Source organism: Pan troglodytes, chromosome X (genome assembly GCF_028858775.2).
Source record: "Pan troglodytes isolate AG18354 chromosome X, NHGRI_mPanTro3-v2.0_pri, whole genome shotgun sequence".
NCBI lineage: Eukaryota > Metazoa > Chordata > Mammalia > Primates > Hominidae > Pan > Pan troglodytes.
In genome coordinates, this window is record NC_072421.2 from 113,023,215 (window position 1) to 113,595,431 (window position 572,217).

General features: G+C 50.1%; 2 protein-coding genes, 2 long non-coding RNA genes, 1 other non-coding gene and 3 pseudogenes across 9 annotated transcripts; 5 read left to right on the forward strand and 3 right to left on the reverse strand.

The window, feature by feature from the left end:
- The first annotated feature begins 17,413 nt into the window (after positions 1-17,413).
- PLS3 (plastin 3) lies at positions 17,414-106,949 on the forward strand. 4 transcript variants are annotated; one of them, XM_016943364.4, is made up of 17 exons: positions 17,448-17,606; positions 66,607-66,687; positions 78,626-78,789; positions 85,583-85,712; positions 86,220-86,352; positions 90,273-90,354; positions 91,154-91,319; positions 93,112-93,254; positions 96,390-96,416; positions 96,688-96,783; positions 99,593-99,788; positions 101,302-101,380; positions 102,352-102,466; positions 102,682-102,815; positions 103,830-103,953; positions 104,173-104,297; positions 105,706-106,949. In XM_016943364.4, the coding sequence occupies exons 2-17, from the start codon at positions 66,615-66,617 to the stop codon at positions 105,836-105,838; spliced, it is 1,920 nt and encodes a 639-aa protein (XP_016798853.1). In that variant the 5' UTR covers positions 17,448-17,606; positions 66,607-66,614; the 3' UTR covers positions 105,839-106,949. The 4 variants fall into 4 exon arrangements, with proteins under 4 accessions (XP_016798855.1, XP_016798853.1, XP_016798856.1 ...); XM_016943365.3 differs by lacking the exon at positions 17,448-17,606 and adding an exon at positions 49,916-50,004; XM_016943366.4 differs by lacking the exon at positions 96,390-96,416 and having other exon boundaries at positions 17,414-17,606.
- Positions 106,950-115,850: 8,901 nt separating this feature from the next.
- Positions 115,851-116,366, forward strand: LOC134809298 (PHD finger-like domain-containing protein 5A; annotated as a pseudogene).
- Positions 116,367-121,026: 4,660 nt separating this feature from the next.
- On the forward strand, positions 121,027-122,463 carry LOC473748 (argininosuccinate synthase-like; annotated as a pseudogene).
- Positions 122,464-158,550: 36,087 nt separating this feature from the next.
- Positions 158,551-160,036, forward strand: LOC465818 (elongation factor 1-gamma-like; annotated as a pseudogene).
- A 3,692-nt stretch (positions 160,037-163,728) lies between these two features.
- LOC112207148 (U6 spliceosomal RNA) lies at positions 163,729-163,833 on the reverse strand. Its single transcript, XR_002941616.1, has one exon. It is a non-coding gene; the product is annotated as a U6 spliceosomal RNA (small nuclear RNA).
- Positions 163,834-170,390: 6,557 nt separating this feature from the next.
- Positions 170,391-179,843, reverse strand: LOC104003974 (uncharacterized). Of its 2 annotated transcripts, XR_001714189.2 has the most exons (5): positions 179,677-179,843; positions 176,910-176,958; positions 175,347-175,527; positions 173,968-174,072; positions 170,399-170,672 (listed from the first exon to the last, which is right to left on the reverse strand). It is a non-coding gene; the product is annotated as an uncharacterized LOC104003974 (long non-coding RNA). The 2 variants fall into 2 exon arrangements; XR_676778.3 differs by lacking the exon at positions 175,347-175,527 and having other exon boundaries at positions 170,391-170,672.
- A 5,514-nt stretch (positions 179,844-185,357) lies between these two features.
- LOC465819 (small ubiquitin-related modifier 2-like) lies at positions 185,358-186,032 on the reverse strand. The gene has a single exon (XM_054676501.2). It carries the CDS (start codon positions 186,015-186,017, stop codon positions 185,535-185,537), a length of 483 nt encoding a protein of 160 aa, XP_054532476.1. The 5' UTR covers positions 186,018-186,032; the 3' UTR covers positions 185,358-185,534.
- A 3,337-nt stretch (positions 186,033-189,369) lies between these two features.
- Positions 189,370-441,318, forward strand: LOC129138841 (uncharacterized). The gene is made up of 3 exons (XR_008542055.2): positions 189,370-189,687; positions 191,697-191,946; positions 441,232-441,318. It is a non-coding gene; the product is annotated as an uncharacterized LOC129138841 (long non-coding RNA).
- The last annotated feature ends 130,899 nt before the right edge of the window (positions 441,319-572,217 follow it).

The following is a 572,217-nucleotide window of genomic DNA, read 5'->3' on the forward strand; positions in this document are numbered from 1 at the left end:
CCAGACTCCAAGTGCCTGTTCCTTCCTGGTGTTCAGCCACTGCATTGATCCTCCATGGGGGCCTGCCACACACTGCTCTGGTGAGGCATCCCACCGGGGCAAATGCCTACCCGGGAGCGCTCTCAGGATCCGGGTCGCTCGGGCTGGTCGGAGTCTCCAGCAGGGATGTTCCACAGGGCAGGCTTAAACCGCCTAAGGAGCTGCCTCGACCATCCACCAATAACCTCGCTTCCCGGTCAGGGAACCAAGACATATAGCAGGACGAGCCGCAGACAAAACTCCTCAGACACCCAGTTAAAAAAGGAAGGGGTTTATTCGGCTGGGGGCATCAGCAAGACTCCTGTCTCAAGAGCAGAGCACCCCAAGTGAGCAATTCCTGTCCCTTTTAAGGGCTCACAACTCTAAGGGGCTGCGCGAGAAGTTCATGATTGATTGAGCAAGCAGGGGGTACGTGACTGGGGGCTGCATGCACCGATAATTAGATCGGAACAAAACAGGATAGGGATTTTCACAGTGCTTTTCTATACAATGTCTGTAATCTATAGATAACACAAGCGATTAGGTCAGGGTCGATCTTTAACTACCAGGCCCAGGGTATGGCACCGGGCTGTCTACTTGTGGATTTCATTTCTGCCTTTTAGTTTTTACTTTTTCTTTTTTTGGAGGCAGAAATTGGGCATAAGACAATATGAGGGGTGGTCTCCTCCCTTACCCTTTGGGAACTCAGATTGGCCTTATGGTGGCCTCTCTTTCCTTGAGGGACACAACAGGTCCTGGATGGGGGGAAAAAAGATGTTATGAGAATGCAGACCTAGAAGCATTAGCTTTGCCTGGAAGGGTTAGAGAAATCATTTCCAAGGATATGCCATTTGATGTGGGACTTGAAGGATAGTTAGGTATCTGCTAGATTAAAAAGGAATGTGAGAGCAGGCCTCAGAGAGGAACAGAGGGTAAATGATGAGTTACTGTTTACCAGTAGTATGTGCCAGGCACTGTATTAGGTGGTTTATATGTTATATTTTATCCTTCACTCAATAACAATTTATTAAGCATGTGCTATATACCTAGCACTATGTTGAGGTGCCAATTGTCTGAATTTTCCCATGAAGATACCAAGGCACACAGAGATGAAGTGACTTTTCCAAAGCTACAGAGATAGTAAGAGATAAACACAGATTTAAACCAAATTCTGACTCTCTCCTAAACACATGTTTTCAATTCCACTCTCCCAAGCTGGATTATATAGGTATACAGGCAAATTTGGGAAATAATGAAATATCTGGTGTGGCTAGAATATATAAGGGAATGTGGGAGTTGAGGGAGGGGGTGAGGAGCAGCTGCAGAAAATCTGTGGAATGTTTCACTAATTTGCATGTTAATGTTTCAATATCTGATCATTTGCATTTGATTTTAGAAAAAGAAATAATTCCTTTTTTCCTGCCTTTCTGAGAAGATCCTGGAATAGGTACAATAATAACTTAAGTTTTTAAAAACTTATGACCCCATAATGTGGAGGGGGAAAAACAAAACAAAACAAAAAGGAATTAAAATCGATTATCAATGCAATCATTTTTTACTTGCAATTACTTTAAAACATCATAAGTCATGAATATTTATCACCTTGCTTTCCAGACAATATACCAGGACCCAACCAATGATAAGAGAACAGCTGTCTGAAGCAAATATGCAGAAGAGTACGAAATAAAAACGACAGCTTTCATGTTGAATCATAACTATATTGTGTTTGGAGAGTTCCATGTTTTCTTATTCCAGAAAACATTGCCAAAATCTGCATATACCTTGAAAACTCATTACCTATAAAATTAAATCTTGTTAAATGATCTATAAATGTGTTGAGTAGTGTTACAAAATAAAAGGAAGTGTTTTGCAATTAAGATTGAATTTTTAAGCAGTACAAACCAACAGTGATTTCACGATATTTCTTTTCTTTTTTTTAAGTAGGAGTCTCAGGCTGGGCATGGTAGCTCACGCCTGTAATCCTAACACTTTGGAAAGCTGAGGTGGGTGGATCACTGAAGGCCAGGAGTTCAAGACCAGCCTGGCCAACATGGTGAAACCCTGTCTCTACTAAAAATACAAAAAATTAGCCAGGTATGGTGGTACAAGCCTGTAATCCTGGCTACTGGGGAAGCTGAGGCACGAGAATCACTTGAAGCCAGGAGGCAGAGGTGGCAGTGAGTCAAGATCACACCACTGCACTCCAGCCTGAGACGCAGAGCGAGACTCTGTCTTAAAAAAAAAAAAAAAAAAGTAAGTAAGGAAGGACGAACGGAAGGAAGGAAGGGAGGGAGGGAGGGAAAGAGGGATGAAGGAAGAGAGAGAAGAAAGAAAGAAAGAGAAAGAAAGCAAGAAAAGAAGAAAAAAGAAAGAAAGAAAGGAGGGTGGGAGGGAGGGAAGGAAGGAGAAGAAGAAAGAAAGAAAGAAAGAAAGAAAGAAAGAAAGAAAGAAAGAAAGAAAGAGAAAGAAAGAAAAGAGTCTTGCTCTGTCACCCAGGCTGGAGTGCAGTGGCTCTATGACAGCTCACTGTAGCCTCCAACTTCTAGGCTTGAGGGATCCTCCTGACTCAGCCTCCTGAGTAACTAGGACTACAGGTGTGCACCACCATGCCCTGCTAATTTTTTTTTTTTTTTTTTTTTTGGCAATTACACTCTTTATTTTCTTTTTTTTTTTTTTATTAATTTATTTATTTTTATTGATCATTCTTGGGTGTTTCTCACAGAGGGGGATTTGGCAGGGTCATAGGACAATAGTGGAGGGAGGGTCAGCAGATAAACAAGTGAACAAAGGTCTCTGGTTTTCCTATGCAGAGGACCCTGCGGCCTTCCGTAGTGTTTGTGTCCCTGGGTATTTGAGATTAGGGAGTGGTGATGACTTTTAACGAGCATGCTGCCTTCAAGCATCTGTATAACAAAGCACATCTTGCACCACCCTTAATCCATTTAACCCTGAGTGGACACAGCACATGTTTCAGAGAGCACAGAGTTGGGGGTAAGGTCACCGATCAACAGGATCACAAGGCAGAAGAATTTTTCCTAGTACAGAACAAAATGAAAAGTCTCCCGTGTCTACCTCCCTCTACACAGACATGGCAACCATCCGATCTCTCAATCCCTTCCCCGCCTTTCCCCCGCTTCTATTCCACAAAACCGCCATTGTCATCATGGCCCATTCCCAATGAGCTGCCGGGTACACCTCCCAGACGGGGCGGTGGCCGGGCAGAGGGGCTCCTCACTTCCCAGTAGGGGCGGCCGGGCAGAGGCGCCCCTCATCTCCCGGACCGGGCGGCTGGCCGGGCGGGGGGCTGACCCCCCACCTCCCTCCCAGACGGGGCGGCTGGCCAGGCAGAGGGGCTCCTCACTTCCCAGTAGGGGCGGCCGGGCAGAGGCGCCCCTCACCTCCCGGACGGGGCGGCTGGCCGGGCGGGGGGCTGACCCCCCCACCTCCCTCCCGGATGGGGCGGCTGGCCTGGCGGGGGGCTGACCCCCCCACCTCCTTCCCGGACCGGGCGGCTGGCCGGGCAGAGGGGCTCCTCACTTCCCAGTAGGGACGGCCGGGCAGAGGCGCCCCTCACCTCCCGGACGGGGTGGCTGGCCGGGCGGGGGGCTGACCCCCCACCTCCCTCCCGGATGGGGTGGCTGGCCTGGCGGGGGGCTGACCCCCCACCTCCTTCCCGGACCGGGCGGCTGGCCGGGCAGAGGGGCTCCTCACTTCCCAGTAGGGACGGCCGGGCAGAGGCGCCCCTCACCTCCCGGACGGGGCGGCCGGCCGGGCGGGGGGCTGACCCCCCCACCTCCCTCCTGGATGGGGCGGCTGGCCGGGCAGGGGGCTGACCCCCCCACCTCCTTCCCGGACGGGGTGGCTGGCCGCATGCCCTGCTAATTTTTAAAATTTTTTGTAGAGACAGGAGTCTCGTTTTCCTGCACAGGCTGGTTTTAAACGCCAGGCTTCAAGCAATCTTCCCCCTTCACCTCCCAAAGTGTTGGGATTACAGGCGTGAGCCACCTACTGGCCTCCTGGTATTTCTATAAAGCCTTCAGGGCAATCATTGAAATTACCTATTTTAGGGATCCTGGAAAAGAACTGTACCTTGCAATGAGATTTAAGATATTGGTTTTAAGTTCGTAGATGTTACTGTTTAAGCAAATACTTTCCATGGAGTACCAAAGCATTACAATTAATTTGATGGTTTATAATAGGAATAAGTGAAAATATAAAAATTAGCTATGAGCATAGCACTTTCATTTTATATAATTTTTAAATAATTAAAAATCTGTGTATTTCTTGAATTTATATAATACTTTACGCTTTCATACACATTATAAATTATGTATCAGTTTCCCTTTTAGAAATGAAACTCTTATTTCTAATTATTTATAAAATGCTATAAGGCATCTGGAAAAAATTACAGTACTACTGATAAGCATTCAATTAGCCCAATTTTCTGACCTGCACTTTGGAAGCTGAGCTGTTCCAAATCTTCAGAGCCTTTTCCTTCCTCCACAAAAAAAAAAAAAAAAATGGGTTGATATAAATGTTAATGAAGGTATTGATTCATTTTTAAAAAATAATATATTTAATTCAAAATGGAAAACAAGGCACAGGAAAGACCTTAATGTTCTGAATCATTTCTGGTAAAAAAAAAAAAAAGATACATATTACTATTTTAAATATTGCAAGAGAAATTCAAAAGAAGAAAGAATCCTTGACAACTGGTTCTCATCTTGCACATCCATTCTGTGCATCTGGGGAGCTCCAATACATAAGTATACGTTGCTGGGAGCTAGGAGAGGCTGGTATTTACATTCAGATTTAAGGGAAGTATTGCCAACCCTTTGCAATCTGTTACCTATGCTTCTCTCCTTTGTGGGATTTCTCTTCTGTAAAAGCTGAAATTCACACTAATCCAGAGCGATTATGCCATTTTAATGAGCAGTACCTGCTTTGATGAAGGTAAAAAAGAAATTGGAAAGGTTATTAAAAAGCTGCAATTTATTTATCAGCTTTGATGAAGAGAAAAGAAAGGATCTGTTCCTTTAACAGAACAAAAAGATCGTATATACTCAAAGATCAGGTAAGGGAGAAAGGAGACTTAAGGAAGCAAAGCAAATGAAGCCTTTCCATTGTGTGGCAGAATTACCTGACAAGGGACTTCTTTGCAGACATCGAATTGTTCCTAATGATGTGAATAATTTACTCCAGCCTCCCAAGGAATAATAGAGTGACTTTCATGTCTCTTACAATCAGAGTTATTAATTAGACAGCAGGTTCAAGGAGCAGCTCAAATAAAGAATCTTTGCATTCTGTGATCTGTCTGGGGTACTGTCTCAAAACTAACAAATCATCTCTCCACTGAGGTGCTATTCAGATTTTCTATGCCTTACCTTGCTTCCTCATCAACCCCTTATCTTGGATTAGATCCTTAAGGCTTGGATTTTTCATTTCCTTTGGTTGACAAGGTTCCTGACCTTGGTCAGTCCAGTACTGGCCCTATACTTCTGCGTAGGTGCAAGACTTTGAAACACACTTATACCCTACTGAGCCAGTACCCTACTGTTGACGTCACTTCTATAGAACACTGACAGCTGAAAGGGACTCCACCCTACTACATGACATCCGTTAGGGAAATGTCTCTGAAGTGCATCATTATGTAGTATATTTGCAAAGCCACATTTAAAAAGGAAATATATAAAAAGAAAATTATAATCCTCAAAAGGCCACCTGTTAAAGTAACTTTATAAAAGGACTTGAAAAAGCAAAGTTAGGGCAAGTCATTTTGCTGTTGCAGGGCTCAGTTTTACTCATCTGTACTGTGAGGGAAGTGGTCTATAATATTCCTTCTAATACAAATATCCCATGGTTTTAATTATCAAATTATTTTACTTTTAAAATTTGATGCTTCAAAAGACCCTAAATTAAGTAAAATTGAATGAAATGCCAGCCATATGCTTTGGGTGTTTTGCTTTTTATAACACATTAAATTTAGAATAAATTTAATTGGTTTAAAACTACCCCTCTAAAATGGTTTATGTGACCCATAATTCAGAGTTTATCAGGTAGAATAAGTTGGGCTATAATCATGTATTTTCTAAAAAAAAAAACTGGATAAATTGGCCGATCATGGTGGCTCACATCTGTAATCCCAGCACTTTGGGAGGCTGAGGCAGGCAGATCACTTGAGGCCAGGAGTTCGAGATCAGCCTGGGAGACATGGTGAAACCCTGTCTCTGCTAAAAGTACAAAAATCATTAGTCCAGGCACGGTGGCTCATGCCTGTAATTCCAACATTTTGAGAGGCCAACGTGGGTGGATCACCTGAGGTCAGGATTTCAAGACCAGCCTGCACAACATGGTGAAACCCCATCTCTACCAAAAATACAAAAATTAGCCAGACGTGGTAGTGCGTGCCTATAATCCCAGCTACTCAGGAGGCTGAGGCAAGAGAATCGCTTGAACCTGGGAGGCGGAGGTTACAGTGAGCTGAGATTGTGCCATTGCACTCCAGCCTGGACAACACAGCAAAACTCCATCTCAAAAAAAAAAAAGCGAAAATTGGATATATTAAGCCTGCCTTTTAATACCATCTTCTGCTATTTTCTCATACCATATATTCTAATACAATATCTTCTAATATTGTCATCTAGGTAATTAGGTTTCAGCATATGAATTTTGGGGGAACATAAACATTCAGACCATAGCATGTAATAAAACATACATGCTTATCTAAGAGATTTATCACCAGCGAGCCAACCATTTTTTCAAGGAAGTGAGAAGAAAGGTGCAATCATTAATAGTGTTCCTTTGCCTTATTTTTTTAGATAAAAGTACAGTGAATGCTTCCTGTAAAATCCTTTGGTTCTAATCACAAACTGTAGAGTCAGACAAGAGATGGAATCATCCCACACACTCAGACATCTCAGCTCCTGCATTACCAGCAAAATGATCTTGGGCAAAAGTTACTTATTCCTTAAATCTTAGTTTTCTCATCTGAAAATGGGAAAAATAATGCTTTCGTTAATGAGATAGTTATTAGCATTAAATGAGATCATGTATATAAAGTTTCTAGTACAAGGCCTAGAAGAAGCTCAATAAGCAGTAGTTATAGTAGTTGCCATTTTATTCCTCTTCACTCCCTCCTACCCGCAAATTCGGCCATTGTGATTACATTCAAATTTGAAAGGCAAAAAAGAAGACAGAGTAGACAGCCATCCCATCAGTTGCTTGGTATGAAAGATTGTGAAGACCTAAGATTGTAATAATGAAAGAGTGCTAATTTCAATCTGTTTCATATCATCAGTCATAAACCAACTCCTAAATACCTCCTTGAGAACACAGCTCCATCCGGATGACAAGATCATATTGGAGCAAGAACAGTAATCCAGACAGGAGTCGACAGACTACAGCCTGACAACCCAAACTGTTGTTGTCCGTTCTTGTAAGTTTTATTGGCACACCATCATGCCCGTTTGTTTATTTATTTATTTATTTATTTTTGAGACAGACTCTTGCTCTGTCACCAGGCTGGAGTGCAGTAGCGTGATCTCGGCTCACTGCAACCTCCACCTCCAGAGTTCAAGCGATTCTCCTGCCTCAGCCTCCTGAGTAGCTGGGATTACAGGCACGCGCCACCATGCCCAGCTAATTTTTTGTATTTTTAGTAGGGATGATCTTCATCTCCTGACCTCGTGATCCGCCCACCTTGGCCTCCCAAAGTGCTGGGATTACAGGCATGAGCCACCATGCCCGGCTTTATTTATTTTTTAATTTATTTATTTTTGAGATGGAGTCTGGCTCTGTTGCCCAGGCTGGTGTGCAGTGATGCGAACTCAGCTCGCGGCAACCTCCGCCTCCCGGGTTCAAGCGATTCTCGTGCCTCAGCCTTCCGAGTAGCTGGGACTACAGGAACGTGCTACCGTGGCTGGCTAATTTTTTTTATTTTTATTTTTATTTTATATGTATTTGTTTTTGAGACAGAGTCTTGCCCTGTCGCCCAGGCTGGAGTTCAGTGCTGCAATCTCGGCTCACTGCAACCTCCGCCTCCTGGGTTTAAATGATTCTTGTGCCACAGCCTCCAGAATAGCTGGGACTATAGGTGCAAGCCACCAGGCCCAGCTAATTTTTTGTATGTGTAGTAGAGACGGGGTTTCACCATGTTAGCCAGGCCAGCCTCGAACTCCCAGCCTCAAGTGATCCGCCTCCCTCAGCCTCCCAAAGTGCTGGGAATACAGGCATGAACCACCATACCCGGCTGTTTGTTTATTTATTTATTTTTGAGATGGAGTCTTGCTCTGTTGCCCAGGGTGGAGTGCAATGGCACGATTTCAGCTCACTGCAACCTCTGCCTACGGGGTTCAAGCGATTCTCCTGTCTCAGCCTCCTGAGTAGCTGGGATTACAGGCATGCACCACCATGCCCTGCTAATTTTTGTATTTTTAGTAGAGGAGGGGTATCGTCATGTTGGCCAGGCTGGTCCCAAAATCCTGACCTCAGGTGATCCATCCGCCTCGGCCTCCCATAGTGCTGGGATTACAGGCGTGAGCCACCCGCCCAGCCTGTTTATTTAATTTTTATGGTTGCTTCCATAATGCAACATCAGAGTTGAGTAGTTGCAACAGACACTGTATGGCTTGTATGCAAAAATATTTACTATCTGGCCCTTTACAGGCAAAGTTTGCTAACTTCTGACTTAGGATAATCTTAGGCATATGATCGCATTTCACGTGGCGTCCTTTCCAGAGGACTCCCAAATATTTAAAACTTTTTATAAAGCCTTAATTAAACATAGTTTTAGGCCTACCCTATTCCAACCACCAAATGGGATTTAAGCTATGATAATGTTGCTCAGTGTATGAAAGGGAATGCCTCCCTGAATGAACAACTTTACATTCTATTTTCACCCTTGTTCAGGTGAATCTATGGCATTGATAAAGAAACAAACCAGTGAAAACATTATTGGTTCTGAATTATCAAAGAGATGTGTGTTGATTCAGAATGAAACTTCTTATCCTGAAACCTTCTGTGACACTTCCTAAGGAATTTCTTGGTTACTTAAACCAAATGTCCAATTATCTTTATAACCGCAAGTATTTATGAAAACTGTGGCATGATTTAAATACCTCGACCAATTTAGTCATATGGTAATTCAAACCTTTTTAAAAGTATCAGAGAAGCACTAGGTCACCTTTTACTGCCTAGGTTCTGTTTCTGGCTGATTTGATTTGTTTCAATTTTTTTTTTGTAATGTTTAATTTACATCTCTTTTGTAGTAAGTTAAAGCACTATGTTATTCTTTCAGTGACAGTGACAAAAATGGGAACATGCTAACCAAGAAGTGGATGAATTTATCTCCCAAGGCCCTTTTGATTGCATGAGTTTAGTTTCTTCCTTGCAATTACAGATCTTTTCATATCATATCCTCATTAGTATGGTTTTCCTTGTGCTTAATAGCCTAATTCTGTCAATCTCCTTCTCTTTTTGAATAGCAGCTATATAGAGATATGTTAAACTAAAATTTGGCCTGAGAAAGTCTTTGTACTTGTACACTCGAATTCTTAAGTATAAACTGCAACCTAACTTAGTAGGTAAACAAACTGAAAACCTAATTTAGGAGTAGGCTTCTATAACAATAGCTGAGTCTCAGCCAATCACAGCCGCCATACTTAAACAACCACTCACAGGCAGCCAGCTGTTCAAACCCTGCTCAAATAAGGCAAAGGCCCAGCTGTTTCTGCACTCGCTTCTGTTTTCTGTATGTCATTTTCCTGATTCTGTCCATAAATCTCCTCTGACCATGGGGCAGCCCCAGAATCTCTGAATCTGTTCTGATTCTGGGAGCTGGCTAATTCTCGAATCGTTTTTGTTTTTCTTGCTCAGTTAAATTCTGTTAATTTTAACTTGCCTAAAGTAACAGATCTAATTCGCATACCATATAGATCACCAATTAAAATTGTACAATTCGATAGTTTTAAATTTATTCATATAGTTATGCAACCGCCACTACAATCTATTTTAGAATATTTTCGTTACCCCAAAAAGGAACCCCACTAGCAGTCACTCCTCATTTCCCCCCAATTGCCCATACCCCCAGTCCTAGGCAACCACTAATCTACTTTCTGTCTCTATGGATTTTTCCCTTTTTGTACATTTTATATAAATGGAATTATACAATATGTAGTCTTTTGTTACTGGCCTCTTTTCACTTAGCATAATGTTTTCAAGGTTCATCCATGGTGTCACACTGTCAATCTCTTTTTAAAGTCATTATTTTGCATACTTAGTAAACACAGACCCAAATATTTAACTATAAGCATTCTTGGTAGAATAAACAGTTATAGCATTTAAATATCTGATCATATTCTCTCTCTCTCTCTCTCACACACACACACACACACATAATGCAGGTAGACACTCATAAATTCACCAAAATTTGGCCTCACATATTCAGAAATCAGTTAAACGCAATAGACTGGACATGACTGTTTCTTTAGAAGTCTGGCTAGTGCTGTGGAGAATTATGGATAACCCTTATAAATTTTAAAATGTGCACTACAATTTATTCTGCAGGGTTGTTTGTATATGTTTAAAAGACTTTTTTCATAGGAAGCCTCCAATATTTCAAATTACATTCTAACAAAGGTTGAGGTTGAATATTTCACCAAAAAGAATGCTTTATAGCCCAGACACACAAAATGATAACATCAAGTTGTATGTGCTAGTGCACTCACCTACCTTAAATTCTGTGTAAGTTACAGGCATGTTATTAATAATACTTCCTTAAAAGCAAAATGTGATATGTGCCAATTAATTACGTAAATCTCATTGAGGGAAGGATTATTATGGCTCTAACTAAAGCAACTGTCAAAATTACTGTAACCTGGCCAGGCACGGTGGCTCATGCCTGTAATCCCAGCACTTTGGGAGATGGGTGGATCACTTGATATCAGGAGTTTGAGACCAGCCTGGCCAACATGGTGAAACCCAGTCTCTACTAAAATACAAAAATTAGCCGGGTGTGGTGGCGCACCTGTAATCCCATCTACTCAGGAGGCCCGAGAGTCGCTTGCACCCAGGAGTCGGAAGGTTGCAGTGAGCCGAGACTGCATCATTGCACTCCAGTCTGGGTAACAGAGCGAGACTCCGTCTCAAAAAAAATTAAATTAAATTAAATTAAAAAAAAAAAAAACCGGACAAACAAAATTACTGTAACTAAAAGCAAGACCTTCTGTAACTTGGCAGTTTAATTAATGTAAGACAAGAAAGATTCACAAGTCTTTTCTTTTATTTTCCTTCCCTCCTTCCTTCTCTCCCTCCCTCTCTCCTTCTCTTTCTCTCTCTCTCTTTCTCTCTCTTTTTTTTTTATTATTATACTTTAAGTTCTAGTGTACATGCACACAACGTGCAGGTTTGTTACATATCTATACATGTGCCATGTTGGTGTGCTGCTCCCATTAACTCTACATTTACGTTAGGTATATCTCCTAATGCTATCCCTCCCCCCTCCCCCAACCCCAGGACAGGCCCCGGTGTGTGATGTTCCCCTCTCTCTTTTCTTTTCTTTCTTTCCTTTCTTCCTTTTGCTTCCCTCTTTCCCTCCCTCCCTCCCTCCCTTCCTTACTTCCTTCCTTCCTCCTTTCCTTCCTTCCGTCTTTTCTTTCCTTCTTTCAACAGGGTCTTACTGTGCTTTCCAGGCTGGAGTTCAGTGGTGATATCATAGCTCACTGCAGCCTCAACCTCCCAGCCTCAAGTGATCCTCCAACTTCAGCCTCCCAAGTAGCTGGAACTACAGGCATGTACCACGACCATGTCCAGCTAATTTTTGTATTTTTTGTAGAGACTGGGTTTTGCGATGTTGCCCGGGCTGGTCTCAAATTCCTGGGCTCAAGTGATCTACCCACTTCGGCTTCCGAAAGTGCTGGGATTACAGGCATGAGCCCAGCCCACAAGTCTTTTTAATCACTAAAGTAAGTGTTAAAAAAATATATTTTCTCTTTTAAAATTAAAATCTTTAAAATCTCACGTTAGTGAGATCCCAAGCAATCTTCCTTCCCATTGATGTTATCACTGCACCTTTGTGGTAGGCAAATCCTCAGTTTTTCTTTTGCAGATAAGGAAGTAGAAGCCTGGAAAGAAAGCCCAAACTCAGAAACTTACCTAAAGCGCTCCCATTTTGCTTTCTTATGTTAAATTAAGTTTAGCCTGGTTGGGTGTGGTGGCTCAGGCCTCTAATCCCAGTAGTTTGGGAGGCCCAGGCAGGTGGATCACTTGAGCCCAGGCGTTCAAGTCCAGCCTGGACAACATGGCAAAACCGCGTCTCTACCACAAAAAAAAATTAGTTGGGTGTGGTGGCACGAGCCTGTAGTCCCAGCTGCTTGGGAGACTTGAGGTGTGAGAATCACCTGAGCCTGGGAAATTGAGGCTTCAGTGAGCCATGATCGTGCCACTGCACTCCAACCTGGGTGACAGAGGGAGACCCTGCCAAAAAAAAAAAAAAAAGTATTTCCATACATAGTGAACTGTAACCTAAACAGATGTGTAAACACACTGTAACCCTCACTTGTAAAAATTACTGAGTTTTGGCGAATAAAAGCAGCCAATTGTTCAAATTGAGTTCAAATAAAGCAAATGCCAAGGTGTAACCAATCCAGCTATTGCTGTACCCCACTTCCATTTTCTGTATGTCACTTTTCTTTTTCTGTCCATAAATTCTCTATGAACATGTGGCAGCACCAGAGTCTCTCTGCACCTAGTCTGGTTTGGGGTGGCTGCCCCATCGTTCATTGCTCAATTAAACTATGTTAAATTTAATTTGTCTGAAGTTTTTCTTTTATCACTTCCTAGGAATGAAAATGGTTTTCATTTCTACTTGCCTATATCAAGTCTTACCCATCTTTGTCAAGCCTAGCTCAAGTTCCATTGCACAAAGGATGCCTTCTACAACTGCTTTAGCCCTATTATTCTCATTCTTTTCAGCCTACCTACGGTGCTTCTTATATATTCTATCCTGAATTGTTTTTTCATTATTACAGTTATGTGGACTTTGATCTTGAATTAATATTAGACTATTAATTCGTTGTGTTTTGAGACCATACTTTTTCTATGTTGCTTATAATAGTTATCTGATTGATTAATTAGATATTTAACACCCAGAAAGTCGGGAGGGGGGAGGGTGACACTTTAATTTTGAGCATTTCCAGTGATGATAGTGATCTTTGTTAAATCTATATATTATAAAGTCCATACTGATTAAATATGTCCTAATCCTATTAAAGAGACTTCAATTAATTTTTTGTTTTTTATTTTTTAATTTTCTTATTCTCAGATACTGATAATTATTTTTTTTTAACAAGTGAAAATCTGAAATAAGCTTGGACATGTCAGAGTAATTTCTTTATGTGAATGTGCGTGTAAGATAGTTGGCCTGCATTAGCAGGCATTCAGATTCATAATAATCTTTAGGTTTGAAAAATATTTGACAATTGCCTATTCACTATTAATATTCATGTCCTATACATGTGTACATTTTGAGTTGGAAACATAAAAACACTTCACTAATAAACAGTGGTAATAACTGTTCAAATCTGTATCCTATGAATCAAAAAAAAATTAATAATTGTCCAGGTCTTCCAAGATTTCCTCTATGCCAAATATTTTAAGTATGAGAGAAACCTTTAAAATCATACTTAATTTTAATAAAAATGTCATCTCACAGCACACTGAATAAAAAGAGGGATTAGGATCAATCCAAGAACCTAAAATATCACAACATGGAATAGAATTATCCATGAATTAACAAGATGATTTAAAAAAGGATAATTCCTTGAAAATAATCTGATAAAATAAAATACAATTAATTAAAACAGATTAGTACACAATTGTACATTTAGAGACTGAGAAAACAATTAGGTGTGTTAGAAAAATGATTTAGTATTGAACTGATCAAGATTCTTTAAGTTATTCCTGGCTTATATAAAGTTTATGCAGCAAAATCATTTTTTAATAGACTACAGAAAGGAGGTTTTAAAAAAATTGATAAAAATTATCCCAGACGGGGTGAGGAAAAAGAAGAAAAAAATAAAATAAAATAAAATAAAATAAAATAAAATAAAATAAAATAAAAAATGGATAAAAAGTTCAAGCCAGTGGTCAGGCATGGTGGCTCACCTCTGTAATCCCAGCACTTCGGGAGGCCAAGGCAGGTGGATCACCCGAGGTCAGGAGTTCGAGAGGAGCCTGGCCAACATGGTGAAACCCCATCTCTACTGAAAAAACAAAAATCGGCCGGGTGTGGTGGCAGGTGCCTATAATACCAGCTACTTGGGAGGCTGAGGCGGGAGAATCGCTTGAACCCGGGAGGCAGAGGTTGCAATGAGCTGAGACTGCGCCGTTGCACTACAGCTGGGGTGACAACAGTGAAACTCTGTCTCAAGGAAAAAAAAAAAGTTCAAACCAGCAATGACATGTTAAGAATAAAGAATTAAAAATGGATAGAAGAGGAAACTGACAACTTACTCTAGGAAAATTTCAGGGAAAATTTTAGACTATGTACACATAATACATTGTGAGCTAGACTGGGGAGAGTGTTGGGCAGAACAATAGGATAAAGAGCAAGAAAAAGGGGGATGTGCGTATCAAAAGGAGGAAAGAAAAGTAGTTTGGACAGACAAAAAATCTAAGAGAGATATTGGCGCCTTCTTATGATATCAGCGGAGGACAGGAAGAATAAATGGTTTTCAAAATTTTGTGATATTGACTTTAAGTGATTTATTACAAAGGCATTAGGATCGAAAATTGGAAATGGAAGGAAAGGTAAAAACTCTTAGGTTGCTGATTCACAAGGTCTGTGAGAATCCTATATATATTAATAGCTTTTTGTTGCTGTTGTTTAACAAGAATAGACATAAAATAACCATTAGTTCAGCAAACATTTACTGAACTCCTATGTGTCAGGCACTATGCAAGTCACTGTCAAAATAAATTAAAGCCTATAAGCAGGTGGAGGGAACCCTGACAAACATCTGTGCAGGCTTTTTGATACAGATAAGAAAACAATCAACTTTGGGTTACTTCGTGAATGATCCTCTATGAGGTAAATTGATGGCATGAAAAATTATAAAGAAATGCTGTTTAAGAGCTTTGAGCCTGAGGATCCTTTCTTCCAGCAAAATGCTAAATTTGAAAAGATCCTTTAGATTCTGGGCAACACAAAGGTAGCTTAGTTACATCAAACTGGCTGGGTATCTTAATAGTATTCATTAAAATGGAGTTCTACCTGGATTATATAGTGGAGCTTGTTAAACAGGAATCTCAGCTAGCATCCAAATAGGTGCTTCTGTGTTTAGGGTGTGTTTTATCTGTTGGAAAGTTACTGAGGCAATGAGAACTAATGCCATCAGCTAGGTACACTGCAGCTTTGAAACTATGGACTATTGCATTTCAATTAAAATGACATTTCTTGACTGAATTCTGACATCCTCAGTGATAGTGGTGAATGAAGACTTTTATCAAAGTATAGATTCTATTAAGTTTTTTAAAAATTTTATTAATTTTTTTTGTAGAGATGAGGTCTTGCTATGTCGTCCAGGCTGGTCTTGAACTCCTGGCCTCATGCAATCCTCCCACCGCACAGCCTCCCAAAGTGCTGGATTACAGGCGTGAGCTTCCCCATTTGGACCAATGTAAGCTTTTTTGAATTAAAAACAGGAACTGTAAATAGCATATACGTAGGATTCTTAATATTTTTACTTTAAATTCTAGAATTTGAAAAACAAACTAAAATTGAATACAACGTAATTGAGACAAATATATCTGCACTGGAAAATTTAGCTTACAGAGTCCCTTCATGCTATTGCTCAGTCTGTAATTTTAAGTTTAAGAGCAGGTGGAAGCTCTTCAGCGGTGACCGACAGACACCATAAAAGGTAGAAAACTGAAAAAGCCTATTTCCTGTATCTAAAAATTTTTTGTAAAGAATTCCAGAAGTCACACCAAACCTTTGGCCAATTACTGAATGCTAGAAATCTCATTTGGGAGCTTACTGTAAATGTGTGTGGCAATGCACTGACTCCATGTTCAATCCAACGCCAACATGTTGAAATCAGTATTTTTGTGCTGGCCCAAACCTGAACCAGTAGAAAATCTCCCATAACAGAAATTCAATGTTTGTGAAAGCATGATTGCCCTCCCATTTCTTTTTCACCTTCCTGTGCCTTTCATAAGTTCTTCCAGTTGGTTAATCATTAATTAATATTTAACAAGGCTTTTTCCTCGTGCCAAGTCCTCTGCTAGTCTAGCCTTTAGGCAATATATGAACTCCCCAAGTTCTTCCCTTTTAAGAAGCCTTGGCACTCACTACGGATTAATTTCTCTAAGGAAATTCATAATGGCAGATGAAATAGGGGTTCCTTTTCAAGAACATTCCATTTTAAAGCCTCTCAGCGTTTTTTCCTGGTATATGTAAAATGCGACTTAATTGAACTAATTTTAAATGTTGACAGAACTTTCCAAGCACACATTTCCTGAACAAAATGGTTACGACTGGAACAGGAAAGGGCTTAGACTTTTTCTTCTACAGCTATCCCACAAGTCAGTCTCTTGACCTGACCCTGCAAAATCCCTCAAACTCTGGCTCTCTGAGTTGATTTTGGATATACGATGAACCATAGGTTTGGAATGCAGATAACCTCCACGTGTATTAATGAAAGAGGTCAGCTATGACGTGGAAGCCATCTCCTGGGCAGAGAAGGAGAAGAAATGGCAGTCTGGGGAGTAGTAACATGTCTCCAAATTTTCTCTGGTGAAAGGAGACTGATGAGAATTGATACCCATTTCCGGTCAAAAGAGTGGAACCAATGTACTTCCAACCACCTCCTCTCAACCCCTCTCCGCATGGACAAACATACCAGCCAGGTGATGTGGGCTAACAATTTACTTGGCATGAGGCCAAAGGCTTGAGGGCCCTGCCCTGCCCATATTCTTCTCCCTTGACTTCTTAAGGAAAGGAATGATTGCTGATGTTTCCCTCTGCACCCTTTGGCACCTGGACTGATTGTTGCAGATGTAATTAGGAATGTTCCCCAACATGCCGTTATTCTTCTCACGATTCTGGGAGAAACTGTACCCCTCCCCCATAGACTTATATAGGTGGCATTCAAATTCTTGTTCCCAACTTTTTCATCTTTTTATTAATCCCACAAGATTGTGTGAATGTGTACTCCGAGCCAGGCACGTTGGACTTCTAACTTCTTCTTAGCCCAAGTAGGAAGGGGAGACTCAGGCGCTGGGGACCATTCTCCTCTCCCTGCAGCAGAGTTGCAGTCCCTATCCCTCCTGGGTGCCCATCCCCGTGCCTATTTTCCTGGATCCCCACCCAGTTGATGTGACAGGCTCGTGGCCCAATCCCCTTCCTGGTTCCCAGGCCGACTGCTAGCACCACCCGAGCCAATGGCGGCGGCCGAGGGGCGGAGGGGGCTGGCAGGAGGGGAGGGAGCGCTGGCTTTAGAGCCACAGCTGCAAAGATTCCGAGGTGCAGAAGTTGTCTGAGTGCGTTGGTCGGCGGCAGTCGGGCCAGACCCAGGACTCTGCGACTTTACGTAAGTGCTTTGTAGGCGCCGGCGGGCACTAGGGGAGCGGGTTTCCTGGGCGTGGGCAGGAGTGGGTCCCGGGGAGAGCATCTCGGTTAAGCTCAGCAGGAACGTGCGGCGCACCGTGGGGCGGGGGTTGGGGGAGAGGGAGGTCGGATAAATTTCAGTTGGAGCCCTCGGGCGCCCGGGCGATCGGTCGCAACCGAAATGGGTGTGAGTGACGGGGAGTTTCCCTACTAGCATCTGCCGCAGACACGTTTTCTGCACTTCACTGTATTAAGTGGTGTTTTCTTACTAGTTGCTCTTAACTTGTTGCCAGTCTTGGGCTGGAGTCCTAGACGCCAGCCCTTGCCCTGATTCCCCTCCGCGGCTGCGGCCCCGAAGTGGAAAGGGAGCGCACAACTTCCCTCTGTCGTCCTTCTCCAGCTACTGCCATCCCCCCTTCCCTCCCGCCCGGACTCAGGAAATCCCGGAGCCAGCAGCCTGCTACTCCTCCAGCCCCCACACGCCCGCCTCGGGTGACCTGGCTGGCTTAAGCCGACCCTGGGGCTCTGGAGAGGGGGCGCTGTGGCCGAGGGAAGGCACGAGGTTTGGGTTGCCTGCCTTCTGCCTGCTTCCCTCCCTTGTCCTTAGCGAGGGCGTCGCGAACGCACCTAGTCTCCCTATGAGTAAGCACTTTTTTTCCTTTCAGTAGGAGAACATCTCTGGGCTAGTAGGACAGTGCCTTTCCGTTCTCCCCTGGCCCCACACCCCCTGTCCTTTTTTCAGCTCCTTTGACTTTGCGGCCCCGGGCGCGCGGTCGGGGCGGCGGCAGTCCCGGACCTCTCCCGACTCTTGGAGAGGGAGAGGCAAAGGGGCGACGGGAGGGAGGTAATATTCTACCCCCCCGCCCTTTCCCCGCACAGCTGCACTTGCCTGTGTTTACTTTTCTCCACCCGCAGTACTTAAGCGCTGTAATGAGAGGCCCGGGGACGCCGACCACCCCCGCCCTGGCTTCTCGCCAGTCCCAAAGTTGCTGCCGCCGTCGCTGCTCCAGTGTGCTGGCGGTTCCGACCGCCGGGCTCCGGGACGTAAGATGATCCCAGCCCGGGAGGTGGAGTGGGGGTTAATGGCATCTGACTCTAGTCTTATGCGATGCTCCTTGCCTCTCACCTGAGCTGCACGATATCCCCAGTGGTGCAGAAGGTTGAACTTTTGCAGAAGGTTGAGCTTGGAGCTAAGTGGGTTGGAGAGCCTCGCCATTTAGCGTCAGACAGACGGGATGCTGGGGGCGCCCGGCCTGTTAAGAGGGATTGGGAGGAGGGAAGGGAGCCTGGCTAACAGTAGGTAGAAAATGTAGGGAAAAGTAAAAACCATTGAGGGGCAAGCACTTACTCCACTTTGCTGGATGTCACAATGGACTGGGGAGCCTAAACTTGATCCTCGAGATGCAGTTCATGGTGAATTCCAACTAAGTGGCTGGAGCCCCACACATACCAGTTGGAATCACGTGCCCCAAGTCTCTGATGGTCACATGACGTCTTTTTACTTTAAAGCTGGAATGTAATGGTTGAGGCCCATATTCCAAAAACCACCTCTACGTTTGAAAAAAAAAAGGTGGGGAGGAGTGTGAACTAGCTTCTAATCAAGGAAGTCTACTAGGATTTTGGATGAGGGGACCAGAAAGGGAATTTGGTGCTCAGCTTTTATCCAAAACAAAAACAGGAGCTGTTTTTAAAATAAGGGATTGAAATATATGTGAGTTGGGACATGTATCTCCTCTGTTCTTCAATCTCATGGTTTTTCTAAATTTAAAAAACATCTTACTAATTATTTTCTAGGGAAGTCATCCTTTTACTCATGCCTCATTTTGTCCCTGAATACTAGATTTGAAGCTAAATCCCACAAGATAGTGTTAAAAAGTAAGGCTCTGTTCATCTTCCTTGGTCTGGCCTATATTCTAATTGAACTGTTCCCTATTTTAGGCAACTACTTAAAGGTAGTAGATAACCCCTTGACTAAAATTAACCACCAGTTATTTGTGGTTTTGAATTAACTGGATTAGAAATCATGCACAAAAACAGTGGATAGTAAATTTGATACATCGAGTTGGTTGGGTTTTTGCCTGTCAGTGGTTTGGTAGAATAATGAGAGGACACTGAAACAACTTTCCCATATTGACCTATACCCGCCCAAGTGGCCCAAGTTAAGGTTGCTTCTGGGAAAACGTGGCAATTTGGCTATTCAGATTATATATTACAGAGTATAGAAGAGAGGCAGAGGAGCCTCTGAGGTCAGGAGTTTAAAAGCTTTGCTTATCTGAAAAAAAAAAAAAGAAAAAACGGACCTGGTTGATGCATATTCAGTCTTGAAAACAACTAGGGCAGAAGATATTTAAGAGATTCTGACTTTGTATTCTTTTGCCAAAAACCCTTTGTCTCCTGCAGCAGCCTCTGAATGACTGGAGCACTCCAGTTTCTTGCTGTTCATCCGTTTCTGAGCCTGAAAACTAGAACAACCTTAAAGCACATTGTTCTGACCCCAAGGCTAGCCTTGTGGCACAGATGAGCTGGAAATGGATTTAAGGTGCACCTGAGTTACTAGAGTTAACTACACTGGTAGATAGACCCCTCTAGTGGAAGTGAGGTGATAATATAATTTTAGATCGAAATAATAAATGTTTAACCTCAAAAAAAGGAAGTTATTACCACTCAACTAGGTTACAGTGGTAGGGGGATAAGTTCTTTTTTAAGTATTGTGAAATCATGTCTAAACAGAATCATCGCTAGGCTCTAGTCCACAGCTTTTCATTGTCTTGGGATGCCTACTCATTGAACACCACCCCCAATATTGCTGACTTTTTTTGGTGGTATGATCTAATGAGCCCAAATTTTTATTAAAATTAGGGGGCTGGGAGTCAAATTCTTGATTTTTACTGTTAGATCTAGCAGATAGCAACCCCTTACTTTACCTGAGGTGGGGAGCTATTAATAAATAAATAACACTTTGCCTTGACTTAATACAGACGATCAACATTGAAGTCCAAAGTCTCTAGTCTGATGTAACCATTTAGATTCAATTGATAAAAATGACTAGGCTTATGGCATTTTGGGTAGAAGGATTAATTATAACTAGTGAGTAATAATTTGGGTGAGATTAAGCCTCTTCCACAAGTGGTTACACGCACATTAGACTTTGACTGTGACTGTTTATACTGGCAGAATGTCAGTATCTAGGGCACTATCAGAAACCCAATGAGATTTTTCTCCCAGGAGAACAGAATTCTGTTACTGAAAATAAAAGGGCAGCTTGGCCATGGTGCTTGAGCACCAAAGTGGTTCTTTTTGGTGACACTGAGAGGGTACAAGAAGAAAGTCCATTTGCCATTATCCCATATTCTGTTTTAGGCATTATTTCTACTTGGATTTTCATGAAATGTACTGACAGTGTTCTTAGCACATATGATAAATTCATGAGTTTGCTGTTGTGTTTGATCTAGCATAATCTATGTGGAATGTATAAGCTGAACTGTTTCTTTTTTGATGTTTGGTACAGATTATGAAAGTAGCTGGTATAAAATAAAATTTGAAAATGAATATCTCTCAATACATGACAACATGGGGTATCTGTTTTTAGAATCATGTTGTCTTTGGTCATATGGCAATTTTTCTTTTGGTGAAGAGTGATCCAGAAGGCAAAATTTTTGATCTGTGAAAATAATACAACTCATTTAGAAGAAGTCAGCTGGGTCATGTTTTAAGTCTGTATTATTTTAGACAGTGATATACCATATAATGTATATTCAGTGTGTTGGAGGTTTCAAAGCTTTTTGGATACATTACAATGTTGGAAGATTTTTATATACCAGTGATCATGACTAGCTGATTTTAGTTATGAGAGCGCTTTGGTTAAAGTTATGGAAACAGTCTAATCGTGAAATGTCAGTCTTAGAAGATCTGATCATACTTGGGCCAATTTATTTTAGTTATGGAGGTGAGACAATTTGAAAAGATTCACGATAAATTTAATAATACCAAATTTTGCCTTAGTCTTGACACTTGGAAGATAAATATTAGTGAGTATAAACTGTTTTAGGGATGAAGAAGTATTGTTAGTATACGAAAACGAAAATACTAATTATTTTAGCATGGGTCTTTTAGTCCTTTGCAGTCTGGACAGATAGATTATCTTAAGTAAATCATTGAACTTGCCCTCAGAGGAATTAGATTCTAGATAGTGCTCTGCCATTGACTCATAATTTGACCTTCGGAAAGTCATTTAAAATTATTATATTAATAACTAATTGAGTACATACATGTGCCAGACACCATTCATGCTTTTGTTTATAAAAAGAGAGGATTGCTCAAGCTTTTTGGTTTGCTGGGTTTTATTTTTTCAAATATTCATAATCTGGCTTATTTCACTTATCAGTTGACTTTTCAAACTTTGATGCAATTGCATTGATCCAAGCTAAATACTTTGTTGGCAAATTGATGACTATTCAGGAAAGTGATCGCCAGTGGGTTATTCCATGACTAATGTTAGTTCTTTAAAATAAAGAGGTGCCATTTATATAATTCCTTGACAGGGATTTTTGGTGCATTAAGCCTACTGATTTTATAATATGAGAAACCTTACATTTTCTTAAAAGTTTAGAAACGTATTTGATAATAAGGAGGTAGTGTTGTTTATTGGAAAAGCATTGAGCATAGAATTTAGGGTCTTTTAGTCCTTTGCAGTCTGGACAGATAGATGATCTTAAGTAACTCATTGAAATTTTCTGTGGTCATATCTGGGTTTCACTTTATTTTTAAGCCATGTGATTCCAATCTACATATTTCACAGGCATGGTAAAAGGATAAGTGAGAAACGTGAAGCCTTGGCTTTTAAGCAGACAGGTGCTATATAAATTCAAAGTACTGCAGCAGTGTATCATAGAAACACTAAAGCTTTAACAAGAGTTTACAGAAATGGCAGGGTTCTCATCACGTAAGTCTTGCCACATTTTTCTTTGTCTGTAAAAGTTCTGCACCCATCCAATTTTTACAAGCAAAGGAAAAATAAAGCCAGACATATTATAATGAAAAATAAGAGACTAGGTTGATAACAATAGAATAAAAACCTACATGTGATACTTTCTAATTCTTCTTTTGTTTTGTTCTGTTTTGTTTTGTTTTAAAGACGGAGTCTTGCTTTGTCGCCCAGGCTGGAGTGGTGCAGCGGCGTGATCTCGGCTCACTGCACGCTCCTCCTCCCGGGTTCAGGCCATTCTCCTGCCTCAGCCTCCCGAGTAGCTGGGACTACAGGTGCCCGCCACTGTGCCCAGCTAGTTTTTTTGTATTTTTAGTAGAGACGGGGTTTCACCGTGGTCTCGATCTCCTGACCTCGTGATCCGCCCGCCTCGGCCTCCCAAAGTGCTGGGATTACAGGCGTGAGCCACCGCGCCCAGCCCGTTTTGTTTTGTTTTGTTTTGAGATGGAGTCTCGCTCTGTCGCCCAGGCTGGAATGCAATGGCGTGATCTCGGCCCACTGCAACCTCTGCCTCCGGGTTCAAGTGATTCTCGTGCCTCAGCCTCCTGAGTAGCTGGGATTACAGGCGCGTACCACCACGCCTGGCTAATTTTTGTATTTTTAGTAGAAATGGGGTTTCACCATGTTGGTCAGGCTGGTCTAGAATTCCTGACCTTGTGATCCGCCCGCCTTGGCCTCCCAGAGTGCTGGGATTACAGGCATGAGCCACCGCGCCCAGCCCATGTGATACTTTCTTCTATTTCTTACCTCAAATACTGTGCAAGGTAGCCCGTTAAAGCCATTAATTGGGTGGTGTTTTTCCCCTTTTTAACTAACTACTGAGTAGAATTTTGGTCTTCAGTGGTAATTGTTACAGAGTCCATTGGCTTACCATACCTCATTTTTAGTTTTGTGATTGCCCATAATGGGAGGTTTCGTGTAAAAAACCTCATAAAAAATCAAGTTTTTCCTCCCCATAATTGCAGTCTAAAGGAGGACAACACGCAGGTCTGGGAAACTGCATAGTGGAAGAGATAATCTATACATTTAAGTAGCATGCCATGAATAACACAAAAAATGGCCTGGCACGGTGGCTCACATCTGTCATCCCAACACTTTGGGAGGCCGAGGTGGGTGGATCACTTCAGGCCAGGAGACCAGCCTAGCCAACATGGTGAAACCCCGTCTCTACTAAAATACAAAAACTTAGCCAAGCACGGTGGCACGGGCTTGTAGTCCCAGCTACCCAAGAGGCTGAGGTGGGAGGATTGCTTGAGCCTGGGAGGCGGAGGTTACAGTGAGCCGAGATTGCGCCATTGCACTCCAAGCCTGGGCTACCGAGTGAGACCCCATCTCAAAAGAAAAAGAGAAAAACAAACAAACAAAAATAAATAAACCAGAAAATGTGGGAAGTTAAGTTGAAAAATAAACACCTTCAAAGCTATTAACTTGGATTTTCTTTTCTTCTTTTTTTTTTTTCTTTTGAGTCAGGTTCTCACTCTGTCGCCCATTCATACTCTGTCCAGTTCATTGAAAATACAAGTCTGATTCCCTTAAGTTGTGATATTCATACACACACGAGTATATATACACTTATGTGTGCATATGTATATTATATAAAGTTTTATGTGATATATAATATAAGTTTTTACTTTCTGTAAAATAAAATTTGTTAGGGCCGTATAATAGTTTTGAATATTCATATTATTGTGTTCCACATTATAAGCTCTAATTACATCGTGTTGCACTCAGATTGACATTCTGCTGTTGACACTGAAAATAACGCTTTCATTCATAGATGAATGTAATTTTCAAGCTTTTTTTCTATATTTCTTAACTTGCTTGAATGTTCCCATTTTTGCCATTTCTTGTTGTTCATTTTAACATTTTGGGGCTTGTGTTTCAGATCAGGAAGAATCACCATTATAGGGTGCAAAGAGTTTGCTCAGAGGTGAAAATGATACGAAATTGTCCCTAGAGCACATCCTATTGCTATACTATTCAATATGTATGAATTAATCTACTGGGAAAGTGTCTTATGTAGTGTGTACTTTAAAGATGTTTTCAATCACTTTGCTTTGGATTAGAAAAATTCAAGGTAACTATAATTTTAAATGCTCATATTTTTATGTTTATTTTATATGTAGGAAGAGAAATTTTTAAAAATTGGAATAACACTATATCCCATTCTTTTCATTTGTTACATTATAAACATGTTTCCAAGTTATCAAATATTTTTAAAAATGTTTAAAATCACTGCAGTATATTTTATATAATGGCTGTTTCATAATTTATTTCACTAATTCCAAGTTGTTGAACATTTGTTTCCATATCTTATAGATAATGCTTCAGTAAGCATTCTTGATCGAACATCATTTTGCACTCTATCATTTCTTAGAAGTCACCAAGAATGTTTTAAAGATGAATTCCTTTGATAGTCCCTGAAATTTAAACATTGGCTTAAACAAAAAGATAGCCTTGATTTCAGTGGCATTTAAAAAAAGAAGGCTGGGCATGGTGGCTCAGGCCTGTAATCCCAACACTTTGGAAGGCCAAGGCAGGCAGATCACTTGAGGTCAGGAGTTCAAGACCAGCCTGGCCAACATGGCAAAACTCCGTCTCTACTAAAAATACAAAAAAAACTAGCTGAGCATGGTGGCGCACGCCTGTAATCCCAGCTACTTGGGAGGCTAAGGCAGGAGAATCGCTTGAACCCAGGAGGTGAAGGTTGCAGTGAGCCAAGATTGCACCACTGCACTCCAGCCCGGGCAACAGAGCAAGACTCCGTTTCAAAAAAAAAAAAGAAGAAGAAGAAAAAAGAAAAGGCCATTCTTTATATAGTGTATTGTATCATATGTGACTCTAAACTGGAACTTGTTTAGGTAAAGTATATGTCTTGGAAGTATTTTGGTTTTCTCTGATCTAGTTAGCAGGTGCAGAGCAGGATGAGGTAGGATTCTGTGCTGTGTACAATCATAGGAAGTTCTGTTTTTTGAAACGGAACTGTTAATGGGGGAAGGGAGACACGTTTGTTTTTAAGAAGCCTTTATGTTTAATATTATTATAAAACTCAGTTCAAGTATACAAAGCTTATTTGTGCCTATGAACATTCAGTATCCTAAAGAAACATTTAATCCTGGTGTTGGCTAAATGACTATTTGCTGATATGCCCTTTTATCTCAGGCTATTAGTTTCTTAAAGTACTTTGATATCACTCGATAAACTACAGTTAAACTCAGAGTTTTACATTTCATTCAGGTTGCTTAAATAATATAACTAAACATAGGTCCAATAATAGTAAAAATTCTGATGCTGTCACTTAATTTGTGCCTGGTTTCAGTATATGGCGATTGCTTAAATTACAAGCACTTGAATTTACAAATATTTTGTGTATTTAAATGGCTCATTGTACATTACATATCCCTCCTGAAACTTAACCCATGCCATTTCACAGACCCTTCCATGGTGTTTTTCTCTTTCCTCCAGTTCACTAGCCTCACTCACCAAAGACTTTATTGGTCTGGGAATTCCATTATGACCCAGAAGTGACTTGGAAGGTTCCTTTCACCCAACAACACATTCTCACTACCTTTCTTTTCTTTTCAGGGGCATCATTTACATGCTGTGTTGCACAGTCAGAATGGATTTTAGCATAAAGTATGGGTTCCAATAGTTCTCGCATTTTATTATTTATTTATTTATTTAGAGACAGAGCCTCACTTTGTCGCCCAGGCTGGAGTACAGTGGCACAATCTCGGCTCACTGCAACCTCCATCCCCCAGGTTCAAGCGATTCTCCTGCCTCAGCCTTGTGAGTAGCTGGGATTATAGGCTGCTGCCACTGTGCCCGGCTAATTTTTGTATTTTTAGTAGAGATGGGGTTTCACCGTCTTGGCCAGGCTGGTCTTGAACTCTTGACCTCGTGATCCACCTGCGTCGGCCTCCCAAAGTGCTGGGATTACAGGCGTGAGCCACCGCGCTTGGGCCAGCTCTCCCATTTTATATCTCTGTGGCATTGAGGAGGTTTCTTAACTCTCTGAACCTCAGTTACCCCATGAATAAAATGAAGATAATCCACTCACTTTTCACTTTGTTCTCATAATTATTATATGAGAACACTTATAAAGCAACTAGCATATGGTAGGTGCTCAATAAGTATTTTCATTTACAGGTTGATTAATGTTGCCTTAGATGATTTTTGTCAGGCATCTATATCTACCTCTTTTTCTCTAATTTGAGTACCTTCCTACCTTCTTTTTTTTTTTTTTTTTTTTTGGACAGAGTCTTGCTTTGTCGCCCAGGCTGGAGTGCAACTGTGCGATCTCAGCTCACTGCAACCTTGACTTCCTGGGGCTCAAGCGATCTTCGTGCCTCAGCCTCCCGAATAGCTGGGATTACAGGCGTGTACTACCATGCCTGGCTAACTTTTTTTTGTAGTTTGTTTTTTAGTAGAGATGGGATTTCCCCATGTTGCCCAGGCTGGCAAGATTTTAGAAATTAGTGGGGTTTTTTGTGTTTTATTTAATGGTATTGGAAAAACACTCCTTTTATTGTTTTTCATTGTGAATGTGAAGGATTCTAGCCATGTTTCAGGTTGAAGAAGCTTCTTCGCTTAGCTCAGAAACCTGTTTATCGTTTAATTTATTTATTTTTTTTTAATTTTGAAACGGAGTCTCACTGTGTCGTCCAGGCTGGAGTGCAGTGGCGCGATCTCAGCTCACTGCAACCTCCGCCTCCGGGTTCATGCGATTCTCCTGCCTCAGCCTCCCGAGTAGCAGGGACTACAGGTGCCCACCACCATGCCCTGCTAATTTTTTGTATTTTTAGTAGAGACGGGGTTTCACTGTGTTAGCCAGGATGGTCTTGATCTCCTAACCTCATGACCACCCACCTCGGCCTCCCAAAGTGTTGGGATTACAGGCGTGAGCCACTGAACCCTGCCATTTAATTTATTCTTTTGTGAGGATATGTGAAGAACTAGCCAAGACCGGTCACAGTGGTTTACGCGTGCAATCCCAACACTTTGGGAGGCCAAGGCGGGCAAATCACTTCAGCTCAGGAGTTCGAAACCAGCCTGGCCAACATAGCAAAACTCTGTCTCTACTAAATATACAAAAATTAGCCAGGCGTGTTGGCCCATGCCTATGTTCCCAGCTACTTGGGAGGCTGAGGCACAGGAATCCCTCGAGTCTGGGAGGCGGAGGCTGCAGTGAGCCAAGATCGTGCCACTTCACTCCAGCCTGGGTGACAGAGCAAGACTCTGGAAAAAAAAAAGAAAAAGAAAGAGAGAAAGAGAAAAGGAAAGAGGAAAAGGAAAAGGAAAGGAACAAGAACTCACCTTCAAAGGAAAATTGGAAACATGGCTCAGTAAATTACAGACACCGTTATAAACTCAAGGCCACTAACAAATACAGCTTAAATCAGAATGAAAGGTAATAGGTAGTGTTGATACCTGACTTGTGGAGGAGGAAAAAGAAGTAGGGGCAAAGAGAAAATATATTATTGAAAACTTAAAATGCTGAGGATGGCAGAGGGTTATAAAGTAAACCAATATGTTTTCATGATGACATGTAGCCTTTAAAAATGGCTGAATCTAAAACATATTTATGATGCCCATTATTTTATCTAGTGGAAATTTTCAAAAGCAAAAACCAGGAAATGATGAAGCCTATTGACACATTCAGAAAATATTCTGAGCAGTTTGTGGGTCTCCATTGTAAAGCTACAGTTGAATCATTTTTACAAGTGGGTATGAACAATTACAATTTTATATTTTGTCCTGTGGTAGTTAAAAAGCAAATAGAGCCAAATTATCATTAAGTGTAACTAACAGAAAAGTAATATTGATAGATTTACATGTTTAAAAATATAAGCCAACCCATGCATTCAGTATTTTATCCTCAAACAAGGTGTTCCAGCTTTAGTTGACACTCAGATAAAAAGCAAACTAGTGGCTGGGCATGGTGGCTCACATCTGTAATCTAAGCACTTTGGGAGGCTGAGGCAGGAGGATTGCTTGAGCCCAGGAATTCAGAACCAACCTGGGTAAGATATCAAGACCCTGTCTCTATTTAAAAAAAAAAAAATAGAAAATAAATTAAAAAAAAGCAAACTAGAATATATCTAGTAGGTGCTAGCAGAAGGGGAAAAATTCTCTAAGCAGAGATTTGTGTAAAAATGAAGGGAAGGTTAATAAGTATCTAGAAACTGTAAGTGTTGTATAAAAGAAGGCTTATAGACCATTGGTAAATAGATGTAAAACTCAAGGAAACTTTTAAACGTGCCCAAAGTTCTTAAGTATATATTAAGATGGTACAAACTACAGATGAAGTAATAGTTAACCAAATATACTAACATGCACAATTGCTTAATTAGTCTATTTGTGGAATGGTTTCATTATTCATTCAACTACCATAAGTTTAATGCAGACTGTTAGGTGCTAGGGCTACAAAGACGGATAAGATACTCCTCCAGTCTAGTAGAACAGAAGGACACAAAAATAATCTTGGTTCTCATGAAACCTAAAAATATTCATAAATGTAGAAAATGAATTTAGACCGTGCCCGGTGGTTCATGCCAGCAATCCCAGCAATTAGGGAGGCCGAGGCAAGTGGATACCTGTGGTCAGGAGTTCGAGACCAGCCTGGCCAACATGGTGAAACCCCGTCTCTACTAAAAATACAAAAATTAGCCGGGTGTGGTGGCAAGCGCAAGTAATCCCAGCTACTTGGGAGGCTGAGGTGAGAGAATTGCTTGGACCTGGGAGGCAGAGGTTGCAGTGAGCCGGGATTGCGCCATTGCACTCCAGCCTGGGTGACAAGAGTGAGACTCCGTCCCAAAAAAAAAAAAAAAAAGAAAAAAGAAAGAAAGGAAAAAAAAAAGAAAATGAATTTAAATACAGCCTTTTTTCTCAGCATAAAATAATTTCTAAATATAAACCTTGTGTGAACAAAGAAATTGACTTATAACCCAATATAATCAAATCTAAACTAAGAACAAATCTCATTTAAACATTGTTATTTCTTTGCAATAATTATTGCATACCAAAAAAGAGCCCACTATGAGTTAATGTTACTTAAATAGAACATTGCTCAGCCTACAAATGAAGGTCAGCAGACACCAGTGTCTTGGAATAAAATAGCCATTTGGCAAGAAAATGAGCCACACCCCATTTAGTTTTTACAAAAATAAAATTCTTTCCAGCTTTACTAAATTGTAGATGTTGCGCCCAGCATGTACTTCTGCAGTAGTTGATTCTGCAGCTGTGGAAATATTCATGTATGCAGAAGTCCCCAAAAACATCTATTCACCATTACTTGCACATGCAGCTCTTATACTTTCTGTAGTAAAGTATTCCGTTAAGTTTTATTTTGACTCGTGGATAATAGCAAGCAACTACAGGTATAGCCGACACCTTAATTTCCTGCCTTGAACTTCTGGCCACAGACTTTATTTTTTTATTTTTTGAGATGGAGTATCGTTCTGTTGCCCAGACTGGAGTGCAGTGGCATGATTTCGGCTCACTGCAACCTCCGCGTCCCAGGTTCAAGCAATTCTCCCGCCTCAGCCTCTTAAGTGCCTGGGATTATGGTGCACACCACCATGCCTGGCTAATTTTTGTATTTTTTAGTAGAGATGGATTTTCACTGTGTTGACCAGGCTGGTCTCGAACTCCTGGCCTCAAGCGATCTGCCCACCTCGACCTCGCAAAGTGCTGGGATTACAGGCATGAGCCACCTTGCCTGGCCCATTGTCACAGAATTTAAATTGAGCAGGAATACGTAGGATTTCAAATCTAACAGTTGTTTCATTTGGTGGGATAGCATCAAAGCCATGTACTATGACCACTGTATATGGTTTTCTTCAAGAGCAGCAATAAATTTCTGCCATGTACCATGGGAAAGAGCTGTACTTTTAGGGAGAAAGGAAATAAGCCCTGAGAAAAAGCCCCATTTTCCTAGTTCCTTTCACAGTTCACCTGGCACACAACGGGTCTTGATATTTATATTTGAAAGAGTGAAACATGGATGGCCATAAATGCTCCTTGCTGATAACGATTGAATTGGGAAAATCTAATCAGGAAATCAGTGATTTATGAATTACATTGCATAAAATACATAATGATGGGAGCCTGTAAGAAGACTAAACAAATGGCTTCCTTAGTTTATTTTTCCTTTAGGTTTTAGTTGTTTTCAGTGAATATTATGAGTGAATGTTATCGATAGTGTTTTCATTGTGAGAACTGCTAAACTGTAGAGTCAAAGAAGAAATTGGGACATATTAATATTTTGACTTTTATGCCAGCTTTATTGAGACATAATATCATACTTTTTTTTTTTGAGACGGAGTTTCGCTCTTGTTGTCCAGGCTGGAGTGCAATGGCACGATCTCGGCTCACCGTAACCTCCACCTCCCAGATTCAAGCGATTCTCCTGCCTCAGCCTCCCTAGTAGCTGGGATTACAGGCATGTGCCACCACACCGGCTAATTTTGTATTTTTAGTAGAGACAGGGTTTCTCTATGTTGGTCAGGCTGGTCTCAAACTCCCGACCTCAGGTAATCCGCCCACCTCGGCTTCCCAAAGTACTGGGATTATAGGCGTGAGCCACCGCGCCCGGCCCCATACCATCTATTTTCATAGATTTTAGTATATTCACAGATACATGCAACCTTCACCAGTCAATTTTCAAACATTTTCATCACCTCAGAAAGAAACCCCATACACTTTAGCTATCACCTTCCACAGCACTCTACCCCTGCAACCCTAAGCAACCACTGAACTATTTCCTGTCTCCATTGAGTTCCCTGTTCTGGACATTACATATAAATGGAGTCATATAATAGGTGGTATTTTGTGACTAGTTTCTTTCACTTAGCCTAACATTTTCAAGGTTCACACACCTTGTAGCAAGTATCAGTACTCTATTCCTTTTTATGGCTGGATAATATTTCATTGTATACCATATTTTGTTTATCCATTTGTCCATCGATGGATATTTGGGGTTGTTTCTACACTATGGCTATCATAAATAATGGGACATGCAAACATTAAGTGTCTATCCATGAGTCCCCTAATGAGTTAGAGGTGGTGCTGACAAGATAACATTTCATTTATTACTACTCTGCTCTTAATATAAATCCTTGCTTTGATTAAGCACTACCGATTTTTCCATCTAAGTTTTTTTGTTTTTTGTTTTTTCCTTGAGACGGAGTCTGGCTCTGCTGCCCAGGCTGGAGTGCAGTGGCACCGTCTCGGCTCACTGCAAGCTCCGCCTCCCGGGTTCACGCCATTCTCCTGCCTCAGCCTCCCAAGTAGCTGGGACTACAGGTGCCCGCCACCACACCTGGCTAATTTTTTGTATTTTTAGTAGAGACAGGGTTTCACCGTGTTAGCCAGGATGGTCTCAATCTCCTGACCTCGTGATCCACCCGCCTCGGCCTCCCAAAGTACTGGGATTACAGGCGTGAGCCGCCGCGCCTGGCCTCTATCTAAGTTTAGCTATTTTTTTTCTTGTTTCCTGATGCTTATTGGCTTATCATCGACTTGTTCTCAATAACGTTTTCCTTAGTCGTATTTATACTGGAATAATAGAAAGCCTGTAAATGCTGTATAATCATCTTTTCTAAAACTTATTGTATAATAAACATTTAGCACAGTTTTGTTTAATCACATTTTTTGAACACTAAGGAGCAAAGGCAAGCAGTATTAAGGAGTACAAAAGTACATGATAAATGCTTTGAAATGCAATGGGTTCAATCAACCAAAAGCATTATTGAGCACAGCTAATATATTTACTTTTAAATGTACTATTCAAGTGTGAAATATATCCATATAGAACAAAATTCAAAACTCACAAAGGGCCATAATGATAAGTAAATTAGCCTCTAACACTTAATATTTTTAAGAAGACATTAGTGTTTTACGTTTAGGTATTTTGACTGTAAGTTTGAGGAAGTCTTTATCTTTTGACCTTTTGGGGTGAATATGAGAATGAAGGAATATAAAAAGATGATTAAAAGAATCACCAGGCCGGAAATGACGGCTCATGCCTGTAATCCCAGCACTTTAGGAGGCCGAGGCAGGAGAATCACTTGAGCTCAGGAGTTTGACACCAGCCTGGGCAACATAGCGAGACCTCATCTCTACTAAAAATAAAACAAAATTAGCCAGGCATGGTGGCGTGCGCCTATAGTCCCAGCTACTCGGGAGGCTGAGGTGGGAGGGTTGCTTGATCCCGTGATCACGCCTCTGTATTTCAGCTTGGGTGAGAGAGATCCTGTCTCAAAAAAATAAAATAAAATAATTTCCTGCAATTTCAGATTATTCTTTTAAGCACCCTTGACCCCAGATTCACCAGATCAAAACAGCTAATGACTCATAGAACTTTACTCTGTCATTATTTTCCAGATTCAACCCACAGCGAAATTTTTGGATCCAGTCTCCTTACTCTTATGGGCAGGCGGAACCTTACAGATCCTTTAGGAAAGGATAGGCTTCCCTGAGAAAGGTGGGCTGGAGTCAAAAAAAAGGTGCAACTTTCTGGAGTCCCATTTAGAACTTCCTGCGTATTTAATAGGCCTTTGCTAATTATTAACAATGTGCCTGGCACACTAACATAAATAAAACAGTGTGCCATCGTTTGAAGAGCTGAGTCTAATCCACCTACTGATTTTTACAAAGGAGGCAACTGAAGTCTGATTTTGGCTTGCCTCAGCATAGAGTGCTCCAGGACAATGGTGGAGGATCAGGTCGCCATCACTGGAGACCCAGATTGTAGTAATGGAACTGATCCATCATTCTTCTCACTATATATTTAAACTCCTTGTCCAGGGTCAACTTTGTTTAGTAGCAGTGCCTCTTCCCTGAATCAGTTTGTATCTACACTTAATTTCTTTCAGAGATTAATAAAATGACAAATGCTATCTCAATAAAGTTACCATGAACTCTCTGAAACTCATATCACCCATGACTAAAGCAACTTGCTTTGAGTCTGACAAGCTCTTCCCTAGCTAATGGAAATGCATTAGCAATAGCTTTACAGTGGTAAGCTATTTTTCTAGGTCATATTCATCCCAGAGTAGTCACATGCTGACAAAACTTTAATCCTAAACACTGATCATAAAGAGTTTCCTATATTGTATGTAATATATCCAAAAGTTTTTGAAAACTCTAATTCCAGTATATTGAATATACATTATAGGGTTTATCACTCCTGATTTTTTTTTTAATTGAGGCGGAATCTTGCTCTGTTGCCCAGGCTGGAGAGTAGTCCCGTGATCTCGGCTCACTGCAGCCTCTGCCTCCCAGGTTCAAGCAGTTCTCGTGCCTCAGCCCCCCAAGTAGCTGGGATTACAGGCGTGCACCACCACGTCTGGATAATTTTTGTGTTTTTTGTAGAGATGGGGTTTCGCCATGTTGGCCAGGCTGATCTGGAACTCCTGACCTAAACTGATCCTCCCGCTTCGGCCTCTAAAAGTGCTGGGATTACAGGAGTAAACCACCATGCCCGGCCCACTCCTGATTTCTTCTAAACTGGATTTTATCATTCTCAGAGTCAGTGTTTCCTCTCTGTATTACTCCTTGCCTAGAAAAAAAAATGTCCATTTCATTCATCTATTCATTGACTTATTCAAGTACTTACCGAGCACCTTATATATGTCAGATACTATTCTAGGCACTGGGGATTACAGCCGTCAATGAAACAGACAAAAATCACCGTCCTTATGAAGCTTACATCCTACTAGGGGAGAGATAGAAAATAAACAATGATTTTATGTATTAGATGCTAATGTGTTATGGAGAAAAAGTAAGATTAATGGTATAGGAAGTGGGAAGAAGGGTATTGCCATTTCAAAATATGTGGTCACAGAAGGCATTACTGAGAGGGAGATATTTCAGGCAAGATATGAAGGAAATCAAGGAGTATCCATGTGAATATTTGGGGAGAAGTGTCACTTGAACAAGTAAAAAATATTTCTAATAACAGATACCTAAATCATCATACATTGATGTGTTTCAGCCCTGAAATTTTCCTTTATGACAGCTCCTTTTTATTTTGGTATTGAACAGAAAAAAATAACTTTCACCCAGATCAAACACTCTAGTGGAGTCATGAACTGACTATATATGCTAAGAATGTTGTGTCAGAAGTTATGTCAAAAAGGTTTTGAAAAGATAAAGCTAGGCGTGGTGGCTCACGCCTGTAATCCCAGCACTTTGGGAGGCTGAGGCAGGCGGATCACGAGGTTAGGAGATCGAGACCATCCTGGCTAACACGGTGAAACCCCGTCTCTACTAAAAATACAAAAAATTAGACTGGCGTGGTGGCGGGCGCCTGTAGTCCCAGCTACTCGGGAGGCTGAGGCAGAAGAATGGCGTGAACCCGGGAGACGGAGCTTGCAGTGAGCCGCGATTACGCCACTGCACAAAAAAAAAAAAAAAAAAAAAAGATAAAGTGGGAATAATGCTTAAAGCAGGATATAGAATTAATACAAGTAAATGTTCTTCATTTTCCCTATTAATTTAATTATACTATATTCTGTGTTTAATTCTGAATTAGATTTTTTAATTAAACTTTTTATTTTGAGATAATTGTAGATTCACACCTACTTGTAAGAAATGGCACAAAGAGATCCTGTGTACCTTTACCCAGTTTCTTCCAATGGTAAACTCTTAAAAAACCATAGTACAATAGCAAAACCACAATGTTGACACTGATACAGACAAGAGGCAAATGAGTTTCATTACCAGTAGAATCCCTTTTATTGTCCTTTGATAACAACACACACCTCCTTCCTCCCCTGACCTCCATTTTTGACCCCAGGAAACCACTAATCTGTTCTCCATGTCTATAATTTTGTCATTTAAAAATATTATATAAATGGAATGATATATAGTATGTAGCCTTTGGGAATTAGCTTTTTTTCTCTGAGCATAATTCTGTTAGAGATTCAACCTAAGTTGTTGTGTATGTCAATACCTCGTTCCTTTTCATTGTTGAATAGTATTCCATGGTGTGTATGTAACAAAGTTTATTTAACCATTCACCCATTGAAGGATATCTGGGCCATTTCCAGTTTTTTAGTTATCACAGGTATTTGTATACAGGTGTTAGTGTGAACTTCAGTTTTCGTTTCTCTGGGATTAATGCCGGAAGAGTGCAAATGCAGAGTTGTATGAGAGTTGCATGTTTAATTTTATAAGAAATTGCCAAAGTGTTTGCCCAGAGTGACTGTACCATTGTGTGCTTCCACCAGCAATGTATGAGTGATCCAGTTTTTCCACATCCTTGCCAGCCTTTGGTGGTGTCACTGTTTTTCATTTTAGCCATTCTGATAGGTGTGTAGTGATAGCTCATTGTAGTTGCATTTTCAGTTTCATAATAACTAATGAAGTTTAACATTTTTTATGCACTTATTTCCCATCTGTTTGCCCTCTTCAGTGAAATGTCTGTTCATGTCTTTTACCTATTTTCTTTCATTTTTGAGACAGGGTCTTGCTCTGTTGCCCGGGCTGGAGTGCAGTGGCGCAATCACGGCTCACTGCAGCGTTAACATCCTGGGCTCAAGTGATTCTCCTGCCTAAGCCTCCCAAGTAGCTGGGACTACAGGTGCACACCACCATTTTATTTTTTGTAGAGTTGGGGTCTTGTTATATTGCCCAGGCTGATCTGAAACGTCTGGCCTCAAGCAGTACTCCGCCCTTGGCCTCCTACTGTGCTGGGATTACAGACATGAGCCACCATGCCCGGCCCTTTTGTCTGTTTTCTAATTGGATTATTTGTGTTTTTACTGTTGTGGAATTTTAAGAGGTCTTTATGTATTCTAGAGTCTAATTCTTTATCAGATATGTGGCATACAAATATTTTCTCCTCGCCTGTAGCTTATCTTTTCATCTTCTGAACAGAATCTTTCATAGAACAAAAGGATTTATTTGGTGAGGCCCACTTTATCAGTATTTCCTTTTATGGATTGATTTTTGGTGTCATGTCCGAGAACTCTTCATCAAATCAGGTTCCTGAAGAATTTCTCTTTCCCCCCTAAAGTTTTATAGTTTTATGTTTTACATTTAGGTCTGTGATCTGTTTTGAGCTAACTTTTGTGTAAGGTGTGAAGTTTGGGTTGAAGTTTCTTATTTTTTGTTTTGGACTGTGTTTGTCCTCGTCTACTGACATGGTTTTTTGCACCCTTGTGAAAAATCAGTTGAATATATTTGTGTAAATCTGTTTCTGGGTTCTCTTCTGTTCCGTTGTTTTGAGTATCTGTTGCTCTGTCAGTATCACACTGTCTTGATTACTGTAGCTACATAGTCTGACTTAATGCCAGGTAGAGTCTATTCACCTTATTTTTCAACAGTTTTAGATGTTCTAAGGCTTGTTCCTTTCCATGTTAATTTTTAAAAGAAGCTTGTCTATAACTACAAAAACTGTTCTAGGATTTTGAGAGGAATTGATTTAATGAATTAGACTTTTGAAATTGCATATGTAATGTTAATAAAGTTAAAAATGGTAATTCTGTTAAGGAAAACAATTTAGTTCCTTCCAAAGTCTAATGCTAGTTCTTATTTTCTGAAGAAATGTGTATTTTTATGATTTTGAAATTATTGAATGAATATTAATTAGCAGTTTCTTTTTTATTTTTTAAATTTTTTGTGTGGAGATGGGGTCCCACTATGTTGCCCAGGCTGGTCTCAAACTCCTGGTCTCAAGCAATCCTCCCGCCTCAGCCTCCCAAAGTCCTGGTATTACACGTGTGAACCACCGTGCCTGGCCAGCAGTTTCCTTTCAGCCATAACATGAATGACCTTTTTTAATGGCCAAAATTGAAGTTTGTCAGGTTCTAAATCACTAATATGTTTTTGAATTTAAAAATTTTTGAAGATTTACTTCTGGAATTTTTAAGACCAACCATTAGATTTATAAGGCTGTTAATAAGATTCCTAAACCTATTGTTTTGCCTTAAGGAAAGTATGGTTTACCTTTTGTGTTATCCCAAACAAATTCATCTCCCCATATAGCAAAATGGAATATGCTACTAAATAGTTGAAATTTAGGGTAATGGAGTTTGGGATATGTTTATTATTCATGAATAGTAAGTCAAAAGTTTTTAAATGAAAACATTTGTGTATTCTCATGCTTTGATTGTTGATTCTGCAAAATAAAATCTTAAAAATTACAGAAAGCATCTGATAAACTTCTTAATTTAAAAGAACACTCAGAAATTTACTTTCAGGTATTTAAAAAAAGAGGGAGGCTATCAAACTGATTAGGACTGAAGAAGAACTGAAGGGATAATGTCACCTTGTTGGTTTTGGGTGAGGGAAAGTTGAATGAGATCATGCTTTCTTTCTGTCTTGCTTTCTCAAGATAAAGCTTTTCCACTCTTCTGTCTGCTTACTGATTCAGGGTGGCAGGCACAAAACAAAACGTTCCGGTTATATTTTCCATCCTGTTTATATTTAAATTGGCTGTTTATTCTTTAATAAAGTGTATAACTGTTGGTCTATAACATTATGAATGTGGGATTAAGTGGTTAGACTTAGCAGGAATTTGAAAATCAGGGTCCAAATGTACTACCCTAAGTACAGTAGCAGAATTACTTCTATAAAGAAAACTTCCCTAAGTTACAGCATCTGGCTCATAGCATTATCATTACAGTGAAGTTTACCATCACTCATATTAGTGATGTGTTACTTCCCACTTACTCCTAACCCTGCTTAGGTAATGCAAAACTATAATTTAGAAAGTGTGATTTAAAGAAGATGCAATATAATGGTACTCATTGTAAACATATATCCAGATTTCTTTCTTCACATATAATTTATCTGTATTTTAAAATTTATTTTGTCTAATGAAAGACTTTTAAAAGCTCATTCTCTCGAGCAGTGAATTCTCAGCTAGTGAGCCAGGACAGTCTGCCTCATCAAAATAATTCTGCTAATTGCTTTAGCCAATTTCTGAGGTAATAAGCTGGGAGAGGGAAGAGGTTGGTTACTCATGCATAGGTGACTTTTTGCTAACAGTGTGATTTTTAGGAAGTGAAGACCACAAAAGCTTTTTGACTTGTGGCAGAATTCATTATGATGAGACTTTAGCTGTACCAGCTAACAGATTGCCAAATAAAACACCAAACAAGCAAGATTGGTCAGTTACAGTCCAGTCTGTAGTAGTCTGATCCAGCATAGTGTTATGTTTATGGATTCAATTCCCTCCTCGAAGTCATACAATTGAGGCATCTCAGTAGAAATAAAATAAAATAAACAAATTTTGTAGGGAAGCTCCCATACATTTGAATGGTAAGGGCATATAACTATTAATACTTTATGAGACCATGGTATTCTGCAGCCAATCTTAAGGATAAATCTACATTGTGTTCAGGATTCTGTGTTGGGCCAGACTTAACAATGACCATTATGTGTAGAAAATAGCAACCATTGTTGCTGAATTAAACTCTCTCTGGAGATTTAAACATTTTTTTAAAAAATTAAACTAATAGGCCAAGCGTGGTAGCTCACGCCTGAATCCCAACACTTTAGGAGGCCGACGCGGGCGGATCACTTGAGGACAGGAGTTTGAGATCAGCCTGGGCAACGTGGCGAAAGCCCGTCTCTACTAAAAACACAAAAAGATTAGCCAGGCATGGTGGTATGCATCTGGTCCCAGGTACTCGGGAGGCCGAGGTGATAGGATCACCTGAGCCTGGGGGAGGTTCAGGCTGCTGTAAGCTGTGATTGCACCACGGCACTCAGCCTGAGTGACAGAGGGAGACTCTGTCTTTAAAAAAAGAAAAGAAAAGAAAAGAAAAAGCTAATAAAACCTTGATGACAACATAGCCAAAGAAATTAATCAGAGAAGAGTGGTGGTTAGAAACAGAAAGCATAGTGGAATAGATGAATTACACCTGGCAAAGGAACTCTAAACTATATTATGTAAAGCTCAGGACAGTCTACTTGTCTGAAAAAGAAATACCAAAATATACACATGCAAAAATTTGGATTTTTCAGCTGGACTTTTTGTGAAAGGTTCCCTCCCACCCCAAATTCAAAAGAAGTATAAAGCAGGCCATTCATGGCAAACTCCCAATGAAATGGAATTAATTTGTATTGTGTTTTGAAAGTGTATATATGTGCTTGCAGGAATTACATGGAAGAATTATACTGACATAGAGTGGCTCTCAAAGTGAATAATGGAATCTTAAGGATGTTTTATTAAACAGCGAGTCAACTATTTTTCTCCGTGAATGTGTCAACTATTTTTCTCCGTGAATGTGACTCCACAATGATAGTGGAAGCCAGAAAATATTTCACATGCAAATATATCTGAAATTCTTCATGGATGTATTTAACGCTTTGAAGTGATGGCAACATCTGGTAGCAAGTAGAAGCCAGCGTCTTAAAAGCTATGGCTTCATGTTACTACTTCATCTGAATTAGTCATTTAAAGGGGATTTTATATGTCTTCCTAAAAACTGACGAGGTTAATCTTAGACTAGGGCAGGCTGGCAGGAAATGCTAAAGCGGCTCTTTCTTTTGAAGGTTTTGTTATTCCTTGTGAGGTCAAAAAGTAGTTGTTTTAAAGTTTGGAAAGCTAAAGCAGTGATGTTTTGACTCTTGACAGTGAGATGTTTTTCTTTCTTTTTGGGGGAGGGTGTGTGTGGCAAGTTTGAGGAAAAACTTGATACACTGAGAGTTCTTTATACTTTCCACTCCACTTATTTTCTCTCAAATGAATTTATTTTCTAAAGGTGCAGAATTTAGAAATTCGTTTCAATTACCAAATCTGAGCATGGATTTGGTGCTATTAGAAGATGTAACCACCATGTGTTTGGCCAGATTAGCTTTCAGGAATGATCGTATCTTACAGAGTTAGCCAATGGAACAAGAGTAGATGCCTTGTATCCTTATTTATTTGCTTTGCATTAAAAAGACAAATACTGAAAGTTTATTCTTGACTATGAAATAAACCACTATAATATATGACACTGAGTTAATTCCTTTAGGATGCTATGTCTTCCACATACATCCATTTAATAAATATTTGTTGAGTGCCTACTGTATGCCAGGCACTGTTCTATAAGCTGAAAATAGATTGCTGGACAAAACAGACAAAAAATCACTGCCCTCTTAGAGCTTATTAAATATTAAAACAGTAGAGCAATTTAAAATTATTTAATGCTATCACTCAGCTTTTAAAGATCTTCACTGAATGAGTTTTGAGAACTTTTGCACATATTATCTACAGCTTGAATAGGGAAAAAATGACATTTTGTTTGAAATCTAGTTCAAGAAGCTAGAAGCTGATAAGTAAAGTAAATATTTTATTCTGTGATGATCATTTTCAGTTTTCATTTATCAGTGTTATACTTAGGCCTCTTGAGGAATGTTACTAGTTTAACTTGTGGATTTCCTCCTGAGGATGGGCTTAATTTGTATTGGGGGAGGTGGTGAAAGGACCTAGTAGCCCTGGAATTTAATGTAAAGTCGTGGCATTTGTAAAACTATCTTCTGTCATTTGAAAAATTATAGAATACTTAAATGTATTTAATGCTCCCTGTGGAAAATGAATGTATTGCTCAGTTATTTTTGCCTATGTGAGTAGTACAAGAGCTGACTCAAAGGAGATGACATGATGGTTCCTGTCCTGAAGTGAAATAAGATGATGGGTTGTGGTGGAAAAATGATGTGGTCATGCCCATATTTGCTCACATCTCTTGTTCGTTTCCTTTTATAGAGGGAAACCAGGGAAAGTCTCATTTCTTATTTTTTGTTTCCTTTTTGTATTTTCTTTCATACACCATTTCCCTTTCTTTTTTTTTTTTTTAAATTGCATTATAGTGACTTCCAATTCAATTGGCTCAAGTTGTACTTGGTAATGACATAAAGAAATACCCCTTAGAAAGGTCATAGTGGAAGCATTATACCCATTTTAGGGAATTGATTATATATATAGACACAGCCACTCCGAGCCCCTTGAGGATATGAAAAGCATATTGCAGAAATCCTCATATTTCCTGATGCCAACTAGTATAGTGCCTTTTACAGAATAGATGCTTAATCGGTATTTATCTATTGAACAAATATGAGCCATGAAATTTAATTTTGCTCTCCAAAATCCCAAGTCCTTTATATAAGTAGGCAGAAATTTTAAAAAGTTTTTTTGTTTGTTTGTTTGTTTTTTGAGACAGAGTCTTGCACTGTGGCCTGGGCTGGAGTGCAGTGGTGCAATCTCAGCTCACTGCAAGCTCCGCCTCCTGGGTTCAAGATTTTCTCCTGCCTCAGGCTCCTAAGTAGCTGGGATTACAGGCACCCGCCACCACGCCCAGCTAATTTTTTGTATTTTTAGTAGAGACGGGATTTCACCATGTTGGCCAGGCTGATCTCAAACTCCTGACCTCGTGATTTGCCCTCCTCAGCCTCCCAAAGCGCTGGGATTACAGGTGTGAGCCACTGCGCCCGGTCTAAAAACTTATTTTTATGGAATTATTCAAACACATAATGTAAAATAGCATTAAAAACCCCCAGCTTTAACAATTACCAGTATTTCATGTTCTTATTTCATCTTTGCTCTCCCCTTCTTTTTTGAGATTTGCTTTAAAATAATCCGCATATTGTTTTACCCATAAATACTATAGTACACTTAGTTTTTAATATTTTAAGATAGTAGTGTTTGCATTTCATATGGAGTTTTACTTTTAAACCCTTTCTGTGCTACTTTATGCAAGAGAAAGAAATTCTTAACCGCTTATCAGAAGAAAAATCTAATTTTTTTTTTTTTTTTTTTGACGGAGTTTTGCTCTTGTTGCCCAGGCTGGAGTGCAATGGTGCGATCTTGGCTCACAGCAACCTCCGCCTCCCGGGTTCAAGCCATTCTCCTGCCTCAGCCTCCGAATAGCTGGGATTACAGGCCTGTGCCACCACACCCGGCTAATTTTGTATTTTTAGCGGAGACGGGGTTTCTCCCTGTTGGTCAGGCTAGTCTCGAACTTCAGACCTCAGGTGATCCACCTGCCTCGGCCTCCCAAAGTGCTGAGATTACAGGCGTGAGCCACTGCGCCCGGCCAAGAAAAATCTAATTTGCTGTGTATGATTAGGATGTTAACTCATTTTGTAACATATATTTCCTTTCTTAATCTTTTAAAAAATTTTATTAAAAGTTTCTAAACAGGCCGGGCGCTGTGGCTCACACCTATAATGCCAGCACTTTGGGAGGCTGAGGCGGACAGGTCATGAGGCCAGGAGTTCGAGACTAGCCTGGCCAACATAGTGAAACCCGGTCTCTACTAAAAATACAAAAAAAAAAAAAAAAATAGCCATGTGTGGTGGCAGGTGCTTGTAGTCCCAGATACTTGGGAGGCTGAGGCAGGAGAATCGCTTGAACTCGGGAGGGGGAGGTTGCAGTGAGCCAAGATTGTGCCACGCACTCCAGCCTGGAGGATGGAGTGAGACTCCGTCTCAAAAAAAAAAAAAAAAAAAAAAAAAAAGTTTCTAAACAACACTGTACATGTTATGTCATGACTGTCATGATAAAGTCTTGCCTTTTAGACATGAACCTGATTCAGCAAAATGTGCTTTGAAGTAGATAAGCTGTAGATTTTTGTCTTGCCTGAATTGATATTAAAGAGATGTTTTTTCTTTTCACAGTTCAAAAGTACAGAACTCAGGTTAAAACCTAGATATGTAATTTTGTTAATTTTATTTTCAGTTTGAAAATTCTTGTTAAAACCTGCATACTTTATAGGTTTGCTGTCTCTAAAATTAGATGTCTCCTTCATAAATATTACTGAATAAAGCACCAGTTTTCAAAAAGTGTGGCACATGGGCTCATGGGGGTTAAAATTACTTTCATGATAAAACTAAATTGTTATTTGCTTTTTCACTGTGTTAACATTTGCACTGATGATGCAAAAGCAGTAGTGGGTAAAGCTGCTGAATCAAGATAGTGGCCCCACAGTGTAGTGATAGCCATTGTATTCCTCAGCACCATACCATCACCTTTAGAAAAAAATCTTACAACATGCATTTCATTTACAAATGTACTTGATGAAGCAGGAAAAAATAATTGTATTAAATCTCAATTCTTAGGTATGCATCTTTTTAAATATTGTGTGTGATGAGATAAGACATACCCATAAAGTATTTCTGCTGCATATGGATATATGACGATTGTCTTGAGGGAAAGCACTTGCGCAGCTGTTTGAGTTGTGAGCTAAACTAGCTGCCTTTTTAAAAATAGAAAACCAGGCCGGGCGCGGTGGCTCACGCCTGTAATCCCAGCACTTTGGGAGGCCGAGGCGGGCAGATCACGAGGTCAGGAGATCGAGACCATCCTGGCTAACACGGTGAAACCCCGTCTCCACTAAAAATACAAAAAATTAGCTGGGCGTGGTGGCAGGCGCCTGTAGTCCCAGCTACTCGGGAGGCTGAGGCAGGAGAATGGCGTGAACTAGGGAGGCGGAGCTTGCAGTGAGCCGAGATCGCGCCACTGCACTCCAGCCTGGGCGACAGAGCGAGACTCCGTCTCAAAAAAAAAAAAAAAAGACAACCAGTTTTACTTTGAAAGATTGAATTAACTGATTATTCAGACCCGAGTATCTAACAGATACTTTATTTTTAAAAAATGAACCAAGTGTGCCTCTCACTGCAAGGGAAACAACTAAGAGTATTTGTTGCCAATGCTAAAATTAGAGCTTTCAAGCAAAATTCAAATTTTTGAGAACTTGCATTGGTCACCATTTTATCCGATCAATACTTAGGCTTTTCTAGTGAAATCGACAGTATAATTAATGAAAATAATGTGTTAGATTTTGTATAATGAAATGTATCAGCATTTGGAAGACCCACATAACTTACTGAAACAATATTTTTCCAAATAACTAATGTATGATGTTACAAAATCAAGCATGGGTAAAAGGCCCATTCTAAGTGCAAGACAGGCCAATAGATTTTGAAAAAATCGTTGATATTGTATCAGACTCCACATTGCAACCAACCTTTGAAAAACTACCACTTCTCGAGTTTTGGTGTAGTATTGAAGAATATCTGTAAGTATCTGGAAAGCCTCTTAAAGTATTTCTTTCTTTTTACAACAGTTTATCTGTAGGAGGCCAGATGTTCTTCATGCACTGGAACCAAAACCGGTATTGCAAAAGATTGAATGCAGAAGCAGATATGAAAACCCAGCTTTCTTGTTCTAGGTTAAACATTAAAGCGATTTGCAACAATGTAAACAATGCCACCCTTGTCACTACACTTTTTTTGAAAATATAGTTATTTTTCATTAAAAAGCTTATGTTAACATGTAATGGGCTTATTCTTATTTTTAAACAAATAAATATCTTAAAAATTTCGTAGTCGCAATTTTTGATGTGACAAATACACTGATAGATCTAACCCATGTGTCACCAAACTCTTTGGGATCCTCAGATCCTGAGGCCAAAAAGTTTAGGAACTGCTGAGTTGGGTTTTTTGTTGTTGTTTCCCTCCTTATCCCTTTGCCCCACCCCTCCACTTTTCTCCTATTCCCCTCTCCTTTCTTTTCTTTTTTTGAGTGAGAGAGAGACCCTCAGGATAGAAAATTGTAGAGCATGTGAGTTATTCCTTTGTATGTTTTTATTAGCTACGAACTGAACATGTATGTCTTTTAAATTCATTCATTGCCCCATGTGTAGTTCGATGTATTTTGACCTTTTCTTTATTTATTTTAAAATTTTGATTACTTAGTTACACAAACAAAGAGCTAATAAATACTATCAGGGAGACAGCCCTTGGAATATTGAATTTTATATTTTCTTCTGCGACAGTCTTGCTCTGTCCGTGCAGTGGCAAGATCACAGCTCACCTCCTGGGCTCAAGCTATCCTCCTACCTCAGCCTCCCAAGTAGCTGGGACTACAGGCGACAGCCACCATGCCCAGCTAATTTTTTTGTATTTTTTTTGTAAAGACAGGGTTTTGCCATGTTGCCCACGCTGCTCTCGAACTCCCGGGCTAAAGTGATCCACCCACCTCTGCCTCCCAAGGTGCTGGGATTACAAGCACCAGCCACCACGCCTGGCCAGAATATTGAAATTAAGATATATTCTGACTTATTTTTCCCCAAATATGAAAAAAATGATTACATATATGACTTGATTATTAAAATTGACACATCCATGCAACAAGTTTATATACCTAATGCTGTGCCTGGTATGAATTTCCTAAACTTTCCAATATAGTCCCAAAATTACAGTAGTAGTTTCTTGAATGTAAACTTGTTGCCTGTTTTATATGTTAGATCCCTTTGCCTTCTATGCTTCACTCACTATGTTTGTTTGTTCGCTTTGTTTTTATAAGTCATGAAGATGGAAAAAAAACTGTTTCATGAAAGGAAAATAGATGAGTGTTGTTGAGGTGTGTCATTAAGCACAGTGGGAGAAGCCTCCAATGTACGTGTCACACATGGAAAGTATACCTAGTACTGGGTGTGGTGGAGAGCATGACGTCTGGATGAAAGTTGTGAGACTTTAAAAATACTATGCCTAGCTTTTGTGTTACAACTACATATTCCACTGATACTTATGTGAAACTCCCATAACTTTTTGGGGTGTGCCTCTTTTTTCCACCCTGGGGTGGGAGTGTGTCCACAAGTGCATGTGTGTGAACTCTTAACTTTGTGTTTGTATTTTGAGATGGAGTCTCTGTGGCCCAGGCTGGAGTGCAGTGGTGCAATCTCTGCTCACTGCAACCTCCACTTCTGGGGTTCAAGCTGTTCTCCTGCCTCAGCCTCCCAAGTAGCTGGGACTACAAGCGCACACCACCAGTCTGGCTTTTTTGAATTTTTGGTAGAGACGGGGTTTCACCACGTTGGCCAGGCTTGTCTGGAACTCCTGACCTCAGGTGATCCGCCCACCTCAGCCTCGCAAAGTGCTGGGATTACAGGCCTGAGCCACCGTGCCCAGCCGGGCCTGAACCCTTAACTGTGTGGTTTCTGTTTGTAATATCTAGAGAGAGTGACAGTGAGAATTTGGTTTCCGTCGGCTTTCCTTAGCATTCATTTTGATGAATTTGGGATGCAATTTAAAAGCTGTTTTCATTCTGTGGCCTGCTGATGAAAATGTAGAATTTATTGCAGAACCCTTGCCACCGTCTTGCATTCCCAAACCAGTGTTCATTACCCATAGTAAAAACCGAGATCCTGTTCACATACATGCACATACACAGACACGCTCCCCACCGCCCCCGTCACGCACACACCCACACACACCTCGGATGGTGAGTGAGATAGAAGTTTACAAAATGGGCCACATGCTAAAACTGGTTAAATTACTGATGTGGTAGAACTGTCTTTTAGCCCGGGCACAGTTGCTCACACCTGTAATCCCAGCACTTTGGGAGGCCAAGGTGGGTGGATCACCTGAGGTCAGGAGTTCTAGACCAGCCTGGCCAACATGGTGAAAACCCGTCTCTACTAAAAATACAAAAATTAGCCGGGCATGGTGGCAGGTGCCTGTAATCCCAGCTATTCGGGAGGCTGAGGCCAGAGAATAGCTGGAACCCGGGAGGCGGAGGTTGCAGTGAGCTGAGATCGAACCACTGCACTCCAACCTGGGCGACAGAGCGAGACTCCGTCTCAAAAAAAATAATAATAAATAAAAGAAACAAAAAACTGGCCGGGCGCGGTGGCTCACGCCTTGTAATCCCAGCACTTTGGGAGGCTGAGGCGGGCAGATCCCAAGGTCAGGAGATCGAGACCATCCTGGTTAACACGGTGAAATCCCGTCTCTACTAAAAATACAAAAAAATTAGCCGGGCGTGGTGGCGGGTGCTTGTAGTCCCAGCTACTCAGGAGGCTGAGGCAGGAGAATGGCATGAACCCAGGAGGTGGAGCTTGCAGTGAGCCGCGATCCCGCCACTACACTCCAGCTTGGGTGACAGAGCGAGACTCCGTCTCAAAAAAAAAAAAAACCAAAACTGTCTTTATGTCCTACCTAGCATTTACTAAGTAGAAGATGTGCCCTTTTGAAGGGCATGTCTATTCCTGGAACTTTAACTACAATGCTTTGCAGTAGAAATATATGCTATTATATTAAGGTGAAGTGACTTTAGAATTAGTAACTCGGTGTTGACAGATCATGCTGATCGAAGATTAGCCTTGGAGTTTGGAAAGCTGGAGAGCATATATATTCCAGATGACCAGGAAAGGAAAAGTCAGAAAAACAGTTTTTAAGTAGTACTGTTATAACGACCTGTAAAACTTGAAACGAGAGAAAGCTGTCTTCTAAAATGAAGAATTACATATTTAAAACATTAATTTCCTCAATGATACTGCTACATATCTGAAAAGGGTGGTTACGTAGCATTTGGGACAGACCCGTCTCAGTGGTTTGAGGCAACAGGTGTGGCTGAAGAAAAGGTAAGGCTGGGGAAAAACCAACATTTCTGGTCTAAACTGATACTGTCTTCTTACCTGAGGCAGTTTCCTATGCCCTGGTTTTCTCTATCTGAAAAATGCATGATAACACATACTCTTCAAATTAGCTCAAAATGCTTGGTAGTTACCTACTATTCCCTGACAGGCCACAGGCAGATAGTTCTATGCTTGTTTTAGAAATGGAGAATTTGGTACTCAGAAAAGTTGAAGAAGCTTCATTTCACATAGTGAGTCAGCAACAAGGACAGACGGAAAAACATGTCCTATGACTCCTGCCATTGTATTCCTTCTCTTCTGCATTGTGTTGCCTTTTGATATTTCACGAAGGTTTTGTGATTGGTGAAATAAATTAAAGCACTTCCATGAAGGAGACAAAATGTAACCCAGTGTCTGCTGATGGTGGTTAGTGATGAGGACAGGAGAACACTGTCTGCCTCATAATGGGGACTATCCGGTGAGGGCTCCTTTTCACAGGTGCCCACACTGTGAGTCACCTCCTTATGCTGAGAGTTCGGTATGCTATCATAAAATACTTTGTCGTGTATTATTTATGAAGGACTAGAGTATCTATTGTCTCACTTTCTTTCATTCTCATGAGGTAGATTACAGCAGCAGATGGCATTATGCATGCTTTATCCCAGACACAAGATAATAATATCTGCCACTTACTGAGTACCTTGCTGGACCCAGACACTCTTACATATTTATATCTTCCCATTGGGTCATCCTGTGGACCTTGTGAAATATGTGGAATAGCTCCATTGTTATAGATATGAACCCGGGGCTCAGAGAAGCTAAGTAATTTGTTCAGGGTCACACAGACTTACAGGTCTGTCAGACTCCTAAGACCCTGATGCTTTCATTGTGCTGCATTTCCTTTCAAATTATGAACTTGCCCTATGTCAGCACAGAAACGGCCTCTTCAGCCTAGCCCAGTGCTCCAACTGATTGTTCTCTCTCATAAAAGGCACTCACAACTAACCACTTGCTTGATTTAGGAATTCACTGATTAGATTGCTAGACCAGTTAAAGGCAAATTTCAATAATGAGAGCAGTTATCACGTATCTAGTACTTACCATGCGCCAGACTATGATCTAATTTATGACACATATTAAATCATTTAAGCCTTACAACCATGTATAAAATAGTGAACTGCGATATGATGGAGTTGCTCTTATCTTCATCCCGGGATGAGAAAATAGAGGCAGAAGAGTTTTAAGCAATTTGCACAGTTAATAAAGTGTGGAGCCAGAATTTGAACCCAATCTGGCTCCAGACCTCTTTACTACAGCTCTCAGTTAGAAAATTATTTCTAACTGAGATATTTCCGTTCAGCAAGTGTTGGCTTAGTTCCTGTGTGCTATGCCAGCAGAAAATATAGTTCCTACACAGAAGAGCTTACATTTTTGACATAAATCAAAATGTATATACTTGAAATAAATGCTACAACACCTTAGCATATGGGGTGTAAATGTTGTGTATGGATCAGCATGAATAATAGAGACTGTAAGTGAGTGGCTTGAGAGTTAATTTGCCTTCGCAAGTAATGTTCTTGACTATGGACGAGTGACTTGGGCACTGGGGAGAAGCTGTTCCATGTGTTCTAAAATAAGCAGGTTACTTGGCTACTGTTCAAACTCTAAATAGGTATATGGGTTGTAGCTATTTGACCTGAACTAACTTTAAATTCCCCTGAGTCCTTATATGATTTTGGGGAAAAAAAAAAAAAGGAAGAAGAAAAAAGAAAACTTTTCTCTGTAAATGCTGCATTTAAATTAGAATTTATTAAATTCTCGGCAAAATACCGCCAGGCTGACAGGAAGGGGATTCGTAAGTATTGTATCATTCTTTTGTCAGGGTGTTCTCTTTTTCTAGCAGGAAGTGTTGTGACTTGCTCTCTAAAGTTGCAATTGTAAGAAGAATGTTGGGTTTCCAGATTGCTCTTCTGGGCGTGGGAGAAGGTTCTGTCTATCAGTGCTGCGAGAAAGGAAAGAAACAAGTTTGCTCTCAGCGGGTAACTATTTTAATATTATTTTGACAGGCTCTAACTTTGAGATTACTAAATCTAAATTTAAATACTAAATGATTAAGCAGGAATTTACGTCAAAAAGCTTGAAATTCCTGTTATTTATTTGGGTAAACATTTGGAGTCACTTTAAAAATATTATTTATTCAAGTAGAATAAAATTTTTGTTAAGAGAAAAATTTGAAGTTTAGATTCTAACCTGTTCTGTGTGTATTCTGTATTTTTCTTTATTTAGAGAATGTTTAGGGAGTTTATACTTTTTAAAAATGGGTTTTGAAATCCTAATTATACAGCCGTATTTATCAAGTTAAGTATCTAAAACACTAAATAATAGAAATTATTGTCTATATTTGTGGTGGGGGTGGGATTTCAAATGCTTTTGATCCCAGTTACATGGTTTTTCAAAATTCTGTAAAATGGAGATTGAGGTGGCTGTCATGACAGAACATGTCACGATTAGATTGATATTCTACTCTTCCTACGTGGGTTAAATCAAACAGTTGTCTTAGTGTTTATAATTTACAAAATAATAAACATCACTGGTGATTAAATTTTGATGGCGTTATTGGTACTTGGCAGCAATAGTGATTTCTGGTGCTCACATACATTAGGATTTTCCATCACATGGTTGTCATATAAGTTTAATTTCCCCATATTTCTGGCAAAGGGAAGTATAGCTAGTTATACAGTCAATCCTCACTCTGAGTTGAGTCACCTCTCGGACTGGTTGTACTTAGTTTGCGCATATGAAGTAAAAAGTGAAGCATGAAACAAAACAAACCAGTTTTTTCAATTAACAAGTGCTGTATTTGCTAACATATAAGCAAGGTATATAACACTGCAAGAGGCATTTTCAGTGACTTGCCGATAGCTTTCTGCTTCGTGTATATAGTGATTTGAGTTATAGGTCACAATATTTTATGGCATTTTTATTTTGAATTGAAGTGAAGCATGGTAACTAGTCTGATCTTGCCTAGCCTCTCTCTCTCTCTCTCCCTCCCTCTCTCTCTCTCTCTCTCACACACACACACACACACACACACACAAACACCCCACACACACATATCCCTGAAAATTGCCCTTGGCTTCACTCAAACATATGTTAATTTTCATAAGAAAGGAAACTGGTGGAAATACTTCTTGGGTATGAAAATTAATTAATTTCATTAGCAGCAGATTTATTTTCTCATAAATTATTCAGATTTTGAGGGTAGATGTAAAAGTTTACTTAGGCATGGAAGACATTAGACCTTTTAAAAGCAAAGTGGGCTATTTCAATCTAAGAAGTTAGTTAATGTACCTTAGCTTTCTGAAGCTAGGGGAAGGAGAGGTGTCTTTTTGTTGTGTCTTTGGGTTTGAAATAGTATTCTTCATCCTAGGAAAAAGGGCTTTTAGACTATAATTGAGACTTGCATTAAATAGCTGCAAAATTCTTGCCTGAGAAACGTTTAAATGATGTCTTTAATCTGACCAAATTGAATCGAATATTTCTATTATTGGAAAAAGCTATGTATTAATTTATTTTTAAATAGCCATTGCTTTCAGATATTATCTTTGTTTATTAAGTATAAAAAGAGGAAAGGAAACTTTTACCTAAAATGGAGGTATTTGATATTCCTCCAGGAAATGACACAGGATTGGGCACCCTTTGGGGTTTAAGTGACTCATAGATATTGGTACTGAAAACAAAACAAAACAAAAGATCAGTTAGAATCTAGCTAATGATCAATTATAGCACAGAATAGAGGTATTTCCAGAAAAATGAACTCATTTCTTAATAGCTATGTAGGGGTGAAATCACAGGATTTCTGAGATTTGCTTTAAAATAATTCATGGAAGAGAGACAGGGAAGGAGGGAGAGAGAAGAAAGGACAGGAAGAGAGAATAGATGAACCAAGCAAATGTGGGGAAATCTGGTTAAATGTAGAATCTGTGATGGGTTTATGGGTGTTTTTTTTGTGCTATTTTCTCTTGTATATATTGAAAATATTGACAATAAAAAATGTTAGTAGACCTTTAGTTTGGGGCAATTTATATTTATTTTCTTTTTTTTTTTTTTTTTTTTTTTTTTTTGAGATGGAGTCTCACTCTGTTGCCCAGGCTGGAGTGCAGTGGCACGATCTTGGCTCATGCAACCTCCACCTCCCGGGTTCAAGCAGCTCTCCTGCCTCAGCCTCCCGAGTAGCTGGGATTACAGGCACCCACCACCATGCCCGGCTAATTTTTGTGTTTTTAGTAGAGATGGGGTTTCACCATACTGGCCAGGCTGGTCTTGAACTCCTTATATTTACTTCTAAATGTCAACTTTTATCTATAAATTGCAGGCCTGTCAAAACATGATGTATGCATGATGTGTATGACTGTAAAGGTGAAATGTGCTGCTTGAATGCCAAAATGGTTGAAAGTAAAAACTGCTTCTGAAAAGGTTTGTTTCTGTTTGATTTTCAGCTAAATTCAAAGGACAGGTCACAAACATCTTGAAGAGTTTTTTAGTATCTTGAAGTATTAAACAAGGGTAGTTAAAGCATGATAACAGGCCAATTGTATGTGAAGAATGTGAAGACGTTATTGAACTTGACTATTTTGTTCACAGCTTTCTCCAATAGAGTATGTGTTTTTAAAACCACGTGAGAGGACTATATAGCCTGCATGATGTGTAGGTCTGCGCACTTTCCCTACTCACCTCCATCGAAGTTTATTTATTGAACAAACATTCGGTAGGTGCTTGTGGTGAGCCAAGATACAAAGTCAAATGAGATACCAACCGTGCTTTCAAGGAGCTCACAGGCTCGTGGAGGAGATAGAGAAAGAAATAGATGTCATCACGCTGAAAGCTGAAAATGGCTATAGGAATATGGGGAAGGGGAGGAACGGGTTAGCAACTATGACCCTATGACGCATCTCCTTTAAAATAATACAAGGCTGGGCACAGTGGCTCATGCCTGTAATCCCAACATTTTGGGAGGCCTAGGTGGGCAGATCACTTGAGGTCAGTAGTTCGAGACAAGTCTGGCCCACATGGTGAAACCCCGTCTCTCCTAAAAGAATAAAAACTAGCCAGATGTGGTGGCGCATGCTTGTAATGCTAGCAACTGTGAAAGCTGAGGCGGGAGAATCGCTTGAACCCAGGAGTCAGAGGTTGCAGTGAGCTGAGATAGAGCCACTGCACTCAAGCCTGGGTGACAGAGCAAGACTCTGTCTCAAGAAAATAATAATAATATAAAATAAGGCTGGGTGCGGTGGCTCACTCCTGTAATCCCAGCACTTTGGGAGGCCGAGGCGGGTGGATCACCTGAGATCAGGAGTTCGAGACCAGCCTGATCAACATGGTGAAACCCCATCTCTAGTAAAAATACAAAAACTAGCCAGGCGTGGTGGTGGGCGCCTGTAATCCCAGCTACCCAGGAGGCTGAGGCAGGAGAATCACTTGAACCCAGGAGGTGGAGGTTGCAGTGAGCCAAGATCATGCCATTGCACTCCAGCCTGGGCGACAGAGCGAGACTCTGCCTCAAAACTAATAATAATAATATAATGTAATATAATACAAACAGAAAATTGGAGATGGTTTAATTGGTTGTGGGTATTACAGTGGTAGAAGAGGGCTAAAATGGCTTAGTCTAACCCCATGCATAACTTTGCAAATAACTCTTCTGCTCTCATCTCTCTTCCCCGCCCTTCTTAATAAACCTTTATATCTTTCTTATGCATCCACAGGGGTTATTGGAACAGTGTACGTGCAGAACAGAGCAATCTCTTCTTCACATTAAAGAGTAGACTGATGTTTAAGTCTCCTTAAAGGTTTTAGATATATCCAAGGCCGAATTATAGTTATTAGGTAGGCAGCTACTTGGAGTTGGATAAAGGGTAGAGTTAGCCTTCAGTCACAGATAGAGCCTTCTAAAGTTCATTTCTCAATTGATTTGGAATTTGAAACATATTTTGTCATGGAAATAGTAGTAAGGTTTTTCAGGTTACTTTACAAGTATTCCTGAAATTTTATATTATGTTATCTGGCATGATATGGTTTTGTTCTATGATATCTTATTTTATTTTCTTTGTATTCTATGTGAATTGTAGAAGCACAGTTGCTAAATATATCCAGATTTATGTTCCATCAGCCAGTTACTTTATTCTCTAGTTCCTGATACTATACAATCTAATCAGTGTATATAATAATGCCTCATGAGAAAATACTGTCAATTTTATTTGGGGTACCTAATGATGTCCTCTGTTTAGTTGTACAATTTGCAGCTGAAATATTAAGTAGAATGAACAGAAGAGCTAGACCTGAAAAATAACTTTCCGAAGTAAAGTCTGCTATACGTGGTGATTATTTCTTTCATAGATGTTTGCTCACCACATTGACTATAAGAAGAAATTTTTGGCTGGGCATGATGGCTCATACCTGTAACCTCAGCACTTTTGGAGGCCAAAGCAGACAAATCACTTGAGCCCAGGAGTTCAAGACCAACCTGGACAACATGGCAAAACCCCATCTCTCCAAAAAATACAAAAATTAGCTGGGGTGGTAACTGGTAATCCCAGTTACTCAGGGGGCTAAGGTGGGAAGATTTCTTGAGCCCAGGAGTTGGAGGCTTCAGTTATCATGACACTGCACTCCAGCCTGGGCGACACAGCGAGATTCTATTTCAAAAAAAAAAAGAAGAAGAAGGAGAAGAAGCAATTTTTGATAATGCTGATGTGCTAGAATTAATGCATAGTAAAACACTTCACCACTTTTTCTTCTGCTTCAACCTTTCCTAGACTTTTAGGACTAGGAACCTATGACACACGTGAGGGCATTTAGGTTTTGACTCCCTTATTTTGACTTTCAGAGCAACAAATCATTAAATAAAAATTATGCATATAGCCTCTTAAGCCTTTACAATTACTCCTTTACCAAGATTCTGTGAAAGTTTTCTAAAATGAGTCAAGCAAAATTCCAAGCTCCTTGTTCTTGAGAAAAATCTTGAAAGAAAAAATTTTTAAATGAAAAGTAAATCACATAGATACTTGAGTGTTTGTTTTATATTAAGACTAAGTTATTAGCACTGATACAATGGGAGTGGTTGTTCACAATACTTAGCATTCATGAGGCTGAAATTAAGCAGTGTTAACACAGAGAAGCAGAAGCCTGTCATATGTAGGAATGAATGTGTCATAGGAGAAAGTAAGCGTTTGTGTGCCTTTTTTTTAGAATATTGCCTGTTTTATGATCAGTGCCAATTTAACACCAATGTTTTAAATAAATGACTTTTAGAACTCTGTATGAGTCTTTACTGAACTCATTGTCTATATTCTGTATGTTTTATACAATTAAAGTTTTGGTTATTTTAGTTCAAGGCTTAAGTGAATCCCTTATCCTTTTAAATAATGATAACAAGTTAGTATTAGCTGGAGGGGGTTACTATCTGCATTTTCTGGCAACTGTTCTTATTTCTCGATATCATGGTCATATTTGTTAGGAGCTTTTTAAGTTATTTTCCAAAGGCTATATATACTAGGCATGGACCTTCTCTCTGCAAAGCAATGTGTAGTCTCTTTGTTTTTGTTTTTCTGGGAAGAGTAGTTAATTGGCTGGGCACTGCAGCTCAAGCCTGTAATCCCAGCACTTTGGGAGGCTGAGGCAGGAGGATCACTTGAGCCCTGGAGTTTTAGACCAGCTTGGCAACATAGTAAGATCCTGTCTCTACAAAAAAAAAAAAAAAAGAAATAAAATTTAAAAATTAGCCGAGTATGGTGGTGCATGCTTGTAGTCCTAGCTACTGGGGGTGGGAGGTGCTGAAGCAGGAGGATCACTTGAGGCCAGGAGTTGGAGGCTGCAGTGATCATGCCATTGCACTGCAGCCTGGACATCTCAGCAAGACTCTATCTCAAAAAAAAAAAAAAAGGAAAGAGGGAAAAACAGTTAATTACCTTTCCTCCAACACATGCTTTTGCTTTTTTTTTTTTTTCCAGCTATGCTTGGAGAAACACATTATTATTATTATTATTTTGAGGTGGAGTCTTGCTGTGTCGCCCAGGCTGGAGTGCAGTGGTCCAATCTCGGCTCACTGCAGCCTCCGCCTCCTGGGTTCAAGCAATTCTCCTGCCTCAGCCCCTTGAGTAGCTGGGACTACAGGCACGTGCAGCCAGGCCCTGTTAATTTTTGTATTTTTAGTAGAGACGGGGCTTCACCATGTTGGCCAGGATGGTCTTGATCTCTGACCTCGTGATCTGCCCGCCTCGGCCTCGCAAAGTGCTGAGATTACAGGCATGAGCCACTGCGCCTGGCTGAGAAATACATCTTTTTAATTGTGCTTCACAGCTTTGTGTCCTGGGCAAAGTCAATGACTATCCCAGGCAGTTGTTTATTCCCTAATACAATTTAGGGAATGAAGTTATGGAACTCTACAGACTTCTTAGCTTTCAAATTCTCATTGCTGTGATCACTGGATATTGGGAATACTGGGAATTTTCACTCCCTCTAAACATTGCAGTTGGTTGGAGTATTTTATTCATTTTTTATCTTTATTTTTTTAGAGGCAGGCAACCATAGCTCACTGCAGCCTCAAACTCCTGGGCTTCAGTGATCCTTCTGCCCCAGCCTTCCTAGTAGCTAGGACTACAGGCTCAGGCCACCATGCTGGCTGATTTAATTTTTTTTTTTTTTTAAGAGAAGGAGTCTCGCTATGTTGTACAGGTTGGTCCCAAACTCCTGGCCTCAAGCAGTTCTCCCACTTCTGCCTCCCAAAGCACTGGGATTATAGGCATGAGCCACCACCCTCAGCCTCAGTTGGTATATTTTGTAAACCATGCCTATGTAACCAACATCCAGCAATGAGAGTAAAAGGTGAAGTTTAGACTGTTCTCCAGAAACAAACAATCATGAAATGAGACTTGCAAAGCAAAGAATTACACAAGTTTTTGTGTGCTGTTCGTGAAAGAAGGATTTTCTTTTATTGAAGAAGATTGTTCTCTTTGACCAAGTTTAAGAATCTATGTAAAGAAGGTAGATAAACTGAACCAAGTAGGACAATGGAAGTCCCAGCTAGACTGACTGTCCTCATATCCACTTATGTAACTATAGGGAGAAGTCTATAATTAAATTTCAAAATTTTGTGGCAAGATTCTAAATTCTCTGGGAGTTGAAGAGAAAGATCAGTGGGAGGTGGAGTCATTGGGAAACATGCTTTGGGAGAAGATGAGGCTTCTGAACCTTGCTTGAAGGGTGAGTAGAATTTGGATAGAGAGAGAGGAAAAATAGAGGAGAGTATTCTAAGCATGAGACGCAGATAGAGAGAGAGGAAGTTCTTAATGGAAGACAGGAAAAGCAGAAGAGACCAGAATAAAACAAAAGGTACTGATAGAGGAGAATCCAGAACCAGCTGTAATAGAAACACAGTTCTGTGAGAGTACTGGGAAGATAAATTTTATCTTGGGTGCGGACAATCTGAAGATACTTCCTGAAATAGGCTTTTGAAGTGTCTAGATAGATGGGTGAAGAGCATTCCACTGGAGAGACCCAGTGGTCTCAGTGGTCTCTCCAGGGAGTGGAAGAAGCGGGAAAATACATGGCCTGTTTGGGGAATAAGGTCTCTTGAGAATGTTGGGTTCAAGGGTGTAGTACATATAATGGGAAGTAGCATTGGAAAGATGGGCAGACATAAATCTAGAAGTCAAGTCAGAAAAGTGTAGGGCCTTGAATGCTGTCCTAAAAAGGTGGGACTTTCTTTTGCATGGAATGTTTATAAGATCCGCTCTTCAGGAGATTATCAGGAGATCAGCAGTGTAAAGATTGCACTGGAGGAAGACGGAACAGCAGGCAGATCTGATAAAAAAAAAAAAAAAACTTTTGTGGGGTTGGGGGAGGGGGAAGGGATAGCATTAGGAGATATACCTAATGTAGATGACGAGTTAATGGGTGCAGCACACCAACACGACACATGTATACATATGTAACAACCCTGCACGTTGTGCACATGTACCCTAGAACTTAAAGTATAATAAAAAAAATATAAAAAGATAAAAAAAAAACTTGTGGAGTAGGCCAGACATGAGGTGATAAACAGATATGACGGAAGAATCTCAGATATTGCAAGGCAAGAATCCAGAGGGATGGGTGGTTGACTGATCCTCCCTTTGTTTTTTATGGTCAAACTGCAGTCTGGAGACAGAGGAAAGTGGGAAAGTTGAAAACGAGACCTAATTTGGCAGAAGAAAGAGTTAGAAAAAAAACAGGGAAAATAATGTGGCAGTAAGTTAGATTGGAGACACTTAGACTTTCCTAACTTGAATCGTCCTCACTGACTTTCCTTCTCCCTTGGCCACTTCTAAATTGGACCCTGATCTGCTGCTGCGAGTGTGTCTGTCACTAACACTAGGCACAATACCCTTACCAGTGATGTCTCTCTGAGAATGCCCTTACCGGGGATGTCTATCTGAGAAAATCCTACTTGCACTCAAAGACAGAGTTCAAGCCTCACCTCGGAAAAAACTTTTCTGACGCCTACCATTTAGTATATATGACTGTGATGGCATGATTGCACTAATGTTGTATCTTTGTTTTTCCATCTGTTTCCCCCACTAGACAGTAAGCTCTTCCAGAAAGAAGGGGATTTGGATCCTAATTGTCTCTTATCTGGAGCACCCAACACAGTGCCTGGTACATACTAAGCCTTAAGTTAATGCTTGATTAATATAAATAAATAAGTGGGTGAGTGTGGTAGACATTCAAGCTGGGAATCTTCTAAAGTCATTAGGAAACATGAGACTGGAGCTTTAGTAATCATAGTATGAATAGGTGAGTTTTAGCCCACAGTGTTGCACACCCATCTAAGCTAGAGACTAGTGTTGAGCTGTTCACTTACCTAACTAGGGAGGTGGCAGGGTGGCAGTTTCTATTGGTAAAGGTAGGTATGCAAAGTGTGGGTGTTCAAAAGCACTGCCTGTTTTGGATGGAGGAAGGTGACAACACCCCTTTTCTGATCATTCTTGAACTGTTCACACATAATGGTGGCTAACTTGTTTATTTTCATTTATAGTGAAATAATGTATTTCTTCCATGTTTTGTCCCCTCTTTGTTGCTTTCTTGTTCATTTTAGGACCTCAAGTATGTGTTGCCCAATCTCTGATTTAAGTAATGAGCTTCTCTTTTCCAGTTCTATTTACCATACTAGTGGCTGGGATGAAGCCTCTGGTGAATATCCTGTTTTTATCTTTTGGCTGCCTTTCAATTTAAAAAAAAAAAAATCAAGTTTATGATCAAAGTTGGTTACCCCCAGATGAGTTTCCCACGTGCATTCTCTTTCTCCTGGACCTCATGGTACTGAATGACACAGATGAATAAGTAGATTATTCAGTCAGCTGCATTCCTAAAGTGAGTGAGTGCTTTAGGAGATAAAATAGGCACCCCCATCCCCCTTCAAATACCTTTCAGAATTTGAGTAATAGTTTCAGGTAGTTGTAGGTATATACCTTTCTCAGCAAAGATCTGTGTTTAGGGTTTATGTATAGTTAAATGAGCCGGTGGAGTGGTTTCATAATTGCAGTATTGTTAGTCAAACTCTGTAATTAGAGATGACTTCATAGGCATAAGATTCTTCTATGGGTGACGCCCTGAATTCATACCCAATTGTACACTATATCCTTTTATGAGAAAACAAACAAACAAGGTTTTGTTTGCTTTTGTTTTACTCCCTTATTTGAAAATCTGTTTTCCTGTGTCTTATATGTTTAGTGAAGAAGGGCTGGCTTTTTTCTATAGCTTTCCCTTTTCCTTTACAGAAATGGCAGGCATAGGAGCTAAGGAGGAAACAGAATTTGGGACAGATCAAAGTGCTTTGCAGATGAGCGAATTCAGAAAAACGTAGAGACTCCAGGAGGTTTTATTTTTGATAAGTATTAAAATTGCTGAGTTTAAATGGAGGAAAAATATATCTCTATTTCTTTGAATGTCAGTTCTCTTTCTCTCTCCCTCTCTCTCATCATGTAAATAAAGTCCGCTTTTGCGTGGTGGCACACATCTGTAGTCTCAGCTACTCAGGAGGCTGAGGCAGGAGGATTGTTTGAGCCCAGAAGATTGAGGCTGCACTGAGCTGAGATTGCACCACTGCCTGGGTGACAGAGTGTAACCCTGTCTCAAAAAGAAATAAACACATAAAGTCCACTTTTGTGGGAAGACAGACTGGGAAAGAGGACATATTTGAAAATCAGGGTTTTTTTCCTTTTGCCTGTCAATCACATATTGTGAAATCGGGGTTAAACTTTTATTCAGCAAGTAATACTTTCTCTTCACCTTTTTCTAGTACTCATGAAAAAATTTGCAGATTAGGAGGAATGTGACAATATTGACAAGCTGTTAGCTATTTTGAAAAGTGATCCTAAAATATTTAAAGAAAAATTGTTGTTTGTTTGTATATCTCCTGTCTGCTCTTTAAATTGTGTTTAGAAACTGGCCTTACGGAGGAACCACATTGAGTCATGGATAAAAAGTGACTGACAGGTTTTCCTTTAGGCCCATCCTTCTTAAATTACTTTGACTAAAGACTTGTAATTTTTATATATGAGGGAGACCTATTATACTCTGTAGTCAGTAATTATAGGGAGATGAGATAACTTTTCATTTATCCCATGTAAAAGGCTATTAGTAGAACTAATGCCTTATATTTATTTATACAGCTCTTCACAATTAACCCAAGCATTCATTTATTCCCTGTTTTCTTTCATGAAGGATTTGAAGTTGCTATGTAATACTTCATAGTTCACAATATGCTGTCATGCATACCATCTGTAATCTTCATTAGGACCTGGGGGAAGTAGGTATTATTATCACTATTTTCAAATGAGGAAACTTAGGCTGAGACAGATTAATTAAACTTGCTCATGGACACATTACTAGGGAATAGCAGAACCAGAGCAATAATCGATGCCTTCTAATTTCACGTCCAACATCTTTCTGTTAAAACATACTACAACCTTGGGTGCGGTACAACAGCTTGGTGTACTGGTACTTGAGATTAAATGAAGTGTCTACAGGGCAGTATTGATGTCAAATCTTGTGTTTTGCTTTGTGAACCCATCCAGGATGTTTTAGTAACTTTAAGAGAAAAAAGTCCTATAGTACAATGAATGCCCCATGAAGAGGAATAGAGCTTCTGTTATTTTAATTTGTAAGATCTTTATTTTTTAATATCTTCACTCATTTCCAAGTTACTTAATGTGATGTTTTCTCTCAAGATAGTACTTTACTGCTTGACTTCCTTAAAGACACCATCAAGTACCTATGAGTAGTCTTAAGGACAGACCATTTTTTAATTCATAGTGGCATAAAGAAATCTACATTAAACAACTTTATTTTAAGCTTCAAATGGCAAAATGTACAATTGTATCAGCTAGAGCATATATTGTGAGCTTTTTAAATTTGGCTTTATATTTTTTAGTCTTGGCCCAGGTACTTCAGAGTAGCATTTCTTTATTTCCTTTCAAATAACTGTCAATAAATGAATATGGGTTTATTTAAATTGGAAAGTCCTGCATTAAACTATTCTGTTATCCTGAAACAACCTTGTCTGGAAATACGGTTTTAAGGATATGTGCATGTTCCAATTCCTTCTTTTTGTTCTCATTGAAGTGTATCTCTTTAATGTCTCTGATAGATGGAAAATCTGAGTTACATATGCAAAGTCACTTTAGGCTTTTTAAAAGGCAATTAGAAATAAGAAACTTGAAAATTTTAAAATATATGTTTAATGCACTGGATTAATTTTTGGACTAAACTGGTGCCCTAAAATTATTTCTATGAGATCTAAGCATTTCTTAATTCATTTTTATTTTTTACTTTTTTTATTGAGACAGGGTCTTGCTCTGTCACCCATCCTGGAGTGCAGTGACGTGCTCATGGCTCACTGCATCCTCTACCTCTCGGGCTCAATCGGTCCTCCCACCTCAGTTTCCCAAGTATCTGAGACTACAGGCATGCGCCACCACCCACGATGCCCAGTTAATTTTTTGTATTTTTGGTAGAGACGAGGTTTCACCATGTTGCCCAGGCTGGTCTCGAACTCCTGAGCTCAAGCGATCTGCCCACCTCCACCTCCCAAATTGCTGGGATTACAGGCATGAGCCAGCACTTGCTAATTTTATAGGAAGAAAAAAAGAACTGCGTTTCTGGCCACTCTGAGAAGAAATTAATAATCCTTAAAGTCTCTAGAGACTTTTTTCTTCTAAAAAAATGGATATTTGTACCTTTTATTGCAGTCACTAATTCACTTTATGTCATATTGTAATTATTCATGTTTGCTTCGCAGATTGTAAATTCCTTGAGGGCAAGAACTAGGTGTATAGCAGATGTCTAAAATATTGGTAAAATTGTTTGAGAAGTAGCGGGGAGGGGCAGGTTGGGGAGAAAGAGATTTCTACAGGATTTAATCAGAACCCAACTGGTCAGCAGGGATAAGGGGGGCGGGGGGCAGGAATGGTTTATGTCCAGAACCATCTTATCTAATTTCTTTTTTTTTTCTTTCTTTTTTCTTTTCTTTTCTTTTTTTTTTTTGCAGTGATGCACTGATGGCTCACTGCAGCCTCGACCTCTCAGGCTCAAGTGATTCTCCCACCTCAACCTCCAGAGTAGCTGGGATTACAGGCACGCACCACCACTCCTGGATAAGTTTTGCATTTTTGGTAGAGACAGGGTTTCACCACGTTGGCCAGGCTGGTCTCGAACTCCTGGGCTCAAGTGATCTGCCCGCTTTGGCCTCCCAAAGTGCTGGGATTGCAGGCATGAGCCACTGCACCCAGACCTAATTTTCTTTTGCATAGAAGTGATATGGTAGTGTGAGAGTAAGCTCAGTTGTATAGGTTTGTTTTAGTTGTTTTTTACCCACATACTTTAAATTATTACTGACTCACTATCTGCCCAAACTGGAAAGGACCTTTAGAGATAAAGGAGAGAGGCCACATGTTTTAGATTTCTGAGATGGTCTTACTTTTAAATTTTCTGTGCCATTGTTCTCCTTGGTGTGTGATTCATGGAGATGTGTAATAATTCTTTATTAAAAACATGATTGCTTAAAAGGTGTGAAGAAAATTGGAATAAATCCTATGTCGTATTTTTGTAATGGGGAGTGTTGAACATATTAGTGAAACAGAATATTTTTAGAATTACTACTATTCGTTTGCATTTAACTTACGAATTTTAAAAAAAAATTTTTTTGGAGGCGAGGTCTCACTATGTTTCCCAGGCTTGTCTTGAACTCTTGGCCTCAAGCAATCCTCCCGCAGTGCTGGGATTGCAGTTCTTTTTATTCTTAATCTTTAAAATGCCTAACTTCAGGCCTGGGCGTGGTGGCTCATACCTGTAATACCAGCACTTTGGGAGGCTGAGGTGAGTGGATTGCTTGAAGCCAGGAATTCAAGATCAGCCTGGGCAAAATGGTGAAACCCTGTCTCTACAAAAAATACAAAAATTAGCCAGGCATGGTGTCCCACGGCTATAGTCTGAGCTACTTGGGAAGCTGAGGAGGGAGAATCACCTGGGAGGGAGGAGCCTGGGAAGTCAAGGTCGCAGTAAGCCGTGATCTCACCACTGCACTCCAGTCTGGGCTACAGTGTAAGACCCTGTCTCAATAAACAAACAAACAACAACAACAACAACAAAAAACCCACAAAGCCTAACTTCATTACTAACTGAAGAACTTTCTTTCCCTCATAGATCCTGAGATTACTCTGAAAGGTATTTTCATCCAACCTGTCTACTGAGAAGTTATCCATCTTTAGTGGCATCTTGATATCATACATAAGAAAAGTTTATGAATAGGCCAGCTTTGTTTTATATCTTTTTTAAAGAGTCTAGTGTTATTTAATTTTTTTTTTTTTTTTTGAGACAGAGTCTCACTCTATCACCCAGGCTGGAGTGCAGTGGTACGATCTCCGCTCACTGCAACCTCTACCTCCCAGGTTCAAGCGATTCTCCTGCCTCACTCAACCTCCCGAGTAGCCGGGATTACAGGCACCCGCCATCACACTTGGTTACTTTTTGTATTTTTAGTAGAGACAGGGTTTCACCATGTTGTTCAGACTGGCCTCGAACTCCTGACCTCAAGCAATCCACCCGCCTCCACCTCCCAAAGTGCTGGGATTACAGGCATGAGCCACTGCGCCCGGCTGATGGTTTTATTTAATTTTTAAAACACCAGTCACTGTATGTGTCTGTTACATTATGGTAAAAACTTAGCTAATAGCATCATATGGTCATTTTAAAACTTCTCCAGGATTTGAGAAACCTGAGTGTGAATTCCAGTCCTGAGAGCCCAGGTCTTCTAATAGGAAAAAAAGGAGATTAGAATATTTAGCTCATAGGACTATTGTGAGGGTTTAGGAAATTAATATGCAAATGAATTTGTATAATGTATTAATAATACTTGGTGCATAGTTGTTGAAGGGATTAATTTTATTAAAGTTCTGTTTTATTGAGTGCCTTACTATGTGCCAGGGGCTGTGATAAATTCTAGAAATAGCAACAGTTCTGTGAAAAAGATAGATGTAGCCCAGCTCTCTTATGAATCCCTCCCTACCACTTCCAGCCCCTACCTCTCTATACTGAGTGTTACACTTCTTGGCCAAAACATAAGTTGGTGAGTAATTTGTTGCCTTTTAATAAAATGTCTAAAAGGGATAAATGTAAGACCTCAAAATGTATTTTGTATAGTTTGTGAAATTTAACCCGTAGTATATTTTTTTGGAAAGGCAACATCTTTAGGGCAGTGGAACTACTCTATGTAATATGTTAATGGTGGATACATGTCATTATACATTTGTCCAAACCCACAGATTATACAACACTAAGAGTGAACCCTAATGTTCACCAGAGTCTTAGGGTGGTAATGATGTAAGTTCATCAGTTGTAACAAACGTACCACTCAGGTACAGGATATTTTGGTCAGTGACTGATCGAATGTATGATAGTAGTCGCATAAGATTATAATACTATATTCTTACTGTACCTTTTCTATGTTTAGATATACGGATACCATTGCGTTACAATTGCCTACAGTGTTTACTACAGTAACCTGCTGTGCCATTTGTAGCCTAAGAGGAATAGGCCATACCGTATAGTCTAGGTGTGTAGTAAGCTATACCATCTAGGTTTGTGTACGTGCACTCTTTGATGCTTGCACAATGGCAAAATCACTTGACAATGCATTTCTCAGAACACATCTCTGTCTTTAAGCAACACATAGCTGTATATGGGAACTCCCTGTAACTTCTGCTTGATTTTGCTGTGAACCTAAAACTACTCTAATAATAATGTCTATTGGCCGGGTACGGTGGCTCACACCTGTAATCCCAGCATTTTGGGAGACCGAGGCGGGAGGATCCCTTGATCCCAGGAGTTAGACACCAGCTTGGGCAAGGTGGCAAGACTCTGTCTTTACAAAAAAAGAGAAAGAAATAAAGAAAAATAAAGTCTACCAAAAAAATAAATCAGAAGAAAGAAAAAACCCAAAGCAAAAAAGGAGAAAGGAACATGTAATCATTTTCATTTTTCTTTGTCCAAAATTATTGTTATAATAGGTTTGCATTTGGAAATTATCTACTGTGATACAGACCTCCTCTCTTTATTGCCAGGATCAGCAAAGTTTTTCCATATAGGTTCAGATCATAAATATTGTGTGACAAGAGTTAAAATCAAGAATATTATGATATTAATATCAAGGATATAATATATTATTTCTATCAGTTTTTATTGACAAAATTCAAAATATAATAATTGAGTACAATTTTTTGGTAATACAATTCTGATGAAAAGAATAGAATTCTTTTTTTCTGAGATAACATTTCACTTAATTGGGTTCAAAGTTAATGTGCCCCATCATCAAAATGGACTGCAAAAATTTTCCTTTAATAACCATATCCAGCTTGAGGTCATACAAAAACAACTGGTGATCCAGTTTTGGCCCACAGGCCATATGTAGTTTGCCAACCTTTGTTCTGTTAGTTAAATAGATCAATAAGGCCAAATTGGAAAGGGTGTATACTCAGATAATATAATAATTTACATGCATAAGAATGTGTATATTAGCACACATGTGCATTTTTATACCAAAACCAGCTATAATTTGTTTTGTTTCCTCTTTATTCTTCCTTTAATGAGAGTGATTGATAGATGTCAGTATGCTATTTGAAAATCAATGTCTTCACAGTGAATGATTCTAAAGTGGCTTAATGGGAAAATGATACTTTCCGTGAATCATTGGTCACATAATATTGACCTTTAGCTTTGGCTCATATAACCAAGAATTTCTATTATGTAGCTTTTTCCTGTCACTGCTGGGTACTTTGGCCCTTCCTTAAACTTTTTGAATGTAATTTAAGATTTTGTCCTTAGAAGGAAAATTCAGAAATATTTTTTCTCAATAAATTTTGGTAAGTGATGACTTCTCATTTGTTTGTTTTCTTTATTAAAGCTGTATGTAGAGACATGGTAACCTATTCAGATTGTTTTGATAGTTTGAAATTCTGTTTAAATTATCCCTAAGATGAGAACTTAGCAAGAGTGCTTATATTTATCACAATTTTTTAAAGTCTGAAACGTTTTTGGTTTTTCTTTAGATCTTTAAATGGATGAGATGGCTACCACTCAGATTTCCAAAGATGAGCTTGATGAACTCAAAGAGGCCTTTGCAAAAGTTGGTGAGTATTTTTTGTAGTAAAACTATAGGGAAGCAATATTTATTTGGTCTCAAAGTTATTTCTCTATAAATATCACATGAATGGTTAATCAAAAACATTAGGGCAAGAAAGTTAAAATAGATGGGATAAAGTTTTGGAAGCTATACTTAAAATTGTTTTATTTCTTTTTTTTTTGGTTGAGTGGTAGCTGATATTATTTCCAATTTTATGTAGTATTTAATATGGTCAAATTTTTTAGACCACAGTTCCAATCCTTAACTGGTGACTGTTATGTATGGTTCCTGAAATTTTCATGCCAAATTTTAGTTATTATTATATTTTGTATCTCATATCTTTCTGAAGAGGTTTGAAACTTTCACCATATTCTCAAAGGGATATGTGACCCTCGAAAACATTAGATGATGTTTTACGCTTCCTTAATTAGTTTGGCGTTATTGACTTTTTTATGGGTTTTCTGTGCCTTTGGATAATGCAGATCGTTCTACCTCGCCACGTTAAATTATAGCTTCAGTATAAGATGAGAAGGCATAGCATGCTATTTGATTTATCCTTTATCATCATATAACATGCCTTACAATTGAGCAGCTATGGAAGGTAAATATGGAGTATTTACATTCCAAATTTTAGTGCTTGGGTCAAGTCTATAGACAATAATGAGAAAACAGGGTGAGAACAGCCTACTTATGTAAATACATGAATCAACATGTGCTTAGAGAGGTAGATTATTATTATTTGGTATCTCCTTGACTGAAGGGTACAGAATTAGCTCATATGATGATTTGTTATGTAAATCAGAATTTGCCGTTAGACCTGTGTCGAAAATCCCATTAGTGGAAAATAAGGAAATATACATTTCTGTTCCCATATATTTATGATCAACATTTTCTATGAAGGCATTCAGTAGTAGCAGTGTACCTTGGGAAGAATAATGACCCCAGCCAGAGTGACCATTCATAATCCCATCAAAATTTTAACTAGAAAAAACTGAATATTCCTGAATCTAACATGATCGCGCGCACGCGCGTGTGTGTGTGTGTATAAAAATAGCAGTTAATTACCTTGCCATGGATACCACTTACTGTAAGAAAAATGCTACATAGTTTAATATATAACAGCAAGTGAATTCTTGGCTGCAAGAGTTTTTTTTTTTTCAAAATGACTCTCATTCAGTCAAAATAGTCTTATAATTGTTTTAGGAGTGCATTTTTGAACCTTTTTTAAAATTTATATTCATCTTTCAGCATTAGCAGCAGCTTAATTTGTTATTTATGAATAGAATTTCAGAGTAGGCACCATGCCTTATTAAGTACTCATCTCCTCAAGTAAATGCTGAATACAGGTCTTGTCCTCATGTGCAGCATCTTGGAAATAATTACGTGCAATATTCCTTAAAAATTAAAGTTAATTCAGATATTGTTTACCTGATGAGACTTGGAATACATTTTACGAGTAAAAGAACTTCATTGTCCCTTAAAAGCTTAATGACATAAAGAGGATTGACCAATTATCTTCATAGACGAAGCAGTTAAATTGTATTAAGTAAGGGATCAATGAGAAGTTTGACTGCAAGAAAAGGTCATTGTGGAGCTATTGTTTAAGTAGAGTTTAAGATAGGCGTACAGTTTGCCAAAGCCCCTGCCAGGCATATGTTGCTAACATACTCAGGCTCTTATTACTATATATGCTGTAAAGAATTCTGGAATCCAGAATTTCTGCCTATTGTGAATATTATTCTTTTGTAGTCTCCACTCAGTATCTAGCATAGTGTTGCACACATGTTAGGTTCTCAGTAAATATTTCATTGATTGAAACCCAAGGAACTATATACATAGCCTTTTGATGTACTGGGATTTTTGTCATTATCAACCATACATTCAGAGGGCCTTTGTTGTGAAGATTTTCATTACAGTGGAATTTATTATTAAAGGTTTTTGCCATTAAATTGTAGCATATAAAATTTATATATATTTTTCAGCATAATAAAAGCTTGTGTGTACACTCCATCTTTTAGAAACTCATTTAAGGACCCAGCCGAGTCTTTCGATTTTCTTTAAAAAATCTTTGTAGTTTTAAGTTGTTGTTACTTACAGAGCCCTCAGGCAACCGTCAAAGGTGTTATAGAATTTTTTTTCTAATTCAGGGACACTTTATTTTAAAAACAAGCTCTATAACTTATTATCCTGTGAAGGACAGTTTTTCCTTTTTGTGGGGGTGGGTTGGCAGAGAATAGGAAAGACTACTTTGTCTCAGTTCAATTGCGACAAAATATGGAAATCATTAGATGATTTTCCCCATCTATTAACAATAATAGCCTTGATTATCTCCTTAGAAATTCAGCAAAATCATAGCGTGTGGAGAAAATCTCTGTAATTACTGCTAATCATAGGTTTTGTTCAATCAATTAATAGTGCTTTGAAACTCTCTTTACTAGCAATAAATTGAGTATTAGAATTTAAAGTTCTCTTTTCACTCACTTTCTGCACCTGCTTAGTTTTAAGCTCCAAGCTCATGTAATTATTTTAATTTTCTCAACAATTGTTTCCAGTGCTTCCCAGTAGCAGAAACGTTAGTTATCAGTTTTTGTACTTCATGATGTTTCAAATTTAATTTAAATGCTGTAATACATAACTATTTCTAAAGAAGAATAAATAAAACCTTTCAAAACACTTAGGTATTAATATTTTACCATCTAGAAACTGTCTTTTACATTCTAAGCCTTTAATCTTGCTATGGAAACTAGTGGTCATTTGGATGATTACTTGTCATAAAGAAAAATTCATGTAATGTAAACCTTTGCAGAGTTGCTTTAGTACTGCAAACACTTACCTTGCCTTGCCTTTTTTCCCTCCTGAGCACTCACTACTGAGGTTTTTTAAACATGAATTCAGCACTTTTGAAATAAAAGAATAATGGGTTTCTTAAATGACTAGGAATAGTATGGGTGTATTCCTTTGAGGTTTCCCACCAAACTAAGCAAAAAAAAATTGGTTGTGGTGATTGTAGCTATACCAGACTTCTCTCATCCTAGGAAGTTGAGTTGTTTCAAATTACTTGATATTCGCTAGTATATAAAAACCACATCAGGATGATGCCACAAAAAAAAAAACAGTGCTTTAGTTTAATTTACTTTCAGTATTCAATAAAAGAACACCAGTGCATATTTGTTTAATTATGCCTTAAAACAAAAACAAAACTATAGCCCGTCTAAAAAAAATGAAACTAATCAGTGCTCTTTCATTGTGCCATCTGGTTAATTATATATGGATTATTAGAAGTGGAGGTCTCGGGATAGTCGGAAAACCATGTTTCAAAGGTATGGAAGCTAGTTAGGAGTACACATGTGTGGGTGCATGGGTAAAAGCAATTTTTATTTTTATTTTTATTTTTATTTTGAGACTCCTGGGCTCAAGTGATCCTCCCACCTCGGCCTCCTAAAATGCTGGGATTACAGGCTTGAGCCATGGTACCTGGCCAGCCAGGTATATTTTGCTTCATGCACTAGATGCGTTCCTGAAAATCAGCAAGCCAACTGTAAATGGATTTTATGTAGTGGGATATATTTTAAATGTAAAGAGAAAATCTTATTTTTTTAAGTGAAGCCTGCTTTGAATTTTTTTATTTTTTTATTTTTATTTTTAATTATTTTTTGTTTATTTATTTTTTTTGAGACGGAGTCTCGCTCTGTCACCCAGGCTGGAGTGCAGTGGCGCGATCTCGGCCACTGCAAGCTCCGCCTCCCGGGTTCACGCCATTCTCCTGCCTCAGCCAGGTGGCAGACTACAGGCGCCTGCCACCACGCCCGGCTAATTTTTTTTTTTGTATTTTTAGTGGAGACGGAGTTTCACCGTGTTAGCCAGGATGGTCTCGATCTCCTGACCTCGTGATCCGCCCGTCTCGGCCTCCCAAAGTGCTGGGATTACAGACGTGAGCCACCGCGCCTGGCCTACACACATGTATTTTTAAAACGAGAGTTGCAGCAGGGGAAAAATGATGGCCAAACTGCTGGAAATTTTGAGTCAGAAAAGGACTGATAAACATTTTTGATTGCCTGGTCTCACCCTCTAAACTTGTCCAGCCTTCTGCTGTACTTGACCTCCATCTTTGGAAATCCACTAGTACAGTGAATTCTAAAGCAGCAACCTCCAGTCTACCCTTAGCTGGAACTCATTAAACTGCCTCTTATATTTGCTGCAGTGAGCTACCTCAAAAGGTATAAGCTGTGAGAAGCAAACCCCATGTTTAGCTAAGCATCTGGAGATGTTTAGCAGCTGCCTTTTCTAAGGATTTAATGCCTAATGAAAGCTTGATTTCACTGCTTAGATCTTGGGATGGAATATAGTTTAAATTCTTCTGCCCAAGTCTTTTGACCGAGTCTTTTAAGTCAGTATTTTGTGAGCTTTCATGGGCACTCAGGATTGTGTATGTGTGTAAACCCATTATTGTTAGATAAATAGATTCCTTTTGTCATTTCTTTAGTGCAGAAAATTTGTAGAATATGTTGGTCAAACCAAATTGAACTTTTAAATCCAGCTTTTCCAAAAGGATATGCATCTGCACTTGCTAGGCTTTCTTCTTTAAGTCCTAATGAGCACTGTCCTGAGTGGGCTAATAGAGAGGTCGCATGTGTATTCCAGATGAGGGCACACAATATGTGACCTCTTCATAAAGAAAGACACCAGATTTAGACAGATTCAAGGATGTTTAAAGCAACACACACACACACACACGCATACACACACAACCGGAGCGTCAAAGAAAATCCTAGTCTTTCTTACTGTCAAATTTATGAGACAAAGTAGCACCCCAAAAGACGCTTTTGAAGTGATAGATTGCAGCACGTACCACCTGGACATGGGCAGTGTAAAACAGCAGCTAAAATCAAAACCACTTGGATTCTGGCTTAGCTTTCTCCAGACAAGTACTTAAAATAGCTTAAATAACAGGATGCAAGGGGAGGGAAAACATTTCCTTTTAAGGATATGCATTCTTGGTGTGATTCAAACTTCTGCAGGAACATGGCTGTGTAATAAGTTTATTTACTTTAAGGTTTACTTAGGGGAGGGTGGTGGGGGAGTTAAATAGTATTTAAAATAATACTTGGTAAAAGAGAATAATGAGGTTTCCTTTAAAACAAAATGCAGATGTGAACCTACACGTGTCATCAGAGAGAGAGAGAGAGAAAAAAAGGAAACAGTCCTTATAACAGTTGATTCTTTTCTTATGAATTCAGTCAGTGGCCAATATGAAAAATGGGCCTGTCTGGTGCAGCACTGGGAGCTGCGTAGTGATTTTTTTTTAAGTATCATAATTTTCTTCTTTTAAAAAAAAACGCTTTGTCAATTTACTCAAATTTAGCCCTTTACTTTCTGCCAGAATTGTGTTCAGTGATAAGGTAGAGTTTCCTTTATCCAGCTTCTCCTTAATGTCCAGCCATACTGACCATATTTTCTAAACCAAAAGGTTGAGAAGTGCTGGCATTGAAACTGCACTGCACAATATAGGCAGTATGGTAATTTATGTCTGCTTTATCAGCTGGTCGGAAACTATGATGCTGAAACAGAAGAGTCTTCAAAACACAGAGCTTTTCCCACTCCATACCAATGTATAGTTAATGAGAAAATGGCAAGTGAGCCAAAAAGGTGTTGCAGAGTGTTGGCAGCATGAATGAGAAAATAAAGGACTGCCATCATGCCTGGTGGTTGTGATTTTAGTTTCCAGTTGTTAAAACGACTTCCAATCTAGGTATGTTATTTTGGGTCAGTTTATTATTAAATTCTCATGTTTATGTCAAAACTCAGAATAGGAGAAATTCACCATCAAACATACTGAACAGCAACATTCTAATTCCAGTGCTCTGTTTTTAAAGTGGACACTGTAACCACAAATAAGGACATAGTCTTATGATTTCAAAAAATTAAATTGTCTTTTTGAAAAACCTTGCCACATTATTCTTATTCTCATTTTGCTTTTGAATAACAAAAAATTATCCAAAATTCATTTTGGGTTATTTGGAAATCATTCAAGTACCTCAGCTATTTTATTTTACACATAAGGAAAACATGACTCAAAGACTATCATTTAGCCAGTTTGTAAAACGAAACTACTTTTCTCCGATGTAGAAAATTAGATTGAATAGTCATCAGCATTTATGTTTATTTTTTAAAATTACAAGTTAGTCTTAGAAGTAGACTAAAAGTTGTGAGCACCTGATGAGATGGAAGCTTTCTAAAATCCCATTATGCTACCTTTTTACTGGCCTTCCAAACCACGTTAGATCTTTGATATTGTTTAAGGATGTGTTTTTGGTTTTTTGACTGAGGGTTCGAAATAAAATTAGCATAAAACTCTTTAAGAATAATTGCATGCTATTTTGTCTCTCAAGTACTTTACCAGCTGGGAGGTTTTGTAAAATTAATTGCTAGCTGCCTTTTTAGGCTCCCTCTGCCTTCTTGTTTAAATTGAAATTATTTTCTTCAAAATATATGATTTAAGAGCTCTAAGAAAGGCTTGATAAAATTGACTCTAACTAACACTAAAATGCCTTTGATCATGGGAGGTAGTGTAATTTGGACTAACACTGGGGGCTAAACTATGGGAAAATGGCAGAATAGGTAAAACTTTTAGAAGACGACGCACATTCTTGTCATCCAGGAAAGCCTAAGGATATGTATTCGAAGTGACTCAAAATTTTTACAAGGATTTTGTAGCCACAGTTTCAAGTAAGACCCAGGGGTTCCGTTTGATTCATTTCTGTATCTTTGGTATGTAGCCCAGTGGGTGTCTTCCCACAGGGTAGGTACTCAGTTTGCTCTGGATGGTGACTCATACCTAAACAAGTGCACATCTCCTTTCTCAATAAAGCCAAAGCAGGTTTCTACATTTGGAACAAAAGAGATCCTGACCAGAGAGCTATCACTGGTTGTCCACTTGGGCCCTCCTTGATGGGTGTGTTCACTTAGAAAACCAAATTACAGATCTGAAGGCTGCTGGGTAGGGACAGGATTAGAACAAAGGGAATGAGATTGAATGTTATTTAAGGGATATTTCTGTCAAGTTTTGGTTTCTCGATGAATTGCCATTCAGTCTTTGAGTGCTATTTCTGTATTTCTGTCATTGTTGTTTAGTTTTGTTTCTAAAATGCTCATCTAGGATTAGAGCATTCTTTCTTTGGTCAATTCCTGAGAATCAGTGATTCTACAAAAATAATTTTTTTCCATTGCTTATTATATACAAAAGATTGTGCTACATATTGGGGTGGGAGATACAAAGATTTAAAAGAATCTTTATCAGGAGATTTGCAGCCTAATAAGGAAGTTTGTCATGTAATGACAAATTCTTATTCCTCCAATTTCCTTTAAAATTTTCCTGTCCCTTTCTAAAAGCATTTCTTACTACTGCCCTTACTTCAAAATGAAATTTCCAAATGTGGTTATTTTATGTTAATTATGTTTTAGGGTGGCTACTTCCTGGCATCTTTTAATCACATCAGTGAACTGTCTTCTAATTAATGTTCAAGAGAGGTTATTTCAGGGAGGATACAGGCAAATAGTAATTTCTCCCCGCGACCCAAACTTCTGGAGTTTTTTGTTTTTGCTTTTGAGACACTGTCTCACTCTGGTGCCCAGGCTAGAGTGCCATGATGCCGTCATAGCTCACTGCAGCCTCGAAATCCTGGGCTCAACTGATCCTCCTGCCTCGGCCTCCCAAAGCGCTGGGATTACAGGCATGAGCCACCAGTCCCAGCCACCAGACCTGTAGTCTAACCTAATACAAATAGGCAGCCAGATAAACTTTCTGGGCCTTAGTCAGTTTCATATAGCTTTGAATCCACTGTAGTTCTCCCACATCTAATTTAAAACATCTCTACCTTCCACTTCCATTATAACACTGAGAATACAAAAAGAACAAATCCTGTTACATACCTGTTATATACTCCAGTCTAAACTAGAGTCAAAGCACAGTGGCTCATACCTGTAATCCCAACACTTTGGGAGGCCAAGGTGGAAGGATCATTTGAGGCCAGGAGTTTGAGATTAGCCTGGTCAATATAGTGAGACCCTGTCTCTACAAAAAATACAAGAAACAAAAATTTAGCTGGGCATAGTGGTGAGAGCCTGTAGTCTCAGCTACTCAGGAGGCTAAGGTGGGAGGATTGCTTAAGCCCAGGATTTCAAGGCTGCAGTGAGCTATGATTGTGCCTCTGTACTCCAGCCTGGGCAACAGAATGAGACCCTGTCTCTAAAGATACTTTTTTAAATTAAAAAATTGGCTGAGCTTGGTGACTTATGCCTATAATCCTACCACTTTGGGAGGCCAAGGTGGGAGGATCACTTGAGGCCAGGAGTTCAAGACCAGCCTGGCCAACATGACGAAACCCCATCTCTACTAAAAATACAGAAGTTGGCCAGGCATGGTGGCACTGTAATCCCAGCTACTCAGGAGGCTGAGGCAGGAGAATCGCTTGAACCCAGGAGGCGGAGGTTGTAGTGAGCCAAGATCATGCCACTGCACTCCAGCCTGGGTGACAGAGTGAGACTTAGTCTCAAAATAAAGAAAATAGCTTAAAAGAAAAAAAGAACCCACTGAAGTGGACAACGTTTTGATAGTTAAAAGAATAAGCTATCTCTTCCTCCAAAGATATCATAAAAATGAAAGAATATTATACTTAGGTAATAAGGTGTAGTAGTGATCAGAATGTTATCACTCTCTATCTGTATTTAATATGTGTTACTATTCTATCTCCAGGTTTTAAAAGTGTTTGTGTGAGGGGAGGGTTGTGAAGTCTTGTGTATTCTGATTTAGAATCAGTGTGATAGAACCAAAAAGGAACTTTAGAGATTATGTGGTCCAAAGCACTCCTTTTACAGATGAGAAAACTAGGACCTGAAGAGGTAACTTGTGCAAATTAATAGCCAAGTTGAGATAAGACATTGTTTCACATTATTCCCACTGTGTGTCTCTTCAAGCATGTATGCTGTGTTTCTTTCACTATGCCACACTTACTCTCTAGTACTGAACTCCACTGTAATTTTAGAAAGGACGTAGGCAAAACAAGTTGGTATATGCATGGGAGCAGGTGTATTTAAGCCCAAGACATTCATAAAACAAGAGCCACTAAAATTTTGCCTCAGTGCCATGGGGATTACTTTGTTCTTTTTAGCAACTGCAGACATTATTGATGGATTGATTTCTACATAGAAATACTTTACATGTAGAAATGAAGAGTTTGATGTATGACCTTTTATAAATCCAAAGCAAAGAAAGTGAATATACATCCTAGGGAAATTAAGTGCTTTACCTCAAAGGAAATCTAAGTGATTTTCACACTAAGTATTGAATGGTTTGTTATTGATGTTTTAAAAGTACAGATATTTTAATTAGCCAGGCATGATGGTGCCCACCTTTGGCCCCAGCCATGCCGGGGAGCTGAGGCAGGAGGATTGCTTGAGCCCAGGAGGTTGATGCTGCAGTGAGCCATGCTCGTGCCACTCCAGCTTGGGCAAGAGAGACCCTGTCTCAAAGAAATACAAAAGTAAAAATAAAGGTACAGATGTTTTAATTCATAGATTTAAAATGTAGTAATCAATGTTTAAGAAAATTTAATACTTAAAATAGACTGCATTAAAACTAAACAGAATTTCATCAGCATTCAAAATATTTGCAAGATGGTTCCATGCAGTATACTTAATATTTTAATTTAATTTAATTTTTAATCCCCCAGGCATTCTTGCAAATTGCAATTTTAGTAATTGACCAAAAATTGGACAATGTGAACTACACGTAGATCACACTTAGAAAGAAATGTCAGTGTATTCCATGGAATACATTGGCCTAGCAGAGCTTATATGATCAGCTAGCTCCCTGACCTTATCTCTCATTTTCCCCCTTGTTCACTCTACCCAAGTCATATTGGATCTTTACTTTTGGATCTTTACTTTTCTCGAAACACACCAGACACACTGCAGCATCACTGACTTTGCATTTGCTATTTTCTCTACCCGAAATCTCTTGCCCCAGATAGCCACATGATTTGCTTCCCTTACCTCATGGAAGTCTTCATTCAAATATAACCTCATCAAAGTGGCCTTCCTTACCCATTCTGTCTAAGTAGTAGCACCACCACCATCCCTGCCCCCCAATATCTCTATAACCTGGGGTTACTCAACTTCAGCACAATTGACATTTTAAGCTGCATAACTCTTGTGTTGTACATACAAGGAAGGGGTCATATCCATTGTAAGATATTTAGAAGCATCCCCAGCCTCTACGCACTGTATGCCAGGTGCTTCCTCTCCAAGCCCAACTCCCTTCTCCAGTTATGGCAATCAAAAATGTCCCCTGGGGGCAAGATAGCCCCAGTCTAACTCCTTACGCTTTTTTCTCTTTTTTTTCTTTTCTTTTCTTTTCTTTTTTTTTTTTTTTTGAGATGGAGTCTTGCTCTGGCACCCAGGCTGCAGTGCATTGGCGCAATCTTGGCCCAGGTTCAAGTGATTCTCCTGCCTCAGCCTCCCGAGTAGGTGGGACTATAGGCGCCCACCACCATACCCAGCTAATTTCTGTATTTTTAGTGAAGACGGGGTTTTGCCATATGGGCCAGGCTGGTCTCGAACTCCTGACCTCAAGTGATCCGCCTGCCTCGGACTCCCAAAGTGCTGGGATTACAGGCGTGAGTCACTGTGCCCAGCCTGCTTTATTTTTTTATTTTTTATTTTATATATTTTTTTGAGACGGAGTCTCACTCTGTTGCCCAGGCTGGAGTGCACTGGTACTATCTTGGCTCACTGCAACCTCCGCCTCCCAGGTTCAAGTGATTCTGCTGCCTCAGCCTCCCAAGTAGCTGAGATTACAGGTGCCCGCCACCACGCCCAGCTAATTTTTTGTATTTTTAGTAGAAACGGGGTTTCACCATGTTGGCCAGGCTGGTCTCAAACTCCTGGCCTCAGGTGATCCACCCGCCTCAGCCTCCCAAAGTGCTGGGATTACAGGCGTGAGCCACCGTGCCCGGTCACAATATATTTTCTTAAATGCGCTAAGGTCATCTTGAGTCATTTCTCTGTTCAGGTTGTTTCCTTCTATTATAATTAAGTTTACATATGAAAATCAGTGGGACCTAAGGAACAGAAGATATTTGAAATTACTTGTGAACATCAAACTTTATTCACAGGAAAATATATACTCAAGTGGTTACAACCCTCAGGACATTAGCCTTTTTCTCAATAAATTAACTTTTGGTCATTGATCAGGTTTTTTTTTTCTATTTTTAAAAGCTTCAGAATAAACATCATTCATTTAATCAGCACTTCAAGACATACTCTGAGAAACTTCAGTAGTACAAAAATTAAAAGGTTATTTATAGAGTCATATTAAATATCTGCTTTCCTCAGTAGTGCATTTATTTTTATAAACTCTATATTTGTCTTGAATTTATGTTTGTTTACATTAACTCTTAAAATAATTGGCACTGAACATGACTGCTTAATTTCAGGTGTACTTTGAAACAGAATCAGCATTAAGTTCATAAAAGTTCTTTTTGGAGCAATGGAAGAATAAGAAACACAAAATTCCTATACTTACAGTAGAAATTGTTCTATACCATGGAAGTGTTTTGTAGGTTTACGATCTGTTAGTTCTTTTTTTAAAATCCTATTAGCGCCAAGTTAATAATAATTGTATTAGCCAACTATGCTTTCTTGAACTTAGGGATGCTCTTTTTAAGTAAATCTACTTATACATTGCTTAAATCACAGGATACATGATGTAAAACCTTGCTTTTTCCATTTAAATGTCCATTTCCCTTTCAAACAACTTTATGTTCCCCACAATAAGAAAATATTTTATTTAAGTGAGCTTATGAACTGAGCCTCAAATGAAGGGAAATACTCTAACTTATGTCTTTCAATTTTTTTTCCTTTTTTGCTTGCTCTCCTTTTTTACAAAGATCTCAACAGCAACGGATTCATTTGTGACTATGAACTTCATGAGCTCTTCAAGGAAGCTAATATGCCATTACCAGGATATAAAGTGAGAGAAATTATTCAGAAACTCATGCTGGATGGTGACAGGAATAAAGATGGGAAAATAAGTTTTGACGAATTTGTTTATGTAAGTATGTGAAAATTCACAATTATTAGAAGTAATAGATGTTCCCTCGTCTAGTGGGATGTTATAGTATTAAGTACTATTATGTTAAGTTCTTAAATATATCATATTAGTACTGTTATAACTAATAACATTTCTGTCATCCTGCCCACTAAATGTACTTCTTTTAGCTGCTGGAATATCTTAACAAATGAATTGAGAAAAAGAGCACTGCAGAAACAAAGATATAACATGATAAGATGTTAAGGTGATAAGTTATATAAGGCGAACAGTCTCCTTTCATGTCATCATTAAAGGGCAGTTATCAAGGTGCTAAGTGACATCTTTGAAGTGTTCTCTCTCCCGTGGTGAACAGTGTGCTCCAAAATTTTAATAATACACCCTGACTCACAGTCTCGGAAGCTTCCTGAGCTGAACTTTCTCATTAAAAAGTTGTTTTCCACTCTTGTGGTAGGGGTATTTAACTGAACCATTCTCTCTAGGATGATAATTTTGATAATTAAAAGTTTGAAGCATATCTTTTCAGTCCATTGGAAGAGGCATTTAACATTTTTGTTTTCTTCTCTAGTTTCATCAAATATTCTTCAAGGTTAGGGGCTGAGTTTTTAATTCTTTCACCCCCCCACCCCACTCCCAGAACTTAGTTTGGTGTTCTCTACTCAGTGCCTGGAAAATGTATACATGGCACATGGTTCTTCAATGCCTACCACTATTGGCTGCTAGCAAGTGAGGTCTAGATTTTTTAGACTTATGCCATTTTCAGTCTGTATTTATTGACAGTGTATTTGAGATACGTGTTAAAAATAGCTGGCTGGGTGTGATGGCTCACACCTGTAACTCCGGCACTTTGGTAGGCTGAGGCAGGAGGGTCTCTTGAGGCCAGGCATTCAAGACCAACTTGGGCAAGTTAGGGAGAACTTGTCAGCTTGGGCAGCTTAGGGAGACCCCATCTGTACAAAAGAAAATTTTTAATTAGCCCAGCCTGGTAGCTCGAGCCTATAGTCCTAGCTACTCAGGAGGCTGAGGCAGGAGGATTGCTCAAGCCCAGTAGTTTGAGGCTGCAGTGAGCTGTGATAACACCACTGCCCTCCAGTCTGGGTGACAGAGCAAGACCCTGTCTCTAAATTAATAAATTAATTAATTTTAAAAATAAAAGAATAGTTGTTGCTTCTTCCCTCAATTAAGGATACCTTTAAGATTTTATTGGTGTATTTATTATTAATTTAAGGCTGAGTTTGACTAGATCTTACTAGGGATTCCTTTCAGTATATCACAAACTAGTTATCAGTGCCTAATATTTATCACAAATGTCCCAGCGCTCCTATCCTCCTTTGTCATGGTTTATTTTTCCCCAAGACAACTGAAACGATAGCATGTACTTCCATCAGTAACTGTGGCTCACCATAGCAAGTGAAATTTTGAAATGTTCTTTCCAATTAGAATTAACACCTTTAGAACACTGTAGTAGTTCAAGAAGCAAATTGACTAAGTAATGATGCCTACTGAGCTGACAGCATTTTGTGATTGTTTTTAAAATGCACACTTGTCGGCCGGGCACGGTGGCTCACGCCTGTAATCCCAGCACTTTGGGAGGCCAAGGCGGGCGGATCACGAGCTCATAAGATCGAGGGCCATACTGGCCAACATGGTGAAACCCGGTCTCTACTAAAAATACAAAAACTACCTGGGCGTGGTGGTGCGTGCCTGTAATCCCAGCTACTCGGGAGGCTGGGGCAAGAGAATCGCCTGAACCAGGGAGTCGGAGGTTGCAGTGAGCCAAGATTGTGCCACTGCATTCCAGCCTGGTGACAGAGTGAGACTCCGTCTCAAAAAAAAAAAAAAAAAAAAAAAAGCAGACTTGTGTCATAATTGTAATGATATCGTTCCTGCCGTTTTCTTTTGAAATACTGATTTCCTCCCACCATTTTTTTGTCTCCAGTTATGGCCAAAGCCTTTTGTTTTGAATTCTATGTTCAATAGTAAGTTGCAGTTTATTTGCAATTTGAGCACTTGCATGTTTTCTGATGTATCACTTGCTCCCCTTTTAACTGCATGGTTAATTGTGAATTTAAAGTAGCGCAGAGCAGCAGTTAACTATGATTGGCTGTTTTTGATAAAATGTATTGCTCAGAATTTTTTAATCTATTAGAAAGAACAGACCAAAATCAATAGGATTTGCAGTGTGTCATTATATTAAGGACAAAATTGTAAAAGTGTCTTTGAAAATGATCTTGGGGAAATTGTTAATTTTGTAGATTTTGAAATGTAGTTTTTACACAGCTATTTGTGGCTTTTAAGGGAGGAGGTGTGATTACCTTAGTATATTCTTTAAAAGTAAAGAACATGCACAATAATTTTGGCAACACCAGGGCTTTAAGAAAACAACATTCGTGAGGACATTTTAGGTTAGAATATACATTTTAGAATTGGAAGGAATCATTATGTTTACACTCCTACACTTTTCAAATGAAAAGAAACAAACGAACTTGGATTTCTGAAAAAGGAAGTGACTTTTCCTTTTTGCCTAACATTACACAGAGGACTAGTGGCTTTTTCCAGTACCTCCCTGCTATTCAAGAAATTTGAAATATCAAGGACAGTAAAGTAACCTACCTGAAGTTTTCAGATGCTACTACTACTATGACTGTATTAACCAAATGTCTGTCCGCACCCATCTGCCTTGTCATCAATGAAACATCTTACAAATTGTCAAACAAAATATGGGTAGAGCTTAGTTATCCAAGAAATAGAAATCATGTTATTCCTGTTAGATATTGGCATAAGGAAATAGATATAAACATGTTCTTGCTTGTTAGGTTTCTGCTTTTTCTTTGAATTGTTGCTTAAGGGGTGTTAATTGCAAACCAGACTACAAACAAAAACAGTTTATGTTAATTTCAGAGAAATGTCTGTGTGTGTGTGCGCGTGTGTGTGTGTGTATGGCAAAAAACAGTCCCAAAATTATATGTATGTAAACTTTAAAGGTGAAAATTAAATTTAATACCCTGCTTTTTAAAATTCTAAGCACTTCAAAACTAAAAATACTGGATTTTTATGCTTACAAGATAATGGGACTTTTTTTCTTTGATTGTTAAACTAGTATGGCACTTTCAGCAGAGAAGTAAGCTGCCCAGAACAGTCTCGGACATATAGTAAATACTATATAGGTGTTAGTTGCTGGGGTAGTTCTTTCTTTAAAAAAAAAAAAGAAGTTATGTTTTTCAAATATTACTAAGTTTAGGCCTACAAGACATTCCAAAATAATGGAAAAATTCAATCCTGCCTCTTTGGAAACATTTTGGAAATAAGCCCCAAACACTGGAAGCCAGTCAATTCTTTTTTTGCAATTCTTTCTGAAATCTTTCTTTCTTAAGTCATATGCCTCTGGATTGTTTTGGTTTGGCCACTCGTCCTGTGTTGAGCTAACTCTGGGGTCAAAAGAAGTTAGCCGGTTGCTGAGAGTCTTTGAGAGAAAGAAGGCGAAACTTAATAAAAGGAATAAAAAACATATATATTCCATAACGGAGACTGAAAAAGATGTATAGATCAAGAGTAGTTATGGCTTCCTGAAAAAAGTACAGCAGCAGTTAGCTCACAGATGATAAAGCAAGTCTTTCCTTGTGGAGAGAAAACAGCACAAAACAGTGAGCTCATTAGTATCACAACGGGCAGCTTTGAAAAGATTCATTGAGAAGACTCCAGCACAGTAGTCAGCCTTGTGCTATCTCTGATTTCAGACATTTCTTGTCAAGCCAAAGCTTGTACTCAAATAGTTTTATCATCCACTTAAGCGATTTCTTTACTAAAGTAGAAAGTAAAATGCAAATTCTTGTGTAGTGAATCAATATCATAGACACAAATCTTCAGTTCTTTCTTATCATTTTTACTTTTTTTTTTTTTTGAGACGGAGTTTCACTCTTGTTGCCTAGGCTAGAGTGCAGTGGCGTGATCTCGGCTCACTGCAACCTCTGCCTCCTGGGTTCAAGGGATTCTCCTGCCTCAGTCTCCAGAGTAGCTGGGATTACAGGCATGTGCCACCACGACCAGCTAATTTTGTGTTTTTAGTAGAGACAGAGTTTCTCCATGTTGGTCAGGCTGGTCTCGAACTCCCGACCTCAAACCATCCGCCCACCTTGGCCTCCCAAAGTGCTGGGATTACAGGCAGGAGCCACCATACCTGGCCCATTTTTACTTTTTTAAAACCAAGGGAATAGAGGAAAATACTATGAAACTAAAAGTTTAAGCTTAGCTGGAATAGTTTATTTGAAACAATTTAGAAAATGAAGGTCATGTAACTTTTGCAAGACCTTTGAAAATTAACAAACTTAATTACAACTTTGCATTTCATTGCCAAGCATAAGAAGGAGTTTTACTAAAGCTATGTAAGTAATTGCATTAGGATATATAGCAGAGACATTCTATATATATGTATATATATGTTTAATTTATTTTCCTTTTTTTTTTTTTTCTGAGACAGGATCTTGCTCTGTTGCCCAGGCTGAAGTGCAGTGGCACCATCTTGGCTCACTGCAACCTCCACCTCCCGGGTTCAAGTGATTCTCATGCCTCAGCCTCCCGAGTAGCTGGGGTTACAGGCATGCACCACCACGCCCACCTAATTTTTGTATTTTTAGTAGAGACTGGGTTTCATCAAGTTGGCCAGGCTGGTCTTGAACTCCTCCTGACCTCAAGTGATCCACCCACTTTGGCCTCCCAAAGTGCTGGGATTACAGATGTGAGCCACCGTGCCCAGCCTACTTTTCTAGTTCTAGTTATTAGTTCGAATTCCCAGACGTTCTCTTTTTTAAATATGAATTAATCCTTTTTTCTGTGACATAAACAAATTTGGATTTATTTTTTAGCTGAAATCATGATCATTGAAACAACCTAAGTTTTAGAAGTAAATGATTCTTGAAGCAGAAGCACTTGTAATAAGAAAAATAACTTTACATATCTCATTCTGAAGCTGTAACACTTTTGTCATTGCAGGGACTTGTGGTATGTTAGGCATGAAGAAATGCACACCTTTCAGATTTTAACTTATTAGACAATGAAGTAGAGTTCAGAAAGAAGTAGACTAGTGACTATTGTCTTTTCACAGAGCAGGTGTGTTGTTATCAAAAGGAGAGCTATAGGATCAAAATGCATCACAGTTAAGGCACAGTTGGACTAAAAAATCAGATTGTAAATAAAAATATTTTAATCATTTGAAAACTGCCTGAAGTGTGTGCGTGAGCTCCACACTGTTGATACTTAGTGAAAGTCAGTATAATGGCCATAGAGCAGGAAGGGTGATTTCATTGGTTGTGTTTAGTATTTAGAGTAGTGTGTATGTGTGTGTCTGCATACATATACAAACATAGACACACACAGACATTTATTCTAAAATTCCACTTCCAAAATTACTGGTAAAGCTAGCACAGAATCGCAGCGATGGAAATACTAAGTAAGCTTGATTTTGTAAAATTTAAGTGCTTACTAACTATTCTCTCAAACAAAATTTTATTTGTAAGTCCAAAGAAAGTTAGGATTTAAGAAAGGTAACAGGAAAAGATGACTAAGTAATAGGGCCACTGACAACACATACAGCAACTTTTCTACCAGTTACTAAAAGTCACTTTCTCTAGATGGATTAATTACAAAAAGGTACCCTCCTGGAAAGACGAAATACAACAAGGCACTCCTTTCGGTCTGACACAGTCCTGTGCAAGACACAAGGCTTGGTTAGTATAGCTTGGGCTGGATTTCTGCTTCTGCTCGTGCCTGCTCTGACACATACAACCTGAACTGTTATGTATATTGTAACCCTGTTCTATGAACCGTAGACATAGGCTGCATCTTCCTGAGATGTGTGTGTGAATACATATCTATCACGAATGTTAAAGGTCTTTGAACTGCATTTGTTCAGCAACTTTCCCATTAAGTCTTAAGTTTTCTTTCAATGAATCCACTTAAATGGAATTCTAAACGCCATTTAAAGAAAGTTGTATACAGTTTCTACATCTTGCTCCTGTTTTACTGGCTTTGACTAATTTAGCCATGCACTTTGGTGGATCAGGAACACATTTGGAATTAGGTACATTCCAATACCTCAGAAAAATATAGACAGATAGAATGTCCAATCAGGTAGTTACACAGTACTAGGATGTGAAACTTACTGTGTTATAACTTGCTTTTGTACAATTAGAATGTTCCTTACTGTGAAGAGAAGCTGGACTTCATAAATGCCCCAATAAGACAATCACTGAAAAGCCTCTTTTTGGTGTTTATTCTTGATAGTCATCTATTACTATCAGCTTAACACATTTTTTAACTGCATTATTCTGTAACTTTTGATTTAATGAATTCTTAATGAGCTACCCCATTATACTGTAAAATAGTTTTTTGGTTAAATCATAAAATTTTATCTTTCTTTGCATTAAGAATTTTTATTAAAGTAGGGGGATTCTTCAATGTTTTCTCTCCAGGAAAAGAATAAAGCCTTCCTTGTTTGTAGAAAATTAACAGATTTACCTGTGCCTTTGAACCACATTAGTTTTTGGCTTAAAGTGAGTTCAATGCATGTAGCGCTTAATGTTTTTGACAAGTGTGTGCAATTGACATTCTGGTGCTTCATTTTCAGAAGGGGTATTGTAGTACTTGTTTAGCATTTCAAAAACTCAAGCCCAATTTTTTGTATCTTTTAACATCAGCTGTGGAAAAAATGTAAGTGATCAAGATATAAAAGAATATAAATATGCTTATTGTGCATAGTTTGAAATTAATTGTGAATCAACAAAATTACTTTAATTAATAGATTTTTCAAGAGGTAAAAAGTAGTGATATTGCCAAGACCTTCCGCAAAGCAATCAACAGGAAAGAAGGTATTTGTGCTCTGGGTGGAACTTCAGAGTTGTCCAGCGAAGGAACACAGCATTCTTACTCAGGTAATCATTTCATATGCAATAGGTTAACACAATGTGCTAAGTGGGATGGTTGCTGTAATGTCAAGGACGGGCTCTAGAGAAACATTACCTTCTAATTAAGAATACAGTAGAAGTCCTTTGTGACATGTATTTAGGCTTGAGACTAATACTTGTCATAAAGGCATTATAAGTGTTTATTGTATGGCTTTGTTAGCTTGCAAGAGACAGGATACAATCCATGTAATGACAGGCTTTATTACAGTGCATTATACAGTAATATAAATATAATTTTTAAGGAATTTTGTAACTTTTCTGAGGACTGGTTAACGTGTTCTATTCTTTTTCTTAATTTTGTAATTCCTAATAACCACTGTGTTGCATCCAAGTGTCTGGGTTTCCACACAGAATAACCACATGTTTCTGACACATTAACTTTCAGCACTACTGCACAACTATTTTAGGCTTTGGAGTCAAATATTTAACAACTTAGAGTATGAACTAATGTCTTGTTATTTAACATAATTTTAGAGGAAGAAAAATATGCTTTTGTTAACTGGATAAACAAAGCTTTGGAAAATGATCCTGATTGTAGACATGTTATACCAATGAACCCTAACACCGATGACCTGTTCAAAGCTGTTGGTGATGGAATTGTGCTTTGGTAAGATGTTAGCTTGTTTTATATCCAGATATCCAAAAATAGCCTTCCATATAATTGATATATTTGTTTCTGCATGCTTGACAGATTCACCTCAAGAAATAATTAGAATGGAAAATTATCCAGGTTCTGCCTTTTTCATTTAATCTCTAGGTCTGTCCATGCATCTAAAATTCAGCCATAAATCGACAACCTCTTTATAGGGAAGCTCTCAGCCTCCATTTTCTTCTCAACACCAGGCCAGCAGAACATTACAACTTTGTTGAACTTAAGTATGTCAGTGTCTCTTTATTCTAAAGTACCACAGCTTCCAAAAGAAAAAAAGAGGCTACTCTTCAGTTCTCACTCTCCAATGACCTATTTCTAAAAAATGCTTTTGTCACTGCTGCTGCCCCACAGCCAACAGCATCTTGGCAGACATAACACAAGATTATCAACACTGCCAGTCGATGTTCCAATTTATAGAGGCAGTGTCACACAGTGGTTAATAGCATGCTCCATAATCAGTCTGCCTGACTTCTTTCTATTCAGTCCTGCCACTCTGAAGCGGTACAACTGTGATCATAATACTCAACCCCTTTGCATTTCAGTTTCCATCTGTTATGATCTCCACATTATTATACTTATCTCACAGGGCTTTTGTGAGCATTAAGTAAATTACTACATACAAAGTGCTTAGGGTAATGCAACTGACATATTTCAGATGACTATATATATATAAAATATATACGTATATATGTACATATACACATATATAAAATATATGTGTGTATATATATTTACACATATATATTTTATACACATATATACAAAATATATGTATATATACAAAATATATATGTATAATATACATATATTATACATGTGTATATGTATATATATGTATATTATACATGTATATATGTATATATACAAAATATATATGTATAATATATAAAATATATATTATACATATATGTTATATATAATATAACATTATATATATATATATGTTGTGTGTGTGAGATGGAGTTTCGCTCTTGTTGCCCAGGCTGGAGTGCAATGGTGCAATTTTAGCTCACCACAACCTCCGCCTCTGGGTTCAAGCCATTCTCCTGCCTCAGCCTCCTGAGTAGCTGGGACTACAGGCATGCACCACCACACCCGGCTAAATTTTTTTATTATTATTTCTTTACTTTTAGTAGAGATGGGGTTTCTCCATGTTGGTCAGGCTGGTCTCGAACTCCAGACCTCAGGTGATCTGCCCGCCTCGGCCTCCCAAAGTGCTGGGGTTACAGATGTGAGCCACTGCGCCCGGCTGACAGTATATATTATAGTATACACAATTCTTCTTTTTGCAGTAGGGTCATTTTGGTTGTTTGAAAAGCTGATTTTAAAAATGTAAGATAGGCTGGTCATGGTGGCTCATGCCCAGCCCTTTGGGAGGCTGAGGCAGCAAGATCGCTGAAGACCAGGAGTTAGGTCCAGTCTGGGCAACAAAACGAGACCCTGTCTCTACAAAAAAATTAAAAATTAACCCAACATGGGGTTGCACCCCTTTAGTCCCAGCTACTTGAGAGGCTGAGGCAGGAGGATCACTTGAGCCCAGGAGTACAAGGCGGCAGTGAGCCAGGATTTGCACCACTGAACTCCAGCCTGGGTGACCCTGTCTGTCTAAGAAATAAGAATATATATATATACATTTCCTTTGTGTTCTGTTTACAGGCAGTGAAGAAATAATTTCCCATGTGTGTGTTTTGTTTTTGTTTTTGAGATGGAGCCTTGCTCTGTCGCCCAGGCTGGAGTGCAGTGGCGTGACCTCTGCTCACTGCATCCTCCACCTCCCAGTTTCAAGCAATTCTTATGCCTCAGCCTCCCGAGTAGCTGGGACTACAGGTGCTCACCACCGTACCCAGCTAATTTTTGTATTTTTAGTAGAGACAGGGTTTCACCATGTTGGCTAGGCTGGTCTCGAACTCCTGACCTCAAGTGATCCTCCTGCCTCAGCCTACCAAAGCGCTGGGATTACAGGCATGAGCCACCGTGCCCGGCCTCCCTTGCATTTTAATATAGAGAGAAGACTGCAAGTTTCCCTCTCTGGGGACTCACCCTGCAGAACTCAAAAAATATATAAATTGTAAAAATAATAAGAGATAATCATATTGAACTAAGATTTAAATTTTGCATGGAAAGAAGCATGGCTTTCTTTCTGTAGAATAAAATTTATTAGGGCAGTATTATGAACATCTAATATGTTAGAGCCAGGCATAGTGGCTCGCACCTGTAATCCCAGGTACTTGGAGGCTGAGGTTGGAGGATCCCTTGAGCCCAGGAGTTCGAGGCTGCAGTGATTCGAGCTACGATTTGGGCCTCTGTACTGCAGCCCAGGCGAGAGTTAGACCCTGTCTCTAAAAAATAACAAAATAAAAAATAAAATGTTAAAGTCTAAATCTAGATTTTACCAAATGAGATTTTTCCTAATGAGTCACAGACTATAGCCTACCTAATCTTTCTCTCGCCACTATACTGCCAGCACCAAATATAGTGTCTGGCTCATTGTTGAGGCACTCGGTAAACATTTGGTGAATGAAAGAATCTCATGCTCAACTAATTTTACTGTTTTGTGGAAAAGACTCATTTCCAATGCAGGATTTTATCTGTCTTTAAAATATATTCAATAAAGTTCCACCCCCACTTTTTTTTTCTTTGAGACAGGGTCTTGCTGTGCAGTGATTCAATCATGGCTCACTACCGCCATGACCTCTTGGGCTCAATCAGTCCTCCCACTTCAGTCTCCAAAGTAGCTAGGACTACAAGCATGCGCCACTATGCCTAGCTAATTTTTTTTTTAACTTTTTGCAGAGATGGGGTTTCACCATCTTGCTTAGGCTAGACTTGAACTCTTGAGCTCAAGCAATCTGCCTGCCTTGGCCTCCCAAATTGCTAGGGTTACAGGCGTGAGCCACACTGTACCTGGCCCAAGTTTTGTTTTCAATATCCAAGTTATTTTCTTTCATAAAAGAATGAGAAAAAATTAAAAAAAAAAATTGAAAGAGAAAGCATGTTACAATCCTCTGCTCAGAGATACCCAACTACTATGCACATATTTTGGTCTTTTTGGTTTTTTTTTTTTTTTTTAACGGCATCTTGCTGTGTTGTCCAGGATGAAGTGCAGTGGCATGATCTCCGCTCACTTCAACCTCCGCCTCCCAGGTTCAGGCAATTCTCCTGCCTCAGTCTCCCGACTAGCTGGAACTACAGGTGTGTGCCACCACGCTGTGCTAATTTTTGTATTTTTAGTAGAGACGGGGTTTTCCCATGTTGGCCAGGCTGTTTTCCAACTCCTGACCTCAGATGATCCACCTGCCTTGGCCTCCCAAAGTGTGGGATTACAGGCGTGAGCCACCATGCCTGGCCAGGGTTTTATTTATTTATTTATTTATTTTTTCTTTTGAGACGGGGTCTTGCTCTGTTGCCCAGGCTGGAGTGGAATGGTGTGATCGTAGCTCACTGTAACTTTGAACTCCTGGGCTCAAGCTATCCTCTTTCCTCAGCCTCCTGGGTAACCTGTACTACAGGCACATGCCACCATGCCCGGCTAATTTTTTTATCGTTTTTGTAGAGACAGGGTCTCACTATATTGCCCAGGCTGGTCTGGAACTCCTGGCCTCAAGCAGTCCTCCTGCCTCAGCCTCCCAAAGTGCTGGGATTATAGACATCAGCCACCACATCAGGCCTTGGCCTTTTTTATTTTTAGTTTTTATTTTCCATATGTGTAGTTTATTATGATCAACATGATAAAAGTCATCTAGCTGCATTTTTTAGAGTACATGAAAGAGATGTTATAGTAAGCTTTAAAATATTTGTAAATATTTACAGCCACTTTATAAAAGGAAATCGGCTCTTTTTTTTTACATCAGCCTTTTTTTTTATTTTTGTTTCAGTAAAATGATTAACCTTTCAGTTCCTGATACCATTGATGAAAGAGCAATCAACAAGAAGAAACTTACACCCTTCATCATTCAGGTGTGCATTGTTCTCCCCTCCCTTTAACATGAAATTACTGTTTGAGGACCTGTTCTGCAGACTTCAGCCTCTGCACTCTGTAGGCTCCCAATCAATCCTTGTAAAAACTGTTGAGTGTGGGATTGTTATCCAGATTATACAGACAGAACTGGGACTCAGAAAGGTTTCTGAGCTTGCCTGAGATTAATGTTGGAACTGAGGTTCAAATCCCATTCTGATTTCAAAGCCCCATGTTCTTTTCATTTCATAATGTGTTCAAGCACTGCAGAGATAAGCAGAAGTATATAAGCTCTTAATTAACTGGTGTGCTTAAGAAATGGAGCATTTTTTTTTCTATCAAGTGAATATTAGATTATTAGCAAAATTCCCTCAGAGAAGAGCACCTCTTGGGATGTGAACATTGATAACTTCTAAAACTCTTTTGGGCATATGCAGTACTGTTGGTCTCTCACCCATTTAGGCATTTTTGGAATTATAACACTTTACTCACATGGATATATTTACTGTGGTACTCAGCCTTTTCATTTAGTGCCAGCATACTTCAAAAGGTACCAAATAAAAATACAAAGTTAACTTCTCATGAGATTCTGCAAAAGGCAATAGCAATAAGGCTGAAATTTGTCTTAGCTAAGCTTTCTAACACAAAACTCTGGAATTTGTTTTTTGTGACACATATATGGATAAAATTAATACAGGGTATTAATTTCCTCATTGAATGTTATTTTCAGTGAAGGGAGAAAGTAGACTGCTAAAAAATGGAAAGGTCAAGAAGCAAGTGTGTAATTTGGCTGTCTTGCAGGAAAACTTGAACTTGGCACTGAACTCTGCTTCTGCCATTGGGTGTCATGTTGTGAACATTGGTGCAGAAGATTTGAGGGCTGGGAAACCTCATCTGGTTTTGGGACTGCTTTGGCAGATCATTAAGATCGGTTTGTTCGCTGACATTGAATTAAGCAGGAATGAAGGTAATGGAACACAGTCATTCTGGCAGTTGTTTATTGGTTATTTTTTTCTAGTCATGCAGACTTTCGTGCTCTCACTTAATGGAGGTGATTAAATGGTGGTAACTAGAATGAACATAAGGTAATGCTATAGAGTTATTCAGGAAAATAGCCTAATTACATGACTCTCTTCTTTACTAGTAATTCACATTTGTCTGGCACTTTACAATTCATTTTGCAATAATGACACAAAAGCACAGAGAGCTTAAGGAGCTTTCCTGAAGTCCTCAAACTTGATTATCTATTTTTTTCTGTTCTGCCTACACAACTTCTACCCCGTTACCACCCTCAGCTCCACCATTTTGCACCATCTTCTTTTTTGGAGACAGGGTCTCACTCTGTCACCCAGGCTGGAGTGCAGTGGCACAATCAGCCTGGCTAACATGGTGAAACCCCGTTTCTACTAAAAATACAAAAAATTAGCCGGGCGTGGTGGCACGTGCCTGTAGTCCCAGCTTCTCCGGAGGCTGAGGCAGGAGAATTGCTTGAACCCGGAAGGCGGAGGTTGCAGTGAGCTGAGATTGTGCCATTGCACTCCAGCCTGGGCGAAAGAGTGAGACTCTGTCTCAAAAAAAAAAAAAAAAGAAAGAAAGAAAAAAAAAGAGAGAAAATGTAAGATTGCAACCGGGTGTGCTGGACCATGCCTGTAATCCCAGCACTTTGGGAGGCCGAGACAGGTGGATCACTTGAGGCCAGGAGTTGGAGACCACCCTGGCTAACATGGCGGAACCCCGTCTCTACAAAAAATAGAAAAGTTACCTGGGCGTGGTGGCATGTGCCTGTAGTCCCAGCTAGTCAGGAGGCTGAGGCAGGAGAATCGCTTGAACCTGGGAGGCAGAGGTTGCAGCGAGCCGTGATCATGGAGGCAGAGGTTGCAGTGAGCCGAGATCACGCCACTGCACTCCAGCCTGGTCAATAGTGCGAGACTCTCTCAAAAGAAAGAAAAGAAAAAGAAAATATAAGGATGAATTATATTCCTGTTAAAATAGGATTGAGCCTTCAAGAGTTAATTGATTAATTTTACTTAAATAAAAATACCACCGTGTTTCTAGACTACTTTAATCAAAAGGTTAAGTAAAAGATTCCCAAATTGTAAACATCTTTCCCCCAAATCCCTGACTTTTTTTTTTTTTTTTTTTTTTTTGAGACGGAGTCTCGCTCTGTTGCCCAGGCTGGAGTGCAGTGGTGCGATCTCAGCTCACTGCAAGCTCCACCTCCCGGGTTCACGCCATTCTCCTGCCTCAGCCTCCCAAGTAGCTGGGACTACAGGCGCCCACCACCACGCCCGGCTAATTTTTTGTATTTTTAGTAGAGATGGGGTTTCAGCGTGTTAGCCAGGATGGTCTTGATCTCCTGACCTCGTGATCCGCCCACCTCGGCCTCCCAAAGTGCTGGGATTACAGGCGTGAGCCACTGCACCCAGACCCAAATCCTTGACTTTAGAAGTGTTAAATAAGAACAACTTATACAAACATATGACATAATGTGAAGCTTGCATTAAGCTTAAAGGCCATAACCTCATTTGGTATTTGAAATGTGAAGAATAACAGAGAAAAGAATAAATTGTAGTATTATGTTATTATATCTGTTATATATTTATCTTTTTTAGTAGATTATGAGTATCTTGAAACTAGGAACTACGTCATAGTAGTTTTTGCACCTCTATTACTTAACAGTGTCAAAAGACTGAATGAACTTGGCATGACCATTATTGTGTCATATAATAACTGTGGGATTTTTTTTTTTTTTCTTCTAGCCTTGGCTGCTTTACTCCGAGATGGTGAGACTTTGGAGGAACTTATGAAATTGTCTCCAGAAGAGCTTCTGCTTAGATGGGCAAACTTTCATTTGGAAAACTCGGGCTGGCAAAAAATTAACAACTTTAGTGCTGACATCAAGGTAACTGTTGAAAGAATCACAACATTTTGGGGGGATATAATAGCTGGAAGATTTCATCCCAGCTTAACAGAGAGAAAATCCTAACACTGTATCACCAAGCCTTGTTGTCTCTTGGCCTTGAAGGTAGATTTTAGAAGAGTAATAGAGCCAGATAAGGTGCATTAGCACCTATGTTTTATTTTGTGGAAAAAGGTAAAAATATTATGCTAATTTATCATATTATAATGCTAATTTGTTATATCCTGCCTATTGGTAAACATGGAATATTAAAGAATAGGACATGACTATTCTATTCTTAACTGCCTTTCCCAGGCCTCAGTATACCTGTTAGTAAACACACCTAGAAGAGAGAGGAAGGGCCTCACGATTTCCTCTTCACCTTTTTTATTTGGCTTCTCTCCTGTCATTTTATCCTACCTTTAGTTGTGAGTTCCTCGAGGATAGCAATGAGCTCTTATTTATGTATGTGTATCCTACCTCAGCCCCTGCTCCAGGGCCCTCCTACTAAAGCCAACTTAAAACATAGTATGTGGCATATACAAGACCCTCATATTTCTTGCATTGAATTGAATTTTTTTTTCACTCACTGTTTATCATGAGCAGTGGGGGAAAACTAACAATGGAGGAAGACATTTATTACATGTTGCCTTTGGCTTCTCATGCAGAGGGCCAACATTACCATAGCAAACATTGTGTGGAGTTCTCCTTAACTGCCTCAATTCTGTGTGACATCCAGATGTTGGTACACAGGGAATAAACTTAAGGATCTTCATCAGATGTCACTGACCAGCAAGGCTGTGAAAACAATACTATGTGAAGATATGATTTTGTTCAGTGATGAGAGGAAGCAGTGAGTTGCCTGTACTACTGATTTCATCCATGAAAATTAAGAGTAGCCCCAAAATTATAAGACCAACTGACCCTGCCCTCTCTTTTATTTACACAATATGTTTGGCCAGGTTTGTTGTTGTTGCTGTTGTTGTTGTGACAGGGTCTCACTTCGTCACCCAGGCTGGAGTGCAGTGGTGCTAACATGGCTCACTGCAGCCTTTACCTCCCAAGCTCAAGCAATCTTCCCACTTCAGCCTCCCAAGTAGCTGGGACTACAGGTACACACCACCAAGCCCGATTGATTTTTTTTTTCTTTTTCTGAGATGGAGTCTCCCTCTGTCACTCAGGCTGGAGTGCAGTGGCACTATCTCGGCTCACTGCAACCTCCGCCTCCCAGGTTCAAGAGATTCTTCTGCCTCAGCCTCCTGAGTAGCTGGAATTACAGGCATCCACCACCACGCCTGGTTAATTTTTGTATTTTTAGGAGAGACAGGGTTTCACCATCTTGGTCAGACTGGTCTCAAACTCCTGACCTCGTGATCTGCCCACCTCGGCCTCCCAAAGTGCTGGGATTACAGGCATGAGCCACTGTGCCCGGCCTGATTTTTTTATTATTTGTAGAGATGGGGTCTCACTGTGTTGCCCAGGCTGCACTCAAACTCCTGGGCTCAAGTGATCCTCCCACCTCGGCCTCCTAAAATGCTAGGATTACAGGCGTGAGCCATGGTACCTGGCCATCCAGGTATATTTTGCTTCATGCACTAGATGCGTTCCTGAAAATCAGCAAGCCAACTGTAAATGGATTTTATGTAGTGGGATATATTTTAAATGTAAAGAGAAAATCTTATTTTTGTAAATGAAGCCTGCTTTGAATTTTTTTATTTTTTATTTTTTAAATTATTTTTTGTTTATTTATTTTTTTTGAGATGGAGTCTCGCTCTGTCGCCCAGGCTGGAGTGCAGTGGCGCCATCTCGGCTCACTGCAAGCTCCACCTCCCAGGTTCACGCCATTCTCCTGCCTCAGCCTCCTGAGTAGCTAGGACTACAGGCACCCGCCACCATGCCTGGCTAATTTTTTTTGTCTTTTTAGTAGAGATGGGGTTTCACCGTGTTAGCCAGGATGGTCTCGATCTCCTGACCTCGTGATCTGCCTACCTCGGCCTCCCAAAGTGCTGGGATTACAGGCGTGAGTCACCGCCCCCGGCCATCAATATTTTTAAAAAGGAAATAATTGTTTGGTAATGTGAAAACTAACTTCCAGTTTATCTGTATTCAAGTTCAAATTTTCACCTGTAAAGCCCTTTTCAGGGTAGTAAATACAGATTTTGCTGGGTCTGCTCTTTACTTGTTCTTCTCAAGAGCATAGGTTTAGATTATAAATTGTTTATGTAGCTTTAGCAAGTAATTGGAAGTGAAAGCACTTTCACAGTTGTAGTACACTATTCCTTAAGAGGTAAATGCTATGCCCCCAAATGATAGAATCGGAGTTGGCATTTTATGAATTGCTCTGAAATAGCTTTCAATTACCTGATTTTCCCCATTCTTAGAATCATTTATGGCACCAAGTTTCAAACTCACTTGGGTAGCTGGTTTAAAAGGCACCTCTCTGGGCAGCTCCCAGACATTTATATTTGGTAGCTCAGGAATTGGATTCAGTAATTCACATATTGAGTAACTTCCTCAGGGGTTAGTATGCGCATAGACTATGAGAAACACTCCTTCATAGCCTGTCTGGACCTTCAAAGCCCAGTAACAGGAAACTATTAATATCGTAGCTGGAAGGTGGTCTTCACATATGGCAGGATTAAGGAATCTTGACTCAAATTCCGGTCCTCTAGCATTCCAAAGATGCAGGAATTTACTTGACACGTGTGTAAAGGTTCTTAATAAGCGTTTGTGCAAGTACAATAGTTTTCAAGCTGTGTTTTGTGGAGTTGTCCACACAACCTGAATTCATGTTGACTGTGAGCCAACCCCATTGTTTTATGTATTGGGATTCTAAGAAAACAACATTCAAGTGATTTAGTCCAGGGGTTTAAAACGAAAAGAGACCTTTGTTTTGTTAAGTACATTCAGATCATAGAGGGTTCAGTGTTATTTTAGCAACTAAAATGTTTACCATTTAATGTTTTTGTCATTTAAATTTACAATTAAATACATCTTTAACATAGCTAATCTCTTCTTCGTAGGTTGTGGTATATGCATTGTGCTTTGTAATGATATAACCTGTTTATTTTCTCTTTCTTCTATGCTTCCTGGATTTCTGCTCTCCTACTTTTTTAAATGCTTGTTTTGTCTGTCAAGCTTATTGACTTCAGTAATTCAGTGAAGGTACAGAACTGGTTATATGTTTATTAGCATTATTGTATTGATGACTTTAATAATTGTGAAGTCATGTCAAAATCCAGTTCATCCATATGCAAGACAGATATAAGGCAGATAGATGGACTTTTCTGGGGAAAACACCTGTTAAATTAAAAGGCAGAGATTTGTGCCATTTATTCTCAAAAAATCCAATGCAAATAGCCTTCCAAACATGGGACAATAGGATACATTCATTCCTTGTAACTGTGATCTGACTGACATTTTCAATTCTTTGTAGGATTCCAAAGCCTATTTCCATCTTCTCAATCAAATCGCACCAAAAGGACAAAAGGAAGGTGAACCACGGATAGATATTAACATGTCAGGTTTCAATGTAAGTATAAGTGCTCTTTTGAATTCTACAATCTTGCAAAATTATTCTTATAAGTACAATAATTTTTATAATCTTATGAAGTAGAGTTGGCAATTTTAAGCATTATTTTAAAATGTATTACTGTACATGTAATTCAGAGGCCAGAAAACTAGCTTTGATTTATTTTGATTGTTAGTGAATTCCATCGTTGTTGTGGTATTGATTTATATGGATGGCATAAAATATTCAAAACAAGTATGGGGAAATAAGTAACTAGAAGCTAACCTTTTCCAAGTATTTGGATTACAACCACAGTAATAGATTTAGTGACTATATGAAAACCTTTTCCAAGTATTTGGATTATAACCACAGTAATAGATTTAGTGACTATATATTCATATTCCTGTGTTGAGAGTAATGTGATTATGTTTTACAAACTCCCAATCTATGAAATCTAATTTAGGGAATTACTCTCAGAGACCATGTTCCCTGGTTATGTCACTAATTTGTTTAGTGACATTGGACAAGTTCCTTCTCAAAATTGGATTTCACTTTGTTCATCCATAAAGTAAGGAGTTAGAGTGAACTATTTAGTCCCAAGTTTCTAGGAATCTGTGGTTTTTGTACCCATTAGATATGGAATGCATGCTACTAATTAACAAAATCCACATATCTAGCCTATTATGCCATAGGATGGAGTGGATTACATTGGCTAAACCATTTTTCTTTTCTTTCTTTTTTTTTTTTTTTTGAGACAGAGTCTCACTCTGTTGCTGAGGCTGGAGTGCAGTGGCACCGTGTCGGCTCACTGCAACCTCCATCTCCTGGGTTCAAGCAATTCTCCTGCCTCAGCCTCCCGAGTAGCTGCGATTACAGGCGCCCACCACCACGCCCAGCTAGTTTTTATATTTTTAGTAGAGACGGGGTTTCACCATGTTGGCCAGGCTGGTCTTGAACTCCTGACCTCAGGTGATCCACTCGCCTCGGCCTCCCAAAGTGCTGGGATTACAGGTGTGAGCCACCGTGCCCTGCGTGGCTAAACCATTTTTATGCTGCCCTTATCAGAACTGAATTTGTAACTGACTTGTGTGCTTACATTTCTGTCTGTATGTTAAATGCAAAACTCTTCAGCTCAGGTCACTCTTGGTAGGGATGAGGGGCCATCTTGTCCAAGAAGGGAGCTGTCTGGGTTGGCTAGCCATGTGATCTGATACCAGGGTAAATGGCATCAGTATGCTAACCGATTCTGATACACCCCTTCTCTAGTCAATCCTTTCCAATTGATCTTAAAACACTCTTTTGTCTCTTCCCTCTTCAGAATCCGACAAGGATTCTTCTGTTGACTCTAGAATTCAGTCTGAAATGTTCTGCTTGGCACTCACCCTACAAATCTTGCTCTAAAATCTAGCCAGTGTTACTTCCCCAAAAGTCTGTGTTCCCCACCCCAACCTTCCTTCCCACCACCACCCAGGTGCCTTTGCTCATGCAGTTCTCGTGGTTTTCAGTGTCCTTCATCTTTTTCAGCTTTACACCTGCTTTAGGGTCTTTTTTTTTTTTTTTTTAAGAGACGAGGTTTCGCCATGTTGGCCAGGCTGGTTTCGAACTCCTGGGCTCAAGCAATCCTTCTGCCTCGGCCTCCCAAAGTGCTGGGATTACAGGCGTGAGCCACCACGTCCAACCAAGGCCTAATTTTAACTCTGAACAGTTTTACCTGTTTTTCATTTCAATTTAACTTTTTTCTCTTCGTCTTTGTAATGGAAAAAATCCCTTCCTTTCGTCCTTTTTTAATCCTTCAGTTCCCTGAGATTAATCCTTGGTCTTGCCTTCCACCATTCTCCCTACGCTCAAAAGAAATCAGTGGAAATAGATTCTCTGCTTCTCTTCAATTCAAGCAACAGTTCACAAGCATTTCCCTTGGGATTTGAGCATGAAATGAATGAAGGTGTCTGTCTTCTCCCTCAGCCAGGGAAGCCGACTTCCACAGCTCAGCACAACTTCCTCTCTCTCTAGCTCGCTCTGCAGCAGTGCCCTCCTTTCTAGTTCCTTCTGCTGCATAACACAGCCCCAGAAGTTCCAGGGTTCCAAGGAGTCCGCTCTGTCATGAAGCTCATTGACTTAATGCACAGTACGCAGAAGCTTCAGTGAAGTTCAGCTGAGAGCCGATAGAAAAGAGGAGAAACTCCAAAGCAGAAAGTAGTAAATCAGCAAAATAAAATAAAATAAGCCAGGTTGAAGAGAATGAACCCACAATTTACAGAAAATGAACACCATTTTCTAAAGGAGACTTAAGTAGGACTACAGTTAATACCCTTTCACATTTAATAATTAATTGAGATTCATTGTAGATAAAGTACATTTGAAAAAAAATTTTAACATAATTCTACTGAAAATATCTGAATATTTAACTTGAGGTGGCTTAAAAGGAGAATTGAAGCTGTTTTCCTATTGAGAAGGAAAAAAGGAAAAGTGGAACCAGAGAAAGTGAAGATGGTGAATGTATATTTTTCTCTACAGATTTTCAAACAAAATCTGGGAGTTTCCCCCAACCTTTTACGTAACTTCTTTCTTAATGCAATTTAGTTAAATGTACTCAGTAGTTTGCTATGTGATCTGGCGCCATCTAGTGTATATTACAGGTACTGCATCTCCAAGAGGGCCAACCTTTTTTTTTTTTTTTTTTTTTTTTTTTTTGCATTCAAAACAATTTTATAATAAGTACCATATGTTAGCTAAAAGAAAGTAGAACTGTATACCCAGACTATGACTGTGGGGAAATTTTCTATATTTTTAGTGTGGCCTTTGACAAAGTCTTCCGATTTTGTTTCAACAGGAAACAGATGATTTGAAGAGAGCTGAGAGTATGCTTCAACAAGCAGATAAATTAGGTTGCAGACAGTTTGTTACCCCTGCTGATGTTGTCAGTGGAAACCCCAAACTCAACTTAGCTTTCGTGGCTAACCTGTTTAATAAATACCCGGCACTAACTAAGCCAGAGAACCAGGATATTGACTGGACTCTATTAGAAGGTAACTAAAAACCTCAATTTCGAATGTGTGGGACTATAGAGTAGAAATACATAGGCCACAATGATTTTACAATCTAGACTTAATAAGTTTTTTTATATCTACAAGAAGTAGATGGCAGATGCTGAGTAAAAACTGGCAGGAAAGTACGATACAAGTGAACTTTTAAAGTAAAGTAGTCGAGGCCGGGCACGGTGGCTCACAGCTGTAATCCCAGCACTTTGGGAGGCCGACATGGGCGGATCACCTGAGGTCAGTAGTTTGAGACCAGCCTGACGAACATGGTGAAACCCCGTCTCTACCAAAAATTAAAAAATTAGCTGGGGCGTGGTGGCACATGCCTGTAATCCCAGCTACTCGGGAGGCTGAGGCAGGAGAATCACTTGAACCTGGGAGACGGAGGTTACAGTGAGCTGAGATCGCGCTATTGCACTCCAGCCTGGGCAACAGAGTAAGACTCCAACTCAAAAAATAAATAAAAAAAATAAAAAGTAGTCGAGTCGCTTAATGTAAAGCCACTTAGTAAATCAGTATTTAGTTTTAATATTTAGGGTTAGACCACTTTTTAATCCTCTCATCAGGAAAAAGTGCACATATGCATTCAGTTTGACCTGTAAATTTAGTATATATTTATGTTTCATTCATCCACAGTCAATGTAACTGGAACTAACCCCAACTGCTTTCACCTTTACCTCCTCAAAAAACAAATGATAATATATACTAATTTTTTTTTAAGTTTTGGAAAGGCAGAGTTTACCTTTTCCAGATTATATATGTGTGAAGCGTAGTCTATAAAAATTAATAAATGCAGCCAGGCGCGGTGGCTCACGACTGTAATCCCAGCACTTTGGGAGGCCAAGGTGGCCAGATCACCTAAGGTCAGGAGTTCGAGACCAGCCTGGCTAACATGGTGAAACCCCGTTTCCACTAAAAATACAAAAAATTAGGCAGGCATTGTGGTGCGCACCTGTAATCCCAGATACTCGGGAGGCTGAAGCAGGAGAATCCCTTGAACCTGGGAGGCAGAGATTGTAGTGAGCTGAGATCGTGCCATTGCACTCCAGCTTAGGCAACAAGAGCAAACCTCCATCTCAAAAATAAATAAATAAATAAATAAATAAATAAATAATGCAAATAGTAATTCATTGAGTGTCCACTGATATTTCTATAAAACCAGTAACTTAACTGATAACATCAGTTACTTTGAGGGATGCAGATTCGAGGAAATATTGGAGAAAGATTTGAGAAGGAGACTATAAAAAGTTCATAAACCTCTAAATTGCTTAACTGGTTAGAATAAGGTTGTATTCTTTAATTTTAAAATAAATTCAAATTTTAAAAATAAGCCTGTACCTAGAGAGAATGTATGTACTTAGAAGAATGCTTGGAAACTCGTATTATCGAAAACTTCTAGATCTGAATAGAGAGATAAAATAATCAAATATGTGTATTGGCACTATATGCACATACATAAAGTGTTTAATGAATCAGTAAATTTTGTGAATATTCTTAACAGGAGAAACTCGTGAAGAAAGAACCTTCCGTAACTGGATGAACTCTCTTGGTGTCAATCCCCACGTAAACCATCTCTATGCGTAAGCCTTCCTACTGCTATTGTAAACAGTTACAAATGTCATGAATGGATGTTAAATAATGACAGCTCTAAAGATTTTCTAGATATTAATTTGTAGCTATTATTTATATTGGAAAATGTCAAGTGGTGATTTCCATCATCATTTTCCAAATACACAAAAGCTTTAAGTATTCCTTTACATGATCGTTAACTGTAAGTGATAGAATATATAAATGTCTTTATAGTACCCTAGGGAGCAAATACTTTATATTTTGAAACAGCTGTTTGGGAGGTTGAGGGGGGGGGATTGCTTGAGCCCAGGAGTTTGAGGCTTCAGTGAGCTATGGTTGTGCCACTGTACTCCAGCTTGGGCAACAAAGTGAGATCCTATCTCTAAGAGGGAAAAAAAAAGAAAGGTAAAAAAGAAAGAAACAGAGACCAGGGAATCCTTTAAGTAGACCATCCACAACAACTCAGGGACTTTGGTTCATTGTTCTCTCAGCCTGGAACGTTCTTTGCTCGCATATAGTGGCTCGTATCCTTACTGTATTCCAGTCACTGATTCAAAGATTTCCTGACTACCACCTGCTACTCTCTAACCCCTAACCCTAGTTCCTTTTTTTCTTAATAGCACTTACATACACCCCTAAAATTGTTTATTGTCAACAAAACAAACAATACCCCCGTATTGTTTGTTTATCCATGTACTTGTTTATTGTCTATCTCTCTGACTCTAATGCAAGGACAGGGATTTTTGTCCTGTGGGCCCAGCCTCTAGAACAGTGCCTTGCTTACAGTAAGCTCTCAATAAATACTTATAAATGAATGGGATGGTCTTAGCTCTGTTTTCAGCACAGATTGATAGAAAATATGAGTCTTGGGTATTATTTATGGTTTTATATATCTTGTTTGACAATGTAGTGTTACTGTTTTTAAGGAAAGTCAAGTCCCAGCTTCCTGAAAACACTGATTACATTATTTTTAAATCATTAGTGACCTGCAAGATGCCCTGGTAATCTTACAGTTATATGAACGAATTAAAGTTCCTGTTGACTGGAGTAAGGTTAATAAACCTCCATACCCGAAACTGGGAGCCAACATGAAAAAGGTAGATAATTAAGTTGCTGTATATCTTTGTTAGAGTATTTTTATTCTCGATTCATTTCTTTTGTTTCTAAAACTCTTGACGCTGAGCTTCTTGAGGACAAAACTGTGTCTTATTTGTTTTTGTGTGCTGATACCTAGCATTATACAAGACACACACACACGTATGCAGATTAAACAAATGGAAGTCTTTAACCATTTACTCTTGTGCCTTTGCAGCTAGAAAACTGCAACTATGCTGTTGAATTAGGGAAGCATCCTGCTAAATTCTCCCTGGTTGGCATTGGAGGGCAAGACCTGAATGATGGGAACCAAACCCTGACTTTAGCTTTAGTCTGGCAGCTGATGAGAAGGTATAGTACACAATTTTAGCTGTTTAGTCTTTACTATCATACAGGTCTGTGATTTAGTCCTTACTGTGTTTAATAAGTGGACATGTCGATAACTACACTTTTGAAATATGTTATATTTACACTCCGAAATGAGTTTAATTAATGAATATATGTTGGATGTTAAGTGGGAGATGCTTCCTTGCAAGTTAGGCAGCAGAACTACGGTTAGTCCCTTTTTTAAAAAATAGGAAGCCTGACACACAGATTTCGGCCTCGTTTAGTGTCAGTGAATTAAAAAATTGTCAGAACAAAATTATGAACATCTTCATGCTCATTTGAAAATAAAGATCTCTCTCTGTAATGCTGATGAAGATCACTATAATGCTGAAAAGCATTCATTATGACTGGGCACCAGCCAAAGCACAGCTTATTTTATGCCATTACCGCTATTGGAATAGTACAAAATGTGCCTACAGTGGGCTGTTGGACCTGCTCATTAAAGCACTGTCAATCTGCTCCTCTCTCACCACTACAAAGAGTAGATCAGTAGCAAGCCACTACTGCTTGAAATATTTTTTTCACATAGCGTGAATCTCTTTCCATGACATCTTTAGTCCTTGAAATTTAAGGAATATAGGGGCCAGGAGTGGTGGCTCACGCCTGTAATACCAGCACTATGGGAGGCCAAGGAGGGTGGATCACGAGGTCAGGAGATCAAGACCATCCTGGCTACACGGTGAAACCCTGTCCCTACTAAAAATATAAAAAATTAGCTGGGCGTGGTGGTGGGCACCTGTAGTCCCAGCTACTCAGGAAGCTGAGGCAGGAGAATGGTGTGAACCCGGGAGGCGGAGCTTGCAGTGAGCAGGAGATTGCGCCACTGCACTCCAGCCTGGGCGACAGAGCGAGACTCCGTCTCAAAAAAAAGAAGAAAAGTTTAAGAAATATAAAAAGTGGAAGATAAAGCATCTTTCTGATGTTTGCATTTTTCCTCATAAAGTAGATGGTGACGTTTTCTTCTGCTGCTTCTCTTAGATATACCCTCAATGTCCTGGAAGATCTTGGAGATGGTCAGAAAGCCAATGACGACATCATTGTGAACTGGGTGAACAGAACGTTGAGTGAAGCTGGAAAATCAACTTCCATTCAGAGTTTTAAGGTCAGAATCCATATTTGACTATTAAATATTATGTTTGCTGGATAACATCTATCATTTGGGAAGGCAACTTTTGGCTTCTTTGTGAGTGAGAATTAGTGTTGGGCTAATGGCACAATTCTTTACGAATTCACTGGGCTTTGTTTTTGGCACTTGATATAAGTAAGCACATGTTAATTTGTATGTATCAAAATTCTCAGATTTGTTCTCCTTTCACACTAGGACAAAACGATCAGCTCCAGTTTGGCAGTTGTGGATTTAATTGATGCCATCCAGCCAGGCTGTATAAACTATGACCTTGTGAAGAGTGGCAATCTAACAGAAGATGACAAACACAATAATGCCAAGTAAGGGAGACTGCTAATAGTATGAAAAGAACGCAGCTTTGTAGCTGGACAGATCTGAATTCTACTTCAGGTTCTGCCATTTAAGAGTGGTGTCACCTTGGGAGAAACCTCTTGGAGCCTCAGATTCCTCATCAATAAACTGGGGGCAATAATACTTACCTTAGATTTTATAAAGATTAAATTTTTAAAAATTATAAGAGCCTAGCCTTGTGCTTGGCCTACTAGGTGCTTAGTCGGTTGTTGCTTCAGTGGATTACAGAAATAATGTAGCATGTATTTTAATGCAAATCAGGTAAAACTTCACAATAAGGAAAATAAGAGCTTAGGGTGTTCATCTGTCTGTCTTATTCTTTTTTTAAAAAACGCATTATCCACTTATGTCTCTTTTACTATGCATAGATCATTCTTACTACATTTATTGAATTTATCTTCGTCAGTTCCCATATTAACAGAATGCTTGCTAGCCCTCCACAGAAGACTATGCCTTGAAAGTTTCTTGCATTTCAACAATATTCAGAAGGTCTTTTCCACCAGCCTATTTTCTTCTTCACCAAAGACCTAGAGTGTGACCTGGCTTCATGGGTGACCCATGAAAACCTTACTAGTTAGACATTGAAAATCCATCCACAGTCCTGCATTACCGAACAGCTAAGAAGCATTCTTGCAAAACTTTGGAGTTAGGCACATTATTTCTTTTTTCCTTGAAAAATATTTCTAGCAGATATGACAAAGGTCTAATATCCACAATATATCAAGAACTCTTGAAATCTCTTTTTCTAGAAACTCGATGATTTAATTATCTTTAAAGATTCTGGTTCCAACACACCTAGAAATACTTCACGGATTAGTTGAGATGTGTTCCTGAAAATTTCCCTACCTGGACATCTCAGTTCTTCTGTCCCTTCGTCTACCTTTTCTAGTTTTTGGTCCAGCCACTCTGTCCACGTACCATGTAGACTGTCTCCCCTCTCATGAATACTTGGAAGTATTCATTGCATCTGCCTAACAACTTGGGTTTTGCATCTAGCATGATTTTCCACCTCATATCTCTAAGATGACTTGAGTGTGTGTTATTATGTGTGCAATGAGAATATTAACATGGATTGTATAGACAGCCTAGGTAATTATAAAGTTGGTGCTTCAAGCTTAATTCTCACCTCACATTGGAGAAAAAGAGTGAATAAATATTATTAGCCCCAAATAATAGAGCTTAAAAACCTACTGTAACTTCAAAGTGAAATCAAAACCCAAATCAAAAGAAAACAAAAAGCAAAACTGTTCTAATTGGAACTATCAATATGGAATTTTTGCATCCCAGCATAATAATTATATATGAGGAAATAGATGTCTTACGTGGTGTCCTTAACTGACAAGAATTTCATCCTGATTTTGTTTCCCCCTAAAATAGGTATGCAGTGTCAATGGCTAGAAGAATCGGAGCCAGAGTGTATGCTCTCCCTGAAGACCTTGTGGAAGTAAAGCCCAAGATGGTCATGACTGTGTTTGCATGTTTGATGGGCAGGGGAATGAAGAGAGTGTAAAATAACCAATCTGAATAAAACAGCCATGCTCCCAGGTGCATGATTCGCAGGTCAGCTATTTCCAGGTGAAGTGCTTATGGCTTAAGGAACTCTTGGCCATTCAAAGGACTTTTCATTTTGATTAACAGGACTAGCTCATCATGAGAGCCCTCAGGGGAAAGGGTTTAAGAAAAACAACTCCTCTTTCCCATAGTCAGAGTTGAATTTGTCAGGCACGCCTGAAATGTGCTCATAGCCAAAACATTTTACTCTCTCCTCCTAGAATGCTGCCCTTGACATTTCCCATTGCTGTATGTTATTTCTTGCTCTGTTATCTTTTGCCCTCTTAGAATGTCCCTCTCTTGGGACTCGCTTAGATGATGGGATATGAATATTATTAGACAGTAATTTTGCTTTCCATCCAGTATGCTAGTTCTTATTCGAGAACTATGGTCAGAGCGTATTTGGATATGAGTATCCTTTGCTTATCTTTGTAGTACTGAAAATTTGCCGAAGTAACTGGCTGTGCAGAATGTAATAGAAGCTTTTCTTATTCTTTTATTCTTAAGATCAGTATCTTTTTACAGTATTCTTTCTACATGATCCTTTTTTGTACATTTAAGAATATTTTGATTACATTAAACAAGACTGCTGATTTTGCTACTTTTTTTAAGGGGTCTTCAAGTAAGTAAAACATACATCGTAGCTAGAAGAAAAATGTACCTTAAATTTGCATCTTCCCTCTCATACCCAAGCTGTAAACAATTGAAATATTTTGTCTTAAATCACTTGGTTCAATACATGCTTATTTGTTTTAAAACCTGTATCATCAAACTCTCTCTCTAAATTTAAAATGCTGTTGAATATGATACTTTTGAGGAGAGAGTGTGCTCAGAACTTAGACGGGATTTGGTAGGCCAAGTATGCTAAGTGTACAATATATTTTTTAATTTTACACCTAAAACAAAGAAATGTGGTCACTAAAAATAAAAGTATATATGTAGGAATTAATGTACTCTTGCTTTGTCAAGCTGTTTGCTATAGTTTCCAAGGTATTATGTTACTCTAACTCTGAAAAGTGATGTAATCTGGTAGCAATGTAGTAGTTCAAATAAAGGCATTTACATAATAATTAGTCTGTTCTTCATGCTTTTGTCTCTTAGGAAGTATGCCAATGTTTGTCAGGATTTTTTTCTTTTCGTTTTTCTGATGTATTCTGTAAAATGGTGTTTGTTAAATTTGAGTTTTGGGAGCTGAATTAGAGGTACTGAATTAAGGACAGTACAAATGAAGTAAAAGGGTTTTCTCCAATTTACCAAAATTTCTTTATCCAGTTCCTGCTTTTTTCTTTCTTTTCCACCTCCCTCAGTCTTTTCAATGTTCTATGACATACATATCCTGAAACAGTGGGGATCTGAACAGTCACAGAGGAGAAATGGTTCATAGTAGATCTTCTCAATCTCATCTATATATGACATTTTTGGCTGGATAACTGTTGGGGTGGGGAGAAGGGTGCATTGTAGGAGGTTTAGCAGTATTACCGGCCTCTACCCACTAGATGTCAGCACATGCCCGGTGGTGTTGACCAAAATTGTCTCCAGACATAACCAAATGTCTCCTGGGTGGCAAAATCATCCCTTGTGGACAATCAGTGCCCTTTTAAGCCTTTGTGTGAATGAGTAATATAAGGTGTAGTCTACTGAGGATTTGGTTACATAGAGATACTATATAATACTTTGCATTTATAATCTGAGAGATGGAAAGGCCTTTTTAAATATCACCTGAATTCCCAAGACATAAAATTAAAAAAGGATATATTTGACAACTCTACTTTTGCAAATATATATGTATAATAAAAAAGATCAAAATATAGATAACTAAAAAAGTGAGTTCAGTCTCAGATTATAAATTCTTTTAATATAAAAATAGGATTTATGAGTGAAAAAAAGACAAATCTGCAAACATACTAGGGTAACTGATGAAGTAAGGACAATTACATCTTAAGACCTGTCTTATGCCTTGAATCTGCCATACTCATTCACGTTCATCTTCGTCGAAGTACAAAGGTTCTTCTCTGTAAGCCCTAACGCCTTGAAGTGCCTCTTTAACAAGATAGGAAAGATATATTACATGTGGCCCTTTCTTCAAAAAAGGAGCTGATTTCTTGGGTGGTTCACTATACAGGGCCCACAGCCTGTAGGAGTGTACCATGGGATAGTTAAGTGTTCATATAAAGCAGTGGACCTGACACACAATTTTTTTCCTCCAAAAACTAATTGCAACAAATAAGAATGTGGACCAAAATTAGCAACACATTCAGAATTCTGCTGGGCGTAGTAGCTCATAACTGTAATCCCAGCAATTTGGAAGGCTGAGGCAGGTGGACTGCCTGAGCTCAGGAGCTCAAGATCAGCCTGGGCAACACGGTGAATCCCCATCTCTACCAACATGGTGAATCCCCCATCTTTTCCCCACACACCTGTAACCTCAGCACTTTGGGAGGCTGAAGTAGGAGGATTTCTTGAGGCCAGGAGTTTGAGACCAGCCTGGACAACACAGGGAGACTCCGTCTGTATAATAAAGTTAGCTAAGCATGAGGCTGGGTGCGGTGGCTCAAGCTTGTAATCCCAACACTTTGGGAGACCAAGGTGGGTGGATCACCTGAGATGAGGAGTTTGAGACCAGCCTGGGCAACATAGTGAAACCCCATCTCTACAAAAATACAAAAATTAGCCAGGCATGGTGGTGGACACCATAATGTGTCCCACCAGCTACTCGGGAGGCTTAGGCAGGAGAATCACTTGAACACTGCGGGCAGAAGTTGATGTGAGCCGAGATTGCGCCACTGCATTCCAGCCTGGGTGAAAGAGCTAAACTCCATCTCGAAAAAAAAAAAAATTAGCTGAGCATGGTGGTGCATGCCTGTGGTCTCAGCTACTTGGGAAGCTTAGGCAGGAGGATCACTTAGCTCAGTTGATCAAGGCTGCAGTGAGTTGTGGTAGAACCACTGCATCCTAAACTGGGCTGCAAGACTCCATCTCTTAAAGAAAATAAAGATGATATTCCCCCTCTATCCTAATATGCTGAGAGATTGATTTTTTAAATTTTTGTCATGAATGGGTGGGTAGATTTTATCAAATGCTTTTTCTGCATCAATTTATATCATCATAAAATTTTCTTCTTTACCCTATTGATACGGTGGATTACATTGATTAGTTTCCAAAGATTAAACAAACCTTGCATGCCTGAATAAATCCCACTTGGTCAGTGTATAATTCTTATTCATTGTTGAATTTTATTTGCTAATATTTTATTGAGGATTTTTGCATCTAAGCTCAGAATGACGTTAATTTTTATTTAAATGTTTGGTGCAAGTCTCCAGTAAAAGTGTCCAAACCTGGAGATATTTCTTTAATGGTTATGGGGCTATTCAGATTATCTATTTAATCTTGATTGCGTTTTGGGTGGCTTTTGAATTTTGAGGAATTTGTTCACTTCTTCCATGTTGCTGAATTTGTGACCATCAAGTTTTCGTAGTATTTCCTTAATTATCTTTTTAATAGCTGCAGGATATGTAATGATATCTTCAGTTTGATTCCTCACAGTGGTGATTTATGTCTTCTCTCTTTTTAATCTTTGTCAGTCTTGCTAGAAGTTTATCAATTTCATTACTTTTTTTAAGAACTAGCTTTTTGTTTCTTTGTTTTTGTTTTTCTATTTTATTGATGTATGGTTTTATCTTTATGATTTCCATCTTTCTGCTTTCTTTGAATGTGTTCTGCTCTTTTTTTGTTGTTGTTGTAGCATCTGTCCAAGACAACCGTAAAAAGCCACTAACCTCAATAAACTACCCATACAGAATTATCTATTTCTCCTTTCAGCCATATCAGTTTTATTTTGTTTTTTGTTGTTGTTGTTGAGACAGAGTCTCACTGTGTTGCCCAGGCTGGAGTGCAATGGCGTTGGCTTGCGGCAACCGCCTTTTCCGGGTTCAAGCAATTCTCCTGCCTCAGCCTTCTCAGTAGCTGTGATTACAGGTGCCCACCACCACTCCCTGCTATTTTTTTTTTTTCTATTTTTAGTAGATACAGAATTTCACCATGTTGGCCAGGCTGGTCTCGAACTCCTGACCTCAGGTGATCCACCAGCCTTGGACTCCCAAAGTGCTGGGATTATAGGCGTGAGCCACCATGTCCGGCCACACCCTGCTCAGTTTTTATGTATTTTGAGACTGTGTTGTTTGGTGCTTACACATTTAGGGTCACCATTTCTTTTTAGCTAATTGATCGTTTTCTGATTACATAATGTCACTCCTAGTCCCCAGTAATTTTCTTTGCTCTGTATTCTACTTTATGTGATATTAATATAGCCTAGCCATTCCTGCTTTTTAATGTTTACATAATTGTCATTTTCTATTCTTTTATTTTCGAGCTGCATTCATTATGCTTGAAGTGAGTTTCATGTAGATTGCATATCGTTGGGTCATGTGTTTTTATCTGTGTTTTAATTTTTTGCTTGTTTGTTTGTTTTGAGATGGAGTTTTACTCTTGTCGCCCAGACTGGAGTGCAGTGGCGCGAGCTCAGCTCACTGCAACCTCCGCCTCCTGGGTTCAAGTGATTCTCCCACCTCAGCCTCCTGAGTAGCTGAGATTACAGGCATGCGCCACCATGCCCGGCTAATTTTGTATTTTTAGTGGAGATGGGGTTTTACCATGTTGGCCAGGCTGGTCTCGAACTCCTGACCTCAGGTGGCCCACCCGCCTCAGCCTCCCAAAGTGCTGGGATTTTACAGGCGTGAGCCACTGCACCCGGCCATTCCTTTTTTTTTTTTTTTTTTTTTTTTTTTGAGATGGAGTCTCCTCTGTTGCCCAGTCTGGAGTGAAGTGGTGTAATCTCGGCTGACTGCAACCTCCGCCTCCCAGCTTCAAGCGATTTTCCTGCCTCAGCCCACCACGCCCAGGTAATTTTTGTATTTTTAGTAGAGATGGGGTTTCACCATGTTGGGCAGGTTGGTCTCGAACTCCTGACCCTGGCCTCCCAAAGTGCTGAGATTACAGGTGTGAGCCACCATGCCCGGCTGTTAGCCACTGCACCCGGCCTTAATTATTAATAGGTAGACATTATTTACTTTGAAAGTAATTATTGATATGTTAAGGCATAAGTGTGCCATTTTATTATTTAGTTTATGTTTGCTTGTTCCACTTGTTGTCCTTCTGTTCCCTGCCTCTTATCTTTTGATGAGTCACTTGAATGTTTTTTAAAATTCCATTTTGATATGTCAATAGTGTTCTTGAATATAGTTCTCTTTTTATTTTTATTTTTTGAGACAGTCTTGCTCTGTCATCCAGGCTGGAGAGCAGTGGCACTATCACGGCACCACTGCAGTCTCAACCTCCTCCAGAGCTCAAGTGATCCTCCCCGCTCAGCCTCCCGAGTAGCTAGGACTACAGGCGCATGCCACCACATTCAGCTAATTAGTTTTGTTGCTGTTGTTGTTTGTTTGTTTTGGTAGAAACGAGGTTTTGACATGTTGCCCACGCTGGTCTCTAACTCCTGGGCTCAAGCAATCCTCCTGCCTTAGCCTTGCAAAGTGCTGGGATTACAGGCATGAGCTACCTCGTCCGGCCAAATATGTCTTATTTTTTAAGGACTTGCTCTAGGTGTTAGTATATACATATGTACCATATCACAGTCTATTACTAAGCAAGATTTTAGCACCTCAAGTGAAGTACCTCACTTTCATTTAGATCACTTGACTCTCTCTACCTGTTAAATAAATATAAATGCTTTAAGCAGTTTCTCTACATACATTGAGCACCGTGTTAGATGATATAAATTTGGCTTCAACTCTCAAATAGTACCTTTAAAAAGCATGAAGAGAAGCTTAGTTTATTATATTTACCTCTGTCATAACCATTCTATTTTTCTTTCTTTCTTCCTGGGGTCTCAGCATCCTTAGGTTATAGTTTCCTTTCTCTTTGGAAAACTCCCTTTAGCCTGTTAGCCATTGTTTAATAACAGGTCTTCTGGTAAAAAATTCTCTGAGGTTTACTTCATCTGAGAAAGCCTTTATTTCCCTTTCTGGGACTCTTTTTACAAGGTCCCATGAGTTGAGCCTTACTTGCTACTAGACCTTGGTGAGCTTATCAAGAGTCTAGACTAGAATTTTACCTCTCACACTAAGAAATGTCACATACTTGATAAAATTTAACCTTCTTAGTAAGTGACTTTGTGATCTGATTCCTGTCTAGCCCTGTCTCTTACTACTCAATGCCATTCTCAAATTGTGTACCCACAAATATACAAGCACACATTGTTTACACATGCACACACACACACACACACACATATATTTTGACTAAATGAGATGCCAGTAAGTTTGAGCTACTTTTTTTAGCAAGAGATATGCAAAACACACATGCTCACACTAACTCTGAATTTACACTGTTGTTGCCTATACCTTGAGCTGGAGTTGGAGGATGAAATGCAATCACGATATGGTGTGAGGAACCAAATGGCCAACAATTTAAATATGCACAAAGGTCTCTCATTTATTCTAAGCAGAATGTCTGCTAATTCTGTAAGAATATATGTGTGACTTGAATGGTTTGCATCTCATTAATATTTAATGTATTTGGCTGATCATTCTCCCTGGATCACACATTATTCTCCAGCTACTGCCACTTTTCTCTACTCTCCCTTCCATAAAAACTTCAAAAATTAGTCTTTACTTTCTTTCTTTCTTTTTTTTTTTGAGACAGAGTCTTGCTCTGTCACCCAGGCTGGAGAGCAGTGGCATGATCTCAGCTCACTGCAACCTCTGCCTCCCAGGTTCAAGAGATTCTCCTGCCTCAGCCTCCTGAGTAGCTGGGATTACAGGTGCATACCAGCACACCAGGCTAATTTTTGTATTTGCTTTAGTAGAGATGGGGTTTCACCATGTTGGCCAGGCTGGTCTCGAACTCCTGACCTCTAGTGATTCACTTGCCTCGGCCTCCTAAAGTGCTGGGATTACAGGTGTGAGCCACCTCACCCAGCCTGAAATTAGTCTTTACTTTCTATTTCCATTTCCTCTACTCTCAATCTCTCTTGGATCCACTATAATTAGGTATTTTTCCCTACGTTAACAATCATATAGCATGTATCAGAAATTGTGGGTGCTCAGTGACCATTAAGTTCATACGAGAGAAGAAAGGCTGAATACTAATGAGCTAAGCATCCATTTTTTTAGGTTAAAAAATCATAACTGCAAAGGAGGGAAATAATAAAGCAGAAAATAATAAAATAGGAAACGCATGATAAAGCAGATGAATAAACCAAAATTTGGCTCATTGAAAACCTTAATGAAATGTATAAACCTTAGCAAGATTGATCAAGAAAGAAGAGGAAAAGCGTGAAAAACATTAAAAATAAAAAAGGCTGGGCATGGTGGCTCACGCCTGTAATTCCACTACTTTGGGGACGCCAAGGTGGGAGGATTGCTTGAGCCCAGGAGTTCGAGACCAGCCTGGGCAATATACCTCATCTCTACAAAAGATTTGGAGAAATTAGCCTAGTGTGGTGGCATAGTCCTGTAGTTCAGCTATTCAGGAGGTGGAGGTGGGAGGATCATTTGAGAATAGAAGGCAGAGGCTACTATAAGCCAAGATCACTGTACTGCACCTCAGCCTGGACAACAGAGGAAGACTTTGTCTCAAAAATAAAATTAATTGAAGTTAAAAATTTTTTTAAAGTAGATATGCAGATACAGTCGCTGTTTGAACTGGTAATAAGATATTATGAAAAATTCATGATAGGCTGGGCGCGGTGGCTCACACCGGTAATCCGAGCACTTTGGGAGGCGGAGGCAGGCAGATGGCTTGAGGTCGGGAGTTTGAGTCCAGCCTGATCAACATGGCAAAACCCCGTCTCTACAAAAAATACAAAAATTAGCCAGGCATGGTGGCACACATCTGTAATCCCAGCTACTCGGGAGGCTGAGGCAGGAGAATCGCTTGAACCTGGGAATCGGAGGTTGCAGTGAGCCGAGATCACGCCACTGCATTCCAGCCTGGATGACAGAGTGACACTCTGCCTCAAAAAAAACACAAAAAATTCATGATAAAATTGCAAATTTGAATGAAGTGGACAAATAACTAGAAATGCAACATACTGTAAAAGACTCAACAAGTAATAAAAAATGTGAACAGTTCCATAACTCAAAATTTTAATCTGTATTAAAAATCTTCCAACAAAGAAAAACATGGCGACCATATGATTCTACTATTGAATTTTACCATTCAAAAAAAATAATAATTCTCAGGCCAGGCATGGTGGTTCACGCCTCTAATCCCAGCACTTTGGGAGGCCAAGGCAGGTGGATCACCTGAGGTCAGGAGTTCGAGACCAGCCTAACCAACATAGTGAAACCCCGTCTCTACTAAAAATACAAAATTAGCTGGGCGTGGTGGCGCATGTCTGTATTCCCAGCTACTCAAGAGGCTGAGGCAGGAGAGTCACTTGAACCTGGGAGGCAGAGGTTGCAGTGAACTGAGATTGCACCATTGCAATCCAGCCTGGGCAATGAGCAAAATTCCGTCTCTTAAGAAATAAATAAATCTCATCTTTAACAAAATCTTTCAAAGTTTCAAAGTCTGGAAAGACAGGTGAAAGTCCCCACCTCATTTCATCAGGCTACCACGTAACCTTGTTAACAAAGCCAGAAAAGGAAAGTATGAGAAAAGAATTACAGGGTAATCAGACTTATACTTGTAAAAATTCTAAACAATATTGGCAAACCTACTGCAGAAACACTTTTTATTATAAAAAGTGATGTGAAGTATATCATGACCAGAGTGGTCAGAATAAGTATTTGCTAAAGTTCAAAATCCAGCAATTAATGGTTTAGAGGAATAGCTCTGCTATGGAATCCAGAGATCTTGCATATCTCCTCATAGACCTTATATGCAACGTGCAACCACATTCTGACCCAAAACTTGCCTAGAACATGGAAAGATAGTCTTCTAAAGAGCTGTCACAAGGATATTTCTGTTCTCTCTCCTTATCTTGTGAGAGACTCCCTATCTTGTGGGAGGCTGCTATGAGCAGTTTTTCATTCAATTTTCTGGTTCCAATGAAGCATGGGATTTTCCACGTTAATCTCTTTTAAGGTACAGTGGAAGTCTATAAGACCACTTAGTTGCATTCTAGAGTCGGCTCTTCAGCAACATAGTGACCTACCACTCCTGCTGTCTGTTGCTTGGCCCTCTGGTTCAATATTTTCCTGTGGAACTGGGGTTGCACAGAGCTAAGACCATGCCAATTGCTTTTGCAGTCTGTGTAAGTAACACATTGTCTGAATCTTTTAGGGCTCATTGTCTCTTTATTAGCCAAATCTGTAGAAGTGTGATAAGCCTACCTAGCAGCTGTTATCAGCTGGTGCTTAGGAAATGCTTGATTTCTTGACACATGATGATGGGAAAGCCTGGGAGTGGTGGCTCAAGCCTGCAGTCCCAACAATTTGGGAGGTTGAAGTGGGAGGATCGCTTGAGCCTAGGAGTTTGAGAACAGCCTGGGCAACATGGCGAGACCCCATCTCTACTAAAAATACAAAAATTAGCTGGGCATGGTGGCACCAGTCTAGAGTTCTACCTACTCTGGAGGCTGAGGCAGGAGGATCACCTGAGCCCAGGAGGTGGAGGTTGCAGTGAGCTGAGATCATGCCACTACCCTCTAACCTGGGTGACAGAATGAGACCCTGTCTCAAAAAAAAAAAAAAAAAAAAAAAGGCCAGGTACGGTGGCTCACGCCTGTAATCCCTGCACTTTGGGAGGCCAAGGTGGGCGGATCACAAGGTCAGGAGTTCGAGACCAGCCTGGCCAACACGGTGAAACCCTGTCTCTACTAAAAATACAAAAATTAGCTGGGCGTGGTGGTGCATGCCTGTAATCCCAGCTACTCGGGAGGCTGAGGCAGGAGAATTACTTGACTCCGGGAGGCGGAGGTTGCAGTGAGCCGAGATTGCGCCATTGCACTCCAGCGGGGGTGACAGAGCAAGACTCCATCTCAAAAAAAAAAAAAAAAGAAAGAAAAGAAAAAAGAAAAAAGTGAATATCTAAAAGGCAAAATTATAAATGTACTTAAATATATGGGAGACGTAGGAGCTATGGCTAAACATCATCTGGATTTGATCATTTGCCACAAGCAGGCTGCTATGTGAAAAATGTGATGGCAAGTGTGTGATTTGTGACTCCTATAGGTGCATCCTTGCACCCTGGTGTGCATAGGTGATGAATGTAAGTATAGATCTTAACAGGGGCATTGTGTGATCTGTGGAGGTCCTGGGGTTTCTGATGCCTATTGTTGTAAGGAGCTCAGCATCCAGGAGAAGGACAGAGATGTCTGCCCAGAGATTGCCAATTTGGGGATCTCTAAGACCTCTTCTATGAACGTAAAAAATATGACTTCAAGAAGAGGTGATTGGTGGGTGGCAAGAGGTGATTGTTGGTTGGCCCCTTCCTCCTCCACATCAAGCTGCTGCAGCCGGCAAAAAAGACGGCTACTATTACCAGCAGAAAGGGAGTGGGGCCCAGGGCATCAGGAGAAGTGCCTGCTAGTGTACCAGCACCTTGCCACTCCTTTTTCTCTCTTCAGCCAGATGTGTGGTAGGGATGGAAAAGAATTCTCCACAGAGCACTCTGGTACACTGTTATCAGAGAAAAATTGATAGATTCGTTCATGGGTTTTTTTGAACTTGAGAAGCAAAGCTCTGTTCTGCATATTGATATGTTCACCCTAAAACAATATCTTCTAAAAAGAGATAATATTTCAGTCTTCTGCTTGAGGAGTTGACTGTGAAGCTATGCCCAGTGAAAAACGTGTTCTTGCAGCAGCTCTTGTGGAAGTTGTCCTTGAAAAACCTTTGGTGTGTGGTCGGAAGCTATCAGATCAGGAAATGTGGACATTTAATCTTGTAACACTTACCAGGCGGTGTTGGTTTCATGTTATTTTCCTTCTGAGAAATTGGAAGCCCTTCTGTTGCTATTATATTAATAAAATTGATGTTTATTTGCTGGTAAAAAAATAAATATGCAGGAGAATATCTTGCTAACATTGGAGGTAGAGAAAGATTTCTTAATACACAAAATTCACAAGCTGTAAATACTAAAATTTATATTTTTGTCTGTATCTACATCTTCTCTTCTACATTTCTTTTTTTTTTGAGATGGAGTCTCGCTCTGTTGCCCACGCTGGAGTGCAGTGGCACCATCTCTGCTCACTGCAGGCTCTGCCTCCCAGGTTCACGCCATTCTCCTGCCTCAGCCTCCCGAGTAGCTGGGATTACAGGTGCCCGCCACCACCCCCAGCTAATTTTTTTGTATTTTTAGTAGAGACGAGGTTTCACCGTGTTGGCCAGGATGGTCTTGATCTCCTGACCTCGTGATCCGCCCACCTCGGCCTCCCAAAGTGCTGGGATTACAGGCGTGAGCCACCACGCCTGGCTACATCTTCTCTTCTTCAAAAGACATTATGGAAATAGTGACAGGACAAGGCAAAAACTGAAAGGATATATTTTCAAATAAACTCCAAAGGATTAGTATTCAAAATATAAAATGAGCCAGGCGTGGTGTCTCACGCCTGTAATCCCAGCACTTTGGGAGTCCGAGGCGGGCAGATTACCTGAGGTCAGGAGTTTGAGACCAGCCTGGCAAACATGGTGAAACATCTGTCTCTACTAAAAATATAAAAAAAGTTTAGCCAGGCATGATGGCTCACGCCTGTAGTCCCAGCTACTCAGGAGGGGCACGAGAATTGCTTGAACCCGGGAGGCAGAAGTTGCAGTGAGCCAAGATCACACCACTGCACTCTAGCCTGGACAACACAGTGAGACTCAGTCTCAAAAAAAAAAAGACCAACTGATAGGAAAAATGGGAAAAACCCAACGTGGGCAACATGGCAAGACCCCATTTTTTATAGGTATATATATATATATATATTTAGCTGGGCTTAGTGGCACGCATCTGTACCCCAGCTACTTGGGAGGCTGAGGTGGGAGGATTGCTTGAACCAGGGAGGTTGAGGCTGCAGTGAGCTGTGATTGCCCCATTGCACTCCAGCCTGAGCAACGGAGTGAGAATCCATCTCAAAAAGTAACAAGAAAAGACAGAAAAAAATGAGGAAAAAATTTGAATAAGGTCGTTATAAAAGAAAGAGAAGGACGGGCATGGTGGCTTATGCCTGTAATCCCAACACTATGGGAGGCTGAGGCAGGCGGATCACCTGAGGTCAAGAGTTCAAGACCAGCCTGGCCTACATGGTGAAACCCTGTCTCTACTAAACGTACAAAAAAAATCAGCCGGGCGTGGTGGCATGTGCCTGTAATCCCAGCTACTTGGGAGGCTGAGGCAGGAGAATAGCTTGAACCCAGAAGGTGGAGGTTGCAGTGAGCCAAGATCGCACCACTGCACTCCAGCCTGGGCAACAGAGTGAGACTCCGTCTCAAAAAACAAAAAAAAAAAAAAAGGAAAGGAAAGAAAGTTTCATCTGCTTGTCTTTGTCCATTTTGTGCTCATGAGAAAATGTTTAACTTAGGAATCAGAGAAATATAAATCAAAGCTCAATAACGTATTAGAAGAAAATGAAAACTCTGAGGCCGGGCGCAGTGGCTCACGCCTGTAATCCCAGCACTTTGGGAGGCTGAGGTGGGCAGATCACCTGAGGTAGGGAGTTCGAGACCAGCCTGACCAACATGGAGAAACCCTGTCTCTACTAAAAATACAAAATTAGCCGGGTGTGGTGGCACATGCTTGTAATCCCAGCTACTCGGGAGGCTGAGGTAGGAGAATCACTTGAACCTGGGAGGCAGAGGTTGTGGTGAGCCGAGATCACGCCAATGCACTCCAGCCTGGGCAACAAGAGCGAAATTCCATCTCAAAAAAAAAAAAAAGAGAGAGAGAAAGAAAAGAAAATGAAAACTCTGATAATATAAAGTATTGGCTAAGATGTGGTGCAATAGGAACACTTATATTCTCTGATGGCAGTGCAAATTTGTACAACTACTATGGAAATAAATGGACATTATCAAGTAAAGTTGAAAATGAGCATACCGGCTGGGCACAGTGGCTCATGTCTGTAATCCCAGCACTTTGGGAGGCCAAGGCGGATGGATCCCGAGGTCAGGAGATCGAGACCATCCTGGCCAGCATGGTGAAACCCCGTTTCTACTAAAAATACACACAAAAAAAATTAGCTGGGCGTGGTGGCAGGCACCTGTAATCCCAGCTACTCGAGAGGCTGAGGCAGGAGAATCGCTTGAACCCGGGAGGCGGAGGTTGCAGCGAGATAAGATCACGCCACTGCATTCCAGCCTGGATGAGAGAGCGAGACTCCATTTAAAAAAAGAAAAGAAAAAGAAAAAAAAGAAAAGAAAATGAACCTACCCTATGACCCACAGTTTCACTTCTAGGCATATACCCTAGAGAAATCTTATACATGTATACCAAGAAACATGCTATGCTATGCTAGCATTCATAATAGCAAAATAACTGGCAACAATCCAAGTTTCTATCATCAGCAAGAGGATGGATAAATTGTGATTTACTGAAATACTCAAATACCATACAGCAATGAAAAATAACTAAACTGCAGTCACATGCATTACTATAGATCAATCTCAATAATGTTAAAAAGTCACAGAAGGCTGGTTGCAGTGGCTCACACCTGTAATCCCAGCATTTTGGGAGGCCGAGGCCAGTGAATCATTTGAGGTCAGGAGTTTGAGACCAGCCTGGCCAACATGGTGAAACCCCGTCTCTACTAAAACTACAAAAAAATTAGCTAGGCATGGTGGCACACGCCTGTAATCCCAGCTACTCAGGAGGCTGAGGCACGAGAATCGCATGAGCCTGGGAGGCAGAGGTTGCAGTGAGCCCAGATCACGCCACTGCTTTCCAGCCTGAGCGACAGAGTGAGACACCATCTCAAAAAAAAAAAAAAAAAGTCACAGAAGAATCCACATACTATATGATTCCCTTTGTATAAAGCTCAAAATCATGCAAAACTAAGAATCGCATATCAGTACACATATAGCCATAGTCAAACTATAATGAAAAACTAGGGAATAAAAAAATTAAGAATAATAATTATCTGGTTGGGGAGGGGCCTTCAAATAAATGTATGGGTAGTGTTCTATTTCCTAAGCAGGGGTCATGGGTGTTTGTTGTTTTGTTGGTTTTTTTTTAAAAAAATCTTTTTTAGAGAGTAGGTATCACCATGTTGCTTATTCTGGCCTGAAACTCCTGGGCTCATGCGATCCTCCCATCTCAGCTTCCCAAGTAGCTGAGAGTACAGGCATGTACCATCACACCCAGTTTATACTTTTTTATTATTACTCATTAAAATATACACTTTGGGCTGGGCACAGTGGCTCATGCCTGTAATCCCAGCACTTTTTTTTTTTTTTTTTAAAGACAGAGTCTCATTCTGTCACCCAGGCTGGAGTGCAACGCCACAATCTTGGCTCACTGCAACCTCCGCCTCCCAGGTTCCAGCAATTCTCCTGCCTCAGCCTTCCTAGTAGCTGGGATTACAGGTGCCCACCACCATGCCCAGTTAATTTTCTTTTTTTGTATTTTTGGTAGAGATGGGTTTTGCCATGTTGGCCAGGTTGCCCTCGAACTCCTGACCTCACATGATCCACCTGCCTCAGCCTCCCAAAGTGCTGGGATTATAGGCGTAAGCTACCACACACCAGGCCAATCCCAGCACTTTGGGAGGCTGAGGCAAGTGGATCACTTGAGCTCAGGAGTTTGAGATCAGCCTGTACAACGTGGTGAGAACCCATCTCTACAAAAAATACAAAAATTAGCCGGGTGTGGTGGTGCACACTGGTAGCTCCAGCTACTTAGGAGGCTGAGGCAGGAGGATCACCTGAGCCCAGGGAGGTTGAGGCTGCAGTGAAGTGTGATCGTGCCACTGCACTCCAGCCTGCGTGACAGAGTGAGATCCTATCTCAATAAATAAATAAATAAATAAATAAATAACATGTACATTTTGGTTGAAAAAGTCTTGTATATGTGATATTTAATAAAAATTAAAATAAATTACAGTTGATTCTTCCATAAACTAGAATAGTATGAAGCCTCTTAAAAGTTATATTTTTATCAATATTAGTGACATTTATATGTGCCCCCATAGATTGTAAAATCTCATTTTTAAAAGATAAACAGCCCTGCTCCATCTCCTGCCACTGCTGCCCAGGCCCAAGTGGTTCACTGCACTGTTAAGACAGATTCCAGATGCCGGGAACTCGTGCCTCCAATTCCAGATGCTATGTCCAGCAAAGGCTCTGTGGTTCTGGCCTACAGTGGCGGCCTGGACACCTCCTGCATCCTCGTGTTACTGAAGGAACAAGGCTATGACATCATTGCCTACGTGAACAACACTGGCCAGAAGGAAGACTTTGAGGAAGCCAGGAAGAAGGCACTGAAGCTTGGGGGCAAAAAGGTGTTCATTGAGGAAGTCAGCAAGGAGTTTGTGAAGGAGTTCATCTGGCTGGCCATCCAGTCCAGCGCGCTGTATGAGGACCGCTACCTCCTGGGCACCTCTCTCACCAGGCCCTGCATCGCCCGAAAACAAGTGGAAATCGCCCAGCAGGAGAGGGCCAAGTAAGTGTCCCACGGCGCCACAGGAAAGGGAAATGATCAGGTCCAGTTTGAGCTAAACTGCTACTCTCTGGCCCCCCAGATAAAGGTCATTGCTCCCTGGAGGATGCCCAAGTTCTACAACAGGTTCAAGGTCCGAAATGACCTTATGGAACACACAAAGCAACACGGGATTCCCATCCCAGTCACTCCCAAGAACCCGTGGAGCATGGACGAGAACCTCATGCAGATCAGCAATGAGGCTGGAATCTTGGAGAACCCTAAGAACCAAGCATTTCCAGGTCTCTCCACGAAGACCCAGGACCCGGCCAAAGCCCCCAGAACCCCTGACATTCTCGAGATCGAGTTCAAATAAGGAGTCCCCGTGAAAGTGACCAATGTCAAGGATGGCACCACCCACCAGACCTCCTTGGAGCTCTTCCTGTACATAAGCGAAGACGCGGGCAAGTACAGCTTGGGCCGTATTGACATCAAGGAGAACCACTTCACTGGAATGAAGTCCCCAGGTATCTATGAGACCCCAGCAGACACCATCGTTTACCATGCTCATTTAGACATCAGGGCCTTCACCATGGACCGGGAAGTATGCAAAATCAAATAAGGCCTGGGCTTGAAATTTGCTGAGCTGGTGTATTCTGGTTTCTGGCACAGCCTTGAGTGTAAATTTGTCCACCACTGCATTACCAAGTCCCAGGAGTGAGTGGAAGGGAAAGTGCAGGTGTCCGTCTTCAAGGGCCTGGTGTACATCCTAGGCCAGGAGTCCCTCTGTTTATCTACAACGAGGAGCTGGTGAGCATGAACGTGCAGGTTGATTATGAGCCAATCGATGCCACCAGTTTCATCAACATCAATTCCCTCAGGCTGAAGGAATATCATCATCTCCAGAGCAAGGTCACTGCCAAATAGACCCCTGTACAATGAGGAGCTGGGGCTTCCTCAATTTGCAGATCCCCCAGGTACAGGTGCTAATTGTTGTGATAATTTGTAATTGTGACTTGTTCTCCCCAGCTTTGTTCCCTGGTCCCCCTGAAGCCTGCCAACGTGGTCATCAAAGGGAAGGGTGGAGGGGCAGCTGCAGTGGGGAGCTATAAAATGACAAAAGATGCATTCGTTAAAAAAAAAAAAAAAAGATAAACAAGCTAGGCGTGGGGGCTCATGCCTGTAATCCCAGAACTTTGGAAGGCCAAGGCAGGAGGATTGCTTGAGCCTATGAGTTTGAGACCAGCCTGGGCAACACAGTAAGACCCTGTCACAATAAAATATAAAAAATTAGCCAGGCATGGTGGCACCCATATTAGTAGTCTCAGCTACATGGGAGGCTGGGGTGAAAGGATTGATGGAACCCAAGAGGTCGAGGCTGCAGTAAAGTATTATCTTGATGCCTGGGTGACAGAGCAAAACCCTGTATCGAAGAAAAAAAGAAAAAAAAAGAAAGAAAAAAATAAATATGTATATTGAAAAATATACAAAAACCTTTTGTTAGTGATTATAGCTGGTGGGGAGATAACAGGGACCTTTCATTTCAAACTCACATATTTCTGTAATATGGGGAAGATTTTAAAAGAATGTTTATTACTTTTATAACATCATAAGTAGCAAATATGTGTAAAAGTCTATCAAGATAAAGGTAAAGGTAATGGTCCCTAAATTTTTTTTTTTTTTTTTTTTTTTTTGAGACGGAGTCTTGCTCCATTGCCCAGGCTGGAGTGCAATGGCACAGTCTCAGCTCACTGCAAGCTCCGCCTCCTGGGTTCACGCCATTCTCCTGCCTCAGCCTCCTGAGTAGCTTGGACTGCAGGCACCCGCCACCGTGCCTGGCTAATTTTTTGTATTTTTAGTAGAGACGGGGTTTCACAGTGTTAGCCAGATGGTCTCAATCTCCTGACCTCGTGATCCGCCCATCTCGGCCTCCCAAAGTGTTGGGATTACAGGCGTGAGCCACCGCGCCTGGCAGTCCTAGGTATAAATTAATAGGCCTAGGTATAAATAAGTCCATGGTATGAATTTATGCTGTTCTGTAGGCGTATAGACTTCTTTTACAATGTTCACGTGGAAAATTACTAAGTTTCTAGGAGTGTCTTGCCTTTCAACCATGACATAACTTCTTACTGGAACTGCCCAAGCATGTGCTTTTGTGATCTGACGTCTGCCTTATGATCTAACTTGACCACTTGCTGTTTCCTTGTCTTATTATGGATTCCCACTTCCACAGACCATATAGACTTTTTTTTTTCCAAGATGGAACATAGCTCTGTCGTCCAGGCTGGAGTGCAGTGGCACAATCTCGGCTCACTGCAACCTCCGCCTCCCAGGTTCAAGTGATTCTCCTGCCTCAGCCTCCCGAGTAGCTGGGATTACAGGTGCCTGCCACCACCTCCAGCTAATTTTTTTGTATTTTTAGTAGAGACAGGGTTTCACTGTGTTGGCCACGCTGGTCTCGAACTCCAGACCTTGTGATCTGCCCACTAGGCCTCCCAAAGTGCTGGGATTACAAGTGTGAGCCACTGCGGTGGGCAATTTAAAAAAAAAAAAAATCATATTTTTATTACCAGGTGATATGTCAAATAAGTCGGGTGCTGAGGATGAAATAGGGTTAGGCATGGTGTTGGGCATCACCTGGCAGACAGACTACATTTACACAAAAAGGGCCCACAGTCATCTAAGCAAAGTATCTAATCATTCTATGAGAAGCCACTTATAATTTTACTTTTCTTTCTTTTTTTTTTTTTTTTTTTGGAGATGAAGTCTCGCTCTGTCACCCAGGCTGGAGTGCAGTGGCGCGATCTCGGCTCACTGCAACCTCTGCCTCCTAGGTTCAAGCAGTTTTCCTGCCTCGGCCTCCAGAGTAGCTAGGATTACAGGCGTTCACCACCATGCCCGGCTAAATTTTATTTTATTTTTTATTTTTTTATTTTTTTTGTATTTTTAGTATGACAGGAGTTCACCATGTTGGCCAGGCTGGTCTCAAACTCCTGACCTCAAGTGATCCACCCACCTTGGCCTCCCAAAGTACTGGGATTACAGGCATGAGCTACCACACCCAGCCTATAATTTTACTTTAATAGAAAGTTTTATCTGCTTGTCTTTGTCCATTTGCTGCTGCTGAGATGGGGCAATTTATGAAAAACAAAAAACAAAACAAAACAAAAAAACAGAGATTTATTTCTCATAGTTCTGGAGGATGGGAAGTCCAAGATCAAGGTGCTGACATCCTGTGAGGGCTTTGTGTTGCTTCATTTCATGGAGGAAGGCTGAAAAGGAAGAGAGCATGAGAGAGCAAAAGGGAAGGATGCCAAACTCATTGTTTCATGAGGAACCCAATCCTATGATAATGGCATTGATCCATTCATGAGGGCTCTGCCCTCTTAAATGTCCCACCTCTCAGCACTGTTGCATTGGAGATTAAGTTTCTAACACGTGAACTTTGGGGAACACATTCAAACCATGGCACTGCTTATAAAATGTTTTAGTTTTCTTTTTTATTTTATTTTATTTTATTATTATTATACTTTAAGTTTTAGGGTACATGTGCACAATGTGCAGGTTAGTTACATATGTATACATGTGCCATGCTGGTGTGCTGCACCCATTAACTCATCATTTAGCATTAGGTATATCTCCTAATGCTATCCCTCCCCCCCCACCCCACAACTGTCCCCAGAGTGTGATGTTCCCCTTCCTATGTCCATGTGTTCTCATTGTTCAATTCCCACCTATGAGTGAGAATATGCGGTGTTTGGTTTTTTGTTCTTGCGATAGTTTACTGAGAATGATGATTTCCAATTTCATCCATGTCCCTACAAAGGACATGAACTCATCATTTTTTATGGCTGCATAGTATTCCATGGTGTATATGTGCCACATTTTCTTAATCCAGTCTATCATTGTTGGACATTTGGGTTGGTTCCAAGTCTTTGCTATTGTGAATAGTGCCGCAATAAACATACGTGTGCATGTGTCTTTATAGCAGCATGATTTATAGTCCTTTGGGTATATACCCAGTAATGGGATGGCTGGGTCAAATGGTATTTCTAGTTCTAGATCCCTGAGGAATCGCCACACTGACTTCCACAAGGGTTGAACTAGTTTACAGTCTCACCAACAGTGTAAAAGTGTTCCTATTTCTCCACATCCTCTCCAGCACCTGTTGTTTCCTGACTTTTTAATGATTGCCATTCTAACTGGTGTGAGATGGTAACTCATTGTGGTTTTGATTTGCATTTCTCTGATGGCCAGTGATGGTGAGCATTTTTTTCATGTGTTTTTTGGCTGCATAAATGTCTTCTTTTGAGAAGTGTCTGTTCATGTCCTTTGCCCACTTTTTGATGGGGTTGTTTGTTTTTTTCTTGTAAATTTGTTTGAGTTCATTGTAGATTCTGGATATTAGCCCTTTGTCAGATGAGTAGGTTGGGAAAATTTTCTCCCATTTTGTAGGTTGCCTGTTCACTCTGATGGTAGTTTCTTTTGCTGTGCAGAAGCTCTTTAGTTTAATTAGATCCCATTTGTCAATTTTGGCTTTTGTTGCCATTGCTTTTGGTGTTTTAGACATGAAGTCCTTGCCCATGCCTATGTCCTGAATGGTAATGCCTAGGTTTTCTTCTAGGGTTTTTATGGTTTTAGGTCTAACCTTTAAGTCTTTTATCCATCTTGAATTAATTTTTGTATAAGGTGTAAGGAAGGGATCCAGTTTCAGCTTTCTACATATGGCTAGCCAGTTTTCCCAGCACCATTTATTAAATAGGGAATCCTTTCCCCATTGCTTGCTTTTCTCAGGTTTGTCAAAGATCAGATAGTTGTAGATATGCGGCGTTATTTCTGAGGGCTCTGTTCTGTTCCATTGATCTATATCTCTGTTTTGGTACCAGTACCATGCTGTTTTGGTTACTGTAGCCTTGTAGTGTAGTTTGAAGTCAGGTAGCATGATGCCTCCAGCTTTGTTCTTTTGGCTTAGGATTGACTTGGTGATGAGGGCTCTTTTTTGGTTCCATATGAACTTTAAAGTAGTTTTTTCCAATTCTGTGAAGAAAGTCATTGGTAGCTTGATGGGGATGGCATTGAATCTATAAATTACCTTGGGCAGTATGGCCACTTTCATGATATTGATTCTTCTTACCCATGAGCATGGAATGTTCTTCCATTTGTTTGTATCCTCTTTTATTTCCTTGAGCAGTGGTTTGTAGTTCTCCTTGAAGAGGTCCTTCACATCCCTTGTAAGTTGGATTCCTAGGTATTTTATTCTCTTTGAAGCAATTGTGAATGGGAGTTCACTCATGATTTGGCTCTCTGTTTGTTATTGGTGTATAAGAATGCTTGTGATTTTTGTACATTGATTTTGTATCCTGAGACTTTGCTGAAGTTGCTTATCAGCTTAAGGAGATTTTGGGCTGAGACGATGGGGTTTTCTAGATATACAATCATGTCGTCTGCAAACAGGGACAATTTGACTTCCTCTTTTCCTAATTGAATACCATTTATTTCCTTCTCCTGCCTAATTGCCCTGGCCAGAACTTCCAACACTATGTTGAATAAGAGTGGTGACAGAGGGCATCCCTGTCTTGTGCCAGTTTTCAAAAGGAATGCTTCCAGTTTTTGCCCATTCAGTATGATATTGGCTGTGGGTTTGTCATAGATAGCTCTTAATATTTTGAGATACGTCCCATCAATACCTAATTTATTGAGAGTTTTTAGCATGAAGGGTTGTTGAATTTTGTCAAAGGCCTTTTCTGCATCCATTGAGATAATCATGTGGTTTTTGTCTTTGGTTCTGTTTATATGCTGGATTACATTTATTGACTTGAGTATATTGAACCAGCCTTGCATCCCAGGGATGAAGCCCACTTGATCATGGTGGATAAGCTTTTTGATGTGCTGCTGGATTCGGTTTGCCAGTATTTTATTGAGGATTTTTGCATCAATGTTCACCAAGGATATTGGTCTAAAATTCTCTTTTTTGGTAAAATGTTTTAGTTTTCAAATGAAAATCTAGAGACTACGGCCAGGGGTGGTGGCTCATGCCTGTAATACTAGCATTTTGGGAGGCCGAGGTGGGTGGATCATGAGGTCAGGAGTTCGAGATCAGCCTGATCAACATGGTGAAACCCCGTCTCTAGTAAAAACACAAAAATTAGCCAGGCGTGGTGGTGTGCACCTGTAATCCCAGCTACTCAGGAGGCTGAGGCAGGAGAATCGCTTGAACCTGGGAGGCAGAGGTTCCAGTGAGCCAAGAGCACACCACTAGGCTGGGCGTGTTGGCTCACGCCTGTAATCCCAGCACTTTGGGAGGCCGAGGTGGGTGGATCACCTGAGGTCAGGAGTTTGAGACCAGCCTCAACATGGAGAAACCCTGTCTCCACTAAAAATACAAAATTAGCTGGGTGTGGTAGTGCATGCCTGTAATCCCAGCTACTCAGGAGGCTGAGGCAGGAGGATTGCTTGCACCTGGGAGGCGGAGGTTGCGGTGAGCCGAGATCGCGCCATTGCACTCCAGCCTGGGCAACAAGAGAGAAACTCCGTCTCAAAAAAAAAAAAAAAAAAAAATCACACCACTGCACTCCAGCCTGGGTGACAGAGTGAGACTCTCTCTCTCAAAAAAAAAAAAAAAAAAAAAAAAAAAAAAAAAAAAAAAAAAAAAGAAAAGAAAAGAAAAAATCTAGAGACTAAACTTCTCTGATGATGAGTTCTTTGATGTTGCTAACTTTACCGAGTCACAATGTATTCAACACAATTGTGAGGCAGAGGAGAAAATTTAGGATACCAGGTGGTCCCTCATGCTCAAGTTCAGCCTGCTATGGAAGCCTTCAATTAAATTTCTAACAGTCTTTCCAGACTTGAAAATACTCATTCATGCATGACATTTAACACTTTTTAAATAATGATTTGAGGTTGTATAGATGTTACAACTTTGGAAGATAACACAGTTCAGTAAGAGTGGAAAAAAGTCTTTGCTTTTGACATTATAAAAGTAGAAAAAAAGAGAGCAGCAGATCTCCCAGCATGGTGCTCGAGCTCTGCTAATGGACAGACAGCCTCCTCAAGTGGCTCCTTGACGCCCATGCCTCCTGACTAGGAGACACCTCCCAGCAGGGGTTGACAGACATCTCATACAGGAGAGCTCCGGCTGGCATCTGGCAGGTGCCCCTCTGGGGTGAAACTTCCAGAGGAAGGAACAGGCAGCAATTGTCTGCATGGAGGAGCACGTTCTGCAACCTCTGCTGGTGATACCCAGCAAAACAGGGTCTGGAGTGGACCTCCAGCAAACTCCAGGAGACCTGCAGCAGAGGGGCCTGACTGTTAGAAGGAAAACTAACAAACAGAAAGGAATACCATCAACATCAACAAAAAGGACATCCACACAAAAACCCCATCCGAAGGTCACCAACATCAAAGGCCAAAGGTAGAAAAATCCATGAAGATGAGAAAAAACCAGTGCAAAAAGGCTGAAAATGCCAAAACCCAGAATGCCTCTACTCCTCCAAAGGATCACAACTCTATGCCAGCAAGGGGGCAAAACTGGACGGAGAATGAGTTTGATGAATTGACAGAGGTAGGCTTCAGAAGGTGGGTAATAATAAACTCCTCCAAGCTAAAGGAGCACGTCCTAACCCAATGCAAGGATACTAAGAACCTTGAAAAAAGGTTAGATGAATTGATAACTAGAATAATCAGTTTAGAGAAGAACATAAGTTACCTGACGGAACTGAAAAACACAGCACGAGAACTTTGTGAAGCATACAGAAGTATCGATAGCTGAATCATCAAGTAGAAGAAAGGATATCAGAGATTGAAGATCAACTTAATGAAATAAAGCATGAAGACAAGATTAGAGAAAAAAAAATGAAAAGGAATGAACAAAGCCTCCAAGAAGTATGGGACCATGGAAAAGATCAAACCTACGTTTGACTGGTGTACCTGAAAGTGACTGGGAGAATGGAAGCAAGTTCGAAAACACTCTTTAGGATATTATCCAGGAGAACTTCCCCAACCTAGCAACACAGGCCAAAATTCAAATTCAGGAAATACAGAGAACACCACAAAGATACTCCTTGAGAAGAGCAACCCCAAGACACATAATTGTCAGATTCACCAAGGTTGAAATGAAGGAAAAAATGTTAACGGCAGCCAGAGAGAAAGGTCGGGTTACCCACAAAGGGAAGCCCATCAGACTAACAGCAGATCTCTTGGCAGAAAACCTACAAGCCAGAAGAGAGTGGGGGCCAATATTCAACATTCTTTTTTTTGTGTGTGTGAGACAGAGTTTCGCTCTTGATGCCCAGGCTGGAAAGAAATGGCGCAATCTCGGCTCACCACAACCTCCACCTCCTGGGTTCAAGTGATTCTCCAGCCTCAGCCTCCTGAGTAGCTGGGATTACAGGCATGCGCCACCACGCCCAGCCAATTTTGTATTTTTACTGGAGACAGGGTTTCTCCATGTTGGCCAGGCTGGTCTCAAACTCCCAACCTCAGATGATACACCTGCCTCAGCCTCCCAAAGTGCTGGGATTACAGGCGTGAGCCACCGTGCCAGGCTAATATTCAACATTCTTAAAGAAAACAATTTTCAACCCAGAATTTCATATCCAGCCAAACTAAGCTTCATAAGTGAAGGAGAAATAAAATCCTTTACAGACAAGCAAACGCTGAGAGATTTTGTCACCACCAGGCCTGCCTTACAAGAGCTTCTGAAGGAAGCACTAAACATGAAAAGGAACAACCGGTACCAGCCACTGCAAAAACATACCAAATTGTAAAGACCATTGACACTATGAAGAAACTGCATCAACTAACAGTCAAAATAACCAGCTAGCATCATAATGACAGGATGAAATTCACACATAACAATATTAACCTTAAATGTAAATGGGCTAAATGCCCCAATTAAAAGACACAGACTGACAAATTGGATAAAGAGTCAAGACCCATCAGTGTGCTGTATTCAGGAGACCCATCTCACATGCAAAGACACACATAGGCTCAAAATAAAGGGATGGAGGAATATTTACCAAGGAAATGGAAAGCAAAAAAAAGCAAAGGTTGCAATCCTAGTCTCTGATAAAACAGACTTTAAGCCAACAAAGATCAAAAAAGACAAAGAAGGGCATTACATAATGGTAAAGGGATCAATGCAACAAGAAGAGCTAACTATCCTAAATATGTATGCACCCAATACAGGAGCACCCAGATTCATAAAGCAAGTTCTTAGAGACCTACAAAGAGACTTAGACTGCAACACAATAATAGAGGGAGACTTTAACACCCCACTGTCAATATTAGACAGATCAATGAGACAGAAAATTATAGTCCTGAGCCACTGCACCTGGCCTCTCATGGGTTTCAAGAGCAGAGGAGACTGCACTCTTACTGATGGATCCAGTGAACAAAAGGTTGGAAACACTCTTCATTTTGATTATTTAGACTGTGGATCCAGCCATCAGTCCCATAAATTTCTTTGGCACAGAGAGGGGAGATGGCTGTGACCATATCCATTGCCTCCCAGGTATGAGACACAGGTACTGGAAACTATTGATTCTAGTTAAAATGCCCCAATATACCTTAGGAAAGGTTAGAAAGGTGAGCCTGGTCTTAGTAAAAGAGGTTATTGGACTAGGAGCCGACAATGGTAATTTTTACATCAGGTGATAGAGACTATGAAATGCAAGATGGCATCTAATGATGAACAGAAACAATAATGTCCTGGAAAAGGGGAAATTCAGTGAATTACCACATCCAAAGTGCAAGAAACCAATAACAATGTAAAATGAAACAGTACTAGAGCAAAATGATACAAGCCATTCGTAAATTGATTGGGTAAAAATGATATATTATGATTGCCTGGAACTGTGGATTCTGTTGGCTAAATTATAACCATAGAACGAATTTTTTTTTTTTTTGAGATGTAGTCTCACTCTGTCACCAGGCTGGAGTGCAGTGGCGTGATCTTGGCTCACCACAACCTCCGACTCCCGGGTTCAAGTGGGAGGAGGCTCCCTGCCTCAGCCTCCTGAGTAGCTGGGACTACAGGTGCATGCCACCACACCTGGCTAATTTTTTTTTTTTTTGTATATTAGTAGAGATGGGGTTTCACCATGTTGACCAGGATGGTCTTGATCTACTGACCTTGTGATCTACCCGCCTCGGCCTCCCAAAGTGCTGGGATTACAGGCGTGAGCCACCACGCCAAGCCATGGAACCAATTTTTCAAGTGAAATTTTACTTAGAGGTCTGTTACGGACTAAATATTTGTATCCCCTCAAAATTTATAAGTTAAAAGCCGAAACACCTCCCTGCCATATGATGGTATTAGGAGGTAGGACCTTGGCAGGTAATTTGGTTTAGATGAGAACATGAGGGTGGAGCCCCCATCCTGAGATTAATGCCCTTAAAAGGATAAGACATGAGGTCTCTCTCTCTCTCTCTGTGTCTCTCTTTCTCCCTCTCTGCTCTTTCTACATCGACTATGTGAGAATTCAGCAAGAAGATGACCTTCTGCAAACCAAGAGGGGGCTCTCACTAGGACCCAAATTGGTTAGTACTTTTTGTTGTTGTAGATATGGGGTCTCTCGATGTTGTCCTGGCTAGTCTCAAATTCCTGGCCTCAAGTGATCTTCCTGACTCACCTCCCAAAGTTTTGGGATTACAGGCATGAGACACCATGCCCAGCCTGGCTAGCACTTTGTTCTTGAATTTTTCCAGCCTCCAGAACTGTGAGAAATAAAATTCTGTTATTTAAGCCACCCAGTCTACGGTACGTTATTATAGCAGCCTGAGCTAAGACATGGTCTCATATAGAAAAGCCAAATTCAGGTCAGGCATGGTGGCTCACGCCTGTAATCCCAGCACTTTGGGAGGCTGAGGCAGGTGGATCACCTGAGGTCAGGAGTTCGAGACCAGCCTGACCAACATGGCGAAACTCCGTCTCCACTAAAAATACAAAAAAAATTAGCCGGGCATGGTGGCACGACTATAATCCCAGCTGCTCAGGAGGCTCAGGCCTTCTGAATCGCATGAACCCAGGGGGCAGAGGTTGCAGTGAGCTGAGTTTGTGCCACTGCACTCCAGCCTGGGTGATAGAGCAAGAGTCTGTCTCAAAAAAAAAAAAAAAAAAAAAAAAAAGAAAGAAAGAAAAAGAAAAAAAAGAAAGAAAAGAAAAGCCAAATTCTAATCTTTGGATAGGTTTGAGAAAAGTGCCTAGGAGGTGCAGAAGAGAAGACCCTAAAGGCATATTTTCAGCTATGTGACAGAAGTGGTTTGAAGGCTTACAATACCCTGGATGGACAATACCCAACTCTCTGGCCTTCAATGTATATTTGGACTTCCCAGAACCACCATGGCATGAGTGGCTGTTAGTAGTGCCTGGAACTACATGCCACAGTAACAGGGAATCAAATAGTGTCTGGTGTATACCTCAGGAGTCTCTTGGGCATTTAGTCCAGAAAGCCTTATAACCTCTAGGAATTCTTACATAAACTAAATAGTTTCCAAACAAAAATAAAGAAGAAGCTTGGGTACGGTGGCTTACACCTGTAATTCCAGCACTTTGGGAGACTGAGGCGGTGGATCACTTGAGGTCAGGAGTTCAAGACCAGCCTGGCCAACATGATGAAACCTTGTCTCTAATAAAAATATGAAAGTTAGCCAGGTGTGGTGGTGCATGCCGGTGGTCCCAGCTACTCAGGAGGCTGAGGAGGGATAATCGCTTGAACCTGGGAGGCGGAGGTTGCAGTGAGCCTAGATCATGCCACTGCACTCCAGCCTGGGTGACAGAGCAAGATTCTGTCTGAAAAAAATAAAAAATAAAAAAATAAAGGAGAAGACCCTGAAAAAGGTTCATAATTGCATGTTGTAATGATTTTGTTGTTTTAGTTTTTAAAGGGAAAGAAAATGGCTTCTCACTACTAGTTTTCTTGTATTTTATGTGTAGTGGTGGCCTTGATTTGATGTTGTCCTAGTAAGCAGCTGGCCAGAATTTCCATCTTCTCTCCATTGCTTTCAGTATTCCTGTGCTCCTGAGGTGGATTTGGTCTCTATATTCCTCTTCATTATGGCTGCAGTGGATGGAATCAGAGAAGAAACTGCTGAGGGAATACTTCCCTGGCATTCGATGTGAAGGATGAGAGTTCTGTATAGAAGAGTGTCATTATGGCCGTGGCCAACTGAATAAGGAAGGAGGTTTTGGTTTAAATGTGTGTGTATGTCTGTGGATACACACACATAGTACAAAAAGGCCAAGAAGAAGATAAACCAACATATTGCTAGTGGTTACCTCCAGGTGATAGGTTTAGAGATCATTTTTCATAATATATTTTATTATATTATTAATATATGGGCCAGGCACAGTGGTTCATACATGTAATCCCAGCAATTTAGGAGGCTGATGTGGGGGGATCGCTTGAGCCCAAGAGTTCAAGACCAGCCTGGGCAACAAAGCAAGACCTCATCTCTACAAAAAATGTAAAAATTAGCTGAGTGTGGTGGTACACACCTATGGTCCCAGCTACTCAAGAGACTGAAGCAGGAGGATTGCTTGATCCTAGGAGTTTGAAGCTGCAGTGAGCCGTGATTGTGCCACTGCACTCCAGCCTGGGAAACAAAGTTAGACTCTGTCTCAAAAACAAGAACAGGCCGGGCGCGGTGGCTCATGCCTGTAATCCCAGCACTTTGGGAGGCCGAGACGGGCAGATCACGAGGTCGGGAGATCGAGACCATCCTGGCTAACACGGTGAAAGCCCGTCTCTACTAAAAATACAAAAAAATTAGCAGGGTGTGGTAGCAGGCACCTGTGGTCCCAGCTACTCGGGAGGCTGAGGCAGGAGAATGGCGCGAACCAGGGAGGCGGAGCTTGCAGTGAGCTGAGATTGCGCCGCTGCACTCCAGCCTGGGCGACAGAGCAAGACTCTGTCTCAAAAAAAAAAAAAAAAAAAAAAAGAACAAATACATATATATTTGCATATATATGCATCATGTTCATAATAAGATAAAAGCAATCATTGCTTATTTAATGGAAATAGGTCCTCTGCTCTTTATATACCTATATATATCTTCCTGGGAACACTGCATGGAAAGGTACACAAAAAGGACCAATGAGGTGGAAATGACAACCCCTTACTGGGAAACAAATAGCATTTGTACAAAATTTTTATAATAAACCATTAAACACCAGGTATAGAGGCTTGCAGTGACTCATGAGGAATTTATCAGATTTCGTTCGTTTTGCAAAATGTCCCTAAGTGAAGAACTTTAAACTTCAGTCTTCTTCCTCTCTTGTCACTTTTTATTCAACATTCTTCATGTAGACTGGGCATGGTGGCTCACACATGTGATCCCAGGGCTTTGGCAGGCTGAGGTGGGAGGATTACTTGAGTGCGGGAATTCAAGACCAACCTGGGCAACACAATGAGACCCGATCTCTAAAAAAAAAATTCTTTTAATTAGTCAGACATGGTGGTGCACAACTGTAGTCCCAGCTACTTGGGAGGCTGAGGAGAGAGGATCACTTGAGCCTAGGAGTTCAAGGCTTCACTGACCTGTGATCATGCCACTGCAGTCCAGCCTGAGTGACAGAGCAAGACCCTGTCTAAAAAAAACAAAAGAAGGTACTTCATGTGGATGAAGTTTTCAAAGTCATATTTTCTGTCATGTCTTCTGTTAAAACATGTTTTATTAACAGTTAATTAATTAAATAATATTGAGTACTTTCCTGTCCCAGGCTTTTTGTCTAAGGCCTGAATAAGATGAATGAGATATGTTCTTTTCTTTGAGTTCTAGAGTAGTGTAGGACTCTAGAGGGACACAAACACCATGAAATAAAGTGTTTTGATGGAAGTTTATAGCAGGTAGGAGCACAAAGTCAGAAAGGGTACACTTTGACAGTGGTGGAATGAGCGTGGGATGGGTAGGTGATGGTGAGCAAGGTCCTGGATGTGAAAGTGATGCTTTAGCTTTAGTTTTATTACAAGTTTGACTGGAAGTTAATAGGGCCCAGAGAGGTTAAAACAAAATTCTGCAGATTTGTTCTTGTCCAGATTTCACCCGGGTTTGCTCTCTGGCTTAAAATCCTATTTCAACAGTATGATATGTTTGTGCTCACTTTGACAGCACATATTCACCCCACCCCGCCTCCCAAAAAATACAAACGAACCATGATATGTTCATTAGATTTCACAAAAGGGGCTCCTTGTAAGTCTTGACAGCTTATACTTAAAATGTATGTAACACATATCACCAATAAAACAGCATCACCAATTTTTTCTATCACAGTGATGAGAAAGAAAAAAATAATCCCGGACATGTAGGAGTTGGCGCGGCACTCACAGCTAGACTTTGTTGTTCTCCTGTGAGCATAAACAATTTCAAAGAGTACCAACATCCGGCAAGGTCCCTCTGTGATGGTAATGAAGTGAGACAAAAAGGAGGACCACTGCATAATCATGTCTGAACACAGACAAAACACGTTCAAGCCACAGAAATTAACAAATATCCCCCTCTCCTGGCTAATGTGAGTGATTGCTACTGCTTTTTGCTTTTATTACGAGGTGGGGGGCGAATTACAGCTTTAGCCTTAGTATAATCTAGCATGGTTTTATATCATTGACTGTAAATATTTCTTGTTTTTAGATATTTATGACTTACACCTTTTCTCCTCTAACAGTTATTCTTGATTTTGCCTTTCCTGAATTCACGATCTAAATTCAACATTATAAAACTATTAAGATGTCTTTTATACCTAAACCATATTTTGGGTTCCTAAAATGTTCATCAGGTAATAATAATAGACTGAATATTTATGTCTCCCCAAAATCCATATGTCGAACTCTGAACCGCCAACATGATGGTATTAGGAGGTGGAGCCATTGGGAGGCAGTTAAGCCATGACAGTGGAGACCTCACGAATGGGATGAGTACGCTTATCAAAGGGACTCCCAGAGAGCTCTCTCTCCCTCTTTCTGCCATGTGACACAAGAAGTCAGCGATATGCAGGCGGGCCGGGCGCGGTGGCTCACGCGTGTAATCCCAGCACTTTGGGAGGCCGAGGCGGGCGGATCACAAGGTCAGGAGATTGAGACCATGGTGAAATCCCGTCTCTACTAAAAATACAAAAAAATTAGCTGGGCGCAGTGGCGGGTGCCTGTAGTCCCAGCTACTGGGGAGGCTGAGGCAGGAGAATGGCGTGAACCCGGAAGGCGGAGCTTGCAGTGAGCCGAGATTGTGCCACTGCACTCCAGCCTGGGCGACAGAGTGAGACTCCGTCTCAAAAAACAAAAATAAGTCAGCAATATGCAACCTGGAAGAGAGCCCTAACAATAACCAACCATACCTGCTCGTTGCAGTGGCTCATGCATGTACTCCCAGCACTTTGGGAAGTCGAGGCAGGAGGATCCCTTGAGCTCAGGAGTTGGATACCAGTCCTGGCAACATAGGCAGACCCTGTCTCTACAAAAAAAAAAAAAAAAAAAATTTAGCCGGACGTGGCGGCACACACTTGTAGTCCCAGCTACTTGAGAGGCTGAGGTGGGAGGCTTGGTTGGGCCTGGGAGGTGGAGGCTGCAGTGAGCCATGATCTTGACACTGCACTCCAGCCTGAGCAACAAAGCAAGACCCTGTCTTCCAACCAAGCTGGTACCCTGATCTCGGACTTTCAGCCTCTAGCACTGTGAGAAATAAATTTCTGTTGTTTATAAGCCACCACTCTATGATACTTTGTTATAGCAGCTCTAAGTAACACAAAGATTTGTTCCTCAATCCTATAAAAGATAATAAGAGTAAATTTATCCAACTATTAAGTAAAAGCTGTTATGAGAGCTTTTCTCTGCTAAACTTAGTAATAATGGTGGTGGTAATAATGATAATAATAAACTTTACAAATCTAAAGAGTTTAACTTAAGTTAATCATACATAAAGAAAATATGGCCAGGCGCAGTGGCTCAGGCCTGTAATCCCAGCACTTCGGGAGGCTGAGGCGGGCGGATCACTTGACTCAGGAGTTTGAGATCAGCCTGGGCAACATGGCAAAACCCCATCTCTACCAAAAATGCAAAAAAATTAGCCGGGCAAGGTGGCATGCACCTGTTCCCAGCTACTTGGGAGGCTGAGACATGAGAATCACTTAAGCCTGGAAGGCAGAGGTTGAAGTGAGCTGAGATCGCGCCACTGCACTCCAGCCTGGGCAACAGAGCCAGACCCCATCTCAAGAAAAAAAAAAAGAAAGAAAAGAAAAGAAAATATGATAATTAAATATTCCTTCCTTTACTGGAAAAAGTAAAACTCCATGGTAGCTTACCTCTTTTAGGAGATTATCTGAGTATCTGAGCCCTGGACAGATCTTCTAGATCAGGGGTGTCCAATCTTTTGGATTCCCTGGGCCACATTGGAAGAAGAATTGTCATGGGCCACACATAAAATACACTAACACTAATGATAGCTGATGAGCTTAAAAAAAAAAAGCAAAAAAAAAACCAAAATCTCATAATGTTTTAAGAAAGCTTACGAATTTGTGTTGGGCCTCATTCAAAGCCATTCCAGGCCTCACGCAGCCCACAGGCCACGGGTTGGAGCAGCTTGATCCAGAGACTTTCTTAAATAACCCTGATTTAATTGTATTCATTAATGGTTCAAACATAAAAAGTAAAACTAAAAATTGCTAAACAAGATAACCCATCACAGACTTAAGTTTGTCCTTAAAATATAAGCTTCTCATAGAAACTAAATCAGTTCACATTTTGTATTATAAACATTTTACATTTTCTGCGTATTATGATGTTTTGATATTTTTAAAAACCTTTCTGACTAGGGGGAGACTGCCCCTCCTGGGGCTAGCCAAGATTTAAAAATAACAAAGGCCCAGCCAGGAGCATCTTTAATATGCAAACTAACCAATCCAGAGCCGTACCTCCTCTGTTTGGCCCAGATACCCCAGGAGGCCACATTCCTCTTCTTTTTTTTTTTTTTTTTTTTTTTTTTTGAGATAGAGTTTTTGCTCTTGTTGCCCAGTCTGGAGTGCAATGGCGTGATCTCGGCTCATCGCAACCTCCACCTCCCAGGTTCAAGCAATTCTCCTGCCTCAGCCTCCCGAGTAGCTGGGATTACAGGCATGCGCCACCACGCCTGGCTAATTTTGTATTTTTAGTAGAGACGGAGTTTCTCGACCTTAGTCAGGCTGGTCTCGAACTCCCGACCTCAGGTGATCTGCCCGCCTCGGCCTCCCAAAGTGCTGGGATTACAGGAGTGAGCCACCGTGCCCAGCCCACATTCCTCTTCCTAATCATCTACTGTTACCGGAAAAAGGGTCTTGTTCCAGATCCCAAGGAGCGGGTTCTTGGATCTCATGCAAGAAAAAATTCAGGGCAAGTCGCAGAGTATAGTGAAGTTAAGATAGTTCACTATACTCTGATTAGAGACTACTTTATTGCAGAGTAGGGTGTCCTCAGAAAGCAAGGAGGAACAAAATCACCTCAAATACAATGCTTGCTTAGATAGGATAATAGAGCTAAGAATAACGGTCTTACGTGCTTTATTACAAAGGCTTGTGATCAGCTTGTGACAGGATAGTAGCATTGTTATTCTCTTTTATAACTATTGATTTCAGCAAGAATTTATGGGTATACTGTTATCTTTAACGTGACATTGGCCGGGCATGGTAGCTCACTCCAGTAATCCCAGCACTTTGGGAGGCCAAGGCAGGTGGATCACTTGAGGTCAGGAGTTCGAGACCAGCCTGGCTGACATGGTAAAACCCCGTCTCTACTAAAAATGCAAAAATTAGCTGAGCATGGTGGTAGGTGCCAGCAATCCCAGCTAATTGGAAAGCTGAGGCAGGAGAACTGCTTGAACCTGGGAGGCATAAGTTGCAGTGAGCCGAGATCACGCCATTGCACTTCAGCTTGGGCAACATAGCAAGACGCCGTCAAAAACATAGATGAATAAATAAAAATTTTTAAAAAGTGAAATGTATTCTTAAACTAAGAGTGCATTTTGTTCTTAAGATATTGGGACATCAGGACATTTCCTTAAGTTGTGGATCTTATGTAATTAGCCTCCTTAACTTGTCCCCTCAACCATAAACATCTTGTGACCAAGAGTTCCCAACCCCCTGGGAATGTAACCCAGCAGGTTTGGCTTTATTTGGCCTTTATTCAAGATGCAGTCACTCGGGTTAGGACACTTCTGACACTAGGGCCAGGTACCAAGCAACTAGAAACCATCCTTATGTAGCCCAAAGCCCAAGGCAGTTATTCAAACTAGCCAGTCATAAACTGTTCACCCTGCCCTGCATTGCCTATTGTATGGAAGTCCCAGTAAAGGTTATGGCCTAAATCCTCCCCTTGCTCGTGTCTTCTGCCTTCAGACCACCCTGATGTCTTTCCCATGTGGCCCTGCATGATGTACCTGGCCTCCTGTCTGTACAACCTGTGAGTAAATAAACTGTTTTATTTCTGAGCCTCTCTGACATCTCCTCCAGTGGCCATACCTGAGGGATCATCTCATAAAAGAATTACAAGCCAGATGTGGTGGCAAGCATCTGTGGTCCCAGCTACTTGGGAGGCTAAGGCGAGAGGATCACATGAGCCTAGGAGTTTGAGGCTGCAGTGAGCCATGATTTTGCCACTTCACTCCAGTCTGGGTGACAAAGCTAGACCTTGTCTCTGAAAAACAACAACTAATAATTTGCAAAACAGATGGCTAAATTGATTGCCTTGGCCCAGACTTATCAACTGACAAAATGTAAAAGAAGATTTTTATATTTATAGTAAACTTGCGATTTTAAGATAGTTCATAACATCACAACGGTTTAGAAACAAAGAGATTTTCTGACCTCTCCAAGAACCCTCATGACTGAAATGGTGAATTTGAAAACTTGGAGATGTTTTGCCATTATCCAAGAAGGTAATCATAATAAAAACATTTCAGCCAAAATGCTTCATAATTTCTCTCTCAGTAGCAGAGATAGATTGGCCACAATACTGAACCAACAATGGTGGGGCAATTTTGAGAGATATTGTCCAAGATATTTTCAAGGAAGTGTCCTACCTGCAGTTGTGCAATCTTGCAAGACTATTAGGGTAGGAAATGGGCAGGAACTACAGCCTTGAGGCCCATTTTAAACCTCTCCAAATGGGTTATGAGTGTGTTCTGGTTATCATGGTCTATTCTTATGGTTGGTTGAGTCCTCATCTTGCTATAGAACTGAATATAGTGATTTTTTTAATTGCTTGCTTTTATGCTCCTGATGTGGGAAATCTTGAGGTATCTCCCTAGTAACAGGGACACACATCTTGTTGGTATCATTATTTTTAAATCCCTTAACATATTACATTTTACTCCCTTAACATATTACATTTTACTCAAAAACTCCTCTATCCTTGCCATGCTCAAATTCATAAAAAAATAAAGACAATTAATAGAATTCTCAAATTATAATTATCAAAGCTTTCAAAAATCCTTGGACTTCCCAGGCCCAGAGAACTGTCATTAGCCCTGATGACAATGAGATCAAAGCTCTCAAAGATCCACAGGTTATCAACTTCTAAGTTAATAAAAGCCTGCTTCATGCATTTGGGAATTTCACTTCCAATCCCAGATACTACTGATTTACAGTCTAATGTGGCTGAATATTCCAAGAGACTCATATAATACCTCCAGCATTATGACCGACAAAGTGCATTTTCAAAGTACGTACCTAAACATCCTCTGCATGATCCGCAACCTGGAGATCTGGTCTTCTGAAATAGGCAACAGAAATACAACTTCCCTGAACCTTGGTTAAAAAAAAAATGTCTTCTTGTGCTGGGCACGGTGGCTCACGCCTGTAATCCTAGCACTTTCAGAGGCCAAGGCAGGTGGATCACCTGAGATCAGAAGTTCGAGACCAGCCTGGCCAATGTGGTGAAACCGTGTCTCTACTAAAAATATAAAAATTAGCTAGGCGTGCCTGTAATCCCAGCGACTTGGGTGGCTGAGGCAGGAGAATCACTTGAACCTGGGGGACGGAGGTTGCAGTGAGCCGAGATTGTGCCACTGCACTCCAGCCTGGGTGAAAGGGCGAAACTCCGTCAAAAAAAAAAAAAAAAAAAAAGTCTTTTCAGTACTGTTAACAAGTTGATATATCAGTAAAACTCCAAGGTGTTGATACTTAGTGTTTTGTGTGTGTGTGTGTGTTTTGTTTTTTTTTTTTTTGACAGAGTTTCACTCTTGTTGCCCAGGCTGGAGTGCCATGGCGCGATCTCCACTCACCGCAACCTCTGCCTCCTGGGTTCAAGCGATTCTCCTGCCTCAGCCTCCCCAGTAGCTGGGATTACAGGCATGAGCCACCACACCCGGCCATCGATACTTAGATTTTTAAGAGTATACAAAATATTTAACTTAAAAGATACACATCACCTCTTCCTACACTAATGGACATCCATTTTATCTGAAGACCTTAAACTGAGGATTCTTAGGAATCCTGACACTGACTACAGAAGTGGACAGCTTTTGCGCCAGACAAAACTAGCTGCTGACTTCAGAAGTTCCACCTAAGACAGCGGAACAGGATTAATTTTCTGATTCTTCAACGTTCTTTTCTGTCCTTTGTTCTTCTACTATGATTACCTATTACTACACTAGGACACCCTCTAGAACACTAATATAACCCACACTTATCTTCATCCTATTATTTTGAATCCCTATGGTTGTCTTCTATCACCTCATGTTTTTCACAGGCCCTAGATACTGCTTTGAATTAAACCGATTGCTGGATCTAACATCTTCCACCAGATCCTGCTGATAATAATCTACTAGCAATTCCTTTAAACACTTAAGAAGGCACTGCTGGGCATGGTGGCTCATGGCTGTAATTCCAACACTTTGGTAGGCCGAGGCGGGTGGATCATGAGGTCAGGAGATCGAGACCAGCCTGGCTAACACGGTGAAATGCTGTCTTTACTAAAAATACACAAAATTAGCCAGGCGTGGTGCCACATGCTTATAATCCCAACTGCTTGGGAGGCTGAGGCAGGAGAATCGCTTGAACCCGGGAAGCGGACGTTGTGGTGAGCCTAGATTGTGCCATTGCACTCCAGCCTGGGCAACAAGAGCAAAACTCTGTCTCAAAAAAAAAAAAAAGAAAAAGAAAAAGGCAGATTCCATTTTATAGGCCCCTTCTGTCATTTAACCTTCCCTCATATCATTAATCCTGCAGCCTTGTATAAAATGGACTCTGACCTCAGATTATTAGAATGCCTCTGCTAAGGTTATTATAATACTATCAGCGAGACCTAGCCAATCAGAAGTAGACAATATTAGTTAGGCCCTCCTGACCACCATAGTCAGTTTATTCTCCAGAAACATGTCATTCTGCTTTGCTGAGCTGTTTAACCCAACTCAAAAATCTGTCTGCCTCAAAGGACACGAAACTGGCTTACTCCTATTGTCATACATAATATTTATACAACAGTCTAGCTCCTAATTAGGGTACTACACTTTATACGGATATTGGGCTTACAGTGGTCTGCTACATCCTAATTTATCTTGTGTATTTAGTATAATTGTGAGACACTTTCAGATCTTTAAAAGTATCATCCCCCTAGTGGATCATGTTTCCCTGGAAAAATTCTACCCAGAAACCTCCAAGACACAGAACACAAAAGCTTATTTACAATTAAACAAACAAACTCCCAAAAGACATAACTGACTCCCTTTTCGTGGATACTATGTAAGTTGCAATTCCCTCATTAAAGAATACCACTGGCAAACATGGTCCAAAACTTGCCTCATACCCTAACAAAAGTCATAACAAATGCTTCACTCTGAAAGACAAACTAGTTTAAACTCATTAGCCCAGATTGTTATGGGAAATCACATAGTCGTTGATTACCTCCTAAGCAGCCAAGGGGGAATTTATGCTATACTAAACACTACTGGCTGCATCTATATACTACAAAACAAATAGACTCATGAGCAAGCAAAAAACAAAAATGCAGATTTAACTCCATGCCTTCTCCATTGATAAGAGTCTCCAGTAATTTAGAGTCACCATTCTTATTCTGGTGCACAGTGGGAGAAACCCTTACAAATGGAGATTTTTTATATGTATGTAAATTTCTCCTACAAAAGGGTAACTTCTGTCTTCTAAGGTTTTGGGCTAAAAAAGGTGTCAGGGGCGGGGGTAACTTCTACTCTTGCTTTCAGAGTTTCTCCTTTGTCTCTTGTTTCTCAAAATAATTATTATGCCCAACAGGCATAATATGGGGTGGCATAATCTGGTAGTCTACACTCTTATTTTGGGGAGAGGTGTTATGTCTTGAACTCCATCAGTTGTTTTGTTTGTTTTGGTTTGGCTTTTTTTGAGATGGAGTGTTGCTCTGTCCCCAGGCTGGAGTGCAGCGGCCCGATCTCGGCTCACTGCAACCTCCATCTCTCAGGTTCAAGTGATTCTCATGCCTCAGCCTCCAGAGTAGCTGGGATTACAGGCATGCGCCACCACACCCTACTAATTTTTGTATTTTTAGTAGAGACAGGGTTTCACCATGTTAACCAGACTGGTCTCGAACTCCTGACCTCAAGTGATCCACCCGCCTGGGCCTCCCAAAGTACTGGGATTACAGGTGTGAGCCACTGCGCCCGGCCCTATTTTTATTTTTGAGACTGGGTCTCACTCTGTTGCCCAGGCCAGAATACAATAGTGCGATCATAGCTCATTGCAGCCTCAGCCACCCAGGATCAAGCGATCCTTCCACCTCAGCTTCCTGAGAAGCTGGGACTATCGGTGCATACCACCATGCCTGGGTAATTTTTTTTATTTTTTAGAGACAGGAGGGGTCTCACTGTGCTGCCCAGGGTGGTCTCAAACTCCTGTACTCAAGCAATCCTCCTGCCTTGGCCTCCCAAAGTGCTAGGACTACAGGCCTGAGCTGTCACCCCTAATCCCCTATCGGTTTTAAATGATATTCTGTGACCATTAACAAATCAGAGGATTCAACAATTTACCCCGCAACAAAAGGAGCAGGAGAAACTATCAATACTCCAAATTTAGATTACATTCTCTGCAAATAGTTTCTAAAGCAAAGTCTTGGCTATGGTGAAAATCTGGATATCAAGGATGAAGTTTCTGCAGGCTAACTGCATCTGCCCTTGGCCAAAAGGAAAACAGAGCAAGGCATCACCTTAGTGTTGCTGTCCCTGCATTCACACCTGGGCCATGGTGATCTGCTGTTGAACACGAGAAATCTCACAGAACAGCAACATCAGACAAGGCCACTCTGTGACAATGATCAATCAAGGCAAAAACAAGACCAAAATGTAATGTTTTAACAAAAACTAAATTAAACATAAACATTGTCTCAGCTACAGGAATGACCAATATTCCCCTAGACTGGCCAATATGAGTGACTACTGCTTTTTTTTTTCTTTCAGAGACAGTCTCACTCTGCTCCCCAGGCTGGAGTACAATGGCATGATAATAGCTCACTGCAGCCTCAATTCTTAATTTCCCAGGCTCAAGAAATCCTTCTGCCTCAGCCTCTGGAGTAGCTGGGACTGAAGGTGTGCGCCAGCACATCTGACTATTTTATTTTTATTTTTATTTATGTATTTTTTTGAGATGGAGTCTTGCTCTGTTGCCCAGGCTGGAGTGCAATGGTTTGATCTCAGCTCACTGCAACCTCCGCCTCCCAGATTCAAGCGAGTCTCCTGCCTCAGCCTCCCGAGTAGCTGGGATTACAGGTGTGTGCCACCATGCCCAGCTAGTTTTTGTATTTTTAATAGAGACGGGGTTTCACCATGTTGGCCAGACTGGTGTCGAACTCCTGACCTCAGGTGATCTGCCTGCCTCGGCCTCCCAAAGTGTTGGGATTACAGGTGTGAGCCACCATGCCCAGCTTTATTTTTAGTTTTTGTAGAGACAGGATCTTGCTATGTTGCTCAGGCTGGTCTCAAACTCCTGGCCTCAAGCAATCCTCCAGCCTTGGCCTCCCAAAGTGCTGGGATTACAGGAGTGAGCCACCATGCCCAGCTGCTTTTGTTTTTTTAAACAAATTACAGCGTTAGCCTCACTCTGTATTCTTGCCTCATCCTAGATAAACTTACTAGGATTCCCAATAATAGAATTACCCTCACTCCCTCATAGCATCCAATTCAGAGCATAGCACTAATTCCTTTTATTCTCTCTAAAACCACCTAATACAAACTCAAATCTTAAAATAAATCCTTTCTAACACCCTTTTCTGGAGGTGCTCCATGGTTCCTTCAGTGAACAACAAATCCCGCTTGTTTCACTGCCGAGATGTTCCTGGTATTCTTTGACTCTGGAAACAACTGACTTCATCTCCAGATTGTTCCCGTGGAGAGCAATGAGAAAATACACTGGAATTTTCACCCCTACTTAAATGCCCAAAACGAGTCTCCTCCTCTCTACTTTGTCTTTTCTGACTTTGTCTTCTCAAAAGAGGAAAATAATTTTGCAGTATACCCACTTCACTCCTGGAAGGAGTTCAAAGTACTTAGCATGAAATTAATTATTGTAAAGGTTTAACTGTGAGTAATTGCCCTAAATGAAGTTTGGATTACTTCTTCTGTTTGAAATGACCTGTGTTCGGGAAGCTTGCTGAGGATTCCTAGAGACTTCCTTTGAAAAACATTTTCCTGTAAAAATGGAGTCTCTGTATTTTCCCTGTATTTCCATAAAAAGTCTCAGATTTCTTTCCTGATTAGAGTGGTTTTCCTTAGAAGACTTAAGTGTGGAGAGAAGGTATAATAAGGACAGATATCACTATGGAAACAAGTTAGATAATCATAATTGTATTTGCTAACATCATTATCAAAATAAGAATAAATTTGAAAAGATTCATACATGAAGAGGATCTTTCACCAAACTTGGTACATTCCTTTTGCTTTGTCTGGCTGGCTGTTGTTTTTGCTTTGTTTGGCTGGCTGGTGTTAACTACTTGGGGGTTTTCTGAGTCAGCGTCATGTTATACTCATGGTGAAGAGGTCCTGCCATCTAGTGGCCAAATTGCAAAGTGCTACTAGCTTATTTAAAATTGAACCCAGTGTTCAAGGAGCCCAGCAGGTACACCGCACTCCTTGGGCTTCCACGAAATACGAACAAAGCCTCAGCTATTTCAAGATGCAAGGAATCCTTTAAACTTTTGGGAAACAGTCTGTCTTTTGTGGGAAAACAAAGTCTTCATTTGGGAAGGACTGACTTGACCTTGAAGCTGAGGTCACTTTGACCCTATCTATATATGTTTGTGAGTCTCTGTTCTGAAACCAGGAGGGGATATATTTAGGCAGCAGGATTCTGGGAGCACAACAGGTGAGAATGTGGATTTTAGGAACAGTCCTTGCCAGCCTGGGTTTCCACTACACCCTGCAAAGGTGCAGCTGAATTTGGAGCGGTTAGGGTTTGTGTTCCAGAGGGCCAGAGATAATTGTGGAGTTCCAGGGGATGCAGGGCCCAGAGAGGTGAGCTTGATGACTGAGCTTAGGGCTAGGAACATCAAAATGTGTCAGCAGGCCAGGAGCTGGGGCCATGAGGGAAACTAATCCTCAGGGCTCTGAACAGGAGCTAAATTGGAGAGAACAGGAGCAAATTATAAACCAGGTCAGGATGGTCCTGGCCTCTAGCTGAGAAAAGAATTGGAGTATACTGAGCTTGCCTTTACTGACCTTGAAACTGGACAGGTGGCCGGGTGTGGTGGCTCACACCTGTAATCCTAGCACTTTGGGAGGCTGAGGTGGGTGGATCACTTGAGGTCAGGAGTTCGAGACCAGCCTGGCCAACGTGGTGAAACCTTGTCCCTACTAAAAATACAAAAATTAGCCAGGTGTGGTGGTGGCGCCTGTAATCCCAGCTACTCGGGAGGCTGAGGCATAAGAATTGCTTGAACCTGGGAGGCAGAGGTTGCAGTGAGCCGAGATCACGCCACTGCACTCCAGACTGGGTGACAGAGCAAGACTCCATCTCAAAAAAAAAAAAAAAAAAAAAGAAAGAAACGAAGAGAAAAGAAAAGAAAAAAAGAAACTGGACGGGCACAGAGAAGGGGAGTTGGAGGTTGAGCTAGGGCAGGGAATCTAGAAGCATTAAATACTGAGGTTTGCAGGAAGTTGGCTTCTATGTCCTATGGCTTCAGTGTCCCTTCCGAAGCTCATGTTGAATTTTTTTTTTTTTTTGAGGCAGAGTCTTGTTCTTGTTGCTTAGGTTGGAGTACAATGGCAAGTCCTTGGCTCACTTTAACCTCCGCCTCCCAAGTTCAAGCGATTCTCCTGCCTCAACCTTCCGAGTAGCTGGGATTACAGGTGCCCATCACCACACCCAGCTAATATTTTGTATTTTTAGTAGAGATGCGGGTTTCACAATGTTGGCCAGGCTGGTCTCGAACTCCTGACCTCAGGTGATTCACCTGCCTCGGCCTCCCAAAGTGCTGGGATTACAGGCGTGAGCCACCGTGGCCGGCCAATTTTTTTCTTTTTTTCTTTTTTTTTTTGAGACAGAGTCTTGCTCTGTCACCCAGGCTGAGTGGAGTGGCCTGATCTTGGCTCACTGCAACCTCCACCTCTTGGGTTCAAATGACTCTCCTGCCTCAGCCTCCCTAGTAGCTGAGATTACAGGCATGCACCACCACGCCCAGCTAAGTTTTGTATTTTTAGTACAGATGGGTTTTTGCCATGTTGCCCAGGCTGGACTCAAACTCCTGGCCTTTAGTGATCCACCTGCCTTGGCCTCCCAAAGTGCTGGGATTACAGGCGTGAGCCACTGCACTTGGCCCATGTTGAAATTTAATTGCCATTGTGATGGTGTTAAGAGGTGAGACCTGCTGGGCGTGGTGGCTCATGCCTGTAATCCCAGTACTTTGGGAGGCCAAGGCAGGTGGATCATTTGAGGTCAGGAGTTCGAGACCAGCCTGGCCAACATGGTGAAACCCTGTCTCTACTAAAAATACAAAAATTAGCCAGGCGTGGTAGTATATGCCTGTAATCCCAGCTACTTGGGTGGCTGAGGCAGGAGAATCGCTTGAGCCCAGAAGGCAGAGGTTTCAGTGAGCCCAGATTGCGCCACTGCACTCCAGCCTGGGTGAGAGTGAGACTCCATCTTAAAAAAAAAAAAAAAAAAGAGGTGAGACCTTTAAGAGGTAATTAGGCTCTGCTTTCAAGAATGGATGCTGTGCCAAACCCCTATAAACCTCAGTAGGGAAGCCACCAGGTTCAAGAGGCCAAAGAAGTGACCCAGAGCCAGCAAATGAGACTTGGGATTTTATTAGGGGCTTACATAAAAGGGAGAGAGTCCAATGGCAGTGAGCTGGACAGGAGAATTGCAACTGCTTGCAAAGACCATGCAGTTTGTAAAACGAAGTATCTGAGACAGGTCTGAATCAATTCAGAAGTTTATTTTGCCAAGGCTAAGGACAATGTCCTGGGAGAAAGAACAATGGAATCACAGAAACAATCTGTGGTCTGTGCCTTTCTCCAAAGAGAATTTTAATGGCTTCATTATTTAAAGGGGGAAAAGCAGGCCTGGCATGGTGGTCACACCTGTAATCCCAGCCCTTTGGGAGGCTGAGGCGGGTGGATCATTTGAGGTCAGGAGTTCAAGACCAGCCTGGCCAACATGGTGAAACCCCATCTCTACTAAAAATATAAAACTTAGCTGGGCGTGGTTGCACACACCTGTAGTCCCAGCTACTCAGGAGGCTAAGGCAGGAGAATTGCTTTAACCTGGGACTGCACTCCAGCATGGGTGACAGGGCGAGACTCTATCTTAAAAAAAGTGGGGGGAGATGCGTGGGGGAAGCAGGATGGAGGGGAAAGGGGGCGGGCATGGTCACATTACTGAAGGCACATGTTGCAAGAGAAAAGGAGCTGGTAAGGGAATAGTCAATCATGTATTCGTCTCAGGCTCAGTAAATCGGCACTTTACATAAGAAAAGGTGAACACTGATTAGCTACCTGTGGAGATATTTAACCTTTTATCTGTAGCTATCTGCTTAGGAACAAAAGAAAAGGCAGCTGCTTGCAACACTCAGATTTCAGCTTAATTTTTTCCTTTTAGCAGAGTGAATTGGGGTCACACATTTTTCTCTTTGTTTCAGAAGTTTCTATAGCATTTTCACGTAACACTCTCCCCTTAACGTCCTCCACCTGGTAGCCTTCATCTAGACCAAAACTCAGGGCTTCAAACCCCTATATGGCTCGTGTTCCACGGGACAGGATGGTGGCTCAGATGTTCCTCATAGACAAAGAACGAAACTCCGGGTTGGTCACTCCTGTTTTAGCAGCAGAAAACGGATTAAGACAACCCCCTAAGGTGAAATTTAAAAATCCATTTATATAACACAGAGAGAGCAAAGGATTTGCAGCATGAGAGCCTCACCTGTGTGAAACTATCCTGCACCACGCTGGTTGTTCCCCTTGGCAAAGCCACGCGGCCTCTATGGACTTTGGTTTCCTGGCACAAGTAGTTACTGAATCTGCCCGCCCAGCAAATAGGACAAAAAAAAGGTGATGACTTGGTTCTTTACGTGGGGAAATGGCCATTCCTCCCTAAAGTGAAGGAGAAAAAACAAGGAGGAATCCAGACAGGGGTAGTTAAAATTCATAGCCCAGGTCTTTGTCATATGCTTATGTTGTGCTGAACCCCTGTACACTCCAATGGGGATGAATACTGGGTTCAGTAGGCTGAAGAAGAGACCCAGAGCCAGTGAATGAAACATGAGGTTTTATTGAGGGCTTACAATTGGGGAACAGGACCCAACGACAGTGGGCTGAACAACAGAACCACAACCACTTGCAAAATAAAGTCACACAATTTATAGAGGGTTTTATTTTGAGATGGAGTCTCGATCAGTCGCCAGGCTGGAGTGCAGTGGCGCGGTCTCGGCTCACTGCAACCTCCACCCCCTGGGTTCAAGCGATTCTCCTGCCTCAGCCTCCCGAGTAGCTGGGACTACACGCGCGCTAACATGCCCAGCTAACTTTTTTGTATTTTTAGTAGAGACGGGGTTTCACCATGTTGGCCAGGATGGTCTCGATCTCTTGACCCCATGATCCGCCCACCTCGGCCTCCCAAAGTGCTGGGATTACAGGTGTGAGTCACCCCGCCCGGCCTTATATAGTATTTTCACTTCACACCCTCCCCCTAACAACCTCCACCTGGCAGTCTTCATTTAACCCAAAATACAGGGCGTTGAACCCCTGTATAGCCCACATTCCATGGGACGGGACGGCTGGGGGTTCACAGCTTCTTCATAAATAAGAAATGAATCTCTGTGTTGGCCACCCCCAGATTTCTTAGCTCAGAACTTCAAACACACATTCAGGATTCAGGTGCGTCTGCCATACAGGATCATTCTCAGGATATGCTTAAGTTATTACTATCAGGTGAATTTACCATACAGCTCCCATTATAAAGTGAGAAAGTTGTGGCAGAGCATTAACCCATCCTGCCAATCCACACCCCACCAATTGAAAGTAGCTGGGAATTGGGACCTATCCTGTGGAGACCTGTAATGCAGGAGGGCAGCCGCCTGGCCAGGACAAAGAACTTAAGGGGCCTCATTGTCCTCCTCCCGCTTCCCTCGTAATACCCACCTACCTCTGCCCAAACACCTAGGGGCTCTGTTAGAATAAAGGGCTGTGAGTCAGGGCCTGAGCTTAAGGTTGGAAGTAGTTTTTCAGCAGGTGCTCTTGGGGGGCCTAAGCATGGGAGAAAGTCAGCTGTGGGAGTGTGAAATGGAGGCAGGACATTCTGAGGAATTGGGGGCGATCAAAGACACCTGTGTGCCCTGAGGTTAATGCAGAGATTTCTTCTAAACATGTTATTAATAAATATATGAATGATTTTATAAACACAGAAAAATTAGTACACAAATACACAGCAATCTTTAAGGGCGGTTACACTGGGCAGTGGATGTGGGCAGGAGTGACTTCAATTTTTCCTTGAAACACTTTTGTATTTGTGAAGACATTTTTCCTGAAAAAATAAGAAGGGATTACATCTGTCAATAGAAATCAAAAAGGTAGGTCCACAAAAATCTTTTCATTGTTATTCTTTACTAACTAAATGGCCAGCAAGTTACCCACGGACCTATAGAGCTCACTAGACTATTGTTTTAAAACTATATTTGTATCTCTCTGTCCTTAGGGAACAAGGTGCTGGGAGGATACACAGCCCCATTTAATACTCCTCATCTCTCATCACTGGCTATTTTCATTTTCTTCTTTACCCTGTACATGTCTCCTTAGGTGAATATTATTTTGCAAGAGGAGTTTGTTTTCTCAAAACAAAGAACATACAAATCAGGGCACTAGTCAGGTAGGGGAAGCCTGCCAGCTGCTGTCACTCCTTTGGCCCCGACACATTGCCGCCCACCTAGGCAGCATCGGCACCACCAAGCAGCAGCCCTTAAGGTGCTGGCCCTCTAGCAGTTCCATGACAAAGAGTGAGAGGTGATAGGGCGCAGGCAGTGTCTGGTCTTGGGAACCTGCCTCTCACCTGGGGAGGGAGCAATTAAGGCATATGAATGATACAACAGGCAACATTATCATTTGAACATGTACTTATTTAAATTCTTTTTTACCTCTCAATAGGGTTGTGAATGACTCTTCTGTTTTGTTGTTAGGTCTCGATTTTTTTTTCTTCTTCTTCTTTTTTTTTTTTTTGAGACAGAGTTTTGCTCTTATTGCCCAGGCTGGAGTGCAATGGCACGATCTTGGCTCACTGCACACTCCGCTCCCAGGTTCAAGTGATTCTCCTGCCTCAGCCTCCCGAGTAGCTGGGATTACAGGTGTGCACCACCACGCCAGCTATTTTTTGTATTTTTAGTAGAGATGAGGTTTCACCATGTTGGCCAGGCTGGTCTCGAACTCCTGACCTCAGGTGATCCACCCACCTCGGTCTCCCAAAGTGCTGGGGTTACAGGCATGCGCCACCGTGCCCAGCCTGTTGTTAGTCTCAATCATCCTTTGTGCACTTGCCAGCAGTTAGCTCCCTTAAAGAGAAAAATAGGTTCTCCCTGGGCAAGTGGCAAAGGATGAGAAGTTTCTTCTCTAGCTTTCTGAAGCCCGTGCCTCCCTGCCTCTTCAGACAACAGAGATAGCCCATCAGGGACACAACACATACAATAGATTGTCATCCCAAAACCCTACTACAAATACTTCTGGGCTTACTCCTAGCCTGGAGGCCAGGAGAAAGAGAAGAGGGAGCATGAGAGGTGGTGACAACCCAGAATAATGGGACACTATCAACAACCATCCTAGTTCTGTGGCAGAATGGGCAAACCATGAAGAGTAGGGGTTACTATAGCCTTCCAGTGTCCTGTTCTAAGAATAGAACAGGATGTCATTTTGTAAAGAGTGGCTCTGTGTCCCTAGTCAAGAAGAGTGACATAGTGGATTTTCTAGGGGGAAGATAGGCTGTAATTTCTAAGAGCTCTGCTGTTTGGCCTGAAGGGACTAACTTTGTTTGTTTGTTTGTTTGTTTATTTAGAGACAGGGTCTCCCTCTGTCATCCAGGCTGGAGTGCAGTGGCATGATCACGGCTCACAGCTTACTGCTCAAGCGATCTTCCTGCCTCAGTCCCTGAAGTGCTAGGGTTACAGGCATGAGCCTGTATAACTAACTAACTTTATTTAGAATAGAGAGTGGTGAAATCTGTGACCAGTGGAGGTCTTGGAGAATACTTAGAGAAAACCAAGAAAAGAGACAGCCAAAAAGAACCCTCTGGATCACAGTCCAGAGGTTTGGGGAACTCTTTGTACAACAGGGATGGCTGTAGCCAATCAAGAGTGAACCTTAGCCGGGTGCGGTGGCTCACGCCTGTAATCCCAGCACTTTGGGAGGCTGAGGTGGGCGGATCACAAGGTCAGGAGTTCGAGACCAGCCTGGCCAACATGGTGAAACCCCGTTTCTACTAAAAATACAAAAATTAGCTGGGCATGGTGGCACATGCCTGTAATCCCAGCTACTCGGGAGGCTGAGGCAGGAGAACTGCTTGAACCAGGACCCGGGAGGTGGAGGTTGCAGTGAGCCGAGATCATGCCATTATACTCCAGCCTGAGCAACAAAAGTGAAACTCTGTCTCAAAAAAAAAAAAAAAAAAAAAAGAGTGAGCCTTAGAGCAAGACATAGGCAAGACATAAAAGCATTTTCCAAGCCATACACAGAGTCAACACAGAACAGAAGCTTCATTGGCATGAGGGGTTTAAACACAAAACTCTGACCAAACACTGAACAATAAGCTGCTCTGACTCAGGGGTGACTCCTAGGAAATCAAACGTAAAAACAATATCACAAATACCAAAAGCACAATCAATAAAAGATAAAATATATATACTGAAACACATCAGCCAACAGGAGAATAGACAAGTACATTGTGGCATTGTTATACAGTAGAGTATGCTCAACATACATAATTCTCAAAAACATAATTAATCAAGAAAAGTTGGAGAACAATGTACATAGCATAATACCGATTTTATAATGTTTAAAAATATGCATAGCAATGCAACATGTGACTTACAAATTCATACTAGGTAGCAATCACATGAACAATACACTTGAGAAAAGTACCCGTTCAGGTGATCGTAGTTGCCTCCAGGAAGGAAAAAATAAAGAAAATGGGAAATCTAAAATATATATATATATATGTGTGTGTGTGTGTACTATATATATATGTGTGTGTGTGTACTATATATATGTACTATATATGTACTATATATGTGTGTACTATATATGTACTATATATGTACTATATATGTACTATATATACTGAATATATATGTACCATATATACTGAATATATATGTACTATATATACTGAATATATATACTATATATATACTGAATATATATACTATATATACTGAATATATATATACTATATATATACTGAATATATATATACTATATATATACTGAATATATATATGCTATATATATACTGAATATATATATGCTATATATATACTGAATATATATATGCTATATATATACTGAATATATATAGTATATATATACTGAATATATATAGTATATATATACTGAATATATATAGTATATATACTGAATATATATAGTATATATATACTGAATATATATAGTATATATATACTGAATATACATATGCTATATATATACTGAATATATATATACTATATATATACTGAATATATATACTATATATACTGAATATATATAGTATATATATACTGAATATATATAGTATATATATACTGAATATATATAGTATATATATACTGAATATATATATACTATATATACTGAATATATAGTATATATATATTCTGAATATATATAGTATATATATACTGAATATATATATACTATATATACTGAATATATATATACTATATATATACTGAATATATATACTATATATATACTGAATATATATATACTATGTATATACTGAATATATATATACTATGTATATACTGAATATATATATACTATGTATATACTGAATATATATATAGTATATATATACTGAATATATATATACTATATATATAGTATATATATACTGAATATATATATACTATATATATACTGAATATATATAGTATATATATACTGAATATATATAGTATATATATATACTGAATATATATAGTATATATATATGCTGAATATATATAGTATATATATATACTGAATATATAGTATATATATATACTGAATATATATAGTATATATATATACTGAATATATATATACTATATATACTGAATATATATATACTATATATATACTGAATATATATACTATATATATACTGAATATATATATACTATGTATATACTGAATATATATATACTATGTATATACTGAATATATATATACTATATATATACCGAATATATATATACTATATATATACCAAATATATATACTATATATATACCGAATATATATATACTATATATATACCGAATATATATATACTATATATATACCGAATATATATATACTATATATATACCGAATATATATACTATATATATAGTGAATATATATATACTATATATACTGAATATATATATACTGTATATATACTGAATATATATACTATATATACTGAATATATATATACTATATATATACTGAATATATATATACTATATATATACTGAATATATATATACTATATATATACTGAATATATATATACTATATATATACTGAATATATATATACTATATATATACTGAATATATATACTATATATATACTGAATATATATTCATATATATACCATATATATGAATATATATATGAATATATATACTGAATATATATATATACCAAATAACATCAAAATTTAAAACTTCTATGCTTCAAAGGACACCATCAAGAAAGTGAAAACAAAATTCACACAATGGGAGAAAATTTTTGTAAATCCTATATCTAATAAGAGACTTGTACCGAGAACATACGATGAACAATTGCAACTCAATAAACAACTAGATTTAAAAATGTGTAAGATCTTTGAATGGACATTCTCCAAAGAAGATATACAAATGGCCAATAAGCACTTGGAAATATACTCACCATCATTAGCCATCAGGGAAATGTAAATCAAAATCACAAAGAGATACCACTTCAAATCCACTGGGATGATTATAATTAAAATCAGGCTGGGAGCAGTGGCTCACGCCTGTAATCCTAGCACTTTGGAAGGCTGAGGCAGGTGGATCACTTGAGGTCAGAAGTTCAAGACCAGCCTGGCCAACATTGTGAAACCCTGTCTCTACTAAAAATACAAAAATTAGCTGGGCATGGTGGTGGGCACCTGTAGTCCCAGCTACTTGGGAGGCTGAGGCAGGAGAATTGCTTGAATCTGGGAGGCGGAGCTTGCAGTGAGCCGAGATGGTGCCACTGCACTCCAGCGTGGGCAACAAGAGTGAGACTCCATCTCAAAAAAATAAAAAATAAAAAAATAAAAATTTTTGGTGAGCATTAGAGAAATGGGAACTCTCATACACTGCTGGTAAGAATGTAGACTTTTTCTCTCTCTCTCCTCTTCTCCCTTCTCCTGAATGTAAAATGTTACAGCCACCTTGCACATAAGTCTGGCAGATCTTCACACAGTTAAACATAAAAATTCCATAACCTACCAATTTCATTCCTAGGTAGGTACCTAAGGAGAAATGAAAACATATGTCTGTACAAAAAATATACATAATCATAGCAGCTTTATAGGTAAGCACTGAGTGCATCCCTAGTGTCTAGCAAAAGGTGAAGGGATAAAGAAATTGTGGTACATATTGTATTATTCCATCTACGAAAAAAATGTCCAAGCCGGGCATGGTGGCTCACGCCTATAATTTCAGCACTTTGGTAAGCTGAGGCGGGAGGATCACTTGAGCCCAGGTGTTCGAGTCCAGCCTTGGCAACATAGGGAGACTCTGTCTGTACAAAAAATAAAGAAAATTAGCCAGGGCATGCATCTGTATTTTCAGATACTCCAGAAGTCTAGGTGAGGATTGCTAGAGCAGCAGCGGTGGTGGAGGTTGCAGTGAGCTGAGATGATGTCACTGCACTCCAGCCTGGGTGACAGAGTGAGACCCTGTCTGTAAAAAAAAAAAAAATCCTGGCTGGGCGCAATGGCTCATGCCTGTAATCCCAGCACTTTGGGAGGCCAAGGTGGGTGGATCACTTTGAGCCCTGGAGTTCGAGACCAGACTGGGCAACACGGTGAAGCCTTGTCTCTACTAAAAATACAAAAATTAGCCAGGCATGGTGGCCAGCTACTTGGGAGGCTGAGGCTGGAGAATCCCTTGAACCTGGGAGGCAGAACTTGCAGTGAGCCGAGATCGTGCAATGGCACTCCAGCTTGGGTCACAGAGCAAGACTCCCTCTCAAAAAAAAAAAAAAAATCCAGAATAGGCAAATCTGTAGAGACACAAGGAAATTAATGGTTGTCTAGGGCTGTTGAGGGTGGCAGTAGGGGGCAATAGCAAAAGGGTATTATATTGTGAAATATAAATATTTAGTCTTCGCTGGGCACGGTGGCTCACGCCTGTAATCCCAGCACTTTGGGAGGCCGAGACGGACGGATCACGAGGTCAGGAGATCAAGACCATCCTGGCTAACACGGTGAAACCCCGTCTCTATTAAAAATACACAAAATTAGCCGGGCATGGTGGCATGCACCTGTAGTCCCAGCTACTCAGGAGGCTGAGCCAGGAGAATCACTTGAACACAGGAGGCGGAGGTTGCAGTGAGCCAAGATCGTGCCGCTGCACTCCAGCCTGGGCAGCAGAGCAAGACTCCATCTAAAAAATATATAATTAAATAAAAAATAAAAAAAGTAATAAAAAAACTTAGTCTTCAAGTCCTGGTTTCCTAAAACAGCACCTAAAACCCTTCAAATCTCCAGAGTGATAAGAATGTCTTTTGTATGCTAATGAGATGACTGGTGGCAGCCCCTAGGTAGCTGCAGAGTGGGAGCTGGTCACTGGAAAGACCAAGCATGATTAGAGGGTTGGGACTTTCAGCCCCACTTCCCAAACTTCAGGGAGGTAACAGGGGTTAAAGGTTGACTTCATAACCAATGGCTGTTGATTTCATCAATCATGCCTATGAAATGAAGCTTCTATAAAAGCCTAAAAGGACAAGGTTTGGGACCGTTTCCAGATAGCCTAACACATCTAGGTTCCTGGAGGGTGCCAGGAGAAGGCACAGAAGTTCCACACCCCTTTTCACATACCTTGCCCTGTGCATCTTTTCCATCTGGCTGTTCATCAGTATCCTTTGTAAAACGCTTTCTAATACATGAGTTAATGTAAGTAAAGTGTTTTCCTGAGTTTTGTGAGCCATTCTATCAGGCCAGTATAACCCTCATATCAAAACCAGGTAAAGCATCACAAATAAGGGAACTACAGGCCCAACATGGTGACTCACACCTGTAATCCCAGCACTTCGGAAGGCTGAGGTGGGCAGATTGCTTGAGCTCAGGAGTTCAAGACCAGCCTGGGCAACATGGTGAAACCCTGTCTCTACTAAAAACACCAAAAAAAAAAAAAAAAAAAAAATGCTGGGCGTTGTAGTGCACGCCTGTAATCCCAGCTACTCGGGAGGCTGAGACAGGAGAATTGCTTGAACCTGAAAGGCGGAGGTTGTAGTGAGCTGAGATCACACCACTGCACTCCAGCCTGGGTGACAGAGTGAGATCCTATCTTAAAAAACAAACAAACAAAAAAGCCTTTCTTTGCGGAATCACCATGGCGGCTGGGACCCTGTACACATATCCTGAAAACTGAAGGAACTTCAAGGCCCTCATTGCTGCTCAGCACAGAGGGGCTCAGGTCCGTGTGCTCTCCGCACCACCCCATTTCCACTTTGGCCAAACCAACCGCACCCCTGAATTTCTCTGCAAATTTCCTGCTGGCAAGGTTCCAGCATTTGAAGGTGACGATAGATTCTGTGTGTTTGAGAGCAATGCCATTGCCTACTATGTGAGCAATGAGGAGCTGCAGGGAAGTACTCCAGAGGCAGCAGCCCAAGTGATGCAGTGGGTGAGCTTTGCTGATAGCAGTATAGTGTCCCCAGCCAGTACCTGGGTGTTCCCCACCTTGGGCATCATGCATCACAACAAACAGGCCACTGAGAATACAAAGGAGGAAGTGAGGCAAATTCTGGGGCTGTTGGATGCTCACTTGAAGACAAGGACTTTTCTGGAGGGTGAACGAGTGACATTGACTGACATCACAGTTGTCTGCACCCTATTGTGGCTCTATAAGCAGGTACTAGAACCTTCTTTCTGCCAGGCCTTTCCCAATACCAACCGCTGGTTCCTCACCTGCATTAACCAGCCTCAGTTCTGCACTGTCTTGGGGAAAGCAAAACTATGTGAGAAGATGGCCCAGTCTGATGCTAAAAAGTTTGTGGAAAGCCAGCCTAAAAAGGACACACCACGGAAAGAGAAGCGTTCACGGGAAGAGAAGCAGAAGCCCCAGGCTGAGCAGGAGGAGAAAAAGGCGGCTGCCCCTACTCCTGAGGAGGAGATGGATGAATGTGAGCAGGCGCTGGCCGCTGAGCCCAAGGCCAAGGACCCCTTTGCTCACCTGCCCAAGAGTACCTTTGTGTTGGATGAATTGAAGCTCAAGTACTCCAATGAGACACACTCTCTGTGGCACTGCCATATTTCTGGGAGCACTTTGATAAGGACGGCTGGTCCCTGTTGTACTCAGAGTATCGCTTCCCTGAAGAATTCACTCAGACCTTCATGAGCTGCAATCTCATCACTGGAATGTTCCAGTGACTGGACAAGCTGAGGAAGAATGCCTTCGCCAGTGTCATCCTCTTTGGAACCAACAATATCAGCTCCATTTCTGGAGTCTGGGTCTTCCGAGGCCAGGAGCTTGCCTTTCCACTGAGTCCAGATTGGCAGGTGGGCTATGAGTCATACACATGGCAGAAACTGGATCCTGGCAGCGAGGAGACCCAGATGCTGTTTCGAGAGTACTTTTCCTGGGAGGGGGCCTTCTAGCATGTGGGCAAACCCTTCAATCAGGGCAAGATCTTCAAGTGAACATCTGTTGCCATCACCTAGCTGCCTGAACCTGCTCTTCAGGGAGAAGGGGTCATTAAAGAAAACTGAACATTGGAAAAAAAAACATTTTTGGGGTTGTTATTTTTTTATTTTTATATTTATTTATTTATTTATTTATTTATTTATTTTTGAGATGGAATCTCACTCTTGTCGCCCAGGCTGGAGTGCAGTGGCACAATCTTGGCTCACTGCAACCTCTGCCTCCCAGGTATAAGCAATTCTCCTGCCTCAGCCTCCCAAGTAGCTGGGATTACAGGTGCCCAACACCACGCCTGGCGAATTTTTGTATTTTTAGTAGAGATGGGGTTTCACCGTGTTGGACAGTCTGGTCTTGAACTCCTGACCTCAGGTAATCTGCCCGCCTCGGCCTCCCAAAGTGCTGGGATTACAGGTGTGAGCCACCACACCCGGCCAAAAAAACCTTTTTAACCTTTGCCAATGTGATACAGGAACAAACACATTTCAGTGCTGTTTTTAAAAGACAGCCCCAGCCTGGGCAACAAAGCCAGACTTCGTCTCTACAAAAAATAAACAAAAACTAGCCAAGCGTGGTGGCACACACCTGTAGTCCTGCCTACTTGGGAGGCTGATACAGAAGGATCACTTGAGCCCAGGAGGTTGAGGCTGGAGCGAGCTGTGATCACGTCACTGCACTTCAGCCTGGGCAACAGAGCAAGACACTGTCAAAAAAAAAAAAAAAGAAGAAAAGAAAAAATAAAAAGAAAACTACAAACCAATATTCCCTATGTATGTGGATGCACAAACTATCAACAAAATACTAGAAAGGTGACTACAGTAACATGTAAAAATAACTATACAATATAACCAAGTGTGATTTATCCCAGGAATACAATGTTCTTTTAACATCCAAAAATGAAATTATAAAATACACTATATCAAGAAAAAACACAAAAATCACATGATTATCCCAATAGTTGCAGAGAAAAAACTGACAAAATCTAACACCCCTTCATATAAAAATATTCAATAAACTAGGAATAGAGATAACTTCCTCATCCTCATAAAGGGCATCTGGGAAAAACCCAAAGCTAAGGCTGGGCATGGTGGCTCACGCCTATAATCCCAGCACTTTGGGAGGCCAAGGTGTGTGGTTCACTTGAGCTCAGGAGTTTGAGAGCAGCCTGGCCAACGAGGCGAAACCGTGTCTCTATGAAAAATACAAAAATTAGTTGGGTGTGGTGGAGGGTGCCTGTAGTTTCAGCTACTCAGGGGGCTGAGGCAGGAGAATCACTTGAATGCAAGAGGAAGAGGTTGCAGTGAGCTGAGATCACACCACTGCACTCCAGCCTGGGCAACACAGCAAGACTCCGTCTCAAAAAAAAAAAAAAAAGTAGGCCAGTTGCAGTGGCTCACGCCTGTAATCCCAGCACTTTGGGAGGCCGAGGTGGGTGGATCACCTGAGGTCAGGAGCTCGAGACCAGCCTGACCAACATGGAGAAACCCCATCTCTACTAAAAATAGAAAATTAGCCAGGTGTGGTGGCTCATGCCTGTAATTCCAGCTACTTGGGAGGCTGAGGCAGGAGAATCGCTTGAACCCAGGAGGCGGAGGTTGCGGTGAGCCGAGATCATGCCATTGCACTCCAGCCTGAGCAACAAGAGCGAAACTCCATCTCAAAAGAAAAAAACGTTATGGGTACATTGTAGGTGTATATATTTATGGGTTACATGAGATGATTTGATACAGGAATGCAATGTGAAATAAGCACATCATGGATAACAGAGTATCCATTCCTTCAAGAATTTATCCTTTGAGTTACATACAATCCAATTATACTCCTTAAGTTATTTAAAAATTTACAATTAAGTTATTTTTATTTATTTATTTATTTATTTTTGAGATGGAGTCTCACTCTGTCTCCAAAGCTGGAGTGCGGTGGCATGATCTCTGGTCACTGCAACATCCACCTCCCAGTTTCAAGTGATTACCCCGCCTCAGCCTCCCAAGTAGCTGGGATTACAGGCACGCACCACCATGCCTGGCTAATTTTTGTATTTTTAGTAGAGACAGGGTTTCACCATGTTGGCCAGGCTGGTCTCAAACTCTGGACCTCAGGTGATCTGCCTGCCTCGGCCTCCTAAAGTGCTGGGATTACAGGCGTGAGCCACTGCGCCCGGCTACAATTAAGTTATTATTGGCGATAGTCACTCCACTGTGCTATCAAATAGTAGGTCTTATTCATTCTTTATATTTTTTTTGTACCCATTAACCATCTTCACCTCTGCCACAAACCCCCACTATCCTTCCCAGCCTCTGGTAACCGTCCGTCTACTCTCCATGTCCATTAATTCAATTGATTTTATTTTTAGATCCCACAAATAAGTGAGAACATGTGACGTTAGTCTTTCAGGGCCTCAATTATTTCACTTAACATGATCTCCGGTTCTATCCACGTTGTTGCAAATGAATGGATCTCATTCTTTTTTATGGCTGCACAGTACTCTGTTCTGTGTATGTACCACATTTTCTTTATCCATTCATCTGCTGATGAACACTTAGCTTCCCTCCAAATCTTAGCTATTGTGAACAGTGCTGCCACAAACATAGGAGTGCAGATATCTACTGAATTTCCTCCTTTTGGCTATTTACTCAGCAGTGAGGTTGCTGGATCTTATGGTAGCTCAATTTTTATATTTTGAGGAACCTCCAAGCTGTTCTCCATAGTGGTTGTACTAATTTACATTCCCACCAAGAGTGTACTAATTTACATTCCCACCTTTTCTCCATATCCACAACAGCATTCATTATTGCCTGTCTTTGGGATATAAACCATTTTAACTGGATAGGATGATATCTCATTGTAGTTTTAATTTGCATTTCTCTGATGATCAGTGATGTTGAGCATCTTTTAAAATGCTGTTGTCATTTGTATGTCTTCTTTTGAGAAATGTCTATTAGAATCTTTTGCCCATTTCTTGATCATATTATGAGATTTTTTCCAATAGACTTGTCTGAGCTCCTTACATATCCTGGTGATTAATTGCTTGTCAGAGGGGTAGTTTGCAAATATTTCTCCCATCCTATGGATTGTCTCTTCACTGTTGATTGTATCCTTTGCTGTGCAGAAGCTTTTTAACTTGATGTGATTCCATTTGTCCATAGTTTGATTGACTGTGCTTGTGGGGTATTGCTTAAGAAATCTTTGCCCAGACCAATGTCCTGGAGAGTTTTCCATTTGTTTTCTTGTAGTAGTTTCATAGTTGGAGGTGTTAGATTTAAGTCTTTAATTCATTTTGATTTGATTTTTGTATATGGTGAGAGATAGGGGTCTAATTTCATTCTTCTGCATATGGATATCCAGTTTTCCCAGCACCATTTATTGAAGAGACTGTGTTTTCCCCAGTGTATGTTCTTGGCACCTTTGTCAAAAATAAGTTCACTATAGGTGTGTGAATTTGTTTCCGGGTTCTCTGTTCTGTTCCATTGGTCTATGTGTCTGTTTTTGTGCTGGTACTATGCTGTTTTGATTATTGTAGCTCTGTTGTATAATTCGAAGTCAGCTAATGTGATCCCTCCAATTTTGTTCTTCTTGCTTAGGGTAACTTTGGCTATTCTAGGTCTTCTGTATTTCCATATAAATTTTAGAATTGTTTTTTCTATTTCTGTGATGAATGTCATTAGTATTTTAATAGGGATTGCATTTAATCTGTAGATTGCTTTGGGTAGTATGAAAATGTTAACAATATTAATTCTTCCAATCCATGAACATGAAAAATATAGAACGCTTCACAAATTTGCGTGTTATCCTTGCACAGCTGCCGTGTATCTTCTCTGTATCTTTCCAATTTTAGTATATGTGCTGCTGAAGTAAGCACATAAAGCATGTTTGAGTGCTTAATTTGTGAGTCAGATTTGCGAGTTCTGACCTCTCCTCTGTGACCTAAGTGTTATGCCCATTTTACAAAGGAAACAACCTATGCATGGAATGAGTAAGAAACCGGCCTAAAATCATGCCCAAATCAAGAGGCGGAGCTGGGTTCCTCCTTGGGTCTGTTTGATTCTAAGTTTGTATTTATAACGCCTCTGTCAACTGGCTATTTTTTACTCAATAGCCATCATGATGATGCAAAGGACAAGAGTGAAGTACTATTACTTCTGGCCTGTCAACTTGGCCAAGTGTAAAATCTTAATTTTACTCAGTTCTGGCCAGGGAGCAGCAAAGTACTTAGTCTCATCCACAGCAAGTGAATCCCTTGGTACAAGTTTTCTTGAAGGCAGTTGACTGATTTGATAATCCTGCTTCACCAGGTAATTCCATACATGACACTTCATCCACGCGAAATGTTCAGACATGTACACATTGTTTTATTATCTATGGAGATATTCTTTAAACACTTATACATCCACTGATTGACAAATAACCATAGTAGGATTGTATGGACAGAAAGCTCAGACAGACACCATCTAAGTAAATCAACTAAGGTTTACTTCTGCAAACGACATAGAAGAAAGTCATTGTAGTCAGGATACACAACTCAAAGATAAGCTGTGCTCTTGAGTGTGGAGATATAAGCATCTGAACTTCTGATCTTTATCAGGCAGCAAGGGTAGTGATGGTGCGATGATGGAAGGTGGAGACACAATTTTGCAGATGTAATACTTCAGTGAGTGAGAGCCATACCAGACCTTCTGGAAGGCAATTAGTCACATTACAAACAGAGTAGGATAGGCTGGATATGTACCAGCAACATCTGCATCAAAGTGGAGTGCCTCTTCTCAATCATAGGGTTGCACTCTATGTGTGTACTGTATGCATTATGACTACAAACTGCAGTGTAGCACATTATACTCAGGTTGAACAAAATCTTCATTTATCACTTTCAGCCTTCCCTAGGCCAACTCAGCCTGGTCCAAGTAAGTTTCTGAACTGTAAGCCATTACCCAGAAACCTCTGTGAATCAAGCAGATAGTCTCTTAGAATAGATATGGTGCTCATCCTGCCCAACTTAAGTACCAACCAATATATGATTCCGTAGTTGAATTATAATGTGATAAAATAATAAGGAAAAAAGTAGAATGTAGGCTGGGCATGGTGGCTCACACCTGTAATCCCAGCACTTTGGGAGGCTGAGGTAGTAGGATTGCTTAAGCTTAGGGGTTCAGGACCAGTCTGAGCAACATAGCAAGACCTCATCTCTACTTAAAAAAAAGTAGGATATAAATATTTATTTATGATATGGTAGATGTTAACGATATTTATAAAAATGAACAAAATAGCTTACATAACTGCATGAATAAGACACTCCCATTAAAATATTCCTAACTGGGGCCAGGCGCGGTGGCTCACGCCTGTAATCCCAGCACTTTGGGAGGCTGAGGCAGGCGGATCACGAGGTCAGGAGTTTGAGACCAGCCTGGCCAACATGGTGAAATCCCATCTCTACTAAAAATACAAAAATTAGCCGGGCGTGGTAGCGTGCGCCTGTAGTCCCAGCTACTCGGGAGGCTGAGGCAGAAGAATCGCTTGAACCCGGGAGGCAGAGGTTGCAGTGAGCCGAGATCATGCCACTGCACTCCAGCCTGGATGACAGAGTGAGACTACGTATCAAAAAAAAAAAATTTTTTTTTAACTGAATGTATCTCATGCATAGGAAATTTCTGTCAGAGTCAAATGCAAATCTTTAAAGTGAATATCATGAGTCATAGGATTCACCCTTTTTTTCCTTCAACACCATTTTCTGCATTTCTATAATGAGCATGTAATACTTTTAAATCAGAAATATAAAAAACAATGTTTAAAAATTCTCAGCCAGGCACGGTGGCTCACGCCTGTAATCCCAGCACTTTGGGAGGTTGAGGCGGGCGGATCACCTGAGGTCAGGAGTTCGAAACCAGCCTCAACATGGAGAAACCCTGTCTCTACTAAAAATACAAAATTAGCTGGGCGTGGTGGTGCATGCCTGTCATCCCAGCTACTCGGGAGGCTGAGGCAGGAGAATTGCTTGAATCTGGGAGGCGGAGGTTGCCATGAGCCGAGATCACGCCATTGCACTCTAGCCTGAGCAACAAGAGCGAAACTCTGTCTCAAAAAAAATAATTAATTAAAATAAAATAAAAATTTCACAATAAAATGTAAGAAATTATTTTCTAAACCTGATAGAAAATCCATATTTATATAACAAAAGTTTGGCAGAGCTGATTAAATGGAAAAAAAAAAAAACTCTGTGTGATGAAAAACACCATAAACGAAATACTAAACTCTGAAAAAATTTTGCATTATAAAACCAGACAAAGTCTGGATTTACATAATATAATAGTGGCTCCTAAAAAACAAAATATTTAAAGACAAACCACCATTGACGGTTGGTTTAATAGGCCATTGATCCAAATGGGTCATTGATATGATCAGGAAACACATAGAAAAGAAAATAAGCTATAAATATTTAAACAGACACTTTATCTGGCTAATGCTTATGGATATGTTTTCTTTTTGAGACTGGGTCTGTTGTCCAGACTGGAGTGCAATGGCATGATCTTGGCTCACTGCAATCTCTGACTCCCAGGTTCAAGCGATTCTCGTGCCTCAGCCTTCCAAGTAGTTGGGACTGCTGGTGTGTGCCACCATGCCTGGCTAATTTTTTTATTTTTAGTAGAGATGGCGGGGTTTTGCCATGTTAGCCAGGCTGGTCTCTAATTCCTGGCCTCAAGTGATCCACCCACCTTGGCCTCTCAAAGTGCTGGGATTACAGGTGTGAGCCAGTGTGCCTGGCCACGGGGCTGTGTCTTTTAAAAATACTGCTGAAATATGGTTGTTTGTGTTCCACATTGGCAAAGGTTAAAAACAGATTTATAAGGCTGGGCACAGTGGCTCATGCCTGTAATTCCAGCATTTGGGAGGCTGAGGTGGGTGGGTCACCTTAGTTGAGGAGTTCGAGACCAGCCTGGCTAGGCTGGCCAAGATGAAATCCCATCTCTACTAAAAATACAAAAAATTAGCCAGCTGCCTGTAATCCCAGCTACTCAGGAGGCTGAAGCAGGAGAATCGCTTGAACTCGGGAGGCAGAGGTTGCAGTGAGCCGAGATCACGTCACTGCACTCCAACCTGGGCAACAAGAGCAAAACTCTCTCTCCAAAAAACAAACAAACAAACAAACAAAACCAGATTTATAATTCTTATTATTTTGAGGTTGTATACAAAGGGCGACTTTCATATGGTTTTGGGGAGAATGCATATTGCTACTGAATATTTGTACTACTTTTTGGCAATTCTGTATGACATTTATGATTGGTTGAAAGACTAGTTATAGGTCCCAGTGGATGATGATGATCATAATCATAATCATAAACAAACACTTATCTAGTGTTTCCTGTGTGCAAGCTAATATCCTTGGCACTTTATATATATCAATTTAGTTACCACAATAACTCTATGAAGTATGAGAAGGTGCATAAACTGTGATCCCTATTTCACAAATAAGGAAATTTAGGTACAGGGAGCTTAGTGATTTCCTGACATTCCCACAGGTAGTTAAGTGGCAGAGCTGGACTTTGACTCCCAAAGTATGAGCTCCTATCCATTCTGTGCAGTGCCTCTTAATCCCTGATCTGTATTTCTGAGCACCCCTGTGATATTTTATTAGGTTGTTATTGTGGCCTAGAGAAAATCATTAAATCTCAGTGGTGTGTGACAGTAAACATCTTTTTTGCTCACACATCTGCAGATTGCTTGGTAGTTGGTTGGCTGATTTGAGCTAGGTTCAGCTAGATGGCTGCAAGACTGGGTCTGGGTGTGCTCTACACATCTCTCATCTTTTTAGAATCAGTAGGCTAGCCAAGGAATGGTGATGACAGAGGGAAAAAGAGAGCAAGTAGTAAAACTACAATGCCTCCTATGTCCTAAGTTCAGAAATGACATGCTGTCGTTTTTGCTTATATCCCTTTGGCCAGTGACAATGATATGTCTGAGCCTAATATTAAAGAGACAGGGGCCAAGTGGAGTGGCTCACATCTCTAATGCCATTACTTTGGGAGACTGAGGTGGGAGGATCACTTAAGCCTGGAAGATCGAGGCTGCAGTGAGCTGTGATTGCGCCACTGCCCTCCAGCCTGGGTGACAGAGACCTTGTCTCAAAAACAAATAAATAGATAGGGAAATACACTCCAATTCTACTGAGAGACATGCAAAGACACATGACAAAGGGTGTGGATACAATGAGGTGGTGAAGAAGTGGGACCAATGATTCTATCTACCAAAGACACCATCATGATAGTTTTCATTTCTGACTTAACTGAGCCTACCTCTCTATAGCCATGACATCATATTAGATGTTGTGATCACCTGTAATTTATTTGCCCTATACTTCCTTTCCTTTCCCTGTTCATGTGTTCCACTGCTGCCTCTTTTATGTATGGTAAACATGCCTGACAGCAATAACTTAAGCATACTGTGAGAATGACCCTGTATGGCAGATGCACCTGAATGCATGTTTAGAGTTCTGAGCTTAGAAATCCGGTAGGGGCCAACACAGAGATTCATTACTTATCTATAAGGAATATCTGAGCCTCCCACTACCCTGTCCTGTGGAATGCAGGCTGTATGGGGGCCTTTTGTTTTGGAGGTTGGTAAGGGGACAGTGCTAGGTGAAAATGCTATATGAACTACGTGCTGTTTGCAGCCTTTCTGGTTCTCCTGCCCAGTCCACCACCACTGGGCTGTGTGATTCTCCTGTCTAGCCTGCTGCCACTGGATCATCCCTGCGTGTAACACTACTTAAAGATGGTAAAATAATCAAAATTACTTTTGAGGATGTATTTCCTATGTTATTGTAGTGGAATGGATGGTGGTCTCCTATAGGAAATGCCCATGTTCTAATTCCTAGAACCTGTGAGTATTACTTTATATGGCAAAATATATGATTATGTTAAGGATATTAAGAGAAGGAGCTTACCCTGGATTATTTGGGTGGACCCTAAATGCATTCACATGTGAACCCTAAAAGAGCCAATCCTCTAAGATGGACGCTGAGTGGCTAACTGGGCCTAAATTAAAAACAGAGCCAACAGGCCATTTGCTTACTAAAGGTCACGCATATAATTTGCAGTCCTGGAAAACTCCATGCTCGCTTAACTTTGGGACTTTCATAACTGTCTGTTCCTGTTTATGTTGCCAGAATCAGCCAATAGACTGTGACCTGTGTGGACCAATCAGAACTCAGCAAGTCAAGGAATTAGAACTGAGCAAGTTTGCTTTCTTCATTTGCATAAGTGGACCAGAATGGGAAACTTGGGTGGGAAGTTTGAACTTTGTCTATAAAAGATAACCACTCTTCTACTCAGGGCACTCACAGTTAAAGGAAGGCAAAAACAACAACAATAACAACAACAACGATAACCCCTCCCTTCTCTCTGAATGCACCTTTGTTTTATACAGAATACTGTGTCTCCCTGGTTTGCAAACTGTTTACTGGAATAAACTCTCTTTTGGTTTTCTTAAAAGAAAATCTTTTCCAGTGGACTTGTTGACACTTATGAGAGGTAGGAGGAGTTTACAGACATACAGAGGGGAAGGCTATGAGAACATGGAGTAGAGAGAGAGGTGGCCACAAACCAATTAATGCCAACAACTACCAGAAGCTGGAAGAGACAAGGAACAGTTACTCTGCTAGAACCTCCAAAGAAAGTGTCGCCCTGCCAACACTTTGACTTTGAACTTCTAGACTCCACAACTGTGAGAGATAAATTTTTGTTGTTTGGAGCCACCTAGTTTGTAGGAATTTTGTATGACAGCCCTGAAAAACTAACGCAATTATCATTACACCACTTTATTGATTTATCTTTGCCTTCTACATGAATTTAATATTCTCTATAGACTTTCCAATTATTGAGATATTGTATTGATAACATGGTGAGCTCACAAAGGAAATAAAAAATGAGCAGTCATGTTCTCTAACATTATACAATACTTATACATGGCTAATCAGTTTTCTTTTACTTTTTTTTTTTTTTTTTTAGATAGAATCTTGCTCTGTTGCCTAGGCTGGAGTGCAGTGGCATGATTGGCATGATCTTGGCTCACTGCAACCTCTGCCTCCTGGGTTCAAGTGATTCTCCTGCCTCAGCCTCCCGAGTAGGTGGGATTACAGGCACCTTCCACCATGCCTGGCTAATTTGTGTATTTTTAGTAGAGATGGTGTTTTACCATGTTGCCCAGGCTGGTCTCAAAATCCTGGCCTCAAGTGAACCACCCACCGTGGCCTCCCAAAGTGCTGAGATTACAGGTGTGAGCCACCGTTCTCAGCCAGCTAATCACTTTTCACTCATTAATGATCACCAGTGGACCAAAGTCACCAAAAACTATTCAAAGTTTTGCCTTGATGAGTTGATTCTCTTCAAAGAGAATTCTCGTGTAGTTCAATAATCAACACATGGAGTTGAGTCTTACACATTTATTTCTGTTTCACTCCATAAGACAGAGCAGGTGGGGATCCTGGAGAGTAGGTCTCTCAACAAAGGTAGTGGTAGAGGAGGTCTCTAAAGGTGATGGTGATGATGACGGTTTACCACTTAGTTCAGGTAAAGGAGTTGGAGGAGGAGTAAAAACTCCTCTGGGAAGAGACGGTGGTGGTAGAGATGGTGGTGGGGATGGCCCTCTATCTGCCTGTGGAAGTAGTGGAAAAGATCCTGAAATCTATGAGCAGCCCGAGGGTCCATGCTCCTGTAATACAAATAGTCAAATGTTTAAATGCTTGCAATACAATATGCAGGCCAGAATATATAACAGTAGATATTTGTGGGCTTTTAAAGAGATTATACACTAAACTTATTACTTTATTAACTCTCAAGGACCTAACAGTATCAGTATATGGAAAAGACTTGTGTAGACATATAATAAGCATTTTAAACTCAACACAATGACTACTTCTGCTAACACTCGAATGCTAGGAAAGTTGGTATCCTCATCAAAGGCCTTGTGAAATATTACTACAAAATAATGACAAATTAGATTTCATGATAAACATATGCAAAAAAATACTCTACATGGCTTGGACCTGTTAGAATAGTTGGTTCAAATATGGATAATTAATACAAGGTCATTAGTTTGATTTCCTTGGGAGCCAAATAAGTTTATACAAAGATTCTGTCTCATAGTGTCAGTGACCTAGCTCTCTAATAATAGTAACAACGAATAGAAACTAACATCCATTTGCATGTATACTTGTCAGAGTTTTTAGATCTATCATCTGTTTTGATCCTCGTTATAACCCTGTAATGTAGGTTGGGCAAGTAGTTTCATTTCACTGCTTGTAGATGAGGAAACGAACTCCAAAAGTTTGAGTAAATGGACAAAGGTCACACAGTGTGAAACATGATCAAGATTTGAATGCAATTCTTCACACACCTAATTCAGTTCCCTTTCTACTATAAAAGACTACCCCCTCATAAATGCATGTAATTTGTCATAAGCTGAGGACAGAACTTTCAGGAATGCCCTATTGAGGGGTAAAATGAGGGATAGTAACTGAATTCTCAGAAATAAAAAAGGGGCCAGGTGCCGTGGCTCACGTCTGTAATCCCAGCACTTTGGGAGGCTGAGGTGGGCAGATCACTTGAGGTCAGGAGTTCGAGACTAGCCTGACTAACATGATGAAATCCCATTTCTACTAAAAATACAAAAATTAGCCGGGCATGGTGGGGGGCATCTGTAATCCCAGCTACTCGGGAGGCTGAGGCCGGAGGATTGCTTGAACCTGTGTGGCAGAGGTTGCAGTGAGCTGAGATCTCACCACTGTTCTCCAGCCTGGGTGACAGAGTGAGACTCTGTCTCAAAAAAAAAAAAAAAAAAAAAAGTAAAAATGGAAGTAGGAGGATAAGAAAAAAAACTTTATTGAAAAGAAATGATCAAGATACTGTGAAGTGAACTAGAGTGAGGCTAGGAAAAGGCCACTAGATTGTGTCATTTGGAGTTCACTGCTGACTTTTGCTTAACCTACTTTTCAATAAAATGGTAGAAACAAACCAATTCAATCAACAAACACCTAGTGAGCATCCACTATGTTAAAATGAAATCTTCACTTTCTGCATATTCCCTGCAAAGGAGAGTGTCTTGAGGAGAATGTTTAAGCATCTCCAAAAGTGAAGACTATCTAGTGAAGATTTTTAGCATGCATGGTACTTTTCCTCAAAGAGAAAGTAACTGGATGTATAAACTTCAAAGGTTTTTAAAATATAGTATTTGAGGCCGGGCCCGGTGGCTCATGCTTGTAATCCCAGCACGTTGGGAGGCTGAGGCGGGCAGATCACGAGGTCAGGAGATCGAGACCACGGTGAAACCGCGTCTCTACTAAAAATACAAAAAAATTAGCCGGCTGTGGTGGCGGGCGCCTGTAGTCCCAGCTACTCGGAGAGGCTGAGGCAGGAGAATGGCGTGAACCCGGGAGGCGGAGGTTGCAGTGAGCTGAGATCGCGCCCCTGCACTCCAGCCTGGGCGACAGAGGGAGACTCCGTCTCAAAAAAATAAATAAATAAAATATATATTTGAGATTTACACAGGTGTACAGAGGGCTTTGGGATTATTAAAATGTAAGGATTTTCTTTTCTTTTTGGGATGAGGTCTCACATATGGCCCAATTTTTCTTTCTTTCTTTCTTTCTTTCTTTTTTTTCTTTCTTTCCCTTCCTTCCTTCCTTCCTTCCTTCCTCTCTCTCCCTCTCTCTTCCTTCCTTCCTTCTTTCTTTTTTTTCCTAAGATGGAGTTTCGCTCTGTTGCCCAGGCTGGAGTGCAATGGTTTGATCTCAGCTCACTGCAACTTCCGCCTCCCAGGTTCAAGCGATTCTCCCACCTGAGCCTCCCGAGTAGCTGGGATTACAGGCACCCGCCATCATGCCTGGCTAATTTTTTTTGTATTTTTGTAGAGACGGGGTTTCACCATGTTGGCCAGGCTGCTCTCAAACTCCCGACCTCAGGTAATCCGCCCCATCTCGGCCTCCCAAAGTGCTGGGATTACAGGCATGAGCCACCGCGCCTAGCTCCAATTTTCTTTCCTTTTTTCTTTTTCTTTTCTTTTCTTTTTTTTTTGAGATGGAGTTTCCCTCTTGTTGCCCAGGCTGGAGTGCAATGGCGCGATCTCAGCTCACCGCAACATCGGCCTCCCGGGTTCAAGCAATTCTCTTGCCTCAGCCTCCCAAGTAGCTGGGATTACAGGCATGTGCCACCATGCCCGGCTAATTTTTTGTATTTTGAGTAGAGACGGGGTTTCTCCATGTTGGTCAGGCTGGTCTCGAACTCCCGACTTCAGGTGATCTGCCCACCTCGACCTTCCAAAGTGCTAGGATTACAGGCGTGAGCCACCGCGCCTGGCCAATTTTCTTTCTAAAAGGAAATATTGTGGACCCAATTATTCTCATCATCATAACGATTTTTTCTCTAAACAAGTTTTGTGGCTAGATGTGGTGGCTCATGCCTATAATCCCAGCACTTTGGGAGGCTGAGGCAGGAGGATCACTTAAGGCCAGGAGTTTGAGACCAGCCTGAACAACATAGTGGGACCCTGTCTCTACAAAACATTTTAAAATTAGCCAGGTGTGGGGTGGTATGTTCTTGCAGGAGAATATACTGGAAGCTGAGGAGAATATACTTGAGCCTAGGAGGTTGAGTCTGCAGTGAGCCTTGATCACGCCACTACCCTCTAGCCTGGGCAACACAGTGAAGCTCTGTCTAAGAACAAACAAACAAACAAACAAACAAACAAACAATTTTGCTTGTTTAATATGTTGTCACAAAACATTCAGGACAGTCAAGTAATGCCTGGGTCTTTTCCACACATGAAAATGGTTGATTGTCTTAGAAAATAAAATCCATAGAGCTGTTTTTTTCCCTATAGAGTTATTTAAAATAAAATGAGAATTTGCCAAAAAGTCTGCTACTAGTCATATTTTACTTCCGTCTAACAAGAAACTTTCCTACCATAGATCTCAATGTGACATGACACAACACATATCTAGTTTCATTACCTGGGTTCAATATTGCTGGAGTTCTGTTCTGAGCGTCTTGATTTTTTCTTCCTTTTTTTACTTCTTGGCTTGAAGTTAGGATTGGGCTCTGAATTCTTAATTTGTCTGCAATGATCACCACCATAAATATACACTTAATAAGGTATTTTCAGGACATCTCTAAGCAATATTACATATGAAATATATAGAGCATTTTTTGCTCCTTGAGTTTTCACACCCTCACTTATGGACTATTTTCATGATAATTAAGTACTCATGTGGGGGTGGGGCTGGTGCCGGTGGTAGAAGTGGCAGTAATGAGGAAATAGATCCCCAACTAAAGGCAAACCATCATGTTTTCATTCCTAGAAAAAAAAAATCAGCCTTGATAACGTGGTGAAAACCTGTCTCTACAAATAAAAAAAAGAAGAAGAAGAGAAAAGAAAAGAAAAAAAATTAGCCAGGTGGGGTGGTGTGCACCTGTGGTCCCAGCTATTAGGGAGGCTAAGGTAGGAGGATCCCTTGAGCCTGGGTGGGGCTTGAGGCTGCAGTGAGTCAAGATCATGCCACTGAACTCCAGCCTGGAAGATAGAATGAGACCCTGTCACAAAAAAAAGAAAAAGAAAAAGAAAAAGAAAAAGAAAAACATGGGTGGACCAAACATTTTTCTTCATTTATCATGGACATTTTAACTGTTTTGTGCTGAAATTCAGATCTTAAAAATAAACATGGTTTTTACATGTTTTATGCCATACATACACAAAGTCCTGGAAACAACCCAAATGTCCAGGAACTGATGAATGAATTAGCAAACTGTCACATATCCATACAATATAATACTCATCAACAACAAAAATGAACCACTGATACATACAACAATATGGATGAGTCTCAGAAGCATGGTGCTGAGTGAAAGAAGTCAGAAACAAATGGATCATTATTCTACGATCCCAAGTATATGATACTATAAAAAACCAACACTATATGCATAGAAATTAGATCAATGGTTGCCAGGGGCTGGAAGTAGGTTGAAGGCATTGAAATACAAAGAAACCCAATGCAACTTTCTGGAGTCATAGTATGGTATGAGACCACCACTTCTCGTGTTGTCTTTCCCAGTTTCTCCCCAACCTCCCCTTTTCCCTAGTTTATAAGACAGGAGAAAAGGGAGAAAGCAAAAAGTTGGAAAGAAACAGAAGTAAGATAAATAGCTAGATGACCTTGGCGCCACCACCTGGCCCTGGTGGTTAAAATAATAATAATAATAATAATAATATTAACCCCTGACCAAAACTACTGGTGTTATCTGTAAATTCCAGACATTGTATGAGAAAGCACTGTAAAACTTTTTGTTCTGTTAGCTGATATATGTAGCCCCCAGTCACATTCCTCACGCTTACTTGATCTATTATGACTCTTTCACGTAGACTCCTTAGAGTTGTAAGGCCTTAAAAGGGCTAGGAATTTCTTTTTCGGGGAGCTCGGCTCTTAAGACGCGAGTCTGCCGACGCTCCCGGACAAATAAAAAACCTCTTCCTTCTTTAATCCGGTGTCTGAGGAGTTTTTCTGCAACTCGTCCTGCTACAATAGAAAGATTCCATATCTTGATTGTGATGGTAGATAAATGACTATATGTATTTGTCAAAATTCATACAACTCTGTACACCTTCAAAGTGAATTTGACAATAGGTGAATTATACCTCAACAGAAATAAAAGCATATGTTCACACAACATGTGTTCCCACACACAAAGGTACCTAACAGCTTTATTTGTAATGATCAAAAACTGGAAATACCTCAAATGTCCATCAACAGGAAAACAGACAAACTGTGGCATATCTATATAATGGAACACCACTCAGCAACAAAAGAAATGAATCATTGATGCACTCATGGATGAATAACAGAATAGCTATTCCAAGTGAAACAAGCCAGACAAAAAAAAGATCACACTCTATATCATTCCATTTATTTGAAACTCCAAAAACCTATTAAATTTTTTGTAGTGATATACAGCAAATCAATGACTGCCAGGGGATGGCAGGGCAGGGAATGGTATGAGGGGAGGATTACAAAGGGGAAGGAGTAGTTTCTGAGGTGTTGGATATTTTCAGTATCTTGACATGGTGACAGTATCACAGATGTATACATACATAAAAATGTATCAGATTAGAGCCGGGCACGGTGGCTCATGCCTGTAATCCCAGCACTTTGGGAGGCCAAGGCGGACAGATCACCTGAGGTTGGGAGTTCAAGACCAGCCTGACCAACATGGAGAAATCCCATCTCTACTAAAAAAATACAAAATTAGCCAGGTGTGGTGGTGCATGACTGTAATCCCAGCTACTCAGGAGGCTGAGGCAGGAGAATCGCTTGAACCCAGGAGGCGGAGGTTGCAGTGAGCAGAGATTGTGCCATTGCACTGCAGCCTGGGCAACAAGATCAAAACTCCGTCTCAAAAAAAAAAAAAAAAAGTATCAAATTATACACGTCATTCTATTATTTATAAATTTATTTTTATAGAGTTACTTATAAATAACTTCATTGTATTTTACAGTATGTATGATTATATCATAAAAAATATATATACACACACACACATTTATATTACTTTATTTAGAGACAGGGTTTCGCCATGTTGTTCAGGCTGGTCTGTAATTCCTGGGCTCAAGCGATCCACCCCCCTCAGCCTCCCAAAGTGCTGGGATTACAGGCGTGATCCACCATGCCCGGTCCAACATATTTCTTGAACTACTTCTCAACTGATAGATATTTCACTTGTTTACAGTGCTTCACTATAATGCTACAAAAAATATCCTGTAGTTATGTTTTGGGTCCAGAAATATAAAGTACTGTATAACTGAAACAATATTAAAAACTCTTACCAAAGAGAAAGAGTAAAATATGTGGTAAGAGTAGATTATTAAGTAAAACAATAATATCTAATATATAGGATGCTTTACCTTTTATGAACTTTCCTCTGCTGTTTTTGTTCACTTTCTTCAACTTTTGCTGAGTCCACGCAAGAATTATTAAGATTAAACAAAAGCAATTAGAAATTATGTCACCTCCTTTAGGCAAAGGTGGCTGCCAGCCGATAACTCTACTATGCAGGCTATTATTTTTATGTAATTGCCAATAAAGAGAAATTGACCTATACCACATATAAAACATAAGCTACCATATATTCTTTCTTAGATAACTTACTGAATAGAGATTGTCAAGACCAAGCATCCGTGAATGTATTTGACCACATTATCACTATTTTAAAATGGTTTAACGTATGTTAAACTTTTATGATTATAGAATTCTTTAAAATTTCTTTTATAATTTATTATGGGTGACTCCATGTTTAAAATGGTTTAAAGATTCCATGTTTAAAATGGTTAAGACTCAAATGACCCTGAAACTAAAAGCAATGAGAAGAGGATACACAATAACACTCATTAACTCAGGATTCCTAGTGAAAGATTTTGCTTACATAACATTGGATCGAGGTAGAAAGTATACGCATATAATGAAAGGAACTCAGGAACATTCAAATCGTCCAGATGGATGCTTTTTCTTTCAATATATCTATAATTGCCTTAATAATAATTTAGTCCTGGTTAAACATAAACATGACATAGTATGACATAAATAATCTCTTTGGAGCAATAATGTAGGTTTCATCACTGTGCATACATAGGGATCCAGAACATTGGAATGTGATGGATATGTCTGCTATGTTCATTGCACTGATTCTTTCACAGATGTCACCTATGGCAATATTTATCAAATAGTACACTTTAAATAAGGGCAGATTCTTGTCTGTCAATTATACCTGCACTACTACACCTTACAAAAAAAAAGAAAATCTGCGTGGCTGGGGCAAACAACTAAGTAGAAGAGCAGTAAATGATGAGGGCAGAGTAACCACATCTTGTTGACAACGAGTTGTGGCTGGTTCTTATTTTAATTCTAATTTTAAGGGAAAGCCCTGGAGAGTTTTAGGCAGGGGCCTGATATGACCCGAATGTTGGAAGACACAAGAATCACATATATGTATGAAATTGGAAAACACTGAGCTCTTTGGAGAGGTCCATAGGTGTCCTTGAGGTTCCTGAATTTGTGTGTACGTGCACATCTGCTTTTTATAAAAATTCCCATACCATTCACCAGCTTCTCAAAAAGGTCCTTGAAAATAAAATATTGGCCAGGAGCGGTGACTCACGCCTGTAATCCTAGCACTTTGGAAGGCCAAGACGGACGAATCGCCTGAGGTCAGGAGTTCAAGACCAGCCTGGCCAACATGGTAAAACCCTGTCTCTACTAAAAATACAAAAATTAGCCGGGTGTGGTGGCAGGCACCTGTAATCCCAGCTACTCAGGAGGCTGAGGAAGAGAATCGCTTGAACCCAGGAGGTGGAGGTTGCAGTGAGCCGAGATTGTGCCACTGCACTTCAGCCTGGACAACACAGTGAGACTATGTCTCAAAAAAAAAAAAAGAGAGAAAAAGAAAATATTAAGAACCACTCATTTATTGGACCATCATTTTAGTTGAGGAAATTGAAACCTAGAGAAGTAAAATGATTGGTTCAAAACCAGGGTGACAAGTTGATGAAGTCATAATAGGTTTATGATGCCGATCACCCTCTCTCACCTGGTCCCCTTATCTCTCCCTGCCCCCAATACTTTTGATAAATAAAACATAATCATAAGGACCTGGTACACAGCACAACAAGCCAATGTCTGCTGAACCTTGGCTTCAGGATTTGCCCAAGTTACCAAGAGAGTGTGTGTGCTGATCCATTCAAGATTGGAAGCCAATAGAAAGGTTTGAAAGTACTCTAATGACTTTCTCATGAAATGCATATAACTTTCTAAATTGCCCACAGTAAGCATGTATTATTAAAACCACAAAGAAGAATACATCATAAATAATAAACTATTTACCTTTGATTGTTACTGTGAGCCTACTCTGTGCTATGGAGAAAAGAATAATATATAATTGGCATGCTACAGATGTAGTTTTCTTTCTTGAAATGCACCACAAATAAGTTTATGCTGGATCATTTCCAACAGCAATTTCAGTAAGGTGTAAATAAAACTGCTCAACCAGAAGGCCACACAGCAGAGTGCACCTCACATGGGAAGGTTCACACAGCCTTCAGAGATCCCAGTGTAGAATGCCAGGAGGGTCCTTTTTTCAGTAATCCAAGGGGACAGACAGGATCACCTCAAATTGTTTCCCAGCTCTACAGTTTATAGAAATATCAGGCTATTTTGATAGCCTTGCAAGGTCCCAGGTTACTAAAATAACCCTGCCTTTCATTGCTCAATGTTGACCATTGAGAACATGGCTATGATGCAAGCCAAAGCCTAATGAACATACGGTTTCTACCAAACCTCCATGGTACCAGTACAAACTGGATGAAAACATTTCAGAAAGTTATACTTCCAAATATCAAGGCATTTAAATCTAGTTAAATAATGACCTTTTCTGGGGCTTTCAGTTTAATCTGAGTTCAGCAGTGTTAGAACTTATCAAATAGGTTATTTTCAACCCCACAGGGAGAACTCTCATGATCATCATAATTAACAACTCTAACCATAGAGTATACATGGACACAGTGCCTAACCAGATATTAAGAGAGGAAGTTCAGTGAGAGATGTACCTTTAAAAATGAGTCTATTGTACAGAAGGGAGTAAAACACAATCAAAGGACAATTGAGAATTGTGTTACATACATATCAGATGCGGGACATCAGTTTTCGATCTTCATCTGTGTTTGAAGTCTGGGTCCACACCACCACAGGGCCATACCAGCTGTAAATGATAGTCTTCTATTTTCTTAAAATAGTCTGACCTGAAAATGAAAGTATTGTTGAATTCCTTTGCCACAGACACAAACCAATTTTCCCAAGTATTCAGCAAGGAAAAACAAAAAAACAAAAACAGTATTTTTAACTATTTAAAAGATAGCAAGGGCCAAGCATTGTGGCTCACATCTGCAATCCCTGCACTTTGGGAGGCCAAGACAGGCGAGTTGCTTGAGCCCAGGAGTTTGAGACCAGCCTGGACAACATAGCAAGACCTCATCTCTATTTAAAAATAAAGTAAAATAAAATAAAAACATAACAACAACAATTTAAAAAGACCTTCAAGCCACTACACACCCTGGGGAGAAATTAGCCTAAGGCTGAAGCTGGTCTGGCCTTTATAGAGCCACACCTATTGTGATGTAATCAACTATGACCAATTAGTAACCTCATATGGTAATGTCTGGGATTCAGACTTGTGGTCAAAGATACTGAACAGGCTTTTCTGCTTACTTAAGCCATTGTTCCTTTTCTGAAGTTAATGAAATAAATAATCTCTTAGGTCCACATCCAAACACACGGAAATCTGTTCTCACCTGTAGCTTATTGATTCCAATCATGGTTGAGTATCCTGACATTGGGTGTGAAGCAACAGTTTGGAATTCATACAGCATTGTTACTCAAGTAGCTATAAACACCTTACAAAACTGGACTGAACCACTTAAGTGAGAGGTTATTGCAAGGATCTGTTTATACATATTCCCAAAACATCCATTTTATAGAAGCATACACAGTTATTATGCGTGGCTATAGCCTCAATTTGTTCAAAGCATCAAAGGTCTGAAACCATGTCCTAATTGTGTGAACCATGAAGGTAACTGTGGCCTTAATCCTGACCAATTCACACTACCAAACAACAACGCAGCACCTCTTGCATCAAAATTGGGGAACATTACTATTTGTCAGTGATGAATACATTGACAGGGAAAAATCCATGGGAAGCTTAGGATACTCTCCCTCATTGCAACCCCCATCCCCAGATAGCCACAGAGCTCCTACATCTCCTCCCTCAGATCTTTCCTCTGGTGTCTCCTTCTCAGCAAGCCCTTAGCAGCACAATCTACCCAGAAGTGCAAATCCCACACTCACCCCACAGTGTTCCCCTTCCCTGCTCAGTTTGCTGTGTAGCACATATGACTATAATGATACATACATATCTTATTGATCCTATTTTATCAGTCTCCTCTACTAGAATGTGACCTCCACGTGAATCGGGATTTTTTTTGGTCTATTTACTGGCTTTACTTTCTACATTAAGAACATGATGAACATACACTAGGTGTTCAACAAATGTTTGCTGAAGAAATTAATGAAGGTCACCTTTGTTCACCAGTCCTAATCTTTATGCCATTCCCAGAGGTGACCTTGTCAACAGTATAGTGCACTTCTTTCAGAACTTCCTTCCACTTATTACATTCTGATTCAAAGGCCCATTAAAAATTGATACCTTGTACCTCAATAAAGCTGCTGAATATTTTTACAGTACTTTAAACAAAAATCACCTTTCTTCAATCCTCTCTTGAAACCCAAGAAATTATAGCTCTGTGAATGTGACCATAATCAACTCTTTATTTGTATTATTATTATTTTTTTTTTGAGACAGAGTCTCACTCTGTCACCCAGGCTGGAGTGCAGTGGCATGGTCTCACCTCACTGCAACCTCCGCCTCCCAGGTTCAAGCAATTACTCAGCCTCCCGAGTAGCTGGGATTACAGGTGCCCACCACCACACTCAGCTAATTTTTGTATTTTTAGTAGGGACGGGGTTTTACCATGTTGGACAGGCTGGTCTTGAACTCCTGATCTCGTGATCCACCCACCTTGGTCTCCTAAAGTGCTGGGATTACAGACGTGAGCCACCGTGCCCGGAGGTATTTTTATTTTTTTAAGACAGGGTCTCATTTCGTTGCCCAGGCTGGAGTGCAGTGGTGCAATCTTGGCTCACTGCAGCCTTGACCTCCCGGGCTCAAATGATCCTCCCACCTCAGCCTGCTGAGTAGCAGGGAACACCATACCCACCTAATTTTTGTATTTTTTTTGTAGAGATGAGGTTTCGCCATGTTGTCCAGGCTGGTCTCCAACTTCTGAGCTCAAGCAATCGGCCCACCTCGGCCTCCCAAAGTGCTGGGATTACAGGCCTCTGCCACCACACCCAGCCCAATTCTTTTATTTGTGATATTTTCACTCATAGTTCTCAATAATATAGTCAAACTCAAATTTGGTTGTTCTTGTTTACTCTTTATTATGGACAATTTGAAAGCTGATAGAAGAATGTATCAAAAATTTCATGTACCCACCAACCAGCTTCAATAATAATCACCATTTTCTTTTTTCTTTTTTTTTTTTTTTTGAGAGAGTCTCGCTCTGTCGCCCAGGCTGGAGTGCAGTGGTGGGATCTTGGCTCACTGCAACCTCCGCCCCCTGGGTTCAAACAATTTTCCTGCCTCAGCCTCCCAAGTACCTGGGATTATAGGTGCCCGCCCCCAAGCCCAGGTAATTTTTGTATTTTTAGTAGAGACGGGGTTTCACCATATTGGCCAGGATGGTCTTGAACTCCTGACCTCAGATGATCCACCCACTTCGGCCTCCCAAAGTGCTAGGATTACAGGCGTGAGACACTGCACCCGGCCTAATAATCACCATTTTCTTGAGCAGAGATTGCACCACTGTACTCCGGCCTGGGCATCAGAGCAAGACCCTGTCTGAAAACAAAAGCAAAAACAAAAACAAACCCTAAAAAACAAACAAACAAAAAAAACACCATTTACGTTCTATTTGCTAATTTTTTGAGCTTAAATATGTAAAAATATATTCCAACTATCATATGAATTCACATATGAATTATAACAAGCTATATAATCCATGCAGTCTACAATAATATGCAATGTAAACAATAAGGACATTAGGGAAAAGTAATCAAGATGCCATCATTGATTCTAACAAATTATAATTATTCTTTAATGGCACATGAAAACATCCATGTCCAATTTCCCTGTTTGACCTAAATATGCCTCTTAAATTTTACTTGTTCTTATTAGGATCTAAAGAAGCATCAGGATAAATAGCTAATGTATGTGGGGCTTAATATCTAGGTGATGGGTTGATAGGTGCAGCAAACTACCATGGCACATGTTTACCTATGTAACAAACCTGCAATTTCTGCACATGTACCGTGAAACTTAAAATAACTATTACAGGGCCGGTCACTGTGGCTCATGCCTGTAATCCCAGCACGTTGGGAGGCCGAGGCGAGAGGATCACCTGAGGTCAGGAGTTTGAGACCAGCCTGGCCAACATGGTGAAACCCCATCTCTACCAAAAATATAAAACAATTAGCTGGGCATGGTGGCGGACGCCTGTAATCCTAGCTACTCAGAGGCTGAGGCAGGAGAATTGCTTGAACCTAGAAGATGGAGGTTGCAGTGAGCCGACACGGTGCCACTGCACTCCAGCCTGGGTGACAGAGTGAGACTCTGTCTCAAAAAAAAAAAAAAAGAAAGAAAGAAGAAGTATTACAGATAACATTGATTCAAATATTTCCTCTTCATCTTCTAATCTGTAATCTGTAACAACTCTCCCTGTTTTTTTCTTTGCTATTCCTTTGGTGAGAGACTAGTTTATTATTTGTCCTGTAGAATTATTCACCTTCTACATTTCACTGTATCCATTCCAGTGCAAAACATATTCCTTTTTAAGCAGAATATCTTGTCGTTAGATCTATGGATTTGGTTAGATTTGGGTACAATTTTTTTTGGCAGGAACATTCATAGTTGATACTTTGTACTTTGATTGCATGATATCAGCACTCACATATTATTATTATTTTTTGAGACGGAGTTTCGCTCTGTTGTCCAAGCTGGAGTATGGTGGCGCAATTGCTCACTGCCACCTTCTGCCTCTTGAGTTCAAGCAATTCTCCTGCCTCAGCCTTCTGAGTAGAGTAGCTGGAACTACAGGCATGCACCACCACACCCGGCTAATTTTTGTATTTTTAGTAGAGACGGGGTTTCGCCATGTTGGCCAGGTTAGTCTTGAACTCCTGACCTCAGGTGATCCGCCTGTCTCAGCCTCCCAAAGTGCTGGGATTACAGGTGTGAGCCATCATACCTGGCCACACTCACATATGTTTTGCATATATATGATGTAAAAGATCAGTGAGTTGCAGTATTCTCACCTTGATTCACCCATATTTTAAAATTTCCCACCAATCTTGTACCTAAATTTTATTGAATCTATCTGCTGGTTTATTTTTTATTGTTGATAAGCAGTTCACGTATCATATAAATTCACCATATAAAAATGTACAAGTCACTGCTTTTCAGCACATTCAGAAAATTGTGCATCCATTAGCACAACCAATTTTAGAACATTTTTCTAAAATGAAAGCTCCCCTCCCCTCCCCTTCTTTCCAGAGTTTTACTCTTGTTTCCTAGGCTAGAGTGCAATGGTGCAATCTTGGATCACCGCAACCTCCGCCTCCCAGGTTGAAGCAATTTTCCTGCCTCAGCCTCCAAAGTAGCTAGGATTACAGGTGTGCACCACCATGCCCAGCTAATTTTGTATTTTTAGTAGAGATGGGTTTTCTTCCTGTTGGTCAGGCTGGTCTCGAAGTCCTGACCTCAGGTGATCCTCTTGCCTCGGCCTCCCAAAGTGCTGGGATTACAGGCATGAGCCATGGCACCCAGCCAAAAGCTCCATCTCTATTAGTAGTCATTCCTTATTCCCCCTTCCCCAGCCCCTGGCATCCACTAATCTACTTTGTGTCTGTTTAGATTTGCCTATTCTGGCCATTTCATATAAATGAGATCATGCAATCTGCATTCTTTTGTGTCTGGTTCTTTAATGTATTATAATATTTTTAGGGTTAAATCCGCATTGTATTATGTATCTGTGCTTCATTCCATGTTATGGCTAAAATAATCCATGGTATGCATATAGCACATTTGTTTAAACATTCACCAGTTCATGGGCATTTGGGTTGTTTCTCCTTTTGGGTTTATGAATAATGCTGCCACAAACATTCATGCATAACTTTTGTTTGAATATCTGTTTTTAGCTCTCGGGTATATACTTAGGAGTGGAATTGCTGGATCACATGGTAAACCTATATTTAACTTTTTTTTTTTCATTTTAAACAAGCAGTTTATTTAAACAAGACGCTTGACTTGAAGGGAAAAGTATCTAGGATTCTTTTTTGTTTTAGAGTAATTTATCCCTACTTAAAGACAGATTGCCCTACATGTAGCAGCTATGTACGAAAAAGTTATAAAATTGTCCTTGGTTTTACAATGATAAATGAAAATCATTAAAATTCTCCAATTGAAAAAGGTATGCAAGGATTTTTATGTTGTTGTTGTTGTTGTTTTTGTTAAAACAGTGAGAGCAAAATAACTTACTGGAATATAAAGATAAGAGCGGAATGAGCATGCCACTAATGGAGAAAGGGGGTATTTTCACAGAATCAGTATTTTTCCCCATCCCGTCTCCACTTGATGTCAATCAAAACATATCATTGGCTGTTTAGTTTAAAAAAATGCAATATGCTTGTGTACATATAGCAGTTACTTTATGTACAATAAAGGAATAGGGAAGGGGGAAATGAAAGAATAGAGAAAACTATACGGTAGTAGTCAGGATGTGGTGGAAGCAAATTGCAGTTTTCTAATTGAGAATGTAATCTTGGTCTTTAAAGAACAGAGTTCTGGAGTAAAGAAGCAGGTTCCCTTTTCAGTAGACACCTCCCGTCTGCTGTTGGAACATATCAATTGTATCTTCATCCTCCATTTCCAACTGTGCAGGTGTGTCTGTTTCATTGATTGGTTGCCCGTCGAATCGGAATCTGATCTGCCTCACTGACAATCCCTGTCGTTCACAATAGGCTTTCATTAGTTTACTAAGTGGTGTATGCCTCTTAATCTTAAACTGCACCACAGAACCATCCTGCCCCGCCACCTTCAAATTAATATGATCGTTGTTCTCAGTCTTGACTCCTTCCTTGGGTTTTTCGTCGGTCATGGCAAGCGCCGGAATCTCCTCAGCTGCCGTTTCACAAAAGAGGTACCAGGTCCGCACCAAACGAGCACACAAGCAGCACCAGGAGCTGCAGAAGAAGGAGGCGGCAGCGATGGACCAGGGCAGAGGGTGCGCGCACGTCGTGCGCTCCCTCCTTCCACCCTGCGTGCGCGAGCACGAGCCGCCGGAGCCTCCCATTCTGTTTAACTTTTTTTATTATTTCAATAGGTTTTGGGGAAACAAGTGGTGTTTGATTACATGGATAAGTCCTTTAGTGGTGATTTCTGAGATTTTGGTGCACCCATTACCGGAGCAGTGTACACCGTACCCAATGTGTAGTCTTTTAACCCTTGCCTCCTTCCCACCCTCCCCCAACCCACATCCCCAAAGTCCATTGGGTATCTATTTTTTAGACGGAGTCTCTCTCTGTAACCCAGGCTGGAGTGCAGTGGAGCGATCTTGGCTCACTGCAACCTCTGCATCCTGGTCTCAAGCGATTCTCCTGCCTCACCCTCCTGAGTAGCTGGGATTACAGGTGCGTGCCTTTACACCCAGCTAATTTTTATATTTTTAGTCGGGGGGGGGGTTTCACTATGTTGGCCAGGCTGGTCTCGAACTCCTGACCTTAAGTAATCCATCTGCCTCGGCCTCCGAAAGTGCTGGGATTACAATTACAGGTGTGAGCCATCCCGCCTGACCCATTGTATCATTCTTATGCCTTTGTGTCCTCACAGCTTAGCTCCCGCTTGTTACTGAGAACAAACGATGTTTGGTTTTCCATTCCTGAGTTACTTCACTTAGAATAATGGTCTCCAATTCCACCCAGGTTGCTGTGAATGCCATTATTTAATTCCTTTTATGACTAGTAGTCCATGGTATGTATATATATGTGTGTGTGTATATATATATATATACACACACACACATACATACATACACATATATTCGTCACTCATTGATGGGCATTTGGGCTGGTTCCATATTTTTGCAATTGCGAATGGTGCTGCTACAAACATGCGTGTGCAAGTGTCTTTTCTGTATAATGACTTCTTTTCCTCTGGATAGATACCCAGGAGTGGGATTGCTGGATCAAATGGCACTATGGTTAACTTTCTGTGGAAGTGCCAAATTGCTTTCGATAATATTAAATATCTATCTACATCATTTTACTTTCCCACTAGCAGTGTATGACAGTTTCAATTTCTCTACATCTTCACATACTTTTTTGTTTGTTTTGATTTTGTTTGTTTTTTTTGAGACCAAGTCTTGCTGTGTCGCCCAGGCTGGAGTGCAGTGGTGTGATCTCGGCTCACTGCAAGCTCCGCCTCCTGGGTTCACGCCATTCTCCTGCCTCAGCCTCCTGAGTAGCTGGGACTACAGGCGCCCGCCACCACGCCCGGTTAATTTTTTGTATTTTTAGTAGAGACGGGGTTTCACTGTGTTAGCCAGGATGGTCTTGATCTCCTGACCTCGTGATCCGCCCGTCTCGGCCTCCCAAAGTGCTGGGATTACAGGCGTGAGCCACCGCGCCTGGCCTCACACACTTGTTATTTTCAATTTGGTTTTTTTTTCTAGCCATCCTAATAAGTGTGAGGTGTATCTCCTTGTGAGTTTCCTTTGTATTTGCCTATTTGCCTAAATGAATGATATTGAGCAGCAGGTGTTTTTTGTTTTTTGTTTTTTTTTTTTTTTTTTTTTTTTTTAGATGGAGTTTCGCTCTTGTTGCCCAGGCAGGCATCCTATACTGAGCTGCTTGGCCGTTTGCATGGAGAAAGCAAAGGATTTGCAGCATGAGAGCCTGGCATGTTTGGATCCATCCTGCCACCTTAATTCACCTTGGCAAAACCATTTAGCCTCTGTAGACCTTGGTTTCCTGGCACAATGAGTGCTTATTGAATCTGTCCGTTCAGGGAATGTAGACAGAAAAAAGGCTATGACTTAGTTCTCTGTGTCAGGCGATGGACATTCCTCCCTTAAATAAAGGAGGAGAAAGACAGGGAAGTATCCAGAGAGGGGCAGCTGAGATTCATAGCTCAGTTACTTTTTGGGTAATTCCACCTGGGGTGAGGGGAAAGCTCTTTTCAGTTTCCATTTTCTACAACGTGGAGTTGTGGCAGAGCCTTAACCCCTCCCCCAACTCTCCCTTTAGCAGGTGAAGGCAGCTGCCTGACAAGAATAAAGCATCACCTGTGCCCATTTATGCTCCTCCTCCCCCCACCTCCTGGTAATTCCCACCCACCTCTGCCCAAACCGCAAGGGAATGAGTAAGAGAAAAGGTCTGGGAGTATCTGGCAGCAGGTGGTCTTGGGGTGGGGGTGGCGGACTGAGAGTGTGAACGTCAGTTGGTGAGGAGTGAAATGGAGCCAGGAAATTCTGAGAAGTTGGAGCTGGTCAAAGACCAGTTGTAGTGCCCTCAGAGGCCTTAGATTTCTTTTTAAGTGTCTCTTTTAAGGTGAGTTCACTGGAGAGTGTACCTGGGCAGGAATGACTTTGGTTCCCACTGAAAACACGTTTCTATTTGTGAAAAAAAAAATTCTCCCAAAAACCAATCAAGGACTACATTGTGAAGAGAAAAAAAAAAAATTCCACAACATCTTCACAGTCAAGTTTTTAAGCAACCCGAATAGCTTGCATGATTCCCATGAGCCTTGGGAACTTACCAGGCTATTATTTTTAAAGGACCTTTATTTGCATCTCCCCTCCCCTTAGGGAACAAGGTGCTGGGAGGATGCATGCCCCAAGTTAACACTCCTCAGAGTACTGTCATCAACAGATTATCTTCATTTTCCTTAATACGCTACAGGTGTCTCCATTCTGCAAGAGCAGCAAGTCCCTTTTTTTTTTTTTTTTGAGACGGAGTTTTGTTCTTGTTGCCCAAGCTGGAGTGCAATGGCGCGATCTCGACTCACCACAACCTCCGCCTCCCAGGTTCAAGCGATTCTCCTGCCTAGGCCTCCTGAGTAGCTGGGATTACAGGCATTCGCCACCAAGCCCGGCTAATTTTGTATTTTCAATAGAGACAGGGTTTCTCCATGTTGGTCAGGCTGGTCTCGAACTCCCGACCTCAAGTGATCCACCCGCCTCGGCCTCCCAAAGTGGTGGATTACAGGCGTGAGCCACCGCGCCCGGCCGCAAGTCCCTTTTTTCAAAAGAAAATATCAATCAGAGGACTGGTCAGGCAGGGGAACCCTGCGAGTCGCTGTCACTCTTTCGGCCTCAGCACATCCCCACCCACCTAGGCGGCATACGCGCCACCAGCAGCATCCCCTGGAAGGCTGCAGAAGCAGCGCTGGGCCCCTAGCAGTTCCAGAAAAAAAGTGGGAGGTGATAGGGCACCGGCAGTGTCTGGTCTTGGGAAGACGCCTCTCACCTGGGGAGGGAAAAATTGAAGCTTTCAATAACGTCAGGCATACAGATGATACAAACTTATAACATCGCCTGAAAGTGTACTTGCTTAAGCTTCTTTTTCCTCTAAACCGTTTTGTGAATGTTAAACAGTAAACTTTTCATTTTCTCGATACATCAGTCTCCTTTGCCCTCTTGCCAGCGAAGACCTTACTCAAAGGAAACAAATGGGACAAATAGGTACTCCTCAGCAATTAGCTAAGACAAGAGGTTTCCCACCCAACTTTCCCAAAGCTGCCTCTCTCCGCCCCTTCTTGCACCAGGAGCAGGCTGAGGACACCCCACTCCTACCCTGGGCGGAGCCGGCTCTAGGAAGACCGGATTCCTCTCCCTTCCCCTCCCCGGATTCTTTCAGCCCTCACCTCCCAGGAATGGGGAGGGGGCATCCTACCCCATATCTGAGGTGCGACTGCGGGACGTAGAGCGGACTGGGCCTTTCCCGCTGGCCCGTGGCCTCAATCAGGTAGGTCTCCTTCGCCTTTTCTTTCCTTTATTTGCCTTTCCTTTCCTTGACACAGGACACGAGATCAGGGTTTGTGCCATGGGCAGCCTTTCTGGTGCAGAGGACCTTCCCTGCCCTCCGGCTTCTGGGCAGCCAGTGCCGGGCGCGCGACCTTGTGCAATGGCGGCTGCAGCCGAGCTGGCTCCAGCGTCCTGCAGGCATCGGAGGGCTTTCGGGAGCGTTTTGGACGCCGAGTTTTTGCCGCTGCCTAAGTTTTAGTTCTGGCAAGTGCAGGGAGGTCCTTCTAGTAGAGCCTTTCTGGCCTTCCCCGTCGGGAGCCTGGAAGCGTCTCCTGTGGCAGGGCGGGCAGAGGGAGAAGGGTGCGCCTGCAGATTCCTTCGCCCCACTCGTGTTCTCCCCACCTACATGGCTGAGTAGGTGTGCGCTCTCATTCGGTTTAGATTGAGTGGTTGTTAAACCACGTGGCTGCCCTGCCCACAGGGGCTGGGCTCCCCGTAATGTAAAACTGTAGAAGAAACATTTCCTCTAACGAATAATTGAACAAAAAGAAATACAGCTTCAGGCCGGGCGCAGTGGCTCACGCCTGTAATCCCAGCACCTTGGAAGACTAAGGCGGGAGAATCACTTGAGACCAGGAGTTCGAGTCCAGCCTGGCCAACATGGTGAAACGCCGTCTCTAAACAAAAATTAGCCACGCATGATGCCGCGGGCCTGTAGTTCCAGCTACTCTGGAGGCTGGGGCGGGAGGATTGCTTGTGCCCAGGACTTTGCGGCTGCAGTGAACTGGGATTGCTCCATTGCACTCCATCTTGGGCATCAGAGCCAGAGCCCTTCTTTTAAAAAAAGAAAAACGGCAATATACTTCATTTCCATATATGCACTTAACAACGTGGAAGGACAAGCCCTCAAAATTTTCAGGGACTTGCCTGGGCGAGGTGGCTCACACATTTAATCCCTGGACTTTGGGAGGCCAAGGCGGGCGAATCACAGGGTCAGGAGTTCGAGACTAGCCTGGCCAACATTATGAAACCCCGTCTCTACTAAAAATACAAAAAAATAGCTGGGTGTAGTGGCGGGTGCCTCTAATCCCAGATACTCGGGAAACTGAGGCAGAAAAATCGCTTGAACCCGGGAGGGGGAGGTTGCAGCGAGCTGATAACCTGCCAATGCACTCCAGCCATGGTGACAGAGTGAGATTCCGTCTCAAACAACAAAAATTTCAGGGCTTTCACATTTTCATCTTTCTACAGTTCTGTAAAATAGGATTTGAAATGGCCGTGATTATTAATGAAATAAAAAGAAGATTATAAAGAAATAATTTAAGGTATCAAAGATGATAGAAGATAGTCATAATAATACAAAATATTGATACAAGTTGGACAAATTATGTAGACAAAGAGTCAAAAAGGAAAGAAAACACAATTACATTGGTTATTTCTAGAGGGCAGTGCTCAGTGTGTGTGTGTATTTGTATGTGCACATGTTTCTTGTTACTGATACTGAGGCAAAAGTTTGGCTTTCTTTTCTCTTCCCTTCTCTGATTCTTTCCTCCTTTCTTGATAGGGAGTCTTCCTCTGTCACCCAGGCTGGAATGCTGTGGCACCTTGAAGACTCACTACAGCCTCAACTTTCTGGCCTCCAGCAATCCTCCAAACACATCCTCCAAAGTAGCTGTTATTACAAGTGCGCACTACCACACCGGGATAGTTTTTGGTTATTGTTTGGATGGCTCTTTTATTAATATTACTATTTTTTGCAGAGATGGGGTTCCACCATATTGCTCACGCTGGCCTAGAACTGCCGAGCTCAAAGAATCCACCTACCGTGACGTCCCAAAGTTGTGGAATTGCAGTGCTTCACTGGCCCCGGCCTTATTTCCAAAATGAAATAAATCACATAAGTTCTCTGGTGACATGTAAAAACCCAATTCCCGTAACAGCTTTCCCAACGTTGATTTTTTAGACATGATGAATGTTATGTGTTCTTATTAATCCATCTCCTCTTTAAAGGCACAAGTGGGCAAGAAGAACCAGACAGTCCAAGAAACCCAATCATGTTGAGACATGGAGAGCAGAAAAGGAAGCGAGCCCAGAAGAAGTGGGTGAGAGGGCGTTGGACCTGAATGTGGAGAGAGAGAGACTGACAAAAAGAGAGAGAGAAAGAAAGAGAGAAAGAGAGACAGAGAAAGAAGAAACTGTGCTGTAGAAAACAACAATGGAAAGTCCATGGAGGACAAAGAGTCCGGCAAGGGACAGAGAGGTAGCAGCTTGCTTTAGCGTCTTCCCACTGTTTTGTCTGTCTTGAGAATAGCATTCAACGCGACCGTGTTCCCGCAGCAGACGTTAGGCCGCTGCCCACGCCTTGAGTGCCGGACGAGGTCAACATAGGCTTTCCGTCACAGAATATGTTTGGGCAGAAAGATCGGAACACTTGGGGCTGGGCCATCTACCGCTCCCCCACGGCACACACGAGTCCTCAGGGGAATGCCCGCCTCTGTGTGTGTTGTACGTGCGGCCTTCTGGGCAGAGCCGTGGAGAGTTGGACGTAGGCCAGGTGTGAGGAGGAGAGGTGTGTTTGGGGTGGCCACTGGCTCCCCTCCTGTCTGACGTAGGCTGGCGTGGGCTCTTCCCCCAGCCCCTTGCCGGTGCTGCCACGTGAGAAGGGTCCGGGTGCCGGTCCCGCTATTCCGGAATTGTGGGTTCACCTGAAGTTTGAGGCCAAACCCCCAGCGTTCAGTGGGACGCCAGTCGCCTTTGACCTCTTGGTCAAGCTGGCCTTGCCGTGACCCGTGAGAATGCCCAAGGGCCAATGTGTCCCGGGGGGCAGGGCCGGGGCTGGGATCCTAGTGTGTGCCCAGTCTCCTTCTCTTCCCTGCGGGTTCCACCATCCTCCCATCCTAACGCATCGTTAGGGATGCGGTTAGGTCGGGTCCATCCCCAGGGCGGTCCAAGGGGACCGCTTTCTGGCTTGTCAGGAAGGCAGGCTAGTAAGAAGGATCCCGCCGAGTCCCATCTGCCAAGGACAGGGTCCCGCAGGTGGGCCAGGGCTGGCCCAAAGCGGCCGAGATGCCGATCCGCCATGTGCGGAGCGCTGTTGGCGTTTTTTCCTCAGCAAAGGGCGGAGGGAGTGGACGTGGGGGAAGGGCACGTGGGCAGTTCTGGAGCAACACTGCCATCAAGAGGAACTGGCTTGGCAATCCCGCGCACCCTTCGCTGTGCTCGCCTGGGGAGGAGTGGCTTGGGACTGTCCTGGGGGACCAGGCAGGACTAGGGCAGGTGCTCGGACGGATCCGAGGTCTCTGGAGGTCCGAGAGAAGCAGGCTCCGCCGCGGGGTCGGGCCGTGGAAGCCCCAGAGAGAGGCGCCAGGACTAGCTGGGCAGCCAGGACGCCTGGCCGTTCCCGGACAGGAAGCCATGGCTCGGGAGCCTGGTGGCGGCCATGATCTGGGCGGGACCAGCGGAGGCCTCCGCCAGGGAGCCTGGGCTCGGGGCCTTGGGCAGTTTGCCTGGTGCCCCTTCCCGTGGGAGCAACCGGGGTGACCGCCTAGCTGGGTCCTCGGCCCGGGAGGCTCCGTCGGCCCCACTGCACGCCTGCGGTGTGAGGAGGGCCGACTGGCAGTGCTGAGTTCCGTGGCCATTGGCGCCGGTGCCCGCCGCTGCTGGCCGGCGCCGGGGCGTTCCTCCTTGCGTCCTAGGGAGGAAGGTGGGCCGCGGGGCATCCCGCGGGACCCGTACCCAGACGGTTCTTGAGGAGGTGGACGCAAGGCCAGGCCAGGCCCGGCCCGGCCCGGCCCGGCCCGGCCACCCTCAGACGCCACGCACCCGCCTTGTTGAGACTTGCCACCCTGTCTTGTTGTGTCCATGTCCCCGAGGTTGTCTTGGAGGCGGGCCATTCCCCGTGGTGGTGCTCATTTCTGCCTGGGGGCCTTCCGGGGACCCCGCTTGCCTTTGGGGGTGCGCAGGCCCTTGCCCTGCGATCAGAGGCGCACCGACCGATGAGTTCGGTGGCAAAGCTTGAGAAATGGAGACCCTCTGGGCATCAGCTAAGGGGGCCCGGGGTCTTCCCAGGCCTGCTGGAGTCCGGGAAGCCGGGGGCACCCAGAAGGAAGGACCCGTCGGACTCTGCCTGGGGACAGCCTGCTGCGCGCCAGAAGGGTCCGCTGCTCAGGCAGCATCCCCGTGCCTCTCCTCCAGTGGGTCCCTCAGGTAGAATCGGGGCAGCCCCCACTGGACGTGCAGGGAGGAGGCTCGGAGGATGCGTCCTTTGCAGGACCCGGTCTGGTCCAGCAGCAGACGGAGCCATCTCCCGGGGCTTTCTGGCTTCTCTCGAGAGTGTTCAGGAGTCTCCCAAATGCACAGGGGCTCGTGCCCAAAGGGTGGAGGTCGGCACCGCTTCGCTCAATTCAGGAGTGGAGAAGGAAGCTAGAGGACCCTCTGGAGGTGGCAGGTGGAATGTCCTGCTTATTTATTTATTTGTTTATTTTGTAATCAACTGAAAGAAGGCAGAAGGAGTCGATGGGCCTCTTAGGCCGGAAACCTTACAAGCATAGGACCAAGGCAGAAAAGGTCCAGAGGGTTCATGGTCCTCCGTTCCACCTGAATCTAGCTAGAGAGCGAGCCAGGTGGATAGGTGTGCCCCTCGTCGCCCGTGCGCTGAGGCACTGTCACGCAAAGAGACATTCACCTTCCACGTCAACGCACCTTTAAGGGTGAGAGCGGTCCGCCGTGCCCAAGAGGAACGGGATGACATTCAACTGGGACTTGCCTGACCTTGGCTTGGGGGACCTCGAGAGCAGTCCCGTGGGGGCGGTGTTATTCGTGGTGGTAGAAGTGGAGGGCGTGTCCGGGTACTTGAGTTCATGGGCATTTCTCCCGCCGCCTCTCAGCCTATCTGCACCATGTCTCACACGTTCAGTTGCAGGTCTTACCGTTTTGAAGGCGCACGTGGGCAAGAAGTCCTGGGCAGCACAAGAAAGTCAATCACGTTGAGACAGAGAGAGCGGGAGAGGAAGTGGGCCCCAGTAGAAGTGGGCGAGAGAGCGTTGGGTGGGAACGTGGCACGAGAGAGAGAAATTATGAGATTGAGAGAGAGAGAGGGAGGGAGGGAGGGAGAGAGAGAGAGAGATAGGGAAAGAGAAAGAGAGAGAGAAAGAGAAAGTGAGAGAGAAAAGAAACTATGTTGTGGAACATGCCAGCGGAAAGTCCACAGGGGTGAAAGAGTCCGGCAATGGCCAGGGAGTTAGCAGCTTGGCGTAGCGTCGTCCCACTGTTTTGTCTGTCTTGAGAATAGCATTCAACGCGACCGTGTTCCCGCAGCAGACGTTAGGCCGCTGCCCACGCCTTGAGTGCCGGACGAGGTCAACATAGGCTTTCCGTCACAGAATATGTTTGGGCAGGAAGATCGGAACACTTGGGGCTGGGCCATCTACCGCTCCCCCACGGCACACACGAGTCCTCAGGGGAATGCCCGCCTCTGTGTGTGTTGTACGTGCGGCCTTCTGGGCAGAGCCGTGGAGAGTTGGACGTAGGCCAGGTGTGAGGAGGAGAGGTGTGTTTGGGGTGGCCACTGGCTCCCCTCCTGTCTGACGTAGGCTGGCGTGGGCTCTTCCCCCAGCCCCTTGCCGGTGCTGCCACGTGAGAAGGGCCCGGGTGCCGGTCCCGCTATTCCGGAATTGTGGGTTCACCTGAAGTTTGAGGCCAAACCCCCAGCGTTCAGTGGGACGCCAGTCGCCTTTGACCTCTTGGTCAAGCTGGCCTTGCCGTGACCCGTGAGAATGCCCAAGTGCCAATGTGTCCCGGGGGGCAGGGCCGGGGCTGGGATCCTAGTGTGTGCCCAGTCTCCTTCTCTTCCCTGCGGGTTCCACCATCCTCCCATCCTAACGCATCGTTAGGGATGCGGTTAGGTCGGGTCCATCCCCAGGGCGGTCCAAGGGGACCGCTTTCTGGTTTGTCAGGAAGGCAGGCTAGTAAGAAGGATCCCGCCGAGTCCCATCTGCCAAGGACAGGGTCCCGCAGGTGGGCCAGGGCTGGCCCAAAGCGGCCGAGATGCCGATCCGCCATGTGCGGAGCGCTGTTGGCGTTTTTTCCTCAGCAAAGAGCGGAGGGAGTGGACGTGGGGGAAGGGCAGGTGGGCATTTCTGGAGCAACACTGCCATCAAGAGGAACTGGCTTGGCAATCCCGCGCACCCTTCGCTGTGCTCGCCTGGGGAGGAGTGGCTTGGGACTGTCCTGGGGGACCAGGCAGGACTAGGGCAGGTGCTCGGACGGATCCGAGGTCTCTGGAGGTCCCAGAGAAGCAGGCTCCGCCGCGGGGTCGGGCCGTGGAAGCCCCAGAGAGAGGCGCCAGGACTAGCTGGGCAGTCAGGACGCCTGGCCGTTCCCGGACAGGAAGCCATGGCTCGGGAGCCTGGTGGCGGCCATGATCTGGGCGGGACCAGAGGAGGCCTCCGCCAGGGAGCCTGGGCTCGGGGCCTTGGGCAGTTTGCCTGGTGCCCCTTCCCGTGGGAGCAACCGGGGTGACGGCCTAGCTGGGTCCTCGGCCCGGGAGGCTCCGTCGGCCCCACTGCACGCCTGCGGTGTGAGGAGGGCCGACTGGCAGTGCTGAGTTCCGTGGCCATTGGCGCCGGTGCCCGCCGCTGCTGGCCGGCGCCTGGGCGTTCCTCCTTTCGTCCTAGGGAGGAAGGTGGGCCGCGGGGCATCCCGCGGGGCCCGTACCCAGACGGTTCTTGAGGAGGTGGACGCAAGGCCAGGCCAGGCCCGGCCCGGCCCGGCCACCCTCAGACGCCACGCACCCGCCTTGTTGAGACTTGCCACCCTGTCTTGTTGTGTCCATGTCCCCGAGGTTGTCTTGGAGGCGGGCCATTCCCCGTGGTGGTGCTCATTTCTGCCTGGGGGCCTTCCGGGGACCCCGCTTGCCTTTGGGGGTGCGCAGGCCCTTGCCCTGCGATCAGAGGCGCACCGACCGATGAGTTCGGTGGCAAAGCTTGAGAAATGGAGACTCTCTGGGCATCAGCTAAGGGGGCCCGGGGCCTTCCCAGGCCTGCTGGAGTCCGGGAAGCCGGGGGCACCCAGAAGGAAGGACCCGTCGGACTCTGCCTGGGGACAGCCTGCTGCGCGCCAGAAGGGTCCGCTGCTCAGGCAGCATCCCCGTGCCTCTCCTCCAGTGGGTCCCTCAGGTAGAATCGGGGCAGGCCCCACTGGACGTGCAGGGAGGAGGCTCGGAGGATGCGTCCTTTGCAGGACCCGGTCTGGTCCAGCAGCAGACGGAGCCATCTCCCGGGGCTTTCTGGCTTCTCCGAGGGTGTTCAGGAGTCTCCCAAGTGCACAGGGGCTCGTGCCCAAAGGGTGCAGGTCGGCACCGCTTCGCTCAATTCAGGAGTGGAGAAGGAAGCTAGAGGACCCTCTGGAGGTGGCAGGTGGAATGTCCTGCTTTTGTATTTATTTATTTATTTATTTATTTATTTATTTATTTATTTATTTTGTAATCAACTGAAAGAAGGCAGCAGGAGTCGATGGGCCTCTTAGGCCGGAAACCTTACAAGCATAGGACCAAGGCAGAAAAGGTCCAGAGGGTTCATGGTCCTCCGTTCCACCTGAATCTAGCTAGAGAGCGAGCCAGGTGGATAGGTGTGCCCCTCGTCGCCCGTGCGGTGAGGCACTGTCACGCAAAGAGACATTCACCTTCCACGTCAACGCACCTTTAAGGGTGAGAGCGGTCCGCCGTGCCCAAGAGGAACGGGATGACATTCAACTGGGACTTGCCTCACCTTGGCTTGGGGAACCTCGAGAGCAGTCCCGTGGGGGCGGTGTTACTCGTGGTGGTAGAAGTGGAGGGCGTGTCCGGGTACTTGAGTTCATGGGCATTTCTCCCGCCGCCTCTCAGCCTATCTGCACCATGTCTCACACGTTCAGTTGCAGGTCTTACCGTTTTGAAGGCGCACGTGGGCAAGAAGTCCTGGGCAGCACAAGAAAGTCAATCACGTTGAGACAGAGAGAGCAGGAGAGGAAGTGGGCCCCAGTAGAAGTGGGCGAGAGAGCGTTGGGTGGGAACGTGGCACGAGAGAGAGAAATTATGAGATTGAGAGAGAGAGAGAGAGAGAGGGAGGGAGGGAGAGAGAGAGAGAGATAGGGAAAGAGAAAGAGAGAGAGAAAGAGAAAGTGAGAGAGAAAAGAAACTATGTTGTGGAACATGCCAGCGGAAAGTCCACAGGGGTGAAAGAGTCCGGCAATGGCCAGGGAGTTAGCAGCTTGGCGTAGCGTCTTCCCACTGTTTTGTCTGTCTTGAGAATAGCATTCAACGCGACCGTGTTCCCGCAGCAGACGTTAGGCCGCTGCCCACGCCTTGAGTGCCGGACGAGGTCAACATAGGCTTTCCGTCACAGAATATGTTTGGGCAGGAAGATCGGAACACTTGGGGCTGGGCCATCTACCGCTCCCCCACGGCACACACGAGTCCTCAGGGGAATGCCCGCCTCTGTGTGTGTTGTACGTGCGGCCTTCTGGGCAGAGCCGTGGAGAGTTGGACGTAGGCCAGGTGTGAGGAGGAGAGGTGTGTTTGGGGTGGCCACTGGCTCCCCTCCTGTCTGACGCAGGCTGGCGTGGGCTCTTCCCCCAGCCCCTTGCCGGTGCTGCCACGTGAGAAGGGCCCGGGTGCCGGTCCCGCTATTCCGGAATTGTGGGTTCACCTGAAGTTTGAGGCCAAACCCCCAGCGTTCAGTGGGACGCCAGTCGCCTTTGACCTCTTGGTCAAGCTGGCCTTGCCGTGACCCGTGAGAATGCCCAAGTGCCAATGTGTCCCGGGGGGCAGGGCCGGGGCTGGGATCCTAGTGTGTGCCCAGTCTCCTTCTCTTCCCTGCGGGTTCCACCATCCTCCCATCCTAACGCATCGTTAGGGATGCGGTTAGGTCGGGTCCATCCCCAGGGCGGTCCAAGGGGACCGCTTTCTGGTTTGTCAGGAAGGCAGGCTAGTAAGAAGGATCCCGCCGAGTCCCATCTGCCAAGGACAGGGTCCCGCAGGTGGGCCAGGGCTGGCCCAAAGCGGCCGAGATGCCGATCCGCCATGTGCGGAGCGCTGTTGGCGTTTTTTCCTCAGCAAAGGGCGGAGGGAGTGGACGTGGGGGAAGGGCACGTGGGCATTTCTGGAGCAACACTGCCATCAAGAGGAACTGGCTTGGCAATCCCGCGCACCCTTCGCTGTGCTCGCCTGGGGAGGAGTGGCTTGGGACTGTCCTGGGGGACCAGGCAGGACTAGGGCAGGTGCTCGGACGGATCCGAGGTCTCTGGAGGTCAGAGAGAAGCAGGCTCCGCCGCGGGGTCGGGCCGTGGAAGCCCCAGAGAGAGGCGCCAGGACTAGCTGGGCAGCCAGGACGCCTGGCCGTTCCCGGACAGGAAGCCATGGCTCGGGAGCCTGGTGGCGGCCATGATCTGGGCGGGACCAGCGGAGGCCTCCGCCAGGGAGCCTGGGCTCGGGGCCTTGGGCAGTTTGCCTGGTGCCCCTTCCCGTGGGAGCAACCGGGGTGACGGCCTAGCTGGGTCCTCGGCCCGGGAGGCTCCGTCGGCCCCACTGCACGCCTGCGGTGTGAGGAGGGCCGACTGGCAGTGCTGAGTTCCGTGGCCATTGGCGTCGGTGCCCGCCGCTGCTGGCCGGCGCCGGGGCGTTCCTCCTTGCGTCCTAGGGAGGAAGGTGGGCCGCGGGGCATCCCGCGGGGCCCGTACCCAGACGGTTCTTGAGGAGGTGGACGCAAGGCCAGGCCGGGCCCGGCCCGGCCCGGCCCGGCCACCCTCAGACGCCACGCACCCGCCTTGTTGAGACTTGCCACCCTGTCTTGTTGTGTCCATGTCCCCGAGGTTGTCTTGGAGGCGGGCCATTCCCCGTGGTGGTGCTCATTTCTGCCTGGGGGCCTTCCGGGGACCCCGCTTGCCTTTGGGGGTGCGCAGGCCCTTGCCCTGCGATCAGAGGCGCACCGACCGATGAGTTCGGTGGCAAAGCTTGAGAAATGGAGACTCTCTGGGCATCAGCTAAGGGGGCCCGGGGCCTTCCCAGGCCTGCTGGAGTCCGGGAAGCCGGGGGCACCCAGAAGGAAGGACCCGTCGGACTCTGCCTGGGGACAGCCTGCTGCGCGCCAGAAGGGTCCGCTGCTCAGGCAGCATCCCCGTGCCTCTCCTCCAGTGGGTCCCTCAGGTAGAATCGGGGCAGGCCCCACTGGACGTGCAGGGAGGAGGCTCGGAGGATGCGTCCTTTTCAGGACCCGGTCTGGTCCAGCAGCAGACGGAGCCATCTCCCGGGGCTTTCTGGCTTCTCCGAGGGTGTTCAGGAGTCTCCCAAGTGCACAGGGGCTCGTGCCCAAAGGGTGGAGGTCGGCACCGCTTCGCTCAATTCAGGAGTGGAGAAGGAAGCTAGAGGACCCTCTGGAGGTGGCAGGTGGAATGTCCTGCTTTTGTATTTATTTATTTATTTATTTATTTATTTATTTATTTTGTAATCAACTGAAAGAAGGCAGCAGGAGTCGATGGGCCTCTTAGGCCGGAAACCTTACAAGCATAGGACCAAGGCAGAAAAGGTCCAGAGGGTTCATGGTCCTCCGTTCCACCTGAATCTAGCTAGAGAGCGAGCCAGGTGGATAGGTGTGCCCCTCGTCGCCCGTGCGCTGAGGCACTGTCACGCAAAGAGACATTCACCTTCCACGTCAACGCACCTTTAAGGGTGAGAGCGGTCCGCCGTGCCCAAGAGGAACGGGATGACATTCAACTGGGACTTGCCTCACCTTGGCTTGGGGAACCTCGAGAGCAGTCCCGTGGGGGCGGTGTTACTCTTGGTGGTAGAAGTGGAGGGCGTGTCCGGGTACTTGAGTTCATGGGCATTTCTCCCGCCGCCTCTCAGCCTATCTGCACCATGTCTCACACGTTCAGTTGCAGGTCTTACCGTTTTGAAGGCGCACGTGGGCAAGAAGTCCTGGGCAGCACAAGAAAGTCAATCACGTTGAGACAGAGAGAGCAGGAGAGGAAGTGGGCCCCAGTAGAAGTGGGCGAGAGAGCGTTGGGTGGGAACGTGGCACGAGAGAGAGAAATTATGAGATTGAGAGAGAGAGAGAGAGGGAGGGAGGGAGGGAGAGAGAGAGAGAGATAGGGAAAGAGAAAGAGAGAGAGAAAGAGAAAGTGAGAGAGAAAAGAAACTATGTTGTGGAAAATGCCAGCGGAAAGTCCACAGGGGTGAAAGAGTCCGGCAATGGCCAGGGAGTTAGCAGCTTGGCGTAGCGTCTTCCCACTGTTTTGTCTGTCTTGAGAATAGCATTCAACGCGACCGTGTTCCCGCAGCAGACGTTAGGCCGCTGCCCACGCCTTGAGTGCCGGACGAGGTCAACATAGGCTTTCCGTCACAGAATATGTTTGGGCAGGAAGATCGGAACACTTGGGGCTGGGCCATCTACCGCTCCCCCACGGCACACACGAGTCCTCAGGGGAATGCCCGCCTCTGTGTGTGTTGTACGTGCGGCCTTCTGGGCAGAGCCGTGGAGAGTTGGACGTAGGCCAGGTGTGAGGAGGAGAGGTGTGTTTGGGGTGGCCACTGGCTCCCCTCCTGTCTGACGCAGGCTGGCGTGGGCTCTTCCCCCAGCCCCTTGCCGGTGCTGCCACGTGAGAAGGGCCCGGGTGCCGGTCCCGCTATTCCGGAATTGTGGGTTCACCTGAAGTTTGAGGCCAAACCCCCAGCGTTCAGTGGGACGCCAGTCGCCTTTGACCTCTTGGTCAAGCTGGCCTTGCCGTGACCCGTGAGAATGCCCAAGTGCCAATGTGTCCCGGGGGGCAGGGCCGGGGCTGGGATCCTAGTGTGTGCCCAGTCTCCTTCTCTTCCCTGCGGGTTCCACCATCCTCCCATCCTAACGCATCGTTAGGGATGCGGTTAGGTCGGGTCCATCCCCAGGGCGGTGCAAGGGGACCGCTTTCTGGTTTGTCAGGAAGGCAGGCTAGTAAGAAGGATCCCGCCGAGTCCCATCTGCCAAGGACAGGGTCCCGCAGGTGGGCCAGGGCTGGCCCAAAGCGGCCGAGATGCCGATCCGCCATGTGCGGAGCGCTGTTGGCGTTTTTTCCTCAGCAAAGGGCGGAGGGAGTGGACGTGGGGGAAGGGCACGTGGGCATTTCTGGAGCAACACTGCCATCAAGAGGAACTGGCTTGGCAATCCCGCGCACCCTTCGCTGTGCTCGCCTGGGGAGGAGTGGCTTGGGACTGTCCTGGGGGACCAGGCAGGACTAGGGCAGGTGCTCGGACGGATCCGAGGTCTCTGGAGGTCCGAGAGAAGCAGGCTCCGCCGCGGGGTCGGGCCGTGGAAGCCCCAGAGAGAGGCGCCAGGACTAGCTGGGCAGCCAGGACGCCTGGCCGTTCCCGGACAGGAAGCCATGGCTCGGGAGCCTGGTGGCGGCTATGATCTGGGCGGGACCAGCGGAGGCCTCCACCAGGGAGCCTGGGCTCGGGGCCTTGGGCAGTTTGCCTGGTGCCCCTTCCCGTGGGAGCAACCGGGGTGACGGCCTAGCTGGGTCCTCGGCCCGGGAGGCTCCGTCGGCCCCACTGCACGCCTGCGGTGTGAGGAGGGCCGACTGGCAGTGCTGAGTTCCGTGGCCATTGGCGCCGGTGCCCGCCGCTGCTGGCCGGCGCCTGGGCGTTCCTCCTTTCATCCTAGGGAGGAAGGTGGGCCGCGGGGCATCCCGCGGGGCCCGTACCCAGACGGTTCTTGAGGAGGTGGACGCAAGGCCAGGCCAGGCCCGGCCCGGCCCGGCCACCCTCAGACGCCACGCACCCGCCTTGTTGAGACTTGCCACCCTGTCTTGTTGTGTCCATGTCCCCGAGGTTGTCTTGGAGGCGGGCCATTCCCCGTGGTGGTGCTCATTTCTGCCTGGGGGCCTTCCGGGGACCCCGCTTGCCTTTGGGGGTGCGCAGGCCCTTGCCCTGCGATCAGAGGCGCACCGACCGATGAGTTCGGTGGCAAAGCTTGAGAAATGGAGACTCTCTGGGCATCAGCTAAGGGGGCCCGGGGCCTTCCCAGGCCTGCTGGAGTCCGGGAAGCCGGGGGCACCCAGAAGGAAGGACCCGTCGGACTCTGCCTGGGGACAGCCTGCTGCGCGCCAGAAGGGTCCGCTGCTCAGGCAGCATCCCCGTGCCTCTCCTCCAGTGGGTCCCTCAGGTAGAATCGGGGCAGGCCCCACTGGACGTGCAGGGAGGAGGCTCGGAGGATGCGTCCTTTGCAGGACCCGGTCTGGTCCAGCAGCAGACGGAGCCATCTCCCGGGGCTTTCTGGCTTCTCCGAGGGTGTTCAGGAGTCTCCCAAGTGCACAGGGGCTCGTGCCCAAAGGGTGGAGGTCGGCACCGCTTCGCTCAATTCAGGAGTGGAGAAGGAAGCTAGAGGACCCTCTGGAGGTGGCAGGTGGAATGTCCTGCTTTTGTATTTATTTATTTATTTATTTATTTATTTATTTATTTATTTATTTTGTAATCAACTGAAAGAAGGCAGCAGGAGTCGATGGGCCTCTTAGGCCGGAAACCTTACAAGCATAGGACCAAGGCAGAAAAGGTCCAGAGGGTTCATGGTCCTCCGTTCCACCTGAATCTAGCTAGAGAGCGAGCCAGGTGGATAGGTGTGCCCCTCGTCGCCCGTGCGCTGAGGCACTGTCACGCAAAGAGACATTCACCTTCCACGTCAACGCACCTTTAAGGGTGAGAGCAGTCCGCCGTGCCCAAGAGGAACGGGATGACATTCAACTGGGACTTGCCTCACCTTGGCTTGGGGAACCTCGAGAGCAGTCCCGTGGGGGCGGTGTTACTCGTGGTGGTAGAAGTGGAGGGCGTGTCCGGGTACTTGAGTTCATGGGCATTTCTCCCGCCGCCTCTCAGCCTATCTGCACCATGTCTCACACGTTCAGTTGCAGGTCTTACCGTTTTGAAGGCGCACGTGGGCAAGAAGTCCTGGGCAGCACAAGAAAGTCAATCACGTTGAGACAGAGAGAGCAGGAGAGGAAGTGGGCCCCAGTAGAAGTGGGCGAGAGAGCGTTGGGTGGGAACGTGGCACGAGAGAGAGAAATTATGAGATTGAGAGAGAGAGAGAGAGAGAGGGAGGGAGGGAGAGAGAGAGAGAGATAGGGAAAGAGAAAGAGAGAGAGAAAGAGAAAGTGAGAGAGAAAAGAAACTATGTTGTGGAACATGCCAGCGGAAAGTCCACAGGGGTGAAAGAGTCCGGCAATGGCCAGGGAGTTAGCAGCTTGGCGTAGCGTCGTCCCACTGTTTTGTCTGTCTTGAGAATAGCATTCAACGCGACCGTGTTCCCGCAGCAGACGTTAGGCCGCTGCCCACGCCTTGAGTGCCGGACGAGGTCAACATAGGCTTTCCGTCACAGAATATGTTTGGGCAGGAAGATCGGAACACTTGGGGCTGGGCCATCTACCGCTTCCCCACGGCACACACGAGTCCTCAGGGGAATGCCCGCCTCTGTGTGTGTTGTACGTGCGGCCTTCTGGGCAGAGCCGTGGAGAGTTGGACGTAGGCCAGGTGTGAGGAGGAGAGGTGTGTTTGGGGTGGCCACTGGCTCCCCTCCTGTCTGACGTAGGCTGGCGTGGGCTCTTCCCCCAGCCCCTTGCCGGTGTTGCCACGTGAGAAGGGCCCGGGTGCCGGTCCCGCTATTCCGGAATTGTGGGTTCACCTGAAGTTTGAGGCCAAACCCCCAGCGTTCAGTGGGACGCCAGTCGCCTTTGACCTCTTGGTCAAGCTGGCCTTGCCGTGACCCGTGAGAATGCCCAAGTGCCAATGTGTCCCGGGGGGCAGGGCCGGGGCTGGGATCCTAGTGTGTGCCCAGTCTCCTTCTCTTCCCTGCGGGTTCCACCATCCTCCCATCCTAACGCATCGTTAGGGATGCGGTTAGGTCGGGTCCATCCCCAGGGCGGTGCAAGGGGACCGCTTTCTGGTTTGTCAGGAAGGCAGGCTAGTAAGAAGGATCCCGCCGAGTCCCATCTGCCAAGGACAGGGTCCCGCAGGTGGGCCAGGGCTGGCCCAAAGCGGCCGAGATGCCGATCCGCCATGTGCGGAGCGCTGTTGGCGTTTTTTCCTCAGCAAAGGGCGGAGGGAGTGGACGTGGGGGAAGGGCACGTGGGCGTTTCTGGAGCAACACTGCCATCAAGAGGAACTGGCTTGGCAATCCCGCGCACCCTTCGCTGTGCTCGCCTGGGGAGGAGTGGCTTGGGACTGTCCTGGGGGACCAGGCAGGACTAGGGCAGGTGCTCGGACGGATCCGAGGTCTCTGGAGGTCCGAGAGAAGCAGGCTCCGCCGCGGGGTCGGGCCATGGAAGCCCCAGAGAGAGGCGCCAGGACTAGCTGGGCAGCCAGGACGCCTGGCCGTTCCCGGACAGGAAGCCATGGCTCGGGAGCCTGGTGGCGGCCATGATCTGGGCGGGACCAGCGGAGGCCTCCGCCAGGGAGCCTGGGCTCGGGGCCTTGGGCAGTTTGCCTGGTGCCCCTTCCCGTGGGAGCAACCGGGGTGACGGCCTAGCTGGGTCCTCGGCCCGGGAGGCTCCGTCGGCCCCACTGCACGCCTGCGGTGTGAGGAGGGCCGACTGGCAGTGCTGAGTTCCGTGGCCATTGGCGTCGGTGCCCGCCGCTGCTGGCCGGCGCCGGGGCGTTCCTCCTTGCGTCCTAGGGAGGAAGGTGGGCCGCGGGGCATCCCGCGGGGCCCGTACCCAGACGGTTCTTGAGGAGGTGGACGCAAGGCCACCCTCAGACGCCACGCACCCGCCTTGTTGAGACTTGCCACCCTGTCTTGTTGTGTCCATGTCCCCGAGGTTGTCTTGGAGGCGGGCCATTCCCCGTGGTGGTGCTCATTTCTGCCTGGGGGCCTTCCGGGGACCCCGCTTGCCTTTGGGGGTGCGCAGGCCCTTGCCCTGCGATCAGAGGCGCACCGACCGATGAGTTCGGTGGCAAAGCTTGAGAAATGGAGACTCTCTGGGCATCAGCTAAGGGGGCCCGGGGCCTTCCCAGGCCTGCTGGAGTCCGGGAAGCCGGGGGCACCCAGAAGGAAGGACCCGTCGGACTCTGCCTGGGGACAGCCTGCTGCGCGCCAGAAGGGTCCGCTGCTCAGGCAGCATCCCCGTGCCTCTCCTCCAGTGGGTCCCTCAGGTAGAATCGGGGCAGGCCCCACTGGACGTGCAGGGAGGAGGCTCGGAGGATGCGTCCTTTTCAGGACCCGGTCTGGTCCAGCAGCAGACGGAGCCATCTCCCGGGGCTTTCTGGCTTCTCCGAGGGTGTTCAGGAGTCTCCCAAGTGCACAGGGGCTCGTGCCCAAAGGGTGGAGGTCGGCACCGCTTCGCTCAATTCAGGAGTGGAGAAGGAAGCTAGAGGACCCTCTGGAGGTGGCAGGTGGAATGTCCTGCTTTTGTATTTATTTATTTATTTATTTATTTATTTATTTTGTAATCAACTGAAAGAAGGCAGCAGGAGTCGATGGGCCTCTTAGGCCGGAAACCTTACAAGCATAGGACCAAGGCAGAAAAGGTCCAGAGGGTTCATGGTCCTCCGTTCCACCTGAATCTAGCTAGAGAGCGAGCCAGGTGGATAGGTGTGCCCCTCGTCGCCCGTGCGCTGAGGCACTGTCACGCAAAGAGACATTCACCTTCCACGTCAACGCACCTTTAAGGGTGAGAGCGGTCCGCCGTGCCCAAGAGGAACGGGATGACATTCAACTGGGACTTGCCTCACCTTGGCTTGGGGAACCTCGAGAGCAGTCCCGTGGGGGCGGTGTTACTCTTGGTGGTAGAAGTGGAGGGCGTGTCCGGGTACTTGAGTTCATGGGCATTTCTCCCGCCGCCTCTCAGCCTATCTGCACCATGTCTCACACGTTCAGTTGCAGGTCTTACCGTTTTGAAGGCGCACGTGAGCAAGAAGTCCTGGGCAGCACAAGAAAGTCAATCACGTTGAGACAGAGAGAGCAGGAGAGGAAGTGGGCCCCAGTAGAAGTGGGCGAGAGAGCGTTGGGTGGGAACGTGGCAGGAGAGAGAGAAATTATGAGATTGAGAGAGAGAGAGAGAGGGAGGGAGGGAGGGAGAGAGAGAGAGAGATAGGGAAAGAGAAAGAGAGAGAGAAAGAGAAAGTGAGAGAGAAAAGAAACTATGTTGTGGAAAATGCCAGCGGAAAGTCCACAGGGGTGAAAGAGTCCGGCAATGGCCAGGGAATTAGCAGCTTGGCGTAGCGTCTTCCCACTGTTTTGTCTGTCTTGAGAATAGCATTCAACGCGACCGTGTTCCCGCAGCAGACGTTAGGCCGCTGCCCACGCCTTGAGTGCCGGACGAGGTCAACATAGGCTTTCCGTCACAGAATATGTTTGGGCAGGAAGATCGGAACACTTGGGGCTGGGCCATCTACCGCTCCCCCACGGCACACACGAGTCCTCAGGGGAATGCCCGCCTCTGTGTGTGTTGTACGTGCGGCCTTCTGGGCAGAGCCGTGGAGAGTTGGACGTAGGCCAGGTGTGAGGAGGAGAGGTGTGTTTGGGGTGGCCACTGGCTCCCCTCCTGTCTGACGCAGGCTGGCGTGGGCTCTTCCCCCAGCCCCTTGCCGGTGCTGCCACGTGAGAAGGGCCCGGGTGCCGGTCCCGCTATTCCGGAATTGTGGGTTCACCTGAAGTTTGAGGCCAAACCCCCAGCGTTCAGTGGGACGCCAGTCGCCTTTGACCTCTTGGTCAAGCTGGCCTTGCCGTGACCCGTGAGAATGCCCAAGTGCCAATGTGTCCCGGGGGGCAGGGCCGGGGCTGGGATCCTAGTGTGTGCCCAGTCTCCTTCTCTTCCCTGCGGGTTCCACCATCCTCCCATCCTAACGCATCGTTAGGGATGCGGTTAGGTCGGGTCCATCCCCAGGGCGGTGCAAGGGGACCGCTTTCTGGTTTGTCAGGAAGGCAGGCTAGTAAGAAGGATCCCGCCGAGTCCCATCTGCCAAGGACAGGGTCCCGCAGGTGGGCCAGGGCTGGCCCAAAGCGGCCGAGATGCCGATCCGCCATGTGCGGAGCGCTGTTGGCGTTTTTTCCTCAGCAAAGGGCGGAGGGAGTGGACGTGGGGGAAGGGCACGTGGGCATTTCTGGAGCAACACTGCCATCAAGAGGAACTGGCTTGGCAATCCCGCGCACCCTTCGCTGTGCTCGCCTGGGGAGGAGTGGCTTGGGACTGTCCTGGGGGACCAGGCAGGACTAGGGCAGGTGCTCGGACGGATCCGAGGTCTCTGGAGGTCCGAGAGAAGCAGGCTCCGCCGCGGGGTCGGGCCGTGGAAGCCCCAGAGAGAGGCGCCAGGACTAGCTGGGCAGCCAGGACGCCTGGCCGTTCCCGGACAGGAAGCCATGGCTCGGGAGCCTGGTGGCGGCCATGATCTGGGCGGGACCAGCGGAGGCCTCCACCAGGGAGCCTGGGCTCGGGGCCTTGGGCAGTTTGCCTGGTGCCCCTTCCCGTGGGAGCAACCGGGGTGACGGCCTAGCTGGGTCCTCGGCCCGGGAGGCTCCGTCGGCCCCACTGCACGCCTGCGGTGTGAGGAGGGCCGACTGGCAGTGCTGAGTTCCGTGGCCATTGGCGCCGGTGCCCGCCGCTGCTGGCCGGCGCCTGGGCGTTCCTCCTTTCGTCCTAGGGAGGAAGGTGGGCCGCGGGGCATCCCGCGGGGCCCGTACCCAGACGGTTCTTGAGGAGGTGGACGCAAGGCCAGGCCAGGCCCGGCCCGGCCCGGCCACCCTCAGACGCCACGCACCCGCCTTGTTGAGACTTGCCACCCTGTCTTGTTGTGTCCATGTCCCCGAGGTTGTCTTGGAGGCGGGCCATTCCCCGTGGTGGTGCTCATTTCTGCCTGGGGGCCTTCCGGGGACCCCGCTTGCCTTTGGGGGTGCGCAGGCCCTTGCCCTGCGATCAGAGGCGCACCGACCGATGAGTTCGGTGGCAAAGCTTGAGAAATGGAGACTCTCTGGGCATCAGCTAAGGGGGCCCGGGGCCTTCCCAGGCCTGCTGGAGTCCGGGAAGCCGGGGGCACCCAGAAGGAAGGACCCGTCGGACTCTGCCTGGGGACAGCCTGCTGCGCGCCAGAAGGGTCCGCTGCTCAGGCAGCATCCCCGTGCCTCTCCTCCAGTGGGTCCCTCAGGTAGAATCGGGGCAGGCCCCACTGGACGTGCAGGGAGGAGGCTCGGAGGATGCGTCCTTTGCAGGACCCGGTCTGGTCCAGCAGCAGACGGAGCCATCTCCCGGGGCTTTCTGGCTTCTCCGAGGGTGTTCAGGAGTCTCCCAAGTGCACAGGGGCTCGTGCCCAAAGGGTGGAGGTCGGCACCGCTTCGCTCAATTCAGGAGTGGAGAAGGAAGCTAGAGGACCCTCTGGAGGTGGCAGGTGGAATGTCCTGCTTTTGTATTTATTTATTTATTTATTTATTTATTTATTTATTTATTTATTTTGTAATCAACTGAAAGAAGGCAGCAGGAGTCGATGGGCCTCTTAGGCCGGAAACCTTACAAGCATAGGACCAAGGCAGAAAAGGTCCAGAGGGTTCATGGTCCTCCGTTCCACCTGAATCTAGCTAGAGAGCGAGCCAGGTGGATAGGTGTGCCCCTCGTCGCCCGTGCGCTGAGGCACTGTCACGCAAAGAGACATTCACCTTCCACGTCAACGCACCTTTAAGGGTGAGAGCAGTCCGCCGTGCCCAAGAGGAACGGGATGACATTCAACTGGGACTTGCCTCACCTTGGCTTGGGGAACCTCGAGAGCAGTCCCGTGGGGGCGGTGTTACTCGTGGTGGTAGAAGTGGAGGGCGTGTCCGGGTACTTGAGTTCATGGGCATTTCTCCCGCCGCCTCTCAGCCTATCTGCACCATGTCTCACACGTTCAGTTGCAGGTCTTACCGTTTTGAAGGCGCACGTGGGCAAGAAGTCCTGGGCAGCACAAGAAAGTCAATCACGTTGAGACAGAGAGAGCAGGAGAGGAAGTGGGCCCCAGTAGAAGTGGGCGAGAGAGCGTTGGGTGGGAACGTGGCACGAGAGAGAGAAATTATGAGATTGAGAGAGAGAGAGAGAGAGAGGGAGGGAGGGAGATAGAGAGAGAGATAGGGAAAGAGAAAGAGAGAGAGAAAGAGAAAGTGAGAGAGAAAAGAAACTATGTTGTGGAACATGCCAGCGGAAAGTCCACAGGGGTGAAAGAGTCCGGCAATGGCCAGGGAGTTAGCAGCTTGGCGTAGCGTCGTCCCACTGTTTTGTCTGTCTTGAGAATAGCATTCAACGCGACCGTGTTCCCGCAGCAGACGTTAGGCCGCTGCCCACGCCTTGAGTGCCGGACGAGGTCAACATAGGCTTTCCGTCACAGAATATGTTTGGGCAGGAAGATCGGAACACTTGGGGCTGGGCCATCTACCGCTTCCCCACGGCACACACGAGTCCTCAGGGGAATGCCCGCCTCTGTGTGTGTTGTACGTGCGGCCTTCTGGGCAGAGCCGTGGAGAGTTGGACGTAGGCCAGGTGTGAGGAGGAGAGGTGTGTTTGGGGTGGCCACTGGCTCCCCTCCTGTCTGACGTAGGCTGGCGTGGGCTCTTCCCCCAGCCCCTTGCCGGTGCTGCCACGTGAGAAGGGCCCGGGTGCCGGTCCCGCTATTCCGGAATTGTGGGTTCACCTGAAGTTTGAGGCCAAACCCCCAGCGTTCAGTGGGACGCCAGTCGCCTTTGACCTCTTGGTCAAGCTGGCCTTGCCGTGACCCGTGAGAATGCCCAAGTGCCAATGTGTCCCGGGGGGCAGGGCCGGGGCTGGGATCCTAGTGTGTGCCCAGTCTCCTTCTCTTCCCTGCGGGTTCCACCATCCTCCCATCCTAACGCATCGTTAGGGATGCGGTTAGGTCGGGTCCATCCCCAGGGCGGTCCAAGGGGACCGCTTTCTGGTTTGTCAGGAAGGCAGGCTAGTAAGAAGGATCCCGCCGAGTCCCATCTGCCAAGGACAGGGTCCCGCAGGTGGGCCAGGGCTGGCCCAAAGCGGCCGAGATGCCGATCCACCATGTGCGGAGCGCTGTTGGCGTTTTTTCCTCAGCAAAGGGCGGAGGGAGTGGACGTGGGGGAAGGGCACGTGGGCATTTCTGGAGCAACACTGCCATCAAGAGGAACTGGCTTGGCAATCCCGCGCACCCTTCGCTGTGCTCGCCTGGGGAGGAGTGGCTTGGGACTGTCCTGGGGGACCAGGCAGGACTAGGGCAGGTGCTCGGACGGATCCGAGGTCTCTGGAGGTCCGAGAGAAGCAGGCTCCGCCGCGGGGTCGGGCCGTGGAAGCCCCAGAGAGAGGCGCCAGGACTAGCTGGGCAGCCAGGACGCCTGGCCGTTCCCGGACAGGAAGCCATGGCTCGGGAGCCTGGTGGCGGCCATGATCTGGGCGGGACCAGCGGAGGCCTCCGCCAGGGAGCCTGGGCTCGGGGCCTTGGGCAGTTTGCCTGGTGCCCCTTCCCGTGGGAGCAACCGGGGTGACGGCCTAGCTGGGTCCTCGGCCCGGGAGGCTCCGTCGGCCCCACTGCACGCCTGCGGTGTGAGGAGGGCCGACTGGCAGTGCTGAGTTCCGTGGCCATTGGCGCCGGTGCCCGCCGCTGCTGGCCGGCGCCGGGGCGTTCCTCCTTGCGTCCTAGGGAGGAAGGTGGGCCGCGGGGCATCCCGCGGGGCCCGTACCCAGACGGTTCTTGAGGAGGTGGACGCAAGGCCAGGCCAGGCCCGGCCCGGCCCGGCCACCCTCAGACGCCACGCACCCGCCTTGTTGAGACTTGCCACCCTGTCTTGTTGTGTCCATGTCCCCGAGGTTGTCTTGGAGGCGGGCCATTCCCCGTGGTGGTGCTCATTTCTGCCTGGGGGCCTTCCGGGGACCCCGCTTGCCTTTGGGGGTGCGCAGGCCCTTGCCCTGCGATCAGAGGCGCACCGACCGATGAGTTCGGTGGCAAAGCTTGAGAAATGGAGACTCTCTGGGCATCAGCTAAGGGGGCCCGGGGCCTTCCCAGGCCTGCTGGAGTCCGGGAAGCCGGGGGCACCCAGAAGGAAGGACCCGTCGGACTCTGCCTGGGGACAGCCTGCTGCGCGCCAGAAGGGTCCGCTGCTCAGGCAGCATCCCCGTGCCTCTCCTCCAGTGGGTCCCTCAGGTAGAATCGGGGCAGGCCCCACTGGACGTGCAGGGAGGAGGCTCGGAGGATGCGTCCTTTGCAGGACCCGGTCTGGTCCAGCAGCAGACGGAGCCATCTCCCGGGGCTTTCTGGCTTCTCCGAGGGTGTTCAGGAGTCTCCCAAGTGCACAGGGGCTCGTGCCCAAAGGGTGGAGGTCGGCACCGCTTCGCTCAATTCAGGAGTGGAGAAGGAAGCTAGAGGACCCTCTGGAGGTGGCAGGTGGAATGTCCTGCTTTTTTATTTATTTATTTATTTATTTATTTATTTATTTATTTATTTTGTAATCAACTGAAAGAAGGCAGCAGGAGTCGATGGGCCTCTTAGGCCGGAAACCTTACAAGCATAGGACCAAGGCAGAAAAGGTCCAGAGGGTTCATGGTCCTCCGTTCCACCTGAATCTAGCTAGAGAGCGAGCCAGGTGGATAGGTGTGCCCCTCGTCGCCCGTGCGCTGAGGCACTGTCACGCAAAGAGACATTCACCTTCCACGTCAACGCACCTTTAAGGGTGAGAGCAGTCCGCCGTGCCCAAGAGGAACGGGATGACATTCAACTGGGACTTGCCTCACCTTGGCTTGGGGAACCTCGAGAGCAGTCCCGTGGGGGCGGTGTTACTCGTGGTGGTAGAAGTGGAGGGCGTGTCCGGGTACTTGAGTTCATGGGCATTTCTCCCGCCGCCTCTCAGCCTATCTGCACCATGTCTCACACGTTCAGTTGCAGGTCTTACCGTTTTGAAGGCGCACGTGGGCAAGAAGTCCTGGGCAGCACAAGAAAGTCAATCACGTTGAGACAGAGAGAGCAGGAGAGGAAGTGGGCCCCAGTAGAAGTGGGCGAGAGAGCGTTGGGTGGGAACGTGGCACGAGAGAGAGAAATTATGAGATTGAGAGAGAGAGAGAGAGAGAGGGAGGGAGGGAGATAGAGAGAGAGATAGGGAAAGAGAAAGAGAGAGAGAAAGAGAAAGTGAGAGAGAAAAGAAACTATGTTGTGGAACATGCCAGCGGAAAGTCCACAGGGGTGAAAGAGTCCGGCAATGGCCAGGGAGTTAGCAGCTTGGCGTAGCGTCGTCCCACTGTTTTGTCTGTCTTGAGAATAGCATTCAACGCGACCGTGTTCCCGCAGCAGACGTTAGGCCGCTGCCCACGCCTTGAGTGCCGGACGAGGTCAACATAGGCTTTCCGTCACAGAATATGTTTGGGCAGGAAGATCGGAACACTTGGGGCTGGGCCATCTACCGCTTCCCCACGGCACACACGAGTCCTCAGGGGAATGCCCGCCTCTGTGTGTGTTGTACGTGCGGCCTTCTGGGCAGAGCCGTGGAGAGTTGGACGTAGGCCAGGTGTGAGGAGGAGAGGTGTGTTTGGGGTGGCCACTGGCTCCCCTCCTGTCTGACGTAGGCTGGCGTGGGCTCTTCCCCCAGCCCCTTGCCGGTGCTGCCACGTGAGAAGGGCCCGGGTGCCGGTCCCGCTATTCCGGAATTGTGGGTTCACCTGAAGTTTGAGGCCAAACCCCCAGCGTTCAGTGGGACGCCAGTCGCCTTTGACCTCTTGGTCAAGCTGGCCTTGCCGTGACCCGTGAGAATGCCCAAGTGCCAATGTGTCCCGGGGGGCAGGGCCGGGGCTGGGATCCTAGTGTGTGCCCAGTCTCCTTCTCTTCCCTGCGGGTTCCACCATCCTCCCATCCTAACGCATCGTTAGGGATGCGGTTAGGTCGGGTCCATCCCCAGGGCGGTCCAAGGGGACCGCTTTCTGGTTTGTCAGGAAGGCAGGCTAGTAAGAAGGATCCCGCCGAGTCCCATCTGCCAAGGACAGGGTCCCGCAGGTGGGCCAGGGCTGGCCCAAAGCGGCCGAGATGCCGATCCACCATGTGCGGAGCGCTGTTGGCGTTTTTTCCTCAGCAAAGGGCGGAGGGAGTGGACGTGGGGGAAGGGCACGTGGGCATTTCTGGAGCAACACTGCCATCAAGAGGAACTGGCTTGGCAATCCCGCGCACCCTTCGCTGTGCTCGCCTGGGGAGGAGTGGCTTGGGACTGTCCTGGGGGACCAGGCAGGACTAGGGCAGGTGCTCGGACGGATCCGAGGTCTCTGGAGGTCCGAGAGAAGCAGGCTCCGCCGCGGGGTCGGGCCGTGGAAGCCCCAGAGAGAGGCGCCAGGACTAGCTGGGCAGCCAGGACGCCTGGCCGTTCCCGGACAGGAAGCCATGGCTCGGGAGCCTGGTGGCGGCCATGATCTGGGCGGGACCAGCGGAGGCCTCCGCCAGGGAGCCTGGGCTCGGGGCCTTGGGCAGTTTGCCTGGTGCCCCTTCCCGTGGGAGCAACCGGGGTGACGGCCTAGCTGGGTCCTCGGCCCGGGAGGCTCCGTCGGCCCCACTGCACGCCTGCGGTGTGAGGAGGGCCGACTGGCAGTGCTGAGTTCCGTGGCCATTGGCGCCGGTGCCCGCCGCTGCTGGCCGGCGCCGGGGCGTTCCTCCTTGCGTCCTAGGGAGGAAGGTGGGCCGCGGGGCATCCCGCGGGGCCCGTACCCAGACGGTTCTTGAGGAGGTGGACGCAAGGCCACCCTCAGACGCCACGCACCCGCCTTGTTGAGACTTGCCACCCTGTCTTGTTGTGTCCATGTCCCCGAGGTTGTCTTGGAGGCGGGCCATTCCCCGTGGTGGTGCTCATTTCTGCCTGGGGGCCTTCCGGGGACCCCGCTTGCCTTTGGGGGTGCGCAGGCCCTTGCCCTGCGATCAGAGGCGCACCGACCGATGAGTTCGGTGGCAAAGCTTGAGAAATGGAGACTCTCTGGGCATCAGCTAAGGGGGCCCGGGGCCTTCCCAGGCCTGCTGGAGTCCGGGAAGCCGGGGGCACCCAGAAGGAAGGACCCGTCGGACTCTGCCTGGGGACAGCCTGCTGCGCGCCAGAAGGGTCCGCTGCTCAGGCAGCATCCCCGTGCCTCTCCTCCAGTGGGTCCCTCAGGTAGAATCGGGGCAGGCCCCACTGGACGTGCAGGGAGGAGGCTCGGAGGATGCGTCCTTTGCAGGACCCGGTCTGGTCCAGCAGCAGACGGAGCCATCTCCCGGGGCTTTCTGGCTTCTCCGAGGGTGTTCAGGAGTCTCCCAAGTGCACAGGGGCTCGTGCCCAAAGGGTGGAGGTCGGCACCGCTTCGCTCAATTCAGGAGTGGAGAAGGAAGCTAGAGGACCCTCTGGAGGTGGCAGGTGGAATGTCCTGCTTTTTTATTTATTTATTTATTTATTTATTTATTTATTTTGTAATCAACTGAAAGAAGGCAGCAGGAGTCGATGGGCCTCTTAGGCCGGAAACCTTACAAGCATAGGACCAAGGCAGAAAAGGTCCAGAGGGTTCATGGTCCTCCGTTCCACCTGAATCTAGCTAGAGAGCGAGCCAGGTGGATAGGTGTGCCCCTCGTCGCCCGTGCGCTGAGGCACTGTCACGCAAAGAGACATTCACCTTCCACGTCAACGCACCTTTAAGGGTGAGAGCGGTCCGCCGTGCCCAAGAGGAACGGGATGACATTCAACTGGGACTTGCCTCACCTTGGCTTGGGGAACCTCGAGAGCAGTCCCGTGGGGGCGGTGTTACTCGTGGTGGTAGAAGTGGAGGGCGTGTCCGGGTACTTGAGTTCATGGGCATTTCTCCCGCCGCCTCTCAGCCTATCTGCACCATGTCTCACACGTTCAGTTGCAGGTCTTACCGTTTTGAAGGCGCACGTGGGCAAGAAGTCCTGGGCAGCACAAGAAAGTCAATCACGTTGAGACAGAGAGAGCAGGAGAGGAAGTGGGCCCCAGTAGAAGTGGGCGAGAGAGCGTTGGGTGGGAACGTGGCACGAGAGAGAGAAATTATGAGATTGAGAGAGAGAGAGAGAGGGAGGGAGGGAGGGAGAGAGAGAGAGAGATAGGGAAAGAGAAAGAGAGAGAGAAAGAGAAAGTGAGAGAGAAAAGAAACTATGTTGTGGAAAATGCCAGCGGAAAGTCCACAGGGGTGAAAGAGTCCGGCAATGGCCAGGGAGTTTGCAGCTTGGCGTAGCGTCTTCCCACTGTTTTGTCTGTCTTGAGAATAGCATTCAACGCGACCGTGTTCCCGCAGCAGACGTTAGGCCGCTGCCCACGCCTTGAGTGCCGGACGAGGTCAACATAGGCTTTCCGTCACAGAATATGTTTGGGCAGGAAGATCGGAACACTTGGGGCTGGGCCATCTACCGCTCCCCCACGGCACACACGAGTCCTCAGGGGAATGCCCGCCTCTGTGTGTGTTGTACGTGCGGCCTTCTGGGCAGAGCCGTGGAGAGTTGGACGTAGGCCAGGTGTGAGGAGGAGAGGTGTGTTTGGGGTGGCCACTGGCTCCCCTCCTGTCTGACGCAGGCTGGCGTGGGCTCTTCCCCCAGCCCCTTGCCGGTGCTGCCACGTGAGAAGGGCCCGGGTGCCGGTCCCGCTATTCCGGAATTGTGGGTTCACCTGAAGTTTGAGGCCAAACCCCCAGCGTTCAGTGGGACGCCAGTCGCCTTTGACCTCTTGGTCAAGCTGGCCTTGCCGTGACCCGTGAGAATGCCCAAGTGCCAATGTGTCCCGGGGGGCAGGGCCGGGGCTGGGATCCTAGTGTGTGCCCAGTCTCCTTCTCTTCCCTGCGGGTTCCACCATCCTCCCATCCTAACGCATCGTTAGGGATGCGGTTAGGTCGGGTCCATCCCCAGGGCGGTCCAAGGGGACCGCTTTCTGGTTTGTCAGGAAGGCAGGCTAGTAAGAAGGATCCCGCCGAGTCCCATCTGCCAAGGACAGGGTCCCGCAGGTGGGCCAGGGCTGGCCCAAAGCGGCCGAGATGCCGATCCGCCATGTGCGGAGCGCTGTTGGCGTTTTTTCCTCAGCAAAGGGCGGAGGGAGTGGACGTGGGGGAAGGGCACGTGGGCATTTCTGGAGCAACACTGCCATCAAGAGGAACTGGCTTGGCAATCCCGCGCACCCTTCGCTGTGCTCGCCTGGGGAGGAGTGGCTTGGGACTGTCCTGGGGGACCAGGCAGGACTAGGGCAGGTGCTCGGACGGATCCGAGGTCTCTGGAGGTCCGAGAGAAGCAGGCTCCGCCGCGGGGTCGGGCCGTGGAAGCCCCAGAGAGAGGCGCCAGGACTAGCTGGGCAGCCAGGACGCCTGGCCGTTCCCGGACAGGAAGCCATGGCTCGGGAGCCTGGTGGCGGCTATGATCTGGGCGGGACCAGCGGAGGCCTCCACCAGGGAGCCTGGGCTCGGGGCCTTGGGCAGTTTGCCTGGTGCCCCTTCCCGTGGGAGCAACCGGGGTGACGGCCTAGCTGGGTCCTCGGCCCGGGAGGCTCCGTCGGCCCCACTGCACGCCTGCGGTGTGAGGAGGGCCGACTGGCAGTGCTGAGTTCCGTGGCCATTGGCGCCGGTGCCCGCCGCTGCTGGCCGGCGCCTGGGCGTTCCTCCTTTCATCCTAGGGAGGAAGGTGGGCCGCGGGGCATCCCGCGGGGCCCGTACCCAGACGGTTCTTGAGGAGGTGGACGCAAGGCCAGGCCAGGCCCGGCCCGGCCCGGCCACCCTCAGACGCCACGCACCCGCCTTGTTGAGACTTGCCACCCTGTCTTGTTGTGTCCATGTCCCCGAGGTTGTCTTGGAGGCGGGCCATTCCCCGTGGTGGTGCTCATTTCTGCCTGGGGGCCTTCCGGGGACCCCGCTTGCCTTTGGGGGTGCGCAGGCCCTTGCCCTGCGATCAGAGGCGCACCGACCGATGAGTTCGGTGGCAAAGCTTGAGAAATGGAGACTCTCTGGGCATCAGCTAAGGGGGCCCGGGGCCTTCCCAGGCCTGCTGGAGTCCGGGAAGCCGGGGGCACCCAGAAGGAAGGACCCGTCGGACTCTGCCTGGGGACAGCCTGCTGCGCGCCAGAAGGGTCCGCTGCTCAGGCAGCATCCCCGTGCCTCTCCTCCAGTGGGTCCCTCAGGTAGAATCGGGGCAGGCCCCACTGGACGTGCAGGGAGGAGGCTCGGAGGATGCGTCCTTTGCAGGACCCGGTCTGGTCCAGCAGCAGACGGAGCCATCTCCCGGGGCTTTCTGGCTTCTCCGAGGGTGTTCAGGAGTCTCCCAAGTGCACAGGGGCTCGTGCCCAAAGGGTGGAGGTCGGCACCGCTTCGCTCAATTCAGGAGTGGAGAAGGAAGCTAGAGGACCCTCTGGAGGTGGCAGGTGGAATGTCCTGCTTTTGTATTTATTTATTTATTTATTTATTTATTTATTTATTTATTTATTTTGTAATCAACTGAAAGAAGGCAGCAGGAGTCGATGGGCCTCTTAGGCCGGAAACCTTACAAGCATAGGACCAAGGCAGAAAAGGTCCAGAGGGTTCATGGTCCTCCGTTCCACCTGAATCTAGCTAGAGAGCGAGCCAGGTGGATAGGTGTGCCCCTCGTCGCCCGTGCGCTGAGGCACTGTCACGCAAAGAGACATTCACCTTCCACGTCAACGCACCTTTAAGGGTGAGAGCAGTCCGCCGTGCCCAAGAGGAACGGGATGACATTCAACTGGGACTTGCCTCACCTTGGCTTGGGGAACCTCGAGAGCAGTCCCGTGGGGGCGGTGTTACTCGTGGTGGTAGAAGTGGAGGGCGTGTCCGGGTACTTGAGTTCATGGGCATTTCTCCCGCCGCCTCTCAGCCTATCTGCACCATGTCTCACACGTTCAGTTGCAGGTCTTACCGTTTTGAAGGCGCACGTGGGCAAGAAGTCCTGGGCAGCACAAGAAAGTCAATCACGTTGAGACAGAGAGAGCAGGAGAGGAAGTGGGCCCCAGTAGAAGTGGGCGAGAGAGCGTTGGGTGGGAACGTGGCACGAGAGAGAGAAATTATGAGATTGAGAGAGAGAGAGAGAGAGAGGGAGGGAGGGAGAGAGAGAGAGAGATAGGGAAAGAGAAAGAGAGAGAGAAAGAGAAAGTGAGAGAGAAAAGAAACTATGTTGTGGAACATGCCAGCGGAAAGTCCACAGGGGTGAAAGAGTCCGGCAATGGCCAGGGAGTTAGCAGCTTGGCGTAGCGTCGTCCCACTGTTTTGTCTGTCTTGAGAATAGCATTCAACGCGACCGTGTTCCCGCAGCAGACGTTAGGCCGCTGCCCACGCCTTGAGTGCCGGACGAGGTCAACATAGGCTTTCCGTCACAGAATATGTTTGGGCAGGAAGATCGGAACACTTGGGGCTGGGCCATCTACCGCTTCCCCACGGCACACACGAGTCCTCAGGGGAATGCCCGCCTCTGTGTGTGTTGTACGTGCGGCCTTCTGGGCAGAGCCGTGGAGAGTTGGACGTAGGCCAGGTGTGAGGAGGAGAGGTGTGTTTGGGGTGGCCACTGGCTCCCCTCCTGTCTGACGTAGGCTGGCGTGGGCTCTTCCCCCAGCCCCTTGCCGGTGTTGCCACGTGAGAAGGGCCCGGGTGCCGGTCCCGCTATTCCGGAATTGTGGGTTCACCTGAAGTTTGAGGCCAAACCCCCAGCGTTCAGTGGGACGCCAGTCGCCTTTGACCTCTTGGTCAAGCTGGCCTTGCCGTGACCCGTGAGAATGCCCAAGTGCCAATGTGTCCCGGGGGGCAGGGCCGGGGCTGGGATCCTAGTGTGTGCCCAGTCTCCTTCTCTTCCCTGCGGGTTCCACCATCCTCCCATCCTAACGCATCGTTAGGGATGCGGTTAGGTCGGGTCCATCCCCAGGGCGGTGCAAGGGGACCGCTTTCTGGTTTGTCAGGAAGGCAGGCTAGTAAGAAGGATCCCGCCGAGTCCCATCTGCCAAGGACAGGGTCCCGCAGGTGGGCCAGGGCTGGCCCAAAGCGGCCGAGATGCCGATCCGCCATGTGCGGAGCGCTGTTGGCGTTTTTTCCTCAGCAAAGGGCGGAGGGAGTGGACGTGGGGGAAGGGCACGTGGGCGTTTCTGGAGCAACACTGCCATCAAGAGGAACTGGCTTGGCAATCCCGCGCACCCTTCGCTGTGCTCGCCTGGGGAGGAGTGGCTTGGGACTGTCCTGGGGGACCAGGCAGGACTAGGGCAGGTGCTCGGACGGATCCGAGGTCTCTGGAGGTCCGAGAGAAGCAGGCTCCGCCGCGGGGTCGGGCCATGGAAGCCCCAGAGAGAGGCGCCAGGACTAGCTGGGCAGCCAGGACGCCTGGCCGTTCCCGGACAGGAAGCCATGGCTCGGGAGCCTGGTGGCGGCCATGATCTGGGCGGGACCAGCGGAGGCCTCCGCCAGGGAGCCTGGGCTCGGGGCCTTGGGCAGTTTGCCTGGTGCCCCTTCCCGTGGGAGCAACCGGGGTGACGGCCTAGCTGGGTCCTCGGCCCGGGAGGCTCCGTCGGCCCCACTGCACGCCTGCGGTGTGAGGAGGGCCGACTGGCAGTGCTGAGTTCCGTGGCCATTGGCGTCGGTGCCCGCCGCTGCTGGCCGGCGCCGGGGCGTTCCTCCTTGCGTCCTAGGGAGGAAGGTGGGCCGCGGGGCATCCCGCGGGGCCCGTACCCAGACGGTTCTTGAGGAGGTGGACGCAAGGCCACCCTCAGACGCCACGCACCCGCCTTGTTGAGACTTGCCACCCTGTCTTGTTGTGTCCATGTCCCCGAGGTTGTCTTGGAGGCGGGCCATTCCCCGTGGTGGTGCTCATTTCTGCCTGGGGGCCTTCCGGGGACCCCGCTTGCCTTTGGGGGTGCGCAGGCCCTTGCCCTGCGATCAGAGGCGCACCGACCGATGAGTTCGGTGGCAAAGCTTGAGAAATGGAGACTCTCTGGGCATCAGCTAAGGGGGCCCGGGGCCTTCCCAGGCCTGCTGGAGTCCGGGAAGCCGGGGGCACCCAGAAGGAAGGACCCGTCGGACTCTGCCTGGGGACAGCCTGCTGCGCGCCAGAAGGGTCCGCTGCTCAGGCAGCATCCCCGTGCCTCTCCTCCAGTGGGTCCCTCAGGTAGAATCGGGGCAGGCCCCACTGGACGTGCAGGGAGGAGGCTCGGAGGATGCGTCCTTTTCAGGACCCGGTCTGGTCCAGCAGCAGACGGAGCCATCTCCCGGGGCTTTCTGGCTTCTCCGAGGGTGTTCAGGAGTCTCCCAAGTGCACAGGGGCTCGTGCCCAAAGGGTGGAGGTCGGCACCGCTTCGCTCAATTCAGGAGTGGAGAAGGAAGCTAGAGGACCCTCTGGAGGTGGCAGGTGGAATGTCCTGCTTTTGTATTTATTTATTTATTTATTTATTTATTTATTTTGTAATCAACTGAAAGAAGGCAGCAGGAGTCGATGGGCCTCTTAGGCCGGAAACCTTACAAGCATAGGACCAAGGCAGAAAAGGTCCAGAGGGTTCATGGTCCTCCGTTCCACCTGAATCTAGCTAGAGAGCGAGCCAGGTGGATAGGTGTGCCCCTCGTCGCCCGTGCGCTGAGGCACTGTCACGCAAAGAGACATTCACCTTCCACGTCAACGCACCTTTAAGGGTGAGAGCGGTCCGCCGTGCCCAAGAGGAACGGGATGACATTCAACTGGGACTTGCCTCACCTTGGCTTGGGGAACCTCGAGAGCAGTCCCGTGGGGGCGGTGTTACTCTTGGTGGTAGAAGTGGAGGGCGTGTCCGGGTACTTGAGTTCATGGGCATTTCTCCCGCCGCCTCTCAGCCTATCTGCACCATGTCTCACACGTTCAGTTGCAGGTCTTACCGTTTTGAAGGCGCACGTGAGCAAGAAGTCCTGGGCAGCACAAGAAAGTCAATCACGTTGAGACAGAGAGAGCAGGAGAGGAAGTGGGCCCCAGTAGAAGTGGGCGAGAGAGCGTTGGGTGGGAACGTGGCAGGAGAGAGAGAAATTATGAGATTGAGAGAGAGAGAGAGAGGGAGGGAGGGAGGGAGAGAGAGAGAGAGATAGGGAAAGAGAAAGAGAGAGAGAAAGAGAAAGTGAGAGAGAAAAGAAACTATGTTGTGGAAAATGCCAGCGGAAAGTCCACAGGGGTGAAAGAGTCCGGCAATGGCCAGGGAATTAGCAGCTTGGCGTAGCGTCTTCCCACTGTTTTGTCTGTCTTGAGAATAGCATTCAACGCGACCGTGTTCCCGCAGCAGACGTTAGGCCGCTGCCCACGCCTTGAGTGCCGGACGAGGTCAACATAGGCTTTCCGTCACAGAATATGTTTGGGCAGGAAGATCGGAACACTTGGGGCTGGGCCATCTACCGCTCCCCCACGGCACACACGAGTCCTCAGGGGAATGCCCGCCTCTGTGTGTGTTGTACGTGCGGCCTTCTGGGCAGAGCCGTGGAGAGTTGGACGTAGGCCAGGTGTGAGGAGGAGAGGTGTGTTTGGGGTGGCCACTGGCTCCCCTCCTGTCTGACGCAGGCTGGCGTGGGCTCTTCCCCCAGCCCCTTGCCGGTGCTGCCACGTGAGAAGGGCCCGGGTGCCGGTCCCGCTATTCCGGAATTGTGGGTTCACCTGAAGTTTGAGGCCAAACCCCCAGCGTTCAGTGGGACGCCAGTCGCCTTTGACCTCTTGGTCAAGCTGGCCTTGCCGTGACCCGTGAGAATGCCCAAGTGCCAATGTGTCCCGGGGGGCAGGGCCGGGGCTGGGATCCTAGTGTGTGCCCAGTCTCCTTCTCTTCCCTGCGGGTTCCACCATCCTCCCATCCTAACGCATCGTTAGGGATGCGGTTAGGTCGGGTCCATCCCCAGGGCGGTGCAAGGGGACCGCTTTCTGGTTTGTCAGGAAGGCAGGCTAGTAAGAAGGATCCCGCCGAGTCCCATCTGCCAAGGACAGGGTCCCGCAGGTGGGCCAGGGCTGGCCCAAAGCGGCCGAGATGCCGATCCGCCATGTGCGGAGCGCTGTTGGCGTTTTTTCCTCAGCAAAGGGCGGAGGGAGTGGACGTGGGGGAAGGGCACGTGGGCATTTCTGGAGCAACACTGCCATCAAGAGGAACTGGCTTGGCAATCCCGCGCACCCTTCGCTGTGCTCGCCTGGGGAGGAGTGGCTTGGGACTGTCCTGGGGGACCAGGCAGGACTAGGGCAGGTGCTCGGACGGATCCGAGGTCTCTGGAGGTCCGAGAGAAGCAGGCTCCGCCGCGGGGTCGGGCCGTGGAAGCCCCAGAGAGAGGCGCCAGGACTAGCTGGGCAGCCAGGACGCCTGGCCGTTCCCGGACAGGAAGCCATGGCTCGGGAGCCTGGTGGCGGCCATGATCTGGGCGGGACCAGCGGAGGCCTCCACCAGGGAGCCTGGGCTCGGGGCCTTGGGCAGTTTGCCTGGTGCCCCTTCCCGTGGGAGCAACCGGGGTGACGGCCTAGCTGGGTCCTCGGCCCGGGAGGCTCCGTCGGCCCCACTGCACGCCTGCGGTGTGAGGAGGGCCGACTGGCAGTGCTGAGTTCCGTGGCCATTGGCGCCGGTGCCCGCCGCTGCTGGCCGGCGCCTGGGCGTTCCTCCTTTCGTCCTAGGGAGGAAGGTGGGCCGCGGGGCATCCCGCGGGGCCCGTACCCAGACGGTTCTTGAGGAGGTGGACGCAAGGCCAGGCCAGGCCCGGCCCGGCCCGGCCACCCTCAGACGCCACGCACCCGCCTTGTTGAGACTTGCCACCCTGTCTTGTTGTGTCCATGTCCCCGAGGTTGTCTTGGAGGCGGGCCATTCCCCGTGGTGGTGCTCATTTCTGCCTGGGGGCCTTCCGGGGACCCCGCTTGCCTTTGGGGGTGCGCAGGCCCTTGCCCTGCGATCAGAGGCGCACCGACCGATGAGTTCGGTGGCAAAGCTTGAGAAATGGAGACTCTCTGGGCATCAGCTAAGGGGGCCCGGGGCCTTCCCAGGCCTGCTGGAGTCCGGGAAGCCGGGGGCACCCAGAAGGAAGGACCCGTCGGACTCTGCCTGGGGACAGCCTGCTGCGCGCCAGAAGGGTCCGCTGCTCAGGCAGCATCCCCGTGCCTCTCCTCCAGTGGGTCCCTCAGGTAGAATCGGGGCAGGCCCCACTGGACGTGCAGGGAGGAGGCTCGGAGGATGCGTCCTTTGCAGGACCCGGTCTGGTCCAGCAGCAGACGGAGCCATCTCCCGGGGCTTTCTGGCTTCTCCGAGGGTGTTCAGGAGTCTCCCAAGTGCACAGGGGCTCGTGCCCAAAGGGTGGAGGTCGGCACCGCTTCGCTCAATTCAGGAGTGGAGAAGGAAGCTAGAGGACCCTCTGGAGGTGGCAGGTGGAATGTCCTGCTTTTTTATTTATTTATTTATTTATTTATTTATTTATTTATTTATTTATTTATTTTGTAATCAACTGAAAGAAGGCAGCAGGAGTCGATGGGCCTCTTAGGCCGGAAACCTTACAAGCATAGGACCAAGGCAGAAAAGGTCCAGAGGGTTCATGGTCCTCCGTTCCACCTGAATCTAGCTAGAGAGCGAGCCAGGTGGATAGGTGTGCCCCTCGTCGCCCGTGCGCTGAGGCACTGTCACGCAAAGAGACATTCACCTTCCACGTCAACGCACCTTTAAGGGTGAGAGCAGTCCGCCGTGCCCAAGAGGAACGGGATGACATTCAACTGGGACTTGCCTCACCTTGGCTTGGGGAACCTCGAGAGCAGTCCCGTGGGGGCGGTGTTACTCGTGGTGGTAGAAGTGGAGGGCGTGTCCGGGTACTTGAGTTCATGGGCATTTCTCCCGCCGCCTCTCAGCCTATCTGCACCATGTCTCACACGTTCAGTTGCAGGTCTTACCGTTTTGAAGGCGCACGTGGGCAAGAAGTCCTGGGCAGCACAAGAAAGTCAATCACGTTGAGACAGAGAGAGCAGGAGAGGAAGTGGGCCCCAGTAGAAGTGGGCGAGAGAGCGTTGGGTGGGAACGTGGCACGAGAGAGAGAAATTATGAGATTGAGAGAGAGAGAGAGAGAGAGGGAGGGAGGGAGATAGAGAGAGAGATAGGGAAAGAGAAAGAGAGAGAGAAAGAGAAAGTGAGAGAGAAAAGAAACTATGTTGTGGAACATGCCAGCGGAAAGTCCACAGGGGTGAAAGAGTCCGGCAATGGCCAGGGAGTTAGCAGCTTGGCGTAGCGTCGTCCCACTGTTTTGTCTGTCTTGAGAATAGCATTCAACGCGACCGTGTTCCCGCAGCAGACGTTAGGCCGCTGCCCACGCCTTGAGTGCCGGACGAGGTCAACATAGGCTTTCCGTCACAGAATATGTTTGGGCAGGAAGATCGGAACACTTGGGGCTGGGCCATCTACCGCTTCCCCACGGCACACACGAGTCCTCAGGGGAATGCCCGCCTCTGTGTGTGTTGTACGTGCGGCCTTCTGGGCAGAGCCGTGGAGAGTTGGACGTAGGCCAGGTGTGAGGAGGAGAGGTGTGTTTGGGGTGGCCACTGGCTCCCCTCCTGTCTGACGTAGGCTGGCGTGGGCTCTTCCCCCAGCCCCTTGCCGGTGCTGCCACGTGAGAAGGGCCCGGGTGCCGGTCCCGCTATTCCGGAATTGTGGGTTCACCTGAAGTTTGAGGCCAAACCCCCAGCGTTCAGTGGGACGCCAGTCGCCTTTGACCTCTTGGTCAAGCTGGCCTTGCCGTGACCCGTGAGAATGCCCAAGTGCCAATGTGTCCCGGGGGGCAGGGCCGGGGCTGGGATCCTAGTGTGTGCCCAGTCTCCTTCTCTTCCCTGCGGGTTCCACCATCCTCCCATCCTAACGCATCGTTAGGGATGCGGTTAGGTCGGGTCCATCCCCAGGGCGGTCCAAGGGGACCGCTTTCTGGTTTGTCAGGAAGGCAGGCTAGTAAGAAGGATCCCGCCGAGTCCCATCTGCCAAGGACAGGGTCCCGCAGGTGGGCCAGGGCTGGCCCAAAGCGGCCGAGATGCCGATCCACCATGTGCGGAGCGCTGTTGGCGTTTTTTCCTCAGCAAAGGGCGGAGGGAGTGGACGTGGGGGAAGGGCACGTGGGCATTTCTGGAGCAACACTGCCATCAAGAGGAACTGGCTTGGCAATCCCGCGCACCCTTCGCTGTGCTCGCCTGGGGAGGAGTGGCTTGGGACTGTCCTGGGGGACCAGGCAGGACTAGGGCAGGTGCTCGGACGGATCCGAGGTCTCTGGAGGTCCGAGAGAAGCAGGCTCCGCCGCGGGGTCGGGCCGTGGAAGCCCCAGAGAGAGGCGCCAGGACTAGCTGGGCAGCCAGGACGCCTGGCCGTTCCCGGACAGGAAGCCATGGCTCGGGAGCCTGGTGGCGGCCATGATCTGGGCGGGACCAGCGGAGGCCTCCGCCAGGGAGCCTGGGCTCGGGGCCTTGGGCAGTTTGCCTGGTGCCCCTTCCCGTGGGAGCAACCGGGGTGACGGCCTAGCTGGGTCCTCGGCCCGGGAGGCTCCGTCGGCCCCACTGCACGCCTGCGGTGTGAGGAGGGCCGACTGGCAGTGCTGAGTTCCGTGGCCATTGGCGCCGGTGCCCGCCGCTGCTGGCCGGCGCCGGGGCGTTCCTCCTTGCGTCCTAGGGAGGAAGGTGGGCCGCGGGGCATCCCGCGGGGCCCGTACCCAGACGGTTCTTGAGGAGGTGGACGCAAGGCCAGGCCAGGCCCGGCCCGGCCCGGCCACCCTCAGACGCCACGCACCCGCCTTGTTGAGACTTGCCACCCTGTCTTGTTGTGTCCATGTCCCCGAGGTTGTCTTGGAGGCGGGCCATTCCCCGTGGTGGTGCTCATTTCTGCCTGGGGGCCTTCCGGGGACCCCGCTTGCCTTTGGGGGTGCGCAGGCCCTTGCCCTGCGATCAGAGGCGCACCGACCGATGAGTTCGGTGGCAAAGCTTGAGAAATGGAGACTCTCTGGGCATCAGCTAAGGGGGCCCGGGGCCTTCCCAGGCCTGCTGGAGTCCGGGAAGCCGGGGGCACCCAGAAGGAAGGACCCGTCGGACTCTGCCTGGGGACAGCCTGCTGCGCGCCAGAAGGGTCCGCTGCTCAGGCAGCATCCCCGTGCCTCTCCTCCAGTGGGTCCCTCAGGTAGAATCGGGGCAGGCCCCACTGGACGTGCAGGGAGGAGGCTCGGAGGATGCGTCCTTTGCAGGACCCGGTCTGGTCCAGCAGCAGACGGAGCCATCTCCCGGGGCTTTCTGGCTTCTCCGAGGGTGTTCAGGAGTCTCCCAAGTGCACAGGGGCTCGTGCCCAAAGGGTGGAGGTCGGCACCGCTTCGCTCAATTCAGGAGTGGAGAAGGAAGCTAGAGGACCCTCTGGAGGTGGCAGGTGGAATGTCCTGCTTTTTTATTTATTTATTTATTTATTTATTTATTTATTTATTTATTTATTTATTTTGTAATCAACTGAAAGAAGGCAGCAGGAGTCGATGGGCCTCTTAGGCCGGAAACCTTACAAGCATAGGACCAAGGCAGAAAAGGTCCAGAGGGTTCATGGTCCTCCGTTCCACCTGAATCTAGCTAGAGAGCGAGCCAGGTGGATAGGTGTGCCCCTCGTCGCCCGTGCGCTGAGGCACTGTCACGCAAAGAGACATTCACCTTCCACGTCAACGCACCTTTAAGGGTGAGAGCAGTCCGCCGTGCCCAAGAGGAACGGGATGACATTCAACTGGGACTTGCCTCACCTTGGCTTGGGGAACCTCGAGAGCAGTCCCGTGGGGGCGGTGTTACTCGTGGTGGTAGAAGTGGAGGGCGTGTCCGGGTACTTGAGTTCATGGGCATTTCTCCCGCCGCCTCTCAGCCTATCTGCACCATGTCTCACACGTTCAGTTGCAGGTCTTACCGTTTTGAAGGCGCACGTGGGCAAGAAGTCCTGGGCAGCACAAGAAAGTCAATCACGTTGAGACAGAGAGAGCAGGAGAGGAAGTGGGCCCCAGTAGAAGTGGGCGAGAGAGCGTTGGGTGGGAACGTGGCACGAGAGAGAGAAATTATGAGATTGAGAGAGAGAGAGAGAGAGAGGGAGGGAGGGAGATAGAGAGAGAGATAGGGAAAGAGAAAGAGAGAGAGAAAGAGAAAGTGAGAGAGAAAAGAAACTATGTTGTGGAACATGCCAGCGGAAAGTCCACAGGGGTGAAAGAGTCCGGCAATGGCCAGGGAGTTAGCAGCTTGGCGTAGCGTCGTCCCACTGTTTTGTCTGTCTTGAGAATAGCATTCAACGCGACCGTGTTCCCGCAGCAGACGTTAGGCCGCTGCCCACGCCTTGAGTGCCGGACGAGGTCAACATAGGCTTTCCGTCACAGAATATGTTTGGGCAGGAAGATCGGAACACTTGGGGCTGGGCCATCTACCGCTTCCCCACGGCACACACGAGTCCTCAGGGGAATGCCCGCCTCTGTGTGTGTTGTACGTGCGGCCTTCTGGGCAGAGCCGTGGAGAGTTGGACGTAGGCCAGGTGTGAGGAGGAGAGGTGTGTTTGGGGTGGCCACTGGCTCCCCTCCTGTCTGACGTAGGCTGGCGTGGGCTCTTCCCCCAGCCCCTTGCCGGTGCTGCCACGTGAGAAGGGCCCGGGTGCCGGTCCCGCTATTCCGGAATTGTGGGTTCACCTGAAGTTTGAGGCCAAACCCCCAGCGTTCAGTGGGACGCCAGTCGCCTTTGACCTCTTGGTCAAGCTGGCCTTGCCGTGACCCGTGAGAATGCCCAAGTGCCAATGTGTCCCGGGGGGCAGGGCCGGGGCTGGGATCCTAGTGTGTGCCCAGTCTCCTTCTCTTCCCTGCGGGTTCCACCATCCTCCCATCCTAACGCATCGTTAGGGATGCGGTTAGGTCGGGTCCATCCCCAGGGCGGTCCAAGGGGACCGCTTTCTGGTTTGTCAGGAAGGCAGGCTAGTAAGAAGGATCCCGCCGAGTCCCATCTGCCAAGGACAGGGTCCCGCAGGTGGGCCAGGGCTGGCCCAAAGCGGCCGAGATGCCGATCCACCATGTGCGGAGCGCTGTTGGCGTTTTTTCCTCAGCAAAGGGCGGAGGGAGTGGACGTGGGGGAAGGGCACGTGGGCATTTCTGGAGCAACACTGCCATCAAGAGGAACTGGCTTGGCAATCCCGCGCACCCTTCGCTGTGCTCGCCTGGGGAGGAGTGGCTTGGGACTGTCCTGGGGGACCAGGCAGGACTAGGGCAGGTGCTCGGACGGATCCGAGGTCTCTGGAGGTCCGAGAGAAGCAGGCTCCGCCGCGGGGTCGGGCCGTGGAAGCCCCAGAGAGAGGCGCCAGGACTAGCTGGGCAGCCAGGACGCCTGGCCGTTCCCGGACAGGAAGCCATGGCTCGGGAGCCTGGTGGCGGCCATGATCTGGGCGGGACCAGCGGAGGCCTCCGCCAGGGAGCCTGGGCTCGGGGCCTTGGGCAGTTTGCCTGGTGCCCCTTCCCGTGGGAGCAACCGGGGTGACGGCCTAGCTGGGTCCTCGGCCCGGGAGGCTCCGTCGGCCCCACTGCACGCCTGCGGTGTGAGGAGGGCCGACTGGCAGTGCTGAGTTCCGTGGCCATTGGCGCCGGTGCCCGCCGCTGCTGGCCGGCGCCGGGGCGTTCCTCCTTGCGTCCTAGGGAGGAAGGTGGGCCGCGGGGCATCCCGCGGGGCCCGTACCCAGACGGTTCTTGAGGAGGTGGACGCAAGGCCACCCTCAGACGCCACGCACCCGCCTTGTTGAGACTTGCCACCCTGTCTTGTTGTGTCCATGTCCCCGAGGTTGTCTTGGAGGCGGGCCATTCCCCGTGGTGGTGCTCATTTCTGCCTGGGGGCCTTCCGGGGACCCCGCTTGCCTTTGGGGGTGCGCAGGCCCTTGCCCTGCGATCAGAGGCGCACCGACCGATGAGTTCGGTGGCAAAGCTTGAGAAATGGAGACTCTCTGGGCATCAGCTAAGGGGGCCCGGGGCCTTCCCAGGCCTGCTGGAGTCCGGGAAGCCGGGGGCACCCAGAAGGAAGGACCCGTCGGACTCTGCCTGGGGACAGCCTGCTGCGCGCCAGAAGGGTCCGCTGCTCAGGCAGCATCCCCGTGCCTCTCCTCCAGTGGGTCCCTCAGGTAGAATCGGGGCAGGCCCCACTGGACGTGCAGGGAGGAGGCTCGGAGGATGCGTCCTTTGCAGGACCCGGTCTGGTCCAGCAGCAGACGGAGCCATCTCCCGGGGCTTTCTGGCTTCTCCGAGGGTGTTCAGGAGTCTCCCAAGTGCACAGGGGCTCGTGCCCAAAGGGTGGAGGTCGGCACCGCTTCGCTCAATTCAGGAGTGGAGAAGGAAGCTAGAGGACCCTCTGGAGGTGGCAGGTGGAATGTCCTGCTTTTTTATTTATTTATTTATTTATTTATTTATTTATTTATTTTGTAATCAACTGAAAGAAGGCAGCAGGAGTCGATGGGCCTCTTAGGCCGGAAACCTTACAAGCATAGGACCAAGGCAGAAAAGGTCCAGAGGGTTCATGGTCCTCCGTTCCACCTGAATCTAGCTAGAGAGCGAGCCAGGTGGATAGGTGTGCCCCTCGTCGCCCGTGCGCTGAGGCACTGTCACGCAAAGAGACATTCACCTTCCACGTCAACGCACCTTTAAGGGTGAGAGCGGTCCGCCGTGCCCAAGAGGAACGGGATGACATTCAACTGGGACTTGCCTCACCTTGGCTTGGGGAACCTCGAGAGCAGTCCCGTGGGGGCGGTGTTACTCGTGGTGGTAGAAGTGGAGGGCGTGTCCGGGTACTTGAGTTCATGGGCATTTCTCCCGCCGCCTCTCAGCCTATCTGCACCATGTCTCACACGTTCAGTTGCAGGTCTTACCGTTTTGAAGGCGCACGTGGGCAAGAAGTCCTGGGCAGCACAAGAAAGTCAATCACGTTGAGACAGAGAGAGCAGGAGAGGAAGTGGGCCCCAGTAGAAGTGGGCGAGAGAGCGTTGGGTGGGAACGTGGCACGAGAGAGAGAAATTATGAGATTGAGAGAGAGAGAGAGAGGGAGGGAGGGAGGGAGAGAGAGAGAGAGATAGGGAAAGAGAAAGAGAGAGAGAAAGAGAAAGTGAGAGAGAAAAGAAACTATGTTGTGGAAAATGCCAGCGGAAAGTCCACAGGGGTGAAAGAGTCCGGCAATGGCCAGGGAGTTTGCAGCTTGGCGTAGCGTCTTCCCACTGTTTTGTCTGTCTTGAGAATAGCATTCAACGCGACCGTGTTCCCGCAGCAGACGTTAGGCCGCTGCCCACGCCTTGAGTGCCGGACGAGGTCAACATAGGCTTTCCGTCACAGAATATGTTTGGGCAGGAAGATCGGAACACTTGGGGCTGGGCCATCTACCGCTCCCCCACGGCACACACGAGTCCTCAGGGGAATGCCCGCCTCTGTGTGTGTTGTACGTGCGGCCTTCTGGGCAGAGCCGTGGAGAGTTGGACGTAGGCCAGGTGTGAGGAGGAGAGGTGTGTTTGGGGTGGCCACTGGCTCCCCTCCTGTCTGACGCAGGCTGGCGTGGGCTCTTCCCCCAGCCCCTTGCCGGTGCTGCCACGTGAGAAGGGCCCGGGTGCCGGTCCCGCTATTCCGGAATTGTGGGTTCACCTGAAGTTTGAGGCCAAACCCCCAGCGTTCAGTGGGACGCCAGTCGCCTTTGACCTCTTGGTCAAGCTGGCCTTGCCGTGACCCGTGAGAATGCCCAAGTGCCAATGTGTCCCGGGGGGCAGGGCCGGGGCTGGGATCCTAGTGTGTGCCCAGTCTCCTTCTCTTCCCTGCGGGTTCCACCATCCTCCCATCCTAACGCATCGTTAGGGATGCGGTTAGGTCGGGTCCATCCCCAGGGCGGTCCAAGGGGACCGCTTTCTGGTTTGTCAGGAAGGCAGGCTAGTAAGAAGGATCCCGCCGAGTCCCATCTGCCAAGGACAGGGTCCCGCAGGTGGGCCAGGGCTGGCCCAAAGCGGCCGAGATGCCGATCCGCCATGTGCGGAGCGCTGTTGGCGTTTTTTCCTCAGCAAAGGGCGGAGGGAGTGGACGTGGGGGAAGGGCACGTGGGCATTTCTGGAGCAACACTGCCATCAAGAGGAACTGGCTTGGCAATCCCGCGCACCCTTCGCTGTGCTCGCCTGGGGAGGAGTGGCTTGGGACTGTCCTGGGGGACCAGGCAGGACTAGGGCAGGTGCTCGGACGGATCCGAGGTCTCTGGAGGTCCGAGAGAAGCAGGCTCCGCCGCGGGGTCGGGCCGTGGAAGCCCCAGAGAGAGGCGCCAGGACTAGCTGGGCAGCCAGGACGCCTGGCCGTTCCCGGACAGGAAGCCATGGCTCGGGAGCCTGGTGGCGGCCATGATCTGGGCGGGACCAGCGGAGGCCTCCGCCAGGGAGCCTGGGCTCGGGGCCTTGGGCAGTTTGCCTGGTGCCCCTTCCCGTGGGAGCAACCGGGGTGACGGCCTAGCTGGGTCCTCGGCCCGGGAGGCTCCGTCGGCCCCACTGCACGCCTGCGGTGTGAGGAGGGCCGACTGGCAGTGCTGAGTTCCGTGGCCATTGGCGCCGGTGCCCGCCGCTGCTGGCCGGCGCCGGGGCGTTCCTCCTTGCGTCCTAGGGAGGAAGGTGGGCCGCGGGGCATCCCGCGGGGCCCCTACCCAGACGGTTCTTGAGGAGGTGGACGCAAGGCCAGGCCAGGCCAGGCCCGGCCACGCCACCCTCAGACGCCACGCACCCGCCTTGTTGAGACTTGCCACCCTGTCTTGTTGTGTCCATGTCCCCGAGGTTGTCTTGGAGGCGGGCCATTCCCCGTGGTGGTGCTCATTTCTGCCTGGGGGCCTTCCGGGGACCCCGCTTGCCTTTGGGGGTGCGCAGGCCCTTGCCCTGCGATCAGAGGCGCACCGACCGATGAGTTCGGTGGCAAAGCTTGAGAAATGGAGACTCTCTGGGCATCAGCTAAGGGGGCCCGGGGCCTTCCCAGGCCTGCTGGAGTCCGGGAAGCCGGGGGCACCCAGAAGGAAGGACCCGTCGGACTCTGCCTGGGGACAGCCTGCTGCGCGCCAGAAGGGTCCGCTGCTCAGGCAGCATCCCCGTGCCTCTCCTCCAGTGGGTCCCTCAGGTAGAATCGGGGCAGGCCCCACTGGACGTGCAGGGAGGAGGCTCGGAGGATGCGTCCTTTGCAGGACCCGGTCTGGTCCAGCAGCAGACGGAGCCATCTCCCGGGGCTTTCTGGCTTCTCCGAGGGTGTTCAGGAGTCTCCCAAGTGCACAGGGGCTCGTGCCCAAAGGGTGGAGGTCGGCACCGCTTCGCTCAATTCAGGAGTGGAGAAGGAAGCTAGAGGACCCTCTGGAGGTGGCAGGTGGAATGTCCTGCTTTTGTATTTATTTATTTATTTATTTATTTATTTATTTATTTATTTTGTAATCAACTGAAAGAAGGCAGCAGGAGTCGATGGGCCTCTTAGGCCGGAAACCTTACAAGCATAGGACCAAGGCAGAAAAGGTCCAGAGGGTTCATGGTCCTCCGTTCCACCTGAATCTAGCTAGAGAGCGAGCCAGGTGGATAGGTGTGCCCCTCGTCGCCCGTGCGGTGAGGCACTGTCACGCAAAGAGACATTCACCTTCCACGTCAACGCACCTTTAAGGGTGAGAGCAGTCCGCCGTGCCCAAGAGGAACGGGATGACATTCAACTGGGACTTGCCTCACCTTGGCTTGGGGAACCTCGAGAGCAGTCCCGTGGGGGCGGTGTTACTCGTGGTGGTAGAAGTGGAGGGCGTGTCCGGGTACTTGAGTTCATGGGCATTTCTCCCGCCGCCTCTCAGCCTATCTGCACCATGTCTCACACGTTCAGTTGCAGGTCTTACCGTTTTGAAGGCGCACGTGGGCAAGAAGTCCTGGGCAGCACAAGAAAGTCAATCACGTTGAGACAGAGAGAGCAGGAGAGGAAGTGGGCCCCAGTAGAAGTGGGCGAGAGAGCGTTGGGTGGGAACGTGGCACGAGAGAGAGAAATTATGAGATTGAGAGAGAGAGAGAGAGGGAGGGAGGGAGGGAGAGAGAGAGAGATAGGGAAAGAGAAAGAGAGAGAGAAAGAGAAAGTGAGAGAGAAAAGAAACTATGTTGTGGAAAATGCCAGCGGAAAGTCCACAGGGGTGAAAGAGTCCGGCAATGGCCAGGGAGTTAGCAGCTTGGCGTAGCGTCTTCCGACTGTTTTGTCTGTCTTGAGAATAGCATTCAACGCGACCGTGTTCCCGCAGCAGACGTTAGGCCGCTGCCCACGCCTTGAGTGCCGGACGAGGTCAACATAGGCTTTCCGTCACAGAATATGTTTGGGCAGGAAGATCGGAACACTTGGGGCTGGGCCATCTACCGCTTCCCCACGGCACACACGAGTCCTCAGGGGAATGCCCGCCTCTGTGTGTGTTGTACGTGCGGCCTTCTGGGCAGAGCCGTGGAGAGTTGGACGTAGGCCAGGTGTGAGGAGGAGAGGTGTGTTTGGGGTGGCCACTGGCTCCCCTCCTGTCTGACGCAGGCTGGCGTGGGCTCTTCCCCCAGCCCCTTGCCGGTGCTGCCACGTGAGAAGGGCCCGGGTGCCGGTCCCGCTATTCCGGAATTGTGGGTTCACCTGAAGTTTGAGGCCAAACCCCCAGCGTTCAGTGGGACGCCAGTCGCCTTTGACCTCTTGGTCAAGCTGGCCTTGCCGTGACCCGTGAGAATGCCCAAGTGCCAATGTGTCCCGGGGGGCAGGGCCGGGGCTGGGATCCTAGTGTGTGCCCAGTCTCCTTCTCTTCCCTGCGGGTTCCACCATCCTCCCATCCTAACGCATCGTTAGGGATGCGGTTAGGTCGGGTCCATCCCCTGGGCGGTCCAAGGGGACCGCTTTCTGGTTTGTCAGGAAGGCAGGCTAGTAAGAAGGATCCCGCCGAGTCCCATGTGCCAAGGACAGGGTCCCGCAGGTGGGCCAGGGCTGGCCCAAAGCGGCCGAGATGCCGATCCGCCATGTGCGGAGCGCTGTTGGCGTTTTTTCCTCAGCAAAGGGCGGAGGGAGTGGACGTGGGGGAAGGGCACGTGGGCATTTCTGGAGCAACACTGCCATCAAGAGGAACTGGCTTGGCAATCCCGCGCACCCTTCGCTGTGCTCGCCTGGGGAGGAGTGGCTTGGGACTGTCCTGGGGGACCAGGCAGGACTAGGGCAGGTGCTCGGACGGATCCGAGGTCTCTGGAGGTCCGAGAGAAGCAGGCTCCGCCGCGGGGTCGGGCCGTGGAAGCCCCAGAGAGAGGCGCCAGGACTAGCTGGGCAGCCAGGACGCCTGGCCGTTCCCGGACAGGAAGCCATGGCTCGGGAGCCTGGTGGCGGCCATGATCTGGGCGGGACCAGCGGAGGCCTCCGCCAGGGAGCCTGGGCTCGGGGCCTTGGGCAGTTTGCCTGGTGCCCCTTCCCGTGGGAGCAACCGGGGTGACGGCCTAGCTGGGTCCTCGGCCCGGGAGGCTCCGTCGGCCCCACTGCACGCCTGCGGTGTGAGGAGGGCCGACTGGCAGTGCTGAGTTCCGTGGCCATTGGCGCCGGTGCCCGCCGCTGCTGGCCGGCGCCTGGGCGTTCCTCCTTGCGTCCTAGGGAGGAAGGTGGGCCGCGGGGCATCCCGCGGGGCCCGTACCCAGACGGTTCTTGAGGAGGTGGACGCAAGGCCAGGCCAGGCCCGGCCCGGCCCGGCCACCCTCAGACGCCACGCACCCGCCTTGTTGAGACTTGCCACCCTGTCTTGTTGTGTCCATGTCCCCGAGGTTGTCTTGGAGGCGGGCCATTCCCCGTGGTGGTGCTCATTTCTGCCTGGGGGCCTTCCGGGGACCCCGCTTGCCTTTGGGGGTGCGCAGGCCCTTGCCCTGCGATCAGAGGCGCACCGACCGATGAGTTCGGTGGCAAAGCTTGAGAAATGGAGACTCTCTGGGCATCAGCTAAGGGGGCCCGGGGCCTTCCCAGGCCTGCTGGAGTCCGGGAAGCCGGGGGCACCCAGAAGGAAGGACCCGTCGGACTCTGCCTGGGGACAGCCTGCTGCGCGCCAGAAGGGTCCGCTGCTCAGGCAGCATCCCCGTGCCTCTCCTCCAGTGGGTCCCTCAGGTAGAATCGGGGCAGGCCCCACTGGACGTGCAGGGAGGAGGCTCGGAGGATGCGTCCTTTTCAGGACCCGGTCTGGTCCAGCAGCAGACGGAGCCATCTCCCGGGGCTTTCTGGCTTCTCCGAGGGTGTTCAGGAGTCTCCCAAGTGCACAGGGGCTCGTGCCCAAAGGGTGGAGGTCGGCACCGCTTCGCTCAATTCAGGAGTGGAGAAGGAAGCTAGAGGACCCTCTGGAGGTGGCAGGTGGAATGTCCTGCTTTTGTATTTATTTATTTATTTATTTATTTATTTTGTAATCAACTGAAAGAAGGCAGCAGGAGTCGATGGGCCTCTTAGGCCGGAAACCTTACAAGCATAGGACCAAGGCAGAAAAGGTCCAGAGGGTTCATGGTCCTCCGTTCCACCTGAATCTAGCTAGAGAGCGAGCCAGGTGGATAGGTGTGCCCCTCGTCGCCCGTGCGCTGAGGCACTGTCACGCAAAGAGACATTCACCTTCCACGTCAACGCACCTTTAAGGGTGAGAGCGGTCCGCCGTGCCCAAGAGGAACGGGATGACATTCAACTGGGACTTGCCTCACCTTGGCTTGGGGAACCTCGAGAGCAGTCCCGTGGGGGCGGTGTTACTCGTGGTGGTAGAAGTGGAGGGCGTGTCCGGGTACTTGAGTTCATGGGCATTTCTCCCGCCGCCTCTCAGCCTATCTGCACCATGTCTCACACGTTCAGTTGCAGGTCTTACCGTTTTGAAGGCGCACGTGGGCAAGAAGTCCTGGGCAGCACAAGAAAGTCAATCACGTTGAGACAGAGAGAGCAGGAGAGGAAGTGGGCCCCAGTAGAAGTGGGCGAGAGAGCGTTGGGTGGGAACGTGGCACGAGAGAGAGAAATTATGAGATTGAGAGAGAGAGAGAGAGGGAGGGAGGGAGGGAGAGAGAGAGAGAGATAGGGAAAGAGAAAGAGAGAGAGAAAGAGAAAGTGAGAGAGAAAAGAAACTATGTTGTGGAAAATGCCAGCGGAAAGTCCACAGGGGTGAAAGAGTCCGGCAATGGCCAGGGAGTTAGCAGCTTGGCGTAGCGTCTTCCCACTGTTTTGTCTGTCTTGAGAATAGCATTCAACGCGACCGTGTTCCCGCAGCAGACGTTAGGCCGCTGCCCACGCCTTGAGTGCCGGACGAGGTCAACATAGGCTTTCCGTCACAGAATATGTTTGGGCAGGAAGATCGGAACACTTGGGGCTGGGCCATCTACCGCTCCCCCACGGCACACACGAGTCCTCAGGGGAATGCCCGCCTCTGTGTGTGTTGTACGTGCGGCCTTCTGGGCAGAGCCGTGGAGAGTTGGACGTAGGCCAGGTGTGAGGAGGAGAGGTGTGTTTGGGGTGGCCACTGGCTCCCCTCCTGTCTGACGCAGGCTGGCGTGGGCTCTTCCCCCAGCCCCTTGCCGGTGCTGCCACGTGAGAAGGGCCCGGGTGCCAGTCCCGCTATTCCGGAATTGTGGGTTCACCTGAAGTTTGAGGCCAAACCCCCAGCGTTCAGTGGGACGCCAGTCGCCTTTGACCTCTTGGTCAAGCTGGCCTTGCCGTGACCCGTGAGAATGCCCAAGTGCCAATGTGTCCCGGGGGGCAGGGCCGGGGCTGGGATCCTAGTGTGTGCCCAGTCTCCTTCTCTTCCCTGCGGGTTCCACCATCCTCCCATCCTAACGCATCGTTAGGGATGCGGTTAGGTCGGGTCCATCCCCAGGGCGGTGCAAGGGGACCGCTTTCTGGTTTGTCAGGAAGGCAGGCTAGTAAGAAGGATCCCGCCGAGTCCCATCTGCCAAGGACAGGGTCCCGCAGGTGGGCCAGGGCTGGCCCAAAGCGGCCGAGATGCCGATCCGCCATGTGCGGAGCGCTGTTGGCGTTTTTTCCTCAGCAAAGGGCGGAGGGAGTGGACGTGGGGGAAGGGCACGTGGGCATTTCTGGAGCAACACTGCCATCAAGAGGAACTGGCTTGGCAATCCCGCGCACCCTTCGCTGTGCTCGCCTGGGGAGGAGTGGCTTGGGACTGTCCTGGGGGACCAGGCAGGACTAGGGCAGGTGCTCGGACGGATCCGAGGTCTCTGGAGGTCCGAGAGAAGCAGGCTCCGCCGCGGGGTCGGGCCGTGGAAGCCCCAGAGAGAGGCGCCAGGACTAGCTGGGCAGCCAGGACGCCTGGCCGTTCCCGGACAGGAAGCCATGGCTCGGGAGCCTGGTGGCGGCTATGATCTGGGCGGGACCAGCGGAGGCCTCCACCAGGGAGCCTGGGCTCGGGGCCTTGGGCAGTTTGCCTGGTGCCCCTTCCCGTGGGAGCAACCGGGGTGACGGCCTAGCTGGGTCCTCGGCCCGGGAGGCTCCGTCGGCCCCACTGCACGCCTGCGGTGTGAGGAGGGCCGACTGGCAGTGCTGAGTTCCGTGGCCATTGGCGCCGGTGCCCGCCGCTGCTGGCCGGCGCCTGGGCGTTCCTCCTTGCGTCCTAGGGAGGAAGGTGGGCCGCGGGGCATCCCGCGGGGCCCGTACCCAGACGGTTCTTGAGGAGGTGGACGCAAGGCCAGGCCAGGCCCGGCCCGGCCCGGCCACCCTCAGACGCCACGCACCCGCCTTGTTGAGACTTGCCACCCTGTCTTGTTGTGTCCATGTCCCCGAGGTTGTCTTGGAGGCGGGCCATTCCCCGTGGTGGTGCTCATTTCTGCCTGGGGGCCTTCCGGGGACCCCGCTTGCCTTTGGGGGTGCGCAGGCCCTTGCCCTGCGATCAGAGGCGCACCGACCGATGAGTTCGGTGGCAAAGCTTGAGAAATGGAGACTCTCTGGGCATCAGCTAAGGGGGCCCGGGGCCTTCCCAGGCCTGCTGGAGTCCGGGAAGCCGGGGGCACCCAGAAGGAAGGACCCGTCGGACTCTGCCTGGGGACAGCCTGCTGCGCGCCAGAAGGGTCCGCTGCTCAGGCAGCATCCCCGTGCCTCTCCTCCAGTGGGTCCCTCAGGTAGAATCGGGGCAGGCCCCACTGGACGTGCAGGGAGGAGGCTCGGAGGATGCGTCCTTTGCAGGACCCGGTCTGGTCCAGCAGCAGACGGAGCCATCTCCCGGGGCTTTCTGGCTTCTCCGAGGGTGTTCAGGAGTCTCCCAAGTGCACAGGGGCTCGTGCCCAAAGGGTGGAGGTCGGCACCGCTTCGCTCAATTCAGGAGTGGAGAAGGAAGCTAGAGGACCCTCTGGAGGTGGCAGGTGGAATGTCCTGCTTTTGTATTTATTTATTTATTTATTTATTTATTTATTTATTTATTTATTTTGTAATCAACTGAAAGAAGGCAGCAGGAGTCGATGGGCCTCTTAGGCCGGAAACCTTACAAGCATAGGACCAAGGCAGAAAAGGTCCAGAAGGTTCATGGTCCTCCGTTCCACCTGAATCTAGCTAGAGAGCGAGCCAGGTGGATAGGTGTGCCCCTCGTCGCCCGTGCGCTGAGGCACTGTCACGCAAAGAGACATTCACCTTCCACGTCAACGCACCTTTAAGGGTGAGAGCGGTCCGCCGTGCCCAAGAGGAACGGGATGACATTCAACTGGGACTTGCCTCACCTTGGCTTGGGGAACCTCGAGAGCAGTCCCGTGGGGGCGGTGTTACTCGTGGTGGTAGAAGTGGAGGGCGTGTCCGGGTACTTGAGTTCATGGGCATTTCTCCCGCCGCCTCTCAGCCTATCTGCACCATGTCTCACACGTTCAGTTGCAGGTCTTACCGTTTTGAAGGCGCACGTGGGCAAGAAGTCCTGGGCAGCACAAGAAAGTCAATCACGTTGAGACAGAGAGAGCAGGAGAGGAAGTGGGCCCCAGTAGAAGTGGGCGAGAGAGCGTTGGGTGGGAACGTGGCACGAGAGAGAGAAATTATGAGATTGAGAGAGAGAGAGAGAGGGAGGGAGGGAGGGAGAGAGAGAGAGAGATAGGGAAAGAGAAAGAGAGAGAGAAAGAGAAAGTGAGAGAGAAAAGAAACTATGTTGTGGAAAATGCCAGCGGAAAGTCCACAGGGGTGAAAGAGTCCGGCAATGGCCAGGGAGTTCGCAGCTTGGCGTAGCGTCTTCCCACTGTTTTGTCTGTCTTGAGAATAGCATTCAACGCGACCGTGTTCCCGCAGCAGACGTTAGGCCGCTGCCCACGCCTTGAGTGCCGGACGAGGTCAACATAGGCTTTCCGTCACAGAATATGTTTGGGCAGGAAGATTGGAACACTTGGGGCTGAGCCATCTACCGCTCCCCCACGGCACACACGAGTCCTCAGGGGAATGCCCGCCTCTGTGTGTGTTGTACGTGCGGCCTTCTGGGCAGAGCCGTGGAGAGTTGGACGTAGGCCAGGTGTGAGGAGGAGAGGTGTGTTTGGGGTGGCCACTGGCTCCCCTCCTGTCTGACGCAGGCTGGCGTGGGCTCTTCCCCCAGCCCCTTGCCGGTGCTGCCACGTGAGAAGGGCCCGGGTGCCGGTCCCGCTATTCCGGAATTGTGGGTTCACCTGAAGTTTGAGGCCAAACCCCCAGCGTTCAGTGGGACGCCAGTCGCCTTTGACCTCTTGGTCAAGCTGGCCTTGCCGTGACCCGTGAGAATGCCCAAGTGCCAATGTGTCCCGGGGGGCAGGGCCGGGGCTGGGATCCTAGTGTGTGCCCAGTCTCCTTCTCTTCCCTGCGGGTTCCACCATCCTCCCATCCTAACGCATCGTTAGGGATGCGGTTAGGTCGGGTCCATCCCCAGGGCGGTCCAAGGGGACCGCTTTCTGGTTTGTCAGGAAGGCAGGCTAGTAAGAAGGATCCCGCCGAGTCCCATCTGCCAAGGACAGGGTCCCGCAGGTGGGCCAGGGCTGGCCCAAAGCGGCCGAGATGCCGATCCGCCATGTGCGGAGCGCTGTTGGCGTTTTTTCCTCAGCAAAGGGCGGAGGGAGTGGACGTGGGGGAAGGGCACGTGGGCATTTCTGGAGCAACACTGCCATCAAGAGGAACTGGCTTGGCAATCCCGCGCACCCTTCGCTGTGCTCGCCTGGGGAGGAGTGGCTTGGGACTGTCCTGGGGGACCAGGCAGGACTAGGGCAGGTGCTCGGACGGATCCGAGGTCTCTGGAGGTCCGAGAGAAGCAGGCTCCGCCGCGGGGTCGGGCCGTGGAAGCCCCAGAGAGAGGCGCCAGGACTAGCTGGGCAGCCAGGACGCCTGGCCGTTCCCGGACAGGAAGCCATGGCTCGGGAGCCTGGTGGCGGCCATGATCTGGGCGGGACCAGCGGAGGCCTCCACCAGGGAGCCTGGGCTCGGGGCCTTGGGCAGTTTGCCTGGTGCCCCTTCCCGTGGGAGCAACCGGGGTGACGGCCTAGCTGGGTCCTCGGCCCGGGAGGCTCCGTCGGCCCCACTGCACGCCTGCGGTGTGAGGAGGGCCGACTGGCAGTGCTGAGTTCCGTGGCCATTGGCGCCGGTGCCCGCCGCTGCTGGCCGGCGCCTGGGCGTTCCTCCTTGCGTCCTAGGGAGGAAGGTGGGCCGCTGGGCATCCCGCGGGGCCCGTACCCAGACGGTTCTTGAGGAGGTGGACGCAAGGCCAGGCCAGGCCCGGCCCGGCCCGGCCACCCTCAGACGCCACGCACCCGCCTTGTTGTGACTTGCCACCCTGTCTTGTTGTGTCCATGTCCCCGAGGTTGTCTTGGAGGCGGGCCATTCCCCGTGGTGGTGCTCATTTCTGCCTGGGGGCCTTCCGGGGACCCCGCTTGCCTTTGGGGGTGCGCAGGCCCTTGCCCTGCGATCAGAGGCGCACCGACCGATGAGTTCGGTGGCAAAGCTTGAGAAATGGAGACTCTCTGGGCATCAGCTAAGGGGGCCCGGGGCCTTCCCAGGCCTGCTGGAGTCCGGGAAGCCGGGGGCACCCAGAAGGAAGGACCCGTCGGACTCTGCCTGGGGACAGCCTGCTGCGCGCCAGAAGGGTCCGCTGCTCAGGCAGCATCCCCGTGCCTCTCCTCCAGTGGGTCCCTCAGGTAGAATCGGGGCAGGCCCCACTGGACGTGCAGGGAGGAGGCTCGGAGGATGCGTCCTTTGCAGGACCCGGTCTGGTCCAGCAGCAGACGGAGCCATCTCCCGGGGCTTTCTGGCTTCTCCGAGGGTGTTCAGGAGTCTCCCAAGTGCACAGGGGCTCGTGCCCAAAGGGTGGAGGTCGGCACCGCTTCGCTCAATTCAGGAGTGGAGAAGGAAGCTAGAGGACCCTCTGGAGGTGGCAGGTGGAATGTCCTGCTTTTGTATTTATTTATTTATTTACTTATTTATTTATTTATTTATTTATTTATTTATTTTGTAATCAACTGAAAGAAGGCAGCAGGAGTCGATGGGCCTCTTAGGCCGGAAACCTTACAAGCATAGGACCAAGGCAGAAAAGGTCCAGAGGGTTCATGGTCCTCCGTTCCACCTGAATCTAGCTAGAGAGAGAGCCAGGTGGATAGGTGTGCCCCTCGTCGCCCGTGCGCTGAGGCACTGTCACGCAAAGAGACATTCACCTTCCACGTCAACGCACCTTTAAGGGTGAGAGCAGTCCGCCGTGCCCAAGAGGAACGGGATGACATTCAACTGGGACTTGCCTCACCTTGGCTTGGGGAACCTCGAGAGCAGTCCCGTGGGGGCGGTGTTACTCGTGGTGGTAGAAGTGGAGGGCGTGTCCGGGTACTTGAGTTCATGGGCATTTCTCCCGCCGCCTCTCAGCCTATCTGCACCATGTCTCACACGTTCAGTTGCAGGTCTTACCGTTTTGAAGGCGCACGTGGGCAAGAAGTCCTGGGCAGCACAAGAAAGTCAATCACGTTGAGACAGAGAGAGCAGGAGAGGAAGTGGGCCCCAGTAGAAGTGGGCGAGAGAGCGTTGGGTGGGAACGTGGCACGAGAGAGAGAAATTATGAGATTGAGAGAGAGAGAGAGAGGGAGGGAGGGAGGGAGAGAGAGAGAGAGATAGGGAAAGAGAAAGAGAGAGAGAAAGAGAAAGTGAGAGAGAAAAGAAACTATGTTGTGGAAAATGCCAGCGGAAAGTCCACAGGGGTGAAAGAGTCCGGCAATGGCCAGGGAGTTAGCAGCTTGGCGTAGCGTCTTCCCACTGTTTTGTCTGTCTTGAGAATAGCATTCAACGCGACCGTGTTCCCGCAGCAGACGTTAGGCCGCTGCCCACGCCTTGAGTGCCGGACGAGGTCAACATAGGCTTTCCGTCACAGAATATATTTGGGCAGGAAGATCGGAACACTTGGGGCTGGGCCATCTACCGCTCCCCCACGGCACACACGAGTCCTCAGGGGAATGCCCGCCTCTGTGTGTGTTGTACGTGCGGCCTTCTGGGCAGAGCCGTGGAGAGTTGGACGTAGGCCAGGTGTGAGGAGGAGAGGTGTGTTTGGGGTGGCCACTGGCTCCCCTCCTGTCTGACGCAGGCTGGCGTGGGCTCTTCCCCCAGCCCCTTGCCGGTGCTGCCACGTGAGAAGGGCCCGGGTGCCGGTCCCGCTATTCCGGAATTGTGGGTTCACCTGAAGTTTGAGGCCAAACCCCCAGCGTTCAGTGGGACGCCAGTCGCCTTTGACCTCTTGGTCAAGCTGGCCTTGCCGTGACCCGTGAGAATGCCCAAGTGCCAATGTGTCCCGGGGGGCAGGGCCGGGGCTGGGATCCTAGTGTGTGCCCAGTCTCCTTCTCTTCCCTGCGGGTTCCACCATCCTCCCATCCTAACGCATCGTTAGGGATGCGGTTAGGTCGGGTCCATCCCCAGGGCGGTCCAAGGGGACCGCTTTCTGGTTTGTCAGGAAGGCAGGCTAGTAAGAAGGATCCCGCCGAGTCCCATCTGCCAAGGACAGGGTCCCGCAGGTGGGCCAGGGCTGGCCCAAAGCGGCCGAGATGCCGATCCGCCATGTGCGGAGCGCTGTTGGCGTTTTTTCCTCAGCAAAGGGCGGAGGGAGTGGACGTGGGGGAAGGGCACGTGGGCATTTCTGGAGCAACACTGCCATCAAGAGGAACTGGCTTGGCAATCCCGCGCACCCTTCGCTGTGCTCGCCTGGGGAGGAGTGGCTTGGGACTGTCCTGGGGGACCAGGCAGGACTAGGGCAGGTGCTCGGACGGATCCGAGGTCTCTGGAGGTCCGAGAGAAGCAGGCTCCGCCGCGGGGTCGGGCCGTGGAAGCCCCAGAGAGAGGCGCCAGGACTAGCTGGGCAGCCAGGACGCCTGGCCGTTCCCGGACAGGAAGCCATGGCTCGGGAGCCTGGTGGCGGCCATGATCTGGGCGGGACCAGCGGAGGCCTCCGCCAGGGAGCCTGGGCTCGGGGCCTTGGGCAGTTTGCCTGGTGCCCCTTCCCGTGGGAGCAACCGGGGTGACGGCCTAGCTGGGTCCTCGGCCCGGGAGGCTCCGTCGGCCCCATTGCACGCCTGCGGTGTGAGGAGGGCCGACTGGCAGTGCTGAGTTCCGTGGCCATTGGCGCCGGTGCCCGCCGCTGCTGGCCGGCGCCTGGGCGTTCCTCCTTGCGTCCTAGGGAGGAAGGTGGGCCGCGGGGCATCCCGCGGGGCCCGTACCCAGACGGTTCTTGAGGAGGTGGACGCAAGGCCAGGCCAGGCCCGGCCCGGCCCGGCCACCCTCAGACGCCACGCACCCGCCTTGTTGAGACTTGCCACCCTGTCTTGTTGTGTCCATGTCCCCGAGGTTGTCTTGGAGGCGGGCCATTCCCCGTGGTGGTGCTCATTTCTGCCTGGGGGCCTTCCGGGGACCCCGCTTGCCTTTGGGGGTGCGCAGGCCCTTGCCCTGCGATCAGAGGCGCACCGACCGATGAGTTCGGTGGCAAAGCTTGAGAAATGGAGACTCTCTGGGCATCAGCTAAGGGGGCCCGGGGCCTTCCCAGGCCTGCTGGAGTCCGGGAAGCCGGGGGCACCCAGAAGGAAGGACCCGTCGGACTCTGCCTGGGGACAGCCTGCTGCGCGCCAGAAGGGTCCGCTGCTCAGGCAGCATCCCCGTGCCTCTCCTCCAGTGGGTCCCTCAGGTAGAATCGGGGCAGGCCCCACTGGACGTGCAGGGAGGAGGCTCGGAGGATGCGTCCTTTTCAGGACCCGGTCTGGTCCAGCAGCAGACGGAGCCATCTCCCGGGGCTTTCTGGCTTCTCCGAGGGTGTTCAGGAGTCTCCCAAGTGCACAGGGGCTCGTGCCCAAAGGGTGGAGGTCGGCACCGCTTCGCTCAATTCAGGAGTGGAGAAGGAAGCTAGAGGACCCTCTGGAGGTGGCAGGTGGAATGTCCTGCTTTTGTATTTATTTATTTATTTACTTATTTATTTATTTATTTATTTATTTATTTATTTTGTAATCAACTGAAAGAAGGCAGCAGGAGTCGATGGGCCTCTTAGGCCGGAAACCTTACAAGCATAGGACCAAGGCAGAAAAGGTCCAGAGGGTTCATGGTCCTCCGTTCCACCTGAATCTAGCTAGAGAGCGAGCCAGGTGGATAGGTGTGCCCCTCGTCGCCCGTGCGCTGAGGCACTGTCACGCAAAGAGACATTCACCTTCCACGTCAACGCACCTTTAAGGGTGAGAGCAGTCCGCCGTGCCCAAGAGGAACGGGATGACATTCAACTGGGACTTGCCTCACCTTGGCTTGGGGAACCTCGAGAGCAGTCCCGTGGGGGCGGTGTTACTCGTGGTGGTAGAAGTGGAGGGCGTGTCCGGGTACTTGAGTTCATGGGCATTTCTCCCGCCGCCTCTCAGCCTATCTGCACCATGTCTCACACGTTCAGTTGCAGGTCTTACCGTTTTGAAGGCGCACGTGGGCAAGAAGTCCTGGGCAGCACAAGAAAGTCAATCACGTTGAGACAGAGAGAGCAGGAGAGGAAGTGGGCCCCAGTAGAAGTGGGCGACAGAGCGTTGGGTGGGAACGTGGCACGAGAGAGAGAAATTATGAGATTGAGAGAGAGAGAGAGAGGGAGGGAGGGAGGGAGAGAGAGAGAGAGATAGGGAAAGAGAAAGAGAGAGAGAAAGAGAAAGTGAGAGAGAAAAGAAACTATGATGTGGAAAATGCCAGCGGAAAGTCCACAGGGGTGAAAGAGTCCGGCAATGGCCAGGGAGTTAGCAGCTTGGCGTAGCGTCTTCCCACTGTTTTGTCTGTCTTGAGAATAGCATTCAACGCGACCGTGTTCCCGCAGCAGACGTTAGGCCGCTGCCCACGCCTTGAGTGCCGGATGAGGTCAACATAGGCTTTCCGTCACAGAATATGTTTGGGCAGGAAGATTGGAACACTTGGGGCTGGGCCATCTACCGCTCCCCCACGGCACACACGAGTCCTCAGGGGAATGCCCGCCTCTGTGTGTGTTGTACGTGCGGCCTTCTGGGCAGAGCCGTGGAGAGTTGGACGTAGGCCAGGTGTGAGGAGGAGAGGTGTGTTTGGGGTGGCCACTGGCTCCCCTCCTGTCTGACGCAGGCTGGCGTGGGCTCTTCCCCCAGCCCCTTGCCGGTGCTGCCACGTGAGAAGGGCCCGGGTGCCGGTCCCGCTATTCCGGAATTGTGGGTTCACCTGAAGTTTGAGGCCAAACCCCCAGCGTTCAGTGGGACGCCAGTCGCCTTTGACCTCTTGGTCAAGCTGGCCTTGCCGTGACCCGTGAGAATGCCCAAGTGCCAATGTGTCCCGGGGGGCAGGGCCGGGGCTGGGATCCTAGTGTGTGCCCAGTCTCCTTCTCTTCCCTGCGGGTTCCACCATCCTCCCATCCTAACGCATCGTTAGGGATGCGGTTAGGTCGGGTCCATCCCCAGGGCGGTCCAAGGGGACCGCTTTCTGGTTTGTCAGGAAGGCAGGCTAGTAAGAAGGATCCCGCCGAGTCCCATCTGCCAAGGACAGGGTCCCGCAGGTGGGCCAGGGCTGGCCCAAAGCGGCCGAGATGCCGATCCGCCATGTGTGGAGCGCTGTTGGCGTTTTTTCCTCAGCAAAGGGCGGAGGGAGTGGACGTGGGGGAAGGGCACGTGGGCATTTCTGGAGCAACACTGCCATCAAGAGGAACTGGCTTGGCAATCCCGCGCACCCTTCGCTGTGCTCGCCTGGGGAGGAGTGGCTTGGGACTGTCCTGGGGGACCAGGCAGGACTAGGGCAGGTGCTCGGACGGATCCGAGGTCTCTGGAGGTCCGAGAGAAGCAGGCTCCGCCGCGGGGTCGGGCCGTGGAAGCCCCAGAGAGAGGCGCCAGGACTAGCTGGGCAGCCAGGACGCCTGGCCGTTCCCGGACAGGAAGCCATGGCTCGGGAGCCTGGTGGCGGCCATGATCTGGGCGGGACCAGCGGAGACCTCCGCCAGGGAGCCTGGGCTCGGGGCCTTGGGCAGTTTGCCTGGTGCCCCTTCCCGTGGGAGCAACCGGGGTGACGGCCTAGCTGGGTCCTCGGCCCGGGAGGCTCCGTCGGCCCCACTGCACGCCTGCGGTGTGAGGAGGGCCGACTGGCAGTGCTGAGTTCCGTGGCCATTGGCGCCGGTGCCCGCCGCTGCTGGCCGGCGCCTGGGCGTTCCTCCTTGCGTCCTAGGGAGGAAGGTGGGCCGCGGGGCATCCCACGGGGCCCGTACCCAGACGGTTCTTGAGGAGGTGGACGCAAGGCCAGGCCAGGCCAGGCCCGGCCCGGCCACCCTCAGACGCCACGCACCCGCCTTGTTGAGACTTGCCACCCTGTCTTGTTGTGTCCATGTCCCCGAGGTTGTCTTGGAGGCGGGCCATTCCCCGTGGTGGTGCTCATTTCTGCCTGGGGGCCTTCCGGGGACCCCGCTTGCCTTTGGGGGTGCGCAGGCCCTTGCCCTGCGATCAGAGGCGCACCGACCGATGAGTTCGGTGGCAAAGCTTGAGAAATGGAGACTCTCTGGGCATCAGCTAAGGGGGCCCGGGGCCTTCCCAGGCCTGCTGGAGTCCGGGAAGCCGGGGGCACCCAGAAGGAAGGACCCGTCGGACTCTGCCTGGGGACAGCCTGCTGCGCGCCAGAAGGGTCCGCTGCTCAGGCAGCATCCCCGTGCCTCTCCTCCAGTGGGTCCCTCAGGTAGAATCGGGGCAGGCCCCACTGGACGTGCAGGGAGGAGGCTCGGAGGATGCGTCCTTTGCAGGACCCGGTCTGGTCCAGCAGCAGACGGAGCCATCTCCCGGGGCTTTCTGGCTTCTCCGAGGGTGTTCAGGAGTCTCCCAAGTGCACAGGGGCTCGTGCCCAAAGGGTGCAGGTCGGCACCGCTTCGCTCAATTCAGGAGTGGAGAGGGAAGCTAGAGGACCCTCTGGAGGTGGCAGGTGGAATGTCCTGCTTTTGTATTTATTTATTTATTTATTTATTTATTTTGTAATCAACTGAAAGAAGGCAGCAGGAGTCGATGGGCCTCTTAGGCCGGAAACCTTACAAGCATAGGACCAAGGCAGAAAAGGTCCAGAGGGTTCATGGTCCTCCGTTCCACCTGAATCTAGCTAGAGAGCGAGCCAGGTGGATAGGTGTGCCCCTCGTCGCCCGTGCGGTGAGGCACTGTCACGCAAAGAGACATTCACCTTCCACGACAACGCACCTTTAAGGGTGAGAGCAGTCCGCCGTGCCCAAGAGGAACGGGATGACATTCAACTGGGACTTGCCTCACCTTGGCTTGGGGAACCTCGAGAGCAGTCCCGTGGGGGCGGTGTTACTCGTGGTGGTAGAAGTGGAGGGCGTGTCCGGGTACTTGAGTTCATGGGCATTTCTCCCGCCGCCTCTCAGCCTATCTGCACCATGTCTCACACGTTCAGTTGCAGGTCTTACCGTTTTGAAGGCGCACGTGGGCAAGAAGTCCTGGGCAGCACAAGAAAGTCAATCACGTTGAGACAGAGAGAGCAGGAGAGGAAGTGGGCCCCAGTAGAAGTGGGCGAGAGAGCGTTGGGTGGGAACGTGGCACGAGAGAGAGAAATTATGAGATTGAGAGAGAGAGAGAGAGGGAGGGAGGGAGGGAGAGAGAGAGAGAGAGATAGGGAAAGAGAAAGAGAGAGAGAAAGAGAAAGTGAGAGAGAAAAGAAACTATGTTGTGGAAAATGCCAGCGGAAAGTCCACAGGGGTGAAAGAGTCCGGCAATGGCCAGGGAGTTAGCAGCTTGGCGTAGCGTCTTCCCACTGTTTTGTCTGTCTTGAGAATAGCATTCAACGCGACCGTGTTCCCGCAGCAGACGTTAGGCCGCTGCCCACGCCTTGAGTGCCGGACGAGGTCAACATAGGCTTTCCGTCACAGAATATGTTTGGGCAGGAAGATCGGAACACTTGGGGCTGGGCCATCTACCGCTTCCCCACGGCACACACGAGTCCTCAGGGGAATGCCCGCCTCTGTGTGTGTTGTACGTGCGGCCTTCTGGGCAGAGCCGTGGAGAGTTGGACGTAGGCCAGGTGTGAGGAGGAGAGGTGTGTTTGGGGTGGCCACTGGCTCCCCTCCTGTCTGACGCAGGCTGGCGTGGGCTCTTCCCCCAGCCCCTTGCCGGTGCTGCCACGTGAGAAGGGCCCGGGTGCCGGTCCCGCTATTCCGGAATTGTGGGTTCACCTGAAGTTTGAGGCCAAACCCCCAGCGTTCAGTGGGACGCCAGTCGCCTTTGACCTCTTGGTCAAGCTGGCCTTGCCGTGACCCGTGAGAATGCCCAAGTGCCAATGTGTCCCGGGGGGCAGGGCCGGGGCTGGGATCCTAGTGTGTGCCCAGTCTCCTTCTCTTCCCTGCGGGTTCCACCATCCTCCCATCCTAACGCATCGTTAGGGATGCGGTTAGGTCGGGTCCATCCCCTGGGCGGTCCAAGGGGACCGCTTTCTGGTTTGTCAGGAAGGCAGGCTAGTAAGAAGGATCCCGCCGAGTCCCATCTGCCAAGGACAGGGTCCCGCAGGTGGGCCAGGGCTGGCCCAAAGCGGCCGAGATGCCGATCCGCCATGTGCGGAGCGCTGTTGGCGTTTTTTCCTCAGCAAAGGGCGGAGGGAGTGGACGTGGGGGAAGGGCACGTGGGCATTTCTGGAGCAACACTGCCATCAAGAGGAACTGGCTTGGCAATCCCGCGCACCCTTCGCTGTGCTCGCCTGGGGAGGAGTGGCTTGGGACTGTCCTGGGGGACCAGGCAGGACTAGGGCAGGTGCTCGGACGGATCCGAGGTCTCTGGAGGTCCGAGAGAAGCAGGCTCCGCCGCGGGGTCGGGCCGTGGAAGCCCCAGAGAGAGGCGCCAGGACTAGCTGGGCAGCCAGGACGCCTGGCCGTTCCCGGACAGGAAGCCATGGCTCGGGAGCCTGGTGGCGGCCATGATCTGGGCGGGACCAGCGGAGGCCTCCGCCAGGGAGCCTGGGCTCGGGGCCTTGGGCAGTTTGCCTGGTGCCCCTTCCCGTGGGAGCAACCGGGGTGACGGCCTAGCTGGGTCCTCGGCCCGGGAGGCTCCGTCGGCCCCACTGCACGCCTGCGGTGTGAGGAGGGCCGACTGGCAGTGCTGAGTTCCGTGGCCATTGGCGCCGGTGCCCGCCGCTGCTGGCCGGCGCCTGGGCGTTCCTCCTTGCGTCCTAGGGAGGAAGGTGGGCCGCGGGGCATCCCGCGGGGCCCGTACCCAGACGGTTCTTGAGGAGGTGGACGCAAGGCCAGGCCAGGCCCGGCCCGGCCCGGCCACCCTCAGACGCCACGCACCCGCCTTGTTGAGACTTGCCACCCTGTCTTGTTGTGTCCATGTCCCCGAGGTTGTCTTGGAGGCGGGCCATTCCCCGTGGTGGTGCTCATTTCTGCCTGGGGGCCTTCCGGGGACCCCGCTTGCCTTTGGGGGTGCGCAGGCCCTTGCCCTGCGATCAGAGGCGCACCGACCGATGAGTTCGGTGGCAAAGCTTGAGAAATGGAGACTCTCTGGGCATCAGCTAAGGGGGCCCGGGGCCTTCCCAGGCCTGCTGGAGTCCGGGAAGCCGGGGGCACCCAGAAGGAAGGACCCGTCGGACTCTGCCTGGGGACAGCCTGCTGCGCGCCAGAAGGGTCCGCTGCTCAGGCAGCATCCCCGTGCCTCTCCTCCAGTGGGTCCCTCAGGTAGAATCGGGGCAGGCCCCACTGGACGTGCAGGGAGGAGGCTCGGAGGATGCGTCCTTTGCAGGACCCGGTCTGGTCCAGCAGCAGACGGAGCCATCTCCCGGGGCTTTCTGGCTTCTCCGAGGGTGTTCAGGAGTCTCCCAAGTGCACAGGGGCTCGTGCCCAAAGGGTGGAGGTCGGCACCGCTTCGCTCAATTCAGGAGTGGAGAAGGAAGCTAGAGGACCCTCTGGAGGTGGCAGGTGGAATGTCCTGCTTTTGTATTTATTTATTTATTTATTTATTTATTTATTTATTTATTTATTTATTTTGTAATCAACTGAAAGAAGGCAGCAGGAGTCGATGGGCCTCTTAGGCCGGAAACCTTACAAGCATAGGACCAAGGCAGAAAAGGTCCAGAGGGTTCATGGTCCTCCGTTCCACCTGAATCTAGCTAGAGAGCGAGCCAGGTGGATAGGTGTGCCCCTCGTCGCCCGTGCGCTGAGGCACTGTCACGCAAAGAGACATTCACCTTCCACGTCAACGCACCTTTAAGGGTGAGAGCGGTCCGCCGTGCCCAAGAGGAACGGGATGACATTCAACTGGGACTTGCCTCACCTTGGCTTGGGGAACCTCGAGAGCAGTCCCGTGGGGGCGGTGTTACTCGTGGTGGTAGAAGTGGAGGGCGTGTCCGGGTACTTGAGTTCATGGGCATTTCTCCCGCCGCCTCTCAGCCTATCTGCACCATGTCTCACACGTTCAGTTGCAGGTCTTACCGTTTTGAAGGCGCACGTGGGCAAGAAGTCCTGGGCAGCACAAGAAAGTCAATCACGTTGAGACAGAGAGAGCAGGAGAGGAAGTGGGCCCCAGTAGAAGTGGGCGAGAGAGCGTTGGGTGGGAACGTGGCACGAGAGAGAGAAATTATGAGATTGAGAGAGAGAGAGAGAGGGAGGGAGGGAGGGAGAGAGAGAGAGAGATAGGGAAAGAGAAAGAGAGAGAGAAAGAGAAAGTGAGAGAGAAAAGAAACTATGTTGTGGAAAATGCCAGCGGAAAGTCCACAGGGGTGAAAGAGTCCGGCAATGGCCAGGGAGTTAGCAGCTTGGCGTAGCGTCTTCCCACTGTTTTGTCTGTCTTGAGAATAGCATTCAACGCGACCGTGTTCCCGCAGCAGACGTTAGGCCGCTGCCCACGCCTTGAGTGCCGGACGAGGTCAACATAGGCTTTCCGTCACAGAATATGTTTGGGCAGGAAGATCGGAACACTTGGGGCTGGGCCATCTACCGCTCCCCCACGGCACACACGAGTCCTCAGGGGAATGCCCGCCTCTGTGTGTGTTGTACGTGCGGCCTTCTGGGCAGAGCCGTGGAGAGTTGGACGTAGGCCAGGTGTGAGGAGGAGAGGTGTGTTTGGGGTGGCCACTGGCTCCCCTCCTGTCTGACGCAGGCTGGCGTGGGCTCTTCCCCCAGCCCCTTGCCGGTGCTGCCACGTGAGAAGGGCCCGGGTGCCGGTCCCGCTATTCCGGAATTGTGGGTTCACCTGAAGTTTGAGGCCAAACCCCCAGCGTTCAGTGGGACGCCAGTCGCCTTTGACCTCTTGGTCAAGCTGGCCTTGCCGTGACCCGTGAGAATGCCCAAGTGCCAATGTGTCCCGGGGGGCAGGGCCGGGGCTGGGATCCTAGTGTGTGCCCAGTCTCCTTCTCTTCCCTGCGGGTTCCACCATCCTCCCATCCTAACGCATCGTTAGGGATGCGGTTAGGTCGGGTCCATCCCCAGGGCGGTCCAAGGGGACCGCTTTCTGGTTTGTCAGGAAGGCAGGCTAGTAAGAAGGATCCCGCCGAGTCCCATCTGCCAAGGACAGGGTCCCGCAGGTGGGCCAGGGCTGGCCCAAAGCGGCCGAGATGCCGATCCGCCATGTGCGGAGCGCTGTTGGCGTTTTTTCCTCAGCAAAGGGCGGAGGGAGTGGACGTGGGGGAAGGGCACGTGGGCATTTCTGGAGCAACACTGCCATCAAGAGGAACTGGCTTGGCAATCCCGCGCACCCTTCGCTGTGCTCGCCTGGGGAGGAGTGGCTTGGGACTGTCCTGGGGGACCAGGCAGGACTAGGGCAGGTGCTCGGACGGATCCGAGGTCTCTGGAGGTCCGAGAGAAGCAGGCTCCGCCGCGGGGTCGGGCCGTGGAAGCCCCAGAGAGAGGCGCCAGGACTAGCTGGGCAGCCAGGACGCCTGGCCGTTCCCGGACAGGAAGCCATGGCTCGGGAGCCTGGTGGCGGCCATGATCTGGGCGGGACCAGCGGAGGCCTCCGCCAGGGAGCCTGGGCTCGGGGCCTTGGGCAGTTTGCCTGGTGCCCCTTCCCGTGGGAGCAACCGGGGTGACGGCCTAGCTGGGTCCTCGGCCCGGGAGGCTCCGTCGGCCCCACTGCACGCCTGCGGTGTGAGGAGGGCCGACTGGCAGTGCTGAGTTCCGTGGCCATTGGCGCCGGTGCCCGCCGCTGCTGGCCGGCGCCTGGGCGTTCCTCCTTGCGTCCTAGGGAGGAAGGTGGGCCGCGGGGCATCCCGCGGGGCCCGTACCCAGACGGTTCTTGAGGAGGTGGACGCAAGGCCAGGCCAGGCCCGGCCCGGCCCGGCCACCCTCAGACGCCACGCACCCGCCTTGTTGAGACTTGCCACCCTGTCTTGTTGTGTCCATGTCCCCGAGGTTGTCTTGGAGGCGGGCCATTCCCCGTGGTGGTGCTCATTTCTGCCTGGGGGCCTTCCGGGGACCCCGCTTGCCTTTGGGGGTGCGCAGGCCCTTGCCCTGCGATCAGAGGCGCACCGACCGATGAGTTCGGTGGCAAAGCTTGAGAAATGGAGACTCTCTGGGCATCAGCTAAGGGGGCCCGGGGCCTTCCCAGGCCTGCTGGAGTCCGGGAAGCCGGGGGCACCCAGAAGGAAGGACCCGTCGGACTCTGCCTGGGGACAGCCTGCTGCGCGCCAGAAGGGTCCGCTGCTCAGGCAGCATCCCCGTGCCTCTCCTCCAGTGGGTCCCTCAGGTAGAATCGGGGCAGGCCCCACTGGACGTGCAGGGAGGAGGCTCGGAGGATGCGTCCTTTGCAGGACCCGGTCTGGTCCAGCAGCAGACGGAGCCATCTCCCGGGGCTTTCTGGCTTCTCCGAGGGTGTTCAGGAGTCTCCCAAGTGCACAGGGGCTCGTGCCCAAAGGGTGGAGGTCGGCACCGCTTCGCTCAATTCAGGAGTGGAGAAGGAAGCTAGAGGACCCTCTGGAGGTGGCAGGTGGAATGTCCTGCTTTTGTATTTATTTATTTATTTATTTATTTATTTATTTATTTATTTATTTAGTAATCAACTGAAAGAAGGCAGCAGGAGTCGATGGGCCTCTTAGGCCGGAAACCTTACAAGCATAGGACCAAGGCAGAAAAGGTCCAGAGGGTTCATGGTCCTCCGTTCCACCTGAATCTAGCTAGAGAGCGAGCCAGGTGGATAGGTGTGCCCCTCGTCGCCCGTGCGGTGAGGCACTGTCACGCAAAGAGACATTCACCTTCCACGTCAACGCACCTTTAAGGGTGAGAGAAGTCCGCCGTGCCCAAGAGGAACGGGATGACATTCAACTGGGACTTGCCTCACCTTGGCTTGGGGAACCTCGAGAGCAGTCCCGTGGGGGCGGTGTTACTCGTGGTGGTAGAAGTGGAGGGCGTGTCCGGGTACTTGAGTTCATGGGCATTTCTCCCGCCGCCTCTCAGCCTATCTGCACCATGTCTCACACGTTCAGTTGCAGGTCTTACCGTTTTGAAGGCGCACGTGGGCAAGAAGTCCTGGGCAGCACAAGAAAGTCAATCACGTTGAGACAGAGAGAGCAGGAGAGGAAGTGGGCCCCAGTAGAAGTGGGCGAGAGAGCGTTGGGTGGGAACGTGGCACGAGAGAGAGAAATTATGAGATTGAGAGAGAGAGAGAGAGGGAGGGAGGGAGGGAGAGAGAGAGAGAGAGATAGGGAAAGAGAAAGAGAGAGAGAAAGAGAAAGTGAGAGAGAAAAGAAACTATGTTGTGGAAAATGCCAGCGGAAAGTCCACAGGGGTGAAAGAGTCCGGCAATGGCCAGGGAGTTAGCAGCTTGGCGTAGCGTCTTCCCACTGTTTTGTCTGTCTTGAGAATAGCATTCAACGCGACCGTGTTCCCGCAGCAGACGTTAGGCCGCTGCCCACGCCTTGAGTGCCGGACGAGGTCAACATAGGCTTTCCGTCACAGAATATGTTTGGGCAGGAAGATCGGAACACTTGGGGCTGGGCCATCTACCGCTTCCCCACGGCACACACGAGTCCTCAGGGGAATGCCCGCCTCTGTGTGTGTTGTACGTGCGGCCTTCTGGGCAGAGCCGTGGAGAGTTGGACGTAGGCCAGGTGTGAGGAGGAGAGGTGTGTTTGGGGTGGCCACTGGCTCCCCTCCTGTCTGACGCAGGCTGGCGTGGGCTCTTCCCCCAGCCCCTTGCCGGTGCTGCCACGTGAGAAGGGCCCGGGTGCCGGTCCCGCTATTCCGGAATTGTGGGTTCACCTGAAGTTTGAGGCCAAACCCCCAGCGTTCAGTGGGACGCCAGTCGCCTTTGACCTCTTGGTCAAGCTGGCCTTGCCGTGACCCGTGAGAATGCCCAAGTGCCAATGTGTCCCGGGGGGCAGGGCCGGGGCTGGGATCCTAGTGTGTGCCCAGTCTCCTTCTCTTCCCTGCGGGTTCCACCATCCTCCCATCCTAACGCATCGTTAGGGATGCGGTTAGGTCGGGTCCATCCCCTGGGCGGTCCAAGGGGACCGCTTTCTGGTTTGTCAGGAAGGCAGGCTAGTAAGAAGGATCCCGCCGAGTCCCATCTGCCAAGGACAGGGTCCCGCAGGTGGGCCAGGGCTGGCCCAAAGCGGCCGAGATGCCGATCCGCCATGTGCGGAGCGCTGTTGGCGTTTTTTCCTCAGCAAAGGGCGGAGGGAGTGGACGTGGGGGAAGGGCACGTGGGCATTTCTGGAGCAACACTGCCATCAAGAGGAACTGGCTTGGCAATCCCGCGCACCCTTCGCTGTGCTCGCCTGGGGAGGAGTGGCTTGGGACTGTCCTGGGGGACCAGGCAGGACTAGGGCAGGTGCTCGGACGGATCCGAGGTCTCTGGAGGTCCGAGAGAAGCAGGCTCCGCCGCGGGGTCGGGCCGTGGAAGCCCCAGAGAGAGGCGCCAGGACTAGCTGGGCAGCCAGGACGCCTGGCCGTTCCCGGACAGGAAGCCATGGCTCGGGAGCCTGGTGGCGGCCATGATCTGGGCGGGACCAGCGGAGGCCTCCGCCAGGGAGCCTGGGCTCGGGGCCTTGGGCAGTTTGCCTGGTGCCCCTTCCCGTGGGAGCAACCGGGGTGACGGCCTAGCTGGGTCCTCGGCCCGGGAGGCTCCGTCGGCCCCACTGCACGCCTGCGGTGTGAGGAGGGCCGACTGGCAGTGCTGAGTTCCGTGGCCATTGGCGCCGGTGCCCGCCGCTGCTGGCCGGCGCCTGGGCGTTCCTCCTTGCGTCCTAGGGAGGAAGGTGGGCCGCGGGGCATCCCGCGGGGCCCGTACCCAGACGGTTCTTGAGGAGGTGGACGCAAGGCCAGGCCAGGCCCGGCCCGGCCCGGCCACCCTCAGACGCCACGCACCCGCCTTGTTGAGACTTGCCACCCTGTCTTGTTGTGTCCATGTCCCCGAGGTTGTCTTGGAGGCGGGCCATTCCCCGTGGTGGTGCTCATTTCTGCCTGGGGGCCTTCCGGGGACCCCGCTTGCCTTTGGGGGTGCGCAGGCCCTTGCCCTGCGATCAGAGGCGCACCGACCGATGAGTTCGGTGGCAAAGCTTGAGAAATGGAGACTCTCTGGGCATCAGCTAAGGGGGCCCGGGGCCTTCCCAGGCCTGCTGGAGTCCGGGAAGCCGGGGGCACCCAGAAGGAAGGACCCGTCGGACTCTGCCTGGGGACAGCCTGCTGCGCGCCAGAAGGGTCCGCTGCTCAGGCAGCATCCCCGTGCCTCTCCTCCAGTGGGTCCCTCAGGTAGAATCGGGGCAGGCCCCACTGGACGTGCAGGGAGGAGGCTCGGAGGATGCGTCCTTTGCAGGACCCGGTCTGGTCCAGCAGCAGACGGAGCCATCTCCCGGGGCTTTCTGGCTTCTCCGAGGGTGTTCAGGAGTCTCCCAAGTGCACAGGGGCTCGTGCCCAAAGGGTGGAGGTCGGCACCGCTTCGCTCAATTCAGGAGTGGAGAAGGAAGCTAGAGGACCCTCTGGAGGTGGCAGGTGGAATGTCCTGCTTTTGTATTTATTTATTTATTTATTTATTTATTTATTTATTTAGTAATCAACTGAAAGAAGGCAGCAGGAGTCGATGGGCCTCTTAGGCCGGAAACCTTACAAGCATAGGACCAAGGCAGAAAAGGTCCAGAGGGTTCATGGTCCTCCGTTCCACCTGAATCTAGCTAGAGAGCGAGCCAGGTGGATAGGTGTGCCCCTCGTCGCCCGTGCGCTGAGGCACTGTCACGCAAAGAGACATTCACCTTCCACGTCAACGCACCTTTAAGGGTGAGAGCGGTCCGCCGTGCCCAAGAGGAACGGGATGACATTCAACTGGGACTTGCCTCACCTTGGCTTGGGGAACCTCGAGAGCAGTCCCGTGGGGGCGGTGTTACTCGTGGTGGTAGAAGTGGAGGGCGTGTCCGGGTACTTGAGTTCATGGGCATTTCTCCCGCCGCCTCTCAGCCTATCTGCACCATGTCTCACACGTTCAGTTGCAGGTCTTACCGTTTTGAAGGCGCACGTGGGCAAGAAGTCCTGGGCAGCACAAGAAAGTCAATCACGTTGAGACAGAGCAGGAGAGGAAGTGGGCCCCAGTAGAAGTGGGCGAGAGAGCGTTGGGTGGGAACGTGGCACGAGAGAGAGAAATTATGAGATTGAGAGAGAGAGAGAGAGGGAGGGAGGGAGGGAGAGAGAGAGAGAGATAGGGAAAGAGAAAGAGAGAGAGAAAGAGAAAGTGAGAGAGAAAAGAAACTATGTTGTGGAAAATGCCAGCGGAAAGTCCACAGGGGTGAAAGAGTCCGGCAATGGCCAGGGAGTTAGCAGCTTGGCGTAGCGTCTTCCCACTGTTTTGTCTGTCTTGAGAATAGCATTCAACGCGACCGTGTTCCCGCAGCAGACGTTAGGCCGCTGCCCACGCCTTGAGTGCCGGACGAGGTCAACATAGGCTTTCCGTCACAGAATATGTTTGGGCAGGAAGATCGGAACACTTGGGGCTGGGCCATCTACCGCTCCCCCACGGCACACACGAGTCCTCAGGGGAATGCCCGCCTCTGTGTGTGTTGTACGTGCGGCCTTCTGGGCAGAGCCGTGGAGAGTTGGACGTAGGCCAGGTGTGAGGAGGAGAGGTGTGTTTGGGGTGGCCACTGGCTCCCCTCCTGTCTGACGCAGGCTGGCGTGGGCTCTTCCCCCAGCCCCTTGCCGGTGCTGCCACGTGAGAAGGGCCCGGGTGCCGGTCCCGCTATTCCGGAATTGTGGGTTCACCTGAAGTTTGAGGCCAAACCCCCAGCGTTCAGTGGGACGCCAGTCGCCTTTGACCTCTTGGTCAAGCTGGCCTTGCCGTGACCCGTGAGAATGCCCAAGTGCCAATGTGTCCCGGGGGGCAGGGCCGGGGCTGGGATCCTAGTGTGTGCCCAGTCTCCTTCTCTTCCCTGCGGGTTCCACCATCCTCCCATCCTAACGCATCGTTAGGGATGCGGTTAGGTCGGGTCCATCCCCAGGGCGGTCCAAGGGGACCGCTTTCTGGTTTGTCAGGAAGGCAGGCTAGTAAGAAGGATCCCGCCGAGTCCCATCTGCCAAGGACAGGGTCCCGCAGGTGGGCCAGGGCTGGCCCAAAGCGGCCGAGATGCCGATCCGCCATGTGCGGAGCGCTGTTGGCGTTTTTTCCTCAGCAAAGGGCGGAGGGAGTGGACGTGGGGGAAGGGCACGTGGGCATTTCTGGAGCAACACTGCCATCAAGAGGAACTGGCTTGGCAATCCCGCGCACCCTTCGCTGTGCTCGCCTGGGGAGGAGTGGCTTGGGACTGTCCTGGGGGACCAGGCAGGACTAGGGCAGGTGCTCGGACGGATCCGAGGTCTCTGGAGGTCCGAGAGAAGCAGGCTCCGCCGCGGGGTCGGGCCGTGGAAGCCCCAGAGAGAGGCGCCAGGACTAGCTGGGCAGCCAGGACGCCTGGCCGTTCCCGGACAGGAAGCCATGGCTCGGGAGCCTGGTGGCGGCCATGATCTGGGCGGGACCAGCGGAGGCCTCCGCCAGGGAGCCTGGGCTCGGGGCCTTGGGCAGTTTGCCTGGTGCCCCTTCCCGTGGGAGCAACCGGGGTGACGGCCTAGCTGGGTCCTCGGCCCGGGAGGCTCCGTCGGCCCCACTGCACGCCTGCGGTGTGAGGAGGGCCGACTGGCAGTGCTGAGTTCCGTGGCCATTGGCGCCGGTGCCCGCCGCTGCTGGCCGGCGCCGGGGCGTTCCTCCTTGCGTCCTAGGGAGGAAGGTGGGCCGCGGGGCATCCCGCGGGGCCCGTACCCAGACGGTTCTTGAGGAGGTGGACGCAAGGCCAGGCCAGGCCAGGCCCGGCCACGCCACCCTCAGACGCCACGCACCCGCCTTGTTGAGACTTGCCACCCTGTCTTGTTGTGTCCATGTCCCCGAGGTTGTCTTGGAGGCGGGCCATTCCCCGTGGTGGTGCTCATTTCTGCCTGGGGGCCTTCCGGGGACCCCGCTTGCCTTTGGGGGTGCGCAGGCCCTTGCCCTGCGATCAGAGGCGCACCGACCGATGAGTTCGGTGGCAAAGCTTGAGAAATGGAGACTCTCTGGGCATCAGCTAAGGGGGCCCGGGGCCTTCCCAGGCCTGCTGGAGTCCGGGAAGCCGGGGGCACCCAGAAGGAAGGACCCGTCGGACTCTGCCTGGGGACAGCCTGCTGCGCGCCAGAAGGGTCCGCTGCTCAGGCAGCATCCCCGTGCCTCTCCTCCAGTGGGTCCCTCAGGTAGAATCGGGGCAGGCCCCACTGGACGTGCAGGGAGGAGGCTCGGAGGATGCGTCCTTTGCAGGACCCGGTCTGGTCCAGCAGCAGACGGAGCCATCTCCCGGGGCTTTCTGGCTTCTCCGAGGGTGTTCAGGAGTCTCCCAAGTGCACAGGGGCTCGTGCCCAAAGGGTGGAGGTCGGCACCGCTTCGCTCAATTCAGGAGTGGAGAAGGAAGCTAGAGGACCCTCTGGAGGTGGCAGGTGGAATGTCCTGCTTTTGTATTTATTTATTTATTTATTTATTTATTTATTTATTTTGTAATCAACTGAAAGAAGGCAGCAGGAGTCGATGGGCCTCTTAGGCCGGAAACCTTACAAGCATAGGACCAAGGCAGAAAAGGTCCAGAGGGTTCATGGTCCTCCGTTCCACCTGAATCTAGCTAGAGAGCGAGCCAGGTGGATAGGTGTGCCCCTCGTCGCCCGTGCGCTGAGGCACTGTCACGCAAAGAGACATTCACCTTCCACGTCAACGCACCTTTAAGGGTGAGAGCGGTCCGCCGTGCCCAAGAGGAACGGGATGACATTCAACTGGGACTTGCCTCACCTTGGCTTGGGGAACCTCGAGAGCAGTCCCGTGGGGGCGGTGTTACTCGTGGTGGTAGAAGTGGAGGGCGTGTCCGGGTACTTGAGTTCATGGGCATTTCTCCCGCCGCCTCTCAGCCTATCTGCACCATGTCTCACACGTTCAGTTGCAGGTCTTACCGTTTTGAAGGCGCACGTGGGCAAGAAGTCCTGGGCAGCACAAGAAAGTCAATCACGTTGAGACAGAGAGAGCAGGAGAGGAAGTGGGCCCCAGTAGAAGTGGGCGAGAGAGCGTTGGGTGGGAACGTGGCACGAGAGAGAGAAATTATGAGATTGAGAGAGAGAGAGAGAGGGAGGGAGGGAGGGAGAGAGAGAGAGAGAGATAGGGAAAGAGAAAGAGAGAGAGAAAGAGAAAGTGAGAGAGAAAAGAAACTATGTTGTGGAAAATGCCAGCGGAAAGTCCACAGGGGTGAAAGAGTCCGGCAATGGCCAGGGAGTTTGCAGCTTGGCGTAGCGTCTTCCCACTGTTTTGTCTGTCTTGAGAATAGCATTCAACGCGACCGTGTTCCCGCAGCAGACGTTAGGCCGCTGCCCACGCCTTGAGTGCCGGACGAGGTCAACATAGGCTTTCCGTCACAGAATATGTTTGGGCAGGAAGATCGGAACACTTGGGGCTGGGCCATCTACCGCTCCCCCACGGCACACACGAGTCCTCAGGGGAATGCCCGCCTCTGTGTGTGTTGTACGTGCGGCCTTCTGGGCAGAGCCGTGGAGAGTTGGACGTAGGCCAGGTGTGAGGAGGAGAGGTGTGTTTGGGGTGGCCACTGGCTCCCCTCCTGTCTGACGCAGGCTGGCGTGGGCTCTTCCCCCAGCCCCTTGCCGGTGCTGCCACGTGAGAAGGGCCCGGGTGCCGGTCCCGCTATTCCGGAATTGTGGGTTCACCTGAAGTTTGAGGCCAAACCCCCAGCGTTCAGTGGGACGCCAGTCGCCTTTGACCTCTTGGTCAAGCTGGCCTTGCCGTGACCCGTGAGAATGCCCAAGTGCCAATGTGTCCCGGGGGGCAGGGCCGGGGCTGGGATCCTAGTGTGTGCCCAGTCTCCTTCTCTTCCCTGCGGGTTCCACCATCCTCCCATCCTAACGCATCGTTAGGGATGCGGTTAGGTCGGGTCCATCCCCAGGGCGGTCCAAGGGGACCGCTTTCTGGTTTGTCAGGAAGGCAGGCTAGTAAGAAGGATCCCGCCGAGTCCCATCTGCCAAGGACAGGGTCCCGCAGGTGGGCCAGGGCTGGCCCAAAGCGGCCGAGATGCCGATCCGCCATGTGCGGAGCGCTGTTGGCGTTTTTTCCTCAGCAAAGGGCGGAGGGAGTGGACGTGGGGGAAGGGCACGTGGGCATTTCTGGAGCAACACTGCCATCAAGAGGAACTGGCTTGGCAATCCCGCGCACCCTTCGCTGTGCTCGCCTGGGGAGGAGTGGCTTGGGACTGTCCTGGGGGACCAGGCAGGACTAGGGCAGGTGCTCGGACGGATCCGAGGTCTCTGGAGGTCCGAGAGAAGCAGGCTCCGCCGCGGGGTCGGGCCGTGGAAGCCCCAGAGAGAGGCGCCAGGACTAGCTGGGCAGCCAGGACGCCTGGCCGTTCCCGGACAGGAAGCCATGGCTCGGGAGCCTGGTGGCGGCCATGATCTGGGCGGGACCAGCGGAGGCCTCCGCCAGGGAGCCTGGGCTCGGGGCCTTGGGCAGTTTGCCTGGTGCCCCTTCCCGTGGGAGCAACCGGGGTGACGGCCTAGCTGGGTCCTCGGCCCGGGAGGCTCCGTCGGCCCCACTGCACGCCTGCGGTGTGAGGAGGGCCGACTGGCAGTGCTGAGTTCCGTGGCCATTGGCGCCGGTGCCCGCCGCTGCTGGCCGGCGCCTGGGCGTTCCTCCTTGCGTCCTAGGGAGGAAGGTGGGCCGCGGGGCATCCCGCGGGGCCCGTACCCAGACGGTTCTTGAGGAGGTGGACGCAAGGCCAGGCCAGGCCCGGCCCGGCCCGGCCACCCTCAGACGCCACGCACCCGCCTTGTTGAGACTTGCCACCCTGTCTTGTTGTGTCCATGTCCCCGAGGTTGTCTTGGAGGCGGGCCATTCCCCGTGGTGGTGCTCATTTCTGCCTGGGGGCCTTCCGGGGACCCCGCTTGCCTTTGGGGGTGCGCAGGCCCTTGCCCTGCGATCAGAGGCGCACCGACCGATGAGTTCGGTGGCAAAGCTTGAGAAATGGAGACTCTCTGGGCATCAGCTAAGGGGGCCCGGGGCCTTCCCAGGCCTGCTGGAGTCCGGGAAGCCGGGGGCACCCAGAAGGAAGGACCCGTCGGACTCTGCCTGGGGACAGCCTGCTGCGCGCCAGAAGGGTCCGCTGCTCAGGCAGCATCCCCGTGCCTCTCCTCCAGTGGGTCCCTCAGGTAGAATCGGGGCAGGCCCCACTGGACGTGCAGGGAGGAGGCTCGGAGGATGCGTCCTTTGCAGGACCCGGTCTGGTCCAGCAGCAGACGGAGCCATCTCCCGGGGCTTTCTGGCTTCTCCGAGGGTGTTCAGGAGTCTCCCAAGTGCACAGGGGCTCGTGCCCAAAGGGTGGAGGTCGGCACCGCTTCGCTCAATTCAGGAGTGGAGAAGGAAGCTAGAGGACCCTCTGGAGGTGGCAGGTGGAATGTCCTGCTTTTGTATTTATTTATTTATTTACTTATTTATTTATTTATTTATTTATTTATTTATTTATTTTGTAATCAACTGAAAGAAGGCAGCAGGAGTCGATGGGCCTCTTAGGCCGGAAACCTTACAAGCATAGGACCAAGGCAGAAAAGGTCCAGAGGGTTCATGGTCCTCCGTTCCACCTGAATCTAGCTAGAGAGCGAGCCAGGTGGATAGGTGTGCCCCTCGTCGCCCGTGCGCTGAGGCACTGTCACGCAAAGAGACATTCACCTTCCACGTCAACGCACCTTTAAGGGTGAGAGCAGTCCGCCGTGCCCAAGAGGAACGGGATGACATTCAACTGGGACTTGCCTCACCTTGGCTTGGGGAACCTCGAGAGCAGTCCCGTGGGGGCGGTGTTACTCGTGGTGGTAGAAGTGGAGGGCGTGTCCGGGTACTTGAGTTCATGGGCATTTCTCCCGCCGCCTCTCAGCCTATCTGCACCATGTCTCACACGTTCAGTTGCAGGTCTTACCGTTTTGAAGGCGCACGTGGGCAAGAAGTCCTGGGCAGCACAAGAAAGTCAATCACGTTGAGACAGAGAGAGCAGGAGAGGAAGTGGGCCCCAGTAGAAGTGGGCGACAGAGCGTTGGGTGGGAACGTGGCACGAGAGAGAGAAATTATGAGATTGAGAGAGAGAGAGAGAGGGAGGGAGGGAGGGAGAGAGAGAGAGAGATAGGGAAAGAGAAAGAGAGAGAGAAAGAGAAAGTGAGAGAGAAAAGAAACTATGATGTGGAAAATGCCAGCGGAAAGTCCACAGGGGTGAAAGAGTCCGGCAATGGCCAGGGAGTTAGCAGCTTGGCGTAGCGTCTTCCCACTGTTTTGTCTGTCTTGAGAATAGCATTCAACGCGACCGTGTTCCCGCAGCAGACGTTAGGCCGCTGCCCACGCCTTGAGTGCCGGACGAGGTCAACATAGGCTTTCCGTCACAGAATATGTTTGGGCAGGAAGATTGGAACACTTGGGGCTGGGCCATCTACCGCTCCCCCACGGCACACACGAGTCCTCAGGGGAATGCCCGCCTCTGTGTGTGTTGTACGTGCGGCCTTCTGGGCAGAGCCGTGGAGAGTTGGACGTAGGCCAGGTGTGAGGAGGAGAGGTGTGTTTGGGGTGGCCACTGGCTCCCCTCCTGTCTGACGCAGGCTGGCGTGGGCTCTTCCCCCAGCCCCTTGCCGGTGCTGCCACGTGAGAAGGGCCCGGGTGCCGGTCCCGCTATTCCGGAATTGTGGGTTCACCTGAAGTTTGAGGCCAAACCCCCAGCGTTCAGTGGGACGCCAGTCGCCTTTGACCTCTTGGTCAAGCTGGCCTTGCCGTGACCCGTGAGAATGCCCAAGTGCCAATGTGTCCCGGGGGGCAGGGCCGGGGCTGGGATCCTAGTGTGTGCCCAGTCTCCTTCTCTTCCCTGCGGGTTCCACCATCCTCCCATCCTAACGCATCGTTAGGGATGCGGTTAGGTCGGGTCCATCCCCAGGGCGGTCCAAGGGGACCGCTTTCTGGTTTGTCAGGAAGGCAGGCTAGTAAGAAGGATCCCGCCGAGTCCCATCTGCCAAGGACAGGGTCCCGCAGGTGGGCCAGGGCTGGCCCAAAGCGGCCGAGATGCCGATCCGCCATGTGCGGAGCGCTGTTGGCGTTTTTTCCTCAGCAAAGGGCGGAGGGAGTGGACGTGGGGGAAGGGCACGTGGGCATTTCTGGAGCAACACTGCCATCAAGAGGAACTGGCTTGGCAATCCCGCGCACCCTTCGCTGTGCTCGCCTGGGGAGGAGTGGCTTGGGACTGTCCTGGGGGACCAGGCAGGACTAGGGCAGGTGCTCGGACGGATCCGAGGTCTCTGGAGGTCCGAGAGAAGCAGGCTCCGCCGCGGGGTCGGGCCGTGGAAGCCCCAGAGAGAGGCGCCAGGACTAGCTGGGCAGCCAGGACGCCTGGCCGTTCCCGGACAGGAAGCCATGGCTCGGGAGCCTGGTGGCGGCCATGATCTGGGCGGGACCAGCGGAGGCCTCCGCCAGGGAGCCTGGGCTCGGGGCCTTGGGCAGTTTGCCTGGTGCCCCTTCCCGTGGGAGCAACCGGGGTGACGGCCTAGCTGGGTCCTCGGCCCGGGAGGCTCCGTCGGCCCCACTGCACGCCTGCGGTGTGAGGAGGGCCGACTGGCAGTGCTGAGTTCCGTGGCCATTGGCGCCGGTGCCCGCCGCTGCTGGCCGGCGCCTGGGCGTTCCTCCTTGCGTCCTAGGGAGGAAGGTGGGCCGCGGGGCATCCCGCGGGGCCCGTACCCAGACGGTTCTTGAGGAGGTGGACGCAAGGCCAGGCCAGGCCCGGCCCGGCCCGGCCACCCTCAGACGCCACGCACCCGCCTTGTTGAGACTTGCCACCCTGTCTTGTTGTGTCCATGTCCCCGAGGTTGTCTTGGAGGCGGGCCATTCCCCGTGGTGGTGCTCATTTCTGCCTGGGGGCCTTCCGGGGACCCCGCTTGCCTTTGGGGGTGCGCAGGCCCTTGCCCTGCGATCAGAGGCGCACCGACCGATGAGTTCGGTGGCAAAGCTTGAGAAATGGAGACTCTCTGGGCATCAGCTAAGGGGGCCCGGGGCCTTCCCAGGCCTGCTGGAGTCCGGGAAGCCGGGGGCACCCAGAAGGAAGGACCCGTCGGACTCTGCCTGGGGACAGCCTGCTGCGCGCCAGAAGGGTCCGCTGCTCAGGCAGCATCCCCGTGCCTCTCCTCCAGTGGGTCCCTCAGGTAGAATCGGGGCAGGCCCCACTGGACGTGCAGGGAGGAGGCTCGGAGGATGCGTCCTTTGCAGGACCCGGTCTGGTCCAGCAGCAGACGGAGCCATCTCCCGGGGCTTTCTGGCTTCTCCGAGGGTGTTCAGGAGTCTCCCAAGTGCACAGGGGCTCGTGCCCAAAGGGTGGAGGTCGGCACCGCTTCGCTCAATTCAGGAGTGGAGAAGGAAGCTAGAGGACCCTCTGGAGGTGGCAGGTGGAATGTCCTGCTTTTGTATTTATTTATTTATTTACTTATTTATTTATTTATTTATTTATTTATTTATTTATTTTGTAATCAACTGAAAGAAGGCAGCAGGAGTCGATGGGCCTCTTAGGCCGGAAACCTTACAAGCATAGGACCAAGGCAGAAAAGGTCCAGAGGGTTCATGGTCCTCCGTTCCACCTGAATCTAGCTAGAGAGCGAGCCAGGTGGATAGGTGTGCCCCTCGTCGCCCGTGCGCTGAGGCACTGTCACGCAAAGAGACATTCACCTTCCACGTCAACGCACCTTTAAGGGTGAGAGCAGTCCGCCGTGCCCAAGAGGAACGGGATGACATTCAACTGGGACTTGCCTCACCTTGGCTTGGGGAACCTCGAGAGCAGTCCCGTGGGGGCGGTGTTACTCGTGGTGGTAGAAGTGGAGGGCGTGTCCGGGTACTTGAGTTCATGGGCATTTCTCCCGCCGCCTCTCAGCCTATCTGCACCATGTCTCACACGTTCAGTTGCAGGTCTTACCGTTTTGAAGGCGCACGTGGGCAAGAAGTCCTGGGCAGCACAAGAAAGTCAATCACGTTGAGACAGAGAGAGCAGGAGAGGAAGTGGGCCCCAGTAGAAGTGGGCGACAGAGCGTTGGGTGGGAACGTGGCACGAGAGAGAGAAATTATGAGATTGAGAGAGAGAGAGAGAGGGAGGGAGGGAGGGAGAGAGAGAGAGAGATAGGGAAAGAGAAAGAGAGAGAGAAAGAGAAAGTGAGAGAGAAAAGAAACTATGATGTGGAAAATGCCAGCGGAAAGTCCACAGGGGTGAAAGAGTCCGGCAATGGCCAGGGAGTTAGCAGCTTGGCGTAGCGTCTTCCCACTGTTTTGTCTGTCTTGAGAATAGCATTCAACGCGACCGTGTTCCCGCAGCAGACGTTAGGCCGCTGCCCACGCCTTGAGTGCCGGACGAGGTCAACATAGGCTTTCCGTCACAGAATATGTTTGGGCAGGAAGATTGGAACACTTGGGGCTGGGCCATCTACCGCTCCCCCACGGCACACACGAGTCCTCAGGGGAATGCCCGCCTCTGTGTGTGTTGTACGTGCGGCCTTCTGGGCAGAGCCGTGGAGAGTTGGACGTAGGCCAGGTGTGAGGAGGAGAGGTGTGTTTGGGGTGGCCACTGGCTCCCCTCCTGTCTGACGCAGGCTGGCGTGGGCTCTTCCCCCAGCCCCTTGCCGGTGCTGCCACGTGAGAAGGGCCCGGGTGCCGGTCCCGCTATTCCGGAATTGTGGGTTCACCTGAAGTTTGAGGCCAAACCCCCAGCGTTCAGTGGGACGCCAGTCGCCTTTGACCTCTTGGTCAAGCTGGCCTTGCCGTGACCCGTGAGAATGCCCAAGTGCCAATGTGTCCCGGGGGGCAGGGCCGGGGCTGGGATCCTAGTGTGTGCCCAGTCTCCTTCTCTTCCCTGCGGGTTCCACCATCCTCCCATCCTAACGCATCGTTAGGGATGCGGTTAGGTCGGGTCCATCCCCAGGGCGGTCCAAGGGGACCGCTTTCTGGTTTGTCAGGAAGGCAGGCTAGTAAGAAGGATCCCGCCGAGTCCCATCTGCCAAGGACAGGGTCCCGCAGGTGGGCCAGGGCTGGCCCAAAGCGGCCGAGATGCCGATCCGCCATGTGCGGAGCGCTGTTGGCGTTTTTTCCTCAGCAAAGGGCGGAGGGAGTGGACGTGGGGGAAGGGCACGTGGGCATTTCTGGAGCAACACTGCCATCAAGAGGAACTGGCTTGGCAATCCCGCGCACCCTTCGCTGTGCTCGCCTGGGGAGGAGTGGCTTGGGACTGTCCTGGGGGACCAGGCAGGACTAGGGCAGGTGCTCGGACGGATCCGAGGTCTCTGGAGGTCCGAGAGAAGCAGGCTCCGCCGCGGGGTCGGGCCGTGGAAGCCCCAGAGAGAGGCGCCAGGACTAGCTGGGCAGCCAGGACGCCTGGCCGTTCCCGGACAGGAAGCCATGGCTCGGGAGCCTGGTGGCGGCCATGATCTGGGCGGGACCAGCGGAGGCCTCCGCCAGGGAGCCTGGGCTCGGGGCCTTGGGCAGTTTGCCTGGTGCCCCTTCCCGTGGGAGCAACCGGGGTGACGGCCTAGCTGGGTCCTCGGCCCGGGAGGCTCCGTCGGCCCCACTGCACGCCTGCGGTGTGAGGAGGGCCGACTGGCAGTGCTGAGTTCCGTGGCCATTGGCGCCGGTGCCCGCCGCTGCTGGCCGGCGCCTGGGCGTTCCTCCTTGCGTCCTAGGGAGGAAGGTGGGCCGCGGGGCATCCCGCGGGGCCCGTACCCAGACGGTTCTTGAGGAGGTGGACGCAAGGCCAGGCCAGGCCCGGCCCGGCCCGGCCACCCTCAGACGCCACGCACCCGCCTTGTTGAGACTTGCCACCCTGTCTTGTTGTGTCCATGTCCCCGAGGTTGTCTTGGAGGCGGGCCATTCCCCGTGGTGGTGCTCATTTCTGCCTGGGGGCCTTCCGGGGACCCCGCTTGCCTTTGGGGGTGCGCAGGCCCTTGCCCTGCGATCAGAGGCGCACCGACCGATGAGTTCGGTGGCAAAGCTTGAGAAATGGAGACTCTCTGGGCATCAGCTAAGGGGGCCCGGGGCCTTCCCAGGCCTGCTGGAGTCCGGGAAGCCGGGGGCACCCAGAAGGAAGGACCCGTCGGACTCTGCCTGGGGACAGCCTGCTGCGCGCCAGAAGGGTCCGCTGCTCAGGCAGCATCCCCGTGCCTCTCCTCCAGTGGGTCCCTCAGGTAGAATCGGGGCAGGCCCCACTGGACGTGCAGGGAGGAGGCTCGGAGGATGCGTCCTTTGCAGGACCCGGTCTGGTCCAGCAGCAGACGGAGCCATCTCCCGGGGCTTTCTGGCTTCTCCGAGGGTGTTCAGGAGTCTCCCAAGTGCACAGGGGCTCGTGCCCAAAGGGTGGAGGTCGGCACCGCTTCGCTCAATTCAGGAGTGGAGAAGGAAGCTAGAGGACCCTCTGGAGGTGGCAGGTGGAATGTCCTGCTTTTGTATTTATTTATTTATTTATTTATTTATTTATTTATTTATTTATTTTGCAATCAACTGAAAGAAGGCAGAAGGAGTCGATGGGCCTCTTAGGCCGGAAACCTTACAAGCATAGGACCAAGGCAGAAAAGGTCCAGAGGGTTCATGGTCCTCCGTTCCACCTGAATCTAGCTAGAGAGCGAGCCAGGTGGATAGGTGTGCCCCTCGTCGCCCGTGCGCTGAGGCACTGTCACGCAAAGAGACATTCACCTTCCACGTCAACGCACCTTTAAGGGTGAGAGCGGTCCGCCGTGCCCAAGAGGAACGGGATGACATTCAACTGGGACTTGCCTCACCTTGGCTTGGGGGACCTCGAGAGCAGTCCCGTGGGGGCGGTGTTACTCGTGGTGGTAGAAGTGGAGGGCGTGTCCGGGTACTTGAGTTCATGGGCATTTCTCCCGCCGCCTCTCAGCCTATCTGCACCATGTCTCACACGTTCAGTTGCAGGTCTTACCGTTTTGAAGGCGCACGTGGGCAAGAAGTCCTGGGCAGCACAAGAAAGTCAATCACGTTGAGACAGAGAGAGCAGGAGAGGAAGTGGGCCCCAGTAGAAGTGGGCGAGAGAGCGTTGGGTGGGAACGTGGCACGAGAGAGAGAAATTATGAGATTGAGAGAGAGAGAGAGAGGGAGGGAGGGAGGGAGAGAGAGAGAGAGATAGGGAAAGAGAAAGAGAGAGAGAAAGAGAAAGTGAGAGAGAAAAGAAACTATGTTGTGGAACATGCCAGCGGAAAGTCCACAGGGGTGAAAGAGTCCGGCAATGGCCAGGGAGTTAGCAGCTTGGCGTAGCGTCTTCCCACTGTTTTGTCTGTCTTGAGAATAGCATTCAACGCGACCGTGTTCCCGCAGCAGACGTTAGGCCGCTGCCCACGCCTTGAGTGCCGGACGAGGTCAACATAGGCTTTCCGTCACAGAATATGTTTGGGCAGGAAGATTGGAACACTTGGGGCTGGGCCATCTACCGCTCCCCCACGGCACACACGAGTCCTCAGGGGAATGCCCGCCTCTGTGTGTGTTGTACGTGCGGCCTTCTGGGCAGAGCCGTGGAGAGTTGGACGTAGGCCAGGTGTGAGGAGGAGAGGTGTGTTTGGGGTGGCCACTGGCTCCCCTCCTGTCTGACGCAGGCTGGCGTGGGCTCTTCCCCCAGCCCCTTGCCGGTGCTGCCACGTGAGAAGGGCCCGGGTGCCGGTCCCGCTATTCCGGAATTGTGGGTTCACCTGAAGTTTGAGGCCAAACCCCCAGCGTTCAGTGGGACGCCAGTCGCCTTTGACCTCTTGGTCAAGCTGGCCTTGCCGTGACCCGTGAGAATGCCCAAGTGCCAATGTGTCCCGGGGGGCAGGGCCGGGGCTGGGATCCTAGTGTGTGCCCAGTCTCCTTCTCTTCCCTGCGGGTTCCACCATCCTCCCATCCTAACGCATCGTTAGGGATGCGGTTAGGTCGGGTCCATCCCCAGGGCGGTCCAAGGGGACCGCTTTCTGGTTTGTCAGGAAGGCAGGCTAGTAAGAAGGATCCCGCCGAGTCCCATCTGCCAAGGACAGGGTCCCGCAGGTGGGCCAGGGCTGGCCCAAAGCGGCCGAGATGCCGATCCGCCATGTGCGGAGCGCTGTTGGCGTTTTTTCCTCAGCAAAGGGCGGAGGGAGTGGACGTGGGGGAAGGGCACGTGGGCATTTCTGGAGCAACACTGCCATCAAGAGGAACTGGCTTGGCAATCCCGCGCACCCTTCGCTGTGCTCGCCTGGGGAGGAGTGGCTTGGGACTGTCCTGGGGGACCAGGCAGGACTAGGGCAGGTGCTCGGACGGATCCGAGGTCTCTGGAGGTCCCAGAGAAGCAGGCTCCGCCGCGGGGTCGGGCCGTGGAAGCCCCAGAGAGAGGCGCCAGGACTAGCTGGGCAGCCAGGACGCCTGGCCGTTCCCGGACAGGAAGCCATGGCTCGGGAGCCTGGTGGCGGCCATGATCTGGGCGGGACCAGCGGAGGCCTCCGCCAGGGAGCCTGGGCTCGGGGCCTTGGGCAGTTTGCCTGGTGCCCCTTCCCGTGGGAGCAACCGGGGTGACGGCCTAGCTGGGTCCTCGGCCCGGGAGGCTCCGTCGGCCCCACTGCACGCCTGCGGTGTGAGGAGGGCCGACTGGCAGTGCTGAGTTCCGTGGCCATTGGCGCCGGTGCCCGCCGCTGCTGGCCGGCGCCTGGGCGTTCCTCCTTGCGTCCTAGGGAGGAAGGTGGGCCGCGGGGCATCCCGCGGGGCCCGTACCCAGACGGTTCTTGAGGAGGTGGACGCAAGGCCAGGCCAGGCCCGGCCCGGCCCGGCCACCCTCAGACGCCACGCACCCGCCTTGTTGAGACTTGCCACCCTGTCTTGTTGTGTCCATGTCCCCGAGGTTGTCTTGGAGGCGGGCCATTCCCCGTGGTGGTGCTCATTTCTGCCTGGGGGCCTTCCGGGGACCCCGCTTGCCTTTGGGGGTGCGCAGGCCCTTGCCCTGCGATCAGAGGCGCACCGACCGATGAGTTTGGTGGCAAAGCTTGAGAAATGGAGACTCTCTGGGCATCAGCTAAGGGGGCCCGGGGCCTTCCCAGGCCTGCTGGAGTCCGGGAAGCCGGGGGCACCCAGAAGGAAGGACCCGTCGGACTCTGCCTGGGGACAGCCTGCTGCGCGCCAGAAGGGTCCGCTGCTCAGGCAGCATCCCCGTGCCTCTCCTCCAGTGGGTCCCTCAGGTAGAATCGGGGCAGGCCCCACTGGACGTGCAGGGAGGAGGCTCGGAGGATGCGTCCTTTGCAGGACCCGGTCTGGTCCAGCAGCAGACGGAGCCATCTCCCGGGGCTTTCTGGCTTCTCCGAGGGTGTTCAGGAGTCTCCCAAGTGCACAGGGGCTCGTGCCCAAAGGGTGGAGGTCGGCACCGCTTCGCTCAATTCAGGAGTGGAGAAGGAAGCTAGAGGACCCTCTGGAGGTGGCAGGTGGAATGTCCTGCTTTTGTATTTATTTATTTATTTATTTATTTATTTATTTATTTATTTATTTTGCAATCAACTGAAAGAAGGCAGAAGGAGTCGATGGGCCTCTTAGGCCGGAAACCTTACAAGCATAGGACCAAGGCAGAAAAGGTCCAGAGGGTTCATGGTCCTCCGTTCCACCTGAATCTAGCTAGAGAGCGAGCCAGGTGGATAGGTGTGCCCCTCGTCGCCCGTGCGCTGAGGCACTGTCACGCAAAGAGACATTCACCTTCCACGTCAACGCACCTTTAAGGGTGAGAGCGGTCCGCCGTGCCCAAGAGGAACGGGATGACATTCAACTGGGACTTGCCTCACCTTGGCTTGGGGGACCTCGAGAGCAGTCCCGTGGGGGCGGTGTTACTCGTGGTGGTAGAAGTGGAGGGCGTGTCCGGGTACTTGAGTTCATGGGCATTTCTCCCGCCGCCTCTCAGCCTATCTGCACCATGTCTCACACGTTCAGTTGCAGGTCTTACCGTTTTGAAGGCGCACGTGGGCAAGAAGTCCTGGGCAGCACAAGAAAGTCAATCACGTTGAGACAGAGAGAGCAGGAGAGGAAGTGGGCCCCAGTAGAAGTGGGCGAGAGAGCGTTGGGTGGGAACGTGGCACGAGAGAGAGAAATTATGAGATTGAGAGAGAGAGAGAGAGGGAGGGAGGGAGGGAGAGAGAGAGAGAGATAGGGAAAGAGAAAGAGAGAGAGAAAGAGAAAGTGAGAGAGAAAAGAAACTATGTTGTGGAACATGCCAGCGGAAAGTCCACAGGGGTGAAAGAGTCCGGCAATGGCCAGGGAGTTAGCAGCTTGGCGTAGCGTCTTCCCACTGTTTTGTCTGTCTTGAGAATAGCATTCAACGCGACCGTGTTCCCGCAGCAGACGTTAGGCCGCTGCCCACGCCTTGAGTGCCGGACGAGGTCAACATAGGCTTTCCGTCACAGAATATGTTTGGGCAGGAAGATCGGAACACTTGGGGCTGGGCCATCTACCGCTCCCCCACGGCACACACGAGTCCTCAGGGGAATGCCCGCCTCTGTGTGTGTTGTACGTGCGGCCTTCTGGGCAGAGCCGTGGAGAGTTGGACGTAGGCCAGGTGTGAGGAGGAGAGGTGTGTTTGGGGTGGCCACTGGCTCCCCTCCTGTCTGACGCAGGCTGGCGTGGGCTCTTCCCCCAGCCCCTTGCCGGTGCTGCCACGTGAGAAGGGCCCGGGTGCCGGTCCCGCTATTCCGGAATTGTGGGTTCACCTGAAGTTTGAGGCCAAACCCCCAGCGTTCAGTGGGACGCCAGTCGCCTTTGACCTCTTGGTCAAGCTGGCCTTGCCGTGACCCGTGAGAATGCCCAAGTGCCAATGTGTCCCGGGGGGCAGGGCCGGGGCTGGGATCCTAGTGTGTGCCCAGTCTCCTTCTCTTCCCTGCGGGTTCCACCATCCTCCCATCCTAACGCATCGTTAGGGATGCGGTTAGGTCGGGTCCATCCCCAGGGCGGTCCAAGGGGACCGCTTTCTGGTTTGTCAGGAAGGCAGGCTAGTAAGAAGGATCCCGCCGAGTCCCATCTGCCAAGGACAGGGTCCCGCAGGTGGGCCAGGGCTGGCCCAAAGCGGCCGAGATGCCGATCCGCCATGTGCGGAGCGCTGTTGGCGTTTTTTCCTCAGCAAAGGGCGGAGGGAGTGGACGTGGGGGAAGGGCACGTGGGCATTTCTGGAGCAACACTGCCATCAAGAGGAACTGGCTTGGCAATCCCGCGCACCCTTCGCTGTGCTCGCCTGGGGAGGAGTGGCTTGGGACTGTCCTGGGGGACCAGGCAGGACTAGGGCAGGTGCTCGGACGGATCCGAGGTCTCTGGAGGTCCGAGAGAAGCAGGCTCCGCCGCGGGGTCGGGCCGTGGAAGCCCCAGAGAGAGGCGCCAGGACTAGCTGGGCAGCCAGGACGCCTGGCCGTTCCCGGACAGGAAGCCATGGCTCGGGAGCCTGGTGGCGGCCATGATCTGGGCGGGACCAGCGGAGGCCTCCGCCAGGGAGCCTGGGCTCGGGGCCTTGGGCAGTTTGCCTGGTGCCCCTTCCCGTGGGAGCAACCGGGGTGACGGCCTAGCTGGGTCCTCGGCCCGGGAGGCTCCGTCGGCCCCACTGCACGCCTGCGGTGTGAGGAGGGCCGACTGGCAGTGCTGAGTTCCGTGGCCATTGGCGCCGGTGCCCGCCGCTGCTGGCCGGCGCCTGGGCGTTCCTCCTTGCGTCCTAGGGAGGAAGGTGGGCCGCGGGGCATCCCGCGGGGCCCGTACCCAGACGGTTCTTGAGGAGGTGGACGCAAGGCCAGGCCAGGCCCGGCCCGGCCCGGCCACCCTCAGACGCCACGCACCCGCCTTGTTGAGACTTGCCACCCTGTCTTGTTGTGTCCATGTCCCCGAGGTTGTCTTGGAGGCGGGCCATTCCCCGTGGTGGTGCTCATTTCTGCCTGGGGGCCTTCCGGGGACCCCGCTTGCCTTTGGGGGTGCGCAGGCCCTTGCCCTGCGATCAGAGGCGCACCGACCGATGAGTTCGGTGGCAAAGCTTGAGAAATGGAGACTCTCTGGGCATCAGCTAAGGGGGCCCGGGGCCTTCCCAGGCCTGCTGGAGTCCGGGAAGCCGGGGGCACCCAGAAGGAAGGACCCGTCGGACTCTGCCTGGGGACAGCCTGCTGCGCGCCAGAAGGGTCCGCTGCTCAGGCAGCATCCCCGTGCCTCTCCTCCAGTGGGTCCCTCAGGTAGAATCGGGGCAGGCCCCACTGGACGTGCAGGGAGGAGGCTCGGAGGATGCGTCCTTTGCAGGACCCGGTCTGGTCCAGCAGCAGACGGAGCCATCTCCCGGGGCTTTCTGGCTTCTCCGAGGGTGTTCAGGAGTCTCCCAAGTGCACAGGGGCTCGTGCCCAAAGGGTGGAGGTCGGCACCGCTTCGCTCAATTCAGGAGTGGAGAAGGAAGCTAGAGGACCCTCTGGAGGTGGCAGGTGGAATGTCCTGCTTTTGTATTTATTTATTTATTTATTTATTTATTTATTTATTTATTTTGCAATCAACTGAAAGAAGGCAGAAGGAGTCGATGGGCCTCTTAGGCCGGAAACCTTACAAGCATAGGACCAAGGCAGAAAAGGTCCAGAGGGTTCATGGTCCTCCGTTCCACCTGAATCTAGCTAGAGAGCGAGCCAGGTGGATAGGTGTGCCCCTCGTCGCCCGTGCGCTGAGGCACTGTCACGCAAAGAGACATTCACCTTCCACGTCAACGCACCTTTAAGGGTGAGAGCGGTCCGCCGTGCCCAAGAGGAACGGGATGACATTCAACTGGGACTTGCCTCACCTTGGCTTGGGGAACCTCGAGAGCAGTCCCGTGGGGGCGGTGTTACTCGTGGTGGTAGAAGTGGAGGGCGTGTCCGGGTACTTGAGTTCATGGGCATTTCTCCCGCCGCCTCTCAGCCTATCTGCACCATGTCTCACACGTTCAGTTGCAGGTCTTACCGTTTTGAAGGCGCACGTGGGCAAGAAGTCCTGGGCAGCACAAGAAAGTCAATCACGTTGAGACAGAGCAGGAGAGGAAGTGGGCCCCAGTAGAAGTGGGCGAGAGAGCGTTGGGTGGGAACGTGGCACGAGAGAGAGAAATTATGAGATTGAGAGAGAGAGAGAGAGGGAGGGAGGGAGGGAGAGAGAGAGAGAGATAGGGAAAGAGAAAGAGAGAGAGAAAGAGAAAGTGAGAGAGAAAAGAAACTATGTTGTGGAAAATGCCAGCGGAAAGTCCACAGGGGTGAAAGAGTCCGGCAATGGCCAGGGAGTTAGCAGCTTGGCGTAGCGTCTTCCCACTGTTTTGTCTGTCTTGAGAATAGCATTCAACGCGACCGTGTTCCCGCAGCAGACGTTAGGCCGCTGCCCACGCCTTGAGTGCCGGACGAGGTCAACATAGGCTTTCCGTCACAGAATATGTTTGGGCAGGAAGATCGGAACACTTGGGGCTGGGCCATCTACCGCTCCCCCACGGCACACACGAGTCCTCAGGGGAATGCCCGCCTCTGTGTGTGTTGTACGTGCGGCCTTCTGGGCAGAGCCGTGGAGAGTTGGACGTAGGCCAGGTGTGAGGAGGAGAGGTGTGTTTGGGGTGGCCACTGGCTCCCCTCCTGTCTGACGCAGGCTGGCGTGGGCTCTTCCCCCAGCCCCTTGCCGGTGCTGCCACGTGAGAAGGGCCCGGGTGCCGGTCCCGCTATTCCGGAATTGTGGGTTCACCTGAAGTTTGAGGCCAAACCCCCAGCGTTCAGTGGGACGCCAGTCGCCTTTGACCTCTTGGTCAAGCTGGCCTTGCCGTGACCCGTGAGAATGCCCAAGTGCCAATGTGTCCCGGGGGGCAGGGCCGGGGCTGGGATCCTAGTGTGTGCCCAGTCTCCTTCTCTTCCCTGCGGGTTCCACCATCCTCCCATCCTAACGCATCGTTAGGGATGCGGTTAGGTCGGGTCCATCCCCAGGGCGGTCCAAGGGGACCGCTTTCTGGTTTGTCAGGAAGGCAGGCTAGTAAGAAGGATCCCGCCGAGTCCCATCTGCCAAGGACAGGGTCCCGCAGGTGGGCCAGGGCTGGCCCAAAGCGGCCGAGATGCCGATCCGCCATGTGCGGAGCGCTGTTGGCGTTTTTTCCTCAGCAAAGGGCGGAGGGAGTGGACGTGGGGGAAGGGCACGTGGGCATTTCTGGAGCAACACTGCCATCAAGAGGAACTGGCTTGGCAATCCCGCGCACCCTTCGCTGTGCTCGCCTGGGGAGGAGTGGCTTGGGACTGTCCTGGGGGACCAGGCAGGACTAGGGCAGGTGCTCGGACGGATCCGAGGTCTCTGGAGGTCCGAGAGAAGCAGGCTCCGCCGCGGGGTCGGGCCGTGGAAGCCCCAGAGAGAGGCGCCAGGACTAGCTGGGCAGCCAGGACGCCTGGCCGTTCCCGGACAGGAAGCCATGGCTCGGGAGCCTGGTGGCGGCCATGATCTGGGCGGGACCAGCGGAGGCCTCCGCCAGGGAGCCTGGGCTCGGGGCCTTGGGCAGTTTGCCTGGTGCCCCTTCCCGTGGGAGCAACCGGGGTGACGGCCTAGCTGGGTCCTCGGCCCGGGAGGCTCCGTCGGCCCCACTGCACGCCTGCGGTGTGAGGAGGGCCGACTGGCAGTGCTGAGTTCCGTGGCCATTGGCGCCGGTGCCCGCCGCTGCTGGCCGGCGCCTGGGCGTTCCTCCTTGCGTCCTAGGGAGGAAGGTGGGCCGCGGGGCATCCCGCGGGGCCCGTACCCAGACGGTTCTTGAGGAGGTGGACGCAAGGCCAGGCCAGGCCCGGCCCGGCCCGGCCACCCTCAGACGCCACGCACCCGCCTTGTTGAGACTTGCCACCCTGTCTTGTTGTGTCCATGTCCCCGAGGTTGTCTTGGAGGCGGGCCATTCCCCGTGGTGGTGCTCATTTCTGCCTGGGGGCCTTCCGGGGACCCCGCTTGCCTTTGGGGGTGCGCAGGCCCTTGCCCTGCGATCAGAGGCGCACCGACCGATGAGTTCGGTGGCAAAGCTTGAGAAATGGAGACTCTCTGGGCATCAGCTAAGGGGGCCCGGGGCCTTCCCAGGCCTGCTGGAGTCCGGGAAGCCGGGGGCACCCAGAAGGAAGGACCCGTCGGACTCTGCCTGGGGACAGCCTGCTGCGCGCCAGAAGGGTCCGCTGCTCAGGCAGCATCCCCGTGCCTCTCCTCCAGTGGGTCCCTCAGGTAGAATCGGGGCAGGCCCCACTGGACGTGCAGGGAGGAGGCTCGGAGGATGCGTCCTTTGCAGGACCCGGTCTGGTCCAGCAGCAGACGGAGCCATCTCCCGGGGCTTTCTGGCTTCTCCGAGGGTGTTCAGGAGTCTCCCAAGTGCACAGGGGCTCGTGCCCAAAGGGTGGAGGTCGGCACCGCTTCGCTCAATTCAGGAGTGGAGAAGGAAGCTAGAGGACCCTCTGGAGGTGGCAGGTGGAATGTCCTGCTTTTGTATTTATTTATTTATTTATTTATTTATTTATTTATTTATTTATTTTGCAATCAACTGAAAGAAGGCAGAAGGAGTCGATGGGCCTCTTAGGCCGGAAACCTTACAAGCATAGGACCAAGGCAGAAAAGGTCCAGAGGGTTCATGGTCCTCCGTTCCACCTGAATCTAGCTAGAGAGCGAGCCAGGTGGATAGGTGTGCCCCTCGTCGCCCGTGCGCTGAGGCACTGTCACGCAAAGAGACATTCACCTTCCACGTCAACGCACCTTTAAGGGTGAGAGCGGTCCGCCGTGCCCAAGAGGAACGGGATGACATTCAACTGGGACTTGCCTCACCTTGGCTTGGGGGACCTCGAGAGCAGTCCCGTGGGGGCGGTGTTACTCGTGGTGGTAGAAGTGGAGGGCGTGTCCGGGTACTTGAGTTCATGGGCATTTCTCCCGCCGCCTCTCAGCCTATCTGCACCATGTCTCACACGTTCAGTTGCAGGTCTTACCGTTTTGAAGGCGCACGTGGGCAAGAAGTCCTGGGCAGCACAAGAAAGTCAATCACGTTGAGACAGAGAGAGCAGGAGAGGAAGTGGGCCCCAGTAGAAGTGGGCGAGAGAGCGTTGGGTGGGAACGTGGCACGAGAGAGAGAAATTATGAGATTGAGAGAGAGAGAGAGAGGGAGGGAGGGAGGGAGAGAGAGAGAGAGATAGGGAAAGAGAAAGAGAGAGAGAAAGAGAAAGTGAGAGAGAAAAGAAACTATGTTGTGGAACATGCCAGCGGAAAGTCCACAGGGGTGAAAGAGTCCGGCAATGGCCAGGGAGTTAGCAGCTTGGCGTAGCGTCTTCCCACTGTTTTGTCTGTCTTGAGAATAGCATTCAACGCGACCGTGTTCCCGCAGCAGACGTTAGGCCGCTGCCCACGCCTTGAGTGCCGGACGAGGTCAACATAGGCTTTCCGTCACAGAATATGTTTGGGCAGGAAGATCGGAACACTTGGGGCTGGGCCATCTACCGCTCCCCCACGGCACACACGAGTCCTCAGGGGAATGCCCGCCTCTGTGTGTGTTGTACGTGCGGCCTTCTGGGCAGAGCCGTGGAGAGTTGGACGTAGGCCAGGTGTGAGGAGGAGAGGTGTGTTTGGGGTGGCCACTGGCTCCCCTCCTGTCTGACGTAGGCTGGCGTGGGCTCTTCCCCCAGCCCCTTGCCGGTGCTGCCACGTGAGAAGGGCCCGGGTGCCGGTCCCGCTATTCCGGAATTGTGGGTTCACCTGAAGTTTGAGGCCAAACCCCCAGCTTTCAGTGGGACGCCAGTCGCCTTTGACCTCTTGGTCAAGCTGGCCTTGCCGTGACCCGTGAGAATGCCCAAGTGCCAATGTGTCCCGGGGGGCAGGGCCGGGGCTGGGATCCTAGTGTGTGCCCAGTCTCCTTCTCTTCCCTGCGGGTTCCACCATCCTCCCATCCTAACGCATCGTTAGGGATGCGGTTAGGTCGGGTCCATCCCCAGGGCGGTCCAAGGGGACCGCTTTCTGGTTTGTCAGGAAGGCAGGCTAGTAAGAAGGATCCCGCCGAGTCCCATCTGCCAAGGACAGGGTCCCGCAGGTGGGCCAGGGCTGGCCCAAAGCGGCCGAGATGCCGATCCGCCATGTGCGGAGCGCTGTTGGCGTTTTTTCCTCAGCAAAGGGCGGAGGGAGTGGACGTGGGGGAAGGGCACGTGGGCATTTCTGGAGCAACACTGCCATCAAGAGGAACTGGCTTGGCAATCCCGCGCACCCTTCGCTGTGCTCGCCTGGGGAGGAGTGGCTTGGGACTGTCCTGGGGGACCAGGCAGGACTAGGGCAGGTGCTCGGACGGATCCGAGGTCTCTGGAGGTCCGAGAGAAGCAGGCTCCGCCGCGGGGTCGGGCCGTGGAAGCCCCAGAGAGAGGCGCCAGGACTAGCTGGGCAGCCAGGACGCCTGGCCGTTCCCGGACAGGAAGCCATGGCTCGGGAGCCTGGTGGCGGCCATGATCTGGGCGGGACCAGCGGAGGCCTCCGCCAGGGAGCCTGGGCTCGGGGCCTTGGGCAGTTTGCCTGGTGCCCCTTCCCGTGGGAGCAACCGGGGTGACGGCCTAGCTGGGTCCTCGGCCCGGGAGGCTCCGTCGGCCCCACTGCACGCCTGCGGTGTGAGGAGGGCCGACTGGCAGTGCTGAGTTCCGTGGCCATTGGCGCCGGTGCCCGCCGCTGCTGGCCGGCGCCTGGGCGTTCCTCCTTGCGTCCTAGGGAGGAAGGTGGGCCGCGGGGCATCCCGCGGGGCCCGTACCCAGACGGTTCTTGAGGAGGTGGACGCAAGGCCAGGCCAGGCCCGGCCCGGCCCGGCCACCCTCAGACGCCACGCACCCGCCTTGTTGAGACTTGCCACCCTGTCTTGTTGTGTCCATGTCCCCGAGGTTGTCTTGGAGGCGGGCCATTCCCCGTGGTGGTGCTCATTTCTGCCTGGGGGCCTTCCGGGGACCCCGCTTGCCTTTGGGGGTGCGCAGGCCCTTGCCCTGCGATCAGAGGCGCACCGACCGATGAGTTCGGTGGCAAAGCTTGAGAAATGGAGACTCTCTGGGCATCAGCTAAGGGGGCCCGGGGCCTTCCCAGGCCTGCTGGAGTCCGGGAAGCCGGGGGCACCCAGAAGGAAGGACCCGTCGGACTCTGCCTGGGGACAGCCTGCTGCGCGCCAGAAGGGTCCGCTGCTCAGGCAGCATCCCCGTGCCTCTCCTCCAGTGGGTCCCTCAGGTAGAATCGGGGCAGGCCCCACTGGACGTGCAGGGAGGAGGCTCGGAGGATGCGTCCTTTGCAGGACCCGGTCTGGTCCAGCAGCAGACGGAGCCATCTCCCGGGGCTTTCTGGCTTCTCCGAGGGTGTTCAGGAGTCTCCCAAGTGCACAGGGGCTCGTGCCCAAAGGGTGGAGGTCGGCACCGCTTCGCTCAATTCAGGAGTGGAGAAGGAAGCTAGAGGACCCTCTGGAGGTGGCAGGTGGAATGTCCTGCTTTTGTATTTATTTATTTATTTATTTATTTATTTATTTATTTATTTATTTAGTAATCAACTGAAAGAAGGCAGCAGGAGTCGATGGGCCTCTTAGGCCGGAAACCTTACAAGCATAGGACCAAGGCAGAAAAGGTCCAGAGGGTTCATGGTCCTCCGTTCCACCTGAATCTAGCTAGAGAGCGAGCCAGGTGGATAGGTGTGCCCCTCGTCGCCCGTGCGCTGAGGCACTGTCACGCAAAGAGACATTCACCTTCCACGTCAACGCACCTTTAAGGGTGAGAGCGGTCCGCCGTGCCCAAGAGGAACGGGATGACATTCAACTGGGACTTGCCTCACCTTGGCTTGGGGAACCTCGAGAGCAGTCCCGTGGGGGCGGTGTTACTCGTGGTGGTAGAAGTGGAGGGCGTGTCCGGGTACTTGAGTTCATGGGCATTTCTCCCGCCGCCTCTCAGCCTATCTGCACCATGTCTCACACGTTCAGTTGCAGGTCTTACCGTTTTGAAGGCGCACGTGGGCAAGAAGTCCTGGGCAGCACAAGAAAGTCAATCACGTTGAGACAGAGCAGGAGAGGAAGTGGGCCCCAGTAGAAGTGGGCGAGAGAGCGTTGGGTGGGAACGTGGCACGAGAGAGAGAAATTATGAGATTGAGAGAGAGAGAGAGAGGGAGGGAGGGAGGGAGAGAGAGAGAGAGATAGGGAAAGAGAAAGAGAGAGAGAAAGAGAAAGTGAGAGAGAAAAGAAACTATGTTGTGGAACATGCCAGCGGAAAGTCCACAGGGGTGAAAGAGTCCGGCAATGGCCAGGGAGTTAGCAGCTTGGCGTAGCGTCTTCCCACTGTTTTGTCTGTCTTGAGAATAGCATTCAACGCGACCGTGTTCCCGCAGCAGACGTTAGGCCGCTGCCCACGCCTTGAGTGCCGGACGAGGTCAACATAGGCTTTCCGTCACAGAATATGTTTGGGCAGGAAGATCGGAACACTTGGGGCTGGGCCATCTACCGCTCCCCCACGGCACACACGAGTCCTCAGGGGAATGCCCGCCTCTGTGTGTGTTGTACGTGCGGCCTTCTGGGCAGAGCCGTGGAGAGTTGGACGTAGGCCAGGTGTGAGGAGGAGAGGTGTGTTTGGGGTGGCCACTGGCTCCCCTCCTGTCTGACGCAGGCTGGCGTGGGCTCTTCCCCCAGCCCCTTGCCGGTGCTGCCACGTGAGAAGGGCCCGGGTGCCGGTCCCGCTATTCCGGAATTGTGGGTTCACCTGAAGTTTGAGGCCAAACCCCCAGCGTTCAGTGGGACGCCAGTCGCCTTTGACCTCTTGGTCAAGCTGGCCTTGCCGTGACCCGTGAGAATGCCCAAGTGCCAATGTGTCCCGGGGGGCAGGGCCGGGGCTGGGATCCTAGTGTGTGCCCAGTCTCCTTCTCTTCCCTGCGGGTTCCACCATCCTCCCATCCTAACGCATCGTTAGGGATGCGGTTAGGTCGGGTCCATCCCCAGGGCGGTCCAAGGGGACCGCTTTCTGGTTTGTCAGGAAGGCAGGCTAGTAAGAAGGATCCCGCCGAGTCCCATCTGCCAAGGACAGGGTCCCGCAGGTGGGCCAGGGCTGGCCCAAAGCGGCCGAGATGCCGATCCGCCATGTGCGGAGCGCTGTTGGCGTTTTTTCCTCAGCAAAGGGCGGAGGGAGTGGACGTGGGGGAAGGGCACGTGGGCATTTCTGGAGCAACACTGCCATCAAGAGGAACTGGCTTGGCAATCCCGCGCACCCTTCGCTGTGCTCGCCTGGGGAGGAGTGGCTTGGGACTGTCCTGGGGGACCAGGCAGGACTAGGGCAGGTGCTCGGACGGATCCGAGGTCTCTGGAGGTCCGAGAGAAGCAGGCTCCGCCGCGGGGTCGGGCCGTGGAAGCCCCAGAGAGAGGCGCCAGGACTAGCTGGGCAGCCAGGACGCCTGGCCGTTCCCGGACAGGAAGCCATGGCTCGGGAGCCTGGTGGCGGCCATGATCTGGGCGGGACCAGCGGAGGCCTCTGCCAGGGAGCCTGGGCTCGGGGCCTTGGGCAGTTTGCCTGGTGCCCCTTCCCGTGGGAGCAACCGGGGTGACGGCCTAGCTGGGTCCTCGGCCCGGGAGGCTCCGTCGGCCCCACTGCACGCCTGCGGTGTGAGGAGGGCCGACTGGCAGTGCTGAGTTCCGTGGCCATTGGCGCCGGTGCCCGCCGCTGCTGGCCGGCGCCTGGGCGTTCCTCCTTGCGTCCTAGGGAGGAAGGTGGGCCGCGGGGCATCCCGCGGGGCCCGTACCCAGACGGTTCTTGAGGAGGTGGACGCAAGGCCAGGCCAGGCCCGGCCCGGCCCGGCCACCCTCAGACGCCACGCACCCGCCTTGTTGAGACTTGCCACCCTGTCTTGTTGTGTCCATGTCCCCGAGGTTGTCTTGGAGGCGGGCCATTCCCCGTGGTGGTGCTCATTTCTGCCTGGGGGCCTTCCGGGGACCCCGCTTGCCTTTGGGGGTGCGCAGGCCCTTGCCCTGCGATCAGAGGCGCACCGACCGATGAGTTCGGTGGCAAAGCTTGAGAAATGGAGACTCTCTGGGCATCAGCTAAGGGGGCCCGGGGCCTTCCCAGGCCTGCTGGAGTCCGGGAAGCCGGGGGCACCCAGAAGGAAGGACCCGTCGGACTCTGCCTGGGGACAGCCTGCTGCGCGCCAGAAGGGTCCGCTGCTCAGGCAGCATCCCCGTGCCTCTCCTCCAGTGGGTCCCTCAGGTAGAATCGGGGCAGGCCCCACTGGACGTGCAGGGAGGAGGCTCGGAGGATGCGTCCTTTGCAGGACCCGGTCTGGTCCAGCAGCAGACGGAGCCATCTCCCGGGGCTTTCTGGCTTCTCCGAGGGTGTTCAGGAGTCTCCCAAGTGCACAGGGGCTCGTGCCCAAAGGGTGGAGGTCGGCACCGCTTCGCTCAATTCAGGAGTGGAGAAGGAAGCTAGAGGACCCTCTGGAGGTGGCAGGTGGAATGTCCTGCTTTTGTATTTATTTATTTATTTATTTATTTATTTATTTATTTATTTATTTAGTAATCAACTGAAAGAAGGCAGCAGGAGTCGATGGGCCTCTTAGGCCGGAAACCTTACAAGCATAGGACCAAGGCAGAAAAGGTCCAGAGGGTTCATGGTCCTCCGTTCCACCTGAATCTAGCTAGAGAGCGAGCCAGGTGGATAGGTGTGCCCCTCGTCGCCCGTGCGCTGAGGCACTGTCACGCAAAGAGACATTCACCTTCCACGTCAACGCACCTTTAAGGGTGAGAGCGGTCCGCCGTGCCCAAGAGGAACGGGATGACATTCAACTGGGACTTGCCTCACCTTGGCTTGGGGAACCTCGAGAGCAGTCCCGTGGGGGCGGTGTTACTCGTGGTGGTAGAAGTGGAGGGCGTGTCCGGGTACTTGAGTTCATGGGCATTTCTCCCGCCGCCTCTCAGCCTATCTGCACCATGTCTCACACGTTCAGTTGCAGGTCTTACCGTTTTGAAGGCGCACGTGGGCAAGAAGTCCTGGGCAGCACAAGAAAGTCAATCACGTTGAGACAGAGCAGGAGAGGAAGTGGGCCCCAGTAGAAGTGGGCGAGAGAGCGTTGGGTGGGAACGTGGCACGAGAGAGAGAAATTATGAGATTGAGAGAGAGAGAGAGAGGGAGGGAGGGAGGGAGAGAGAGAGAGAGATAGGGAAAGAGAAAGAGAGAGAGAAAGAGAAAGTGAGAGAGAAAAGAAACTATGTTGTGGAACATGCCAGCGGAAAGTCCACAGGGGTGAAAGAGTCCGGCAATGGCCAGGGAGTTAGCAGCTTGGCGTAGCGTCTTCCCACTGTTTTGTCTGTCTTGAGAATAGCATTCAACGCGACCGTGTTCCCGCAGCAGACGTTAGGCCGCTGCCCACGCCTTGAGTGCCGGACGAGGTCAACATAGGCTTTCCGTCACAGAATATGTTTGGGCAGGAAGATCGGAACACTTGGGGCTGGGCCATCTACCGCTCCCCCACGGCACACACGAGTCCTCAGGGGAATGCCCGCCTCTGTGTGTGTTGTACGTGCGGCCTTCTGGGCAGAGCCGTGGAGAGTTGGACGTAGGCCAGGTGTGAGGTGGAGAGGTGTGTTTGGGGTGGCCACTGGCTCCCCTCCTGTCTGACGTAGGCTGGCGTGGGCTCTTCCCCCAGCCCCTTGCCGGTGCTGCCACGTGAGAAGGGCCCGGGTGCCGGTCCCGCTATTCCGGAATTGTGGGTTCACCTGAAGTTTGAGGCCAAACCCCCAGCGTTCAGTGGGACGCCAGTCGCCTTTGACCTCTTGGTCAAGCTGGCCTTGCCGTGACCCGTGAGAATGCCCAAGTGCCAATGTGTCCCGGGGGGCAGGGCCGGGGCTGGGATCCTAGTGTGTGCCCAGTCTCCTTCTCTTCCCTGCGGGTTCCACCATCCTCCCATCCTAACGCATCGTTAGGGATGCGGTTAGGTCGGGTCCATCCCCAGGGCGGTCCAAGGGGACCGCTTTCTGGTTTGTCAGGAAGGCAGGCTAGTAAGAAGGATCCCGCCGAGTCCCATCTGCCAAGGACAGGGTCCCGCAGGTGGGCCAGGGCTGGCCCAAAGCGGCCGAGATGCCGATCCGCCATGTGCGGAGCGCTGTTGGCGTTTTTTCCTCAGCAAAGGGCGGAGGGAGTGGACGTGGGGGAAGGGCACGTGGGCATTTCTGGAGCAACACTGCCATCAAGAGGAACTGGCTTGGCAATCCCGCGCACCCTTCGCTGTGCTCGCCTGGGGAGGAGTGGCTTGGGACTGTCCTGGGGGACCAGGCAGGACTAGGGCAGGTGCTCGGACGGATCCGAGGTCTCTGGAGGTCCGAGAGAAGCAGGCTCCGCCGCGGGGTCGGGCCGTGGAAGCCCCAGAGAGAGGCGCCAGGACTAGCTGGGCAGCCAGGACGCCTGGCCGTTCCCGGACAGGAAGCCATGGCTCGGGAGCCTGGTGGCGGCCATGATCTGGGCGGGACCAGCGGAGGCCTCCGCCAGGGAGCCTGGGCTCGGGGCCTTGGGCAGTTTGCCTGGTGCCCCTTCCCGTGGGAGCAACCGGGGTGACGGCCTAGCTGGGTCCTCGGCCCGGGAGGCTCCGTCGGCCCCACTGCACGCCTGCGGTGTGAGGAGGGCCGACTGGCAGTGCTGAGTTCCGTGGCCATTGGCGCCGGTGCCCGCCGCTGCTGGCCGGCGCCTGGGCGTTCCTCCTTGCGTCCTAGGGAGGAAGGTGGGCCGCGGGGCATCCCGCGGGGCCCGTACCCAGACGGTTCTTGAGGAGGTGGACGCAAGGCCAGGCCAGGCCCGGCCCGGCCCGGCCACCCTCAGACGCCACGCACCCGCCTTGTTGAGACTTGCCACCCTGTCTTGTTGTGTCCATGTCCCCGAGGTTGTCTTGGAGGCGGGCCATTCCCCGTGGTGGTGCTCATTTCTGCCTGGGGGCCTTCCGGGGACCCCGCTTGCCTTTGGGGGTGCGCAGGCCCTTGCCCTGCGATCAGAGGCGCACCGACCGATGAGTTCGGTGGCAAAGCTTGAGAAATGGAGACTCTCTGGGCATCAGCTAAGGGGGCCCGGGGCCTTCCCAGGCCTGCTGGAGTCCGGGAAGCCGGGGGCACCCAGAAGGAAGGACCCGTCGGACTCTGCCTGGGGACAGCCTGCTGCGCGCCAGAAGGGTCCGCTGCTCAGGCAGCATCCCCGTGCCTCTCCTCCAGTGGGTCCCTCAGGTAGAATCGGGGCAGGCCCCACTGGACGTGCAGGGAGGAGGCTCGGAGGATGCGTCCTTTGCAGGACCCGGTCTGGTCCAGCAGCAGACGGAGCCATCTCCCGGGGCTTTCTGGCTTCTCCGAGGGTGTTCAGGAGTCTCCCAAGTGCACAGGGGCTCGTGCCCAAAGGGTGGAGGTCGGCACCGCTTCGCTCAATTCAGGAGTGGAGAAGGAAGCTAGAGGACCCTCTGGAGGTGGCAGGTGGAATGTCCTGCTTTTGTATTTATTTATTTATTTATTTATTTATTTATTTATTTATTTTGCAATCAACTGAAAGAAGGCAGAAGGAGTCGATGGGCCTCTTAGGCCGGAAACCTTACAAGCATAGGACCAAGGCAGAAAAGGTCCAGAGGGTTCATGGTCCTCCGTTCCACCTGAATCTAGCTAGAGAGCGAGCCAGGTGGATAGGTGTGCCCCTCGTCGCCCGTGCGCTGAGGCACTGTCACGCAAAGAGACATTCACCTTCCACGTCAACGCACCTTTAAGGGTGAGAGCGGTCCGCCGTGCCCAAGAGGAACGGGATGACATTCAACTGGGACTTGCCTCACCTTGGCTTGGGGGACCTCGAGAGCAGTCCCGTGGGGGCGGTGTTACTCGTGGTGGTAGAAGTGGAGGGCGTGTCCGGGTACTTGAGTTCATGGGCATTTCTCCCGCCGCCTCTCAGCCTATCTGCACCATGTCTCACACGTTCAGTTGCAGGTCTTACCGTTTTGAAGGCGCACGTGGGCAAGAAGTCCTGGGCAGCACAAGAAAGTCAATCACGTTGAGACAGAGAGAGCAGGAGAGGAAGTGGGCCCCAGTAGAAGTGGGCGAGAGAGCGTTGGGTGGGAACGTGGCACGAGAGAGAGAAATTATGAGATTGAGAGAGAGAGAGAGAGGGAGGGAGGGAGGGAGAGAGAGAGAGAGATAGGGAAAGAGAAAGAGAGAGAGAAAGAGAAAGTGAGAGAGAAAAGAAACTATGTTGTGGAACATGCCAGCGGAAAGTCCACAGGGGTGAAAGAGTCCGGCAATGGCCAGGGAGTTAGCAGCTTGGCGTAGCGTCTTCCCACTGTTTTGTCTGTCTTGAGAATAGCATTCAACGCGACCGTGTTCCCGCAGCAGACGTTAGGCCGCTGCCCACGCCTTGAGTGCCGGACGAGGTCAACATAGGCTTTCCGTCACAGAATATGTTTGGGCAGGAAGATCGGAACACTTGGGGCTGGGCCATCTACCGCTCCCCCACGGCACACACGAGTCCTCAGGGGAATGCCCGCCTCTGTGTGTGTTGTACGTGCGGCCTTCTGGGCAGAGCCGTGGAGAGTTGGACGTAGGCCAGGTGTGAGGTGGAGAGGTGTGTTTGGGGTGGCCACTGGCTCCCCTCCTGTCTGACGTAGGCTGGCGTGGGCTCTTCCCCCAGCCCCTTGCCGGTGCTGCCACGTGAGAAGGGCCCGGGTGCCGGTCCCGCTATTCCGGAATTGTGGGTTCACCTGAAGTTTGAGGCCAAACCCCCAGCGTTCAGTGGGACGCCAGTCGCCTTTGACCTCTTGGTCAAGCTGGCCTTGCCGTGACCCGTGAGAATGCCCAAGTGCCAATGTGTCCCGGGGGGCAGGGCCGGGGCTGGGATCCTAGTGTGTGCCCAGTCTCCTTCTCTTCCCTGCGGGTTCCACCATCCTCCCATCCTAACGCATCGTTAGGGATGCGGTTAGGTCGGGTCCATCCCCAGGGCGGTCCAAGGGGACCGCTTTCTGGTTTGTCAGGAAGGCAGGCTAGTAAGAAGGATCCCGCCGAGTCCCATCTGCCAAGGACAGGGTCCCGCAGGTGGGCCAGGGCTGGCCCAAAGCGGCCGAGATGCCGATCCGCCATGTGCGGAGCGCTGTTGGCGTTTTTTCCTCAGCAAAGGGCGGAGGGAGTGGACGTGGGGGAAGGGCACGTGGGCATTTCTGGAGCAACACTGCCATCAAGAGGAACTGGCTTGGCAATCCCGCGCACCCTTCGCTGTGCTCGCCTGGGGAGGAGTGGCTTGGGACTGTCCTGGGGGACCAGGCAGGACTAGGGCAGGTGCTCGGACGGATCCGAGGTCTCTGGAGGTCCGAGAGAAGCAGGCTCCGCCGCGGGGTCGGGCCGTGGAAGCCCCAGAGAGAGGCGCCAGGACTAGCTGGGCAGCCAGGACGCCTGGCCGTTCCCGGACAGGAAGCCATGGCTCGGGAGCCTGGTGGCGGCCATGATCTGGGCGGGACCAGCGGAGGCCTCCGCCAGGGAGCCTGGGCTCGGGGCCTTGGGCAGTTTGCCTGGTGCCCCTTCCCGTGGGAGCAACCGGGGTGACGGCCTAGCTGGGTCCTCGGCCCGGGAGGCTCCGTCGGCCCCACTGCACGCCTGCGGTGTGAGGAGGGCCGACTGGCAGTGCTGAGTTCCGTGGCCATTGGCGCCGGTGCCCGCCGCTGCTGGCCGGCGCCGGGGCGTTCCTCCTTGCGTCCTAGGGAGGAAGGTGGGCCGCGGGGCATCCCGCGGGGCCCCTACCCAGACGGTTCTTGAGGAGGTGGACGCAAGGCCAGGCCAGGCCAGGCCCGGCCACGCCACCCTCAGACGCCACGCACCCGCCTTGTTGAGACTTGCCACCCTGTCTTGTTGTGTCCATGTCCCCGAGGTTGTCTTGGAGGCGGGCCATTCCCCGTGGTGGTGCTCATTTCTGCCTGGGGGCCTTCCGGGGACCCCGCTTGCCTTTGGGGGTGCGCAGGCCCTTGCCCTGCGATCAGAGGCGCACCGACCGATGAGTTCGGTGGCAAAGCTTGAGAAATGGAGACTCTCTGGGCATCAGCTAAGGGGGCCCGGGGCCTTCCCAGGCCTGCTGGAGTCCGGGAAGCCGGGGGCACCCAGAAGGAAGGACCCGTCGGACTCTGCCTGGGGACAGCCTGCTGCGCGCCAGAAGGGTCCGCTGCTCAGGCAGCATCCCCGTGCCTCTCCTCCAGTGGGTCCCTCAGGTAGAATCGGGGCAGGCCCCACTGGACGTGCAGGGAGGAGGCTCGGAGGATGCGTCCTTTGCAGGACCCGGTCTGGTCCAGCAGCAGACGGAGCCATCTCCCGGGGCTTTCTGGCTTCTCCGAGGGTGTTCAGGAGTCTCCCAAGTGCACAGGGGCTCGTGCCCAAAGGGTGGAGGTCGGCACCGCTTCGCTCAATTCAGGAGTGGAGAAGGAAGCTAGAGGACCCTCTGGAGGTGGCAGGTGGAATGTCCTGCTTTTGTATTTATTTATTTATTTATTTATTTATTTTGTAATCAACTGAAAGAAGGCAGCAGGAGTCGATGGGCCTCTTAGGCCGGAAACCTTACAAGCATAGGACCAAGGCAGAAAAGGTCCAGAGGGTTCATGGTCCTCCGTTCCACCTGAATCTAGCTAGAGAGCGAGCCAGGTGGATAGGTGTGCCCCTCGTCGCCCGTGCGCTGAGGCACTGTCACGCAAAGAGACATTCACCTTCCACGTCAACGCACCTTTAAGGGTGAGAGCAGTCCGCCGTGCCCAAGAGGAACGGGATGACATTCAACTGGGACTTGCCTCACCTTGGCTTGGGGAACCTCGAGAGCAGTCCCGTGGGGGCGGTGTTACTCGTGGTGGTAGAAGTGGAGGGCGTGTCCGGGTACTTGAGTTCATGGGCATTTCTCCCGCCGCCTCTCAGCCTATCTGCACCATGTCTCACACGTTCAGTTGCAGGTCTTACCGTTTTGAAGGCGCACGTGGGCAAGAAGTCCTGGGCAGCACAAGAAAGTCAATCACGTTGAGACAGAGAGAGCAGGAGAGGAAGTGGGCCCCAGTAGAAGTGGGCGAGAGAGCGTTGGGTGGGAACGTGGCACGAGAGAGAGAAATTATGAGATTGAGAGAGAGAGAGAGAGGGAGGGAGGGAGGGAGAGAGAGAGAGAGATAGGGAAAGAGAAAGAGAGAGAGAAAGAGAAAGTGAGAGAGAAAAGAAACTATGTTGTGGAAAATGCCAGCGGAAAGTCCACAGGGGTGAAAGAGTCCGGCAATGGCCAGGGAGTTAGCAGCTTGGCGTAGCGTCTTCCCACTGTTTTGTCTGTCTTGAGAATAGCATTCAACGCGACCGTGTTCCCGCAGCAGACGTTAGGCCGCTGCCCACGCCTTGAGTGCCGGACGAGGTCAACATAGGCTTTCCGTCACAGAATATGTTTGGGCAGGAAGATCGGAACACTTGGGGCTGGGCCATCTACCGCTCCCCCACGGCACACACGAGTCCTCAGGGGAATGCCCGCCTCTGTGTGTGTTGTACGTGCGGCCTTCTGGGCAGAGCCGTGGAGAGTTGGACGTAGGCCAGGTGTGAGGAGGAGAGGTGTGTTTGGGGTGGCCACTGGCTCCCCTCCTGTCTGACGCAGGCTGGCGTGGGCTCTTCCCCCAGCCCCTTGCCGGTGCTGCCACGTGAGAAGGGCCCGGGTGCCGGTCCCGCTATTCCGGAATTGTGGGTTCACCTGAAGTTTGAGGCCAAACCCCCAGCGTTCAGTGGGACGCCAGTCGCCTTTGACCTCTTGGTCAAGCTGGCCTTGCCGTGACCCGTGAGAATGCCCAAGTGCCAATGTGTCCCGGGGGGCAGGGCCGGGGCTGGGATCCTAGTGTGTGCCCAGTCTCCTTCTCTTCCCTGCGGGTTCCACCATCCTCCCATCCTAACGCATCGTTAGGGATGCGGTTAGGTCGGGTCCATCCCCAGGGCGGTGCAAGGGGACCGCTTTCTGGTTTGTCAGGAAGGCAGGCTAGTAAGAAGGATCCCGCCGAGTCCCATCTGCCAAGGACAGGGTCCCGCAGGTGGGCCAGGGCTGGCCCAAAGCGGCCGAGATGCCGATCCGCCATGTGCGGAGCGCTGTTGTCGTTTTTTCCTCAGCAAAGGGCGGAGGGAGTGGACGTGGGGGAAGGGCACGTGGGCATTTCTGGAGCAACACTGCCATCAAGAGGAACTGGCTTGGCAATCCCGCGCACCCTTCGCTGTGCTCGCCTGGGGAGGAGTGGCTTGGGACTGTCCTGGGGGACCAGGCAGGACTAGGGCAGGTGCTCGGACGGATCCGAGGTCTCTGGAGGTCCGAGAGAAGCAGGCTCCGCCGCGGGGTCGGGCCGTGGAAGCCCCAGAGAGAGGCGCCAGGACTAGCTGGGCAGCCAGGACGCCTGGCCGTTCCCGGACAGGAAGCCATGGCTCGGGAGCCTGGTGGCGGCCATGATCTGGGCGGGACCAGCGGAGGCCTCCGCCAGGGAGCCTGGGCTCGGGGCCTTGGGCAGTTTGCCTGGTGCCCCTTCCCGTGGGAGCAACCGGGGTGACGGCCTAGCTGGGTCCTCGGCCCGGGAGGCTCCGTCGGCCCCACTGCACGCCTGCGGTGTGAGGAGGGCCGACTGGCAGTGCTGAGTTCCGTGGCCATTGGCGCCGGTGCCCGCCGCTGCTGGCCGGCGCCTGGGCGTTCCTCCTTGCGTCCTAGGGAGGAAGGTGGGCCGCGGGGCATCCCGCGGGGCCCGTACCCAGACGGTTCTTGAGGAGGTGGACGCAAGGCCAGGCCAGGCCCGGCCCGGCCCGGCCACCCTCAGACGCCACGCACCCGCCTTGTTGAGACTTGCCACCCTGTCTTGTTGTGTCCATGTCCCCGAGGTTGTCTTGGAGGCGGGCCATTCCCCGTGGTGGTGCTCATTTCTGCCTGGGGGCCTTCCGGGGACCCCGCTTGCCTTTGGGGGTGCGCAGGCCCTTGCCCTGCGATCAGAGGCGCACCGACCGATGAGTTCGGTGGCAAAGCTTGAGAAATGGAGACTCTCTGGGCATCAGCTAAGGGGGCCCGGGGCCTTCCCAGGCCTGCTGGAGTCCGGGAAGCCGGGGGCACCCAGAAGGAAGGACCCGTCGGACTCTGCCTGGGGACAGCCTGCTGCGCGCCAGAAGGGTCCGCTGCTCAGGCAGCATCCCCGTGCCTCTCCTCCAGTGGGTCCCTCAGGTAGAATCGGGGCAGGCCCCACTGGACGTGCAGGGAGGAGGCTCGGAGGATGCGTCCTTTGCAGGACCCGGTCTGGTCCAGCAGCAGACGGAGCCATCTCCCGGGGCTTTCTGGCTTCTCCGAGGGTGTTCAGGAGTCTCCCAAGTGCACAGGGGCTCGTGCCCAAAGGGTGGAGGTCGGCACCGCTTCGCTCAATTCAGGAGTGGAGAAGGAAGCTAGAGGACCCTCTGGAGGTGGCAGGTGGAATGTCCTGCTTTTGTATTTATTTATTTATTTATTTATTTATTTATTTATTTATTTAGTAATCAACTGAAAGAAGGCAGCAGGAGTCGATGGGCCTCTTAGGCCGGAAACCTTACAAGCATAGGACCAAGGCAGAAAAGGTCCAGAGGGTTCATGGTCCTCCGTTCCACCTGAATCTAGCTAGAGAGCGAGCCAGGTGGATAGGTGTGCCCCTCGTCGCCCGTGCGCTGAGGCACTGTCACGCAAAGAGACATTCACCTTCCACGTCAACGCACCTTTAAGGGTGAGAGCGGTCCGCCGTGCCCAAGAGGAACGGGATGACATTCAACTGGGACTTGCCTCACCTTGGCTTGGGGAACCTCGAGAGCAGTCCCGTGGGGGCGGTGTTACTCGTGGTGGTAGAAGTGGAGGGCGTGTCCGGGTACTTGAGTTCATGGGCATTTCTCCCGCCGCCTCTCAGCCTATCTGCACCATGTCTCACACGTTCAGTTGCAGGTCTTACCGTTTTGAAGGCGCACGTGGGCAAGAAGTCCTGGGCAGCACAAGAAAGTCAATCACGTTGAGACAGAGCAGGAGAGGAAGTGGGCCCCAGTAGAAGTGGGCGAGAGAGCGTTGGGTGGGAACGTGGCACGAGAGAGAGAAATTATGAGATTGAGAGAGAGAGAGAGAGGGAGGGAGGGAGGGAGAGAGAGAGAGAGATAGGGAAAGAGAAAGAGAGAGAGAAAGAGAAAGTGAGAGAGAAAAGAAACTATGTTGTGGAAAATGCCAGCGGAAAGTCCACAGGGGTGAAAGAGTCCGGCAATGGCCAGGGAGTTAGCAGCTTGGCGTAGCGTCTTCCCACTGTTTTGTCTGTCTTGAGAATAGCATTCAACGCGACCGTGTTCCCGCAGCAGACGTTAGGCCGCTGCCCACGCCTTGAGTGCCGGACGAGGTCAACATAGGCTTTCCGTCACAGAATATGTTTGGGCAGGAAGATCGGAACACTTGGGGCTGGGCCATCTACCGCTCCCCCACGGCACACACGAGTCCTCAGGGGAATGCCCGCCTCTGTGTGTGTTGTACGTGCGGCCTTCTGGGCAGAGCCGTGGAGAGTTGGACGTAGGCCAGGTGTGAGGAGGAGAGGTGTGTTTGGGGTGGCCACTGGCTCCCCTCCTGTCTGACGCAGGCTGGCGTGGGCTCTTCCCCCAGCCCCTTGCCGGTGCTGCCACGTGAGAAGGGCCCGGGTGCCGGTCCCGCTATTCCGGAATTGTGGGTTCACCTGAAGTTTGAGGCCAAACCCCCAGCGTTCAGTGGGACGCCAGTCGCCTTTGACCTCTTGGTCAAGCTGGCCTTGCCGTGACCCGTGAGAATGCCCAAGTGCCAATGTGTCCCGGGGGGCAGGGCCGGGGCTGGGATCCTAGTGTGTGCCCAGTCTCCTTCTCTTCCCTGCGGGTTCCACCATCCTCCCATCCTAACGCATCGTTAGGGATGCGGTTAGGTCGGGTCCATCCCCAGGGCGGTCCAAGGGGACCGCTTTCTGGTTTGTCAGGAAGGCAGGCTAGTAAGAAGGATCCCGCCGAGTCCCATCTGCCAAGGACAGGGTCCCGCAGGTGGGCCAGGGCTGGCCCAAAGCGGCCGAGATGCCGATCCGCCATGTGCGGAGCGCTGTTGTCGTTTTTTCCTCAGCAAAGGGCGGAGGGAGTGGACGTGGGGGAAGGGCACGTGGGCATTTCTGGAGCAACACTGCCATCAAGAGGAACTGGCTTGGCAATCCCGCGCACCCTTCGCTGTGCTCGCCTGGGGAGGAGTGGCTTGGGACTGTCCTGGGGGACCAGGCAGGACTAGGGCAGGTGCTCGGACGGATCCGAGGTCTCTGGAGGTCCGAGAGAAGCAGGCTCCGCCGCGGGGTCGGGCCGTGGAAGCCCCAGAGAGAGGCGCCAGGACTAGCTGGGCAGCCAGGACGCCTGGCCGTTCCCGGACAGGAAGCCATGGCTCGGGAGCCTGGTGGCGGCCATGATCTGGGCGGGACCAGCGGAGGCCTCCGCCAGGGAGCCTGGGCTCGGGGCCTTGGGCAGTTTGCCTGGTGCCCCTTCCCGTGGGAGCAACCGGGGTGACGGCCTAGCTGGGTCCTCGGCCCGGGAGGCTCCGTCGGCCCCACTGCACGCCTGCGGTGTGAGGAGGGCCGACTGGCAGTGCTGAGTTCCGTGGCCATTGGCGCCGGTGCCCGCCGCTGCTGGCCGGCGCCTGGGCGTTCCTCCTTGCGTCCTAGGGAGGAAGGTGGGCCGCGGGGCATCCCGCGGGGCCCGTACCCAGACGGTTCTTGAGGAGGTGGACGCAAGGCCAGGCCAGGCCCGGCCCGGCCCGGCCACCCTCAGACGCCACGCACCCGCCTTGTTGAGACTTGCCACCCTGTCTTGTTGTGTCCATGTCCCCGAGGTTGTCTTGGAGGCGGGCCATTCCCCGTGGTGGTGCTCATTTCTGCCTGGGGGCCTTCCGGGGACCCCGCTTGCCTTTGGGGGTGCGCAGGCCCTTGCCCTGCGATCAGAGGCGCACCGACCGATGAGTTCGGTGGCAAAGCTTGAGAAATGGAGACTCTCTGGGCATCAGCTAAGGGGGCCCGGGGCCTTCCCAGGCCTGCTGGAGTCCGGGAAGCCGGGGGCACCCAGAAGGAAGGACCCGTCGGACTCTGCCTGGGGACAGCCTGCTGCGCGCCAGAAGGGTCCGCTGCTCAGGCAGCATCCCCGTGCCTCTCCTCCAGTGGGTCCCTCAGGTAGAATCGGGGCAGGCCCCACTGGACGTGCAGGGAGGAGGCTCGGAGGATGCGTCCTTTGCAGGACCCGGTCTGGTCCAGCAGCAGACGGAGCCATCTCCCGGGGCTTTCTGGCTTCTCCGAGGGTGTTCAGGAGTCTCCCAAGTGCACAGGGGCTCGTGCCCAAAGGGTGGAGGTCGGCACCGCTTCGCTCAATTCAGGAGTGGAGAAGGAAGCTAGAGGACCCTCTGGAGGTGGCAGGTGGAATGTCCTGCTTTTGTATTTATTTATTTATTTATTTATTTATTTATTTATTTATTTTGCAATCAACTGAAAGAAGGCAGAAGGAGTCGATGGGCCTCTTAGGCCGGAAACCTTACAAGCATAGGACCAAGGCAGAAAAGGTCCAGAGGGTTCATGGTCCTCCGTTCCACCTGAATCTAGCTAGAGAGCGAGCCAGGTGGATAGGTGTGCCCCTCGTCGCCCGTGCGCTGAGGCACTGTCACGCAAAGAGACATTCACCTTCCACGTCAACGCACCTTTAAGGGTGAGAGCGGTCCGCCGTGCCCAAGAGGAACGGGATGACATTCAACTGGGACTTGCCTCACCTTGGCTTGGGGGACCTCGAGAGCAGTCCCGTGGGGGCGGTGTTACTCGTGGTGGTAGAAGTGGAGGGCGTGTCCGGGTACTTGAGTTCATGGGCATTTCTCCCGCCGCCTCTCAGCCTATCTGCACCATGTCTCACACGTTCAGTTGCAGGTCTTACCGTTTTGAAGGCGCACGTGGGCAAGAAGTCCTGGGCAGCACAAGAAAGTCAATCACGTTGAGACAGAGAGAGCAGGAGAGGAAGTGGGCCCCAGTAGAAGTGGGCGAGAGAGCGTTGGGTGGGAACGTGGCACGAGAGAGAGAAATTATGAGATTGAGAGAGAGAGAGAGAGGGAGGGAGGGAGGGAGAGAGAGAGAGAGATAGGGAAAGAGAAAGAGAGAGAGAAAGAGAAAGTGAGAGAGAAAAGAAACTATGTTGTGGAACATGCCAGCGGAAAGTCCACAGGGGTGAAAGAGTCCGGCAATGGCCAGGGAGTTAGCAGCTTGGCGTAGCGTCTTCCCACTGTTTTGTCTGTCTTGAGAATAGCATTCAACGCGACCGTGTTCCCGCAGCAGACGTTAGGCCGCTGCCCACGCCTTGAGTGCCGGACGAGGTCAACATAGGCTTTCCGTCACAGAATATGTTTGGGCAGGAAGATCGGAACACTTGGGGCTGGGCCATCTACCGCTCCCCCACGGCACACACGAGTCCTCAGGGGAATGCCCGCCTCTGTGTGTGTTGTACGTGCGGCCTTCTGGGCAGAGCCGTGGAGAGTTGGACGTAGGCCAGGTGTGAGGTGGAGAGGTGTGTTTGGGGTGGCCACTGGCTCCCCTCCTGTCTGACGTAGGCTGGCGTGGGCTCTTCCCCCAGCCCCTTGCCGGTGCTGCCACGTGAGAAGGGCCCGGGTGCCGGTCCCGCTATTCCGGAATTGTGGGTTCACCTGAAGTTTGAGGCCAAACCCCCAGCGTTCAGTGGGACGCCAGTCGCCTTTGACCTCTTGGTCAAGCTGGCCTTGCCGTGACCCGTGAGAATGCCCAAGTGCCAATGTGTCCCGGGGGGCAGGGCCGGGGCTGGGATCCTAGTGTGTGCCCAGTCTCCTTCTCTTCCCTGCGGGTTCCACCATCCTCCCATCCTAACGCATCGTTAGGGATGCGGTTAGGTCGGGTCCATCCCCAGGGCGGTCCAAGGGGACCGCTTTCTGGTTTGTCAGGAAGGCAGGCTAGTAAGAAGGATCCCGCCGAGTCCCATCTGCCAAGGACAGGGTCCCGCAGGTGGGCCAGGGCTGGCCCAAAGCGGCCGAGATGCCGATCCGCCATGTGCGGAGCGCTGTTGGCGTTTTTTCCTCAGCAAAGGGCGGAGGGAGTGGACGTGGGGGAAGGGCACGTGGGCATTTCTGGAGCAACACTGCCATCAAGAGGAACTGGCTTGGCAATCCCGCGCACCCTTCGCTGTGCTCGCCTGGGGAGGAGTGGCTTGGGACTGTCCTGGGGGACCAGGCAGGACTAGGGCAGGTGCTCGGACGGATCCGAGGTCTCTGGAGGTCCGAGAGAAGCAGGCTCCGCCGCGGGGTCGGGCCGTGGAAGCCCCAGAGAGAGGCGCCAGGACTAGCTGGGCAGCCAGGACGCCTGGCCGTTCCCGGACAGGAAGCCATGGCTCGGGAGCCTGGTGGCGGCCATGATCTGGGCGGGACCAGCGGAGGCCTCCGCCAGGGAGCCTGGGCTCGGGGCCTTGGGCAGTTTGCCTGGTGCCCCTTCCCGTGGGAGCAACCGGGGTGACGGCCTAGCTGGGTCCTCGGCCCGGGAGGCTCCGTCGGCCCCACTGCACGCCTGCGGTGTGAGGAGGGCCGACTGGCAGTGCTGAGTTCCGTGGCCATTGGCGCCGGTGCCCGCCGCTGCTGGCCGGCGCCTGGGCGTTCCTCCTTGCGTCCTAGGGAGGAAGGTGGGCCGCGGGGCATCCCGCGGGGCCCGTACCCAGACGGTTCTTGAGGAGGTGGACGCAAGGCCAGGCCAGGCCCGGCCCGGCCCGGCCACCCTCAGACGCCACGCACCCGCCTTGTTGAGACTTGCCACCCTGTCTTGTTGTGTCCATGTCCCCGAGGTTGTCTTGGAGGCGGGCCATTCCCCGTGGTGGTGCTCATTTCTGCCTGGGGGCCTTCCGGGGACCCCGCTTGCCTTTGGGGGTGCGCAGGCCCTTGCCCTGCGATCAGAGGCGCACCGACCGATGAGTTCGGTGGCAAAGCTTGAGAAATGGAGACTCTCTGGGCATCAGCTAAGGGGGCCCGGGGCCTTCCCAGGCCTGCTGGAGTCCGGGAAGCCGGGGGCACCCAGAAGGAAGGACCCGTCGGACTCTGCCTGGGGACAGCCTGCTGCGCGCCAGAAGGGTCCGCTGCTCAGGCAGCATCCCCGTGCCTCTCCTCCAGTGGGTCCCTCAGGTAGAATCGGGGCAGGCCCCACTGGACGTGCAGGGAGGAGGCTCGGAGGATGCGTCCTTTGCAGGACCCGGTCTGGTCCAGCAGCAGACGGAGCCATCTCCCGGGGCTTTCTGGCTTCTCCGAGGGTGTTCAGGAGTCTCCCAAGTGCACAGGGGCTCGTGCCCAAAGGGTGGAGGTCGGCACCGCTTCGCTCAATTCAGGAGTGGAGAAGGAAGCTAGAGGACCCTCTGGAGGTGGCAGGTGGAATGTCCTGCTTTTGTATTTATTTATTTATTTATTTATTTATTTATTTATTTATTTATTTTGCAATCAACTGAAAGAAGGCAGAAGGAGTCGATGGGCCTCTTAGGCCGGAAACCTTACAAGCATAGGACCAAGGCAGAAAAGGTCCAGAGGGTTCATGGTCCTCCGTTCCACCTGAATCTAGCTAGAGAGCGAGCCAGGTGGATAGGTGTGCCCCTCGTCGCCCGTGCGCTGAGGCACTGTCACGCAAAGAGACATTCACCTTCCACGTCAACGCACCTTTAAGGGTGAGAGCGGTCCGCCGTGCCCAAGAGGAACGGGATGACATTCAACTGGGACTTGCCTCACCTTGGCTTGGGGGACCTCGAGAGCAGTCCCGTGGGGGCGGTGTTACTCGTGGTGGTAGAAGTGGAGGGCGTGTCCGGGTACTTGAGTTCATGGGCATTTCTCCCGCCGCCTCTCAGCCTATCTGCACCATGTCTCACACGTTCAGTTGCAGGTCTTACCGTTTTGAAGGCGCACGTGGGCAAGAAGTCCTGGGCAGCACAAGAAAGTCAATCACGTTGAGACAGAGAGAGCAGGAGAGGAAGTGGGCCCCAGTAGAAGTGGGCGAGAGAGCGTTGGGTGGGAACGTGGCACGAGAGAGAGAAATTATGAGATTGAGAGAGAGAGAGAGAGGGAGGGAGGGAGGGAGAGAGAGAGAGAGATAGGGAAAGAGAAAGAGAGAGAGAAAGAGAAAGTGAGAGAGAAAAGAAACTATGTTGTGGAACATGCCAGCGGAAAGTCCACAGGGGTGAAAGAGTCCGGCAATGGCCAGGGAGTTAGCAGCTTGGCGTAGCGTCTTCCCACTGTTTTGTCTGTCTTGAGAATAGCATTCAACGCGACCGTGTTCCCGCAGCAGACGTTAGGCCGCTGCCCACGCCTTGAGTGCCGGACGAGGTCAACATAGGCTTTCCGTCACAGAATATGTTTGGGCAGGAAGATCGGAACACTTGGGGCTGGGCCATCTACCGCTCCCCCACGGCACACACGAGTCCTCAGGGGAATGCCCGCCTCTGTGTGTGTTGTACGTGCGGCCTTCTGGGCAGAGCCGTGGAGAGTTGGACGTAGGCCAGGTGTGAGGTGGAGAGGTGTGTTTGGGGTGGCCACTGGCTCCCCTCCTGTCTGACGTAGGCTGGCGTGGGCTCTTCCCCCAGCCCCTTGCCGGTGCTGCCACGTGAGAAGGGCCCGGGTGCCGGTCCCGCTATTCCGGAATTGTGGGTTCACCTGAAGTTTGAGGCCAAACCCCCAGCGTTCAGTGGGACGCCAGTCGCCTTTGACCTCTTGGTCAAGCTGGCCTTGCCGTGACCCGTGAGAATGCCCAAGTGCCAATGTGTCCCGGGGGGCAGGGCCGGGGCTGGGATCCTAGTGTGTGCCCAGTCTCCTTCTCTTCCCTGCGGGTTCCACCATCCTCCCATCCTAACGCATCGTTAGGGATGCGGTTAGGTCGGGTCCATCCCCAGGGCGGTCCAAGGGGACCGCTTTCTGGTTTGTCAGGAAGGCAGGCTAGTAAGAAGGATCCCGCCGAGTCCCATCTGCCAAGGACAGGGTCCCGCAGGTGGGCCAGGGCTGGCCCAAAGCGGCCGAGATGCCGATCCGCCATGTGCGGAGCGCTGTTGGCGTTTTTTCCTCAGCAAAGGGCGGAGGGAGTGGACGTGGGGGAAGGGCACGTGGGCATTTCTGGAGCAACACTGCCATCAAGAGGAACTGGCTTGGCAATCCCGCGCACCCTTCGCTGTGCTCGCCTGGGGAGGAGTGGCTTGGGACTGTCCTGGGGGACCAGGCAGGACTAGGGCAGGTGCTCGGACGGATCCGAGGTCTCTGGAGGTCCGAGAGAAGCAGGCTCCGCCGCGGGGTCGGGCCGTGGAAGCCCCAGAGAGAGGCGCCAGGACTAGCTGGGCAGCCAGGACGCCTGGCCGTTCCCGGACAGGAAGCCATGGCTCGGGAGCCTGGTGGCGGCCATGATCTGGGCGGGACCAGCGGAGGCCTCCGCCAGGGAGCCTGGGCTCGGGGCCTTGGGCAGTTTGCCTGGTGCCCCTTCCCGTGGGAGCAACCGGGGTGACGGCCTAGCTGGGTCCTCGGCCCGGGAGGCTCCGTCGGCCCCACTGCACGCCTGCGGTGTGAGGAGGGCCGACTGGCAGTGCTGAGTTCCGTGGCCATTGGCGCCGGTGCCCGCCGCTGCTGGCCGGCGCCTGGGCGTTCCTCCTTGCGTCCTAGGGAGGAAGGTGGGCCGCGGGGCATCCCGCGGGGCCCGTACCCAGACGGTTCTTGAGGAGGTGGACGCAAGGCCAGGCCAGGCCCGGCCCGGCCCGGCCACCCTCAGACGCCACGCACCCGCCTTGTTGAGACTTGCCACCCTGTCTTGTTGTGTCCATGTCCCCGAGGTTGTCTTGGAGGCGGGCCATTCCCCGTGGTGGTGCTCATTTCTGCCTGGGGGCCTTCCGGGGACCCCGCTTGCCTTTGGGGGTGCGCAGGCCCTTGCCCTGCGATCAGAGGCGCACCGACCGATGAGTTCGGTGGCAAAGCTTGAGAAATGGAGACTCTCTGGGCATCAGCTAAGGGGGCCCGGGGCCTTCCCAGGCCTGCTGGAGTCCGGGAAGCCGGGGGCACCCAGAAGGAAGGACCCGTCGGACTCTGCCTGGGGACAGCCTGCTGCGCGCCAGAAGGGTCCGCTGCTCAGGCAGCATCCCCGTGCCTCTCCTCCAGTGGGTCCCTCAGGTAGAATCGGGGCAGGCCCCACTGGACGTGCAGGGAGGAGGCTCGGAGGATGCGTCCTTTGCAGGACCCGGTCTGGTCCAGCAGCAGACGGAGCCATCTCCCGGGGCTTTCTGGCTTCTCCGAGGGTGTTCAGGAGTCTCCCAAGTGCACAGGGGCTCGTGCCCAAAGGGTGGAGGTCGGCACCGCTTCGCTCAATTCAGGAGTGGAGAAGGAAGCTAGAGGACCCTCTGGAGGTGGCAGGTGGAATGTCCTGCTTTTGTATTTATTTATTTATTTATTTATTTATTTATTTATTTATTTAGTAATCAACTGAAAGAAGGCAGCAGGAGTCGATGGGCCTCTTAGGCCGGAAACCTTACAAGCATAGGACCAAGGCAGAAAAGGTCCAGAGGGTTCATGGTCCTCCGTTCCACCTGAATCTAGCTAGAGAGCGAGCCAGGTGGATAGGTGTGCCCCTCGTCGCCCGTGCGCTGAGGCACTGTCACGCAAAGAGACATTCACCTTCCACGTCAACGCACCTTTAAGGGTGAGAGCGGTCCGCCGTGCCCAAGAGGAACGGGATGACATTCAACTGGGACTTGCCTCACCTTGGCTTGGGGAACCTCGAGAGCAGTCCCGTGGGGGCGGTGTTACTCGTGGTGGTAGAAGTGGAGGGCGTGTCCGGGTACTTGAGTTCATGGGCATTTCTCCCGCCGCCTCTCAGCCTATCTGCACCATGTCTCACACGTTCAGTTGCAGGTCTTACCGTTTTGAAGGCGCACGTGGGCAAGAAGTCCTGGGCAGCACAAGAAAGTCAATCACGTTGAGACAGAGCAGGAGAGGAAGTGGGCCCCAGTAGAAGTGGGCGAGAGAGCGTTGGGTGGGAACGTGGCACGAGAGAGAGAAATTATGAGATTGAGAGAGAGAGAGAGAGGGAGGGAGGGAGGGAGAGAGAGAGAGAGAGAGATAGGGAAAGAGAAAGAGAGAGAGAAAGAGAAAGTGAGAGAGAAAAGAAACTATGTTGTGGAAAATGCCAGCGGAAAGTCCACAGGGGTGAAAGAGTCCGGCAATGGCCAGGGAGTTAGCAGCTTGGCGTAGCGTCTTCCCACTGTTTTGTCTGTCTTGAGAATAGCATTCAACGCGACCGTGTTCCCGCAGCAGACGTTAGGCCGCTGCCCACGCCTTGAGTGCCGGACGAGGTCAACATAGGCTTTCCGTCACAGAATATGTTTGGGCAGGAAGATCGGAACACTTGGGGCTGGGCCATCTACCGCTCCCCCACGGCACACACGAGTCCTCAGGGGAATGCCCGCCTCTGTGTGTGTTGTACGTGCGGCCTTCTGGGCAGAGCCGTGGAGAGTTGGACGTAGGCCAGGTGTGAGGAGGAGAGGTGTGTTTGGGGTGGCCACTGGCTCCCCTCCTGTCTGACGTAGGCTGGCGTGGGCTCTTCCCCCAGCCCCTTGCCGGTGCTGCCACGTGAGAAGGGCCCGGGTGCCGGTCCCGCTATTCCGGAATTGTGGGTTCACCTGAAGTTTGAGGCCAAACCCCCAGCGTTCAGTGGGACGCCAGTCGCCTTTGACCTCTTGGTCAAGCTGGCCTTGCCGTGACCCGTGAGAATGCCCAAGTGCCAATGTGTCCCGGGGGGCAGGGCCGGGGCTGGGATCCTAGTGTGTGCCCAGTCTCCTTCTCTTCCCTGCGGGTTCCACCATCCTCCCATCCTAACGCATCGTTAGGGATGCGGTTAGGTCGGGTCCATCCCCAGGGCGGTCCAAGGGGACCGCTTTCTGGTTTGTCAGGAAGGCAGGCTAGTAAGAAGGATCCCGCCGAGTCCCATCTGCCAAGGACAGGGTCCCGCAGGTGGGCCAGGGCTGGCCCAAAGCGGCCGAGATGCCGATCCGCCATGTGCGGAGCGCTGTTGTCGTTTTTTCCTCAGCAAAGGGCGGAGGGAGTGGACGTGGGGGAAGGGCACGTGGGCATTTCTGGAGCAACACTGCCATCAAGAGGAACTGGCTTGGCAATCCCGCGCACCCTTCGCTGTGCTCGCCTGGGGAGGAGTGGCTTGGGACTGTCCTGGGGGACCAGGCAGGACTAGGGCAGGTGCTCGGACGGATCCGAGGTCTCTGGAGGTCCGAGAGAAGCAGGCTCCGCCGCGGGGTCGGGCCGTGGAAGCCCCAGAGAGAGGCGCCAGGACTAGCTGGGCAGCCAGGACGCCTGGCCGTTCCCGGACAGGAAGCCATGGCTCGGGAGCCTGGTGGCGGCCATGATCTGGGCGGGACCAGCGGAGGCCTCCGCCAGGGAGCCTGGGCTCGGGGCCTTGGGCAGTTTGCCTGGTGCCCCTTCCCGTGGGAGCAACCGGGGTGACGGCCTAGCTGGGTCCTCGGCCCGGGAGGCTCCGTCGGCCCCACTGCACGCCTGCGGTGTGAGGAGGGCCGACTGGCAGTGCTGAGTTCCGTGGCCATTGGCGCCGGTGCCCGCCGCTGCTGGCCGGCGCCTGGGCGTTCCTCCTTGCGTCCTAGGGAGGAAGGTGGGCCGCGGGGCATCCCGCGGGGCCCGTACCCAGACGGTTCTTGAGGAGGTGGACGCAAGGCCAGGCCAGGCCCGGCCCGGCCCGGCCACCCTCAGACGCCACGCACCCGCCTTGTTGAGACTTGCCACCCTGTCTTGTTGTGTCCATGTCCCCGAGGTTGTCTTGGAGGCGGGCCATTCCCCGTGGTGGTGCTCATTTCTGCCTGGGGGCCTTCCGGGGACCCCGCTTGCCTTTGGGGGTGCGCAGGCCCTTGCCCTGCGATCAGAGGCGCACCGACCGATGAGTTCGGTGGCAAAGCTTGAGAAATGGAGACTCTCTGGGCATCAGCTAAGGGGGCCCGGGGCCTTCCCAGGCCTGCTGGAGTCCGGGAAGCCGGGGGCACCCAGAAGGAAGGACCCGTCGGACTCTGCCTGGGGACAGCCTGCTGCGCGCCAGAAGGGTCCGCTGCTCAGGCAGCATCCCCGTGCCTCTCCTCCAGTGGGTCCCTCAGGTAGAATCGGGGCAGGCCCCACTGGACGTGCAGGGAGGAGGCTCGGAGGATGCGTCCTTTGCAGGACCCGGTCTGGTCCAGCAGCAGACGGAGCCATCTCCCGGGGCTTTCTGGCTTCTCCGAGGGTGTTCAGGAGTCTCCCAAGGGCACAGGGGCTCGTGCCCAAAGGGTGGAGGTCGGCACCGCTTCGCTCAATTCAGGAGTGGAGAAGGAAGCTAGAGGACCCTCTGGAGGTGGCAGGTGGAATGTCCTGCTTTTGTATTTATTTATTTATTTATTTATTTATTTATTTATTTATTTATTTATTTTGCAATCAACTGAAAGAAGGCAGAAGGAGTCGATGGGCCTCTTAGGCCGGAAACCTTACAAGCATAGGACCAAGGCAGAAAAGGTCCAGAGGGTTCATGGTCCTCCGTTCCACCTGAATCTAGCTAGAGAGCGAGCCAGGTGGATAGGTGTGCCCCTCGTCGCCCGTGCGCTGAGGCACTGTCACGCAAAGAGACATTCACCTTCCACGTCAACGCACCTTTAAGGGTGAGAGCGGTCCGCCGTGCCCAAGAGGAACGGGATGACATTCAACTGGGACTTGCCTCACCTTGGCTTGGGGGACCTCGAGAGCAGTCCCGTGGGGGCGGTGTTACTCGTGGTGGTAGAAGTGGAGGGCGTGTCCGGGTACTTGAGTTCATGGGCATTTCTCCCGCCGCCTCTCAGCCTATCTGCACCATGTCTCACACGTTCAGTTGCAGGTCTTACCGTTTTGAAGGCGCACGTGGGCAAGAAGTCCTGGGCAGCACAAGAAAGTCAATCACGTTGAGACAGAGAGAGCAGGAGAGGAAGTGGGCCCCAGTAGAAGTGGGCGACAGAGCGTTGGGTGGGAACGTGGCACGAGAGAGAGAAATTATGAGATTGAGAGAGAGAGAGAGAGGGAGGGAGGGAGGGAGAGAGAGAGAGAGATAGGGAAAGAGAAACAGAGAGAGAAAGAGAAAGTGAGAGAGAAAAGAAACTATGTTGTGGAAAATGCCAGCGGAAAGTCCACAGGGGTGAAAGAGTCCGGCAATGGCCAGGGAGTTAGCAGCTTGGCGTAGCGTCTTCCCACTGTTTTGTCTGTCTTGAGAATAGCATTCAACGCGACCGTGTTCCCGCAGCAGACGTTAGGCCGCTGCCCACGCCTTGAGTGCCGGACGAGGTCAACATAGGCTTTCCGTCACAGAATATGTTTGGGCAGGAAGATCGGAACACTTGGGGCTGGGCCATCTACCGCTCCCCCACGGCACACACGAGTCCTCAGGGGAATGCCCGCCTCTGTGTGTGTTGTACGTGCGGCCTTCTGGGCAGAGCCGTGGAGAGTTGGACGTAGGCCAGGTGTGAGGAGGAGAGGTGTGTTTGGGGTGGCCACTGGCTCCCCTCCTGTCTGACGTAGGCTGGCGTGGGCTCTTCCCCCAGCCCCTTGCCGGTGCTGCCACGTGAGAAGGGCCCGGGTGCCGGTCCCGCTATTCCGGAATTGTGGGTTCACCTGAAGTTTGAGGCCAAACCCCCAGCGTTCAGTGGGACGCCAGTCGCCTTTGACCTCTTGGTCAAGCTGGCCTTGCCGTGACCCGTGAGAATGCCCAAGTGCCAATGTGTCCCGGGGGGCAGGGCCGGGGCTGGGATCCTAGTGTGTGCCCAGTCTCCTTCTCTTCCCTGCGGGTTCCACCATCCTCCCATCCTAACGCATCGTTAGGGATGCGGTTAGGTCGGGTCCATCCCCAGGGCGGTGCAAGGGGACCGCTTTCTGGTTTGTCAGGAAGGCAGGCTAGTAAGAAGGATCCCGCCGAGTCCCATCTGCCAAGGACAGGGTCCCGCAGGTGGGCCAGGGCTGGCCCAAAGCGGCCGAGATGCCGATCCGCCATGTGCGGAGCGCTGTTGTCGTTTTTTCCTCAGCAAAGGGCGGAGGGAGTGGACGTGGGGGAAGGGCACGTGGGCATTTCTGGAGCAACACTGCCATCAAGAGGAACTGGCTTGGCAATCCCGCGCACCCTTCGCTGTGCTCGCCTGGGGAGGAGTGGCTTGGGACTGTCCTGGGGGACCAGGCAGGACTAGGGCAGGTGCTCGGACGGATCCGAGGTCTCTGGAGGTCCGAGAGAAGCAGGCTCCGCCGCGGGGTCGGGCCGTGGAAGCCCCAGAGAGAGGCGCCAGGACTAGCTGGGCAGCCAGGACGCCTGGCCGTTCCCGGACAGGAAGCCATGGCTCGGGAGCCTGGTGGCGGCCATGATCTGGGCGGGACCAGCGGAGGCCTCCGCCAGGGAGCCTGGGCTCGGGGCCTTGGGCAGTTTGCCTGGTGCCCCTTCCCGTGGGAGCAACCGGGGTGACGGCCTAGCTGGGTCCTCGGCCCGGGAGGCTCCGTCGGCCCCACTGCACGCCTGCGGTGTGAGGAGGGCCGACTGGCAGTGCTGAGTTCCGTGGCCATTGGCGCCGGTGCCCGCCGCTGCTGGCCGGCGCCTGGGCGTTCCTCCTTGCGTCCTAGGGAGGAAGGTGGGCCGCGGGGCATCCCGCGGGGCCCGTACCCAGACGGTTCTTGAGGAGGTGGACGCAAGGCCAGGCCAGGCCCGGCCCGGCCCGGCCACCCTCAGACGCCACGCACCCGCCTTGTTGAGACTTGCCACCCTGTCTTGTTGTGTCCATGTCCCCGAGGTTGTCTTGGAGGCGGGCCATTCCCCGTGGTGGTGCTCATTTCTGCCTGGGGGCCTTCCGGGGACCCCGCTTGCCTTTGGGGGTGCGCAGGCCCTTGCCCTGCGATCAGAGGCGCACCGACCGATGAGTTCGGTGGCAAAGCTTGAGAAATGGAGACTCTCTGGGCATCAGCTAAGGGGGCCCGGGGCCTTCCCAGGCCTGCTGGAGTCCGGGAAGCCGGGGGCACCCAGAAGGAAGGACCCGTCGGACTCTGCCTGGGGACAGCCTGCTGCGCGCCAGAAGGGTCCGCTGCTCAGGCAGCATCCCCGTGCCTCTCCTCCAGTGGGTCCCTCAGGTAGAATCGGGGCAGGCCCCACTGGACGTGCAGGGAGGAGGCTCGGAGGATGCGTCCTTTGCAGGACCCGGTCTGGTCCAGCAGCAGACGGAGCCATCTCCCGGGGCTTTCTGGCTTCTCCGAGGGTGTTCAGGAGTCTCCCAAGGGCACAGGGGCTCGTGCCCAAAGGGTGGAGGTCGGCACCGCTTCGCTCAATTCAGGAGTGGAGAAGGAAGCTAGAGGACCCTCTGGAGGTGGCAGGTGGAATGTCCTGCTTTTGTATTTATTTATTTATTTATTTATTTATTTTGTAATCAACTGAAAGAAGGCAGCAGGAGTCGATGGGCCTCTTAGGCCGGAAACCTTACAAGCATAGGACCAAGGCAGAAAAGGTCCAGAGGGTTCATGGTCCTCCGTTCCACCTGAATCTAGCTAGAGAGCGAGCCAGGTGGATAGGTGTGCCCCTCGTCGCCCGTGCGCTGAGGCACTGTCACGCAAAGAGACATTCACCTTCCACGTCAACGCACCTTTAAGGGTGAGAGCGGTCCGCCGTGCCCAAGAGGAACGGGATGACATTCAACTGGGACTTGCCTCACCTTGGCTTGGGGGACCTCGAGAGCAGTCCCGTGGGGGCGGTGTTACTCGTGGTGGTAGAAGTGGAGGGCGTGTCCGGGTACTTGAGTTCATGGGCATTTCTCCCGCCGCCTCTCAGCCTATCTGCACCATGTCTCACACGTTCAGTTGCAGGTCTTACCGTTTTGAAGGCGCACGTGGGCAAGAAGTCCTGGGCAGCACAAGAAAGTCAATCACGTTGAGACAGAGAGAGCAGGAGAGGAAGTGGGCCCCAGTAGAAGTGGGCGAGAGAGCGTTGGGTGGGAACGTGGCACGAGAGAGAGAAATTATGAGATTGAGAGAGAGAGAGAGAGGGAGGGAGGGAGGGAGAGAGAGAGAGAGATAGGGAAAGAGAAAGAGAGAGAGAAAGAGAAAGTGAGAGAGAAAAGAAACTATGTTGTGGAACATGCCAGCGGAAAGTCCACAGGGGTGAAAGAGTCCGGCAATGGCCAGGGAGTTAGCAGCTTGGCGTAGCGTCTTCCCACTGTTTTGTCTGTCTTGAGAATAGCATTCAACGCGACCGTGTTCCCGCAGCAGACGTTAGGCCGCTGCCCACGCCTTGAGTGCCGGACGAGGTCAACATAGGCTTTCCGTCACAGAATATGTTTGGGCAGGAAGATCGGAACACTTGGGGCTGGGCCATCTACCGCTCCCCCACGGCACACACGAGTCCTCAGGGGAATGCCCGCCTCTGTGTGTGTTGTACGTGCGGCCTTCTGGGCAGAGCCGTGGAGAGTTGGACGTAGGCCAGGTGTGAGGTGGAGAGGTGTGTTTGGGGTGGCCACTGGCTCCCCTCCTGTCTGACGTAGGCTGGCGTGGGCTCTTCCCCCAGCCCCTTGCCGGTGCTGCCACGTGAGAAGGGCCCGGGTGCCGGTCCCGCTATTCCGGAATTGTGGGTTCACCTGAAGTTTGAGGCCAAACCCCCAGCGTTCAGTGGGACGCCAGTCGCCTTTGACCTCTTGGTCAAGCTGGCCTTGCCGTGACCCGTGAGAATGCCCAAGTGCCAATGTGTCCCGGGGGGCAGGGCCGGGGCTGGGATCCTAGTGTGTGCCCAGTCTCCTTCTCTTCCCTGCGGGTTCCACCATCCTCCCATCCTAACGCATCGTTAGGGATGCGGTTAGGTCGGGTCCATCCCCAGGGCGGTCCAAGGGGACCGCTTTCTGGTTTGTCAGGAAGGCAGGCTAGTAAGAAGGATCCCGCCGAGTCCCATCTGCCAAGGACAGGGTCCCGCAGGTGGGCCAGGGCTGGCCCAAAGCGGCCGAGATGCCGATCCGCCATGTGCGGAGCGCTGTTGTCGTTTTTTCCTCAGCAAAGGGCGGAGGGAGTGGACGTGGGGGAAGGGCACGTGGGCATTTCTGGAGCAACACTGCCATCAAGAGGAACTGGCTTGGCAATCCCGCGCACCCTTCGCTGTGCTCGCCTGGGGAGGAGTGGCTTGGGACTGTCCTGGGGGACCAGGCAGGACTAGGGCAGGTGCTCGGACGGATCCGAGGTCTCTGGAGGTCCGAGAGAAGCAGGCTCCGCCGCGGGGTCGGGCCGTGGAAGCCCCAGAGAGAGGCGCCAGGACTAGCTGGGCAGCCAGGACGCCTGGCCGTTCCCGGACAGGAAGCCATGGCTCGGGAGCCTGGTGGCGGCCATGATCTGGGCGGGACCAGCGGAGGCCTCCGCCAGGGAGCCTGGGCTCGGGGCCTTGGGCAGTTTGCCTGGTGCCCCTTCCCGTGGGAGCAACCGGGGTGACGGCCTAGCTGGGTCCTCGGCCCGGGAGGCTCCGTCGGCCCCACTGCACGCCTGCGGTGTGAGGAGGGCCGACTGGCAGTGCTGAGTTCCGTGGCCATTGGCGCCGGTGCCCGCCGCTGCTGGCCGGCGCCGGGGCGTTCCTCCTTGCGTCCTAGGGAGGAAGGTGGGCCGCGGGGCATCCCGCGGGGCCCCTACCCAGACGGTTCTTGAGGAGGTGGACGCAAGGCCAGGCCAGGCCAGGCCCGGCCACGCCACCCTCAGACGCCACGCACCCGCCTTGTTGAGACTTGCCACCCTGTCTTGTTGTGTCCATGTCCCCGAGGTTGTCTTGGAGGCGGGCCATTCCCCGTGGTGGTGCTCATTTCTGCCTGGGGGCCTTCCGGGGACCCCGCTTGCCTTTGGGGGTGCGCAGGCCCTTGCCCTGCGATCAGAGGCGCACCGACCGATGAGTTCGGTGGCAAAGCTTGAGAAATGGAGACTCTCTGGGCATCAGCTAAGGGGGCCCGGGGCCTTCCCAGGCCTGCTGGAGTCCGGGAAGCCGGGGGCACCCAGAAGGAAGGACCCGTCGGACTCTGCCTGGGGACAGCCTGCTGCGCGCCAGAAGGGTCCGCTGCTCAGGCAGCATCCCCGTGCCTCTCCTCCAGTGGGTCCCTCAGGTAGAATCGGGGCAGGCCCCACTGGACGTGCAGGGAGGAGGCTCGGAGGATGCGTCCTTTGCAGGACCCGGTCTGGTCCAGCAGCAGACGGAGCCATCTCCCGGGGCTTTCTGGCTTCTCCGAGGGTGTTCAGGAGTCTCCCAAGTGCACAGGGGCTCGTGCCCAAAGGGTGGAGGTCGGCACCGCTTCGCTCAATTCAGGAGTGGAGAAGGAAGCTAGAGGACCCTCTGGAGGTGGCAGGTGGAATGTCCTGCTTTTGTATTTATTTATTTATTTATTTATTTATTTTGTAATCAACTGAAAGAAGGCAGCAGGAGTCGATGGGCCTCTTAGGCCGGAAACCTTACAAGCATAGGACCAAGGCAGAAAAGGTCCAGAGGGTTCATGGTCCTCCGTTCCACCTGAATCTAGCTAGAGAGCGAGCCAGGTGGATAGGTGTGCCCCTCGTCGCCCGTGCGCTGAGGCACTGTCACGCAAAGAGACATTCACCTTCCACGTCAACGCACCTTTAAGGGTGAGAGCAGTCCGCCGTGCCCAAGAGGAACGGGATGACATTCAACTGGGACTTGCCTCACCTTGGCTTGGGGAACCTCGAGAGCAGTCCCGTGGGGGCGGTGTTACTCGTGGTGGTAGAAGTGGAGGGCGTGTCCGGGTACTTGAGTTCATGGGCATTTCTCCCGCCGCCTCTCAGCCTATCTGCACCATGTCTCACACGTTCAGTTGCAGGTCTTACCGTTTTGAAGGCGCACGTGGGCAAGAAGTCCTGGGCAGCACAAGAAAGTCAATCACGTTGAGACAGAGAGAGCAGGAGAGGAAGTGGGCCCCAGTAGAAGTGGGCGAGAGAGCGTTGGGTGGGAACGTGGCACGAGAGAGAGAAATTATGAGATTGAGAGAGAGAGAGAGAGGGAGGGAGGGAGAGAGAGAGAGAGATAGGGAAAGAGAAAGAGAGAGAGAAAGAGAAAGTGAGAGAGAAAAGAAACTATGTTGTGGAAAATGCCAGCGGAAAGTCCACAGGGGTGAAAGAGTCCGGCAATGGCCAGGGAGTTAGCAGCTTGGCGTAGCGTCTTCCGACTGTTTTGTCTGTCTTGAGAATAGCATTCAACGCGACCGTGTTCCCGCAGCAGACGTTAGGCCGCTGCCCACGCCTTGAGTGCCGGACGAGGTCAACATAGGCTTTCCGTCACAGAATATGTTTGGGCAGGAAGATCGGAACACTTGGGGCTGGGCCATCTACCGCTCCCCCACGGCACACACGAGTCCTCAGGGGAATGCCCGCCTCTGTGTGTGTTGTACGTGCGGCCTTCTGGGCAGAGCCGTGGAGAGTTGGACGTAGGCCAGGTGTGAGGAGGAGAGGTGTGTTTGGGGTGGCCACTGGCTCCCCTCCTGTCTGACGCAGGCTGGCGTGGGCTCTTCCCCCAGCCCCTTGCCGGTGCTGCCACGTGAGAAGGGCCCGGGTGCCGGTCCCGCTATTCCGGAATTGTGGGTTCACCTGAAGTTTGAGGCCAAACCCCCAGCGTTCAGTGGGACGCCAGTCGCCTTTGACCTCTTGGTCAAGCTGGCCTTGCCGTGACCCGTGAGAATGCCCAAGTGCCAATGTGTCCCGGGGGGCAGGGCCGGGGCTGGGATCCTAGTGTGTGCCCAGTCTCCTTCTCTTCCCTGCGGGTTCCACCATCCTCCCATCCTAACGCATCGTTAGGGATGCGGTTAGGTCGGGTCCATCCCCAGGGCGGTGCAAGGGGACCGCTTTCTGGTTTGTCAGGAAGGCAGGCTAGTAAGAAGGATCCCGCCGAGTCCCATCTGCCAAGGACAGGGTCCCGCAGGTGGGCCAGGGCTGGCCCAAAGCGGCCGAGATGCCGATCCGCCATGTGCGGAGCGCTGTTGGCGTTTTTTCCTCAGCAAAGGGCGGAGGGAGTGGACGTGGGGGAAGGGCACGTGGGCATTTCTGGAGCAACACTGCCATCAAGAGGAACTGGCTTGGCAATCCCGCGCACCCTTCGCTGTGCTCGCCTGGGGAGGAGTGGCTTGGGACTGTCCTGGGGGACCAGGCAGGACTAGGGCAGGTGCTCGGACGGATCCGAGGTCTCTGGAGGTCCGAGAGAAGCAGGCTCCGCCGCGGGGTCGGGCCGTGGAAGCCCCAGAGAGAGGCGCCAGGACTAGCTGGGCAGCCAGGACGCCTGGCCGTTCCCGGACAGGAAGCCATGGCTCGGGAGCCTGGTGGCGGCCATGATCTGGGCGGGACCAGCGGAGGCCTCCGCCAGGGAGCCTGGGCTCGGGGCCTTGGGCAGTTTGCCTGGTGCCCCTTCCCGTGGGAGCAACCGGGGTGACGGCCTAGCTGGGTCCTCGGCCCGGGAGGCTCCGTCGGCCCCACTGCACGCCTGCGGTGTGAGGAGGGCCGACTGGCAGTGCTGAGTTCCGTGGCCATTGGCGCCGGTGCCCGCCGCTGCTGGCCGGCGCCTGGGCGTTCCTCCTTGCGTCCTAGGGAGGAAGGTGGGCCGCGGGGCATCCCGCGGGGCCCGTACCCAGACGGTTCTTGAGGAGGTGGACGCAAGGCCAGGCCAGGCCCGGCCCGGCCCGGCCACCCTCAGACGCCACGCACCCGCCTTGTTGAGACTTGCCACCCTGTCTTGTTGTGTCCATGTCCCCGAGGTTGTCTTGGAGGCGGGCCATTCCCCGTGGTGGTGCTCATTTCTGCCTGGGGGCCTTCCGGGGACCCCGCTTGCCTTTGGGGGTGCGCAGGCCCTTGCCCTGCGATCAGAGGCGCACCGACCGATGAGTTCGGTGGCAAAGCTTGAGAAATGGAGACTCTCTGGGCATCAGCTAAGGGGGCCCGGGGACTTCCCAGGCCTGCTGGAGTCCGGGAAGCCGGGGGCACCCAGAAGGAAGGACCCGTCGGACTCTGCCTGGGGACAGCCTGCTGCGCGCCAGAAGGGTCCGCTGCTCAGGCAGCATCCCCGTGCCTCTCCTCCAGTGGGTCCCTCAGGTAGAATCGGGGCAGGCCCCACTGGACGTGCAGGGAGGAGGCTCGGAGGATGCGTCCTTTGCAGGACCCGGTCTGGTCCAGCAGCAGACGGAGCCATCTCCCGGGGCTTTCTGGCTTCTCCGAGGGTGTTCAGGAGTCTCCCAAGGGCACAGGGGCTCGTGCCCAAAGGGTGGAGGTCGGCACCGCTTCGCTCAATTCAGGAGTGGAGAAGGAAGCTAGAGGACCCTCTGGAGGTGGCAGGTGGAATGTCCTGCTTTTGTATTTATTTATTTATTTATTTATTTATTTTGTAATCAACTGAAAGAAGGCAGCAGGAGTCGATGGGCCTCTTAGGCCGGAAACCTTACAAGCATAGGACCAAGGCAGAAAAGGTCCAGAGGGTTCATGGTCCTCCGTTCCACCTGAATCTAGCTAGAGAGCGAGCCAGGTGGATAGGTGTGCCCCTCGTCGCCCGTGCGCTGAGGCACTGTCACGCAAAGAGACATTCACCTTCCACGTCAACGCACCTTTAAGGGTGAGAGCAGTCCGCCGTGCCCAAGAGGAACGGGATGACATTCAACTGGGACTTGCCTCACCTTGGCTTGGGGAACCTCGAGAGCAGTCCCGTGGGGGCGGTGTTACTCGTGGTGGTAGAAGTGGAGGGCGTGTCCGGGTACTTGAGTTCATGGGCATTTCTCCCGCCGCCTCTCAGCCTATCTGCACCATGTCTCACACGTTCAGTTGCAGGTCTTACCGTTTTGAAGGCGCACGTGGGCAAGAAGTCCTGGGCAGCACAAGAAAGTCAATCACGTTGAGACAGAGAGAGCAGGAGAGGAAGTGGGCCCCAGTAGAAGTGGGCGAGAGAGCGTTGGGTGGGAACGTGGCACGAGAGAGAGAAATTATGAGATTGAGAGAGAGAGAGAGAGGGAGGGAGGGAGAGAGAGAGAGAGAGATAGGGAAAGAGAAAGAGAGAGAGAAAGAGAAAGTGAGAGAGAAAAGAAACTATGTTGTGGAAAATGCCAGCGGAAAGTCCACAGGGGTGAAAGAGTCCGGCAATGGCCAGGGAGTTAGCAGCTTGGCGTAGCGTCTTCCGACTGTTTTGTCTGTCTTGAGAATAGCATTCAACGCGACCGTGTTCCCGCAGCAGACGTTAGGCCGCTGCCCACGCCTTGAGTGCCGGACGAGGTCAACATAGGCTTTCCGTCACAGAATATGTTTGGGCAGGAAGATCGGAACACTTGGGGCTGGGCCATCTACCGCTTCCCCACGGCACACACGAGTCCTCAGGGGAATGCCCGCCTCTGTGTGTGTTGTACGTGCGGCCTTCTGGGCAGAGCCGTGGAGAGTTGGACGTAGGCCAGGTGTGAGGAGGAGAGGTGTGTTTGGGGTGGCCACTGGCTCCCCTCCTGTCTGACGCAGGCTGGCGTGGGCTCTTCCCCCAGCCCCTTGCCGGTGCTGCCACGTGAGAAGGGCCCGGGTGCCGGTCCCGCTATTCCGGAATTGTGGGTTCACCTGAAGTTTGAGGCCAAACCCCCAGCGTTCAGTGGGACGCCAGTCGCCTTTGACCTCTTGGTCAAGCTGGCCTTGCCGTGACCCGTGAGAATGCCCAAGTGCCAATGTGTCCCGGGGGGCAGGGCCGGGGCTGGGATCCTAGTGTGTGCCCAGTCTCCTTCTCTTCCCTGCGGGTTCCACCATCCTCCCATCCTAACGCATCGTTAGGGATGCGGTTAGGTCGGGTCCATCCCCTGGGCGGTCCAAGGGGACCGCTTTCTGGTTTGTCAGGAAGGCAGGCTAGTAAGAAGGATCCCGCCGAGTCCCATGTGCCAAGGACAGGGTCCCGCAGGTGGGCCAGGGCTGGCCCAAAGCGGCCGAGATGCCGATCCGCCATGTGCGGAGCGCTGTTGGCGTTTTTTCCTCAGCAAAGGGCGGAGGGAGTGGACGTGGGGGAAGGGCACGTGGGCATTTCTGGAGCAACACTGCCATCAAGAGGAACTGGCTTGGCAATCCCGCGCACCCTTCGCTGTGCTCGCCTGGGGAGGAGTGGCTTGGGACTGTCCTGGGGGACCAGGCAGGACTAGGGCAGGTGCTCGGACGGATCCGAGGTCTCTGGAGGTCCGAGAGAAGCAGGCTCCGCCGCGGGGTCGGGCCGTGGAAGCCCCAGAGAGAGGCGCCAGGACTAGCTGGGCAGCCAGGACGCCTGGCCGTTCCCGGACAGGAAGCCATGGCTCGGGAGCCTGGTGGCGGCCATGATCTGGGCGGGACCAGCGGAGGCCTCCGCCAGGGAGCCTGGGCTCGGGGCCTTGGGCAGTTTGCCTGGTGCCCCTTCCCGTGGGAGCAACCGGGGTGACGGCCTAGCTGGGTCCTCGGCCCGGGAGGCTCCGTCGGCCCCACTGCACGCCTGCGGTGTGAGGAGGGCCGACTGGCAGTGCTGAGTTCCGTGGCCATTGGCGCCGGTGCCCGCCGCTGCTGGCCGGCGCCTGGGCGTTCCTCCTTGCGTCCTAGGGAGGAAGGTGGGCCGCGGGGCATCCCGCGGGGCCCCTACCCAGACGGTTCTTGAGGAGGTGGACGCAAGGCCAGGCCAGGCCCGGCCCGGCCACCCTCAGACGCCACGCACCCGCCTTGTTGAGACTTGCCACCCTGTCTTGTTGTGTCCATGTCCCCGAGGTTGTCTTGGAGGCGGGCCATTCCCCGTGGTGGTGCTCATTTCTGCCTGGGGGCCTTCCAGGGACCCCGCTTGCCTTTGGGGGTGCGCAGGCCCTTGCCCTGCGATCAGAGGCGCACCGACCGATGAGTTCGGTGGCAAAGCTTGAGAAATGGAGACTCTCTGGGCATCAGCTAAGGGGGCCCGGGGCCTTCCCAGGCCTGCTGGAGTCCGGGAAGCCGGGGGCACCCAGAAGGAAGGACCCGTCGGACTCTGCCTGGGGACAGCCTGCTGCGCGCCAGAAGGGTCCGCTGCTCAGGCAGCATCCCCGTGCCTCTCCTCCAGTGGGTCCCTCAGGTAGAATCGGGGCAGGCCCCACTGGACGTGCAGGGAGGAGGCTCGGAGGATGCGTCCTTTGCAGGACCCGGTCTGGTCCAGCAGCAGACGGAGCCATCTCCCGGGGCTTTCTGGCTTCTCTGAGGGTGTTCAGGAGTCTCCCAAGGGCACAGGGGCTCGTGCCCAAAGGGTGGAGGTCGGCACCGCTTCGCTCAATTCAGGAGTGGAGAAGGAAGCTAGAGGACCCTCTGGAGGTGGCAGGTGGAATGTCCTGCTTTTGTATTTATTTATTTATTTATTTATTTATTTATTTATTTATTTATTTTGCAATCAACTGAAAGAAGGCAGAAGGAGTCGATGGGCCTCTTAGGCCGGAAACCTTACAAGCATAGGACCAAGGCAGAAAAGGTCCAGAGGGTTCATGGTCCTCCGTTCCACCTGAATCTAGCTAGAGAGCGAGCCAGGTGGATAGGTGTGCCCCTCGTCGCCCGTGCGCTGAGGCACTGTCACGCAAAGAGACATTCACCTTCCACGTCAACGCACCTTTAAGGGTGAGAGCGGTCCGCCGTGCCCAAGAGGAACGGGATGACATTCAACTGGGACTTGCCTCACCTTGGCTTGGGGGACCTCGAGAGCAGTCCCGTGGGGGCGGTGTTACTCGTGGTGGTAGAAGTGGAGGGCGTGTCCGGGTACTTGAGTTCATGGGCATTTCTCCCGCCGCCTCTCAGCCTATCTGCACCATGTCTCACACGTTCAGTTGCAGGTCTTACCGTTTTGAAGGCGCACGTGGGCAAGAAGTCCTGGGCAGCACAAGAAAGTCAATCACGTTGAGACAGAGAGAGCAGGAGAGGAAGTGGGCCCCAGTAGAAGTGGGCGAGAGAGCGTTGGGTGGGAACGTGGCACGAGAGAGAGAAATTATGAGATTGAGAGAGAGAGAGAGAGGGAGGGAGGGAGGGAGAGAGAGAGAGAGATAGGGAAAGAGAAAGAGAGAGAGAAAGAGAAAGTGAGAGAGAAAAGAAACTATGTTGTGGAACATGCCAGCGGAAAGTCCACAGGGGTGAAAGAGTCCGGCAATGGCCAGGGAGTTAGCAGCTTGGCGTAGCGTCTTCCCACTGTTTTGTCTGTCTTGAGAATAGCATTCAACGCGACCGTGTTCCCGCAGCAGACGTTAGGCCGCTGCCCACGCCTTGAGTGCCGGACGAGGTCAACATAGGCTTTCCGTCACAGAATATGTTTGGGCAGGAAGATCGGAACACTTGGGGCTGGGCCATCTACCGCTCCCCCACGGCACACACGAGTCCTCAGGGGAATGCCCGCCTCTGTGTGTGTTGTACGTGCGGCCTTCTGGGCAGAGCCGTGGAGAGTTGGACGTAGGCCAGGTGTGAGGTGGAGAGGTGTGTTTGGGGTGGCCACTGGCTCCCCTCCTGTCTGACGTAGGCTGGCGTGGGCTCTTCCCCCAGCCCCTTGCCGGTGCTGCCACGTGAGAAGGGCCCGGGTGCCGGTCCCGCTATTCCGGAATTGTGGGTTCACCTGAAGTTTGAGGCCAAACCCCCAGCGTTCAGTGGGACGCCAGTCGCCTTTGACCTCTTGGTCAAGCTGGCCTTGCCGTGACCCGTGAGAATGCCCAAGTGCCAATGTGTCCCGGGGGGCAGGGCCGGGGCTGGGATCCTAGTGTGTGCCCAGTCTCCTTCTCTTCCCTGCGGGTTCCACCATCCTCCCATCCTAACGCATCGTTAGGGATGCGGTTAGGTCGGGTCCATCCCCAGGGCGGTCCAAGGGGACCGCTTTCTGGTTTGTCAGGAAGGCAGGCTAGTAAGAAGGATCCCGCCGAGTCCCATCTGCCAAGGACAGGGTCCCGCAGGTGGGCCAGGGCTGGCCCAAAGCGGCCGAGATGCCGATCCGCCATGTGCGGAGCGCTGTTGGCGTTTTTTCCTCAGCAAAGGGCGGAGGGAGTGGACGTGGGGGAAGGGCACGTGGGCATTTCTGGAGCAACACTGCCATCAAGAGGAACTGGCTTGGCAATCCCGCGCACCCTTCGCTGTGCTCGCCTGGGGAGGAGTGGCTTGGGACTGTCCTGGGGGACCAGGCAGGACTAGGGCAGGTGCTCGGACGGATCCGAGGTCTCTGGAGGTCCGAGAGAAGCAGGCTCCGCCGCGGGGTCGGGCCGTGGAAGCCCCAGAGAGAGGCGCCAGGACTAGCTGGGCAGCCAGGACGCCTGGCCGTTCCCGGACAGGAAGCCATGGCTCGGGAGCCTGGTGGCGGCCATGATCTGGGCGGGACCAGCGGAGGCCTCCGCCAGGGAGCCTGGGCTCGGGGCCTTGGGCAGTTTGCCTGGTGCCCCTTCCCGTGGGAGCAACCGGGGTGACGGCCTAGCTGGGTCCTCGGCCCGGGAGGCTCCGTCGGCCCCACTGCACGCCTGCGGTGTGAGGAGGGCCGACTGGCAGTGCTGAGTTCCGTGGCCATTGGCGCCGGTGCCCGCCGCTGCTGGCCGGCGCCGGGGCGTTCCTCCTTGCGTCCTAGGGAGGAAGGTGGGCCGCGGGGCATCCCGCGGGGCCCCTACCCAGACGGTTCTTGAGGAGGTGGACGCAAGGCCAGGCCAGGCCAGGCCCGGCCACGCCACCCTCAGACGCCACGCACCCGCCTTGTTGAGACTTGCCACCCTGTCTTGTTGTGTCCATGTCCCCGAGGTTGTCTTGGAGGCGGGCCATTCCCCGTGGTGGTGCTCATTTCTGCCTGGGGGCCTTCCGGGGACCCCGCTTGCCTTTGGGGGTGCGCAGGCCCTTGCCCTGCGATCAGAGGCGCACCGACCGATGAGTTCGGTGGCAAAGCTTGAGAAATGGAGACTCTCTGGGCATCAGCTAAGGGGGCCCGGGGCCTTCCCAGGCCTGCTGGAGTCCGGGAAGCCGGGGGCACCCAGAAGGAAGGACCCGTCGGACTCTGCCTGGGGACAGCCTGCTGCGCGCCAGAAGGGTCCGCTGCTCAGGCAGCATCCCCGTGCCTCTCCTCCAGTGGGTCCCTCAGGTAGAATCGGGGCAGGCCCCACTGGACGTGCAGGGAGGAGGCTCGGAGGATGCGTCCTTTGCAGGACCCGGTCTGGTCCAGCAGCAGACGGAGCCATCTCCCGGGGCTTTCTGGCTTCTCCGAGGGTGTTCAGGAGTCTCCCAAGTGCACAGGGGCTCGTGCCCAAAGGGTGGAGGTCGGCACCGCTTCGCTCAATTCAGGAGTGGAGAAGGAAGCTAGAGGACCCTCTGGAGGTGGCAGGTGGAATGTCCTGCTTTTGTATTTATTTATTTATTTATTTATTTATTTTGTAATCAACTGAAAGAAGGCAGCAGGAGTCGATGGGCCTCTTAGGCCGGAAACCTTACAAGCATAGGACCAAGGCAGAAAAGGTCCAGAGGGTTCATGGTCCTCCGTTCCACCTGAATCTAGCTAGAGAGCGAGCCAGGTGGATAGGTGTGCCCCTCGTCGCCCGTGCGCTGAGGCACTGTCACGCAAAGAGACATTCACCTTCCACGTCAACGCACCTTTAAGGGTGAGAGCGGTCCGCCGTGCCCAAGAGGAACGGGATGACATTCAACTGGGACTTGCCTCACCTTGGCTTGGGGGACCTCGAGAGCAGTCCCGTGGGGGCGGTGTTACTCGTGGTGGTAGAAGTGGAGGGCGTGTCCGGGTACTTGAGTTCATGGGCATTTCTCCCGCCGCCTCTCAGCCTATCTGCACCATGTCTCACACGTTCAGTTGCAGGTCTTACCGTTTTGAAGGCGCACGTGGGCAAGAAGTCCTGGGCAGCACAAGAAAGTCAATCACGTTGAGACAGAGAGAGCAGGAGAGGAAGTGGGCCCCAGTAGAAGTGGGCGAGAGAGCGTTGGGTGGGAACGTGGCACGAGAGAGAGAAATTATGAGATTGAGAGAGAGAGAGAGAGGGAGGGAGGGAGGGAGAGAGAGAGAGAGATAGGGAAAGAGAAAGAGAGAGAGAAAGAGAAAGTGAGAGAGAAAAGAAACTATGTTGTGGAACATGCCAGCGGAAAGTCCACAGGGGTGAAAGAGTCCGGCAATGGCCAGGGAGTTAGCAGCTTGGCGTAGCGTCTTCCCACTGTTTTGTCTGTCTTGAGAATAGCATTCAACGCGACCGTGTTCCCGCAGCAGACGTTAGGCCGCTGCCCACGCCTTGAGTGCCGGACGAGGTCAACATAGGCTTTCCGTCACAGAATATGTTTGGGCAGGAAGATCGGAACACTTGGGGCTGGGCCATCTACCGCTCCCCCACGGCACACACGAGTCCTCAGGGGAATGCCCGCCTCTGTGTGTGTTGTACGTGCGGCCTTCTGGGCAGAGCCGTGGAGAGTTGGACGTAGGCCAGGTGTGAGGAGGAGAGGTGTGTTTGGGGTGGCCACTGGCTCCCCTCCTGTCTGACGCAGGCTGGCGTGGGCTCTTCCCCCAGCCCCTTGCCGGTGCTGCCACGTGAGAAGGGCCCGGGTGCCGGTCCCGCTATTCCGGAATTGTGGGTTCACCTGAAGTTTGAGGCCAAACCCCCAGCGTTCAGTGGGACGCCAGTCGCCTTTGACCTCTTGGTCAAGCTGGCCTTGCCGTGACCCGTGAGAATGCCCAAGTGCCAATGTGTCCCGGGGGGCAGGGCCGGGGCTGGGATCCTAGTGTGTGCCCAGTCTCCTTCTCTTCCCTGCGGGTTCCACCATCCTCCCATCCTAACGCATCGTTAGGGATGCGGTTAGGTCGGGTCCATCCCCAGGGCGGTGCAAGGGGACCGCTTTCTGGTTTGTCAGGAAGGCAGGCTAGTAAGAAGGATCCCGCCGAGTCCCATCTGCCAAGGACAGGGTCCCGCAGGTGGGCCAGGGCTGGCCCAAAGCGGCCGAGATGCCGATCCGCCATGTGCGGAGCGCTGTTGGCGTTTTTTCCTCAGCAAAGGGCGGAGGGAGTGGACGTGGGGGAAGGGCACGTGGGCATTTCTGGAGCAACACTGCCATCAAGAGGAACTGGCTTGGCAATCCCGCGCACCCTTCGCTGTGCTCGCCTGGGGAGGAGTGGCTTGGGACTGTCCTGGGGGACCAGGCAGGACTAGGGCAGGTGCTCGGACGGATCCGAGGTCTCTGGAGGTCCGAGAGAAGCAGGCTCCGCCGCGGGGTCGGGCCGTGGAAGCCCCAGAGAGAGGCGCCAGGACTAGCTGGGCAGCCAGGACGCCTGGCCGTTCCCGGACAGGAAGCCATGGCTCGGGAGCCTGGTGGCGGCCATGATCTGGGCGGGACCAGCGGAGGCCTCCGCCAGGGAGCCTGGGCTCGGGGCCTTGGGCAGTTTGCCTGGTGCCCCTTCCCGTGGGAGCAACCGGGGTGACGGCCTAGCTGGGTCCTCGGCCCGGGAGGCTCCGTCGGCCCCACTGCACGCCTGCGGTGTGAGGAGGGCCGACTGGCAGTGCTGAGTTCCGTGGCCATTGGCGCCGGTGCCCGCCGCTGCTGGCCGGCGCCTGGGCGTTCCTCCTTGCGTCCTAGGGAGGAAGGTGGGCCGCGGGGCATCCCGCGGGGCCCGTACCCAGACGGTTCTTGAGGAGGTGGACGCAAGGCCAGGCCAGGCCCGGCCCGGCCCGGCCACCCTCAGACGCCACGCACCCGCCTTGTTGAGACTTGCCACCCTGTCTTGTTGTGTCCATGTCCCCGAGGTTGTCTTGGAGGCGGGCCATTCCCCGTGGTGGTGCTCATTTCTGCCTGGGGGCCTTCCGGGGACCCCGCTTGCCTTTGGGGGTGCGCAGGCCCTTGCCCTGCGATCAGAGGCGCACCGACCGATGAGTTCGGTGGCAAAGCTTGAGAAATGGAGACTCTCTGGGCATCAGCTAAGGGGGCCCGGGGCCTTCCCAGGCCTGCTGGAGTCCGGGAAGCCGGGGGCACCCAGAAGGAAGGACCCGTCGGACTCTGCCTGGGGACAGCCTGCTGCGCGCCAGAAGGGTCCGCTGCTCAGGCAGCATCCCCGTGCCTCTCCTCCAGTGGGTCCCTCAGGTAGAATCGGGGCAGGCCCCACTGGACGTGCAGGGAGGAGGCTCGGAGGATGCGTCCTTTGCAGGACCCGGTCTGGTCCAGCAGCAGACGGAGCCATCTCCCGGGGCTTTCTGGCTTCTCCGAGGGTGTTCAGGAGTCTCCCAAGGGCACAGGGGCTCGTGCCCAAAGGGTGGAGGTCGGCACCGCTTCGCTCAATTCAGGAGTGGAGAAGGAAGCTAGAGGACCCTCTGGAGGTGGCAGGTGGAATGTCCTGCTTTTGTATTTATTTATTTATTTATTTATTTATTTATTTATTTATTTTGTAATCAACTGAAAGAAGGCAGCAGGAGTCGATGGGCCTCTTAGGCCGGAAACCTTACAAGCATAGGACCAAGGCAGAAAAGGTCCAGAGGGTTCATGGTCCTCCGTTCCACCTGAATCTAGCTAGAGAGCGAGCCAGGTGGATAGGTGTGCCCCTCGTCGCCCGTGCGCTGAGGCACTGTCACGCAAAGAGACATTCACCTTCCACGTCAACGCACCTTTAAGGGTGAGAGCAGTCCGCCGTGCCCAAGAGGAACGGGATGACATTCAACTGGGACTTGCCTCACCTTGGCTTGGGGAACCTCGAGAGCAGTCCCGTGGGGGCGGTGTTACTCGTGGTGGTAGAAGTGGAGGGCGTGTCCGGGTACTTGAGTTCATGGGCATTTCTCCCGCCGCCTCTCAGCCTATCTGCACCATGTCTCACACGTTCAGTTGCAGGTCTTACCGTTTTGAAGGCGCACGTGGGCAAGAAGTCCTGGGCAGCACAAGAAAGTCAATCACGTTGAGACAGAGAGAGCAGGAGAGGAAGTGGGCCCCAGTAGAAGTGGGCGAGAGAGCGTTGGGTGGGAACGTGGCACGAGAGAGAGAAATTATGAGATTGAGAGAGAGAGAGAGAGGGAGGGAGGGAGGGAGAGAGAGAGAGAGAGATAGGGAAAGAGAAAGAGAGAGAGAAAGAGAAAGTGAGAGAGAAAAGAAACTATGTTGTGGAAAATGCCAGCGGAAAGTCCACAGGGGTGAAAGAGTCCGGCAATGGCCAGGGAGTTAGCAGCTTGGCGTAGCGTCTTCCGACTGTTTTGTCTGTCTTGAGAATAGCATTCAACGCGACCGTGTTCCCGCAGCAGACGTTAGGCCGCTGCCCACGCCTTGAGTGCCGGACGAGGTCAACATAGGCTTTCCGTCACAGAATATGTTTGGGCAGGAAGATCGGAACACTTGGGGCTGGGCCATCTACCGCTTCCCCACGGCACACACGAGTCCTCAGGGGAATGCCCGCCTCTGTGTGTGTTGTACGTGCGGCCTTCTGGGCAGAGCCGTGGAGAGTTGGACGTAGGCCAGGTGTGAGGAGGAGAGGTGTGTTTGGGGTGGCCACTGGCTCCCCTCCTGTCTGACGCAGGCTGGCGTGGGCTCTTCCCCCAGCCCCTTGCCGGTGCTGCCACGTGAGAAGGGCCCGGGTGCCGGTCCCGCTATTCCGGAATTGTGGGTTCACCTGAAGTTTGAGGCCAAACCCCCAGCGTTCAGTGGGACGCCAGTCGCCTTTGACCTCTTGGTCAAGCTGGCCTTGCCGTGACCCGTGAGAATGCCCAAGTGCCAATGTGTCCCGGGGGGCAGGGCCGGGGCTGGGATCCTAGTGTGTGCCCAGTCTCCTTCTCTTCCCTGCGGGTTCCACCATCCTCCCATCCTAACGCATCGTTAGGGATGCGGTTAGGTCGGGTCCATCCCCTGGGCGGTCCAAGGGGACCGCTTTCTGGTTTGTCAGGAAGGCAGGCTAGTAAGAAGGATCCCGCCGAGTCCCATGTGCCAAGGACAGGGTCCCGCAGGTGGGCCAGGGCTGGCCCAAAGCGGCCGAGATGCCGATCCGCCATGTGCGGAGCGCTGTTGGCGTTTTTTCCTCAGCAAAGGGCGGAGGGAGTGGACGTGGGGGAAGGGCACGTGGGCATTTCTGGAGCAACACTGCCATCAAGAGGAACTGGCTTGGCAATCCCGCGCACCCTTCGCTGTGCTCGCCTGGGGAGGAGTGGCTTGGGACTGTCCTGGGGGACCAGGCAGGACTAGGGCAGGTGCTCGGACGGATCCGAGGTCTCTGGAGGTCCGAGAGAAGCAGGCTCCGCCGCGGGGTCGGGCCGTGGAAGCCCCAGAGAGAGGCGCCAGGACTAGCTGGGCAGCCAGGACGCCTGGCCGTTCCCGGACAGGAAGCCATGGCTCGGGAGCCTGGTGGCGGCCATGATCTGGGCGGGACCAGCGGAGGCCTCCGCCAGGGAGCCTGGGCTCGGGGCCTTGGGCAGTTTGCCTGGTGCCCCTTCCCGTGGGAGCAACCGGGGTGACGGCCTAGCTGGGTCCTCGGCCCGGGAGGCTCCGTTGGCCCCACTGCACGCCTGCGGTGTGAGGAGGGCCGACTGGCAGTGCTGAGTTCCGTGGCCATTGGCGCCGGTGCCCGCCGCTGCTGGCCGGCGCCTGGGCGTTCCTCCTTGCGTCCTAGGGAGGAAGGTGGGCCGCGGGGCATCCCGCGGGGCCCCTACCCAGACGGTTCTTGAGGAGGTGGACGCAAGGCCAGGCCAGGCCCGGCCCGGCCCGGCCACCCTCAGACGCCACGCACCCGCCTTGTTGAGACTTGCCACCCTGTCTTGTTGTGTCCATGTCCCCGAGGTTGTCTTGGAGGCGGGCCATTCCCCGTGGTGGTGCTCATTTCTGCCTGGGGGCCTTCCGGGGACCCCGCTTGCCTTTGGGGGTGCGCAGGCCCTTGCCCTGCGATCAGAGGCGCACCGACCGATGAGTTCGGTGGCAAAGCTTGAGAAATGGAGACTCTCTGGGCATCAGCTAAGGGGGCCCGGGGCCTTCCCAGGCCTGCTGGAGTCCGGGAAGCCGGGGGCACCCAGAAGGAAGGACCCGTCGGACTCTGCCTGGGGACAGCCTGCTGCGCGCCAGAAGGGTCCGCTGCTCAGGCAGCATCCCCGTGCCTCTCCTCCAGTGGGTCCCTCAGGTAGAATCGGGGCAGGCCCCACTGGACGTGCAGGGAGGAGGCTCGGAGGATGCGTCCTTTGCAGGACCCGGTCTGGTCCAGCAGCAGACGGAGCCATCTCCCGGGGCTTTCTGGCTTCTCCGAGGGTGTTCAGGAGTCTCCCAAGGGCACAGGGGCTCGTGCCCAAAGGGTGGAGGTCGGCACCGCTTCGCTCAATTCAGGAGTGGAGAAGGAAGCTAGAGGACCCTCTGGAGGTGGCAGGTGGAATGTCCTGCTTTTGTATTTATTTATTTATTTATTTATTTATTTATTTATTTATTTATTTTGCAATCAACTGAAAGAAGGCAGAAGGAGTCGATGGGCCTCTTAGGCCGGAAACCTTACAAGCATAGGACCAAGGCAGAAAAGGTCCAGAGGGTTCATGGTCCTCCGTTCCACCTGAATCTAGCTAGAGAGCGAGCCAGGTGGATAGGTGTGCCCCTCGTCGCCCGTGCGCTGAGGCACTGTCACGCAAAGAGACATTCACCTTCCACGTCAACGCACCTTTAAGGGTGAGAGCGGTCCGCCGTGCCCAAGAGGAACGGGATGACATTCAACTGGGACTTGCCTCACCTTGGCTTGGGGGACCTCGAGAGCAGTCCCGTGGGGGCGGTGTTACTCGTGGTGGTAGAAGTGGAGGGCGTGTCCGGGTACTTGAGTTCATGGGCATTTCTCCCGCCGCCTCTCAGCCTATCTGCACCATGTCTCACACGTTCAGTTGCAGGTCTTACCGTTTTGAAGGCGCACGTGGGCAAGAAGTCCTGGGCAGCACAAGAAAGTCAATCACGTTGAGACAGAGAGAGCAGGAGAGGAAGTGGGCCCCAGTAGAAGTGGGCGAGAGAGCGTTGGGTGGGAACGTGGCACGAGAGAGAGAAATTATGAGATTGAGAGAGAGAGAGAGAGGGAGGGAGGGAGGGAGAGAGAGAGAGAGATAGGGAAAGAGAAAGAGAGAGAGAAAGAGAAAGTGAGAGAGAAAAGAAACTATGTTGTGGAACATGCCAGCGGAAAGTCCACAGGGGTGAAAGAGTCCGGCAATGGCCAGGGAGTTAGCAGCTTGGCGTAGCGTCTTCCCACTGTTTTGTCTGTCTTGAGAATAGCATTCAACGCGACCGTGTTCCCGCAGCAGACGTTAGGCCGCTGCCCACGCCTTGAGTGCCGGACGAGGTCAACATAGGCTTTCCGTCACAGAATATGTTTGGGCAGGAAGATCGGAACACTTGGGGCTGGGCCATCTACCGCTCCCCCACGGCACACACGAGTCCTCAGGGGAATGCCCGCCTCTGTGTGTGTTGTACGTGCGGCCTTCTGGGCAGAGCCGTGGAGAGTTGGACGTAGGCCAGGTGTGAGGTGGAGAGGTGTGTTTGGGGTGGCCACTGGCTCCCCTCCTGTCTGACGTAGGCTGGCGTGGGCTCTTCCCCCAGCCCCTTGCCGGTGCTGCCACGTGAGAAGGGCCCGGGTGCCGGTCCCGCTATTCCGGAATTGTGGGTTCACCTGAAGTTTGAGGCCAAACCCCCAGCGTTCAGTGGGACGCCAGTCGCCTTTGACCTCTTGGTCAAGCTGGCCTTGCCGTGACCCGTGAGAATGCCCAAGTGCCAATGTGTCCCGGGGGGCAGGGCCGGGGCTGGGATCCTAGTGTGTGCCCAGTCTCCTTCTCTTCCCTGCGGGTTCCACCATCCTCCCATCCTAACGCATCGTTAGGGATGCGGTTAGGTCGGGTCCATCCCCAGGGCGGTCCAAGGGGACCGCTTTCTGGTTTGTCAGGAAGGCAGGCTAGTAAGAAGGATCCCGCCGAGTCCCATCTGCCAAGGACAGGGTCCCGCAGGTGGGCCAGGGCTGGCCCAAAGCGGCCGAGATGCCGATCCGCCATGTGCGGAGCGCTGTTGGCGTTTTTTCCTCAGCAAAGGGCGGAGGGAGTGGACGTGGGGGAAGGGCACGTGGGCATTTCTGGAGCAACACTGCCATCAAGAGGAACTGGCTTGGCAATCCCGCGCACCCTTCGCTGTGCTCGCCTGGGGAGGAGTGGCTTGGGACTGTCCTGGGGGACCAGGCAGGACTAGGGCAGGTGCTCGGACGGATCCGAGGTCTCTGGAGGTCCGAGAGAAGCAGGCTCCGCCGCGGGGTCGGGCCGTGGAAGCCCCAGAGAGAGGCGCCAGGACTAGCTGGGCAGCCAGGACGCCTGGCCGTTCCCGGACAGGAAGCCATGGCTCGGGAGCCTGGTGGCGGCCATGATCTGGGCGGGACCAGCGGAGGCCTCCGCCAGGGAGCCTGGGCTCGGGGCCTTGGGCAGTTTGCCTGGTGCCCCTTCCCGTGGGAGCAACCGGGGTGACGGCCTAGCTGGGTCCTCGGCCCGGGAGGCTCCGTCGGCCCCACTGCACGCCTGCGGTGTGAGGAGGGCCGACTGGCAGTGCTGAGTTCCGTGGCCATTGGCGCCGGTGCCCGCCGCTGCTGGCCGGCGCCGGGGCGTTCCTCCTTGCGTCCTAGGGAGGAAGGTGGGCCGCGGGGCATCCCGCGGGGCCCCTACCCAGACGGTTCTTGAGGAGGTGGACGCAAGGCCAGGCCAGGCCAGGCCCGGCCACGCCACCCTCAGACGCCACGCACCCGCCTTGTTGAGACTTGCCACCCTGTCTTGTTGTGTCCATGTCCCCGAGGTTGTCTTGGAGGCGGGCCATTCCCCGTGGTGGTGCTCATTTCTGCCTGGGGGCCTTCCGGGGACCCCGCTTGCCTTTGGGGGTGCGCAGGCCCTTGCCCTGCGATCAGAGGCGCACCGACCGATGAGTTCGGTGGCAAAGCTTGAGAAATGGAGACTCTCTGGGCATCAGCTAAGGGGGCCCGGGGCCTTCCCAGGCCTGCTGGAGTCCGGGAAGCCGGGGGCACCCAGAAGGAAGGACCCGTCGGACTCTGCCTGGGGACAGCCTGCTGCGCGCCAGAAGGGTCCGCTGCTCAGGCAGCATCCCCGTGCCTCTCCTCCAGTGGGTCCCTCAGGTAGAATCGGGGCAGGCCCCACTGGACGTGCAGGGAGGAGGCTCGGAGGATGCGTCCTTTGCAGGACCCGGTCTGGTCCAGCAGCAGACGGAGCCATCTCCCGGGGCTTTCTGGCTTCTCCGAGGGTGTTCAGGAGTCTCCCAAGTGCACAGGGGCTCGTGCCCAAAGGGTGGAGGTCGGCACCGCTTCGCTCAATTCAGGAGTGGAGAAGGAAGCTAGAGGACCCTCTGGAGGTGGCAGGTGGAATGTCCTGCTTTTGTATTTATTTATTTATTTATTTATTTATTTTGTAATCAACTGAAAGAAGGCAGCAGGAGTCGATGGGCCTCTTAGGCCGGAAACCTTACAAGCATAGGACCAAGGCAGAAAAGGTCCAGAGGGTTCATGGTCCTCCGTTCCACCTGAATCTAGCTAGAGAGCGAGCCAGGTGGATAGGTGTGCCCCTCGTCGCCCGTGCGCTGAGGCACTGTCACGCAAAGAGACATTCACCTTCCACGTCAACGCACCTTTAAGGGTGAGAGCGGTCCGCCGTGCCCAAGAGGAACGGGATGACATTCAACTGGGACTTGCCTCACCTTGGCTTGGGGGACCTCGAGAGCAGTCCCGTGGGGGCGGTGTTACTCGTGGTGGTAGAAGTGGAGGGCATGTCCGGGTACTTGAGTTCATGGGCATTTCTCCCGCCGCCTCTCAGCCTATCTGCACCATGTCTCACACGTTCAGTTGCAGGTCTTACCGTTTTGAAGGCGCACGTGGGCAAGAAGTCCTGGGCAGCACAAGAAAGTCAATCACGTTGAGACAGAGAGAGCAGGAGAGGAAGTGGGCCCCAGTAGAAGTGGGCGAGAGAGCGTTGGGTGGGAACGTGGCACGAGAGAGAGAAATTATGAGATTGAGAGAGAGAGAGAGAGGGAGGGAGGGAGGGAGAGAGAGAGAGAGATAGGGAAAGAGAAAGAGAGAGAGAAAGAGAAAGTGAGAGAGAAAAGAAACTATGTTGTGGAACATGCCAGCGGAAAGTCCACAGGGGTGAAAGAGTCCGGCAATGGCCAGGGAGTTAGCAGCTTGGCGTAGCGTCTTCCCACTGTTTTGTCTGTCTTGAGAATAGCATTCAACGCGACCGTGTTCCCGCAGCAGACGTTAGGCCGCTGCCCACGCCTTGAGTGCCGGACGAGGTCAACATAGGCTTTCCGTCACAGAATATGTTTGGGCAGGAAGATCGGAACACTTGGGGCTGGGCCATCTACCGCTCCCCCACGGCACACACGAGTCCTCAGGGGAATGCCCGCCTCTGTGTGTGTTGTACGTGCGGCCTTCTGGGCAGAGCCGTGGAGAGTTGGACGTAGGCCAGGTGTGAGGTGGAGAGGTGTGTTTGGGGTGGCCACTGGCTCCCCTCCTGTCTGACGTAGGCTGGCGTGGGCTCTTCCCCCAGCCCCTTGCCGGTGCTGCCACGTGAGAAGGGCCCGGGTGCCGGTCCCGCTATTCCGGAATTGTGGGTTCACCTGAAGTTTGAGGCCAAACCCCCAGCGTTCAGTGGGACGCCAGTCGCCTTTGACCTCTTGGTCAAGCTGGCCTTGCCGTGACCCGTGAGAATGCCCAAGTGCCAATGTGTCCCGGGGGGCAGGGCCGGGGCTGGGATCCTAGTGTGTGCCCAGTCTCCTTCTCTTCCCTGCGGGTTCCACCATCCTCCCATCCTAACGCATCGTTAGGGATGCGGTTAGGTCGGGTCCATCCCCAGGGCGGTCCAAGGGGACCGCTTTCTGGTTTGTCAGGAAGGCAGGCTAGTAAGAAGGATCCCGCCGAGTCCCATCTGCCAAGGACAGGGTCCCGCAGGTGGGCCAGGGCTGGCCCAAAGCGGCCGAGATGCCGATCCGCCATGTGCGGAGCGCTGTTGGCGTTTTTTCCTCAGCAAAGGGCGGAGGGAGTGGACGTGGGGGAAGGGCACGTGGGCATTTCTGGAGCAACACTGCCATCAAGAGGAACTGGCTTGGCAATCCCGCGCACCCTTCGCTGTGCTCGCCTGGGGAGGAGTGGCTTGGGACTGTCCTGGGGGACCAGGCAGGACTAGGGCAGGTGCTCGGACGGATCCGAGGTCTCTGGAGGTCCGAGAGAAGCAGGCTCCGCCGCGGGGTCGGGCCGTGGAAGCCCCAGAGAGAGGCGCCAGGACTAGCTGGGCAGCCAGGACGCCTGGCCGTTCCCGGACAGGAAGCCATGGCTCGGGAGCCTGGTGGCGGCCATGATCTGGGCGGGACCAGCGGAGGCCTCCGCCAGGGAGCCTGGGCTCGGGGCCTTGGGCAGTTTGCCTGGTGCCCCTTCCCGTGGGAGCAACCGGGGTGACGGCCTAGCTGGGTCCTCGGCCCGGGAGGCTCCGTCGGCCCCACTGCACGCCTGCGGTGTGAGGAGGGCCGACTGGCAGTGCTGAGTTCCGTGGCCATTGGCGCCGGTGCCCGCCGCTGCTGGCCGGCGCCTGGGCGTTCCTCCTTGCGTCCTAGGGAGGAAGGTGGGCCGCGGGGCATCCCGCGGGGCCCGTACCCAGACGGTTCTTGAGGAGGTGGACGCAAGGCCAGGCCAGGCCCGGCCCGGCCCGGCCACCCTCAGACGCCACGCACCCGCCTTGTTGAGACTTGCCACCCTGTCTTGTTGTGTCCATGTCCCCGAGGTTGTCTTGGAGGCGGGCCATTCCCCGTGGTGGTGCTCATTTCTGCCTGGGGGCCTTCCGGGGACCCCGCTTGCCTTTGGGGGTGCGCAGGCCCTTGCCCTGCGATCAGAGGCGCACCGACCGATGAGTTCGGTGGCAAAGCTTGAGAAATGGAGACTCTCTGGGCATCAGCTAAGGGGGCCCGGGGCCTTCCCAGGCCTGCTGGAGTCCGGGAAGCCGGGGGCACCCAGAAGGAAGGACCCGTCGGACTCTGCCTGGGGACAGCCTGCTGCGCGCCAGAAGGGTCCGCTGCTCAGGCAGCATCCCCGTGCCTCTCCTCCAGTGGGTCCCTCAGGTAGAATCGGGGCAGGCCCCACTGGACGTGCAGGGAGGAGGCTCGGAGGATGCGTCCTTTGCAGGACCCGGTCTGGTCCAGCAGCAGACGGAGCCATCTCCCGGGGCTTTCTGGCTTCTCCGAGGGTGTTCAGGAGTCTCCCAAGTGCACAGGGGCTCGTGCCCAAAGGGTGGAGGTCGGCACCGCTTCGCTCAATTCAGGAGTGGAGAAGGAAGCTAGAGGACCCTCTGGAGGTGGCAGGTGGAATGTCCTGCTTTTGTATTTATTTATTTATTTATTTATTTATTTATTTATTTATTTAGTAATCAACTGAAAGAAGGCAGCAGGAGTCGATGGGCCTCTTAGGCCGGAAACCTTACAAGCATAGGACCAAGGCAGAAAAGGTCCAGAGGGTTCATGGTCCTCCGTTCCACCTGAATCTAGCTAGAGAGCGAGCCAGGTGGATAGGTGTGCCCCTCGTCGCCCGTGCGCTGAGGCACTGTCACGCAAAGAGACATTCACCTTCCACGTCAACGCACCTTTAAGGGTGAGAGCGGTCCGCCGTGCCCAAGAGGAACGGGATGACATTCAACTGGGACTTGCCTCACCTTGGCTTGGGGAACCTCGAGAGCAGTCCCGTGGGGGCGGTGTTACTCGTGGTGGTAGAAGTGGAGGGCGTGTCCGGGTACTTGAGTTCATGGGCATTTCTCCCGCCGCCTCTCAGCCTATCTGCACCATGTCTCACACGTTCAGTTGCAGGTCTTACCGTTTTGAAGGCGCACGTGGGCAAGAAGTCCTGGGCAGCACAAGAAAGTCAATCACGTTGAGACAGAGCAGGAGAGGAAGTGGGCCCCAGTAGAAGTGGGCGAGAGAGCGTTGGGTGGGAACGTGGCACGAGAGAGAGAAATTATGAGATTGAGAGAGAGAGAGAGAGGGAGGGAGGGAGGGAGAGAGAGAGAGAGATAGGGAAAGAGAAAGAGAGAGAGAAAGAGAAAGTGAGAGAGAAAAGAAACTATGTTGTGGAAAATGCCAGCGGAAAGTCCACAGGGGTGAAAGAGTCCGGCAATGGCCAGGGAGTTAGCAGCTTGGCGTAGCGTCTTCCCACTGTTTTGTCTGTCTTGAGAATAGCATTCAACGCGACCGTGTTCCCGCAGCAGACGTTAGGCCGCTGCCCACGCCTTGAGTGCCGGACGAGGTCAACATAGGCTTTCCGTCACAGAATATGTTTGGGCAGGAAGATCGGAACACTTGGGGCTGGGCCATCTACCGCTCCCCCACGGCACACACGAGTCCTCAGGGGAATGCCCGCCTCTGTGTGTGTTGTACGTGCGGCCTTCTGGGCAGAGCCGTGGAGAGTTGGACGTAGGCCAGGTGTGAGGAGGAGAGGTGTGTTTGGGGTGGCCACTGGCTCCCCTCCTGTCTGACGCAGGCTGGCGTGGGCTCTTCCCCCAGCCCCTTGCCGGTGCTGCCACGTGAGAAGGGCCCGGGTGCCGGTCCCGCTATTCCGGAATTGTGGGTTCACCTGAAGTTTGAGGCCAAACCCCCAGCGTTCAGTGGGACGCCAGTCGCCTTTGACCTCTTGGTCAAGCTGGCCTTGCCGTGACCCGTGAGAATGCCCAAGTGCCAATGTGTCCCGGGGGGCAGGGCCGGGGCTGGGATCCTAGTGTGTGCCCAGTCTCCTTCTCTTCCCTGCGGGTTCCACCATCCTCCCATCCTAACGCATCGTTAGGGATGCGGTTAGGTCGGGTCCATCCCCAGGGCGGTCCAAGGGGACCGCTTTCTGGTTTGTCAGGAAGGCAGGCTAGTAAGAAGGATCCCGCCGAGTCCCATCTGCCAAGGACAGGGTCCCGCAGGTGGGCCAGGGCTGGCCCAAAGCGGCCGAGATGCCGATCCGCCATGTGCGGAGCGCTGTTGGCGTTTTTTCCTCAGCAAAGGGCGGAGGGAGTGGACGTGGGGGAAGGGCACGTGGGCATTTCTGGAGCAACACTGCCATCAAGAGGAACTGGCTTGGCAATCCCGCGCACCCTTCGCTGTGCTCGCCTGGGGAGGAGTGGCTTGGGACTGTCCTGGGGGACCAGGCAGGACTAGGGCAGGTGCTCGGACGGATCCGAGGTCTCTGGAGGTCCGAGAGAAGCAGGCTCCGCCGCGGGGTCGGGCCGTGGAAGCCCCAGAGAGAGGCGCCAGGACTAGCTGGGCAGCCAGGACGCCTGGCCGTTCCCGGACAGGAAGCCATGGCTCGGGAGCCTGGTGGCGGCCATGATCTGGGCGGGACCAGCGGAGGCCTCCGCCAGGGAGCCTGGGCTCGGGGCCTTGGGCAGTTTGCCTGGTGCCCCTTCCCGTGGGAGCAACCGGGGTGACGGCCTAGCTGGGTCCTCGGCCCGGGAGGCTCCGTCGGCCCCACTGCACGCCTGCGGTGTGAGGAGGGCCGACTGGCAGTGCTGAGTTCCGTGGCCATTGGCGCCGGTGCCCGCCGCTGCTGGCCGGCGCCTGGGCGTTCCTCCTTGCGTCCTAGGGAGGAAGGTGGGCCGCGGGGCATCCCGCGGGGCCCGTACCCAGACGGTTCTTGAGGAGGTGGACGCAAGGCCAGGCCAGGCCCGGCCCGGCCCGGCCACCCTCAGACGCCACGCACCCGCCTTGTTGAGACTTGCCACCCTGTCTTGTTGTGTCCATGTCCCCGAGGTTGTCTTGGAGGCGGGCCATTCCCCGTGGTGGTGCTCATTTCTGCCTGGGGGCCTTCCGGGGACCCCGCTTGCCTTTGGGGGTGCGCAGGCCCTTGCCCTGCGATCAGAGGCGCACCGACCGATGAGTTCGGTGGCAAAGCTTGAGAAATGGAGACTCTCTGGGCATCAGCTAAGGGGGCCCGGGGCCTTCCCAGGCCTGCTGGAGTCCGGGAAGCCGGGGGCACCCAGAAGGAAGGACCCGTCGGACTCTGCCTGGGGACAGCCTGCTGCGCGCCAGAAGGGTCCGCTGCTCAGGCAGCATCCCCGTGCCTCTCCTCCAGTGGGTCCCTCAGGTAGAATCGGGGCAGGCCCCACTGGACGTGCAGGGAGGAGGCTCGGAGGATGCGTCCTTTGCAGGACCCGGTCTGGTCCAGCAGCAGACGGAGCCATCTCCCGGGGCTTTCTGGCTTCTCCGAGGGTGTTCAGGAGTCTCCCAAGTGCACAGGGGCTCGTGCCCAAAGGGTGGAGGTCGGCACCGCTTCGCTCAATTCAGGAGTGGAGAAGGAAGCTAGAGGACCCTCTGGAGGTGGCAGGTGGAATGTCCTGCTTTTGTATTTATTTATTTATTTATTTATTTATTTATTTATTTATTTATTTTGCAATCAACTGAAAGAAGGCAGAAGGAGTCGATGGGCCTCTTAGGCCGGAAACCTTACAAGCATAGGACCAAGGCAGAAAAGGTCCAGAGGGTTCATGGTCCTCCGTTCCACCTGAATCTAGCTAGAGAGCGAGCCAGGTGGATAGGTGTGCCCCTCGTCGCCCGTGCGCTGAGGCACTGTCACGCAAAGAGACATTCACCTTCCACGTCAACGCACCTTTAAGGGTGAGAGCGGTCCGCCGTGCCCAAGAGGAACGGGATGACATTCAACTGGGACTTGCCTCACCTTGGCTTGGGGGACCTCGAGAGCAGTCCCGTGGGGGCGGTGTTACTCGTGGTGGTAGAAGTGGAGGGCGTGTCCGGGTACTTGAGTTCATGGGCATTTCTCCCGCCGCCTCTCAGCCTATCTGCACCATGTCTCACACGTTCAGTTGCAGGTCTTACCGTTTTGAAGGCGCACGTGGGCAAGAAGTCCTGGGCAGCACAAGAAAGTCAATCACGTTGAGACAGAGAGAGCAGGAGAGGAAGTGGGCCCCAGTAGAAGTGGGCGAGAGAGCGTTGGGTGGGAACGTGGCACGAGAGAGAGAAATTATGAGATTGAGAGAGAGAGAGAGAGGGAGGGAGGGAGGGAGAGAGAGAGAGAGATAGGGAAAGAGAAAGAGAGAGAGAAAGAGAAAGTGAGAGAGAAAAGAAACTATGTTGTGGAACATGCCAGCGGAAAGTCCACAGGGGTGAAAGAGTCCGGCAATGGCCAGGGAGTTAGCAGCTTGGCGTAGCGTCTTCCCACTGTTTTGTCTGTCTTGAGAATAGCATTCAACGCGACCGTGTTCCCGCAGCAGACGTTAGGCCGCTGCCCACGCCTTGAGTGCCGGACGAGGTCAACATAGGCTTTCCGTCACAGAATATGTTTGGGCAGGAAGATCGGAACACTTGGGGCTGGGCCATCTACCGCTCCCCCACGGCACACACGAGTCCTCAGGGGAATGCCCGCCTCTGTGTGTGTTGTACGTGCGGCCTTCTGGGCAGAGCCGTGGAGAGTTGGACGTAGGCCAGGTGTGAGGTGGAGAGGTGTGTTTGGGGTGGCCACTGGCTCCCCTCCTGTCTGACGTAGGCTGGCGTGGGCTCTTCCCCCAGCCCCTTGCCGGTGCTGCCACGTGAGAAGGGCCCGGGTGCCGGTCCCGCTATTCCGGAATTGTGGGTTCACCTGAAGTTTGAGGCCAAACCCCCAGCGTTCAGTGGGACGCCAGTCGCCTTTGACCTCTTGGTCAAGCTGGCCTTGCCGTGACCCGTGAGAATGCCCAAGTGCCAATGTGTCCCGGGGGGCAGGGCCGGGGCTGGGATCCTAGTGTGTGCCCAGTCTCCTTCTCTTCCCTGCGGGTTCCACCATCCTCCCATCCTAACGCATCGTTAGGGATGCGGTTAGGTCGGGTCCATCCCCAGGGCGGTCCAAGGGGACCGCTTTCTGGTTTGTCAGGAAGGCAGGCTAGTAAGAAGGATCCCGCCGAGTCCCATCTGCCAAGGACAGGGTCCCGCAGGTGGGCCAGGGCTGGCCCAAAGCGGCCGAGATGCCGATCCGCCATGTGCGGAGCGCTGTTGGCGTTTTTTCCTCAGCAAAGGGCGGAGGGAGTGGACGTGGGGGAAGGGCACGTGGGCATTTCTGGAGCAACACTGCCATCAAGAGGAACTGGCTTGGCAATCCCGCGCACCCTTCGCTGTGCTCGCCTGGGGAGGAGTGGCTTGGGACTGTCCTGGGGGACCAGGCAGGACTAGGGCAGGTGCTCGGACGGATCCGAGGTCTCTGGAGGTCCGAGAGAAGCAGGCTCCGCCGCGGGGTCGGGCCGTGGAAGCCCCAGAGAGAGGCGCCAGGACTAGCTGGGCAGCCAGGACGCCTGGCCGTTCCCGGACAGGAAGCCATGGCTCGGGAGCCTGGTGGCGGCCATGATCTGGGCGGGACCAGCGGAGGCCTCCGCCAGGGAGCCTGGGCTCGGGGCCTTGGGCAGTTTGCCTGGTGCCCCTTCCCGTGGGAGCAACCGGGGTGACGGCCTAGCTGGGTCCTCGGCCCGGGAGGCTCCGTCGGCCCCACTGCACGCCTGCGGTGTGAGGAGGGCCGACTGGCAGTGCTGAGTTCCGTGGCCATTGGCGCCGGTGCCCGCCGCTGCTGGCCGGCGCCTGGGCGTTCCTCCTTGCGTCCTAGGGAGGAAGGTGGGCCGCGGGGCATCCCGCGGGGCCCGTACCCAGACGGTTCTTGAGGAGGTGGACGCAAGGCCAGGCCAGGCCCGGCCCGGCCCGGCCACCCTCAGACGCCACGCACCCGCCTTGTTGAGACTTGCCACCCTGTCTTGTTGTGTCCATGTCCCCGAGGTTGTCTTGGAGGCGGGCCATTCCCCGTGGTGGTGCTCATTTCTGCCTGGGGGCCTTCCGGGGACCCCGCTTGCCTTTGGGGGTGCGCAGGCCCTTGCCCTGCGATCAGAGGCGCACCGACCGATGAGTTCGGTGGCAAAGCTTGAGAAATGGAGACTCTCTGGGCATCAGCTAAGGGGGCCCGGGGCCTTCCCAGGCCTGCTGGAGTCCGGGAAGCCGGGGGCACCCAGAAGGAAGGACCCGTCGGACTCTGCCTGGGGACAGCCTGCTGCGCGCCAGAAGGGTCCGCTGCTCAGGCAGCATCCCCGTGCCTCTCCTCCAGTGGGTCCCTCAGGTAGAATCGGGGCAGGCCCCACTGGACGTGCAGGGAGGAGGCTCGGAGGATGCGTCCTTTGCAGGACCCGGTCTGGTCCAGCAGCAGACGGAGCCATCTCCCGGGGCTTTCTGGCTTCTCCGAGGGTGTTCAGGAGTCTCCCAAGTGCACAGGGGCTCGTGCCCAAAGGGTGGAGGTCGGCACCGCTTCGCTCAATTCAGGAGTGGAGAAGGAAGCTAGAGGACCCTCTGGAGGTGGCAGGTGGAATGTCCTGCTTTTGTATTTATTTATTTATTTATTTATTTATTTATTTATTTATTTATTTTGTAATCAACTGAAAGAAGGCAGCAGGAGTCGATGGGCCTCTTAGGCCGGAAACCTTACAAGCATAGGACCAAGGCAGAAAAGGTCCAGAGGGTTCATGGTCCTCCGTTCCACCTGAATCTAGCTAGAGAGCGAGCCAGGTGGATAGGTGTGCCCCTCGTCGCCCGTGCGCTGAGGCACTGTCACGCAAAGAGACATTCACCTTCCACGTCAACGCACCTTTAAGGGTGAGAGCGGTCCGCCGTGCCCAAGAGGAACGGGATGACATTCAACTGGGACTTGCCTCACCTTGGCTTGGGGAACCTCGAGAGCAGTCCCGTGGGGGCGGTGTTACTCGTGGTGGTAGAAGTGGAGGGCGTGTCCGGGTACTTGAGTTCATGGGCATTTCTCCCGCCGCCTCTCAGCCTATCTGCACCATGTCTCACACGTTCAGTTGCAGGTCTTACCGTTTTGAAGGCGCACGTGGGCAAGAAGTCCTGGGCAGCACAAGAAAGTCAATCACGTTGAGACAGAGCAGGAGAGGAAGTGGGCCCCAGTAGAAGTGGGCGAGAGAGCGTTGGGTGGGAACGTGGCACGAGAGAGAGAAATTATGAGATTGAGAGAGAGAGAGAGAGGGAGGGAGGGAGGGAGAGAGAGAGAGAGATAGGGAAAGAGAAAGAGAGAGAGAAAGAGAAAGTGAGAGAGAAAAGAAACTATGTTGTGGAAAATGCCAGCGGAAAGTCCACAGGGGTGAAAGAGTCCGGCAATGGCCAGGGAGTTAGCAGCTTGGCGTAGCGTCTTCCCACTGTTTTGTCTGTCTTGAGAATAGCATTCAACGCGACCGTGTTCCCGCAGCAGACGTTAGGCCGCTGCCCACGCCTTGAGTGCCGGACGAGGTCAACATAGGCTTTCCGTCACAGAATATGTTTGGGCAGGAAGATCGGAACACTTGGGGCTGGGCCATCTACCGCTCCCCCACGGCACACACGAGTCCTCAGGGGAATGCCCGCCTCTGTGTGTGTTGTACGTGCGGCCTTCTGGGCAGAGCCGTGGAGAGTTGGACGTAGGCCAGGTGTGAGGAGGAGAGGTGTGTTTGGGGTGGCCACTGGCTCCCCTCCTGTCTGACGCAGGCTGGCGTGGGCTCTTCCCCCAGCCCCTTGCCGGTGCTGCCACGTGAGAAGGGCCCGGGTGCCGGTCCCGCTATTCCGGAATTGTGGGTTCACCTGAAGTTTGAGGCCAAACCCCCAGCGTTCAGTGGGACGCCAGTCGCCTTTGACCTCTTGGTCAAGCTGGCCTTGCCGTGACCCGTGAGAATGCCCAAGTGCCAATGTGTCCCGGGGGGCAGGGCCGGGGCTGGGATCCTAGTGTGTGCCCAGTCTCCTTCTCTTCCCTGCGGGTTCCACCATCCTCCCATCCTAACGCATCGTTAGGGATGCGGTTAGGTCGGGTCCATCCCCAGGGCGGTCCAAGGGGACCGCTTTCTGGTTTGTCAGGAAGGCAGGCTAGTAAGAAGGATCCCGCCGAGTCCCATCTGCCAAGGACAGGGTCCCGCAGGTGGGCCAGGGCTGGCCCAAAGCGGCCGAGATGCCGATCCGCCATGTGCGGAGCGCTGTTGGCGTTTTTTCCTCAGCAAAGGGCGGAGGGAGTGGACGTGGGGGAAGGGCACGTGGGCATTTCTGGAGCAACACTGCCATCAAGAGGAACTGGCTTGGCAATCCCGCGCACCCTTCGCTGTGCTCGCCTGGGGAGGAGTGGCTTGGGACTGTCCTGGGGGACCAGGCAGGACTAGGGCAGGTGCTCGGACGGATCCGAGGTCTCTGGAGGTCCGAGAGAAGCAGGCTCCGCCGCGGGGTCGGGCCGTGGAAGCCCCAGAGAGAGGCGCCAGGACTAGCTGGGCAGCCAGGACGCCTGGCCGTTCCCGGACAGGAAGCCATGGCTCGGGAGCCTGGTGGCGGCCATGATCTGGGCGGGACCAGCGGAGGCCTCCGCCAGGGAGCCTGGGCTCGGGGCCTTGGGCAGTTTGCCTGGTGCCCCTTCCCGTGGGAGCAACCGGGGTGACGGCCTAGCTGGGTCCTCGGCCCGGGAGGCTCCGTCGGCCCCACTGCACGCCTGCGGTGTGAGGAGGGCCGACTGGCAGTGCTGAGTTCCGTGGCCATTGGCGCCGGTGCCCGCCGCTGCTGGCCGGCGCCTGGGCGTTCCTCCTTGCGTCCTAGGGAGGAAGGTGGGCCGCGGGGCATCCCGCGGGGCCCGTACCCAGACGGTTCTTGAGGAGGTGGACGCAAGGCCAGGCCAGGCCCGGCCCGGCCCGGCCACCCTCAGACGCCACGCACCCGCCTTGTTGAGACTTGCCACCCTGTCTTGTTGTGTCCATGTCCCCGAGGTTGTCTTGGAGGCGGGCCATTCCCCGTGGTGGTGCTCATTTCTGCCTGGGGGCCTTCCGGGGACCCCGCTTGCCTTTGGGGGTGCGCAGGCCCTTGCCCTGCGATCAGAGGCGCACCGACCGATGAGTTCGGTGGCAAAGCTTGAGAAATGGAGACTCTCTGGGCATCAGCTAAGGGGGCCCGGGGCCTTCCCAGGCCTGCTGGAGTCCGGGAAGCCGGGGGCACCCAGAAGGAAGGACCCGTCGGACTCTGCCTGGGGACAGCCTGCTGCGCGCCAGAAGGGTCCGCTGCTCAGGCAGCATCCCCGTGCCTCTCCTCCAGTGGGTCCCTCAGGTAGAATCGGGGCAGGCCCCACTGGACGTGCAGGGAGGAGGCTCGGAGGATGCGTCCTTTGCAGGACCCGGTCTGGTCCAGCAGCAGACGGAGCCATCTCCCGGGGCTTTCTGGCTTCTCCGAGGGTGTTCAGGAGTCTCCCAAGGGCACAGGGGCTCGTGCCCAAAGGGTGGAGGTCGGCACCGCTTCGCTCAATTCAGGAGTGGAGAAGGAAGCTAGAGGACCCTCTGGAGGTGGCAGGTGGAATGTCCTGCTTTTGTATTTATTTATTTATTTATTTATTTATTTATTTATTTTGCAATCAACTGAAAGAAGGCAGAAGGAGTCGATGGGCCTCTTAGGCCGGAAACCTTACAAGCATAGGACCAAGGCAGAAAAGGTCCAGAGGGTTCATGGTCCTCCGTTCCACCTGAATCTAGCTAGAGAGCGAGCCAGGTGGATAGGTGTGCCCCTCGTCGCCCGTGCGCTGAGGCACTGTCACGCAAAGAGACATTCACCTTCCACGTCAACGCACCTTTAAGGGTGAGAGCGGTCCGCCGTGCCCAAGAGGAACGGGATGACATTCAACTGGGACTTGCCTCACCTTGGCTTGGGGGACCTCGAGAGCAGTCCCGTGGGGGCGGTGTTACTCGTGGTGGTAGAAGTGGAGGGCGTGTCCGGGTACTTGAGTTCATGGGCATTTCTCCCGCCGCCTCTCAGCCTATCTGCACCATGTCTCACACGTTCAGTTGCAGGTCTTACCGTTTTGAAGGCGCACGTGGGCAAGAAGTCCTGGGCAGCACAAGAAAGTCAATCACGTTGAGACAGAGAGAGCAGGAGAGGAAGTGGGCCCCAGTAGAAGTGGGCGAGAGAGCGTTGGGTGGGAACGTGGCACGAGAGAGAGAAATTATGAGATTGAGAGAGAGAGAGAGAGGGAGGGAGGGAGGGAGAGAGAGAGAGAGATAGGGAAAGAGAAAGAGAGAGAGAAAGAGAAAGTGAGAGAGAAAAGAAACTATGTTGTGGAACATGCCAGCGGAAAGTCCACAGGGGTGAAAGAGTCCGGCAATGGCCAGGGAGTTAGCAGCTTGGCGTAGCGTCTTCCCACTGTTTTGTCTGTCTTGAGAATAGCATTCAACGCGACCGTGTTCCCGCAGCAGACGTTAGGCCGCTGCCCACGCCTTGAGTGCCGGACGAGGTCAACATAGGCTTTCCGTCACAGAATATGTTTGGGCAGGAAGATCGGAACACTTGGGGCTGGGCCATCTACCGCTCCCCCACGGCACACACGAGTCCTCAGGGGAATGCCCGCCTCTGTGTGTGTTGTACGTGCGGCCTTCTGGGCAGAGCCGTGGAGAGTTGGACGTAGGCCAGGTGTGAGGTGGAGAGGTGTGTTTGGGGTGGCCACTGGCTCCCCTCCTGTCTGACGTAGGCTGGCGTGGGCTCTTCCCCCAGCCCCTTGCCGGTGCTGCCACGTGAGAAGGGCCCGGGTGCCGGTCCCGCTATTCCGGAATTGTGGGTTCACCTGAAGTTTGAGGCCAAACCCCCAGCGTTCAGTGGGACGCCAGTCGCCTTTGACCTCTTGGTCAAGCTGGCCTTGCCGTGACCCGTGAGAATGCCCAAGTGCCAATGTGTCCCGGGGGGCAGGGCCGGGGCTGGGATCCTAGTGTGTGCCCAGTCTCCTTCTCTTCCCTGCGGGTTCCACCATCCTCCCATCCTAACGCATCGTTAGGGATGCGGTTAGGTCGGGTCCATCCCCAGGGCGGTCCAAGGGGACCGCTTTCTGGTTTGTCAGGAAGGCAGGCTAGTAAGAAGGATCCCGCCGAGTCCCATCTGCCAAGGACAGGGTCCCGCAGGTGGGCCAGGGCTGGCCCAAAGCGGCCGAGATGCCGATCCGCCATGTGCGGAGCGCTGTTGGCGTTTTTTCCTCAGCAAAGGGCGGAGGGAGTGGACGTGGGGGAAGGGCACGTGGGCATTTCTGGAGCAACACTGCCATCAAGAGGAACTGGCTTGGCAATCCCGCGCACCCTTCGCTGTGCTCGCCTGGGGAGGAGTGGCTTGGGACTGTCCTGGGGGACCAGGCAGGACTAGGGCAGGTGCTCGGACGGATCCGAGGTCTCTGGAGGTCCGAGAGAAGCAGGCTCCGCCGCGGGGTCGGGCCGTGGAAGCCCCAGAGAGAGGCGCCAGGACTAGCTGGGCAGCCAGGACGCCTGGCCGTTCCCGGACAGGAAGCCATGGCTCGGGAGCCTGGTGGCGGCCATGATCTGGGCGGGACCAGCGGAGGCCTCCGCCAGGGAGCCTGGGCTCGGGGCCTTGGGCAGTTTGCCTGGTGCCCCTTCCCGTGGGAGCAACCGGGGTGACGGCCTAGCTGGGTCCTCGGCCCGGGAGGCTCCGTCGGCCCCACTGCACGCCTGCGGTGTGAGGAGGGCCGACTGGCAGTGCTGAGTTCCGTGGCCATTGGCGCCGGTGCCCGCCGCTGCTGGCCGGCGCCGGGGCGTTCCTCCTTGCGTCCTAGGGAGGAAGGTGGGCCGCGGGGCATCCCGCGGGGCCCCTACCCAGACGGTTCTTGAGGAGGTGGACGCAAGGCCAGGCCAGGCCCGGCCCGGCCACGCCACCCTCAGACGCCACGCACCCGCCTTGTTGAGACTTGCCACCCTGTCTTGTTGTGTCCATGTCCCCGAGGTTGTCTTGGAGGCGGGCCATTCCCCGTGGTGGTGCTCATTTCTGCCTGGGGGCCTTCCGGGGACCCCGCTTGCCTTTGGGGGTGCGCAGGCCCTTGCCCTGCGATCAGAGGCGCACCGACCGATGAGTTCGGTGGCAAAGCTTGAGAAATGGAGACTCTCTGGGCATCAGCTAAGGGGGCCCGGGGCCTTCCCAGGCCTGCTGGAGTCCGGGAAGCCGGGGGCACCCAGAAGGAAGGACCCGTCGGACTCTGCCTGGGGACAGCCTGCTGCGCGCCAGAAGGGTCCGCTGCTCAGGCAGCATCCCCGTGCCTCTCCTCCAGTGGGTCCCTCAGGTAGAATCGGGGCAGGCCCCACTGGACGTGCAGGGAGGAGGCTCGGAGGATGCGTCCTTTGCAGGACCCGGTCTGGTCCAGCAGCAGACGGAGCCATCTCCCGGGGCTTTCTGGCTTCTCCGAGGGTGTTCAGGAGTCTCCCAAGTGCACAGGGGCTCGTGCCCAAAGGGTGGAGGTCGGCACCGCTTCGCTCAATTCAGGAGTGGAGAAGGAAGCTAGAGGACCCTCTGGAGGTGGCAGGTGGAATGTCCTGCTTTTGTATTTATTTATTTATTTATTTATTTTGTAATCAACTGAAAGAAGGCAGCAGGAGTCGATGGGCCTCTTAGGCCGGAAACCTTACAAGCATAGGACCAAGGCAGAAAAGGTCCAGAGGGTTCATGGTCCTCCGTTCCACCTGAATCTAGCTAGAGAGCGAGCCAGGTGGATAGGTGTGCCCCTCGTCGCCCGTGCGCTGAGGCACTGTCACGCAAAGAGACATTCACCTTCCACGTCAACGCACCTTTAAGGGTGAGAGCAGTCCGCCGTGCCCAAGAGGAACGGGATGACATTCAACTGGGACTTGCCTCACCTTGGCTTGGGGAACCTCGAGAGCAGTCCCGTGGGGGCGGTGTTACTCGTGGTGGTAGAAGTGGAGGGCGTGTCCGGGTACTTGAGTTCATGGGCATTTCTCCCGCCGCCTCTCAGCCTATCTGCACCATGTCTCACACGTTCAGTTGCAGGTCTTACCGTTTTGAAGGCGCACGTGGGCAAGAAGTCCTGGGCAGCACAAGAAAGTCAATCACGTTGAGACAGAGAGAGCAGGAGAGGAAGTGGGCCCCAGTAGAAGTGGGCGAGAGAGCGTTGGGTGGGAACGTGGCACGAGAGAGAGAAATTATGAGATTGAGAGAGAGAGAGAGAGGGAGGGAGGGAGGGAGAGAGAGAGAGAGATAGGGAAAGAGAAAGAGAGAGAGAAAGAGAAAGTGAGAGAGAAAAGAAACTATGTTGTGGAAAATGCCAGCGGAAAGTCCACAGGGGTGAAAGAGTCCGGCAATGGCCAGGGAGTTAGCAGCTTGGCGTAGCGTCTTCCCACTGTTTTGTCTGTCTTGAGAATAGCATTCAACGCGACCGTGTTCCCGCAGCAGACGTTAGGCCGCTGCCCACGCCTTGAGTGCCGGACGAGGTCAACATAGGCTTTCCGTCACAGAATATGTTTGGGCAGGAAGATCGGAACACTTGGGGCTGGGCCATCTACCGCTCCCCCACGGCACACACGAGTCCTCAGGGGAATGCCCGCCTCTGTGTGTGTTGTACGTGCGGCCTTCTGGGCAGAGCCGTGGAGAGTTGGACGTAGGCCAGGTGTGAGGAGGAGAGGTGTGTTTGGGGTGGCCACTGGCTCCCCTCCTGTCTGACGCAGGCTGGCGTGGGCTCTTCCCCCAGCCCCTTGCCGGTGCTGCCACGTGAGAAGGGCCCGGGTGCCGGTCCCGCTATTCCGGAATTGTGGGTTCACCTGAAGTTTGAGGCCAAACCCCCAGCGTTCAGTGGGACGCCAGTCGCCTTTGACCTCTTGGTCAAGCTGGCCTTGCCGTGACCCGTGAGAATGCCCAAGTGCCAATGTGTCCCGGGGGGCAGGGCCGGGGCTGGGATCCTAGTGTGTGCCCAGTCTCCTTCTCTTCCCTGCGGGTTCCACCATCCTCCCATCCTAACGCATCGTTAGGGATGCGGTTAGGTCGGGTCCATCCCCAGGGCGGTGCAAGGGGACCGCTTTCTGGTTTGTCAGGAAGGCAGGCTAGTAAGAAGGATCCCGCCGAGTCCCATCTGCCAAGGACAGGGTCCCGCAGGTGGGCCAGGGCTGGCCCAAAGCGGCCGAGATGCCGATCCGCCATGTGCGGAGCGCTGTTGTCGTTTTTTCCTCAGCAAAGGGCGGAGGGAGTGGACGTGGGGGAAGGGCACGTGGGCATTTCTGGAGCAACACTGCCATCAAGAGGAACTGGCTTGGCAATCCCGCGCACCCTTCGCTGTGCTCGCCTGGGGAGGAGTGGCTTGGGACTGTCCTGGGGGACCAGGCAGGACTAGGGCAGGTGCTCGGACGGATCCGAGGTCTCTGGAGGTCCGAGAGAAGCAGGCTCCGCCGCGGGGTCGGGCCGTGGAAGCCCCAGAGAGAGGCGCCAGGACTAGCTGGGCAGCCAGGACGCCTGGCCGTTCCCGGACAGGAAGCCATGGCTCGGGAGCCTGGTGGCGGCCATGATCTGGGCGGGACCAGCGGAGGCCTCCGCCAGGGAGCCTGGGCTCGGGGCCTTGGGCAGTTTGCCTGGTGCCCCTTCCCGTGGGAGCAACCGGGGTGACGGCCTAGCTGGGTCCTCGGCCCGGGAGGCTCCGTCGGCCCCACTGCACGCCTGCGGTGTGAGGAGGGCCGACTGGCAGTGCTGAGTTCCGTGGCCATTGGCGCCGGTGCCCGCCGCTGCTGGCCGGCGCCTGGGCGTTCCTCCTTGCGTCCTAGGGAGGAAGGTGGGCCGCGGGGCATCCCGCGGGGCCCGTACCCAGACGGTTCTTGAGGAGGTGGACGCAAGGCCAGGCCAGGCCCGGCCCGGCCCGGCCACCCTCAGACGCCACGCACCCGCCTTGTTGAGACTTGCCACCCTGTCTTGTTGTGTCCATGTCCCCGAGGTTGTCTTGGAGGCGGGCCATTCCCCGTGGTGGTGCTCATTTCTGCCTGGGGGCCTTCCGGGGACCCCGCTTGCCTTTGGGGGTGCGCAGGCCCTTGCCCTGCGATCAGAGGCGCACCGACCGATGAGTTCGGTGGCAAAGCTTGAGAAATGGAGACTCTCTGGGCATCAGCTAAGGGGGCCCGGGGCCTTCCCAGGCCTGCTGGAGTCCGGGAAGCCGGGGGCACCCAGAAGGAAGGACCCGTCGGACTCTGCCTGGGGACAGCCTGCTGCGCGCCAGAAGGGTCCGCTGCTCAGGCAGCATCCCCGTGCCTCTCCTCCAGTGGGTCCCTCAGGTAGAATCGGGGCAGGCCCCACTGGACGTGCAGGGAGGAGGCTCGGAGGATGCGTCCTTTGCAGGACCCGGTCTGGTCCAGCAGCAGACGGAGCCATCTCCCGGGGCTTTCTGGCTTCTCCGAGGGTGTTCAGGAGTCTCCCAAGGGCACAGGGGCTCGTGCCCAAAGGGTGGAGGTCGGCACCGCTTCGCTCAATTCAGGAGTGGAGAAGGAAGCTAGAGGACCCTCTGGAGGTGGCAGGTGGAATGTCCTGCTTTTGTATTTATTTATTTATTTATTTATTTATTTATTTATTTTGCAATCAACTGAAAGAAGGCAGAAGGAGTCGATGGGCCTCTTAGGCCGGAAACCTTACAAGCATAGGACCAAGGCAGAAAAGGTCCAGAGGGTTCATGGTCCTCCGTTCCACCTGAATCTAGCTAGAGAGCGAGCCAGGTGGATAGGTGTGCCCCTCGTCGCCCGTGCGCTGAGGCACTGTCACGCAAAGAGACATTCACCTTCCACGTCAACGCACCTTTAAGGGTGAGAGCGGTCCGCCGTGCCCAAGAGGAACGGGATGACATTCAACTGGGACTTGCCTCACCTTGGCTTGGGGGACCTCGAGAGCAGTCCCGTGGGGGCGGTGTTACTCGTGGTGGTAGAAGTGGAGGGCGTGTCCGGGTACTTGAGTTCATGGGCATTTCTCCCGCCGCCTCTCAGCCTATCTGCACCATGTCTCACACGTTCAGTTGCAGGTCTTACCGTTTTGAAGGCGCACGTGGGCAAGAAGTCCTGGGCAGCACAAGAAAGTCAATCACGTTGAGACAGAGAGAGCAGGAGAGGAAGTGGGCCCCAGTAGAAGTGGGCGAGAGAGCGTTGGGTGGGAACGTGGCACGAGAGAGAGAAATTATGAGATTGAGAGAGAGAGAGAGAGGGAGGGAGGGAGGGAGAGAGAGAGAGAGATAGGGAAAGAGAAAGAGAGAAAGAGAAAGTGAGAGAGAAAAGAAACTATGTTGTGGAACATGCCAGCGGAAAGTCCACAGGGGTGAAAGAGTCCGGCAATGGCCAGGGAGTTAGCAGCTTGGCGTAGCGTCTTCCCACTGTTTTGTCTGTCTTGAGAATAGCATTCAACGCGACCGTGTTCCCGCAGCAGACGTTAGGCCGCTGCCCACGCCTTGAGTGCCGGACGAGGTCAACATAGGCTTTCCGTCACAGAATATGTTTGGGCAGGAAGATCGGAACACTTGGGGCTGGGCCATCTACCGCTCCCCCACGGCACACACGAGTCCTCAGGGGAATGCCCGCCTCTGTGTGTGTTGTACGTGCGGCCTTCTGGGCAGAGCCGTGGAGAGTTGGACGTAGGCCAGGTGTGAGGTGGAGAGGTGTGTTTGGGGTGGCCACTGGCTCCCCTCCTGTCTGACGTAGGCTGGCGTGGGCTCTTCCCCCAGCCCCTTGCCGGTGCTGCCACGTGAGAAGGGCCCGGGTGCCGGTCCCGCTATTCCGGAATTGTGGGTTCACCTGAAGTTTGAGGCCAAACCCCCAGCGTTCAGTGGGACGCCAGTCGCCTTTGACCTCTTGGTCAAGCTGGCCTTGCCGTGACCCGTGAGAATGCCCAAGTGCCAATGTGTCCCGGGGGGCAGGGCCGGGGCTGGGATCCTAGTGTGTGCCCAGTCTCCTTCTCTTCCCTGCGGGTTCCACCATCCTCCCATCCTAACGCATCGTTAGGGATGCGGTTAGGTCGGGTCCATCCCCAGGGCGGTCCAAGGGGACCGCTTTCTGGTTTGTCAGGAAGGCAGGCTAGTAAGAAGGATCCCGCCGAGTCCCATCTGCCAAGGACAGGGTCCCGCAGGTGGGCCAGGGCTGGCCCAAAGCGGCCGAGATGCCGATCCGCCATGTGCGGAGCGCTGTTGTCGTTTTTTCCTCAGCAAAGGGCGGAGGGAGTGGACGTGGGGGAAGGGCACGTGGGCATTTCTGGAGCAACACTGCCATCAAGAGGAACTGGCTTGGCAATCCCGCGCACCCTTCGCTGTGCTCGCCTGGGGAGGAGTGGCTTGGGACTGTCCTGGGGGACCAGGCAGGACTAGGGCAGGTGCTCGGACGGATCCGAGGTCTCTGGAGGTCCGAGAGAAGCAGGCTCCGCCGCGGGGTCGGGCCGTGGAAGCCCCAGAGAGAGGCGCCAGGACTAGCTGGGCAGCCAGGACGCCTGGCCGTTCCCGGACAGGAAGCCATGGCTCGGGAGCCTGGTGGCGGCCATGATCTGGGCGGGACCAGCGGAGGCCTCCGCCAGGGAGCCTGGGCTCGGGGCCTTGGGCAGTTTGCCTGGTGCCCCTTCCCGTGGGAGCAACCGGGGTGACGGCCTAGCTGGGTCCTCGGCCCGGGAGGCTCCGTCGGCCCCACTGCACGCCTGCGGTGTGAGGAGGGCCGACTGGCAGTGCTGAGTTCCGTGGCCATTGGCGCCGGTGCCCGCCGCTGCTGGCCGGCGCCGGGGCGTTCCTCCTTGCGTCCTAGGGAGGAAGGTGGGCCGCGGGGCATCCCGCGGGGCCCCTACCCAGACGGTTCTTGAGGAGGTGGACGCAAGGCCAGGCCAGGCCAGGCCCGGCCACGCCACCCTCAGACGCCACGCACCCGCCTTGTTGAGACTTGCCACCCTGTCTTGTTGTGTCCATGTCCCCGAGGTTGTCTTGGAGGCGGGCCATTCCCCGTGGTGGTGCTCATTTCTGCCTGGGGGCCTTCCGGGGACCCCGCTTGCCTTTGGGGGTGCGCAGGCCCTTGCCCTGCGATCAGAGGCGCACCGACCGATGAGTTCGGTGGCAAAGCTTGAGAAATGGAGACTCTCTGGGCATCAGCTAAGGGGGCCCGGGGCCTTCCCAGGCCTGCTGGAGTCCGGGAAGCCGGGGGCACCCAGAAGGAAGGACCCGTCGGACTCTGCCTGGGGACAGCCTGCTGCGCGCCAGAAGGGTCCGCTGCTCAGGCAGCATCCCCGTGCCTCTCCTCCAGTGGGTCCCTCAGGTAGAATCGGGGCAGGCCCCACTGGACGTGCAGGGAGGAGGCTCGGAGGATGCGTCCTTTGCAGGACCCGGTCTGGTCCAGCAGCAGACGGAGCCATCTCCCGGGGCTTTCTGGCTTCTCCGAGGGTGTTCAGGAGTCTCCCAAGGGCACAGGGGCTCGTGCCCAAAGGGTGGAGGTCGGCACCGCTTCGCTCAATTCAGGAGTGGAGAAGGAAGCTAGAGGACCCTCTGGAGGTGGCAGGTGGAATGTCCTGCTTTTGTATTTATTTATTTATTTATTTATTTATTTATTTATTTATTTATTTTGCAATCAACTGAAAGAAGGCAGAAGGAGTCGATGGGCCTCTTAGGCCGGAAACCTTACAAGCATAGGACCAAGGCAGAAAAGGTCCAGAGGGTTCATGGTCCTCCGTTCCACCTGAATCTAGCTAGAGAGCGAGCCAGGTGGATAGGTGTGCCCCTCGTCGCCCGTGCGCTGAGGCACTGTCACGCAAAGAGACATTCACCTTCCACGTCAACGCACCTTTAAGGGTGAGAGCGGTCCGCCGTGCCCAAGAGGAACGGGATGACATTCAACTGGGACTTGCCTCACCTTGGCTTGGGGGACCTCGAGAGCAGTCCCGTGGGGGCGGTGTTACTCGTGGTGGTAGAAGTGGAGGGCGTGTCCGGGTACTTGAGTTCATGGGCATTTCTCCCGCCGCCTCTCAGCCTATCTGCACCATGTCTCACACGTTCAGTTGCAGGTCTTACCGTTTTGAAGGCGCACGTGGGCAAGAAGTCCTGGGCAGCACAAGAAAGTCAATCACGTTGAGACAGAGAGAGCAGGAGAGGAAGTGGGCCCCAGTAGAAGTGGGCGAGAGAGCGTTGGGTGGGAACGTGGCACGAGAGAGAGAAATTATGAGATTGAGAGAGAGAGAGAGAGGGAGGGAGGGAGGGAGAGAGAGAGAGAGATAGGGAAAGAGAAAGAGAGAGAGAAAGAGAAAGTGAGAGAGAAAAGAAACTATGTTGTGGAACATGCCAGCGGAAAGTCCACAGGGGTGAAAGAGTCCGGCAATGGCCAGGGAGTTAGCAGCTTGGCGTAGCGTCTTCCCACTGTTTTGTCTGTCTTGAGAATAGCATTCAACGCGACCGTGTTCCCGCAGCAGACGTTAGGCCGCTGCCCACGCCTTGAGTGCCGGACGAGGTCAACATAGGCTTTCCGTCACAGAATATGTTTGGGCAGGAAGATCGGAACACTTGGGGCTGGGCCATCTACCGCTCCCCCACGGCACACACGAGTCCTCAGGGGAATGCCCGCCTCTGTGTGTGTTGTACGTGCGGCCTTCTGGGCAGAGCCGTGGAGAGTTGGACGTAGGCCAGGTGTGAGGTGGAGAGGTGTGTTTGGGGTGGCCACTGGCTCCCCTCCTGTCTGACGTAGGCTGGCGTGGGCTCTTCCCCCAGCCCCTTGCCGGTGCTGCCACGTGAGAAGGGCCCGGGTGCCGGTCCCGCTATTCCGGAATTGTGGGTTCACCTGAAGTTTGAGGCCAAACCCCCAGCGTTCAGTGGGACGCCAGTCGCCTTTGACCTCTTGGTCAAGCTGGCCTTGCCGTGACCCGTGAGAATGCCCAAGTGCCAATGTGTCCCGGGGGGCAGGGCCGGGGCTGGGATCCTAGTGTGTGCCCAGTCTCCTTCTCTTCCCTGCGGGTTCCACCATCCTCCCATCCTAACGCATCGTTAGGGATGCGGTTAGGTCGGGTCCATCCCCAGGGCGGTCCAAGGGGACCGCTTTCTGGTTTGTCAGGAAGGCAGGCTAGTAAGAAGGATCCCGCCGAGTCCCATCTGCCAAGGACAGGGTCCCGCAGGTGGGCCAGGGCTGGCCCAAAGCGGCCGAGATGCCGATCCGCCATGTGCGGAGCGCTGTTGTCGTTTTTTCCTCAGCAAAGGGCGGAGGGAGTGGACGTGGGGGAAGGGCACGTGGGCATTTCTGGAGCAACACTGCCATCAAGAGGAACTGGCTTGGCAATCCCGCGCACCCTTCGCTGTGCTCGCCTGGGGAGGAGTGGCTTGGGACTGTCCTGGGGGACCAGGCAGGACTAGGGCAGGTGCTCGGACGGATCCGAGGTCTCTGGAGGTCCGAGAGAAGCAGGCTCCGCCGCGGGGTCGGGCCGTGGAAGCCCCAGAGAGAGGCGCCAGGACTAGCTGGGCAGCCAGGACGCCTGGCCGTTCCCGGACAGGAAGCCATGGCTCGGGAGCCTGGTGGCGGCCATGATCTGGGCGGGACCAGCGGAGGCCTCCGCCAGGGAGCCTGGGCTCGGGGCCTTGGGCAGTTTGCCTGGTGCCCCTTCCCGTGGGAGCAACCGGGGTGACGGCCTAGCTGGGTCCTCGGCCCGGGAGGCTCCGTCGGCCCCACTGCACGCCTGCGGTGTGAGGAGGGCCGACTGGCAGTGCTGAGTTCCGTGGCCATTGGCGCCGGTGCCCGCCGCTGCTGGCCGGCGCCGGGGCGTTCCTCCTTGCGTCCTAGGGAGGAAGGTGGGCCGCGGGGCATCCCGCGGGGCCCCTACCCAGACGGTTCTTGAGGAGGTGGACGCAAGGCCAGGCCAGGCCAGGCCCGGCCACGCCACCCTCAGACGCCACGCACCCGCCTTGTTGAGACTTGCCACCCTGTCTTGTTGTGTCCATGTCCCCGAGGTTGTCTTGGAGGCGGGCCATTCCCCGTGGTGGTGCTCATTTCTGCCTGGGGGCCTTCCGGGGACCCCGCTTGCCTTTGGGGGTGCGCAGGCCCTTGCCCTGCGATCAGAGGCGCACCGACCGATGAGTTCGGTGGCAAAGCTTGAGAAATGGAGACTCTCTGGGCATCAGCTAAGGGGGCCCGGGGCCTTCCCAGGCCTGCTGGAGTCCGGGAAGCCGGGGGCACCCAGAAGGAAGGACCCGTCGGACTCTGCCTGGGGACAGCCTGCTGCGCGCCAGAAGGGTCCGCTGCTCAGGCAGCATCCCCGTGCCTCTCCTCCAGTGGGTCCCTCAGGTAGAATCGGGGCAGGCCCCACTGGACGTGCAGGGAGGAGGCTCGGAGGATGCGTCCTTTGCAGGACCCGGTCTGGTCCAGCAGCAGACGGAGCCATCTCCCGGGGCTTTCTGGCTTCTCCGAGGGTGTTCAGGAGTCTCCCAAGTGCACAGGGGCTCGTGCCCAAAGGGTGGAGGTCGGCACCGCTTCGCTCAATTCAGGAGTGGAGAAGGAAGCTAGAGGACCCTCTGGAGGTGGCAGGTGGAATGTCCTGCTTTTGTATTTATTTATTTATTTATTTATTTATTTTGTAATCAACTGAAAGAAGGCAGCAGGAGTCGATGGGCCTCTTAGGCCGGAAACCTTACAAGCATAGGACCAAGGCAGAAAAGGTCCAGAGGGTTCATGGTCCTCCGTTCCACCTGAATCTAGCTAGAGAGCGAGCCAGGTGGATAGGTGTGCCCCTCGTCGCCCGTGCGCTGAGGCACTGTCACGCAAAGAGACATTCACCTTCCACGTCAACGCACCTTTAAGGGTGAGAGCAGTCCGCCGTGCCCAAGAGGAACGGGATGACATTCAACTGGGACTTGCCTCACCTTGGCTTGGGGAACCTCGAGAGCAGTCCCGTGGGGGCGGTGTTACTCGTGGTGGTAGAAGTGGAGGGCGTGTCCGGGTACTTGAGTTCATGGGCATTTCTCCCGCCGCCTCTCAGCCTATCTGCACCATGTCTCACACGTTCAGTTGCAGGTCTTACCGTTTTGAAGGCGCACGTGGGCAAGAAGTCCTGGGCAGCACAAGAAAGTCAATCACGTTGAGACAGAGAGAGCAGGAGAGGAAGTGGGCCCCAGTAGAAGTGGGCGAGAGAGCGTTGGGTGGGAACGTGGCACGAGAGAGAGAAATTATGAGATTGAGAGAGAGAGAGAGAGGGAGGGAGGGAGGGAGAGAGAGAGAGAGATAGGGAAAGAGAAAGAGAGAGAGAAAGAGAAAGTGAGAGAGAAAAGAAACTATGTTGTGGAAAATGCCAGCGGAAAGTCCACAGGGGTGAAAGAGTCCGGCAATGGCCAGGGAGTTAGCAGCTTGGCGTAGCGTCTTCCCACTGTTTTGTCTGTCTTGAGAATAGCATTCAACGCGACCGTGTTCCCGCAGCAGACGTTAGGCCGCTGCCCACGCCTTGAGTGCCGGACGAGGTCAACATAGGCTTTCCGTCACAGAATATGTTTGGGCAGGAAGATCGGAACACTTGGGGCTGGGCCATCTACCGCTCCCCCACGGCACACACGAGTCCTCAGGGGAATGCCCGCCTCTGTGTGTGTTGTACGTGCGGCCTTCTGGGCAGAGCCGTGGAGAGTTGGACGTAGGCCAGGTGTGAGGAGGAGAGGTGTGTTTGGGGTGGCCACTGGCTCCCCTCCTGTCTGACGCAGGCTGGCGTGGGCTCTTCCCCCAGCCCCTTGCCGGTGCTGCCACGTGAGAAGGGCCCGGGTGCCGGTCCCGCTATTCCGGAATTGTGGGTTCACCTGAAGTTTGAGGCCAAACCCCCAGCGTTCAGTGGGACGCCAGTCGCCTTTGACCTCTTGGTCAAGCTGGCCTTGCCGTGACCCGTGAGAATGCCCAAGTGCCAATGTGTCCCGGGGGGCAGGGCCGGGGCTGGGATCCTAGTGTGTGCCCAGTCTCCTTCTCTTCCCTGCGGGTTCCACCATCCTCCCATCCTAACGCATCGTTAGGGATGCGGTTAGGTCGGGTCCATCCCCAGGGCGGTGCAAGGGGACCGCTTTCTGGTTTGTCAGGAAGGCAGGCTAGTAAGAAGGATCCCGCCGAGTCCCATCTGCCAAGGACAGGGTCCCGCAGGTGGGCCAGGGCTGGCCCAAAGCGGCCGAGATGCCGATCCGCCATGTGCGGAGCGCTGTTGTCGTTTTTTCCTCAGCAAAGGGCGGAGGGAGTGGACGTGGGGGAAGGGCACGTGGGCATTTCTGGAGCAACACTGCCATCAAGAGGAACTGGCTTGGCAATCCCGCGCACCCTTCGCTGTGCTCGCCTGGGGAGGAGTGGCTTGGGACTGTCCTGGGGGACCAGGCAGGACTAGGGCAGGTGCTCGGACGGATCCGAGGTCTCTGGAGGTCCGAGAGAAGCAGGCTCCGCCGCGGGGTCGGGCCGTGGAAGCCCCAGAGAGAGGCGCCAGGACTAGCTGGGCAGCCAGGACGCCTGGCCGTTCCCGGACAGGAAGCCATGGCTCGGGAGCCTGGTGGCGGCCATGATCTGGGCGGGACCAGCGGAGGCCTCCGCCAGGGAGCCTGGGCTCGGGGCCTTGGGCAGTTTGCCTGGTGCCCCTTCCCGTGGGAGCAACCGGGGTGACGGCCTAGCTGGGTCCTCGGCCCGGGAGGCTCCGTCGGCCCCACTGCACGCCTGCGGTGTGAGGAGGGCCGACTGGCAGTGCTGAGTTCCGTGGCCATTGGCGCCGGTGCCCGCCGCTGCTGGCCGGCGCCTGGGCGTTCCTCCTTGCGTCCTAGGGAGGAAGGTGGGCCGCGGGGCATCCCGCGGGGCCCGTACCCAGACGGTTCTTGAGGAGGTGGACGCAAGGCCAGGCCAGGCCCGGCCCGGCCCGGCCACCCTCAGACGCCACGCACCCGCCTTGTTGAGACTTGCCACCCTGTCTTGTTGTGTCCATGTCCCCGAGGTTGTCTTGGAGGCGGGCCATTCCCCGTGGTGGTGCTCATTTCTGCCTGGGGGCCTTCCGGGGACCCCGCTTGCCTTTGGGGGTGCGCAGGCCCTTGCCCTGCGATCAGAGGCGCACCGACCGATGAGTTCGGTGGCAAAGCTTGAGAAATGGAGACTCTCTGGGCATCAGCTAAGGGGGCCCGGGGCCTTCCCAGGCCTGCTGGAGTCCGGGAAGCCGGGGGCACCCAGAAGGAAGGACCCGTCGGACTCTGCCTGGGGACAGCCTGCTGCGCGCCAGAAGGGTCCGCTGCTCAGGCAGCATCCCCGTGCCTCTCCTCCAGTGGGTCCCTCAGGTAGAATCGGGGCAGGCCCCACTGGACGTGCAGGGAGGAGGCTCGGAGGATGCGTCCTTTGCAGGACCCGGTCTGGTCCAGCAGCAGACGGAGCCATCTCCCGGGGCTTTCTGGCTTCTCCGAGGGTGTTCAGGAGTCTCCCAAGGGCACAGGGGCTCGTGCCCAAAGGGTGGAGGTCGGCACCGCTTCGCTCAATTCAGGAGTGGAGAAGGAAGCTAGAGGACCCTCTGGAGGTGGCAGGTGGAATGTCCTGCTTTTGTATTTATTTATTTATTTATTTATTTATTTATTTATTTATTTTGCAATCAACTGAAAGAAGGCAGAAGGAGTCGATGGGCCTCTTAGGCCGGAAACCTTACAAGCATAGGACCAAGGCAGAAAAGGTCCAGAGGGTTCATGGTCCTCCGTTCCACCTGAATCTAGCTAGAGAGCGAGCCAGGTGGATAGGTGTGCCCCTCGTCGCCCGTGCGCTGAGGCACTGTCACGCAAAGAGACATTCACCTTCCACGTCAACGCACCTTTAAGGGTGAGAGCGGTCCGCCGTGCCCAAGAGGAACGGGATGACATTCAACTGGGACTTGCCTCACCTTGGCTTGGGGGACCTCGAGAGCAGTCCCGTGGGGGCGGTGTTACTCGTGGTGGTAGAAGTGGAGGGCGTGTCCGGGTACTTGAGTTCATGGGCATTTCTCCCGCCGCCTCTCAGCCTATCTGCACCATGTCTCACACGTTCAGTTGCAGGTCTTACCGTTTTGAAGGCGCACGTGGGCAAGAAGTCCTGGGCAGCACAAGAAAGTCAATCACGTTGAGACAGAGAGAGCAGGAGAGGAAGTGGGCCCCAGTAGAAGTGGGCGAGAGAGCGTTGGGTGGGAACGTGGCACGAGAGAGAGAAATTATGAGATTGAGAGAGAGAGAGAGAGGGAGGGAGGGAGGGAGAGAGAGAGAGAGATAGGGAAAGAGAAAGAGAGAGAGAAAGAGAAAGTGAGAGAGAAAAGAAACTATGTTGTGGAACATGCCAGCGGAAAGTCCACAGGGGTGAAAGAGTCCGGCAATGGCCAGGGAGTTAGCAGCTTGGCGTAGCGTCTTCCCACTGTTTTGTCTGTCTTGAGAATAGCATTCAACGCGACCGTGTTCCCGCAGCAGACGTTAGGCCGCTGCCCACGCCTTGAGTGCCGGACGAGGTCAACATAGGCTTTCCGTCACAGAATATGTTTGGGCAGGAAGATCGGAACACTTGGGGCTGGGCCATCTACCGCTCCCCCACGGCACACACGAGTCCTCAGGGGAATGCCCGCCTCTGTGTGTGTTGTACGTGCGGCCTTCTGGGCAGAGCCGTGGAGAGTTGGACGTAGGCCAGGTGTGAGGTGGAGAGGTGTGTTTGGGGTGGCCACTGGCTCCCCTCCTGTCTGACGTAGGCTGGCGTGGGCTCTTCCCCCAGCCCCTTGCCGGTGCTGCCACGTGAGAAGGGCCCGGGTGCCGGTCCCGCTATTCCGGAATTGTGGGTTCACCTGAAGTTTGAGGCCAAACCCCCAGCGTTCAGTGGGACGCCAGTCGCCTTTGACCTCTTGGTCAAGCTGGCCTTGCCGTGACCCGTGAGAATGCCCAAGTGCCAATGTGTCCCGGGGGGCAGGGCCGGGGCTGGGATCCTAGTGTGTGCCCAGTCTCCTTCTCTTCCCTGCGGGTTCCACCATCCTCCCATCCTAACGCATCGTTAGGGATGCGGTTAGGTCGGGTCCATCCCCAGGGCGGTCCAAGGGGACCGCTTTCTGGTTTGTCAGGAAGGCAGGCTAGTAAGAAGGATCCCGCCGAGTCCCATCTGCCAAGGACAGGGTCCCGCAGGTGGGCCAGGGCTGGCCCAAAGCGGCCGAGATGCCGATCCGCCATGTGCGGAGCGCTGTTGTCGTTTTTTCCTCAGCAAAGGGCGGAGGGAGTGGACGTGGGGGAAGGGCACGTGGGCATTTCTGGAGCAACACTGCCATCAAGAGGAACTGGCTTGGCAATCCCGCGCACCCTTCGCTGTGCTCGCCTGGGGAGGAGTGGCTTGGGACTGTCCTGGGGGACCAGGCAGGACTAGGGCAGGTGCTCGGACGGATCCGAGGTCTCTGGAGGTCCGAGAGAAGCAGGCTCCGCCGCGGGGTCGGGCCGTGGAAGCCCCAGAGAGAGGCGCCAGGACTAGCTGGGCAGCCAGGACGCCTGGCCGTTCCCGGACAGGAAGCCATGGCTCGGGAGCCTGGTGGCGGCCATGATCTGGGCGGGACCAGCGGAGGCCTCCGCCAGGGAGCCTGGGCTCGGGGCCTTGGGCAGTTTGCCTGGTGCCCCTTCCCGTGGGAGCAACCGGGGTGACGGCCTAGCTGGGTCCTCGGCCCGGGAGGCTCCGTCGGCCCCACTGCACGCCTGCGGTGTGAGGAGGGCCGACTGGCAGTGCTGAGTTCCGTGGCCATTGGCGCCGGTGCCCGCCGCTGCTGGCCGGCGCCGGGGCGTTCCTCCTTGCGTCCTAGGGAGGAAGGTGGGCCGCGGGGCATCCCGCGGGGCCCCTACCCAGACGGTTCTTGAGGAGGTGGACGCAAGGCCAGGCCAGGCCAGGCCCGGCCACGCCACCCTCAGACGCCACGCACCCGCCTTGTTGAGACTTGCCACCCTGTCTTGTTGTGTCCATGTCCCCGAGGTTGTCTTGGAGGCGGGCCATTCCCCGTGGTGGTGCTCATTTCTGCCTGGGGGCCTTCCGGGGACCCCGCTTGCCTTTGGGGGTGCGCAGGCCCTTGCCCTGCGATCAGAGGCGCACCGACCGATGAGTTCGGTGGCAAAGCTTGAGAAATGGAGACTCTCTGGGCATCAGCTAAGGGGGCCCGGGGCCTTCCCAGGCCTGCTGGAGTCCGGGAAGCCGGGGGCACCCAGAAGGAAGGACCCGTCGGACTCTGCCTGGGGACAGCCTGCTGCGCGCCAGAAGGGTCCGCTGCTCAGGCAGCATCCCCGTGCCTCTCCTCCAGTGGGTCCCTCAGGTAGAATCGGGGCAGGCCCCACTGGACGTGCAGGGAGGAGGCTCGGAGGATGCGTCCTTTGCAGGACCCGGTCTGGTCCAGCAGCAGACGGAGCCATCTCCCGGGGCTTTCTGGCTTCTCCGAGGGTGTTCAGGAGTCTCCCAAGGGCACAGGGGCTCGTGCCCAAAGGGTGGAGGTCGGCACCGCTTCGCTCAATTCAGGAGTGGAGAAGGAAGCTAGAGGACCCTCTGGAGGTGGCAGGTGGAATGTCCTGCTTTTGTATTTATTTATTTATTTATTTATTTATTTATTTATTTATTTATTTATTTTGCAATCAACTGAAAGAAGGCAGAAGGAGTCGATGGGCCTCTTAGGCCGGAAACCTTACAAGCATAGGACCAAGGCAGAAAAGGTCCAGAGGGTTCATGGTCCTCCGTTCCACCTGAATCTAGCTAGAGAGCGAGCCAGGTGGATAGGTGTGCCCCTCGTCGCCCGTGCGCTGAGGCACTGTCACGCAAAGAGACATTCACCTTCCACGTCAACGCACCTTTAAGGGTGAGAGCGGTCCGCCGTGCCCAAGAGGAACGGGATGACATTCAACTGGGACTTGCCTCACCTTGGCTTGGGGGACCTCGAGAGCAGTCCCGTGGGGGCGGTGTTACTCGTGGTGGTAGAAGTGGAGGGCGTGTCCGGGTACTTGAGTTCATGGGCATTTCTCCCGCCGCCTCTCAGCCTATCTGCACCATGTCTCACACGTTCAGTTGCAGGTCTTACCGTTTTGAAGGCGCACGTGGGCAAGAAGTCCTGGGCAGCACAAGAAAGTCAATCACGTTGAGACAGAGAGAGCAGGAGAGGAAGTGGGCCCCAGTAGAAGTGGGCGAGAGAGCGTTGGGTGGGAACGTGGCACGAGAGAGAGAAATTATGAGATTGAGAGAGAGAGAGAGAGGGAGGGAGGGAGGGAGAGAGAGAGAGAGATAGGGAAAGAGAAAGAGAGAGAGAAAGAGAAAGTGAGAGAGAAAAGAAACTATGTTGTGGAACATGCCAGCGGAAAGTCCACAGGGGTGAAAGAGTCCGGCAATGGCCAGGGAGTTAGCAGCTTGGCGTAGCGTCTTCCCACTGTTTTGTCTGTCTTGAGAATAGCATTCAACGCGACCGTGTTCCCGCAGCAGACGTTAGGCCGCTGCCCACGCCTTGAGTGCCGGACGAGGTCAACATAGGCTTTCCGTCACAGAATATGTTTGGGCAGGAAGATCGGAACACTTGGGGCTGGGCCATCTACCGCTCCCCCACGGCACACACGAGTCCTCAGGGGAATGCCCGCCTCTGTGTGTGTTGTACGTGCGGCCTTCTGGGCAGAGCCGTGGAGAGTTGGACGTAGGCCAGGTGTGAGGTGGAGAGGTGTGTTTGGGGTGGCCACTGGCTCCCCTCCTGTCTGACGTAGGCTGGCGTGGGCTCTTCCCCCAGCCCCTTGCCGGTGCTGCCACGTGAGAAGGGCCCGGGTGCCGGTCCCGCTATTCCGGAATTGTGGGTTCACCTGAAGTTTGAGGCCAAACCCCCAGCGTTCAGTGGGACGCCAGTCGCCTTTGACCTCTTGGTCAAGCTGGCCTTGCCGTGACCCGTGAGAATGCCCAAGTGCCAATGTGTCCCGGGGGGCAGGGCCGGGGCTGGGATCCTAGTGTGTGCCCAGTCTCCTTCTCTTCCCTGCGGGTTCCACCATCCTCCCATCCTAACGCATCGTTAGGGATGCGGTTAGGTCGGGTCCATCCCCAGGGCGGTCCAAGGGGACCGCTTTCTGGTTTGTCAGGAAGGCAGGCTAGTAAGAAGGATCCCGCCGAGTCCCATCTGCCAAGGACAGGGTCCCGCAGGTGGGCCAGGGCTGGCCCAAAGCGGCCGAGATGCCGATCCGCCATGTGCGGAGCGCTGTTGGCGTTTTTTCCTCAGCAAAGGGCGGAGGGAGTGGACGTGGGGGAAGGGCACGTGGGCATTTCTGGAGCAACACTGCCATCAAGAGGAACTGGCTTGGCAATCCCGCGCACCCTTCGCTGTGCTCGCCTGGGGAGGAGTGGCTTGGGACTGTCCTGGGGGACCAGGCAGGACTAGGGCAGGTGCTCGGACGGATCCGAGGTCTCTGGAGGTCCGAGAGAAGCAGGCTCCGCCGCGGGGTCGGGCCGTGGAAGCCCCAGAGAGAGGCGCCAGGACTAGCTGGGCAGCCAGGACGCCTGGCCGTTCCCGGACAGGAAGCCATGGCTCGGGAGCCTGGTGGCGGCCATGATCTGGGCGGGACCAGCGGAGGCCTCCGCCAGGGAGCCTGGGCTCGGGGCCTTGGGCAGTTTGCCTGGTGCCCCTTCCCGTGGGAGCAACCGGGGTGACGGCCTAGCTGGGTCCTCGGCCCGGGAGGCTCCGTCGGCCCCACTGCACGCCTGCGGTGTGAGGAGGGCCGACTGGCAGTGCTGAGTTCCGTGGCCATTGGCGCCGGTGCCCGCCGCTGCTGGCCGGCGCCGGGGCGTTCCTCCTTGCGTCCTAGGGAGGAAGGTGGGCCGCGGGGCATCCCGCGGGGCCCCTACCCAGACGGTTCTTGAGGAGGTGGACGCAAGGCCAGGCCAGGCCAGGCCCGGCCACGCCACCCTCAGACGCCACGCACCCGCCTTGTTGAGACTTGCCACCCTGTCTTGTTGTGTCCATGTCCCCGAGGTTGTCTTGGAGGCGGGCCATTCCCCGTGGTGGTGCTCATTTCTGCCTGGGGGCCTTCCGGGGACCCCGCTTGCCTTTGGGGGTGCGCAGGCCCTTGCCCTGCGATCAGAGGCGCACCGACCGATGAGTTCGGTGGCAAAGCTTGAGAAATGGAGACTCTCTGGGCATCAGCTAAGGGGGCCCGGGGCCTTCCCAGGCCTGCTGGAGTCCGGGAAGCCGGGGGCACCCAGAAGGAAGGACCCGTCGGACTCTGCCTGGGGACAGCCTGCTGCGCGCCAGAAGGGTCCGCTGCTCAGGCAGCATCCCCGTGCCTCTCCTCCAGTGGGTCCCTCAGGTAGAATCGGGGCAGGCCCCACTGGACGTGCAGGGAGGAGGCTCGGAGGATGCGTCCTTTGCAGGACCCGGTCTGGTCCAGCAGCAGACGGAGCCATCTCCCGGGGCTTTCTGGCTTCTCCGAGGGTGTTCAGGAGTCTCCCAAGTGCACAGGGGCTCGTGCCCAAAGGGTGGAGGTCGGCACCGCTTCGCTCAATTCAGGAGTGGAGAAGGAAGCTAGAGGACCCTCTGGAGGTGGCAGGTGGAATGTCCTGCTTTTGTATTTATTTATTTATTTATTTATTTATTTTGTAATCAACTGAAAGAAGGCAGCAGGAGTCGATGGGCCTCTTAGGCCGGAAACCTTACAAGCATAGGACCAAGGCAGAAAAGGTCCAGAGGGTTCATGGTCCTCCGTTCCACCTGAATCTAGCTAGAGAGCGAGCCAGGTGGATAGGTGTGCCCCTCGTCGCCCGTGCGCTGAGGCACTGTCACGCAAAGAGACATTCACCTTCCACGTCAACGCACCTTTAAGGGTGAGAGCAGTCCGCCGTGCCCAAGAGGAACGGGATGACATTCAACTGGGACTTGCCTCACCTTGGCTTGGGGAACCTCGAGAGCAGTCCCGTGGGGGCGGTGTTACTCGTGGTGGTAGAAGTGGAGGGCGTGTCCGGGTACTTGAGTTCATGGGCATTTCTCCCGCCGCCTCTCAGCCTATCTGCACCATGTCTCACACGTTCAGTTGCAGGTCTTACCGTTTTGAAGGCGCACGTGGGCAAGAAGTCCTGGGCAGCACAAGAAAGTCAATCACGTTGAGACAGAGAGAGCAGGAGAGGAAGTGGGCCCCAGTAGAAGTGGGCGAGAGAGCGTTGGGTGGGAACGTGGCACGAGAGAGAGAAATTATGAGATTGAGAGAGAGAGAGAGAGGGAGGGAGGGAGGGAGAGAGAGAGAGAGATAGGGAAAGAGAAAGAGAGAGAGAAAGAGAAAGTGAGAGAGAAAAGAAACTATGTTGTGGAAAATGCCAGCGGAAAGTCCACAGGGGTGAAAGAGTCCGGCAATGGCCAGGGAGTTAGCAGCTTGGCGTAGCGTCTTCCCACTGTTTTGTCTGTCTTGAGAATAGCATTCAACGCGACCGTGTTCCCGCAGCAGACGTTAGGCCGCTGCCCACGCCTTGAGTGCCGGACGAGGTCAACATAGGCTTTCCGTCACAGAATATGTTTGGGCAGGAAGATCGGAACACTTGGGGCTGGGCCATCTACCGCTCCCCCACGGCACACACGAGTCCTCAGGGGAATGCCCGCCTCTGTGTGTGTTGTACGTGCGGCCTTCTGGGCAGAGCCGTGGAGAGTTGGACGTAGGCCAGGTGTGAGGAGGAGAGGTGTGTTTGGGGTGGCCACTGGCTCCCCTCCTGTCTGACGCAGGCTGGCGTGGGCTCTTCCCCCAGCCCCTTGCCGGTGCTGCCACGTGAGAAGGGCCCGGGTGCCGGTCCCGCTATTCCGGAATTGTGGGTTCACCTGAAGTTTGAGGCCAAACCCCCAGCGTTCAGTGGGACGCCAGTCGCCTTTGACCTCTTGGTCAAGCTGGCCTTGCCGTGACCCGTGAGAATGCCCAAGTGCCAATGTGTCCCGGGGGGCAGGGCCGGGGCTGGGATCCTAGTGTGTGCCCAGTCTCCTTCTCTTCCCTGCGGGTTCCACCATCCTCCCATCCTAACGCATCGTTAGGGATGCGGTTAGGTCGGGTCCATCCCCAGGGCGGTGCAAGGGGACCGCTTTCTGGTTTGTCAGGAAGGCAGGCTAGTAAGAAGGATCCCGCCGAGTCCCATCTGCCAAGGACAGGGTCCCGCAGGTGGGCCAGGGCTGGCCCAAAGCGGCCGAGATGCCGATCCGCCATGTGCGGAGCGCTGTTGGCGTTTTTTCCTCAGCAAAGGGCGGAGGGAGTGGACGTGGGGGAAGGGCACGTGGGCATTTCTGGAGCAACACTGCCATCAAGAGGAACTGGCTTGGCAATCCCGCGCACCCTTCGCTGTGCTCGCCTGGGGAGGAGTGGCTTGGGACTGTCCTGGGGGACCAGGCAGGACTAGGGCAGGTGCTCGGACGGATCCGAGGTCTCTGGAGGTCCGAGAGAAGCAGGCTCCGCCGCGGGGTCGGGCCGTGGAAGCCCCAGAGAGAGGCGCCAGGACTAGCTGGGCAGCCAGGACGCCTGGCCGTTCCCGGACAGGAAGCCATGGCTCGGGAGCCTGGTGGCGGCCATGATCTGGGCGGGACCAGCGGAGGCCTCCGCCAGGGAGCCTGGGCTCGGGGCCTTGGGCAGTTTGCCTGGTGCCCCTTCCCGTGGGAGCAACCGGGGTGACGGCCTAGCTGGGTCCTCGGCCCGGGAGGCTCCGTCGGCCCCACTGCACGCCTGCGGTGTGAGGAGGGCCGACTGGCAGTGCTGAGTTCCGTGGCCATTGGCGCCGGTGCCCGCCGCTGCTGGCCGGCGCCTGGGCGTTCCTCCTTGCGTCCTAGGGAGGAAGGTGGGCCGCGGGGCATCCCGCGGGGCCCGTACCCAGACGGTTCTTGAGGAGGTGGACGCAAGGCCAGGCCAGGCCCGGCCCGGCCCGGCCACCCTCAGACGCCACGCACCCGCCTTGTTGAGACTTGCCACCCTGTCTTGTTGTGTCCATGTCCCCGAGGTTGTCTTGGAGGCGGGCCATTCCCCGTGGTGGTGCTCATTTCTGCCTGGGGGCCTTCCGGGGACCCCGCTTGCCTTTGGGGGTGCGCAGGCCCTTGCCCTGCGATCAGAGGCGCACCGACCGATGAGTTCGGTGGCAAAGCTTGAGAAATGGAGACTCTCTGGGCATCAGCTAAGGGGGCCCGGGGCCTTCCCAGGCCTGCTGGAGTCCGGGAAGCCGGGGGCACCCAGAAGGAAGGACCCGTCGGACTCTGCCTGGGGACAGCCTGCTGCGCGCCAGAAGGGTCCGCTGCTCAGGCAGCATCCCCGTGCCTCTCCTCCAGTGGGTCCCTCAGGTAGAATCGGGGCAGGCCCCACTGGACGTGCAGGGAGGAGGCTCGGAGGATGCGTCCTTTGCAGGACCCGGTCTGGTCCAGCAGCAGACGGAGCCATCTCCCGGGGCTTTCTGGCTTCTCCGAGGGTGTTCAGGAGTCTCCCAAGGGCACAGGGGCTCGTGCCCAAAGGGTGGAGGTCGGCACCGCTTCGCTCAATTCAGGAGTGGAGAAGGAAGCTAGAGGACCCTCTGGAGGTGGCAGGTGGAATGTCCTGCTTTTGTATTTATTTATTTATTTATTTATTTATTTATTTATTTATTTATTTTGCAATCAACTGAAAGAAGGCAGAAGGAGTCGATGGGCCTCTTAGGCCGGAAACCTTACAAGCATAGGACCAAGGCAGAAAAGGTCCAGAGGGTTCATGGTCCTCCGTTCCACCTGAATCTAGCTAGAGAGCGAGCCAGGTGGATAGGTGTGCCCCTCGTCGCCCGTGCGCTGAGGCACTGTCACGCAAAGAGACATTCACCTTCCACGTCAACGCACCTTTAAGGGTGAGAGCGGTCCGCCGTGCCCAAGAGGAACGGGATGACATTCAACTGGGACTTGCCTCACCTTGGCTTGGGGGACCTCGAGAGCAGTCCCGTGGGGGCGGTGTTACTCGTGGTGGTAGAAGTGGAGGGCGTGTCCGGGTACTTGAGTTCATGGGCATTTCTCCCGCCGCCTCTCAGCCTATCTGCACCATGTCTCACACGTTCAGTTGCAGGTCTTACCGTTTTGAAGGCGCACGTGGGCAAGAAGTCCTGGGCAGCACAAGAAAGTCAATCACGTTGAGACAGAGAGAGCAGGAGAGGAAGTGGGCCCCAGTAGAAGTGGGCGAGAGAGCGTTGGGTGGGAACGTGGCACGAGAGAGAGAAATTATGAGATTGAGAGAGAGAGAGAGAGGGAGGGAGGGAGGGAGAGAGAGAGAGAGATAGGGAAAGAGAAAGAGAGAGAGAAAGAGAAAGTGAGAGAGAAAAGAAACTATGTTGTGGAACATGCCAGCGGAAAGTCCACAGGGGTGAAAGAGTCCGGCAATGGCCAGGGAGTTAGCAGCTTGGCGTAGCGTCTTCCCACTGTTTTGTCTGTCTTGAGAATAGCATTCAACGCGACCGTGTTCCCGCAGCAGACGTTAGGCCGCTGCCCACGCCTTGAGTGCCGGACGAGGTCAACATAGGCTTTCCGTCACAGAATATGTTTGGGCAGGAAGATCGGAACACTTGGGGCTGGGCCATCTACCGCTCCCCCACGGCACACACGAGTCCTCAGGGGAATGCCCGCCTCTGTGTGTGTTGTACGTGCGGCCTTCTGGGCAGAGCCGTGGAGAGTTGGACGTAGGCCAGGTGTGAGGTGGAGAGGTGTGTTTGGGGTGGCCACTGGCTCCCCTCCTGTCTGACGTAGGCTGGCGTGGGCTCTTCCCCCAGCCCCTTGCCGGTGCTGCCACGTGAGAAGGGCCCGGGTGCCGGTCCCGCTATTCCGGAATTGTGGGTTCACCTGAAGTTTGAGGCCAAACCCCCAGCGTTCAGTGGGACGCCAGTCGCCTTTGACCTCTTGGTCAAGCTGGCCTTGCCGTGACCCGTGAGAATGCCCAAGTGCCAATGTGTCCCGGGGGGCAGGGCCGGGGCTGGGATCCTAGTGTGTGCCCAGTCTCCTTCTCTTCCCTGCAGGTTCCACCATCCTCCCATCCTAACGCATCGTTAGGGATGCGGTTAGGTCGGGTCCATCCCCAGGGCGGTCCAAGGGGACCGCTTTCTGGTTTGTCAGGAAGGCAGGCTAGTAAGAAGGATCCCGCCGAGTCCCATCTGCCAAGGACAGGGTCCCGCAGGTGGGCCAGGGCTGGCCCAAAGCGGCCGAGATGCCGATCCGCCATGTGCGGAGCGCTGTTGTCGTTTTTTCCTCAGCAAAGGGCGGAGGGAGTGGACGTGGGGGAAGGGCACGTGGGCATTTCTGGAGCAACACTGCCATCAAGAGGAACTGGCTTGGCAATCCCGCGCACCCTTCGCTGTGCTCGCCTGGGGAGGAGTGGCTTGGGACTGTCCTGGGGGACCAGGCAGGACTAGGGCAGGTGCTCGGACGGATCCGAGGTCTCTGGAGGTCCGAGAGAAGCAGGCTCCGCCGCGGGGTCGGGCCGTGGAAGCCCCAGAGAGAGGCGCCAGGACTAGCTGGGCAGCCAGGACGCCTGGCCGTTCCCGGACAGGAAGCCATGGCTCGGGAGCCTGGTGGCGGCCATGATCTGGGCGGGACCAGCGGAGGCCTCCGCCAGGGAGCCTGGGCTCGGGGCCTTGGGCAGTTTGCCTGGTGCCCCTTCCCGTGGGAGCAACCGGGGTGACGGCCTAGCTGGGTCCTCGGCCCGGGAGGCTCCGTCGGCCCCACTGCACGCCTGCGGTGTGAGGAGGGCCGACTGGCAGTGCTGAGTTCCGTGGCCATTGGCGCCGGTGCCCGCCGCTGCTGGCCGGCGCCGGGGCGTTCCTCCTTGCGTCCTAGGGAGGAAGGTGGGCCGCGGGGCATCCCGCGGGGCCCCTACCCAGACGGTTCTTGAGGAGGTGGACGCAAGGCCAGGCCAGGCCAGGCCCGGCCACGCCACCCTCAGACGCCACGCACCCGCCTTGTTGAGACTTGCCACCCTGTCTTGTTGTGTCCATGTCCCCGAGGTTGTCTTGGAGGCGGGCCATTCCCCGTGGTGGTGCTCATTTCTGCCTGGGGGCCTTCCGGGGACCCCGCTTGCCTTTGGGGGTGCGCAGGCCCTTGCCCTGCGATCAGAGGCGCACCGACCGATGAGTTCGGTGGCAAAGCTTGAGAAATGGAGACTCTCTGGGCATCAGCTAAGGGGGCCCGGGGCCTTCCCAGGCCTGCTGGAGTCCGGGAAGCCGGGGGCACCCAGAAGGAAGGACCCGTCGGACTCTGCCTGGGGACAGCCTGCTGCGCGCCAGAAGGGTCCGCTGCTCAGGCAGCATCCCCGTGCCTCTCCTCCAGTGGGTCCCTCAGGTAGAATCGGGGCAGGCCCCACTGGACGTGCAGGGAGGAGGCTCGGAGGATGCGTCCTTTGCAGGACCCGGTCTGGTCCAGCAGCAGACGGAGCCATCTCCCGGGGCTTTCTGGCTTCTCCGAGGGTGTTCAGGAGTCTCCCAAGTGCACAGGGGCTCGTGCCCAAAGGGTGGAGGTCGGCACCGCTTCGCTCAATTCAGGAGTGGAGAAGGAAGCTAGAGGACCCTCTGGAGGTGGCAGGTGGAATGTCCTGCTTTTGTATTTATTTATTTATTTATTTATTTATTTTGTAATCAACTGAAAGAAGGCAGCAGGAGTCGATGGGCCTCTTAGGCCGGAAACCTTACAAGCATAGGACCAAGGCAGAAAAGGTCCAGAGGGTTCATGGTCCTCCGTTCCACCTGAATCTAGCTAGAGAGCGAGCCAGGTGGATAGGTGTGCCCCTCGTCGCCCGTGCGCTGAGGCACTGTCACGCAAAGAGACATTCACCTTCCACGTCAACGCACCTTTAAGGGTGAGAGCGGTCCGCCGTGCCCAAGAGGAACGGGATGACATTCAACTGGGACTTGCCTCACCTTGGCTTGGGGGACCTCGAGAGCAGTCCCGTGGGGGCGGTGTTACTCGTGGTGGTAGAAGTGGAGGGCGTGTCCGGGTACTTGAGTTCATGGGCATTTCTCCCGCCGCCTCTCAGCCTATCTGCACCATGTCTCACACGTTCAGTTGCAGGTCTTACCGTTTTGAAGGCGCACGTGGGCAAGAAGTCCTGGGCAGCACAAGAAAGTCAATCACGTTGAGACAGAGAGAGCAGGAGAGGAAGTGGGCCCCAGTAGAAGTGGGCGAGAGAGCGTTGGGTGGGAACGTGGCACGAGAGAGAGAAATTATGAGATTGAGAGAGAGAGAGAGAGGGAGGGAGGGAGGGAGAGAGAGAGAGAGATAGGGAAAGAGAAAGAGAGAGAGAAAGAGAAAGTGAGAGAGAAAAGAAACTATGTTGTGGAACATGCCAGCGGAAAGTCCACAGGGGTGAAAGAGTCCGGCAATGGCCAGGGAGTTAGCAGCTTGGCGTAGCGTCTTCCCACTGTTTTGTCTGTCTTGAGAATAGCATTCAACGCGACCGTGTTCCCGCAGCAGACGTTAGGCCGCTGCCCACGCCTTGAGTGCCGGACGAGGTCAACATAGGCTTTCCGTCACAGAATATGTTTGGGCAGGAAGATCGGAACACTTGGGGCTGGGCCATCTACCGCTCCCCCACGGCACACACGAGTCCTCAGGGGAATGCCCGCCTCTGTGTGTGTTGTACGTGCGGCCTTCTGGGCAGAGCCGTGGAGAGTTGGACGTAGGCCAGGTGTGAGGTGGAGAGGTGTGTTTGGGGTGGCCACTGGCTCCCCTCCTGTCTGACGTAGGCTGGCGTGGGCTCTTCCCCCAGCCCCTTGCCGGTGCTGCCACGTGAGAAGGGCCCGGGTGCCGGTCCCGCTATTCCGGAATTGTGGGTTCACCTGAAGTTTGAGGCCAAACCCCCAGCGTTCAGTGGGACGCCAGTCGCCTTTGACCTCTTGGTCAAGCTGGCCTTGCCGTGACCCGTGAGAATGCCCAAGTGCCAATGTGTCCCGGGGGGCAGGGCCGGGGCTGGGATCCTAGTGTGTGCCCAGTCTCCTTCTCTTCCCTGCAGGTTCCACCATCCTCCCATCCTAACGCATCGTTAGGGATGCGGTTAGGTCGGGTCCATCCCCAGGGCGGTCCAAGGGGACCGCTTTCTGGTTTGTCAGGAAGGCAGGCTAGTAAGAAGGATCCCGCCGAGTCCCATCTGCCAAGGACAGGGTCCCGCAGGTGGGCCAGGGCTGGCCCAAAGCGGCCGAGATGCCGATCCGCCATGTGCGGAGCGCTGTTGTCGTTTTTTCCTCAGCAAAGGGCGGAGGGAGTGGACGTGGGGGAAGGGCACGTGGGCATTTCTGGAGCAACACTGCCATCAAGAGGAACTGGCTTGGCAATCCCGCGCACCCTTCGCTGTGCTCGCCTGGGGAGGAGTGGCTTGGGACTGTCCTGGGGGACCAGGCAGGACTAGGGCAGGTGCTCGGACGGATCCGAGGTCTCTGGAGGTCCGAGAGAAGCAGGCTCCGCCGCGGGGTCGGGCCGTGGAAGCCCCAGAGAGAGGCGCCAGGACTAGCTGGGCAGCCAGGACGCCTGGCCGTTCCCGGACAGGAAGCCATGGCTCGGGAGCCTGGTGGCGGCCATGATCTGGGCGGGACCAGCGGAGGCCTCCGCCAGGGAGCCTGGGCTCGGGGCCTTGGGCAGTTTGCCTGGTGCCCCTTCCCGTGGGAGCAACCGGGGTGACGGCCTAGCTGGGTCCTCGGCCCGGGAGGCTCCGTCGGCCCCACTGCACGCCTGCGGTGTGAGGAGGGCCGACTGGCAGTGCTGAGTTCCGTGGCCATTGGCGCCGGTGCCCGCCGCTGCTGGCCGGCGCCGGGGCGTTCCTCCTTGCGTCCTAGGGAGGAAGGTGGGCCGCGGGGCATCCCGCGGGGCCCCTACCCAGACGGTTCTTGAGGAGGTGGACGCAAGGCCAGGCCAGGCCAGGCCCGGCCACGCCACCCTCAGACGCCACGCACCCGCCTTGTTGAGACTTGCCACCCTGTCTTGTTGTGTCCATGTCCCCGAGGTTGTCTTGGAGGCGGGCCATTCCCCGTGGTGGTGCTCATTTCTGCCTGGGGGCCTTCCGGGGACCCCGCTTGCCTTTGGGGGTGCGCAGGCCCTTGCCCTGCGATCAGAGGCGCACCGACCGATGAGTTCGGTGGCAAAGCTTGAGAAATGGAGACTCTCTGGGCATCAGCTAAGGGGGCCCGGGGCCTTCCCAGGCCTGCTGGAGTCCGGGAAGCCGGGGGCACCCAGAAGGAAGGACCCGTCGGACTCTGCCTGGGGACAGCCTGCTGCGCGCCAGAAGGGTCCGCTGCTCAGGCAGCATCCCCGTGCCTCTCCTCCAGTGGGTCCCTCAGGTAGAATCGGGGCAGGCCCCACTGGACGTGCAGGGAGGAGGCTCGGAGGATGCGTCCTTTGCAGGACCCGGTCTGGTCCAGCAGCAGACGGAGCCATCTCCCGGGGCTTTCTGGCTTCTCCGAGGGTGTTCAGGAGTCTCCCAAGTGCACAGGGGCTCGTGCCCAAAGGGTGGAGGTCGGCACCGCTTCGCTCAATTCAGGAGTGGAGAAGGAAGCTAGAGGACCCTCTGGAGGTGGCAGGTGGAATGTCCTGCTTTTGTATTTATTTATTTATTTATTTATTTATTTTGTAATCAACTGAAAGAAGGCAGCAGGAGTCGATGGGCCTCTTAGGCCGGAAACCTTACAAGCATAGGACCAAGGCAGAAAAGGTCCAGAGGGTTCATGGTCCTCCGTTCCACCTGAATCTAGCTAGAGAGCGAGCCAGGTGGATAGGTGTGCCCCTCGTCGCCCGTGCGCTGAGGCACTGTCACGCAAAGAGACATTCACCTTCCACGTCAACGCACCTTTAAGGGTGAGAGCGGTCCGCCGTGCCCAAGAGGAACGGGATGACATTCAACTGGGACTTGCCTCACCTTGGCTTGGGGGACCTCGAGAGCAGTCCCGTGGGGGCGGTGTTACTCGTGGTGGTAGAAGTGGAGGGCGTGTCCGGGTACTTGAGTTCATGGGCATTTCTCCCGCCGCCTCTCAGCCTATCTGCACCATGTCTCACACGTTCAGTTGCAGGTCTTACCGTTTTGAAGGCGCACGTGGGCAAGAAGTCCTGGGCAGCACAAGAAAGTCAATCACGTTGAGACAGAGAGAGCAGGAGAGGAAGTGGGCCCCAGTAGAAGTGGGCGAGAGAGCGTTGGGTGGGAACGTGGCACGAGAGAGAGAAATTATGAGATTGAGAGAGAGAGAGAGAGGGAGGGAGGGAGGGAGAGAGAGAGAGAGATAGGGAAAGAGAAAGAGAGAGAGAAAGAGAAAGTGAGAGAGAAAAGAAACTATGTTGTGGAACATGCCAGCGGAAAGTCCACAGGGGTGAAAGAGTCCGGCAATGGCCAGGGAGTTAGCAGCTTGGCGTAGCGTCTTCCCACTGTTTTGTCTGTCTTGAGAATAGCATTCAACGCGACCGTGTTCCCGCAGCAGACGTTAGGCCGCTGCCCACGCCTTGAGTGCCGGACGAGGTCAACATAGGCTTTCCGTCACAGAATATGTTTGGGCAGGAAGATCGGAACACTTGGGGCTGGGCCATCTACCGCTCCCCCACGGCACACACGAGTCCTCAGGGGAATGCCCGCCTCTGTGTGTGTTGTACGTGCGGCCTTCTGGGCAGAGCCGTGGAGAGTTGGACGTAGGCCAGGTGTGAGGTGGAGAGGTGTGTTTGGGGTGGCCACTGGCTCCCCTCCTGTCTGACGTAGGCTGGCGTGGGCTCTTCCCCCAGCCCCTTGCCGGTGCTGCCACGTGAGAAGGGCCCGGGTGCCGGTCCCGCTATTCCGGAATTGTGGGTTCACCTGAAGTTTGAGGCCAAACCCCCAGCGTTCAGTGGGACGCCAGTCGCCTTTGACCTCTTGGTCAAGCTGGCCTTGCCGTGACCCGTGAGAATGCCCAAGTGCCAATGTGTCCCGGGAGGCAGGGCCGGGGCTGGGATCCTAGTGTGTGCCCAGTCTCCTTCTCTTCCCTGCAGGTTCCACCATCCTCCCATCCTAACGCATCGTTAGGGATGCGGTTAGGTCGGGTCCATCCCCAGGGCGGTCCAAGGGGACCGCTTTCTGGTTTGTCAGGAAGGCAGGCTAGTAAGAAGGATCCCGCCGAGTCCCATCTGCCAAGGACAGGGTCCCGCAGGTGGGCCAGGGCTGGCCCAAAGCGGCCGAGATGCCGATCCGCCATGTGCGGAGCGCTGTTGGCGTTTTTTCCTCAGCAAAGGGCGGAGGGAGTGGACGTGGGGGAAGGGCACGTGGGCATTTCTGGAGCAACACTGCCATCAAGAGGAACTGGCTTGGCAATCCCGCGCACCCTTCGCTGTGCTCGCCTGGGGAGGAGTGGCTTGGGACTGTCCTGGGGGACCAGGCAGGACTAGGGCAGGTGCTCGGACGGATCCGAGGTCTCTGGAGGTCCGAGAGAAGCAGGCTCCGCCGCGGGGTCGGGCCGTGGAAGCCCCAGAGAGAGGCGCCAGGACTAGCTGGGCAGCCAGGACGCCTGGCCGTTCCCGGACAGGAAGCCATGGCTCGGGAGCCTGGTGGCGGCCATGATCTGGGCGGGACCAGCGGAGGCCTCCGCCAGGGAGCCTGGGCTCGGGGCCTTGGGCAGTTTGCCTGGTGCCCCTTCCCGTGGGAGCAACCGGGGTGACGGCCTAGCTGGGTCCTCGGCCCGGGAGGCTCCGTCGGCCCCACTGCACGCCTGCGGTGTGAGGAGGGCCGACTGGCAGTGCTGAGTTCCGTGGCCATTGGCGCCGGTGCCCGCCGCTGCTGGCCGGCGCCGGGGCGTTCCTCCTTGCGTCCTAGGGAGGAAGGTGGGCCGCGGGGCATCCCGCGGGGCCCCTACCCAGACGGTTCTTGAGGAGGTGGACGCAAGGCCAGGCCAGGCCAGGCCCGGCCACGCCACCCTCAGACGCCACGCACCCGCCTTGTTGAGACTTGCCACCCTGTCTTGTTGTGTCCATGTCCCCGAGGTTGTCTTGGAGGCGGGCCATTCCCCGTGGTGGTGCTCATTTCTGCCTGGGGGCCTTCCGGGGACCCCGCTTGCCTTTGGGGGTGCGCAGGCCCTTGCCCTGCGATCAGAGGCGCACCGACCGATGAGTTCGGTGGCAAAGCTTGAGAAATGGAGACTCTCTGGGCATCAGCTAAGGGGGCCCGGGGCCTTCCCAGGCCTGCTGGAGTCCGGGAAGCCGGGGGCACCCAGAAGGAAGGACCCGTCGGACTCTGCCTGGGGACAGCCTGCTGCGCGCCAGAAGGGTCCGCTGCTCAGGCAGCATCCCCGTGCCTCTCCTCCAGTGGGTCCCTCAGGTAGAATCGGGGCAGGCCCCACTGGACGTGCAGGGAGGAGGCTCGGAGGATGCGTCCTTTGCAGGACCCGGTCTGGTCCAGCAGCAGACGGAGCCATCTCCCGGGGCTTTCTGGCTTCTCCGAGGGTGTTCAGGAGTCTCCCAAGTGCACAGGGGCTCGTGCCCAAAGGGTGGAGGTCGGCACCGCTTCGCTCAATTCAGGAGTGGAGAAGGAAGCTAGAGGACCCTCTGGAGGTGGCAGGTGGAATGTCCTGCTTTTGTATTTATTTATTTATTTATTTATTTATTTTGTAATCAACTGAAAGAAGGCAGCAGGAGTCGATGGGCCTCTTAGGCCGGAAACCTTACAAGCATAGGACCAAGGCAGAAAAGGTCCAGAGGGTTCATGGTCCTCCGTTCCACCTGAATCTAGCTAGAGAGCGAGCCAGGTGGATAGGTGTGCCCCTCGTCGCCCGTGCGCTGAGGCACTGTCACGCAAAGAGACATTCACCTTCCACGTCAACGCACCTTTAAGGGTGAGAGCAGTCCGCCGTGCCCAAGAGGAACGGGATGACATTCAACTGGGACTTGCCTCACCTTGGCTTGGGGAACCTCGAGAGCAGTCCCGTGGGGGCGGTGTTACTCGTGGTGGTAGAAGTGGAGGGCGTGTCCGGGTACTTGAGTTCATGGGCATTTCTCCCGCCGCCTCTCAGCCTATCTGCACCATGTCTCACACGTTCAGTTGCAGGTCTTACCGTTTTGAAGGCGCACGTGGGCAAGAAGTCCTGGGCAGCACAAGAAAGTCAATCACGTTGAGACAGAGAGAGCAGGAGAGGAAGTGGGCCCCAGTAGAAGTGGGCGAGAGAGCGTTGGGTGGGAACGTGGCACGAGAGAGAGAAATTATGAGATTGAGAGAGAGAGAGAGAGGGAGGGAGGGAGGGAGAGAGAGAGAGAGATAGGGAAAGAGAGAGAGAAAGAGAAAGTGAGAGAGAAAAGAAACTATGTTGTGGAACATGCCAGCGGAAAGTCCACAGGGGTGAAAGAGTCCGGCAATGGCCAGGGAGTTAGCAGCTTGGCGTAGCGTCTTCCCACTGTTTTGTCTGTCTTGAGAATAGCATTCAACGCGACCGTGTTCCCGCAGCAGACGTTAGGCCGCTGCCCACGCCTTGAGTGCCGGACGAGGTCAACATAGGCTTTCCGTCACAGAATATGTTTGGGCAGGAAGATCGGAACACTTGGGGCTGGGCCATCTACCGCTCCCCCACGGCACACACGAGTCCTCAGGGGAATGCCCGCCTCTGTGTGTGTTGTACGTGCGGCCTTCTGGGCAGAGCCGTGGAGAGTTGGACGTAGGCCAGGTGTGAGGAGGAGAGGTGTGTTTGGGGTGGCCACTGGCTCCCCTCCTGTCTGACGCAGGCTGGCGTGGGCTCTTCCCCCAGCCCCTTGCCGGTGCTGCCACGTGAGAAGGGCCCGGGTGCCGGTCCCGCTATTCCGGAATTGTGGGTTCACCTGAAGTTTGAGGCCAAACCCCCAGCGTTCAGTGGGACGCCAGTCGCCTTTGACCTCTTGGTCAAGCTGGCCTTGCCGTGACCCGTGAGAATGCCCAAGTGCCAATGTGTCCCGGGGGGCAGGGCCGGGGCTGGGATCCTAGTGTGTGCCCAGTCTCCTTCTCTTCCCTGCGGGTTCCACCATCCTCCCATCCTAACGCATCGTTAGGGATGCGGTTAGGTCGGGTCCATCCCCAGGGCGGTCCAAGGGGACCGCTTTCTGGTTTGTCAGGAAGGCAGGCTAGTAAGAAGGATCCCGCCGAGTCCCATCTGCCAAGGACAGGGTCCCGCAGGTGGGCCAGGGCTGGCCCAAAGCGGCCGAGATGCCGATCCGCCATGTGCGGAGCGCTGTTGGCGTTTTTTCCTCAGCAAAGGGCGGAGGGAGTGGACGTGGGGGAAGGGCACGTGGGCATTTCTGGAGCAACACTGCCATCAAGAGGAACTGGCTTGGCAATCCCGCGCACCCTTCGCTGTGCTCGCCTGGGGAGGAGTGGCTTGGGACTGTCCTGGGGGACCAGGCAGGACTAGGGCAGGTGCTCGGACGGATCCGAGGTCTCTGGAGGTCCGAGAGAAGCAGGCTCCGCCGCGGGGTCGGGCCGTGGAAGCCCCAGAGAGAGGCGCCAGGACTAGCTGGGCAGCCAGGACGCCTGGCCGTTCCCGGACAGGAAGCCATGGCTCGGGAGCCTGGTGGCGGCCATGATCTGGGCGGGACCAGCGGAGGCCTCCGCCAGGGAGCCTGGGCTCGGGGCCTTGGGCAGTTTGCCTGGTGCCCCTTCCCGTGGGAGCAACCGGGGTGACGGCCTAGCTGGGTCCTCGGCCCGGGAGGCTCCGTCGGCCCCACTGCACGCCTGCGGTGTGAGGAGGGCCGACTGGCAGTGCTGAGTTCCGTGGCCATTGGCGCCGGTGCCCGCCGCTGCTGGCCGGCGCCTGGGCGTTCCTCCTTGCGTCCTAGGGAGGAAGGTGGGCCGCGGGGCATCCCGCGGGGCCCGTACCCAGACGGTTCTTGAGGAGGTGGACGCAAGGCCAGGCCAGGCCCGGCCCGGCCCGGCCACCCTCAGACGCCACGCACCCGCCTTGTTGAGACTTGCCACCCTGTCTTGTTGTGTCCATGTCCCCGAGGTTGTCTTGGAGGCGGGCCATTCCCCGTGGTGGTGCTCATTTCTGCCTGGGGGCCTTCCGGGGACCCCGCTTGCCTTTGGGGGTGCGCAGGCCCTTGCCCTGCGATCAGAGGCGCACCGACCGATGAGTTCGGTGGCAAAGCTTGAGAAATGGAGACTCTCTGGGCATCAGCTAAGGGGGCCCGGGGCCTTCCCAGGCCTGCTGGAGTCCGGGAAGCCGGGGGCACCCAGAAGGAAGGACCCGTCGGACTCTGCCTGGGGACAGCCTGCTGCGCGCCAGAAGGGTCCGCTGCTCAGGCAGCATCCCCGTGCCTCTCCTCCAGTGGGTCCCTCAGGTAGAATCGGGGCAGGCCCCACTGGACGTGCAGGGAGGAGGCTCGGAGGATGCGTCCTTTGCAGGACCCGGTCTGGTCCAGCAGCAGACGGAGCCATCTCCCGGGGCTTTCTGGCTTCTCCGAGGGTGTTCAGGAGTCTCCCAAGTGCACAGGGGCTCGTGCCCAAAGGGTGGAGGTCGGCACCGCTTCGCTCAATTCAGGAGTGGAGAAGGAAGCTAGAGGACCCTCTGGAGGTGGCAGGTGGAATGTCCTGCTTTTGTATTTATTTATTTATTTATTTATTTATTTATTTATTTATTTGTTTATTTATTTATTTTGTAATCAACTGAAAGAAGGCAGCAGGAGTCGATGGGCCTCTTAGGCCGGAAACCTTACAAGCATAGGACCAAGGCAGAAAAGGTCCAGAGGTTTCATGGTCCTCCGTTCCACCTGAATCTAGCTAGAGAGCGAGCCAGGTGGATAGGTGTGCCCCTCGTCGCCCGTGCGCTGAGGCACTGTCACGCAAAGAGACATTCACCTTCCACGTCAACGCACCTTTAAGGGTGAGAGCGGTCCGCCGTGCCCAAGAGGAACGGGATGACATTCAACTGGGACTTGCCTCACCTTGGCTTGGGGAACCTCGAGAGCAGTCCCATGGGGGCGGTGTTACTCGTGGTGGTAGAAGTGGAGGGCGTGTCCGGGTACTTGAGTTCATGGGCATTTCTCCCGCCGCCTCTCAGCCTATCTGCACCATGTCTCACACGTTCAGTTGCAGGTCTTACCGTTTTGAAAGCGCACGTGGGCAAGAAGTCCTGGGCAGCACAAGAAAGTCAATCACGTTGAGACAGAGAGAACAGGAGAGGAAGTGGGCCCCAGTAGAAGTGGGCGAGAGAGCGTTGGGTGGGAACGTGGCACGAGAGAGAGAAATTATGAGATTGAGAGAGAGAGAGAGAGGGGGGGAGGGAGGGAGAGAGAGAGAGAGATAGGGAAAGAGAAAGAGAGAGAGAAAGAGAAAGTGAGAGAGAAAAGAAACTATGTTGTGGAAAATGCCAGCGGAAAGTCCACAGGGGTGAAAGAGTCCGGCAATGGCCAGGGAGTTAGCAGCTTGGCGTAGCGTCTTCCCACTGTTTTGTCTGTCTTGAGAATAGCATTCAACGCGACCGTGTTCCCGCAGCAGACGTTAGGCCGCTGCCCACGCCTTGAGTGCCGGACGAGGTCAACATAGGCTTTCCGTCACAGAATATGTTTGGGCAGGAAGATCGGAACACTTGGGGCTGGGCCATCTACCGCTCCCCCACGGCACACACGAGTCCTCAGGGGAATGCCCGCCTCTGTGTGTGTTGTACGTGCGGCCTTCTGGGCAGAGCCGTGGAGAGTTGGACGTAGGCCAGGTGTGAGGAGGAGAGGTGTGTTTGGGGTGGCCACTGGCTCCCCTCCTGTCTGACGCAGGCTGGCGTGGGCTCTTCCCCCAGCCCCTTGCCGGTGCTGCCACGTGAGAAGGGCCCGGGTGCCGGTCCCGCTATTCCGGAATTGTGGGTTCACCTGAAGTTTGAGGCCAAACCCCCAGCGTTCAGTGGGACGCCAGTCGCCTTTGACCTCTTGGTCAAGCTGGCCTTGCCGTGACCCGTGAGAATGCCCAAGTGCCAATGTGTCCCGGGGGGCAGGGCCGGGGCTGGGATCCTAGTGTGTGCCCAGTCTCCTTCTCTTCCCTGCGGGTTCCACCATCCTCCCATCCTAACGCATCGTTAGGGATGCGGTTAGGTCGGGTCCATCCCCAGGGCGGTGCAAGGGGACCGCTTTCTGGTTTGTCAGGAAGGCAGGCTAGTAAGAAGGATCCCGCCGAGTCCCATCTGCCAAGGACAGGGTCCCGCAGGTGGGCCAGGGCTGGCCCAAAGCGGCCGAGATGCCGATCCGCCATGTGCGGAGCGCTGTTGGCGTTTTTTCCTCAGCAAAGGGCGGAGGGAGTGGACGTGGGGGAAGGGCACGTGGGCATTTCTGGAGCAACACTGCCATCAAGAGGAACTGGCTTGGCAATCCCGCGCACCCTTCGCTGTGCTCGCCTGGGGAGGAGTGGCTTGGGACTGTCCTGGGGGACCAGGCAGGACTAGGGCAGGTGCTCGGACGGATCCGAGGTCTCTGGAGGTCCGAGAGAAGCAGGCTCCGCCGCGGGGTCGGGCCGTGGAAGCCCCAGAGAGAGGCGCCAGGACTAGCTGGGCAGCCAGGACGCCTGGCCGTTCCCGGACAGGAAGCCATGGCTCGGGAGCCTGGTGGCGGCCATGATCTGGGCGGGACCAGCGGAGGCCTCCGCCAGGGAGCCTGGGCTCGGGGCCTTGGGCAGTTTGCCTGGTGCCCCTTCCCGTGGGAGCAACCGGGGTGACGGCCTAGCTGGGTCCTCGGCCCGGGAGGCTCCGTCGGCCCCACTGCACGCCTGCGGTGTGAGGAGGGCCGACTGGCAGTGCTGAGTTCCGTGGCCATTGGCGCCGGTGCCCGCCGCTGCTGGCCGGCGCCTGGGCGTTCCTCCTTGCGTCCTAGGGAGGAAGGTGGGCCGCGGGGCATCCCGCGGGGCCCGTACCCAGACGGTTCTTGAGGAGGTGGACGCAAGGCCAGGCCAGGCCAGGCCCGGCCACGCCACCCTCAGACGCCACGCACCCGCCTTGTTGAGACTTGCCACCCTGTCTTGTTGTGTCCATGTCCCCGAGGTTGTCTTGGAGGCGGGCCATTCCCCGTGGTGGTGCTCATTTCTGCCTGGGGGCCTTCCGGGGACCCCGCTTGCCTTTGGGGGTGCGCAGGCCCTTGCCCTGCGATCAGAGGCGCACCGACCGATGAGTTCGGTGGCAAAGCTTGAGAAATGGAGACTCTCTGGGCATCAGCTAAGGGGGCCCGGGGCCTTCCCAGGCCTGCTGGAGTCCGGGAAGCCGGGGGCACCCAGAAGGAAGGACCCGTCGGACTCTGCCTGGGGACAGCCTGCTGCGCGCCAGAAGGGTCCGCTGCTCAGGCAGCATCCCCGTGCCTCTCCTCCAGTGGGTCCCTCAGGTAGAATCGGGGCAGGCCCCACTGGACGTGCAGGGAGGAGGCTCGGAGGATGCGTCCTTTGCAGGACCCGGTCTGGTCCAGCAGCAGACGGAGCCATCTCCCGGGGCTTTCTGGCTTCTCCGAGGGTGTTCAGGAGTCTCCCAAGTGCACAGGGGCTCGTGCCCAAAGGGTGGAGGTCGGCACCGCTTCGCTCAATTCAGGAGTGGAGAAGGAAGCTAGAGGACCCTCTGGAGGTGGCAGGTGGAATGTCCTGCTTTTGTATTTATTTATTTATTTATTTATTTATTTTGTAATCAACTGAAAGAAGGCAGCAGGAGTCGATGGGCCTCTTAGGCCGGAAACCTTACAAGCATAGGACCAAGGCAGAAAAGGTCCAGAGGGTTCATGGTCCTCCGTTCCACCTGAATCTAGCTAGAGAGCGAGCCAGGTGGATAGGTGTGCCCCTCGTCGCCCGTGCGCTGAGGCACTGTCACGCAAAGAGACATTCACCTTCCACGTCAACGCACCTTTAAGGGTGAGAGCAGTCCGCCGTGCCCAAGAGGAACGGGATGACATTCAACTGGGACTTGCCTCACCTTGGCTTGGGGAACCTCGAGAGCAGTCCCGTGGGGGCGGTGTTACTCGTGGTGGTAGAAGTGGAGGGCGTGTCCGGGTACTTGAGTTCATGGGCATTTCTCCCGCCGCCTCTCAGCCTATCTGCACCATGTCTCACACGTTCAGTTGCAGGTCTTACCGTTTTGAAGGCGCACGTGGGCAAGAAGTCCTGGGCAGCACAAGAAAGTCAATCACGTTGAGACAGAGAGAGCAGGAGAGGAAGTGGGCCCCAGTAGAAGTGGGCGAGAGAGCGTTGGGTGGGAACGTGGCACGAGAGAGAGAAATTATGAGATTGAGAGAGAGAGAGAGAGGGAGGGAGGGAGGGAGAGAGAGAGAGAGATAGGGAAAGAGAAAGAGAGAGAGAAAGAGAAAGTGAGAGAGAAAAGAAACTATGTTGTGGAAAATGCCAGCGGAAAGTCCACAGGGGTGAAAGAGTCCGGCAATGGCCAGGGAGTTAGCAGCTTGGCGTAGCGTCTTCCCACTGTTTTGTCTGTCTTGAGAATAGCATTCAACGCGACCGTGTTCCCGCAGCAGACGTTAGGCCGCTGCCCACGCCTTGAGTGCCGGACGAGGTCAACATAGGCTTTCCGTCACAGAATATGTTTGGGCAGGAAGATCGGAACACTTGGGGCTGGGCCATCTACCGCTCCCCCACGGCACACACGAGTCCTCAGGGGAATGCCCGCCTCTGTGTGTGTTGTACGTGCGGCCTTCTGGGCAGAGCCGTGGAGAGTTGGACGTAGGCCAGGTGTGAGGAGGAGAGGTGTGTTTGGGGTGGCCACTGGCTCCCCTCCTGTCTGACGCAGGCTGGCGTGGGCTCTTCCCCCAGCCCCTTGCCGGTGCTGCCACGTGAGAAGGGCCCGGGTGCCGGTCCCGCTATTCCGGAATTGTGGGTTCACCTGAAGTTTGAGGCCAAACCCCCAGCGTTCAGTGGGACGCCAGTCGCCTTTGACCTCTTGGTCAAGCTGGCCTTGCCGTGACCCGTGAGAATGCCCAAGTGCCAATGTGTCCCGGGGGGCAGGGCCGGGGCTGGGATCCTAGTGTGTGCCCAGTCTCCTTCTCTTCCCTGCGGGTTCCACCATCCTCCCATCCTAACGCATCGTTAGGGATGCGGTTAGGTCGGGTCCATCCCCAGGGCGGTCCAAGGGGACCGCTTTCTGGTTTGTCAGGAAGGCAGGCTAGTAAGAAGGATCCCGCCGAGTCCCATCTGCCAAGGACAGGGTCCCGCAGGTGGGCCAGGGCTGGCCCAAAGCGGCCGAGATGCCGATCCGCCATGTGCGGAGCGCTGTTGTCGTTTTTTCCTCAGCAAAGGGCGGAGGGAGTGGACGTGGGGGAAGGGCACGTGGGCATTTCTGGAGCAACACTGCCATCAAGAGGAACTGGCTTGGCAATCCCGCGCACCCTTCGCTGTGCTCGCCTGGGGAGGAGTGGCTTGGGACTGTCCTGGGGGACCAGGCAGGACTAGGGCAGGTGCTCGGACGGATCCGAGGTCTCTGGAGGTCCGAGAGAAGCAGGCTCCGCCGCGGGGTCGGGCCGTGGAAGCCCCAGAGAGAGGCGCCAGGACTAGCTGGGCAGCCAGGACGCCTGGCCGTTCCCGGACAGGAAGCCATGGCTCGGGAGCCTGGTGGCGGCCATGATCTGGGCGGGACCAGCGGAGGCCTCCGCCAGGGAGCCTGGGCTCGGGGCCTTGGGCAGTTTGCCTGGTGCCCCTTCCCGTGGGAGCAACCGGGGTGACGGCCTAGCTGGGTCCTCGGCCCGGGAGGCTCCGTCGGCCCCACTGCACGCCTGCGGTGTGAGGAGGGCCGACTGGCAGTGCTGAGTTCCGTGGCCATTGGCGCCGGTGCCCGCCGCTGCTGGCCGGCGCCGGGGCGTTCCTCCTTGCGTCCTAGGGAGGAAGGTGGGCCGCGGGGCATCCCGCGGGGCCCCTACCCAGACGGTTCTTGAGGAGGTGGACGCAAGGCCAGGCCAGGCCAGGCCCGGCCACGCCACCCTCAGACGCCACGCACCCGCCTTGTTGAGACTTGCCACCCTGTCTTGTTGTGTCCATGTCCCCGAGGTTGTCTTGGAGGCGGGCCATTCCCCGTGGTGGTGCTCATTTCTGCCTGGGGGCCTTCCGGGGACCCCGCTTGCCTTTGGGGGTGCGCAGGCCCTTGCCCTGCGATCAGAGGCGCACCGACCGATGAGTTCGGTGGCAAAGCTTGAGAAATGGAGACTCTCTGGGCATCAGCTAAGGGGGCCCGGGGCCTTCCCAGGCCTGCTGGAGTCCGGGAAGCCGGGGGCACCCAGAAGGAAGGACCCGTCGGACTCTGCCTGGGGACAGCCTGCTGCGCGCCAGAAGGGTCCGCTGCTCAGGCAGCATCCCCGTGCCTCTCCTCCAGTGGGTCCCTCAGGTAGAATCGGGGCAGGCCCCACTGGACGTGCAGGGAGGAGGCTCGGAGGATGCGTCCTTTGCAGGACCCGGTCTGGTCCAGCAGCAGACGGAGCCATCTCCCGGGGCTTTCTGGCTTCTCCGAGGGTGTTCAGGAGTCTCCCAAGTGCACAGGGGCTCGTGCCCAAAGGGTGGAGGTCGGCACCGCTTCGCTCAATTCAGGAGTGGAGAAGGAAGCTAGAGGACCCTCTGGAGGTGGCAGGTGGAATGTCCTGCTTTTGTATTTATTTATTTATTTATTTATTTATTTATTTTGTAATCAACTGAAAGAAGGCAGCAGGAGTCGATGGGCCTCTTAGGCCGGAAACCTTACAAGCATAGGACCAAGGCAGAAAAGGTCCAGAGGGTTCATGGTCCTCCGTTCCACCTGAATCTAGCTAGAGAGCGAGCCAGGTGGATAGGTGTGCCCCTCGTCGCCCGTGCGCTGAGGCACTGTCACGCAAAGAGACATTCACCTTCCACGTCAACGCACCTTTAAGGGTGAGAGCAGTCCGCCGTGCCCAAGAGGAACGGGATGACATTCAACTGGGACTTGCCTCACCTTGGCTTGGGGAACCTCGAGAGCAGTCCCGTGGGGGCGGTGTTACTCGTGGTGGTAGAAGTGGAGGGCGTGTCCGGGTACTTGAGTTCATGGGCATTTCTCCCGCCGCCTCTCAGCCTATCTGCACCATGTCTCACACGTTCAGTTGCAGGTCTTACCGTTTTGAAGGCGCACGTGGGCAAGAAGTCCTGGGCAGCACAAGAAAGTCAATCACGTTGAGACAGAGAGAGCAGGAGAGGAAGTGGGCCCCAGTAGAAGTGGGCGAGAGAGCGTTGGGTGGGAACGTGGCACGAGAGAGAGAAATTATGAGATTGAGAGAGAGAGAGAGAGGGAGGGAGGGAGGGAGAGAGAGAGAGAGATAGGGAAAGAGAAAGAGAGAGAGAAAGAGAAAGTGAGAGAGAAAAGAAACTATGTTGTGGAAAATGCCAGCGGAAAGTCCACAGGGGTGAAAGAGTCCGGCAATGGCCAGGGAGTTAGCAGCTTGGCGTAGCGTCTTCCCACTGTTTTGTCTGTCTTGAGAATAGCATTCAACGCGACCGTGTTCCCGCAGCAGACGTTAGGCCGCTGCCCACGCCTTGAGTGCCGGACGAGGTCAACATAGGCTTTCCGTCACAGAATATGTTTGGGCAGGAAGATCGGAACACTTGGGGCTGGGCCATCTACCGCTCCCCCACGGCACACACGAGTCCTCAGGGGAATGCCCGCCTCTGTGTGTGTTGTACGTGCGGCCTTCTGGGCAGAGCCGTGGAGAGTTGGACGTAGGCCAGGTGTGAGGAGGAGAGGTGTGTTTGGGGTGGCCACTGGCTCCCCTCCTGTCTGACGCAGGCTGGCGTGGGCTCTTCCCCCAGCCCCTTGCCGGTGCTGCCACGTGAGAAGGGCCCGGGTGCCGGTCCCGCTATTCCGGAATTGTGGGTTCACCTGAAGTTTGAGGCCAAACCCCCAGCGTTCAGTGGGACGCCAGTCGCCTTTGACCTCTTGGTCAAGCTGGCCTTGCCGTGACCCGTGAGAATGCCCAAGTGCCAATGTGTCCCGGGGGGCAGGGCCGGGGCTGGGATCCTAGTGTGTGCCCAGTCTCCTTCTCTTCCCTGCGGGTTCCACCATCCTCCCATCCTAACGCATCGTTAGGGATGCGGTTAGGTCGGGTCCATCCCCAGGGCGGTGCAAGGGGACCGCTTTCTGGTTTGTCAGGAAGGCAGGCTAGTAAGAAGGATCCCGCCGAGTCCCATCTGCCAAGGACAGGGTCCCGCAGGTGGGCCAGGGCTGGCCCAAAGCGGCCGAGATGCCGATCCGCCATGTGCGGAGCGCTGTTGGCGTTTTTTCCTCAGCAAAGGGCGGAGGGAGTGGACGTGGGGGAAGGGCACGTGGGCATTTCTGGAGCAACACTGCCATCAAGAGGAACTGGCTTGGCAATCCCGCGCACCCTTCGCTGTGCTCGCCTGGGGAGGAGTGGCTTGGGACTGTCCTGGGGGACCAGGCAGGACTAGGGCAGGTGCTCGGACGGATCCGAGGTCTCTGGAGGTCCGAGAGAAGCAGGCTCCGCCGCGGGGTCGGGCCGTGGAAGCCCCAGAGAGAGGCGCCAGGACTAGCTGGGCAGCCAGGACGCCTGGCCGTTCCCGGACAGGAAGCCATGGCTCGGGAGCCTGGTGGCGGCCATGATCTGGGCGGGACCAGCGGAGGCCTCCGCCAGGGAGCCTGGGCTCGGGGCCTTGGGCAGTTTGCCTGGTGCCCCTTCCCGTGGGAGCAACCGGGGTGACGGCCTAGCTGGGTCCTCGGCCCGGGAGGCTCCGTCGGCCCCACTGCACGCCTGCGGTGTGAGGAGGGCCGACTGGCAGTGCTGAGTTCCGTGGCCATTGGCGCCGGTGCCCGCCGCTGCTGGCCGGCGCCTGGGCGTTCCTCCTTGCGTCCTAGGGAGGAAGGTGGGCCGCGGGGCATCCCGCGGGGCCCGTACCCAGACGGTTCTTGAGGAGGTGGACGCAAGGCCAGGCCAGGCCCGGCCCGGCCCGGCCACCCTCAGACGCCACGCACCCGCCTTGTTGAGACTTGCCACCCTGTCTTGTTGTGTCCATGTCCCCGAGGTTGTCTTGGAGGCGGGCCATTCCCCGTGGTGGTGCTCATTTCTGCCTGGGGGCCTTCCGGGGACCCCGCTTGCCTTTGGGGGTGCGCAGGCCCTTGCCCTGCGATCAGAGGCGCACCGACCGATGAGTTCGGTGGCAAAGCTTGAGAAATGGAGACTCTCTGGGCATCAGCTAAGGGGGCCCGGGGCCTTCCCAGGCCTGCTGGAGTCCGGGAAGCCGGGGGCACCCAGAAGGAAGGACCCGTCGGACTCTGCCTGGGGACAGCCTGCTGCGCGCCAGAAGGGTCCGCTGCTCAGGCAGCATCCCCGTGCCTCTCCTCCAGTGGGTCCCTCAGGTAGAATCGGGGCAGGCCCCACTGGACGTGCAGGGAGGAGGCTCGGAGGATGCGTCCTTTGCAGGACCCGGTCTGGTCCAGCAGCAGACGGAGCCATCTCCCGGGGCTTTCTGGCTTCTCCGAGGGTGTTCAGGAGTCTCCCAAGGGCACAGGGGCTCGTGCCCAAAGGGTGGAGGTCGGCACCGCTTCGCTCAATTCAGGAGTGGAGAAGGAAGCTAGAGGACCCTCTGGAGGTGGCAGGTGGAATGTCCTGCTTTTGTATTTATTTATTTATTTATTTATTTATTTATTTATTTATTTTGCAATCAACTGAAAGAAGGCAGAAGGAGTCGATGGGCCTCTTAGGCCGGAAACCTTACAAGCATAGGACCAAGGCAGAAAAGGTCCAGAGGGTTCATGGTCCTCCGTTCCACCTGAATCTAGCTAGAGAGCGAGCCAGGTGGATAGGTGTGCCCCTCGTCGCCCGTGCGCTGAGGCACTGTCACGCAAAGAGACATTCACCTTCCACGTCAACGCACCTTTAAGGGTGAGAGCGGTCCGCCGTGCCCAAGAGGAACGGGATGACATTCAACTGGGACTTGCCTCACCTTGGCTTGGGGGACCTCGAGAGCAGTCCCGTGGGGGCGGTGTTACTCGTGGTGGTAGAAGTGGAGGGCGTGTCCGGGTACTTGAGTTCATGGGCATTTCTCCCGCCGCCTCTCAGCCTATCTGCACCATGTCTCACACGTTCAGTTGCAGGTCTTACCGTTTTGAAGGCGCACGTGGGCAAGAAGTCCTGGGCAGCACAAGAAAGTCAATCACGTTGAGACAGAGAGAGCAGGAGAGGAAGTGGGCCCCAGTAGAAGTGGGCGAGAGAGCGTTGGGTGGGAACGTGGCACGAGAGAGAGAAATTATGAGATTGAGAGAGAGAGAGAGAGGGAGGGAGGGAGGGAGAGAGAGAGAGAGATAGGGAAAGAGAAAGAGAGAGAGAAAGAGAAAGTGAGAGAGAAAAGAAACTATGTTGTGGAACATGCCAGCGGAAAGTCCACAGGGGTGAAAGAGTCCGGCAATGGCCAGGGAGTTAGCAGCTTGGCGTAGCGTCTTCCCACTGTTTTGTCTGTCTTGAGAATAGCATTCAACGCGACCGTGTTCCCGCAGCAGACGTTAGGCCGCTGCCCACGCCTTGAGTGCCGGACGAGGTCAACATAGGCTTTCCGTCACAGAATATGTTTGGGCAGGAAGATCGGAACACTTGGGGCTGGGCCATCTACCGCTCCCCCACGGCACACACGAGTCCTCAGGGGAATGCCCGCCTCTGTGTGTGTTGTACGTGCGGCCTTCTGGGCAGAGCCGTGGAGAGTTGGACGTAGGCCAGGTGTGAGGTGGAGAGGTGTGTTTGGGGTGGCCACTGGCTCCCCTCCTGTCTGACGTAGGCTGGCGTGGGCTCTTCCCCCAGCCCCTTGCCGGTGCTGCCACGTGAGAAGGGCCCGGGTGCCGGTCCCGCTATTCCGGAATTGTGGGTTCACCTGAAGTTTGAGGCCAAACCCCCAGCGTTCAGTGGGACGCCAGTCGCCTTTGACCTCTTGGTCAAGCTGGCCTTGCCGTGACCCGTGAGAATGCCCAAGTGCCAATGTGTCCCGGGGGGCAGGGCCGGGGCTGGGATCCTAGTGTGTGCCCAGTCTCCTTCTCTTCCCTGCAGGTTCCACCATCCTCCCATCCTAACGCATCGTTAGGGATGCGGTTAGGTCGGGTCCATCCCCAGGGCGGTCCAAGGGGACCGCTTTCTGGTTTGTCAGGAAGGCAGGCTAGTAAGAAGGATCCCGCCGAGTCCCATCTGCCAAGGACAGGGTCCCGCAGGTGGGCCAGGGCTGGCCCAAAGCGGCCGAGATGCCGATCCGCCATGTGCGGAGCGCTGTTGTCGTTTTTTCCTCAGCAAAGGGCGGAGGGAGTGGACGTGGGGGAAGGGCACGTGGGCATTTCTGGAGCAACACTGCCATCAAGAGGAACTGGCTTGGCAATCCCGCGCACCCTTCGCTGTGCTCGCCTGGGGAGGAGTGGCTTGGGACTGTCCTGGGGGACCAGGCAGGACTAGGGCAGGTGCTCGGACGGATCCGAGGTCTCTGGAGGTCCGAGAGAAGCAGGCTCCGCCGCGGGGTCGGGCCGTGGAAGCCCCAGAGAGAGGCGCCAGGACTAGCTGGGCAGCCAGGACGCCTGGCCGTTCCCGGACAGGAAGCCATGGCTCGGGAGCCTGGTGGCGGCCATGATCTGGGCGGGACCAGCGGAGGCCTCCGCCAGGGAGCCTGGGCTCGGGGCCTTGGGCAGTTTGCCTGGTGCCCCTTCCCGTGGGAGCAACCGGGGTGACGGCCTAGCTGGGTCCTCGGCCCGGGAGGCTCCGTCGGCCCCACTGCACGCCTGCGGTGTGAGGAGGGCCGACTGGCAGTGCTGAGTTCCGTGGCCATTGGCGCCGGTGCCCGCCGCTGCTGGCCGGCGCCGGGGCGTTCCTCCTTGCGTCCTAGGGAGGAAGGTGGGCCGCGGGGCATCCCGCGGGGCCCCTACCCAGACGGTTCTTGAGGAGGTGGACGCAAGGCCAGGCCAGGCCAGGCCCGGCCACGCCACCCTCAGACGCCACGCACCCGCCTTGTTGAGACTTGCCACCCTGTCTTGTTGTGTCCATGTCCCCGAGGTTGTCTTGGAGGCGGGCCATTCCCCGTGGTGGTGCTCATTTCTGCCTGGGGGCCTTCCGGGGACCCCGCTTGCCTTTGGGGGTGCGCAGGCCCTTGCCCTGCGATCAGAGGCGCACCGACCGATGAGTTCGGTGGCAAAGCTTGAGAAATGGAGACTCTCTGGGCATCAGCTAAGGGGGCCCGGGGCCTTCCCAGGCCTGCTGGAGTCCGGGAAGCCGGGGGCACCCAGAAGGAAGGACCCGTCGGACTCTGCCTGGGGACAGCCTGCTGCGCGCCAGAAGGGTCCGCTGCTCAGGCAGCATCCCCGTGCCTCTCCTCCAGTGGGTCCCTCAGGTAGAATCGGGGCAGGCCCCACTGGACGTGCAGGGAGGAGGCTCGGAGGATGCGTCCTTTGCAGGACCCGGTCTGGTCCAGCAGCAGACGGAGCCATCTCCCGGGGCTTTCTGGCTTCTCCGAGGGTGTTCAGGAGTCTCCCAAGTGCACAGGGGCTCGTGCCCAAAGGGTGGAGGTCGGCACCGCTTCGCTCAATTCAGGAGTGGAGAAGGAAGCTAGAGGACCCTCTGGAGGTGGCAGGTGGAATGTCCTGCTTTTGTATTTATTTATTTATTTATTTATTTATTTTGTAATCAACTGAAAGAAGGCAGCAGGAGTCGATGGGCCTCTTAGGCCGGAAACCTTACAAGCATAGGACCAAGGCAGAAAAGGTCCAGAGGGTTCATGGTCCTCCGTTCCACCTGAATCTAGCTAGAGAGCGAGCCAGGTGGATAGGTGTGCCCCTCGTCGCCCGTGCGCTGAGGCACTGTCACGCAAAGAGACATTCACCTTCCACGTCAACGCACCTTTAAGGGTGAGAGCGGTCCGCCGTGCCCAAGAGGAACGGGATGACATTCAACTGGGACTTGCCTCACCTTGGCTTGGGGGACCTCGAGAGCAGTCCCGTGGGGGCGGTGTTACTCGTGGTGGTAGAAGTGGAGGGCGTGTCCGGGTACTTGAGTTCATGGGCATTTCTCCCGCCGCCTCTCAGCCTATCTGCACCATGTCTCACACGTTCAGTTGCAGGTCTTACCGTTTTGAAGGCGCACGTGGGCAAGAAGTCCTGGGCAGCACAAGAAAGTCAATCACGTTGAGACAGAGAGAGCAGGAGAGGAAGTGGGCCCCAGTAGAAGTGGGCGAGAGAGCGTTGGGTGGGAACGTGGCACGAGAGAGAGAAATTATGAGATTGAGAGAGAGAGAGAGAGGGAGGGAGGGAGGGAGAGAGAGAGAGAGATAGGGAAAGAGAAAGAGAGAGAGAAAGAGAAAGTGAGAGAGAAAAGAAACTATGTTGTGGAACATGCCAGCGGAAAGTCCACAGGGGTGAAAGAGTCCGGCAATGGCCAGGGAGTTAGCAGCTTGGCGTAGCGTCTTCCCACTGTTTTGTCTGTCTTGAGAATAGCATTCAACGCGACCGTGTTCCCGCAGCAGACGTTAGGCCGCTGCCCACGCCTTGAGTGCCGGACGAGGTCAACATAGGCTTTCCGTCACAGAATATGTTTGGGCAGGAAGATCGGAACACTTGGGGCTGGGCCATCTACCGCTCCCCCACGGCACACACGAGTCCTCAGGGGAATGCCCGCCTCTGTGTGTGTTGTACGTGCGGCCTTCTGGGCAGAGCCGTGGAGAGTTGGACGTAGGCCAGGTGTGAGGTGGAGAGGTGTGTTTGGGGTGGCCACTGGCTCCCCTCCTGTCTGACGTAGGCTGGCGTGGGCTCTTCCCCCAGCCCCTTGCCGGTGCTGCCACGTGAGAAGGGCCCGGGTGCCGGTCCCGCTATTCCGGAATTGTGGGTTCACCTGAAGTTTGAGGCCAAACCCCCAGCGTTCAGTGGGACGCCAGTCGCCTTTGACCTCTTGGTCAAGCTGGCCTTGCCGTGACCCGTGAGAATGCCCAAGTGCCAATGTGTCCCGGGGGGCAGGGCCGGGGCTGGGATCCTAGTGTGTGCCCAGTCTCCTTCTCTTCCCTGCAGGTTCCACCATCCTCCCATCCTAACGCATCGTTAGGGATGCGGTTAGGTCGGGTCCATCCCCAGGGCGGTCCAAGGGGACCGCTTTCTGGTTTGTCAGGAAGGCAGGCTAGTAAGAAGGATCCCGCCGAGTCCCATCTGCCAAGGACAGGGTCCCGCAGGTGGGCCAGGGCTGGCCCAAAGCGGCCGAGATGCCGATCCGCCATGTGCGGAGCGCTGTTGTCGTTTTTTCCTCAGCAAAGGGCGGAGGGAGTGGACGTGGGGGAAGGGCACGTGGGCATTTCTGGAGCAACACTGCCATCAAGAGGAACTGGCTTGGCAATCCCGCGCACCCTTCGCTGTGCTCGCCTGGGGAGGAGTGGCTTGGGACTGTCCTGGGGGACCAGGCAGGACTAGGGCAGGTGCTCGGACGGATCCGAGGTCTCTGGAGGTCCGAGAGAAGCAGGCTCCGCCGCGGGGTCGGGCCGTGGAAGCCCCAGAGAGAGGCGCCAGGACTAGCTGGGCAGCCAGGACGCCTGGCCGTTCCCGGACAGGAAGCCATGGCTCGGGAGCCTGGTGGCGGCCATGATCTGGGCGGGACCAGCGGAGGCCTCCGCCAGGGAGCCTGGGCTCGGGGCCTTGGGCAGTTTGCCTGGTGCCCCTTCCCGTGGGAGCAACCGGGGTGACGGCCTAGCTGGGTCCTCGGCCCGGGAGGCTCCGTCGGCCCCACTGCACGCCTGCGGTGTGAGGAGGGCCGACTGGCAGTGCTGAGTTCCGTGGCCATTGGCGCCGGTGCCCGCCGCTGCTGGCCGGCGCCGGGGCGTTCCTCCTTGCGTCCTAGGGAGGAAGGTGGGCCGCGGGGCATCCCGCGGGGCCCCTACCCAGACGGTTCTTGAGGAGGTGGACGCAAGGCCAGGCCAGGCCAGGCCCGGCCACGCCACCCTCAGACGCCACGCACCCGCCTTGTTGAGACTTGCCACCCTGTCTTGTTGTGTCCATGTCCCCGAGGTTGTCTTGGAGGCGGGCCATTCCCCGTGGTGGTGCTCATTTCTGCCTGGGGGCCTTCCGGGGACCCCGCTTGCCTTTGGGGGTGCGCAGGCCCTTGCCCTGCGATCAGAGGCGCACCGACCGATGAGTTCGGTGGCAAAGCTTGAGAAATGGAGACTCTCTGGGCATCAGCTAAGGGGGCCCGGGGCCTTCCCAGGCCTGCTGGAGTCCGGGAAGCCGGGGGCACCCAGAAGGAAGGACCCGTCGGACTCTGCCTGGGGACAGCCTGCTGCGCGCCAGAAGGGTCCGCTGCTCAGGCAGCATCCCCGTGCCTCTCCTCCAGTGGGTCCCTCAGGTAGAATCGGGGCAGGCCCCACTGGACGTGCAGGGAGGAGGCTCGGAGGATGCGTCCTTTGCAGGACCCGGTCTGGTCCAGCAGCAGACGGAGCCATCTCCCGGGGCTTTCTGGCTTCTCCGAGGGTGTTCAGGAGTCTCCCAAGTGCACAGGGGCTCGTGCCCAAAGGGTGGAGGTCGGCACCGCTTCGCTCAATTCAGGAGTGGAGAAGGAAGCTAGAGGACCCTCTGGAGGTGGCAGGTGGAATGTCCTGCTTTTGTATTTATTTATTTATTTATTTATTTATTTATTTATTTATTTTGCAATCAACTGAAAGAAGGCAGAAGGAGTCGATGGGCCTCTTAGGCCGGAAACCTTACAAGCATAGGACCAAGGCAGAAAAGGTCCAGAGGGTTCATGGTCCTCCGTTCCACCTGAATCTAGCTAGAGAGCGAGCCAGGTGGATAGGTGTGCCCCTCGTCGCCCGTGCGCTGAGGCACTGTCACGCAAAGAGACATTCACCTTCCACGTCAACGCACCTTTAAGGGTGAGAGCGGTCCGCCGTGCCCAAGAGGAACGGGATGACATTCAACTGGGACTTGCCTCACCTTGGCTTGGGGGACCTCGAGAGCAGTCCCGTGGGGGCGGTGTTACTCGTGGTGGTAGAAGTGGAGGGCGTGTCCGGGTACTTGAGTTCATGGGCATTTCTCCCGCCGCCTCTCAGCCTATCTGCACCATGTCTCACACGTTCAGTTGCAGGTCTTACCGTTTTGAAGGCGCACGTGGGCAAGAAGTCCTGGGCAGCACAAGAAAGTCAATCACGTTGAGACAGAGAGAGCAGGAGAGGAAGTGGGCCCCAGTAGAAGTGGGCGAGAGAGCGTTGGGTGGGAACGTGGCACGAGAGAGAGAAATTATGAGATTGAGAGAGAGAGAGAGAGGGAGGGAGGGAGGGAGAGAGAGAGAGAGATAGGGAAAGAGAAAGAGAGAGAGAAAGAGAAAGTGAGAGAGAAAAGAAACTATGTTGTGGAACATGCCAGCGGAAAGTCCACAGGGGTGAAAGAGTCCGGCAATGGCCAGGGAGTTAGCAGCTTGGCGTAGCGTCTTCCCACTGTTTTGTCTGTCTTGAGAATAGCATTCAACGCGACCGTGTTCCCGCAGCAGACGTTAGGCCGCTGCCCACGCCTTGAGTGCCGGACGAGGTCAACATAGGCTTTCCGTCACAGAATATGTTTGGGCAGGAAGATCGGAACACTTGGGGCTGGGCCATCTACCGCTCCCCCACGGCACACACGAGTCCTCAGGGGAATGCCCGCCTCTGTGTGTGTTGTACGTGCGGCCTTCTGGGCAGAGCCGTGGAGAGTTGGACGTAGGCCAGGTGTGAGGTGGAGAGGTGTGTTTGGGGTGGCCACTGGCTCCCCTCCTGTCTGACGTAGGCTGGCGTGGGCTCTTCCCCCAGCCCCTTGCCGGTGCTGCCACGTGAGAAGGGCCCGGGTGCCGGTCCCGCTATTCCGGAATTGTGGGTTCACCTGAAGTTTGAGGCCAAACCCCCAGCGTTCAGTGGGACGCCAGTCGCCTTTGACCTCTTGGTCAAGCTGGCCTTGCCGTGACCCGTGAGAATGCCCAAGTGCCAATGTGTCCCGGGGGGCAGGGCCGGGGCTGGGATCCTAGTGTGTGCCCAGTCTCCTTCTCTTCCCTGCGGGTTCCACCATCCTCCCATCCTAACGCATCGTTAGGGATGCGGTTAGGTCGGGTCCATCCCCAGGGCGGTGCAAGGGGACCGCTTTCTGGTTTGTCAGGAAGGCAGGCTAGTAAGAAGGATCCCGCCGAGTCCCATCTGCCAAGGACAGGGTCCCGCAGGTGGGCCAGGGCTGGCCCAAAGCGGCCGAGATGCCGATCCGCCATGTGCGGAGCGCTGTTGTCGTTTTTTCCTCAGCAAAGGGCGGAGGGAGTGGACGTGGGGGAAGGGCACGTGGGCATTTCTGGAGCAACACTGCCATCAAGAGGAACTGGCTTGGCAATCCCGCGCACCCTTCGCTGTGCTCGCCTGGGGAGGAGTGGCTTGGGACTGTCCTGGGGGACCAGGCAGGACTAGGGCAGGTGCTCGGACGGATCCGAGGTCTCTGGAGGTCCGAGAGAAGCAGGCTCCGCCGCGGGGTCGGGCCGTGGAAGCCCCAGAGAGAGGCGCCAGGACTAGCTGGGCAGCCAGGACGCCTGGCCGTTCCCGGACAGGAAGCCATGGCTCGGGAGCCTGGTGGCGGCCATGATCTGGGCGGGACCAGCGGAGGCCTCCGCCAGGGAGCCTGGGCTCGGGGCCTTGGGCAGTTTGCCTGGTGCCCCTTCCCGTGGGAGCAACCGGGGTGACGGCCTAGCTGGGTCCTCGGCCCGGGAGGCTCCGTCGGCCCCACTGCACGCCTGCGGTGTGAGGAGGGCCGACTGGCAGTGCTGAGTTCCGTGGCCATTGGCGCCGGTGCCCGCCGCTGCTGGCCGGCGCCGGGGCGTTCCTCCTTGCGTCCTAGGGAGGAAGGTGGGCCGCGGGGCATCCCGCGGGGCCCCTACCCAGACGGTTCTTGAGGAGGTGGACGCAAGGCCAGGCCAGGCCAGGCCCGGCCACGCCACCCTCAGACGCCACGCACCCGCCTTGTTGAGACTTGCCACCCTGTCTTGTTGTGTCCATGTCCCCGAGGTTGTCTTGGAGGCGGGCCATTCCCCGTGGTGGTGCTCATTTCTGCCTGGGGGCCTTCCGGGGACCCCGCTTGCCTTTGGGGGTGCGCAGGCCCTTGCCCTGCGATCAGAGGCGCACCGACCGATGAGTTCGGTGGCAAAGCTTGAGAAATGGAGACTCTCTGGGCATCAGCTAAGGGGGCCCGGGGCCTTCCCAGGCCTGCTGGAGTCCGGGAAGCCGGGGGCACCCAGAAGGAAGGACCCGTCGGACTCTGCCTGGGGACAGCCTGCTGCGCGCCAGAAGGGTCCGCTGCTCAGGCAGCATCCCCGTGCCTCTCCTCCAGTGGGTCCCTCAGGTAGAATCGGGGCAGGCCCCACTGGACGTGCAGGGAGGAGGCTCGGAGGATGCGTCCTTTGCAGGACCCGGTCTGGTCCAGCAGCAGACGGAGCCATCTCCCGGGGCTTTCTGGCTTCTCCGAGGGTGTTCAGGAGTCTCCCAAGTGCACAGGGGCTCGTGCCCAAAGGGTGGAGGTCGGCACCGCTTCGCTCAATTCAGGAGTGGAGAAGGAAGCTAGAGGACCCTCTGGAGGTGGCAGGTGGAATGTCCTGCTTTTGTATTTATTTATTTATTTATTTATTTATTTATTTTGTAATCAACTGAAAGAAGGCAGCAGGAGTCGATGGGCCTCTTAGGCCGGAAACCTTACAAGCATAGGACCAAGGCAGAAAAGGTCCAGAGGGTTCATGGTCCTCCGTTCCACCTGAATCTAGCTAGAGAGCGAGCCAGGTGGATAGGTGTGCCCCTCGTCGCCCGTGCGCTGAGGCACTGTCACGCAAAGAGACATTCACCTTCCACGTCAACGCACCTTTAAGGGTGAGAGCAGTCCGCCGTGCCCAAGAGGAACGGGATGACATTCAACTGGGACTTGCCTCACCTTGGCTTGGGGAACCTCGAGAGCAGTCCCGTGGGGGCGGTGTTACTCGTGGTGGTAGAAGTGGAGGGCGTGTCCGGGTACTTGAGTTCATGGGCATTTCTCCCGCCGCCTCTCAGCCTATCTGCACCATGTCTCACACGTTCAGTTGCAGGTCTTACCGTTTTGAAGGCGCACGTGGGCAAGAAGTCCTGGGCAGCACAAGAAAGTCAATCACGTTGAGACAGAGAGAGCAGGAGAGGAAGTGGGCCCCAGTAGAAGTGGGCGAGAGAGCGTTGGGTGGGAACGTGGCACGAGAGAGAGAAATTATGAGATTGAGAGAGAGAGAGAGAGGGAGGGAGGGAGGGAGAGAGAGAGAGAGATAGGGAAAGAGAAAGAGAGAGAGAAAGAGAAAGTGAGAGAGAAAAGAAACTATGTTGTGGAACATGCCAGCGGAAAGTCCACAGGGGTGAAAGAGTCCGGCAATGGCCAGGGAGTTAGCAGCTTGGCGTAGCGTCTTCCCACTGTTTTGTCTGTCTTGAGAATAGCATTCAACGCGACCGTGTTCCCGCAGCAGACGTTAGGCCGCTGCCCACGCCTTGAGTGCCGGACGAGGTCAACATAGGCTTTCCGTCACAGAATATGTTTGGGCAGGAAGATCGGAACACTTGGGGCTGGGCCATCTACCGCTCCCCCACGGCACACACGAGTCCTCAGGGGAATGCCCGCCTCTGTGTGTGTTGTACGTGCGGCCTTCTGGGCAGAGCCGTGGAGAGTTGGACGTAGGCCAGGTGTGAGGAGGAGAGGTGTGTTTGGGGTGGCCACTGGCTCCCCTCCTGTCTGACGCAGGCTGGCGTGGGCTCTTCCCCCAGCCCCTTGCCGGTGCTGCCACGTGAGAAGGGCCCGGGTGCCGGTCCCGCTATTCCGGAATTGTGGGTTCACCTGAAGTTTGAGGCCAAACCCCCAGCGTTCAGTGGGACGCCAGTCGCCTTTGACCTCTTGGTCAAGCTGGCCTTGCCGTGACCCGTGAGAATGCCCAAGTGCCAATGTGTCCCGGGGGGCAGGGCCGGGGCTGGGATCCTAGTGTGTGCCCAGTCTCCTTCTCTTCCCTGCGGGTTCCACCATCCTCCCATCCTAACGCATCGTTAGGGATGCGGTTAGGTCGGGTCCATCCCCAGGGCGGTCCAAGGGGACCGCTTTCTGGTTTGTCAGGAAGGCAGGCTAGTAAGAAGGATCCCGCCGAGTCCCATCTGCCAAGGACAGGGTCCCGCAGGTGGGCCAGGGCTGGCCCAAAGCGGCCGAGATGCCGATCCGCCATGTGCGGAGCGCTGTTGGCGTTTTTTCCTCAGCAAAGGGCGGAGGGAGTGGACGTGGGGGAAGGGCACGTGGGCATTTCTGGAGCAACACTGCCATCAAGAGGAACTGGCTTGGCAATCCCGCGCACCCTTCGCTGTGCTCGCCTGGGGAGGAGTGGCTTGGGACTGTCCTGGGGGACCAGGCAGGACTAGGGCAGGTGCTCGGACGGATCCGAGGTCTCTGGAGGTCCGAGAGAAGCAGGCTCCGCCGCGGGGTCGGGCCGTGGAAGCCCCAGAGAGAGGCGCCAGGACTAGCTGGGCAGCCAGGACGCCTGGCCGTTCCCGGACAGGAAGCCATGGCTCGGGAGCCTGGTGGCGGCCATGATCTGGGCGGGACCAGCGGAGGCCTCCGCCAGGGAGCCTGGGCTCGGGGCCTTGGGCAGTTTGCCTGGTGCCCCTTCCCGTGGGAGCAACCGGGGTGACGGCCTAGCTGGGTCCTCGGCCCGGGAGGCTCCGTCGGCCCCACTGCACGCCTGCGGTGTGAGGAGGGCCGACTGGCAGTGCTGAGTTCCGTGGCCATTGGCGCCGGTGCCCGCCGCTGCTGGCCGGCGCCTGGGCGTTCCTCCTTGCGTCCTAGGGAGGAAGGTGGGCCGCGGGGCATCCCGCGGGGCCCGTACCCAGACGGTTCTTGAGGAGGTGGACGCAAGGCCAGGCCAGGCCCGGCCCGGCCCAGCCACCCTCAGACGCCACGCACCCGCCTTGTTGAGACTTGCCACCCTGTCTTGTTGTGTCCATGTCCCCGAGGTTGTCTTGGAGGCGGGCCATTCCCCGTGGTGGTGCTCATTTCTGCCTGGGGGCCTTCCGGGGACCCCGCTTGCCTTTGGGGGTGCGCAGGCCCTTGCCCTGCGATCAGAGGCGCACCGACCGATGAGTTCGGTGGCAAAGCTTGAGAAATGGAGACTCTCTGGGCATCAGCTAAGGGGGCCCGGGGCCTTCCCAGGCCTGCTGGAGTCCGGGAAGCCGGGGGCACCCAGAAGGAAGGACCCGTCGGACTCTGCCTGGGGACAGCCTGCTGCGCGCCAGAAGGGTCCGCTGCTCAGGCAGCATCCCCGTGCCTCTCCTCCAGTGGGTCCCTCAGGTAGAATCGGGGCAGGCCCCACTGGACGTGCAGGGAGGAGGCTCGGAGGATGCGTCCTTTGCAGGACCCGGTCTGGTCCAGCAGCAGACGGAGCCATCTCCCGGGGCTTTCTGGCTTCTCCGAGGGTGTTCAGGAGTCTCCCAAGTGCACAGGGGCTCGTGCCCAAAGGGTGGAGGTCGGCACCGCTTCGCTCAATTCAGGAGTGGAGAAGGAAGCTAGAGGACCCTCTGGAGGTGGCAGGTGGAATGTCCTGCTTTTGTATTTATTTATTTATTTATTTATTTATTTATTTATTTATTTGTTTATTTATTTATTTTGTAATCAACTGAAAGAAGGCAGCAGGAGTCGATGGGCCTCTTAGGCCGGAAACCTTACAAGCATAGGACCAAGGCAGAAAAGGTCCAGAGGTTTCATGGTCCTCCGTTCCACCTGAATCTAGCTAGAGAGCGAGCCAGGTGGATAGGTGTGCCCCTCGTCGCCCGTGCGCTGAGGCACTGTCACGCAAAGAGACATTCACCTTCCACGTCAACGCACCTTTAAGGGTGAGAGCGGTCCGCCGTGCCCAAGAGGAACGGGATGACATTCAACTGGGACTTGCCTCACCTTGGCTTGGGGAACCTCGAGAGCAGTCCCATGGGGGCGGTGTTACTCGTGGTGGTAGAAGTGGAGGGCGTGTCCGGGTACTTGAGTTCATGGGCATTTCTCCCGCCGCCTCTCAGCCTATCTGCACCATGTCTCACACGTTCAGTTGCAGGTCTTACCGTTTTGAAAGCGCACGTGGGCAAGAAGTCCTGGGCAGCACAAGAAAGTCAATCACGTTGAGACAGAGAGAACAGGAGAGGAAGTGGGCCCCAGTAGAAGTGGGCGAGAGAGCGTTGGGTGGGAACGTGGCACGAGAGAGAGAAATTATGAGATTGAGAGAGAGAGAGAGAGGGGGGGAGGGAGGGAGAGAGAGAGAGAGATAGGGAAAGAGAAAGAGAGAGAGAAAGAGAAAGTGAGAGAGAAAAGAAACTATGTTGTGGAAAATGCCAGCGGAAAGTCCACAGGGGTGAAAGAGTCCGGCAATGGCCAGGGAGTTAGCAGCTTGGCGTAGCGTCTTCCCACTGTTTTGTCTGTCTTGAGAATAGCATTCAACGCGACCGTGTTCCCGCAGCAGACGTTAGGCCGCTGCCCACGCCTTGAGTGCCGGACGAGGTCAACATAGGCTTTCCGTCACAGAATATGTTTGGGCAGGAAGATCGGAACACTTGGGGCTGGGCCATCTACCGCTCCCCCACGGCACACACGAGTCCTCAGGGGAATGCCCGCCTCTGTGTGTGTTGTACGTGCGGCCTTCTGGGCAGAGCCGTGGAGAGTTGGACGTAGGCCAGGTGTGAGGAGGAGAGGTGTGTTTGGGGTGGCCACTGGCTCCCCTCCTGTCTGACGCAGGCTGGCGTGGGCTCTTCCCCCAGCCCCTTGCCGGTGCTGCCACGTGAGAAGGGCCCGGGTGCCGGTCCCGCTATTCCGGAATTGTGGGTTCACCTGAAGTTTGAGGCCAAACCCCCAGCGTTCAGTGGGACGCCAGTCGCCTTTGACCTCTTGGTCAAGCTGGCCTTGCCGTGACCCGTGAGAATGCCCAAGTGCCAATGTGTCCCGGGGGGCAGGGCCGGGGCTGGGATCCTAGTGTGTGCCCAGTCTCCTTCTCTTCCCTGCGGGTTCCACCATCCTCCCATCCTAACGCATCGTTAGGGATGCGGTTAGGTCGGGTCCATCCCCAGGGCGGTGCAAGGGGACCGCTTTCTGGTTTGTCAGGAAGGCAGGCTAGTAAGAAGGATCCCGCCGAGTCCCATCTGCCAAGGACAGGGTCCCGCAGGTGGGCCAGGGCTGGCCCAAAGCGGCCGAGATGCCGATCCGCCATGTGCGGAGCGCTGTTGGCGTTTTTTCCTCAGCAAAGGGCGGAGGGAGTGGACGTGGGGGAAGGGCACGTGGGCATTTCTGGAGCAACACTGCCATCAAGAGGAACTGGCTTGGCAATCCCGCGCACCCTTCGCTGTGCTCGCCTGGGGAGGAGTGGCTTGGGACTGTCCTGGGGGACCAGGCAGGACTAGGGCAGGTGCTCGGACGGATCCGAGGTCTCTGGAGGTCCGAGAGAAGCAGGCTCCGCCGCGGGGTCGGGCCGTGGAAGCCCCAGAGAGAGGCGCCAGGACTAGCTGGGCAGCCAGGACGCCTGGCCGTTCCCGGACAGGAAGCCATGGCTCGGGAGCCTGGTGGCGGCCATGATCTGGGCGGGACCAGCGGAGGCCTCCGCCAGGGAGCCTGGGCTCGGGGCCTTGGGCAGTTTGCCTGGTGCCCCTTCCCGTGGGAGCAACCGGGGTGACGGCCTAGCTGGGTCCTCGGCCCGGGAGGCTCCGTCGGCCCCACTGCACGCCTGCGGTGTGAGGAGGGCCGACTGGCAGTGCTGAGTTCCGTGGCCATTGGCGCCGGTGCCCGCCGCTGCTGGCCGGCGCCTGGGCGTTCCTCCTTGCGTCCTAGGGAGGAAGGTGGGCCGCGGGGCATCCCGCGGGGCCCGTACCCAGACGGTTCTTGAGGAGGTGGACGCAAGGCCAGGCCAGGCCAGGCCCGGCCACGCCACCCTCAGACGCCACGCACCCGCCTTGTTGAGACTTGCCACCCTGTCTTGTTGTGTCCATGTCCCCGAGGTTGTCTTGGAGGCGGGCCATTCCCCGTGGTGGTGCTCATTTCTGCCTGGGGGCCTTCCGGGGACCCCGCTTGCCTTTGGGGGTGCGCAGGCCCTTGCCCTGCGATCAGAGGCGCACCGACCGATGAGTTCGGTGGCAAAGCTTGAGAAATGGAGACTCTCTGGGCATCAGCTAAGGGGGCCCGGGGCCTTCCCAGGCCTGCTGGAGTCCGGGAAGCCGGGGGCACCCAGAAGGAAGGACCCGTCGGACTCTGCCTGGGGACAGCCTGCTGCGCGCCAGAAGGGTCCGCTGCTCAGGCAGCATCCCCGTGCCTCTCCTCCAGTGGGTCCCTCAGGTAGAATCGGGGCAGGCCCCACTGGACGTGCAGGGAGGAGGCTCGGAGGATGCGTCCTTTGCAGGACCCGGTCTGGTCCAGCAGCAGACGGAGCCATCTCCCGGGGCTTTCTGGCTTCTCCGAGGGTGTTCAGGAGTCTCCCAAGTGCACAGGGGCTCGTGCCCAAAGGGTGGAGGTCGGCACCGCTTCGCTCAATTCAGGAGTGGAGAAGGAAGCTAGAGGACCCTCTGGAGGTGGCAGGTGGAATGTCCTGCTTTTGTATTTATTTATTTATTTATTTATTTATTTTGTAATCAACTGAAAGAAGGCAGCAGGAGTCGATGGGCCTCTTAGGCCGGAAACCTTACAAGCATAGGACCAAGGCAGAAAAGGTCCAGAGGGTTCATGGTCCTCCGTTCCACCTGAATCTAGCTAGAGAGCGAGCCAGGTGGATAGGTGTGCCCCTCGTCGCCCGTGCGCTGAGGCACTGTCACGCAAAGAGACATTCACCTTCCACGTCAACGCACCTTTAAGGGTGAGAGCAGTCCGCCGTGCCCAAGAGGAACGGGATGACATTCAACTGGGACTTGCCTCACCTTGGCTTGGGGAACCTCGAGAGCAGTCCCGTGGGGGCGGTGTTACTCGTGGTGGTAGAAGTGGAGGGCGTGTCCGGGTACTTGAGTTCATGGGCATTTCTCCCGCCGCCTCTCAGCCTATCTGCACCATGTCTCACACGTTCAGTTGCAGGTCTTACCGTTTTGAAGGCGCACGTGGGCAAGAAGTCCTGGGCAGCACAAGAAAGTCAATCACGTTGAGACAGAGAGAGCAGGAGAGGAAGTGGGCCCCAGTAGAAGTGGGCGAGAGAGCGTTGGGTGGGAACGTGGCACGAGAGAGAGAAATTATGAGATTGAGAGAGAGAGAGAGAGGGAGGGAGGGAGGGAGAGAGAGAGAGAGATAGGGAAAGAGAAAGAGAGAGAGAAAGAGAAAGTGAGAGAGAAAAGAAACTATGTTGTGGAAAATGCCAGCGGAAAGTCCACAGGGGTGAAAGAGTCCGGCAATGGCCAGGGAGTTAGCAGCTTGGCGTAGCGTCTTCCCACTGTTTTGTCTGTCTTGAGAATAGCATTCAACGCGACCGTGTTCCCGCAGCAGACGTTAGGCCGCTGCCCACGCCTTGAGTGCCGGACGAGGTCAACATAGGCTTTCCGTCACAGAATATGTTTGGGCAGGAAGATCGGAACACTTGGGGCTGGGCCATCTACCGCTCCCCCACGGCACACACGAGTCCTCAGGGGAATGCCCGCCTCTGTGTGTGTTGTACGTGCGGCCTTCTGGGCAGAGCCGTGGAGAGTTGGACGTAGGCCAGGTGTGAGGAGGAGAGGTGTGTTTGGGGTGGCCACTGGCTCCCCTCCTGTCTGACGCAGGCTGGCGTGGGCTCTTCCCCCAGCCCCTTGCCGGTGCTGCCACGTGAGAAGGGCCCGGGTGCCGGTCCCGCTATTCCGGAATTGTGGGTTCACCTGAAGTTTGAGGCCAAACCCCCAGCGTTCAGTGGGACGCCAGTCGCCTTTGACCTCTTGGTCAAGCTGGCCTTGCCGTGACCCGTGAGAATGCCCAAGTGCCAATGTGTCCCGGGGGGCAGGGCCGGGGCTGGGATCCTAGTGTGTGCCCAGTCTCCTTCTCTTCCCTGCGGGTTCCACCATCCTCCCATCCTAACGCATCGTTAGGGATGCGGTTAGGTCGGGTCCATCCCCAGGGCGGTGCAAGGGGACCGCTTTCTGGTTTGTCAGGAAGGCAGGCTAGTAAGAAGGATCCCGCCGAGTCCCATCTGCCAAGGACAGGGTCCCGCAGGTGGGCCAGGGCTGGCCCAAAGCGGCCGAGATGCCGATCCGCCATGTGCGGAGCGCTGTTGGCGTTTTTTCCTCAGCAAAGGGCGGAGGGAGTGGACGTGGGGGAAGGGCACGTGGGCATTTCTGGAGCAACACTGCCATCAAGAGGAACTGGCTTGGCAATCCCGCGCACCCTTCGCTGTGCTCGCCTGGGGAGGAGTGGCTTGGGACTGTCCTGGGGGACCAGGCAGGACTAGGGCAGGTGCTCGGACGGATCCGAGGTCTCTGGAGGTCCGAGAGAAGCAGGCTCCGCCGCGGGGTCGGGCCGTGGAAGCCCCAGAGAGAGGCGCCAGGACTAGCTGGGCAGCCAGGACGCCTGGCCGTTCCCGGACAGGAAGCCATGGCTCGGGAGCCTGGTGGCGGCCATGATCTGGGCGGGACCAGCGGAGGCCTCCGCCAGGGAGCCTGGGCTCGGGGCCTTGGGCAGTTTGCCTGGTGCCCCTTCCCGTGGGAGCAACCGGGGTGACGGCCTAGCTGGGTCCTCGGCCCGGGAGGCTCCGTCGGCCCCACTGCACGCCTGCGGTGTGAGGAGGGCCGACTGGCAGTGCTGAGTTCCGTGGCCATTGGCGCCGGTGCCCGCCGCTGCTGGCCGGCGCCTGGGCGTTCCTCCTTGCGTCCTAGGGAGGAAGGTGGGCCGCGGGGCATCCCGCGGGGCCCGTACCCAGACGGTTCTTGAGGAGGTGGACGCAAGGCCAGGCCAGGCCCGGCCCGGCCCGGCCACCCTCAGACGCCACGCACCCGCCTTGTTGAGACTTGCCACCCTGTCTTGTTGTGTCCATGTCCCCGAGGTTGTCTTGGAGGCGGGCCATTCCCCGTGGTGGTGCTCATTTCTGCCTGGGGGCCTTCCGGGGACCCCGCTTGCCTTTGGGGGTGCGCAGGCCCTTGCCCTGCGATCAGAGGCGCACCGACCGATGAGTTCGGTGGCAAAGCTTGAGAAATGGAGACTCTCTGGGCATCAGCTAAGGGGGCCCGGGGCCTTCCCAGGCCTGCTGGAGTCCGGGAAGCCGGGGGCACCCAGAAGGAAGGACCCGTCGGACTCTGCCTGGGGACAGCCTGCTGCGCGCCAGAAGGGTCCGCTGCTCAGGCAGCATCCCCGTGCCTCTCCTCCAGTGGGTCCCTCAGGTAGAATCGGGGCAGGCCCCACTGGACGTGCAGGGAGGAGGCTCGGAGGATGCGTCCTTTGCAGGACCCGGTCTGGTCCAGCAGCAGACGGAGCCATCTCCCGGGGCTTTCTGGCTTCTCCGAGGGTGTTCAGGAGTCTCCCAAGGGCACAGGGGCTCGTGCCCAAAGGGTGGAGGTCGGCACCGCTTCGCTCAATTCAGGAGTGGAGAAGGAAGCTAGAGGACCCTCTGGAGGTGGCAGGTGGAATGTCCTGCTTTTGTATTTATTTATTTATTTATTTATTTATTTATTTTGTAATCAACTGAAAGAAGGCAGCAGGAGTCGATGGGCCTCTTAGGCCGGAAACCTTACAAGCATAGGACCAAGGCAGAAAAGGTCCAGAGGGTTCATGGTCCTCCGTTCCACCTGAATCTAGCTAGAGAGCGAGCCAGGTGGATAGGTGTGCCCCTCGTCGCCCGTGCGCTGAGGCACTGTCACGCAAAGAGACATTCACCTTCCACGTCAACGCACCTTTAAGGGTGAGAGCAGTCCGCCGTGCCCAAGAGGAACGGGATGACATTCAACTGGGACTTGCCTCACCTTGGCTTGGGGAACCTCGAGAGCAGTCCCGTGGGGGCGGTGTTACTCGTGGTGGTAGAAGTGGAGGGCGTGTCCGGGTACTTGAGTTCATGGGCATTTCTCCCGCCGCCTCTCAGCCTATCTGCACCATGTCTCACACGTTCAGTTGCAGGTCTTACCGTTTTGAAGGCGCACGTGGGCAAGAAGTCCTGGGCAGCACAAGAAAGTCAATCACGTTGAGACAGAGAGAGCAGGAGAGGAAGTGGGCCCCAGTAGAAGTGGGCGAGAGAGCGTTGGGTGGGAACGTGGCACGAGAGAGAGAAATTATGAGATTGAGAGAGAGAGAGAGAGGGAGGGAGGGAGGGAGAGAGAGAGAGAGATAGGGAAAGAGAAAGAGAGAGAGAAAGAGAAAGTGAGAGAGAAAAGAAACTATGTTGTGGAAAATGCCAGCGGAAAGTCCACAGGGGTGAAAGAGTCCGGCAATGGCCAGGGAGTTAGCAGCTTGGCGTAGCGTCTTCCCACTGTTTTGTCTGTCTTGAGAATAGCATTCAACGCGACCGTGTTCCCGCAGCAGACGTTAGGCCGCTGCCCACGCCTTGAGTGCCGGACGAGGTCAACATAGGCTTTCCGTCACAGAATATGTTTGGGCAGGAAGATCGGAACACTTGGGGCTGGGCCATCTACCGCTCCCCCACGGCACACACGAGTCCTCAGGGGAATGCCCGCCTCTGTGTGTGTTGTACGTGCGGCCTTCTGGGCAGAGCCGTGGAGAGTTGGACGTAGGCCAGGTGTGAGGAGGAGAGGTGTGTTTGGGGTGGCCACTGGCTCCCCTCCTGTCTGACGCAGGCTGGCGTGGGCTCTTCCCCCAGCCCCTTGCCGGTGCTGCCACGTGAGAAGGGCCCGGGTGCCGGTCCCGCTATTCCGGAATTGTGGGTTCACCTGAAGTTTGAGGCCAAACCCCCAGCGTTCAGTGGGACGCCAGTCGCCTTTGACCTCTTGGTCAAGCTGGCCTTGCCGTGACCCGTGAGAATGCCCAAGTGCCAATGTGTCCCGGGGGGCAGGGCCGGGGCTGGGATCCTAGTGTGTGCCCAGTCTCCTTCTCTTCCCTGCGGGTTCCACCATCCTCCCATCCTAACGCATCGTTAGGGATGCGGTTAGGTCGGGTCCATCCCCAGGGCGGTGCAAGGGGACCGCTTTCTGGTTTGTCAGGAAGGCAGGCTAGTAAGAAGGATCCCGCCGAGTCCCATCTGCCAAGGACAGGGTCCCGCAGGTGGGCCAGGGCTGGCCCAAAGCGGCCGAGATGCCGATCCGCCATGTGCGGAGCGCTGTTGTCGTTTTTTCCTCAGCAAAGGGCGGAGGGAGTGGACGTGGGGGAAGGGCACGTGGGCATTTCTGGAGCAACACTGCCATCAAGAGGAACTGGCTTGGCAATCCCGCGCACCCTTCGCTGTGCTCGCCTGGGGAGGAGTGGCTTGGGACTGTCCTGGGGGACCAGGCAGGACTAGGGCAGGTGCTCGGACGGATCCGAGGTCTCTGGAGGTCCGAGAGAAGCAGGCTCCGCCGCGGGGTCGGGCCGTGGAAGCCCCAGAGAGAGGCGCCAGGACTAGCTGGGCAGCCAGGACGCCTGGCCGTTCCCGGACAGGAAGCCATGGCTCGGGAGCCTGGTGGCGGCCATGATCTGGGCGGGACCAGCGGAGGCCTCCGCCAGGGAGCCTGGGCTCGGGGCCTTGGGCAGTTTGCCTGGTGCCCCTTCCCGTGGGAGCAACCGGGGTGACGGCCTAGCTGGGTCCTCGGCCCGGGAGGCTCCGTCGGCCCCACTGCACGCCTGCGGTGTGAGGAGGGCCGACTGGCAGTGCTGAGTTCCGTGGCCATTGGCGCCGGTGCCCGCCGCTGCTGGCCGGCGCCTGGGCGTTCCTCCTTGCGTCCTAGGGAGGAAGGTGGGCCGCGGGGCATCCCGCGGGGCCCGTACCCAGACGGTTCTTGAGGAGGTGGACGCAAGGCCAGGCCAGGCCCGGCCCGGCCCGGCCACCCTCAGACGCCACGCACCCGCCTTGTTGAGACTTGCCACCCTGTCTTGTTGTGTCCATGTCCCCGAGGTTGTCTTGGAGGCGGGCCATTCCCCGTGGTGGTGCTCATTTCTGCCTGGGGGCCTTCCGGGGACCCCGCTTGCCTTTGGGGGTGCGCAGGCCCTTGCCCTGCGATCAGAGGCGCACCGACCGATGAGTTCGGTGGCAAAGCTTGAGAAATGGAGACTCTCTGGGCATCAGCTAAGGGGGCCCGGGGCCTTCCCAGGCCTGCTGGAGTCCGGGAAGCCGGGGGCACCCAGAAGGAAGGACCCGTCGGACTCTGCCTGGGGACAGCCTGCTGCGCGCCAGAAGGGTCCGCTGCTCAGGCAGCATCCCCGTGCCTCTCCTCCAGTGGGTCCCTCAGGTAGAATCGGGGCAGGCCCCACTGGACGTGCAGGGAGGAGGCTCGGAGGATGCGTCCTTTGCAGGACCCGGTCTGGTCCAGCAGCAGACGGAGCCATCTCCCGGGGCTTTCTGGCTTCTCCGAGGGTGTTCAGGAGTCTCCCAAGGGCACAGGGGCTCGTGCCCAAAGGGTGGAGGTCGGCACCGCTTCGCTCAATTCAGGAGTGGAGAAGGAAGCTAGAGGACCCTCTGGAGGTGGCAGGTGGAATGTCCTGCTTTTGTATTTATTTATTTATTTATTTATTTATTTTGTAATCAACTGAAAGAAGGCAGCAGGAGTCGATGGGCCTCTTAGGCCGGAAACCTTACAAGCATAGGACCAAGGCAGAAAAGGTCCAGAGGGTTCATGGTCCTCCGTTCCACCTGAATCTAGCTAGAGAGCGAGCCAGGTGGATAGGTGTGCCCCTCGTCGCCCGTGCGCTGAGGCACTGTCACGCAAAGAGACATTCACCTTCCACGTCAACGCACCTTTAAGGGTGAGAGCAGTCCGCCGTGCCCAAGAGGAACGGGATGACATTCAACTGGGACTTGCCTCACCTTGGCTTGGGGAACCTCGAGAGCAGTCCCGTGGGGGCGGTGTTACTCGTGGTGGTAGAAGTGGAGGGCGTGTCCGGGTACTTGAGTTCATGGGCATTTCTCCCGCCGCCTCTCAGCCTATCTGCACCATGTCTCACACGTTCAGTTGCAGGTCTTACCGTTTTGAAGGCGCACGTGGGCAAGAAGTCCTGGGCAGCACAAGAAAGTCAATCACGTTGAGACAGAGAGAGCAGGAGAGGAAGTGGGCCCCAGTAGAAGTGGGCGAGAGAGCGTTGGGTGGGAACGTGGCACGAGAGAGAGAAATTATGAGATTGAGAGAGAGAGAGAGAGGGAGGGAGGGAGGGAGAGAGAGAGAGAGATAGGGAAAGAGAAAGAGAGAGAGAAAGAGAAAGTGAGAGAGAAAAGAAACTATGTTGTGGAACATGCCAGCGGAAAGTCCACAGGGGTGAAAGAGTCCGGCAATGGCCAGGGAGTTAGCAGCTTGGCGTAGCGTCTTCCCACTGTTTTGTCTGTCTTGAGAATAGCATTCAACGCGACCGTGTTCCCGCAGCAGACGTTAGGCCGCTGCCCACGCCTTGAGTGCCGGACGAGGTCAACATAGGCTTTCCGTCACAGAATATGTTTGGGCAGGAAGATCGGAACACTTGGGGCTGGGCCATCTACCGCTCCCCCACGGCACACACGAGTCCTCAGGGGAATGCCCGCCTCTGTGTGTGTTGTACGTGCGGCCTTCTGGGCAGAGCCGTGGAGAGTTGGACGTAGGCCAGGTGTGAGGAGGAGAGGTGTGTTTGGGGTGGCCACTGGCTCCCCTCCTGTCTGACGCAGGCTGGCGTGGGCTCTTCCCCCAGCCCCTTGCCGGTGCTGCCACGTGAGAAGGGCCCGGGTGCCGGTCCCGCTATTCCGGAATTGTGGGTTCACCTGAAGTTTGAGGCCAAACCCCCAGCGTTCAGTGGGACGCCAGTCGCCTTTGACCTCTTGGTCAAGCTGGCCTTGCCGTGACCCGTGAGAATGCCCAAGTGCCAATGTGTCCCGGGGGGCAGGGCCGGGGCTGGGATCCTAGTGTGTGCCCAGTCTCCTTCTCTTCCCTGCGGGTTCCACCATCCTCCCATCCTAACGCATCGTTAGGGATGCGGTTAGGTCGGGTCCATCCCCAGGGCGGTGCAAGGGGACCGCTTTCTGGTTTGTCAGGAAGGCAGGCTAGTAAGAAGGATCCCGCCGAGTCCCATCTGCCAAGGACAGGGTCCCGCAGGTGGGCCAGGGCTGGCCCAAAGCGGCCGAGATGCCGATCCGCCATGTGCGGAGCGCTGTTGGCGTTTTTTCCTCAGCAAAGGGCGGAGGGAGTGGACGTGGGGGAAGGGCACGTGGGCATTTCTGGAGCAACACTGCCATCAAGAGGAACTGGCTTGGCAATCCCGCGCACCCTTCGCTGTGCTCGCCTGGGGAGGAGTGGCTTGGGACTGTCCTGGGGGACCAGGCAGGACTAGGGCAGGTGCTCGGACGGATCCGAGGTCTCTGGAGGTCCGAGAGAAGCAGGCTCCGCCGCGGGGTCGGGCCGTGGAAGCCCCAGAGAGAGGCGCCAGGACTAGCTGGGCAGCCAGGACGCCTGGCCGTTCCCGGACAGGAAGCCATGGCTCGGGAGCCTGGTGGCGGCCATGATCTGGGCGGGACCAGCGGAGGCCTCCGCCAGGGAGCCTGGGCTCGGGGCCTTGGGCAGTTTGCCTGGTGCCCCTTCCCGTGGGAGCAACCGGGGTGACGGCCTAGCTGGGTCCTCGGCCCGGGAGGCTCCGTCGGCCCCACTGCACGCCTGCGGTGTGAGGAGGGCCGACTGGCAGTGCTGAGTTCCGTGGCCATTGGCGCCGGTGCCCGCCGCTGCTGGCCGGCGCCTGGGCGTTCCTCCTTGCGTCCTAGGGAGGAAGGTGGGCCGCGGGGCATCCCGCGGGGCCCGTACCCAGACGGTTCTTGAGGAGGTGGACGCAAGGCCAGGCCAGGCCCGGCCCGGCCCGGCCACCCTCAGACGCCACGCACCCGCCTTGTTGAGACTTGCCACCCTGTCTTGTTGTGTCCATGTCCCCGAGGTTGTCTTGGAGGCGGGCCATTCCCCGTGGTGGTGCTCATTTCTGCCTGGGGGCCTTCCGGGGACCCCGCTTGCCTTTGGGGGTGCGCAGGCCCTTGCCCTGCGATCAGAGGCGCACCGACCGATGAGTTCGGTGGCAAAGCTTGAGAAATGGAGACTCTCTGGGCATCAGCTAAGGGGGCCCGGGGCCTTCCCAGGCCTGCTGGAGTCCGGGAAGCCGGGGGCACCCAGAAGGAAGGACCCGTCGGACTCTGCCTGGGGACAGCCTGCTGCGCGCCAGAAGGGTCCGCTGCTCAGGCAGCATCCCCGTGCCTCTCCTCCAGTGGGTCCCTCAGGTAGAATCGGGGCAGGCCCCACTGGACGTGCAGGGAGGAGGCTCGGAGGATGCGTCCTTTGCAGGACCCGGTCTGGTCCAGCAGCAGACGGAGCCATCTCCCGGGGCTTTCTGGCTTCTCCGAGGGTGTTCAGGAGTCTCCCAAGGGCACAGGGGCTCGTGCCCAAAGGGTGGAGGTCGGCACCGCTTCGCTCAATTCAGGAGTGGAGAAGGAAGCTAGAGGACCCTCTGGAGGTGGCAGGTGGAATGTCCTGCTTTTGTATTTATTTATTTATTTATTTATTTATTTATTTTGTAATCAACTGAAAGAAGGCAGCAGGAGTCGATGGGCCTCTTAGGCCGGAAACCTTACAAGCATAGGACCAAGGCAGAAAAGGTCCAGAGGGTTCATGGTCCTCCGTTCCACCTGAATCTAGCTAGAGAGCGAGCCAGGTGGATAGGTGTGCCCCTCGTCGCCCGTGCGCTGAGGCACTGTCACGCAAAGAGACATTCACCTTCCACGTCAACGCACCTTTAAGGGTGAGAGCAGTCCGCCGTGCCCAAGAGGAACGGGATGACATTCAACTGGGACTTGCCTCACCTTGGCTTGGGGAACCTCGAGAGCAGTCCCGTGGGGGCGGTGTTACTCGTGGTGGTAGAAGTGGAGGGCGTGTCCGGGTACTTGAGTTCATGGGCATTTCTCCCGCCGCCTCTCAGCCTATCTGCACCATGTCTCACACGTTCAGTTGCAGGTCTTACCGTTTTGAAGGCGCACGTGGGCAAGAAGTCCTGGGCAGCACAAGAAAGTCAATCACGTTGAGACAGAGAGAGCAGGAGAGGAAGTGGGCCCCAGTAGAAGTGGGCGAGAGAGCGTTGGGTGGGAACGTGGCACGAGAGAGAGAAATTATGAGATTGAGAGAGAGAGAGAGAGGGAGGGAGGGAGGGAGAGAGAGAGAGAGATAGGGAAAGAGAAAGAGAGAGAGAAAGAGAAAGTGAGAGAGAAAAGAAACTATGTTGTGGAAAATGCCAGCGGAAAGTCCACAGGGGTGAAAGAGTCCGGCAATGGCCAGGGAGTTAGCAGCTTGGCGTAGCGTCTTCCCACTGTTTTGTCTGTCTTGAGAATAGCATTCAACGCGACCGTGTTCCCGCAGCAGACGTTAGGCCGCTGCCCACGCCTTGAGTGCCGGACGAGGTCAACATAGGCTTTCCGTCACAGAATATGTTTGGGCAGGAAGATCGGAACACTTGGGGCTGGGCCATCTACCGCTCCCCCACGGCACACACGAGTCCTCAGGGGAATGCCCGCCTCTGTGTGTGTTGTACGTGCGGCCTTCTGGGCAGAGCCGTGGAGAGTTGGACGTAGGCCAGGTGTGAGGAGGAGAGGTGTGTTTGGGGTGGCCACTGGCTCCCCTCCTGTCTGACGCAGGCTGGCGTGGGCTCTTCCCCCAGCCCCTTGCCGGTGCTGCCACGTGAGAAGGGCCCGGGTGCCGGTCCCGCTATTCCGGAATTGTGGGTTCACCTGAAGTTTGAGGCCAAACCCCCAGCGTTCAGTGGGACGCCAGTCGCCTTTGACCTCTTGGTCAAGCTGGCCTTGCCGTGACCCGTGAGAATGCCCAAGTGCCAATGTGTCCCGGGGGGCAGGGCCGGGGCTGGGATCCTAGTGTGTGCCCAGTCTCCTTCTCTTCCCTGCGGGTTCCACCATCCTCCCATCCTAACGCATCGTTAGGGATGCGGTTAGGTCGGGTCCATCCCCAGGGCGGTGCAAGGGGACCGCTTTCTGGTTTGTCAGGAAGGCAGGCTAGTAAGAAGGATCCCGCCGAGTCCCATCTGCCAAGGACAGGGTCCCGCAGGTGGGCCAGGGCTGGCCCAAAGCGGCCGAGATGCCGATCCGCCATGTGCGGAGCGCTGTTGGCGTTTTTTCCTCAGCAAAGGGCGGAGGGAGTGGACGTGGGGGAAGGGCACGTGGGCATTTCTGGAGCAACACTGCCATCAAGAGGAACTGGCTTGGCAATCCCGCGCACCCTTCGCTGTGCTCGCCTGGGGAGGAGTGGCTTGGGACTGTCCTGGGGGACCAGGCAGGACTAGGGCAGGTGCTCGGACGGATCCGAGGTCTCTGGAGGTCCGAGAGAAGCAGGCTCCGCCGCGGGGTCGGGCCGTGGAAGCCCCAGAGAGAGGCGCCAGGACTAGCTGGGCAGCCAGGACGCCTGGCCGTTCCCGGACAGGAAGCCATGGCTCGGGAGCCTGGTGGCGGCCATGATCTGGGCGGGACCAGCGGAGGCCTCCGCCAGGGAGCCTGGGCTCGGGGCCTTGGGCAGTTTGCCTGGTGCCCCTTCCCGTGGGAGCAACCGGGGTGACGGCCTAGCTGGGTCCTCGGCCCGGGAGGCTCCGTCGGCCCCACTGCACGCCTGCGGTGTGAGGAGGGCCGACTGGCAGTGCTGAGTTCCGTGGCCATTGGCGCCGGTGCCCGCCGCTGCTGGCCGGCGCCTGGGCGTTCCTCCTTGCGTCCTAGGGAGGAAGGTGGGCCGCGGGGCATCCCGCGGGGCCCGTACCCAGACGGTTCTTGAGGAGGTGGACGCAAGGCCAGGCCAGGCCCGGCCCGGCCCGGCCACCCTCAGACGCCACGCACCCGCCTTGTTGAGACTTGCCACCCTGTCTTGTTGTGTCCATGTCCCCGAGGTTGTCTTGGAGGCGGGCCATTCCCCGTGGTGGTGCTCATTTCTGCCTGGGGGCCTTCCGGGGACCCCGCTTGCCTTTGGGGGTGCGCAGGCCCTTGCCCTGCGATCAGAGGCGCACCGACCGATGAGTTCGGTGGCAAAGCTTGAGAAATGGAGACTCTCTGGGCATCAGCTAAGGGGGCCCGGGGCCTTCCCAGGCCTGCTGGAGTCCGGGAAGCCGGGGGCACCCAGAAGGAAGGACCCGTCGGACTCTGCCTGGGGACAGCCTGCTGCGCGCCAGAAGGGTCCGCTGCTCAGGCAGCATCCCCGTGCCTCTCCTCCAGTGGGTCCCTCAGGTAGAATCGGGGCAGGCCCCACTGGACGTGCAGGGAGGAGGCTCGGAGGATGCGTCCTTTGCAGGACCCGGTCTGGTCCAGCAGCAGACGGAGCCATCTCCCGGGGCTTTCTGGCTTCTCCGAGGGTGTTCAGGAGTCTCCCAAGGGCACAGGGGCTCGTGCCCAAAGGGTGGAGGTCGGCACCGCTTCGCTCAATTCAGGAGTGGAGAAGGAAGCTAGAGGACCCTCTGGAGGTGGCAGGTGGAATGTCCTGCTTTTGTATTTATTTATTTATTTATTTATTTATTTTGTAATCAACTGAAAGAAGGCAGCAGGAGTCGATGGGCCTCTTAGGCCGGAAACCTTACAAGCATAGGACCAAGGCAGAAAAGGTCCAGAGGGTTCATGGTCCTCCGTTCCACCTGAATCTAGCTAGAGAGCGAGCCAGGTGGATAGGTGTGCCCCTCGTCGCCCGTGCGCTGAGGCACTGTCACGCAAAGAGACATTCACCTTCCACGTCAACGCACCTTTAAGGGTGAGAGCAGTCCGCCGTGCCCAAGAGGAACGGGATGACATTCAACTGGGACTTGCCTCACCTTGGCTTGGGGAACCTCGAGAGCAGTCCCGTGGGGGCGGTGTTACTCGTGGTGGTAGAAGTGGAGGGCGTGTCCGGGTACTTGAGTTCATGGGCATTTCTCCCGCCGCCTCTCAGCCTATCTGCACCATGTCTCACACGTTCAGTTGCAGGTCTTACCGTTTTGAAGGCGCACGTGGGCAAGAAGTCCTGGGCAGCACAAGAAAGTCAATCACGTTGAGACAGAGAGAGCAGGAGAGGAAGTGGGCCCCAGTAGAAGTGGGCGAGAGAGCGTTGGGTGGGAACGTGGCACGAGAGAGAGAAATTATGAGATTGAGAGAGAGAGAGAGAGGGAGGGAGGGAGGGAGAGAGAGAGAGAGATAGGGAAAGAGAAAGAGAGAGAGAAAGAGAAAGTGAGAGAGAAAAGAAACTATGTTGTGGAACATGCCAGCGGAAAGTCCACAGGGGTGAAAGAGTCCGGCAATGGCCAGGGAGTTAGCAGCTTGGCGTAGCGTCTTCCCACTGTTTTGTCTGTCTTGAGAATAGCATTCAACGCGACCGTGTTCCCGCAGCAGACGTTAGGCCGCTGCCCACGCCTTGAGTGCCGGACGAGGTCAACATAGGCTTTCCGTCACAGAATATGTTTGGGCAGGAAGATCGGAACACTTGGGGCTGGGCCATCTACCGCTCCCCCACGGCACACACGAGTCCTCAGGGGAATGCCCGCCTCTGTGTGTGTTGTACGTGCGGCCTTCTGGGCAGAGCCGTGGAGAGTTGGACGTAGGCCAGGTGTGAGGAGGAGAGGTGTGTTTGGGGTGGCCACTGGCTCCCCTCCTGTCTGACGCAGGCTGGCGTGGGCTCTTCCCCCAGCCCCTTGCCGGTGCTGCCACGTGAGAAGGGCCCGGGTGCCGGTCCCGCTATTCCGGAATTGTGGGTTCACCTGAAGTTTGAGGCCAAACCCCCAGCGTTCAGTGGGACGCCAGTCGCCTTTGACCTCTTGGTCAAGCTGGCCTTGCCGTGACCCGTGAGAATGCCCAAGTGCCAATGTGTCCCGGGGGGCAGGGCCGGGGCTGGGATCCTAGTGTGTGCCCAGTCTCCTTCTCTTCCCTGCGGGTTCCACCATCCTCCCATCCTAACGCATCGTTAGGGATGCGGTTAGGTCGGGTCCATCCCCAGGGCGGTCCAAGGGGACCGCTTTCTGGTTTGTCAGGAAGGCAGGCTAGTAAGAAGGATCCCGCCGAGTCCCATCTGCCAAGGACAGGGTCCCGCAGGTGGGCCAGGGCTGGCCCAAAGCGGCCGAGATGCCGATCCGCCATGTGCGGAGCGCTGTTGGCGTTTTTTCCTCAGCAAAGGGCGGAGGGAGTGGACGTGGGGGAAGGGCACGTGGGCATTTCTGGAGCAACACTGCCATCAAGAGGAACTGGCTTGGCAATCCCGCGCACCCTTCGCTGTGCTCGCCTGGGGAGGAGTGGCTTGGGACTGTCCTGGGGGACCAGGCAGGACTAGGGCAGGTGCTCGGACGGATCCGAGGTCTCTGGAGGTCCGAGAGAAGCAGGCTCCGCCGCGGGGTCGGGCCGTGGAAGCCCCAGAGAGAGGCGCCAGGACTAGCTGGGCAGCCAGGACGCCTGGCCGTTCCCGGACAGGAAGCCATGGCTCGGGAGCCTGGTGGCGGCCATGATCTGGGCGGGACCAGCGGAGGCCTCCGCCAGGGAGCCTGGGCTCGGGGCCTTGGGCAGTTTGCCTGGTGCCCCTTCCCGTGGGAGCAACCGGGGTGACGGCCTAGCTGGGTCCTCGGCCCGGGAGGCTCCGTCGGCCCCACTGCACGCCTGCGGTGTGAGGAGGGCCGACTGGCAGTGCTGAGTTCCGTGGCCATTGGCGCCGGTGCCCGCCGCTGCTGGCCGGCGCCTGGGCGTTCCTCCTTGCGTCCTAGGGAGGAAGGTGGGCCGCGGGGCATCCCGCGGGGCCCGTACCCAGACGGTTCTTGAGGAGGTGGACGCAAGGCCAGGCCAGGCCCGGCCCGGCCCGGCCACCCTCAGACGCCACGCACCCGCCTTGTTGAGACTTGCCACCCTGTCTTGTTGTGTCCATGTCCCCGAGGTTGTCTTGGAGGCGGGCCATTCCCCGTGGTGGTGCTCATTTCTGCCTGGGGGCCTTCCGGGGACCCCGCTTGCCTTTGGGGGTGCGCAGGCCCTTGCCCTGCGATCAGAGGCGCACCGACCGATGAGTTCGGTGGCAAAGCTTGAGAAATGGAGACTCTCTGGGCATCAGCTAAGGGGGCCCGGGGCCTTCCCAGGCCTGCTGGAGTCCGGGAAGCCGGGGGCACCCAGAAGGAAGGACCCGTCGGACTCTGCCTGGGGACAGCCTGCTGCGCGCCAGAAGGGTCCGCTGCTCAGGCAGCATCCCCGTGCCTCTCCTCCAGTGGGTCCCTCAGGTAGAATCGGGGCAGGCCCCACTGGACGTGCAGGGAGGAGGCTCGGAGGATGCGTCCTTTGCAGGACCCGGTCTGGTCCAGCAGCAGACGGAGCCATCTCCCGGGGCTTTCTGGCTTCTCCGAGGGTGTTCAGGAGTCTCCCAAGGGCACAGGGGCTCGTGCCCAAAGGGTGGAGGTCGGCACCGCTTCGCTCAATTCAGGAGTGGAGAAGGAAGCTAGAGGACCCTCTGGAGGTGGCAGGTGGAATGTCCTGCTTTTGTATTTATTTATTTATTTATTTATTTATTTATTTATTTATTTTGCAATCAACTGAAAGAAGGCAGAAGGAGTCGATGGGCCTCTTAGGCCGGAAACCTTACAAGCATAGGACCAAGGCAGAAAAGGTCCAGAGGGTTCATGGTCCTCCGTTCCACCTGAATCTAGCTAGAGAGCGAGCCAGGTGGATAGGTGTGCCCCTCGTCGCCCGTGCGCTGAGGCACTGTCACGCAAAGAGACATTCACCTTCCACGTCAACGCACCTTTAAGGGTGAGAGCGGTCCGCCGTGCCCAAGAGGAACGGGATGACATTCAACTGGGACTTGCCTCACCTTGGCTTGGGGGACCTCGAGAGCAGTCCCGTGGGGGCGGTGTTACTCGTGGTGGTAGAAGTGGAGGGCGTGTCCGGGTACTTGAGTTCATGGGCATTTCTCCCGCCGCCTCTCAGCCTATCTGCACCATGTCTCACACGTTCAGTTGCAGGTCTTACCGTTTTGAAGGCGCACGTGGGCAAGAAGTCCTGGGCAGCACAAGAAAGTCAATCACGTTGAGACAGAGAGAGCAGGAGAGGAAGTGGGCCCCAGTAGAAGTGGGCGAGAGAGCGTTGGGTGGGAACGTGGCACGAGAGAGAGAAATTATGAGATTGAGAGAGAGAGAGAGAGGGAGGGAGGGAGGGAGAGAGAGAGAGAGATAGGGAAAGAGAAAGAGAGAGAGAAAGAGAAAGTGAGAGAGAAAAGAAACTATGTTGTGGAACATGCCAGCGGAAAGTCCACAGGGGTGAAAGAGTCCGGCAATGGCCAGGGAGTTAGCAGCTTGGCGTAGCGTCTTCCCACTGTTTTGTCTGTCTTGAGAATAGCATTCAACGCGACCGTGTTCCCGCAGCAGACGTTAGGCCGCTGCCCACGCCTTGAGTGCCGGACGAGGTCAACATAGGCTTTCCGTCACAGAATATGTTTGGGCAGGAAGATCGGAACACTTGGGGCTGGGCCATCTACCGCTCCCCCACGGCACACACGAGTCCTCAGGGGAATGCCCGCCTCTGTGTGTGTTGTACGTGCGGCCTTCTGGGCAGAGCCGTGGAGAGTTGGACGTAGGCCAGGTGTGAGGTGGAGAGGTGTGTTTGGGGTGGCCACTGGCTCCCCTCCTGTCTGACGTAGGCTGGCGTGGGCTCTTCCCCCAGCCCCTTGCCGGTGCTGCCACGTGAGAAGGGCCCGGGTGCCGGTCCCGCTATTCCGGAATTGTGGGTTCACCTGAAGTTTGAGGCCAAACCCCCAGCGTTCAGTGGGACGCCAGTCGCCTTTGACCTCTTGGTCAAGCTGGCCTTGCCGTGACCCGTGAGAATGCCCAAGTGCCAATGTGTCCCGGGGGGCAGGGCCGGGGCTGGGATCCTAGTGTGTGCCCAGTCTCCTTCTCTTCCCTGCGGGTTCCACCATCCTCCCATCCTAACGCATCGTTAGGGATGCGGTTAGGTCGGGTCCATCCCCAGGGCGGTGCAAGGGGACCGCTTTCTGGTTTGTCAGGAAGGCAGGCTAGTAAGAAGGATCCCGCCGAGTCCCATCTGCCAAGGACAGGGTCCCGCAGGTGGGCCAGGGCTGGCCCAAAGCGGCCGAGATGCCGATCCGCCATGTGCGGAGCGCTGTTGTCGTTTTTTCCTCAGCAAAGGGCGGAGGGAGTGGACGTGGGGGAAGGGCACGTGGGCATTTCTGGAGCAACACTGCCATCAAGAGGAACTGGCTTGGCAATCCCGCGCACCCTTCGCTGTGCTCGCCTGGGGAGGAGTGGCTTGGGACTGTCCTGGGGGACCAGGCAGGACTAGGGCAGGTGCTCGGACGGATCCGAGGTCTCTGGAGGTCCGAGAGAAGCAGGCTCCGCCGCGGGGTCGGGCCGTGGAAGCCCCAGAGAGAGGCGCCAGGACTAGCTGGGCAGCCAGGACGCCTGGCCGTTCCCGGACAGGAAGCCATGGCTCGGGAGCCTGGTGGCGGCCATGATCTGGGCGGGACCAGCGGAGGCCTCCGCCAGGGAGCCTGGGCTCGGGGCCTTGGGCAGTTTGCCTGGTGCCCCTTCCCGTGGGAGCAACCGGGGTGACGGCCTAGCTGGGTCCTCGGCCCGGGAGGCTCCGTCGGCCCCACTGCACGCCTGCGGTGTGAGGAGGGCCGACTGGCAGTGCTGAGTTCCGTGGCCATTGGCGCCGGTGCCCGCCGCTGCTGGCCGGCGCCTGGGCGTTCCTCCTTGCGTCCTAGGGAGGAAGGTGGGCCGCGGGGCATCCCGCGGGGCCCGTACCCAGACGGTTCTTGAGGAGGTGGACGCAAGGCCAGGCCAGGCCCGGCCCGGCCCGGCCACCCTCAGACGCCACGCACCCGCCTTGTTGAGACTTGCCACCCTGTCTTGTTGTGTCCATGTCCCCGAGGTTGTCTTGGAGGCGGGCCATTCCCCGTGGTGGTGCTCATTTCTGCCTGGGGGCCTTCCGGGGACCCCGCTTGCCTTTGGGGGTGCGCAGGCCCTTGCCCTGCGATCAGAGGCGCACCGACCGATGAGTTCGGTGGCAAAGCTTGAGAAATGGAGACTCTCTGGGCATCAGCTAAGGGGGCCCGGGGCCTTCCCAGGCCTGCTGGAGTCCGGGAAGCCGGGGGCACCCAGAAGGAAGGACCCGTCGGACTCTGCCTGGGGACAGCCTGCTGCGCGCCAGAAGGGTCCGCTGCTCAGGCAGCATCCCCGTGCCTCTCCTCCAGTGGGTCCCTCAGGTAGAATCGGGGCAGGCCCCACTGGACGTGCAGGGAGGAGGCTCGGAGGATGCGTCCTTTGCAGGACCCGGTCTGGTCCAGCAGCAGACGGAGCCATCTCCCGGGGCTTTCTGGCTTCTCCGAGGGTGTTCAGGAGTCTCCCAAGGGCACAGGGGCTCGTGCCCAAAGGGTGGAGGTCGGCACCGCTTCGCTCAATTCAGGAGTGGAGAAGGAAGCTAGAGGACCCTCTGGAGGTGGCAGGTGGAATGTCCTGCTTTTGTATTTATTTATTTATTTATTTATTTATTTATTTATTTATTTATTTATTTTGCAATCAACTGAAAGAAGGCAGAAGGAGTCGATGGGCCTCTTAGGCCGGAAACCTTACAAGCATAGGACCAAGGCAGAAAAGGTCCAGAGGGTTCATGGTCCTCCGTTCCACCTGAATCTAGCTAGAGAGCGAGCCAGGTGGATAGGTGTGCCCCTCGTCGCCCGTGCGCTGAGGCACTGTCACGCAAAGAGACATTCACCTTCCACGTCAACGCACCTTTAAGGGTGAGAGCGGTCCGCCGTGCCCAAGAGGAACGGGATGACATTCAACTGGGACTTGCCTCACCTTGGCTTGGGGGACCTCGAGAGCAGTCCCGTGGGGGCGGTGTTACTCGTGGTGGTAGAAGTGGAGGGCGTGTCCGGGTACTTGAGTTCATGGGCATTTCTCCCGCCGCCTCTCAGCCTATCTGCACCATGTCTCACACGTTCAGTTGCAGGTCTTACCGTTTTGAAGGCGCACGTGGGCAAGAAGTCCTGGGCAGCACAAGAAAGTCAATCACGTTGAGACAGAGAGAGCAGGAGAGGAAGTGGGCCCCAGTAGAAGTGGGCGAGAGAGCGTTGGGTGGGAACGTGGCACGAGAGAGAGAAATTATGAGATTGAGAGAGAGAGAGAGAGGGAGGGAGGGAGGGAGAGAGAGAGAGAGATAGGGAAAGAGAAAGAGAGAGAGAAAGAGAAAGTGAGAGAGAAAAGAAACTATGTTGTGGAACATGCCAGCGGAAAGTCCACAGGGGTGAAAGAGTCCGGCAATGGCCAGGGAGTTAGCAGCTTGGCGTAGCGTCTTCCCACTGTTTTGTCTGTCTTGAGAATAGCATTCAACGCGACCGTGTTCCCGCAGCAGACGTTAGGCCGCTGCCCACGCCTTGAGTGCCGGACGAGGTCAACATAGGCTTTCCGTCACAGAATATGTTTGGGCAGGAAGATCGGAACACTTGGGGCTGGGCCATCTACCGCTCCCCCACGGCACACACGAGTCCTCAGGGGAATGCCCGCCTCTGTGTGTGTTGTACGTGCGGCCTTCTGGGCAGAGCCGTGGAGAGTTGGACGTAGGCCAGGTGTGAGGTGGAGAGGTGTGTTTGGGGTGGCCACTGGCTCCCCTCCTGTCTGACGTAGGCTGGCGTGGGCTCTTCCCCCAGCCCCTTGCCGGTGCTGCCACGTGAGAAGGGCCCGGGTGCCGGTCCCGCTATTCCGGAATTGTGGGTTCACCTGAAGTTTGAGGCCAAACCCCCAGCGTTCAGTGGGACGCCAGTCGCCTTTGACCTCTTGGTCAAGCTGGCCTTGCCGTGACCCGTGAGAATGCCCAAGTGCCAATGTGTCCCGGGGGGCAGGGCCGGGGCTGGGATCCTAGTGTGTGCCCAGTCTCCTTCTCTTCCCTGCGGGTTCCACCATCCTCCCATCCTAACGCATCGTTAGGGATGCGGTTAGGTCGGGTCCATCCCCAGGGCGGTCCAAGGGGACCGCTTTCTGGTTTGTCAGGAAGGCAGGCTAGTAAGAAGGATCCCGCCGAGTCCCATCTGCCAAGGACAGGGTCCCGCAGGTGGGCCAGGGCTGGCCCAAAGCGGCCGAGATGCCGATCCGCCATGTGCGGAGCGCTGTTGGCGTTTTTTCCTCAGCAAAGGGCGGAGGGAGTGGACGTGGGGGAAGGGCACGTGGGCATTTCTGGAGCAACACTGCCATCAAGAGGAACTGGCTTGGCAATCCCGCGCACCCTTCGCTGTGCTCGCCTGGGGAGGAGTGGCTTGGGACTGTCCTGGGGGACCAGGCAGGACTAGGGCAGGTGCTCGGACGGATCCGAGGTCTCTGGAGGTCCGAGAGAAGCAGGCTCCGCCGCGGGGTCGGGCCGTGGAAGCCCCAGAGAGAGGCGCCAGGACTAGCTGGGCAGCCAGGACGCCTGGCCGTTCCCGGACAGGAAGCCATGGCTCGGGAGCCTGGTGGCGGCCATGATCTGGGCGGGACCAGCGGAGGCCTCCGCCAGGGAGCCTGGGCTCGGGGCCTTGGGCAGTTTGCCTGGTGCCCCTTCCCGTGGGAGCAACCGGGGTGACGGCCTAGCTGGGTCCTCGGCCCGGGAGGCTCCGTCGGCCCCACTGCACGCCTGCGGTGTGAGGAGGGCCGACTGGCAGTGCTGAGTTCCGTGGCCATTGGCGCCGGTGCCCGCCGCTGCTGGCCGGCGCCGGGGCGTTCCTCCTTGCGTCCTAGGGAGGAAGGTGGGCCGCGGGGCATCCCGCGGGGCCCCTACCCAGACGGTTCTTGAGGAGGTGGACGCAAGGCCAGGCCAGGCCAGGCCCGGCCACGCCACCCTCAGACGCCACGCACCCGCCTTGTTGAGACTTGCCACCCTGTCTTGTTGTGTCCATGTCCCCGAGGTTGTCTTGGAGGCGGGCCATTCCCCGTGGTGGTGCTCATTTCTGCCTGGGGGCCTTCCGGGGACCCCGCTTGCCTTTGGGGGTGCGCAGGCCCTTGCCCTGCGATCAGAGGCGCACCGACCGATGAGTTCGGTGGCAAAGCTTGAGAAATGGAGACTCTCTGGGCATCAGCTAAGGGGGCCCGGGGCCTTCCCAGGCCTGCTGGAGTCCGGGAAGCCGGGGGCACCCAGAAGGAAGGACCCGTCGGACTCTGCCTGGGGACAGCCTGCTGCGCGCCAGAAGGGTCCGCTGCTCAGGCAGCATCCCCGTGCCTCTCCTCCAGTGGGTCCCTCAGGTAGAATCGGGGCAGGCCCCACTGGACGTGCAGGGAGGAGGCTCGGAGGATGCGTCCTTTGCAGGACCCGGTCTGGTCCAGCAGCAGACGGAGCCATCTCCCGGGGCTTTCTGGCTTCTCCGAGGGTGTTCAGGAGTCTCCCAAGTGCACAGGGGCTCGTGCCCAAAGGGTGGAGGTCGGCACCGCTTCGCTCAATTCAGGAGTGGAGAAGGAAGCTAGAGGACCCTCTGGAGGTGGCAGGTGGAATGTCCTGCTTTTGTATTTATTTATTTATTTATTTATTTATTTATTTATTTATTTGTTTATTTATTTATTTTGTAATCAACTGAAAGAAGGCAGCAGGAGTCGATGGGCCTCTTAGGCCGGAAACCTTACAAGCATAGGACCAAGGCAGAAAAGGTCCAGAGGTTTCATGGTCCTCCGTTCCACCTGAATCTAGCTAGAGAGCGAGCCAGGTGGATAGGTGTGCCCCTCGTCGCCCGTGCGCTGAGGCACTGTCACGCAAAGAGACATTCACCTTCCACGTCAACGCACCTTTAAGGGTGAGAGCGGTCCGCCGTGCCCAAGAGGAACGGGATGACATTCAACTGGGACTTGCCTCACCTTGGCTTGGGGAACCTCGAGAGCAGTCCCATGGGGGCGGTGTTACTCGTGGTGGTAGAAGTGGAGGGCGTGTCCGGGTACTTGAGTTCATGGGCATTTCTCCCGCCGCCTCTCAGCCTATCTGCACCATGTCTCACACGTTCAGTTGCAGGTCTTACCGTTTTGAAAGCGCACGTGGGCAAGAAGTCCTGGGCAGCACAAGAAAGTCAATCACGTTGAGACAGAGAGAACAGGAGAGGAAGTGGGCCCCAGTAGAAGTGGGCGAGAGAGCGTTGGGTGGGAACGTGGCACGAGAGAGAGAAATTATGAGATTGAGAGAGAGAGAGAGAGGGAGGGAGGGAGGGAGAGAGAGAGAGAGATAGGGAAAGAGAAAGAGAGAGAGAAAGAGAAAGTGAGAGAGAAAAGAAACTATGTTGTGGAACATGCCAGCGGAAAGTCCACAGGGGTGAAAGAGTCCGGCAATGGCCAGGGAGTTAGCAGCTTGGCGTAGCGTCTTCCCACTGTTTTGTCTGTCTTGAGAATAGCATTCAACGCGACCGTGTTCCCGCAGCAGACGTTAGGCCGCTGCCCACGCCTTGAGTGCCGGACGAGGTCAACATAGGCTTTCCGTCACAGAATATGTTTGGGCAGGAAGATCGGAACACTTGGGGCTGGGCCATCTACCGCTCCCCCACGGCACACACGAGTCCTCAGGGGAATGCCCGCCTCTGTGTGTGTTGTACGTGCGGCCTTCTGGGCAGAGCCGTGGAGAGTTGGACGTAGGCCAGGTGTGAGGAGGAGAGGTGTGTTTGGGGTGGCCACTGGCTCCCCTCCTGTCTGACGCAGGCTGGCGTGGGCTCTTCCCCCAGCCCCTTGCCGGTGCTGCCACGTGAGAAGGGCCCGGGTGCCGGTCCCGCTATTCCGGAATTGTGGGTTCACCTGAAGTTTGAGGCCAAACCCCCAGCGTTCAGTGGGACGCCAGTCGCCTTTGACCTCTTGGTCAAGCTGGCCTTGCCGTGACCCGTGAGAATGCCCAAGTGCCAATGTGTCCCGGGGGGCAGGGCCGGGGCTGGGATCCTAGTGTGTGCCCAGTCTCCTTCTCTTCCCTGCGGGTTCCACCATCCTCCCATCCTAACGCATCGTTAGGGATGCGGTTAGGTCGGGTCCATCCCCAGGGCGGTCCAAGGGGACCGCTTTCTGGTTTGTCAGGAAGGCAGGCTAGTAAGAAGGATCCCGCCGAGTCCCATCTGCCAAGGACAGGGTCCCGCAGGTGGGCCAGGGCTGGCCCAAAGCGGCCGAGATGCCGATCCGCCATGTGCGGAGCGCTGTTGTCGTTTTTTCCTCAGCAAAGGGCGGAGGGAGTGGACGTGGGGGAAGGGCACGTGGGCATTTCTGGAGCAACACTGCCATCAAGAGGAACTGGCTTGGCAATCCCGCGCACCCTTCGCTGTGCTCGCCTGGGGAGGAGTGGCTTGGGACTGTCCTGGGGGACCAGGCAGGACTAGGGCAGGTGCTCGGACGGATCCGAGGTCTCTGGAGGTCCGAGAGAAGCAGGCTCCGCCGCGGGGTCGGGCCGTGGAAGCCCCAGAGAGAGGCGCCAGGACTAGCTGGGCAGCCAGGACGCCTGGCCGTTCCCGGACAGGAAGCCATGGCTCGGGAGCCTGGTGGCGGCCATGATCTGGGCGGGACCAGCGGAGGCCTCCGCCAGGGAGCCTGGGCTCGGGGCCTTGGGCAGTTTGCCTGGTGCCCCTTCCCGTGGGAGCAACCGGGGTGACGGCCTAGCTGGGTCCTCGGCCCGGGAGGCTCCGTCGGCCCCACTGCACGCCTGCGGTGTGAGGAGGGCCGACTGGCAGTGCTGAGTTCCGTGGCCATTGGCGCCGGTGCCCGCCGCTGCTGGCCGGCGCCGGGGCGTTCCTCCTTGCGTCCTAGGGAGGAAGGTGGGCCGCGGGGCATCCCGCGGGGCCCGTACCCAGACGGTTCTTGAGGAGGTGGACGCAAGGCCAGGCCAGGCCAGGCCCGGCCACGCCACCCTCAGACGCCACGCACCCGCCTTGTTGAGACTTGCCACCCTGTCTTGTTGTGTCCATGTCCCCGAGGTTGTCTTGGAGGCGGGCCATTCCCCGTGGTGGTGCTCATTTCTGCCTGGGGGCCTTCCGGGGACCCCGCTTGCCTTTGGGGGTGCGCAGGCCCTTGCCCTGCGATCAGAGGCGCACCGACCGATGAGTTCGGTGGCAAAGCTTGAGAAATGGAGACTCTCTGGGCATCAGCTAAGGGGGCCCGGGGCCTTCCCAGGCCTGCTGGAGTCCGGGAAGCCGGGGGCACCCAGAAGGAAGGACCCGTCGGACTCTGCCTGGGGACAGCCTGCTGCGCGCCAGAAGGGTCCGCTGCTCAGGCAGCATCCCCGTGCCTCTCCTCCAGTGGGTCCCTCAGGTAGAATCGGGGCAGGCCCCACTGGACGTGCAGGGAGGAGGCTCGGAGGATGCGTCCTTTGCAGGACCCGGTCTGGTCCAGCAGCAGACGGAGCCATCTCCCGGGGCTTTCTGGCTTCTCCGAGGGTGTTCAGGAGTCTCCCAAGTGCACAGGGGCTCGTGCCCAAAGGGTGGAGGTCGGCACCGCTTCGCTCAATTCAGGAGTGGAGAAGGAAGCTAGAGGACCCTCTGGAGGTGGCAGGTGGAATGTCCTGCTTTTGTATTTATTTATTTATTTATTTATTTATTTATTTATTTATTTGTTTATTTATTTATTTTGTAATCAACTGAAAGAAGGCAGCAGGAGTCGATGGGCCTCTTAGGCCGGAAACCTTACAAGCATAGGACCAAGGCAGAAAAGGTCCAGAGGTTTCATGGTCCTCCGTTCCACCTGAATCTAGCTAGAGAGCGAGCCAGGTGGATAGGTGTGCCCCTCGTCGCCCGTGCGCTGAGGCACTGTCACGCAAAGAGACATTCACCTTCCACGTCAACGCACCTTTAAGGGTGAGAGCGGTCCGCCGTGCCCAAGAGGAACGGGATGACATTCAACTGGGACTTGCCTCACCTTGGCTTGGGGAACCTCGAGAGCAGTCCCATGGGGGCGGTGTTACTCGTGGTGGTAGAAGTGGAGGGCGTGTCCGGGTACTTGAGTTCATGGGCATTTCTCCCGCCGCCTCTCAGCCTATCTGCACCATGTCTCACACGTTCAGTTGCAGGTCTTACCGTTTTGAAAGCGCACGTGGGCAAGAAGTCCTGGGCAGCACAAGAAAGTCAATCACGTTGAGACAGAGAGAACAGGAGAGGAAGTGGGCCCCAGTAGAAGTGGGCGAGAGAGCGTTGGGTGGGAACGTGGCACGAGAGAGAGAAATTATGAGATTGAGAGAGAGAGAGAGAGGGAGGGAGGGAGGGAGAGAGAGAGAGAGATAGGGAAAGAGAAAGAGAGAGAGAAAGAGAAAGTGAGAGAGAAAAGAAACTATGTTGTGGAACATGCCAGCGGAAAGTCCACAGGGGTGAAAGAGTCCGGCAATGGCCAGGGAGTTAGCAGCTTGGCGTAGCGTCTTCCCACTGTTTTGTCTGTCTTGAGAATAGCATTCAACGCGACCGTGTTCCCGCAGCAGACGTTAGGCCGCTGCCCACGCCTTGAGTGCCGGACGAGGTCAACATAGGCTTTCCGTCACAGAATATGTTTGGGCAGGAAGATCGGAACACTTGGGGCTGGGCCATCTACCGCTCCCCCACGGCACACACGAGTCCTCAGGGGAATGCCCGCCTCTGTGTGTGTTGTACGTGCGGCCTTCTGGGCAGAGCCGTGGAGAGTTGGACGTAGGCCAGGTGTGAGGAGGAGAGGTGTGTTTGGGGTGGCCACTGGCTCCCCTCCTGTCTGACGCAGGCTGGCGTGGGCTCTTCCCCCAGCCCCTTGCCGGTGCTGCCACGTGAGAAGGGCCCGGGTGCCGGTCCCGCTATTCCGGAATTGTGGGTTCACCTGAAGTTTGAGGCCAAACCCCCAGCGTTCAGTGGGACGCCAGTCGCCTTTGACCTCTTGGTCAAGCTGGCCTTGCCGTGACCCGTGAGAATGCCCAAGTGCCAATGTGTCCCGGGGGGCAGGGCCGGGGCTGGGATCCTAGTGTGTGCCCAGTCTCCTTCTCTTCCCTGCGGGTTCCACCATCCTCCCATCCTAACGCATCGTTAGGGATGCGGTTAGGTCGGGTCCATCCCCAGGGCGGTCCAAGGGGACCGCTTTCTGGTTTGTCAGGAAGGCAGGCTAGTAAGAAGGATCCCGCCGAGTCCCATCTGCCAAGGACAGGGTCCCGCAGGTGGGCCAGGGCTGGCCCAAAGCGGCCGAGATGCCGATCCGCCATGTGCGGAGCGCTGTTGGCGTTTTTTCCTCAGCAAAGGGCGGAGGGAGTGGACGTGGGGGAAGGGCACGTGGGCATTTCTGGAGCAACACTGCCATCAAGAGGAACTGGCTTGGCAATCCCGCGCACCCTTCGCTGTGCTCGCCTGGGGAGGAGTGGCTTGGGACTGTCCTGGGGGACCAGGCAGGACTAGGGCAGGTGCTCGGACGGATCCGAGGTCTCTGGAGGTCCGAGAGAAGCAGGCTCCGCCGCGGGGTCGGGCCGTGGAAGCCCCAGAGAGAGGCGCCAGGACTAGCTGGGCAGCCAGGACGCCTGGCCGTTCCCGGACAGGAAGCCATGGCTCGGGAGCCTGGTGGCGGCCATGATCTGGGCGGGACCAGCGGAGGCCTCCGCCAGGGAGCCTGGGCTCGGGGCCTTGGGCAGTTTGCCTGGTGCCCCTTCCCGTGGGAGCAACCGGGGTGACGGCCTAGCTGGGTCCTCGGCCCGGGAGGCTCCGTCGGCCCCACTGCACGCCTGCGGTGTGAGGAGGGCCGACTGGCAGTGCTGAGTTCCGTGGCCATTGGCGCCGGTGCCCGCCGCTGCTGGCCGGCGCCTGGGCGTTCCTCCTTGCGTCCTAGGGAGGAAGGTGGGCCGCGGGGCATCCCGCGGGGCCCGTACCCAGACGGTTCTTGAGGAGGTGGACGCAAGGCCACCCTCAGACGCCACGCACCCGCCTTGTTGAGACTTGCCACCCTGTCTTGTTGTGTCCATGTCCCCGAGGTTGTCTTGGAGGCGGGCCATTCCCCGTGGTGGTGCTCATTTCTGCCTGGGGGCCTTCCGGGGACCCCGCTTGCCTTTGGGGGTGCGCAGGCCCTTGCCCTGCGATCAGAGGCGCACCAACCGATGAGTTCGGTGGCAAAGCTTGAGAAATGGAGACTCTCTGGGCATCAGCTAAGGGGGCCCGGGGCCTTCCCAGGCCTGCTGGAGTCCGGGAAGCCGGGGGCACCCAGAAGGAAGGACCCGTCGGACTCTGCCTGGGGACAGCCTGCTGCGCGCCAGAAGGGTCCGCTGCTCAGGCAGCATCCCCGTGCCTCTCCTCCAGTGGGTCCCTCAGGTAGAATCGGGGCAGGCCCCACTGGACGTGCAGGGAGGAGGCTCGGAGGATGCGTCCTTTGCAGGACCCGGTCTGGTCCAGCAGCAGACGGAGCCATCTCCCGGGGCTTTCTGGCTTCTCCGAGGGTGTTCAGGAGTCTCCCAAGTGCACAGGGGCTCGTGCCCAAAGGGTGGAGGTCGGCACCGCTTCGCTCAATTCAGGAGTGGAGAAGGAAGCTAGAGGACCCTCTGGAGGTGGCAGGTGGAATGTCCTGCTTTTGTATTTATTTATTTATTTATTTATTTATTTATTTATTTATTTATTTGTTTATTTATTTATTTTGTAATCAACTGAAAGAAGGCAGCAGGAGTCGATGGGCCTCTTAGGCCGGAAACCTTACAAGCATAGGACCAAGGCAGAAAAGGTCCAGAGGTTTCATGGTCCTCCGTTCCACCTGAATCTAGCTAGAGAGCGAGCCAGGTGGATAGGTGTGCCCCTCGTCGCCCGTGCGCTGAGGCACTGTCACGCAAAGAGACATTCACCTTCCACGTCAACGCACCTTTAAGGGTGAGAGCGGTCCGCCGTGCCCAAGAGGAACGGGATGACATTCAACTGGGACTTGCCTCACCTTGGCTTGGGGAACCTCGAGAGCAGTCCCATGGGGGCGGTGTTACTCGTGGTGGTAGAAGTGGAGGGCGTGTCCGGGTACTTGAGTTCATGGGCATTTCTCCCGCCGCCTCTCAGCCTATCTGCACCATGTCTCACACGTTCAGTTGCAGGTCTTACCGTTTTGAAAGCGCACGTGGGCAAGAAGTCCTGGGCAGCACAAGAAAGTCAATCACGTTGAGACAGAGAGAACAGGAGAGGAAGTGGGCCCCAGTAGAAGTGGGCGAGAGAGCGTTGGGTGGGAACGTGGCACGAGAGAGAGAAATTATGAGATTGAGAGAGAGAGAGAGAGGGAGGGAGGGAGGGAGAGAGAGAGAGAGATAGGGAAAGAGAAAGAGAGAGAGAAAGAGAAAGTGAGAGAGAAAAGAAACTATGTTGTGGAACATGCCAGCGGAAAGTCCACAGGGGTGAAAGAGTCCGGCAATGGCCAGGGAGTTAGCAGCTTGGCGTAGCGTCTTCCCACTGTTTTGTCTGTCTTGAGAATAGCATTCAACGCGACCGTGTTCCCGCAGCAGACGTTAGGCCGCTGCCCACGCCTTGAGTGCCGGACGAGGTCAACATAGGCTTTCCGTCACAGAATATGTTTGGGCAGGAAGATCGGAACACTTGGGGCTGGGCCATCTACCGCTCCCCCACGGCACACACGAGTCCTCAGGGGAATGCCCGCCTCTGTGTGTGTTGTACGTGCGGCCTTCTGGGCAGAGCCGTGGAGAGTTGGACGTAGGCCAGGTGTGAGGAGGAGAGGTGTGTTTGGGGTGGCCACTGGCTCCCCTCCTGTCTGACGCAGGCTGGCGTGGGCTCTTCCCCCAGCCCCTTGCCGGTGCTGCCACGTGAGAAGGGCCCGGGTGCCGGTCCCGCTATTCCGGAATTGTGGGTTCACCTGAAGTTTGAGGCCAAACCCCCAGCGTTCAGTGGGACGCCAGTCGCCTTTGACCTCTTGGTCAAGCTGGCCTTGCCGTGACCCGTGAGAATGCCCAAGTGCCAATGTGTCCCGGGGGGCAGGGCCGGGGCTGGGATCCTAGTGTGTGCCCAGTCTCCTTCTCTTCCCTGCGGGTTCCACCATCCTCCCATCCTAACGCATCGTTAGGGATGCGGTTAGGTCGGGTCCATCCCCAGGGCGGTCCAAGGGGACCGCTTTCTGGTTTGTCAGGAAGGCAGGCTAGTAAGAAGGATCCCGCCGAGTCCCATCTGCCAAGGACAGGGTCCCGCAGGTGGGCCAGGGCTGGCCCAAAGCGGCCGAGATGCCGATCCGCCATGTGCGGAGCGCTGTTGTCGTTTTTTCCTCAGCAAAGGGCGGAGGGAGTGGACGTGGGGGAAGGGCACGTGGGCATTTCTGGAGCAACACTGCCATCAAGAGGAACTGGCTTGGCAATCCCGCGCACCCTTCGCTGTGCTCGCCTGGGGAGGAGTGGCTTGGGACTGTCCTGGGGGACCAGGCAGGACTAGGGCAGGTGCTCGGACGGATCCGAGGTCTCTGGAGGTCCGAGAGAAGCAGGCTCCGCCGCGGGGTCGGGCCGTGGAAGCCCCAGAGAGAGGCGCCAGGACTAGCTGGGCAGCCAGGACGCCTGGCCGTTCCCGGACAGGAAGCCATGGCTCGGGAGCCTGGTGGCGGCCATGATCTGGGCGGGACCAGCGGAGGCCTCCGCCAGGGAGCCTGGGCTCGGGGCCTTGGGCAGTTTGCCTGGTGCCCCTTCCCGTGGGAGCAACCGGGGTGACGGCCTAGCTGGGTCCTCGGCCCGGGAGGCTCCGTCGGCCCCACTGCACGCCTGCGGTGTGAGGAGGGCCGACTGGCAGTGCTGAGTTCCGTGGCCATTGGCGCCGGTGCCCGCCGCTGCTGGCCGGCGCCGGGGCGTTCCTCCTTGCGTCCTAGGGAGGAAGGTGGGCCGCGGGGCATCCCGCGGGGCCCCTACCCAGACGGTTCTTGAGGAGGTGGACGCAAGGCCAGGCCAGGCCAGGCCCGGCCACGCCACCCTCAGACGCCACGCACCCGCCTTGTTGAGACTTGCCACCCTGTCTTGTTGTGTCCATGTCCCCGAGGTTGTCTTGGAGGCGGGCCATTCCCCGTGGTGGTGCTCATTTCTGCCTGGGGGCCTTCCGGGGACCCCGCTTGCCTTTGGGGGTGCGCAGGCCCTTGCCCTGCGATCAGAGGCGCACCGACCGATGAGTTCGGTGGCAAAGCTTGAGAAATGGAGACTCTCTGGGCATCAGCTAAGGGGGCCCGGGGCCTTCCCAGGCCTGCTGGAGTCCGGGAAGCCGGGGGCACCCAGAAGGAAGGACCCGTCGGACTCTGCCTGGGGACAGCCTGCTGCGCGCCAGAAGGGTCCGCTGCTCAGGCAGCATCCCCGTGCCTCTCCTCCAGTGGGTCCCTCAGGTAGAATCGGGGCAGGCCCCACTGGACGTGCAGGGAGGAGGCTCGGAGGATGCGTCCTTTGCAGGACCCGGTCTGGTCCAGCAGCAGACGGAGCCATCTCCCGGGGCTTTCTGGCTTCTCCGAGGGTGTTCAGGAGTCTCCCAAGTGCACAGGGGCTCGTGCCCAAAGGGTGGAGGTCGGCACCGCTTCGCTCAATTCAGGAGTGGAGAAGGAAGCTAGAGGACCCTCTGGAGGTGGCAGGTGGAATGTCCTGCTTTTGTATTTATTTATTTATTTATTTATTTATTTATTTATTTATTTGTTTATTTATTTATTTTGTAATCAACTGAAAGAAGGCAGCAGGAGTCGATGGGCCTCTTAGGCCGGAAACCTTACAAGCATAGGACCAAGGCAGAAAAGGTCCAGAGGTTTCATGGTCCTCCGTTCCACCTGAATCTAGCTAGAGAGCGAGCCAGGTGGATAGGTGTGCCCCTCGTCGCCCGTGCGCTGAGGCACTGTCACGCAAAGAGACATTCACCTTCCACGTCAACGCACCTTTAAGGGTGAGAGCGGTCCGCCGTGCCCAAGAGGAACGGGATGACATTCAACTGGGACTTGCCTCACCTTGGCTTGGGGAACCTCGAGAGCAGTCCCATGGGGGCGGTGTTACTCGTGGTGGTAGAAGTGGAGGGCGTGTCCGGGTACTTGAGTTCATGGGCATTTCTCCCGCCGCCTCTCAGCCTATCTGCACCATGTCTCACACGTTCAGTTGCAGGTCTTACCGTTTTGAAAGCGCACGTGGGCAAGAAGTCCTGGGCAGCACAAGAAAGTCAATCACGTTGAGACAGAGAGAACAGGAGAGGAAGTGGGCCCCAGTAGAAGTGGGCGAGAGAGCGTTGGGTGGGAACGTGGCACGAGAGAGAGAAATTATGAGATTGAGAGAGAGAGAGAGAGGGAGGGAGGGAGGGAGAGAGAGAGAGAGATAGGGAAAGAGAAAGAGAGAGAGAAAGAGAAAGTGAGAGAGAAAAGAAACTATGTTGTGGAACATGCCAGCGGAAAGTCCACAGGGGTGAAAGAGTCCGGCAATGGCCAGGGAGTTAGCAGCTTGGCGTAGCGTCTTCCCACTGTTTTGTCTGTCTTGAGAATAGCATTCAACGCGACCGTGTTCCCGCAGCAGACGTTAGGCCGCTGCCCACGCCTTGAGTGCCGGACGAGGTCAACATAGGCTTTCCGTCACAGAATATGTTTGGGCAGGAAGATCGGAACACTTGGGGCTGGGCCATCTACCGCTCCCCCACGGCACACACGAGTCCTCAGGGGAATGCCCGCCTCTGTGTGTGTTGTACGTGCGGCCTTCTGGGCAGAGCCGTGGAGAGTTGGACGTAGGCCAGGTGTGAGGAGGAGAGGTGTGTTTGGGGTGGCCACTGGCTCCCCTCCTGTCTGACGCAGGCTGGCGTGGGCTCTTCCCCCAGCCCCTTGCCGGTGCTGCCACGTGAGAAGGGCCCGGGTGCCGGTCCCGCTATTCCGGAATTGTGGGTTCACCTGAAGTTTGAGGCCAAACCCCCAGCGTTCAGTGGGACGCCAGTCGCCTTTGACCTCTTGGTCAAGCTGGCCTTGCCGTGACCCGTGAGAATGCCCAAGTGCCAATGTGTCCCGGGGGGCAGGGCCGGGGCTGGGATCCTAGTGTGTGCCCAGTCTCCTTCTCTTCCCTGCGGGTTCCACCATCCTCCCATCCTAACGCATCGTTAGGGATGCGGTTAGGTCGGGTCCATCCCCAGGGCGGTCCAAGGGGACCGCTTTCTGGTTTGTCAGGAAGGCAGGCTAGTAAGAAGGATCCCGCCGAGTCCCATCTGCCAAGGACAGGGTCCCGCAGGTGGGCCAGGGCTGGCCCAAAGCGGCCGAGATGCCGATCCGCCATGTGCGGAGCGCTGTTGGCGTTTTTTCCTCAGCAAAGGGCGGAGGGAGTGGACGTGGGGGAAGGGCACGTGGGCATTTCTGGAGCAACACTGCCATCAAGAGGAACTGGCTTGGCAATCCCGCGCACCCTTCGCTGTGCTCGCCTGGGGAGGAGTGGCTTGGGACTGTCCTGGGGGACCAGGCAGGACTAGGGCAGGTGCTCGGACGGATCCGAGGTCTCTGGAGGTCCGAGAGAAGCAGGCTCCGCCGCGGGGTCGGGCCGTGGAAGCCCCAGAGAGAGGCGCCAGGACTAGCTGGGCAGCCAGGACGCCTGGCCGTTCCCGGACAGGAAGCCATGGCTCGGGAGCCTGGTGGCGGCCATGATCTGGGCGGGACCAGCGGAGGCCTCCGCCAGGGAGCCTGGGCTCGGGGCCTTGGGCAGTTTGCCTGGTGCCCCTTCCCGTGGGAGCAACCGGGGTGACGGCCTAGCTGGGTCCTCGGCCCGGGAGGCTCCGTCGGCCCCACTGCACGCCTGCGGTGTGAGGAGGGCCGACTGGCAGTGCTGAGTTCCGTGGCCATTGGCGCCGGTGCCCGCCGCTGCTGGCCGGCGCCTGGGCGTTCCTCCTTGCGTCCTAGGGAGGAAGGTGGGCCGCGGGGCATCCCGCGGGGCCCGTACCCAGACGGTTCTTGAGGAGGTGGACGCAAGGCCACCCTCAGACGCCACGCACCCGCCTTGTTGAGACTTGCCACCCTGTCTTGTTGTGTCCATGTCCCCGAGGTTGTCTTGGAGGCGGGCCATTCCCCGTGGTGGTGCTCATTTCTGCCTGGGGGCCTTCCGGGGACCCCGCTTGCCTTTGGGGGTGCGCAGGCCCTTGCCCTGCGATCAGAGGCGCACCAACCGATGAGTTCGGTGGCAAAGCTTGAGAAATGGAGACTCTCTGGGCATCAGCTAAGGGGGCCCGGGGCCTTCCCAGGCCTGCTGGAGTCCGGGAAGCCGGGGGCACCCAGAAGGAAGGACCCGTCGGACTCTGCCTGGGGACAGCCTGCTGCGCGCCAGAAGGGTCCGCTGCTCAGGCAGCATCCCCGTGCCTCTCCTCCAGTGGGTCCCTCAGGTAGAATCGGGGCAGGCCCCACTGGACGTGCAGGGAGGAGGCTCGGAGGATGCGTCCTTTGCAGGACCCGGTCTGGTCCAGCAGCAGACGGAGCCATCTCCCGGGGCTTTCTGGCTTCTCCGAGGGTGTTCAGGAGTCTCCCAAGTGCACAGGGGCTCGTGCCCAAAGGGTGGAGGTCGGCACCGCTTCGCTCAATTCAGGAGTGGAGAAGGAAGCTAGAGGACCCTCTGGAGGTGGCAGGTGGAATGTCCTGCTTTTGTATTTATTTATTTATTTATTTATTTATTTATTTTGTAATCAACTGAAAGAAGGCAGCAGGAGTCGATGGGCCTCTTAGGCCGGAAACCTTACAAGCATAGGACCAAGGCAGAAAAGGTCCAGAGGGTTCATGGTCCTCCGTTCCACCTGAATCTAGCTAGAGAGCGAGCCAGGTGGATAGGTGTGCCCCTCGTCGCCCGTGCGCTGAGGCACTGTCACGCAAAGAGACATTCACCTTCCACGTCAACGCACCTTTAAGGGTGAGAGCGGTCCGCCGTGCCCAAGAGGAACGGGATGACATTCAACTGGGACTTGCCTCACCTTGGCTTGGGGGACCTCGAGAGCAGTCCCGTGGGGGCGGTGTTACTCGTGGTGGTAGAAGTGGAGGGCGTGTCCGGGTACTTGAGTTCATGGGCATTTCTCCCGCCGCCTCTCAGCCTATCTGCACCATGTCTCACACGTTCAGTTGCAGGTCTTACCGTTTTGAAGGCGCACGTGGGCAAGAAGTCCTGGGCAGCACAAGAAAGTCAATCACGTTGAGACAGAGAGAGCAGGAGAGGAAGTGGGCCCCAGTAGAAGTGGGCGAGAGAGCGTTGGGTGGGAACGTGGCACGAGAGAGAGAAATTATGAGATTGAGAGAGAGAGAGGGAGGGAGGGAGGGAGGGAGAGAGAGAGAGAGATAGGGAAAGAGAAAGAGAGAGAGAAAGAGAAAGTGAGAGAGAAAAGAAACTATGTTGTGGAAAATGCCAGCGGAAAGTCCACAGGGGTGAAAGAGTCCGGCAATGGCCAGGGAGTTAGCAGCTTGGCGTAGCGTCTTCCCACTGTTTTGTCTGTCTTGAGAATAGCATTCAACGCGACCGTGTTCCCGCAGCAGACGTTAGGCCGCTGCCCACGCCTTGAGTGCCGGACGAGGTCAACATAGGCTTTCCGTCACAGAATATGTTTGGGCAGGAAGATCGGAATACGTGGGGCTGGGCCATCTACCGCTCCCCCACGGCACACACGAGTCCTCAGGGGAATGCCCGCCTCTGTGTGTGTTGTACGTGCGGCCTTCTGGACAGAGCCGTGGAGAGTTGGACGTAGGCCAGGTGTGAGGAGGAGAGGTGTGTTTGGGGTGGCCACTGGCTCCCCTCCTGTCTGACGCAGGCTGGCGTGGGCTCTTCCCCCAGCCCCTTGCCGGTGCTGCCACGTGAGAAGGGCCCGGGTGCCGGTCCCGCTATTCCGGAATTGTGGGTTCACCTGAAGTTTGAGGCCAAACCCCCAGCGTTCAGTGGGACGCCAGTCGCCTTTGACCTCTTGGTCAAGCTGGCCTTGCCGTGACCCGTGAGAATGCCCAAGTGCCAATGTGTCCCGGGGGGCAGGGCCGGGGCTGGGATCCTAGTGTGTGCCCAGTCTCCTTCTCTTCCCTGCGGGTTCCACCATCCTCCTATCCTAACGCATCGTTAGGGATGCGGTTAGGTCGGGTCCATCCCCAGGGCGGTCCAAGGGGACCGCTTTCTGGTTTGTCAGGAAGGCAGGCTAGTAAGAAGGATCCCGCCGAGTCCCATCTGCCAAGGACCGGGTCCCGCAGGTGGGCCAGGGCTGGCCCAAAGCGGCCGAGATGCCGATCCGCCATGTGCGGAGCGCTGTTGGCGTTTTTTCCTCAGCAAAGGGCGGAGGGAGTGGACGTGGGGGAAGGGCACGTGGGCATTTCTGGAGCAACACTGCCATCAAGAGGAACTGGCTTGGCAATCCCGCGCACCCTTCGCTGTGCTCGCCTGGGGAGGAGTGGCTTGGGACTGTCCTGGGGGACCAGGCAGGACTAGGGCAGGTGCTCGGACGGATCCGAGGTCTCTGGAGGTCCGAGAGAAGCAGGCTCCGCCGCGGGGTCGGGCCGTGGAAGCCCCAGAGAGAGGCGCCAGGACTAGCCGGGCAGCCAGGACGCCTGGCCGTTCCCGGACAGGAAGCCATGGCTCGGGAGCCTGGTGGCGGCCATGATCTGGGCGGGACCAGCGGAGGCCTCCGCCAGGGAGCCTGGGCTCGGGGCCTTGGGCAGTTTGCCTGGTGCCCCTTCCCGTGGGAGCAACCGGGGTGACGGCCTAGCTGGGTCCTCGGCCCGGGAGGCTCCGTCGGCCCCACTGCACGCCTGCGGTGTGAGGAGGGCCGACTGGCAGTGCTGAGTTCCGTGGCCATTGGCGCCGGTGCCCGCCGCTGCTGGCCGGCGCCGGGGCGTTCCTCCTTGCGTCCTAGGGAGGAAGGTGGGCCGCGGGGCATCCCGCGGGGCCCGTACCCAGACGGTTCTTGAGGAGGTGGACGCAAGGCCAGGCCAGGCCAGGCCCGGCCCGGCCACCCTCAGACGCCACGCACCCGCCTTGTTGAGACTTGCCACCCTGTCTTGTTGTGTCCATGTCCCCGAGGTTGTCTTGGAGGCGGGCCATTCCCCGTGGTGGTGCTCATTTCTGCCTGGGGGCCTTCCGGGGACCCCGCTTGCCTTTGGGGGTGCGCAGGCCCTTGCCCTGCGATCAGAGGCGCACCAACCGATGAGTTCGGTGGCAAAGCTTGAGAAATGGAGACTCTCTGGGCATCAGCTAAGGGGGCCCGGGGCCTTCCCAGGCCTGCTGGAGTCCGGGAAGCCGGGGGCACCCAGAAGGAAGGACCCGTCGGACTCTGCCTGGGGACAGCCTGCTGCGCGCCAGAAGGGTCCGCTGCTCAGGCAGCATCCCCGTGCCTCTCCTCCAGTGGGTCCCTCAGGTAGAATCGGGGCAGGCCCCACTGGACGTGCAGGGAGGAGGCTCGGAGGATGCGTCCTTTGCAGGACCCGGTCTGGTCCAGCAGCAGACGGAGCCATCTCCCGGGGCTTTCTGGCTTCTCCGAGGGTGTTCAGGAGTCTCCCAAGTGCACAGGGGCTCGTGCCCAAAGGGTGGAGTTCGGCACCGCTTCGCTCAATTCAGGAGTGGAGAAGGAACCTAGAGGGCACTCTGGATGTGGCAGGTGGAATGTCCTGCTTTTTTTTCTTTTTAAATATACTGAAACAAGGCAGGAGTCAGTGGGCCTCTTAGGCCCGAGACCTTAAAAGCCCAGGACCAAAGCAGAAAAGGTCCAGAGGGTTCATGGTCCTCCATTCCACCTGAATCCAGCTAGATACTGAGCCCGGTGGATACGTGTGCCCCTCCTCTCCCGTGTGCAGAGACACTGCCATGCAAAGAGACATTCATCTTCCACTTCAATGCACATTTAAGCGTGACCGCGGTCCGCTGTGACGAAGAGGAACGGGATGACATTCAGCTGAGAGTTGCCTCATCTTGGCTTGGGGCATCTCGAAAGTTGGCTTATGGGTGGTGTTGGTGGTGGTCGTAGAAGCGGAGGGTGTGATGGGATTCTTGCGTAGTTCTCTTGCTGCCTCTCAGCTAATCTGCTCTATGTCTCACGCGTTCAGTTGCCTCTGGTACCTGCCTACGTCGGCAGGAATTCCTGGATAGTCTAGGAAACCCTATGACATTAAGACAGGAATCGCACCAAAGTAGAAGTGGGCGAGAGTGTGTTGGGTCCGAATGTGGCAAGAGAGGGAGCGATAGAGTGTGAGAAGGAGCAGAAACCATGTTGTTGATATCCCAAAGAAAGTCGTGGGGGCTAAGGAGTCTGTAAATGGTGAGGAATATCCTTTTCGATATGACTTGTATGCCTAATCGATCCCCTGGGAGTTTGAACATCTCCTTCGGCAAGTGGACAGGGATACAAAACGGCATCATCCTTCATCACTATAAATTTAAAAATAAGAAATTCCCTAGCTATTTTGATTGGATCATAGTGTCCAATATGGCAAAGAAGATTATGTCGGGTGCTAGGCCCAGGCAGTTACTGCAGCAGAGAGTGTGGTGGTAAAAAAAAATAACAAGCAAGGCGTGCTTCACAGCCACTTCATTCTATCTAACGAAACTTGAGACAAATGGAGGAGAGCAAAGGCATAATTATCCCAGTCTTTTCTCCTGATGTGACCCCTGCTAATTCCTGCTATCCCTCAATCAGGTATCATTCCCTTTCCTAAGCCTTTAAGGTAGGTCAGACTGCTGAACTGGGCTTGGCCTGGATCTATGAGTACAGGAAAGTGTCAATAATTCCAGGATAAGAGTAAAATCCAGGTACTTGGCCCATCTCAAACTATGAGTCTGTGTCTTCGTGAAAGAAACAATTCTACTTAAGATAACCCGTATAAACCCAAAAGTGTGCTCAGGAATAGATCAATACAGCTATTCGTTTTGATGAATTATTTCATAGACATTTATATTTCCCACTGAGAGCATGACAGAAAGGGATACCAGTTCACCCCAAGAACCCAAGCAGAGTAAATCCCACTTCAAGGTCTTGGACTGGTTTTGGGACTCCCTTTGGATTAGGACAAAAGGCAAGGGGAAAGGTCTGGCAGGCCAGAGTGGTTGGCATTACTGGAGCAAAAGGGCCATCAAGCAGAAGCTTTTTGAGTATGGCTTCTGGCCCCTCTCTGTATATTCATACTTCTGTTAGGTAACAGGGTAGGTATGGAACACTCAGAGAATTCTGGAGGTGGACATGGGCACCTGAGTGGGTGCCTTCAGAGTTGGTGTGAAAGCGAGGGAACCAGGCTCATCCACCAAGGAGCCCTGGGCTGCAAGGCCTGTCAGGTCCCAGAGGTGGTGGAGGTCAGGCCTTGTTGGCCGCCATGTTTGGAAACTGGGAGCTGAAGCTACTGCAGGGCATTGAGACTACGAATCTTTGCTCTTAGTGCAAAAACAAGGTTAGGGGAAGAGAGGGATCCTTGCCCTGGAGGTCTTGGGGCTGTGTAAAACCTGAGAACTAAAGTCTCATCTGGAGGACCCAGGCCTAGCCAAATAACGGGGCGGTGGTAGTGGCCACATTATCAGGTGTTATCTCTTGTAAAGAGGAGAGAGAATTTCCTGATTATTGGGTACTGCACTGAGACAAGAAATGGTAACCCAGGTGCATTGCATTTCAAGTATTGTCTGGTTTCCTCTTGCTCCCCTCAAAGAAAGGCTGGGTCAAGGGTGCCACAGGATGCCATTCTGTCAGTCTTCTCCCTAGGGCACAGGGTACCCACTGGTTGTTGATGTCGTGTAGGACATCATCCTGAAGAGTCCAGAGACCTAGGACTACATTGAGAATTTACTTCAGTTTGGGAAAATTCCAGGGTTGCCCTGTTCCCTGATCTCTAGGGGCATGACCTGGTTTGTCTCTTGGGGACACCTGGATTCACACTCATGGTGTTGTATGTTCTGTGGGTTCAGCTGTCCTATGGTGATGGCCCACGCCAAAGGAGCACACTCAAACCACTAATCTCACAGCCTTGGGCTAGGGACTGATCAGATCTTCTAGGTCTGGATGCTGCCTTGGAGCTTGGCAAATATAAAATCGGTTGGATCCAAGAGTTTTTGCCCAAATAATACAACAATCTAACCTGTAGGGAAACTCACACGTGAAAAACACAGGGTAGCAAGCAGCAGTTTTCATCTAGTAGGTGTAAGAAAAATAAAAAAGGAATGAAGGTCTGGGCTTTGAGATGTCCTACTTGGTCTTTGGGAAAGTGCAGACCAGGGAACACAAACCAAGGAAGGCAGAAGCTGGCAAATGACATGACCCATCCTACAGGTTTTCCGGAAATCACCTCTAGGGAGAGGCAGAGACAACAGAAAAGAGCTATGTGTCAGTGAGCATGCGCCTGGTTCTTGGCAAGGCACACTTGCTTAATGGGAGGGTGAATGAGATAATTAATATATAAAAAATGTGGATAGGGCTGGGTGCACAGGGAGGGGCACAGTGGCGAAGATGAGGAACGATTAAATGCAACACTGGTCAATTTGGCAGGGACTCCTGACTCTGAGTCGCAGCTCCCTGAGTACAGGTGGAGAAGGAAGCAAAGGCCATTCCTGTGTATTGCCGTATGAGCAATCATGTTGGAGTGGCATCAAAGCAAAGGTGAAGATAGCAGAAGGATGTGAAACAGAAATGAATGCAAGGGAGATGGGCCTGCTCCAAGACAAAGGTCCCGTCCTTTGGAACAGGGACACCAGAAAAACAGGGTTGCAAGAGTGGGTGGCTTCTCAAGGTGGTTGGGCATAGCATTGCTTCAATCATGTCAAAAAAAAAAAAAAAGAGAAAGGTTTGAGTATGGGCCCACAGGGTCTCAAGCAGCCCGTCTTCTCCCAGAGATTGGAAGAACAATCCAATGCCAGCCACCGCAAGCACCAATGGCCGTAGAACTCCAGCACTGGGAATGGACCTTCACTGGGGGTGCCCCATAGCCAAGAAAGCCTCCCAGGCCAGGTACACCTCTAGGGCATCTGGCCCCTTGCTCCCAAGGGGCACCAGGAAAAGGGCCGATGGCCCTGAGCTGATGCTTCCTGGCCCAGATCTCTGCTAGTCCCTCCCAGACATGGCCGCCACCAGGCTCCTCAACCAAGACTTCCTGTGCAGGACCAGCCACGCATCCTGGTGCCTATCTCTGGGGCTTCCACGGCCTGAACTGGCCACAGACCCACTTCTGTCAGGCCTCCAGAGAGCTCGGATCTGTCCGGGCACCAGCCCTAGTCCTGCCTCCTCCCCCACAGCACTCCCAAGCCACTCCTTCCCAGGCAAGCATAGGGAAGGGTGTGCAGGATTGACAAATGATTTCCTCTTGATGGCAGTATTGCTCCAGAGATGCCTACCTGCCCTTCCCCCAGGTCCACTCCCTCCACCCTTTGCTGAGGAAAAAACGCCAACATGCTCCACACATGGCCGATCACAATCTTGGCCACTTTGGGCCAGCTCTAGCCCACCTGTGGGACCCTTTCCCTAGGGAGACTGGCCTCAGTGGAGTCCTCCTAGCCTGCCTTCCTGACAAACAGGAAAGCAGTCCCCTCGGACCGCCCTAGGGTTGGACTTGACCTAACCACATCCCTAACTATGCCTTTAGAATGGGAGGATGGTGGAGCACTCAGGAAAAAGACAAGAGACTGGGCACAGAGTTGTATCTAAGCCACTCCCTGCCTACTGAGAGACATTTCCACTTGGGTGTTCCCATGAGTCACTACAAGACCAGCTTGACCACAAGGTCAAAGGCAACCAGCATCCCACAGGCCACTGGGGTGGACTAAAGAGTAAGGTGAACGTACAATTTTAGAACAGCAGGATTGAGCCCCCGGCTTGTCTCCTGGGGCAGCCCCATGGGGTACAGGCAAAGATAGATCAGACAGGAGGAGTGCCAGGTGCCACCCCAAACACACCTGGGCTATATCAGTCTCTGGCCAGCTCACCCCAGAATGTTTGAGGTGGGAAAAAACAGACAGGTGTGAGTGCTGTTGAGGACTCCTGTGTGTCACAGGGGAGCAGTAGATGGGCAAGACCCACTTTTTCTGATCTTCCTCCCCACATATATTCTCTGACAAAAACCTTATTATGACTGTGTTGGGGCAGAGTAGATATGGGAATACCTTCAACGTGTGCTGCCGAAACACACTGACCACGAACACTGTTGTGAAGATAAGACAGAGAAAATAGAAAAAGCAGACAACACCCAAGCTGCTGCCTCCCGGACTCATTCCCAACACTTTGAACCAAACTCTTTTTTTTCTCCTCTCTTGCCATCTCCCCCTCTAACCCTCTCTCTCTATGTCTATGTTTGTGTATCTGTCTTTCTCCAGGACATCATATCAATGTATTTCTCCTGAACTGTAAGAGATGCAACTGAACGTGTGAGAGGTCATGTCAGTAGGCTGACAGGCAGCAAGAGAAATGCCCAGGAAACAAGTTCCTCTTGATGGCAGTATTGCTCCAGAAATGCCCATCTGCTCTTCCCCCAGGTCCATTCCCTCCACCCTTTGCTGAGGAGAAAACGCCAACTGCACTCCAAACATGGCTGATCACCATCTCGGCCCTTTTGGGCCAGCTCTGGCCCACAGGCGGGAACTTCTCCCTTGGGAGACTGGCCTCGGTGGGGTCCTCCTAGCCTGCCTTCCTGACAAACAAGAAAGCAGTCCCCTTGGACAGCCCTAGGGATGGACCAGGCCTAATTGCCTCCCTAACCATGTTTTTAGCTTGGGAGGATGGTGGAGCCTGCAGGGAAGAGATGGAGACTGGACACACAGTAGGATCCAAGCCCACCTTCTGTCATTTATGACACATTTCCACTTGGGCATTCTCATGGGTCACTCCAAGGACAGGTTGACTACAAGGTGTTTAGGTGGAAGGTGAATGTCTGTTTGAATTGCAGTCTCTGTGGGCACAGGTATTTACGTGAGTCTGTCTCTTGATTGAGATGGAAAAAGAGGACCATGTATTCTTTGGGACATTTTCTACTATTAGTGCTCTGAAGAAGGCGGTTCTCCTAAGGATTCAGGCATCAGAGGCTCATCACCTTATGCTTCCTACATTATGTCCCACCCTAAGGAAACAACACATTTCACCTGTCACCTCGAAAGGGTCCTCTAGGTTTCTTCCCTCTCTTGAATTCTATAGTGGGCTGAGCCTCACCACCACGGACACGCACCCCTGTTCATTTGTCAGCTTTTCTCGACATTCTCAAAAGTGCCAGAACTCACCCACCATGGAAAAGAGTCCAGTCCTCTGCGTTACCAGATCCCTTACTGCAAAGGAACATGTCCTCCAAGCTCTAGTGAAGCACAACATGTTGGACATGGCCATATTCTACTCTGCAGACACACTTGAATAGAGGCAGGGGTATGTCCAGGTGAATGAGCCAGGGCCAAGTGTCATTCACTACATTTGCCTGAGCATGCCCCAGAAGTTCTTTCTGGCACCCAGCAGGATCTCCTGAGGCCAAGCCCGATGGGTCTGTCCTTTTGTGTCATCTTAGCTTCTGGAATTTCAGCAAGTTTGGGACCACCCTCTCCCTAACAGTTTATACCCAGAGTCTCCATTTTGAAACGCTTGCCACAAAACACATTGGTCCACTTCTGATCACAGGACAAGGGCCTGCCCACCCTCAAAGCACAGGCTGAGTTGGCAGAAGGCTTCCAAGCAAAAATGAGCACCATAGATAATAGCCCACCTCCAAGGGAACATTTGGGGCATGGGAACAACAAAAGAGGGTCACGGGGGTGGGGGGGGCCCCGCAGGGCACAGTGTCTCAAGGTAGCTGGGCATTGCCTTACATCCACCTTGTCAATGACAGTCTGGGTACCAGCCCTGCAGGATTGCGGCCCATTTTCTTCCCTAGGATGGAGGAACACCCCAGCGCTCTCCAACCACTGGCACCAATGGCTGCAGAACTCCAGTGCTAAGTGTGGCCCCTTCTCAATGGTGTGCACTGCAGCCAGGGGAGCCTCCCAGGGCTCAGGACCCAGCTAGGCCATCAGGATTCTTGCTCCCAAGGGTAGGGGCACCAGGCAAACTGCCCACGCCCGGAGCCCATGTTCCATGGCTGAGGCCTCCGCTAGTCCCGCCCAGACATGGCCACCACCAGGCTCCCAAGACATGGCTTCCTGTACGGGACCTCCCAGGCATCCTGGATGTCCAGGTCACCCTGGCCTAACTCAGGGGCCTCCATGGCCTGAGCCACAGGCCCCATTTCCCACAGGCCTCCAGAGAGCTCGGATCTGTCTGGGCACTGGCCCTAGTCCTGCCTGGTTCTCCACAGCACTCCCAAGCCACTCCTCCCCAGCAAGCACAGGGAAAGATGCACGGGATTGCCACACAAGTTCCTCTTGATGGTAGTATTGCTCCAGAAATACCACCTTCTTTTCCCCCATCCACTCCCTCTGCCCTTTGCTGAGGAAAAAACACCAACCATGCTCCAAACATGGCCCATCACCATCTCAATCACTTTGGGTGAACTTTGGCCTACATGCAGGGCTCCTTTCAGCAAAGTCTGGCCTCTGCAGGGTCCTCTTCACCTGCCTTCATGACAAAGAGAGAAACAGCCCCCTTCAGCTGTCCTATGAATAGACTGGAACTTATCACATCCCTAACCCCGCCTTTAGCATGGGAGGATGGTGGAGCCCTCAGAGAAGAGACGGAGACTGGGCACACAGTAGGATCCAAGCCTACCCCTTGCCCTCTACAAGACATTTCCACTTGGGTGTTGTCATGGTTCACTCCAAGGGCAGCTTGACCACGAGGTCAAAGGTGACCAGCATCCCAGAGGCCACTGGGGTGAACTAGAGTAAGGTGAACGTAGAATTTCAGGACAGTGGGAATGATGCCCTGGCTCTTCTCACATGGCAGTCCTGGAGGGTCCCGGCAGGGATAAGTCAGACAGGAGGGGAGCCAGGTGCCACCCCAAACACACGTGTCCTCCTCATACCTGGCCAATGTCAATCTCTGGACAGCTTCCCTCAGAAGGTTAGAGGTGGGAAACACACAGAGTTTTGCATGCTGTTGAGGACTCTTGTGAGTCATGGGGGTGCAGAAGATGGGTGTGAAATGAAAACAAATATTGGGACCCCAAAATCACTAAGCTAAAGGGAAAAGTCAACCTGGGAACTGCTTAGGGGAAACCTGCCTCTCATTCTATTCAAAGTCATCCCTCGAGGTTCACTTGAGACAAATGAGTATCTGATTGCTTCCTCTCCCCTATCATTTATGTAAAAATGCAGATTCTCTGAGCCAGACTACATTGTGTATTCAGTGGAAAACTTATCGAGGGCTCAAAAGAATGCAACCTTTTGTTGCTTATCTACTTCTAACCTGGAAGTCCCCACTTCTTGTTGTCCCACCTTACTGGACCAAACCAATGTACATGTTACACATACTGACTGATGTCTCTGTAAACTGTCTAAATGCAAACTGTACCCCCGACCACATTGGGCACATGTCTCAGGACTTCCTGAGGCTTTGTCATGGGCACGTTCTTAACCTTGGCAAAATGAACTTTGTAAATTGACTGAGACCTGTCTCAGATATTTTGTGTTCACCTAGGCAAGACCCAAGTGTTACTATATCCTTCCCCACACATACCCTGTAACAGAAACGCTATGGCAACCATGTTGCAGCAGCTAAACGCAAGACCACCACCAACTATGCTGCAGGAACACAGTGACCAAGAACGCTACTCTCAGTATAAGACAGAGGAAACAGAAGAAACAGACTACACCCAAGCTCCTACCTCTCTGGTCCCCTTTGGGCTCCTTGACACCCACACACTTCTCTTTTGGATTTTCCATGAGATGTTTTTTTCTTCGTCTCTGTTTCACTCTCGTTCTTCCTCTCTCTCTGTTTCTACCCATCAGCCAAATGCTGTTTTGCCATCTTCCTCTCCTGCTCTATGTATTTGTCTGTGTGTTTTAAACTCTCTAAGATGTCATGTAAATGTATTCCTCCACAATTATAAAACACGAAACTGAACGAGTGAGAAATTGTACAGGTAGGCTGAGAGGCAGCAAGATAAATGCTCAAAAGCCCAAGGCCCCATGCCACATCTTCCACTTCTACCACCACTACCCTGGGGAATTTCCTTCTTGGTCCCAGAAGCCAAGGTGAGGCAAGTGACAGTTGAATGTCGTCCTGTTGGTCCTGGGAACTTCGGCACATGTTTAATGGCAAAAGTGCATTGAGGTGGGAAGGTAAATGGAAATCTCTGTGTGTACTGGCATGCACAGTGACAGGCGAGGTTGACGGAAGGCCCCCAGGAAGAAATGAACACCAGGAAGATGGCCAAGCTCCAAGACAACCTCTGAGATATGGACACAACAAGAGAGGGTCACATCGGGGGAACGATATCTAAGAGTGGCTGGGCCTGGCCTTGCGTCCACCTCATCAAGCACAGTCTGGGTCTGGGCCCCGCAGGATTCCATGTGGTCCATCTTCCCTAGGATGGAGGAACACCCCAGCACCAGCCACCAACAGAGCCAATGGCCACAGTTAGGACTCATTGCTGGGAGTGGTCCCTCCTCACTGGCATGTAGTGTGGCCCAGAGAGCCTCCCAGGGCCAAGGACCCAGCTAGGCCGTCACCCCTGTTGCTACCAAGGGAAGGGGCACCAGGCAAACTGCCCATGCCCCTGAGCCCAGGCTCCTTGGCCAAGGTCTCTGCTAGTCCCGCCCAGATCATGGCCACCACCAGGCTCCCGAGCCATGGCTTCTTCTACAGGACCGGCGAGGCATCCTCATTGTCCAGCTGGTCCTGGCACCTATCCTTGGGGCTTCCACGGCCCCATGTGGACATAGGCCCCACTTCCCTCGAACCTCCAGAGAGCTCAGATCCATCCAGGCACCAGCCCTAGTCCTGCCTGGTCCCCTACAGCACTCCCAAGCCACTGCTCCCCAGGTAAGCACAGGGAATGGTGCACAGGATTGCCAGACAAGTTCCTCTTGATGGCAGTATTGCTCCAGAAATGCCCACTTGCCCTTCCTCCAGGTCCACTCCCTCCGCCCTTTGCTGAGGAAAAAACACCAACCATGCTCCAAACATGGCTGATCACCATCTTAGCAACTTTCAGCCAGCACTGAGCCACCTGCAGGAGACTGGCCTCAGTAGGGACCTCTTAGCCTGCCTTCCTGACAAACAGGAAAGCAGTCCCCTTGGACCACCCTAGGGATGGCCACAACCTAACCCCATCCCTAAGTACTCCTTTAGCATGGAAGGGTGGTGGAGTCCTCAGCGAAGAGAAGGAGATTGGGCACACAGCAGGACACAAGCCCAGCCCCTTCCCTACAGGAGACATTTGCACTTGGGCATTCTCATAGGTCACTCCAAAACCAGCTTGACCACGAGGTCAAAGGTGACCAGTGTACCACTGGGTCCTGGAACTCAAACTTCAGGTGAATATACAACTCTAGGATAGCGGGACCAAGCCCACGGCCCTTCTTACATGGCAGCCATGGCAAGCGGGTTGGGAGGGAGAGCCCAAGCTAGCCTAGGTCAGACAGGAGGGGAGTTAGGTTCCATCCCAAACACACCTGTCCTCCTCACACCTGGCCTACATCAACCTCCGGACAGCTCTGCCCAGAAGGCTGGACATAAAAAACACAGAGAGGTGTGCATGCCATTGAGGACTCATGTGTGCTATGGGGGAGTGGTAGATGGGCAAGACACAAGTCTTCTGATCTTCCTCCCTACACATATTCTGTGACGGAAACCCTATGTTGACCTCGTCGGAGCAGTCAAGGCGGGGGCAAATGCCTGACGTCTGCTGTAGGAACACAGTGACATTGAATGCTATTCTCAAGACAGAGGAAAAAGGAGGAACACACTACTCCAAGCTTCTACCTCTCTGGCCCCTTCCGGACTCCTTGACCCCTACGCACTTCCCTTTGGGATTTTCCATGACAGGTTTTTCCTTCTCTGTCTCTTCCTTTTTCTACTGTGTGCTCTCTTTCCTCCTTTCTTTTGAGCCACCCCCAGGCCCAATGTTCTCTCGTCCACTTCTACTGGGGCCCGCTTCCTCTCCTGCTCTGTCTCTGTGTGGTTGTGTTTTTTTTGACTGTCCAGGACTTCCTGTCAATGTGTCCCTTTAAGATGATAAGAGATGCAACTGAACGTGTGAGAAATCGTGCAGGTAAGCTGAGAGGTGGCAAGAGAAATGCTCAAGAGCCCAAGACCTGGTCCACTCCCTCCGTTTCTACCACCACCACCAGCCCGGGGACCTTCCTTCTTGGTCCCTGAAGCCAAGGTGAAGCATGTTTAAGTTGAATGTCACCCCGTTTGTCCTGGGAACACCAGCCTGCACTAAACAGCAATAGTGTATTGCAGTGGAAGGTGAATGTTTGGTTGGTAGTCTGTGCACACGGGGATGGAGGGGCATGCTTATACACGTGGCTTGCTCTCTCACTGGATTCAGGAGGAATGGAGGACCATGTACCCTGAGGACCATTTCTAATTTTGGTACTCCAAAATGGGTACTATGCTTCCAAGAATTCAGACCTCAGAGGCCCATCACCTCCTTATGCCTTCATTGAGTCCTACCAGAAAACAGCTTATCCCACCTGTAACTTCGATAGCATCCTCTAGGTCCCTTTGCACTCCTGAATTCTGCGAAAGGGTGCTGATCCTTACCTTTTGGACACGAGCCCCTGTTCACCTGGGAGACTCCTGAACACATTCAGAAAGGCCAGAATTCCCTGGGAGATGGCCCAGTCCCCTGCTGTACCAGACCGTGTTCTGCAAAAGGACACATCCTCCAAGCCTCATCCGTACAACCCATGTGGGGCTTGGCCTGATTCTACTTCAGAGACCCACTTGAGGAGAGGCAGGGTGATGCTGCCTGGGTGCACCTCAGCAGACCCTTCTGGCACATAGCAGGCTGTCCCCACACCGAGTCTGAAGGGTCCTTCCTTCTGGGTGCTCTTGGCTTCCCATACTTTAGCAGACCTAGGAAGGCCCTGGTCCCACCCAGCTGTCACCCAGATAGTCTCCATTTTGCCACGTTTGCCACTCAACCCACTGGTTGGTCCCCTTCTTGTCAATGGGCCTGTGCACCCCCAAAGACAGATGGGGTCAAAAGAAGGCTCCCAGGCAGAAATGAGCACCTTGGGGAATGGCCCAGCTCCATGACAAACTCTGGGATGTGGACAAAACAAGAGAGGGTCACATTGGGAGTGCAGTGTCTCAGGGTGGTTGGGCCTTGCCTTGCATCCACCTTCTCAAGGACAGCTTGGCTATGGGCCCCACAGGATCCCACACCAACCATCTTCCTCCTCGGATGGAGGAACGCCTGGGTGCAGTTCAGCACCATCACCAATGGCCACAGAACTCAGTGCTAGTAGTGGCCCCTCCTCACTGGCATGCAGCGTGGCCAAGAGAGTCTTCCAGGGCTGTAGACCCAGCTAGGCATCACCCTCGTTGCTCCCAGGGGAAGGGGCACAAGGCAAACTGTCCAGGGCTCCGAGCCGATGCTCCTTGGCTGAGGCCTCGCTAGGCCCACCCAGATAATGACTGCCACCAGGCTCCCCAGCCATGGCTTCCTGTATGAGTTGCACCAGGAATCCTGGCTGTCCAGCTCATCCTGGAACCTACCACGTGGTCAAAGGCTACCAGCGTCCCACTGGCCCCTAGGGTGTGGCACTAAAACTTACAATCCCAGTATAGAAGGACTGAGCCCCTGGCTTTTCTCACACAGCAGCCCTGGTAAGGGGGTGGGGGAGAGCCCAAGCCAGAATAGGTCAGACGGGACCAAATTGAAAGCCAGGAGCCACTCCAAGCACACCTGTCCTTCTAACACCTGGCCTATGTCAACCTCTGGAGAGCTCTCCCCAGAAGGCTTGTCTACAGAGGAGTGCAAGTTGTTGAGGACTTGTGTGTGCTATGGGGGAGTGGTAGATGGTCAAAACCCAAGTGTTCTGATCTTCCTCCCCACAAAAATTCTGTGACGGAAACCTTATGGTCACCGTGTTGGGGCAGTGAAGGCGCGGGCAAATGCCTAATTTGTGCTGCAGGAACACAGTGACATTGAACGTTGTTCTGAAGACAGAGGAAACAGAAGAAACACAGTAATCCCAAACTGCTACCTCTCTGGCCCCTTCTGGACTCCTTGACCCCCACACACTTCTCTGAGAGTTTGCACATTTATTTCTCTATCTCTGTCTCTTTTCTACTGCGTGCTCTTTCACTCTCTATTTCCACCCCCAGGCTCACTGCTCTTTGGTCCACTCCCACTGGGGCCTGCTTCCTCCCCTACTGTCTCCGTGTTTGTGTTTCTTTTACTATCCAGGACTTCCTGTCAACGTGCCTTTAAAACTGTAAGAGATGCAATTAAATGTGTGAGAAATCATGCAGGTAGGTTGAGAGGTGGCGAAAAAAAAATGCCCAAGAGCCCAAGGCCTGTGCCACCACCTCCACTTCTACCACCACCACCTTGGTGAACCTTCCTTCTTGGTCCCCAAAGCCAAGGTGAGTCAAGTCCTAGTTGAATGGCATCCCGTTGGTTCTGGGAACATAGGCCCCTACTCAACAGCAAGAGTGCATACAGGTAGAATTTGAATGTCTGTTTGGATGGCAGTCTCTGTGCACATGGACAGGGAAGAGCACACCAATCCACATGGCTTGCTCTCTCGCTGAATTCATGTGGAAGGGAGGACTATGTGTCTTTCAAGACCTTTTCCACTTTTGGTCCTCTGCTTCCAGAATTCAGGCCTCAGAGGCCCATCACCTCCTTATGCCTTTTTCAGTCCTACCAAAGAAACAGTACATTCGACTTGTCTTCTCGAGAGGGTCCTCTAGGTCCCTTTCCACTCTTGAATTCTGTGAAGCAGTGCAGATCCCCACCTTTGGACACAAGCCCCTGTTCACTTGGTAAACTCCTGAACACACTCAGAAGGGCCAGAATGACCCAGGAAATGGCTCAATCCTCTGCTTTACCTGACCATGTCCTGCAAAGGGGTGCATCCTCCAAACCTCATCCCTGCACCCAATGTTGGTCCCGGCCCAATTGTACCTCAGAGACCCTGAGTAGGGCAGGGGGTTGCTGCCTGAGCACCCCAGTAGACCCTTCTGGCATACAGCAGGGTGTCCCCAGGCTGAGCCCAACAGGTCCTTCTGTCTGGATGGCCTTGGCTTCCCAGATTTTAGCAGGCCTAGGAAGGCCCTGATGCTACCCAGCTGATGCCCAGAAAGTCTCCATTTTGCCATGTTTGCCACCAAACCCATTGGTTTGTATGCTTCTGATCACAGTGCAAGGCCTTCACAACCCCAAGACATATGGGGTTGATGGAAAGCCCCCAGGCAGAAATGAGCACCATGGGGAATGGCCTGGCTCCAAGAGAAACTCTGGGACATGGATACAACAAGGGAGTGTTGCATGGGAGGGGTGCGTGGTGTCTCGTGGTGGTTGGGCTTGGCCTTGCGTCCACCTTGTCAAGGACACTCTGGGTATGAGCCAAGATCCCAAGTGACCCATCTTCATTCCTAGGATGGAGGAATACCCCAGCGCTGGCTACCACTGGTGCCAATGACCACCGAACTCCAACACTGGGAGTTGCCCCTCAGCATTGGGGTGCACTGCAGCCAAGGGACCCTCCCGGGGCCAAGGACCCAGCTAGGCCATCACCCCCATTGCTCCCATAAGAGGCACCAGGCAAACTACCCATAGCCCCAAGCTGATGCTCCTTAGCTGAGGCCTCTGCTAGTCCCGCCCAGATCATGGCCACCACCAGGCTCCTGAGACATGAAATCCTTTAGGGAACTTGCCAGGAATCCTGCCTGTCCATCTCATTCTGGCGCCTTTCTCTGGGCCTTTCACAGCCCTATTCAGCCATGGGCCCCTCTTCCCTCAGGCTTCCAGAGAGCTCAGATCCATCCAGGCACTGGACCTCATCCTGCCTGGTCCCCCATAACACTCCCAAGCCAATCCTCCCCAAGCAACCACAGGAAGGGTGAGCATGATTGCCAAACAGCTTCCTCTTAATGGCAATATTGCTACAGAAATGCCCACCTGCCCTTCCCCCAGGTCCACTCACTCTGCCCTTTGCTGAAGAAAAAATGCTAACCATGCTCCAAACATGACTGTTCACCACGTTGTCTACCTTGTGTAAGCTGTGGCTCACCTGTGGGGCCCTGCCCTGTCCTGGGGAGACTGGCCTTGGTAGGGACTTCTTAGCCTGCCTTCCTGACAAACAGGGATTTGGTCCTCTTTGACAGCCCTAGGGATGAACCCGAGCTAACCATATCCCTAACTATGTCTGTAGTATGGGAAGATGGAGTTCCCAGGGAATAGATGGAGACTCAGCACAGAGTAGGATCTGAGCCCACCCCTTACCCCCCAGGAGACATTTCCAGTTGGGCATTATCACAGGTCATTCCAAGGCCAGCTTGACCATGAGGTCAAAGGCCACCAATGTCCTATTGGCTCCTGGGGGTTGGGAGTAACGAATCAGGTGAATATGCAGTTCCAGGATAGGGGGACTGAGTCCTGGGCTCTTCTCATGTGGTAGACCTGGGTGTTCTCATGTGGTAGCCCTGGGAGTCAGACAGGAGGGGAGCCATGTGTCACCCCAAACACTTGGGTCCTAGTCACACCTCGCCTATGATAATCTCTGTATAGCTTTTTCCAGAACACTTCGGGTAGAAAACACACAGAACTGTGCATGCTGTTGAGGACTCATGTTTGCTATTGTGGAGTGGTAGATGGGCAAGAAGCAAGTGTTCTGATCGTCCTCCACATAAATGTTTTGCACTGGAAACCGTATTGCAACCATGTTGGGGCAAATTAGATGTGGGCATACCCCCAACATGTGCTGCAGGAACACACTGTCCAGAAACACTGCTCTGAAGATAAGACAGAGGACACAGCAAAAATGGATTACACCCAAGCTGCTACCTCCCTGGCCCCTTTCCATTTCTTTGACTTCTACATACTTGTCTTTAGGGTTTTTATGGCATAATTTTTTTCTTTCTTTTCCTGCTCTCTTTCTCCCAGTCGTTAGCCCTCTCTTTCACCCTTTTGTCTTCTCTACCTTTATCTGTGTTCCTTTTTGTCTCCAGAACTTCACATCAATATAGTGCTCCCAAACTTTGGCAGTTGCAACTGATCGTGTGATAAATCATTCAGGCCAAGTGAGAGACAGTAAGAGAAATGCAAAAGAGCCCATGGCCCGTGACACTACTTCCAGTTCTACCACCCACCCGGGGGAACTTCCTTCTTGATCCCCAAAGGCAAGTTGAGGCAAGTAACGGTTGGATGTCACCCTGTTTATCCTGGGAACATTGGCCTGCAGTCAACAGCAGAAGTGCATTTTTAGGTGGAAGATGAATGTCTGGATAGCAGTCTCTGATGGAGAGGCACATGTGTCCACATGGATCTCTCTCTGAATTCAGGTGGAATGAAGGAATCTGTTCTATTTGGGAACTTTTCTGCTACTGGCACTTCCAAGAGGAGAAGCTTCTCCCAAAGTTCCAGGCTTGGAGGTTCATCCTCCCATTATCTTTACATTCTGTGTCATGCCAAGGAAAGAAGACACGCCACCTATTACCTTGAGAAGTTCCCGTAGGTCCCTTACTATTCTTAAACTCTACAAAGTGGGTGTTACCCCCATCCCTGTGCATGCTCCTTTGTTAACTTTGGCCACTCATTCTTCACATTCTTGAAAGCGCCAGAACCCACCAATAAATGGCCGGGTCCTCTGCTTAACCAGATTGTTTCCTGCAAAGGGACATGTCCTCCAAGCTTCAATCTCACATGCCATGTTGGATCTGGCCTAATTCCACCTCCAATACAGAGGAGGCATGGAGATGTCTGGGTTAATGTGCCAGGTCATAGCACCATTTACAGCGTTTTCTGAGTGTATCCCAGCAGTCCTTTCTGGCATGTAGGAGGCTCTCTCCACAAGAAGCCCAATTGGTTCTTCCTTCTGCATGCTCTTGGCTTCCTGGACTTCAAAAGGCCAAGGAAGACTCTCTTCCCTCCCAGTTTAAACCTAAACATGGCAAGGACCTGGGAACTCCCCCAAAGAACAGGAGGGAGCCTTGGAAGGTTCCAAAACAGAAACGAGCACAGGTTCCAAGACAACCATCTGATCCTTTGAGACACAGACACAACAAATGAGGTCCTCAGGGGTGCATAGTATCTCATGGTGGCCAGGCCTGGTGTTGCCTCAATCTCATCTAGTAAAGTCTGGGTTTAGGCCCCACAGGGCCCCAGACAGCACATCTTCTTCTTTAAGATGGTGGACCATCCCAGCACTGGCCATCTCAGGCACCAATAGCCAAAGAATTACAGTGCTGGGAGTGATCTTTCACTAGGGTGCACTATGGCCAAGGGAGTCTCTCAGGGCCTGGGACCCACCTAGGCCTTCCCACCCATTGTTCCCAGGGGAAAGGGAACCAGGCAAAATGCCCATGGCCTTGAGATGGGGCTCCCTGGTGGAGGCCTTTGCTAGTCTTGCCCAGACATGGCTGCCACCAGCCTCTTGAGCCACAGCTTTCTGTATGGGACCCGCCAGGTGTCCTGGATGTCCAGCTCTTTTTGACACCTGTCCCTGGAGTTTCCAGAACCTGAACAGGTCATGAGCCATGCTTCCCGCATGCCTCTGGATAGCTTATATGGGCAGAGTTCCTAGTCTTGCCTGAATCCTGACAGTACTACCAAGCCACTCCTCCCCAAGCAACCACAGGGAAGGGTGACTGTGATTGCCATACATGTTCCTCTTGATGGCAGTACTGTACCAGAATTACCAGCAAACTTCCTCCCCTCCCTCAAGATCCTGTCCCTGTGCCATCTGTTATTAAAGAAACAGCCAAGAAGTATCCATTGTAGCTGATTACTGGGTGCCTAGTTCTCACAACTGGTACATCCTGCATAACCTCTTCCCAGTCTGGTGATCTGTCGCTCTCACATGCCATCTACTTGTCTTCAAACAATAAAGATCCCACACTTGGGCTGGCCAGGAGAGGACACAGATGCCATAACAGGAATACCCACCTCCTTGCACATGACCCATGGTCAGTGACTGAACAACTCTCCATAGAAGGCTTGTAGATGCAGGTATACTGTAGATGCAGGTATACTTCTAAGCCTCTTGAGTTTCAGCTTGGAAGAGAATGACAGCTCTTTAAGATACCACATTTCCTCTATGTTCCTCCTGAGAGTGTTGAAAGATAGATTTAAGGACCATGGGGAGATTGGTACCAGGCTGTGGGCATGAACATGCGTCCCCACTCCGTTCTGCAGGAGCACCCTCTTAGAGTTCAGCCTGAGCACACAAGTCCTCATTAGTCAGGAGAAGGGCCATAGTGCAGCAAGCCAGGCCCAGGAGGGATCAGGTGACATCAGGCAGAAAAGTGAGTGAGCACATAATTTAATGCAAGGCAAAAGTCCAAAAGATCTGGCTCCCTTCCCTGGGTCCCAAACAGACTTTTCTGCCCCAGTGAGGCTGGGATCATTTATTATGGGCAATAAAGGGAGCCCAAAAGTCCTATCACTGGCAGATGGCCTCACGAAGTTCTAGGCCCAACCCATTTCCAACCTCCCCTGCTCTTTAGGACAGAGACCTTGAGTTTCATGAAGTAACCCAATCCCCTTAAGGGTACACATCATACCTAGGTGCTCATTCAGATGCTTCCCTACTTTGATCCCACCATCAAGACTTTACTCATGAGCCTTTCCTACCAAGCATGGTAGAAAGCTATAGAAGAGGATACAAATGCCCCATGCCAGCTATCTACATGCCCTAGTAGTCTCTCTTGGAGGAGTGCTGAAATCCCAGAACCACTGCCCCATTTATAACATAAAACAGACTCTTCAAAAAGAAGAAGAAAAAAAAAACCACTTGCCCATAATCCCAGCACCTACAGACAACCCAGGCTTGCACAGTTTTCCTCTCTTTCTGTCTATTCTGTGTTCCCTGAAACAAGATAGCCAACTGTCCTTCACTGTATGTGGGATGGACTGCTAAAGTGACATTCAAAACATAGCAGTGTACATATACCCCATGAAAGCAACTGGGTGAGGGCTTTTAGGCTAGGATATCAGCTCTCTAGTGTCCTGTCATCTATGGAGAAAGCATATCATGAAAATCAACTCTACTCATCTGGAAATCACACAAATGCTACTCGAGGCTGTCATAAAGAGGCAGCTCTCCTGGAATTCTCTTGTGTAAAACCAGAGGATATCTGTCCCTCAGTTCTCCTTTCTGTGGGTACCCTGACTTTCTCACCTTGGCGTCTCCCCTCACAGTGTTTCTTTCCTGGTTACTTTACTTATATGAGTATGGAAGAATAAATTTCCAAGTATGCTCACAAGGCTGTTTCCTCCAACATACATGAATAGAATAATAGATCCTCTAGTGACCTGTAGCTCATCTGGCTGGTGGAAAAATGAGAACCAGGTACCTCCATTCTGGCTGCACACAGCTATGCCATATTGATGTTCTGGGCATAAGGACAAATCATTCTTGGATGTGGCTACCTTTTAATCTACCAAGTCACTTTCTTCTGGGTGGACATTAATACCATATGATGCACTTGTCTCTCTCTCTCACTCACACACCTCCTATAGAAAGTAGGTCTTTACATAGCCTCAAAGCTACTTCTGTTTCAAGAAAACAGTAGGGGGGAAAAAGGGAGAAGCCTCATGTTCAAAGAGAAGGGACATGGTAAATAAATGATGTTCTTGCCACCTCCAGGAAGACACATGGGCAACTGAGCAGTTATTAGGAAATGAAAAGAATCTGGGAGTATGTTGACTCTGAACAGAGAGGCAAAGTCCAGGAGATGTGTTTTGTGAAAGCTACAAAGTATAAGAAAGTCTATCACATGTAAGCTTCTTGGTGTCAAAGCACACATACCTCTGCATTTGCCTTCATTCACACTGGACACTAAAAACACACAAGGAAAAATCACATATAATTCTCACTGTAGGCAGAGTCAGGAGGATGAATAGAAGGCAGAGGGGAAACTTGGGAGTGTCCATCATGCAGTGTTAAGGGCTACCACTTAATTGGGAGGAATCTCTATCCACAGTGGCATCTCCAAGGTGGTTATGGGAGAAAGGAAGACAAAAAGAAGAAAACACACAGATTCACATACACAATTAAGGAAGAAAGTAGAAGCATGTGTGTTGGCATGCATACATGGATGTATGAATGCACAAACAAGTGAATGTGGGGGTGCTCCAGGGAGAGAAGAGCCACACTTTCAGGTAGAGCTTCCTCGAAGGGGCTGCAGAACCAAAGGTCCCCACCAAGATCACCTGTCTGTGTGGAGCCACTGGGCCCACTTTTCTGACGCATGGAACACCAATCTGGATCAGGAGTGCCTACCTGAGAACCTTGGAGGTAAGCCAGGGTATTATCCTCCCAGTTGTAAAGCTGATCATACAAATTGGGTCATCTTGTCATACGCAACTAAAACAGAGGCAAGCGACCAGGGGCAAAGCCACTTAGGGCATATAACATTGCTTCAACGATGTGATTTTTTTGCAATCCTGACCTCTGTAATGACCAGCTGTAACCTGAAAACAGTTTTTTCTAATAGCTACTGAAACAATCTGCTCAACTCTAAGACTTGTTTTACACATGGCCGTCACTCACCCATCAAAGCTTGCCAGCTCTTTGAAACTTTGCTGGTGCTAATAAACTTTCTGGAAAACAATACATAACATTTCACCTTTTTCTAAAACCTCCAACTTTTGTCTGTTCTTTGAAAATACCAAAGTCTACCTAGTCTGTGAGTACACCCCAAATTGTAATTCTTGTTTCCCAAATAAAATATTACATTTAGAGATTTGCCTCTACATTTTTGACTTCAACACACTTGGTGCCAGAAGCAGGATTCCAAAGGTGACTCACCTTGGGGAGAATCACCAGCCCTTGGATCTAAGGTATGAGGTACTCACACTGGGGCCCAGTAAGCTCCCCACCCCACATTCATGATCTGCCTCCCTTCCTGAGTCTGTTTTGGAACAAAGTCTTGATTTTGATTGAGCTCTGTTTTGTTTCAGATTTGACTGAGGAGGGGTCTTTCCCCCTCTTGTTTGAAGAGAGATCTTTCTCCTCCTGGCTAGGAGATTTCCTGTGGAGAAAGGTTAGTTTCCTCCTGTTGATCTCAGCTGGAAATTTGAACCTCAGCTGGACACGCTTGGTTTCAAGGTTTGGTTTAGGGGATTTACCCCTTCATATGGAGAAGGCTTACTGTCCTTCCTGGTAAGTAAGTACTATATTTTCCATTGGCACTTTCATTTATTTGGCCTTTGCATATTCAGCACTTGCATTTAACTGGCTTTTGTGTATTTGGCAGTAAACCAAATCATCAAGGCATATTTAGTTAAAAATGAGCTCTCAAAGTTCAAAGCCATGCCACAATATTTTCTGGGAGTCCAGCTGATAACATGTTAAAATGCTATAGGGATCATTTAATCTGTTGTTCTTAAAACTAAAGTGAAAGATTGTGTCCATAAAATTTATACTCCAAATTAAACTCTTATCTCAATTGATATGTTGAGGCTTAAAAAAAAACAACAAAACAATTCAGGACTAATAGTAATATTTTCTGGCAAGGCAATCTTTCTCAAAGCTAACTGAAACACTCTGCTCCTGGGGCTTTCCGCTCCCCATCTTATAATTCCTCCTTTTTATCCTTCTCTAAGCTAAACTCTTTTTTTTCTGCAACTTTTCAGCTATTCTGATATACTAGTTAAGTAAAAATCACTTAAAAACCAGAAGAAATGAAAGAAAAAAATTTTGACCTTGATGCTGTTTCTTAAATGTAAAATATAAATTTTTCATGTAAAAGACACCAGCCCTATGTGAAAAGGAATGGCAACATTCTTATCTTCAAGAAAAAATAGTGAAGTCCAAGAAAATACCCTACAGGCTTTGTTAGAGTAACTCTCACCTTTTAGGCCTCCTCATATAATTGGGTCACATTTTAACAGTTAAGTATTCTTTGTGAAATCTAGCTGAATTAAACTGTTTTACTCACAAGTTGGTTCACAGCCTTTACAAGTGTATTAGGCTATTCTTGTACTGCTATAAAGAAATAGCTAGACTGGGCAATTTATAAAGAAAAAAGGCTTAAATGGCTCATAGTTCTGCAGTCTTTATAGAAAGCATGGTGCTGGCATCTGCTTGGCCTTTGGAGAGGCCTCAGGAAGCTTACAATCATGGCAGAAGGCAAAGGGGAAGCAAGCACATCACATGCTGACAGCAAAATGTGGGGAGGTGCCACACACTTTTAAATGAAGACCAGATCTCATGGGAACTCAATATCATGATGACAGCACCAAGCCATGAGGGATTTACCCCTGTGACCCAAACACCTCCCACCAGGATCCACCTCCAGAATTGGGGACTACAATTCAACATATTTGGATGGCCATAAATATACAAACTATATCAAAGATTACCTATTATAAATTTAAGTTTAGCCTTATCTCATTAAAAAAAATTGAGATCCAACTGTCTTATAAATCTGTGAGTTTGGCTTGTTTTTGTTTGTTGTTTTTTCAAGATGGTTGACTAAAAGCATTTTCAGCATGCCTCATTCACTTAGAACTACAAGGGTACAGACAATCACACCTTGAATACATTATTCAGAGGGAACATGACAGTTCCACAGAAAAGTAACAGGAAAAACCAAAAAGTAGGAAGAAGAAAAAAAACAACAACAACCAAAAACACAAAACAGGCACCCTGCTGGCCCAAGGCTGGCTGGAAATGGACAGTGACTCCCCAGTATGGGGAGAGGGTGAGGGAGAGTCTTACTATGGCCCACTTTCCCACTGGGGAATCATACAATCCAAACTACCAAACAGTACTCTGAACCTCCCAAGCACTACACGTAACTTGGGAACCCCTGGGAGACTGTGAGAAAAAAAAAAAAAAAACACTGCAGGGAGGGAGCTTACCCTGGGTCTCACACCCTTTTAAAAATCTAAGCAGCTGCAGAAAAAAATGCCATTTTCAATCCTAGCTTTTACTAGACTAGGATCTGTTTTCAGGTACTGTCATGAAAACCAGTGGCACTAGTACTAGGCATGGAAAGTTGAGCTGTTTATTAGAGTTGGGGCACAAGCAGAGGGTGGGCTCCTATAGCTAGGACTAAGAAGCAAGGGTGGGGTAGGCTGCTGCCTTTCACATTGGGCATGGGGGAAATGGTTATTGTAACCTTGCAGCGAGAAGCAAGTTACCATGAAGTCTTGGTATAGAGCTGGACAGGGGCTCCTACAGCCTGGGGCTGAATTGTGGGCTGGGTACAGACTGTGAGGTGTGATGGATCAGCTGGATTAGCTGCAACAGCTGGAACTGGGGAGCAAGCTCTGGTAGGATGGGGGCATGAGAGGGATACACATCCCCCATTCACTGGCCAAGGCTGTGGCCACCGGGGCCAGCCTCATCTTCCCCAGGGTAAGACCTCAGCATGGCAGCTGCTGTCCCTAACCCAAGAATTCTGCTAGGACCTAAAAACTGCCCTGCCCATCACAGCAGGTGCATGCACGTGTTATTGGAGGGCCTGAGAGCAAGACTTCCTGGTTCAGCTCCAACAGGCTTTGCCAAATCACCTCCCAAGACAGAGTATGGGGTCCACAGCCTGGGAAATTGTACAGCCCAATCCACTATGTGGGACACCAGAGCACTCCTCCTAAAGTTGGGCCTAACCAACTTACAGATTCTACCTCTGCTGCTTCTCATCTGCAAATGCCACCTGCTGGCCTGCATAGCCCATTGCAACCATTGCCAGCACAAGTGCATAGTTCTTGGGACCCAGAAGAGCATCTTGCCACTGCTACTGCCATGACCCACACCACAGCGACTGCCCAAGGACTTGAGAGCCTATAATAAGCATCTGAGAAAGCCATGCAGAGGCCCGTGAATCAGCTCACTTGGAACCACTAACACAGGTGCCAGCATACGTAACACCATGATATGGGGATAGACATGCTTGGCCAACCACTGCTACCTCTGAAGCCTGAAGATAAGCCCATCTGGCACTCCAGTCCCCATAACAACTTTACCATAGTCTCCACTAATAACTGCACCTCAGCATACTGAGGAAACCACAGACACCACTAATGCTGTTCATAGCCAAAGAAATCACACAGGGGCTTCCCTGCAGCACACATCCAGAAGCAAAGCTAAAAGGCCCCACCTAATCAACACCACTGACACACCTTCAGAAAAAAAAAATCCCCCCATCCAGTGAAAGTAAATTCAAAAATAGGAAAAAGCAACTGTTACACCAGATGTCCAGAAATTAATGTAATGATACAGGAAACATAAAAAAGCAAGGGAATATGACACCCTCAAAGGAACACAACAATTCTCCAGCAATAGCTCTTAACGAAAAAGAAATTCTCAATTCTCAAAATCTTGGATAAAGAATTCACAATATTAATTTTAAAGGTCAATGAGATGCAAGAGAAATTGGAAAACCAATGCAAACAACTCCAAAAAAACAATTCAGGATACAAATGAGAAACTTATCAAAAAGATTAAAAAACCTAGAAATTCAGGAACTGCAGAAATTATTAAAGAAAATATAAAATACATCCAATAGCTTCAACAATACACTAGACCAAGTAGAAGAATTTTAGAAATTGAAGACAGCCTTTTAAAAACAATCCACTAAGATAAAAATTAAAAAAGAATTTAAAAGAATAAACAAACCTTTGAGACACTGGGGACAACATAAAAAGGCTAAATTTAGAAACTATTTGTATCCCTGAGGGAGAAGAGCCATCAAAAAGGTTAGAAAACCAATTTAACAAAATAATATATGAAAACTTTCCAATTTTAGTGGGAATTGTAGACATCCAGATACAGGAGGCTCAGCAATCCCCAAGAAAATACAACACAAAAAGAACCTTGTCACAACACATTATAATAAGAATGTCTTAAGTCAAAGTGAAAGAGTGAATTCTAAAATTAGCAGAAGAAAAGTATCTATTCACCTATAAAGGAACTCCCATCAGACTAACAGCATAAGAAATGCTCAAGGGAGTCCTACAATAGAAGTGAAAGGATGACATTTACCACCATAAAAACACAAGAAAATATAAAACTCACTGGTAATCACAAAAAGGAGGAAGAGAAAGGAATCAAAGAGCACCACTGCAGCATCCACCAAACCACAATGACAAACACCAAGACTAAAAAGAAACAAAAAATTTATAAAACAACTAGAAAATAATTAACAATATGACAAAACAAAACCTCATGTTATTAAATGCCTATGATAGAAAGATTACAAAATAACAATCTACTAATATGCCCTAATAACTAAAAAAGCAAGAACCAAACTGAAAATTAGCAGTAGAAAAAAATTACAAACATTAGAGCAGAACTAAAAAAAAATGAAAACTAAAAACACAATACAATGAATCAACAAAAGTTGGTTCTTCAAAAGATTAAAAACAGTTAAAAATCACTAGCTAGACTAACCAAGAAAAGACCCAAATAAACAAAATCAGAAATGAGAAATATGACAATACAACTGACCAACAGAAATACAAATGATCAGAGATAATGAGAAAGAACTATATGCTCACAAATTAGGAAACCTAGAGGAATCAGGTAAACTCCTGGAAACATACAACTTCCCAAGATTAGACAAGAAAAAAATAGAAAACCTGATTAGAGCAATAAAAAATAGCAAAACTGAATCAGTAATTAAAAAAATTATCTCCAAATAAGAACAAATGACAAGATTGAATCAGTAATTTTAAAAACCTCCAAACAGGAAAAGCCCAGGACTAGATGAATTTAAAGTCAAATTCTACCAACATACAAAGAACTAATGCTAATCCTCCTCAAAGTATTCAAAAAAATCAAAGAGGAGAAAATTATCTCTAACTCATTCTATGAGGCAGTATCACTCTAATACCAAAATCAGAGAAGGGCACACAAAAAAGAAAAACTCTAGACCAATAACCCTGATGGACATAGATGCAAAAATTGCAACAATAATACTATTAAACCGACTTCAAACTATACTACAAGGCTACAGCAACCAAAACAGCAAGGTACTGGTACCAAAACAGAGATATAGACCAATGGGACAGAACAGAGCCCTCAGAAATAATACCACACATCTACAACCATCTTATCTTTGACAAACCTGATAAAAACAAGAAATGGGGAAACGATTCCCTATTTAATAAATGGTGCTGGGAAAACTGGCTAGCCATATGTAGAAAGCTGAAACTGGATGCCTTCCTTACGCCTTATACAAAACTTATTTCAAGATGGATTAAAGACTTACATGTTAGACCTAAAAGCATATAAACCCTAGAAGAAAACCTAGGCAATACCATTCAGGACATAGGCATGGGCAAGGACTTCATGTCTAAAACACCAAAAGCAATGGCAACAAAAGCCAAAATTGACAAATGGGATCTAATTAAACTAAAGAGCTTCTGCACAGCAAAAGAGACTACTAGCAGAGTGAACAGGCAACCTACAGAATGGGAGACAATTTTTGTGATCTACTCATCTGACAAAGGGCTAATATCCAGAATCTACAAAGAACTCAAATTTACAAGAAAAAAACAAACAGCCCCATCAAAAAGTGGGCTAAGGATATGAACAGACACTTCTCAAAAGAAGACATTTATGCAGCCAACAGACACATGAAAAAATGCTCATCATCACTGGCCATCAGAGAAATGCAAATCAAAACCACAATGAGATATCATGTCACACCAGTTAGAATGGCAATCATTAAAAAGTCAGGAAACAACAGATGCTGGAGAGGATGTGGAGAAATAGGAACATTTTTACACTGTTGGTGGGACTGTAAACTAATTTAACCATTGTGGAAGACAGTGTGGCAATTCTTCAAGGATCTAGAACTAGAAATACCATTTGTCCCAGCCATCCCATTACTGGGTATATACCCAAAGGATTATAAGTCATGCTGCTATAAAGACACATGCACACGTATGTTTATTGCGGCACTATTCACAACAGCAAAGACTTGGAACCAACCCAAATGTCCATCAATGATAGACTGGATTAAGAAAATGTGGCACATATACACCATGGAATACTATGCAGCCATAAAAAATGATGAGTTCATGTCCTTTGTAGGGACATGGGTGAAGCTGGAAACCATCAGTCTGAGCAAACTATCGCAAGGACAGAAAATCAAACACCACATGTTCTCACTCATAGGTGGGAATTGAACAATGAGAACACTTGGACACAGGGCAGGGAACATCACACACCAGGGCCTGTCACGGGGTGGGGGGAGGGGGGAGGGATAGCATTAGGAGATACACCTAATGTAAATGATGAGTTAATGGGTGCAGCACACCAACATAGCACATGTATACATATGTAACAAACCTGCACGTTGTGCACATGTACCCTAGAACTTAAAGTATAATAAAAAAATACATATAAATACTATTAAATCAAAACAGGGCACAGAAAAAGATAATACACCATAATCAAGTAGGTTTTATACCAGGGATGCAAGGACAACTCAACATATGCAAATCAACAAACACGACACTTTGCATTAAGAGAATCAAGAACAAAACCCACATGATGATCTCAATAGACCCAGAAAAAACATTTCATAAAATTCAGCATCCCTTCATAATAAAAACTCTCAAAGAACTAAGCACAGAAGGAACATGCCTCAAAATAATAAAGGCCATATACTACAAACTCACAGCTAACATTGTAGCAGGACAAGCCACAGACAAAACCCCTCAGACATCGAGTTAAGGAAGGGCTTTATTCGGCCGGGAGCTTTGGCAAGACTCACATCTCCAACACAATTCCTGTCCTTAAAAGGGACAGGAATTGCTCACTCCAAGAGCTCCCTGAGTGAGCAATTCCTGTCCCTTTTAAAGGCTCACAACTCTAAGGGGGTCCGCGTGAGAGGGTCATGATTCAGCAAGCAGGGGTTACATGACTGGGGGCTGCATGCACCAGTAATTAGAAGGGAACAGAACAGGACAGGGATCTTTACAGTGCTTTTCTTATGCAAATAACCGATTAGGTCAGGGGTCGATCTTTAACCACCAGGCCCAGGGTGTGGCACCGGGCTGTCTGCTTGTGGATTTCATTTCTGCCTTTTAGTTTTTACTTCTTTCTTTGGAGGCAGAAATTGGGCATAAGACAATATGAGGGGTGGTCTCCTCCCTTATTCTGCCCCTTTGAGAATCTCACTCAATAGTGGGAGTTCTCACTTTCATTCTCACTACCCATGTCTTCTTGCAAGACTGATTGATAGTAATTCATATAGTACACTTGTGCTAAAGCAGTTTGGTGAACTAAGGTAGCAATGAAGCATTTTATCATTTGAAGAAGTACAGGTAGCAAACAAGGGAGCAGTAAGCAGGTTCCTATTACTATTATGACTCCTATTATAAGAGTTTTAAACTCTCCTAGCACTGGGAACCATTTTCCAAACATGGCTCCAGGATCAAATCCATGATACACTTGCACGGGCACATGTGCCAGTTTTGTCATATCCCTATGCCTTCAACTACTTGCCCCTGATCATCTATGTGTAGACAGCAATTAGTAAGGTTAAATTTCCCACAGACCCCTCCTTCAGCTGCTAGCAAGTAGTCGAGAGCCAATCTATTTTGATAGACAGCATTTCTCATCTGAGTTTCTTGCTGGGCCAGAATAGTCAAGGCTCTGCCAGTCTTATTAGTGATTATTTCTAAGACAGCTTGTAACCGTATGATTCGGTTCAGCATGTAAATGGGGGTCCCGTATCACCGCGAGCCATCTTGTGCCCAAGTAGCGGGCCCATAATATTATATGATTCTCTCAGGGGGCCATTATCTTTCCAATTTCCTATAGCTATGCTTCTCTTTTTGTGGGAAGCATAGACAGGGAAGCCCAGGAGTTTGCCTGTCTTTATGGGAAGTAGGAAGAAAGATGGTTTAATAGTGCCAATAACACAACTATCTGCCCACTGGTAGGGTAATTTGGCATAAGCTCTATGCCCACATATCCAGTATAATCCAGTGGGGGCTGCCCAGTCCCAGTGGGACTCTGGGTGGGTTCACATGGTTTGCAACTTTGGGAATTTACTAAATGGATTTTTCTTAGTGTGGTTTGAACTCCACTAGGTGGCTGTTTTTGTAGTAATATTATACAGTTTTTGCTCAAGGCAGTTGAGTCTTCCCACAGGAAGGTTGAAGTCCTTCCCCACTCTTGCTATACAGTATTGTCTAATAATTGAGGCTTTTAGGACCCAGAAGTTATCAGGGTGATTCTTTTGAGCTGGGGATTCATCAGGAACTGGGTCTGTAGGTACTAATTCTCAGGCTTCCCATGGCCATTGATCTCCCATTATAGTTCCTCCACATACATAACATGAAGTGAAACTGAGAGACTAGGCTACATGCTCAGCTAATTGTAAAAACAAATTTCTTGTTTTTCCTGGAATTTCTGGTACTGGCACATTCAGTTAATCGTAGAAGGGTTGAGATACTGGCTCAGGAGAGCGTTTATAAACTTCTCAAGCCATGATATTTACTCGAGGATCCAGTCCAGCCCCCTCAATTCCTAGGGTTACACGCTCCCCTTTTTTCCAGTGAGGATCAAGGGGGTTGGTTATTATTAGTTCTAAGGGGTTACACTGACCACTTGTACAGGAAGGGCCACTTTTCCCTTTCTGAAGGTGGACGGGATCCTTTTCATTTTTTATCCAAGTAGCCGAAATGACACAAGACCAGTATGCACGTTCATTTCCATACAGTCCTAATTTATGACAAATGTACTTTTTTTTTTTTTTTTTGCCATATAGCGTTTTTCCTAATTAAGAGAACCACATCCTATTCCTAACTTATTACTATTAATGACAACACAGGCATCAAACTTCAAGGTGACTTGTTTGGGCACCCCTTTTTCTTTTGTTATGGCTAACACTTTACTCATATCGTTTATGAGCCCCCACCAGTTTTCAGTCCTTAATCTTAAAAACTGTGGTCATGGGAGGCTCAGATGGGTCATAACACACATCAGGTTGGTCATTTCCTGGGCTACATACCTTGTATAGAATAGCATTATACAAACAAGTTCTTTTTAGAGTCCTGGCACACTTATAATAACCATAAAATAATAGGACTGTAGCAACTTTTTTCCTACCTCAGTGACTTGATGTATATACTGGGAATAGTCTTCAGTCTGAGGAAGGTCAGTTGAAGTCCTTATGGTACAAGTCCAAATTTTAAGGAAAATGAGTCCCGCAATGAGTTTTCTCATGCTTTGGCCATGCGTGGACCAGTCAGCTTCCGGGTGTGACTGGAGCAGGTATTGTCATCTTCTTCAGAGTCACTTTGCAGGGGTTGGCGAAGCTGCTCTCGCCCATGTACAACTCACAGTCTGCTGATGTTCAAGGATGGTCTCAGAGGTTGGGCCCACTAGAATAAACTGAGTGCAATACAACACAGTGATATTCAACTGGGCTCTCTGATACCGGGAGCAAGGTGGCAGGGTTTAGGGTGTCGCAGACTTCAATGGTTATGTGGGGATTTTCACATAGCAAGCTTTGGTACTTGGTTAATCTAGCATTTGTTAGCCAATGATGTCCTTTGGTATTCATCAAAGTTACCACAGCATGGGGGGGTCTTTATATTCAGGTTTTGCCCAAGGGTTAGTTTATCTGCTTCTTGTGCTAACAGGGCCATTGCTGCCAGGGCCCTTAGCCATGGGGGCCAGCCTTTGGAAACCCCGTCTAGTTGTTTTGAGAGATAGGCCACTGGCCTTGGCCAGGGCCCCACAGTCTGGGTTAAAACTCCAACTGCCGTGTTTTCTTTTTCTGACACATAGAGTGTAAAGGCTTTTGTCAGGTCAGGTAGCCTCAGGGCTGGGGCCAACAGGAGTTTTTCTTTTAACTCATGAAAAGCTCATTGCTGTTGGTTGTAATAGATGTAGTTTATCCAATTTACATTTTTATTAACTGCCACCCACCAAAATATTGACTCAAATCCTGCAGCTATTTGATTTCAAGCTTTAAATTGATCTGGTATTCCCCGTGGGACTCCAATTGTGTCTAAATAGATGTGAGAGTCGAAAAACCCATAAGGGCCTTCTCTCGCTTTACAATGTCTTATTTTTCTTCCCTCTGGTTGATGAAATGCCAGGGTGAAAGGGATAGCCAATTGAATTAAAGTACAAGTGCCACTCCAGTTATTCGGCAGAGTGCCCAGTAAAGGTCCACACACAATCACAATACCACCACACATCCTGAAGATCACGTTCTCATCAAAGGGTGAAAAGAAAGGAAACTCGATCCAGCCTAGGAAGGACCCTACCTTGTGCTGCTAAACACTGAGACTGCTGTTCATACAGTGAAAAAAGGATGGACTCATCACAACCAAGTCAAGAAAGTGCCACCCCCTCCAGAGTCATGGGCCATAGTCCCAGGGGAAAACCTTACCAAACTAAAGCTAACAAAAATTTAAGTCTTAATCTATTCTATTACTCTTTCTTCTTACCTCGCTCTTTTGCTGACCATCTGGTTATTAACATAACCAAGTCAATTTTGCCTCAAACTATTGCATTTAATGCTTGCCTTGTTATACCCTGTGGGGACTTGCCAAGTCAAAGACAGCTCTCTACTTCAGAAAAGTACCTCTGTCCCTCCTGACTCTCCTCAGACTGGGCATTAGTAAATTAGGACCATTTAATCTGGGGAAATTTTGATAAAGACTCCAGTGTCAACCAGGAGTCTTGCTCCCCTATGTAGAGCTTTTATGACGTAGTTGGTCCAACATTCTGTGGACCACTAAAGAGCAAGGATGGACTGCCCCAACCGGTTTTTGTAATTTCCTAAAATCATACATTCATTTTACTAGAGGATGATAGAAGTTAAAGACTTAAAACAAACTTTGGCAATTAAGACAGGATACCAAGATGCAAATGCCTGGTTGGAATGGATCAAATATTCCATCTGCACGTTAAACAAAAGCAATTGTTATGCTTGTGCACATGGCAGGCCAGAGGCCCAGATTGTCCTCTTTCCACTAAGCTGATCCTCAAGTCGACCAGGCGTGGGCTGCATGGTAGCTCTTATCCAGGATTCTACAGCCTGGAGTAGTAAGTCGTGCCAAGCTCTCTCTGCTATATCCCAAAGTCTGGTACCCTGCGGGTCAGCCCCCGAGGGCCATCCAGCCTCCGTCTCCCAACACTAAGTTCACTTCGTGTCTCTCACAACAGGGAGGAAACTTAGCGTTCCTTGGAGACCTGAAGGGATGCAGTGAGCTTAAGAATTTTCAAGAACTTATCAATCAGTCAGCCCTTGTTCATCCCCGAGCAGATAGGCTGGTGCTGGTTTACCGGAAATTCTAGGGGTGGTACATGTGCTAAAAGACTTTTAGTTTTGAGGGAAAGGAAAGTGGAAGACAAACCAAGTATATAATTTCTAAGAAGTTGACCTTTTGTTTTAAATGTGGGGACATCAGCAGTGGACTTTATAGTTCTTGGTGCCTTTCCACTGAGAAATTTCCTTTAGCACCTATTTTTATTAGTTTTTAGACCAAAGAAGCCAAATACCATTTTATATTTGACAATGCTTCCTGTATGATTTTTATGCCAGATAAGCTAAATTTCACCTTTATATTAATGTGTTATTAATGTTAAACTTAGTTTTAATAAAACTTTGTATACATATTTATTGAATTTTTCATGTTGGACCATCAGGTAAGATTTTTATAGACTCACTTTTTATAATCTTTGTTAAAGAGCAGGCTAGTGCTTTAAGAAAAACCCATTGTGTTTTTACTTTAATGTCCAATTCACAGAAAAACTGGATGTTACCCCTTTAACTTTGGCTAATATGTTTACACACAGAATTTCCTTTACAATTAACATTTTAAAACTTGCTTAAACCTTCAAAATAGTTTTTTTAACCTTTTAATGTATGTAACAACTAACATTCTTTTGCCTCCTTATAATCCTTTTACCAAAGTTATATTTTACTTTCCTTATACACCTTGCACATAAACTGTTTATTTCAATAGTTTTACATTCAGGAGGCCTAGTTACTTTTAAATTATACAACATTTCTTGCATAAATTCTTTTTTTTTATAACATATTTCTCTTTCACAACTTTTGCAGACAATTCTTAGCAATGCCTGAACTTTCTGACTTATTACAAACATTTCTTTCTTTAAACAACCAGTTAATTTATTTCAGGACAAGAATTTACCATATAACACTTTTTTTTACATAAATTCTGCCCCTCCTTTTCTTCTCTCTTTTTTTTTTTTTTTCAGAGATAACCATTCTTTTCCAAAGCGAACTTGCTTTATGACTGTGGACTAGACTGTCTAAGGCCACGAGATTATAATTTACTATAATACATGTTACAATGTTAACTTTTAGCAAACTTTACTTTTGTTGAAAACCTTGCAAGTTTGGGATTTTAATTATCCTTTGCTATTAATAAGACCTTGTTTTGTCCAAATTAACTTAGAATTGGTATAGATGGCTTTTTTTTTTTTTTTCCTTCAATTACCCAGGAGGAACCATTGATGGTCCTGTCCTGTAGGGAATTCTGGTCTGGTCGGACCTTTGTATGGTAATTAAGACTTAGATGCCCTGTTAGGAAAACTTCTGGGTTAAGGGATTTTTTCGTGGTTAATGTTAAAACATCCTTTTTTTTTTTTTCCTTAGGATACTTCTGAACTGGTGAGGTATGCTCACACTGAGGTTTCCTCTAAAAGTTATTTTTTTACTTTCTTCTGTTAGCAAAGCCATTGCCACTACAGACTGAATGCATCTGGGCCATTCGTGGGTTACTGGGTTAAAGATTTTTGATAGGAAGGCTACGGGTTATCAGTGGCCTCTGTGCTTTCGGGATATGCCCTTGGTTACACTGACAACAAAGTGGTATTGGAGTGTTATAGGGTTACAGAGAATACCTTCAATTATCAAGTATAGGTTTTAAATTTACCCTGGCTTTTAAAGGAATAGGGCACACTTTTTTTTTAATTACTTGTATATTTCTCTGTCTTTGACATTCTGTCTCTCTTTTTGACTTTCCTTTTGCCTCTGTCTCTTCCTCTCTCTCTTTCTCCTTGACTCCCTCTTTGTCTCTCTGTCTCTTCCTCTCTCTCTTCTTCTCTCTCTTTGCCTCTTTTCCTGTCTCTTTCTTCTCTGTCTCTTTGCTGGTCTTTCCTTGCCTCTGCCAGCTGCTTATGCTGCTGTTCTCTCAACCACCGTGGCGGTAGGGAGGGGGTCTAAAACCAGCTGTAACCAAGTGTCTATGTATGGGAACTGGTCTGGGCACCCTGGCTTACAGGTTACCTTGTGCCATACCTTTGAAACAAGGGACCTGTCCATGCTTCCTTCTGATGGCCAACCCACCTCTAATGCTGGCCAGTCTATTTCACACAAAATTCTAAGTTTTCCTGGTGTCATAGTAACACTGTAATCTCCCTTAAATCCTTTCTTGAAATTTTTCAACATAGTTCCTAGTGGGGTGGGCTTACTTTGTGCCTGACCCATGCTTCCTCAAGACAAAACACCACGCTCACACCGCACGCACACCACAAAAAGAACGGGTAAAAAGGGCACACACACACTTTTGCAGTTTACACCAAACCAGAATCAAAACCAAAATCAGAGTATCAAGAAATCCAAGCCAGGTCAAAACCAAAACCAAAGTATCAAGCAATCCAAGTCAAGTCAAAAACAAAAAACCAAACTGCCAGTACAGGCATGCCATGGGTGATCAGGCCACGCTTCCACTCAAATGGAATAGGCAATTTCCAAAGACTGGTCTTACCAAGTTTCAGATGTCTGGACTCCAAGTGCCAGTTCCTTCCCGGCGTTCAGCCACTGCGTTGATCCTCCACAGGGGCCTGCCACGCACTGCTCTGGCGAGGCGTTCCACTGGGACAATTGCCTACCCAGGAGCACTCTCAGGATCTGCGTTGCTCAAGCTGGCCGGAGTCCCCCACAGAGATGCTCCATGGGGTAGGCCTAAACCGCCTAAGGGGCTGCCTCGACCGTCTGTTAATCACCTCACTTCCTGGTCAGGGAACCAAGAAATGTAGCAGGACAAGCCACAGACAAAACCCCTCAGACACTGAGTTAAAGAAGGAAGGGCTTTATTCGGCCAGGAGCTTCGGGAAGACTCACATCTCCAACAACTGAGCTCCTCTAGTGAGCAATTCCTGTCCTTTTTAAGGGCTCACAACTCTAAGGGGGTCCCTGTGAGAGGGTCGTGATCAATTGAGCAAGCAGGGGGTATGTGGCTGGGGGCTGGATGCACTGGTAATTAGAATGGAACAGAACAGGACAGGGATCTTTACAGTGCTTTTCTTATGCAAATAACCGATTAGGTCAGGGGTCAATCTTTAACTACCAGGCCTAGGGTGTGGCGCCAGGCTGTCTGCTTGTGGATTTCATTTCTGCCTTTTAGTTTTTACTACTTCTTTCTTTGGAGGCAGAAATTGGGCATAAGACAATATGAGGGGTGGTCTCCTCCCTTAATATCATAGTAATTGGGGGAATCTTGGAAAGGATTTTCTCTAAAACAGAAACAACACAAGGATGCCAAATTTTTCCACTCTCATTTAATGTATTAGGGTATGTCCTAGCCAGAGCAATCAGGAAAGAAAAATAAATAAAAGGAATCCAAATTTAAAAAGAGAAAGCTGAATTATCCCTGTTTGCTGATGATAGAATCATATATCTAGAAAAACCTAGACTCCGCCAAAGAACTCTGATTTGATGAACGAATTCAATAAAGTTGAAGAATACAAAAATATTATTGTACAAATATCAGTAGTGTTTCTATATACCAATAATGACCTTGCAAAGAAAGAAATCAAGAAGGCAATCCCATTTACAATAGCTACAAAAAAAACCCTAGCAATAAATTTAACCAAGGAGGTGAAAGATTTCTACAAGGAAAATTACAAAACACTGCTGGAATAAATTGTAGATGACACAAACAAATGGAAGAATATCACATGTTCATAAATTGAAATAATATAAATAAAGTGACTCATATGGTTTGGTTCCATGTCCCCAACCAAATCTCATGTTGAATTGTAATTCCCAATGTTGGGGGAGGGACCTTGTGGGAGGTAATTGGATCAGGGGGGTGGATTTCCCCCATGCTGTTCTTGTGACTGTGAGTTCTCAGGAGATCTGATGGTTTAAAAGTGTGTGGCATTTCCCCCTTGCTTGCTCTTGTTCCACCACGGTAAAGACGTGCTTGCTTCCCCTTCACCTTCTGGCATGATTGTTACTGAGGCCTCCCATTCATGCTTCCTGTAAAGTAGAACTGTGAGTTTTTAAACCTCTTTTCTTTATAAATTACAGTCTCAGGTAGTTCTTTATAGCAGTGTGAGAACAGACTAATAGAATGACCATAACTGCCTAATCTACAGATTCAATGCAATTCCCATCAAAATACCAGTGTCGTTTTTCACAGAATTAGAAAAAACAACCATAAGATTCATATGGAACCAAAACAAAGCCCAAGTAACCAAAGCAATCTTAAGCAAAAAGATCACAGCTGGAAGCATCACTTTATTTGCCTTCAAATAATATTACAACGCTCTAGTAAGCAAAATAACATGATAGTGATATAAAAATAGTATACAGATTAATATAAAAGAATAGTGAATCCAGAAATAAAGCCACATATTTACAGCCAACTGATTTTTGACAAAACCAACAACACATACAGTAGGGGAAAGAAGACCCGCTTTAATAAATGGCTTAAAAATTGAATATCTATTGCAGAAAAATGAAACTGAATCCTTATCTCTCACCACATACAAAAACCATCTCAAGATGGATTAAAACTTACATGTAAGACCCAATACTTTAAAAATGTTAGAAGGAAACCTAGAGTAAACTCTTCTGGACATTGATCTAGGCACCAAATTAATGATTTGGCAACAGAAGAAAAAAATAGACAAATGGGACTTAATTAAACTAAAAAGCTTCTTCGCAGCAAAGGAAACAATCAACATAGAGAAGAGACAACCTGTTATATGGGAGAAAATATTTTCAAACTATCAATCCAACAGAGGACTAATATCCAGAATATACAAGGAACTCAAACAATAAAATCAAATAATCCCATGTGGGACAAAAGACATGAACAGACATTTTTCAAAAGAGACATACAAATGGCCAACAGGTATATGAAAAAATGCTCATCATTAATCATCAGGGAAATGCAAATCAAAACCACAATGATATTTCATTTTACCCCAGTTAGAATGGCCATTATTAAAAAGACAAAAAAGAGCAGATGTTGGTGAGGATATGGAGAAAAGAGAACTCATATACTGTTGCTCGGAATGGATATTAGTACAGCCTTTACGGAAAACAGTATGGTTTTTCAAAGAAATAAAAGAACTATCATTCAATCCAGCAATACCACTGCTAGGTATCTACTGAAAGGAAAAAAATCAATATATCAAAAACATACTTGCTCTTGCATGTTTATCAGACCACTATTCATAGCAAAGGGGAATCAACCTAAGTGTCTATCAATAGATAAATGAGTAAGAAAATGTGGTGTATATACATAATGGAATCCTATTCAACCATAAAAAAGAATACAATCATGTATTTTGCAGCCATACAGATGAAACTGAAGGTCATTATCTTTGCTATCTTCTAGACAAAAGGTCTTGCTATGTCACCCAGGCTGGAGTGTCTTGGCACAATTATAGCACACTGCAGCCTTGAAATCCTGGGCTCAAGTAATCCCTCCTCCTCAGCCTTCCAACTAGCCGGGACTACAGGTTCATGCCACAGCTCCAGCTATTTATTTTTATTTTTATTTGTAAAGAGAAGGTCTTGAAATTATGCGCAGCCTGGTCTTGAAATTTTGGCATCAAGCAATCTGGCTGCCTTGGCCTTCTAAATTCCTGGGATTACAGGCACAAGCCACCACACTCATCCTGGAAATCATTATCTTAAGTGAAACGAGCCAGGCACAGAAAGACAAATATTACCTGTTATCACTCCTAAGTGGGTGCTACAAAATGTGTTCACATGGACATAGACAGATAATGGACATAGATAGATAATGGAGACTTGAAAGGGTGAGGGAGTGGGAGTAGGGAGAATGATGAGAAATTATTTAATGGCTACAGCATACATTATTTAGGTGACAAATACCCTAAAAGCCCTGACTTGACCACCATGCAACCTATGTATGTAACAAAATAGCATATGCGCCTGATAAATGTATTTTTTAAAAAAAATCAGTGAGTCTCTATGTTTTACTATCTCATGACCAAAATTCTAAAATGAAAGTTGAAAGTATTTTTATATGAGCATATATATGAAAGTATTTTTATATGTGTATATATACATTTAGATGTGTTTACACATATGTACATGTACTGTGTTATATGTTACATGTACATAATAAAATCTGGTATAATTAGCTTGACATCCCTCAAAATATTTTATTTAGATATATTGGGTGCACATATAAAATCAATAGTATACTAATTATCCCATTCAATAAAATTATAGAAACAGTCTTGCTCTTTCACCTAGAATGGAGTACAGTGGCATAATCATAGCTCACTGCAACCTTGAAATTCTGGGCCCCTGAAATTCTTTCTGCCACAGCCTCCCAAGTAGCTAGGATTATAGGCACCTGGCACCCCAACTTTTTTTTTTTTTTTTTTTTTAGTTCACAAGTAAATCTTGATAAATTGGTTTAAAAATGGTTGAAAAAATAAAATTAGAAATATCTTCAAAACTGTCAACATACATTCTCACTTGAGTTTACTGGTCACACAGTTTTATATATGCCTCTGCTAGATCTTTTAATGTAATAAGGTGATAAAGCCTAAAACAACATAATCTTTATTTAACCCTTTGATAAGATTTAATATTGTTGCTTTAATAAAATCAGCCATGTCTCCTGACTTATTGACAGGATTTATACAATAGGACTTATTGACCTATGTATTTAACCTTAAGGTTCTTACTTAGGTAAATTCCTGATATTAACAGGCAATAAAATTGGTTAATAAAAACCTAATAACTAGCTATGTCTAGTATCTCAATTTTCATAGGTAATCAAGGTATAATTGTTAAAAAATAAATAAATTAGGTAATTGCAAACAGAGTAAGCATTTACAAATAAATTTTCATGTAATTTAAAATCTTAAAGTTATGTTAAATCAAATAATACTCATTAAATGTCTGAGCCATATCCAAATAAGAAAAAAAAAGAAACAAATTGTTAAGTACACATAAGTTCATTCTTGGCTTTTTAAATTTTATGGAAAGACTAAATATATTTGTGTCTATTAATCAAAATATGAATTTAGAAGGAAATAATTTTGTGTAAAAAATTGTATGTGGTAAATTTTTTACCTAATTTAAAATTGTTGTTCCATAATTTTTTTAAAAAGAAAAATTACAGAAATAAGACTTGGGGGGTGGGGGTTGAAAAGTGGTGAAAGAACCAAACAAGTAGGAGAGGATTTCTAAAGCACTGGTCTCATGAAAAAAGTTTCATGTGTGACTGGGTCCACTGAGATTGAAAAGAAATTGTTTATACGATATTCTAAAAATTAAATGTTGCTGTCAGGGATGACATGATACAGGACCAGAGTCTGTGTAAACAACAAAGTTTTCTTAAAGTATTGATACACGCTTTTAAAAGTTGCAAGAGGTTTTAAGTTTAATTCAAAAATCTGTTTAACAGCCATTTTGTACACTACAGACAGATTCTGTTCCTGCCACTTTTTCCTGAGATCTCTTTAATATCCCTAGTTTCTGGTTTAAAGAAAGTAAGACTGCTGCTGGGTGCAGTGGCTCATGCCTGTAATGCCAGCACTTTGGGAGGCCAAGGCAGGAGGTTTGCCTGAGCCCAGGAGTTCAAGACCAGCCTGGGCAACATAGTGAGATCTTGTCTCAAATTAAAAAAAAAAAAAAAAAATTAGCCAGGCATGGTGTTGTGTGCCTGTGGTCCCAGCTACTCGGCAGGCTGAGGTGGGAGGACACCTTGAGCCCAGGAAGTTGTGTTTATTTCCCAATGAATCATGTTCTCACCATCGCAGTCTGAGTGAGAGATGGAGAGTGAGACCCTGTCCCCGCCCCCCAAAAAGCTATCTTCTTTATTTAAAATGGTATTTTTAATTTTTGTGAGTAGTACATAGTAGGTGGATGTATTTATGGGGTACATGAAAACTTTTGATACAAGCATGCAATGTGTAATGAGCAAATCATAAAAATGGATGTATACATCCTCTCAAGCATTTATCCTTTGTGTTGCAAACAATCCAATTATACTCTTTTAGTTATTTTTAAATGGTCAATTATTATTTACTACAGTCGCCCGATTATGCAATCAAATACTAGATCTTAATCATACTATTTTTTTTCTTTTGTACTCATTACCCATTGCAATTTCCTCCCCAACCCAACAAGTGCCCTTCCTACCCTCTGGTAATCATTCTTCTACTCTCTATGTCTATGAGTTCAATTGTTTTGATTTTTAGATCCCACAAATAAGTGAGAACATGTGATGTTTGTCTTTCTGTGCTTTGCTTATTCACTTCAAATAGTGATCTCCAGTTCCTTCCATGTTGCTGCAAATGACTAGATCTCATTCTTTTTTATGGCTGAATAGTACTCCATTTTGTATATGTACCCCATTTTGTTTATCCATTCATCTGGTGATAGACACTAAGGTTGCTCCCAAATCTTGGCTATTGTGAACAGTGCTGCAACAAGCACAGGAATGCAGCTATCTCTTTGATATATTCATTTTCTTTCTTTAGGGTACATACCCAGCAGTGAAATTGCTGGATCATATGGTAGCTCCATTTTCAGTTTTTTTGAGGAACCTCCAAACTGTTTTCCATAGTGGTTGTATTAATTTCTCACCAACAGTATACATGGTTCCATTTTCTCCAGATCTACACCAGCACTTGTTATTACCTGTCTTTTGAATATAAGCCATTTTAACTGGGGTGAGATAACTCACTAAAGTTTTGATTTGCATTTCTCTAATGATCAATGATGTTGAACACCTTTTCATGTTTTTCATTTGCATGTCTTCTTCGAAGAAATGTTTATTCAGATATTTTGCCCATTTTTTGGTCAGGTTATTGGATTTTTTTTTCCTATAGAGTTGTTGGAGCTTTTCATATATTCTGGTTATTAATCCTTTGTCAAATGGGTAGCTTGTAAATATTTTCTCTCATTCTGTGGGTTCTCTCTTCAATTTTTTGTTTGTTTCCTTGGCTGTGCAGAAGCTTTTTAACTTGATGAGATCCCATTTGTCCATTTGTGCTTTGGTTGCCTGTCGTTGTGGAGAATTATTTAAGAAATTTTTGCTGAGAACAATGTCCTGGAGATTTTCCCCAATGACTTCTGGTAGTAGTTTCATAGTTTGAGATCTTTACGTTTTTAATCCATTTTGATTTTTGTATACAATGAGAGATAGGGATCTAGTTTCATTCTTGTGCATATGGATATCCAGTTTTTACAGCACCATTTATCAAAGAAGAGACTGTCTTTTCCTCAGCATATGTTCTTGGCACTTCTATTGAAAATGAGTTCACTATAGGAGTGTGAATGTTTCTAGATTCTCTATTCTGTTCCATTGGTCTATGTGTCTGTTTTTATACCAGCATTAAGCTGGTTTGGTTAGTATAGCTCTGTAGTATAATTTGAAGTCAGGTAATATGAATTCTCCAGGTTTGTTCTTTTTGCCTAGGATAGCTTTGGCTATTCTGGGTCTTTTGTGGTTACGTAGAAATTTTAAGATTGTTTTATCTATTTCATTGAAAAATAACATTGGTATTTTGATAGGGATTGCACTGAATCTGTAGATTGCTTTGGGTAGTATGGAATTTTACGCAATATTGATTCTTCCAATTCATAAACATAGACTATCCATTTTCTGGTGTCCTTTTCAATTTCTTTCATCAGTGTTTTATAATTCTCATTACAGAGACTGTTGATTTCTTTAAATTAATTCCTAGGTATTTAATTTTATTTGTGGCTATTATAAATAAGATTACTTCTTTTTTAGATTGTTCACATTGGCATAAAGAAATGCTACTGACTTCTGGATGTTAATTTTGTATCCTGCAACTTTACTGAATTTGTTTATAAGTTCTAATTTCTTTTGTGGAGTTTTTCCTTTTTTTCATTTTTTTTCCTTTTTTGAGATAAGGTCTCATTCTGTTGCCCAGGCTGGAATGCAGTGACAGGATCTCAGCTCACTGTAGCCTCGACCTCCTGGGCTCATATGATCCTTCTGTCTCAGGCTCTCATGTAGCTGGGACTACAGGCACATGTCACTATGCCTGGCTAAGAGTCTTCAGGTTTTTCCAAATAAAAGATATCATCATCTGCAAACAAGGATAATCTGACTTCTTCCTTTCCAATTTGGATGCCCTTTATTTCTCTCTCTTGTCTGATTGCTCTATCTAAGTCTTTCAGTACTATGTCGAATAACAGTGGTGATAGTGGGCATCCCTGTTGTTTTCCAGGTCCTAGAGGAAAGGCTTTCAGTTTTTCCTCATTCAGTATGATACTAGCTGGGGTCTGTCATATATGGTTTGTATTATGTTGAGGTATGATCCTTCTATCCTCAGTTTTTTTGGGATTTTTATCATGAAGGGATGAAAACATCATTTTGACATCAATTGAAATGATCACATGGATTTTGTCCTTTCTTCTGTTGATATGATGCATCGCAATGATTGATTTGCATATGTTGAATCACCCTTGCATCCCTGGAATAAATCCCACTTGGTCATGATGAATGAGCTTTCTAATGTATTGTTGAATTTGCTTTGCTAGTAGTTTGTTGAGGATTTTCGCATCAATATTCATTAGAGATATTGGCTTGTGGTTTTTTTTTTTTTTGATGTATCTTTGTCTAGTTTTGCTATCAATGTAATACTGGTCTTGTAGAATAAGTTAGGAAATGTTCCCTCCTCATTTTTTTTTTGAATTGTTTAAATAGGATTGGTATTAATTCTTCTTTAAATGTTTGGTACAGCTCTGCAGTAAAGTCATCAGGTCCCAAGCTTTTCTTTACTGAGGGACTTTATTATGGCTTCCATCTTGCTACTTGTTATTGGTCTGTTCAGGTTTTGGATTTCTTACTGGTTTAACATTGGAAGGTTGTATGTGTCTAGGAAATTGTCCATTTCTTCTAGATTTTCCAATTTATTGGTGTATAGTTACTCATAGTAGCCACTAGTAATCCTTTTAATGTCTGTAGTAGTCATAATGTCTCCCTTTTCATCTCTGATTTTATTTATTTGGATCTTCTCTTTTTCTTAGTCCAGCTAAAGGTTAGTCAATTTTGTTTAACTTCTCAAACAGCAAACTTTTTATTTCATTAACCTTTTGCATTGTTTTCTTCATTTCAAATTTATTTCTGCTGTCATCTTTAGTATTTCCTTTATTTACTGATTTTGGTTTTGGTTTACTCTTGCTTTTCTAGTTCAAGCACACTGTTAAGATTTTTTTTTTTTTAGCTATAAACTTCTTTCATAATACTGCTTTTGCTGTATTTCATAGGTTTTGGTAGATGGTGTCTTCATTATCATCTGTTTCAAGGAATTCTTCAACTTTTTTTCGGTTTCTTCATTGACCCACTGATTCTTCAGAAGCATATTGTTTAATTTTAATGTATTTGTATGGTTTTCAGAATTCCTTGTTATTGATTTCTAGTTTTATCCCATTGTGGTCAGAGTAGATGTTTGATATTATTTCCATTTTTTGAATATTTTAAAACTTGATTTATGATCTAACATATGGTCTATCCTTGAGAATGATCTATGTGCTGAAGAGTTTATATCCCATAGCCATTGGGTGAAAAGTTTTGTAAATATCTATTAGATCCATTTGGTCTATAGTGCAGATTGAGTTTTTTTGTTAATATCTGTCTACAAGATTTGCCTAATGCTGAAAGTGGGGTGAAGTCTCCAGCTATTATTGTATTAGGGTCTATCTCTTTCTTTACCTCTAATAATATTTGCTTCATATATCTGGGTGCTCCAGGGTTGACTGCACATATACTTAAAATTGTTATATATTCTTGCTAAATTGACCCTTTTATCATTATATAGCGACCTTGTCTCGTTACAGTTTTTGTCTAGAAATATATTTTGTCTGATATCAGTGCAGCAACTTTTGCTCTTGTTTGGTTTCCCTTGACATGGGATATATTCTTCCATCCTTTTATTTTCAGTGTACACGTGTCTTTATAGGGGAAGTGTGTTTCTTGTAGGAAACAAGTCAATGGGTTTGCTTTTAAAATTCATCTAGCCACTCTATGACTTTTGATTAGATAGTTGAATCCATTATATTCAGTGGTATTATTGGTAATTAAGAATTTACTCCTGCCATTTTATTATTTGTTTTCTGGGTTTTTGTGGTCTGTTTTCCTTCTTTTTCTTCCCTGTCTTCCTTTAGTGAGATGATTTTCTCTGATGATATGATTTAGTTTCTTGCTTTTAATTTTTTGTGTCTCCATTGTATGCATTTTGGTTTGAGGTTACTATGAGGCTTGCAAATACTTTTTTATAACCCATTATTTTATCTGATAACACATTAATATAGTGTGCAGTGTATAGTTAACTTTTTGATTGGTTCATCATTTCACCTTCATACCTAGAATGAGTAGTTGACACATCAGTTACAGTCTTATAATATTCTGTGTTTATATTCTGTGTTTTTATTTATACTTACTATTACAGTGAGTTTTTTTTTTTTACCTTCAGGTGATTATTAGTTGCTCACTAACATCCTTTTATTTCTGATTGATGTACTTTCTTTAGCATTTCTTGTAGTACAGGTCTAGTGTTAATAAAATGTCTCAGTGTTTGTTTGTCTGGGAATGTCTTCATTTCTCCTTCATGTCTTAAGATTATTTTTGCTGGATATATTATTCTAGGGTAAAAGTCTCTTTCCTTCAGCACTTTAAATATGCCATACCACTCTCTTGGCCTGTGAAATTTCCACTGAAAAGTTTGCTGCCAGATGTACTGGAGATCCATTATATGTTATTTGTTTCTCTTCTCTTGCTGTTTTCAGGATAATTTCTTTATCCTTGTTTCTTGGGAGCTGGATTATTAAATTCCTTGAGGTGGTCTTCTTTGGGTTAAATCTGCTTGGTGTTGTATAATCTTCTTGTACTTGGACATTACTATCTTTTTCTAGGTTTGAGAATTCTGTTATTAACTCTTTGAATAAATGTTCTACCCCTATATCTTTCTCTACCTCCTCTTTAAGGCCAATAACTTTTAGATTTGCTTTTTTCCACCTATTTTCTAGATCCTGTAAGTGTTCTTCATTGTTTTTTATTTCTTTTTTCTTTTGTCTCCTCTACGTACTTTCAAATAGCCTGCCCTATTTTCAATAGCTTGCTCACTATTTCTTTCTTCTGCTTGATCAATTCTGCTAGTAAAAGACACTGATGCATTCTTCAATATGCCAATTGTATTTTTCAGCTCCCAAATTTCTGCTTGATTCTTTTTAACTATTTCAATTTATCAAATTTATCTAATAGAATTCTGAATTCCTGCTCTGTGTTATCCTGAATTTCTTTCAGTTTCCTCAAAAGAGCTTTTTTGAATTCTGTCCGAAAGATCACATATCTCGGTTTCTCCAGGATTGTTCCCTGGTGCCTTATTTAGTTCATTTGGTGAGGTCATGTTTCCATGGACTGTCTTTTATACTTGTAGATGTTTGTCTGTGTCTGGGCATTGAGGAGTTAGGTATTTATGTTAGTCTTCACAGTCTGGGCTTGTTTGTACCTATCCTTCTTGTGAAGGCTTCCCAGATATTTGAGAGGACTTGGGTGTTGTCATCTAAGCTGTATCTGCTTTATGAGGAACCATGAGCCCAGTAACACTGTGGTTCTTGCAGATTCGTAGACGTACTACCTTGATGGTCTTGGACAACATCTGGGAGATTTCTCTGGATTCCCAGGCAGATAATTCTTGTTCTCTTTTTTATGTTCTTTCAAATAAATATAGTATCTCTCTCTGTTCTGAGCGACTTGAAACTGGGGATGCAATAATATAAGCACCCCTGTGGCCACCACCACTATGACTGTGTTGGGTCAGACCTGAAGCCAGCACAGCACTGCATGTTTTCCAATGCCTGCAGTAACCACTCCCTGGCTACTGCCTATATTTACTCAAGGCCCTGGGACTCTAAAATCAGCAGGTGGAAAGTTAGGCCTGCACCCTTCCCTTCAGAGCAGTGAGTGCTCCCAGGCCCCATGTGGGTCCAAGAGTGCCATCTTGGAGCCAGGAAGAAGAGTCCAAAACCTTAGAAGTCTTGCTGGTGTTCTATTGTATTGTGGCTGAGCTGTCAGTGAGAGCACAAAATGCAGTCGTTCCAGTCTCCCCTCCCCTTTCCAAATGTAAAGAAGCCTCACTCTGTGGTCATCACCATCACAGGCCCATGGGGAGTATTGCCAGACCACTGTCAATGTTCCCTTTAGGTCCAAGGGCTCCTATGTCTGTTTGTGATGAATGCTGCCTGACTTGGGACTCACCTTTCAGGGCAGTGGGCTTCCCTTTGGCCCAGGAGAGGACCAGGAATACCATTGAAGAGGCAAGTCCTGGAATTGTGTACTCCAAGAGCCCACTTGGTGCAGCCCCCTGTGGTTGACCTGGTTCCTAAGGTTCAAGACAAAGTCCCCTTTACTCTTTCCTCTGCTCTTAAGCAGAAGAAGTCTCGCCCTGTAGCCACCACAGTTGGAACTGTGCTGAGACATGTTTGAAGCCAGTAAGTCTCAGAGTCCCACTGAAGTCCTTCAAAGTAGTACCTGGATATCTCTGCTTGCTATTCAGGGTCTAGGGCTCTTCGGTTAGTAGGTAATAAATGCTGCGAGGACTGGGTCCTTCCCTTCAAGGCAGCAAGTTCCTTTCTGGCCTGGGTTGTGTCTAGAAATGTTACCTGGGAGGTAGGGCCTGGAATGGGGGCCTCGGGATTCTGACCAGTGTCCTATCCTGCTGTGGCTGAGCTGGTATTCAAGATGCAATAAAAAGTCCTCTTCGCTCTTCCCTCCTCTCTCATCAAGCAGAAGGAAGGGGTCTCTTTTGGAGCTGTGAGCTATGTAGCTTGGGGTTAGGGGAGAGGTAATGCCCACACTTTCTTAGCCACCCCAGCTGATGTTTCAGTAGGTTATGTGCCCCACCAGTCCACTGTCTCTGGGCCCATTTCAGCATTAGAACTCATCTAAAGGTTGAAATCATTGTGGCCTAGCCTACCTTTCGAGTTCATTTAGAGTCTCTGAGCACTTTAGAACGTGGTAGTGAGGTTTAGAGGAACTCAAGTGGTGATTCCCTTCTGGCTAGGTCTGGTTTAAATACTCCCACTATGGCAGGCATCAGATGAGTTTGGACTGGCTTTCCTTTCTGCTCTAACTTGACAGCACTGAGTTTAACACCTCACAACTGCCATGCTCTCCCTTCCCCAGAACACGGAAACTCTCTCAGCACCATGCTGCTGCTGCGAGGGTGTGAGGGAGGGGTGACATTAGCACTTCAGTACTTTTTTTCTATCTCTTCAGTGCTTCTTTCAGTGACAGAAAGGTAAAACCAGGTATTGTTAGTGCTCACCTGATTTTTTTATTCTTGTCAAGGTGTTATTCTTTGTGTGTCCATAGTTGTTAAATTTATGTCCTTGGGAGAGGAAAATGATAGGTGGAGCCTTTTATTCCACCATCTTGCTTTGCCCCCTAATTTCATTTGTTAAGGTAAAGTTTTACTTTTCAAATTTCTCAGATTTATACCTCAGAGGTGCAACTTTTGCTGTACCTCACTGCACGTGATTTGCAGGTCATACATCATGACATTCACCTTTTTATCCCCTTGAGAATGCCTGTTATGAAAACTCTCCTTCAACTTTTTTGTCAGCCCCTCTTTTTTCTCTAGTTCTAACCTGCTGTTATGGCCTAACACTAAAATGTTTACCTTGCAGGCCTAAAAAAGCACTTTCCCTCCCGTAAAATTTGACTCTGTATTCTTGGCTTTTCTTGATTTACCTGAATTATTCCACTCATAACCTTGGAAACATTATCCTTGTGTCTAATTAAATTCATCAGGTTCAACTTCCAGTTCATCTAAATGAGCTTCCATTAAGAAGAAAAAGTCACAGGGCTGAAGGTTTTACTTTGGCTTTTTGTTAGTTGGCCTAAGAATCAAAGGCTTTTTGTTTTATCAAGAAAATTTGCTGTGTTGACTTTATTAGGTTTTTGATTACTGAGGATAATTGAGCTTTAAAAGGATTAAGGTTTTTATATCCGTGTAACTCTCTGTGTTGCATCTGAAGTCTTTTGATGATCACTTTGGTTAAATGAGTATTATTTTATAGTGGCCTGCAATTCTGTTTTGATCAAATGCTTTGAGCGCTTTAACATCTTTGACAAACTTACTCAAGATCAAATCCTTAATTAAGTCTTGTTGACCTAGAATTAACTTTAGGATTTTCCATTCAGACCCCTGGAAAGCAACAAAAGATATTTTTTTCATTTTGTAGAGACATTAAATGATTAAGCTTATTTGGAAAATTGTGTAAGAAATGTTGTTGAAGGATAAGCAATATTAGATCTTCTCTTAGTTGCATTTATAAATGTACTATTAATGCAAATGTTTCAAAAATTATATAAATTCATAGAAATATGTTATCAATCATAATTCTAGTTGTTACCTAAAAATGCTATATGTAATAGAACTAACTAAATTTTCTCATCAATTACAACCTTTCATCAGATTTTTAACCACGGCCATTCCAAGTTTTTAGAATCCACAGTTATCATTTTGAATTATTCTGTAAAAACATTTACAAACAAATTCATGAACAAGGGCTGGTCATGGTGGCTCACACTTGAAAAGTTATCATTTTGGGAGGCTGAGACGAGAGGATTGCTTGAGCTCAGGGGTTCAAGGCCAGCCTGGGAACCATCACGAGACCTTGTCTCTACAAAAAGCAAAAAAATAATTAGCTGGCTATGGTGGTACTTGCCTCTAGTCCTGATTACTTGGGAGGGTGATGCAGGAAGATCACTTGAGCCCAGGAGTTGGAGGCTGCAGTGAGCTGTGATCCTGTCACTGCACTCCAGCCTGGATGACAGAGCTGAAATAAACTAATTAATAAAATTAAATATCAAATTAATGGAAAAAACTCCAACAAGTACTCTTTTTTTTTTTTTTTCAGATGGAGTTTTGCTCTTGTTGCCCAGGCTGGAGTGCAATGGCGCAATCTCGGCTCACTGGAACCTCCGCCTTTTGGGTTCCAGCGATTCTCCTGCCTCAGCCTCCCAAGTAGGTGGGATTACAGGCGTCTGCCACAATGCCCAGGAAATTTTTTTTTTTTTGTATTTTCAGTAGAGACGGGGTTTAGTAGAGATGGGGTTTTTTAGTTCAAGATGAGGCTGGTCTTGAACTTCTGAACTCAGGTGATCCACCTGCCTTGGGCTCCCAAAGTGCTGGGATTACAGGTGTGAACCACCATGCCTGGCCCACAAGAACTCTTAAATACAGGTTTCTGATAACTTTAATATCAATGGACTAAATGAAAACTTCCAGAACTCTAATAAACTGATGGATTCAGAAAACTACTAGTGGAGATCAAAGAGAACAAATGTTGATTATATGAGACTGAATAACTAACGAAGACAATGTTTTTATGATTTTTTACTTGATACATGTGGTTCTTAATGTTTTGTTTTTCAGATTTAGGAACATTTTCTCTCTTGAGCTATCATTGATAGCAATTTGGTAAGATATACTTTTGTAAAAGAAAAAAGAAAAAAAGGAAAATCATTTGGATTTTTCTCCTTGATTCCTCCAGAATTCAAAAAGTATTTGTTAGTATTCTTATGGCAATATGATTATTTGCATAAGCCCAATAAAAATCTGTCTTCTTTATAGCAGAATACAATTTAAAAGCATGGCTATTACCAAGGCTTTGACTGAAATGACATATTTGAAAATATGCATAAAATGCCTGACTTAAGGGTTCCCAGCCTTATAGTGAGTAAATAAAAACTGTCACTTCCCAGCAGGTCCAGGAATCCTAAGATTATAATAAAATCTAAAGTTGGTCTTGGTTTTGCTTTCTAGCCTCATGAGGTTTTAAAATCTGAGATTTCCTATATGATCAATGTAGAAAGAAAAGGTTGTTTCTAAAAAAGAGCTATACTACACCTGTTATTAGATTTCAACTCTGCACATTGTTTTCAAGCTCTTATTATCTACTTATACACTACACGTGGTCCTAAATTATTCTAGGTTCCTCCAATCCAACTTTTTTCCATAAAACTCCTAAGGCAGGAACTACTTCGTTTCTAAGGCCTGTAAGCTAAAACTAGATAAATTTTAAGGAACAAATCTTGTGCCTGATATATGAACCACACAGAAAGGTCACCAAACTCCCTGACACCAAAGCCAGAGACATTCAAACTGTAAACCAGGACAAGAAGTTGACATTTTTCATGCCATAAACGACCTTTCCTAAGACATCAGAATGACATATCATAATGAAAGTCTTACTTCCCTTAATGATATTTTTTTTTCACTTGGCAGGAAGTTGACATACTTACTTTTTTTAGCAACCAGGAACTGCTATAGATAACTTGACAAAACCTGACCAAAGAAATCCTTTTAGTTCACCTAGTGGGCAACTTTAAAAATTTTGTTCAAATTATAATGGTGGTTCCTTTCGTAAAATTGGCATTCTCTGTTTTAATTTTACCAAGTCAGAAAATGCTACTCAGTGGCTATAACAGGTCTCACCTAGTTTCCTCTATGGTCTTTTGATTTGTTTAGTTGTTGCCCTTAAGTTTGTGCTCTTAGAGCAAAACCATTGTGCAAACTAATTTTATTATATTGTTTTTTATTTTTGTATTATGATTTTTAAGTGTTGCTCTTATTACCTGTCTAATCTTTGTAAAGCCAGCTCTCCGAAGGGGATAAAATTAGCCCATTGTTTCAAGGTGACTGCTGATGACTATGGAACTGTAAGATGAAACTTGATGCTGGACTCCAGATGAACCTACCATGAGAAAATTTTTCCTTCTGGCCTCCTTGTTACTCCAATATGACCCAGGTCACTGATATACACCCCTATGACTTACCCTCAATGAGGAAGACAACAGGACAGCTCCATCCCAGCACCGAGAGACAATTAAGCCTAACTTCACAATGGTTGATCAGTCATGCATTCATAGAAGGATCTTGATCAAAGAGGGGCGTGTGAAAGTTGATCACACACATTGGGTCATTCTTACAATATAAAACTAAAACAGTCAAGAGTTCAGGGGGAAGAAACACTCAGGGCATTATTACATTGCTCTAAGAATGTAATTCTCTACCAGCCTGGATGATAAAACTGCCTGTTATATCCTGAAAACACTTTTATCTAACAGCTACTGAAACAACCTGCTCAAAACTCTAAGACCACTTTTACCCAAGACTATCACTCACCCATCAGAGCCTGCCAGCTCCACAATACGTTACCAGTACCAATGAACTTTCTAGAAAAACTGTATGTGACATTTCTCCTTTTATAAAACCTGCAACCTCCTCTTTCTTCTTCAGAAATACTAAAGGCCACCGAATCTGTATGTATGCACCAAACTGCAATTTTTCCTCCTGTAATAAAATGTTAAATTTAGATATTCATCTCTAGATTTTTATTTTCACTTTGAAAAAGTCTTCTCACCTGATATAGCACCTGTCAATTCCTGCAGGCCCCGCAATAGCCTGCCATTCCCTCTAGGGCCTGCTGCTGACATCTTAAGCTACAAGAGGCTGCTGGACTGCCTTGGGTAAGATTGCCCTGGCTCCATGAGGACAGAAGAGAAGCAACAACTCCAAGATAAGAAGGGAAATCCAGGTACTCAGCCCACCTCAAGCTATGAGTTAATGTCCCCATAAGAGCAAGAATTCTACCTAAGATATCCTATATAAACCCACAAGTGTGCCCAGAAGCCACTGACACATTTACATGATATTTAGACTTAACGCTCATAAAGGGATGATGTATTAACAGCAACAGATACATGGATACATCTGTTCTTTTTGATGAACACTTACACACAGACATTTATATTAAAACCAAGAGCCCCAGAGAAAGGTACACTCAGCCCTGCCTTGTAGCACTATAGCAGAATACACTCTGCTTCTAAGGCTTATACTGGTTGTGGGCCTTCCCTGGTGTTTTTTCATCCACAAAGGGTGGAGGGAGAGGCCTGGTAGGACGGGGCGGTTGGCATTTCTGAAACAACAGTGCCATCAAGAAGAAGCTTTTTGAGCATGGCTTCCAGCCCTTCGTGGTGTATCCAGAGGGGAAGGTTTCTAATAGAACAAAGGGTAGGTTTGGGGCACTCAGGGAATTCTGGGACTGGATGTGGGCACCTGACTGGGTGCCTCCAGATTCAGTGCAAAAGCGAGGGAGCCGAGCTCGCCCACCAAGAAACCCTGGGCTGCCAGGCCTGCCAGGCTCGGGAGGCGGCAGAGGCCAGGCCTTAGTGGCAGCCATGTTTGGGAACCTGGAGCTACCACAGGGCATTTTGACTGTGGATCTTTGCTCTTGGTGAAGATGTAACTTCAAGCGAAGAAAGGAGGCACTGCCCTGGAGGTCCCAGGGCCAGCCAAATAAAGGGGAGGTGGCAGTAGCCACATTGCTAGGTGTAGCTCATAAAGAGGATAGAAAATTTCCTGATTTGGGGGGTACTACAATGATACAAGAAAGAGTAGTTGAAGTACATTGCACTTCAAACTTTGTCTGGTTAATTTTTGCTCCTGTCAAAGAAAGTCTGGGTCAAAGGTCTCACAGGGTGCCATTCCACACATTTTGTCCCATGGGGCAGAGGGTGCTGACACTCATTGGGGATCAAGTTGATACCAACATTGAGCTCTGGTGTCAGAGGACCTAGGTCTGTATTGTGCTGTACTTCAGCTCAAGAACAATCCGGAAGTGCACTGTATGTTAGGCTCTAGTTCCTTAGTATGATCTGGTTCCTCTCCTCGTGGAAGAAACCTGGGTTCAAACATGAAGATCTATGTTCTGTGTATCTGCTTGTCTTACAGCATTGGCTCAAACCTAAGGAACACTCTCAGAGCATCACACTCACAGCCCTGAGCTTAGGATCAATCAGATCCTGTAGGTCCAGGTCTTGCCCTGAGGCTTGGAAAAAAGAAGGTTGATTGACCCTAAAAGGCTCTGCCCACATAAGACCACTGGGCAACACTTTAGGAAACTCACAAGTATGAAACTGAGAAAGGACTAGAGCAGTTTTTGGCACCCATTTGGGAGGTGAAAGAAAAAAAAAAAGGTGGAGATCTGGGCCTTGAGTCTTCCTACCAGGCCTGTGGGCAAGCACTGACCAGGGAGCATAGCCTCAGTCAGTTAAGAGCTGGCAAAAGCACAACTTAACCACGATGTTTTCCAGGAGTAGGCCATTAGGAAGATGGAGTGTATAAAACAGGCCATGTACCCAGGAGTATGTACCTCGTTCTTGGCTCGGCAGGACTGCTTGATGAGAAGTAGATCTGAGGGAAATGGGGAGGAGGCTAGGGCTGGATGCACAGAGAGAAATGGGCATGGAGAAAGGAAGGATGATGACAGAACCCTACAGTGGTTAGATTCTGGCATGGACTCCTGGCCCTTCTTGATTCCCAGCTACCTGGATAAACACAGGTTCAGACTTGGGAGAGCCAGGGGTGAATGGGAAGCAAGGCCAATTCCTGCTCATTGCCCTGAGGCTCCCGGGACTTTGAAGGAAGGTTGCCAAGAAGAACTCTGCAAAGGCAGGGATCTAGGCACTAGCTCTCTTTGGTGTGGGACACACAGCACTAAGAACAGGCTTCTGCCAGAAGTATGGCACTCTCAGGAGCAGGCACTGCAGCCAGTAAAGGGGCAGGTGGTAAAATGGCTGTAACCTCAGGGTGGGGATCCTTTGCAGAGATTTATGCTCGCCCTACCCAGACATGGCTACCAACAGAATCATGAGCCAGGGCTTCCAGTACAGGTCCCACCAGGTGCTCTGGGGGTCTTGACCTGGTGCTTGTCTCTGAAGCTTGACAGCCCCAAATGGCCATTGGCCACACTTCTCCCATGCATTCAGATAGCTCTGTTCCCTCCTGAAACCCCACTTCACTCCCAAGCCACTCCTCAGACAATCATGAGCAAGGGTTCATGGGATTGTCAAACAAGTTCTTCTAGATGGCAGTATTATGCCAGAAATGCCAGCATTCCTTCCCCTCTTTCCTCCCCAATATTCCGTCCCTCTGCCATTTGCTACTGAAGAAAAAGCCAGCCAGTGTTTATCCTGGCTGAATCCTTGGGGCTCCCAGTTCTCATTGCTGGTCCTCCATCTTGCAGGGCTTCATCCCAGTAGGGTGGTCTCAAACTTTCCTCTTGACAAGGAGAAATGGCTCTGATCATTACCTTATGATCATACCTAAAAGCCATGGCTGAATCTTTAGCACTGGAGCTGGCTGAGACAACAGGAAAATATCTTGAGTCTGGGCAGAGAGTTGGAGCCAGACTTAAACTCTGCTTACCAAGTAACATTTTGACTTGGACATTGACATAAGCCACTAAAAGGTCAGCTTGACCCAGAGGTCTCAGGATGCAATACCCACAAAATGGTGGCGCAGCGGCACCAGAACTGGGGTGAACAGTGAGGAAAAACTGCCATCACAAGACAATGTGGCCTGAGGACCCCGCTCCTTTCACATGGCCGTACCCTCCAGATGAGGAATGGTCTCCAGACAAGGAAGGTTGCACGCTTGGGTCAGTGAGGAGGGGAGACAGGAGCCAAACTAGAGATACCCATCCTCCTCATATGTGATGTCCATGCCAGGATCAATGGCAGGACAATTCTTACAAGCAGGCTTGTGGTAGGTGTACTTCTGATGGCTTGTGTGGAATAACACCTCTTCAAGACACATTCCCCCACATTTCTCCTCAGTATGTCAAGAGACAGACATAAGGGACATTGAGCGATTGGCACCAGGCTGCGTGAGTGTGGCCTCCCACCCCTTTTAGCCCCATAACCCTCTAACAGTTAAGGCAGAGTGCACTCCATGTCCTCACCAGTCAGGAGGGCCATTGTGCAGTGAGTTGGGCCCAAGAGGGATTGGGAGATAATGGGCAGGACAAGAAGGCAGAGCTGTACTCAACACCAATAAGGTGAAGGCCCAAAAGACCTGTCTGTCTTCCCTGGGTCTCCAACAGACTTTCTCTTCTTAAGTGAGGCCAGGACCACTTCTTAAAAGTAACTCTGGGAGCCCAAAGATCCCATAACTGGCAGATGGCCAGCCTCCCAGAGTCCCAGTCCCAACCCATTTCCCCTCTCCCCTACACTACAGGACACTGACCTCAAGTTCCAAGAAATGATCCCAATCCCCTGAAGGAAACACATCTTGCCTAGGTGCTCATCCATGCACTTCCTACTTTGGGCCTCACTATCAGGAGCTCATTCAAAAAGTCTTTCCTACTAAGCATGGTGGAAAGCTACAGAATAGGGCACCATTGCCCCATGCCAGTTATCTACATGCCTCAGCAGTGTCTTCTTCTGTAGAAGGGCTGAAATCCCAGAACCACTGCCCATTTCATAGGATAAAACAGACTTTTTTAAAAACATAATTATTTTAATTAACCTTTTTCATATAAATGCCATCAGTGACACTTCATACACAAACATGATTTTCATGTCATTTCAGTATAAATTCATTGAGCATCTACTTTGTGCTTGTTGCAAAAAGGAATGAGACAAAGCCCTGCCATCAGAGAATCCTCAGTCTGTGTTACCATTGCCGTATGTCTTAGGGCATGGTTGGAGATCAAGAATAGAAAAGCCACTAAAATCTACTTAGGTAAAAGAGAATAGAAGGTAAAAGAGAACCGACAGGCCTGCTGTGGGTGATTGGAACAGAAAATGACCAAAGATGTTACTTTCTTCATTGCCATGTTATCTCTTCCTCTGCTTCCCTCATTTTACATTTCTCTCTTTCTCCCACCTTTTCTCCCCTCCCCATCCAACCCATTTGCAGATTGCCTTCCTTTGCTCTCCTACTACACCATCCACCATGGCTTACACTGGATGGTGCTCTCAGCCTCCAACACGTGCTGGCAACTGTCCAGGTCCAGCATTACTGTCTGTTAACTTCATTGTCTCCACTGTAATCCCAAGTGGCCAGCAAGAGACTCCAAAGGGCCTACCATGGACAGGTTTCCAACCCTAGCCCAAACAGCTATGGCTGGGGAGTGGGAAAGGATGCCCAAGGTCATACTGAATGGTATGCAAGGGACCGCTCTTTCTGGGGCTGGACTCAAAGGTATGGGATGATGGCTTCTGTAAAATATAATGTGATAGCCAGGCGCGGTGGCTCACGCCTGCTATCCCAGCACCTTGGGAGGCTAAGGTGGGTGGACCGCCTGCGGTCAGGAGCTCAAGACCAGCCTGACCAACACGGTGAAACCCCATCTTCACTAAAAATGCAAAAATGAGCCGGGCATGGTGGCAGGTGCCTGCAATCCCAGCCACTTGGGAGGCTAAGGCAGGAGAACGGCCAGAAGCCAGGAGGCGGAGGTTGCAGTGAGCCGAGACCGCACTCCAGCCTGGGTGACAGAGCAAGACTCTGTCTAAAAAAAAAATTATATATAGATATATCTATCTATCTATATATAATGTGATAAATGGTCTAATAATTGCTCTACAGTACATACACCTCAGATTCACATTTTGCAGACTTCACAAATTCATAGAATTTTACAAATGTATGGGATTCCAGGAATCATTTGACACAATCCCCACACTTGAGCTCATTGTAAACCAAAGCCTGAGAGCAGATAAGGGTGGATCCCATAGTCTCTGACTTCTAGTTTACGCCAACATTTACCAAACCAGAGCAGTTTAAGACTACCTTTGACATGTGGGTTACCGAAGATAGTCCACACTGCATTATAGCATGTGGATTTGTTTGTCTTTTTTAGTATAATTTCTGTACCTACTAAGAACTTTCACATATATCATCCTATCTAGTCCTCCCAGGAACCATGAAAATAATTGTTAAGCCTATTTTGTAGATGATAAACTGAGACCCAAAGAAGTCAACAGATTTGCCTACACTTTACAGTTCATATCAGGCAAAGCCAAGTTTTAAACCCATACGTTTTGACTTCAGACCTCGCTCTTTCTGCTATGCCACACTGCCTTCACTCTCTGGGAATCAGTCAAGTGTCAATTTGTATTGTTGGAAAATTTTTTCTATATGTTATGATGTTTTGTTTTGTTTATTTATTTATTTATGACAGAGTCTTGCTCTGTCGCCCAGGCTGGGGCACAGTGGCACGATCTCAGCTCACTGCAACCTCCGCCTCCCGGGTTCAAGCGATTCTCCTGCCTCAGCCCCTCAAGCAGCTGGGACCACAGGCACTTGGCACCACACCCAGCCAATTTTTGCATTTCCAGCAGAGACGGGGTCTCGCCGTGCTGACCAGGCTGGTCCGGAACTCCTGACCTCATGGGATCGGCCCGCCTCGGCCTCCCAAAGTGCCGGGACCACAGGCGTGAGCCACCGCGCCTGGCCAAAACAGACTTTTTGAAAAGGATAAGGAAGAGGATTCAGAAGGATAAAGAGCACTCACCCATAACCCTAGCATCTAGAGATGACCCGGGATCGCAGAGGTATCCTCTTTTTCTGTTCACTCTGTGTGCCCTGCAACAAGATAGCCAACTATCCTTCACTGGATTTTGGGCTGATTGTCAAAGTGATAGCCAAAAGGTGGCAGTGTATATATTCAACCCACCCAGCCAACTGAGAGAGTGCTTTCAGGCTAGGATATCAGCTCTTGGATCAACCGTGATTTCTGAAGAAAGTATAACATTAAAATCAACCCTAATTATTTATTGAAAAATCCCACAAATGTAATTTGAGGCTGTCATAAAGAGGCAGCTTTCCATGAACAGTCCCATATGAAACCAGAGGATACCTCTGACTTCTCTCATTCCTGTGGGGGAATCACAACCATCACGTCTTGGCATCTATCCTCACAGAGCTTCCTTCTTGGTCTGTGTACTTGTGTGGGTATGGAGAAATAAATTTCTTCACAAGTGTGTTTTCTCCATCATGCATAAATAAAATAACAGAGGGGAAATGAAAAGAATCTGGGAGTATGTTGACTCTGCACAGAGATGCAAAGTCCAGTGGAGGTGTTTTGTGAAAGCCACAAATTATAAGAGAGTCTATCACATGTAAGCATCTTGGTGTCAAAGAGAAAGTCAAAGGCAGACATACCTCTGCATTTGCCTTTATTCACACTGGACACTAAAAACATACACACAAGGAAAAATGACACAATTCTCACTGTAGGCAGAGTCAGGAGGATGAATAGAAGGCAGAGGGGAAACTTGGGAGTGTCCATCATGCAGTGTTAAGGGCTACCACTTAATTGGGAGGAATCTCTATCCACAGTGGCATCTCCAAGGTGGTTATGGGAGAAAGGAAGAGAAAAAGAAGAAAACACACATAGATACACAATTAAGGAAGAAAGTAGAGGCATGTGTGTTTGCATGTATACATGCATGTATACATGCACAAATGAGTGAATGTGGGGGTGCTGCAGGGAGAGAAGACCCACACTTTCATGTAGAGCTTCCTTGAAGGGGCTGCAGAACCAAAGGCCCCCACCATGGTCACCTGCCTGTGTGGAACCACTGGGCCTTCCTTCTGACCCACGGAACCCCAATCTGGAGCACCCAATGGGGGACTGCCTACCTGAGACCCCTGGAGGTAAGCCAAGGCATCATTTCCCCAGTCTTCACAATTTACATGGCCCCTGCCAATTTCTGCTGCTCCCACAATGGCTTACTACTCCCTCTTGGGCCTCCTGAGCCAGTATACTGGATGAGGTTGTTTTGCTGGGCTCCCTTGGGCTTGGCCTGGCTCCATCAGTACAGAAGAGAGCCAGTGACTCCATAATAAGAGGGAAAATCTAGGTACTAATTCCACCTCAAGCTATGAGTCAGTACCCCCATGAAAGAATTTTACCCAAAAGTTTGGTGTGGTGGCTCAATCCTGTAATCCCAGCACTTTGAGAGACTGAGGTGGGAGGATCAGTTGAGCCCAGGAATTTGAGACCAGCCTGGGCAACATAGCAAGACGTGTCTCTAAATATAAAAACAAACAAAAATCTACTCAAGATGATCCTTATAACACTCACAAATGTGCTCAGAAAACTAGGAACCCCTTTATAAAAAATTCAAACTTAAAGCTCATAAGGAGATGATGTAGAAAGAGAAAAACAAGTACATCTATTCTTTTTGATGAATGTTTGCACACAGACATATTTCTCACTGAGGGCCTGAGAAGAAGAAAACCCCTTCTCCCAACAGATTAAGCCCCACTTCCAGTGATTGGATTAGTTTTGGGCCTTCCTTGGCATTTTTTCATCCACAAAGGGTAGAGGGTAAGATATGACAGGCCAGGTTGATTGGCATTTCTGGAGCAACAGTGCCATCAAGCGGAAGCTCTTTGAGCATGGATTCCAGCCCTTCTCCATGTATCTGGAGGGTAAGGTTTCTTATAGGAGACAGGGTGGGTTTGGGGCACTCAGAAAATTCTGGGGCTGGATGCGTGCACCTGACTGGGTACCTCCAGAGTCAGTGTGAAAGCAAGGGAGCCAGGCTCACCCACTAAGGAACCCTGGCTTGTCAGGCCTGCCAAGCTCGGGAGGTGGTAGAAGCCAGGTCTCATTGGCTGCCATGTTTAGACACCTGTGATACTGGAGAGCATTCAGACTATGGATCTTTGCTCTTGGTGTAGATGTAAGTTCAGGGGAATAAAGGGGGAACTGCCCTGAAGGTCTCAGGGATGTGGGAAACCTGAGAACCAATGTCCCATCTGGAGGACCCAGACAAAGAAAAAGAGAAGGAAGAACAGCCACATTGCCAGGTGCAGCCCATAAAGAAAATAATTTCCTGATTGCTGGGTACTACAATGAGATAAGAAAGAGTAACTCAAGTGTGGTGCATTTCAAGTTTTTTTTCTGGTTTCTTACCTCTCCCCTCAAAGAAAGGCTGGGTTAAGCGTGCCACAGGATGCCATTCTTTCCATCTTCTCACTAGTGCAGAGAGTGCCAGTACCCACTGGTTATATATCAATTGAGCAGGACATCGTCCTACAGAGTGAGTAGAACTGATTCTACATTGAGAATTCATTTCAGTTTGGGAATATTCCAGGATTGCCTGATTTCCTGGTCTCCAGGGGTAACATCCATTTTGGCTCCTCTTGGAAGATACCTAAATCAACACACATGGGGTTGCATGGTCTGTGGGCTTAGCTTTCCCATTGCATTGACTAAGGCTGAAGGAGCATGCTCAGACAACCAATCTCAAAGCTGCGGACCCGTCAGATTTTCTAGGTCTGGATTTGACCTCAGGGCTTGGCAAAGATAAGGCTGGTTGGCCCCCAAATATTCTGCCTACATACACTTAGGAAAATTCACACATGAAAAATAAAGCATAGCAAGCAGAGGATTTCAGCACCCATCTGGTAGGTTTCAAATAAAAAGGGTGAACTGCTGGGCTTTGAGATGTCCTACTTGACCTTTGGGAAAGTGCTGACCGGGAAGCAAATCCCCAGGAAGGCAGGAGCTAAGAAAGGGCACAACCCACCCTACAGGCTTTCCAGAAATGGCCTCTGGAGAGAGGCAGAAACTACAGAAAAAGGCTATGTGCCAATGAGCATGCACCTCCTTCCTAGCAAGGCACGCCTGATTAACAGGGGTTTGGCGGATAGGTGGGGGTGGGTGGATCTGGGCAAAATGGGGAAGAAGAACACTGGGGCTGGGCACACACACACACAAAATGCAGTTGGAAAACAGGAGGCAACTGAACCCAAAAATGAGAGATACATGAAGGGGGTCCTAAACTTTGAGTCTCAGCGACCACAGCAAGCACACATGGAGACTTCAAAAGGCAGGGGTTAAAGGAAAGTAACTTCCACTCTTGCTGATTGCCTAAATGTCCCCGACTCTTGGAAAAGTCAATCTGTAAAAAAGAAGTCTGCAAAGGCAGCCAACTAAGTGCATGTTCCTTGTGGGAGGTAGAACCTGCAACACGGAGGACAGGTCTCTGCTACGGTGGCAGCAACCATAAGACTTGGTACTGCAGGCAGCAAAGAGGGAGGAAGAACAATGGCCACAGGCTTTGTGAAAAGTCCTGAGCTGCTAGTCCCACCCATATCATGGCCACCACCAGGCTCCCAAGCCATGGCTTCCTGTATGAGAAATGCCAGGCATCCTGGCTGGCCAGCTTATACTGGCACCTGTATCTGAAGCTTCCATAGCCCCACTTCATTCAGGCCTCCAGGGAGCTCAGATTCCTGCAGGCAAAGGCCACAGTCCTGCCTGGTCCCCCACAGCATCCCAAGCCACTCCTCCTCAGGCAAGTACAGGGAAGGGTGCACAGGATTGCCAAGCGAGTTCCTCTTGATGGCAGTATTGCTCCAGAAATGCCCACCTGCCCTTCCCCCAGGTCCACTCCCTCCACCCTTTGCAGAGGAAAAAACACCAACCGTGCTCCGAACACAACCAATCACCATCTCGGCCACTTTGGGCCAGCTCTGGCCCACCTGCAGGGCCCTGTCCTTGGCAGGTGGGACTCGGCGGGATCCTTCTACTAGCCTGCCTTCATGACAAACCAGAAAGCGGTCCCCTTGGACCGCTCTGGGGATGGACCCGACCTAACCGCATCCCTAACGATGCCCTTAGGATGGGAGGATGCTGGAACCCACAGGGAAGAGAAGGAGACTGGGCACACAGTAGGATCCCAGCCCTGGCCCTGCCCCCCGGGACACATTGGCACTTGGGCATTCTCATGGGTCACTGCAAGGCCAGCTTGACCAAGAGGTCAAAGGCGACTGGCGTCCCACTGAACGCTGGGGGTTTGGCCTCAAACTTCAGGTGAACCTACAATTCCAGAATAGTGGGACTGGGTCCTGGGCCCTTCTCACGTGGCAGCACCGGCAAGGGGCTGGGGGAAGAGCCCACACCAGCCTACGTCAGACAGGAGGGGAGCCAGTGGCCACCCCAAACATACCTGTCCTCCTCACACCTGACCTATGTCAACCTCTCGACGGCTCTGCCCAGAAGGCTTGAAGTAGAAAACACACAGAAGCGTGTATGATGTTGAGGACTCATGTGTGCCATGGGGAAGCGGTAGATGGGCAAGACCCAAGTGTTCCGATCTTCCTCCCCACACATATTCTGTGACAGAAACCCTATTTTGACCTCGTCGGGCAGTCAAGGCGTGGGCAAATGCCTAACGTCTGCTGCAGGAACACAGTGGCATTGAACGCTGTTCTCAAGGCAGAGAAAACAGAAGGAACACACTACCTCAAGCTGCTACCTCCCTGACCCCTTCTGGACTCTTTGACCCCTATGCACTTCCCTTCTGGATTTTCCACAACATATTTTATTTCTCTGTCTCTTTTTCTTTCTAGAGGTCTCTCTGTAACTAACTAACTCTCTCTCTCGCACACCACCTTCAGCCCCAACACTCACCCACTTCTACTGGAGCCCGCTTCCTCTCTTGCTCTGTCTCTATGTGATTGGGCTTCTTTGACTCTCCGGGAATTCCCATCAATGTGGGCCTTATCAGCACCTAGTGCATAATTAATATAACTTACCAGGGTTTACATTAAAATTAAAATTGCTAAGAGTCACTATTATAGCATGTAATTGAGACTATAGAAACAGTTTTACATGCAAGGTGTGTAAGAAAAGTGAAATGTGTTTTTGGTAAAAGATTATAAGAAGGCATGGGAATGTAAATTTTTTAAAACCTCTAACATATTTAATAGGTTTCCCAAAATAGAATTTCCGCTTTAAAATTGTCTTTTATTTCTTTGACATGTTTAGTTACATGGGAGGCATTGTCAAAATAAAAAAAAATGTTTAATGATCTTCAGGTTATATTTTAGTGAATAATATTAATAAATGTTCCAAAATTGTATGGAATTTCTAAAATTCTAATATGTCTGAGTATATGCTATCAATCATAATTATGGTTATTAGGTTAAGTTATTGTAGGCCACAGAAATAACCAAATTTCCTTGTATAAAGCTACTAACCCAAGTAGAACCAAAAATTAATTGGATACCAAAAAAAATTATACTTTGTCAGATTTTCTTGTTAATCCAGCTCATACTGAAATAGTTTAGAAGTACAATTAATGAACTCCACAGTCTAAGTCAAATTACCTATGATAACCCATCAGTTATCAGTGGTATGCACCTAATTGGGAGAAACAACTGATATTAAAGAGGATATAAGTCTAATGTTAATTAAGCATGGACTCATAGAGAACCAGGATGGCCACCTTGTCCTTCCTGAGTCCTTAAAGCTTTTATTATTAAAAGTTCTGTATTCCATGACTCATCATGGAAAAGATGAAATAACCCAAATTGAATATATTGGTGTGGTGTCTTATAAATTGCTAAAGTAATTTATAACCAATGCTTGTTCCCATATTCCTGGGAAAACAACCAAAGCTTCAGGTACATTTGGTAACCTGATGGGCCATTTAAACATTTTATAAAAGGATTTCATTCAATTGTTATTTTCAATGCATGTTTTCTGGTTGTGTAGAAGCTCTCCCATGCAACAGGGCTGTTATAACACTAAGTTATTATGCCACAGTGTATTTTCGCCAGGTAAAGAAAGCTTTTTATGGTTCACCGAGACAATTACCCCCTATACAATCTACAACCCAAAGATAGGACTTTTTTTTTTTTTTTTTTTGACAAAGTCTTGCTCTGTCTCCCAGGCTGGAGTGCAGTGGTGCAATCTTGGCTCACTGTAACCTTTGCCTCCTAGGTTCAAGCAATTCTCCTGCCTCAGTTTCCCAAGTAGCTGGGATTACAGGCATGCACCACCATGCCTGGCTAATTTTTGTATTATTATTATTATTATTAATTATTATTTTTAGTAGAGATGGGGTTTCGCTAAGTTGGCCAGGCTGGTCTTGAACTCCTAGCCTCAAGTGATCTGACTGCCTCGGCCTCCCAAAGCGCTGGATTTACAGGTATGAGCCATCGCGCTGGACCCAAAGATTGGATCTTCTGAGAACATCAGAGAAAGACTGTCCTTGCCACCCACATTGCAGCAAAACTTTAGAACCTTGAACTTTGGGTTCATAATCTCACAACTGAGAAGGGTTCATCCACAGTCTTGGAACTGTACATCCACTGGAACCCTTAAGGTAAAAGTAACGAGGGAATTTTCTCCCTAGAAGAAGATGGCATCCTTGATGTAAACAGCTTTTCAAGAGTTCACAGATTAAGACTTCTACTATCATGAGACCCTTATCTTTGAATATGTTTTCTTGCTTATGCCTCTATGAACAACAGAAGTAGAAAAGTGGTCTGTTATGTGCACTTACAGGGTATAATTTTATTTGTGAAGGAGTTTGGAGCCAGCCTTATACATGGATAACCTTATACTTTGAAAGATAAAAGATGAAGGCCCAATGTAGGTGAGAAACTTTAATGGTACATACATTGCCTCGTAATCAGTCGGAAACAGAACATTGGTTCACTCTTCTTCACCCACATCACAGGTTAAAGAGAACATTGCCAGGAGGCCTTCACTCTTCTAGAAGGGCATCATTTGTTAGGTCCTTTTTCCATTGTTTGGAGTAAAAGAAACAATGTAAAAGGAGAAATGTATCCCTCATGATAGGTCCTATAGCAAATTCCACCATAAAGGCTACAGTTACACAAAAGACTTTAAATTCTCTTGTGAAAGTTATGATAGAATTGGCTGAATAGAGAAGTATCTGTGCAGCTGCTGGCACTTATGGCCTATGGAGGAAACATCGGGTATTATAGAGATTCAGGTGTAGCAGATTAATGAAGAAACTGCCTAGTTAAGGGAATAGACTCTTTATCGAGCTCATTCTTATATCTATTTGATTTTAGGAGGTTTGGTTTATGTGGATCCTGGGTAAGAAGCATACTCCAAACCAAATTCTTGGTCATAATAATAGTCTCCCTGGTGCACTGTCTTCTCTCAGAGTTTTTTTTTTTTTTTTTTTTTTTTTTTGAGATGGAGTCTTGCTCTGTTGCCCAGGCTAGAGTGCAGTGGCGGGATCTCCGCTCACTGCAAGCTCCATCTCCAGGGTTTATGCCATTCTCCTGTCTCAGCCTCCCAAGTGCTGGGACTATAGGCACCTGCCACCATGACTGGCTAGTTTTTTTTTTGTATTTTCAGTAGAGACGGGGTTTCACCACGTTAGCCAGGATGGTCTCGATCTCCTGACCTCGTGATCCGCCCACCTCAGCCTCAAAGTGCTGGGATTACAGGCGTAAGCCACCGTGCCTGGCCCTCTCAGAGGTTTTAAATGCTTGCATGCAGCCATCTCTAGAATGTCAAATGGTTTCTCTTCAACTGGAATGACAAGAGCTGAAAGAAATGTGTGACTATGAGGCCACTGATGAATGACATGCTGAGACCAGAAACCCAAAATGATGGTAACTGAGAGCGTCGCTAAGGCCCTAAGTTTTGGTCATACTCTCATCTAAGTGAGAAACTGACCAAAAAGGGAATTTTTTAAAAAACAAAATTGTGGGAGGCCATTGTTTTGGATTGAGCTTATGCACTAGGCCTCAACAGACCAAACCAAACCAAACTGGAGTCGCTTGTGTTAAAACTTTAAGGAAACACAGGTCCTAGAACAGACCAGGTTTTGTTTTTCTCCTGCAAATCTCTAGAACAAACATTCCTGACAGCATATGTAGACACCCCCTGAAGTTCCCATTAAATCTTTTAACCAAATTCATTTCTTCTCACATAGAGACCATCAAGCTTCAGATAATCATGCAACAAAGGTTCCAGGCAGTTCCAGGTGAAGACATCACCCCTGGCCACTAAGGAGCTACCCTGCCTCCACTAGACAGAGCAGGGTGAGAGTTCCGTAACTCCTGACAGGTAGGGACTACCCCCTAAGCCAGCAGAAAGCAGTTAGAGAAGAAAGACCATCAGTCCCTCCACCTGCCATAAAGATTTATGAGATCACACCTCTCGGGGGGGGGGGGGGGGGGGGGGGGGAATGAGGTAGGAGAATAGGGTCTGGAGGCAGGAAACATAAGGCCATTTCATGCTGACTTCCTAGAACTAAATGAAATGGAAACACTTCAGCTATGACAGGTAATATCCTTTCTATTTACACAGGGCATAAGCCGAGTAAATAACTTTGTAATGTTACTTCATCCTTTTCATTTACATAGGGCATACCCCAGGTAGCCAATAGAAACCTCTAGAGGGTATTTAAACCCTAGAAATTTCTGTAATGGGGCTCTTGAGCCCCTATGCTCAAGCCCGCTCCCACCCTGTAGAGTGTACTTTCATTTTCAATAATGTCTGCTTTTACTGCTTCCTTCTTTCCTTGCTTTGTTTGTACATTTTGTCCAATTCATTTTTCAAGATGCTAAAAACCTTGACACCCTCCACTGGTAACACTGGGAGTGGCCCATCCTCACTGCTGTGCACCGTGGCCAAGAGAGCCTCCTGGGGCTGAGGACCCAGCTAGGCCATCACGCCAATTGCTCTCAAGAAAAGGGGCACCAGGCAAACTGCCTGTGGCCCCGAGCAAAAGCTCCTTGGCTGAGGCCTCCATTAGTCTCACCCAGATCATGGCCACCACCAGACTCCTGAGCCATGGCTTCCTGTACGGAATGTGCCAGGTGTCCTGGCTGGCCACTTCATCCTCAATGCCTATCTCTGGGGCTTCCACAGCCCGACCCAGCCACGGGCCCCACTTCCCTTGGGCCTCCAGAGCGCCTGGATCTGTCTGGGCACTGGCCCTAGTCCTGCCTGGTCCCCTACAGCACTCCCAAGCCGCTCCTCCCCAGGCAAGCACAGGGAAGGGTGCGTGGGATTGCCAAATGATTCCTCTTGATGGCAGTATTGCTCCAGAAATGCCCACCTGCCCTTCCCCCAGGTCCACTCCCTCTGCCCTTTGCTAAGAAAAAAAAGCCAACCATGCTCTGAACATGGCTGATCACCATCTCAGCCACTTTTGGCCAGCTCTGGCCCACCTGCAGGACCCTGTCCTGGGGAGAATGGCCTTGGCGGGGTCCTCTTAGCCTGTCTTCCTGACAAACAGGGAAGTGGTCCCCTTGAACTGTCCAAGGGATGGACCCAAACTAAACACACCCCTAACTGTGCCTTTAGCATGGGAGGATGGTGGAGCCCTCAGGGAAGAGAAGAAAATTGGGCACGCAGTAGGATCTCAGCCCAAGCCCTGCTTTCCAGGAGACATTTGCACTTGGGCATTCTCACGGGTCACTGAAAGGGCAGCTTGACCAAGAAGTCAAAGGCGACCAGCGTCCCACTGTCCCCTGGAGGTTGGGATTCAAACTTCCGGTGAACATACAATTTCGAGATATGCTACTGCAGTTTTGAATAAACATGGTGGTAAGCAGAGTCCCTAGCCTAGGCTTCCTGTGCCTTTCAGCTCAGGCTCCCTGGCTGGTTGTCTCCTCCTGGTGCCTGTGTTTGGAGGTTGCAAAGTCTGAGCTGTTCCCAGGAGATCTTTATATATGCATTTTGGAGTGTGGTTCTGCTGCGTGTCCCCTCAGCCTAGGACTTTGTTTTCCATTTCCAATGCACCACAGGAAGGTTTGATAGGGAAGGATGAGGAGTGGTGAGGTGAGTCAGTGTGGGAGAAAATAGGAAGTCGGAGGAAGATGGAAGAGGGTAAGAGGGGAAGATGGGTGACTGGTTTGGGAAAGTCTCCTTTAGATGGCAGTATTTTACCAGAAATGTGAACATGCCCTTTGGTGCCACCCACTCAGTTACCTCTTCCTCCATCATTTGCCACTGAAAAAAAGCCAACCAGCATTAAAGTGATTGTCACTAAGTGACTCCCAGCTCTCACAGTTGGTCCTCCAGTGTGCAGGGCATCTTTCTGGTAGAATGGTCTTTAGCTTCCTCTCAGAGAAGAATAAATTTGTCCCCACCATGTAACTCTAGGAATGGATCCAAACATATCTACCCATGGTTCTATCTTTAACACTGGATCTGGTCAAGACTATAGGAAATGTCTTTAGTCTGGGCACAGAGTTGAAGTCAAATCTACTTTGGACCAGTGGGAACATTCTGTCTTGGGCATTTTTACTATAATATAATTTAACCTTGAGGTCTCAGGCAGCTAGACACAAAGAGTGGCAGCCCTGAGGCATCAGGACTGGCATGAAGTATGATGCAAAACTGCCATCCCAAGACAACAGGGCCTGAGGACCCAGCTCTTCTCACAATGCTGTCCTCTTGTCTTCAGGCTATTATGGTCCTACTTTTAGGTCAGTTAGATATAAGATCTCAGAATACTTGGCACTTGAAAACTCTATTCAAACCTCTGCACTGAAGGATTTGCCAAAATCTAGAATGTCTTCTAGCAGTGTCCCTGGGATGGCCCAGCCCTACTTATCATGTTTACCACAGAATTCTCACAGTTGAGAAAAAAAATGTAGTTTTTTTTTCTAGCTAACACATACTTGATAATATTTAAACTTCCTTTCTAAGAGCACTCCTAAAAAGAGCTTACAATTTCCTAAAAAGAGATCTTTGGGTCATTGATGAAATTAAGACAGAATTTTTTTTAAAAAATTGAAATCAGGAGAGAGACAGCATCATGACAGACAGAAGGCAGGACTAGATTACAGCTCCAGACAGAGCAGCATGCGGCGTCTTGCATTGTGAATTTTAGCTCCAGATCAACTGCAAGAACAAACCAGCAATCCTGAGAGGATTCACAGACCCTCTAAAGGAAACAGACTGCACCTGCAGGACCCAGGAGACACCCCAAATACTGTGAGTGCCCCAACTGTAGAAGTGGGAAAGGGAGATCCCCCTCTCCTGAGCACACCCCGACTGGAGAAGCCGAAGGTTAGTTTGCAGGAGAGGTTTCCGACTTTACCTGCAGCTGAGTCAAGTTAGAGAGATGAGTAAAATACAGGGGTAGAGGAAGCAGCAGAAAGGCCTTGGGAGCTCACTGGGTCCCCAAGCAGCCCATTCCTGCCTGGCACCACAGGGATCCATCGGGAGGGTGGCCAGAGGAGCAATGGGTAAAACTCCACAGGGAGAAGGAATTCTCTACCTGAACTTTGTAACAATTTGAATGGGGTGAGAAGCCTCCTGACCAGAACTCAGGGGAGGGTGTGAATCAGGCTTGCAGACTTCACAGGCGGTGGAAGAACTTTTCTCTTGCAGCTGGGAGGCAGATAGCCTTGGGCAAGTTTTCAAGCCCGACTTGACCACTGCCTGGAAATAGACTCAGGGCTGTTTGCGGGGGCACAGTGGACATGAGACTGGCCCTACCATTTGTGTGGGAGCTGGGTGAGGCCTGTGACTGCCAGCTTTCCCCCACTTTCCTGACAACCTGCATGACTCAGCAGAGGTAGCCATAATCTTCCTAGGTACACAGCTCCAATGACGTGGGAATCTCACCCCCATCCTCCACAGCAGCTGGAGCAAGACCCACCCATGGAGAGTATGAGCTCAGACATGCCTAGCCCCACCCCTACTTGATGGTCCTTCCCTGTCCACCCTGGTAGTGTAAGACAAAGGGTATATAATCCTGGGAGTTCTAGGGCCCTGCCCACTACCAGTCCCTCTCCACACTACTATAGCTGATGATTTCTGGAAAGCACCACCTCCTGGCAGGAGGCCAACCAGCACAAAAATAGAGCATTAAACCACCAAAGCTAAGGACCCTCATGGAGTCCATTGCACCCTCTGCCATCTCCACTGGAACAGGCACTGGTATCCATGGCTGAAAGACCCATAGACAGTTCACATTACAGGACTCTGTGCAGACAACCCCCAGTACCAGCCTGGAGCTGGGTAGACTCACTCGGTGGCTAGACCCAGAAGAGAGACAACAATCACTGCAGTTTGGCTCACAGGAAGCCACATCCATAGGCAGAAGAGAGTAGTACATCAAGGAAACACCCTGTGGGACCAAAGAATCTGAACAACAGCCTTCAGCCCTTGACCTTCATTCTGACAGAGCCTACCCAAATGAGAAGACACCAGAAAACCAACCCTGGCAATATGACAAAACAAGGCTCTTCAACCCCCCACCCCAAAAATCACACAAGTTCCCCAGCAATGGATTCAAATCAAGAAGAAATCCCTGATTTACCTGAAAAAAATTCAGGAGGTTAGTTATTAAGTTAATCAGGGAGGGACCAGAGAAAGGCGAAGCCCAATGCAAGGAAATCCAAAAAATGATACAAGAAGTGAAGGCAGAAATATTCATGGAAATAGATTGCTTAAAGAAAAAACAATCAAAAATTCAGGAAACTTTAGACACACTTTTAGAAATGTGAAATGCTCTGGAAAGTCTCAGGAATATAATTGAACAAGTAGAAGAAAGAAATTTATAGCTCAAAGACAAGGTCTTCGAATTAACCCAACCCAACAAAGACAAAGTAAAAAGAATAATAAACTATAAACAAAGTCTCCAAGAAGTCTGGGATTATGTTAAACAACTGAACCTAAGAATAATTGGTGTACCTGAGGGAGAAGATAATTCTAAAAGCCTGGAAAACATATCTTGGGGAATAATCGAGGAAAACTTCCCCAGCCTTGCTAGAGACCTAGACATCCAAATACAAGAAGCACAAAAAATACCTGGGAAATTCATTACAAAAAGATCTTTGCCTAGGCACACTGTCATCACTTTATTCAAAGTTAAGATGAAGGAAATAATCTCAAGAGCTGTGAGACAGAAGCACCAGGTAACCTACCAAGGAAAACCTGTCAGATTAACAGCAGATTTCTCAGCAGAAACCTTATAAACTAGAAGGGATTGGGGCCCTATCTTCAGCCTACTCAAACAAACAATTATCAGCCAAGAATTTTGTATCCAGCGAAACTAAGCATCATATATGAAGCATATATGAAGGAAAGATACAGTCGTTTTCAGACAAACAAATGGTGAGAACACTCGCCATTACCAAACCACCACTACAAGAACTGCTAAGAGGAGCTCTAAATCTTGAAAGAAATCCTGGAAACACATCAAAACAGAACCTCTTTCAATCATAAATCACATAGGACCTATAAAACAAAAATACAAGTTTAAACAATCATTTACTATGTCATTTTTCTTTACCTTGAAGAACATAAACTGTTATTTCAGTTCTGCAAATCAGCAAGATATTATTTATGGCAAGAAATATTCCATTGAAATGTTGTGCTGTAATGTGGGAAAATGTAAATGTTTTTCATGGTTTCTACCAATGTGAAATAAAACTTAATTCTGACTTTTCTGTGGAAAAAAAAGCAAAAACAAAAAACACCAAGTACACAGACAACAAAAAGCACAATGAAAGTAATGGTACCTCACATTTCAATACTAACATTGAATGCAAATGGCCTAAATGCTCCACTTAAAAGATACAGAATCGCAGAATGGATAAGAACTCACCAACCATCTGCTGCCTTCTGGAGACTCACCTAACATATAAGGACTCACATTAACTTAAAGTGGTGGAAAAAGGCATTTCATGCAAATGGACACCAAAAGTGAGCAGGGGTAGCTATCCTTATAACAGGCAAAACAAACTTTCAAGCAACAGCGGTTAAAAGAGACAAAGAGGGACAGCATATAATGGTAAAAGGCCTTGTCCAACAGGAAAATATCACAATCCTAAACATATATACACCTAACACTGGAGCTCCCAAATTTATAAAACAATTACTAATAGACCTAAGAAATGAGATAGACAGCAACACAATAATAGTGGGGGACTTCAATACTTCACTGACAGCACTAGACAGGTCATCAAGACAGAAAGTCAACAAAGAAACAATGGATTTAAACTATACCTTGAAACAAATGGACTTAAGAGCTACATACAGAACATTTTCTCCAACAACCACAGAATACACATTTTATTCAACAGCACATGGAACTTTCTCCTCAGATAGGCCATAAGATAGGCTTTAAAACAAGCCTCAATAAACTTAAAAAAAATTGAAATTATATCAAGCACTCTCAGACCATAGTGGAATAAAACTGGAAATCAACTCCAAAATAAACCTTCAAAGCCATGCAATTACATGGAAATTAAATAAACTGCTCCTGAATGAGCATTGGGTCAAAAATGAAATAAAGATGGAAATTTAAAAATTCTTTGAATTAAATGACAATAATGACACAATCTATCAAAACCTCTGGAATACAGCAAAGGTGGTGCTAAAAGGAAAGTTCATAGCTACAAACACCTACATCCAAAAGTCTGAAAGAGCACAAATAGAAAATCTAAGGTCACACTTCAAAGAACTCGAGAAATAATGACAAACCAAACCCAAACTCAGCAGAAGAAAGGAAATAACCAAGATCAGAGCAGAACTAAATGAAATTGAAACAAAAAAAATACAAAAGATCAATGAAACAAAAAGCTGGTTCTTTGAAAAGATAAATAAAATTGATAGACCATTAGTAAGATTAACCAAGAGAAGAGAGAAAATCCAAATAACCTCGCTAATAAACAAAACAGAAATTATTACAACTGACACCACTGAGATACAAAAGATCATTCAAGGCTACTATGAATGCCTTTATGCATATAAACTAGAAAACCTAGAATAAATCGATATATTCCTGTAAAAATACAACTCTCTTAGCTTAAATCAGAAAGAATGAGATACCCTGAACAGACCAATAACAAGCAGCGAGATTGAAACGGTAATTTAAAAATTACCAACAAAAAAAGTCCAGGATCAGATAGATTCACAGCAGAATTCTACCAGATATTCAAAGAAGAATTGGTACCAATTCTTTTGACACTATTCCACAAGATAAAGAAGGAACCCTCCCTAATTCATTCTATGAAGCCAGCATCACCCTAATACCAAAACTATGAAAGGACACAACCAAAAAAGAAAACTACAGACAGATATCCTTGATGAACACAGATGCTAAAGTCCTTAGCAAAATACTAGCTAACTGAATCCTACAACATATCAAAAACATAATCCATCTGGATCAAGTGGGTTTCATACCAGGGATGCAGGGATGGTTTAACATATGTAAGTCAATAAATGTGATACACCACATAAACAGAATTAAAAACAAAAATCACATGGTCATCTCAATAAATGCAGAAAAACCATTTGACAAAATCCAGCATCCTTTATGATTAAAACCCCCAGCAAAATCAACATACAAGGGACACACCTTAATGTAATAAAAGCCATTTGTGACAAACCCACAGCCAACATAATACTGAATGGGGAAAAGTTGAAAACATTCCCTCTGAGAACTGGAACAAGACAAGGATGGCCACTCACCACTCCTTTTCAACATAGTACTGGAAGTCCTAGCCAGAGCAATCAGACAAGAGAAAGAAATGAAGGACATCCAAGATGGTAAAGAGGAAGTCAAACTGTCACTGTTTGCTGATGATATGATTGTTTACCTTGAAAACCCTAAGGACTCCTCTAGGAAGCACCTAGAACTGATAAAAGAATTCAGCAAAGTTTCTGGATACAAGATTAATGTACAGAAATCAGTAGCTCTTCCATACAACAACAGTGACCAGATAAATAAATCAAGAACTTAACTCTTTTTACAATAGCTGCAGGGAAAAAAAAAACAACAAAACAAAAACAAAAACAAAAAACAACACTTAGGAATATACCTAACAAAGGAGTCGAAAGACTTCTACAAGAAAACTACAAAACACTGCTTAAAGAAATCATAGATGACACAAACAAATGGAAACACATCCCATGTTCATGGATGAGTAGAATCAATATTTTGAAAACGACCATACTGCCAAAAGCAATCTGTAAATTCAGTGCAATCTCCACCAGAACACTACCATAATTCTTCACAGAGTTAGAAAAATCAATCCTAAAATTCATATGGAATCAAAAAAATCCCACATAGCCAAAGCAAGACTAAGCAAAAATAACAAATCTGGAGGCATCACACTACCTGATTTCAAACTATACTATAAGAACAGTCACCAAAACAGCGTGATACTGGTATAAAAATAGGCACATAGACCAATGGAACAGAATAGAGAACCCAGAAATAAACCCAAATACTTACAGCCAACTGATCTTCGAAAAGCAAACAAAAACAAAGTGGGGAAAGGACACACTTTTCAACAAATGGTGCTGGGATAATTGGCTAGCCACATGTAGGGGAAAGAAACTGAATCCTCATATCTCACCTTACACAAAAATCAACTTAAGATGGATTAAGAACTTGAACCTAAGACCAAAACTATAAAAATTCTAGAAGATAACATTGGAAAATCCCTTCTAGACATTGGCTTAAGCAAGGATTTCATGACCAAGAACCCAAAAGCAAATGCAATAAAAACAAAGATAAATAGCTGGGACCTAATTAAACTAAAGAGCTTTTGCATGGCAAAAGGAACAGTCAGCAGAGTATACACAAAACCCACAGAGTGGGAGAAAATCTTCACAATCTATACATCTGACAAAGGACTAATATCCAGAATCTACAATGAACTCAAATCAGTAAGAAAAAAACAATCCCATTAAAAAGTTGGCTAAGGACACGAATTGATAATTCTTAAAAGATATACAAATGGCCAACAAATATATGAAAAAATGCTCAACATCACTAATGCTCAGGGAAATGCAAATCAAAACCACAATGCAATACCATCTTACTCCTTCAAGAATGGCCATAATGAAAAAATAAAAAAACAGTAGATGTTGACATGGATGCAGTGAACAGGGAACATTTCTACACTGCTGGTGGGAATGTAAACTAGTACAGCCACTACGGAAAACAGTGTGCAGATTTCTTAAAGAACTAAAAGTAGAATTACCATTTGATCCAGCCATCCCACTACTGGGTATCTACCCAGAGGAAAAGAAGTCATTATTCGAAAATGATACTTGCACACACATGTTTATAGCAGCACAGTTCACAACTGCAAATTCGTGGAACCAACCCAAATGCCCATCAATCAACAAGTGGATAAAGAAACTGTGTTATATTTGATGGAATACTATGCAGCCATAAGAAGGAATTAATTAATAGCATTTGCAGTGACCTGGATGAGATTGGAGACTATTATTCCAAATGATGTTAACTCAGAAATGGAAAACCAAACATCATGTTTTCACTGATATGTGGGTGCTAAGCTATGAGGACACAAAGGCATAAGAATGATACAGTGGACTTTGGGGACTTGTGCAGAAGAGTGGGAGGGAGGCGAGGAATAAAAGACTACAAATATGGTGCAGTGGTATACTGCTTGGGTGATGGGTGTACCAAAAATCTCACAAATCACCACTAAAGAACTTACTATGTAACCAAATACTACCTGTGACCCCAATAACTTATGGAAAAAATTTCAAAAAATTTCAGTTGCCAATAAACACTTAAAAAAATTGAAATCAATGAAAATGGAGACACAAAATAACCAACCTGCTGGGATACCTCCCAAACACTTTTGATTGAATGTGCCTATCATCCTGGTGGCCAAGAAGAAATCCCTGCACACTCTGCCTAGTGCTGAGCTGCATAAATCAGGAATCCAGGCACAAAGAGTCATGGCTCAGACAGGGCCAAAGACTGCCTGCGTGAGGTTTTCCAGATGCTGATGTGTTATGCAGCTGAACTGCCACAGTTCCTACATCTCCCATGAGCCTAGAAAATGGCAGACTCGAGCTCTTGCAAGGACCCCACTAGACAGCCTGGTGTCTGCCTTCACAGTCAGCGACCACGACCTGGCAGCTCTGGCTCTAGCATTGTGTTCCGTGTGTGTGTGTGCGCGCGCGCGGTGTGTGTGTGTCTGTCTGCCTGTCTCTGGCTCTAGAATTGTGTTCCGTCTGTGTGTCTGGCTCTAGCACTGTGTTTCTACTGTGTGTGTGTGTGTGTGTCTGGCTCTAGCATTGTGTTTCTACTGTGTGTGTGTGTGTGGCTCTAGCACGGTGATTCTGCTGTGTGTGTGTGTGTGTGTGTGTGTGCGCGCGCGCGCGCACTCACACACATGCCTCACTAAATGCCAAGGGTCCCCTGAGCATCCTTTCCTGTAGAGCCAGGTCTCAGAATGTGTAACTGCCTGTTCAATTCCCCTTACCCCAACAGAAATAGACTTTAAGAGTCCACAGAAAAAGACATACAAGGATCTTAAAATATACAAAAATATCTTTTAGCGACTCATAAGAAGGGAAATCAAAACAAAAACTACACTGTTGTATAATTTTTCACATATTATCAATTTCCAACCATGACCTGTCCCCCTCTGAGGAACCTGTACTACCTACCATTTCCTGACCCATCTTGGTTCTGGCTCCTCTCAAGTGTTCTCAAGTAACCACACTATTTTCTTGCTAGAATTTGTCCTACACATGCAGATAGCCAAATGCCATCTCACAAGGAATGTAAAACCACATGTTCTGGTGCAATTGCTTTGTTTTCTTTACCGTTAAAATGGTTATAATCCCACTTAAAACACAGTGCAATTCACTATGCGAAATGACCTCTCATGCAATCAAATCTCCATAGAACTTCGGTCAGTTTTTCTAATTTTGGAAATAAGGCCAAACTTTTGCCTTAGTATCAATAACAAGAAACACAAAGCACAAGAGCAAACACACAAACACTCTTAACATCTTCATCTAGAAATAACCAGTATAACTGTGACAATTGTGTCTTCTTTCCTTTTGGACTTTTTTTGTCTACATATAATTTGTTGAGCTTATATTTTGTATTATTGCCACTATCTTTTGTAATTTTTGATACTTATTTAAGAAGCTTCATTCTTTCTTTTTCTTAATAATCATGGCCGTTTCAGATCCTCCCATTTCACAGAACTGAAAAAAGACGAAAATGTGAGCGAGCCGCTGAAAATCTGGGGGGTTCTCTTTCCATGTCTTTAAATGCGCACGTAGAAAGGGAGCTGTATTGCTTTTAGGCCAAAATTTCATCCGAGGAAATGTACCCTCTTTAGGGGTACATTCAAGGGAGCCCAGCACTTGTGAGCACGCACGGCGGCCATGCGGTTTAACCACCACTCAGTCCAAACCCACAGAGCACGCGCACCCTCCTGCAGTCACGTAGGTGGGGAGAACTCGAGTGGGCGAAGGAATCCGTGTGCGCACCCTTCTCCTCCTGTTCGCCCCGCCCTTTGGTCACACAGAAACGCTTCCAGGCCAACCGACGAGGAAGGCTAGAGGGACTCTGCTAGGAGGCTCTCCCTACACTTGCCAGAACTGAAAACGTAGGCAGGGGTTAAAAACTCAGTGCTCCAAAAACGCAAGACCCCGACCCGCCCACACGGCCCCGACTCGGCCCTCGGGGACTCCCAGATAACCGCCTGACGCCCGAGCCGGTGGTGCGGCAGCCACCATTGCGCAAGTTCGAGCGCCCGGCTCTGGCTGCTCACATGATGGAGGATGGGGAAGGTCCTCTGCACCAGAAAGGCCGCCTATGGCACAGAACCCCTGCCCTACTTCCCCCAGCGTCAGGGAAAGGAAAGGCAAAGAAAGGAAAGACGAAGGAAGGAGACCTACCTGGCTGAGGCCGCGCGCCAGCGGGAAAGGTCCGACTACCTCTGATCTGCGTTCTGGGGACGGCTGGACCCCAATGCGCCCCCTGCGGCAACGCGACTCCCGCGTTGCCACAGGGTAGGCTGCCATCCCTCCCTCCATCTTCTGTGTCTCCTGTTCCCCAGAGGGGGTGGAAGCTGAAGGTCAGAGGAAGGGGAGGTGTTGGGAATCCGGGTTGTGTGGTGTCGGCTCCGCCCAGGGGAGGAGTGGGACATCTTAAGCCAGTCGTAGGTGCTTGAAGGGCCGGGAGAGGTGGGCTACGGAAAGTCAGGTGGGAAATCTTTCATCTTGGCCAGTTGCTCGGTAGAATCTATTTCTTTCCCTCAGAATAAAGTCCTTGTTGCTAGGGGGCAAACGATGATTGAGTCAGAACAATACAATGGAATATCTATAGTTCAATATTCGCAAAACTTTTAGACGTAAAAGAAATTTAAATATGCATATTTTCAACCGATAAGTTTGTATCATTACATTGCCTGAGGTTACTAAAAGCCTCAATTGCTCCCTCCCCAGGTGAGAGGTAATGAGTAAGAGAAAAGGTCTGGGAGTATCTGGCCAGCAGGTAGTCTTGGGGTAGGGGCATGGGGCTGAGAGTGTGAGGTCAGTTGGTGGGGAGTGAAATGTGTGGTTCCCAAGACCAGACACTGCCGGTGCCCTATCACTCCCTGATTTTTGTCTGGAACTGTTAGGGGCCCAGTGCTGCTTCTGCGGCCATTCCAGGGGATGCTGCTGTTTGGCGCACACGCTGCCTAGGTGGGTGATGAAATGCTACGTCCGAAAGAGTGACAGCGACTCGAAGGTTTCCCCTGTCTGACCAGTGCCCTGATATCTTCTTTCTTTTGAAAAAAAAAAAAAAAAAAAAAGGAACACTTTTGTCTTGCAAAATAATATTCACAGAACGAAGACACCTGTAGTGTATAAGGAAAAACGAAGATAACCCGTGATGACACCACTCAGAGGACTGTTAAATTGGGGCGTACATCCTTCTAGCACCTGATTTCTTAAGTTGGAGGGAGAGATGCAAATAAAGATCCTTTTAAAATAATAGTCTGGTGAGCTCCCAAGACCCATGGGAAGCATGCAGGCTATTCAGTTGCCAACCTATTGATTGTGAAGATATTTTTGTGGACCCATTTAATTTTCTATTCATAATATAGTCTTTGATGGACTTTTACTATTTTTTTTTGTTTCACAAACCCAATGTTTTAGGACCTGATGGACTTTTACAAAAATTTTTCTGAAGAAAATTTTTAAGGAATTTTTTCCTTACAAATAAACAAGTGTTTCAAGTGAGAACCAAAGTCACCGTTGCCCAGGTCCACTCCCCAGTATACCCACCTTAAAAGAAACACTTTAAAAAGAAATCCAAGGCCTCTACACCAACCTGAGGAGGGTACAACTGCACTTTTACCGCCTCCAACTCCTTAGAATTTTCTGCCTCCATTTCACTCCCCACCAACTGACCTTCACTCTCTCAGTCCCCCAACCCCACCCCACCCCAAGACCACCTGCTGGCCAGATACTCCCAAACCTCTTCTCTTACTCATTCCCTTGCTGTTTGGGCAGAGGTGGGTGGGAATTACCAGGAGGTAGGGGGAAGAGAATAAATGGGCATAGGTGATACTTTGTTCTGGTCAGACAGATGCCTTCACCGGCTTAGGGGAGAGTTGAGGGAGGGGTTAAGACTCTGCCACAGTTCCACGTTGTAGAAAATGGAAAGTGGAAAGAGCTTCCCTCTCGTTCCCAGGTGGAATTAGCCGAAAAAGAATTGGGCTATGAATCTCAGCTGCACCTCTCTGGATGCCTCCCTGTTTTTCTCCTCCTTTATTTAATGTAGGAATGGCCATTGCCTGACACAGAATCAAGTCACGGCCTTTTTTCTGTCTGCATTACCTGAACCGACACGGATTCAATAAACACTCATTGTGCCAGGAAACCAAGGTCCACAGAGGCTAAAGCTTTGCCAAGGTGAACCGGAGTGTCACAGGATGAATCCAAACATGCTAGGCTGCAAATCCTTTGCGCTCTTCATGCAAATGGGCAAGCAGCTCCATAAAGGATGCTCAACATCATTCATTTAGGCAAATACAAAGCAAAATCACGAGGAGATACACTTCACACTTACTAGGATGGGTAGAATAAAAACAAAATTGGAAATAACAAGTGTGATGAAGATGTAGAGAAATTGAAACTGTCATACATTGCCGGTGGGAAAGTAAAACGATGTAGATATTATGGAAAGGAGTTTGGCACTTCCACAAAAAGTTAAACGTATAATTACCACGTGATCCAGGAATTCCACTCCTAAGTATATATCCAAGATAACTGAAAATAGATATTTAAACAAAAGTTATGCATGAATATTTGTGGCAGCATAATTCATAAAACCCAAAGGAGAAACAACCTAAATGCCCATGAACTGGTGAGTGTTTAAACGAATATGCTATATCCATACCATGGCTTATTATTTAGCCATAACATGGAATGAAGCACAGATACATGATACCACATGGATTTAACCTTGAAACTATTATAATACATTAAGAAACCAGACAAAAATGCATATTGCATGATTCCATTTATATAAAATGGCCAGAATAGGCAAATCTATACAGAGACAAAGTGGATTAGTAGTTGCCAGGGGCTGGGGAAGGCGGAATAAGAAATGACTGCTAATAGAAATGGAGCTTTCATTTTAGAAAAATTTTCTAAAATTTGTTGTAATGGTTACACAATTTTGTGAATGTACTAAAAAGCAATGACTTGTATACTTTTAAATGGTGAATTACATGGTATGTGAGTTGTATGTCAATAATAAAATGTAAACCAGCACATAGGTTTAATAAAATTTAGGTACAAGATTTGTGGGAAATTTTATATCATGGGTGAATCAAGGTGAGAATGCTGTAACTCACTGATATGATATTTTCCATCAAATATATGAGAAACATATTATGTGAATGCTGATATCATGCAATCAGAGTACAAAGCATCAACTATGAATGTTCCTGCCAAAAAAATTGTACCTGAATCTAACCACATCCATAGATATTACTACAAGATATTCTGCTTATAAAGGAATAGGTTTTGCATTAGGATGGATACAGTAAAATGTAAAAAATGAATAATTCTACAGGACAAATAATAAACCAGTCTCTCACCAAAGGAATAGCAAAGAAAAGAGGGAGGGTGGTGTTGTTTTAGATTAAAGAAGAAATAGGAGACTGGGCATAGTGGCTCATGCCTGTAATCCCAGCACTTTGGGAGGCCAAGGTGCGCAGATCACCTGAGGTCAGGAGTTCGAGATCAGCCTGGCCAACATGGCAAATCCGCATGTCTACTAAAAATACAAAAATTAGCCAGACGTGGTGGTGGGTGTCTGTAATCCCAGCTACTCGGGAGGCTGAGGCAGGAGAATCACTTGAACCCAGGAGGCGGAGGTTGCAGTGAGCAGAGATGCTGAGATCATGCCATTGCACTCCAGGCTGGGCAGCAAGAGCAAAACTCTGTCTCAAAAAATAAAGAAAGAAAGAAAAAGAGAGAGAGAGAGGAAAGGAAAGGGAAGGAAAAGAGGAAATATTTGAATCAATGTTGTGTAGGAGGAGGCAGAGCAAGATAGCAGAATAGAAGGTTCCACCTATTGTCCCCACCCCTTGCAAGGACACCAATTTAACAACTATCTATACAAAAAAACACTGCCATAAGAACCAAAAATTAGGTGAGTACTCACAGGACCTGGTTTTAACTTTATATCACTGAAAGAGGCCCTGAAGAGGCAGAAAAAAAACCAGTCTTGAATTGTCACATCACCCCTCCCCCAACCCCTGGCAGTAAGTGTTTCTGTGTGCTGGCGGAGGGAGAGTGCAGCAATTGTGAGTCATTGAACTCAGTGCTGTCCTGTTAGAAAGGAAAAACAGACCAAACACAGCTGATGCTCCCCACCACCCCAACAGAGGGAGTATTTAAATTAGCCCTTGCCAGAGGGGAATCTCCAATGCAGGCTAAAATGCCCTGGGGCCCTTGAAAGGCAGTTTAGGCCAAAAGTATTGCAACTTTTGTTAGTCCTAGTGCTGAACTCAGACAAGAGACAGTAGTCTAGGGGGACACGTGACCTACTGACACAGCAGCCAGGGAAGTTAAGTGAGTGCTGGCCTCATCCCTCTACTAACCCCAGGCTGCACAGCTCATGGCTCCAACAGAGACCCCTTCCTTACACTTGAGGAGAGGGAAGAGTAGGGAGGACATTGTCTTGCAGCTTGGATAACAGCTCAGCAACAGCAGGATAGGGCACCAGTCAGAGTAATGATGCCCACTTTCCTGGCCCTAGCTCCAGGATGACATTTCCAGACATCTTCTGGGCCAGAAGGGAACCTGCTGCTTTGAAGGTAAGAATCCAGTCCTGGTAGCATTCATCATCTGCTAACTGAAGAGCCACTGGGCACTGAACAACCAGCAGAGATACCTAGGTACTATGTTGAGGGCCTTGGGTGAGGCTCTGAGACTTGCTAGCTTCAGGTACCAGCTTTGCCACTGAAGTGTAGAGCACCAAGTGGGCTCTTGGAGTCCCTGATTCCAGAACTTGGTTTTTGGATGGTATTTTTGGATCTGCCCTGGGTCAGAGGGGAGCCCACTGCCCTGAAGGGTGACTCCCAGGCCAGGCAACATTTACCACAAGCTGACTCAAGATCACTTGGTCCTTAAGGGAACATTGGTGGTAGTCTGACAGTACTTCATATAAACCTGTGGTGGCAGTGGCCATGGAGTAAGGCTCTTCTGCCTTTGGAAACGGGTGGAAAGAGTGGGAAGGAACACATCTTGCAGTTTGAGTTCCAGTGCTGCAGCAGCACAACAGAACACCAGGTAGACTTTTAAGGTTTTTGACTCTAGTTCCTGGCTCCCTGCCAGCACTCTGGGCCCTCCTGGGGGCATGGGTAACTCACCACCATGAAGGAAAAGACATAGGCCTGGCTCGCCTCACCACCTACTGACTGTAAAGCCCCAGGGCCTTGTGTGAACAGAGGCAGCAGCCAGGGAGTGATTACAGCAGGCCTTGGGCAAAACCTAGCATTGTGCTGGCTTCAGGGCTGATCCAGCACAATCATAGTGGTGGCGGTTGCAGGGGTGCTTGTGTCACTCCACCCTCTGCTTCAGGTGGCTCAGAATGGAAAGACACTTTGTTTGTTTGTGAGAAAGTAAGGGAAGAGAACAAGAATCTCTGCCTGGTAATCCAGAGAATTCTGTTAGAACTTTTTCAGAACCATCAAGGTGGTACCTGTATGAGTCTGTGGACCCACAATATTACTGGGCTTGGGATGCCCTGTAAAGCAGACACAGCTTTGATCACAACACCCAAGTCCTTTGGAATATCTGGAAAGCCTTCTCAAGAAGGACAGGTACAAACAAGACCAGACTGTAAAGACAATAAATACCTAACCCTTCTATGCTCAGACACAGACAGACATCTACAAGTATCAAGACAATCCCGGAAAACCTAACCTCACCAAATGAACTAAACCAGACACCAGGGACCAATCCTGGAAAAACAGAGATATGTGACCTTTCAGACAGAGAATTCAAAAGAGCTGTGTTGAGGAAACTCAAAAAAATTCAAGATAACAGAGAAGAAATTTAAAGTTCTATCAGATAAATTTAACAAAGAGATTAAAATAATTACAAAGAATAAAGCAGAAATTCTGGAGCTGAAAAATGCAATTGACATACTAAAGAATGCATCAGAGTTTTTTTTTTTTTTTTTTTTTTACAGCAGAATTGATCAAGCAGAAGAAAGTATTAGTGAGCTTGAAGACAGGCTACTTAAAAATAGACAGTCAGAGGAGACAAAAGAAAAAAATAAACAAAATAAAGCATGCCTACAGGATCTAGAAAATAGCCTCAAAAATGCAAATCTAAGAGTTATTGGCCTTAAGGAGGAGGTAGAAATTAATAGGGGTAGAAAGTTTGTATAAAGGGATAATAACAGAGAACTTCCCAAGCCTATAGAAAGATATCAACATTCAAGTACAAGAAAGTTATAGAACACCAACCAGATTTAATTCAAAGATCACCTCAAAGCATTTAATATTCTGGCTCCTGAAATTCAAGGATTAAGAAAGGATCCTAAAACAGCAAGAGAAAAAGAACAAATAACATACAATGGAGGTCCAGTATGTCCAAGACATAGTCAGTACAATAAAATAGAAAACAAAAAGTGAAAAAGCAGGGGGATGGACATAAGGTGTAGAGTTTCTATTAGTTTTCTTTTTGTTTGTTTCTTTATGCAAACAGTGTTAAGTTGTTATAAGCTTAAAATGGGTTATAAGATAGTATTTGCAAACCTCATAGTAACCTCAAATCAAAAAACATATAATGGATACACAAAAATAAAAAGCAAGAAACTAAACTATATCGCCAGAGAAAATCACCTTCACTAAAGGAAGACAGAAAGGAAAGAAAGAAGACCACAAAACAACCAGAAAACAAATAACAAAATGTAATCACCTGCATTTCCATCAATAAAGGAATGTTAAAATATTTCTTTAAAGTCGTGTGTAATACTTCTTTTGATCCTAAGAAGAACAAGTACAATTTAAGAGCCATATTTTGGTCAATCAGGGAAATTGAACATGGATATTTTTGTGTGCCCTTAGAGAATAATTCTAATTTCTGTTAGAGGCAAGGATGACATTTTGGTTATTTTTTCCTAAAATCCTATTGGTTAGAGTGTATATTATTGTAAACTGCATGGATTGAATATCTTGTTAGAATTCGTACATGAAGTCATATGATAGTTGAAATATACTTTGAGATATTTCAGTAGAAGTGAAAATAAAACATAATTTGTAAATGTTGATTATTGTTAAACTGGTTGCTGAGTACATGGAATTTTTTCCACATCGTTCTATCACCTTTGTTTCAAAATGTTCGTGATAAAGAGTAAACAAGAACAACCAAATCAGAATTTGAGTGTATTAAGAAATATGAGTAAAAATACCAAAAATAAGAGTTGATTATGGTCACATTTACAGAGCTATAATTGCTTGAGTTTCAAGGCAGAATTGGAAAACATGATTTTTGTTTTAAGTATTGTCAAAATATTCAACAGCTTAATGGAGGTACAAAGTATCAATTTTTAATGGGCCTTTATATCAGAATGTAATATGTGGAAGGAAATTCTGAAAGAAGTTCACTATATTGATGACAAGGTCACCTCTGGGAATGACACAAAGATTAGAATTGCTGAACTTTCATTAATTCCTTCAGCAAACATTTGTTGAACACCTAGTGTATGGTGATCATATTCTTAATGCTGCAACTACAGCCATGAAATAAACACAAAAAACGATCCTATTCACATAGAGCTCACATTCTAGTAGAGGAGACTGATAAAACAGGATCAATAAGTTATGTATGTATCATAATAGTCATATGTGCTACACAGCAAACTGAGCAGGGAAGGGAACACTGTGGGATGGGTGTGGGATTTTCATCTCTGGGTAGATTGTGCAGCTAAGGCCTCGCTAAGAAGGAGACATGGGAGAAAAGATCTGAAGGAGGAGATGAGAGAGCTCCATGGATATCTGGGGATGGGTGTTGCAATGAGAGAGAGTATCCTGAACTTCCCATGGATTTTTCCCTGTCAATGTATTCATCACTGACAAACAGTAATGTTTCCCCAATTTTGATGCAAGACGTGCTTCGTTGTTGTTTGGCAATGTGAATTGGTCAGCATTAAGGCCACAGTTACCTTCATGGTTCACACAATTAGTACATGGTTTCAGATCTTTGATGCTTTGAACGAATTCAGGGTGTAGCCACACATAGTAACTGTGTATGCTTCTATAAAATAGATCTTTTGGGAATATGTATAAACAGGTCCTTGCAATAATCTCTCAAATGGTTCAGGCCAGTTTTGCAAGGCGTTTATAGCTACTTGAGTAGCAGTGCTGTATGAATTTCAAACCTCTACTTCACACCCAATGTCAGGATACTCAGCCATCACTGGAATAAAAAAAGCTACAAGTGGGAGAACATTTCTGTATCCCAAGATGTAAAGCTAACAAGATATTTATTAATATTTCATTAAATTCAGAGACAATAGCTTAAGCAAGCAGAAAAGGTGGATCAGTATTGTTGACCACAAGCCTGAATTCCAGCACATCACTTTGTGAAGTCACTAATTGACCACAGTTGATTACATCACAATTTGTTTTTCCCTATGAAGTCCAGACCATCTTCAGCCTTAGGCTTATTTCTCCTAAGATTGTATAATGGCTTGAAGGTTTTTAAAATTGTTGTTCTTGCTGTATTTTTAAACAGTTAAAGAGACTGGGTTTTCTTTTTTTATGCTGAATTCTTAGGAAAATTGGTTTTTATCTGGCTAAGGAACTCAACAACACTTTCTTTTCTTCTCAGGTTACAGTATTGTAAGAAAATATAAGACTGTGATTTACAGTTGGTGTGGCCCTGTGGTGGTGTGGACCCAGACTTCAAGCACAGATGAAGATCATACACTGATTTACCACATCAGATAGGTATGTAACTCAATTATCAATTGTACTTTGATTGTGTTTTACCCCATTCTGTACAATAGGCTCCTTTCTAAAGGTAAGTATCTCACTGAACTTCCTCTCTTAATATCTGGTTAGGCACTGTGTCCATGTATAGCCCATGGCTAGAGTTAATTATGATGATCATGAGCATTTCCCTTGTGTGATTGAAAATAACCTATTTGGTAAATTCCAATATTGCTGAACTCAGTTTAGACTCAAAGCCCCAGAAAAGGTCACTATTTAACTAGAGCAGAATGCCTTGGTATTTAGAAGCATGACTTTCTATAATGTTTTCACTGGTATCATGGAGATTTGGTAGGAACTGTGTTCCTTAGGCTTTGACCTGCATCATAGCTACATTCTCAGTGCTCAACATTGAGCAAAGATAGGCAGGGTTATTTCAGTAACCTGGGACCTTGCAAGGCTCTCAGAATAGCCTGATACTTCTATAAACCTTAGAGCTGGGAAAGAATTTGAGGTGATCCTGTTTGTCCCCTTGGATTGCTGAGAAAAGGACCCTCTAGCATCTTACAATGGAATCTCTGAAGGCTCTGTGAGCCTTCCCATGTGAAGTGTACTCTGCCACGTGGCCTTGTAGTTAAGCAGTTTACTTTACTGAAACCACTGTTGGAAAGGATTTGGCATGGACTTATTTGTGGTGCCTTTTAAGGAAGAAAACTACCACTATCAAATACCAGCTGCATAACATTCTTTCCTCCATAACACAGGGCAGATTCACAGTGACATTCATAGGTGAATATTATTTATGATGTATTATTCTTTTGTGATTTTAGTAATACACACTGTAGTTGATTTAAAATGTTATAAAAAAGTTTGATCAGGGAGTCATAAGGGACTGCTTCCAATCTTTCTATTGGCTTCTAATCTCTTATGGATCACATAGCACACACAGTCTCCCAGTGACCTGAGCTGGCTAGTTCAGGGTTCAACAGACACTGGCTTTGTGTGCTGTGCCCTTATGATTATGTTCTGTTAACCAAAAGAATTGGGGCAGAGAAAGATAATGAGACCAGGTAAAAGAGGATAGTCAGCATCACAAACCCATTATGACTCATTAACTTGTCATCTCTGATTTTGACCAGATCATTTTACTGCTCCAGATTTGAATTTCCTCAACTAAAATAGGGTCAAATAAATGAATGGTTCTTAAAATATTATGATTAAGGACCTTTTGGGGAAGCTGGTGAATGATGTGGAAATTTTATTTTATTTATTTTTTATTTTTTTTTTGAGGCAAAGTCTTGCTCTGTCACCCAGCTGGAGTGCAATGGTGCGTTCTCAGCTCACTGCAACCTCCGCCTCCCGGTTTCAAGTGATTCTCCTGCCTCAGCCTCCTGAGTAGCTGTGATTACAGGCACACGCCACCACGCCTGGCTAATTTTTGTATTTTTAGTAGACACAGGATTTCACCATGTTGGCCAGGCTGGTCTCAAACTCCTGACCTCAGGTGATCCACCCACCTCGGCCTCTCGAAGTGCTGGGATTACAGGCGTAAGCCACCATGCCCAGCCTGGAAATTTTATTTTTAAAAATACATGCACATACAAAAAAAAAATTCAGGAACTTCAAGGAAATCTATGGCGTTCTCTCTAGAGAGCACCCAGACTTGAAGAGCTCAGTGTCTCTTCCAGTTTCACACATCTTTGATTCCAGTGTCTTTCATCATTCAAATTATATCAGATCTTCCAAATACTCTCCAGTGTTTTTCCTTTAAATTTGCCGGGGCCTGTTGTGGGGTGGGGGGAAGGGGGAGGGATAGCATTAGGAGATATACCTAATGCTAAATGATGAGTTAATGGGTGCAACCCACCAACATGGCACATGTATACATATGTAACAAACCTGCACGTTGTGCACATGTACCCTAAAACTTAAAGTATAATAAAAAGAAATTTGAATTAAAACAATGACCAATCATAGTCAGCAGTCAGCAAGATCTTGCTACTCTGCCCTCATCACTTATCACTTTTCTCCTTAGTTGCTTTGTCTTAGTCACACAGGTTTTCCTTTTTTTAAGCTGTGGTAGTACAGGTATAATTGACAGATGATAATCTGCCCTTAAAGTGTATGATTTGATAAATATTGCCATATGTGACAGTTGTGAAAGTATCAGCACAATGAAGAGGGCAGACATATTCATCACAATCTAAAGTTCCAAATCCCTCTGTATACACAATAATGAGACCTACATTGTTGCTCCAAAGAGGACTTTTTAGTTATTTATATTGTATTTAGGAATAATTTAGTATTCAGTCAGTTACATATGTGTTTTAAAAGCATGCACCTGGAGTGTTTGAATGTTCCTGAGAAATTCCTTTACTATGTATTTGTACTTCCCACTCCAGATCCAATGTTACTTAAATAAAATATTTTACTAGAAATCCAATAATCTTATTATATATTATTTTCTTGAAGCTTTTGGTTTTAGAGTAATTTTGAGTTATAATTATTTTCAAAATGGGGTCTTTGGCACACCTCAACCCATGATAAGCCATGAAAGAAAATTTAAAAATTATATAACCATGAAAGTTGAAAATATTTCAAATCCTTTTAAAAATCATGGGAATGTGGTCAAATATATTAATGTATACTTGGTTATGGGCCTTAATAAGCCCAGCATTGAAAACAGTAAGTTAGCTAAGGAAAGAATATGTGGTAGCTGATGTTTTATGTATGGTGTAAGTCAGTTTCTCTTAAAGCAATTGATAAAAGATTTTAATATGAAAAATGGTAAATTACATGCTCTGTATTTAAAAAACTTTTTTTGATGGAGTCTCGGTCTGTAGCCCAGGCTGGAGTGCAGTGGTGCAATCTCAGCTCACTGCAACCTCCGCCTCCCAGGTTCAAGCAATTCTCCTGCCTCAGCCTCCCGAGTAGCTGAGATTACAGGTGTTTGCCACCACGACCAGCTAATTTTTGTATTTTTAGTAGAGACGGGATTTCACCATATTGGCCAGGCTGGTCTCAAACTCCTGAGCTCGTGATCTACCCGCCTCAGCCTCCCAAAGTGCTATGATTACAGGCGTGAGTCACCACACCCAGCCTATATATACATATATATATATATATATATATAAATTGTTTTACCACAATAAAAGTAATAATCTGCATAGAATTAGAGGCTGGAAGCCACCTTATGCCTGAGGGATCTGATAATTTCTAATCACTTGTGTTCAATCTTAATAGATTTTTGGGGGACTAGGCAAAAGTTGAAAAAGTTAAAAAAAAGCAGTAGAAAATTCCAAAAATGTAAGATTATTGAGTATTTGATATAGTTGTTTTATTTATTTGTGTCACACATCCTTTCCCTTCTCTTTTGCAAGACCTTGTAGATAGTGTTTTAACTACAGAGTACTTTATATTTCTAGACCTAAAACATAATCACCACATATTGATTTGCTTGTCCTGATAAAGTCAGCATATGGTAATCTAACATTTCTTTTTGCATCACCTTTAATAGATATGAAAGAAAACCACTTGCCTTATTATATTAAAGTGGGAAATGACATGAAATAATATTAGGTTGCTGAAAGTTATCTTTAGAAACAATCAACCTAAATAAATCTCCATTGCATTCCTTCAACTTTCACTTCTTCATTATAGATAGTTCCTTTGTAGAACCATGGGATAGTTACCTAGTTCTATCTGCTATAGTCTTTAAGTCAATCTTGTGGATAGGAACAAATAACAAATAGTAATCCCCACCTTCTTTGCTTAGAGTGAGCCCAATTAGCTTCTTGGAATTTTCTACTTTATAATTTTAATATGATACTACTACTACATAGAGGTTTGGTGAAATTTGAGGATGCCTTTTTCATGTTAATAATTTACATAAATGACTTTGAGCTAATGACAGCTTTACGAATATTTTAATGTTATATGTATATACACTGTCTTATTTTATGAAAGCATACTTGTAATTATATTAGGCTCTATCCAAAGTTTTCTTTATTTTTCTTCCAGGCTGTATGAAACGTTAGGATAGTATTTCTCTCCTGCTGGTGGAAGAGAGAAGAATTGAAGAACAAGGCAAAAACTCTGATAGGAAACTAAAGTGCTTATATGTTACTGTCTCATCAATATTGACTTTTATTGGAGATTAGATTACTTTCCAGAAGTTTTGTAAAATCACACAAGTTACTTTGGGACTTCTGAAGAAATGTCTTAGGTCTTTCTGCTTCTAGAATAGATTATAAGAGCTTGAACAGAAAATTTGCAAATTTTCAGTCAGTTTTATTGGCGGGAAAAGTGTGCTTTTTAATAGACCTTTATGTGTTTCATGTTCTTAAGTAGCATATCCAAAACTTTCTTTCAGGATATTAGAATCCACTTAATTTGGGGCTAGCAATTTCACCAGAGACACAGGACTGAAGCAAATTGTGATTATTTATTTGCCGAAGATTTCTGTAAGATGGATTTTGGGAAAAGCAGCCCTAAAATTAATGAACACATTTCAGTATTTAATGCTTTTTCTCATCACCAACACTTAGAATGAAAGCATGTCTTCTCTTGTTTCTGGTAATTTAAAGAGGCATATGAAGTAGTAAAAACAGGTCATAGAATGATAGACACTCATTATGAGATCTGATCTCAGCCTTGCTGCTAATTGACTGTGGCCTTAAGTCAGTCACTTACAACCCCTTGCGTATCATAGATTATTCATCATTATAAGGGGAGGTAAGAGTACAGGACTTCTAAGAAGGCCTTTTCCAGTTCATATACTTCATACATGTAATTCTGATTCTATGTGTGGTTATAGATTGTTTAGCTAATTTTAAAATACAAGCAAAAGGATTGTGTGCCTATTTGTAGATGTACAAAGGAACCATTTATGGAAGGAAATTGTGGACAGTGTGCTAGTGTAGGTGCCAAGCTCTAAAAGTATATGAGGAGAAGCTAACTTTGGGAGGGGCACTTGGAGTGTGGATTCAGAGAAATCTTAACATGGATAGTAGTGAAGTCAAACAAGCTCACATTGGAGGACTTTCATCTTCTCAGTGAACTGGGAAACAAGGTCATTGACTGACTGTAAAGGCTCTGGGGTAGGTTTGGAATTTACAGAGAGTAGAAAATACTTATATCAGCTATAGTGACACATTTTCTAGGGATTCATATATAAATAAAGAGAACAAGTAGGTGTGGCTGGCAAGATGCCCAAATAGGAACAGCTCCAATCTGCAGCTCCCAGCAAGATCAACACAGAAGGTGGGTGATTTCTACATTTCCAACTAACATATACGGCTCATCTCATTGGTACTAGTTAGACATTGGGTGCAGCCCATGGAGAGCGAGCCAAAGAAGGGTGGGGTGTTGCCTAACCTAGGGAGCTCAAGGGGTTGGCGAACTCACTCCCCTAGCCAAAGGAAGCCTTGAGGGACTTTGCCGTGTGGAACGGTGCACTCCAGCCCAGATATTACACTTTTCCCATGGTCTTTGCAACCCACAAACCACAAGATTTCCTCAGGTGCCTAACCACCAGGGCCCTGGATTTCAAGCACAAAACTGGGCAGCCATTTGGGCAGACATCGAGCTAGCTGCAGGAGTTTTTTTTTTTTGTTTTTTTTTTTAATACCCCAATGTCACCTGGAAAACCAGTGAGACAGAACTGTTCACTCCCCTGAAAAGGGGGCCGAAGCCAGGGAGCCAAGTGGCCTAGCTCAGTAGATCCCACCCCCACAGAACCCAGCAAGCTAAGATGTACTGGCTTGAAATTCTCGCTGCCAGCAAAGCAGTCTGAAGTTGACCTAAGATGCTCAAGCTTGGTGGGGGGAGGGGCATCCGACATTACTGAGGCTTGAGTAGGGTGTTTTCCCTTCACAGTGTATACAAAGCCCCTGGAATGTTTGAACTGGGTGGAGCCCACAGCAGCTCAGCAAAGCTGCCTTAGCCAGTCTACCTCTCTAGATTCCTCCTCTCTGGGCAGGGCATCTCTGAAAGAAAGGCAGCAGCCCCAGTCAGGGGCTTATAGATAAAACTCCCATCTCCCTGGGACAGAGCATCTAGGGGAAGGGGCAGCTCTGGGCACAGCTTCAGCAGACTTATAATTCCCTGCCTGCTGACTCTGAAGAGAGCAGCAGATATCCCAGCACAGTGCTTGAGCTCTGCTAAGGGACAGACTGCCTCCTCAAGTTGGTCCCCGACCCCCATGCCTCCTGATTGGGAGACACCTCCCAGCAGGGGTTGAGAGACACCTCATGCAGGAGAGCTCTGGCTGGCATCTGGTGGGTACCCCTCTGGGATGAAGCTTCCAGAGGAAGGAACAGGCAGCAATCTTTGCTGATCTGCAGCCTCCCCTGGTGATACCCAGGCAAACAGGGTCTGGAGTGGACCTCCAGCAAACTCCAGCAGACCTACAGCAGAGGGGCCTGACTATTGGAAGGAAAACTAACAAACAGAAGGCAATAGCATCAGCATCAACAAAAAGGACATACACACGGAAGCCCCATCTGAAGGTCACCAATATCAAAGACTGAAGATAGATAAATCCATGAAGATGAGGAAAAACCAGTGCAAAAAGGCTTAAAATTTCAAAAACCAGAAAGCCTCTCCTCATCCAAAAGATCACAACTCCTCTCCAGCAAGAGAACAAAACTGGATGGAGAATAAGTTTGATGAATTGACAGAAGTAGGCTTCAGAAGGTGGGTAATAACAAACTCCTTTGAGCTAAAAGAGCATGTTCTAACCCAATGCAAGGAAGCTAGGAACCTTGAAAAAAGGTTTCAGGAATTGCTAACTAGAATAATCAGTTTAGAGAAGAACACAAATGACCTGACGGAGGTGAAAAACACAGCACAAGAACTTTGTGAAGCATACCCGAGTATTAATAGCCAAATCGATCTAGTGGAAGACAGAATATCAGAGATTGAAGATAAACTTAATGAAATAAAGCGTGAAGACAAGATTAGAGAAAAAAGAATGAAAAGGAATGAACAAAGCCTCCAAGAAATATGGGACTATGTGAAAAGACCAAACCTACATTTGATGGGTGTACTGGAAAGTGATAGGGAGAATGGAACCAAGCTGGAAAACGCTCTTCAGGATATTATCCAGGAGAACTTCCCCAGCCTAGCAAGACAGGCCAACATTCAAATTCAGGAAGTACAGAGAACACCACAAAGATACTCCTCGAGAAGAGCAACCCCAAGACACATAATCGTCAGATTATCATTTCACCAAGGTTGAAATGCAGGAAAAGGAAAAAATGTTAAGGGCAGCCAGAGAGAAATGTCGGCTTACCCACAAAGGGAAGCCCATCAGACTAACAGTGGATCTCTTGGCAGAAACTCTACAAGCCAGAAGAGAGTGGGGACCAATATTCAACGTTCTTAAAGAAAAGAATTTTCAACCCAGAATTTCATATCCAGCCAAACTAAGCTTTATAAGTGAAGGAAAAATAAATTCTTTTACAGACAAGCAAATGCTGAGAGATTTTGTTACCACCAGGCCTGTTTTACAAGAGCTCCTGAAGGAAGCAGTAAACATGGAAAGGAAAAGCCAGTAGCAGCCACTGCAAAAACATACCAAATTGTAAAGACCATTGACACTATAAGAAACTGCATCAACTAATGGTCAAAACAACCAGCTAGGATCATAATGACAGGATCAAAATTCACACATAACAATATTAACCTTAAATGTCAATGGGCTAAGTGCCCCAATTAAAAGACACAAACTGGCAAATTGAATAAAGAGTCAAGACCCACTGGTGTGCTGTATTCAGGAGACCCATCTCATGTGTAAAGACACACATGGGCTCAAAATAAAAGGATGGAGGAATATTCACCAAATAAATGGAAAACAAACAAACAAAAATTAGGGGTTGCAATCCTAGTCTTTGATATAACAGGGATCCTCCATATGGGATCCTCCATATGCTGAACGCTGGTTCCCCGGGTCCCCTTATTTCTTTCTCTATACTTTGTCTCTGTGTCTTTTTCTTTCCTAAGTCTCTCGTTCCACCTTACGAGAAACACCCACAGGTGTGTAGGGGCAACCCACCCCTACAGACTTTAAACCAACAAAGATCAAAAAAAGACAAAGAAGGGCATTACATAATGGCACAGGGATCAATGAAACAAGAAGAGTTAACTATCCTAAATATATATGCACCCAGTACAGGAGCACCCAGATTCATAAAGCAAGTTCTTAGAGACCTACAATGAGACTTAGACTCCCACACAATAATAGTGGCAGACATTAACACCTCACTGTCAATATTAGACAGATCAACGACACAGAAAATTAACAAGGATATTCAGGACTTGAACTCAGCTCTGGACCAAGTGGACCTAATTGACATCTACAGAACTCTCCACCCCAAATCAACAGAATATACATTCTTCTCAGCACCACATCACACTTATTCTAAAATTGACCACGTAATTGGAAGTAAAACACTCCTCAGCAAATGCAAAGGAACAGAAATCATAACAAACAGTTTCTCAGACCACAGTACAATCAAATTAGAATTCAGGATTAAGGAACTCACTCAAAACTGCATAACCACATGGAAACTGAATGATTACTGGTAATAACGAATTAAGGCAGAAATAAATAAGTTCTTAGAAACCAATGAGAATAAAGACACAACATACCAGAATCTCTGGGACACAGCTAAAGCAGTGTTTAGAGGGAAATTTATAGCACTAAATGCCCACAGGAGAAAGCGAGAAAGACCTAAAATCAACACCCTAACATCACAGTTAAAAGAACTAGAGAAGCAAGAGCAAATAAATTCAAAAGCTAGTAGAAGACAAGAAATAACTAAGATCAGAGCAGAACTGAAAGAGATAAAAACACGAAAAACACTTCAAAAAAATCAATGAATCCAGGAGCTGGTTTTTTTGAAAAGATTAACAAAATAGATAGACTGCTAACCAGACTAACAACAACAAAAAAAGACAGAAGAATAAAATAGGCACAATAAAAAATGATAAAGGAGATATCACCACTGATCCCAAGGAAATACAAACTACCTTCAGAGAATACTATAAACACCTCTATGCAAATAAACTAGAAAATCTAGAAGAAATGAATAAATTCCTGGACACATACACCCTCCTAAGACTAAACCAGGAAGAAGTCAAATCCCTGAATAGACCAATAACAAATTTTAAAATTGAGGCAGTAACTAATAGCCTACCAACCAAAAAATGCCCAGGACCAGATGGATTTGGCCAAAACAATCATAAGCAAATAGAAGAAAGCTGGAGGCATCATGCTACCTGACTTCAAACTATACTATAATGCTATAGTAACCACAGCAGCATGGTACTGGCATCAAAACAGATATATAGACCAATGGAACAGAACAGAGGCCTCAGAAATAATGCCACACATCTACAACCATCTGATCTTTGACAAACCTGACAAAAAACAAGCAATGGGGAAAGGATTCCCCATTTAATAAATGGTGCTGGGAAAACTGGCTAGCCATATGCAGAAAACTGAAACTGGACCCCTTCCTTACACTTACACAAAAATTAACTCAAGATGGATTAAAGACTTAAATATAAGACCTAAAACCATAAAAACCCTAGAAGAAAACCTAGGCAATACCATTGAGGACATAGGCATGGGCAAAGACTTCATGACTAAAACACCAAAAGCAATGGCAACAAAAGCCAAAATTGACAAATGGGATCGAATTAAACTAAAGAGCTTCTGCACAGCAAAAGAACTGTCATCAGAGTGAACAGGCAGCCTACAGAATGGGAGAAAATTTTTGCAATCTATCCATCTGACAAAGGGCTAATATCCAGAATTTTCAAAGAACTTAAACAAATGTACAAGGAAAAATCAGACCACCCCATCAAAAAGTGGGCAAAGGATATGAACAGACACTTCCCAAGAGGAGACATTTATGCAGCCAACAAACATGAAAAAAAGCTCGTCACCACTGGTCATTAGAGAAATGCAAGTGAGAACCACAATGAGACACCATCTCACACCATTTAGAACAGTGATCATTAAAAAGTCAGGAAACAACAGATTCTGGGGAGGATGTCGAGAAATAGGAACACTTTTACATTGTTGGTGGGAGTGTAAATTAGTTCAACTATTGTGGAAGACAGTGTGGCGATTCATCAGAGATCTAGAACCAGAAATACCATTTGACCCAGCAATTCCATTACTGGGTATATATCCAAAGGATTATAAATCATTCTATTATAAAGACACATGTACACGTATGTTTATTGTGGCACTGTTTACAATAGCAAAGACTTGGAACCAACCCAAATGCCCATCAATGATAGACTGGATAAAGAAAATGTGGTACATATACACCATGGAATATTATGCAGCCATAAAAAGATGAGTTCATGTCCTTTGCAGGGACATGGACGAAGCTGGAAACCATCATTCTCAGCAAACTAACAAAGGAACAGAAAGCCAAACACCACGTGTTCTCACTTATAAGTGGGAGTTGAACAATAAGAACACCTGGACACAGGGAGAGGAACATCACTCACCAGGGCCTGTCATGGGGTGAGGGGTTAGGGGAGGGATAACATTAAGAGAAATACCTAATGTAGATGACGGGTTGATCGGTGCAGCAAACCACCATGGCACCTGTTTACTTCGGTAACAAAGCTGCACATTCTGTACATGTATCCCAGAACTTAATGTATAATAATGATAAAAAGAACTTTGAACCTAGAATTTTTATCTAGCCAAATTTTTATTCAAATATGAGGGAATAATAAAAATATTTTCCAAAATATTAGGCCTTAGGGGGTTTTGTACATAAGACTCTACATTGAAAACCCAACAAGGAGTACCAAATTAGAAGAGAAGCAAATCCAAACAAGGGTGCTAAGAATATAGCAAGCTCAAATGATCAACTTTCTTTCCTAAATGTATTGATGTCTTCACAGTAAAATTAAATGTAATTTTAGGAATAAAGGAAATAAAAAGTGAAATTATATTTATCATAACCCATAACTAAGCTTATAGCCTAAATTAACATAATGGAGATGAGAGGAAACTAAATTAACTATAGAGCATGCTGAACTTCTTTTATTCTGGAGAAATTATAAATATTAATATCTTTAAGATACAAAAAAGAGCAAATAAACATGAGAATAGTTATTAAGGTAAAAAAACTATAGAACATTAAAAGAATTACAACTTTTAAAACAACATAGAGAGGAAAACACTGTCCAATGGAAAGCACCTAATGGAGACAGTAAAAACAAAAGAAAATCTATAGTATAATCTGATTTTAGACATATTGCAGATGCTCATCCATCAGTGTAAATTTATTAGATTTCGTCCAACTCCAAAAAAATTAAATTACCTCTTCTTTCAGACACTAGTTTACCATATGCAGAATTGTTCAATACCAAGAGCTTAATATTTTATTGAACTCTTTATGCTCTGCAATAAAACAATTTTAGTGCATAATCAGCTGGTATCCAAATTATAGCACCCATAATTTGTCTGTATTTTGATCCTGCTCCAAGCAGTGTGTTATGGTCTGGTCATAGATAAACAAAGAGATATATACATATGCCATGTTTTGTGTGTTTGTTCGTGTGTACTTAACAAAGATGAATAGAATTTTAATACTTAAAGTCAGCTTGCTGAAAAGAAAGAAGAAAAAGCCTTAAAATAATCTGTCAGCTACCCCCCTTTTGGGCACCAGAGGGAGACCACGATTCAGTTTTACTCAACTGAAAATAAGTGCAACTTAAAAATAGTAGACTTGTTTTTCCATTATTCATACTCTGAACCAATATTTTCTTTCAAAGGAATTGCTGTCCTTTTACTTAGTCCAGAGGCTCTGAAAGTCTAGGCGTGGTTGAGAGGATTAATCTGTGTCGGAGGATATAATGGAAGCTAACAAAGTTAACATTTTTTTCGTATGTTGATTAGGCACCAGAGATGCTAAATTAGTATACTCTAGCTAGAGTCCTGCTAAACTTATAGCAGTGGAAGTGCTATCTGGCTACCTGAGCTACACAGACCACCTACTCAGTACCCATACCACCCAGACAGACACACACATGTATAAATACAGATGTACACACACAGAGACACACATAAATGCAGACACGCACACACACACACACACACAAAATTATTGCTGTTGGTGGTTGAGCCTGGATTTAGTGAGACAGCCAGTAGTAAATGAAGATTTGGTTTTACCAGTTACTGCCCAAAAATTGCTGTTTCAGTTCAACACCTATCCGATTTTAGCAATATTAAAAAAAAAACCCAGAAAAGCAATGACTAATTGTTTTTATTTAAATAAGGATTTTATAATTGTAAAATGATTTTGTCCCTAATTGAGTGTATAATTTGATCATCTAAATGTAGCCATGTGTAGAAAATAAAGAGCATCAGAAAGCCAAAAAGAAACATTCATAACTTTCAAATTAAAAATATAAATTATAATTCAGTTTGGGCATATCACTTCATACAATAAAACTGATCTCTCAGAAAGGTACAGGGAGCCTTTGCTCCTTTTACTGATAAGACACCTTGGGGCCCATAAAAGTTTAACTGCAGTTAGGTGAGATATCTGTAATGGGGCAATACTAGAGGAGAGACTCAGCTTCCAGTGATAAAAATAAGCCCAGCTCAGAAGGCAGAAAGTAGAGAGGCAAGGTTCAAAAGGGTGGACCAGTATGTGAGTGGGCATGGTATTGGCTGGTAGGGAGGTAAGTAGGTTAAAAAATAAGACAATACTCGTTGACTACGTTGACTAGCTTCTCTGGGTCTCAGCCAAAATAATTATGGCAACATATCATCTTAAAAATATATATGAGTTCTCAGGAGGTGGAGCAAGATGGTAGAATAGAAGGCTCTGCCAATTATATTCCCCCACCACCAGCAAGGACGCCAAATTAACAATCATCTACACAAAAAAACACCTGCGTAAAACCCAAAGATCAGGTGAGCACTCATAGTACCTGGTTTTAACTTCATATCACTAAAAGATGAACTGAAGAGATAGAGAAAACAGTCCTGAATCGCTGAGGCTACCCTTCCCCACCCCCCACCCGCAGCAGCAGCGGCCTGGTATGTAAAGCATCTCTGAGTGCTGGGGGAGAGAAAACACAGCAATTGTGTGGCATTGAATTTGGTGCTGTCCTGTTAGAGCAGAAAGGAAAACCAAACCAAACTCAGCTGAAATCTGTTCACGGAGGGAGCATTTAAACCAGCCATAGCCAGAGGGGAATCACAGATCCCAGTGGTCTGAACTTGAGTGTCTGCAAACCTAACCATAGAGGACTACAGTGCTCTGTGTCTTCAAGTAGATTTGAAAGGCAGTCTAGGCTATAAAACTGCAATGCTTAGGTGAGACCTAGTGCTAAATTAAGCTCAGAGACAGCGAACTCGGTAGGGCATTTGACACACTGAGACACCAGCTGGGGCAGCCAAGGAAGTGCTGGCATCACACCTCCCCTAACCCCAGGCCACACAGCTCATAGCTCCAAAAGAGACCTCTTTCTTCCACATGATTAAAAGAGAGGGAAGAGTGCGGAAGACTGTCTTGCATCTTGGATACCAGCTTAGCCACGGCAAAATAGGGCACTGGACAAAGTTACGAGGCTCCCATTCTAGGCTATAGCTTCCAGATGACATTTCTAGACACATCTGAACTTGAAGGGAGCCTACTGCCTTGAAGAAAAGGACCCAGTCCTGGCAGCATTCATCACCTGCTAACTAAAAGCTCTTGGACCCTGAAAAACCAGCAACGATACTCGGATACTACATTTTGGGCCTTGGTGATAATCTGAGACTTACTGGCTTGAGGTGAGACTCAACACATTACCAGCTGAGGTGGCTATGGAGCAAAACTCATTTTTCTTGAGAAAAGCAGAGGGAAAAGTAAAGGGGACCTAGTCTTGCAGCTTAGGTACCAGCATGTCCAAAGGTGGCCAGAGCACCAAGTTAGTTCTTGGGGGTCCCTGATTCCAGGACATGATTCTTCGATGGCATTTTTGGACATGATCTGGGCCAGAGCGTAGCCCACTGACCTGAAAGGTGAGTCCCAGGACAGTCAGCATTCACCACAGGCTGACTTAAAAGCCCTTGGGGCTTTAAGGGAACATTGGCTGGTAGTCTGGCAGTACTCCATGTAGCCTGGGCTCATGATGGCTATAGTGAGGATCCTCTGCCACTGGAAAGGGAAGGGAAGAGTGGAAAAGGCTGCATCTTGTGGTTTAAGTGTCAGCTCAGCTGCAATATAATAGAACGCCAGTTAGACTTTTAAGGTTTTGACTCTAGTTTCTGACTCAGGGACAGCACCTCTGGACCCACCTAGGGTCTGGTGGATCTCTCTTCCCCAAAGGGAAGGACACAGGCCTGACTGGCTTTACCACCTGCTGATTGTGGAGCCCCAGCGCCTTGAGAAAATATAGGCAGTAGCCAGGGAGTGGTTACAGCAGGCCTTGGGCAAGACCCAGCACTGTGCTGGCTTCAGGTCTGACCCAGCATAGTCATAGTGGTGGTGGCTGTAGAAGTGCTTGTATAACTCTGCCTTGAGCTTTAGGTGGCTCAGAACAGAGAGAGAAATTCTGTTTGGGAGAAAGGAAAGAGAGAAAACAAGAGTCTCTGCCTGGTAATCCAGATAATTCTCCTTGATCTGGTCCATGACCATCAAGGTGGTACCTTCACGAATCTGCAAGAACCACAGTGTTACTGAGCTTAGGGTACTCCCTAAAGAAGGTAGAGCTTAGATCACAACACCCAGGTCCTTTCAAATGTCTAGAAAGTCTTGCTAGGAAGGACAGGTACAAATAAGCCCAGACAGTGAATACTAAAATAAATAATTAATTCTTCCATACTCAGACACCAAAGAACATCAACTAGCGTCAACACGATCCAGGAAAACAAGACCTCATCAAATGAACTAAATAATGCACCAGGGACCAATCCTGGAGAAACAGGCATATGGGGACGTTCAGACAGAGAACCCCAAAAAACTGTGTTTAGCAATCTCAAAGAAATTCAAGATAACACAGAGAAAGAATTCAGAATTCTATCAGAATAATTTAACAAAGAGATTGGAAAAATTAGAATCAAGTGAAAGTTCTGGAGGTGGAAAATGTAATTGGCATACTGAAGAATGCATCAGAGTCATTTATTTTTTAGAGACGGGGTCTCGCTATGTTTGCCCAGGCTGGAGTGCAGTGGCTATTTACAGGCATGATTCCACTACTGATCAGCATGGTAGTTTTGGCTTGCTTCGCTTCTGACCTGGGCCAGTTCACCCGTCGTTAGACAACCTGGTGGTCCCGCACTCCTGGGAGGTCACCATACTGATGCCGAACTTAGTGCGGACACCTGATCAGCATAGTGCAATATAGTCCAGAACTCTTGGACTCAAGCAATCCTTCTTCCTCAGCCTCCCAAGTAGCTGAGACTACAGGCATGCACTACTGCACCCCGTGCATGAGCCCTTTAATTGCAGAATTAATCAAGCAGAAGAAAGAATTAGTGAGCTTGAAGACATGCTATTTGGAAATATACAGAGGAAACGAAAGAAAAAGGAAGGAAAAACAATAAAGCACACCTACAGAATGTAGAAAACAGCCTCAAAAGGTCAAATCTAAAAGTTATTCGTTTTAAAGAGGAGGTAGAGAAAAAGATAGGGGTAGAAAGTTTATTCAAAGGGATAAAGAGGATCGAGCAAGATGGCCAACTAGACGCAGTCAGGTGGAACATTTGCTATGAGGGACCGAGATGACTGCTGCGTTTCCAACATATCTTTAGAAGGAAGGCGCCTAGAGTGGAGAAAGGGAGGATACAGAAGGTGGGCTGAAGAGGGAGAAATCCGGGAACCCTGCACAGGGCGACTGCACACCAGGACTCATTCCTGGCCCCCAATGACTACGGGGGAATGGGTGAGTTGAACTGGCAAGGGGCAACTCACTCTCGCCACTGGCCTCTGGAATCCCAGCTGAGGGAAACCCTTCTACTACCAGGGACAGTTGAGTTTGCAAGGAGAGCTGCTTAGAGAAGTGGTAGGGGTAGAAAGCCAGCTGATGTGGAACCCAAATGGTTTGGTTCAGGAGTATCTGTAGTGGAGTATAGCCAGGGATGGCCATTCTCTTAGCCTTGACTTGCTGCCATAGGAGATTTAGCCCTAGGGAACCTTTTGGACCAGAACTCTACAGGGTTGTCTTGCTCATCAGAAGGGGCTGATTTTATATGAGCAAACCTTGGTCTACTTGTCTCTCCCAGGGCCCAAGCCTGGCAGCACCTGCTTGCAGGGCAGTCTCAAGTGCCCTGGGAGCCTGCATCATGGCTTCTGGACTGGTGAACCATGCTTGACTGGTAGAGATCTCCAGTGGGGTGGCCCTCAGGGCCACACACCAGCCCACTCCTTCCCTTCTCCCCCAGGCCCATGGCAACCCCCTACATTTCTTTGCCACTGCTGTGTCAGGTGTGCAGTTTATTCTGCCTCCCCCTGCCAACTACCATTGCAGTCAGAGCTTTGGCGAGAACAGAGCCAGCCAACCCCACATCCAACAGCACCCCACACTTGCACCAAAACTGCTGCAGGAGTGAAACTAGGAACAGAGAACAGTGGACCCTTACCCACCCTGAGTGACCACCCCTGCCTGCAGCACACAGAGAACACACAAAGACCTGCACCCACCAATTCCCCACCCCCTTTGTCAGCACCACCACCAGTGTGACCATAAGCACAGTCTCCAGCAGGGCCCCTATCCCTGCCTCCTTGAGCCCGCTTACCTCTACCACTGCAGTGAATGCCTGCATGGAGGCAGACAGGCAGGCACCTGATAGCACCCTGTGGCAACTGAGGAATGTGGGACCTGCTGTGTTGTTGCTGCTGCTGGCATGAGTGAACGAAGATGGAAACTGTTGTCATCTCAGTACAAAATGTTTTTCCAGACACTACTCACTGATCTGTAGTGACCAGCGGTTCGGGAGTACCTTGGCCCTCAAAGTGGAGTGGATTCTTAACCTTGAGGAGACAGAGAATGAAGTCAGAGCCCAATACAAGCCCCTCAGAGCTACAGCAGGCAGTCCAGAAATTGAGAGCTGAGCATTGACCCCCTAAGAAATGAAGCCAGTTGGCTGAATCCACGTTATACCACAACCAAACCCTCAAAGTCATCAAATAGAATAAAAGAAAGAAAAACCGCACAAAGGTCAGCAACTTCAAAGATTGAAGTGGCATACATCCACAAAGATGACAAAAAACTAGTGCCAGAAACCTGATGACTCAAAAAGCCAGAGTGCCTTCTTTACTCCAAATGACCACACCGCCTCTCCAGCAAGGGTTCTAAACCTGGCTGAGATGGCTGAAATGACAGAAATATAATTCATAATATGGAAAGCAATAAAGATCATTGAGATGCAGAAGTATGTTGAAACTCAACCCAAGGAAGCTAAGAATCACAATAAAATGATGCAGGAGCTGACAGACAAAATAGCCAGTATAGAAAAGAATGTAACCAACCTGATAGAGCTGAAAAACACACTACAAGAATTTTATAATGCAATCGCAAGTATGAATAGCTGAATACACCAAGCAGAAGAATCTCAGACCTTGAAGACTGGCTTTCTGAAATAAGATGGTCAGACAAGAGTAGAGAAAAAAGAATAAAAAGGAATAAACAAAACCTCAGAGAAATATGTGATTATGTAAAGAGATCAAATCTGCAACTCCTTGGTGTCTCTGAAAGAGATGGGGAGAGTGTAAGCAACTTGGAAAAGATGTTTCAGGATATCATCCAGGAGAACTTCCCCAACCTAGCTGGAGAGGCCAACATTCACATTCAGGAACCCACACAAAATACTTCACAGAAAGATTATCCCCAAAACACATAGTCATCAGATTTTCCAAGGTCAAAATGAAAGATAAAATATTAAATGCAGCTAGACAAAAAGGCCAGGTCACCTACAGAGGGACAGCTATCAGACTAACAGCAGACCTGTCAGTGGAAACCCTTCAAGCCAGAAGACAGTGGGGGTCAACATTCAACATTCTTTTTTTTTTAAACTTTTATTTTAAGTTCAGGGGTACATGTGCAAGTTTGTTACATAGGTTAACGTGAGTCATGGGGTTTTGTTGTGCAGATTATCTCATCACCCTGGTATTAAGCCTATTACCCATTAGTTATTTTTCCTGATCTTCTCCCCCTTCTCAATCTCCACCCTCTAATAAGCCCCAGTGTGTGTTGTTCCTCTTTATGTGTTCATGTGTTCTCATCATTTAGCTCCTACTTATAAGTGAGAACATGCGGTATTTGGTTTTCTGTTCCTGTGTTAGTTTGCTAATGATAATAGCCCCCAGCCCCATCCATGTCCCTACAAAGGACATAATCTCATTTTTTCTGGCTGCATAGTATTCCATGATGTATATGTACCACATTTTCTTTATCCAGTCTATTATTGATGGGCATTTAGGTTTACTCCATGTCTTTGCTATTGTGAATATGCATGCGTGTATCTTTATAGTAGAATGATTTAAATTCTTTTGGTTATATACCCAGTAATGAGATTGCTGGGTTGAATAGTATTTTTGACTTTAGGTCTTTGAGGAATTGCAACACTGTCTTCCACAACAGTTGAACTAATTTACCCTCCCACCAACAGTGTATTAGCCTTCCTTTTTCTCTACAACCTCTTCAGCATTTGTTATTTTTTGTAGAATAATTTGAAGTTGGGTAGTGTAATGCATCCAACTTTGTTCTTTTTGTGTAGGATTGTCTTGGCTATTTAAGCTCTTTTTTGGTTCCACATGATTTTAAAATAGCTCTTTTTTGGTTCCATATGAATTTTAAAATAGTTTTTTTCCTAGTTCTGTGAAGAATGTCAGCGATTGATCAATGGGAGTAGCACTGAATCTGTAAATTAGTTTGGACAGTATGGACATTTTCACAATATTGATTCTTTCTATCCATGAGCATGGAATGTTTTTCCATTTGTTTGTGTCATCTCTGATTTCTTTGAGTTGTGATTTGTAGTTCTCTTTGTAAAGGTTTCTCACCTTGCTATTTAGTTGTATTCCTAGGTATTTTATTCTTTTTGTGGCAATTGTGAATAGGAGTTGTTTTGTGATTTGGCCTTGACTTGACCGTTGTTGGTGTATAGGAATGCTAGTGAATTTTACATGTTGATTTTGTATCCTGAGACATTGCTGAAGTTGCTTATCAGCTTAAGAAGCTTTTGGGCTGAGATGATGGGGCTTTCTAGATATAGGATCATGTCATTTGCAAACAGGGATAGTTTGACATCCTCTCTTCCCATTTGAATGTCTATTTGAGTGCGTTTCTTTCTCTCTCTTGCCTGATTACCCTGGCCAGGACTTCCAATAATATGTTGAATAGGAGTGGTGAGAGAAGGGATCCTTATCTTGTGCAAGTTTTCAAGGGAAATTCTTCCAACTTTTGCCAATTCATTATGATGTTGGCTGTGGGTTTGACACAGATGGCTTTTTATTATTTTGAGGTATATTCCTTCAACACCTAGTTTATTGAGAGTTTTTAACATGAAGGGATGTTGAATTTTATTGAAAGACTTTTCTGCATCTATTGAGATAATCATATTTTTTTTGTATTTAGTTTTGTTTGTGATGAATCACATTTATTAATTTGTGTATGTTGGACCAAACTTGCATCCTGGGGATGAAGCCTACTTTATCTTGATGGATAAGCTTTTGGTTGCGCTGCTGGATTCAGTTTGCCAGTATTTTGTTGAGAATTTTTCCATTGATGTTCATCAAGGATATTGGCCTGAAGTTTTAATTGTTTTCTCTCTGCCAGGTTTTGGTATCCAGATGACGCTGGCCTCATAGAATAAGTTTGGGAGGAGTCCCTCCTCCTAATTTTTTTTGAATAGTTTCAGTAGGAAAGGTACAAGATCTTCCTTGTACATGTGGTATAATTCAGCTGTGAATCTGTTTGGTCCTGGGCTTTTATTTTTTTTGGTTGGTTTGTAGGCTATTTATTACTGCCTCAATTTTATAACTTGTAATTGTTCTGTTTAGGCATTCGATTTTTTTTTCTGGTTCAGTCTTGGGAGGTTGTATGTGTGCAGGAATGTATCCATTTCTTCTAGATTTTCTAGTTTATGTGCAGCAGGGTGACTATTGTCACTAATAATTTAATTGTGCATTTAAAAAGAACTTAAGAGTGTAATTAAATTGTAACTCAAAAGATAAAAGTTTGAGGGGATGAATACCACATTTTTCATGATGTGCTTATTTCACTTTGCATGCCTGTATCAAAACATCTCATGCATTATCCCATAAATATATACACCTACTATGTATACACAAAAATTAAAAATACAAAAAAGAAAAAGAAAAAATAGTATTACTTGTTATGTTTATCCTTAAAAATATGCATATTTTTGGAGGATGTTTTTATTTTGTTCTTTCCTTAGCTAGGCTTCTATGAATGTGGTATTCATTATAGGCAGTGACAGAAAACAAAGTGTAGTAAAGGCAGGTTGTTGACATGAAAAACTTGGGTTCAGCAATATGTGTACCAGAGATGAACAGAGAAAAACTCTAGAAAAACTTGGAGCTGCTGTTAAAAACTGGGGCACAGAGTCAGTGTTAAAATTTGTGTTTAGGATGACCTGATATTCATTTCTTGATGAAATCACCTAGATCTCTTTATATTCTCTTGACAGAATTAATTCCAAAGCCTGGAGGAGAGGCTGCTGGTTAGAGGTTGTGTTGCTGAGCAAGAAATATAGGAGGCAGGAAGACAGGACCTTGTTAACCCACAAAGTGGTGGTACTGCTTGTTCTGCTTACTGTGAACGGCATGGTAGAGTGCTGTAGTTCTCATTCTTGATATACATTAGAATCACCTCTGGTTCATTTAAAACATAACCATTCTGGAAGATATTTTTGCAGTACATATTAAAGATGAACATATACAAAAACTGCAATTTTACTCCTAGGTATAAAACAGTATTTTTCAGAATTGTTTCTTTTTTGGTATCACCTTACTCCCCATCCCCAGCATCCAGATCCTTTTTATACATGTTTTCCTTATTATGTCTACCCCTCATGAAATTTAAATACTCTAATTATAATGTAGTATATACCTCTTTATGCTGTTTATGTATTGTAGACTTTTGGAGGAACACAAATCATTGTAACATCTAAGATTTGTTTTTTATTTCTCAAGAACCAATTTTTATACCCCTGAGGGTTCTATTGCCCTCCTTGATAATGCATGATATAAATCCAAGAAATGAAAGCCTCTGTGCATCAAAAGACTATGTATATGAATTTTATTAGGAGTTATATTCATATTTGTTTCTAACTGAAAATCACCCAACTCTGCAACAACTGGTGAATGTTTAAATATATTGGGGTCTATTTATACAATTAAAGTACCACGCAGCAAGAAAAAGAAGTGGACCACAGATTCACACAACTATGCAATTGTTTTGTAAATTTTTCCTTGTATATTATTAAAAATATATTTATGTCTATCTCATTTTTTCCCTCCCCCTAAAACTAGATAGTTGAATCGGAATCTTTGGGAGTGGGGCTTGGGTAATGATAATTTTCAAAAACTCAGATGATATTAATGTGCACATTAAATGTGCACATAACATGGTGGAAGGAACACAGGTTTTAGAATAAGCATTGTGGGTTCAGATGATGTCTCTGCTACTTACTAATTTTGTGTCTCTGAGACAGTTTTCTCATAGGTAAAAATGTGATAAGGATACTACTTTACTTCATTGGACTGTTGGGCGGATTAAATTGCCTGTCAAAGTAGAAGCCCAGAATACAGGTAGTGCTCTGTAAATGCTAGTTTTCAACCACTTTCTTTTATTCCACCACTGTAGGCAATAGGTAGAGATTAACCACAGTTGCAACGGTCATGGCACCCAGGAATCTTGTGCTAAGTTACATCTATTTTTATGCACACATAATTTACTGAATTATTAAATTTGAGTGTTGTGCTGCAGTCTGTCTCTTAACAAATATTGTATATGGATTATCTTCATTAGTGATTCCCATTGTGGGACAGTGTTTTTCCTACCCCCTTCCATCTCTACTCATTCTGTTTATCTTTGCCATCCTGTTTTCTAACTTCCTTTTCATGATCAATGCTGGGGAGGACAGGTATCAAGTACTTAAAATTGTCACATGTAGGTCGTAAATATTCAATAGTAGCTTTTCTTCTCTTGCTCTCTCAAGTTATATTAGCTGGTGCTGATAGAAGTCTATCTCTGACTCTCTTCGTTTTCTCTAACTTCTTACAGTTTCCTTTGCCTTACACTGAGTCACATAGTAATCTCTTCCCTCGGGTCTCTCTCCAGACTCTCAGCACGTGGTTTTGTTTCTCAGAACATTTGGTATTATTTTAGTTCACATTAAATCATGTTTTTTTATTTCACATCACATCCATGATCTGATAAGTTGGAACATATCTTAATATTATATTTCTACTTCTGGGAATGAGATTTTTTCTTTCTCCTTTTCTTTCTTTTCATTTTATTTTGTTCAGATTTTAATGTTCAATGAATTGAATCTTACATTCTATACATGTTTTGTGTCTGGATTCTTTCAGTCATTATTGGGTTATCAGTTTCATCCATGTTTTTATGTGTAGCTACAGTTTGCTCATTTTTACTCATATAGCATTCCGTTGTTTAAATATATTATGACTAATTTATCCATTGTATTGTTGAGTGGCATTTTGGTTGTTTCTTGTTTTGGGGAGTTGAAGGCTGGAAAACAATTGTGATCTTTGGAATGAGTGAGTGTGTGTTTGTATGGGGGCATGTAAAAAAAGATAAATGTAACATACAGCCACAATGGAAAGGAAGAAGGGAAAATATGTCCATGGTGGAAAATTTTTTGTTGACTTTGTGGCTATTGGCTTCATGTGGTGCTCAAGATTCAATAACTGAGTGCTGAACAATTCAGGGGAAACAAAGTTATTGAAGCAATTGAAGTTGCCTGTGTAATATTTCATCACCTCTTTCTATGTGTTACATAGAGAATTAAAAAAAAAAAAGTTAAAACTGGGAAGTAATCTAAACCTAAAGTTTGGAATATGCCTTTTCTTTGCACATATGCATTTCCATGATCCATTCTGGTTCTGGTATAATGCACGATCTTTCAACCTCTGTTCCCATGTGTGATGAGGGGTAAAGAGTCTGGTTTAAACCTGAGGCCTTAGACTCCATGGCTTCCCAGGTTTTCTTTCAGATCTTTGTCTCACATTCAAGGTGGACAAATGCAGAAAGTTTGTTCCAAATTAGTGTGTGTATGTCAATGACTAAGGCAGTGTTAGAAATCTTTGTGTAAAACTGAAGATTGGGAATAGCTTTGTCTATTAGGTAAGTAGTCCCAGTCAAATTTTTTTTTTCTAAAAGAATTCCAGAAGCTATAATAGGAAAGGTAGTAATGTTAGAGTTGAGAAAATATAAAATTATTGCTCGGGAAAAGATATTAGGAACAAAATTAGAGGGCTTATATTAAATAGGAAAAATGTTGCAATGTTTATAAAAAATTATTCATAGCTCTAATTTACTATACATTTTTAAAATGATAATAAGAAAGTACAATAAATAAAAGAAAAAATGATATGAATAAGCAAATAATGAAGTAGGAAATCTAAATGGTCAACAAATCAATGCAAAGATGCTAAGCTACTTTAGTTGTCCAGGAAATGCAAAGTGAAGTAAAATAATACTTCTAATCTTACACTTTCAAGAATAATAAAATTAAGTTAACTTTTACTGCTATCAGAGATAGACAGATGTGGATTTATACATTGCTGGAGGAAATATTATTTTCTAAACTCTCTAGTATAACAATTTGATTAAAATAATGCAATTTAACTTGTTAAATATACTTCTGGAAATGCATCAAATAGAAAAAATTTGAGTAAAAAATAGTAGATTAAAAAGCATGCCAATGATTTTATAGTTTGTAATGACAAAATATTGGAAACATCCTTAATTCCCTTTAGCAGGAGAATTATTGAAAAAATTACGGCACATTCATATGTATGAGATATAAAGCTGTTATAAAAACAGCAATCTAAATTTATAGCAGTTTACTTAGACATATTTCCAAGAGGAAGTCATGAGAGTATTAAAAATAGAGAATAGAATATAACATGATACCATATTTATAAGACATTTTGTAAACACAAACATATATGTGTGTATGTTCATTTGTCTATGATAATGTGAAGCAGGAGAAATTTATGAAAGAATGACCAGTAGTTCACTAAATTTTTTTCCTTGTGTTGGTGGTAGTGGTTAGGAATGGAGAAAACAGGATATATTTTCACCAGTCCACCTCTAAAAACATAAAAAAAGGAAAGTTGTCCCAAGCGAAGATGTGATGTATAACATAGTTTGATTTGCATAAAAATTGTATATGTATTTTCACATATACATAAATTCATTTAAATGATTAGTATAATAGTAACACTGGTATTCCATGTAAAACTTCTGGTGATTTTCATTTTTTATATTCTAATTTCCATTTAAATTTTATAATGATACTGGATTATACATAGAAACAAGCAACTCTAGCTATTTTAATTGTTTTCAACAACAATTAAAGCACCATACCTAAAGAGACCAGTATTCAAATGTGACTTTTGAAGAGAGAGAACTATATTATTTTAATTTCTGGTTCTCTTAGTGAGACTAAATATTCTAGGATAGCTTTGATTTAATAAACAGGGATAAATATTCTTGATATTGGGATTATCTTTCTGTAAAGATGAACAGTTATGAAAAATTTCTTCAAGATAAAACATTTGTCACAAATGGGGTTTCTGTTCATTTCCAGATACAGAGATAATATAATCTTGGACTTGAAATTTTCTTAAAGATCACCTAATTTAATCTCTCTATGTGCTGTATGGAATCCCACTATAATATTCCTGAGAAGTAGTTACTGAGTTTCTGCTGACCTACCTTCAGTGATAAGTAGTTCACTACTTCCTAACAGTGGCCTTTATCATTTTTTGTATGGCTTTGACTACTGGAAGTGACTTGATAGTTTCTGGGGGCCTTCCAACTCTTGGGTTCTATTATTATGATGGTTTTATTATACTCCGGGGTAATGCTACTTAAAACATGGCCCTTGGACCTGCATCTGGATCATCTGGGAATGCCTGTAACAGATGCAGATCCCTAAGCCTCCCCCAAGATATGCAAGACTACAAGTCATTAGTGCCCCTCTCTATATTTCTATAGGGCACAGTTAATGACATCATCTATTCTTCAGATTGGACTTGATTTTTGCTGTTCAATTTAACCTGGATGTGCATGGAGGTGGAGTGCTGGGGACAGAGTAGAATTTACTCCAGACTCATAGCCCCTCAGATGACCATTTCAATTTCTTTTTATTTTTCTGGGAGCATTATATCCTCCCTTACATTTGGTGGCTGAGTTCAGAGCCCAGCCCCACTTTTCTTTGCTCTGGCTCCACCTTTCTCAGAAAGGGTACTAGCCTCTTTCCCAGGATATTAGGAAGGCGGCACATGTTCTTAGTGCTTCTCTAGAAGTGCTTGTATTAATAATTGTCTAGAGAGAAATATCTCTCTTGACTAATGCTTTATGCAATTCTTCAAGCTTTGGTTGTTAGCACCACAGAAATGAACTCAGGGTTAAATTATACACCATTTTCTTGGGATCCATTCAAATGTATCCTCCTCCAGATTGATTCTGTATGATGTGACTGAGTCTTGGAAGCCAACATTTATTAAGAGTGGCTAAATTACCTTTTCATTGTTATTAAATAATTTAAATTTGCTCACCCAGTCAAGAATCTTATCATGAAAAAAATGAGAGGGAGAGTATTTTATTTTCTTAGTGATTCTTGAAATAAATAGATAACTCATAAAATATTTGACACACTCAACTGAAGTTGGTCATCAGCACTCAGGAAATAGCTTGTTGAATCTCAGTCCTCATGCCAAACATGCCAGGTAAAGGTAATAATAAGTAATCTCTCAGCAGCAGCAGATAGAATGGAGACCATGGCTGTGGGGATGTCCTTCTATTCATTTTAATTTGCCAGTCAGAAAGGCAACAAGGTACTGATGAAGTCCTGAACAAGATCCAGTGGTGTTGGTTGATGTAGAACAGCTTAGGAGTATCCCTATCCTATACCTTTCCTCTATTGACACAGTTCAGCCAATGCACAGACACAGTTCCAGGAATTGGAACTTTGAAAAGCACATACTTCTGCTTAGGTAGACCTGGGGGCCAGATGACTTAGGAAGCTATGTTAGTTATTTATGCCTGAAGAGGAGATGTAATTTTTATTAGATGAAGAAACAGAAAATGGGAGAGTTTCAGAACTCATTTTTTTTTTGATTTAGATTTAAACTTATCACATCAAATTGTTAAAACAGGAACTAATTCTGATAATTTCCTTAGTATTAAGATTTAAACCCTTTTGCTTGATCCAGTCACAGAAAATGTCATTAGCAAGCTTGGTGATTTGGTTGTAGCCTAGCCTAAATTTAACATGAAAAGCATTGGGCTTTCATAGGTTGCATGGAGTTATCTAGATCTAAAGACTTTTAGGAACATTTGAGAAAATATTTACAAATACTTATAATACATTTTCCCCTATAACTTCAGTGTAATTGATTGGCTTTGTGAAGAAACTGGTGACATTTGAGAATTCTGAAGACTCATGGGGATATATAATATCTGAGAAGAGATTAAAAAGTTTTGGAAGAAAAGAGATATGAAAATGCAAAAAAGAAAAATTTCATGATCACTAGAGTAATTAATTTGATGCATTTAAAAAGACCAAAATAGGCCGGGTGTGGTGACTTACGTCTGTAATCCTAGCACTTTGGGAGGCCAAGACGAGTGCTTAAGGCCAGGAGTTCAAGACTAGCCAGGGCAATAGAGTGATACCCTGTTATAAAAAATATAAAAGACCAAAGTATATTTATATTAATAAAGATAAGAGGACATTTTTGCTAAGATGCAACTCTTGAAACCTTGAGGCATTAAATAATCCAGAGTAAAAGTACATCAACACAATGTGGTCTAACCAAAGATTGTGAAAGGAAGTCAGGTGGAACATACTAGTGTTAAAACATACTGGCAAAAGTGTTTATGTGATGTATGGAAAGAGTAGATATTACTATTTTGGCAACAGGATATCTACATTTTTTTTTAAACTGAGAGCAACACCTTCTGAACATCACTTGTGTAACACTTAGGAGCACATAAATAAGTGAAGGAAGGAGACTGGCCATATCCAAGACAATGCAGAAATGCTAAGCTAGAACATCTGAAGGACATTTCTTTGTGTTGAGAGTATTAAAAATCCACTTTTCTAGATATTTCAAAGTCTACAATACATTTAGTTGTTTATTATAGTCACCCTATAGTGCTATAGAGCACTAGAATGTATTTGTCCTATCTAGCTGTACTTTTCTATCTGTTAACCACCCTCTAGTTACCCTGTCCTCCACCTCTTCCCTTAGACTACATTTTTGTCAGTGTGCAACCTGTAGCTTGTGCCTGCTGTGGGCCTGTGAGGCTCACCTGTGTTGCAAGGAATAGCTTAGATGGATGGTCTAGGGCCCCTTTATTACAAGCATTACTGGCTGCATAATAGTGGCAAGTTTCCCTCCCTAAACACACACCACATTCTCATATGGGGAAGGTGGTAAGAGATATAGCATAATTGGGCAGGGCATGTCAGCGTTGGAATAGGCAGGAAGGCAGCAGAGTGCACCTCCAGACCCATCCATTGAAAAGGAAAGGAGAAGTCTGAATCAGGCTATTCATTGGCAAGAAGGTGTTGATTTTGGAGGTGGGGTATGGTGGGAGTGTGTAGCAAAAGGAGCAGAATCACAACTATTAAAATTTGTTCCAGGCACAAAAGGAAGCTTTGAGTGAGGTTAGAAGCAAATTTAATGTGCAAAGCTTATGATTTAACAATTATTTTGCTCTTCTGGGAAACTTTTCTCACCTTGCTAAAGGAGCCCAGTTGGCTGATTTTACTAAAGTAGCAGTTGTAAACAGCAGCAAGTATGGGCAAGATGAGGCAAGGCAGGCAGAGCTGTGGTAGAAGACAGAGTCCCAGAGACATCGTGGCTGGGGCAGTTTGTATAGACATACTTTTTAAGATGGTAGAGACTTGACAAATGAAAGAGAAACCCTTGGTGAAACAATGGAGTCTAGTTATCCTACAAGGACTCACCAGCATCTATTAAGGCAGCCCTTCAATTATGCAAATTATAGTCTAACTTATTCATGATAAAGCAGCACAAAGGTGACTAGAGGTATGAATTCTTATAAATCCTCAATTACCTCCCCTAGGCACATACGTGAAATAAAGCCTCTAATTAAAACATAAGAGTTAGGTTAGCATGAAAAAGAAATTACAGCAACTTGGATTTTTATCTCTCCTATTCCCTAATTCACTTTTCATTACTTTGTTTTTTTCATTATTTGATTTATCAAATATTAATTAAGCATCTGCTATGTACTAAAAATGTATTAGGCATTAGGAATACAGAAAGAAATGTCGATCAATCAAGTTTGCCTTTTGGAACTTTGCCCTGATAGAAGAGTCATACAGATACATTAATATTCATAAGTTAGTGTGATTGGCATTATGATAAAGATATGTGTAGAATACTGGGGGTACAGAAAAGGGAGAGTCAGGGAAAACTTCCTGGAAGAGTTCATGTTTAAGTTAAGTCTTAAAGGTTAAGAGCTAAGCAGATAAGGAAATGAAAAAAGATTAAAAATGTGGAATAATTCCAGGTAGAAGCAGCAGCATGAATAAAAGTACAGAATGAAACAGTGTGACACATTCAGGAAAATGCAAGCAGTTCAGTGTGTAGGGCATATAGAAGGCAAATAGTGGAGAAGCAGGAAATGAGGCTGACGATATTGTTAAGGACCTGTATGCTAAATTTGTCTTTTACTTCTATTGTGAAATCAAAAGATAGCCATAGAAGAGAAGTGATATGGTCAGATTCACACTTCAGAAATTTTAAGTGGGATCTCTGTGGGAGAATAGATTGCCCAGGGTCAAACTACAACATGATCTCGTGAAGTGATCTTGTTTATTTTATTGAAAGGTAATGTCTTCAATCTTTCTTTTTTGTACTTCTTACATTTAAGATCTGGAATTATAGGACTTGGCTGAGGAAGAGGGAGATGAACCTCAGAATGTCTCATAAATCTCTGGCTTGAGAGTCAGGGTAGATGTTGATGTTATTAATGAAGAGGGAAATCATAGAATTGGGAGGGTGAATTCAGTCTGAGATGTGTGGAATTCACATTGTCTTTAGGTTATCCAAATAGACACATCCTGTACACACTTTGATATGAGGGTTTTAAGCTTGAGAGAGAGGCCTGGATTGGAGACTGCAGTTTATAGGTAATGCAGATGCTCCCTGACTTATGATGGGGCTATGTCTAAATCAATGCATCATAAGTTGAAAATATCATAAGTCAAAAACACATTTAATACTTCTAACCTACCAAATATCATAGCTTAGCTTAGCCTACTTGAAATGTGCTCAGAACACTTAGATTAGCCTACAGTTGGGCAAAATCATCTAACATAAAGCCTATTTTCTAATGAAGTGTTGAGTATCTCATGTAATGTATTGAATATTGTACTGGAAGTGAAAAACAGAATGGTTGTATGGGTACTCAAAGTATGGTTTCAACTGCATGTGTATCACTTTGGCACCATTGTAAAGTTGAAAAATCCTAAGTTGAACCATTGTAAGTCGAGGACTATCTGTAGTTGAAGTTTTATGTAAGTGCATGGGATCACAAGGAAGAGTGTATAATATGAGAAGAGCATAGAGCTGAGTTTGGAGTCCTGGGTAATAATAACATTTAGTTGGTAGGCAAAAGCAATGTTTTGAAAAGCAGCTTAAAAGCAATGTTTTCAAAAGTGGCTTAAAAGACACAGCCATAGCCAGGTGTTGTGGCATGTGCTTGTAATCCCAGCTGCATAGGAGGCTGAGGTGGGAGGATTGCTTGAGTCCAGGCATTCAAGACCAGCCTGAGAAACATGCTGAGACCCTTGTGTCAAAAAAAGACACAGCCATAAGGATAGGATATAAATCAGGGTGGCTAGGGAAGAGAGTTTGGAGGCATAGGAGACATTTAACATTGGGCAAATGTTACAGCTATCAAATAAGATAAGGGTAAACAATGCTTGCTAAATTTAGAAATGTGGAGGTCATAACCTTATAAAAAGTTTCAATAAAGAGGTAATGATATAAGTTACTAATCAATAGATAGAGGAGTCACTGGAACGCAGGGAAGTGGACAGGGGGAGTGTAGACTGCTCTTCAAGAAATTTGTCAGTGAGAGTGGCAGTAAATAAGATTGTAGCCAGTACCTGAGGTTGAGGGAAGATTGATTTTCTATGGAAGAGACTTGAGCATGTTCATATTTTGAGAGGACAGAGTAAGTAAGCACAGAAAAATATTGGAGATACGAGAGATGGGATACGGGTAATGAAACAAATTCAAGGCTCAGGGTTAGGAGGATGGGCTGGGCAATATCAAGTGTGCTTAGGTGGGAAGACTTAGTCTTGTATGGAGGAGGGACATTTGTCCCACCAAAAGATTAAGCAAGAACGCATGGAAATTTAAGTAAGTTTGTTAGTGGTGAAGGAGCAAGCTGAGGAACTTCTCTCATCTGATGGCCTTGATGTTTTTCATAGATTAGAAAGGAACGTTGCCTCTGAAAGTGAGGCAAGAAAAGGTGCATTATATTGTTTGAAGAAAGTGATAATTTTTTGAAGTAACCACTGGAGGAATAGGAGAGGGTGATATTTATGGACGTCAGGCTCAGTGAAACTAGAGTTGATGAATTTGTAGTGGAATCTTCACCAGCAGTGTCCATCACCCTGGAGAAGCTGAATGATTGGATTGATCCAGGGATGAGGTTTGGTGAGCAGGTGTGAAGGAAGGACAAAGGAACAAAATAAATAAAAATCATTTCAAGGGAGAAAGCACATAATGAGTCATAAGAACAAAGTAGACCCCGAAAAGCGCTGATAAATTCAGAAAGTATGGAAAAGGAAAAGAGACTAAACACTGTGTTGAGAAGTAATAGTAGATTTATTGTCAATAAGGGTAGAGACAGCTGTATTAATATGAAAAAACAAAACAAAAACATAAAACTAGGATAGTGGAATTTACAATTTTGAAGACAGAACATTTTTATTGCTGAAGAGTGGGTTGCCAAAATGGTGGTGAGACATTATTGAAGCTGAGCATATCCAGCAACTGTGAGGCCAAGGAGTTAAAGTCATTCTGGTTAATGACAGAATTGATGTAGAAAAACAGTGAACCTCCATGTCCTTATTAATGCAGAGGAGCAGGAAGTAACAGTAACAATGTACTGTTACTGTTTGGGTAACAGTAACAAGGAGGAATAGAGCAGGGGTTCACAAATGCAAATCCTACAGAGGCCTACAGGTGAGGGAAAGAAGCCAAATTTAAGAGAAGATACCCCACCTAAAGGAGGCAACCACCACTAAGCTTCAGATGACAGTTACTATTTGGAAAGATGAGCCTAAAATTGCTAGAAATTTACATTTTGAAGATAAATGGCAAATGCCTTTTAAAAATGTGAAATTTTTCATTGTGAAATATTGGTAATTAATTTTAAAAAATACTGTGATGACCAAACAAAGCATCTCTTAAGTGTGAATGCAGTTCATGAGGTGCCAGTTTGCAACCTCTAGGATAAAAAGTAGTATGCCCAAATGGCCTGAGACACAAAGCAGGAAAGACTTATACAGTGGTATCTTCACTCTTTCTTCTCTAGGCTATGGCAGACAACAGTAATTTGATCAGATATGCAGAGCTTCCGGAGGCAAGTAAAAATCAGTTGTATTTGGCACACAAGGTGAAACCTTATTTGCCATAATGTTTCTATAATTTTCAAGAAAGTTTCTGAATCTTTGAACTTTCGTTGGTCTTTGAAAAAGAACAGGCATGCTGTAATGTTTCAATTCAGTTTTGCCCTCGCAGGATTTTCAGGTGGGCTTTCTTGTTGAATGTGTGCTTTGTATGTTTTCAGAAACCTCTTCACACCAGTAACTGTGTCTTAAAAATTTCCAGTAATGTGCTCAGAGGTCCTGAGTGGGAACTAGTTTAATGTTGAAGGTGAACAAACAAAACCTTTCATCTGTTCCCAGGTATGTCTGGCTTCTGGCAGCTTTGCCATTAATAGTTGAGAGCCTGTTTGCTGCCTGGAACACTGAAGGGTTGTTAAACAGCTCTCTGCCTTTTAAAAAGAGTGGGAGATGATTGGGAGGCTTCTAGACTGAGGCAAAAATTGAAAATATCATGCATGTTTAGCTATATGGTTTATTAACTCATTTGCTGAAGTGTGTACTTGATTTCTGTTAAATCTTTTTATGCTTAGGCATTTTTGCTATTGAGAGACTTTTCTTTTGGGTATTTAAATACTCAAATAACTCATTCATATTCAAATACCTCCTTTAACACATTTCTCATTTCCTTTAGAAGCAAAACATACTCTCTTTGCAGGAACTGTTTTCAGCCCCGCCCCGACCTCTCAAAACTCTGCACTTAGCCAGCTGTTTCCATGGCCAATGCTGTAAGCCCCCAGGCCTGATTCACGTGGCAGGAGGGGAAGAAGAACAGCTGAAGCTGGAGCAGCGAGCTGCCTTAGCTGCCAAAGTCCACTTGATTCTGACGCAATGCAACTGCATTCTCCGTTTTTAATTTGTTCCTGTTCTGCTTTTGGTTTTCAGTCTCTATCACTATCCCCTCACTCTCCAGCGTCTACCCACCCTTTCCTCTTTTAGGTTTCTGAAAAACAGACCATTTGGTTGACCCTGCAAGGCTTCCAATTTGCCTATTTTGTCATGATGCACTGTTTCTCCCCATCATGCTCACACTTGCTTCTAAAATGCCTCTGGCTCTTCTGGTGAGCTGCTGTCTACCTATTCCTGTCTCTGGCTCTGGGTCCTGTTGTCTGTCTCTAGCTGCCTGCCTAACACAAACTGCCTTACTGCCTGTGGTGTGTCATGGATCTGCTGATTTTCTGTGGCACCTGAAACAATAGAAGCTGAAAAATCCATGACTTCTGTTTAACTGTGCTTCTTCACAGTTTTCCTTATTAGACATTATGTGGTCAAAACTCTGAAACTAAACTCTTTAACTGAAGTACAGGTGTCAGCCCTCTGAGCTGAAGCTCAGCCATTATAACTTCTGTGACCTGCACATACACATCCAGGTGGCCTGCAGGGGCCAAGAAGTCTGGAGCAGCCAAAAAACCACAAAGAAGTAAATCAGTCAGTTCCTGCCTTAACTGATTAACCAAAATTACATTTTACCATTGTGACTTGTCCCTGCCCTACCTTAGCTGATCAATCAACTTTGCAACATTCTTCTTTTGGACAATGAGTCTTATGATCTCCCCACCATGTACCTTGTGACCCCCTCCTCTGCTAACAATAGATAACCACCTTTTACTGTAATTTTCCATTACCTACCCAACTCCTATAAAGCAACCCCTTCCCCATCTCCCTTCACTGACTCTCTTTTCGGACTCAGCCCACTTGCACCCAAGTGAATAAACAGTGTTATTGCCCACACAAAGCCTGTCTGTTGGTCTCTTCACATAGATGTGCTTGACATTTGGTGCCATGACTCAGATCGGGGGACCTCCCTTGGGAGATCAATCCCCTGTCCTCCTGCTACATTTGGTGCCGTGACTTGGATCAGGGGACCTCCCTCGGGAGATCAATCCCCTGTCTTCCTGCTCTTTGCTCTGTGAGAAAATCCACCTATGACGTCAGGTTCTCAGACCAGCCCAAGAAACACCTCACCAATTTTAAATTGGGTAAGCAGTCTTTTTTTATTCTGTTCTCCAACCTCTCTCACTATCTCTCAACCTCTTTCTTCTTTCAATTTCAGCACCACCCTTCAATCCCTCCCTTCCTTTCATTTCCTTTTCCTTTCTGGTAGAGATAGCAGAAACGTGTTTTTTCCATGGATCCAAAATGCTGGTGGCACTGGTCATGGACTCAGGAAGACAGTCTTCCCTTGGTGTCTAATCACTGCGGGGACACCTGCCTGATTATTCACCCGCATTCCAGAGGTGTTCGATCACCATGGGGACACCTGCCTTGATCCTCCACCTTGGTGGCAAGTACTACCCCCCCCCTTTTTACTCCTTGTCTCCACCCCTCTTTTCTCTAAATTTACCTTTTTTACTATGGGCAACCTTCTGCCCTCCATTCCTCCTTCTTCCCCCTTAACCTGTGTTCTTAAAAACTTAAAACCTCTTCAACTCTCACCTGACCTAAAATCTAGCATCTTATTTCCTTCTGCAACACCGCTTGGCCCCAATACAAACTTGATAATGGCTGTAAATGGCCAGAAAATGGCACTGTTGATTTTTCCATCCTACAATATCTAGATAATTTTTTTCATAAAATGGGCAAATGGTCTGAGGTGCCCTATGTCCAGGCATGTTTTACACTTTGTCCCCTCCCTAATTTCTGTTCCCAATGCAACTCATCCCAAATCTTCCTTCTTTCCCTCCTGCCTGTCCCTTCAGTCCCAACCCCAAGTGCCACTGAGTCTTTTGAATTCTCCTTTTTTTGCAGACCCCCCTGACCTCTCTCCCCTTCCTCAGGCCACTCCTTGGCAGGCTGAATCAAGTCCCAATTCTTCCTCAGCCTCCACTTCTCCACCTTATAACCCTTCTGTCACCTCCCCTCCCCACACCCAGTCTGGCTTACAGTTTCATTCTGTGGCAAATACTCCCCCGCCTGCCCCAAAATTTCCTCTTTGAGAGGTGGCTGGGGCTGAAGGCATTGTCAGAGTGCATGTACCATTTTCTCTATCAGACCTTTCCCAAGTTAATCAATGCTTAGGCTCCTTCTCATCAGACACCACAAAATATATACAGGGATTCCAATATTTAATTCAGTCCTACAATTTAACCTGGAGTGACTTAAATGTGATACTAACTTCTACCCTCTCCCCAGATGAATGAGAAAGAGTTTTTTCTCTAGCCCAGTCCCACGCTGACACCTGCCAGCATCATGAGCCGGACCTTCAAGAAGGCATCAGGGCAGTTCCCCAAGAGGATCCCCGATGGGAGTATCAGGCAGGTTCCCCAGGTATAGCTAGATGAGATTACATGATTTCCTGCCTAGTTGAAGGGCTTAAAAGGGCAGCATACAAAGCTGTTGATTATGACAAAATTAAAGAAACTACCCAAGGTAAAGATGAAAACCCAGCCCAGTTCATGGCTCGTTTGGCAGCAACCTTGAGATGCTTTACAGCCTTAGACCCTGAAGGGCCTGAAGGCCATCTTATTCTCGATATGCATTTTATCACCCAGTCAGCTTCTGACATTAGAAAAAAGCTTCAAAAATTGGAATCCAGTGCTCAAACCCCACAACAGGAATTAACCAACCTCGCCTTCAAGGTGTACAGTAATAGAGAGGAAGCAGCCAAGTGGCAACACATTTCTGAGTTACAATTACTTGCCTCTGCTGTGAGACACAACCCAGCTGCACCTCCAGCACACAAGAACTTCAAAACACCTAAGCCACAGTGGTCAGGCATTCCTATAGGACCTCATCCCTCAGGATCTTGCTGTAAGTGCCAGAAATCTGGCCACTGGGCCAAGGAATGCTCGCAGCCTGGGATTCCTCCCAAGCCGTGTCCCATCTGTGAAGGGATCCACTGGAAATCAGACTGCCCAGATCACCCGGCAACCACTCCCAGAACCCCTAAAGCTCTGGCCCAAGGATCTCTGACTGACTCCTTCCCAGATCTGCTTGGCTTAGCGACTGAAGACTGACACTGCTCAATTGCCTTGGAAAACCCCTGGACCGTCACAGATGCTGAGCTTCGGGTAACTCTCACAGTGGAGGGTAAGTCCATCCCCTTTTTAATAGATACAGGGGCTACCCACTCCACATTACCTTCTTTTCAAGGCCTGTTTCCATTGCCCCCATAACTGTTGTGGATATTGATGACCAGGCCTCAAAACCTCTTATAACTTCCCAACTTTGGTGCCAACTTGGACAACATTCTTTTATGCACTCCTTTTTAGTTATCCCCATGTGCCCAGTTTCCATTTAGGTTGAGACATTTTAACCAAATTATCTGCTTCCCTGACTATTCCTGGACTACAGCCACATCTCATTACTGCCCTTCTTCCTAATCCAAAGTCTCCTTCATGTCTTCCTCTTGTATCCCCCATCTTAACCCACAGGTATGGGACAGCTCTACTCCCTCCCTGACAACTGATCACATGCCCATTACTATCCCATTATAACCTAATCATGCTTACCCTGCTCAATGCCAATATCCCATCCCACAGCAGGCTTTAAACGAACTGATGCCTGTTATCACTCACCTGCTACAACATGGCTTTTAAAGCCTATAAATTCTCCTTACAACTCTCCTATCCTACCCATCCAGAAACTGGACAAGTCCTACAGGCTAATTCAAGACCTTCACCTCATAAATCAGATAGTCCTTCCCATCCATCCTGTTGTGCATTTTTATTAAGTCTCTTCTTCCTTACTCTACTCTTTACAACTGCTTTATGCAGTCACCCCCTCCTTCTTGCACTGCACCTCACAAACTTTTTCATCCCTGCTATTTTCCTATTCACCATTCTCACCTACTCATAAATGCCCTGCTTTTGTTTACATTGCCAGTTTATACTTTTTCTCCAAACCATCACAGCTTATATCTCCTGGTGCTATCCCCAAACCACCACTCTTGACTCCCTCTTGTAATGGATAGGTGATCTTTGCTGGCAGGGCACACTCCAATACTTTCACCATGATGAAGTCCTATTCTTTACCTTTATACTTACTTTTAACCTCATTCCCGTTCTTATGCTGCCCTCTGCCCTTGAATATTCTTTAAGGTGTCTGTGCAGTCCCTGGTCACACTTGAAGCAGTCCCAAGAAACATCGCCCCTACCCCAATAACCCTCAGTAAAAAGTTATATTTTCTTTATCTTTTCTTATAACTTTATATTTTATAAATAAAAAGACAGGAATGTCAGGCCTCTGAGCTGAAACTCAGCCATTATAACTTCTGTGACCTGCACATACACATCCAGGTGGCCTGCAGGAGCCAAGAAGTCTGGAGCAGCCAAAAACATCACAAAGATGTAAAACAACCAGTTCCTGCCTTAACTGATTAACCAAAATTACAACATTTTACCATTGTGGCTTGTCCCTGCCCTACCTTAGCTGATCAATCAACTTTGCAACATTCTTCTTTTGGACAATGAGTCTTATGATCTCCCCACCATGTACCTTGTGACCCCCTCCTCTGCTAACAATAGATAACCACCTTTTACTGTAATTTTCCATTACCTACCCAACTCCTATAAAGCAAACCCTTCCCCATCTCCCTTCACTGACTCTCTTTTCAGACTGAGCCCACTTGCACCCAAGTGAATAAACAGTTTTATTGCTCACACAAAGCCTGTTTGTTGGTCTCTTCACATGGACACGCTTGACATAGGTTGCTGGGTACATAGCACTGAGCAACCGGTACTTTAGTTAAATGTCAGAGTCAGGGTTAAGATCAGTAAAAGTTACAATACAGTAACACTTGCCTAGACACAGTAGGAAATCTTGTTTATGATGATTTCCAGATGAGAAGCCATTTTCTAGGTTGGAAGTAGGATGCATGTATGTATGTGTGTTGCCATACATAATATCTTGCATTCTAGACTTCTGAATTGGGATTTTATGATTAAAAAAAATTGACCTTTAGGCTGGGCGCAGTGGCTCATGCCTGTAGTCCCAGCATTTTGGGAGTCTGAGGCAGGCAGATCACCTGAGGTCAGGAGTTTGAGACCAGCCTGGCCAACATGGTAAAACCCTGTTTCTACTAAAAATACAAAAATTAGCAGGGCATGGTGGCTCACACCTGTAATCCCAGCTACTTGGGAGGCTGAGGTGGGAGAATTGCTTGAACCTGGGAGGTGGAGTTTGCAGTGAGCTTAGATTGCACCACTACCCTCCAGGCTGGATGGCAGAGGAAGACTCTGTCTCAAAAAAAAAAAAAAATCTTTAAGGAATAATGACTACTTAACAAATTGAATAAATATGCTTCTTAATTTTAATCTGCCATATTTTTGTTTCCTGAAGTGACACATATTATTGTCTATTAGCCTAAGAATTAAAATATTACCACCCTCATTAGATCACCTTGGTTAATTTGATTTTTGTTTTCCTTGAAGTTGAATTCATTCTCATTTGATCTGATCTTTAGAATATGTTCACACTATGACAAGTATTATAGATATCTTGAAATGTGAAAATAATTTACCATTTACATTTCTATTATACATCTGGGAAATTAGTATAGTAATAATAATATAATAATAGTTGTCAATATGATTGAGTTTTTGCTATATGCTGGATATTGCACTAAGGGCTTTATTTGTATTATCTAATTCTGTCAACTGCCATTTAATGGGTTCTAATGTTACCCACATTTTACAGTGGGGAAAACTAAAATGCACAGAAATTTGGTAATGTGTTCAAGGTCATAAAGCTAAATTAGTGCCATAGCTGAAATTTGAGCCCAGATTTGTAGGTATCCCAAAGTCTGAGCCTCTGAACATCAATGAGCACCATTTCTCATAGCAATAATTTATGTTTAAAGTCTCTTCTTTGCTTCTACACTTCCCTTGAAATTTAAATACCTCTTTTACAATGTCATATAGTCATATTTAGATATACTATCTCTTCTTACTAAAATAATACATTCATGCAAATGTATTATTTATTAGAGGAGGTTGCATTAGAGGTTTAAATAGTAAGACATGGAACCAAAATGCCTGGGATGATATTTTAATTCTGCCACTTATTTTCTGTGACTTTCAAAAATTACTTTATCTCTCTGTATTAGTCAATTTTGGATTCCTATAAAGGAATAGCAGAGACTGGGTAATATATAAAGAAAAGAGGTTTATTTGGCTAATGGTTCCGCAGGCTGTACAAGTAGCATGGTGCCAGCATCTGCTTCTGGTGAAGCCTCAGTAAGCTTACAATCATGGTGAAAGGTAAAGTGGAAGCAGACATGTCACATGGCAAGAGAGGGAATGAGACAGTGAGGAAGGAGGTCCCAGACACTTTTAAACAGTCAGATTACACATGAACTCATAACCATGGGGAGGGTACCAAGCCATTCATGAGGGATCTGTCCCATGATCCAAACATCTCCTACTATGCCCCGCCTGCAACATTGGGGATCACATTTCAACATGAAGTTTGGAGGGGACACACATCCAAACCACATCACTCTCTGAACTTCAGTTTCTTAATTATATAACTAGTGCTAGAATTTAGTTCATTTGAAATTTGTGAGGATTAAGTGAGATAACACATATAAATTACTTGCAATAATGCCTTCATATAGTATGTGCTGAAAAATAGCTTAACATATAATTTATAGATACCTTAAAAGTTCTGTTATAACTTGATTGTTTCTTTTGTTTCCATTCATTTATCCATCTATCTATATATACATGTATTCATTCATCCATGTGTTCACTAATTCATTTTCCAAACCTATATTGAGCACTGAGCAAGGATTTCCCATCTATGGTGTTAAACTCTGTAAAATCTTCTAGAGTCCACTTCTTTTAGTGGAATTCTTGTTTAGAGCAAGATTTTGAACAAGAAAGATTTTGATTAATTTCTGGGAGATTAGGATATTGTGCAGGTCAAACGGCAACATAGGACATTGAAATTACAAAGGTATTTGTAGAAGACAATATTTCACTTGCCACCTTTCTAGATACTGGCAAAGTTGTAGACACTTCAGAGATCTAATTTTATGAATAACACTAAAAATGCTATATAGGAGGTAAACAATCAACTCAAGTGCTATCATTCTTAAATTGTAGCTTCTTTATGATCTGATAATATTGGAAGAAGATGACCTTCTAATGGGATGGTAAATGTTCTTATGAATAATTGGTATGTATATACAAGTGAGGGGCCTTGACCATGGAATTAGCCCTCTGAAGTAGGCCTACTTTTCAAACATGTGGGCTCTGGCAAGAGACTAATGTTGTGGTCATACATGGATTTAGATAAACTCTTCTGCATTTACATATAATAATATATTACCAAGATCCCAGGAACGCTGGCCCAGAGGTGGCAAAATGTTGGAGTCTGGGAGATATTATTTGTGCTAGTAGCAGATTTCTGATGTAAAGCAGAGAGTGTGGTTTTTTTAGGATAAAATTGTGAACCTCTGGCCAAGTGATGCTAAGAATGAAGATGAAATAAAAGCAATTTGCAACAAATAGCCTTAGCTTCTTTAAAGTACTACCAAGGAGGGTTCTCTTGCAGTGTTCTCATGAGACTGGTTTTCACTGACATTGCTGTCAGTGTCTAACACTCACAGTTGGATGGGTTCAGGTGTGCTGTATTAGGGCTTGTTACACAAAGTTGCCAGATACCTCTATGACTATTATTATTTCAATTTGAAGAAACTCTACTAGGGTATTATATTAGTCTGTCTGGGCTACTGTAACAAAATGCCATAGACAAGATGGCTTATAAACAACAGAAATTTATCTCTCACAGTTCTGGAGTCTGGGAAGTTCAAGATCAAGGCATTGGAGATTTGGTGTTTGGTGATGGCCCACTTCCTGGTTCATAGATGGCACTTTCTACCTGCATCCTCAAATAGCAGAGGGGCAAAAGACCTCTTTGTTGTCTCTTTTATATGGGTACTAATCCTATCAGTCACTTCCCAAAGGCCTCACCTCTTAATACCATCACACTGGGGTTTAAGATTTCAACATAAAAACTTGGAGAAGGGCACAAACATTCATTCTATAGCAGACATATAATATGATCACCTACTGTCAAAAATTACTTTGCACTAGTAGAAGGTGACATTGCTTAGGAATAAGCCCAAATTCACTGTTGCACATACTGCAACCTCTGCCAGTCGTTCTCTTCTTCACTCATTTTTTGGCCAACTCCTACTGATCTTTCTTTCTTTTTTTTTTTTTTTTTTTTGAGACAGAGTCTTATTTGGTCATCCAGCCTGGAGTGGCACTGTCATGGCCCACTGCAGCATTGAAATCCCTGGGCTTAGGTGATTTCCCACCACAGCCTCCCAAGTAGCTGGGACTACAGGTACGCCCCACCATGCCCAGCTAATTTTTGTATTTTTTGTAGAAACAGAGTTTCACCATGTTTCCCAGGCTGGTCTTAAACTCCTGAGCCCAAGTGATCCAGCCGCTTTGGCCTCCCAAAGTGCTAGGATTACAGGCATAAGTGACCGCACTCAGCCGTGATCTTTCAAATCTTGGCTGAAGCATTTATTTTACAGAGAAGTCATTCCTGATTCCTCAATCAAACTTATGCCTCTCATTACTGTTTTTATAATCCTGTTCCTTTTCTTTATAGAATGGATTAAATTTTGTAGTCATATATTTGTTCATTTAATTATGTGACTCATCTATTAGATTTTAATTTATAAAACAGTAGATTTTGTTCATCAATGTTTTACTAATCAGTGTATGTCCAATGTCTTACACAGTCTCTACTATATAGAAGGACTTCAATTGATATTGGTTGATTACTGATTGAGAAACATGCTTTTACATACTAACGGGAAATTGCCAAGAACATAAATAAGTAAAATGTTGAAGCTATGAGAGAAGACTGTATAGGGTAGGGTATCAAGGTCAAGAGTGCTCCCTTCTACCCTGGAGGTTAGAAATGGTTTATCAGGTGAAGTAATGCTTGAGCTGATTCTAGAAAAATTAAAAGTTAATTTCTAAATAGATGCCATAATTAATACAATTTGATAATTTTTTATTTGGCTGTTCAATGTTTTTCTTCATCAGATAGGACAACTAACTAAACTGAAAGTGCCATGGAGAGAGGAATTATATCTGTTTCGTTCACTTCTTAAACTCAACATTTAGTATGCAGTAGGTGGTATATGAGGGGTCTTCAAAAAGTTCATGGGAAAATGCATATTAGGAAAAAACTATGCATCGATTTCAATTTTTTTTGCACCAACATAAACTCATACTATCTTATTGCATCATGTCTGAACAGGATTTAGTTTGAGGCACGAAGAAGCCTAAGACATCAGTTTGAAAAGAGCTCTTATCAGAGCACCATGAATTCTGTGAAAATTAAAGCAAGAACAAACATCAAATTTATAGTGAATCTTGGTGAATGAATGGTGAAGTCATTGATGCTTCACATAAAGTTTATGGAGACAATGTCTCAAGGAAATCAGTACATTACAAATGGATAACTTGTTTTAAGAAGGGACAAGACAATGTTGAAAATGAAGTCCACCACATAGACCATCCACATCAATTTGTGAGGAAAAAATTCATTTTATTCATGCCCTTGTTGAAGAACTGACAATTAACAGCAGAAAAAAAATGTTCAATACCATAAGCATCACAATTGATTCAGCTCACACAATTCTGACAGAAAGATTAAAATTGAGCAAACTTTCTACTTGATGGATGTCAAAACCATTGGGACTAGATCAGCGGCACATAAGAACAAAGCTTTTAGTGAAAATTTTGAAGTGGGGTCAATATCCTGAAGCATTTCTTCAAAGAATTATAACAGGATATAAAGCATGGCTTTTACCAGTATAATCCTGAAGACAAAACATAATCAAAGCGATAGCTACCAAAAGGTGGAAGTGATTCATTCAAAGCAAAAGTGGATTGGTCAAGAGCAAAGATTATGAAAACAGTTTTTTTGGATGCTCAAGGCATTTTGCTTGTTGACTTTCTGCAGGGCAAAACAATAATAACATGTGCTTATTCTGAGAATGTTTGAGAATGCTACATTGCACCTGAGTCAATTACTTATGAGTTTACAACAGCTTGTGTATGGAATTCTCTAAGTCAGGATCCTAGTGATAAGAATTATCAAAAGTCACTGTGAATTGGTTGATTAAAAAATTGTGGCTCCAAATCTTGCCTCTTTCTAGATAAGCATAATCCTAGAAGGTTGAATGAGCCTACAGTAGTGTTTTGAGTTTCTAGGTCGAGTGGGGGTGAGGCAGGATTTATCCATGGACAATTACAAAAGAAAGCACCTTATATCTCCTGGAGAAATTAAAATTGAAAAACAGATAGGCCAACCAGCATGTGCATCAATGCATAGAATGAGATACAGAGGGGATGCAAGTATTTCTTCTTTTACTCAGTAAATATTTATCACACTTTTCTAGTTGCAGAGGATACAGAGTTATATAATACAGATATAGTTGCTTACTTCATGGTACTTACACTTTTGTGAGAGAGTGAGACAGAAACTGGGAAAATCATTAAAAATTTGAAGCTTGAAAAGTGTAGAGGAAAGCAGTAGGTGAGAAAGTGTAAAGCAAATCCTTGAGTTACAGCACTATGATTACAGATAAGGCTTATGGGTCATGCTTCTTTGACTATGTCCTTGGAAGGAAAACTGGCAAGGATTACAAATGAGTTTCAACAATAATAATCATAGTTACCATTTATTAAGATCTATATGTAGGTGGCATTTTGCTAGGTACCTCACATACTTTATCTATCTGTGAGATCTACCTGTGAAAATGTATTGTTTCAATTTTACAGATAAATTAACTGTGGCTCAGACTGGATGAATAGTGGCCCTAGATCAATCAGCTGCAAATGGCAGATATGGGATTCAAACAAGGATTTTTACTTCAAAATCAGATTATTTTAGAAACGATGTGATGACTCACAAAACATGTAAATAAATAAATTCCAATGGAGGTGAAAAGATATTGAATATCTTTAGTCATCAAATAAATGAAAATAAAAATCACAATGGGATAACTTGCTATGGTTTGAATGTTTGTCCCCTCCAAAACTCATGTTGAAATTTAATTGCTATTTTAACAGTATTAAGAGGTTGGACATTTAAGAGGTGATTAAGTCATGAGGGCTCCATCTTCATGAGTACAATTGGTGATGGTATAAAAGATTGAGTCTTGCCCTCTCTCACCCTGTCTTAGTTCTTCTACTTCCATGTGAGAAACAGTGTTCCTCCCTACTGGAGGATGCAATGTTCAAGGCACCATTTTAGAAGTGGATACCAGGTTCTTACTAAACACCAAACCTGCCTGTGCTTTGATATTGGACTCCTCAGCTTCTAGGACTGTAAGAAACACATTTATTTTCTTTAGACACAGTCTCAAGTATTGTGTTTCAGAAGCACAAAATGGACTAAGACATAATACTTCAGACTCATTAGAATGGCAAAAATTAAAAACCTGACCATGCCAAGTATTTTCTGAGTTATGGAGCAATTGGAGCACTCATATACTACTGGCGAATGTGTACAATGGCACAACCACTTTGTAAAAATAGTTTGGTAGTTTCTTACAAAATTAAAAATACACTTACCATATAACCTAGGAATTCTACTCTGAGTTATTTACCCAGGATAAATAAAATATATGTCCACACAAAGATGTGCATACAAATGTTGATAGCATTTTTTCCATAACAGTGCCAAACTGGAAACCACTCAAATTTCTTTCAACAGGTATGTGGTTAAACAAAATGTGGTATATCCATACAATGGAATGCCCCTCAGCAATAAGAAGGAGTAAAATGTAGATACATGCAACAACACAGATATATGAAAAGCATTGTGTTAAGCAAAAGAAGCTAACCTCAAAAAAGCATGTGCTGTGTGATTTCATTCACATGTATTAGTTCATTTTTACACTGCTGATAAAGACATACCTGAGACTGGGTAATTTATAAAGAAAAAGAGGTTTAATGGACTCACAGTTCCATGTGTCTGGGGATGCCTCACAATCATGGTGAAAGGAATGTCTTACAGGTGGCAGGCAAGAGAAGATGAGAGCCAAGCAAAAGGAGAAACCCCTTATAAAACCATCAGGTCTCATGAGACTTATTCACTACCATGAAAACAGTATGGGGGAAACTGCCACCCTGTGCCATTTTTCTCCCACTGGGTCCCTCCCACAACACATGGGAATTATGGGAGTTACAACTCAAAATGAGATTTGGGTGGGAACACAACCAAACCATATCACCAGGAGAAAAAAATATATGTCCACAAAAAGATATGCATACAAATGTTGATAGCATTTTTTTCCATAATAGTGACAAACTGGAAATCACTCAAATTTCCTTCAACAGGTATGTGGTTAAACAAAATGTGGTATATCCATACAATGGAATACCCCTCAGCAATAAGAAGGAGTAAACTGTACATACATGCAATAACACAGATATATGAAAAGCATTGTGTTAAGCAAAAGAAGCTAACCTCAAAAAAACACATGTTGTGTGATTTATTTAAATAAAGATTTAGAATATGAAAAACTAATTTATATTTGTAGAAATAAGATTAGTGTCTCCCTATGTGGGTGTGACTGACTGCAAAGGAGCATGTGTATGAAAGATTTTTTTCATTTTGGTGATGGAAATACTATACACCTTAAGTGGGGTGGTCATTACCCAAATATATACACTTGTCAAAACCCACCAATCTGTATATTTAAAGTGTGTATTTTATTTTCTGTAAAGTGTATCTCAGTAAGGTTAGTTAAAAAAGTCTAATTTAAGATGATACTTGCAATAGGAGCACATGGAGACATGAGGACACAAGTTAGAGACACATAACTCAATCTTAGAGAGAAAGAGATGAGAGAGAGAAAGAGAGTGAGAGAGAGAGAAATTTTTTGGAAAATGATTTCTTGACTAACATTTAATAAAACAGTAGGGATTAGTCAGTTTAGTCAGTTGAAGATCTAAGTAAGGGCATTGTGGTAGGGAAAATAGTTTATTGAAAGTTGGAGGCATGAGAGAAATAACATATTTAGGGAGATTTAGGTAGCTTTAAGTAGCTTGATTTGATAGGGACAATGATGCTAGTGCAGTAGAGGCCAGGATGAGACTGTAGAGTAAGATAAAGACTAAATGGCTATATCAAGATAGACATTTTATGTCATGCAAAAATTATTGGAGTCATTGAAGAATCAAAGATTGGTCTCTTTGGAAATAATATAAGAAGTGTGAGGACTAAGGGTTAATTTGTATCCTTAATATTCTTGTGCAGTTAACATTAAACTTTGTTAGCCAAAGATTAAAGAGTTATGCTTTTTTTCTTATAAAAATTCTATCAGTTCAAATTTTAGTGTTTGATGAGGTATATTCAAATTAATAGTAAAAGTAGATAGGGGATGATAAAAATTAATATCTGATGAAACTCAGTAATTGTAATGCGGAATTTAAGAATGAAGATTAAAGTAATTATTACAAGCACATTGATTTAATTAATATCTGCATTTATGCAAAGAAACATCTGTGTTACCCCTAAAATGTGTTTATAATCTCTTTGGATAGAAATATGAAGCCTTCTGACAGAGAAGCATCCAGTTGGCTTGAGAGAAAATAAATGACCGTGGGAGGAACATGCTCAGGATGACCCTCTCTTCTTCAGAAAGAGCACTTAAGCACTGAAAAATAAAAGACCTGGCCTGCCAAAGCAAAATTCCAGTAAAAGATTTGCTTACAAGATGGGACAATTCAACCTTGTCAGTCCCTGATTTTTATTTGTTTGACCTTCAGTGAAAAAAAAATACTTAAAAATACAAATAATTTCAAAATTCTAAAAAAGGTTGACAATGGTATTTTTTTTGGATAGGATTTTAGTTCAATGAGATAGGATAATCATAAAACAACACACAACACATCTTTCTAACTTTACTTGTTGTACCATTTTAGCAGATTTATGGATGCAATGGCTTTTTTAACAGAGATGTAAATTTTTGTTTGATATACCTATGTAGTCTGTTGCCTTTATTTCACTGGCCTATTTTAAGACTAAATTTAAGTACGGTAGTTTTTGCCAAAGCTGACCATTCTTTCTAAAATTCATCTTCCTTGTTCTTTGTGAAACTCTCTTCTCTTGTTTGTCTTCTCATGTTTCTTTATCTCACCTTCAGTCTCTTTTTCAAGTGTTCTAAGAGTCTACAGTCCCACTAGGTCATAAACATGGCTTCCTATATACTAAAGTTGCCATTAAATTTATCATCTCATGGAATTAGCTGATCCTGCCTGCCACCTAACCATGAGAAAAACCCAGAATGTTTGCAACATTTTATTTTAAAAGGTGTTCAAAGATGACAATATATCAACCTCATCAGGTCTCTGGTAGCCCTCACCTTGTTGAGACTTACACCTTAGATGGCTCAGCCCAGCCTTGAGTTTCATCCTTGTCATTATTCACCATTGTTCCAAATGCAAATAAATATCAAGCTCACTTCTCATTATGCTGCCTTTTTTACCCTACACTCTACTTTTCATTGCTGACCTTACTACAATCTTTTTAAAATTGGCTCTCTGAAATTCTTATTCCATGATAAATGAATTTTTTCCATGTTAAACCTTTTCAAGGAGTACTGCTCTTAACTCTTGGCCTTAAATCCACTGAAGAAATAGACAAGAAACTTTAAACAATTGTTGTCTCTAAGGAATAGTACATGAGGATAAAAGAGAAAAATGAAAGAAAATCTAATTTTAAAAATGCTATGGTCTAAATTGTCTTTCCAAATTAATATGTTGACATTTAATCACCAATGTGATAGTATTAAGTAGGACCTAAAGGAGGTGATTAAATCGAGACTGGAGTCATTATAGATAGGATTTGAGTACTCATAAAGTAATTTGAGAGAGTGGGTTTGCTCCCTTCCATACTTTCCACATGTGAAGACACAGCATTTATCTTCTCCAGAGGATGCAACAACAAAGTGCCATCTTGGAAGCAGGGACCAGGCCCTTATCAGACACTAAACCTGCCAGCACCTTGATTTTGAACTTTCTAGCCATCAGAACTGTGAGAAATAAATTTCTCTCCTTTTTTTTGATAACAAATAACCCAGTCTTAGTTATTTTGTTATAGCAGCACAAATGGACAAAAATATCAAATGTTATGCACTACTTATTGTGTGCCAGACATGTCTGCAAGTAAAATGGACTTTTTCCTTTTTTCTCAACCCAATGTGGTTTTACATGGAAGACATTCCACGTTTATATGTACTTTGCCACCTAACTTTATTGAATATAAACTTTTTTTTTTCAAATTCAGGAACTTTAATATTGATGCAATGCTTTCATCAAATCTGCAGCCCATACAAAACAAAAACAAAATAAAAGAAAGAAATTGGGACACTAATAGAGCCATTGGACAGAAGTCAGTGGGAAGCGTGGTCCCCATGCAGATGGAGTCTGAGTGCATCAGTCAGGGCATCGTATCAATTACGCTCCTCACAACAGGAGATCGGGGCAGTGCATTTCTATAAACACCACAACAATGGAGAAGCCGGACAACACCGTGACTGGGATGAGAATAAATGTCACTAATGAGAGGCAGACCAATGTGTGGATATAAACTTTTTTTTAAACAAGGATAGTTTTGTTCTCTGCGTGTTGTTTAAAAACTAATTTTTCACCTAATAATATGTGGTGAATATTTTTCAATAATATTAAATATTTTCTACACCAAGGGGCTACTCAAGAGGTTGAAGCAGGAGAATCACTTCAACCCAGGAGATGAAGTTTACAGTGAGCCGAGAACACACACTGCACTCCAGCCAGGGTGACAGAGTGAGACTCCGTCTCAAAAAAATAAAAATTCCTTGGTATTTATCAAGAAGATAAATGATAATTAATTTATTTAGTACTGTACTGTTAGACCTTAAGTTATGAATTTTCCTGTAATATACTATGCTATAACAATTAACCTTGTACATAACTCATTGCGGTTATCTCTGATTAGATAAACAGACTGGAAATTCTGATTAGACCACATTCTTACGTGTTGAACTATTGGGTAAAATAATATGAATATTTTCAAGCCTTTTTCGTTTTCCCTCTTCTTCTTCTAGGTGAAATTGATTTTTTAGAACTAACATGTTAGTTTCTCTTTGAAAAGTTAATACATATTCACTCTAGACAATTTGGAAAAAATAGAACAAGAGAATAAAATAAAATTAACATATAATTCTGTGCTTTGGAGGCAGAGCAAGATGTTGGAGTAGAATGCTCTACTGATCGACCCCCCACAATGACTCCATGTTAAAAACTATCAATACAGAAAAAAAAAAAACTTTATAAGAACCGAACATCAGGTGAGCATGCATAGTACTTGCTTTTAACTTTATATCACTGAAAGATGCACTGAAGAGATAGAAAACACAGTTCTGAATTAATAACAACCACACACCCCTACCCCCCCACTCCCCCTGGCAGCAGCAGTGTGCTGCAGAGAGCATCTCTGGGTACTGGGGGAGGGAAAACATAATTGTAGGGCATTTAACTCAGTGTTGTCCTGTGAGAACAGAAAGGAAAACCAGACTAAACTCAGATAATGCTTACTCATAGAGGGAGCATTTAAACTAGGCCCAGCCAGAGGGGAACCACAGATCTCAGCAGTCCGAACGAGAGTTCTTGCAAACCTCACCATTGAGGACTATGGTGCTCTCCGACTCCAAGTAAACTTGAAAGGCAGTCTAGGCCATAAGAACTGCAACTATTAGGCCCAACCTAGTGCTGAATTAGGCCCAAAGACAGTGACTGGAGGGGAACGTGACATAATGGGACACCAGCAGGGGCAGAAAAAGACTGCTGGCATCACTCCATCCTCTAACCCCAGGCTGCACAGCTCACAGCTCCAAAAGAAAACCCTTCCTTCCACTTGAGGAGAGAAGAGGGAAGAGTGGGAAGGATGTTGTCTTGCATGATGGATACCAATTCAGCCACACCCAGTTAGAGTTATGCGGTCTTCTTTCCAGGCCCTAGCTACCAGATTACATTTCTAGACATACCCTGGGCCTTGAAGAAAAGGATCCAGTTTTGGCAACATTTCTCACCTGCTAACTCAAGAGCCCCTGGGACCTGAGTGACCAGCAGTGATACCCAGGTACTACATCGAAGGCTTTGGGAGAGAATCTGTGACTTGCCAACTTCAGATGAGACTTAGTACATTACCAGCTGTAGTGACTATGGAGCAAAACTTCTGCTTAGGAAAAGCAGAAAAAAAGTAAAAGGGACTTTGTCTTGCACCTTAGGTACCAGCACAGCCACAGGTGGGTAGAGCACCAACTG

What these genes read in the sequence shown, in the direction of transcription:
- PLS3 (XM_016943364.4), top strand. Translation starts at nt 66,615, where the DNA reads ATGGATGAGATGGCTACCACTCAGATTTCCAAAGATGAGCTTGATGAA. An exon ending in GTTTTGACGAATTTGTTTAT is followed by an intron (nt 78,790 to 85,582) that starts GTAAGTATGTGA and finishes TTTAATTAATAG; the next exon opens with ATTTTTCAAGAGGTAAAAAG. An exon ending in GTCTGGCAGCTGATGAGAAG is followed by an intron (nt 102,816 to 103,829) that starts GTATAGTACACA and finishes TGCTTCTCTTAG; the next exon opens with ATATACCCTCAATGTCCTGG.
- LOC465819 (XM_054676501.2), bottom strand. Translation starts at nt 186,017, where the DNA reads ATGGGAGGCTCCGGCGGCTCGTGCTCGCGCACGCAGGGTGGAAGGAGG.